The sequence below is a fragment of the Cyanistes caeruleus genome, chromosome 1 (assembly GCF_971803275.1).
Source record: "Cyanistes caeruleus chromosome 1, bCyaCae1.hap1.1, whole genome shotgun sequence".
In the NCBI taxonomy this organism is placed as follows: domain Eukaryota; kingdom Metazoa; phylum Chordata; class Aves; order Passeriformes; family Paridae; genus Cyanistes; species Cyanistes caeruleus.
This window is the reverse complement of record NC_141701.1, coordinates 46,718,842-47,290,621: the sequence shown is the minus strand read 5'-3', so window position 1 is coordinate 47,290,621 and position 571,780 is coordinate 46,718,842. Positions and strand designations below refer to the sequence as shown.

At 40.4% G+C, this 571,780-nt stretch overlaps 13 protein-coding genes and 1 long non-coding RNA gene across 43 annotated transcripts; 10 read left to right on the top strand and 4 right to left on the bottom strand.

Moving 5' to 3' along the window:
* The first annotated feature begins 27,371 nt into the window (after positions 1-27,371).
* Positions 27,372-98,133, top strand: CABLES1 (Cdk5 and Abl enzyme substrate 1). 2 transcript variants are annotated; one of them, XM_086890385.1, is made up of 10 exons: positions 27,372-27,910; positions 61,099-61,170; positions 63,430-63,522; positions 70,266-70,343; positions 80,174-80,273; positions 81,779-81,935; positions 82,733-82,836; positions 92,179-92,285; positions 93,213-93,420; positions 94,985-98,133. In XM_086890385.1, the coding sequence occupies exons 1-10, from the start codon at positions 27,387-27,389 to the stop codon at positions 95,123-95,125; spliced, it is 1,584 nt and encodes a 527-aa protein (XP_086746511.1). In that variant the 5' UTR covers positions 27,372-27,386; the 3' UTR covers positions 95,126-98,133. The 2 variants fall into 2 exon arrangements, with proteins under 2 accessions (XP_086746511.1, XP_086746512.1); XM_086890386.1 differs by lacking the exon at positions 70,266-70,343.
* Positions 98,134-111,712: 13,579 nt separating this feature from the next.
* Positions 111,713-167,732, bottom strand: SLC35D4 (solute carrier family 35 member D4). 4 transcript variants are annotated; one of them, XM_086890331.1, is made up of 15 exons: positions 167,526-167,732; positions 163,975-164,021; positions 162,170-162,247; positions 157,207-157,288; positions 153,926-154,003; positions 152,526-152,551; positions 150,746-150,797; positions 149,560-149,608; positions 147,514-147,559; positions 146,502-146,537; positions 140,256-140,290; positions 138,950-139,019; positions 136,200-136,293; positions 115,788-115,852; positions 111,713-112,415 (listed from the first exon to the last, which is right to left on the bottom strand). In XM_086890331.1, exons 1-15 carry the CDS (start codon positions 167,595-167,597, stop codon positions 112,355-112,357), a joined length of 891 nt encoding a protein of 296 aa, XP_086746457.1. In that variant the 5' UTR covers positions 167,598-167,732; the 3' UTR covers positions 111,713-112,354. The 4 variants fall into 4 exon arrangements, with proteins under 4 accessions (XP_086746457.1, XP_086746468.1, XP_086746479.1 ...); XM_086890342.1 differs by having other exon boundaries at positions 152,526-152,548; positions 167,526-167,699; XM_086890353.1 differs by lacking the exons at positions 111,713-112,415; positions 115,788-115,852 and adding an exon at positions 132,235-133,524 and having other exon boundaries at positions 167,526-167,717.
* Positions 137,961-146,469, top strand: LOC147655476 (uncharacterized). Its single transcript, XR_015287195.1, has 3 exons — positions 137,961-138,032; positions 140,993-141,176; positions 142,594-146,469. It is a non-coding gene; the product is annotated as an uncharacterized LOC147655476 (long non-coding RNA).
* Positions 167,733-170,712: 2,980 nt separating the features above from the next.
* RIOK3 (RIO kinase 3) lies at positions 170,713-183,097 on the top strand. Of its 3 annotated transcripts, none has more exons than XM_023921245.2 (13): positions 170,713-172,616; positions 173,370-173,491; positions 174,316-174,461; positions 174,590-174,694; positions 175,265-175,374; positions 176,098-176,241; positions 177,133-177,260; positions 178,143-178,328; positions 178,791-178,950; positions 179,983-180,063; positions 180,152-180,241; positions 180,545-180,652; positions 181,753-183,097. In XM_023921245.2, the coding sequence occupies exons 1-13, from the start codon at positions 172,551-172,553 to the stop codon at positions 181,852-181,854; spliced, it is 1,548 nt and encodes a 515-aa protein (XP_023777013.2). In that variant the 5' UTR covers positions 170,713-172,550; the 3' UTR covers positions 181,855-183,097. The 3 variants fall into 3 exon arrangements, with proteins under 3 accessions (XP_023777013.2, XP_023777014.2, XP_086746441.1); XM_023921246.2 differs by having other exon boundaries at positions 172,595-172,937; XM_086890315.1 differs by lacking the exon at positions 170,713-172,616 and adding an exon at positions 172,826-173,020.
* A 2,486-nt stretch (positions 183,098-185,583) lies between these two features.
* On the top strand, positions 185,584-202,290 carry RMC1 (regulator of MON1-CCZ1). Of its 2 annotated transcripts, XM_023921244.2 has the most exons (21): positions 185,827-186,032; positions 187,017-187,299; positions 188,375-188,451; positions 189,811-189,895; positions 190,249-190,305; positions 191,380-191,466; positions 192,510-192,650; positions 194,224-194,327; positions 194,797-194,886; positions 195,535-195,640; positions 196,949-197,060; positions 198,075-198,119; positions 198,518-198,571; positions 198,881-199,009; positions 199,351-199,457; positions 200,175-200,294; positions 200,482-200,559; positions 200,719-200,823; positions 200,909-200,977; positions 201,121-201,346; positions 202,113-202,290. In XM_023921244.2, exons 4-21 carry the CDS (start codon positions 189,812-189,814, stop codon positions 202,190-202,192), a joined length of 1,794 nt encoding a protein of 597 aa, XP_023777012.1. In that variant the 5' UTR covers positions 185,827-186,032; positions 187,017-187,299; positions 188,375-188,451; position 189,811; the 3' UTR covers positions 202,193-202,290. The 2 variants fall into 2 exon arrangements, with proteins under 2 accessions (XP_086746410.1, XP_023777012.1); XM_086890284.1 differs by lacking the exon at positions 187,017-187,299 and having other exon boundaries at positions 185,584-185,865.
* NPC1 (NPC intracellular cholesterol transporter 1) lies at positions 202,206-234,833 on the bottom strand. Of its 2 annotated transcripts, none has more exons than XM_086890271.1 (25): positions 228,204-234,833; positions 221,339-221,461; positions 219,982-220,088; positions 219,221-219,396; positions 218,162-218,329; positions 217,296-217,545; positions 215,978-216,054; positions 214,960-215,330; positions 214,366-214,592; positions 213,890-213,990; positions 212,819-212,921; positions 211,713-211,902; positions 211,132-211,314; positions 210,368-210,482; positions 209,432-209,559; positions 209,202-209,342; positions 208,538-208,627; positions 208,235-208,425; positions 207,311-207,426; positions 206,627-206,756; positions 205,764-205,964; positions 204,730-204,961; positions 204,398-204,511; positions 203,480-203,642; positions 202,206-202,825 (listed from the first exon to the last, which is right to left on the bottom strand). In XM_086890271.1, the coding sequence occupies exons 1-25, from the start codon at positions 228,867-228,869 to the stop codon at positions 202,743-202,745; spliced, it is 4,446 nt and encodes a 1,481-aa protein (XP_086746397.1). In that variant the 5' UTR covers positions 228,870-234,833; the 3' UTR covers positions 202,206-202,742. The 2 variants fall into 2 exon arrangements, with proteins under 2 accessions (XP_086746397.1, XP_023776890.2); XM_023921122.2 differs by lacking the exon at positions 228,204-234,833 and adding an exon at positions 227,182-227,721.
* Positions 234,834-236,185: 1,352 nt separating this feature from the next.
* On the bottom strand, positions 236,186-266,425 carry ANKRD29 (ankyrin repeat domain 29). 3 transcript variants are annotated; one of them, XM_023921241.2, is made up of 10 exons: positions 266,320-266,425; positions 261,064-261,174; positions 259,254-259,352; positions 257,485-257,583; positions 251,190-251,288; positions 248,256-248,354; positions 242,436-242,534; positions 241,870-241,965; positions 240,703-240,801; positions 236,186-239,500 (listed from the first exon to the last, which is right to left on the bottom strand). In XM_023921241.2, exons 1-10 carry the CDS (start codon positions 266,338-266,340, stop codon positions 239,417-239,419), a joined length of 906 nt encoding a protein of 301 aa, XP_023777009.1. In that variant the 5' UTR covers positions 266,341-266,425; the 3' UTR covers positions 236,186-239,416. The 3 variants fall into 3 exon arrangements, with proteins under 3 accessions (XP_023777009.1, XP_023777010.1, XP_023777011.1); XM_023921242.2 differs by lacking the exon at positions 259,254-259,352 and having other exon boundaries at positions 237,697-239,500; positions 266,320-266,418; XM_023921243.2 differs by lacking the exons at positions 261,064-261,174; positions 266,320-266,425 and adding an exon at positions 260,261-260,325 and having other exon boundaries at positions 237,697-239,500.
* A 14,424-nt stretch (positions 266,426-280,849) lies between these two features.
* Positions 280,850-388,645, top strand: LAMA3 (laminin subunit alpha 3). Of its 3 annotated transcripts, none has more exons than XM_086890261.1 (77): positions 280,850-281,256; positions 287,299-287,451; positions 298,241-298,358; positions 298,960-299,078; positions 300,698-300,868; positions 301,892-301,989; positions 303,442-303,557; positions 306,464-306,582; positions 310,316-310,406; positions 311,378-311,509; positions 312,938-313,000; positions 314,075-314,116; positions 314,248-314,385; positions 315,218-315,352; positions 317,871-318,005; positions 318,401-318,447; positions 319,404-319,503; positions 320,682-320,734; positions 321,226-321,331; positions 322,238-322,337; positions 322,796-322,952; positions 325,157-325,289; positions 326,752-326,894; positions 328,193-328,293; positions 328,430-328,583; positions 329,939-330,099; positions 332,055-332,163; positions 334,097-334,194; positions 336,418-336,583; positions 336,987-337,113; positions 338,115-338,254; positions 338,630-338,745; positions 339,266-339,477; positions 340,287-340,491; positions 341,109-341,253; positions 342,037-342,177; positions 343,534-343,698; positions 346,572-346,673; positions 347,655-347,738; positions 348,662-348,892; positions 352,605-352,718; positions 356,396-356,505; positions 358,297-358,377; positions 359,778-359,884; positions 362,562-362,612; positions 362,988-363,139; positions 363,677-363,787; positions 363,886-363,997; positions 364,554-364,721; positions 365,856-366,052; positions 366,820-366,936; positions 367,454-367,605; positions 368,919-369,060; positions 369,655-369,754; positions 370,138-370,254; positions 370,338-370,517; positions 372,307-372,449; positions 373,501-373,674; positions 374,801-374,952; positions 375,050-375,212; positions 375,681-375,814; positions 376,308-376,455; positions 377,325-377,444; positions 378,342-378,466; positions 378,821-378,941; positions 380,060-380,200; positions 380,919-381,049; positions 381,934-382,068; positions 384,229-384,373; positions 384,675-384,826; positions 385,223-385,412; positions 385,708-385,848; positions 386,633-386,792; positions 386,927-387,054; positions 387,172-387,265; positions 387,671-387,790; positions 387,945-388,645. In XM_086890261.1, exons 1-77 carry the CDS (start codon positions 280,996-280,998, stop codon positions 388,088-388,090), a joined length of 10,161 nt encoding a protein of 3,386 aa, XP_086746387.1. In that variant the 5' UTR covers positions 280,850-280,995; the 3' UTR covers positions 388,091-388,645. The 3 variants fall into 3 exon arrangements, 2 of the variants coding, with proteins under 2 accessions (XP_086746387.1, XP_086746380.1); XM_086890254.1 differs by lacking the exon at positions 325,157-325,289 and adding an exon at positions 324,827-324,965; XR_015287154.1 differs by lacking the exons at positions 325,157-325,289; positions 378,821-378,941 and adding an exon at positions 324,827-324,965.
* Positions 388,646-406,953: 18,308 nt separating this feature from the next.
* Positions 406,954-444,818, top strand: TTC39C (tetratricopeptide repeat domain 39C). Of its 2 annotated transcripts, XM_086890240.1 has the most exons (14): positions 406,954-407,322; positions 418,098-418,146; positions 419,660-419,788; positions 420,753-420,867; positions 424,328-424,682; positions 426,069-426,237; positions 433,310-433,403; positions 434,245-434,352; positions 434,857-434,966; positions 435,707-435,830; positions 438,750-438,847; positions 439,750-439,854; positions 441,574-441,612; positions 442,242-444,818. In XM_086890240.1, exons 1-14 carry the CDS (start codon positions 407,189-407,191, stop codon positions 442,329-442,331), a joined length of 1,719 nt encoding a protein of 572 aa, XP_086746366.1. In that variant the 5' UTR covers positions 406,954-407,188; the 3' UTR covers positions 442,332-444,818. The 2 variants fall into 2 exon arrangements, with proteins under 2 accessions (XP_086746366.1, XP_023777005.1); XM_023921237.2 differs by lacking the exons at positions 406,954-407,322; positions 418,098-418,146; positions 419,660-419,788 and adding an exon at positions 420,223-420,343.
* A 2,650-nt stretch (positions 444,819-447,468) lies between these two features.
* CABYR (calcium binding tyrosine phosphorylation regulated) lies at positions 447,469-451,309 on the top strand. The gene is given in 9 exon segments (XM_086865433.1): positions 447,469-447,480; positions 449,325-449,386; positions 449,388-449,521; positions 449,524-449,608; positions 450,126-450,165; positions 450,544-450,626; positions 450,708-450,910; positions 450,913-451,036; positions 451,038-451,309. Coding segments are annotated over 9 exon segments (915 nt in total). The 3' UTR covers positions 451,210-451,309.
* Positions 451,310-452,283: 974 nt separating this feature from the next.
* On the bottom strand, positions 452,284-530,365 carry OSBPL1A (oxysterol binding protein like 1A). Of its 15 annotated transcripts, XM_086890122.1 has the most exons (30): positions 529,050-529,369; positions 528,788-528,971; positions 523,324-523,446; positions 518,455-518,540; positions 516,516-516,590; positions 515,671-515,782; positions 514,448-514,533; positions 511,121-511,265; positions 510,337-510,404; positions 510,212-510,256; positions 508,750-508,823; positions 508,610-508,673; positions 507,595-507,696; positions 506,012-506,134; positions 504,144-504,225; positions 501,392-501,498; positions 492,090-492,171; positions 481,726-481,888; positions 474,791-474,947; positions 469,729-469,804; positions 468,029-468,163; positions 465,060-465,157; positions 464,146-464,328; positions 463,558-463,665; positions 463,377-463,466; positions 462,991-463,117; positions 459,762-459,878; positions 458,867-458,990; positions 457,083-457,173; positions 452,284-453,452 (listed from the first exon to the last, which is right to left on the bottom strand). In XM_086890122.1, the coding sequence occupies exons 15-30, from the start codon at positions 504,153-504,155 to the stop codon at positions 453,350-453,352; spliced, it is 1,773 nt and encodes a 590-aa protein (XP_086746248.1). In that variant the 5' UTR covers positions 504,156-504,225; positions 506,012-506,134; positions 507,595-507,696; positions 508,610-508,673; positions 508,750-508,823; positions 510,212-510,256; positions 510,337-510,404; positions 511,121-511,265; positions 514,448-514,533; positions 515,671-515,782; positions 516,516-516,590; positions 518,455-518,540; positions 523,324-523,446; positions 528,788-528,971; positions 529,050-529,369; the 3' UTR covers positions 452,284-453,349. The 15 variants fall into 15 exon arrangements, with proteins under 15 accessions (XP_086746248.1, XP_086746240.1, XP_086746230.1 ...); XM_086890114.1 differs by lacking the exons at positions 492,090-492,171; positions 529,050-529,369 and adding an exon at positions 529,965-530,365 and having other exon boundaries at positions 528,811-528,971; XM_086890104.1 differs by lacking the exon at positions 492,090-492,171 and having other exon boundaries at positions 529,050-529,406.
* A 5,533-nt stretch (positions 530,366-535,898) lies between these two features.
* IMPACT (impact RWD domain protein) lies at positions 535,899-549,217 on the top strand. 3 transcript variants are annotated; one of them, XM_023921225.2, is made up of 11 exons: positions 535,899-536,164; positions 536,989-537,117; positions 537,837-537,889; positions 538,171-538,233; positions 540,304-540,389; positions 541,997-542,125; positions 542,408-542,502; positions 544,780-544,853; positions 546,408-546,498; positions 548,629-548,763; positions 549,011-549,217. In XM_023921225.2, exons 1-11 carry the CDS (start codon positions 536,129-536,131, stop codon positions 549,080-549,082), a joined length of 963 nt encoding a protein of 320 aa, XP_023776993.1. In that variant the 5' UTR covers positions 535,899-536,128; the 3' UTR covers positions 549,083-549,217. The 3 variants fall into 3 exon arrangements, with proteins under 3 accessions (XP_023776993.1, XP_023776994.1, XP_023776995.1); XM_023921226.2 differs by lacking the exon at positions 536,989-537,117 and having other exon boundaries at positions 535,987-536,164; XM_023921227.2 differs by lacking the exon at positions 535,899-536,164 and having other exon boundaries at positions 537,015-537,128.
* A 2,946-nt stretch (positions 549,218-552,163) lies between these two features.
* Positions 552,164-559,851, top strand: LOC111924925 (histamine H3 receptor-like). The gene is made up of 3 exons (XM_023921223.2): positions 552,164-552,669; positions 553,524-553,690; positions 556,317-559,851. The coding sequence occupies exons 1-3, from the start codon at positions 552,423-552,425 to the stop codon at positions 557,109-557,111; spliced, it is 1,209 nt and encodes a 402-aa protein (XP_023776991.2). The 5' UTR covers positions 552,164-552,422; the 3' UTR covers positions 557,112-559,851.
* Positions 559,852-562,411: 2,560 nt separating this feature from the next.
* LOC111924840 (histamine H3 receptor-like) lies at positions 562,412-568,231 on the top strand. The gene is made up of 3 exons (XM_086890211.1): positions 562,412-562,717; positions 565,360-565,526; positions 567,237-568,231. Exons 1-3 carry the CDS (start codon positions 562,471-562,473, stop codon positions 568,020-568,022), a joined length of 1,200 nt encoding a protein of 399 aa, XP_086746337.1. The 5' UTR covers positions 562,412-562,470; the 3' UTR covers positions 568,023-568,231.
* The last annotated feature ends 3,549 nt before the right edge of the window (positions 568,232-571,780 follow it).

Here is a 571,780-nt window from a genome sequence, read left to right as displayed (position 1 = left end):
TATGTATCTTTTTCCCAGAAGGAAGGGAAGGAAAAAATGGAGCCAATCACAGCCAGCAAGGAAACTCTGCTAAAAAAGTCACTTTAAATATTGTTACATTTTTGCATATTGCCTATCTTTGTCCTCTATGGCATGGCAGCACATTGTGATTGCAGTCAGCTGTGCTGTCAAGAGGAGTGGACTGTGTTCTTTGAGATTTGGGGGGTTTTCCACATTTGTTGGCAGTGGGGAAAAAAATAGATAAAAACCATAAGCCTGAAGTAGGTTTCTGTCTTTAGAGCAGATTGGGATTAAAACAAATGCTTGTAAACCAAATATTCAGTGGCTTCTTACCTGAAGGCTTTATTTAGAAGCTGAAAGAGTGGGAGAAATTTCTTCAGGTACGTTGAAGTATGAGCATCCACATGGGAATCTGTGAGCAGCAGTGCCTATTGGGTCATGCATCATCTGGCAGAACAGCCAGGACAGCCACAACTGTCTTCTGTCCTAGTCTGGGTGTGTGTCTTAGGGCTCATGCTGCCTGTTCTCTTTTTATGAGACAAGGGAAAATTTAGTAATTGATGTTAGGATTTGTGCATCTTGCACAAATTATGTAAATAGATACTGATACAATATTAGTTGTGACTGGGAGAGCTTGAAGACTTAACATTCATGTCCTAAGTACACCCAAAGAAACAGTAATATTGAGGAACTAATCCGTTCAACATCAAAAACAACCCTCCCTGGAACAGATTGAAAACTGGAATGGGCTTCTCAAAGTCGGTTTTTCTGAACTCATGTCAAGGTAAACTTCTTGGGTTCCAACTGAGCTTATGGCCTGCTGGAGTACAGTACATGCCTGGTGATTCTTAGCACATATTCAGACGCTGGTGTGAACCCAACAATTGTACAACTTCAAGTTGGTGGCTTAGTGTCATTCCCAAAAACGTAAAGATAGAAAAATCATGGCCTTAGTACTTCCAAAGTGTTATCTGTCCACTCTGCAGACAATCTCAGTATGAGAAGGAAGCCTTTGATCAAAAAAATGGTTTTTTAGACTTGGAGCACAGAAGTTAGATTTTTGGTAAAATACCCACAGGCAAGCTATGTTTCCTGTGCTGCCTATGAGGCCAACTTGGCTGCTAGTTGCTTTTAATCAGTTGTGCTTTTGAACTTTGCCTTTCTCATGCAGAAAGGATGACTGCCTTGTCTCTAATGAAGCAGAGGGACAACTATGTCTGCTGATAATTAGAAACTCCTGTCAAAAGAAAAAGAAGAAAAATAACACAAAACCAGAAAAATCATAGGCCAGGGAAGAACAGAGGAGAGAGCAGAAGAGAGCGACAAGGTTCTTGTTGGTGGTACAATCATGGGTTATCAGTGGACTCTTGTTTTTAGAAATAATAAGCATCAGTCCTGATCCTCCAGGGGAGGGGTTCACTGTGTTCAAATAAATCAGTTGTGGAGCATTTGGAAGAAGAAGCTGACACTTCCTTTGTCCTGTGTGTCTCTTAGTGTAGAAAGATTGCTTGGTCTTAACATAGTCTGTCTTTGTTGTTTTCCTGCACAGAGAATAAATTTTCAGGGGTGTTCTCTGTATACAAGTATGAACACCCAACTATGAAGGAAAGAGAACAAGACACTGCAGAAATAAGACCAAGATTTACCTCATTGGAAGATGGACCTTAGGTTTTATTTCTTTCAGGAAAACCTGACATGTAGTGTTTTCCTCAGAATTCATCTTGCTTCTTGAAGTCTGTGCATTGCAATCTACATTCCTGTATATCACCATATCAAAAAAGTATGTACTGTAGATGATAAAAACAGTGTTGTCCTCTGTGAATATTTTACAAGTTACAAAGTGACAGCACAGGTTAGGTTGTTGCATCTTAGAACAAGGATGTGCTATAAAAATACACAATTAATTTTGATCATCAAGATCAAAATTATGATTCCTCTAAATATACATCAATCTCCCCTCAGTGATTAATATGAGCTTATTTCTGGGTTGTGATTGTCTTCTGTCTCACCCCACTCTTTTAAAAGCTACTTCTCTTTAGAATATTTTTTAGGATACATATGTGGCTAGACATTTGGCATCCTGGGCACAGTGCCTGAGGTGCAAGCATCGCAGCAGAGCCACATGGACTTTCTGGATCTGGGAGAAGTTATTACATCATGCTCATTGTGAAGAGAGCCTCCAGTCAAGGGCAGCGAGGTCTGTCTCCCACACTTAGCAAAGGTGGGAGATAACCCTGCCCGCAGGAACTTTGAGAAGGACATTTGAAGACCGCTTGTCCTTGGGTGGCTTTTGTCTGCATTCCAGCTGCAGCCATGTACAAGGCTTGTCAGTCTCACTTATAACCAAGGCTCCTGTGTAGCATCTCATTAGGAAAATTAGTTGGAGCTTAAGGTCAACATGGGAGAAAGGTTTTTTCATTACAGATGGGAAAGCTGATTCAAGCTAAAAGTGTGTATTTATTGGGAAGGCATCCTCAAACTAGATCATGTTACCAAATGAGGACGGTAACATTTGGTACATTCTACACCCGTCAGTGACTACTCTTGGAACTAACCCATGCATCAACAAAGTTTTCAGTACAAACTGGTGATACACATGACATACTCAGACAAGAGCAGTGAGGAAAATATCCCCAGAAATAATTTCAGAAGGGGTTCCATGTCTACCTCTATTCCACACCATTCCACCACTACAAAGATATTACACACATGTGGTGATGATGCACATTAATATATTTCAGGTTCTGTACCAGAATAAATATAATATTAACAGCAATTTGGAAATACAGAAGACCTCCTTTTCCCCCTTTCTTATTTCTGAGTGGTCTACTCCAGACTTTAAACTTCAAAGTAGATATCAGTTAGATTTTTAGTTTGAGGTTTTTTGGGTTTTGGGTGTTTTTTTTAAATTTTTGATAGTCACTAACTTTAATAACTGCTTTGAATTCATTTATTCTCAGTTACTTAATACCTTACTTGGCATGGTTCCTACTTAAAGTAACAATTGCATGTGGAGAATGCTTTAAGAAAAAAAAATGTAGTGATACAAAGGACAAAACCTTTATATGTCTGTATTCCAAAGCCAGTAGGAATAGACAGGAGACAGTGCTGTGGATCAGACACGTGTGAAACAAAAAGCAGAGAAGACAAAATTCAGATCTAGTTGTTAGCTCAAATTCATATGGTGATAAAAGCCACTCAATTCCCTCACAGTCAGAATTACCAAGTCTATGAGTCCTTTTAGAACAGTTTTAAATAAAGTGAGAATAAAATAAAGCTAGATAAGAAAAAAACAACAATTTAGGAGCCTTTAGGAATATGTTATGTGTGCTTTACTTGTGCCCTTGGGTAAATCAGTTGTGGGAAAAGATAAAGAGATTAAATACAGTCTTTGAAATTACATTCCTAATGACTCACCATTTCAAAAAGCTTGGGAATTTAAGCTGCAATTGAAAAGAAGCATAAAATGAAAAAAGCTAACATTGTCTTGGATAATGTGTATCAGATAATGAGTTTATACTCTTTTAATGTTGAACAGATGTCTTAGAAGAGGCAATTATTTTAATTCAAATTTTCTTTTACTTAAGCCAGTTTGCAAAAATACAGGTACTCTCTCACACAAATGTAAGGATGAATATAATAAGACGCTAATAGCTGCAAGTTGGAAAATCAAATTTTTTATTTCTATTCCATGGAAATATCCTGAATCTCAAATTGTAGTAGTCTTCCACTTTGGAGCAAAATGGAAAAATTTTCCATTAAATGAAATCTAAAATAATTGGGTATGAAATATTAGACTTCTTGAAGTCTTTCACTCTGCCCTAGGAATTGAACTTATATCATTACTGTCAAATTAATAGAAGCAGGCATGAAACTCAAACTCATCACGACAACCCTGTCTGAAATCACTGTGCTCTTTATATGTGTTTCTAAAGTGTTTTGCTTGCTGGATATGAAATGAATACTTTCCAGCTTGTTAGCCTGCCAAGCACACTCTATTAATTGCTAATAGATCATTAAATGCTTGGCAAACCATTCAGAGAAGCCAATAGGACTTTTGAAGTTTAATCCTAATAATTTGACACTTAAGGAAAAAAAGAAATATAGAAAGTTACAAAGAGTACTTTTTTAGCCATACTTCCCTCTGCTTCTTTTTTGGTCGGTAATAGAGAAGCACATGAAATCATTGGGAATATGATTCTCTTCTCAAACTTGTGTTGGGAGAGTTAACTGTTTAGGGTGGGTGTCAGAAAGCCTTTTTTACTCCTCAGCCTCTGAGTATTGACAGGGAATATTTTCTTAGCAATCCTGGAAAAATATTATGCATTCCCAAGAAAGGAATTGCATTTATGTCTCATCTGCTCCATGTTCTGCTGTGGTTAACAGAGAGCATTGAGCCAGGGAGGTCTGGGATTAGTGGCACTTTACAGGTAAAGCTCCTCCAGAACACCACTCACCAAGACTCCGTTAAGGCTCTTCATTCACCCTAAGGATAAGCAAAGGAAGCTTTCGTGAAAATTTTGTCAAGACGTTAAATGGCCATGTTGTCCTGTGATAGTATTGTGGAAATATGTATGAAAAGATATGACTTGTTTCACAAGTCATTAAACGTGACCAATATTTCTTTTAAAAGACAGGTATATGCTGTGGAGACTGGTGGGCTCCAGACTGTGCCAGCTCTTTGAAGTTACTGCATGTATGGGGTTCTCACAGAACTGGGTTCATTTATAAAAAGGCATTTATGCTAAAGCAAATGTGAACTGGCACTGAAACAATTGCTATTAAAATATATTTCCCTTTGCGATGTCAACAATTTCCAACACAGAATATATAAAAATAGCTCTCATGGGCTTTCTCAGAAGAAAATTTCTACAGAATCTGCTTATCCTAGGACTGACCTGGGAAGAACATGAGAAAAGGAAGAGTAAGATTTAAGGCATTTGTTACCCAGAGACACTACAAATTATCATTCCAAATGGGTCTGTAGACTTGACATAACCTATTCTAGGGGCTCTCACCCATGTCCCCAAAACCCACGGCAGCTCTTTTGCACCCACCAGACACCCATGAGCTGTAGCACACCCTGATTCATGCCAGAGGGAACTGCCTTCAATATGCAGTTATGAGACTCACAGGAGACTGCCAAACGTTTATTCTTTCTGCCACTCTTATTTCCTAACTAGAGGCAGCACCCTGCTTTATTTTGCTCAGCTCTTCCAACTTCTAGATGTACATCCATTTCCAGGAACAAAACTGATGCTTGCCTGCCAAGGGCTATCAATGGCCTGCATTCCTGGTGGTGTAATCTTTTCCCTCATAATTCCCCATCTCTCCCAAAATTCAGGCTTTCAGCTCAGACTAACTTGAAGTGTTTTGAAAAGAGGGTTTTCTTTCAAAGAGACTCAAGGTGCTCTAAAACATGTTTGAGTTCAGAAATCAGAAAGCAGGGTGTTATAATTCACATCCCATTGCAGAAAGTTCAGGTATAGGTTGGGGCACTGGCAGAGGGCAACTCACGTGGAGGGAGTTTTGTGTGAAAATATTCCATTTTCTCAAAGAGGCATGTTAACATTAGGATGCTCTAACTCAGATCCTGGCCTACTCTACTGCCACTTTCAAAACTCACCCATTTGTATCAACCTACTCTGGTAGCTTTCCTTGTGCCATCATGCAGCTGGTGGCTGTTGAATCAAATGCTTCAAATTGGCTTACTGTAAATCCTATTGCCTCTTTTGCTGTGTTTTTAGCACTCAGACAAAGGGAACTACATCTTTTGTATAGATTTATGTTATATAGTAGCCAAAAATAAATCACGCAAGTGGAAAAATATCAAGGACAGAGTGTAGAAAAATGAAATAATGTGATTAAGTGCAGTCTGAAGCTAAATATCTGCTGCTCCTCACATCTCTCATTTTTTTGAAAGCTAAAAAAAAAATCAAAAATATAAAAGACCTGCTATTCCTTGGCTGTGGCTGAAGCTGCCGGGAAGAATTTTTCAGGGAGGATTTCCAAGCTCCCACTCACTAGCCTATTCAATTTTTTAAGGCTTTGGGATAAGACAGACTCATTTATTGCTCAGAAGTGGCCTGCATGTAACTTTATATCAAGGAGGTTTGATGAATTTTCAACATGTAAAATTCCAGTGTTTTCCTGGCCTACTGCCAGCACTTCTGAGATCTTCCTCTTTTACTACTTATGTGTGTGCAATTAGCTATTTTGGTTGTGTTTTCAGACCATTCCCCTTCCTATTTTCATTGCTGTGCTGCTTTTGAGGGTCCTGATCTCACCACCAAGCCCACTTTGCAGGACTGTCCCAGCAACCCTTAGCCCTGTGGGCCAAGGGTGACATCCATCAGGGTGAGACAACAGGAGAGTCTCACCTGAGGGGTTTGGCACATTATGGGGTGCAGGAGAACAATGTCTTGGGATGCAGTAAACTTAGAGGATGTAACAGGGAAGAATCAGAAGTGGCAAAAGGGAGGGATCATGGTGGTTTGGAGAATAATGAGTAGACAAGAGTTAAGGGATATAAGAGATCAGTCAGTACCCTTATCTGGCCGTGCCCTGCACCTCATTGCTGCTAGCTGTCCTGTATGCTCATTAAACTGTGCCCAGCTCCATTCCTGGGTAGAGGCTCCCTATTGTTGCTGGCAGGCAAATGGAATAGGTGACTCAGGAGACAGATATCAAAGCAGAAATAGCCTGGGCCAGGTGTTTTTCCATCTCTACCTGTGAAACAGCTGGAAGAGTTGGCTCCTGATCCATGCCAAGCACAGGGGAGAGTGTGAGGTCTGGGGTTCACCTGTCTGCTTGAGTGTGTGTGTGTGTGTGTGTGTGTGTGCAGAGATTGATGAGAGCATCCAGGGCCAGCTGCCAGGTAGGCTGAGTGTCCATGACTGGCTACAGGAGGGGTCCATAGCCTCATGTGTGTGTATGTCTGTGTCTGTATGTTTGTCCCTGCAAGTGAGTACCTACTGTGGCCCCCAGGTGCCAGTAGGTACTGGATAAATTTGATATATGAGGACAATTCCTGCACATGGCGTGTCTGTATTTCCAACACACAGGCCTTCGTGTGGATCAGGCACAGAGGGACAGGACTAAAAGTTTTGTGCTGCCTGTGTAAGTGCTGTTTTCTAGGTGTTTTCTAGGTTTTGACTGGGATAGAGTTGTTTCTGCAGTGTAGCTGATGCAGGGCTGTGTTTTGGATTTGTGTTGAGAAGAGTGTTGAAAACACAGGGATGTTTTTGTTCTGACTGAGCAGCCACAGAGTCACTTGACACAGAGTCAAGGCCTTCTGTGCTCCTCATTGCACCCTGGAAGCCAGGAGGCTGGGAGTGCACAAGGAGCTGGGAGGGGTCAGCTGGCCTCAGCTGGCCAAGTGTGTATTCCAAACCATATGGCATCATGCTCAGCATGTAGAGCTGGGGCAAGGAGGAGGAAGGGAGGGATGTGCAGAGTGATGGGGTTTGTCCTCCCAAGTCACCATCAGGTCTGATGGGGTGCAGCTGAGCTGCCAGCTGGGCCTAAACCACAACACTGGGCTGTGGTGTGTGGCCACATGTACACATGGTTTGTGTGTGTGCCAATTTGGAATTCACAGTCAACCTGCCTACAGACTATTTTTACCTGCTGGGCTGCTGAATCCAGCGACCTCCAGTCCCACATGTCCAGGTCTCTGCTCTACTGAATGCAGTGGGAACAAAGAAGTGGCCTGAAGTCTGATATTTACTGAGTTTTAGACTACTGGGATTTCTAAATGAAGGATTTTTCCTTATACAAGGAAGGCTTACAGACCCATGGGGTTGACCCAGTCTCTGCTGGTGGCTGCTGAAGGACCTGTACAGGTGAAAGTAGTTTCTGACTACTGCACAGCCACCATGCAAAAATTAGAGAAACAAACTATGGAGGGAGAAACTTTTAGCTGCCATTAGTTTAGAGGTTGCAGCTTCTCCCAGCAAATTTAACCAATGCAAGGCCATGCCTCCAGGATTGTGGATTTCATTCTCTCATGCTGTGAGGGATTGCACAGCTTCCAGCACAAGATCATAAGATACATGACCTGGGGCTGCAGGTCCCTCCCACTATCCAGTTACCAGGAATTTTCCAGTGAGACCCCATAAGGAGGTGTCAGTGATAAAAGCCAACCTGAGAACCTGCTCCACGTCAGCGCTGAGCGCACTAATAAATCATTTAGCCCAGCACCTTCTAAATACCAACCCCAAAGCAGCAATATTTGCATAAGTTTCTCCAGCCCATGCACAGATGGTCTCTGACTGCTTTCGCTCCGAGAAAGCTCTCAGCATGAAGAAGAAGCGCCCTGGGTGGGGGAACAGCTCAGACTTTTCACAGGGACAGTTTGCATGGTTAGCTTTGAGTATTAAAAAATGCAAAATAAAGCATAGAGTATTTCCTATGAGTCTGGGAATTCAGACCTAATTCTAAACAAGCATCTGTTTGCTCCAAGCATCAAAGCCGTGAATAAGCCCAGTAAAACCCTTCTTCTGAAAGTAGTGATGGAAAGCTTTCAAACCCTTTGAAATCCCTGAGACCCTTCAAAATTCCCTTTCAGACTCCTGTGTTGTGGTATCAAGCAGAAATGTTTCCTCAGCACCTGCTAGGATGACAGACTGGGTTGGAACACCTGACTCACTGCCCAACTGAGTGGAGACAGGAAATTGTACAGGTGATGCCTCACGTCCTCCCACCAGGATAAAAAACAACACAGTGGAAGCAGGTCAGCCTTAGCTCCTTGTCTGCCTTCTGGTCCCAAGTGAGAGAGTTTCTCTCTGCAAGCACTGCTGAATGTGAGTAGCTGGTCCACACTCTCTCTTAAAAAAGGCACCTTTTCAAAGCCATGCATTGCTACAAGGCAGTCCTATCAAAGGAGATGCACGCACAGCTGGGGCTGTGACATGGTCCTGTGCTGAAGGCTTCAATTGCAGCCCTAGGTTAAAAAAAAAAAAAAAAAAAGCAGCATTAATTCCTGATTTCTAATGTTTTCCATGAAAGAGGTAATAGCAAAGAAACAAACAAACAAAAAAAAAACCCAAACAAACCCTCTCTCCCCTCAAAAAACCCACACAAAAGAACCCCAAAAATGACAACAAGAAGGAAGCAATAAACATGTCAGTTCCATAGGGCTGTTTTGGAGGTGTCCTGCAGGCAAGCTTGGCTTTACCTGGTGGCGTTTGCAAGTTGGGCATGCAACATCATTTGGCCTCCTCTTTTTTTATGTTGTCATCTCCTGTTTACTTCTGTTGCAGCTGTGCTTCTGTAGGTGGTTTGATAGGCAGAAAGCTCACTCAGAGTCCTGCCTGCAGGATGGGAACAGGCATCTGTCCCCATCTGCACCACACTGTGCTGACATCTACCTCCCACACACAGGTATGACGCTACAACAAAGCAGGAGCATCCTCTGCCTCCAGCAGCTGTACCAGCAGTGCAGTGGAGTACATCTCAACATGATAGTCCCCCAGCAGACACCACTTTTCAGCCCCCACTGACATTTTCAGCTCCTAGATGGGTGTGAGTTAGGATTTAATTCCACCCAACAGCCTCAACATAAGAAAAAGATTAAAGCTTGGAGGAGCATAGTAATTTAAAAGTTATAACACATAAACTGTGGATAATGCACCAGCTGCATGGAGTAACATGGAGCCCAGAACAACATTGCCAGGGCCCAATACCATCATGTGATTTTCCTTGCAAGTCTTTTTGTCCCACTCTGCAGCACTTTGAACACCTCAGACTGGTCCCCTTTTTTTTGCAAGACGCCCTGGCTTGTGCCTGTATCTCCAATCTCCTCTCTAACTCCAGACCATTTTTACCTTGCCTGAACTCTCTTCCCTGAGACTGGGAAGGAGAAAGACCTATGGTCCCTCATCTCTTCCCGTGCTTAAATAAGCAGCTCCCTCTTCTTAGTTTAGTTCCTTGAGACAGCAGAGCAGCCATGAACAGTCACAAGAGACAGGGCAGAGAGGGAGGGGAGGAGGATGCTGCACAGCAGTAGATGGGCACTTGTAGCTTCCAAAGAGACCAACATAGGAGGAAGCAGCAGCACAAACAATGTGATGAACTAACTGCAGACCCACATCTCCATCCTAGTGTGCCAGTTGGAGAAAGAGGGAGATAAATTGGGAGTGAAGTTAGGCCTAGGAAAAAGGGAGGGATGGGAGGAAGGTGTTTTAAGACTTGGATTTTATTTCTCATTACTCTACTCTGACTTGATTGGTAATAAATTAATTTCCTGGAGTTGAGTCTATTTTGTCTGTGATAGTAGTTGGTGCATGATCTCTCTGTCCTTATTTTGACCCATGAGCTTTTCTATATATTTTGTTACATTTTATCTCACCTATCCAGCTGAGGAAGGGGATAGAGCATCTATCTAGTTGAGGATAGGTGTTAGAGCATCTTTGATGAGCACCTGGCATCCAGCCAAGGTCAACACACCACAACTTCTGACTATGCATGCTGTAAGAGAAGGAACAAGGATCTCTTTAGCCTCCAACTAATATTCAATCTGCTCCCTCAGGAGGTAAATACTTCTGGAGCAGGGATTTCTAAAATACGTGTCAGGGAGATGGACAGTGAATCCCACAGGTCAAAGTAAGCAGTCAATACAGACCCAAATGCAAAATGGTCTGACACAATCTGTTCCACACCAGCACACTGAGCATCTACACATGCTGCAGGGACAGTTTTCCTCACTCAGACACAGACCCTGATAAACCTCCCCTTTCACATGGCCTGAAATTTTAAGAATGAAAGGCAGCTTCAAGATTTGGTCCAAATGTTTAAAGGTAGCAGCAGGAAGAGCAGCTCCATTAAACCTCTGCTGTGCCTTGAAGAAAGAGTCTAGAAGAAGAAGAACACAGGTAAAGTGTAACAAGCTGTTCTTCCTGCAGCACAGCACTCCAGCTTCTTGAAGCTCAGAGATTTCTTCTACCAGAGGTTATTTATTGGACCATCATCTGAATATAAAGCTTACTCTCACCCCCCATGAGGAGGGAGACTTGTTCACATGTGAAATAAGCAGGTACCTCAGAGGAAGTGAACAAAATGTCTCCAAGGGACTCTGCCATCTCATATGTCCCAACACCAAGGTTCATCAGCATCCTACCATCCCTCCAAATGCTTGTGCAGCTTGGAGTGAGCTAAAGCTGTGAGTCAATAGCAGGATCCCTGTGCTGCACATTAAAGGAAATATTTCCATATTTTCCTTTCAGACTGTGTTGAGATTGCCTCTGTGCTGTGTGCCTGACCTGGTAATGCTTGCTCACAGCAGAAAAAATCCAAGTGTCAGGTGCTGTGAAGTTCCTTCTAGGTCTCGCTTTAGGTCCCTCAAGCAGAGGGGATGAGCTGTAGTCCAGCAACAACTTGAAGCCAAGGAGAGGGAGCAGACCAGCCAGCAGAAGCTGACACTATCAAAATGACTTGTGACCCACCTGGAGGTCTCAGGGGGATCTCAGGAGGGGCAGTGTTCAGTCGTAGAGAGGTACTTTTCTCCCTGACTATCGTAATGCCACCTTGGGTCACTGCTGCCTTCCACCAGCTGTGCTCATGTTAAAAGTATAGACTCTTTCCTTGAAAAGTCCTCAGGGAAAACAATCTCCTGCCATTATGCTGAGGAGGAGGAGGATGCAGTCCCCAGAGAAGCCCTGCTGGCAGCTGAAATCTGTCCACCAGACTTTACCAGCTGGATTAGGATAGGCAGGGGAGGAAGAGGGTTTCCTACAGCCCTTTGTCTCCTCGTTTTGGCACGAGCATGGCTCCAGACACAGGCTTGGATCTGTGAAGGCTAAAATTTGGTTTAATCATGTCTCTAAGAGAATATAACAAAAAGCTGTTAGCATATTTGTTTGCAGTATGAATAACTAATGGAGAAAATATTAACCAAAACTGAAAGTGTTGTAATTAACCACTGTGTAACAGAGATTTTGGTTCATCATCACAGTACTTTTAAAGTAGGGGGCTATCTTCACAGAAAGTTTAAGTATTATTTAGAAAGGGAGTAATCTTAGAACAGCTTGATTTGCTCTAGGAACACATTCTGGAAATCAAATTTCTATTTATTTACAGACAACCAGAATGAAAATATTATGTCTATTTTCATGTGACAGGCTTAGAAAACAGAAACAGTCACAGGAAAAGCATTTGTGATGGAAAGTTACTGTCCTCTCACTGGGACTGCTCAGACTGTGAGAAGAAAAGGAAAGGGGAGGGAAAGAATATATATATATTTGTGTGTGTATAGATGTATATACTTATCAGTATATATTTAGTACATGTTTATTTATATATTTTTATGTAGAGAAGTAAGAATCACAATCTTAGGAAAAACCAATATGAGTATTTTTAGTTAGCATGAGAATAAATACTACTGTTCCTTAGGCTGGAAGGGAGCAATGTGTGCACACAAATGCACACATCCCTTGTGGGAACCAGAGGCCTTAACTATTGTAGTTTTGATGATGGCACAAATGGAAGACAGCTAAATCCAGGCTCCAGTTGCCACCATAACTCATGTCCTGAAGACAAGGAGGGTGGCTGGGTATGGAGAAGCATGAGTGGGGGCAGCAGATCTTCCCCAAGTTTCCCATGAGAAGCCTTCAGGGGAGATTTGTGTTCTATAAAGACCTTATACACTGCACTCTGTGAATGTGGAAAGTGACTATAAGGGCAGTTATCATATCTGTCTCCTTTCCCTGTAATAAGGAGCATCTCTAATAGAGAGACAGACAGAGAGAGGAGGGGGGCAGAGAGAGAGCAAGCAGGTATCTCACTCAAACTCCTTTGTTCTGCTGCACCCTGTGCCTCCCCATCTTTGGTTAAGCCAGTCCCAGCAAACACCAGCCCTGACCTCGCTTCTCTCTCCATCTGCCCATGGGGCTCAGCCCCTCTGTGAGGAAAGACAGGGAAAGAGACAGGCCCAAAAAGTCAGCATGTCAAAACATGAGCCAGTGCTTTTATAAATAAAAAGGAAGAGCCATTGGATAACCCCCTGAGAGGCCAGGGCGGTGCCGGGAGCCCACGCGGGTGTACGGACACGGTGCCACCTGCCCAGGTAGGTGTGCAGCGGGCAGAGGCAAACCACATGTGTGTGATGCTGCCTGACTTGTGGAGAACAAAACTCTCTGCCAACTCTTACAGAAAAGAAAACAAAAGCCTTGAACAAACCATCCCCGGGCCATTTCAGCCAGCAACAAAGCTAACAAGCAAATCAAACAGAGAAATATCCCAGCAGACCTCAACTGGCTGAACAAACAAATGGAGAAACTCAGGTTCCAAAGAGCAGGGGAGCTGGGTTATGAAACAAGATTTTTGATATAAAAGGAAGCTTACAGCTATCGCTGGTGATTAGACACGGAAGAGAAAGGTCACTCTGGGTGTTAGACCACACTTCACACACACACACAGAGGTTATTCAATCAATATTTGTCCTGGAATCACATGCGGCAGAAAAATATTCAAGTGAATGGTCAGCAGAATTTAATGCTTGCATTCATTCATGTTGTGCTCTTGGATGAACATGTGTTTTTATATCTAGCACAACCTAAGCTTTAGAATCCAGAAGGTTTTTAATCAAAATACAGGAAAGTCTTGGAATTAAACCCTACATTTGTATGTGCCTTTCAATTACATTTTCAGCAGGGCAGGACCACCTCACTCATGATTTTAGAAAGGGATCTGTGATAGGAGGGAGATGATTTGAATCTCCACAATCTGGAACTAACAGGAAAAATAATTCAGTTAAGGCTCCAGAAAGACAACACTGTCCACAGAAACCTCCCCAAAGCAGAAGGGAGGAACTTATCCTCCCTTCCTTATCCTGCCATCACTGTGTTCTCCAGCCACGTTGCTGTGCTGGCATTAGAGGTTTTATTTAGGGTCACAGCAGTAGCAGTGGGAAGATATAATCAATCCTCTGATGATCAAGCAGCTGTTACCCCCTGCCTTTGTGAAAATGATGATCTCAGGTTTAGGATATTGTTGCCTTGAATCATCATATTTTTTTATCCCCCTGTGAGTTTGTCACAACAGATTATTTGCTTATATTCAGATCATAAGGCCATGGCTCAATTTTCTACCTCAGCAAGAGTTAAAGGAAATTTGACTGTAGGTGCCCTAACCATGGACTTTAGAATTTGGGTGCAAATAATGAAGATTAAAACACAAACAAAGCAAAACAAAGACAAAACCCAACCATCTTGCCTAGTGACTTAATTACAAAATATTTGTGAGGCACAGCAGAACATCCAGGTTGGGTTTTGATATACCTGATGGGTGGCATTCAGAAGACTGTCACAGAGTCAGGATACCTCTAAGTCCTTCAAATAGTGTCACAGTGTGATGGAAATGAGATATTAGTGCCCTCTAAGACTGCATAGTGGTTCATTTCAGCTGTACAGGGGATAGCCTCGGAGATGAGAGCCCCAGTGAACATCACACAGACTTACAAAGGTAAATACAAGGTGGCTGCTTTAAGGCAGAAGCTTTCGGGGAGAAGTTTGTTTTAATTTCCCAGCTGGAAAATCGCTGGAAAAACACCTCCATCAGCCCTGGTCGAGAAGAATGAGAGGGCAGAGAAAATGTTCTTCAGTCCTGATGAAGCTCCCGTGCTCCAGCATAGGACAAAATGTTGCCACGTTTGGCATGCAGTGGCTGTGCTTTCTTCCTCAGGCAGCTAACACAAAAGAAAAAAAGCCGTAAATTGGTCACACTGTGTTAAGGATGGCTTTGATGGACTTTAAAATCCTGCTGAAACCTTCTGCTGTGCACGCAGTGCCACTCGGCTGCCAGAGGAGATGCTGCAGGGGCCTGAGCGGGGAGCAATGCCCAGGTCAGGAACCATGTCCCGCTTCTCTTGCAAACCATTTTTCTTCACCTGTGCGCCTCCTCCCCTCTGAAAACACACTCGGGGAAATGCTGATGACCCACGCTGGTGCTGTCTTGGAGAGGAAACTCCTTATTCAAAGCAGGGCACTCTGGCAGGGTTTATCCTGCAAATGGGCTGACAGGTTTCACGCGGGATTTGTTCTTTCTAGGTTTCACCCACAGGAGGCTATTGAATTTATATTTTGTAACACTTACAAGGGAATACTCAAAGCAGAGAGGGAAAAGAAAGATCGTCCGTGAATGTGATTTGTTACTCTAAGAGCTTTGGCTCTCACTCTGTTTGGCACTAGCATCTTGTCTCATCACGTCTCTGGCTCCACACTGGGGCAAAACTGCACAGATTCAGGCACAATAAAAATGATGTTTCATAGGAGTCACTCAGTGCTTTGTAATGTGTTTCCTTAAATAGCCACAGATTTGTCCTAAAATTACTTGGCTTGATGCCCTTTAGAAATGTCCACTTCAGAAACAATTGCAAGCCGAATTTGAGCATTTGAAGTTCTCAGACCGATTGCCTTACATACATTTGTCTTCCTCTTACCTTTGTGGGCCATCATCCTCCTGCTTCTCTCTGCAATCCAGGTATGCTTTGTACAGAGCAATAAAAACAACATATCCTCACCTATCTTGTTCTATTGGCAGGCAAACACTAAAGGCTCAAGACCAGCAGATGGCTGTTCAAAAAAATTCAGGTCTTATCGGGCCCAGAAAGGATTGGCACACCCATGTTTTCACTGTGTTGGCTCTCCTGTGAGCTGTAAGAGCTGTTCAGAAGATAGAAACTGCAAATTGTTTTTTCCAAGGGAAGAGTATGTTTCATGATATTGTATCAAGTACTGCATTTGGTCCACCAATATGCTGATTAGGTGTCGGTTTAAAATTCCTGTACATTCTTAAGAACAAAAACAAGGAGAGGTGACAACGTATGATTACTGTTTAGAACAGCATGAAATTCAAACCAGGAAATTTCTTGATGTTAGAAAGAGGAATTTCAACACTAATTGAAGTTCTGCCATTTTTAAACATTTCTCTATAGCCTGTCCCTCTTCACTTTTTTCTCACAAACATACTTACACCTCCCAAAGTGCACAATCACTCAGGTGAAACAGTACAGGGAGGTGGCACCTCAAGGCCCCTCGTGAGCTGCTGAGGTGGCTGAAAACACCAGTACCACAAAAATCAGTGAAGACAGCTCCTGAAAATGTGCTTCAAGTTTCTCAGCACCAAGTGTCAATCCCACCACATTATGACTAAAACCTCCTTGAAGCTTTTTGCTGGTGCCTTAAACATAAAGGTTGCTTAGGCACCTTTAGGATTTTCTTCTTAGGGCCTCCTCACCACCCTCCCCGCTAAGGGTGACAGGGGAAATGGCACTCAAAAGGGTCTCCACACCTGTAGCATGTTAATGTCTCACCCTGGCCCCTCAGAACCTCCAGCAGGGTTGAAGAGAAGCTGCATTGATGTAAGAGCAGCACCAAGGCAAAACAGGGCTGTGTCAGCAGAGACAAGATATAGATGAACCAGGACTAAGAACAGAGCTAGAGAAGACATTTGAGCAGTGATTAAAAGAGGTCTTATCTTGAAGTGATAAGACTCTGACTGGAAGACACAGTCCTGACATCCTTGTTTCATTTCTTTCCATTAGAAAACTGGTATTTCTGCACTCCTAGTACCAGATGGAACATAATGAGACCACACTGGGGTTTCATTTACAGATCTACTCTTGAAGTACAGGACTTCTGACATCATTTAACTGTGTATTTCCCCCAATTTACAATCTTGCCTTGAAATCTGAGTTCCAGTCTCCCTCTAACTTCCAGTCTGTTCATTCATTACCTGCTGGCAAAGAACTGCAGGTCAAGTTCTGTGTCCCTCATATCACTTGCAGACATAAAAACTACTTTGCTGGCAATTATAGCAGCTTGGAGTTAAAAGTAAAGCACAGATACCTTTGATCAGCTTCAGATCAGGGAATGAACACTCAGAATATATAGAATCAAATAAGTATTCAGCTAGATGCAGCAATTGCTCTGGTCTCTGACCAGCTTGTCAGATGAATGCTTTTCTTCCTCAGAATCCCTTCTTTTCAAGGCATATCATAGAATGCAGAATATCCCAAGTTGGAAGGGACCCACAAGAATCATGGAAGTACAACTCCAGGCCCTACACAGGATGCACCACGAGTCACTCCACGTTCCTGACAGCATTGTCCAAATGCTTCCTCAGCTCTGTCAGGTTGGGTGCTGTGACCACTTCCCTGGGGAGCCTGTTCCAACCTCTGGGTGAAGGACTTTTTTCTAATATCTAACCCAAACCTCCCCTGACACAGCTTCATGCCACTCCCTTGGGTCCTGGTCAGCAGGGAGAAGAGATCAGTATCCCCTCCATTTTCCCTTGTACAGGAATCTGTACACTGCTATGAGGTCTCTCCTCAGTATCCTCTTCTCAAGGCTGAACAAGCAAAGTGACCTCAGTCACTCCTCATACGGCTTCCCCTCTAGGTTCTTCCCTTTGGAGCCTCCTTTGGATGCTCTGGAATAGCTTTGTAACTTTCACACATTAGGGTGCCCACACAGGGCTCAAGGTGAGGCTGTCCCAGTGCAGAGCAGAGCAGAGCAGCCAGAATCCTTGCCCAGCTGGCCACGCTGAGCCTGATGCACCCCAGGACATGGTTGGCTCTCCCAGCTGCTTCATGTCCAACCTGTCATCAACCAAGGCCTTCATGGCCCTTTTCTGCAGTGCTACTCTGCAGAGTTTCATTCCTGTCTGTACACAAATCCAGGGTTTCCCTGTTCCAGCTGCAAAATCCATCACATGTCCTTGTGAAACTCCATACACCTGGTGATTGCCCAGTCTGACATCACCCCAGTCACTCTGCACCCAACCCCTGGGCAGTCGCTCTCCCATCCCATGACATGTTTATAATATTCAAGAGAGCTTTGAAATTCCAGGGCTTTCTTCTATAAGCATGGTTGCTGCTATAAGTCAACATTAAGACAAGACAAAACACTTAAAATAAGTGACAATAATAACAACACAAGACCTTGTTTTTCAGAAGAGATCTGCGTTTAAGGCAAACATTAACATAAAGCCAGACTCCAGTGTGCTCCCTCTCACAGAACAGTACATAAATCAAGCATAAATCCCATTAAAGCCTATGGGATTCCTCCCACAGTAATGTGCCTTTCAAAAGGGATAGCATCACTAGGCTGCAGCTCTAAGAAGTAACACTAGGGTTGCATGGAAGGTGCAAACCAGCTTTTACTACCTTGGATATCCTAATTAGTGCTAATGATGGTTTGACTGTGACTGATTGCATCTTGCCTCATTAGCGGAGTAGAAAAGAACTATCTCAATTAGTATTGAAAATGAGTGAATTTAATTAGAATATTGCAGAATGCTTCATATTTACAGAATATATAATTTTGTGCTAAACACGAAGATTTTAGCCAGGATTTATGTACTCTTGCTATAGAACCCTCTTGCTTTGAAGGAGCTTGTTCCCATAGGAACAAAGTCACACTGGCCACATGGAGACAGCTCAAACATTTCCAAAATCAGTCAGCAGAATAATTCTGCTATGTATTCCTTCTACTGCTCTGGTTTGAGCCTATGTATTATGTCCTGTTATATCTAGTTGGAATTATATGCCCATAGGCCAAAGTGAAATATATATATATATATATAAATACACACACATATATATATGCATAAATACACACACAAAGAGAACCAAAACCTTATTAATTCCTTTTGCTGTGTATCAGAACTATTTCCTTTCTCTTTTATTTTTCATGAGGGACTGGCCCAAAAAACAGCCATCTCCAAAAACATTGAGGTAAATTAGAAATAAATTATTTATTTTTATTTTGGAAGAAGGAATTACCAGTGTATCAAACATCCCAACAGAGACACCTGCAGATGTACCAAGTATGTACCAAATGCCATGCCATGAGAGCTGCACCCTACATTGACATTTCTTTCCATTTCCTTTCTGGCCCCTAATAAGTCTTATTTTGTCATAAGTTTTAGGATGGATCAGACAGATTCTTTCCAGGTCTTATTTCTTCACAACTTAAGGGATTTATCCTTTCCTTGGGGCTCAAGGAAGCTTGAATTTTAGTCTTTCAAGTTGAATGCCATCTCTCACTTTCCTTACTTTGTTCTACACTTGAATACTTAATTTATTTAACAGCCTCATTGATCTCAACATGAAAATTATTATGCTGAGGTGCTATTGAGGTGCAATTTGAGCAGAGAAAGCAGAAGACTTTAGATTTGTCTTGCCAGGGGATTGCCTTTCAATTTATGTAATTTCCATTTGTTGCTTACAAAACTTCCTTGCCAAAACATTCAGAGCACAAATGTATCCTGTTTAGACCAATTTTTAGCAGCTTTAATTGCTATCAGACTATGTAAAACATGTATGTGGCAAGCTGTGGTTACTGGGGGTAGGACTGAGCTGCTGTTTTCCCCCTGCAATGGCAGCAAGACATCCCCACCCCACAGGCAGCCCCCAGGCCCTGGCAGACCCCACTGTGCAGCTGGAGCACCCATGCCGTTCCTCTGGAGGTAAATCTGCTGCTCCTGCAGTGGGTGGATGGACTTCCTCTCCTTGCCACATGAAGGCAAGCGGGAAGATTTGGGAAGTGGAGGCAGCAGCCCCAGATGAGCACCACAGGTGTGGCCCAGGGCTGCAGGGAGCAGTGAAAGACCTCTGGAGGGCTGTGATGGGAGGCCTGAGACTTGACCTGGCTGTGATGAGAAGTGCAGCTGGGCACATGCCAGATCAGAGATGCACAGCCTTTGGCAGCTCACAGGTCTGGGGAAAGAGGAGCTGCCCATCATCCTCCTCCCACCCACCCTGCAGGTGAGGCTGGACCCATATTCCCCTGCCACCAAAGTCACTGCCATTGCACCTTCCTTCTCAGGAGCCCAGTCATTTGTGCCAGCTTTTCTGACCGTCCTGGAGCAGCGGCAGAGCTGCTGGCTGGGTTTTATCATGTTGGAAATTTGCCAGTGGCAAATATTCAGTTGGGAATATTGCTCAGGGGATCCAGGCAGATTCTATGCCCTATCCTGGGGGCAAGGTAAAGTGGCTGCAGAGCCTTGGCACTCCCATGCAGGTGGTCCAAAGTGACAGACCATAAGGATGCAGGCACAGGTTTTATTTCTCCCTTCTGACTGCAAGCTTTCCACACCAGCCTGCAATGAGCACTACCCACTGAGGATCTTCCAAAGTTTAAATGGCTCTGAAACATTCCCTGAAATTTTGGAATGAACCAAGTGTGGTGCTCATGGGATATCGTGTTGCCTGCAGACCGGAAAATGCCACGAAGCTGAACGCAAAAACCCAGCTTCTGCCACCAGAAGTTTTCCATTTGCTTCCTTCATTCCCCTTGGAGTCACACTCCTTGAATATTTTCAAGAGGAAAAAAATACTTTGAACTTTTTTTTTTCCTTTTTCTTGGATATTAAACATTTCCAGTCAAGCTCAACTTGTAGGAGAGTCTCTGAAACACTCCACAAGCATGTCCCTCAAGGAACTTTAGCTTCTATTTATTTAGTGTTTTCACTCACTGAAGACTGTCTGAGAAGGTGTCAATAGCGTTTTCCTTTTCATCCAGCTCCTTGGTCTGACTGTCCTGTGAACTGGAGGCTTTTCTTACCCTCAGCAACCAGCAAACTGAAAGACTTGCCGACATGAATGTTTCAGAAACCTGCAGCCTGTTTTAAAATTATCCTGAGGCAATTAAAAATTAACAGACACTGTGACAAAGACGGATGTTCTCCCAGGCTTCCCTCTGAAATCTTAGTGTCCATACTTGATTCCAAGTAGCCTCAGAATGGTAAAGCACAGGATAAATCATTGCTGTCACTTAATGAAAACCTCAAAACAGCTCTTCTTAGCAACGAGTCATTCTGTTCTACTGCAGTTAGAAGTCGATTTTTATTTACACCACTGCCTAAGGTGATTTTCAAGCAAACAGGACATTTGCCCCTACGTCGTTTCAATAAGGATGACTCCATTCTGAACATCATGCCCATGTTAACGTATTATGACACTGAAAAAAAAAACAAAACCCAAACTCTGATTTCAAAGAAGAAAACTGCTGGAAGACAAGGACAAATAGAAACAGGGGCTGTTTTCTGTACAAGTGCCCACAGTTTTTGTTTTTCAAGGGAGGGAGTAGCTATGTGGCCCTGTTCCCATTTAATCACTCCAGCAGGAGCCAGTAGGAGCCAGCAACAGCCACATTCCAGTTGCAGTTCCTACATGGCCACCTTTCTTGTTTTGTCTAGTTATCCTGCAAGCTCACTGAGACACGAGAGAGTAGTTTAGCAGCACTGAGTAAAATGGAGCTTCCAGTTTAGTGTGGGTCTTTAAGGAATCCAATAGTATATCAAGTGAAAAAACAACAGCAGAAACAACAACAAAAAACCTCAAAGGAGGTTAAGTTTGAATGAGGAACTTTAAAAATTCAAGGATGCAAGAAGGAAGTGAGGAGGAATTCATGCTGGATGTGCAAAACTGCAGCCTCCTTGCCATGTGCATGCATCCCACCTGAGGATGGTATTTTTTGCTCCTGCAGCTCCTTCCCTCTCCCCATATGAACAGGCTGATCCTTCTTCCACTCAATTTGTCCACTCTGCACCTGTGCTCCAGCAGCCACCCCCAGCATGCTCCAGAGCATCCCTCCCATTGATCCTGTAGTTCTGGGGACTGCGTGTGCTCAGCTCCTTCAGCAAAGGTGGAAGCCTGAAGTTCACTCCATGAAGATATATCCTCACAGGCACTGGCAGTTTTAGCTGCCAGGTAGAAATAAGTAATAAGCATACACGAGCTATGATTCAAAAGGCTTAAAACTGGACAAAGGTGGGTGGATTTTGACAGGAAGGGCACCCTTCATTCCTCAGCCCCACCTAAGAGACAGAAGCCCACCTCCTGAATTCTCATCTTACTGTGGGGATGCTCAGGTATCTCAAAGGAGAGGTCACAAGGATTTCTAATCCAGGCAAAGCAATATGTTTTTCATGGCCATGCCCTTGGAGCTCGCATAACCATTTTGACCAGTTTTCCAAGAAATGCTTGGCCTTAATTGGATCTAGCAATGAAAAATATTAAGTGTCCTTCATGAAGGTGCAATAAATTGGAGTAATGATACAGAGGCCAATTTTGACTTAACTAGACCACCCTAAATTCTTTAAGAGGCAAACAACAAATTGGCTCTACCACCCGTGTGTGCTCTACCAGCTTACTGATAATCTCAGGAACTCTTCAACACAAACACAAACACAAAAACAAACACAAACACAAACACAAACACAAACACAAACACAAACACAAACACAAACACAAACACCATGCATGCTGCACCTCTGACATCCAAAATAATTGGCAGGTTGGGTGCCCTGACCATCCACACCTCAGCTGATCTGAGGAGAAACTTTTTCATCTTTGTTGAGGGCACATGCTTCTGTGTGTGGGTCCTGCCCCACAGTCACACACACCACTCCAATCATGATGTTCGGTGCTCACAGATTTCTCTCACTTTCCCACTACTGTATTTGAATTTGGTTTTATGTCAACTTGGCAATGCTGGCACCTACCCTGGAATGATGCAAGCAAAATTAGGTTCTGCACAAAGAAGTAAGCATGGACCAATCCTACCCTGCTTTTCCAAGAAGGTGACACTCTTCTTAGTGTCAAAATTCTACATTTCAATCAGCAAAGGTGACCCTTAACACACAAAACTTTCAGGCTCCTGAAAAATCACCAGTGAAAAGCACAAACACTTAGCATTTCCAAGAATCAGGCTAATTTTACAACAGACTGAAGGTTTGGACCTGGCACTAAAACAGGTCTTGCTATCCAAATGCAGTATTAGTCTTTTGTAAAGAATTTGTACTGTCTTTATCCAATTTCCATTCTTAACTATCCTGAGTAAAGAGCTCTCAGTGAAATTTGTTCAAACTCCCCCAGCTTTTTTTCTGCCAGACACTCCTTCTAAACAGAAGGATTATTAAATTCACATTCCAAATCTTTCTCCAAAGTTACAACTGCTTTCCCTTTTTGAAGTGCAATTCTCTTCTGCAAAGTAAAGGAAAAAGAAAGTGTTTATGAAGATTGAATTTGGATTGTTCCTCCAAAGCCTTGCACAGCAAGATTAGAGTACTCACAAGCTACAGGAACCCTGCCTGGCTATGGGGATCTGATAGTGATATCCAAGACCACTGGTAATAATGATCTCTGTTCTCACCTACAGGAGCATTATCGCCAGACATCTTTGCTGAGCTTTGCATAGCATCATTGTCAAAACTACAAGGAGCAATTGCATTTACTCTTTCTTCCCCTAGCTGCCTTGGTGCTGCAACTCTAACAAGTACTTGTGATAATACAAAACTTGCTTTTGTCCCCAAAGCAGGCAAGCACTGTGCAGAGGCCGCTCAAGACCTAGCCTGGTGACTCACACTGGTGACTCAGGACCAGTTATTCCCACAGAGTTTACTCTCAGTATAACACAAATCTTGCCCCTAACTCAGATTCTGGGTTACATTTTCAACTCACCTGAAAAGATATTTCTAAGCTTGGCCTGACAAACTACTCAGGACCCCAACTTTAGCTCAAGGTCTGTGGCCTTTTTGGCTGGCTTTTCACATCCTGCTGGCCACATACTCGCCTTGCAACAGGACTGCACTCACACCAGTTAAACTAAACTAAAGACAGCATGAGGATTCTACACATGTGTTAACTTTCCTCTGAGAGCAGGTATGTGATGAACTGTTTCTCTAATCCCATTCCTCAGAATGCTAAGCTGCTGAGCTTTTGTTTTTATCCAAACTCCCTCCAATCTCTATAAAGAAAGCCTCTCCACCATCTGTATTAACAGCCCCCCCCAAATTCCATGCTGTCCCTGAACACCCACAAATGATGAGTCTCTCTTGCAGGTCTTGGTGCACTGGGTGAAAAAGCCGTCATGCTCCATCACTCCCATTACCACTTGTCATCTAACCGCTTACATAAGCCTGTGACCTCTGAAATAAAAACATTTACTTGCACTTGGGTAGAGCTGGTTGGTTGGAAGAGAACTTGGAGAAGGAAATAATTGGAAAAGCAGTCACAGAAGCAAGCTTGCAGAATGTGTCTTTTTGGTTTTCCTTTCAACTTTGCTATTTCCTCTAGTCAACCACTGCTTCCCCATCAAACAAAAAAATTCCAACCAAAATGAATTTGTTTAACATTTTCACATGTCCTCCAGCACACAGGACTCCTATAGCTCATGAGACCACCTAAAGTTTTGCAAAGCACAGATCAAGAGGACATAAGTAACTGGAAAAAAGAATTCACATTATGTTGTGCACATTAATTTAAATTTGCTACTAAATGTATAAATAGGTCTAGAGAACTGGGTATTTCTAACGTGCCAATTATCTTTGTACTGTCGTACCCCACTCGTTATCAAAAATAGCTTCACTTCAGACCAAAAAAGTAATTTTCTTCTTGTATGTGGCTTTCTCAAATGGGTTTATTTTCACTTGCAATAGAAGGGATGTTTTAACCAACCTTCAATGTGATTTTTGGAAAATACAGTACCCCCCCAAAGGCAGCTTGTGCATATTAAACCATGAGCATCTGTTTGGGTCCATGGGAGTATTTAGGCTGGTGACAAGCACTTTGCAAAGTGACAAAGTGATCTCAGCTGCATGAGCCAGGCCAGGAAAGACCTGCAATCTATCCTGACCACTCTAATTTTGATGCAAGAAGATTGATAGGCTCAACCATTCACAAAAGTGTTCCTGATTGCAGAGACTGTAAAAAGATGTTTTTGTAGAATTCAGGTGCCAAAATCATTGGGATGCACACGTGGACACGGGAAAGGGTAACATTTCCTTCTGGGTCAGCCATAGAGGAGCTCTGGAGCAGAGGTTGTGTCTTTATTTAAAAAAATCCTTCCAACAGACAGCAATTTATCCCATCACAAGAGTAATTTTGTGAAAGGAGTGCACACTTCTGCACTCATAAAAAATGTCCTAAGTTAAACCAGTCTCTGGAACCCCATCTGGCATTTTGGTGGTGGTTCTCTTTCCCAGACCTGCATACTGTGAGAAGCTGAATTTGGGAAATATACACCAGCACTCAGTTGCCATACACAGTTTTTTGAGCTCCAGAGGAAAATACACATGTTGCTGCTGCCCCTCAGAAATACAAGAGGAAAAAAAATATCCCAGTGTATATGTTACTTGGTTCTAAGGTGGGAGGCCTGACTTTCATGACCTATTTATCATTTGCTAGTAGTCCTTGGACCAGAGGGTCAGTGTTCAGTAACGTAACAACTACCAGGCTACAGAGCTGTGACATTTTTCTGTGACCCAGGAGTCCTCCTCCAAAAAGTCCTGAATTCTTTTAAATGTGGGAGTCTCAAAAGAAGCCTGGAACTCCTCCACAGGAGCCAAGTGCATAAGTGCCCTGACATATCACTGGTTGCCACTGCAGGGACAATGCCTTTGGTCAGGAAGAGGCATTGCCATCAAAGGAAGGTGGCAGGCCTGAAATTCTTCAGCCTTCCTCTCCAAAACAGAAGTTTGCAGAAACCACTTTGCAACCACAGGGGTACAGAACATTCTTCCAATAGACGGGATATGTCAGTTAGACTTTTCTCTGGAGAGGAGAGTTTAGCACTCTGACCTATCCATTTTCCACCCAAATGATCAGTCCTTGACATGCCACGGGGACAGGCACAGAAGCACCCTCTGACAAGAAAGACAAAATCAGTGTAAACCTCAAGAGAGCAGACTGAAGTGAGAATGTTCATCTCAAAATAGCACTTTCTGGAAAATATCTCTTGCATCCATCATTTCCCCTTCCCTTCCTCACTGCTCCCTGCTTAGGATGCAGCGTCCCTACCACAGAAGTAGCACACAGTAGAGACTTGGTGCCTAAATTTGGGGATTATGGTACTCAGTGTTAGTAGAGGCCAAAGGTTCAGAAATAAATCCAAATCACAGAGCTTGATTCTAATGTCTTTGAATGTTCAAAATACCACTTTTGAGAGGAACACATACCTGTGTCCTTCATAGCTTCCTCTAACAATGGGATTAGGTTCTCCTTTCTCATCCATCTTTGGTTTTTTTAATCAAGTTAGCAAAGTCGATAAAATTGTAGGGGACATCACAATATTTTGTGACAGTTTGGGATGGCTTGTGAATCATCCACCAGCTATAACTGGAATGTAACACAAGCCATTGTAATGCTTTATGAAGAAAGCGCGTGTTGCTATCTTGCGACAACCATATGTTCCTCTGTTTGTATCTATCTGTTATCCAACACTTACATAAGCCGTTGATGAAATTATCATCACAGGACAAGCACACTTGTAGCACGGTTGAGTTGATCACAATAAAGTAATGAAGGAATGAAGGAGCTTTATGCTGAGGTGGGACTGGCTGCCTGCCTTCGCAAGCCACAGCTGCAGATGAGGCAGCTGCTCGACAGCCATCATTTGGGGACGACACTAATGCAGATATTTGGGGCTCGGGCTATACGTCCTTTTGGGAAACGGCAAAGTAAATGTGCTTTCTCTGGTGCAGAGGAGTGTGAAGGGTTGGGGAGTTGAGGGAAAGGCTGGGAGGAGGTTGCTTTAATGGTTTACGGACCCCGTGAGATGTTACTTGCACACACAGAGGCACTCGCCCGCCTCAGACTGCAGCAGGGGCAGCAGGGGCCGGGACAGCCCAGGCTTGCCGCACCGTAGAACGCACCGTCGGCATTCAAGCGCATCCCCGGGGACCGCTCCCAGTCCCCGCTGTCCTCCGTGCCCATCGGGCACTACCAGTGCCTGTCCCGGGCACCAGCCCCCATCCGGGAAAACCAGCGGGCGGGTTGGCACGGCACGGCTGCATCCCGGTGCCGCTCCCAGTGCTGCTCCCGGTGCCGCAGACGGGCCGGGCCGAGCCGCAGCCCCGGGTCCGGGGCGGTCTGTGCCGGGCTCCGAGGGCCATGTGCCGAGTACTACGGGCACAGACTCCACCTTCCCCGGCTCCCGCCCGCCCCCACGCATCCAGGAAGGGAAAAAGAGGAGGAGGAGGAGGAGGGAAGGGGGTGAAAGGGAAGGGAAAAAAAAAAAAAAAAAAAAAAGAAAAAAAAAAAAGAGAGGTTGAAAGGAGGGAGCTCGCCGAGACCCACCCTTCTCCCTCCTCCTCCGGGCTGCTGGCCGGGCTTTTGTTTTCCTCCAGCGCCCCGTTTCCCACACGTGATTGCCGTGTTATTGCACAGGGCGCTCGGCGGCGCGGCTGCTGCACCTATAAATACGGAGCGGGCGGGCGGCGGGGGCCCGGGGCAGCGCGGCGCGGCCGGGCGGAGCGCACCCCCCGACACCCCCATGCACCCCGCCGGCACCGCGGCGCCCATGCCCCGCCGCCCGCCCGCCTGACGGGCCGGCAGCGAGAGGCAGCGCCCGGCCAGCGGCGAGGGGAGGGGGAGCCGGCCGACAATGGCGGCGGCCGCCACCGCCGCCAGCCCTGGCAGTCCCGCCGCCGGGCCCCTGCCGCCGCCGGCGGAGCCCTGCCCCAGGAAAGCGCCGCAGCCGCCGCCGGGGCCGCCGCAGCTGCCGCCGCCGGCGCGCAGCGACCCCCGCCGCAGGCAGGCCGCGCTCTCCTTCCTCACCAGCATCTCCCTCGACGGGCGGCCCCCGCCGCCGGGCAACGACGGCCCCGCCGCCCGGCCCCGCCAGGCGCAGCCGCCGCCGCGGCTGGGCAGCCCCCCGGCGGCGCCCGCCGAGCCCCCGGAGGAGGAGGAAGATGAGGAGGAGGAGGAGGACGCCTTCGCCGCGGTGCAGGTGCCGCCCGCCGCCTTCCTGGGCGCCGCGGTGGCGGGCAGCCGCGGCCGCCTCAACTCCTTCACGGCCGGGGTGCTGCCGGTGCCCTTCGGCCGCACCAGCCCCCAGGGCAGCGTCGGAGGCAGCGGAGAGCTGGGGCAGCCCGGCCCCGCCGCCGCCTTCGAGCTGCAGCGGTCCCGGTAAGCCGCGCCGCGGGGATGAGGGATGCTCGGGATGCGGGGATAAGGGATGCGCAGGATGGCGATGGGCTCGGGAAGGGCGGGCACGGCCGCCGGGCGGCCGGGGGAAGCCGTGGGCAGGGAGGGAGGCCCGACAGCCGCGGGGCGGGAGCCTCTCTCCTCGGGGCCGGCTCCGCTGCCGTCCGGCCGGGGGAGCAGCGGCAGCGGCGGGGATGTGCGAGCGTGCAGGGACAGGTCAGCGGAGGTGCCCGAGCCTCCCGGGCGGCAGCAGGCGGTGGGTCGGTCCCGCCTGGGTGTGAGTGGCTGAAAGTTTCTCTCCTGCTCGGCAGTGCGGGCGTGCGGCTGCACGGCCGCCGTGCCCCGCCGCAGCCCAGCCCAGCCCAGCTGCGCAGCGCTTGTCACCCTGCCCTCCCGACTGCCGGTGGATTCATCCCGCCGTGCTGCCTGTCCTTATGGACAGCGGGCTCTGAGTCAAGTGGGCTGTAGCCCGGTCAGGTAGCCCACAAGGGGCAAGGAAATCTTCGCATCGAAATCCACGGATTACGGTGCGAACGCGTGGTTTAAACAGCGTCTCGCTACCACCCTAAATGAGCTCTTTATCACCAAGCACGTTGTATTCCTCTGGGTCGTTTCTTGCCGCCGGGTACTCTTTTGCCTTTTAATTCCCCAAGGAACAAGCTCACCTGCTTCAGCTCTCAAGCTGAGACTTCTGGCTAAGAAGGTGCAATCATGTAAAAATGTGTAAATGCCTGTGGATACGAAATCACCTTCCTTCGCTTCCTTAACAACGTACTCAGATATCAAAGACGGAGGGGGGAAGAAGCAGGGAAGAAGCTGAAGGAAATGACTGTTCTCCCCAAGCCCACATTGGCAGCCACTCCCACATTCCCCATTTGCCACACTCCCTCCTTCTTTCTCCCTTGGACAAATAGGTAGACTTTGAGTCACATGTTATTGCAAGGGTTTATAAGGGTAATTGAGCATAGATCGCTGTAGAAAAGTCCCTTTCAAAACCAACTAGCTTGGAGGAATTGGAGGTATTCCAGAAGAAAGTTATTTTAGCTGCATGCCCCACTGTTGGTTGGTTTGTTTGGTCTTTTTTCCCCTTCCATCTAGGTTGTATTGATGGCTTTTTTGAGCCCCTTTTCAGGTGCTGTGCTAGAGGGAGCCCCACCTTCCCAAGCAGAATGCCTGCTGGTGGGTTACCACCCTTCTTCTCCCAGTCATGTGCTTCTCAAAACATTTTCTGCAGTGACAACCATTTAAATTCTCCGTGGATCACCTGCACAGCTATGTCACACTCACACACACCCCCACTCTTGTGCATTTCAGTCTGTGATGTGATTCTACCCACAGCCTTGTGCAGTAGAAGTGACCCAAAGACCATGATTTGGGAATTGCTTTTCTACTCTTGAACTTACTTAGCATTCAAGAGACTGAATTCTTCTCGACCTTCTACTTAATGAGTTTATTATTGATGCATGGTTCCAGTGTTACTTTTCTGGATTCCCAGGGATCATCCTTGATTTTCCTTTCTTGCATGCTTTGATCCTGTGCTTGGTTATGGGAAGGATACTTAGATCTCACTTAGCCCTTCCTCTTCCAGTTATTTTTTTCCCATGCACCTTTTTGCTCACTTTCTGAACATTTTCTTCCACAACCTATGTGGGTTGGTTTTTTTTGTTGTTGTTGTTTCTTTTTGTTGTTTGGTTTGGTTTTTGGGGTTTTTTTCTATTACATGAAGACAGAGTGGATTTTAAGAGGGAAAGGTAATTACTGTTCTTGTTTACAACCTAGAAATCCAGAGTCTTGCAAGTTCAGCTTTGCTGCTAGTATGCAAACAAACTGAATGCATAGCCCAAGTCCATGGCAAGGGAAATCACCTAAGGAAACCTTTCCAGGATGCTCCTCCCATCCTATAGCGGCTGTCATCTTTGCCATGTATTTTCTTGTGGTGCAGGCTGCAAGGAACGTAGTGGTTTTCTCATGCTGTCTTGTTTTCTAGAGAGCCAGATACAGCTGTGGTGGAGACTTTGCATTGCTCCACTGACAAGTGTGAGGCCCTCCATTGTAGCACTTGCTTAAGGCTGACTTTTGTGCGGGAGAGCTCTGGGAAATGTCCCCTGCCTTTGCTGCCCGTTGTGATGCTGCATGTGTGCAGTCCAGGGCAGACTTTGGCCTGCCTTCAACAGATCTGTTTCTCTTCTGGAACAGGTATATGTTTTTAAACACCGGGAATGGGCAACTGCAGACCGGGGAGGTTGCACAGAATGCCAGTGCCTCATCTTCTTAATGAAAAGGTGTGGTAGGAGCTCTGGTTGCTGGGTTCACCCTTGGCTGCACAGAAGTTAAATCACAGGCATGCACCAGGCTGGCACAAGCTCAAGAACAGAGGGTTCGAGCAGCCCTTCTGCTGCTCTCTTAATGGAGAGGAAGGAGCCAAGTCCCCAGCACACAGCCAGCCCTTCTCAGGGTGACAGGGTGAAAGGCACAGCACCTGCCCAGGGACAGGCATTAGCTCATCTGAAGGATGATGCAGAGAGGAAAATCAGATTTTTTGGTAGTTCACATGTGCACCGGCTGCCTTTCCTCCCACCCTTCTGCCCTCCGTGCTGTGAGTGAGCTTGAAATTGAGTTTGAGGAGTTGTTTGACAGACTAGTCCTGTGTGCTGAGACAGGTAAGTTACAAAGTGAAACCTTTTTCTGTTACAATATCAGGCAAGACAGGTAGCCTTATGTTATTTTTATTTAGTTTTCAGAAACCATTGTGAACATGTAATCAGAGTTCCCTGGCTTTTTTGTTTGTGTTAGCAGTTTGTATAATTGCATACTAGTTTATATTTAACAAGGTTATCATTAATGTGGTTTGGGTTTGTGCTCTATGTGTATTCACAAGAAACAAATGATACAAAAAAGGAACATGGAGCTTCTAGCTGCTTGGAGGCTAGTATGTAATTATATGTAAATGGCAAAAAATAGGCTTGTTCAGAAGTTGGCTGCTTGGTGCCAAAGGCTCCTGTTTTCCTGCAGAAGGAGTTTGTTTCAGTTTGTGGTAAATAAGTGGACAAGGACATGAGTTTATTAGAAACTAGGTTTCTTTCATGTGGTATTATAATTCATTTTAATAGCTGAATAATCTGAAATTAGAGGAGTTCTGTGAAACCAGGTTTCAGCAGCACTGGTTTAAAATAATTTCACATCCTGTGGATTATGTGATGGTCCAGGTACCTGTTTTTATGTGCGCCTATAATTCTTGTTGCCATAGTTTTCTTTGGGAAAAGTATTTCTATCTTCATATGTGAAGTTTCCTTTCCCAGTGGGCCAGGTGGTTAGAAACAAGCACATGCTTCTTTTTTTGTGTTGTTTATTTTTGGATTTTTTTCTGTTTTGATAAGGAAGCAAATTGGTGATTGGATTTGGAGTTTAAACAATGCTTAAGGTTGCATTTGTCTGTGCCACCATGTCAGGTTTGAAGGCAGATGGGCAGGAGAATTCCTTCTGGGAGCAGTAGGTGCTGGGAAGCAAGGAGAGAGTAACTGTTGAGTTATCACTGGGGAGAGGTCCATTCAGAAGGACACTGAGGTTATCATGGTCCAAACAGGCTTTTCTTCAGAATTTACTGACCTACAATAAATCTCATTTCCTAAGTAATTCTAAAATTAATTTACAGTTAGTGAAGCTTGTGAAAATTCAATTTATTTCTACCTATTAGAAAGGAAAGAGCTGCATTTGGCCTCAATATTTATCTTTTGGAGAGATGCAATGAAGGGAGATGCTAGAATGGTTGACTTCCTTGACTTTAGTGGGTTTGCAAAGTTCCATGGGTTGTTCGTGCTGCAGGAAGCCTCCAAGATTGTGTTTAGGGGCTAAATCCCTTCATTGGGTATTTTTGTGGTGGAGGGCTGAGGGGTCAGAACCCAGTTCTCCATGGCCTTGGGCAGGCAGGCAGTGCAGTTTCAGCCCACAGCAGAAGATGCCTCCAAACTGAACACATGAGAGACAAAAGAAGAGTGTCTCAGAAACAAGTGTCATACAGGCAGAGTCCTGAAAGGGGAGCAGAACAAAGAGCTGGGAGCACTTTCCACCCGGTGGGGTCATCCCAGCATCAGGAGGTAGCCTGTGAGTCACTGAAAGCACATCAGCCCTTTTGTGAGTGATGGACACTCTGCTATTCACTGAACCTAAAGCCCTTTGGGCAGCCTGGATTTCAGAATGATGTATACAAGCATAGCATGAAGACAGCGATTTAATGGTCTGAGAAGTCAATGGGAAGTGCACATGCTAAACTAAGGCTTTTCTTAGGTGTGCGACCTTGTATACCACTGATAGCTGCTGGCTCTAAAGAAGGGGATGCTTATTGACCTCAGCTGTCACTTCAGGAGGCTAAATTCCTGTGCCACCCTGAAGGGGGAGTGTTCAGCAGCAGGGTTAAGAATTGGGTAATAAGGGCTGTTTCAGTAGTAGCACACAGTGTGTGAGCTCCTCTGTGAGTCCTGTAAGGAGGGCTGGGTGCACCCATGTCCTTCAGCATGAGCACGCTGAGAGGCTGGGTCCTTTCGCTCACCAAGAGCTGTGCAGGGGCAGTCACTGATGCTGCTGGGCTCTCTGAGCTGTGCTTGTGCTGAGCACAGCCTGCCCCACCTCACACAGACCGGCTTTCACCACCACTGGTCTCTGCCAGACATTTCCCTTGTTCAGGGCACAGATGTTTGTGCCTGCCTCTGGTACTTCCTTTGAAACTGCTGGAAATGGGAAGATCTTCCAGTGTTAGTTGGAGTTGACCAGTGGTTGAGAAGTCATTGGAGTATGACACAGATAGATGGGCAGCAGCCTTGTTCCCTTAGTACACAAGCTTTTAAAAACAAATCCCACAGAAATTTGCTCTGGCATATTATAGGCTCTTATTACACTATTTAGTGAGCATCTCTGTCAGATAAAAAAGGTTAATATTCTTCAGACAAGGAAAAAAACCCTTTGCTGTCAATTCTGAAGAGCAGAACAGTGGGACAGAACATGGTGTTCATGTGTACTAGGGAATTAATGAGGGAGCTTTACGGAGGGACAGATGCTGAGAGGCAGCTGTGTCTGCCAGAGCCTCAGGACTCTGCAGGTTTCAGAGTGATGCAGCCTTAGAGCTGGACAAGTGAGAGGGATATACCTGGGTGGGTACACATTAACCCCTGTGAAGAAACCTGAGCTGGTAACCCATGAGAAGTCTTGTTTGTGTTGGCTGCCCTCACTGGCTGCAAATGCAAAGCTTTCCAGGTCCAACCCTGCCATGTGTGGTTATAGTGCTGCGGTTATAGGAGAGCAGAAGGAGCAAATTTCAGCAGGTTTGCTTATGTGCTGGGTGCATTTCCACTACTTGATCTGTCTTTTCACCCTTTTCTTTACCAGAAAAATCTCCTGTGCAGGCAGCCAAACTTGATCTTTTCCTTAGAAGCCTCCTATACAGCTTTTGTCTGTACCATAAGAGTGCTGAAAGCACCTTGAAATGATGAAAATGGGTAGCAGCTATGTGAGTCACTAGCCCTTCAGACCATCACAAAAACATAGTTCCATGGTAGATAAATAGGATAATGACAGATCATAGTTTGATGATAGCTTTTGCATATGAAGTATGCTTTAGTCTGCAATTATGACTTTGAGAACTCTTCTGGCAGAAGATACTGCTTAACTTGGAACAGTTCAAAACACCTAAAACACAAATATGAGATTGCCCAAGTGTGCTTTCTGAAAAGAGGAAAAAAGCCCAATCTTCTATAAATTCTGTGATTTCCTTGTTTCAAAAAAGTAAATGTCAGGTGGGCTGTCAGGAGACTCAGTAGTATGGCAAATGGATGGAAGGTGAGAAGATTAATTATTAATTATTAATTCTTTTCTCCCTCTGGTTTCAGCTGCACTACTCTTGTAGTGTAAGTTCTCCACCACATGAATGAAAAGGCTGTTTTTTATATTTAACCTAAAAATGCAGAAGTTTGGTTTTATATGTTGGGGCTTCAGTACACTGAAACTTCTGTATGCACCAGCTTGTCCCTTGAGAAGCGTGGGAAAGCAGATTCTATTTGCAAATGGGACAAGCTGATGTCTGCAGGAATCTATATGCAAATATCCACAGAATTCACCCCTGAACATTTGCCAGTACCTCTGAGGGTGTACTCAGCCCTTATGACAAACTCTTTTCTGGACCCAGAATTGCTATGGATGGCTGTGGGGCTGCCACCAGATACCAGACTTAGCAACGCAGCAGGTGCAGCAAGACACAGAGCTGGCTCTTTTCACAACCCAACTGAAAAAAACCCTTGCCAGTTTGCTGTGAGAAGTATTCTTTCTAGAAAATGGGAATGACATAATTTGGCATATGGAGAATATCTGCTTGCTGGCCTGTTGTTTGCAAATAACACGCTGAGAAGTTTAGGGAATGGTATTTGTTTTCGTAAAGAAGGGCTTTCAGAAGTTTTGGGATTTTTTGTTTGGGATTCTTTTTTTTTTTTTTGCTGCAAGGGTAGGATAGAGAGCCTGGTAGAGCATTTAGGAGAAGAAAATTCAACTGTAGTTGGAGAAAACGTGGTGTGCCAGTGGGAGCTTTCTAGGACTCTTGGGATTTGCTTTTCAGTGTGCAATATGCAGATTTAGGGGGATACATATTTAAGGAACTGTGAAGTTCCTTTACAAGGGCTGCCGTGTTATGTTCACAGCAACTGCTTTCCTGTCATCAATGCTAAATGTATTTTTTGTTCTCATGATGTATTTCAAAGCCAGCACTGCTTTTAGAAGCAGTGTTTCGGAGTGTTTGCCTAGGGAAGGTTTTCTGTTGTGGAAAATTGAGAAGTGAATGAGAAGTGAAGCAAAGGCTATCTTCTTTTCTAGCAGAAGTATTTAAAAAAGAAAACCACCAACTTTTCACCTCATCTATGAATATAAAGCACAATTGCATGTTCTTAGCAAGCAGTGGTGTTTCCCCCTGTGTTGTTATAGATCAAGCTAGCAGTTTTGTGAAATTGAGGTTTGGGGGAAAATTCACTCACCACAATTGAAATATATTTTCCACTCATTGTCTTGGATGACAGAGGAAGGTATGTCCTCTCTGACAAGGGATCCTGAAAACCCTGGACTGTATGTTTACTTATATATAAAATTGCTCAGTTAAATCAAGCACCAGTGTATGATGTTTTGCTAGGAAGTAAATCTTTGCAATATCAGGGATTTGACTCTATAGTATTGGTGGGATTAAAAGATGGAAAGCTAGAGAAGTTTATCATAATTTTTCAGTCAACAATGGATTATGTTTTGGTGCTCCTAGAGATAATCATATTACCAAGGTAAATATGATTAAGTTTTCAAATCTACATGCTGTCAAGGCAAATCAGACATAGGCACATCAGTTTATAGGTAAAGGCATTCAAAAGAAGCATAAATTTTCCTGCAAAGAAAAAAAAATCCCCTTATTGTGTAACAGGAAAAATCTGTAAGGTGACATTATGATGACTTCTTTCTGCACCATGTAGCAGGAACTGAGCTGTATGAAACAAGCAGGGATTAAGCTCTTGAGCTTGCTTTTCCCTTTCTCTGGGCTTAGGGTAGGATGTTGGGAATTCCTAGTGAATTCCTGGGAATTCATCAGTGCCACTGGGTTAGCAGCCTACTTGCACTGAGCTCTTTTTCTCTGCCATCCGTGTGCTGTCTTCTGTGGGTAGCTTCACCCATGACTGCTCTGGTCATACCTTCAGATTTTTTTGTGTACACAAGGGACAGAGAAGTGATACTGGGATGTGGTGGTGGTGCCAGTGCAGCCTCAGTAAGTACCAACCACAGGCATCATTGCTGTCCTTGTTGCTTGTATCTTCTGCGGTGTGGGAAGGCTGGTGACAGGTTTCTGTTTATCCTCTCCCCTCTTTGGGGCATCATTTCCTTTCCCTTTCCAGGATGAAGAAAGAGCCACTGCAGGTAGCTAACAGGGTTAGTAACTCCCAGTAAGGAAATTGAATGGACAAATGTGGAAGGCTCCATCATTTCCAGCATTGTTGTTTCTGGTAGGTCTGCCATGGGTGGAAGTGCAAGGAGATGTCTCAGCCCTCCAACGAGTTTGGATGATGCAGAGGTTCATATACCAGAAAGGGGAGAGGAGAAGGCAAGAGATCCTGAGCTGAGCTCTCTCCCCTTTTGACAGGAGGTGTACATGCTGGCACAGTGGCATGGATTTAGTTTCATCATGATTGAAGGGATATTATTACTATTGCTTTTTACAGAGATAACTCACAGCACTGGGGCAGTCTGTTGCCCCCCGCAGCTGCTAGCAGAGAAGTGGGTTCTACTCCCAGCCTTGTGGTGTGCCCATAGAAGGGTGCAAGGAGCACAGCTTCACCAGCCTGCTTCAGAAAGAGGTCTGCTGAATTAGGGTGCATGGTGCTGGAGGAGGGGAGAGCAGAGCCTCTCTGCCCCAAGGAGACAGGATGCCTTTGGCACTCAGGTATGGCCCCTGTGGCGGCTGGAGGGTCATCTGGTTTCATGCAGTACCCCCAGCAGATACAGGGATGGAGAATGGGGGATCCAGGAGGTGAATGTCACATAAAGCCCTTTGCCTTCAGGCCAGCTCATAGAGCTCTCATTGCTCCCTGTTCACAGGGACATGTTCTAGGAACCTGCACTCCCCACTCCACTGTACTCAGCCTGTGTGAAGGGTGTAGGGTAGAGCAGAAGCCAGATGTCAGCTGTGGTTTGAAATGCATCTGGAAAATATCTTTCTGGGGTTTTAACTCACCAACTTTATTCCTTATGTTTTGTCAAAATTTTATTTTCCTGTTGCTTTTGCGCCTCTGTTAATACCTACAGATCCAACATAAGAGTAGATTAATTTCCTCCTTTTCCAGTCAAGGCTGCAATCAGCTACACCCAGACAAATACAGGGTGACAGAAGTATTGCCCACGTGTCCTTGGGGTGTGGTGGACATGCACAACAGGGACTAAAGTCCTCATTAGGTGACAGCTACTTGAAAATGAAGACACCCATCTTGATACCTGGGACATGGGTGCAGTTGAGGAGGTTTGGTAGTTACAGGCACGCTTCGTAGTTCCCTGAATTTAGTTAAGTGAATGACACCGTTTCTGACTGCAAAACATGGAGACGTTTTTTGGATAATATGAAGAGAGGCAAAACAGCTTTCAGGTGTTACAGTGCAAAGTGCAGTTTAATTGCTTAGGTAGGTGAGTTGTGCAGGTGCTGCATCAGGTTATATAAAAAGGTGGGGAAAGATCTTCGTCTGCTGTTAATAGCCTTGGAACTGTGGCCTTTAAAGCACAAAGGGTTGCTTTTATATTTTTAAAAATGGAGTTTACATAAACCTTTTTCTTCAGCGTTGTGGAACCTCCTTAATTATATGAGGCTGTTTTCCTAAAGCAAAACTGGGTTTGATTTTTAATTGGTGGTGTTCACTGCTTTGTAGAATCCCATTTTTTAAGCATAAGCTAATCCAGAAGTGGCAGCTCAGAGGTGGTTGCTTAAAGAGGCAGATTTATTTACAGCAGAACACAAAGTGCCACTGTCAAATACCTCCATTGTGACCTTTGAGATTTATTTGGAAAATCTGTATTTTTCCATGTGCATGACTTGCCTCAAGATAAAATATTCTTCTATTTTAAAAGGCACTCCAGGTACTGCAGAACTCAAGAGCAGCTTCACAAGTAGCAAGTGTCTGCACACATTTGTTTTAAGGAACAGACTTCATTGTCTGAATTGCTTCTGTTTGTTTTAAAGAGATTATTAGAAATACTTGTTCCTTGTTTGTTCATTAGTTTCCTTATTGATGTAAGGCTATTCAAGTCAAAGACAGTGCTAGGGTGCAACAGGGAGCAACTTTGAACAGACACGTTTGAAAATAAACACTGCAAACTGTATGAATTTGCCAGCACCCTTAAACAGGCAATTTCACGGCAGTATTTTCTGATGCTGTCGTCATGCTCTGTGGGAAGGTTGAATAAATGATGTGAATGGAAATCTGTATTTTCTTGCAGTCTGTTTGTGAGCTCGCAGGCTTCCTTCTCCTGCAAGATGCAGAGTTGCAACAGGAGTGAGGATGTTTTTTCCAGTGCAAGTGCCGGTGCTGTGCTCAGTGCTGTACAAAATGCCATTACACCTCCATATTCCTTAGGGGATAAGCCCCAAGCCCATGCCCTGTTTAGTGCAATAGGGCATTGCAGAAGGGTGTGGGTTGTAATTGGAATTTGCTCCCTTGGGGAGGATGGGCTGAGAGCAAAGAGGCTGGCATGAAAAACCGCTTGTAAGCCACTGCCTGTCTGCAAAGATCAAGGCACCTGAAAACGAACAACCTCTGAATTAATTGCAGGGTTGCTCAGGTACAAATGAGAACAGGATTAGGCCTGTCTTTTCTATTTTAAGTGCAGAGGTACTATTTCCAACCCGTTGAGCGATTGCGTATCTTGAATATCTTATGGGATAAATGAATGCGATAGCAACAGTAAAGGGTGGCACGGCCTTTTGTGTAACTGGCACTTGCCTTGCAGTTGTTGCAGTTCTTTGTTTTGCATGATTCCCCAGGAATATTTCAACGTGCTCCTGTCTGGTTTTTTGTTTATTTGTTTGTTTGGGGGATTTTGTGTCATTTTCATATGTTAGAAGAGACTATCTTTTGGGAGGCTCTTGATCCTCACATCCACTTTCCCAAGATAAGGGGTTATGGTAGTGAAAACTTGACTTCAGGTCCCTAGGGAACTGAGGAGGGATCTGGTTTTTTATTGGTCAGTCGTGGACTCTCTAGATTTTCATTTTGTAATGTGGTAGATTCTGCAAAAATGGATATTACTTTTCTTTGTTCAGTTGTTCACATTAACAGATATATTTCCTGTCTGTTTAGTGGAAAAGGTGAAACAGGAAAACCAAAATTTCAAAATTGTCTGTCACATGTTGATGGCAGTTTGTGAGCCTGATCAATGCAGAGGTCTGATGCCATACCCAGCATCGTTTTATCCTTGTCCAGGGCTTTTTTTAGATGTGAACATGCAGTGACTGAGGAAGTAGTGGTTTCTGTTCCTGTGGTCTGGCAAGGGGGGCTCATTTTTTTAATCAAAAGAAAATAAAAAGCCCCACTTTCATACAAAATATAGCTGATTTCCCTTTCAGTGGAAGCAATAGGGCAAAATTTTGCCAATGACTTCTATGTAAGTAGCTCTCAAATGTAACTTCATGCTTTATCCCTCCAGAGATTTGGTAGGGGGAGCCACACCAAGATTTTGCACAGAGGGGGAGGGTTGTGGTCTTCTCTTGGTGCTGCTGTCTGCAGCTTCTCACCCTTGTGAGAAACACCTTTGTGTTTCTTCCTTATCCCAGCCAGATGCAGGTGGTGTTTGGTGAGCACATATCTGCATTTATCTGCTCTGACCCATCCAAGCACAAAGCCATTCCCCCCTTTCCTCCGTGTTAGACAAGCTCATTATTGTTCAGGTCTGAGGAGGCAAAGGGTGACTGAAGCAAAACAGTACAAGTTTTGCATAATTTGTTTTTTTTTCCTGCTGCTGTGGGGGCCATGGCCCTCATATAGTGGCACTTTGTTCAACCTCCTTCCTTTGCAGAGACTTGTGGGAAGGACAGAAAATGCTGCGGGTTCTCGGCCAGTCAAAGAGACAGCAGCAGAAGTGCAATTCTGGTTCCATATCTGGACAGATTACTAACGTCCTGCTGCCTCTAAATGAAAAATAAAGGCATGTGAATCTTCTGTTTTCCAAATAGCTGTTAGCAAATCCTGCCAGGAGAGGAAATCTTCACGATTCTCATTGTTGCTCTGTCACAGGTAGCTGAGTGCTGCTGTGTTAGCACTTGCATCCCTCATTTTGCTTGTTGAATTTGTGGAGATGTTTTCCTGCCGTCAGGATCGAGTATCCCAACTACCACTGCTGGTAGCGCTACTCACTGCGCCGCAACAACACCTCTGGGGGAACCTCAGCATTGGCTGCAATCTCTATGCTCCCCCCTCCTCTGCTGCACTCCTGACACCTTCTTGCCCTGGAAAGCTTCACCACAGGCACGTGGTGGTGACCATCACAGTACCTGACCATCCCTTTCCTTGCTGACATTGTCCTGGCAGTCTGCGAGGCTGCGCAGCGCCTGTTGGAGCGTGGCAGGGGGCTGGAGTTGTCACTGTGAAAGCTTTGGATGTGCTTTTCTTCAAACAATAGCCATGTGCCTACATTATATTTGTTCTTATTAGTACAATCAAGGATGTTTATTCTGTATTCATAGCTGTATTTATTCTTTATGAGGTGCATGAATAAGTTTTTCCAGTTGCTAAAACACCGTTTTTTCCTGTCTAGAGCTGGAGCTGTTCTACTCCCAAATTTGTCTTCTGGTTTGTTTTTTTTTTCTTAAAAACCTTCAAAGCATATATGCTTGTTGTGGTTGGGTGAAAATTTAGTTCATATATTAAAAAGAAGGGATGCTCGCTCCTAGGGTCTCTTTCTGTATACCCCTTCTGTCTAGTATGAATACAGGAAAGATTTTGTATGCAAGCAAGCACAAAAGGATGCTGAACAGTTTGTCTTCATGTGCTGTTATATTGTCATCAGGATTCTATTTTCTGTGTTTTACTTACCCAGATATTATATATTATATATAATTATATACATTGTATAATACACATATATATGTATACATATATACACACTATTAGTACATTGTATATAATTTGGAAGCTTTAAATTACTAGAATTACTCTACGAAAATGTATGTTTCATGGGCTCCTACTTAAAGCAAAGAGAGAGAGATTTACAGATGTACGTTTACAGATGATAAAACGTGATGTTTGGCGGAGGATTACTGTTTCTTTAATTGCCTGTCTGATATTCTCCTTGGAAGATTAAGTATTTTTGGTAGCAGCTTTGTGGTCTGTACCCTGCTGGCTTAATATCTGCCATAAAATGATGTAATTGTTACTGGCGCAGGTAAAATTGAGCTTGTGTTCAGCTCCCTGGGAGGGTGTTGTGAATGGGAGACTGTTGTATATACATAATCCCATTAGTCAATATTGTTGCTCAAAATCCTTTTTTCTTTTTTTCCTTTCTCCTCTCACAACAAAGCTCCTAGGTCTGTGGTGAAGTGTTTTGCGACACATTTTTGAATGGGCCTTTTGCCCTGCATTCACTTCTTTAATGCAAGAAGCTTTACCAGGAAACAAGAATCTCTTTCTTCTCTGTCTGTGTTTTTTCAGCTTGGGGCTGTGATGTTGAATATGCAGACAGACACACAAGTCAGATGATCTAAGATGTGTGTTATTATGAGGTTATCCATTTCACATGATTAGTATCTGTACTGGAGTTGTTCGGTCTGCATTTCATGTCTGTGCCATCTAAATATGTCTTAATCCTTTTTAGAAGATAGTTTTTGTGTGTTTTAACACACCCTCAAGGCTGTTATAAAATAAATCTTGTATTATATTTAGTACCATCTCTTGAAAGAGGCAATTTTTAAAATTAGCTTTTGTCATTGATAAAAGGCAGTATAAAAATAGAGCCTGATCCTGCAAACACTTGCAGATATGTTCAGTCTTACTTTTCCAGGTAATTTGTTGCCTTTGGCTCATAAAGACATTGCCTAAAATAGTCAGATTGGAGCAGTTTTGTAGTTTGATTAGAGCATGAGCCCCATCAGCTGAGGTTTCTGCAGAAATGCATCATTAGTCAAGCAGTTAGCACCTTTGTTACGAATACTGAAGTGCGGGAGTTTTGACAGGATCAGAACAATTTATTGCTGTAAGTGACCTCTTTGCACTACTGGTCTGGTATATTTCAAAATCTGAGAGGGAAAGTTTGAGATGTTCTTGTAAACGATTGTGTGCAATTAGATTTTTTTTTCATGGCACTTCATGCTTTATGTTCTTTTTAATGTACTTAATCTAGGAAGACATGATGAGCTGCTGTCAAACTTTCCCCAGCTGGTTTTATGATTAAGGGTTTTGTTGTCTGCCTAATGCTGCTTATAGAACAAAGATTTTTCTGCCTCTAGGTGATTTGGGGCAATTAAAGGGATTAGTGGCCCCAAAGCAGAGGCTCACTGAAGCAAATATGTTCAAAATTCCAGGATTTTATTTCACAACCCAAAGTATCACCTTAAACTCCAAGAGTTGCTGGGTTAAGCCAGCACAGAGGTCTGCCTCTGCTCTCATATTACCCCACATTTAATTTTTTCAGCTTTCAGAAGTACACAGCTTAATTGATTGAATGGAGTAAGGGAGCCAGATGAATATTATCCATTTTCAGGGACTCAAACTTTATTTTCTTTTCTTTCTGCATAAGATTTTAATGTTTTTTCATGATGGTTGGAAGCATTAGCAACATTTGAGTCACATGACCTGATAAAGGGTCCCATGTCTCCTTTCCATTTTTGTGGCAGAGGAAGTTATTCCAGTATTTCCAGCTCCAAAGTCTTCCAATCTATGGTAGAGGCTTTTCAAAGTTAATGGATTGTTGAGAAGAAGTGGAGATGCTCAGCCTAATCCCCTTGCATTCTGCTGTTTTGACAAAGTTTCTAGCTCTCAAGATAAAAGAAATAAAAAAATGAAGGATGTAGCCCTAAAGAGCTACGTAACAGAAGGCAGAAAATAAGATTCATTAAGGATTCACAGAAATTCATGAATGTTTAATATGTTTTAGCTTTGTTTTTGTTGTTTAAACCGAGTCAGAGGTCTCTCATGCTTTCCACTTTCAGAGAACCAGCAATGAATACTGAATGCAACATACGCACGTGCAGAGTCCTTGTGTATATGTTTCTCATGGAGATGAGGCTCTCTGGAAAATGCTGGATATCACCATGGAAGTGGTAACAACTGTGCCCATCTCAGTGCTGCGTTTAGTGTCTGCCTTGGTCCTTGCTGTCATGGGAAGATGCAGCTGCTGGGGACAGCTCAATAGTGTGCCCCAGGAGTATGGAGGGCTGTCTGGGGAGCTGCCTCTGCACTGGCCTCTCCCACAGCAGGAGCCATGCTAAGGTAGATGTGAAACTGGAAAACAAGCCACCACACCCTAATGATCAGCAGTGTGGTTCTTGAGTTTAGAGGAGGAGGTGAAGAGAAATGCAAGGGGAACCAGGCATCCTTCTGGCTGCTTGTTCTCACATCCTCCACCCATCCAGCGGTATTTGAGGTTAGGGCCTGGACGCACGGACAGCTTTTGTTCTCTTCTCAAAGAAACTTGTTGTGCTGAAGTCCATCAGGAGGCACTTCTGATTTTATTTCTTTTTATTATTACATTTCTTTTTCAGCAAGGCAATTGCCTCCTGTTTCAAAAATGCTTTTCTTCTGTGGATGTGACCCAGGGGCACCATTGCCCCTCACAACGAAACCAGAGAAGCTGCTCTGGGGCATGCCAAATCCCCAGCAGGTCATTAACCTGTGGTGAGATGGGGTGTCACCTCCTGCTGGATTGAGCTGTTCAAATCCAGCTTGGAGCTTGTTCACAATTACCTGTTTTGTGGTCATACCGACAGCAGTGCCTGTGAGTAGCTCACTGCCTGCTCTTGCTGAAACTTGTCCCAGCAGCAGCTGCTCGCTTTGTGGTGGCTGTGGGGCTGACAGCTGCCCACAGTCCTGGCTTTGGGGTATGAATCCAGCTGTGTGGTGTCTGATTAAAATGCCTGGGTGTGGTTGACTTGACAGTCTTTGACAATAACACGTTTACTGCCAACAGTAAAAGAACCTTGAAAACTGAGCAGTGGCACTGCAGGATTGTGCCAACACGTAATGTCGGGATGGGACAAACAGCTGCCTCTTGAACCTGTGAGCCTTATTTATAAGAATTTCTCTCCAATTGTTGCCGTAATCCATGAGTTGAAATAAAGTCTTACCTCCTCTCAAGTATTCAAGAAATCAGGCAATTCCACGGCCAGCTTCCCAGTGCATAGCCTGGGAGGTTGGTGTTACTGAATTTCTTTTGAGTTTCTGATTTTTTATGTATGTGTGGTCTGTCAAATCTTTTGCCCATGGAGTCAGAAGATAGAGTGAGCATCTTTGAGATCAAGATAAATATTTTTGAAATTGAAGACTTGGTTCTTTACAAAGTTTAATGGGCATTTTGTTATGCTCTGGAGTAGTTCACTGGGCTTCAAATGGGAATTAAAACTAAATGCTGGGAGTGACAGTTGTCTTTGCACAGGTTTCTGCAGCCCAGCAAAAGATGCTGCTTCAGCTTCCCAGCAAAACTGGCACTGACAGGGTAGATGATTTGCAAGAGTAAAGGAGAGTAAGGTTTTTTGTCCATATTTTTTCAGGACAGAGGAAAAGAAAGTAGCTCCTGTTACACTCTGTGTATGAGGTGGAGATCAGATCTTTCAGGAGAAATACCGGGTTGGGAAGGGGAAGCAGCTGTTTCCTTCTTCCTCCCACTTTCCTCCTCACTTCCCTGTCCTCCCCCATAGCTAGGAGGATCTCAGAATGCTGCAGAGATTTGGGCTCAAGATTTATTTTGTGGTGAGGTGTGGATTGTGAGAGAGGTTGGATACGGCTTCACGTGATTTTTCCTGCATTTGCATTAAGTGCAGAGCTGGGGGTAACATTCCTGCAGCCTGCCCTAGAGAGGGAGGCTGTGGTGGTATCATCCCTGTGTTGCCCTGGGAAACTGAAATTTCATTGGCATAAAAGAGTGTCTCTTGACTGTTCCTGTTTGAGAATAGGATAGATAATTTGGTGCTTCCTGGTGAAACCTTGCCACCTCCAAGCGTTTGACTACTTTGCAAAATACTTGGAAACTTCTTTTCTTTTTTCCATTTCTGTCCTCCAATGGCTTCTCTGACAGCAGTGGCAGAATACCTCCTGCTCCTACTCTAGTTACAGCCTGGAACTAGCGCCTGGAACAATTTCTAGAGAATAAAACTGAGGGGTAATAGAGGATAGAGAACAGCATGGTCACGCTCCATATGTTATCTGTGATGCCTAACAGAGCTTCTTTAATAGAAGACAGCTCTTCTCCACTGTCTTGGTGTTAGCAGGACACAATCCTACAAGAAAAAATACCGGATAAGTGAATATTAATGAAATCTGTCATTAATTATCACCAGAGCAGACTGTGGAGAATTGGGTTACATTTTCAGTGGATTTAAATATAACTTTGCTTATGCAATCCTGTTAAACATTGTTGAAGTATGTCACTGAGAAAGCTCATTATATTTGCTATATAAAGATTACAACTTTAGGGGGAGATTAAAGTTTTAGCAGCAGTTGCCATCTTTCTTGTGGTCACAACAGCGACCTGTTAAATGTGGAGCAGAGAGGGGGGGAAGCTGTGGGTAAGCCAGATTTTCTGTCTGTCTGGAAGCACAACGTTTAAAGCTGTTAAGCCAAACCAGAGGAAACTCTGTGAACTTTTTTTTCAATAATTCTTCATAAAGGAGGCATGTTCAAACAGTGGGAAACATTCTTTTGTTTTCCTGAGTATGTGTCTTTTGTATCATATGTGCAGATGAATATGTATGCTTCTGTGTATATAAAAAGAAAAAAAAATCTAGGTGAAACTTTGGCTTCAGGCAAATCAAAATGCTCCATTCCCCATGAAATAGGAGATTTTTTGATTTTGCTGTGAATAGCATCAAAAATAAAGGCAGAAAGTCAGAGTTGGGTGTACAAGGAGGCAGAGCTGCCTTGGCTCACAGCTTTGGTGTGCTGGGGTGTGTCTGGGGGGACTGATATGCATACACTGCCCAGCAGGGGATTTTATTCACCTCAGGCAGCGCTTGCTCCAACAAGTCATCTGCCAGTCTGAGTTAAAGCAATGTCTGCAGATCGATAGCTCTAATTAGACACAAGGCACCTGGTGTATCAGTGATTAAAAATAAGAAACATTATGCCCAGTTATTGTACTACTTGCTAGAAGCCACAGTATAATGATGGTACGTTTGCCATCAGATTAGGTCATGAAGCAGCTTTACTGCAGCTTGGAAAATTAGGATCAAAAATAGTCTTCTGATTAAAACTTGAGCTTTTGAAAGCTCTTCAGAGAAGAAAGATATGCAAATGCAGATGTATGGGAGAAATTAAGCAATCTGGATATGCATGATTCTTGAATTTAAAGAGAGTAATTGATGTAACCACTGTGCCACTTATTTCTCACAGTCACCCCATCTTAATACAATTAAATGAAGCATCAGAATGATCTGGAAATAAGTTGCCTAAAATACAATCCATAATGGCTCAATATATTAACATAGTGAACTTAGGAGTTTCTGTGGTCATGCAGATGTTCTGCATGTATCAATGTCAGCCTGCAACAGGAGTTTTCTTGGTTTAGATTTATGAATTTCTCCCACATTAAAAGAAAAACCAACATAACTTTATCACAAATTTATCAGCAGTCAAATAATTTCTCTTTGAAACAACATTTGCTTTCTGATATCATCAGGAATTGGTCTCCTCCTCCTTTGCCCTTTGCTGTGGCAGTCTGATTCCATCAACCTCAGGGCACCCGCAGGTCCCTTATGTCCTGTCAGGCAATTTTCAAACACTGGGATAAAAGAATGTTTCAACCTACAGAAAAAAAATAAGTCCCAAAGACTGGATGTGCTCAGTATTAGCCACAGAGATGTTTGCCATCTCTATCTGTTGAGCTTGAAGGAGACCAGCCTGTTTCCTGTGACTGAGGTTCTGCTTAGTGGCTGAGTTGAAGGAGGTACCCAGAGCCGCAGCGGAGGAAGGCATGAGGACAGCCAGCAGCTATGGGAGCAGCCTGCAGGAACAGTTAATCACTTCTTGTGGTTTGAGGATTGTTTTGTGCTGATCCCATTGAGGACAGCAGATCTTTTCCTCCCTCACAACACCAAAGAGAAGCTGATCACTAATTGTGTGCTTCCCTTACCTGGCTGGCTGCAGGAGACCTTCTGCTGGTGTGATGCAGGGGGTGGTAGATAGCTGAAGCAGCATGGCACCTTTTGGTCACAGCATCAGCTTATTAGTATAAGTGAGGCTGTTTTAAACCAATTTGAAGCTGTAGTTTGCAGGAGGTCTGTGCAGGGGCTGACCTTTACTTTGCTTAATCTTACTTTGATGTCAGGATGTTCTGCAGGTCTCTGAGGGTTAAGTTGTCCATGTAGTTTCTCTGCACAACAAGCCTGCAGCTGTGGGCTGTTCTGCATGTAAGGCATCAGAGTTTGATAAGTCTTGATAGTATTCACTATTTAAAACCTCATACCCATTTTAGCTGAAATTCAGCACCGTGTTCATTGACATCTGTTTAACTGATGTTTGTTTACACCTGGCCCCAGCCCAGTTTTGTATATTGAAAGTGATATAATATACATTCTGTGAAGCAGGTGTTGCCTGTTGTCTGTGATGTGGACTTGATTTATGCTGCTGACTAAGAGCCATGGTCATGGCGAATCCAGTTGCTGCCTTCTCCCTGTGCAGCAGCTCCAGAAGCCTGAACCACCTATGAGTGTGGTCTTGGAGAAGAGCAAGGAATTACAGGAGAACATAAAATCAACAGATCATACAAACAACCAGTGTCCAGCAGGATATACCCTGAGTTCAAACATGATGTACCCAAAAGTCAGAGGTCAGCACAAGTCTCGTGCTTATTCAGAAAATTGCCACAGGCTCAGCCGGAAAGAGCACTGGTCCCGGCAGTGAGCACACTCCCGCTGAGCTGGGGCAGTCAGATTCCCTTGCCTGTTTATCAGTGTTCCCAGGCTGAAAGGCTGATAGAAAGTGCTTCCTGATCAGCATGATAAATGGAATTTTGCATGATAATTATGTTTACAGCAGGACAGATGTACTAATAACACGTTCCCTAAAGACTTCAAATGAGCTATAAAAGAATCAAATCTCTGCTGAAAATGCTGGCAGCAGTATTATTAATTGTGTAAGTTACAGCTGATAATTGTCTTGTTTCATTTGAATGAGGCAGTCAGCTATTAATGGCTTGTGCTCTGTAGTACCAAAACAGCAGACTGCGCAAAATTTGTCAGTCTGGATGATATAGTTGTATATAAGCACTGCGTCCTAATGGACATATTCTGGTGGCTAGGGAAGAGAAGAAGTGTTACAGTTAATTTCTAATGCTGTTTCATCTTTTCCATCAAAATACTTGCTTGTGTGCCTTCAGGAAGAGAACTGGTTTTTCTTATCTACAAATTGTTTGATGTAAGACAATGCCTGCAGTAAAAAAACAAGCTCTCTTTGTGGTTATCGAGGATTGAAATGGAGAATGACTAATTAGCTGTCTTGTTCCACTTACCTCTTCCACAGTGGTGAAATGAATGAAAGTCTTACCCTTGTTTTTACGTGTGAGAGATCCCACTGTTGTGCAGATCTGTTACAGAGCATCCATAAGTGTGCAGTGGCATAGAGATATACACACAGGTGATAGAGACATGACCTGAAAATCTGTTAGTACTTACCAGACCTGATTTTTAAATTAGCAGTACAATTAATTTCAAATCGGAAATCACAGTAAGTATTGTACCAGGTTTACGGTTAAATAAAGATCTTGTAGGTAAGTAACCAAATTCAAAACCCCACTGCTACAAATTGAATTACTTTTCGTGACATCCTAATTCATTTGCATTCCCAAAGCAACGTTTCATTTCATCTTGGGTAAGTTGAGCTGCAGATAATATCCCAGAGGAGCACGGTTCTCGTAGTCCTAACCTACATCCATGCTCTGGCTGATTAATCTGTAAATCCTTCAAAATTTCTCTCCCCTGCTATTACATCAAAGCATGCCTGAGTAAAAAGCACGTGAGCAGAATCCTGAAATGTGTTCCCATAGCATGAGAAGGACTCTTTGTGTGTTTCATTAGGCAATACTTTGGGATTTTTTTTTTTATGGGGAAACAGACGGTTTGCTTTCTAAAGAGTGGGAGATGTGTTCCTGGGTTAGCAAAAGAGAGCTGATGGTCTGGAAAAACTGCCTGGAGATGCTTTGTAAAAATTGTCCTTGGTTCCTTGTGACCTTTCATCAACTTAATTCATTTCAAATGAGCTGCAAATTCATTGCAATTCATTGCAGAGCTTTAAAATTGCCACTGAATCAGATGACAAAGTGCGCTGTTTTATGTTATCAAGAAAAGTCCTCTGACTGAGGGAGGACTAGGCAATAATGCAACTCTGAAAAAAAGTCACAGACCCTTTGTCTCTAAAGGTTGCTGGTGGAATTGCAGAGATTTTAAGAAGAGAAAGGAAGGGGGAGACCAGAAAAACTAAAAGTCTTACATCCGCATAGGTTCTATCCGTATGCCTCTTCATCCCAGGGAAATGGTAATGTCATTGATTTGTCCCATGTAAATAGGCAGAGCCTTTAAAATCAAATATACCCATTTCTGTATTGGCTTCGTGGTTTTAATTCCCAAAGCCATTTAAAAAGTGCATGTATATAAAGAAATTAAACACCAACAAGAAAAAACACACACAAAAAAGGGATCTCCGCTACAGAAGAATTAAATACGTTTTTACATCTGCAGTCATGGCATTTGTCACCCAAAAGTCTGCCTACGGTTGTGGTTAGCATGGCTACAGTTACAGCCACAACACTACTCTTCCAGACCGTGGAAATCACTCAAACTAAATCATTTCAGACTAAGTCAGTGGACCACACCTCAGCCTTGAAAGAACCAACCACCACATCAGCTTAGGGTCCCATGCCAGGTGTTTTTCAGGTCTGGTGCTGGGATTTGTTCCTGGGCTTCCCAGATATTTGGAGACAGAGACGTCAGGCAGACAGCTTTGACTGCTGAGAAGATTTAATAAAGCTGAGTGGTGCTTTATGCCCTTCTGAATGATTTTTTAGTAAAGCTATTGACAGGGGGAAGTCCTTCATCGAATGTGGGATTATGGAGGCCATCCCTGCCTCTCCTGAGCCTCAGAAGAGAAGGAGGAGGGAGATGCACTATCAAACTGCCTGTCCTGGGACTTCACAGTTATTTTTAGACTTTTTGCCCCCACCTCCTGTGTGTATAGACGTCTGAAGTAATGTATGGGTTATATAAACTCACCATAGCTTAATGTTGTGTTGTTTGTTTGTGATGGGGAGAGCTCAGTGACTCAGGTCCTCCAGATTTCCTGTAAGGTCAGGGTGTGAGCCCATTCTCAATTAATCGTCTCTTCCAGGAGATGGGTTTGCAACTACAGTTAATTGTTGGTTATTTTGCTTTAATGATTGCTTTATCTATTTATTTGCTTATGTGCACTATAGACTAGATTAAATTGAGGGCTCAATACACATTTGAAGTGGATCACTGTGAATGCTGGGCTTGGTCAGCGAACTTCTACTTTTCCTCATTGGATAATGTGAATGCAACATATCTTTTGGATGTGCTGGCGAGAGCAAGTCAGGAATCATCTCTGAGGTTATTTGGTACAGCAATCAGTGCTGCTTTAAGGAGACTGCCTGCTCTTGCATCTGCCAGAGCTGCTGCCTCTGATCCTTCTGGCACAGAATGAGGAAACTGAGACAGGGGAATACGGAAAAGGTGAAATTTGTGTCTTGTGCTGCATTTTAATATCAGTCCCCTAAACTGTTTTTGGCCAGCTTTGTCACTATGAGATGCTATTTTATCATTCTGATAATACAAAGTATCAGTAGACTCAGTCTAACAGCATGCTCTGGCAATTTTCCTCACTTTGATGTGTTAATGAATCTGCTTTTAGAATAAAATATTGCAGCTGGAAAGGACCTGCAAGGATCATCCAGTCCAACTGCCTGACCACTTCAGAACTGACCAGAAGTTAAAGCAAGTTGGTACGAGCATTGTCCAAATTTCTTGAAATTTTTTGTGGGTTTTCTCCCCCCAGAAACTGATTGAAAACTGGTATCTCATTGCTGAATGTTTCCTAGCTGGCCAACTAGCTGGCATCCACAAAAATTCAGTTCTCCAATAATTACATAATTTACTAAGCAGGAGATTGCTCAGATCACATTTTATAACCCAACATTGTGACAGTATGTGGGGAATATGGGAAAATAAAAGGCCATAAATTTGGGAACCTTTCAAGTCTGCATATCCAGCTATTTGTAGGGTGGCAGAGCACCATGTGTTCCCTGAGTGAGTGGGGATGGTGCCCTGGAAAGAGGCTGTTTTCTGAAGAGAGTTAGGGAGGTGCTTTCTAGCCTCTGGCCTCTGCCAGTTGCTGTGTGTTCTCTTGGGGGCGTATTGATCCTGGGAAAGGCAGCTCCCCAGCCTGCAGATGTAGGCTGCATTTGCCAAGTCAATGAAATGTCCATTAGGGTGACTGCTGGGTACTCTCTGTTGTGAAAACAGGTGGGATGGGCTTCTTGGCCAGCTTCTCTAAATATTGGACACGACTGTACCTACCACACCTTAAAAGAGAGCAATGACACACCTTAAAAGAGAGCAATGACACAGCTACACAACCAAATGTTACCAGTGTTATGACAATTCCTGCAATACTTCCCCATTGGAAGTAGGGGGAAGCGAGGGTTCCTTGAGGAGATCCAGTCTCTTAAATGCCACCCTTTAAACCACAATTAGTCTTTGTGCACCTGTGATAGGCTGAACGATGGTGTTCAGTCTGTAGCTGGCTTTTCACCTTGCAGAACCAAATGTTCACAATGGAGTAAACTGGTTTTCTGAAAATATTTAAATTTTTATTAGAGTTCTGTATCAGGAAAGAGTAACTTCAGACAGGGAATGTAAGCCATGCTGAGCAAAGAACCTCAACAGAGAGAGAAGAAAATGATCTAACCCTCTGCTACCAGCAGAAACGCAGTGGCCAAGTAACAGGAAGAGGCTGTGCCCAGTCATGGTGGCAGGCATGGGGGAACAAGGAGGATATTTGCTTTTCCCAGGGTGAAAAATGCTGGGTGGCTCCAGGATTTGTCCCTAGTGAGACAAGCAGGGAAGAACTGAGCTCTCCCTCTGCAAGACTCATGTCCACAAGCTCATTGTTACATTGAAGCAGTTCTGCTGGACAGTAAGGATCTGCCTTTACCCTAATAATGAATCTTGTGGTACTGTGTTTGGAACGTGTTTCCTGTATTGCAAATATGTTCCTTAGTGTAAAGCATAAGCAAATGCAATATTTTAGGTAAATACATATTTTTGTACTCTAAGGCCTTTGGCATTGAAACTGACTGTGCATGAACTAACAAGCAACAAGGCATTAATTCCTATAGATTAAATAATATTTAAAACTGTGGCACTGGACTGTCTCATCACAGATATCAAAAAGTTAAGATGTCTAAGCCATCCAATATGGCAACTGGTCTCTGAACAATATGCATAGGTTTGGTCTTCAGCCATGAGTGGCCAGGGAAAGCAAGGGCCTTGACTCTTGGGTATGTAATGAGATGCTGGGAGAAGTGGCTGATCCCAAGGGAATGTGTGGCAAAGTACACACCAGTAAACGCTCAGATTGCCACCACCCATGCTGGCATTCGTATCTCATGCCCAAAGTGCCTCATGTTAATAAGCTTTCTCCTATTCGTTTGTTCTTTGTGCCCTGCTCACACAGGGGACTTTTCTTTCTCTGTCAAGAACTCTATCCAGACCATTCACAGTATCTAGGATATATTCTTTTAACAGTGCAATTAATTGTATGTTCATGTCTCTTCTAAGAATATTAAGATGTAGGATTGTGGAATATGTTCTCCCCAATAGCACATGTGTGTCTGGAAGAGAGACAGGGATATGAGGTTGGGATGTAGGTAACCTAGAAACTACCTCATATGAAAGAGGAAAAGCATGGTTATGCTGGCTGGAATTAAAGTCTTTTTTTCAGATGACTTAGCAGTGCATGTCTGTGTTCTCACATGTTCTAATATCTACTGCATATGGCCTTGACTTGCAAGAGAGTTTCTTACTTAATTACAGGACTTTGGGTGTTGTGGAATGCAACATTTTGTTATTTGATACTTGCACATACTCTGGCAATGTGTGATTTTCTCAAATACTTGGTTTAAATGATGCCTAATTGATGCTTCATTTCCCTGGGATGTGATATTTAAGGGGAGACACTACTTTTGAACAGAACTAAATATTAATTGTTTTGCAATGCATAGAGTTTTATCAGGGATAAATGATGCATGAAGAATCTGTTAGATTCATGTTAATCCAACGAAGGCTATTAGGGCGTGGGTTTTACTGCAACAAAAGGACATAAAGATGGACAGTTTGTATGTTCTTTACAGTGTTATTGTATCTGCTTTGGCAAGCATCCTTGTTTTCATAAGGTCAGGTGATTAATCTTGTTGTTTGCTTCTTTCCTAGTTTTGAATGACTCTAATTAAGCCGATGCCCATTGATGTCTTACCATGATAATGTGTGTTAGATTATGAGGTAATGGTTGTTCTGAAAAATATAGTTATTCCAGTGTTTGGGCATACTCAGGATAAATCACTGCATAGAAGCCTTCTGAAAGCTATCACACTGCTGCAGTCAGTAAAGTGAAGACAGTGAATCTGTAAATCATTGGTTAAAGGTAACAGAATGTAGATGTTTGGCATTTTGGCATCTTTGAGAGCTCTGCTGTCCTTAAATGAATCTTACTGAATTGTGGCTGTAGCTCCTCATTAGGGCTCGGGCAGAGCCAACACTCTGAGGACTGGGTGCAGAGGCAGCTGCCTGCAGAGGGAAGATAGCATCACTGAATCATGGAATCATTTAGATGGCCTTTAAGTTCTCTGTGTCCAACCATTAACAAGCACTGCCAAATCCACTACTAAACCATGATGGTAGGTTTCAAACAAGATACATCTTTGGAGAATTTGGAATCCTACCAGGGAAGGTGAAAATTAAATGTTTCCCAGAGTTAACAGCTTGTAGTGATTGCTCTTCTGTTCTCCCTAGACTAAACCCTGGGAGTTTCTTTCCTTGCTAGAAATTTCTTGAAATCGTGTCTTCTAGAAGGACTGATAGTGTGTCAAGTTGAATTGTGCATGATGCTAAAAAAGCCCAAAAGTCCAAAAAGTCCTGCTCTACCATACCTTCTGTTTTTCTGCACAGTTGCATGTACACATTCACACTATACAAATGTTTTATCAGTGAACAGCTTGCTACTCAACACTTGTAGTGGAAGTTCCTTATCTCTTTGGAGTGCTGGTAATCTTAATTTTATATTTGATTTAACCAGACCCAGATGATCCCTCTGGGGTATTGGGACAGGGCTGCGCTAGAATTTTGTGTGCTGTTTGAAGGATCATGTGTGTAAAGCTACATAATCATGTGAACAGAGCATTGTGTTGCATTGTGAAAGGTCAGTGGGATACTTCAGAATTGACATGTTTTTCTTCATTGTTTCTTAACTTCTTTCCTCATTCTTACTTAATTCTTACTTACATCCTACCTCTGGGATGGCAGTGTGTTTTTCGCATTGCGATGTTATGTGCAGATGTAATGCTGCAGGAGGTAGCAGTTCAAGTACTGTGTATTTCAGAGCTTCTGCCTCGGATATTGTAGGAGGATGAGGCTTGGAGAAGGAGCTGGATGACAGTATAGATAAAATACTGAGTGCAGGGGGTACCCCTGGTTTAGGAGGAGTGTGTAGAGCCATGTTCATACCATAGCTCTCCTGTCATCTCTTTGTTTCTGTCCATCTTCCTGCTTATGCCCAAAAGGTTGATGGAGACTGTGGAGACATTTGGCATGGCATGGCATCATTCTCCTACTTATCACTAGATTTGAAGGTCTGTCTCCTTGCAGTGCATTTCCCAAGAAAGGAGGTTGTTGAGTGTCCTGCTACCTGAGGATCTCTGCTTCAAAGACTTTCTTCACAGCCCGCTGCAGAAAGCTGTGGTCTTAGACTGTGCTGGCATCCTGCCTGAACATAGGTGACAGCTAAATGGAGGGCTCTCAGTATGTTCTCTGTGTATTTGGGTTGGGCTGCTGAATTAACAAAATAACCCATTTTCAGCATGTGCCAGATGATTTTAACTCCCATTGTGGGCAGCCTTGACAATACACTGCGCAGTGTGGAAGTCCTAAATGGAGTTTGATGTTCTTTGCAGATAATGCCTCTGCTGTGTAATTATGATAGCACACAATTAAAAACGGCTTTATATCACTTTGGATAGCTCCTGGAAATTCTATTTCCCTTAATAATTTTCAATAGGCTCAGGGTTTGTTTTTCCTGTGTTTGTCTTCCTGTAATATTGGCAAAAGATAGGAAGAAAACGAGCTGGGACATAAGAATCCCAGTAAAAACTTCAGAGGGAGGGTGAGAGGTGACTCATTAGCGGGTCTTTCATCTGGGTTCATGCTGGGACATGAAGTCAGGGGTCAGGAAGTGAATGGGGATTCGTTCACAGCTGATGTCTTGTATAATATTTCAGCAGAGTGTATTAATTGTCACAGCTTTGCCTGGGAGTTTGGGCAGAGGCATTCAGCCGGCAGGCTGAGGAGGAGTTGGACAGAAGTGGCATTTAAGTTTCCCTGGAGTGAGAAAGGGGCTGGAGCTGCTGGGGATGGGGCATAGCCTGCCTCTGGCAGCTCTGCTTAGACCTACTCCTGTGGCCCCAGAGTGGGGAGAGAGCCAGGAGCTGTGCTTCTGTTTGTACCCAAATCCATCTCCAAAGGAGTTAGGGAAGAGAATGGACTTACTCAGAATAGCCTGCAAGATATCTTTGTAGCCATAATATTATAATATAATACATACATACATACACACACATATATATATATATAATATTTATTTATTTATTTTATATTTATAATATATATATTTAAATAAATATATATTTATTTACTCTAGTGGGTTTTTATTCATTCTATTACATGGAAGATCTAATCTTAGATCTCACTGAATATTCTCCTTGTTTTCCTTTTACTGTTCAAGCCATTTTGGTGCTAGAAGGAACAATATGAAGTCCAAATGAAAAAACAGCCCTAGTGTTGCTGTTCCCATAGAAGATCAAGGTGATTCTCTGCCTGGATTGACCTATGGGAACTGCAAGTCCAAGAGTATGTTTTGGTAGTTCCTCAGGGAGTGCTTGCAAAGGACAGGTTGGCTTTTGAGCAAGACCTCTTTGAGTCTGGAGCTGGCACCTTGCAGAGGGTGGATGGATGCAGAGGGAGACCCTTCACTTAAACCTCTAGGCAGGCCCCAAGGTATCCTTACAGGTATCCTGATCTCATTCCCAATCACTCTAAGTTTTATGGTTACTTTCTTTCCACTCTCCTTCTGCACCTATCCAGGGTAGTGTTTCTGTGTGTAAGACACATCTTTCGTGATGAAGGCACAGTGGAAATAAAGAATCCAACATTTTCAAAGTGTCAAGCGGTCCTGTGCTTTTCTGATGCTTCCAAGCCACATTAGTATAAACACAGCTGTGAGCAGAAGGTAGTAGCCCAGAGGTTTCTGCCCCATGATTCTTGCCCATTTTGCGTGGCCACCTGAAGGGAAGAGGTAGCCCAGTGGACATGGGAACTGCCAGCAGTCCTCAGTTCTGGAAATGCCTTTGTCCTCCCAAGTTCTCCCATCACTGTTAATGCAGCCAGCAGGTGTTTGGTTGATTGGCACTTGTGTGTCCCATGTCACTGCATCTCTGAAGGGATGCAGTTGTTCCAGACAAAGGGAAGAAGCTTGTCCTGCAGGGGTGTTTTTTGTTCTGGGAGCCAGCAGCACCCACACTGCTGGCTTCAGTTGTTACAGGTTTGTAATCTTAACAGAAGCGGGGGAAAAATGACACCCCTAACTTTCACAGAAATTAGTTGTATTTAAAATGCAACTTTTTCTTCCTGGTTTTGTAGCTGTGCTAGAAAGTCATTACACATGGATTTATTTTTCCTTATCTCTTGGATTATCATTGGCTTTCTTCCTTCCTTCCTTCCTTCCTTCCTGGATGAATTTATCCAGTGTTCTGATTGCAGCTCCTTCTTTTTTTTTTTTTATCACCTGCTAGACAGCATGTGGCTTAAGATTTTGTATGTTTAACATAACTGAGCTGAGTATTTTGCAGCAGCTGAGAGCGAAGATAATATTCCACTGATAGATGGGGTGGTTATGGTAAATATATTTGCAGTCTACTTGCTTTGGCTATATGCAGTTTTGGTTACACACCTGCCTTATTTCATTTTTCCTTGTCTATAGTTTCTTTTTTTTGCCCTTGTATTTTATATCATTTTTGCAATGTATTAATCTGACTTTGGAGAGGGGAAACAAAGACAACATTTTATCTTTTAAGAAACTTCCACGGAGATTCAGACAGCTGGGCAAAGATAAATCCAGTATGCGAGCAGGGTCATGAGTACCTTAGAAAACAGCCATTTAAAATACCATGGCATCAAATGTCTCTTTAGTTTGTTTCTTTGCTCTGCACTTGGAATTTGATTGCAGGGTACTAGTTATTTCTGGGCACATGCACAGGGAACCAACAGCAAGGAAACAGACAAAAAATATTTTAGATAGGTGTTTAAGGGAAAGTGATACTACATGGTTTCTAAACAAAATAAATCTGTAACTTGCATGAGACCATGACCATTGTCCTACAGGGGCTGACCATTAGAACGAGGAGGTCACCATCTTTCCAGTGCTGACCTGCCTTTTTCTGTGTGTATGCATTGGCTGTGGGGAGTGAGGATGAGTTTAGTAATCCTAGAATGTGATCATTAAACTAGGAGGAATTTTTTAAGGCTTTCTGTGAACTAGCAGAAATTAACATTTTTATTGGAACATCTTTAAATTGTTTATTAAGGGCAATTGTATTTTTGTGTGTTAGTTGACTGGCATTTACTCTACAAAAGTTTTAAAGCATTTTATATTGAATTTGCATCTGCTTAGAGACTTACCCAAAGCCTGAATCCTGTGTGAGTCACGTAGTGCTGTTTTGTTTTGTTCTGCATATGTTCTTCCTTCACAATACGATTTTCCCATAATTATTATTGAAATAGGGCATTTTTAAATACAAAAGAGGTATCAACACAGCTTTATATCAGAATGATAGTGATGTGTGATATAAAACAGTTTGGGTTATTTCAGTGCAAGTGTCTACATACACCAGCTGCTATAGCATGAAAATCAATTTTTGAAAAATAACCCTTTTAGGAGTTGTATAGACAAACCATGGCTGCTTGCCTGAAGAGAGAAAGATGATTAATTTAAATACTAAACACAGTTGAGGTGATTAATTCTTAATGTAGTTAATGAAAAAGTGATTTTTCTTGTATTCCCTGGAAGATCCTTTCAAAAGCTTTGCTTTCCCAAAATCGTTTTTTGTCCTGTGTGTGTGGCACAGGATGTGACTTTGTTCACAGCAGGTAGATTCATTAGTTGGCATTTCTAGTATAATATCCAGCTGTGCAAAGCTTATAAAATACTGGTATTTAGGTCATCTTAATTAGGCCTTGAAATAAAGATTTAAGATAAAGTGGAATAATTGCACATCCTTCATTGCAGCTGAGCTTCTTCAGTGAAAAGAGGGTGTGATTCCTGGACAGTATGAACTGATTTCAACAGAGCTGTTCCAAATCCGCCTCTCCTGTGCTCCTTTGACAGTGCTGAGAGTTGAAGTGATTAAAACTAATAATTCTGGGGAGAGGTGAAAAATGTGGCAGTTTTCAGCTGGGTTGGGGGCTGGGCTGGATATCCTTGCTCTCACTGCTACCAGTACCTTTTATTTGTGTTTTCTTCCTTTCTTCCTGGATGGATTTATCCAGAGTTATGCTTTTACTATGTCCCATTGGGGAGGGAGGTCAGGTATCAGTGCTCCTCTCCCAGGTTTGGGTGAACAGAGAGCTTCCCCCACTCCTTTGTGCAGACTCACTTGTCACGTAAGGTACCCTACAAAACACTACAAAATCAGTACTGGTGAAAATCGGTGCGAGGCCTTTCACACCAAGAGGGGTGGCAGTGATTCCCATCCAGCCTATGTGAGGTTAGCAAGCAAAAGTCAGGAGGCAGCATCCCTGGTGCCAGGTTTAAAAGCTGAGACCAGCGAGGGAAGCCAGAGGATTCCAGCAGGCAGCTGGATGACCAGCTGGTGAAATGCAGTTGTGTGTGTTCCTGCCACCCAGCACATCTGCCTCAATGACAGATGCAAATGTACGATCTTCAAACCTGTGCCTGGCAAACTATCATCAATGAAGTTGAGGATGGTGCATAACTTTGGGCAAGGAGACTCTTGGAAAAAGGCTTCAGTTTCAGCTGGAATATGCACCTGGTGCTGTACCAAGCACCTGGCATCTACAGCATGACTAATTTGATAAATTTAATATGAAGAAGGTGGCGAGGTTGTACCGCTGTTTATCTCTCTTTGACTAACAACATGCCAAGTATGATTTTGGTGTTGTAACACCGCAAGATGGGAGCATGCCATTATTTGTGTTATTAAGCTAATGATGTATAAAGAGGTATTAAAGAGCCAACAGCTATCATCTGCCACCTCATCTACCAGTGGTGCTGGTAGTTGAAACTTCCAGCTTTTTCTTATGGATCAGTGAAACAAAAGAAGGAGGAGGAGCTCCTCCTGATCTGAATTTCTCCCAGTAAGAGCATCCCTGTGTCCTCTCTGACTATGGATGGAGCTGTGGGAGCACCCATGGGTGCAGGAGGCAGGTGTTTGGTCTCTTCTTGTCTATGCCAGCACATCCTGAAATGCAGACTTTTTTTTTTTTTTTTTTTTTTTTTTTTAGCATTTTGAAGGTGTATCCTATCTTGCACCAGATCTTCTAAAATCCTAGTTTAGACAAAGCCTGAGGAGATTTAGGTTTGCATATTTTTCCTAAGAGGATTATACTTCACACTTAATTGATCTAAAAATTGTTTGAGGGGTTTTCTATGATTTTCTAAGGACTAAAGAAAAAGCTGTGTGCACATTCAAATTGTCCTGACATGCGTTGTCTGTGGGAAAGTGATAGAAACTGGGTGTTTGAATTAACAACAAATGGAATGATTGGACCTCAGGGTTATTTTGAACTGAAAAACATTTTGGTAATCAGATTTGCAGCACGGCTGCAGGAACAGTTGTAGCAGCACAACTGGAGGGGCAAGGAAATTGCAGGAAGGATTAGAAATTGCTTACACTGGCATCAGAGAAAAACAATTTATTGTGAAAATACAGCCCAGAAATGAATTAATGAGCAACTTTCCAAGCATATAGGGGTGCTCATGACATTCTTGAAACTCTTTGCTTGCAGGTGAAGGGAGTAAGGCAGCTCAGTGGGAATTGGGCAAGAAACAGTGATAGTCTTTGAGGACTTCTATCGCTCCTACTGGTGAAGTCACTGGTGAGGTGCTCTGTGCCTCAGCCATGGCCCTGGGATCAATGGGTGCTGGCACAGCTCCTGCCAGCCAGGTGCTGGGGCACAGTGCCACGGCTCTGCTGGCTGCTGCAGCTGTTTTGACGCCCATCAACGACGGAGTAGTTTCAATGATTGCCAGCTTAATTTCTCTTTATGTGCCTGCGGGTGGGCCGTGTCTTACACAGTCATTCTTGGTATTTACGGTGTTTTTTTGGAGGGTTGGGTGCAGTCCTGGTTTTGTGCTGCTGTCTGGGTGTTTGGAGGTTGTGCAGCAGTAATTGCTGCTAAAAGAAAGTCTGTACTGGGGCATCCCTGCCTGCTAGAACAGACAGAAAACCTGTAATGCTAAGATTTCCATAATTATTTCTTTGAAGGTAGAGGAAGGATGTGACTCAGACACAGGAAAATGGTTTAAAACAGAGCTGAGCTCACCTGTGCAGCTCATGGGGATGGTCAGAGCTTCTGTTTAAACTGCTGCTTTATGAACAGTGTTGCTGGCACTGTCATCTTTCATGTCACTTCAGACATGACACTCCTGACAGGGGTGAGGAGATGGACATCATGGAGAAACAAGTGGCACTTGCTTGGTAGAAAGTACAAGGGGCAAAGAGAAGTGTCCCCAGTGGCAGTGTGAAGGACAGGCAGTCTCTGTGAATCTATGTCTGCATTATTTTGTCAAAGCTCTGTACTTGTAGCACTGCCAACTGTACTGCAGCACATGTGGGACTGTGTTAGATGAGTGTTAAACCCTTGAAGGAAGGGGAGCACAAACTGAGGAGGAGCTGTTGCGAAGCTGCAACTTCTGCTTGGCTGTAGCAGCTTGTATGGAGTAAGTTGGCTTCTGTGTGGAATCAAATAGATTAAGATAAGCAGAATGGAACAAAATTTATTAATAACAAAAGGTATGGCTTGGCTAGTGAGGGGCATGATCTTAACTGAATAACAACTCTGAGGACTTTCTTGTGCCCTCTAATCAGCAGTGATGTTTTGTGTTCTGCTTTCTCCGCAGACGTCGGCTGATCTCCCAGCGATCTTCTCTGGAGACTCTGGAGGACATTGAGGAAAACGCCCCACTGCGGAGGTCATTTTATTTACTCTCTCTCTCTGGCTTCTTGTCTGTAAAGCACGTGCATGGGCAGGCTTGCTCTCCCTCCTCATGTTGAAAAGTAGCTTCATATTGAGATATTCCTCATAGCGAGTGAAAGTGTTGAAACTCCACACGCCCTGCGAGGTGGTGGCTGATAGGAATTGCACATTCCCTGGCTTTAGGTCATTAAACAAAAAGGCAGTATTTAGATGAAATGTCAGGAATTAAAATGCCAGATTTGATTAATAGAAAAGTTTAGTTGGCACCAATAGGAATGACTAGCCCCCAGTCAGTAGTACCCTAACATCTGTGGTACATTTAAAAAGTACGTAGAGATGGTTTACAACAATAAGTTTTTGAAGGCTAGTATTTTTAGTGAAGTTTTACTATTTATTCTCTCAGCACAAGCAAGCTTATTTTGTTTACCAGCATTACTGTCTGCGTGTTGGCTGGTAGGTTTGTGACTGCTACCCCACTAATAAATCTGCTCCCATCCTTGTTAATAGTGGCAGCTTCAGTGCGGTTTGATTTGTGCATCTGGGAGACCACAGCTTCCTTGTCTGGGGACCACAGTAATTAGTCGCTAGGCAATCCTCTGGGGTGATGGAAAATGGAGCAACTGCTTAACAGTTCAGAAACTGGCTGGTCAGTAATCTGACCAGTGCATGGAATGCTTCCAGGTCAGCTGTTCAGCAAGACGGCAGCCTAAGTTTGACAGCCTCTTTATCTTAGGACCTGTAATTCAGCTGGTTTATATTGGTGTTTAGCCTTGTTTATCCACATGCAGATTGGCTGTCTCTCCCTACCTCAAAGCAAAGAGTAGCAGAGGCTGTACCAATTGGCTTATTACCAAAGCTTGATTATTTTTACAAAGCTTACTGTTGCATGCTTACCAGCATGTTATGAATAGTTCCCATAAGTGATTCAAACATGTATAATTGGTAAAAGATATAAACAAAGTATGTTTCGCCAGGCAGCATTTTTACTTGCTAATTTGCAGAATTAGTGGTAGAATGTCTCTCTTGGTGCCATTTTCCTGTGGAGAAGCTAACAAGGCTAACTGCAATCAGAGGGTGAGGGAATCTTAAGGCCTTTACTAGCAGGAGGAAAGCAGAGGTGTCAGAGTGATGAGGTGCCCCTCTTAGGGTGTGCCCGTGCACCACGATGGCATTTGGGTACAGTGGTAGGGACTGGCATGGTGGCCTGTGGTTTCAGTCCAGCATAATGACCTCTTAGGTCTGAGAAGCTGCTGAACTCTGCCTGTGCTGGGGAGAAGATGGAAAAGATAGGTTAGGGAAGCTTAACACCAAGGGACTGTGCTGGTCCCATGCACCAGCAGAGGATGCTGGTCCTATGGGTGCCAGGAGGATGCAACAGCTGCGCTCCAGCCCTGGCTGTGCTGTGAGCACAGGACTCATCTCCAGTGTCTGGGAGCTCTGCCTTGCCTTGCAACAAAACAGCCCTGAGATGAAACAGAGAGCGCTTTCACATGCGCCGTGGTTTCAGCTGATTAGAAAGAGCAAGGGTGGAAGACGAGGGGGGGAGGATATTGCTGTTTGTCTCATCTCTCCTCCCTCTGGCAATTTCTTTCTGTAACTGCAATTTATAAAGTGTATTCAGATGTAAAATAGATTTAAGGCTCAATGTTTTGAAGAACGATTTTTTTTCTGGGGTAGTTTATTTTATTTTCAGTTGTTTCATATACTGTCAGGAACATGAAAAGTAATATTTAGAGTTAAAATCAAATAGGAATTATCTTTGCAAATAGGAGATTTTAAATCTTTCTAAAATTAAAAGAAGAAAGAACTTCCCTCAATGGCTCCTTTATCAATAGCTGAGGAGCGTACAAAAGCGTGGGTGTTGGTGCGAGTGGGGAAAATTGCGTATTTTTCTAGGTTTTGGTTTAGTTTAATTTTTTTTTTTCTTCTGAAAGCTTGGGCTAAGCTGTCATGGCAGATTACAGGAAGTTTTACTTTGCTGAGTTTTTTTATGAGTTTGTTTTTTGGTGGGTTTTTTTTGCATGAAGGGAGGGGGATTATTATTATTTTAAATATTATTTTTTGTTTGAGCTGTCACGTTTCCAGACTTATTGTCTTTATTGTTCTTGCTGGTTCCTAGCACAGGGTGACTTGAATCATTTGTCTCGTCTTTCCTTCCTGCTTTTGTGTAGACTTCTTGGCGGTACAGCAGGGAATTGAGAACTTTTTTTTTTTCCTTCTCCCTCCCCTCCCTTGCAACTGATTTATTTTTCAGATGTCGGACACTCTCAGGATCACCCAGACCAAAGAACTTTAAGAAGGTTCATTTTATCAAGAACATGCGGCAACACGACACCAGAAACGGCAGGTACTGTGCATGCAAAGGCTGCTTCTGCAGAGGCAACCCATGGGATGTGAGGGAAGGGGCAGGATCAGCATCCCCCTGCAAGAGCACAGCCACTGCCACTCATCACATATCTCCTAATGGTCTTTCAAATGATCTCTGAGGGTGCAGGCTGCAGTGCATGCTTCATTCCCCAGGGAAGCACGTGTCAATGGAAGTGCTGGCCCTTGGATTTTAAGACCTTTGCCTCCTTAATACAAATAACCTGCATAAAAGGAAAATCTGTGATTCTGTTGGAGTAAACTAGGCATAATCTGGTTGTATTTCTTCAAGGGTGTTGCCACATTTTAAGTGTGAGAGTAGCACACATCTGAACCTGCCTGGACCAAGTTTAGCAATGGTTGAAGGATACTGCCAACATCTGTTAGTGGATACAGCGTGCTGGGAAATGCACAGCCAAGGATGGTCATGACAAGATGAGGCAGGGGATCCTAGTTTCCATGGCAGATGCAGGCAGAAAGGCTTCCAGGGAATGTGTGAGAGGTGCACCTGTGTCTGCAGCATGCCCTGAACTGGGATGTGGACTGCCCAGGCTACAGCCATTGGCACTGGTGGGACCTGTACAGCAGCCACTGAGACCTGGCTTACTGAAAAGTAGTAATACCAAAGTGTTGGTATTCCCATCAGCTGAAGGTGTATCCATCAGTAAAATGGGTTCTCTATTGCGCTACCATCCAGCACAGAAGTGAAACTGGCTCCTCCCTGCTTATTAAGGACATACCTGTCCTCTCTGATTTTTCCAAAAACCATTTCTCCATGTGCCTCATGATTTTTTTATTCTTGTTCTTCCAAATCAGAGTAGGTTTGAACTAGGCTGCCTGAATAAGTTGCCTGTAGACTAAACTCTCCCAATGAGAGTTGATCCTTGCACATGCCTGTTCTCATAAAACTGCCATGGCTGAGAACCATGTATGCTCTGATGGACCAATTTGTGCCCATAGCCTTTGATTTCCATCAGACGTGGAACCACATCAGTAGAAATTCTAACATTGCATTGAAACACAGGTTTTATGAATTGAATTCTGATAGGTGTTACTTGGCTCAAGAAAAAAATTCTTCACTGTTATTCTCACATACAATGCAGTGAAAGGTAGTAATTAACATAAATGTTGCACAAGGTGGCCCTGAGAGATTTTAGAAACAGCTTTTAGACCCAGCTTTTGTATCAAACAGTCACATGCAGAACTATTGACTTGACTATTGTCAGACTAGCCGCCAGTTATTGTCTTTGTAACAAATACATGTGGAATCAAACTCTGAAAAGCAGCCCTTTAATTTTAGTTCATTTTGTGTATAAGTAGATATATGCTCAGGGAATTTCTTACAGCCAAATAGACTTACAAGGTATTATGCAAATTCCACAGAGAACAATTTCTGAGATGTGTATATAAAATCTAGGCATAAACTTGATGGAAATAATACCTGAAAAAGAATGAATAAATATTTGATTTGTAAACTCCTTTCTCCGTGTTTTGCAAAGAAATATTTGTAGCATATATGCAACATTTTATCTTAATTCAAAGATCAGTCATTATGTCTGACAATATAACTGAATATTTTTCTTGCTAAGAAAGCAGTGTGAAAGCTTCTGTTATTCAGCTGGCTTATCTTTATCAGCAGACACAGTTTTCCAGAAAATTTCCACAATCATAATGAAGATCTCTTTATCTGGAATACAAATACAATAAGAATGAGAGACACAGTTTGGGCAATAGTTTTCATCCTATGGTCGTAGAGCCACAACGATACTAGCTAAAAATAAAATGCAGAGTTAACATTTTGTGTCACCCCTATGTCTAGCAGTAAGTAATTTGACTGCAGACTCTGTTTTTCCCAGGGGTCTGGATATAGTCACTGGAGTTAATAGGCATTTGGGATGAAAAGGACCTCTAGAAATACATGTGGATCTGCTTTGTTTATTCATCCTAAAATCAACAATAATTCTGAGTACGTTAAGATCTCTGAAGCTGTCCTCCCCAGTTGCCTGTGACACAGAGGAGCACAGCTGTTGTAATGGATAGAAAACCCTCCTAGGGCTCCTTTCTAAGTCTGAGACCTTGCCCCAGGAGGCTCATGCATGGTTATGCAGGTGTTGAGCTGGGCTGGAGTCAGGCTCTGAGCTTCCTCCAAAACCCCTGACCCTTTCTGTCACAGCATGCCAGTCTTCCGCTTAAGAGGAGGAACCCAGCTTTGAAAACATCTACACTGAGTATATTTTTGGGTGGTGAATTTGATGACCGGGCTTTAAAATAGCCAGCACTTTCAGAAATTGTTTCATTGGCTTGTGACTGTGTCACAGCAAAGAAAACTGCAGCGTGAGTGATAGCTCAGGGCTCCTCTCTCCAGTAGCTGCCCTTCTTTGCGTCTCTCAGCCTGTAAGGTGATGTGTCCTTGTCCTGTGGCACTGTGAGCTCTTCCCCCCTCAGCCTCAGGGATGACATGTGTTGTGCAGCGATGCTCTGTGTCCAGCCTTTGGCAGTCCTGCGGCAAGGCAGGACCTGCTGTGGTTAAAATAAGAGCTCAGCTATTTAGCATGGAGAAAAAGCTCATGCAGAAAAAATACACAGACTGGAGCTTAATCAGCAAGTCCTTGTATTGCTTCCTGTTGATAGTTCTGATCACTAGTTAAACCGGTTTCTTTGGATTTCTAGGTCGTAGCTTATTAAAGGAGTTAGAGAATTAGGGTTCCTAGACTGTGGTAGCAAAGCAGTCTTGTAAAACAGCACAAAATAAATTTTACCATTTAAAGACAAATCAAACCCTGTCATGGCATACAAACTAGCACAGGTAGCCACCAGCATATGGTTTTACCTGCTTTATTCAGCAGGTTTATTGGTGATATCCTCCATAAACACTGAAGCAGAGGATTAGTAAAAGTGAGCCACCAAATAAGCAACCTGAGGCAGCTGAACAAACAGCTACTGGTGAGAATGGGAGAAGAACAAGTCTAGAGTTATTGTATATAGCAGGTGTAAAAAGCAGTAAAACAACGTTCCTCTCCCACCCCCATGCCATTGCTTTCTCAGGTGCTTTTGTTAACAAACATATCTAAGGGAATGCCATCATGAAATGTCTCTTTTGCTGCTCTCTTAATTGCACAGACATGCAGACTAAGAGGTTTGGCAGCACTCTCAGGGTTCATAATAACTCTCAGCCACCTTCTAATCGCTCTTGAGCTTCTGAGACTCCAAAATGAAGGCTGCTACCCTGACGGCATCCGTGGTTCGTGTGTTCACCTTTGTGTGCAGGGCAACAGAGCCCTGGCAGTCAAAAGTCATCAATCATGAATGGGAAAAGAGGCTGTGGTATTCCACTTGTGGATGGTATATATAATGTATATCACATTGCCTGATGGCAGCCATTTGATCCAACACAATCAAACCTAGACAGATGCTAGGAAAAGCAGACATTATTTTTCAAGTCTAACAAATTACTGATTCTGTTTAGAGCTTCATGCTCATTAAGGTCTTTTGCAGTATACACTTCATAAAGAAATTGAAGGATTAGCTTTTATAGCCTTTGCACATTGTCAAAATTCTCTTGCAAAATAACAGTTGCTCTGAACTATAGTAATTAGTACAACTTTTTGGTGAAATGTGAGAATTAAAGAATGAAAACCTTTTTGTGAAGTGGTTTTAAACATGTCTAGGTGGCACAGTTGGAACCAAGGCATGTAAACGCTCTCACACAGCTTCTGAGATAGCTCCTTCAGAGGTGTGCAGATGCCCTTTGTTAAAGAGTTGAAGTCCAGGAAAATACTTCTCTTCTATAAGCAATAATTTGATTTTATTGAACAGCAATGGACTTCCACTACAACTTCTTCTCCAAAGCATATTTTGTGGCAAGTTTCTGAACTTCCTGCCCCAGCAAACCATTTCAGGCTTTCAGAATTTTTTTTGCTTCCATGCATGTCATCGTACCTGTACATAAAATGCCATTTTATCCCTCTGTGATGAGTATCTGACCACTGCTTTCCCTGCTTCCTTTCCAGTCCAGCTCCTAAAGCTGTTTTGCATCACTCTCCCTCGGCAGCTTTGCAGATGAGGTTTTGTGGCATCCTGGCAGTGGAGGCTGTGGGCTTCTCTCATGCTCTGTCTGGGAGATCTCTGTGTAAAGAAGGTCTGCTGGTTTATGGAAAGACACACAGTACTTGGGTCCCAAGGGAAAGAAATCTGAAAAAAATAGAGGCTGGGCTGGTGCTTTTTATTTCCTTTCTTGTCTGATTCCTCCTGATACACACAGTTCTGTGGTGACTTCCTACTGTTGTCTTTGCTTGTGGACATGGAAGCACCAGTTTGTTTTTCTTTTAAGTATTAAGAGTTGAGAGGTATTTTTAGGGAGGTGTAGGGCGTTGGTGGAAGAGCTGTATTTCCAGAAGCAGCCAGAGGGAGGGGGATAATATGCTTAGTGGGTACTGTGGTTTTCCGAATTCAAAGATGCTTTCTGATGTCAGCCTCAAAACCTGTGCCAAGTTTCATACATCAGCAAACAAGGCTTCCAGTGAACAAGCAAGCTGTTGTGAGTAGCAACCATTCAGCAGTAAGCAGTGGCAAGCACAAAATTAATCATATGCCAGAGTTTTTTTGCTTGTGGATTGCTGTTCTCAAATGGGAAGAATTATTCCCCCTGCTCTGTAGCTCACTGCTGCACCATGAGACAATCTTGTAGGGTCTGAGACATTTCCCTTAGGTAAGGAATGTTACAGCATTCAGACAACAATGAAATTGTACTTCATCTGCTGCAAGAGAACTTCCTAAAGCTGTATGTGTGTTTACTATTAGAAACCCTTCTTCATTAAAGGGTAAATCCCTCTTTGCTTTCAAACGGGCTTTTAAGGAAGGAAATAGGATTGCTATAACGGAGTAATCCAGGAGAAGGAAAATCGATCATTCTGCATTTTTCCAAGGATTATGTGCAGCAGCTCTCTTGGGGAGCTAAACCTTTTCCAAGAACGATGACTAAGCTGCTCCCTTAAGGGAACAGTGTTCTAATAACCGCATAACTGCGATGAGATTCATAGGTGTGTGTGCTGGTTTTCAAAGAACAAAAGAGTTTGCTAGGGTTTGTTGTCCAGCTTTGACCAGTGGGGGACAAAGGATGAAAAATTCAGGTTAAATCCTCACACACAGATCTGTGGGACACAATGTCAGAAAAATCAGTGTTGGAGAGCAGAGCAAGGAAGTACAGTAGACCTGACAGCCAATGTAGTGGTAGGTCCCAGCATTTTCACCACAAGTGGAGATTTTTAGAAAGGTAAAATGTCAGTAAATTCTAACACTAATCAGGTCAGAAAACATCAAAAATTGCTGTCATTGTGTCTTTGAGGAGTTCAGCATGGTGCAGCCTGTCAGCCAACTTTAGAGGAGAGAAGGGTCAGTTCTACAATGGTACAATTCTCAGTGTCGTGAAGGCAATAAAGAAAAAGGGTATATTTGTAAGCAGTTACTTATTGGCATTTTATATCTTACTTCTTGACCAAGCTTCTCTTGGCTTCTTGCAAGTCTGCATCTCCCAAATCTTTATTAATGTAGCCACTGGCATTCCACTCTGTTTTATGGGAAGCGGGTCTTGACTTCAAGGTGGTTTTGATGTTGCTTGATATGTCATAGTCTGATGGCTGAAGGCAACAGCATGGCTGTGTAACAGACAGAGGTGGCTCCAAGTTATTTGATTTAAAGGAAATGAGCTCTATCTGAGCTGAAACCAGGACAGTATCACACAGTGACTTTGCAGATGTTGCAGAGATTTGGAGACTGGTTAGAAATACAAGGCATTTGCTCTGAGAGCGTCCTGGATTCTGAGATAAGCTCTCTGCAGGCAGATGATGTATGGTTTCATGCAGCCAAATCTTGGCTAACTGCCTATGAGGAGCAAAGGCAAGCCATGCTTAGAGGAGGAGGGATTCAGCCCTGACAGTGACTGAGACAGATGTGGCAGGGAGTTATGGATCGGTTATGACTGAATGTCAATGGAATATCATAACCAAGAGGGCTAGTGTGATTATTGAGCCCAGAGGCTGGCAGAGTGTCATGGCTGGACACTGATCCTAAAGGTAAGACTGGAAGATGTGCAGCTTCTGAGGTCAGGGATAATGCCTGGAGACCAAGAAAGGTGATGGGGCAAAACTGGAGAAGACTCAAGGAAGAAGCTTGCAAACAGTGAAAGGATCTGAAAACTTAGGCAAACCTAGCCTGATGGGTGGATTAAGTCTGTTTCAGGAACAAGAAGCTGATAACCAAGGGAGTCCTTTGATTTAGCAGAGGAAGATCACAACCAGCAGCCAGAGTGTGTATCAGTGGTAATTGCTGGTGTGTATCACCAGGGTTGCTGCTGGGTTTGACTGTTGAGTTTCAGCCATTGTAGTGAGTTGACAGAATGGTCCCGTGCCTCTGTGGGTGGACTTCTTTCACTAGGAAAGCATCTGTCCTGGATTCCAAGTCGCATATTCAAGATAGTCTTCCTAGAAAGCCTGTAGAGGGGGCTCTGCTACTCATTCACTGCTCATTTCCTGCAGCACAGGCTTCAGCACTTCTGTAAAGGCTCCATAGCACAATATCTGTGAGATGTAAAAGAGGATGGAGAAATCGTCCATTATGCAAGTTTAATGATTGCAAATTCCTCAATGGTAACATCTATTGCTTTGCTTATTGTGGTGGGATTTTTTAACTTTTAGTCTTTGATTTCTTTTATTTTCTTTTATATTTTAGAATAGTCCTTATCAGCAGCAGAAGATCCTTCTGTAGCATATTTTCAGTGCTGCCATATCGAGACTGTACCCAAGTCGGGTATGTATATTTATACGTGTACTGCATAGTCTTTCTGGGCCTGCATGTAGACCTGCTAACAGACAACAGCATGATGGAGGATAATGCTTTTACATGTCTGCTCTGAGAAGAGATAAATGCTCTTAGGTGTATTTGCTTTGTGGACCATTACCAGGTTGAAACTACAGCTCTCAGTTCCCCACTTTATTTATATGTGTTGTGGTATCTATGATTATTAAGCTGGAGAAAACTACCCCCATGAAATCAATGTTCTTGAAAAAATACACTTTTTTATTGTTTCTCCTGGCTTCACTCATCTTTGACAAAACAATTACTCTAGACAGCACCACTTTGATTGTATAAGCCATCTTGTCTTTCTCTTTCTTCCATGCAATCATAATATATCATGATGTATCTAGATTTCTAGAATTATAAAGAAATACTTGGATTTTAGCAGAATACTTTTTTATTTAATACTTTCAGTCACTGGTCAGAACATTCAGTCAGTGAAAACATTATTTTGGCCATAATATTATACAGATTCACAGCTGTCCATGCAGCTGCCTCACATCCCTGACATGCTGAGACACTGTAACTCTGATAGAAAAGTTCCTTTGGAACAAAGTAGTTCTCCAAAGACTGAGAAAACATTTAGCTCTTCCACTGAAACCACAGAAGTGGAAGAAACTGGATTTGGCTGGAAGTTGTGGCCTGGCAGGCTCTGATGGGCCTTTAGAGGTGCAGTGCAAGGCTGGGATCAGCAGTGCTGGTGGGCAGCAGCTCTGTGACCCTGGGACAGGGGGGGAAGCCATGGCCACTTGTCAGAGACCTGAGAAGTCCTTGTGGTTGACTCAGGGACTGCAGAGCACAAAATGCATGGGAAATAGTGATTTAATACACTGAGGGGGGTTCGAAAGATCCCCAAATTGTCTACAGTCAAATCTATCCAATGTATAAAAGACAAAGTTGGCTCGTACTTCCCACCTATCAGTTTAGTTCTGGAGAATGATTTGTCACAATCTCCTTGTGCACCAGTAATTCAAAACAAAGGGAGATTATTTTTAATGTGCGAAGGAAAGGAAGCACCTTTGTCAGAGGGTTGACTCTGTCTGCTCTCTCTTACGGTAAATTTTTTCCTTTAATTAAGCAGTGATGACACATCAGGCAAATTCTTGACAGACTGGCACATTTTTTCTTTGTTCTTGAGTACACTGTCATTCTTTAATGGTCATCATCCTGTGGAAAATGGCTCTTTATTGAAAATTGAACATATTTTGAAATTCTGATGACTGGTTATACCTTCTAAATTACAGCAGTAATGAGCCCAGCTGCAAAACTAAATATTATTTCAGCATGTCATGTCTTGTACTGTGCTTGCACAGCAAGAAGGGCATGGGATGAGAAGGTAGCAAGTGCCAGTACAAAACAATCCAACCCTGTTCCTTTGGCTAAAAAGCCAAGATTTAAAAAAATGCCCTCTGTCTTTCTTCCAGAGCATCAGAGGAAGAGAGAAACAATTCAGTGGCACCTCCTTCCAGGAACAGCTGGTGCAAAGAGCAGATGAGGCAGTATAGCATAAACTATAGCCACTCTGTTCAGGCTGCTCAGTGCTTGCTTACTTGCACATTTTGAAGTGAAGTTGGAGGGGGGAGTGACACTGGATATTCTCTTATGAAGTACTGTAATGACAGCATCCTTTAGCTTTGCTTTCTCTGAATCCCTGGATGTCTGTCCCCAGGTAAGATGTCCCAGCTGGTTTGTGTTCTGCAAACATCACTGAACAGTAAATGGAAAGAAACAGGTCATTGCTGGGAGCCATGAACACATCTGAAATTTGAACTGGAGAAAGCCCTGACAGGAGTGGGAGAGTAGGATGGATGAGCAGGCAGGAGGAACTGTTTTGTGTGAGAGAAGCAAGCACATAGTGCAGCTGCTGCTGCTTCTCCACCTCTGCTCCAGCTCACAGGCACGGTGGCCAGTGAGGAAACCTCCAGGCACAGCTGTTTTGTGGAGGCTGCCAGCCAGTGTTGTACTCGAGGCAGTGCAGAAGAGCTGTACTCTACCAAGGATGGTAGATACAGTGTGCAGGAACAGATCCATTATAAAAACATGGCAAAAGGCACTTTCTGAAGTCACTCCATGTACTTGTACCTGTCCTGTGTGGATGGGGCAGCATCACACCCCTCACCATTGAGGTGTGAGAAGTGTACTCTAGACTGTGGCCCTCACTTGCCTGCCCTCCTTGCAGAGATCAAACTACAACAGCAAGAACCCTCCCCAAAAACCTCCAAACTGTGTTTTTAAGTGGTTGTGCCAATACAAATGGAGGTCTGGGGAGAGAGCTGTAGATCTACATGAGGGGACGAAGTTTGAGGAATAAGTTCCCTAAATGCTTACTTTTCTTCCTCTACCTAGACCAGCAGAGCAAGTGAGAGCAGATCTAGCCAGGTGAAAACAGTGTGAGGAAGTTTACTTCACTGCAAGTCAGGAGCTGAAGGAGGTGCTGAGCATCTTGCCTGCTGGCATTCCTTGCCCCACAGTATCTCTTGATGTTACAGCCCAAAGTCATCAGACCCTAGGCAGGGCTTAGTGGTAGCTAAGGGGAGGGATGCAGTGATGTGAAAACACTTGTAGCAGCCTTATTGCCTCTGTTCTTAATTTAACAGACACAGAGGAAGATTGTCCGAATGTTTGGCTTTATGACAAAGTCATTGTGTGATGCACAGGTTGGAGGCAAGTGCTAGTACTGCAGGTTTGGGTTATGCAGTTGCCTCTCATTTTCCAGTGCACTGGAAACGTTAATGGATAAAGGGTTCCTCTTTCTTCTCTAGTATCTACTTTGTGAACAGTGTTGAAATTGCCTCAGTATCCACTTCATACCTTCCTTGCCACAGATAAGCATTAATCCACATCTAGTACTGTAATGGGCAGAAAATTGCAAGTGTTGACCTCCCATTTTTATCAGAGGTGCACTTTATGCATCCCCTGAGCTGCTGTGGCACACACCTCCTCTGTCAGAGGCTGGTTGTCACTGTGGAAGCTCACAGCAAACAGAGTTGAGCCTCGATACTGTTCCACTTGCAGGGCAGGGGAAGATGCCTCAGGTCAGCAGCAGGTAGCTGTCCTACCTCACACACCCTCAGCACAGGCATGTACACCCACATGCTGACCTGCTCTGGGCCCTCAGAGGGGATTTGTGTCATGGCAAACCAAAGAGTGAAGCCATTTGCAGATGGATTAAATAAGACTTGAAGGAATTATTCATTTGGAGATGGGCTCCAGATGGTTTGAGGTGAATTGGATTTCAGCCCTTTGAGACCGGAGACGGGGATCAGACACAGCAGATATTATCCTTTTAGCCATTAGGGCAGGTCATGCTCCGGACACTGGAGTCCCTAAAGAGGAGCTGTTACAGCCTGACTCTCCAGGAACGTTCCTGAAGGTTTCTGACCACCCCACTCCCCAGTGTGGTGTGTGCAAGGGTGCTCTGTGGACCCACCATGTGGCCCAAGCCAGGATGGAGAAGAACCAGGTTCAACTCTGGCTATCCTGGAAAAAGTAGATATCCTGGCCAGGGGAGAAGGGAGCCTATTCTCCATTGCTTGCCTGTTCATGAAGCTTCTCCAGGCACTGCTTCTCCCTCAGCTTCCAAGGAGATGGAACAACTCTGGTGGTGCTCACAGATGTTGTTGAAGTTGCTCCATGTGGCCAGCTGGACTTGGTAGCCTGCAAAAATGGCTGCATATGCTTGCAGCCAAGTGAGAGCAATCCAGTCCTCATTAGTATAGCCTAAGCAATTTCAAAAAAGGACAATGAACGTGGTTGTCTGTCACTGTTAGAAATGTTATAAAGGAGGAAGAAGGTACTGTGTTGTTTTTCACCCCAAGAATAAAAGGTTTTGCAGTTAGTTGGGTTTACTGTTCTGATGTGTGGTTTGTTTTTTATCTTTGGCACACAGCATTATGCTTCATGATTTAAAAACATGTTTTGGAGAAGGTGCTTTTTAAGCTTGATTTTATCAATGGTAAAAGCATCCACAGATTGAAATCATACCTATTCTGCTATTTTTCGTGATGTTGTAAGAACTCTTTTAAGAGCTTCTTAGTTCTGTGAAGTCCTGTCCAGAAGATGAATCTGGCGGACCTGGGGGAGAAGGAGAGCTGGCAGAAAGACACAAATGCAGCACTGCAGCCTGGATAGTCTTACATGGAGCACTCAGACCTGGGCTTGCAGTGACTGACTGACAGCAGGGCTGGAGGTGATGAGCTACAGGACAGAAAACTCAGAGCATCAGATAATGCACATCCTTATACTGATGGCAAATTCACCTTATCTTTTATTCTTTGTGGCATTGAATTCATTAAGTGGTTACCTGCAGCAGGAATAGCTGCTGAATATTGCTGTCTTGACAAAAATACAGGTATTCATCTGATGGAACTTGCCTCCAGCTAAAGGAAATAATGCAGTATGAGTAATCAAATGGATTGAAGCCCAGGAAACAGACTGTTCTTCTGAAGTAAAGCAGCAAGTCACTAGATAAAAAGAATTTGTGTCCTTCTCAGAAATGCTGCTAACCCGCTTCATCCAGTTTCTAAAGATAAGTCACTGCTGAATTTAACTTCAAATTTAACTAAATGCTGCCCAGAGCAATAATATTGATGCCAAGTGATACCAAGAGCAAGAGGTTTTCAACGCCATCACCCCAAATAATTTCTGACCAAAATGATCAATTAGTCCACAGACTTGGCATTCCCAACAGCCTTCTTTACCTAAACTCTGCAATCTTTGTTCATATTTAGTGTTTAAACTGAGTAAGAAAGTCAAATGCAAAATGAGGCGAAAAGAAGGACTCCTGTGGTTGTCTTGCTGCCATCAGTTATTTGGCAGGTTAGTGAGTGTGGAAAAGAGGGCAATATTTACAGGAGAAATGAGAGCATCTAAATTGCCATATGGATAGTAGCAATAAGCAGACAGCAAAGCAGGATACTCTGTTACATCCTTCAGATTTGTTACCAAGTTCCATGCTGTTCTTCCCCAACAGATTTTGTATGCAAGGCAGTTTTGATTAAGTCATCAATCTTCAATGCTTTTCCTGAGCATTTATCATTCTGTAGGCCTGGGGAAGAACAACTATCTGTTTTTAGCCTGTGACAGGGAAGCTGAAATATCCCTGCATTTCTTTACCATTGCCCATTTTCCCTGCTTCTCAGAAATTGAACAAAAAATGAAACCAAGTGCATAATAGCTTTACAGAAAGACACATAAATCTGAAGCTTTTTTTCTCACAAAAGGACATTTCAAAACTGATCATCTCATATAAGAATTTTATAGAGCCAGCATTGCTCATTCTTTTGAGCTGATCTGTTCTCTTAGATTGAAATTGACCAATAAATCCCCAAAAGCTAGTAAGTTTAAATTTTGAACTTTTACTCTGTGTTGGGCAGAACATCAGGAAAAGAGTTAGCATGCTGACAGCTAAACATCTTTGGAGAGAGAAAAAGAAGGCTAGCCCATTAGAGACATCTTTCCAGGAGTTTTTTTGCTCCTTCTGCCTGTAAATTGCAGCTGAAGTTGTTCTGGCAACACTAATGGCATTAGGATCTGAAAGCTCTTGATCAATTACAGCACGCAGTCTCAGGCAGTGGGAGATCTGCTGCTGGTCTGACTGGCAGTGCATCTTTTCCAGAGCTGTCACTGTCCTTGTCTCAATAAACAGAGATGATAAGTAGAAATTATTTACACTGACAAATGAGAATGGCATCTTTTCTTGATGTCTCATGAACCTCCTTTGCTTTTAGAATAAATCTTAGCAGTGGGGGGGAATAGCTAAGCATAAAATTCAGGCACAGAAGGCTGACGTCTCTAAACAACAATTATCAGATTCCTTTCTGCAATAAGCAGAAGGCTTTTTCATGCATCTAGAAGTCTGTTTAATATTTCATGGACTCCTAAATTATTCACAGGTTAGAGTGCTCAACTGTTACTGTCATTTAAAGAGCAAGTGCCCAGCAGGAGTGTTGCATGGGACTTTGTAGATCACGTCAAAGCATAACATTTGGTTCATTGAAGAAGTGTTATACTTCCAAAGGTAACAGCATCCAGTTTATACTCTGTTAATCCTGGCCTGGCTAATAAAAGACATGATGAGATTGCTTGTTTTGATCCTTATCTATCTGCTCAGTAAAACTTTTCACCATCTGACAACAAATCTGGGATCCCATGTCACCTGGTATGGTTCCAAGAAAATCTGTGAACTCTGTTAGATGGAGAAACTTTCTCTTTTTTTCTTGCTAAGGAAACTACCCAGTCTGACTGCTCAAGAGACTGCTGGTCACATTCCAATGCCAGAGACTTTCACTGCTGGGTTTGAAGCCACTTCCCGGTGGGTGGCTCCAGTGACCCGATGGGTCCCCACCTGATTCCTCACACAGCCCATTCAGACCAGATTTCCTCACTGGCCCCAGGTTTCCTATGGCAAAGTCTCAGATCTCTGTTCCATAAAGCCATTTATTCACAGTGCAGTACCACAGAAACAGCCCGAGCTGGTGCCTTGAGGAGGATCCCCAGCCAAGGAACCCCATGGCTTTTATACCCTCACAGTCTCCAGAAATCTCCTCTTCCTCCCAAGTATTTTGGTCCCCCTCCCTATGTCCATCCACCTTGCTGGCTCACTGGTTTTCATCTCCTTTGTTATCAAAAAGGCCGCAAATCCTGGATCCCTCAGTGTTTCCCAGTGTTCATTCACCTGGCTGGTGTCACCCACCATCATGCCTTGTGTTATCCCAAAGGCTGGAAGCTCATGGCCTCTCTTCTCAGGCTCCTGCCCAGAGCTCTGCACTCCCATCTGCACCTCAGTCTGCAGCTTGTGAGCCTGGCTACTTGTACCCATGTATTCCTCGACGTTGTGCAGTCATGGATGACTGAGACAATATATTTAGTTCTGTGGGTAGTTTCTAACGCTGCTCAGTCTTCCAGAAATGATATCCACGAATAGAGTATCTAGAGCTTGACATTGATGTAAATCAGGGCAATTCCCCAAACTGTCAGAAACTGAGATCTAGTTTTTTGCCTCCTAAGGAAATGTTATCCCTGATCTTCTCATTTTCTCAAGCTTTCCCTGCTCAAATGAAGTGAAGGTGGTAAAATAAGTTCCTATGGTTTATTTTTGGTTTTGAGTGTCTGCTTGAATTCCTTGAAGTTTCTTAAAAAGCACTTTTGGAAATAAAGCAGGAAAATCAAAACTGAGGATGAGGAGGAAGGAAGCTTTCTTACATGCCTCTTTGGCCAGGACTGTTGTTCCTTCTCTGCATTTTCTGAGCACCATTTATTACTGGATAGTGGTTTGTGCAGTTCCTCAGTCCAATTGGTAATAACTTAAACACAGTGAAAGCTTGGTTTGTTTTTTCTATGAAGTACCTGTCCTCTGTATGCTCCTGCTTTGTGGGACCCCTTGACCCTGGTGCTATGTAAGGACGTGTCCTAAGGAGCCTGGTGCCAGTGGATGGCCACACTGGGGCAGTGGCTGTACCCAAACAGCCATCCTGACCCTTCCCCAGGCACAACTCACCCATTTGGAGGGGTCTAAGGGAAAGCATCCCCCAGACCTTTCCTAGTTGTTCTTGGGGTGTTGGGGCTGTGTGGAGGAAGCAGCTGTGCTGTGTGGGGCTCCCCCCAGCAGTGGGCTGGCAGCCTTTGGGCTTGCTCTCCCAGCAAGAGCTTTGCCAAGACCTTATTGAGCTCTTCATCTTTAATAGGAGTGAGAGAAAAAAAATAAAGGTTTGTAGTGCAAAAAATTTTATTTTTTGCTGTTTCAGCTTGCTCTTGATCACACTGATAGGGAGCTCAAAAAGGATACAGTAAAGTTTCTTAGGAATTCCTTATGAGGTGTTAACCAAGATCTTTCACAAGAGAGAGGAGGATGTGTATAAGCCAGGATGAGCCTTTCCATTTATATGCTCATAAGAAACTGCACATTGTTTAGTACTGATTTTCCTCAAGAGAGAGCATCTAATTCTCTGTTTTATGGGCAGATTTCTCTCCAAACAGTAACACTTTATTACTCCATTTTACAACACAAGCAGTCATATATTTTCTAGAAACAAAGAGCATATGTGGAGAAGGGGAACACTCCAAACAGATTTGCAAAACAAGCAGAATTACTGCAGTGTTATTCACAGGGTCTTGAAAGGAGAACCCTCTTCAGAAATATCAGAAAGATGTGGAAATGGAGACATTAGTGTCCATCGATCTTCAGCTGATGTCCAGGAATCATTCCTGTGTGTGCTCACACTTGCCAGCTGACCCTGCTCCCTGCTTCAAAGCACTGACTTCTTTCCAGTCGTAAGAGCTGCCTTTTATTTTTTAAAGCTGCTGTGCTGACTCTTCAAAGGGTGATGGATTTCCATTTGATGAGTGGCAGAGTTATCTATCCATGTCTGTTAATTACATGGAAAAATTTCTCCATGACGTGTTTTCAGAGTTGTAACAGCATTATTTCTTGCTCTGTGCCTGTAAGGTCTTGAACGGAAAGAAGTTACACTGTTCTGATTTCAGGTAGTTAGATATTTGTTTTCATTTTGGGGTTCAGGGGCTTCCTCAGGCTGTGTGTTTGTTTCATAGATAAGACCTGCTGGAATAGTTACAATTTGGCATTTATCTCTCTGAGAAGTAGTTCTCTTAAGTACTTTCTGTGCAGGAGCAGAGAGGCTAATGCCATGCTTCTGACTGAGAGTTATTTTTATAAAATTATTAGTCCAACCCCTCAGTAACATGATACCAGGAAACAAGAATGATAATATGACACTGTGCTAAGTGAACTCCAATCAAGAAACTAAGAGGACTTTGTTGGGATTAGAAACTCGATACAGTCTTTTCCTTTGTCACTGAAGTATGTTTTCCAGAAGATAGATGTGTTGGATTTTTCCAGCAGTGAGGTACATAACTTACTAGGGACTCAGGATAGCCTGAGAAATAAAATGTATGATAGGTTGGAGAGGAAAGAAAAGGAAAGAGGGTGTATTGTATGTCACAGCAGGCTGTGACTGGGTGCAGAGCCTGCAGGGCTTGTCCTGGCCTCCATCAGCATCTGTCCCACACAGAGTTTTGAGCGCACACTTGGATCCCAGCAGCAATCAGCCAGGAAAATATCGCAGGATAAATATTATGGAGTTTATACAGCTGTCATTTGTGAGGCACGGATTTGCTCCTACTCTTTTTTACCTCTGCTCACATTTTGATCATGAGGCTAAAGCATGAGATACTGCCTGCTTGTCTCAGGCATCTCATTTATCTCCAAATGGAAGATGCCGGGTGGGTCAGTCCTTCTAAAGTAGATCCCCAAGTTTCCATGCTAGGGTCATGGAAAACTGGCTTTCTCCTGTCAGCCTCCAGCTGAAGGGTCACTGGGCCACTCTCCTGTGAATCCTTCCTGGAATCTTGCACAGGAATTTATCTCTGTTTCACATAGAGGAACATGTGTATGTGGTCTGGGAACATCTGTCTGCCGGATGCATGGCAGTCAAGTGTTCAGGCTGGATTGTTGTATCTCACCTGAAGTGTATACAACTTCCAGTTCCTCCCCAGTGCCAGCTTCTGTCAGAGGTACCCAGAGATGGGGAACCTTGCTCTGCACTGTGGGCTGGGGTGTGAGCTGCAGCCGTGAGCAAACTGGGGTGTTTTCTCTATAAAGTGTTTTAGACAACACAAGTGCTTCCCATAGGAAAAGTTGTCTGGTCTGTGCTTTGCATTGGCATGTCTGGATTCATGTTGCACCTAATTTCAGCATTTGGTGGTGGGAGGTGAACAAGGCATGTGTATTAAGGGCTGTTTCTGCTCTTCTTTCTGCTTCCCAGGGATATGAAGCTGGATGGTGGACGCCAGTGCCATTCTACTGGAGTGTGCCTGAAAGAGATAATTGGTCTTGAAGGTGTGGAGCTCGGAGCAGATGGGAAGGTGGGGATGCTTCAGTTCCTACTCCCTCAGATTTTATGTTATAAGGGGGAAAACTGGCTTAACTAATAACAAGTGCATATATAACATGTAGTGTAACACAGTAGTTAAAGCACAGTATGTGCAACTGTAAATAAGCTTAGCAGAAATTCATGAGGACTGTCCAAGCTGTCAACACAGACAACTCTGTATCCTTGAAGAAATTTGCCTCTGGTAATATCTGAGTGTGCAAAGCATTACTGAATTACACAGCCTTCCCCTGGCTCTAGCAGGAGTTATCACTGCAGGGTATATTGTCAGGAGCTTGAGAATAATTTCTGGTGAGAGTTGTAGCTGTAATTCTGTTTGCTTTCCATTGTATTTAATAACATTTTGCTTAATATTTTTCCAGAGAGCAGAAAGACAGTGGCACAAATTTGATGAGTCTTTCAAAATCCAGGAGCTCACTCATTTGAATAGAATAAGCAAATATGAATCTTTAGGTCAGTGATCGATTTTAAAGAAAAATGTAGAGGAGAAATGGTTTTAATCATAGAAGAAAATATTTCTTCCTGAAAGCCTGATTTACTTTCCACAGTTCAATTTTACTCAGTCTGCTGTCATATATGGATTTAAAGGCCTTGGGTCAATGCTGCTACACATGTTGTGCTCACCTAACCAGGTGTCAGGCCAGACCACAGGCTGTAAATTCTTGAGGACAATCTGTCTGCTTATAAATAATGAAAGCTCACATGTTTTATTTGATACCTGTTCTGACCTCCTCGTAAACCAGTCTAGAGTCTCAAACTCATTTTTTTTTCTTCAATGCAATGTTATTGTTGGAAAATGAGCCAACGGGAAGCAAGGCATAACTTTTTCTTGGCCAGGGGTATAGGCAGAGAATCAGTGCACTCTAAAAATAATTTTGTCACAAGTTACTCATTCACACTTAGTCCATGTTGGGGGGGCTAGTAAATGATCTCCCACAACCATTGCTGTGAACTGGAGCTCACTTAGTACATCAATAAGACTCTGCCAGACAAAGTCCTGAGAAAGAAAAATAGAGGAGAAGGTGCTTCAGTTTAGCCACATTTAAGTGATTTGCCTCTGGCAGCTGTGTGCTGAGGGACCCATATGGATGATGTTAGTTCAGTAAAGAAGCTGCTGAAATGTGCTACAGAGAAGGCCCACCGGAAAAAACCTGACCAAACTGATATATTTTTAAATCTGACCCTTGAGCAGGATTTTGTAAATCCAGTGTATTAGAGCTTGTGTGTGTGTGTGTGTGTTTTGCTGAAGAATTAATGCCTTTGCAGAAGCATTTTTTGCATGGATAAACTGACTGCACTGAAGCAAATGTAGGTGACTGGTTTTTATTCATCTGTGCCTGACTACTGAATCCAGAAAATCCTCCACTAATTTGGCCTCTCTTGCTTCCAGCTGGAATGCACCAAAGGCATCCCACTGCTTCTAAGCTGGGCTGAAAGTAACTGTCTGTCCATTCTGACTTTATTTTTTTTTTTTTTTAGACGGTTTCTTATACACAGTTCCTATTTCCCACCAATGCTCTGGGAACTCGGAGGAACACGATAGACTCCACCTCATCTTTCTCCCAATTTCGCAATGCAAGCCATCGTAGCCTTTCTTTGGGAAGAGCTAACAGCACCCAGGGGAGCATTGATGCAGGTAACTTCTCAAGTAGCTCATTTTAACATCCTTGGGTACCCTGATGGTAGGCAGTTATTGCAAAGGACTGGCATGTGTTTTAGTCCCCCCATGAGCTTAAACTAAATAAGATACAGTCTTCTGTTGCGGGTGCAACACAGCTTATTCCATATTTGCTTAGAAAGCTTGTCTGTGGAGGATGGAAATTACATAAACAAGCACGCTGGTCGTATCGACAGCCCTGATGGCACCCAGCATGCCTCCTCCTGTCAGCAGCATTGTTTGTCCCTCCTGCACCAGGCTCGTCCTTACCTTCCTTTGCTATGGAAAATTTACAGTGGCAACACAGTAGTCATAATCTGAAGGTGTAAATTCCGCTTGTGACCTTTGTTAGGCTGGAAAGGGCTGTGTTTACAAAACCGGACACAAAACATAAGCCAAAGCACTATATGCTTAAAATACTTTGGCATGATAAATGAAACAAATCAAAACATCTGCTTGAACAGATGAAAACTTGCTGCCAGGAATAAAAGTCACTATGGAGCTTTATGTAATTCTGAAGTTCTCTAAGCCCTAAAATTCACATTTACCGGGTAATTTGTAAGCTCTAGGTCCTCTATATCTTGGCAAATCGTGTTAGTACAGAAATACTTAGAGTTGTCAAGACTTAGAGCAATTTTTCATCTCTTTAAAAAATCTTGAATGGAGATAAAATTGTGCATTATCTGTGAATTCATTTGCCACTTCTGTTAAGTCCAGAGATTTCTTGGTGTAATGAATTCCTCTCAGAATTCTATATCTAAATTGTTGTTTTATAGGTAGCGACCTGGGAGACTTTGTTGAATACGACCCAAATCTTTTAGATGATCCCCAGTGGCCATGTGGCAAACATAAGCGGGTTTTAATATTTCCTTCCTATATGGTAAGTGATTCTGTGTAGGACAGAGAAATTCCAGTAACAAAATCCTGAAGGTGGAGGCTTCCTTTGGCAGTATTTTAAGAAGACTGTTATTATTTTTAATCTACTAATAAGAGCTGTTCGGAATGCTTTGTTCTAAATGACAGTTACTTCTCAAGACATGTTAAAACAAACTTGTGGAGGTATTACAAAAGCAAACACTTTTATTACTGCTGTATTTCATAAATGCTTTAGATGAAAGGCTTGTTCAAACAATGCACTCATTCTCTGGCATTCAGAGGAAAATATATACTTCCTCAAACTGGCACCTATTACAAAATAGGAAGATGCCCATTGGGGTTTTTCTGAAGTCATGAAGTTACTCTGTGTTTTGATGCTAATCATTCACTTCTCTGAGCAGCTTGGTTTCCCAGGTATTTATTTAACCATGGGAGAGTCCTTCCTTTAATTGCAGCAATTATGTGCAGAGCCTGTATATTTCTCACTGTATCCAAACTCTTGACAATACAGACACATAACTGTTCCATGGTCTGTGCTCTGACTGAATGTTTTCTGTGGTGAGAGACTTCTGTAGCCTTTTGGTTTTTTTTGATTGCTCCAAGTCTGTAGATTAATATGGGAGGACTGTTGCAGGATGCAGTGCAGTCACACACATGTGAGCCTGTATCTGTCTGGGTTATATATCCAGAGTAATAATAGGCAGTAGGAAAAAGATTTATTTCTTTTTCCCCCAAAGTGGTGACCTACTACTCTTATCTATATACAGATATGATAGGATTTGAAACACTGAGGTCTAAAATGTTGTCCATGTTCTTGTTTAATTTGGAACAGAAGACACTATTTAAGAAACTGCTAATGTATGTAAAGGTACAGCCTTTGTATGTTCTCATCTGCCCCCCATCCCAGGGGAAATTTGGCTCTCCTTCTTTATTAGGTGCTCCTTCTTCAAAATAAGCTCTAAGTGTTTCATGGGGATTGAAGATTATCTCCTTGCTAGCAGGAATGTTCTGTCTGTTGCACACAGAGGCTTAATTGAGTTCTGAAGCTGTGTTTATTCTAGATTTTCAAATGGGAAGTCAAGAATGTCCTCTGCTTACTTGCTGCCGGTTTTCCTTTAAGGGTCGGCGAGCTATTTTTTTGGCATTTCTGTAGCTTTTATAGCAGCTGCATCTGTGTGGGAAAATACTTGTCAGGTTTTGATATGGTTACTGTCATGGTCAGGGAACTGTCTTCCCTCAAGGAGAAAGACATTGTTAGCCAACATCCAAAGGGAACATAGCTCTAGCAGTCATGGCTGTGTTTCTGACCTTCCTCAGGCTGTGAGTGTCTGCCTGGTCCCCTAAAATCACCTGAGATCTTTGATCCCTTTTTAACTTGATGTTCTCATGGACATAGTTAAGTGAGTCAAAATGGGGCAGCCAGGATGGCATCCTGCAAGGAAGTTCTCCATCCAGGAGAGGGTATTCAGTGCCACTTTTCTCTGTATGTTGGTTGACCAAAGCATTTCAAAGTCTTATATTTGTACTTCTGTTGTAAAAAGGAGCTGCCTGGGGATTTGAAAAGAGGTATGACTAGATGCCCTAAAGGTGAAAAATGGACTTCAAGGACAGTTATTTAAATCAATGTCATTGTTTGTCTACAATATATCTGCATTGACAGGGATCTCCCTGATTTTTAATTTTCTCTAGGGATTAATTGCTGCTGTGTCTGAAACAATGTCTTATTTGACAGCTGAGGGTTTTTTTCCTGAATTTGCCTTCCAGACATCACTTCTTCAGCACTGCCTGAGGGTCTGTGGGATTCCCATCTCCCTTTCTGAATGCAAACACTAACCTAACAAGGGTTTGAAGGACATTAAGTGCTCTGTTTCTTTTGTTGAGGGGGATCCCAGGCAGGTGCCAAGGGCTCTGTCTTTGCCTGCCCACAGCCGAAGCAGCATAGCTGTGATGCCATGCAGCAGCTGCACAGCTTTGCAAGAAACTGAAGGGTAGATGGTTGTTCTTCAGTGCTCAGCTGAAAGATTTTATAATGTGCTGGTGCTTCTTTCAGCCAAGAGAAGGGAGAAAAAGTAGTGCTGGAGTGTCCTGGGAGCTTGCAGGTTAAGTAGGATTTTTCAGTTTGGGCAAAGGCTTGTTCACAGAGCCGAATATAAGGCCATATTTGCCATGTAGGAGACTTTACTCACATCTGTTATAGGCTTTCCTGACTCTACTGGCATTCCCTCCCCCTCTCCCTGCAGTTCACATCAGTGTGAGCAAGAGCTTAATAGGTTCATAATTCCAAGTAATTTATCCCCCCCCAGATATAAAAATCGGTGCACACCGCAATTAAAGCAGATTGCGGTACAGGGCCAAAGAGAGACCTGTGGTCTTTTTCTGACCATGCAGAGCCACTGCAGCAGTGCCAGCCCTCTGCCAAGTGCCTGCAGAGGCCGGGAGCTGGGTGGAATCTGGCTGTAATTGCTGCCTCTCGCAAGTGCTGGAGCAGCTGAGAGCGGCTCTGATGTCAGCGCCCAGCATTTTGTTGTGCGTGGAGAGCTGCAGCTTGTAATCAAAGTTTCGTTACTTGGCCAGGATTTAGCATTAATGCTTGACAGCTGCAAGCTTGTAGATATTCCCCTCACCCCTCCTTATGGATGTCAGAGCAGTTAATGGGGGGAAGGTGTGGAAGAGGAGTGGATGCTGGGCTGCGTCACTGCCTGCGGGATAGAGCTGCATGCACTGATATTACTCCCATGAGCCTGGCTTGTGCTTTGCAGGCCAGGATTTCTCCTCTGGGAGAGCTCTGTTGAGATCTGTGTGAATGCTGCATCAGTAAACACTGCAGGCTTTATCCCGAGGCATAAGACAGACAAAATGTGTGGTTGGTCCAGCTTGGAGTTTACTCAGAAATACATGCAACTCTGTGTGCTCAATTTTTGTGGAGCCTGAATTTATCATCACTGACGTTGACTTTATAGTCTTTTAATTTTACTGAGCTGAATTAGCCCTGACTCTTGCAGAGAAGTGTTAGCTGCAGGTCCTCAGCTGTTTTCAAGGAGAAGCTGAGCTTCCTCCTTGCAGATGGCTCTGGGGAAGCAGAAGTGCTTTTGGTTTGGTCTGGGTTTTTTTGTTTTGTTTTGTTTTGTTTTGTTTGGGTTTTTTCTGAGTTTTTTTTTGTAATGAAGTCCTAGGCTTAACAGAGCATACACTTCCCTGTTGCATTTCTAAAAGTAATACCCATAAATTGCCTGTCAGGGGACAATTCTGAAAGTATTCTTCAATACTTTCCCAATACAAGTTCTATGACTTGTATTAATTGTATGAGTTGTATTCAAACTCTAGTCTGCCCTGGAGAAATTATTTCATTTTGTGTTGTCTTTGTAGGAGAGTCTGCAATCTCTGCCGCAATATAAACAGTAAGAGATAGAAAAAATTCATGCTGGGGGGTGGGGGGGAAGGGAAACATCATGTCATGGTTAACAGATGTCTTCCTGGCTGATACTGCTAAAACAGGAATTTGTGCAGATTCTTAAATCTCTCTAGAACAGGAACTTTATCTACCAGACTAAGCACTAATTTCTTTCCTCGAATCTCATGTTGGCTAGCATACGTACAGACTCATCAATGTCCCCCCGGTCTCTCTGCATTCTTTCCAGCAGAAACTCCTTCTGTGCTGATCTAGAAAACTCATTCTCAACAGGCTTGAGGCTGTGTTGGTGACACAGGAGCATGCTAGCTGGTCACTGTGTGCTGCCAAAACTTGCAGCAGAAGAAGGAAAGCCCAGATCAGCAGCATGTTAACTTTGAGTGACCCTTCTGTAGTCGCATCCCTGAAATATCCATCTATATCTGTGCTCAAGGGATACACGTGGAATTAGGTTTGGGTACTGAACTACAATGTCAGCGTGTTGGTTTAATTATATAAAAGCAAATTGACATCTCCACACCACTGATGAAAGAAGCATGTCACAAAAGTCTGCAGAGCTGTTGCAGTGCCTGTCTGGCAGCCTGCACTTGGCAGGTACTGTGTTAGTGGTGAGCACAGCCGGGCTGTGTTACCTAATATTAGTCCTCCAGTGTGATTTTAAAATTAGAACTGCTTGCTGCCCCAGCCCTTTGGTCTAACAAAAGCCCTGCATGATGATATAATGCATTTGGTCTCTCGTTCCCCCGTTCTGTCTTTCACAAGGAGCACCAAGGTCAGGCAGACTCCACTGCAGCCAGTGTCCTTCAGTGCTGTCACCCTGTTCTTCAAGCCACTTCCGTAGCTGTATAATAAGTATCTCCAGACTGCTTTTTTATCAGCTACTGACCTTGTACCCAAAAGTCTCAGGGAGCAGAGGATAGCAGTGATAGATAATCATATATAAATCTTGTGCTCTATGCATCTGACTCTAGTAAACAACTATATTGAGAATAATTCCATAGTGTTAACAATATAAAATAAACTGGTTTCCATCCATGTACTTAATTACAAAGAGGCAGTTTGGAGACTATTTGCCTTGTGAAATTCAAAATCTTTCAGTTTAAGGTCCTTGAATGTTAATAACTTTGTAACAACAGAAACGTCTTATTTTAGACTTACCTTTTCCCTTTTTAGAATTTTATTTATAATTTGGAATAACTCCCATTTCCCATCATAGTTTAAAATCTCCTCTCTATTAGGATTTCCCATAAATATGCATCATAAATCATAAGTATATGAATTAGGTTACTAGCAGTTGACAGGTACGTAGCAGGTCACCTAAGGGATGCATTAAGGTAGTCAGACAGTGCAGAGTTATTGACTGCTTTCCTCTTCTTGTGTGGCTGAGAACTTATCAGTGACCTACCAAAACGTCTGTTTCAGGTATCAGTCTTCTGTCTGCTCTCTGTGAAGTAGATTTACCAGGGGTACACAGTAACAACAGCTGAAGAGAGCCTATCATACATCTTTCATTTTATTCACCTATTTTATTCTGATTTTATCCTTCTTAAGCTAAGAGATAGAGGCATCCAAGCCTAGATCATCTTCTACTGGTTGCGTGCCAAAGTAGGATTTATTTTCAACAATATTTCATCCTGCCAGTCTTTCCAACCATTTCAGGCATTCTCTCTCCTCTCATATTTATGAAACTATGTATACAGCTTTCCTATGAGAAAGCAGCTGCTTGAAAACGCTTGTGAATAGCACGCGAGCTGAGCTCCCAAGTTCAAAACTGCCAGCCACGCAAAAAAGTGTGCAGAGTAGAGACTTGGGCCGAAGCATTTATCACGCTGTCCAGGCATCTGTCAGCTGCCATATATCAGGGCTTTCATTTGTCTTGTGCAGCTTCCATTGCCAAAGTAAAATATACATACACAGATTTGTATACAGGGAATGTAACAGAGCCTACGAAGGAGTTTTGCTGAATGCTGAACTGAAATGTGTTCCGTGCAAATAAGCTGTGAGAAACGAGACAGACGGTTCTGGATGACAGAAGTTAAAAACACTGGAGATTAGAGTATGAGACAGTTTAGTAGTTCCCAGTGCCTTGTTCGTGAGTCTGACAGCTCTGGGAGTACAGAGTGCCTGCCTGGTAGGGAATAATATTATGTATAAGAAAGCATGTTTGGATAGAGAAAAGCTGTGCTCCTTTTAGGGAAATATTTGAAAACCCTTCATGAAATTTGGAGCATCAGTATTACCAGAGCCCTGACCCAGGCAATACCAGAATTGTCCTGGATAGACAGTCTTGTGTTTTCCTTCACATGGCAGCTTCATGTGGACCATGCAGGCAGATCAAGTGCAGTGATGTGGCCTAAAACAGAAGAGAAGCGTAAACGCTGAGCAGGGAGCAGGCACAGAAGGATGATGTTGTGTCCAAGCCCTCTTTTGTCAGATCCCAGCTGGTTCTTGTGGGTTGCTAGACCACCCCAGAGCTTTCTTCCACTCCCTTACTGGTGGGCAGGGGCAGCAGAGGGGGTTGCTGCTCTGTGGCCAGCTGTTTGTAGGGTGCAGGAGATACCCTGGGCAGGTTCAGGACTGGGGACCAAGATTCCTATGTAGCCTCATGAGTGCTGTGCCCCAGCAACAGGGGGTACTCAGGTGTCTGCTCAGAAACCATTTGGAAGGGTAGCTGATTTGATCACTCAACAGATGCTACCATTACCCAGCATTGCTTTTAAACTACTTCTCAACAGATATTTTCTAGGAGTATTTTCTGCCTGCCTCTCTGCTGGGCATTTCTGTAGGTATCAGCTGGACAAGCAGCATCCTGTTGCTCAGTGTTCAGCTTCTGCAGCAGCTGTGAAGGAAAAAAAAATCAAGGGACAAAAAAGTAAACTTGCACAAGTCCTTTCCTTGAGAATAAGAGCAGTTAGCTGAGCTCTCCAGCATGGCACTGACAAGATGAGGCAGCTGCCTTAGAGCCAGTGTGTTCAAACATGCTGCCGTTATCCTGTTACATGAATCAAAACCAGCACACACCAGCTTTCATCTGGATTTCATTACTGTGATTTGTATTGTAGAGACTGTTGTCTCACAGGAAGCGGCAGTATTCAGAGTTGGAGAGGGGGAGATCCTTATCAACAGGACAGAATTGACAAATCTCCATGTTTAAAAATAACCATACCTCTTTACTCTTCTCAGTTTTAAGCTGTCTGCTTAGTCTCAAGCCTCTGAGCACTTTGCTTTAAATGAAATTTTTTAAAAGAGCTTTTCTCCTTCCAGAGAGAATGTAGCTGAATTCTGGCAAACCTCCCACAGGCTGGAGGAGTCCCAGGTAAAACAAGTTGGTGCCTGCAGAGCAGGGAAAGGTGCATCCCAGGGGGCTGCTGCTGCAGCTGAGTGGCAGAGCCCAGGGCCCGCTCCCCCTCTGCACAGTGGCCCCCAGAGCCACCCTGACACCCACTTGTTAGAGCTGAAAGCAGCTGAAGTTTGGTGTCTGGCACAACTCCTGTGCAGCCCTTCAGCCGGGTCTGGAGGATGGACAGGCCCTCCCTCCCTCTGCTGCTGTGCCCTTTCTGTGGGGAAGTGGTTTCTGTTGTGCACATAAGCAAAAGAAGAAGATAACCTGGAGAGAGCTAAAAGCAAGTTAATTAAGATAAAACTGTGAGCTCTGTGGTAATGAAGAACAAACAACGGGCCCTTAGGTAGTGAAGCATGAAATAAAGTGTCAGATAGCTTTGCACAGTAACACTGATCTCCCTATTTGTAGGATTGTCCAAGACAACTGAAAAATACTGGTAGTAACTAAAATCATCTTTACATTTAATAGGAAGTATCTGGTTAGCGTTGTTTGGCTCTGTAAGCAAGAGCAGCATGAACCCATGTTTCTATACCCTGAGTAGCAGATAGCAGTGGTCTAAATTAGATGTGGCTTGTTTTAGTGTCCTCTTGCAGCAACACCAAGAGGAAGCCTCTTAACACATAAAACTCCCAGTGTATCTGTACATCAGCAGCACCCAGCTTGCTGATGATCCTTTGGCAACAATACCAAGGAGCAGGCAGGCAGGCTGCAACATTCCAGGGAAAGAAGGGAAAAGGGGTAGTTGTTAAGATCTTAATTCTTCTGCTTTAGAGGTCTGAGGCCTGCCAGGTGAGATGAAGCATGTCAGAAGCTGTCTGCAGTGAGGAGCCACGGCTGCACAGTGTGTGCATTCATCCTTCCAGCCTCAGTGGGGGTAAAACCAGGCAGGCCCACACATTCCATTGAAGGCTTTCCCACTGATCTTGGGTAGGGCAAGGCTTCTCCTCCCGGTCTTTTCCTCTCTTCCTTTTATTCAGGTGTGGCAGCACATTGCCTGCTTCAGCATCAAGGCAGCTTATGAATTTTTAACCTCAGGGGCACTGCACTGTCTGCCTGAACCTGCAGTCAGACTCATCCATACACATGCAGGGATGCAGGTATGGCTGAAGAGTGTTGGTGTGGCAGAATGGCCCATGTTTTAAAACGTGTTCATGACCATAACAACATCCCGTGGCAAAAACTTGGGCTTTTCCTCTCTATTATGTTTGCCTCAAATACTGCTGGGTACTATTCAGGGGAAACACACACTCTGCTCTGTTTTGAAGTCCTACTATGTCAGTACCATATCTCCTAAATAAAGTGCAGGAAAAGTTAGGTGTGTTTTATACTCCTTCATGCTTATTTTGGAAACAGAGAACAACATGACTGGATAAAGGGAATTGTCTGGTTTCTCTCTAGAGCCATTGCACTTGTTATTCCCCAAGCCCTTCCATGTATTATTTTAATTATAAAAAAAAAGTCTGAAAGCATATTCAGACAGTCTTTTTGGCTGATTTCAATTCCCATGAGGATATATTACAACAGAGCTCCATCTTCTATAAGGGCATAACGTACAGCAAGGGTTTTGCATGCCTCTTTCCACCTCTTGTTGTTTGGTGTTAACAGCCCTTTGCCATAATACAGATTAATCAAAACCAGAAGGGAAATACTGTTTTATGAGCAGGAGAAATCACTGCATTATCCACTGCTGCTCTTTTACACGCTTGAGGCTGGCAGGGAGCTGCTGGATGCCTGGGGGACCAGGCTGTCCCCCAGGTGCCCAAGCTGGGGCTCCTCTCCACTTCTGTCCAACGGGCAGAACTGCCGTAGCTTGGAAGAGAATTTGCACATTCCCAAAAGAAAGGTTGGTTTGTTGTTGAGCTGATAGATTTTGGCCAGGTGAATGATGACAGAAGATTTGGGCAGAGTGCTATCTGAACAAAGACTAAGGGAACAAGAGAAGTGCTGGACACCCACAGATGCAGGTGCTGTGTTGGCCGGGAGAACTCTGCAAATTGAGGAGATTCCTTAGGCTGGAATAGGAAGCCCAGAGGAGACAGACAGCTGTACACTTTGAATGTTGTCCTTACTCTTTTGTCCATTTGCTGCCTAACTTACCGCAGCACTGCTGCCTTCCACTCTGCTGAGTGACCTGCCATACAAGCTGATTACTCACTTTATCATAAATGTATGCTACAGCAGTCAAAATTTGTTTAAAAATGGTTTCTTTAAAGAATCAATTTGAGAGAAACTCAGAATGGATCTCAGAACCACATAGAGGTATGCACCAGAATCTAGTCATCATATCAGTTATTGTGATGATTTTTTTTTATCTTACAAGACTTCTCAGGTGGGTTTCATCCACACACATTTATCTTAAACTCACCCTTAGCAATACATGGAGGAAGCTAATGAGGTATGTATTGTTCAAGGCTTGAACAGGTTACTTGTTTTGTCAGCCACAAATAAATAGTTGCCTTGGTTCAGACTTCATTTTCCTGTCTGCTGAAAGCATTGGGACTGACTGGCACTTGTTTGGGATTTCCTGTTTCTGGGAATCGAGTGATCTTCTTTGTTACAAACTAAAAGTAATTTTCTCTTGACGTGTGTTACAGACCACGGTCATAGACTACGTGAAGCCATCAGATCTCAAGAAGGACATGAATGAGACTTTTAAGGAGAAGTTCCCTCACATCAAGCTAACCCTCAGTAAAATAAGAAGGTATGTTGCAAAGCTCAGTAAGGCTGCAACGTGATGCAGCTGTCTCACATGTCAGTGCAATTCCTGCTGTACATGAGAGGAAGCACAGCTCTGATTGATCTCCCAGGAGCAGTGACCAGCAGAGGTGCAGAGTAAGTCAGATGATTGCTTTGATTACTGGGATGAGTAAACAGGATAGAGGAATGTGCAAACATGCACTGGTCAGGTGTCAAACACAGCATCTAACAGGATGAGGATGAGAGCTGGGCATGCACTATATTAAAATACTCAGAAAAATAACACAGGAGTCTCTAAGCTCATGGCACTTGGCTTAAAAAGAGACTGAGGAAAGAGAAGTGCTGACTTTTGTGCCTTGGCCAGAAGCAAAAAGAGTAGTTGGCTTCACAGCAGAGTTGTAATATTCCATCTCTGTTTCTGGTGTAGCAGGCTAGACATACTGCTCCACTGAAGTAATGATAATTTCATTTGACCCTAGTGGCCAGAAGGACACTGAGCCACACTGCTCAGTAACCAGGCAGTGCTGCAGTAGATGGACAGAACTGTCAGTTTGGATTTGACCGACCATATCCTGCAGCAAAAGCAGCATACAGAGCACCAGTAATGAAAATGGTATTATGATATAAATATATATACGCTAAACAAATGTATGCAGTGTAGGACCTCTGATAAAATATTGTTGCTAAAAATGTCAGAGCTTTTTTGGTTGCTTTTATAGTTCGACACAACTGTCTTTTGGGGGCAGTGGGGGTGATGTGAAAATTTGCCATGAAATGTGCCCCCAAAACAGAATAAGGGTATCTGCCCAGCAAATTATGTTTTCCCTGCCATTTGACTCAGGAGGAATCTCTGAAAGCATGGCTCTTAGGGTGAAAGGAGAAATGCTTTAAAATTCACCTCACGGCATATTTGTCTGGTCTCTTTACTCAGCTTGAAGAGAGAAATGCGCAAGCTTGCTCAAGAGGAATGTGGTTTTGAAGAGCCCACAGTGGCCATGGCCTTTGTCTACTTTGAGAAGCTCGCTCTCAAGGGGAAGCTGAACAAGCAGAATAGAAAGCTTTGTGCTGGAGCTTGTGTTCTTTTAGCAGCCAAAATTGGCAGTGACCTCAGAAAACATGAAGTCAAGCATCTTATAGATGTACGTATCTATAGGACTCCAGTGTTCCATCTGCATGAAGTGCCAGTGTGTGGTCTGTGCAAGTCTGTTTGTCAGTGGACATGCTCTCCTCTAGGCTTCCAGCTGTACAGCCAGCTGAATATCTTTTCTTGTTACGCATTTTTGTGGAAGCAGTAGTGATCAATGTCCCTGCAGAGGTGTGGGAAGCTTGTTGATGGGATAGAAGGTCCTGGTGTCAGATGCTGTGAGGTTTGAGGTGCATCTGACTGTCGTTCTGGCAATGCAAGGCACCAAGTGAACCTTCAGGCAATTAATTTTGCTTTTAATTGTGTTTTCAGGAGTGTCAGTAAGGATTCTCCTTTGGGAATTAAATGCAGATACTAATTTCAAATGGAGTCCAGTAGACATTTGTATTTCTTTTGTCAAGTTCAGCTTTTGGGTGAGAAAGCCTAAGGAGGTGTTCCCATTAGAACACCTCAGTCCTGATGTTTTTTGCAGGGGGTGGGTCTTCTACCCACTTCACAAGAAAGAGGTAACATGGGGGTGTTATGTCATAATCCTCTGCAAGCACCTAGGTACCAATCTGATTTAATGCTACAGAAAGTTAGGCTGGTGTCTTGGTATGTGGCTACAACCAGCTCACTCACTGGAAGAGACATGGGATCATGGATGGGAGGCAAGGCTGGACTCATGCCCTCCTCCTGCAGTCACAGAGCTGGGCTGACAGTCAGTTTGTTAGAAAGCCCTCTGAATAATTACAAATTTAAAAAAAAAAATCGGCCAAGTGGAACTAGAAGATCTGGCCTCTCTTGCTATCTTGAAACATTGGCCCATCCATAAGACATTGAACTTTGCAGTAGACCCAGTGGGCAGAGAAGTAGCAAGCCAGGGAGATCCTAAGAGGATGAGGGGTGGAAATATCCCTGAGCAATTGGTTACAAGCCTGCTTGTAGCATCCACATCCGGTGAAAACACCAGAACCAATGGGAGGTTTAGGACCTTACAGCGCAAAAACAACTATAAAACCCATCTCATCCCTCCTGAGGATAGCAGTTTCTATTATTCACTGTTCTTATGACACCTTCTGCCTCAGAAGTATTAAAATCAAATTGTGGCAGAATCATTTCCCCAACAGGGCGTTGTAGCACAGCCTAACGCTGAAAGGAAAACTAGTGATTTCAAGGAGTGCAGGAAATTTGTGGACAATTACAAGATGCGTGTCTTCCATTACACAAGTGATTTTGATGTTTGCATGAAGCCAGGAATTTCCTGTTGCTGCAGTGGTAATCGCTGTGATTGTTAGAAGATGTATCTGCTCACAGTGGAATGAGTGAAGTGACGAACGTGTCAGAAATAGCACGGCTGGCTGAGCTCTATGAGTTCACCTTCACAGTAAGGATTGGGTACATCCAGTTCACACAGCTCTGATTTCCTAAAGCTACAGCCATGCAAGTCGATCAGGACAGAAGTTTAATGACAGCAGCATGCGTGTTTTGAATAATGTCATTTGTGGGAAAGCTCTAGAAAGGCAAACCCTCGTTGAATTTTTGTTAATTTGTTTTTTTCCCCTCGGCTGTGGTTGCAGAAACTGGAAGAGAAGTTCCGGCTGAACAGGCGAGAGCTGATCGCCTTCGAGTTCCCGGTGCTGGTGGCCTTGGAGTTCGCTCTCCACCTTCCCGAGCACGAGGTGATGCCGCACTACAGACGCTTGGTGCAGAACTCCTAGCGCTGGCTGCCCGGTGGGGAAGGGGCTCCCGACTGTTCCCGCTTGGCTCTCCCGAGCCGCAGTTACTACTGGAAATGCAAAATCAGACTCCTAACACTTCGCTCTCTCTCCCCCCCTAAAACAGTTTTTCTGGCTACAGGAAATACCGCATCGACTCTTGGCTTTGACGAATTTATGTATCGTTACTTTCTCAAAGCAGGTGAAGACTGAGCTGTTGGTAAATAGTTCACGTGCTGAAACTGGGTGGCAACTGACCCTACCTGTAGGGACTACAGCTATAAAAGTAGGCAAAAATTAGAAGGGCAGCCTCCATGACCACCCCTCTCTTCATCACACAAACCCTGGAAGCCCACTGAGTGCATTCTCGTAGCGCTTTTTCTACAGACCTGCTGCAAATTCCAAGAGGACTTCTTAAAGTGCAAAAGCTTTTAAAGAAGATATCTTCACTGTGTCAAAAAGAATGTGCCAATCTATTTTTGTATCAGCAATTGAAAGTGCACTTTTTCCTGTGGGGTATTTGTGTGTGTATCCGTGTGTGTGTGTGCGTGTGCGACGCCGAACTGATCTCAGTCCAGGTGGTTGGCTTAGCTGTTTCCAAGTGTATCAGATGGTGAAGATCAAGGTGACCTTACACGTTTACTTCTTGAAAAATGTAACTACTGGAAAAGTGGTAAATGGGATCATTTTTGGACACTTGGGTTTTTTTATTCTCTGATCTTTCCAACATTGTACCATTGAAAGGATTACACTACTACTACTACTACTGCGAGAGAAGGATCAGCAACTGACCTTAAGTTTTCAGTCATGTTTGTGGTAAAGATGAAAGCATTAGTATAAGATTTCTGTGTCATGTTTTTTAAAAATATCTTGTGTTAAGCCACATGCATATTTTTAACCTTCGCACTTTTCCCACTGTGGAGATGGTTAGACTTGCACTCTGTAGTGTTGTATTTCTGTGCTCTATGTTAGAGTGCGTAATAAGCACATTTATTGTGCTCTATCTTAAAACAGTGTTTTATTAAAAAAAAAAAAAAAAAGAGTAGGGCTCAGCAGTATAACGGGTGTCTTAAGGCTCCAACAGCAGGGGCATCAGCCATTATAGTTTTGGGGTTTTAATTAGGATTGACTGTGCAAAACCTAAAATCTGTGCCCATTGAGATTCAGTTCCTTTAGACATTGCAGTACTGGAGTTTTATGGTAAAACTTCTTGCAGCTTCCCTGGTTCTGACTGGACACCCAGAGAGCTCACAGGCATTATCCAAGCTCTTGATGCTATATGCACACAAAGCTGATGCCTTGCTGATGACATGGTTCAATTGCTGTAATCATGTGGGATTCCACCCCTGCCCAATCTTCTCCTGTGCTGGTTCACTTACCAAGCCTTGCCCTCAATGTGCCCCACATGGATCCACTAAAGTCAAGTTATTACATTTGTGGTAATTATAAAATAAATAATAGTCTCAACTGTGAGATTTCAGCTGAAGCCTTACCTCTCTAAGTTTAGGAGTGCTTGCTCAGAGTATGGAAAGGGCTTGTGAGCAGAACGCAGAGAAGTGGGACATACCAGAGGATGCAAACACACTAATGCTTACTTTCTTTCACTCTTACTTTAATCAGTTTTACTATTTCCTTCAGTTAGGCCAGGAAACATCCAGTTTCTTTACCAGCTTTGATTCCTTTAAATTCTAGTATGAAAAAAGCCTGCATACAGTTGCTCTACAAGATCTGGAAAGGTTACACGTCAGGACAAACGGGGAGTTTGTTTGATGCTACTGCTCTTCCCCCATTCTAAAGGGGCGGGTGACTATACTAGCTTACAGTTATTATTAATACTTACCTGATTACTGATATAGATACATTCCAACAGGGTTGGGGAGGAGGGGATGAAGAGGAAAGTGTGCACTTAAACCTTCCCAGTGTAACACCCCGTGTCGCTGGCACGCGTCACTCAGCCAGCTGCAAAGTGAAGGGAGGGAGGCCCTTGACAGCACTCTTACTCCCTCCTCCTTCTTCTCCTGGCCCCCACACAGCCATGGAACAGTGAAGCCAAGAGCCTGGAGCACACCTGGAGCCTGCTGCTGCCTTGCTGGTTTATTCAGACCAAAAAGGCAGTGGGTGTAGTGTGGACCTATGATCCAAAACAGTCTGTGGGTCAGCTAGGAGGGCTTCCGCCCTTGGCCCTATCCCTTTCCACCCAAATTGTGTATATACATTCAAGATTTGTTTCTGATTGCAGAGATCTGTTTCTAATAGCCACCACACAAGACTAAGCAGAAGCTTTACCTTTCCACAAAGGCTTCTCCCTTTTGCTTTTGAGTCTGATTTTTTTTTCTTATATTGCTTTATAGCATTGCAGGGAAAAAGCAAATTGTGATTGCAAGATGCAGACTAAAGAATGACAGTCTTACAGTAGTCTTTAGAGATGCTATTGAATCAAGCTGTCACATTTTTTGCCTTCTGTGCTGCTACCCAACCCTCATCTACAGTTTACACAGATTTCTGGGATGAAATCTGATTGCTGGAGACTTTCTGCTTTTCATTGTCGTTGCTGTTGTTTTGGGGGCGGAAAAGGGTTTCAGAGTGATGTTCAGTTACAGTTTGAATGTGGAATAAACACTTAAGGTGGTGATGATGTTGCACTGTTCACTTAGGAACGTATATAAAGCCATATGTTGCTAGATCTCAGAGCACAAAGCTTGGTCAGTACAATTATGATTAGGACAATGGGCAGAAGTTCCCGCCTTTTCTGCCCAACCTTGGGAAAATTCAGACTGAAGAGGTAGAGAAAATCTGTACCAAACAAAAAACATGTTGATTGTTTTCCTTTGTCTTACATGGCAATGAGTGTTGATTTACAAATGATTTTAGGTTCAACTTTAAATAGTTTGGGAAAATAATCCATTCCATATAACTTGTTCTGTTTTGAAATTATATACCGTACACTCTACCATGCAGAGTTTATTCCTTTTCTAAAAAAAAATGAATAAAATTTTAAAAAAATTGAAAAACACAGACTCCTTTCCACCAGTGACAGTATGTAAAGTGATTCTGTCTCTCATCTGTTTGTGAAAAGCGGTTTGGTTTTGTCTCCCCCTGGGACACATGGCTGCTTATTAATAAGCCAGTGGTGGTATTGCCAAAGGACCCTGGCCATCTCTCCTGGTATTCAGCTCCCTGCAGGGCCCTCTCTTCATTTTCCCTCCATTCAAGATCATAACCTTCTTCCCAGACTGTTGTTTTGGGTTTGTTGGGATTTTAAGCCCTTCTTTTTCGGCAACACCTGGAGATGCCAGAAGCAGGGTCTCTGAGTCCCAGCTGTGGGTATGCCAGAGGATGAGGCAAAGGCAGCTCCTTAGCACTATTCATACCTCATGACCCCTTGTTCACAGGAGAATTGGGAATGCATTACTTTGGTTTATCCCAGGTGGTGGTAAAACAGCCCACATGCCAGTTGTGGTTCACAAGCAGCTGCTACCTCTTTGGAGGCTGAAAGTTGTGTTTTGGACATTTGTGTGTTGCACACCCACTTACCCACCATGTGTTTGCATTCAAGATATGTTTTTTACACCTATGACAGCCCCTAAAACCAGTGCTTATCTAGGTGGTCTCACCGAACACACCCATTAGGTTGTATTTTCATTCCATGTTAATAAAGTTATGGGAAAGGTTTGCCTCTCTACCTTTACCTATCACTCCAGAGACCCACAGCTTTAAATCATATTTGTGACAATGCAAACATTACCATGATTTACACAGACTTCAGAACATTCAAACATACAGAAAAATACTTGGCAATCATTTTCCTAAGATACTTATTAGCTTGCAATGGCTTATTTGGGATAGTTTGTAACATATCTAAATGACACAACTTCAACTAATTGCTCCAGCCTCCTAAAATACAGAGCATGAGACTTGTGTGGAAGCAGTGAGGAGTGGTTTGCTAAGACAAGATTGCACCTTCCCACGATGCTAAAGGATTTTGGCACCAGGCCCCACAATGAACATGTAAAAATACACAAACAAGGTAAAAGTAGTTGAGCGAGGTGAGAGACTGAGCAATCGGAGTAACAATGCCAACATCACTAGACTGAAATCTGTCCAGGTTGCACCTCTGGGAAGGCAGGAGAGTGTGGGAAGCAGATTTGAACTTAATTTGTTGATCTCCCATTGCAAACTGCACTGCAGAGGGAGAAAAAAAGAGAGAAAAAAACATCAGGTGCGTCCTGTTGTACGTTGTATGCAAAGCAAAAAGGCCTTTGCAAAATCCTAAACTGTGATCCTTCCCACCAACTTCATGTGAACCTGTAACAGCCAGAGACCCCCACCTCAGCCTGGAGCCTGATGGTCCAGATGAGCTCAGAGGAGAGCTCTTCAGTCCCTGAGAAAAACCAACAAATATACACCCTGCCCAGACCCCAGCAGGACCAACAGAGAGAGAAGAGAAGCGATGCTTATAGCGTGGTACTGGGAAAGAGCAGGAACTGTGATCCTGGAAAATGGCCTGCACACCTTCAAAGCAAGGCAGGGGTGGACCAAGAAGCTGCTGCTGACTTGAGCAGCAAACACTAAATATTGGCTGCTATCATAAATTTCCCTTCCTACACATTCATCTAGCCTGTCATACACTCCTTTCCATAATCTTGCTAAACATCATCTTAAACCAGCTAGGACCTTTGCCTCTGTTACACTATTTAGACAGATGCTCCAGGGCTTAATTTCTCAAACATGAAGAAGTCTTCCAGTTTGCAGTCAAATTTCATTGGTGACCAATTTATACCTTTTTGAATTTATGTTATGTTTTTTCTAACTTGAAACTGAAATCTTTTCACTAAGTGAGCTTTGGGATGTGGTGCTCCTTAGCAGCAATCCTTAAAGTCCTGGAATTTAGTCAAGCAAGACACTTAAAGGAGAAAGTAGAGGTAAGAAAACAAATCCTCTCCCAGGGGCTTCCACATGTTGTGAAGTGTTGCTTTGGTTAATATCAATGGGTACAACTACTGTGGAAGAAGCTGTGCAAGTCAGGTTTTCAGAAACACTGACACAAGACCTAAACTTCCCTCATTTTCAATGCAGCAGCATCCATGAGCAATATATCCTTCTATTCCTTCTTTCACCCAAAGGGGAAGTTTCCCTCCTCTCCATTGCTTCTCTTTACCAACAGCTGGAAGGTTTTTACTCTTGAGAATTAACTGGGAGAGCAAAAGGATGAAGAGGCAGAAGGGTTTATTTACAAACTGGTATTAAATCACCCGTGTTCAAAAACAAAGACTGGTTTACCAGGAATGGAGTCTATTCATTGGTTTAGGAGAGGAATGCTGGGATTTTCTCTTAGATCTTAAGACAGAGCTTTAGCTAAACTTTTCTTTAGGCTGAAGCCTTCCAGCAAGGAAGGGTTTGGAGACATCTAGACTAGCTTAAGCCACCTGTTCTTCCCCTGTTGCTGTACCATTTTTGTTGCCCACAGGGCTGAACTGTGTTGGGGTTTCACAAAAGACAAAGGCGGTGTTTTACAGCACAAAAATGACAGGCATGACATCAGCTTTTAATCTCCCACACCAGAAGACTAAAAGAACCCTGTTCTGGTCCCTAGATTTCTTCCCATCTATTTGTGTATCAGGAATCCCTGGGAGTGTGCAGGTCTCAGCTCTTTCTCCTTATCTCACACTTCTCCAATCCTCACATACATGCAAATTAAAATAAAAAGGAGGTAAGATGGCAAATCTCAACATATTTATAGAGTGCTAAGAAAAGAGCAAGCTCACCAAAGAGTAAGCACAAGACTTTCATGCTGGTTTGCTCCCTTCTTGCAAGGAATGCTCGTGGCAGCCACTGGCTGAGGAAGCAGCACACTCGTGACGGCCTCCCCCAGCCCTTCACAACTCAACATGCTCTTAACTTAAACAGCCACTCAGTGGGGAGGGAAGATAACACTAGGAATAGATTCAGAAGAATTGCAGAGCTGAACAGGCTGCAGGAGGGAAGGAGGAATGGTTTGCAAAATTATAAATATGCATAAAACAACAGGAGGCTGTGGTTTCTAGTGATATTTTTTGTTGGCAACCAAAGAAGCATGAATATTGGGGAGGGTTTTTTGTTTAAAAAGGTAAAAAGCTAATCAAGAAACAGTAGCTGTGAAGCTTTAAAAAGACACATAGGATGCTCTTATTTCTAAACTGCTCTCATCCCACTCAGTCAAAAATGACAGAATTGCCTCCATCTGAGTTGGACTAATGGTCTAGACCGTGTTATTTCCCCAATCCCTCTCCACTTGCCAGCACATCCGTAAACAGAAGCCTGAACCCTAGACATCTCCTTCACATTGCCCTGCATCTGTGAGTGAGAGCATAGCCAGTGAAGCAATTAACACCTGTCAATTAAACTGCCTCATGCAGTCCTTTTTAATTGGGAAAAATGCAGTTCTGTCCTCAGTGCAGGACAAGAGTGCATGGTGGACCTGGTTCCCACCTGGATGCTTTGGCTGCCTCTTAGTTGCATGCTGGGATAAGACCTGGCTGTGCACCTACCCATGCCCATTCAGCTTCCCTTGAAAAGGAATTCACAGCACTGACAAGAGGGGAAGAAAGATCATCACCACAATTGTCCATAGTAACATCCCTAGAGGAAAAGGGAGAAGAAAGGAGGACTAGAGCAATGACTACCCACTCACCATCATCATCATAATCATCATCAGCATTATTGTCAGCATCATCTTCACCTTCACCCTCATCTCTTCTTGAGAAGTGGGCCTCTCTTCTCCCAGCAGCTGTGAAAGGACTAAGAGGGTACTGAATGAACAGCATGACTGAAATGCAACCATTAGCAACTGTCCTTCTGCCTTCAAGGTCTAAAGTGAGCTATTTGGAGAGGGCTTAGTCTGACCTCCGGTCTGTCACGATGCAGCCCAGGCACTGACTGCACTGGGGCTCCTCATGGAAAACAAGCATTTCAGCAAAACATCAAATCACAGACTTACATATCTGAGATGCACAAAGCCCAACACATTTCCAAACATCAGTTGCTTGTGACAATGTCAGTTTCTTCTAGTTGTGAACATTTCTTCTAGTCAAAGCTACACTAACTCCAGCTTAATAAGCAACCCCAAGACATTTATATGCAGATTTTCCAAAAGCACAGCATATTTTTGAAGGCTCAATATTTAATGCCTTCTTCCAGAGCAACATCCTCCCACCTGTCCTGAAACATTGTCTCCCATGAGCAGCAGAGGCTATGATATCAACATCTGGGGTGTTTCCACAGGCCAAGATGACAGTGCACAAAAAACCAACACCAGAACAGCACTCATCTCCCACAACAGCCCAAGAGGTTCAGTAATGTTTTCTGAACACAAGACTCTGCAGTATACCATCTGCTTGCCAGGACAACCTGTGTATCTGTAGAGAATGGAAGTGAATTAAGACAGCAACCACACAGAAGAAACAAAAAGAAGAAAAAATCACTTATATTTTTGTCTAGTACCTAACCTTTCACTTCCTCAAACCTGGGAAATATGCCAGGTCAGATCTCCATCCGTCAGTGGAGTATAGGAGGCATTACATTCAGATGTACTTTCTATGGAACATTTTTCAGATCACAGTTTAAATTATGGATCATGCAGATGGATTAAGAATTACATCCCATTTCCTCTTTTATTCCTTGTTATGTGCTCTTCTCTTGACTGCTGCTGTTTAAGCATCTTATTTTCCTTCCCCTGCCCCTCCCCCCCCCCCCCCATTTTGTTCACCTTTTATTATTTCAATAAGCACAAAGATGAACAGAAAGAAGCTGATGCAGTGGTGCTGGGAGTTGGGTCTGGCTGACCCTTTCACATGGTGCATCTGGAGCTGCACACTCCACCCTTTGTCTGATTTATTTTAAAAGCCTGCTGTGTCCATTAATGGAAAATTGGACCCTGTTCAGGCTGTGATGGTGTCCATGGACAGGAAAATGGAAAGTTTCAGATTAAAGCTGCAGGAGACCAGGAAGAAAAATATCTGGAGAATTTAATTGATGGTGGCAGTGCAATAATTGCACAAAAATATTAAAGAAATGGCAGTCTGTGACCTAAAGCAGATCCTTGGGACACAAGGAGGGGAGCATGAACATCTGCAAGGCCACAGGGCTGCAGAATTAAAATATTCCTCACCGGCAGGAAGTTCAAACATTTTGCAAAACTGAGCACATAGGATAGAACCACTATCACTGTGATGCTACATTTGCTAACCATCCAAGTTATTCACCTCTTAAAGATGTGAGACATATCTGATGACATCCAACTGATTTGATAAAGTGATAGGAATCTCAGAGACACCATTCTGCAGTTTCAGTAGAATAAACAGCTTAGAGAAGCCAACTTTACTGAAAACCTGATCAGACATTGGGGAAGCCCATCAAGGCACATAGAAACAATCTACACCTGGGTTGCTGCTGTCCATGGAGCAGAAGACAGTGAATCAGTGAAGAGACTTTTCAAACCCCAACCAGGCTTAGAGCCTAGCAATGGGATTCCTAGGGGGGGGGAGAATAAATATGTTAAAAGCTGTAAAACCAAGCAGAATTGCAGCTTTTAAACCTACTGATTGATATAATAACAATACTGTTCTCGTATGATTCTTTTTTTGCAGTTAACAGTGTAGCAATAAAGTAAAAGTATCGCTGTAATTATGGCTATTTATGTAAGACTGTTACAGAATACAGAAGATTAAACCAGTATGATGAAATGGAAACTCAGTACATTCTACAACCACCCCCCACTCCTGCCCCCCAAATTCCAAAACCTTAAAGAATACTCTAGCTGAAATCTCATGCCATGGTCTTGCTTTATTGTTTGTTTTTAAAGTCTTACATGGAAAATGATGATAGAATTCTATAGCAGGAACATATTTTTGGAGTGGTCAAAAATATTTCAAGCTACTTGGTACCTTCCTATTAAGGCAAGACAGACAAATCTCCAGCCCATGAAAGAATTTGTCATGAAGTGAGTTTCATGAAGTCTCTCAGAAAGACCAACATGATTAAGAGCACATTGCATCCTCTCCTTTCTCTAAGAAACACAAAAACACAGAAACACTTGCAAAACCTTTCCAGTCTTTACTTTTGGATGAAATGATTGCATTTCAATGGACTGGAAGGTGGTGCAACAGAATATTCCATTCTTTTCTTCCTGCTAGCTGAAGTCACAGCCTAAGACATTCCCATAAGCACAGCCATCTGTTTACAGGAGCTGTATCTAGCCTGAAGCCCATACACTGTGAAGAGAGGGACATGATTGATACAGCAGATTTAATTTGCTTCAGTTTAAAAGATTGCCTTATTAGCTCATGGTGCAGAACATGGTACTGGACCCAAGTTACCTTTAGTCTAAAAAACTCTCCCTGTTTTCCCACGATCTCTTGGAGCCCCAGGTGCTTGCAGCAAGAGGTTACACAGCCATCTCAGCTGTTTTCCACTGCATATAAACCTTTAAAACTGACTTTCTGTGGTTTCAAAGAGGGGTTTGAACCAGAATGGTGCCTTTGTGTCACATTTTCAGAAACAAGAAGAGTAAAAAAATATGAGAGGGGTTTTGAAGGGAAAGGGGAAGTTATTCTATAGTTTTTAAACTTAGTTCTGTAGCAGAAGGTTAAGGGTTCCTCTCTCAAAATTTTCAGTGGCACTGCCTTTGCAATTCAGCATTTGCTCTGGTGAGCCACACTGCTTCTCTCCAAACATTTCTGAATCACAGAAGGTTTGTTTTATGGGTTTGTTTGTTTGTTTTAACCCAAAAGAAAACACTACAGCTGAGTTTTTTCCATCTAAGAGGCTGCTGTAAGCAACTTACCCATACAGACAGCTATTCACAACAGGAGCCATTCAATTCTTTGCTCAGCAATTTTAATATTCCCCTTTGAATACAGCTGAACCACATGAAATTCTGTTGTGTAAGGCTCTCCTTCAAAGTAGAGATTTATTTTCTTTGGTAACAGCTCATCAAGTCTTGAGGCTACAACCATCTGTGTTAATCTCTGCACAGTCTGTTCTTATTCATCATCAATAATAAGACCAAGGAGCACCCATGATGAAGACAGTATGAACAGACAACTATAATAAAGAAATAAAAGCTGCCTTGCTGAAATTTTTAGCTTCTGTGTCTATCCTACATCCTAATTCTTTGACCATAACTGGACACATCAAATGAAGGAAAACAATTAACTTCCACCAAAAGGAACATAATGTTTGAAAGAAAGTTCAACTATGTTTTCTGAGAGGCCATTATGGCAGTGATTTGCAGATCTCAGACTTTGGCAGTGGGACAGTCAGCAGCAGAATGGAGAAGAGAAGAACTTGGATGCTGTTTGCTTCTGCCTGATAAATTTGTTGTGTCTTTTACACTACAGCTATGGGGATGTTCTCTACCAACTGCTGAAACTTGCACAAATAGACCCGGTCATTCAAGGGCTGGCAGGCAGGATCCAGGGCAATGCCTGCAGAGTCACATAAAAGCAGTACCTCCAGCTTGATCTCCACTGACACTGAATTGGGGTTGTCACTTCTGTCACTCAGCTTAAACAGAGAAACTCACTGTAAGGGCTGATCATGCTGAGCATCCTTGGCAATATGCTAATAATCTTTTTCCTGGCATTGGACTGCCCACAGGGTTGCAGACTTATGGGCATGAAGGGTCTCAATTTAAGTTTCTTCTGTCTACCCAAATCTGAAGGAACTTAATTTGCTAACTTGTGAACTTGTGGTGGTAACTGGCACAGAGACCTCTCCCCTGAGAAGGCAAAGAACAGACCAATTTCTAGGTGATCAGTAAGGGAGAAATGACTCCTTAAGAGCTGTTGCCCATGTTTGAAGCCAGGCTCATCCCTTGGTGTCCCAGAAGGTATGTGACAAAGAAATAGCAAAAGGTCCCTTTTGGTTCTTGTCTCTAGCCAGGGCTAGAGGGGATGATAGCCAGACTAGCTTGGTCTCCACAGTGTTCAGAGGATGGTCTGAGAAATATTTGCCTCAAGGTATTTCCCACTCCAGTCAATGAATGCTTTCTGCTTTTGCATTGTGACTGCTAATTACAGCCACACAGTCATTAGAGTGGACATCTGCAAGTCTCAAAAACATTTCTTCTTAACAACAACTTCATGTCTGAAACACAGCCCTTTTAGCAGAAACTCCAAACCTCTTGTTAGTCCAACTGGTGGTACTTCTGTGCTTATGCACAGAAAACAACATTCCCAGCTCTCCACTTTTCCTTTCCCTCTTCATTGCCTAATGACCCAGTTTCAATCTGAATAACCACTTCCTCCAAACAACATCAACCATTCTCCTTATCAGTTTCAAAAGGGTTGTGCTGGTTGTTTTATTCATCCAGCTTGCTCCAGGCAGGTGCTGTTCTTACAGGGAATCACAAGACACTGGTTGCCTGAAACTCCAGCATAAACAAACTTGTTGGTGCACCACCTTTCCCCATTGGCAGCAGTAAGGAAATCCAAAGTTTAAGTGTAAACAAGGATCAAACTCCTACAGGAAAATGGGCCTAGCCTTTGATTCCCAAGCTGTACTGGCCCTCAAGTACTTGAACCAACATGAATCTTGGGGTAGAGCAACCACTTCTTCACCAGCCTCACCTATGAATGTGCATGTTTTCCTCCCTCTCAAAGTGATGTTTGTCAGAAGTCATGAAGGTTATGAGACTGCTGATGGCAAACAGGAAGCAGGAAAGCTCAAGCAGTCACAGGGTCTGCCACAGCCACATCTTGTGAGTGCAGTAATGGGATTTCAGCCATTGCCTGGCAGGGGCACTGAGAGAAACTCACACCCGTTTCACAGTATTCTTCTCTATACAGCCTTCTCTATATGGGCAGCAAGTTCACAGCTGAACAAGTCCTGGGCTATATGTTTTCAAATCTTAATGACAGAACAAAAGACAAAATTTGCTAATCATGGTCCCAGTGTGGCTTTCAATGGGGTTTTGTATACCATCAAATCAAGAACTTAACATGCTGGCTGGCTACTCCCACCTACATGGAAGCCAAGGCAATTATTAAAAGGTAAAGAGTAGTGTAACTCCTTCCCATCACAGATACTAAATAGGAGGTAGTCTCCCCATCTTGGTGATCAAGAAGAGCACAACTTTTTTACCAGCATTATTACAAAAAAACCAATTCATTTTCTAGAAGAAATCAAGGCTTACACAATGACTTTAGTTAATAACTTCAGTTAAAAAAAGGGTTAAGCTTCTTAAACCAGTCAAATAATATGGAAATAGTTACACAACCTTCATAGACTCCTCTAATTCCTTTTTGGGACTAAACAGATACGTATTTGTAATAAACCCTAATTAAAAAAAAGCAAAACAACAAGCCCACAAAGAAAAGCCCCAGCCCCCACTCCCCCCAAACCTATGAATAAAAAACACATTTTCAGAAGCAGATCTCATCCTATTTTATCTCCTTATACAAAAGTATTTCAGTCTCAATTTTTTTCAGTCCTGCCCGCAATCTCCTTCCCCTCACCCACGCCTTCTTTTCAAACCAAATGAGCCTGTCCCTGTGTCTATCCTCTGGAACAGGATTAAAGTTTCACACTGAGCCTGTTGCCTTGTTCACAGTAGCAGATGATCTGTTTGAAAGCTGTTCATTCAGCTCTGGGCAAGGCAAATTCGCCATGGAGTTTTCTTCAATCCACCATCTCCTTTAGCTTACAGGAGCTGGAGGAAACCTGCCCTCAGCACTCAGTACAGCTCCCAGCAACTAACTTTTCTACAATACTTAATAAAGCCTTTTCAAAGCATGTGTTACGTTGACATCACATTATATATATATAGTCATCCACCAACTCAGACATAGGTGATAGGTGTTACAAAGACTAATGGTAAATCAGAATTCTATCCCTTACCTAATATTTTAAAAGGTCCAGAGCTTCTTTTAAAAATAATTTTAAAGGTTTTCCTATTGCTTTTTGCTAAGATCACCTGCTCTGCAGATTTTCAGCTTCTGTTGAGAGACTGGAAAAGGTTCTCTGCCAACACAATGTTGATTCACTTCAGTGTTAAGTATCAGGTTCATCTAATTCATTTAATAACATTTTCTGCTGGAAGCTATGCTACAGCCACCAGATCCAGAAGATTGTTTCAAAACAGAATCCCTGTGGCCTGCATTTTTGCAATCCACTTGTAGTCCATATCCAGTGGCTTTACTCTTCAAGTCTTCTTTTGATGGCACTTGGCTTTAAGCAGATGCTCTTTATATTGAAGGCCAGCCACATGCATGAGTCATGCCACTGATAATACAGTGGATAATACAAGCCTTGTTCCAAATACTTTGTAAGGAAACGAAAGACACTTTGAAAGTAAGTGTAAGCAAGGTAGGATCAGAAAGATATGAAATTATTCAGGACCATCTCAGTCAGTTGTTTGATCAAAACAAGTAGATGTGAAAAGGGCATGATGGGACAGCCTCCAGCACCTGTTGCCTCTCCAGCACAATTTTACAGAACTAAAGGTCAGCTGTGGGGGGGCACCAAGAAGACCCTGGCTGGCCACCACTGCCCTTGAGAAGGTGTATGTTCCCACCTGTGGCACTCAAGGAAGCTGAGACTTTAGGCCTCTCCAATTTTTCTCTCTAGTCCCATGCGTTGACAACCCAAGGGCAGTAATTCCTTAAATGATGGATACTGATAAATCTGGAGTGTTTTGCATCAGCTGAGCTATAGACCCACCACTTTGCATTCAGGTATTAATCGGTGTCATTGCTTGTCCGCAACCTAAAGGAGCTCCTCCTTCCTCAGAACTGTGTGTTTGGCACTTTGTATTTTTGACTGACTGGAAAAAAGGTCAATTAGATATAAATGGTCCACCCATGCATATTCCTGCTCTAAATTACTTAGCATAACTATTCACTAGTCTTGCAAGAGCCATTTTAAGTTTGAACTTCTGAGGTTTCCTGCTTTAAAGGTAACTTTAACAACCCTACAGTGTGTTCTTTATTGCATAGTGCAGCATCCCTCCTTCTGTGGCAGAGCTGAATGAAAGACCAGGGCACTGCTTTCTCAGGAAATTACCAGGTTTGCTCTACCCCATCATCTCCAGTCCCCACTTCTGCAAGCAGCCAGTAGTGCCTGCTCTGCCCACATTTCTCCTCTGCTGCCATTGCCTGCTCTCTCAGGGCTGTGAGACTGGCAGGGAGCCCAACCAGCTCTGTGTCTCTGCTTCCTTGAGTGCCACAGGTAGGAACATACACCTTCTCAAAGGGCAGTGGTGGCCAGCCAGAGTCTTCTTGGTACTCTCCCTCAGCTGACCTTTAGGTCTGTATGACCTGCTCTGCACTGCCAGCTGAGATGACCTCTCAGGGCTTTGCAACTGCTACAGGTCACCAATTCCTGGCTGGCATCCCCACCCCAGTACACACGTGTTGAAGAAAGGCACCACTTGTTCCAACAGCCAGAAGTCCCCCAAGGGCTCTCTCCCCACCACCTCTTGCCCTACTGCAGGGCTGACCCTTTGACAGCTCACTGTGAGCAGCACTGAACAAGCCCGTGGCTCACAGGACTCCCTCGGAGGAAGATGCCACACTGGAGCCTGGCTCTGCTGCTCCCTCTGCCACAGCCTGGGCAAGAAGGAAGCCAATCCGTACTTTTAGCACCTTAAGACAACTCCAAATATGAAAATATGGATTTTGAAGGCCGGTGAGTTCTATTTCCACCCTACTCTGAGTTTTCAGTAAGACGGATGAGCCTCATGCTGCTCTGCAGAGGTTATCCTCACCTGAAGCAGGCAGGGTTGGTTCAGAGGGTACTGAATCTGTTGTGCTTGACAGAGCCCAACTCCACCGTTAACTGTGATTCTTTGATTTGCTTATGTAGCAACCAGTTTAAACCTGCATTTTTTACTTGTCTCAAGCAGAGTCTCAGAAATGCAAGCACATTGCACTAAGGCACAAAAAATGCAAGCAAAGGTGAAACAGTTCAGTGTTGTTTAACACATGTAAGTTCAATAAAAAGGCAGCTGCCTTACTGTGTAAGGGGACACTAATGCACTGTCTGCAGGGACTGAATTCCCCTAGAGCCCAGGCAGCCTAAATGCCTGTTGCAGCCAAACAAGCTTCCTGCAGTCACACCAGAGTCACACCTCTGATCAAAGTTCCAGCAACCCTGGCTGCTGGTTTGGCCTCTGCCTTTCCACTAAGACCACCAGCAAGAAAGCAAATGGGTGTTCTGCTTTGGTACATTGCTAGGAACAGCACCAGCAAGATAGAGGAAGAAAAAAAACCAGACTGCAGCCTATCCTTGAGAGTTATGCAAGAAGAGAGGTACACGATGAGCTTTTCCCACAGCAAAGGTTCCAGCTATGATTGCAAAATCTCAGCAATCACGCAGGGACTCTTCCATGAGGTCTCCTAGGGTCACTATTCACTTCAAAGTCAGCAGAAAGGTGGCACAGCAAGGATCCTGCCACAACTGGCTGCAGAGAAAGCTCTCTGGGGAAAGCCAGAATGCTGCAGCCATCACTGCCAGCACTGTCTGAATTTACAGACTGGGATGCCATGAGGATCCATGGCTGGCTGTGTCATTGGCTCACTGGGTGTGAGTATGGGCCCAGCTTCCCACGTGGCTCATGCTAGTTTCAGGACAGTTTGGACACCTATTTTTCCATGCTTGTCCCTTTCTTCCCCCTTTCTTCCCAAACCTGAGTTTTACCACCTGGCAAAAAAATGGCTCACTCCAAACTCAAGTCAGAGTGGGACTCAACATACACAGACAACAGGCCCATATAAAGACACCTTTTGTGATAAACTGACATAAGCTTAGGTGCAATATAGGCCAGACTAGTTCTCTTTCAAACAACAGTGCTTTTTTTTAAAAAAAAAAAAACCAAAAAAACAACAACCAACAATCTGATCTTTATCTAAAACTCCTCAGTCATAGAAATTGACTGCAAGCATTTGTAAAATTTACCTTCACTATATGGTGCTTTATTTGAAACAAAAATGTAGCCATGTTTTCAAGCCCGTTTGGTGGAATTTTTTACACTGAAGCAGATATTCCTCTGGTAACTGTAGCCTTGTGGAAACCGTGTATCTTGTTTAGACTAGTTGCCCAGTTTCTATCTACAGAGCGATATGCACTTCCTAACGTAGTAATCTATGCAAAAGGATATCTCTGTGAGAGCAACCCTCTTCCCATTGACTATGAAGGAATGCTGGTCAATTTAGATTAAGGGACTACACTTTACATATCTAACATCATGTGAGACAAGTCCCTCTCCTTATTGAAGCTTTGCTATCGAGTTCCTTTTACCATGTAGACCTTTCCCACAATATAAACTCATCATTTAATATTACTTTCACATAGACTGCAGGCTCTAATATATCAAGATTAATTTTTAACAGTTATTAAGCAACCAGAAGTGAAATTATTTTAAGAACTCTTGAGATTAATTTCCTTACACTCTTTATGACATTCATTCTTTGTTTCCTCTTGCAATAATTTAAGAGACAAACCACTGCTGGGAACAGTACGTGTCCCTCCACCCCCTCCAGCTGACAAAAATTGGCAGAGTTCAAGAGAAATCTCAGCAAATGGGAGAGAAAAAAATTCACAAAGAGCAATCACTACAGATATTGAGATTTATTGCTGATTTTCCCTTTCTGCAAAGCTGTCAAGCTGCCAGAGTTCCAGAAGGGGATTATCTCCACAAGCCCCTTGGCCTTAGTCCCTGTGCCCATTCAGACAACATGACTAGAGACCTGTGTGTGGCAGCTTGCTGCTTACAGCACAGTTGGAGGCAAAATCCGTCCTTCCAGATCCTGAGTTTATGGCAGGGTCTGGGCTCTGACATTGTTTGGTATGACCTGCTGTCTGCTTCAAACAAAAAAAACAACCACTGGAGGCATCCAGTGGGGAATGCTGCTTTTTCCTGAGTTTAGTTCCCTGTGCAAGAAGCTGCTACTGAGTGGTGCTCACACAGAGCCATCAGCATGAGACAGTGCAGTTTTCCTTTTACCACATCAATCTGACATAGTTTGTCTTGTGCTTTGAGGTAAAGGCTCCTTACCATCTTTGCCAACTATGCTGTTCCTTTACCAGCATTATTAATAGCATAGGTTATTTTCTTAATTAAAAAAAAAAAAAAAAAAATAGATCCCTTTCCTCATGTTTGGTTGCACTTCTTCATTCCTGCTGCCACTTTTTTTCATGCTAGTGTCTCTAGGCTGAAAGTCAGCTCTTTTCCAGCTGGTGAGATCTGGTTCCTCTTTATGTGCCTGTCCTTTCACTGTAAACAAGTAATGCTTCTCCAACTCCACCGATCACAAGGCTGTAAACAAAGCATATCACAAATTTAGCATCATGTGAGTCCTTCTACTTGATACAAAATTATATTATTTTATCTAAACACATTCCAACCTAGAGACAGTAACCCAGGTGATTTTTTTCATTTGTCTCGCAAAGAAAATTCTGTAACCCAAAATATCTTATTTAAATGATCTCATCAGAAACTACCTTTCCTATGTTTTAGGGTTGGTGGTATTCAGTAAAAATGCACAGACAGGAATCTAAATGGAGAAGGTTGCCCCTAGTTACAAGAATAGCTGCACACTCCTACACTAGCAAGAATAGGAAAGGAAAGCAAAAGAGTTTGAACCTTATTGATGATAATTGAAAATTTTATAAATTTATATAAATTTATATAAATATATAAAGAAATTATTCTTTCTTGCAGTTTCTGCTTGTGTTCTGCTGTGAAAACTTGCCACCTGACAGCATCAGGAGGAGATGTAAAGCCTAGGTTTTGTGGAAAAGGCAAAATCTGGGAAAACCTTTTTGCACTGGGGTGATCCCATTGGCATAGTAAGGCCAGCAGAAATTCTTGTGTTTGCCTCTCGGTGAGGTGAAAGAAGCTGCCCCAGCCAAAAAGGCACTAATGGGCCCAAGCACTTTTTTCCTGTCCTGCACACAGCACAGCTGTGGCATCAAGGCTGCTCCCCAAGAGTCAGCCTAGGAGCAGAGCTCCAAGTCAGGATGAATGGTTTTACAAAAACCTTCACTGAAATATGCTATCAACCCACTCAATGCATGCAATAGTTAACAGTCCCCAAGTCTCCTCTGTTATCTGTCACAGTTGACAGGAATATGGTAAGATGCTGACTCTTCTCCCCTTTTATAACAGTGCAAAGCTAAGTGTACTGACCTTTCATCTTAGCCCCATGGCTTAATTAGCTTATGAAACAGAAAAGCTCCTTACTGAACTTTATAAACAAAACAAACTTCTGTAAAGTTCATTTCTAAGAGTACTCTTTTTTTTCTTTTTTTATCCCTTACAAAAAAAAAACATGTAAAGCTGAAGGCTCTTGAGTCTAATAGCATTACATTCACTTAGATCTTAGCTTTGGTGAGCTGTTTTAAAAAACACATAACTGCCCTTGTTCCTGAGAGGAAAAAAATATTGCATAACAACAGCACAACATCTTACAATTACCAATTACACAGTAAACAGCCCTGGAAAGTAGGTGCTACAGTCTGTGGTGGTCCACAGAATAGCTTTGGTGTGGAATTACCAACAAGGAGCAAAAGTCTGCAAGGTTTTCAAAAAGGGTCTAAACCACTGAGTCTGGTCACCTACAATTGGTAACAACTTCTGAGTGCTTTTTTTCTGGAGGGGGGTAACCCCCATGTCTTATTTCAGCTCCAGTTATAAACACACCCTATGCATCAATTCCTTTGGAAGCTAAGATTTGGTAATATATCCTTTATCCTAAAAAAAACCCCAAGCCCCATAACACTGCATACAGAAGACCTAAAATCAACAAAGCCTTAGAAATTTTTTTTCCTGTTTCTATAGATGTGGTGTTTTCTAAATTTTTAACAGAGACTTTCAAAAAGAAATCATTCTAAAAGTCAGACTAGAAATTACAAAATACAGCAAACTTCCCAGCCTTGTTCTGTAAAAAGATGCCTGCACCTGAGCTGTTCTTTACTATCATATATCTTACATCAGACAAAGAACCCCTTTCTGAAGGATTTGAAATCTTGGGCATCCACATGCCTGTGCAGTCCAAATTACTAGGCAAATGGAATCCATTGTTATATCTTCAAGATGAAGCAGAGCAAAAATCACGGCTAAATGCCAACCCTTGATATTACCTTCAATTTACCATCTGGCAAATCTTCCAGCTTCTGTTTATAGTGGGGTGACAGCTAACTGCACTTGCCCATCATTCAAAAATTAACCTGTGATTTTGGCCATGACCACATTGGAGCAATACTAAAATCCTCAGTGATTAATGTTCTCATGAGTGCTTTGCAGCTGCTATCATTCAACAAACTATTTCCAGAGCTTTGCTGATAAGCCAAGGCACTACCAATGCGCAAGCACTGACATAATAAAAAAAAAATTATATTGTTTTCTTTTTGAATTATGACATTCAAAGTGCAACAGTGGCCCAAGACCTAAAGCAAATTATCTTTTAAACGTACATCATGTATAGAAGTTTCAGACCATATAGGGCAGGTGACATTGTTCAACTGTATGGGTCTGTGTGCTCACATTAACAAAGGTACACATTAATTTTTAGTGCATGTCAGTGAATACAAATGTATAATCAAAGCCTGCCTCTAGCACACATGACAGACCTGCACAAAACATGGTGAAGAGCAGCAAGTTAATGGCCTAGACTAGGAGTGTTTTGTATGTTCTTTGATATTGGTTACATCTCTGACATGCACAGGCTGCATGTATTTCCTAGAACTAAAAAAAAATACACAGCTTACTTTAGCATTTGAGACTACCTGTGTGTAAAATACAGATAGGAATGCATATTCACACACAAGTAAATGGGGCCAGTCTGAACTGGAGATTCTCCTTTCTATAAGGCTCTTTTCACACCTGAAGAAAGGATATGTTAATTCCATTCAGTGCAGAGCTGAATCTTTAGGATGGCAATCAAACTGAATGAATCATGAATCAAATGGAAAAAGGGAAGCTTAAAGCTTTTCAAAAGTAAGTAGATTTTTATTTCCATTAACAAATCTGTCCTCAGAAACACATGTCTAACCCCACATTGAGATGTTATTTGCATGGCAGAATCACTTAGATTCACCAGCCATGTTCTGTGATTCCCTTTCACTGTGTGCCATACAAAATAGATCAAAAACACTGCCTTTGACCAAAGGAGCTTGAACCCAAATCCTTTATACTGCTACCTAAAAAATTCGGGTTAGGTGATTTGTACTGTGTGGCCAGACATTACAAAATCCAGATACAGCTTTGGGGAAAGTTTATTATCATTATTTTTCTCCAGTGTCATTTTATGCATCCACAACCACCCTCTTGGTTAAACAGATGCTGTCACCAAACCTTGACTCCTGTGTTTTACTTCCAGTTCAGCCACTAAATTGCAGCATGACTTTGAATAGGTCATTTATTTGCCTATTGGATCCATTTGTCTCACTGTAAAATATGCTGAGTGAATTGTGGTGAAACTTAATGTCCAAAATGTCCATGTTCTCCCACAGAGGCAGAAGAAACTCTTCTATTACTTTCCTGCATCCATCATTGCACACCTGGTTCTCCTTACATGCAAGATAATACTGACAGCAATAGAACTTGACATTTAAAAATATTTCCACATGAAGAACTGTGTGAGAATTCATCTTTACTCTTAAGCAAAAAGCTCATGTAGACACTTACCAAGAAATTGTTAGTACATTGGCAGTCATGACAAAGAAGAACGGTGATAAGCCAGCAGTGATAACCTGTTAAATTGAAAAGAAGGAAAAAACACTTTGTGAACTTGTGATATCATAAATGAAAACTAAAATACTTCTGCTGAAATTTAATTTCCATGTGTGCAGTCATATCTTCTTCTTTTAGATGGAGAAGACAGTATGGTAGTCACACACCACAATTTGATGTTGACTCTGACAGAACCTGGGACACAGCAGAGGCGGGGCAGGGAACCAAAGCAAAGGACCCCTTGTCACATATCCTAGCTGTCCTGGCCTAGAAGTCTCCTGGCTTTTACTTGATGGAGAGCAGTTGGATCCTGGATTTGGAAAGCCTTGCGTTTCTGAGGAGAACAAGAGCTTGAAATGTGTCTATAGGTGTATAAAAACCAAAGAAAAATTAACAGGGTGTAGGGTTAAGAGAAACAACACAACTTCAGTAGGTTTATGTTGCAAATCTCACATTCCCCCCACGTATCCTGGGTAGAGAAACTAGAGACAAATGACTTTATACTTTCTGAGTACTGATCCTAGTAACAGCTAAATCCTGACATACAATGGTTTGTAACAGATCCCTGCCTCAGCAGCTATGGAGCTACCACATCTGCAGCCTGCGTGCAGTTTTGGATGTTTCGCTGCCAGATGGATAATGTAAAATGGAAAGAGTTCAAAGAACAGTGACAGAGTCATTAGATGGGGGGATTGATTTTCAGTCAACAGTTAGGATAAGCAATGCCTGTGGGAAAGGAAGGCTTGGTAGTGGTTTACAAAAACTTGGGAAACACAAGCACTGAAGAATGAAAGGAACTGTTTAGGTTAATACAAAATTGCCCAAGGAAAAAGATAAAATTAAGAAACAAAACATTTAAACAATTATCAGCTAAGATTTCCTAATCATTGTTTGCCTTAGTTGACTCCCAGGGGAGACAGCAGAAACTTCATTCTGTAATCTATTACTTGTTAAAGCATTACTACATGTGCAGCAGGGAAGCAAATGCCATTTCAGAGTAGATTCTGTGCACCAGAGCTTGGACTAAGACTGTGTTAGTCAATACTTGCTACATTTGTTATGGTCACATCTTAAAAGGTAGGCTCTGAATCTGCCTGAAGTGTAATCAGTGCAGGATCACATGCAAGAGTGGCAAACGAAGAAGAGAAGGTTGTGTGACCTCTCTCCAGTCCCATTCTATGAGTTAGGCAGAGAGGGGACAACAATCTAAATGTAGCAGTTGAGACCATGCAATGGCAGAGGAGAAAAGGTGTTCAGTGGGGACTACACAAGGAGTACCTTCTCTGGCCTCTTTGGGGATGTTTTCTACTTCAGAGAGATTCAGGCATGCAGTTGGCTTTTTTCTTCTTAGACATTACCATAACTCACACCATGACTGTTCTCCATGTGCCTATAGCCCAGGCCCCTCCCTGTCAGAGGAAATGAGGCATGAGATGGACTTGATCCAGGCAGGATAACACATGACTGCAGACCTGATCAATCCCTGCTCAACAACCAAATTGCTGGTACCAATACAGACACAGACACAGCTCCTGATACAAACTTTATCTGACTTCAGTGTTTTCACACTGCCAGCCACAGCAGTGTCCTACACAGGCAGTCCTGAATAGCTCTAAGCCAACAGAAAAAGTGAGCTCCTACTCCTAGCTAAAATACATGTAAGCAAACATACAACTTAACATTTATACCCAAAAGAGACTGACAGAGGACAAGGACAAGACACAAACAGAGAGTTATACTTCAAAATTCAAGATCGTATTGCAACTGTGCATGTTCAGTGGCCTGTCTTATAGTTATTTGCAGCCAGAGAGAGCTGACACTTACTCCAAAGAGTGGAAGTTAACTATTCAGGAGTGAAATCTTTTATGCACTTTACCTAAAAACCAGCTGCAAGGCTGAATATCCATTAGTTCAAAGGGTGCTCTAAAATATGTTTGCATCTTGTTCTAGTGGGCTGGGCTCTCCCCTTATAAAGAATGCAGCAGATGCACTGACCTACAAGGGACCATTTCTCATTTACTCTGGTGTGAATGCTTGTGGACTTAACTGTACTGAGTTTATTTTAGGTTAATGCTAACTTATTACATAAAAATATACAGTATGAATTACCGACCATGTAAACAGAAACTAACGAAAGATGGCATCTGTGGTATGTACAGAGCGTTCTTTTACTTAAGCTCATCTCCTCAAAGAAACTGAAGTGCTGTATTTGAGAAGTGGCACAAGTTAAAGTCGTGTCACCCACTCCCTTGTTGAGCCCTGTTTATTAGACACTTGAGAAGAGGCCAAGGGCAGAGAAACAGGCATTCAAGAAACCTCCAAAAACAGGCTCTATCAGAAACAATACACCATTCTACTGTGATCATCCCAAACCTCCACAAAAATGCAGGCTGTAGCCTTTTGGACTATTATAGCTGAACACTGTTGTATTTTTGAGAAATTATGTAAGAGTCTCTCAGTGCCAAAGACAAACAAAATGTGGGTTGGAAGAGCAAATGAAGTAAGTGTGTGTAAGGAAAGAAAAAACAAATCACAAACAAACCAAAAGAAAACACATTGCTATAATGTCTACCTTTGGTGGTTTATCTAAAAGAAGAATCCGTTTAAAAATGAAAAACAAGTTTTCAGAGAAGCTAACAATGTAATTTTTTTCCAGGGGAAGAATTTAAATCCTAGGGACACAGTAGAGAAGGTAATTTTCCTTTAAGTACATTTCAGTATTATCTGAAGTGGTTTAAGTGCGCATTTAGTTTGAAAAAAAACAAACCCACCTACATTGATGTTCTGAATGGCCTTTAAAAAAAAAAAAACAACAAAATAAATTCACAACAACCTGAGTGAAGTAATCTCTCTTCGCTTTAAAGGTCAGTTGTCCTCCTAGACATTCAGATGCTTTACTAAAAGGAATGAGCTTTCAAGACAAAAGAAAGCAAGTTAAAGGGCAGACTAAAGTTAATGATTTCCAAATATATTTTAATGCTGAATTTTTAAAACTAGGAGGTGGAAAGGGAAATTTTAATTAGCTATAATATGCCTATTTTGAACAAAGCTTCCCAAGATTTTGACATACAGTCAGTAATTCTATCAAATTATACAGACTGGATGATTGAACGCCAACTATTTTGGAAACAGGAATAGCTCCATGGACTCTGCCTACTTTTAAAGGAGCTGTGACCAGTCAGTATTACGAAAGCTACTTTAAAAACACTCATAACCTGAAATTTTCTTACAAAATTCTGACACAGCTTTCCATGATTAGGAAAAAATTCAAGCATAGCATAATTAAACAAAACATTTCCATGTGAGCTGAAACTTTTCCTGAGAAATCATTTCAAACCCTTCCTTGCATGAAAAATCAAATCAAATCAAAACAAAACAAAACAAAACAAAATAACCTCTCCTCAAGATTGTTACTTAAAATAAATCATTCTAAGTTTATTGTGTCATTCCATTGCGCTGTGAAAACAAGACACATTTTAAAGGAACACTTCATTAACACCTATTTGCCTTGATTCCTGTTATTTCTGTAGTTCCAATCTCTGAGTTATTCACAAGTAATTAAAAAAATTGTCAAAAATCTTGGTATTTCAAATTATGCTTCGTACCTCAAGCAAAACCAGTTCTAGTTCTGTACAATGTGTATCAGCATTGCAGGAAATAAGTGTATCCTTGTAATAGGATTAGGTCTGAGGAGAGTGGGCTGATCTCCTCCACACAAGAAACTGGTCCTGAATAGTCAGGTAACAAAACATATAAATACTCTGGTATTCTTCATACTCTAGTACAAGGGCTGAACAGGAACCAGGAGGAAAAATAGAGAGCAACTCAGCCATTTAGGGGTTTCAAACTTACTGGTTACAGGAGATTCCCAAATGCAGGTCTCCACATAAAAGGTGAAAACTTCAGCTGTCCCCATTATTCTGGGAACCAGAGAGAGGCTCAGGTGCCATAAAACATTTCACACACTGCTTACACTGCCATTCACATTTAACAAGCTTTTATCAAGGACAACACAGCACTCAGCTTCAGGATTCAAAAAGATTAATTCAATTCCAGAGCTCCAGTTTGCCCCTTACCAGGCTGAATTATTGGCAACTAGAAAAACAGTGGCATCGTTGAAATGCTGGGTAACAGACTAAGATCTATGAAGCAGAAATATCCCAATGTCTGGAAGAACTTGCTGCACAGTAGGGACAAACTCAGCACATAAAATCACCTTTGCACAGGAAAAAAGTAGGCATAGGAAAAAATGTGCTCTGATGCATCTGCTTTTTCTAAATCTGCTTTAGTGATTCCCGAGTGGAGGGAGGCACAGTTACCTCTAGCTGTAAAGGAACTTTGATAGACAGATGACTGCACAACTTGTGACATGAATAATCTCCTCCTTTCTCCCTACCACTTTATGGTCAGATAAGAAAAAATTTCCAAAGAGAGTACAATTTGTCTCACAAATGTTGGTTTAAGAAAATAGGAGGGGAAATAGAATTTTAGAATAAAAGATTAATTTAGTTTACAGATAACAAAATAAAAAATAAAGACTGGAGAATTTCTTGCTGTAGACCTTAAGAACAGGCAAGATAACTATTGAGCCAGTTTCCTGTTAGATGCTTTTCTTGAACATACAACATCAGAAAACTCTGATAAGTCTGACATGTGGCTTGAGGACAGGAGATGGCATCCTAAGGGTTCCTGGTCCTTGGCAATGCACAAATTTGGATCCTTGGAGATAGAGGAATGTGGAACTCTGCATTCTTTTCTGCCTTCTCTACTGACCAGATGTGGTTTTACCACAGCCTCTGGAGTGTCCAATATTGATTGGTTCAAACCAGACATCACTGGCCAGATAAAAGTGTAATTTTTGACCAAGCTATCATGGATTCCTTTCATCCCTGACTTTAGAATCACTTCAGAGAAAGATTTTCAGGCTGCAGAAATTGGCTGTAGATTTTGAACATCTAGCATTTCTGAGTTGTTCAGGAACATATATAGTCAAGAACACAGATGAGGACATTTTCAAAATTTAGATTCTGATTTAATCTTTCTATCTGGAATGGAAAGATGTGGTGGGGATTTAGCCCTGACATGACCATGATTTGTTAATATTACAACTCTACTTGTACATTCCATATAAAACTATGTTTTCTCTGAAACTTTTAAACTGCTAAGAAGTTAAATGTCATAGTTCTCACTGTGAACACAGAATACTTTACAAAAGTTTTCTTTAGTTTGTGTACACAGAGCCAATCCTTGTAACTTCACTTCCCCAAACTGCCAAAACCTCTGTCCTTACAAAAACTCGTATTTTTTCCAAAGAGAGTGTTTTGAAACAGCTCATCAAGTTCACTCACTGTTCAAAATAAATCATTCTATTTACCATGGGGTCAACTTCTCAAAACATCAGGAAAAAGATTCTGATGTACGTAACCTTTGTTTTCATTCTACTGTTGGAATTAAAGTAATATCAGGCTTTTTATAGACATAATATTTGTTTTGTCCCTCTTCTGCATGGTTTAACCAGCTGCTAACATCGTCATCAAAAATCGCCACGGAAATGGATCATTGTTAGTGCCACTGAAAACAGCTACATCAAGATAATCCAGTACTACCAAAAAGATAAAAATTACAGCAGGCAAGCATCAAGAACAACACACACTTTTTTTCTTGAGGGAGAGCCACTGATATTTCCCAGATTTCAGAGTTACATCTCTTTTGCATATATATTTTCTTCAGAGTAAACATATGTAACTTGTGCACACAGAATGTTATGCCAGCAATGGAAATATGACCAAAAAAACCCCAAAATCTTCAGAACAGAAAAAAAAGAACAAATAATATTTTAATGCCATTCTCTGTATTCATTAATTCACATGAATTTTCTAATCTTCTAATACCATTTCTCTTCGTTTACATGCATTTTCTGTCTCAGGTGGTCTACAGATCATTTCCATCTAGCTCTCCTCTGCTTTCCTGCATTCAAATTTAAGACAACGAAACACTGCCAGATGGGTAAATTCTCTGCACCTTAGCAAGAACACTTTCATTCCCAGATATCCAGCAGCTACAGAACCAGATGAACAGATGAAAGCATTGACTGGGACAGCCTAATACATGGGAGAAAAATGAGGGACTGGGATCTCCTCTGTCCAAACCCCAGCTGAAGTGGTCCAGCATCTACTGACAAGTCTTTTTGAAATAATCCAGACATGAGAGATTTTTATGGAACAGGTGCTGACTGTGGGATTTCAAACTGCAGAAAGTCAGCAATGATCAAGGAGAGGTACCTGTAATATCACTGATTGTGCAAGGCTGATACTGTTACTGGAAATCTGCCATTAGTTGGCAGCAAAAATCCCAGCTAAAGATGACAAACATGGTACATATCCTCCCTCCCAAGAAAGAGAGGATGGGACTAGAACTATTGTCAAGTCTAATTGGATTGCTGGCAATTAGGGCAGGGAAAAAAACAAATACAAAAAAAGTGTGTAGAAAAAAACCTCTATTTTTTTCCAATGGTCATCTAACAAAATAAGGCACTGTTAACAGCTGCATATATTGTGCACAGGATATTGTGAGCAGAATTAAGCATCTGAATGAATCCTGCATGCAGAAACAGACCAAAATCCAAGTAGAATTTGTCATTTAATTTTAGGTCAGCTTTGGGGATAATCTACCACAGAAATAAAAACTTCCCTGTAAGCTTTCAATTATATTGCCTATTGCAACGACAAAACTTTCATTGAAATCATTAGAAGCTCAAAGTCTCTTCACAAACCATTTTTACAATACCAAGATCAATCTCTTGTTAAAAAAGATACAGCAAATTCAGGCAAAATTCCTCTGACCAACTCTCCTTTAAAGTCTCCTCTCCCTAGATATTAATTTAGTTGTATTAAACAATACAATGAAACAAAGTCTGAGACTTTTCTGAGAGTCTGCTCTGAGGGTCTGTTACCAATTAAAGAGCAAGACAAAATTTGCTGCTTAATGTAAGGCCTTCAGGTGATAATGCAGCTCCTGAAGGAGCACTACTAATAAATCCACTGACAAGGAAGGGTTTCAATCAGCAGCACAACTTTTTCCAAGGTAATGAAAGGTTTAACCTTGAACCACTGAAACAGTGGCTCTTCCCAAAAGAAACAGCAATGCCGTGATCCAGCCTGAAAAGCTGAGGAGCCCAAACAAGGTAAAGAAACAATTCAAAGTGAAATAAATTGGAGGAAAGGAGAAAGCAAAACAGGATTTGCTCTCTAATTCTGCCCATTAGTTTAACACTAGCTCAAGCACATCTGCTGTGTTACCCTCAGCCTGACCAAGGTGCAGATATGCCCCGAGGGATTTCATCCCCTGACAGACTTAACTGGAGACTGTCAGTCTATGAAATCAGCAGACAACGCAAGGAGTTTGTTCATTACAGCACACTTAGGTGCACATTTCCCATAGAAGGACTCTGCTTTCCTCTTCTGAGGGAAGAAAACCCTTTAACCCTTCTGAAATAAAAGCTGCTCCTTAAAGGACAACCCGGTGATGCTGGCACCATGGCAACAGTGGCACCATGGCAACGGTGACAGTCAGTAACTTCATGATCCGCACAGCTTTGATCCAGCCACACAGAAGTTTTTTCAGCTGCTGTAAATTGCTTTGAGAATTTTTATTTCATATTTGCCTAAATGGCTGCACTCATCTCCATCTTCTCTAAAGCATCTTTTTTTCTCAGAGATTTTGGTCACCCTCTTCTGCCCTTTCTTTATATTTTATCTTTCTTTTTTTAATTTTTTTTAGCATTATGAAAGCAATGATGGTAAATTCCAGGGGTTAAGAACACAATTAATTCCATGTATTGTGACTCAAAAGCAGCCAGAGTTCCAACATGCTTTAGCAGTCAAATGCCTAATCGATAATGATAAAATTTAGTTTTAGTATAAATGAGTCTATCTGTTTTTCATGCCAATAGATTCTGACAAAGCTTAAAATTACCTACATGTAATGTTTAAAACATAGAACATACTAAAAACCAAGGGAGAGGGTAGATCAAATGACAGACAATAAGCAACTTGTCCTTGAATATATTTTTCCAACAAAAGCAGGACAATTGCTTGCCTCTAGAAAAATCATCAGATATTTTAGGGTGGTTTTTCTTTATTGTATTACAAATACCTAAACCAATAATCTCTGTACTGCAGATGAGTATTTATATATATTAGCTTTTTGATACTAAGAAAGCAGATTTCTTAATTAGCCTGGCATGTGTTTAGAGGGAAGATAATCATCTGCATTTCTGTGGCTAGGTACCTATATGCAGTTCCAGTATTTAAAGAGTATTTAATATATATTGTTTATATATATATAAATAAAGAATCCTCTACTTTCTATCACATTTATGAATATTTTTTTCAGTACTGTTTTCTGTAAGTTCTTTTTGTTTCCAGGATTTGATGACCAATACAACCATGATGCTTTTCCTGCAAGTGCAAGGTGGGCCCAACAGGTGGTTGCATCCTTAGAGCTTTCTTAAAGTCATTGAGCATCCTGTCTTACCAGATTAATACATGATTAATGTACAGTCCTTTCAGATTAATATGTACAGTAAGTAGTTTTTATCACTGAGCATCATGTGAATATCAAAAGAATTGCTGAACTGCTATCTAACTTAATTTTTTTAAAATTCCATATAAGACAAATTGGCAAAGCTATTGTGCCTGCACCGTATACAACTCATCAGCAATTTGGCTGCATGAGAAAATGAAACATTAAGGTTTAATTTCTTGCCTTTGAATCACTTCTAGAGGATCATCTGACTTCACCTCTTTGAGGTATGTGGCACCTGTTTAACAGCTTTCAGTCATGGATAGCCATTTTGATTCTTGGCCTTAATGTTCTTATCTCTCTACTGTCATTCTCTTTATTAAACTTTACACCTGCCACCACAAAGACATGATGATTATTTTATGTTGAAGAAACATCTTACAATGTTAAAGTACAGTAAGGAAAGAAGGATATGTGGATTATGGAGGATTAATAGAATCTATGTAAGAAAATTCTCTTATGAGAAACAGGATATCATGTTCATACTTACAGTGATCAAAGAGGAATAAGGCAAAGCAAGAATCTTCCTTTTCAGCAAGACTTACATTTATCAATGTATAAACATGTATCTATATATGTAATTATAAATATAAATGTACTATATATACACACCACAGAAATATATAAACATACATGATTGATGTATGATAGGGCTGAACTAATGCAAGCACATAATAACTTATTCTGCTTTCCTCAAAAAAAAAAAAAGTGAGACATTTAAAGAAAATCAAAACTCTTTGCTCCTTGGAAAATACCACATTGGGTTGAAAATTATGGCAGTGATTTCTTTCTGAATATCAAGTAGCCACTTCACACTACCTTCATTCAGACATAAAGATCAGACTTTCTGATCAAGGACAAAGCCAAAAGAAGAATCATTGACCTTTGCTATTGGAGATAATGGCCAAAGCACCCATTTCCTCTTCTAAGAGCTCAAGCAGTGACACCAGTCTTCAGCCTATAAAGTGGCTATAGTACAGAACCCAACTTAACAGTACCTCTGCTCATACTTTAAATATTTCTCTTAAATGTGCCCATCTGTAATCCAGATACTGTTATTACTTTCCACTTCTAAGGACACAAAGGGAACAGCCTGCACAATTCTTGCAGTCATGGTCCCTATGTGTGCTTTGCTGATATGGAAGCATGATCAATCATGATTCAAACAGGTGTATGCACATCCACCAGCCTAACAGCATCTGTTCAGGTCAGTTCTGCAAATGAGAGGCACAATCCATGCAGCCTAAGCTTTGTCAAGTGAGGACAACAAAAGTCATTTAACGGGGACACAAGAAAGCTCCTTTATACCAAATAAATTTCATTTTCTTTGAATTTGCCAAGAAGCATTTTGCCCATTCTTACTATTTCACCAAACTTAAGACCCAACACCCCCTGTTTCATGTAGATGCTTCATGCATTATAATGCTTAACTGTACTTTTCCTGTATCTTTTCAGCCTGTCAAGGAGTCTCTTTAGCTTATATGCTGCCTCATTACCGCAGGTAAAGGCCTTAAATGCCTCTGACATTTAGCCTCTCCCCTGAAACCTCTAAGTTCAGAAGCTGACAGGGCAGTGTGATTTGTCATCTTGTTCATATTTTATGAATTATTAAATATTTGTGTAATGGAATAGGCATTTCAACAGCAACAACAACTGTAAAGTGTTCTACCTACTAGGACCACAGACAAAAACTGGATTGGACTAAGATAAGGTTTAATCAAGTATTGGATGATGGCAGAGAATTCAGGAGAATTTATGATTCTCCCCTAATGCAGCAAGTCTGGCATCAATATGCACATCAGAGAAAAGGAGGTATTTGTATCTTAACCTTAGTTGATACAAACTTACATCTCATGGCATGCAGTTGATTAATCTTTCCCTTTCTGTCCTAGAAAAATTTCCATATAAAGTCTACTATTGTTGAAATTGTTCAGTCCCTGGAGCCTTTTAAGCAGATCCAAGCCTATAAAAAATATACACCTCTCTTTACTTTTACTCAGTCTCACAATTGTCTTCTCTTTGAGACATTGAATTTTACTGATATGGTACACTGTGTAAAACAATTACTTTTTCTATTTGTTTTGAGAAGTATTGATTTTCAGTTTTGGGCAGCAGTCAGCTGTACTAATCCTCTTCTGCCACAAAATACCACAATAAAATACACTTCATTTTATCTTAAGCTCAGCAAGAGCTAGCCTTCTGGAATTCCAGGTAATTCCTCATCTCATGAGATCACGAAGATAACTCAGATAAAACCACCATGATTTTCATTGTCACACTTAAGTGGTGAATTTAACAGCCAAACTAACAGTTTGCTATGTATATCTGGCAAGAAAGGAGCTGGCTCCTTGGGAAGGAAAGAGCTCAACATCTGCCTTTGCCTATCTTCTTCCCAAGTGCTGGATGCCCATGAGTAGGAACGGTTGCTATAACTGCCTTGCAGGATAGGATGCACTTCCAAACTCCTCACAGGTGTGCCAAGACCACCACAGCAGCAGCTCAGTGGTGGCTCAGATGGCCTTCAGGAGAAAAGAAAAAGCTGTTTCCAGCAGACAGCATGTACACTAGGTAATTTTAACTAGATAACATCCACAAAACAAACCAGAAGCCTGAGAGCAGTAAACGCCCTCAGCAGCCTGGAATTCAATAGAAAACTTTTCTTTGCCACATGGGCCTCAGGCGGGTGGTTGCCCACCCAGATGTACACTCTGAAGTCACTGCCATAACTGGCCCAAAGACCCAGACATGGACTAGCCCAAGACTGATCACATCTGGAGCCCTTCGTTGTGGAGGGCGGTGTTGAGTGGCATGCTGCACACATTCTCGGAGATTGCGCTTTCTACGCCTGATTGCCCAAAGATCTCATGCTGAACACTGCAGACTGAGACTGTTGTCAGTTCAAGATCCGTGCATTTCTTGACTGCATCTTCCACCCCTCCTTGCCCCCAGTGTCACTGCCTCTTACTGCTGTTAGAGAACAGACCTTGTGCATGCTGTTTTCCTTATGTATGGAAAGCCCAAATGCCACTGAAAGGGTTCAAGGAGGCTGTGAGAGACAATGAGGATGCACAGCTTAAGGGGAATATTTTATTGAAAATAAATGCAGTGCAGTTTTCCAGTGTTAAAATCTATGGACACACCTGAAGTGCCTATGTTCCTTGTCAACATTATCAGATGTAAAACATTTTTCTGTCATGACTAATTCAGAACTCTGTGGAGGATATCAGCAGTATCAAAATAGCATACGAAACTTTGGAATGCGTAATCAAGTTTTTTTTACAAAAATCTGTTAGTAAAAATAGCAAGTTTCCATCACCCTCTATCCAGATGACACTTACAGTTTTGGTATTTCTATGCATGTAAAGTCCATTTCCTATTGTATTTCCCATGTCACAGCTCCTTTGGGAAAACTTAATTCATAAACAAACAATTCCCAGAGAAGATAACTAAATCTCCCTACTGACTCCTTTCCATACTACCCAATAATAATAACAGAGCAAAGTCTCTGCATTGCCATTCTTTGGTGTGTTTATGCTGTTTTAGTAATGATGTAATGGAAAGAAAGTGACATGCTATTATTACTATTATTATGCTGAGGACTGCAAGGAAGAACTGGTTTTCTTTAAGGTTTTTTCATTTAAAAATGACAGCCTTTCCAGGGCTTTGTAACCATGAAATGTTACAAAAGGTCAAAATATTCCATCAGAAACTTTAAAAAATGTGACACTTGAAAAAATGTTTTTTTAAAAACGTTTAATACAGCTGATCAATTTTGAGCAATGCCTTTTATGAGCAGTGTCACAAGGTTGCACACTGTGGGCCTCAGCAGTTTCTGTGTGTCCCATTCATGGGAAGACAGTGACAGAAGTGACTGTAGCTGACTATACTCTTGGCCTCCCATTTTCCTCCAAAAAGAGTTGGGGAAGCCTCTGCAAGCAGACTCATTCCTTTCTGGTCCCTTAGAACAGCAATCCACTGCAACATGCATGAAGACAAAGCTGGACTCTGCCTTCTCCCTGTCCATGGTGGCTGTGTAGAGGTCAAGAACAGCCCATAGTCATCTCCTGAGATTGTCTGAAGCCTATGTGACTTCCCTGAGTACCACATATTTCAGGAACAGAACATAATCCATTTAGTCTGCCTTCCCTACAGCTCAATGGCTGTTGGCTGACTTTTGTTCAAAGTCAAAATCTAATCCTTAAACAGGTGTACAGAGTCAGACTGAGAAATCAATGCACTTGATGTTTGGCAAAGAGTTGGTATGAGTTGGGGAGGAAGAGAAAGGCACGGAGATCTGTTTCAGAGAGCAGCAGCTGAAGTTTCTAAAGGAAGCCACCTGAAGTGTGGCACCTAGTGCCTATCATGGAGGTCAAGCCTCAAGATCAGTGAGACAGCCTGGAGACATTTCACCCATGAAGGTATTTAAAAATCAACAGGACACATTCTGAAACGAACAGAGAACCAGCAAAGCAGAAAAATGTGGCTGTATCTTTCTCAATTTTGGAAGCCCAGCCTTAGCTAGCTTTGGAGCCTTCTACATTAGTTTATTACAGAGTGCACAGTTCTCCCATGTAGTTTTGGCATTTTCATCAGTGCATTAGCAACGGAAATGACTTCCAAAACAGTTCTCATTCTTTTCACTTCTCTTTGTCACAATAATGATTCATCTCCCTGCCTCAGCTCTCCATATGCTACTAACTCCAGGAGACTAAATAAAAACATGGGAGACAAGGAATCTATTATGCAGAGGAACAAATAAACCTGCATTCTCTGCAATTCAAAATTAGATTTAAAAAAATTTACTTTTGAACTGTTGTTTTGTACTGTCAAACATATAGAGATGATTTGTCAAGGCTAGAATGAAAAAGTATCTTCCAAAGACATACTCCAAGCTCACAGTTCTGCCTTTACATTAAAGGACATGCCAGTACCAAACATAAACTTCAAATGGATATCATTTATACCCATGGATATCATGGATAAAAGGAAACAAACTATTTCAGAGCATCTCTTAGGGCTCAAAGTTAATGTCTGCTGAGACTGGATTTATTATATTAAGCACAGCTGAAAACTGTGCTGTGATACCATCCAGAAATCACAATACATAACTCTGTGTGGCCATGTCATGCCCAAAAGCTGTGTAGCTGGCTTTTTCAGTGGATACACAACTGCAGCCATTTAAGCCACCCTCACAACATTAAAATTTTCCATTACCTGGTGATTCAAAATCTCCAACAAGTCTCAGCTGTTCTTGTAAGACAGCTTCCTTAAATTGCAACAGTGCCCCAGGGAGCCTGTGTCACTTAGCTTAGTGGCCATGTAGCACACAATGAAGTTGTTATGGAGACTCATGTCTCCCCAGCAATTATATGGTGTAATTAGTGTTGGCTGCTACAACACAACTATGAAGCTGTCTCCATGGAAACTACCTGAAAACCGGTATTTTTGAGGTTTCAGCAGCTAGTGTTTTTTACAGACCCTAACAATGCAGTGAAGTTCACACTGATTGCCTTCTCTGCTTGAAGCTCAGCTGAGAAACACATTTTCTTTTCCAAGGTATTTGCATAGTCCCCATGGTGACTCACAGGAATCAACTATTTGTAGCAAGAATAAATGTACATATTTCACACAGTGAGGACCAATCATACAGTGAGGACCAAACAAAACAATAAAGATTTTTACCATTTTTAATTGTCTTTATCCATATATGTATACATATACACGTATGACAGTGCACAAGATGTGTAGATGGAACAAGTTCAATTCTACTTTTATGAACCCCTTCTTGGAATCCATGAAAACTTCAGGATCACAGAACCTCCCTCTCTCAGATTAAAGATTCACTTCTAACCATATTGGTGCCACAAAGAGCTCATACCAGTAGAGTCCAGATGGCTCTAGGACACAATTCTCCCTCTCTCCCAGGGTTTTGGCTTGCAGATGCAACTGCAGTTGCCGTTTTTCCAGATTGGGTGAGCAGAAATCTTGAGACAGTCTTGCACAAAGTGCAGGATGTTTGCCACATGAAAACGCACTGTGTTTATGGAACTTCAATGGGAGTTTATGACATTTCTGCCTAAAGCTTTATGAGGTCCAAGCCAAGAAAGCGATGGGATTTTCAGCCAAGAATTTCACTGTCACTTTTGCCTGAGCCAGCAGCATGCAAAGAAGACACTACTTCAGTCTACACTATAACCAAGTAGACAAGTGCCAGAAAACCAAACACATTCTTGTTCTGGTTATGATATACATATAGAATTCTTAAACAGAGTTTTTAATTCCAGAATCCTGTCCCATTAAGGGAGAGAAGAACAAGGGAGAGACATTTACTTCAGAAGGTACCCGTGGCAGGGCTCTTTTATAAATTTCCTGCAAGTAAATAGCCCTCAGCAGAATATTTCCTAGCACTTGCATGCTAAGGAGCAGTGAGAGAGGAATTAAGAGGTGTACAAATTGAAGCACATGCTTTGGCAGAGGCTTTAAGATTGCAACAATATGGAAAATCATGAATTCATTTTTTTTTTTCTCTTGGTTGGTTCACCCCTGGAATTACAGCAGATAGAATTCTCATGTGAAATGCTATATGTGAAGAGAGGTACAGTGAGAAAACCAGGCTAGGAGCCCCAGAAGACCTGCAGTTTTGGCCTCTCCATTTTGTGAGAAGCAGAAAAAAGACAATTTCTGCTTTAATAAAAACATCAGTACTTTTCCAGCCATTAAGATGGACATCATCAATTATTTTTGCACTGACACGAAGAGGGATCTAGTCTATCCATTCTCTTCAAGACACCATGGGGAGCAAAAAAGCAAAAATACAGGCACAAAATATTAAATCCAAGACTACAGGAGTCATTCTGAATAGCAGGAGGGATTCTGATCAGCCCTTATATATTTGGGGGGAAGACTAAACCTGCTGGGGTATAAGTACATTTGGTACACAGAACCCACAGATAACTTCATGCTTTCAGACACTCCTGCAAAGCTACTTTCGCAATGTCTGGCAGCCAGCATTAAACACAGGATGACCTGGGGCATACACATCTAAAGTTAACAAACAAGGAACCAAAGCAGCTGTCAGAGGATGCTTTTATGTATTAGGAAGCCTCCAACACTGTTCAGATAAATTATAGGTTACATAATAGTGCCTGGGATGTTTATACAGAAAATAGTTGCATACTCCTGATCTGATTATTCTATATTTCCTTCCAACCCATGCATAGGAAAATCAGTATAAACCTCAATGAAACCTAATTTCAGTTATTCAATTTCCTTTCTTCAGGTGAGGGAGGAAGAAAAATAGAATTCAAAATCCACTGACCTTCCCATCTGTTCTTCCTGTTTATAACAAGCTGCTTCAATAGGTTCCCACTGGAAACAAGCTGAATTCCCTACTACAAGTTTATTAGGATAACACTAAACACAATATGGGAATATGAATTCATAAGTAACTAGTATCTTGCTGAATTTTTCCATTCTATTAATGATTTAAATTATTTCTGCTGCTTAACTTTTAGAGACCCTAACAGGCTTCATCACCAGATATAGATTGGCAACCTTAATCAAAACAAACTCACTGACAGTACTGTTAGAGCTCATTAGCATTCTCACCAGATGCTTCTGTCAGTATATAGGAACATCTCCAGCTTTTTCTTTCCAGTACATGACCCATGATACTAGCACAGCTTTCAAATTAAAACAAAAAATCTCAGTAAAGCTTCAAATCCTTGCTCTTCAGGGGATTAAATCTGTGCAAGGCCATGACAAAGCATTTAATATTTCTTGGATTTCTTAAAAACATTTTTTTAATAGAGATCACTGATTTTTATTTTTTTTTATTTCTCAGGAATTTATACAGATATGACTAACACATACACTATTTGCTTTCACAGAAAAAGTGCAGAGAGCATTTGTCACTGTAGTTATCACACAGGACTTTATACACAGAAGAAACCTGTGCTTCACCTGTCTCTGTACAAAGCAATGCTCTGACATGAAAGATGTCAGAAATCATTTCATGGAAGAACTTAAAAACCTCATGCATTGATTAAGTTGCTGCAGCCAAAGTAAAGATCATAACAACAAGTTATGACCCAGCTCCAGTTTTTAAGTGAATGAAAAATTAGAGGGCAGGGAGGCCAAATATGTGGGCTTCACAAAGAATGCGTCCTTGGATGTGCAAAGCAGAGCCGATCAGATCTCATTGTTAATTTATTGGAAATGAAGCTGTGACAACAATCTCAGCCCCAGCTCATCAGTCACACAGGTACAAAGCATCCAAATGGAAAACAGATTTTCTGATTCCCTGTACCTCCCTAGAGGCCTGTGCTGCTGTCTGAGGACTACAGCATTCTCCTTTCTTGGCTCATTTGCAAGATAAACATACTCTGGCCTTAAACGCTGCTCCTTTCCAACTGCTGGTGAAAACTCTAGTCAGTCTGAAAGATTAAGAGGATGATCTAGGGCACTACTCAATCCAAGAAAAATGCTCATGTGGGAACGCAAAGCTGTTGTTGTGACCAGAGGTGGTTTTATTTTTTCCACTGGATCCCGTTCTGCAAGCCCAGATACAAATACTTTCTATCTTTATTCTTTATCCACATGAACTTCCTTCCTTTTTTTTTTTTTTTAAGGGAGCCAGACACTTAGACTTAAACAGGTTTTTACCATGCTAGTTAAATGCTGCTTTTCTGCACTCACTATGATTTAAGATGTGACTGACATAGCCCTCATACCTGGGCAATGTTGAGCTGGATCAGTATGTAGTTTTAACATTTTCAAACACCTGCAGGAAGCTGTATTAATGATCAGACAGATGGAACTCAAATCTTAACTACACAGTACATAAATTTAAAGATCCTTCTATAAGGTTCATTGGGAGAGTTTTTTGGGAGCTGGTAGATCAGCCCCTACCCTTAAGACAAGCTGCACTTCAGCTCCTGCTTTCTGCCTCTCTGTCTCTGCTTTGATTCCTGTTCTAAAACTGATGTATGGTGCCTTCAAACTTTTCAAGTGTTCACTGACTTCTAACCCCAAATCAGCTGCATTTCCACACTTGGAGCAGCAGTTCCTCCATGCTCCTCATGCATCCTTAGGTGGGTATGATAGAACCCTAAAATAAATCACATAACAAGCTTTAAAACACTAGTGGTAGACATTAGAGAAACTGCTAGTGTTGATAAAATTTTAGTGCTACAGGCAGATCTCATGTCTTCATTATTATTGCCCTCTTCAAACTCAAGATAAGATATATAATTTGAGCACTGGGTTAGAAGCTACAGCAGGAAAAGGACTAATTGCTCTGTTACAAAAACCTTCCAAGCAAGATAATTAAACCATGTACATTAAAAAGCACGCACTTTTAAGACTAACAAACAGATTAAATTCTCCCAGTAACACAGGGACAAGTTTTTAGTTGCTCTGAAGACACGTAATTTCTGTGACAACAGTGTCTAGAACAAACTATGTATCACTTACATCTATAGATAGCCAAACCTCCACAGATCTAGAAACCCTTGAACTCTGGGAAAACTTTGATCCAGTCCAGACTTTGTGGCTCTGATCCACTTCAGCTGGGACAGACCCAAATCTGCTTAAAATATATTTCACAACACATCTTTGCCTGCATTTTTTCCCAGTAGGTCATAAATACCACATGTAAAACCATTTACCCTCATTCACAACACCTACTAGGAGAGCCAGCTATTCCAATCTACAACCTAGAATGTTACACAAAAAAAAAAAAGAAAAAAGAAAAAAGAAAAATAAAAAGCCAAAAAAAAAAGAAAAAAACCCCAAGTTTTAGATCAGTTGACTTTGCTACCAAGGATCAAGAAGAAAACTAAGGTACTAAAATCAGCACAGTCAGAATATTTGGAAGAAATTCAAAGTGAGGAATGCCATGTGACAGGTACAGTGGGGAGCAGCTTGCAAAGCACAAACCAAGTCATCATTTCACTCTTGCTATCCCCAGAAAAAACAGACTCATTTGAATACAGTTTCTAAAGAGGCACATTATGCAAATCTACAATTTGAGGTGGGGAAGGGGGTTGATAATGTAGCAGCTTCATTCACTGTAGTAGGAAAGGTGAGATCACAAACCACATCATAAGGTTGTGGTTTTCAGATGACCTAGCTGAAAGTGACAAAACTAACTAAAATCCAAGGGAAATGGAGTCTGACAAGCTCTTTTGACTGCATTCACCACCGATAATTGAAAAACTGAGTTGTTAATAGCTTAAATCAAGTACAGCCAGACCCCAGATCCACAGATCATAGGATAATTCCAGAAGGAATGGACCTCAGGAGGTCAGACTGGGGTGCTTAGGGCTTTATCCAGTCAGGTCTTGTAAACCTTCAAAGACGGAAACAGCACAGCCTTCCTGGGCAACCTCTGCCCTTGCCTGACTTGTCCTTGGGGTGAAAAAATTTTTCCTTGTCTAATTTCCTTCTAACCTAATCTGAACCTCTCTCTTTATTTTACACACCTCTACACAGCACTGTGAATAGCCTGGATTTGTCTTCTGGATGATTTCTCCATAGTTACTGGGTGGTTTCTGTTTCTTAGGTGCTCCCAAAGATGTCCCTCTTCCAGGCTGAACAAGCCTGGTCCAACAGCCATTCCCCACAATGCAAGTGATCCAGTCCCCTGACTTTCCTGGCAATCCTCTACCAAACTCATTCCAGTTTATCAATATCTTCCCTGTATTGAGGTGCCTAAAACAAGGCTCCCGATTCCAGGTGTCGATTAACAAGTGCCAAGGAGAGGGTCATGATCACTTCCACAAATTTGCTGTCTATCCTCTTATAAGTTCAGGATTTTGGGGTTTTCTAGCTGCTAAGGCACACTGTTGCATTATGTCCTGCTTGTTGTCTACCAAAATCACAGGTCCTTTTCCAGAGTTGCTTCACAACTGTGCAGTCCTCAGGCTCTATTATTGCCACCAACCCTTCCCATGTGCAGGGCTTCACATGTCCTTGATGAATTTTCTAAGACTTCTGTTGGCCCATTCCTCCAGCCTGTCCAGATCCCTCTGGAAGGCAATCCTATCCTCCAGCATTGACAGGTCCTCCCAATTCTGTGTCCCTTGGAAATGTGAGTGCACTCTCTTCTCACTCTTCAATAAAGCTCCTAAGTAGGAAAGGACCCAGGACAGATCCCTTTGCCATTCTGCTTGTCACAAGACTCCAGTTAGAATAGGAATCATTAACCTCTACCTTCTGAACCTGATCCTCCAACCATTTTTTTTACCCATATAGTTGTCTGCCCATCCAAACTGTAGTACTCTTAATTTCTATATAATAATGCTGTGGGACATACCATCAAAAGCCCTGGTAACGTAAAGGCAAATGACATCCTCAACTCTCTCCTGCAACAAAAACAGTGAGAGTTCTGCTATTGAACTTCAGAGAACTAGTTGTAACTCTTGGCTCAGGAAAGACACACTGCAAACCATGGCTGGTGCACACATTCACAGGTTATTCTCCAAAACACCTTTGGAAAGTATAGGTTTGTAGTACTGGGATTCAGTAGTCCAAATCCTTAGCTGCAATAATCATCCCAGTTCCATTACACTCAGCCTATACACAGTATTTCATCTCAGATAATCATTCTGGGATATTATACACCTTATACTTGTTGCCTGAGCTCTATGTGCAGGTTGCACAGACAGGACCAAGGAAGCATCAAGGAGGAATAGCAAGAAAAACTAGAAAGACGCAGAAATTCCTCAGTTATCCTGGGAGATGCACAGATCCATTGTGTTCCTGTGGGGGTCTTTCTCTTACCTTTGCAAGGAAACTCCAGGCTGCATATTGCCCTGAGGTTGTGCTGCTTTTTAGCTTCACTGTGTGCAACATCAGAAAGAATCCCAACAGTCCACTGCAAGGGATGGGGAAACTTGTTAATAAAATCTTTTAATTTCAACTAAACAACTTTTTACAGGCATCTTGGTTTTCCTGATGAAGAACTGAAGTGTTAATCCCATTTGGAGAAAGCAAGCTGGTGGACAAGTAGCTTACATTATGTCCAGTACATCTAGTGTTTGCTCAGTCAGTGGCTAGAATCTGAATAAAGTAAGTCTGACATTCTTATGGCTGGTCTCTAATGCACTTGCATAATCAGAAAAGTAGAGATTATTGAAAACATGAGGGGAAATATTAACTTCAGGCATTGAAATGGCTCTGAATAACAGCAATGCTAATTTCAGCAGGAACCACACATATTTGGCAACTAACTCACTTCAACCTCCACAGAGCCTTGAACTGAAAAAATAACCACTGGAAAGTTTCTGCCTGAAGCTTTCAAGCTGTTTAAACTTCATGAAGCCTAAATTCCAATTAGGAAGTCAAATACATCTCTACTGTTTAACAAATAGATGGCTCAGTCGTGCTGGGAACAGGATACTCCAAAGTTCTCTGCTGACAATTGAATTAAGAGAAGTTTAATTCTCAAGTCATAGGACAGCAGTCCCCAGCACTCCTGTGGCCAAAACTATCCTTAAGGAAATTCTGTTCCACATCTCACCAGACCTTATAGAGTTAATGAGGTTTGGCTCTGGATTTTGTTTCACTTGTGACATATGTACAACCCACTGATTGTGAGCCAGTGGAACAGTGAAAACCAGCAAGCAGGGAACAGAAAGGGACTTCAAAATATGTAAGGCACAAATTAGTGTGAAGCATAAGAGATTACAAAGTGCTGTGGGAAGCTGCAAGGGAAAGGAGATAGGATCAACACAGCAGACAACTGGTGAAGCAAAAAGTGCCTTGGTGTTCACAGAGGGTATTCTGTTCTGGATAGTGATGCCATGCAGTTTCCCCCCTCTCTACAGCAGCAGGAAGGGTGGAAAATGGGTCTGTGGTGAGCTCCAGTATATCTTCCAAGTGCTGTTCCCTGCGCAATACATGTGGCCAAGATCCATCTCAGTTGCGTGTCCATACAGGCACCAAAGAGTAGTGTAAGATAGCTTCCCAGGAGTAGAAGGCATTAGGAATTTTTGCATTGAGCCATAACACAAGATCCTTTGGGATGAGTGTGAAGTCTGAAGCCAAGGAAGTAGATGCTGCTTTGATGACAAAAGATAGGCCTAAATTCAGCAGCTTGCTGCAGAGGATGGAGTGCTGAGCAGTAGAGAATGCCACTCTGAGAAATGAGTGAGTTCACTCCATTTTAAGAATCCAGTAGCTTAAGTTTATTCCAGGTCTTCTGGCCTTCTGTGAAGGGCTTTCAGTCATGGAGATTTGAAGATATTTGGTGCAACTCCAGAGACAAAAAAGTGAAACAGCAAATTATGATACCTAAAATATTGATGCCACAATTAACATCAATTTATTTCATTAAATAAATTGAGTACATTGCACCTTACTGTTGATGCTTCAGACATTCTGCAGAGGCAGTAGATTTAGCTGCATGAATTGCCCTTACCTTTCATTGCATAGGTTTTCCACCAAATCCCACATATCTACAAAGACACTAGATTATAAAATGTAAGAGAGCAGCTGAGATGTTTGTTTCTCCATCTGACCATTCCTTTCCCCTTCCTGTAGTGTAGAGTGCTATCTACTATACATGTACTGAAGATGGGCCAATGGATTCAGAAGTGGGAAGCTACCACAGAGGTAAAGTTCTAATGGAGTGAACAAGAAGAGCATCTGGGCTAGACAGATACAAATTAGTGCCTGCAGTTAGATGTCACCTTCAAGAAAAAATAGATTTCACCTACCTAAAGAATACCCATTTGTGAGCTACTTGTAGTGTGGATAGATGACACTTGGAAAAACATAACAAAAACCTATGTACATTGGAAATTATTTAGCAGTCGTTCTAAATATCTCCTTTCAACAGAAAATCCAGATACAAGTCAGAAAATCCCTATCAGGAAATTTTTTTGCCATTAGTTAGCATGAAAATATATTTTTCCAACTCTTAAAAGATTACTTTAACTTGGTAGAAGACTTGGGGGGAAAGACAGGAGTTTTTCAAAAAAAGAAGATCTATGGGAAACATTATTATGTTGTCCTGTGAGAATTATACCAACATGCAGTGAACTTTTGCTACTGAAAATAATGCAATGCTTGTTAAAGCTTTTCCTTTTTACCCAAAGCAGCATTCTGCCAAATAACAAGATGTACAGGCAAATAGATCCATGTACACCCATATACTGCTGAAGACTAATAATTAGCAATTGCTGCCGACAGCAAGTTTGGTCTAATCTGACTTCTGAAGCATTTGAGAGATGCTATGTATCAAAGCTTTGCTACATTGGGTAAACATTGTTTTACTGGTGACTGGGAGCTCCAGCAATCAGAATGCACTCACCCAAGGAAACGCACAGCGCATTTGAATCTCAGGCCATCAAATGCATACCCCACAGACATGCAAAGATTTATTCTTTGCAATTCTCCTGGCTCATGGCAGCAGAAACTAGTATAAGGAAGGCTTTACATGCTGCAAAGTTTTTAATTGAAAGTATAGGCAGGAAGTCAACTGAATCTCTTATTTTGAAAACATTTACATGACCTGTTATAGAGGTTACCTGGCACAGCAGCTGCTATGAAACCTGTAGAAGTACAGGAATGGAAAATCCAAGGCACTGAAGAGATCACCTGAGGGACAAAGCAATATACTCAGTACATGGTGGGAAAAAATTACCCACTGTTACAAGCAATGCAACAGCAATTACATGTACATTACTAGTTTAACATCCTCTGAGCCTTTACAGCTGGCTGACTTTTCATTTATGATGCTTTCCACATTTCTGGTGTGTTTAATGATTTCTCTCTGACCTTGCTTCTAGCCAGTTCTTGCCTTTGGTTGAAAAAGGGAAAAGGGATACCTAAGAGTATTCTTTGCTAGTATTCAGAAGGTCCTGCTTAAGCAGCATTTGCCAGTGGACAGACATATATCATATCCACTTCTTTTATTACACAGCGTGTGATGGCTCCTACTGAAATAACAGGAAACACAGACATATGGTGGCTGCTTCCCCCTCTGGCATTTGAACTCATAATACAGAGCATGTTGAGAGGTCTAAGTGGAGCTCTCAAGTACTTGTACTTCCAGGAACCTGAGCCTTCATTGCTCTTGGTGGCAGTTCCAGGAGTTCTTTGGCCGTCAGGATCTACAGATTTGCATGAAGCTCCATCTCTCAGTTTTTGAAATGCAGGACTGTTTGGCTTAACATGTATGTTTATCCTGGTGGGGGTTTGCTATATATACAATCTGCACTGGGAAACACCAGGAAAAAGGGTGAATTTATGTTTCTTTAAATACTTCCTTCTTTGTTTTTCTGGCTGAACAAATGTCTAATGAAAGCAACAGATGATCATCTTTACCCTCATAATTACGAACACACAAGAAAGTAAGAATATTAGCCACCATAAAATATTAAATTTCTCCATTTTTACCACCTGATGTGCTGCTACTTCAAATCCTGCCATGGGTCCAAGCAGTGGGATCCATGTATTGAAAGCAACAAAACAAAAACTCTGCATAGCAATGGGGACAATGCAGAGAAGGAAGCCCAGTTCTATATGGACTCCTGAGACTTTGCTCTGAAGAGGACATGTTAACTTAGAGAATCATTGTTCTTTACCATGCACCACCTCAAAAGCTGTTCTTTGTTGTCTGTCCCATACTGCTTGTTTGCAAAGGACAGCTAAGAATGGTATTGGGAAATATCATGCAATTTACACCAAGTTATATACTCTTCCCTTCCTACGTGGTAACATATTACTGGTCATATTCAGGGCTAAAATCCTGAGGGTTTGGTCTCTAAAAATATTCATAGAAAGCAAAAGCAACATGGAAATCTAAAAATGGAGGAACTCAGTTCACTTTACCTGCTGGATGGGATGCAGAGGCCAACAGCACTACACTAAAAAAAAAAATAAATTAATTTGATACTACAAAATCTATGACATGAGCTGAAGACTATAAATTGACAGTTCTGTGTTTGTTTTTTCATGGTGATACTTATTCCAGTTACGTAGAATAACTGAAATATAAGTATCAATTAAAATAAAACAAAAGTTGATTGGAAAGGAGTGTATGGGGGTCACCTAATAAAATTTCTGACCTGAAGCAGGACTATCACAAATATTTGATCATGCCCTCTGGTTCTGTCTCAAAAAGGCATGTGTCAAAAATCTACCACCACAGAGATTACACACCTCTCTGGGTAACTTGTCCTAAGGCCACTCTACCCTTGTAGCAAACAAGTTTATCCTGCTGACCCATTTATTAAACCACCAAAGTTTCAATGTATGGTTGTTGTTCCATATTATGCTAAATATTGCATTTAGACAAGTTAAAAAGCACATGAAAATAAAAAAAATGAACCAGCCTGAATGATTCACATGTTTCAGATACAAGTGAACAAGAAAACCAGCTGTGACCAGTTCTTTATCAGAAGTGTTATCACTTAAGTTTTCTAAGGTCTTACAAAGATTCACTCTTTTAAATTTGCAGTATAGATTGCACAGAGCCTTTTCTAGTGTTACTGATTCTTCTTGTAGACTTCTCTTCTTTTTTCTTTTTTTTTTGCAAATTTTTTATTCCAAATTGCTTCTAACGTTAGAAGGCTACAGAGACATTCTGGGGCGCTGTGAGATTGGATAATCATGCATGTCTGTAGAGCTACAGCTTCTTCCAGTTACCAACAACATGCATCCATGACAAACACTAAGGACAAGTGGAAGAAGAAGACAGCAGTATCTCAAGAGTTTGTTTATTGATAAGAAGCAAGCACTGCCCTTGCAGAGGTAAAAAGACACTCATTAATGTAATGAATGCTCCAGCATTCCAGGCCAGCTTCCTTTTCCAGTGTTCATGTTGTTACCATTTCCAAACCAGCTCACTCACAGCTGATCCCAGCTCTCTACATGACCATGCTTCCATGCTTGGTGACCTGCCCTTGGCAAGCTTTGGTGAAATCCAACATCATTCACAGAGTCACCTGAAACAAAAGGAGCTGCAAAAAGCATGGAATTCTCATGGCCAAGGAAGCCCTGGGGGGAAGTTTGCCACTGAAATCAGCTGTGGAACACAATAGGCTGAAGGAGAAAAGTGTTTGACGGACAGGCAGGCAGCTGTTTCAGGCTTCACATTTTAAAAGTATTTGAAAGGCATCACATGATACAGTACATTCACATTCTCAATATTTATGCACGTTTTTAAAAGGTGCTACTGCCACAAAGGTATTAAACAAGGCAAAGTAGATCATTTACAATAGGTAATTTGCCCTACCCCTCCTCCCCACACATGGGTGCCCCCCCTGTAAACGGATGCCAAGAGTAATTCACAATAAACAGGCCCAAATCCTCAGTTTCCTGGTAAAGAGAGAAAAGGAAGCAAAGGCCTACTGCTTTTGACTGAATAAGAGAAAACAGGAGACTGATAGGGCAAGTGAAACTGTATCAACAGTGATGAGAAGTAGGGCTAAACCATGTTTCTCCACTTGCTTTTTGAATATTTTGAACAAAAACCCACTGAGATTGGGAAATAGTCAGAGAGCAGCTTCCTTCTGCAGCCAAGAGGAATTGATAACCCTAGTGGACACCCCAGGTTTTGGTCCAAACAAAACAACGGGAGAAAACAAAACCTTAATTGTGAAGTGCAGGGCAAGTTAAGGCAAATGGATTAGATGGCATTACAGCTGCTCTGTAGCTCTGCTCTGAATGAAGCATCAGTAAAAAAGACACGATGATGCTGTAAAACCAGATTAGGGATTCAGAGGTTTCTAGCAGGACAGCCTGGATATGAGGCTGCAGCAAAAACAAATTCCGTGTGCTGGATTTCCCTGCTCCTCTCTTTTTTCCCCTGTATTCAATACTGAGGGCTGGGTCACTCGTGGTTTCCTTTCTGGCTAAAAAGAGGTTTTGTCAGCAAGAACAGCAATTTATGCCTGCAAAGCTGCCCTCTTCTATTGCAGAAAATCTACTGCAGCATTTTTAATTCACAAAAGTGACAGATTAGCAGCTCTTCCAGAAGCCAGATGTAGTTTTGCTGTATACAGTAGAGCCTTTACCTCCTACCTTTGTCAGTGCTGTTTATCCACCATTTGAAATGCTCCTGTATCTGTTTTCTCCTCACCAAATGCTGCTATGCCATCTGGGCATGCCTTTGTGAGCAAATTTCAGACAGTGACAGATATTGTAATGTACTGGAAATTTCTTGCAGGTTCTTCACGAGAAGTAAAATATCTCTACCTGCCGCAGCATAGGAGAAAGCCCAAGAGGAGCTACAACCTGCTTGTAAGACAGGTCTATGTCTCCCTCAACATGCCAGGCAGGGATTACTACCCCTCCCCTCATGCTACCCTTCACCAGCTCAGGGGGAGAAATATGGCTCCTCCTTTGATAAAAAGTGAGGAAACAGAAAGCATAAAAGCAAATGCAAGATTATGAGAAAAAAACACTAGGAAGTAGAACACTAATGCAGAAGTTAGAGTACAGAGAAATACAATACTGCAGTTTAAAAAAGGGGGTGGGATCAAGAGGATTGGAGGATTAGAGGCAGGATCTTGAAAGAACATTGAACCTCTTCTCTTCCTCCCTGCCCCAGATGCACAAGGGAAAGGGATGAACTGGATGGGGCTGGGCACTGAGAAGCAGCATTACCCCTCCCTTCTCTGCATAGCACAGTTCTGCTTTCCCTCCTACACTTGTTCCTGGCCTGGCTCCCCTTTTAAAAGCCATTGAATAATCATGCTGGAAATGATGAAGTGAGAAGAATGCCAGACTTTCAACATCAGCAAATATTTCTTCAGATCTGCTTGATTCTGGAAAGTTCCCATTCATGTACATTTACTTAGGGTGTTCTTTTCTCCCAAACTATTCCAGATTTTAAAACAAGAAACAGTGCATGGTGTGTAAGGACAGCATATGTTAGCAGACTGCTCATTTCAGTTGCACTTCTGGAAGCATCCAACAGAGCTTTTTCTTTTATATAAATACATATATTTTTACTCTAACATATTGGTAGATTATAACATCCAGCAATTTATGGCAGATCTTTTAATCTGCTCCATGCAGACAGTCTCTACACTCAGTAGTATACAACTGTGCTTTCATACTGAACTGAGAAACACTTTGAACGGCTTCTATTACAATAATCCTATGTTCTTTTCCTATGTATTAGAAAAATTTCTTCACTAAAAGGCTTTGGAATCAGGCATTGTAATAGGTTTCACAGGGCAGTATTTGAGTCACCATCCTTAGAGGTATTTAAGAGACGTGTGGTACTTAGGGACCAAGGCTCAGTGGTGGGCTTGGTAGAGCTTGGTTAATGCACTCAATGACCTGAAGGGTCTTCTCCAAGCTAAAAGACTGGATGATTCTAAGCTCTGTCTGTGCCCACACAGCTGCATGTCAGCTGACTGATCTAGGTTAGAAATAAGGAGCTTTAAAGACCTATTGATAATAGTGTTAAGAGGAGAAAGTCGCACTGATACCACATTATCAAGTTCCTTCATAAATCATAGAATCATAAAATCATGCTTGGATAGAAAGACCTCTAGTACACATTAAACTGTCCTGTCCTCAAGGTGGAACTGGGATCCTATCATGGCCAGAAGAGTCCTTGAGAAGGCCTGAGAAGGGGAAGCATCATATACCTTAACACCTTCTAAATCACAAAATTTAGTGCTGGGCGCTGTCTGGCAGAGATAATCCATGTTTACAGTAATTTTAACCCAGAGCTGCCTGTGAGGAGTTAGTGCTCATTCAGAGACCATTCCTTTTGTTAGTGATATTTAAAAGTAGTTTTGATTGTTTCCTACAGAAATTAAGTTTCTGCAGTAAAGCTGTGTGTACACAGCTCCACACAGCTCTCAAACACGCTGAACAGATTCATCCGGATTTGGGAAGCAGCAGTGATCTCTCAGATAACCACATGTGCAGAGGTCTCCCACAGAGACAAACCTGCCAGTGTGTCCTGCAGCAGAAGGATTTTAGTCCCATTAGACACCACATCATGGTGCCACATGAATGAGATCTCCTGCCAAATTTTACACCCTTTCAAACATCATTAGTTATTTTGACAAAACAAAACTCTAAAAGAATTCAGATGTCACTTATCCCATTGTCCATGGTGCTGCCTGTTTTCCCTAGGTAAGATGAGATTCAAATGCTATAAATTGTGAGCTTTTCTAACACATAAAAGTATATATACCTACAGATACATAAGCATATAGATATGCACAGACCAAACCAAACAAATAAGTATCTCGTTTACTACCTCCCTTCAGCCAGCTGTTTTCCAACAAATTTCTTTACATCATCATCTTGTAAGCAATGCTGAACTTTAAGCCTCTTCCTGGGGAAAAACTGGAAGCTTTGATAACAAGTTTTTGCTTTTAAACAGATGTTGAAAATAGTGAATTTCCAATTTGCATAAATCCATTGTTGGATTGTTTGTTAGTGTGTTTTCTGTAAAAAGAACAGTTTAAAATATACACCATTGCACCTCACAGTTCCTTAGCAAGAAGTTTCTCCCTTTCAAAAGCTTCCAACAAAATTATCATACTTTCCATGTAATGTGGGACTCCTGCTCTCTGCTGGACACAAGTTCACAGACTTCAAAGGACCAAGATCGTGAACTAACAGAGAAGCAGCCCAGCCCTGACTTTTCAATCAAAGCTGAAATATTAAGGCCTTCAGCCAAAATCTGAATTTAAAGGTTCAGGCCTAGATGCAAATTTCAACTAAACTGACAACTGAGAGATAGTCAGGGAGCTGCCAAACAAAAAATCAATTGATTTTACTGCTTCATTCATGATTTCCCTTCAACACAGAGAAGTAGCTAGATCTCATTCCAGACTTCATAGGTTATTTTTGCATGTGGCAGCATATTTGCAAATTCCATTACTAATTCTTCCAAAGTTTCAATAAACACACCTATCTTCATTGTGCAAAATTGATTTGCTTCACATTTCATAGTAGATGGAAAACAACTGACTTAAACAAGAGCCTACTTCAAGCAAACTGATATCCAGATATTGTCCATTAATGGGACCCTGGTGAATCATAAAGGCAAAAGCAGAGGCCTGCATTACTTACTTATGGAAATAGGAGATTTGATTGAACTAAGATAGAAAGAGACACACAGTGTTATCATATTGATGATGCTCACAAGATAAATGGGAATTTAAAGGAAGCAACTGTCCTACACTGGTGTCCCTGATATACCTCTGTCAAGGATCTTTCATGTGGTCAGACAAGAGCATATATCCATCTAATCAAATAGACTACCCCAACTTCACTTTTGTTATGCTTATTCCTAGCTTATGGTCTCTCTTTCATTCCTTCTGACCACAGAAGGAATTTCTTTGAATTTATTATTCATACTTCATCATATTCCCAAATGACTTTAGGTATGAATTGAAGAAGAAGCAAACATATATTAGGTGTGATTTCAGATGGAGGAGAATTGAATCAAGTCTCTAGATGCCCTACTTGAAATAAAGCCTCACAAAAAGCCAGCAGAGGACATGTACACTGAATGTCCTGGTTTGTCATTCTTTGAAGACAGGACTGGATTTAAAAAAGCAGGGGAATCTGGTCAGTGACACAGACTCTTTCACCAGCTACAAAATAACAAGCCATTTTTATATCTCCAAATCAGAAAAACAACTGAAAGTCAGAATTACTCAATCCCACTAACAGCACTTTGAACAATCAGTTACTGCTCGTGTTCTCTGCACACAGTACTTTTGTAATCACTCCCTCCTCTTCTGGCAATTTTGTACAAGTTTTATTTTCTGAAGTGGGGTATTGTCAGGGAGCTACTCTGTAAATATTATTTCTGGAAGGGATAGATCACTTCTAGTGCACATGGTGACTTAAAAATTCATAATTAACACCTTGTTACCTTCTCAGGTGTATATTGGCATATCCATCTGCAACTGGAGCCAAAAAATTTAATCTGCTAAGCCATTCAACTTAGCACTGTTCTTTCAGTGAATGTCCTGCTAAATAAATACATTTAAGGAGTGGTAGCTGTCAGTTTCTTCAACAAAGCATGGTTGAAAATAAAAATATATAACACATATAACCAGCTATGGTGTATCAAAGACTTACTCATTTTACCTGAATACATAGTTGATGTACTGTTGGTCCAGATCACTGTGAGAGGAGGGAAAGAAACAGAAGGGGTTTTCTTAGCAATGCACTTCATTTGGTGTAACAGATCAGTATATTAACCAGTAATATACAGTAATGCTGTAATAGTACATTATATTAATTTATATAATACCTAATAAGGCTAGTATTGGGTAATACTTAATAATAACGTAATGTTATAATTATATACATTATAAACATAAAATAGTAATAATCTTATCAATGTTGATTATTTAATTATTAATTAATTATCAGTTAACCAATATATATTAATTCACACAGGATCCACACATTATTTTGTTGTTACTGTCAGCAGGAGTTTCATTTAACGTGAAGATAAAGTGAGACTGATTAAAATTGAGACCCTTTAACCAGGGATGGAAAATGGTTTTGAAATACATAAGCTTATCCATGAATGTATATTATACATCATATGCAGTGTCAACATATCCATCCCCTTCCATAAAGAAAACTGCAGATTACAGACACTGTGAACATGCAGTGCCACCTGATTCCAAGAATTCTATTGTGTGGTTGCAGTTCTAACATGAACATGGGATTAGTGCAAGGTTTCAAGGTGTTTAAGGTACCCAGCCATTCCCATCCTATGGTAAGTCACCAGCTGCTGAGCACTTTTGAGCGTGTCACAGAGGGAGATACTAACAGATTCAAACCATGCAGCTTTCCACTTGAACACAGAAATACACTTCCTCTTAACACCTGTGCCAGTAATTAGGGGTTCTTTTTCCAGGGCTGAGTTATCACCCTTGGGTAATACATTGTTTAAAACTAATTCAATGTTCCAGTTAGCAGTATAACTACCAATAACCACATGCTGTTGTTACCAACAATAAATAAGGCTCGTCTTGCAAGAGAAGTCATTAATGATTAACCAGGAGTGGCCCAGCTCCTGCTGATCATGCAGAGCTCCCTGCATCAGTCATCTCTCTTTATAAGAAGAATAAGAAAACACAATTACCTTAAAGATCCAGGTTTCCACAACTTGTGAAATACTTTGTAAGCCCCTGTAATTGAAATGACATGTGTAATTGCCATATCATGCAATCATTCTGACAAACGAGAGCTTGTTTGGCCATGGTACTAGCCGACATGGAACCCCTCTGAATTACAGTTTAGCAACACAGCACAAAGGATTCCTAAACCATGAGTAAAATGAACCTATTGCTTCAAATTAATGGTTTTCAAGGTGCTATCAGCTCTGAGCACAGTGCTTTGTGGTTCTGCTAGTCCTTCTGAGGACAAGACATCTTCTAGCTCACAGCAAAAACAAAGAAGAGATTGTGTGTGTGCGTGTGTGTATGGTTTTGTGTGTAAATGCACACAGAAAAGTGTCACAGGATGGGTTCTTCAGCCCACATCATTTTGGGGGTAAGTCCTATGATATATATCTTCATCTACATAGAGCTATTTGCTTTAAGCCATTTTTCTTATTCAGAGTTCTCTAGTTCTCTCCACTCTAGGGTCTTCAGGTCCTTTACATTCTTGACCCACCCATCTACCGCTTGTTAGCTTCCATTTCTGTCCTGGCTAAAAATTTAAGCACTCAAAAAATGACACATCTTCGGGCTCTGTTTTTTCAGACCCTTTCTTCAAGGCTTTGGGGTAATGTTTTTGATTCACAGAGAAAACCAGAAAATGAAAAGTAAATCCAGTAGAACACTATGAAACAGATGTTCTAAATTCTGCCTCCATTAGACAAGTTGAAGGGTAGAACACACATCCTTTCTGTAATGTTCTGTCTTGATTTACTATGCAGTAAGTTATTTCATCTGTTTGCCCTTTCTCGTAGCACCTTCATTTTAGTTGATAGGAAATCTAATTACACAAATATCTCCCAACAGCCATATCAACAACCCTCAAAACCAAGAGAAATGGAAGGCAGCTATATTTTGAGCATAAACATTATGTTGGCACTTCCCACACATTTCAGACACACAAAAGAAGCATTCTCTGAAGACTCTCTAAGCAATTTTCCACCTCTGTGACCAAGCACTGATTTACAAAGGAGACCCGTTGGCTTTGAGAAAGCAGGAACATCAGTCATTACAGCAAACAAGAATTTGAAGTGGAAAATCCATAGCTTTTACTTTTATCTCAATGAGCAAATGTTTACCATATAATATTTCTCAAAAAAAATCCCAAAACTATTTCTCATTTTTATGTTAACAACATTTCAGATGGGAATCTCTAGCCCTCCCTAGACAGGAATACATATAAACACATTACCTCTGCCCTAAAAATTTTACTGTATGAATAGAAGAAATAAAGAAAGACTCATCCCTAATCTGCAGGCAAGACCTAACATACGAATGAGTCACTCACTCAGTATATAGGACAGATAAAAATCAAATACAAGTCCCTTATTATCCACAAAAATGCTCCAAAAGACAAAAATCTCCTAGTAATTTGGGCCTGACTGTTTTTAGCTTTTCAGGGAATGGCTACAATTTATCCAAATCAATGTTTGTCTGGAAAAAAAAAAAAAAAGAAGAAAAGGAAACCTGATAGGTTATGCAACTCATTGTTAGAATTTTTTAAAAATGCATATGATTGCCTAAAAAACCCCAGCATTTCAACATCCTTCCTCTGGAACAAAAGTCCATGATATTTTAGTATGTTTTTGTCAGTTTTAAATAAAATCTTTGTGTGTAACAAAGCTCCAAGTACAAGTTATTGCTTGTTTTTTTCATGTTTCTTCTCCCCTCAGAAAGAAGTCTCTCTCAGTAGGCAACCATCAAAAAACAAGCAGAAAAGCTTAGTGCTGATTAAAATTGTATGTGCATTTTCTCATCCCCTGTTAACAGACTGCAATATGTAGTTTGTTCTGTTGTTGTTTTCAACATAAAAGCTATAAAAAGAATGCACTTTCTTATATTTACTGATCTTCATTCTTTCCAAGTGTTTCTTATGTATAGAGTCTCAAATACCAGTAACTTCAAAATAAAGCCGGTTTCTCCAACACATTTACTCTTCGTAATTCTTTTTCTAGAAGAAAATTACTTACCAACACAGATCAAGTGAATTAGAGCCCATGAATATCCATTTGGATCAAACTGCAATAAAGAACATCTACATAAATAAAAGCACGGTCATGTAAATATACATATTGCAATTTCCCTGCAGTTAGCTTTGCAAAGCAAGTCCAGCGAGTGGGAGCTGTGCTACAAAGAAAGGGAAGATGACTAAAGAAGACTAGGAAGACTGAAATTCTTCCTGTCACACTCAGAAACCTGGCATATGCCAATTATGCAGGCTCTCAGCTCGTCTCAGCAAGGATAATTCTATTTCAGAAATGTACAGCAATTTAAGCAGTCTGAGCATATGGACCCCAGCTTATTTAGTCTTGTATTGGCAATCAGGGACGGGTAAGGCAAGCAGAGGACCATCACAAAGGTTTTTGTCTTGTCTCCTGTCCCCTCTGAGCCTCTGCAGCCACTGAACAGTCTCTACCCAAGGCTTTAACTAAACAGAGTATCCAAGAGAGCTTCAAATGGACATTTGTCTTAGCAAAGCAGGCCCTCTTCACAGTCAGTAGGGAAAATCAAACATTTTTGAGAGGAATTCATCTGGCATATTTTAGGTGTCTGCTTTCAGGCGAGGTGAATTATGTACAAAGAGATCCTGCTCTGCACCATGGACTATGAAGAGAGCTAGTGCAGGTGCAACATTTCCAATAACCACATTTGATCAGATTTATCCAGACAACTTCCAGACTCATCTGACTTCAGAGGTGTTTAAAGCAAGGAAGCAGCTTTCCTAAGTTTCCAAAAGAGAATCTCCAATGAATAGATCTTTGCTAGATGGAGCAGTCTCTGGAGGTACCTCCTTTCTTTCTCAGGTGGCTACAGAAAGTGTGTACAGTGAATACAAAACTAATTCAGGATCTTCCTGAAAGTACACACAATTAATTCAACCCTAAGCAATTTGCTGTAAGCCCTATTAAGAAGTAAAATTGTGGTTTCCCCAGCCAACACCTTCACCAAAGAGCTGTATGTCCACACTGCTCAGAGGTTTTACCATGATGCAAACAGAGTAAACCTAGCAAGACTACAACACAGCAAGAAGAAAAAATTACAATTGCATTACAGGAATCCTACTGTAGTTTACCAGTTAAAGCTTCATCCCTCATATGCTAACACGATGTCAAGCATCAAGACCTGGCTAGAGCTGCTTTGCAAAACAGAGCTCACCTGTGTGTCACACAAAGGAAGGCACACTGCTGCTGCCAGGAGGAACAGCACACTGTGGAGAAGAGAAAGAAAAAAAACCTGCAAGACCAAAAGCTTTCAACCTGGATTAGTACACAGAGCAAAACAGAGGCAATTCTAGTCAATTTTACACTGACTCTTCACTTGTTTGATTTTCTTATTCCATATATAAAAAGTAATTTCTGCCATCAAAAGTTTTACATCATGCATTCTTCACAACTTGTACACAACAAAGTTTTATGAGAAGAAGCACAAAACACCTCAAAAGTGATAAAACCAAGGTTTTTTTGGTAGAGAATATTTTTCTTCATTAGCCATCTGGCTTCCCTACGTTTTTTCAGAAAGCCAAAATCAGCCAATTTCTGACTGAATGGCTACCAAAAACTTCTTTCATTAAGATGAAAATATTAAGATGCCTATTAGAAGAATTCCATCAGACATGACTCCATTACAAATGACATTGTTACTTCAGAGCGCAGAGCAAGGTGGAAGTGACTGGTTTTATACTGGAAATGTCTTAAGAGCACAAGTCCTCTCCTAGAATTAGGCTAAATAAATTCTTTACCTGTGGCTGAATCAGGATTTCTTCAAGCTACATAGAATACACTGATAAGGAATTTCTGTGGACTGTCATTATTAATATTAATATACACTTTTTTCAGCTTATTTTCCTACTCTTTAAGGGCATGGGAAAAGACAGAATATAGATTATTTAAAAAAATTGTATCCTTGACAATAATCCAGTGGTGAAGACAAGGCCACGGTAAGTCAGATAGTGGAAACAACAGGAAGAAATTAGGAAGATAATGCCTCTAAGTACACTAAATAATAACCCAACATTATCCATTGTTAAGTACAGCTAAAAGATTATTTAGGATAATAAGGATAAAAAGGATGTGGAGGGCAGTAAATATCCATTCTTCAAGGGATGTGGGACCATAGAATCAAACTTTAAACACACGACTGTTTGACTTTTGTTTGTCCTTTTCCATCTCCTTTTTGGAGCCTAAACAACCAGGGCAAACAAGGGTTGGTAGCTGTGCAGCTTAATATCACAGAATCACAGAATCATGAAGATTGGAAGAGACCTTCAAGAAAGTTTGTCCAACCTTCAACCCAGCACCACCATAATCACCCTAAATCATATCCACAAGTGCTACATATCCATATCCAGACAACTCTTGAACACTTCCAGAGATAGTGATTCCACCACCGCCCTGGGCAATTTATTCCAGTGCCAAACAACTCATGTAGTGAATTCTTTTTTTTTCTTCTAATATCTAATCTGAACCTCCCCAGTGCAATTAAAGGCCACTTCCTCTTGTCCCTTCACTTGAGATACAGGAGAAGAGACTGACCCCCACCTCACTATGAATGATTCTAGCAGAGATGGATCTCATTTACCTTTCATTTCTAGGGAAGGGAATTTTTAGCTACTTTCTAACACATCAATTATTTTTCTCTTACTGTTTATGATTATCCTCTGGAACTTCAAACCTTCCAAACCTTTCCAAATGCGTTGTTATGGGCACTGTTTTTTCATTAATCTAATTTTTGTAAGGAGAAAAAACATATCAAACTATTCAAGCGATTGTTAAAAAAAAAATAAAAATAATTACTCCTATGTTGCAATTTAGGCTCACCGCCCACAGGAATGTGCCTTACATTCTTCATTGTTTTGGTGTGACATTATCTGAAGCAAATACAGAAGCTGGAGCCAAAACAAGTCTGAATCTGGATCTGAGTAGTTTTAAAAGCTTACCTACAGACTTTCAGATGAGAGATCTGCTGTAAAAGAGAAAGGATGATTAAAACATTAGAATTTAATTATAAGAATGGTAAAACAGTGTTTTCACCTTCCAAAAAACTGGAAAGTGATGACAGCTGATCTTACCGCACCACACACATTTAAACGTCAACAAGCAACATTCAAAATTTGAGCACTGCTTAGCATATTAAATTTGATAAAGAAGAATTAGGATTATGGATCAGGCTACTTCACCTTGATTTATATTTTCAGATTACTTACCAGCAAATAAACCTAAAACTAGACATGAACTTCATACCTCCTCCTCAAACTTGATTTGAATTATACCAAAACTTTGTAACATATGTACTCAAATATTGAGTTTTCCTAACTGGGTACTACCTCATACAAATCAGTCTTGATCAAAACTCATCAAATTTTCCCAATTCTTTGATATGAAATTATTCCTGAGAAGCTTCCAGTTAGTCCTGTGTTTGTATTATCCTTGTCTGTACTGCTTTTGTTTTTAAATAGAGGAGTCATGAGCTTGTGACAAAGAAGGAAAATATTAAACACTTTGAAAGGGACACTAATCAGAGGACAATGACACAGAGACATGCCATGGTACACACAGCTATGTTCCTTAGGCATAGCCTTAGTGATCTCTTCTGTTTGTTAGACGAAGTAAACACTCATTTATCTGACTTCTATACAGAAAACAGCTATAATGAATGGAAGCTGACTTTCACAGCAAGCCAGAGGCCACTGTAGAAACAACTTTATGATGAATGATTTCCCAGTGTTAATTCACACAGAAACTCTGCAGTCAGTTAGAAAAAACGTTTCAAAAAAAGACTAAAAGGAAGTCTTCCCAATGCAGTTTGTGAGAAAAAAAACACACAGCTCTTATGAAAGAGTACAGGAGTTAGTCTCCTGACTTTCATAGGGGCAGAATCTCAAGTATTCAAAACAAATTTAAAAATGCACCATTCTTCCTGCATTTTATGTGGAGATGTGACCTATCTGTAACCATACAATACATGAGATTTGTTATACTGATTAGATCTAAGGACATAGTCCTCATTCCTCTCAGCTCAAACAATGAGATTTTTATGTGGGGCATGAGAGAGAGGGAATATTTATTTTCAAAAGCAAAAACCCAGCAGGACCAAGCCAGTCTCTTAAAGTACAGATCAGGCTGGTGATATGATATTTTCACCAACTAAAGAGGAAAAGGAAACATCAGTATAGATACTTGTCAACAGCAAGAAGCCCTCTCTGGGTCTCATTAGTGAGTAGCTATTACAGTGAGTCTAGAAAAGTGCATGGCACTAATGCCTGTATTAAGAGAAGTTAGGTATCTTGTTCTGGGGCAGTTCTATCACAGGATTTACCTTGACTGATAGATCAATTACCTCTTTCTGCACAAACTTCTGGAACCCGCAGGATATGACTTCCGCCGCGTTGTGCACGATGAGGAACACCGGGATTGGCTGCCATGGGGAGAGAACATAAGTGCCCAAATCAACCCAGAGCAGTCACACACATAGCAAGGGACCCTCCTCCTAGAGACAGCTGTCCCACATGTCTGTGGCTTGGGGCATTGCTTTTGAAGCTGTAAACCTATGCCACATCACCTAAAAGAGACTTAATACATCCCAATCACTAGCACATGGGCACAGGCATCTTTAAATGCAGACCCTGCTGCAGACCTGCTTGCTGTGTCTCCCACTGCTGAGTGCTCAGTCTGTTTGTACCCAGCTACCACAGTGAGATTTGCTCCATGTTTTGATTTGCCTCTAGTTTTCCCTCTCTGGTCTAGGATCTTCAGCCTCCACAGTAAACAGTTCTCATTTGTTGTCCCACCTCTGTCTGCTGGTACTAACAATACAGTGTGACTCTTAGCAACAGAATTGCAGGCAAGATGATTTTAGGTGATTGCTTTCAGTTACTGCTAGGAAGAGCTGCCCAAAATTAGGATAGAAATGCAATAATTCATACAGAAATGATGTTGAAATTATACCCACTGAGGTATCTGGACACCATCCCAACATGAAATCATTAAGAAACAAACCCCAGTGATAACAACAATGAATCAAGCACCCACTGCCCCGGGCAAACCCAACCAGAATTAGTGGCTGATAATACTTCCTCCAAATCAGATCCATAGTCTCTCAGACAGCTGAAACAGAAGCAATTCTTTGCTCTGATTAAGATAATCTAAAGACTAAACCATTTTAGGAAGCAGTATTTCCCCACTTGTGTAAGGTATTTAAATCACAGTAGCAGAGAATGAATTAATTTCTCAGTGATGTCCAAACTTTTAAGTATCAGGTGATAAAAGCAACAAATATCTCTCAAATGTGACTTTGCATATTTTCTGTAATTTTCTTTTCTTTGACATAAAGCCAGATGAGCATTGCTCATTAAACATTTTAAGTCACAATGACAACTGGGGCGGATCCACAGCCACAACAGTTGCACCAGAATAAGAACAAAAATCACACAAACACAAGTGGCATAAAGTTGTTGGACCCAGCTTCACTAGTACTGAAAACCAATTCTCAACCTTGTAGCTGGATAACTGGGAAAATAAACCCAGAAGTATTTAACATAAAAGTACTCTGAGCTCGACACAGTAATAGGAAATACAAGAAATACCCATAAACAAGGAAAGTTGACAGCAGAATTTACATTCTTCCCTTTGTGAAAGTAAATTTGTTGGGTTTTTCTTTCCTCCCTTCTGCTTTTGGCTCTTCCAAATGTGTTTTAGAGCCAACAATGGCTCCAGTTCGCCTAGCCCAGTTAACCTTCTCCATATGTCTATTGCCTTTGATGCAAGTATTTCTTAAATTTGTGAGTGGGCTTAATGATTATGAAAAGAAAGGTTTACTGTTAGGGAAAGCAGGGTGAATAGACTCTGCAAAAATCTCCCCTCATGGCTCTGCATACTTTTTTTAATCATCACAGTCCAGAGCTAAGCAGTCCTCCTCCAGTTCTAGCCCTGAATTCTTGGTCTGGGGTGATTGCCAGCTCCTCTAGGAAGAGGCACAAACAGAGATTAAAGTTGTAGCTTTGCCAGTATACGGGAGTGTTTGAAAGTGGGTCCCCTTGGATTTGATAATAAAAGTACACATAATTTCTGCTTTAGGAATAAACCCACTTAATTAAAATATGCTGTTGAGATGAACCAATTCAGCTATGAGTTTGGGAGAGTCCACTTTCATTCTCACTGTGCCATAAAATTGTTGTACACAGTCATTGTGAGTAAAGCTTCTATGTAGGGTTGAATTTAGCTCCACTACAAGGCAGCACATAATTATGGCCTAAGAGTGCTTGCACTTTTGTCTTGCCTTGTAAAATGGCCACAGAATTAAATCTCTAAATCCCCGTTCATGTACAACAAAAGCCATTAAGAAATGTGAGATGCACCTTAAGGAAGGCTTGGGATACAAATCAAAACCCTTCACAGCCCTTCTGCCACTCCAGTGCTGTTCAATCATGAATGACCAGAGAAGGAACAGGAGGTAAATACAGTAACTTACAGGATGACCAGGTAGTAAGTATAAATAACAGAGAGAATGTGATTCTTACCTCCTCCACCACCCAGGTGAGCAAGCAGAAAAGATACTGCTGCCAAAGCTTTATTGGTGCTTCCAGACAGTATTTTCCTTAGGGAACTTTGCTTACCTTATACCAAACAAGCCTCATGGAACTTCCTTTGACAAGGAACCAAGAGGAAGCAAATGCAATCACCCTGAGACAGAACTAATCTGAGAGCATGGGGCTTCTGAGAACATGCCTGTGCTTTCCCAAGATAATTTGGGTCCAAGATAGGGCCCCCAAACCTTGCTTACAAGGACAGAGATCTCCTGTTCTTTTCTGCTCTATCTCTCTACTTGGATTTTCAAGGGATTGCTACAATCAGAATCTGGTAAAAACAGTCCCTTTTGATCCTCCTTGGGGCTGAGGAGGTAACAGGAGCAAGCTGGCTCTGGAGTTTCATTAAGATGTATTGACAGAATGCAGAAGGGAAATAGTGCAAGATCTGAACTTACAGACCGAATAACAGCATCAAAACATTGTTATTTAAAATTCCACCAATTTATTTTATTTTTTTTAAGGACAACTGTAATTTAAGCATAAAGCATTCAAGTTTCATGAAAGCAGATTTGACATTCTGAAAACATTTGGTAAGTTACTGTGATGTAAATGAATCATAAAATGGAGTAATTTAGCCCTTCCCATAATCTCTTTCCAACTTTCTATTTATTTTTTCAAATTCTGCAAAGAATCAAAACCTTCTTGCTGAAATGGTCTTCATCAATTTCCTGGAAGGATTTCCCACAGATCCCACAACCCCATTCCGCCTATTGCAAAGTTACAGCTACTGATTTCTTCAGCTTCTTCCCTACTTGTACAGTTCAGACCACTGAGGATCTGTTAAGCAAAACACTGAGAGATCTATTTCTCCCTACTCTAGAGAGATGCAGAGTGCTTCAGACTGTCACAGAGATGCTTTTTGATACTTAGTAGGATTGGACCGCTGCATTAACAATGGATCTATTATTTAAACCTCTCCTCCCTCCTTCTCCCTCAACCCAGGAACAGCATTAAACACCATGTATGAAGGGAATGCTCTTTTTTTACAAAGTAGAGGTAATAAAGAACTGACTTCTACTTGTTAATTTCTTACCAATCTAGACAGTGCCCTGGAGCCGGCATAAATAGTGCCCACAAAAAGCACTGATGCAGGAAGCCATGACAGAATTTCAGACCTGTGAAAACAATTAAAATCCCATTGTTTCACCACATTCAGTTTACATACAGAAAGCTGCTTGAAAGGAATGTGATAATATATACATATGTAAATTAATTTCAGACATGTGCGTATTAAAGTCAGTATCTGATTGTTCAGTATTCCTCCATTTACTAAGGAATCCAAGTCAGAAATTATACATTTTGTCTAATACAAGCGAGAAACTAACTGCAGATATATTTTCTTTGCTTTATTCTTTCCCTAGCTCTTCTCCCTCCAAAATCATATTTTTTTTAATCTCCCTTAGGAATTACTCCCATTATTATTATAGGAGAGATATTTCAACTAGTTTCCTTGATGTTCTGTAAAAGGAATGAAACCTGACAAATGAAGGCATAAAATGGCTCACTTGCACAGACAGCACACATTTTCACTATGTACAAATACACTTGGCCACCCACACATTCATTTCTCAGCCAGACTTACAAAGAGATTCTTCCTAAAGATCAGATTGTCTCTGTGGAAGCCTATCTCTTGAGATTTCCTAATGATATTCCTTTGACTAAGCCAAACTCCTAGAGGCAGTTTGACAACTAATGGAGGAATGAAGTCATCAGATTGATCAGATTAAATGTTTTTTTAGCCCTGGTTGCTGCAGTAGGGTCAGGTTTCAGTTCTGAGAAGGGGATTCAGAACTTGCACTTTTTCTGGTTTTGATCTTGTTACCAAAAGGAAAAAAGGGATCAGGTAGGTGGTAAATTTCAGAGAGAATAATGTAAGATTTTGGGCAAGAAAAGAAAGGAATAGCCACGAGGTAAAGGCCTGAATCAAGGGCTTCCTGGGACTGAAGACATGACTGCCCCATTCACTTTTCCCAAGCTTTGAATTAAAGTGGAGAAACATTAGTGGGCAGTGCTGGTCCTCAAAACAAAACCATACTGCTTCTAGTTCCTTAGTTTGCATCATACTTCAAATAAACATGTAAGACATGGAATGTAATTATAGATACTGGTAGATCACCACACTTCATGGAACACAAGAAAGCAGACCACTAAACAACAAAATCAGAACACTATGAAGGAAGATAAAACATGTGCAAAGATTCATGTAATCACAGACAAGGGAAAAACCATAAATGTCACTTTTCCTCTATCATATGTATATAATTTTCCAAGATAATCAAAATCCCAGGGTCACAAAAATAATCTTTAGATTCTTTCACTGGCATAAATATTTGTTCTGGGTTTTCTTGACTAGCCACCATAAATTTTTATAAAAACACTGTTTCTTTTGAGGTTATTGACTTCAACTGGAATTTCATCAAGACCAAGATCTAATACTGTCATACCTCATTACCAATGAATTCACATCAGATACCAACAAAAATACTACTGCACTATTGGAACAACAACAAATTGAAGAAAGGGGGAGGGAAGAAAAGAAAGTGGGTCTCGGAAGATAAAAGGAACACATGATGAAAAACAAATTTTCATTTAGAACATAAGAAAATCACTCTTTCATGTTCCCCACAACTAAATTGTAGGAATCCCAAATATGTCTTCATTTCTAATGCAATTCTGTGAACTGCAATGGAAAAGGACTTCAGATGCTTTTTCCATGATGTAAGGGTAGAATTTTATGCTGCCAAGTGGGAATTTCAGGACTGAAAAAGAATGCACGGATGTTTGATGTAACGTGTCAGCATCAACAATCTGTCTTGTATGTAAACCAATTAGCAGCTTCTCATGTTGGCAATACAGTGATGTACATGCAAAATAGGAAAAGAACTGATGAGTTTGTGCTTGTTGTAGGGCTAAATCCAAATCCCATGATAGGCAATCAACACTTTAAAAAAGGCTCTGAGATGCTGCTTAGAGCTACAGCACATTAGCTGTGGGTGAAATGCAGCATTATAAGAAATGCCAATCATTGAAGACTTATGTGCCTATAAGGGTTAGGCAGAAGCTGGGCAGCAGACTGGAAGCATTATGCAGATGCTGTATGTTCCTCTGTGCTCCACAGAGCCCTTGTTTTAGATAAAAGCTTTGCAGACAGTCAACATTTGCTATTTAAAAGCAATGATAGAGAGTTTCTTACAGTATGTATTGGGGGGAAGCAGAGTCAAAGCAGGTTAGCCATAAAACCTGAGTGAGATTATTCAAAATATTACATTTTTATTTGGTCTTATAGTGAAGCTAGTATTCTGGACTTTAGACAAAGGACAATGATATCTATGTAATAATTCAATTCAGCTGAGACACTTTGGGATAACATGAACAGGCTCAGCAAGATCAGTCCAAATTACAGAATAATCGATACTTTCTGGACATAAATAAACAAATGGATGGCTGAAGACTGGCTATGATATTTCTAAGGATTCTACACATAGACAAAACGCCCCCCTCAAACCAACAGATAGATTCAGAGACAGATATTTTGTAAGAGGAGATGGAAATGTCCATATCCAATGGTAACATTAAAATCACCTTTGCACATTGTGTTTATTTGTTTGCTTGTTTGTTTGCTGGTGAGTGTTTTGGTTGGTAGTGCTTTGGAGGTTTAGAGGGTTTCCATGTTTGGGTTTTCAGGCTGTTTTTTTGTTTTGGATTTGATTTGTTTTTTTTTAATACAGGAGATAAATATTACAAATCCACCTCTGCAAAGCATTAAAGCATGTACCTAACCATTGTGAAGAAAGGCAGGTTTAAACTCATGCTTAAGTAGCTGGATGAATTATATCCAAAGCATGACAATTAATTCTGGTTGTTCCATTCAGTCTATTGTAGAAAGGTATTCTGTATTAACTAAGTTAATGAAGAGGTTTCTTAAGAGGGATTTCAACCCCTTTCCCTACAGTGTGCTGACATCTAGTGGCCTCAAGTCTCCAGGGTCAAAATATGAACTAATTTTTCATCCTAGCCTTTCTTAGATAAAAACAACCTCTTCAACATCAGCGAGTGGTTCTTGTCCTCTATTTTCTTTAATATCTTCCCAGGTTTTGAAAAGACAAAAGTCTTTTCCAAGCAGGGAAAAAAAGATTCAACTTATTCAGTTTCATTATTTGAAGCAGAAGTAATCATTAGTGATGAAAATCAGAACTATAAAAGGACATTACTGATGGCTATATTCTTCTAGACTGTTTTGTGAAGACAAAATCTGCATTAAAAATATAAATTTGATAATAATATATGTACGTATCAGTAACTGCTAGTAAAGCAAGGTTTGGACCCTAATCCTGTCTCTGCCAAAGTCATTGTCAGCTTTTAACATATCCTCAGTTTATTGCAGCTATAAAATAGGAAACTGAATTCTGTTTTCATTTACAATCTCACTTATATTTCCGTGGTGATGTAATTGCTTGTATGGAGATGAAAACAGAAGACAGCCTGTTTTTTCCTGACATATTCAGAGGATTTCATTACAAGTAAGGAGATCCAATTTTTCAAGCCAACTGTTTGAATCTCAAACAGAAATTTCATCAGTTGTCACTTGCTAATAGAGAGAGGCGTCCTGGCCTGGATCAGGAATGGTGTGGCCAGCAGGAGCAGGGAGGTCATTCTCCCCCTGTGCTCAGCACTGGTGAGGCCACACCTGGAGTTCTGTGTCCAGTTCTGGCCCCTCAGTTTGGGAAGGACATTGAGACACTTGGGCACGTCCAGAGGAGGCAATGAGGCTGGTGAGGGGCTTGGAACACAAACGCTGTGAGGAATGGCTGAGGGAGCTGGGGTTGTTTAGCCTGGAGAGAAGGAGACTCAGAGGTGACCTTATCACTCCCTACAACTCCCTGAAAGGTGGCTGTAGTCAGGTGGGGGTCGGTCTCTTTCTGCAGGCAGCAACTGACAGAACGAGAGGACACAGTCTCAAGCTGTGCCAAGGGAAATAGAGGTTGAATATTAGGAAAAGGTTTTTCACAGAAAGAGTGATAAAGTACTGGAATTATTTGCCTGGGGAGGTGGTGGAGTCACCATCCCTGGATGTGTTAAAAAAGACTGGGTATGACACTCAGTACCATGATCTAGTTGAGGTGCTAGGACATGGGTTGGACTCAATGATCTTGAAGGTCTCTTCCAGCCTAGTCATTCTGTGAATTCTGTGAATTCTGAGAATCACTGAGAAAAAGTTAGATTAAAAAGGATGTCTGGTAGTCATGTAGTCCAAACTCTCCCAGCTTCAGAGTCAAGTCACATTACTCAGGCTGTTTCCCAGGAAGGTTTTTAGTATCTCCTGAGAATAAGATCCAATGATTGCTGTGGGCATACATCTTCTAAATGATACTATTTTGCACAAAGATGCTGCATTCCATACTGCAGAATGAATCCACCTGAGCAGAGTACAGCATGACTACTCTTCTGAATTGTGATGTTACACTCAGTTTAAGCAGATGATCTTTGTCTACAAAGCACCATTTAATTTGGAGTTTTATTGTTAACAAGAGTTAGGAAAAGGCAAATGATCCCCATTTATGAGACACAGCTCTCAGAAAAAAGGCAGATCACTTTCGTAGACTTCACAGCCCTGAGGGTTTTGCAGAAAGTTGTGTTAATGCTTTTAAGTAACATTACCAAGTTTTCTCTTACAATACTAAGAAGCAATCCAGGGAAGATATATGGAAAGATATTTGGATAAGACATCCTTATTGTTTTCACTAAGGGCTTTTCGGTTGTCTTACAAGGTTAAATTTAATCCACTTTATATCAGTAGTTGGTTTAAGTGTGTGTCATTGAACATTCATTTAACTAAAATATGAGTTCTCTTCTACAGCTGTGAAGCAGAACACACACACCCCCACACACATCAAACTCTATTTTAGCCAGTTAGTAACATCCATGACCAACTTAACTATATTGTAATCCAACTACAGAAAATAAGTGTTTGGCAGATACAAAAAACCCTACAGTACCTTGAACACAGGTTTATCTCCACCCAGCCCAGCTTCCAGGAGATGTGAAGCAGAAGTCCACCCACCAGTGTTTGCCACCTGAAATAGAATGACACTAGGAAGTAATATGTGAGGCCTAGGGAATATGTGCAGATAACTTAGAATAAGTAACAAGTAATGCACACTGATTTCTTTTACACTTTAAAATGAGTTATCAGCTTTCTTCTTCCTTAAGCTAGTGGTTTTCAGAGAGGTGTTCCACGTTTCTTGGGTGAAAATCCTTGAACATCTAGCACAGCTCAGACAAAGATATTGTATTACAATGTTAAATGACATTAACATCCATAACAGGTCTAGCAGTGGGCTTATTTATCATTCCCATTCATTGCAATGTATTAAGCAATTATTTAAAATCTCTCTCACACATGCATAAATAAATATTCACTCTATGCAGTACTAGTGCAGTTGGACACTGTCAGAGAAGAGTGAGCTCATTTTCCACTGGGATGTGGTAAATATTCAATGCTACTATCACAGCTCACTTCACCTTTTTTTGGATAAAGAGCATATGAGAGGTTAAAAGGCAGGTTTCCCTGACATTTGCTGTAGGTTTGACTATGCTCTATGCAAGCCAGTAGTAAAATCCCATCAACTTTTTTGTGAAGATTTTCCTCTTGTCTCAGGTTTTAAGGACAGAAGTTTGTGAGAGTTTCAGATGCTTAAGACTATGCAGAATAGTCTTAGATTATACAGGGAACCAAACCAAGTTCCAATGAACAGTGACAGCATGAACTGAGAATTACATTGTTTTCCTCTTTGCTCATCTATCATATGAAAATGAAAGTGCATCTGAACCACTTAAAAAAATTCAAGGAAAGGTCAGTTTTAAAAGCCAGAACTTATGGAAAAATATTAAGATGCTGAAACGCATTTTCAAATAATAGAAAAAGGAAATAACTGTTGTAAAACAGATGCTGTAAGGCAGTTGCTTGCCATTGAAATACACTTTCCTGTTCATTTACCATGTCTAGTTTACACAAATCACTCAAAGCCCTCTCCCCATATGACAAAAGCCTTCTGCAAGAGACAGTTTCTGTGTGTGTGCTGAAACTGAAGAAAGTATCCACTGCATATCTAATTGAGCTGAATACATTGGAAGTGGAGATTCCCAAGGCAATTATTCCTAGAGTTGATTGCAGTCCTGAGACTGCAAGTCAGGCAAAAATGTAAGCCATGCTAAGCAGCAGAAAAGTAAGTAAAGACACTTAGTGTCTGCAGGTTTGAACATAATCTCAAAAATGGAGGAAATCTTGGCTCTAAGATGCCAGATTTTCACTAAATGTCTCATCAACAGCATTGATGATATATAGGACACTTATCAAAACATTAAATTTCTCATTACAGTCATTAAGATATAATAGTGACTTGTGATGCAGACTTATAAACAAGGCTAAGCATGAAAAAACATGGTATTTGTGAATGCCTAAAGATGGGTTTAAGGTTGATTTTCTCTAGCACAGCAAAAGAATGTACCATAACTACACATTTTCCACATTTTGTTGTACTGTAATTGCTATTTTTCTATGCTGAAGCTTAAGACTTTAAGGAAAATGAGAAATTATGGACTCTATATATCTCAATTACATCACCTGAATGATGTTTAAAAATTAACCAAGACACATTAATGAATGCTTTATTAAAGCTTCATGAAACATGTTCTCTAGACAGCAAAAGTCAGTAAGGACAAGAGGTAGCAAAGTTAGCTTCAGCACAGAACAACATGATGTTAAAGTCATTTTTTAAACAATTCTTAAAACCATACTTACCCTTGAAAAAGGGTAGGGTAGGTAAATTGCAGGACAGACAGGACATACTGGAAAACAAATAGCAAATTAATGGACATCAAACACCTACAGTTTATAATATTAACAAAAAAATCACAAGAAACAAAACATACACAAAAAGTTTTCATTTTGCTTTAGTTTGGTAGAAAAGCCAAAAAAAAGGTTTAATTATTTCACCAGTTTTGTGTATTTCCTCCCCCTTCCCTCATCAGGCTGCACTATGATCCCTGAAATCCTTTATAGGCCTCAATCTTGATGAACAGCATCTGGGCTAAGTTCCACTTGAGCTTATCAGAAACACTGTCTGCTCTAAGAAACTTAATGCTGTCCAGTGAGTTCCTGCTTTTTAACAGCCTTGGAGACTTATTTTTCTTGCCTGTGTAATAACCCAAGTGGAACAACATTTTTGTTATTGAACTTTCTTTGAAAGTTACCAACCCACACTGAGGCCAGGAAGGAAAATTACTTTGTCTAAACCCAGCTCTCTTGTGATCCTATAAACAGCAGTCCTGAGTGAGACCCTTTGAGTTCTCCTGGACCACAGCAGGATGCAACCAGCAACTTCCCTCTGCGTGGGACACATCTCAGAGCCAGCAAACTCCCAAGTTCACTACACTTGGAAGATCTCTGAAGGATGGTGATGGATCCTGGGTTGATACTATCCACTCAAGGCTCAACCCTTTTCCCATGAAGAAGGTGCAAGGACATTCAAAGTGAGAGTACTTCACTGAATGTGAGGGAAATTTTTCCTTGGTATACCTTTACAGATGTTCCTTTAGGCCTGAGCGTGTGTGAATGTGGATGTGCTGTAGCAAATTCATAATAAGTATTGCTCTCTTTGATTCTTAAGTACATTAGGTTTGTAAGTAAGATAGGCCTGTGAGTCACTGTCATGCCTACATTAAATTCTGTATTAATCTTTTGTTAAATTGTTTAAATTAAACTTTTGATTAAGAGCTGCTATGTTTAAGTGCTATTAAAACCTTTAGACTAAACCATTGATCAAATCTGGGGTTAAGTTTGGCAAGCGGGTCCACTATGAATGCTGTGACTCAGTGTGAGTGTCTTACTCCCTTTTATCCTTACCCTTTCCTGTTCTTACTTCCATGTAGATAATTTTAGGTTGATTGATTTTTAGATTGATGGATTTTAGTCTGATTTTTCTCTGTCTGCTTTAACCATCAAATAAAGATGTTGTAGATGTAATGATGTAGTGCTGTAGTAATGTAATAATGATCTAATGATGTAATAATGTAGTAATTGATGGCAGCAGAGTGAACCTTGCCAACAAACTTTATCATGATTTCACCTTAATATTAAATATTTTCACCTAAATATTAAAGCTTTTGCCCATCCCTTTGCTGGTGTTTCTCTGAGTAACCTAAACCAGTCATTCAGGACACTTCCCACACCAGAACTGCTAGATGCTGCTTCAGTTGCTGTGGAAGGTAACAGACACTAAAGTACATGATTGGAGTGGACACACTGAACAATGGAGAAGGCTGTCATCTGAATTGTGCTTTCACTTTCTGAACACAGTCCATACATCACACTGAATGGAAAAGGATTAAAAGGAACAAAAAGCCATAAGCACCAGTCAGTTAAAATCATATTGTACCAAAAAGGCAATCTTTGGCAGAACCAAGAGCAGTAATCTTAACATAATTGTCTCCCTATGATTAATGTATCTTACAGACTTAACATTCTGCTTGCACACTATTTTGTGTAAAATATTAAGCAGCCCATAAAGCCCATCAGATAGATGGGGGTAAAAAGCAAAATCTGCATCATTGCTTTAGCCTGCATTGTCTGGGCCTGCATCTATGGCTGCTAGTGTCTCTTCACACTAAATATGTATATATGCAAATGTGAGGCATAAATACATATCTTCCAGGTCTAACAATTTCCCATAATGAAATATATAAATACCACTTCTGCAAAGGAGAAGGATGATTGAAGGTTCCTCAGAGGAAATGGAAAGTAGTTGCTGCTCCTTCCAGGAGTCAGCAGAAGCTGTCAAGGGCAAAAGGAGAAGCTGAAACCTTTCAGCAGAGAGAGAACTGTGCTGAACACCTTGCAAGGTCCAGTTTTCAGATTTATGGGGTGTCGCTAAGAGGCTGGCATCAGTTTACAGTGACAAGGCATGTTGATTCACAACAGGTCCTTTTACACATACACCTGTCAGAACTGCCACTTGCATTTTAAATCAGGACAATCTACCTACATGCCTATGATCCTGCTTGCATTTGTACACCAGCTGCAGCAACTGAAAGGTCTACATTCTGGTTATTTTTAACTACATTACACTAAAACCTACATTCAGGTTTGAAAATGGAGGCCCTGTGTCAATGTCCCTTATGACTTCTCAAGCACAGCTAAGCCAGATGAATACGCTTCCCAATCCATGATGCAACATGGCAGCTCTTTTAGTCCCTTTGTTTAACTAATCACTGCTCCCAGCAGTCTGTCAAATCAAGTTCATTATCTCTCCCTACAGCTTTGCTTCATGTCTGGACTTTAGTCTATTTCTGGGCATCCTTAATGGCAAATGTATCTTGGGACAGAAACCGCTGGCCAAAGCCCAGAAAATATTTCATTTTCACCTCTGAAATGCTGGTTTTTTCTAATCCTCCTTCAGAATATTCATAGCCTGATTGCTTCACCAATATTTTTTTCTTTCAGAAATCTGCAACAGAAATACAGACATGCTGTCTGACAAATAGGATAGCACGGAGCTCTATCTCCTCCCAGAGTGAAAAAACTACTTTCAAACAATACTTTAATGATACAATTTTATTCACAATGTGGCCATCTTCAGCCTATTTCTTCTACTTAGAAACTTCAGCAACATTAATAAGACATTGTTACACAGTGGAAAACAAAATTCTTGGTTGGTAGGTTAATTAAGTTGACAAAGGAACAAAGTTTCCATGAAAGTTAATTGTTTCATACTAAAATAATACTTTGAATATTTCACATTTTCCCCTTGGATAGTTGATACTATTGTTCCCGTTAACAGATTTTCTTTCGGGAATGAGTGCAGTTGTCAGACATCAAATAATGAAATATATACAGCATCAGCGATACTTTGAGTGCAGCATAACTTCTGGGTCTATAACACTTCATTCATTGGAATGACATGATGTCAACCCCGTTGCTCTCCTAAACAAGACAATAATGGAACTTCTCTGTCGTGGAAAGGTAAAGTTGTCACACACTGAGCAAAACGAAACCTGCACTCTATCCGCAGTTTCGGGAGCACACGGGGATGGGCGGCGGGCTGGAAGTGCCACGGACTTTTTCACTCGTGGGGTAGTCCCGTCCAGGAAGGGCTGGTCCTCCGGCTCTCCCTGAGCAGGGCAAGCACGGAAAGCAGAGGGCACAGTCTCTCCTCTTTCTCCCCCTGCTCCTGGAACCCTGCACTTCCCTCGCCCCCCGCTCCCGCAGCTGCGGAGCGGCAGCCAGCGCCCCCGCACCTCCCTGCGCCCCGCCCGGCCCGTCCGAGCCCGGGGCGGCCCCGCGCCCGCGCTCACCTTGTTGGTGAAGCTGGAGGCCAGGTAGAAGAGGCAGAAGGCGAGGCCGCCCGCCGGCCTCTTCAAATACATCAGTCAGCGCGGGCGCGGAGCGCGGCGGGCGGCGGCCATCGGCCGTGGAGGGGACACGTCGCCTCAGCGGGCGCCGCCTCTGCGGGGCCGCTGCTGCCGCCCGGCGGCCGGGCCGGGCCCGGAGCGGCCGGGCCGGGCTCAGGGCGGCCGGGCCGGGCTCAGGGCGGCAGTGCGGGGCCTGGAGCGGCCGTGCCGGACTCGGGGAGGCCGGAACGGGCTCAGGGCGGCTGTACTGGGCTCGAAGCGACCGGCAGCGCCTCAGGCCGGGCACAGCCGGAGACCGGGCGGCAGCGGCCGAACCATGACTTGAAGGGGAGAGGGGACATTGTCCCCTCTCCTCCGCCCTTGTGAGATCCCCACCTGGAGTGCAAGAGGGGGAAAGACCTGTTGAAGCAAGTCCTGAGGAGGGACGCAAAGATCATCAGAGGGCTGGAGCACCTCTTCTGCGAAGACAAGCTCAGAGAGCTCGGAGAAGAGAACGCTGTGGAGGGACCTTACACCAGCCTTTAAGTGCCAAGGGGACCTGCAAGAGACCTGCAAAGGAACTTTTTACATGTGCATGTGGTGGTAGGGGGAATAGCTTTAAACTGAAAGAGGGCAGATTTAGACTAGATGTAAGAAAGATATATTTTACGGTGCACTGGTGAGATGCTGGAACAGTTCGTAGATACACCATCTCCAGAAGTGTTCAAGACCAGGCTGGACAGGGCTCAGAGCAATCTGATCTAGTTGAAGATGTCTAGCAGGATGCTCTGCCCTGGAATGTAGTCAAGCAACTTGGACAATGACCTATTTATAAGGCTATTAGTCCAGTGGTTGACTGAGAGGGCATCAAGCTGGTTTTGGTGTTGAGTTATGATAACACCAGTCAGACACATCAACCCCAAATTAACATCCTGACACTGAGGTAAAAGTCTGGCAGAGAAGTTGCTAAGCTGACCTGGAGATAATATGAATGGCAGTCAGTCACTTTACACTATAAAAGTCCAGTCCATTTTCATATGGTTAGGTTCTTCTAACATATCCCTTCTTTGAGTGTGTATGACGATTCCTCCATTGGGTGGGGACAACTCTTAAAGTTAGTCCTTAAGGCTGAGTGAAAGAGATTTTGCCCATGGTCATTGGTATGGGTGAGTAACATCAGTCAATCTCTGCTTTAAGAACTATTTCTTTTCGCTAGTTTTAATAGAGTTACTTTAATATAGTTGCTTTGATAAAGTGCACTGTACCATCCTATCCTAGCAGTTTTATCTTCTATAGTGTGTAGTAAATAATTCTGATTAAGATCTCTTTGTCTAATAATTTATCATAATGAATCATTCATTTTCATATAAATAGATCTGCTTTGCCATCATGTATCCTACAGCACAGAGTTGTACAAAGGTTCAATCACACCTCTGTAATTTCTTAAAACATTGACATTCTGAGGCTAAGATTGAATCCAGATGCACCTTGGCTTCTCTCTGAGAAGGAACTTAGAAAGCAAGGGGATCCTTTCTGTACCTCATGGCTCAATGACGGGCTTCTCCAATAGACTTTGTCTGAAGCTCCTGTTCCCACCCACGACAAGAGTCCCTGCTTATTGCAGGGGCCTGGACTAGATGGCTAACTTTAAGGGCCCCTTCCAACCAACTATTGTATGTTCCTATGATTCACTGATGACATGTGAACTCACCAGGCAGGTGAGAAGTAGTGAAAGACACGCCCTGTCAGGTCATGGTTATCAGGTGATCTTCTATTATGGCCTAGGTAAGCCTTGTTTTTCCCAGAGGTGGTATTAGCAAGGCCCTATCTTTGCAATTCTTACCTTGACTTTGCTCAGGTAACACAAAGTACAGGGCCCTCTCTGTACATGTACACCCTCTTTTTAGAGGACAGAGCAAAAGAGCATAAATAAGGAACATTATTTATGAACATGGCTTAAACTAGGGAGGGAGGGAGGCACTAAGTGGTCAAATCCAGGCCACAAAATTAGCCTGTTTAACCTGTTACGTTTAGCCTCAAAAGCCAAGGTCAACAGAGTGCAACAGCTGAACAGCTGACCTCCACCAAGATAAATTCAAGTATTTTGGTGCATCAGATGTCATCCTATCTGGTTTGTAAGTCGATGGCCCAACACAGACATCAATTTCCAGTGCTGAAATGTTTGGTCCATCCAGACCCACAGAGATCACTGATGAGCCACTGTAATGGATGTGTTACAGATGGCAGGGTGACACAGCATTTCCGCTTTGCAGAGCACCTGTTTATGTACAAATATCAAATGTGTATTTGGCAAACAAAGGCATACTTTGCATAGTGCCAAAAATTCAGCCTGTAAAGCTTTGAAAGAGAGTAAGTAAAGTTTACAGATATCTACAAGGCTAATATAAGCATGCAGTACGAGTACTTTTGACATTTTTATTACAGTTTTTACATTTTACATTTATTACGGTTTTATACATTTATTACTATTTTTCATGCAAAATATTACAATGATATCTCTGAGCTTTCAGTAGTATTTCTTAGTGCAAGTGGGAGACTTGGCCAAAGATTACATACTTCCTTACAGCCAAATACAGAGGTAGGTTTGGATTCTTATAGGCTACTTACAATGAGGGATTAAGAATGAAGATGCGAATTTCTGCTAATGTTGTTTATCAGAACTGACTTGAATTACATACAAAGTAATCACTATGCAGCTTTGGAATTCTTTTGAAAATATGAAGGAAAGTTTTTGCTCTATCTAGATTTTTAACTATTTTTATTGGGAGGTATGAATGTGTTACAAATGATTTTGTTTACACATCATTTCACAAAACATTTCTTTTTAACACAATTCAGTTCAAAGATTGATTCATTCATATAAGAGGTCATAGGAGCAATGCACAATCAGGAAATATTTAAGAGACTAAAATAGAACACTTATTTTTGAAAATTAAAAAGTTAATAATAAGACATAGGAATATTTAGTCACTATTCATGTCTTTCTGAATCAAAACCTACCAAAACCCATTTTCTTAATCAGTGCTTGTACAAGAATAACAATAACAAGCTGTGCAAGAATAACAATTTTTCCCAGGGCAGCAGGATGTTGCTTTGATATTCTGCTCATATATAAAACTGTTAATTTTAGACAAAGAAGATAGAGAGGAGTATGGCAGTAATCTTCATACCCCAAAAGGCAGCTGCAAAGGGAAAGAAATAATGTCTTTTCACCAGGGGTAAGTAGGGAGAGGGTAAGAAACGTGCTGGTACTGCATCACTAGACAAAGCCACTCTCACCAGCATTTGGCAGTGCTGTGGTAATCAGGTAATTGAACCTGATGATTTTAAAGGTCTTTTGCCATCTAAATGATTCTATGGTCCTATAATGCCTTTGTGGCAAAGCCTGTGTCGTGCCTGCAGGTTGTGTGTTACAGCCTGGGTCCCTGCCCTCTTCCAAATGGTTTGTCTTTTAGTTGGGAACTTTCTGGGATAATGAACTCTGGAACAGAGTGTCTTAGGGGATTGTAATGTGTTGCATCATTGCAGGTTGCTAAGGACAAATAAGAGGAACTTTGGCCGATGAAGCTGATTCTTGCATGGCTGAGATTGATATGAACGGCCTTTACTGGGCCTGCCTGGCAGCAGGGCTTTGCTAAATGTAAAACAGGGAACTTCAAGCAGGCTGGGGGATGCCAGAGAGGCTACAGAATCCCTTATTACTTCTGCCCTTGCAGCCACCCAGCTTTCTTAGGCTGGTTTTCAGATTATCAGCAGTCACTGTGACGGTGCATTTGTCTGGCTGCAGACAGATGCCTTCAACAGCTGGTGATAAGCCAGGCCAGAGGAGATTTCTACACATTGCTTTCTTCCTTTAAGGAAACTTGCCGAAGTAGACCTAATGTGCCATAGCAAAACACTATCCTGTTGCTGCTGTCCTGGAAATAGGGCATTTTAGTCAAAATACTATTTTCTAGATAAACACTACATATAAAATTGAGATGTAAAAGGCAGGTCACATACAAAGTATTTAAAATTCTATCTACAGTGACTTAGACGATTGGGATCAAATCAATTTGTTTGCTTATGGTTTGGTTAATTTGTTGTGGTTTTTTCCTGTTCTCTCAGTTATTTTCTGAAATAAATACAAATGCTAACTGTTTCATTTCACAGAATCAATTAGATTGGAAAACACCTCTGAGACCGAGTCCAGTCTATGAACAAACACTAAGTCGATTAGACCATGGCACCGAGTGCCACACCCAGTCTTTCCTTAAACACTTCCAGGAATGGTGACTCCACCACCTCCCTGGGCAGTCCATTCCAATCTAATCATGCTTTCTGTGAAGAAACTCTTCCCAAAGTCCAATCTAAAGCTCCCCCGGGACAGTTTAAGGCTATGTCCTTTGGTCCTGTCGCTTGTTGCCCGGGAGAAGAGGCCGACCCCCAACTGCCTACAGCCTCCTTTCAGGTGTTTGTAGAGAGCGATAAAGTCACCCCTGAGCCTCCTTTTCTCCAGGCTAAACACCCCCAGCCCCTCAGCCGCTCCTCGTGGGACATGTCCTCCAGACCCTTCACCAGTTCCTGCTCTATCCTGCCCTTCTCTGGACTCCATTTCACCCATTTGTTTTGCCGCTGGCTGTTTGGGTTTTTTTTCCTCCCATCGTTCCCTTCGTTACTTCCCGAGATAAAAACAAACACCAGCTATTTAATTTCCCCCTTCCGCGTTACCGCCGGCCCAGCGCAGCCCGGCGCTGTCCCTCAGCCCCCGGGTAGGGGCGGCCGGGCGAGGGCCCCGGCAGGCTCGGCACGCCGCCGCTGAGGCCGCGGCCGCCCCGGTGACGTCACCGGAAAGGCGGGACACCCCCGGCCAATGGGCCGCCTGACGGCCGCGGAGAACGGGGGAGGACCCGGAAGGTTTGGCAGTGGGAGCGTTGCTGCCCCGCGGAGAGACCCCGCTCCTGCCGCCCGCCCGTCCCTGCGTGCCCGATGGACTCGGTGGGAGTCGCCGCCGCCGCGCCCGACGCCAGGCCGGGCCCCGCCTGGCAGAGCAAGGTGAGCGCTGTGCCGGCACCGCGGGGCCGCGGCCGCCGCTCTCCGGGCTCCGGGGAGGTGGAGGAGCAGGAGGAGAAGGACCGAGGCCGTGGAGAGGGCGCTGCGAGGTGGTGCCGGCACCACCAGGGTCACGGTCGCTCGGTAGAGCGACCCGAGCGTGGTTTGCTGTTACCGGCAATTGTGTCTGTGGGGGTGAGAGCTGTTGTGACAACCCGGTAACTGAGTTGCCTCCCTCCAAGGGAGTTGGTTATCCCGGCGGTAGGCAGCGAGTCCCAGCTTGCTTGGATTCGTCATTCCCCAGCCTCCGCCTCCCTGAGCGAGGTGTGTGTGTGTCCCTCTGCGGTTTTCAGGGCATGTTTTACGATGGTTGACCTTTCAGGGCTTTAGAAGCGGGGGAGGAAGCTGTGCGTAAGCCATTGCTTTTGGATTATTCCAAGAGAAGTTTTATACAGATTGTGTGTCTGCTTGTATGCAAACCTCCTGGGGAGTCTTTACCCCCTGTCTTCAGAGGGTACCGACCCTGACAAACTGACTTTTTTTCCTTCATTAATAAGTGACTATCAACAATCTTTCAACCCCAGTTCTCCATGTTGTGTTTATGAAACTACTCTTTGAGTAGTTCTCAAAGTATCTGTAGAAGAGCCCTTACAAGATTACATGACCTTATTTTGGAGCAAGCAATAGCTAATTTTCCTGATTATTGTGTTGCCACTGCTCAAGTCTTGCTGACTTGAATAAAATGTTTATTTACAGTGTCCTTGGGGAGCTCCTAGCACAACATCAATATCATGTTCTCTTGCTGATGTAATGAGTGAACAGCTGGCAAAAGAATTGCAGCTGGAAGAAGAAAATGCTGCTTTTCCTGAAGTGGTTGCGTAAGTTTAAGTCCTGGATTAGTGATCTTCATAGTTGTGATGCCCTCTTCTCTCTCTTGTGTGTTTTCTTACAATGTGCTCAGTGCATAGCAATATAGTAAATGATTTGCCTGTTGTCCCTAACTCTGCTTCTTCAGGTCTTCTTCAGTGAAGATGGCTTCCTCAGCTAAAAGTCTTCCATAGATTCTTTTCTCTGTTGCTCTTCCTTCCTTATTGATGTTTTCTTTGCATTTTCTGGGGGTGTTAACACAGTCTGTAAACTATATTTAGAGAAATGTCAGAAATGGTTTTATTCTATCCTTTCAGGAATTCTTGTCAACAGTGTACAATGTTATTTTGAAAACTGTCAGGTATATCACCTGTATCCTCCCAATACCTGAAAGCTCTAAACAAAGGCCAAGAACTTGCTAGTTCTAAAATTGTACAATTTTTGACTGTCTTTCTTGTGAAGCAGAACAAAGCAATGCTATTTTGGACGTTTTAAACCTATAAATAAGTATACACCTGCATACACACCTGTATGCCTTCATTTTTTTTCCTTGAAGGACATCTTAAAAATAGAGCTTAATGCTTCTTGCAGAATGGTAAACAAGCAAAAGTTTAAGTAAAATTTGCATGGTAAATGAGTAGCAAAGAGAAATGAAGTCATGATCTATTAATATTTAGTGTTGGCTTGGAGAGGAGGCAGACAGCTGAGATCCATTCCTTTCTGTGCAGTTCTGCATGAAGTCTGTTGTATAGAGTAGGATAGTGGTATAAAGCAGTGTTTCTGCTTAGATTTCTGTGTTTAATTTTTTTAAAATTCCTGTTTTCATCTTATGTAGTGCTGCTGAAGGACCATTTATTACAGGAGAAAATATTGACACTTCTAGTGATCTAATGTTAGCTCAGATGCTGCAGATGGAATTTGACAGAGAATACGATGCACAGCTTCGGCGTGAAGAGAGGAAGATCAATGGAGATAGCAAAGGTACCTTCATCAGAAGGAATATTTTTGCTTTGGAGCTATTCTTGGCACTTAGCTTAAACTGGCAGGGCTGTGAGGATGTAGAAAATCCCTGATAATCACAGACATGTTTATTTGTTTTGTTTCTCAAGTCTCCATATCATTTGAAAATTATCGGAAAGTGCATCCCTATGACAGTGATAGCTCAGAGGATGAAGTTGATTGGCAGGATACCCGTCATGATCCATACAGAGCAGGTATGTGACAGCTTTAAACAATACAATTTATTCAGCCAATAGACCTGAGAATATGACAGAGTTAAATTACATCTTGTTTTAATGTAAGGAGAGACACCAGCTACATTTAAAATCAGGTCACCTCAATGGGAGGTGTCAGCAGGAGGTTTGGTGGGTAACTTCAGGCTTCTGTCTGCCAGTATATTGACTTCAGTGGCTGAATCTGAATTACCAAATTATTTCCAAAATAACCAGTGTACATGGGAAGTATTGTGGGATGTGCTTATCTATCATCTACCTTTGGATGATGTGGTTACATATTGTCTGCACATGATATTGAATACTCCTCTTGTAACATGCTGGAAATGTGTCTGACACCCCAGAGAAGACAGAGAAGTAAGTTGTAACATGGCCAAAGAAGCTGTCATGCTTAGGATAAGAGAAGGATGTATTAAGATTGTACAATTGCAGTAATTTATTCTGTTTTATAAATAAAATTATGTTACTTTTGTGGATATTGTGGGACTTCTATGGGCATTGGTTATGTTTGTTTAGATGTAAAGTTTGGTTTATTTTTCTCACTGCTGGCAGATAAACCTACTACTACACCGAGAAGGGGTTTCATAGGTAAAGGAAAAGACATTACTACAAAACATGATGAAGTGGTATGTGGAAGAAAAAACACTGCTCGCATGGAAAATGTAAGTGAAAACTTAGGGAAACTTATTTTGTGTGTAAAACTGGAATGCTGCAATTCAGCCAAAGAACTAATTCTGCTTGTCCACCGGTGCTGCTGGATAGGGTGCTGACTTTTATTTTTTTCCTGTTGGATGAAAGCAAAGCAGTCTTTGCTTTATTCGCATTCTATATTCACATTGGCGGTTTGAGTTTTGTGGGGTTTCTGTTTAATAATACTTTGTTATTGAGCAATTCAAGAATTTGCACAGAACTGTTTGGGCAAAACAAAACTATCAGCAAGTTTGGCACACAAGCAAATGAAACACGAAAGCTATTTTTGAAAAGCATAGATGTTGTGTAATCTTTCTTCTAATTAATTTTGTCTGATAAGCCAAGTAACTTATTTTCAGTCTTATTGTTGACTTAGAGCTTTTCAGTCTGTTTATCTGTAGTACATACCTTTCATTTTCCTTAAGGTAACTGGTGCAACTTCTGTAAATAAGGAAATGCTGCAAGTGCTGTTTTTGCAGGATGTTAGGTAATCTTGTATTAATTTGGGCAGAACTTTGAGTTCTGAGTTTAAAGCAGTGTGTTTTTTTAACATAGTGACAACATTGCACAAAGTGGATTTCATATAGGTCCAAATCTGTCCTGTTTTTCCAAATCAGAATGAGAAATTTCTGTTTGTGCCAACTTTTGGTGTCTGCAAGTAACAATGCTTAAATTCCTATTATTTCTGCTTGTAGTTTGCACCTGAATTCCAAGTTGGGGATGGAATTGGGATGGACTTAAAACTGTCAAATCAAGTCTTCAATGCCTTAAAGCAGCATGCATACTCTGAGGAACGTCGAAGTGCAAGGCTCCACGAGAAGAAGGAGCACTCCACTGCTGTATGTTTTTAATAAAGTCTCTCTCTCTCTCTACTCCTTATCTTGTGTAATAGCAACACACTGCTGGGTAACTTCTTGCAACATTCCGTTTTTAGTAAAACAGCTAAGCAACATTATGTTAACATTGCTGAAGGAAATGATATCAGCCAGCTCCTACTAGAAAAAGGCTCTTTGTTTGAGCTGCATTACTGTGACAGCCATGTTGAAGTAAGAGCAAGCAGCTACTTTTTTTTTCTCTTTGTCTTTCTAAACTTGTCTCTTAATCAGCTACGATGAGTAAACTACCTGGGAGTTATTTATAGAAACATCCAGGGGACTAATCCTCTGCAGTTGAACCATATGGCTCCAAATATCTGTCTTCATAACAAGTTTCAGGAAGATGAGGTGATCTAATAATTTAGGAATTTACTTAATAGACTGTATGCATGAGTTTGGAGTAGGGCCTCTGGTAATTTCTCATGTGGACTTCTTCAAATTTGTGTGTTTTTCTTTGCTTTATTTTTGCTTATATAAAAAAAATATAATACGTGGGATATTGTGATTCATGATTTGTAAAGGCTTCTTGAAAACACTGTAGAAAGTGCTGTTGAGCCACAGTCTATATGTGCAATTAGTAAAATACTCTATGTGCTGCACAGCTGATGGGAAACTAAGAGTATTAAATCATTAAATCAGTCCTCAAGCAGATTTGCTTTGCTTCAGATATTTATTTTGGTTTGGCTTTTTTTTCTTCCCTCTGTCAGTTGAGAGAACTTTCATTAATACATTATTCTTTCCACTTAGTTGAATTCTTGTGATACATAAATATTCTAAACTCATGGTAAAGCAAAGAATTGCTTTATTGAATTGAGTATTCATGTCTTGCCTATTCATTCTATTAATCTCTTGTAGGAGAAAGCAGTGGATCCTAAAACACGTTTACTTCTGTACAAGATGGTCAATTCTGGGATGCTGGAGACCATCACAGGCTGCATCAGCACAGGAAAAGAATCTGTTGTTTTTCATGCCTATGGAGGAAAGTGAGTATATTGTTTGTTACTGATGATAGCTTTAATTACAAGAAATTATTTAAAAAGCAGAAGACAAAATATTTAAACATCTGCACCTTTTTTATTTCTGAGACTTAAAGGCTGTATATGCAGATAATAATAAAATCTGAAAACCAAATGATACCAACCATAAAGGAAAAAAATCCTCACTTTCTTCCGTGGCAGCTGTTAATGAATGGGGAGAAATCCACCATGCCTTTCTGTTGGAAAAATGTTCTCCTTTTATAAGAAAGAAATCTTGAGATTTTTGAGAAATTTTCTACTGACCTGCCCTGGACCACAGAGGATCTCAGGCTTTCCATAGGTTGTCTTTCCATAGAGATTGCTCTACTGTCAGCTCTATATTTGCACCTCAGTGGAGGTGCTGTTTGTTACTTTCAGGTTGCGAATAGTGTTGAGATGCAGGTCACTTCTTGAATCCTTCCTGCCATACTGGAAGGATTAGAGTGCATTATGGTGACTGCATTGTGTTTAACTGACTTTAAACCAGTGATGTTTGAGAAAGAGCTAATAAAATTCAAATACAGTTAATGTATTTAGAGATGTCAAGAGAGAAAGCTGGAGTTGGGGAGAAAAGATGTACCTTACAAATCTGGAGAGGTAACCTATTTGATAAGCAACTTATAATCAAAATGCCAAAACCCAAACATGGGTAAGTTATAGAACATATGTAAGTTTAATCATAGAATTGTTATAAACTTAAGTTGGCTTTTAAATGTCATAGGATATTATATCCTCTCTTATATTAAAAATTGCTGTATGTTGCAAGGTATAAAAACCCAAACCCATGCATTTGCTTGTAAATATGTGAATAGTTAACTTTGTTATATATTTCTCTTTTTCCATGAGCAGTGCAACTGAAGATAAAGTTATTCCTCCAGAATGTGCCATCAAAGTGTTTAAAACAACTCTTAATGAATTCAAGAACCGTGACAAATACATTAAGGATGACTACAGATTTAAAGACCGCTTCAGTAAATTGAATCCACGAAAAATTATCCGTATGTGGGCTGAGAAAGAAATGCATAACTTAACAAGGTAAAGAAAGAAAAAGGAAGTTTAGTTGCCAAATGCCTGTCAGTTTCCTATTCTCTGTTTAAAGAAGATATTCTGTGTCTGGGTGTTTGACTTTTAGGCCAGAATAATATACAACCTGACACAGATTGAATAAGCCTCTGTCTTTTTACAGTTTAATAAGCTGTTGGCATCTTCAGTGATTTTGCAGCAGAATTTACAGGCCCATGAAGTAAACAGGATCTAGTTGTAAAAGTGATTAGTATTCAGTAAGCATTTTTAGATTCACTTATAACTTCAGAATCTGAATTTTCCTGTGTAAAATACTGTGAAATACATATAATTATTCAGTTTTCAACTCTCTCTAAGACTTTGTTTACTCTGGATCAAGTTTCTCACTCAGCTCTCAAGCGGGAACTAGAACTTTGGGGACTTTGAAGCTTTTGTACTGTTTTTCTTGATCAGTATCTATTTTCTGATCCACAGAATGCAAAATGCAGGAATTCCTTGTCCTCAAGTGGTTATCCTTAAGAAACACGTCTTGGTTATGTCTTTCATTGGCCAGGATCAAGTCCCAGCTCCTAAACTAAAGGATGTAACACTTAGTAGTGAAGATATGAAAAAGGCCTACTATCAGATTCTTAATGTAAGATGGTGCTGATTTCTCTTCCAGTTCTGGGTTGTATTTTCTTTTAAGGGAATAACTGTAAGGACAAATGAGCACTTATTTACTTTTCAGGATGCTTACATAATTTTCAAGATAGGAAGTCCAAAGTCGTATTTCGCTGCTGTTTAATGTGTGACTTAGAATCAATAAGAAATTATGCACTGGAAAAAATATAATTAAATTTAATCTTAATCTGAGTGGAAAACACTCTGGAATTTGATGACAAACAGATGCTTAACAGCAGAGGAATTGTGAGCAAGTAGTCCTCCTTTTATAGAAGCAGTATGTGGTTTAGAGAATTCTCTGAAGTCTTTCTGGGCTTACCAAACACTTAATTTATAATGCTTAAGCACTCTCCAGTGGATCGCCCGCCCACTTTTCAGCAGGCCTAGAAACTGGAGAATTAATTAGGATATTGCATGGTGGATGCTTTCATTACCTATTATCTGCTTGGTTCAAACACACACCTGCTAACTGTCCACTCACTATTATAGAAATTAAAAAAACCCAACCAAGCAACCAGCCCCACAGCTTGTTCACAGGAATGGTTTAGGTCTCAAATGAATGAGACCAGTGAGCAACACAGCTGTATTTTAAGTGAATTTGTGTACTGGTTAGGATTCAGTCTCTACAGCTGTGAGACTTCCTTCCTGTTTGATAGGAGTGAAAATGACATGTATTTAGAGAACATGCTTATCTGTCTTCTGCACTTGGACTGCTTGGCAGAGCTCACTTGAGTTTACCAGCTCACTTGAGCTACCAGAGTAGCTCTCCTCACTTTGCCAAAGCTAAGTGCAGTGATAAAAGCTTAGTTTGCTGGCAGTTTGCCAAAACTGCCATTCCCTGGATGAAAGTGTATCGAAGACTTGGTTAAAAATTATGTGAATTATGTGGGTGATTAGGGAAAGGTGGGGTTGTTTTGGCTTCTTTTTTTATTTTTTTTATATCATCATGCTAGCAATGTTTATTTGGAGTATAGCATACTTCCTTCATTAATTTGTTTCCTTGCAGATGATGCAGCAGTTGTATAAGGAGTGCAACCTCGTCCATGCAGATCTGAGTGAATACAACATGCTTTGGCATGATGGGAAGGTGAGTTTGTTCTTAATTTGGGGGGAAAAGGTTTCATCGACTGTGAAATACTAACACAAATTGGATTGCTATTTCTCTGTGACTACAGGTCTGGCTTATTGATGTCAGTCAGTCTGTGGAGCCAACCCATCCTCATGGACTTGAGTTTTTGTTCAGAGACTGTAGGAATGTTTCACAGGTAGGACCTCTTTGTCTGACAATCTTCTGTTATGCTGTATGTTTTCTAAAATAAAAGATATCTTAAATATATAGAAGATTACTCTTGCATATTTTTCATGCTGATAGTGTCCTCTGAAAGTGAAAAAATGTGGTAAAGTAAAATTGTACCACTAAAATGTAAAACTTAAAACTTCTTTCAGTTATCTGTGGGTCAGCAAAAACAAAAACGTAATTTTGGGTAAATGTAGCAACTGGGGAAAGTCAAAGGAATATTTTGTTCTGTGTAGTAAAGTGTTTCATGTGTGCTCTTTATATTGATTAGTTCTTCCAGAAAGGAGGCGTGGCAGAAGCACTTAATGAGCGTGAACTCTTCAACGCTGTCTCAGGTTTAAATATTACAGCTGACAATGAAGTAGACTTCCAAGCAGAGGTATAGCTTTCTCTGTCTAACAGTTTTAATTTGGTTATAATAGTAGCTATTATAATACCTTAACTTTCCACATTTAGTTTGTGTGATTTGTGTTAGGTGTGAGTAAAACTTCAGCAGTCATTCTGCATTTCTTTTTAAAGCTTTGAATATTTCAGCCTAGTACAAACATTTACAGAAACTCTGACAGACCTCTCCACTCCCTTTCCTGATCACCCTGCTCCCAAGCAGAAAAGACTTCATGTTGAATATATTTGCTTCCTTTCAGCATTAGGGCAAATCTAGTGATCTGTTTTAGTTTAAAAGTTGCCTTACATACATTTAAGATTGTACAGCAAAAGGAAAGTTGGGTTAAAAATAATAATTATTCTACCACGTATTTTTCATTGTTTAGATGTTATTTGAATTGTTATTTGAATGTTTGAATTTATTTGAATTTTAAGTTTAGGCTAGCATTTTCAATTTTGAAGCTTAAAATCATGCTAATGTAAATATGAATCATTGGTCACTGCTGTCTTTCAGTTTTCAGCCTTTGGCTGTAACTCCTCAAGGCCTGCATCCTGATATCAGATTTAAAAAAAGTTGTCAAACATTCTATATTTTCTGAATAAAGTAAGGCCAATGTAGCAATTTTACTCTCCCTAATTACTAATGACATTGCAAGTTTGTGCTAGTTCAGCATGGAGTAGGTGGGAGGTGAAAATTAGGTGACTTCTGGGGCAGGTGGTCAAAGAAAGAAAGAGATAAAGGGAACACTGTGTTGCAGTTCCATGATATCTGTGTCACTGGAGAAAGGCACACTTCTGTACTTCGAGGAATACAGCTAAGTCTTAAAAAATCCAGTCCTCCCTGCAACCGGTGCATTTTAGTTAGGTAGCTTCAAACTACAAAGAAGTGCTACTCATTTTAGTTACTTGTTGAGAAGAGATGTTTCAAGGTGTACCTAGCTGTATTCGAGCTGTTACATGTGACTGAATCTTTGAAATAGCAACATTTTACATACCTGCTCTGGCCTCAAAAGCTACTTTTTAATGCAGTTTAGAAGCGTTCTGCTGCTAGCATGGTTTTATGATTTCAGCACGGTTTTATTTTTGGTTCTCTAGATTGAAGCTTTGGAGAAGATGAATGAAGATCACGTGCAGAATCATGGAAAGAAACTGTCAACATTTTCCAGTGATGGAGACCCACCTATATATGATGAATAGCACTGAGTTTATAGCTGCTGACGAAACAAAACACAAATTTACTGCTTCTAACTATGTTGGTGCAGTGATAAATGTCAACTGCCAATGTCAAGAGAGTGGTTGGCTGAGAATACCAAAATGGAAAACACAGCAAGCATAATGGTGATGCCTCAGTGGTTTGCTTTTTTTTAACTTGTCCCACACATCAGGCTGGCACTGTGAGAATGGACTGTCACTACCACTTTGAACAGACTGACAAATTCACCAATTGCCCAGTTACATTAGACTAATGTAGCTCAGATGGTCATATTTTGCATGATTCAGAGCTTACATATCTTTTAGTCTAAAAAAAAATTAAAAAGCATCTATATTGTCCAAAGTATTTAGTGGGAAAGAAACCACACTAGAAGAGTCCCTCTTTTTTTTTCCTAATGCAACTTGAAAATCTAATTAAACATTTTGTATGGACACAATGTCTTTCATCCATCTCCACCAAGGGCAAAATGACAAGGCAAACTCTGCACTGCAGTCATATGAAAATGTTAACTTAGCAAAGTAATGTATTTATAGACGCAAAAGTCTGTACTTTTTCATTTGAAGTACAGGGGGGAATGTGGCTCTAATTATCTCTGTAAATAGTGTTGGTTATTACAGGGGAAACAGATTTTAATCCAACCAGAAGAGGGCTTCCGTGGTGACATGCCAGCAAATCCTGAGCCAACGATGTGTAATAAAGAGTCAGTTCAGGTAGCTTCACTCTTAATACACAGATGGTTTCAAGAACTTGGTGCAAGCCAAAAATAAAACTATAATAATATTGTCTCTACCTAGAATATCAGTTTGGAGCATCAAATTTTCTTGCCCTAAAGATAATCACAGACAAATCTGAGTATACTTTTTGCACCTGTAAGCAAAAAAAGCTCTGTTTAGAAATGGTGTCTGATACTGGTTTCCACAGTCTATTTATTCTTAATGTCAGTCTGTTTTTGTTTTTTTTTCCCAGAAACTTCTAAATTCTAAATAGTGATGTTTCTCTCCAAAAAGCACATTTAAAGATGAACTGATGTGGTGGGATAGTTTGGAATTAAGGAATTCTAATCAACTTCTTTTTAACTGGTTTCTAGTTTCTGATGCTGCTCTTTATCAAGCAGACTATAGTGATGCTACATGTGACCTTCTCACAGTGTGCTGTGAAAGTGACTTTTTTATCTCTTTTTGTTGGAAAACTGGTGGTGAAGTAAAATCTTAAGATCTTGTGGTGGTATTCTTGCATGGTTCTTTGCATCATGGAGGCCTTCATTGATCTTTGGTGCTTCACTAGAGCAGTCTCAGGGTAGGACTACACTAATTCCTTACAAGAATATAAAAATGACTGTTTGGGTGGGTACTACATGAACAGTAAACAACCTTGGTTTTGCCAGTTTCATCCCAACACTTGAATCCTCTTCCTTTTTCTAAAGCAGACAAGTATCTTGCATTTACCCCTTACTTTTGAAATAAAGGAACTTGTATCTTTTGGATACTTAAGTCTGTTTCGAATTTCCCAGTGAAACAGCTTCCCAAAATAATGGTATCAGGGAAAGAATAGACTGAGTACTGCAATGGAAGTGCTAACCTCTTCAGGAAGACTACAAGCTGCTGTTGTCAAAGATATCCAGATCTCCTTCAGAGGAGAGGGCTTTTTTTTAAAAAAAAAAAAAAAAAAGGATAGTCCTATTCTTGGATTATAACTTGTTTTAATATTCTTAACATTCCTTGGTGGGGGGGGAGAAATCTAAGAACAGTTGCTAATACCTTAAAATGTTCTTGTATAAGGAAGATTCTGTTGCTACAGCTATTTGCACCAAGTGAGAGGAAGAAGGCAGAAATAACAGGAAGCGAGGGGAGGGTGTTTTTTGAGCTACTGTTTGAAATACGCCCCTGCTTGTATCTCTGTGCATGGACCAAAGCCTCAGTTGTTACTGTAATTTTTAATTTCTTGATAAAATCTGTCTAGCACAACCTTAAAAAACCCAAACATGCCCCAAATAAATGAAACAATTTTCCTTGAGTCAAATTTAAAGCTACTGGGCCTAAATATGTATGATCTATTATATCCTATATATTTTATATGTGAATATATTTTCACTTCCAGCAGTAAAATGGGCTCAGGAATTTGTTTTGAGATTTTAAAGACATCTGGGCATGTTTTCAACTCACTGAAAACAAGAATTTGCTAAAAGAAGCATTTTCCTGGACTCCTTTGAAATAAAAGGTTCCAGGATTATTATTGGGCAAATAGAATCTTAGTTTTGAAATTGGCCATTAAGATTTATTTCTATCAGACAAGTATCAAGTTGTGTGTTTTATATATTCATCTGCTGCACTCTCCTCAAAGATACCTCAGTTTCTATTACAGTTTGGAAGTCCATGCTGTTTTTTAGAGACGTAGGAGAATGGTAAATGTCAGTAGAATTTCTTCAATTTTCACCCTGGATTAATTGAACTTCTGGCTAACTAGCATTTTGTTACTTTGTAAAAAATTATAAACTTTAAGGTACTTTAAGCACTTTGGACATACTTGTCATCTCCAGTTAACAGCATTTTTTGGTGCTGCAAACCCTCAGAGGAGGGTTCTGCAGAACAAACAGCTGCTTGTAGTTCTCAGTTGTGACTTTAGCACCTCTAGTCTGATGTGAAATTTGTGCAGGTGGACTAACTGAGTCACAAATCATCCGACAGTTGTTTGCATGGTACTGTGTTAGTGTCTGATACTAAAATTTTCTATTTCTCTCATACTAAACTGTGCTACTGTTTTAGTATTACTTCTTTTTACATTGTTATGACCTTAGTCTTCCCCCCCCCCCCCTTCTTTTTAATTTTTCCTTTCTAAACCAATAAGCAAATACATAAATTATATTCTTACACAATTTCTGGATCATGATGTAGGGCATACAGCTAGTGAGGTAAGGCTCTAGCCATCGCATTAACAAAAAAATTCCCATTGCTGTTTTGTTGTCCAAGCTAAAATATATGTTCAGCAAAAATAATGAGGACCAAGCCAGATTTTTACTTCAATAATGCTTTATTAATGTTTTTTTCCCTGAACTATTTTACAACAAGCCACTAAAAAGCAGTTTCCTGCTGAGGAGAAGGATCAATAGTGACAGTGATGATGCAGCAATTGTGGACAAATAAAGACAGATCTTGGAAGCAGTTGTTTCCTTTTTTTCTCCACGTGAAAGTTTTGGGTTTGTTTTTGGTTGGTTGGTTTTAAAATCACTATAAAAGATTGGGCCAAAAGCCCCATCCTGCTGCTGTGGCCTCCACACTTGGTTAAGAAATACAGCGTTTTTACTTGTCTAACCATTTTAGAGCCCACTAGCTTTGCTTTTAAAAGTAGAATAAATCCTCCCAGCTAGAGCGGTGCCCTGATAAGTAACCTTGGTTAGAGTCAGAGCTTATCCTGGCACCTTAATTCCCTTATTTTCATCCTTTCATATGTGCGCTCCTAAATATTTGCAACGTGGTCCCTCATTGTAACTCTGTACTCATCCCACGCGGTTCGCTTCCACCACCTTGCCAGCATTCACACCTTTCCTGCAGCAGATTTTGCAGCTTCCCGGGTTTCCGCTCTCATTTGCTAAGCCCATCGATAGCTCCGGTCTGTGCTCAGAACCTGCGGACATATTCCTGCTCCCGGTCTCTCCCAGCGGGCCCTTTCCAGCCGGGATCCGCTCTCCCGGGCCGCTGCGCCTTTAAGGCGGGAGCGTGCGCGTCGCGCGCGAGGGGAGTGTAAACAGGAAGCGGCCGCCCGGGAGCGGGGGCTCGGCAATGGCCGCCGCCGCGAGCCGCGAGCCGCCGGTGCCGGCTGAGGACGAGGCGCCGGCAGCGGCGGGAGCAGCGGCAGCAGCGGCAGCAGGAGAAAGCGAGGGGCGAGCGAAGGGCGGCGCGGAGGGCGGCGGCTGCTACCTGGCGCTGTGCGCGCGGCCCGTGCACTTCGAGAAGGCGAACGCCGTGAACTGCGTGTTCTTCGACGAGGCCAACAAGCAGGTGGGGGCGGCGGGGCCCTCCCGCGGGCCGCAGCTGCGGGTCCCGGCCTGTGGGCTCAGCCCGGCCCGCTGCTGCTCGCTGTCTTGGCTTTGGTTTCCTCCCGTCCCTCGGCTGCAGGGCATAAGCACGGTTGTTCTCCTTCAGGAGGTGTCATCGTGCTAGAGGCGGTAGATTTTGGGTTTTTTGGGTTTGTTTTCCTTCACACATTTATTAGGTTGGATTTCACCTGCCTTACTTTCACTGCCGTAAGGTCTTTCTGGAATTCATCGGAGTGAGCACTTTTCCCTTTCTTTTCTAAGTGTCCCCACATGACTGGCAAACTTTGTCACTTTGCTTTTAGCTTAAGTTCCCTGAATTTTTCACACCCCTTTCAATTCCTGAAATTCAGTAAATTAATTTAAAAAATGAATAATTACAGCTTTCCTTGTGGCACAGCCCCAAGTGGCCTTTTTTTTGGCTTTAGTGGTTTTAAGCAGGTTCTCCTTAATATCTGTATGGGCTCCTGAGAGTTCAGCTCAGTAGAGCTAAAAGACCCACAGGCTGTCATGAGGCTTATACAGACGTGGATACATTCCATTGTCTAATTCCTGTAACAGTTCTTTTACCTCAGCATTCATGGAGTCAGAACCTTCTAACTTTCTTCCCCATATAGCTGGTATACATTGCCCTGTGTGTGGAGCTGATCAGTGGCATGTTTGGGAGGGGAGCAGTATCTCTGGGGTGTGTTTCTTGCTATTGCACTCTGTTGAGAATGATTACAGACTCATTTAGGTTGGAAAAGGTCTCTGAGGTCATTGAGTCCAACCTTTCACTGAACACCAGCTTGTCAACTGGACCAGTGCACTGAGTGCCACATCCAGTCTTTCCTTAAACACCTCCAGGCATGGTAGCTCCACCACCTCCCTAGGCAGTCTATTACAGTGTCTAATCACCCTTTTGGGGAAGAAATTCTTCCTAATGTCCACCCTAAACCTCTCCCAGTGCAGCTTAAAGTGATAGCTTCTGGTTCTATTGCTGGTTGCCAGGAGGAGAGGCCAACACCCAGCTGGCTACAGCCTCCTTTCAGGTGGTTGTAGGGAGTGATAAAGTCACCCCTGAGCCTCCTTTTCTCCAGGCTAAACACCCCCAGCTCCCACACCTGCTCTTTACAGGACTTGTGCTCCAGACCCTTCCCCAGCTCCGTTGCCCTTCTCTGGACATGCCCCAGCCCCTCAATGTCCTTCCTGAACTGAGGGAACTGGAACTGAGCACAGCACTCGAGGTGTGGCCTCACCAGTGCCAAGTGATAATCACTGCTGTGCTCCTGCTGGCCATGCTACTGATGATACAGGCCAGGATTCCATTGGTTTCTTAGCCACCTGGGCACATGCTGACTCTTGTTCAACTGCTGTCATCCAGCACCTCCAGGTCCTTTTCCACTGGGCCACTTTCCAGGTATTTCTGCTTATAAACCATTACCTTTGAGGGCCCGTTGAAATACCCTGTCAGGAGACACTGTATCATAGTGTGGATGTGATATAACTATATAGAAGCTGGTTGTTGAGAGCTCACTTGAAAGATACATATTTTTCAGTGTAAATTTATTTCTCTGTGTTTTCTTCTTATCTAAAAGAGTTTGATTTCCAGTGTGTGTCTCTGAATCATTTGTAACCAGAATTTCAATGACATTTTCGCATGTGAGAGACCTGTTCATGCAATCTTCTTATCTTGCAGAGATTAAGAGGGTGATGCCTTCATTTTATATCTCCATAATACTAAAAATAGTTAAACTAAATAGTTATCATTCTAGTAAGGCTGTGGACTTGCTTGCAATATGTAGCATCTGTATTTCCTGCCTGAGCATAGCAGACTGGCAGCATGGCTGATATTACAGAACTACGTCCCTGTCACCCTGAGCCCTATCTCGGTGTGCCTAGTGCTGCTGCATGTACAAGTACCAATGAGGCATTTTCCTGACTTTCTTTTTCTAAGCTAGGTAAAGTTTATGTACACATATATGTGAAGTTGGGCTAAAGGAATTCTCAGTTGCTAGGGCATTTTGGCTGAAACTTAGATACATAAAAATCTAGAGGTTACTGTTAAATTATTCCTATTTAATAATATGTTCTGACAGGATCAAGCTTCTAGGTCATTGAGTTACATCTCTTCCCAGTCTCCAAGCTGAGTTCCTTTTTGTTTTAAACAATGCCCTGATGTTTTAGATACTTTTACTAGTACATGACTTAGGAAAATAAAAAAGAAACAGAACCAAGATAAAGGCTTATAAAGATTTTTACTGATTTAACTTGCTCAGTAGTTCAGAGTATGCCTACAAGACTCTTGCAGTACCATGCAATCTGGCAACTCTAAGAAAACTTCAAATTCCAGATTATTTCAGTGTGAACTGGCAGATCCACAGAACAAAAACTAGTGTCTAGTAAGAAGATTAAAAGATGTGGCTTTTAGAAGAGGAAGCAGGTGAAAGTTATGACTTCGAAAGAGTTAAATATATGTTCAAAACGTTTTCTAGGTTTTTGCTGTTCGATCTGGTGGAGCTACAGGAGTTGTTGTTAAAGGTTTGGAGGATAGAAATCCCATTTCCTTCAGGTAAGGCACCTTTATCTTGGGATAGAATGATGCAATCTTCATATTCTGTGGTGTTTAGTCATGATCCACTGTAATTCAGGCATAAAACTTGCAAGTAGTGTTGATATTTTGATTTGTTCTTAGATATAATCTTGCAATTAAGAGGGTATGCTTTTTCCTTCCTATGTTCTTCTGGGGGAAAAAGTAATTAGGCTGTGGCTTCTTTTTCTTAAACAACAGTCTTTTATTAAAACACACTATACATATGAGAGCGATTCCTACAGCATGTAGGAACTGTCTGTTCTGAATCCTGCTGTATTCAGGGATACAGTTTAGCAAGTGATGTCTGTGATTCAGGCACAATGTCCAAACCTAGATGTAGGTTTCTCACATTCTGTTCCTCATTTCATCTGAATTGGCTTCTTCTATGTCTTCCATTTCTTGAAGAAACATTTTTTCTGAATTTGACAACAGTAAATTATTTTTATATGTGTCACTCTTCAGAGTGATAGCTCTTTGTACTCTGCTGTGCATATGTAAGGAAGTATTAATTTATTCCATATCAATCCAAATATGGATGAAGCAATCTGTAATCAAGATGTGTTTATTGTGATCTCTTGGATATTGCATAGGGCCTGTTCTGAAAGTTTCTGGGTTTATTTTACTTTTTTTATTCGATTACACTTGTCAATCCTGAAAGAGCTGGAAATACTTAGTAAACTTCCTGATGTTCCACTATTTTCATACTTGACTGTCTCTTTGGCCTAACTTAATAACATATGCTGGAGGAACTATATACCTTATTCATGTCAATTGTGCTGATGCTTGGTAAGAATACTTTTTTTATTTATTTTAATGGTGTGAAGACAGCCTCACACTCCTTTTAATGTCAAAAGTTCTTCCAGAGGCTGTGTCCTGGTGGGAAAGCTTGTGGGAAAGGAGGCCTGTGTCACCTAGCAGTAGTTTTGGAAGTAATGGAGCAGATTCCAGGATGCTGGTGTCACAGAACTGAGGATGCAGGTTTGGATAGCCCCACAGGTCTTCCAGTTCCACATCACAGGCCAACAGAGATGAGCATTTGCAGTGATTTCAGGTGTTAATTCACGTGACCTTAGCCATGATTCTGTAATTGATGTGCTCAGGACTTCTGAAGAGTAAGCTGCCATTTTCTGTCAGTCTGGGTTTTGAATATATTAAAACACATTAATATATTTTATATTTTTATATTAATATATAAAATATATAAAATATATTATATTAGGCAAGAGTAATAATCTGTATTCAAAAGCATTTGCATTACACTTTTTTACTCTGTCATTGTCTTTTTTTAGGGTATATTCTTTAAGAAACTATATTTCCATAACTTCTGTTTCTCCATAGGATGGAGGACAAAGGAGAAGTGAAGTGCATTAAATTTTCCTTGGGGAACAAAATCCTGGCTGTGCAGAGAACTTTGAAGAGTGTGGTAAGAAACCTACACCCTGTACCTAGGGAAATGGAGTTGGAACTCTACTTCCAGAGTAAAATTCTTTGAGACAAATGTTCAAGAAGTGTGTTGGCTAGCAACAGCTGTAGTGAAAATTCCTCCATCATCCTGAGAGGCTGGTCAGACAGTGTTGTTGTCTTGCTAGCATCATTTAAAGAAAAAGTGTAAGGGGGAACCAACTCTGGCAAGGGTGAGGTGGAATGTAAGATTTTCTTAGGTCTATATATTTAATGCAAAACAATTTGATAAACTAATGTATATTCTTTGATATCTATGTATGTGTCTTGTCTGTGCTTCATAATTGCTAATACACTTAATGGGTGTTTTTGCAGGATTTTTTGAATTTTATTCCAGATAGCCCTCAGCTAGAATACACACAGGAATGTAAGGTGAGTTAAATGTCCCAAGCTTATATGCTTAAGTGAAACTTATGTTAGGCTGGTGACTACAAGAGAACTAATTGAGGTACCTTTCAAAACACTAAATGAGAAATGAGATATGTAGGCACTACTGTCTATTGAAATTGAGTGAACAAACAGGTGTTAACAATACCAGAAAAGACTTCCCTGTCTTGTGAATGTAATTGTTTCCTAGAGGCAGCAGAAATATTGTGGGGGTAACAAACGTTAAGGTTTGGTAAGGAGAAGAGATGAATGCTGATGATACAGAAATGGTGGACAGTGATTATATTAATGCCAGATATGTTAATGTGGATGTTCTTTCCTAATGTCACTAATCAGTAATAGGAAGCTATTACTAGTTTTCATATTATGTTTGCTATTTTTTAATAATCCTTCTAATTTTTGAAGATTATTTACCAGGAACAAGTACCATTGTCATTGTTTGGTATTTTCCAACTTTTAACTAAAACAAATTACATTTTCACGTAATAGAATGCTAAAGAAAATTTTTATATATTTGATTTGCACAGTTCCTTTTATCCCTGTAGTCTTTAAAGCTGAAACACTGTCTGCTTCCTTATTTAGGATTATGAGTTTAAGTAAACCATTCTAGCAAAACCTTTATGGTAATGAAACTTCTGCATGTAAGAGTAGTAGATTCTGAGTGAAGTCATGGCAAATTTTTCCACTTAGTTTTTAGTTTCTCTCAACATCTTTTCCTGCTTTTCATGTCAGGAACTGCTTGAATTGGCAGTAGAGTTTGAAGCAGAGGAACTTAGTTTTATCTAAGGTGAAAATAAAATTTGATTGTATAATAAACTTGTAAATCTTACATGCTGCCAAAAATCCAGGTCATACAGTAATTATGTTCATATGTAGCTTGGGAATGCTTTATAAAAGTGACTGATGCATGCTGGGTGTCTGGTTGGCCAAAAGTATTAACTCCAGAGATTGGGTACCTAAATTGCCTTTGGTCTCATGTTCTTCATTTAGTAATATAAGCTTACCTGAATAGTTAATTTTTCCAAGTAAAAGAGTGTTTATTTGCTTGTTTGTTAAAAGACAAAGAATGCCAATATTCTAGGATTCTGCTGGACAAGTTCTACAGAAATTGTCTTCATCACAGATCAAGGAATTGAATTCTACCAGGTAATAAAAATAGTTCCCGTAGGACATGCCTAGAGATTTGGAAAATGTAACTTTTTGAATGTTTGATGTAAAAGTTTGAATTCTTTTCTTGTTTCTGTAACTGAGAAAGTGTACTGCTAAAAAAAACAATTTCTGCCATTTGGTTTGCAGACTACCGTTTTTAAATTTTTTTTAGGAAGAATGCATATTTAGGGCAGGGTAAATTTATCATTTATAGGTTTTAAGAGCTGGTATAAAGGAGTACTCACTAAGCCATGGGAACTCTAGATTAAGAGATGGTCGTGGCTTGTATGGAAATGAGTATTTAAATCTAATGTGAAATACCACTTCATGCAAAACAAGTCAGCTTTGGGGAAGATGTGTAAATGCTTAAAAGATGGCAAAGAACTAATAATTGGCTAGCTAGTACCCTTCTGCAACTTGCAGCTTTCTCCTGTGTTGAGCTCATTGAGTTCCTCTGTGTAATGTGTAATTTCCTTTGCATATGTTTTTAAAGATGTCTGATGAATAAATAATCCTTTCTAATATTCATGATGAGGGATATTTAAACACTTCCTTAAAAAAAAAAAAAAGTTGTGCGCTTCCCAATAGTTTAGTCATGGAGCTAAGACACAATGTTTCTCATAATTACTGCTACTAATAATTAGTACTTAAAGAAAGTAAATGAAAAAGCAGCATTATTTCCTGCTGATTGAGGGGGAAAAAATATATATATCTGTAAGAAGAACTTTTAATAAAACTTCAGTAGTTGTATCAAGCTAGGTACTTTCTCCACTATGCACAGAACTTGTACCCTTATAGATCTGGATGAGTGGGAAAACACAACAACTTAAGAGTTCGTTAGGATTTGATGTGTATTATTTCCTCAGCTACAGTAAAGTGGGGCCTCAGCTGTAATTGTCAGGTTTCTGATTTTTAACTCTAGCATGGTAAACGTCTTTACATACAACTGCTTCTTGCTTAACATTCCTTGCTCCAGTGCATTATCATTTATGCTGTTGGAATCCTGGTGGTAATCTAATGCTAATATTCTGTGTTTCCAGGTATTGCCAGAGAAACGAAGTTTAAAACTTCTGAAGAATCAGAGTATTAATGTTAATTGGTACATGTATTGTCCAGAGAGCTCTGTTATTCTTCTTTCAACCACTGTCCTTGGCAATGTCCTGCAGCCATTTTATTTCAAGGTAAAGGGATGTGTTCCAAACTTGTTATTTTAATTTTTTCCTAAACTGATGAATTTGGATGAATATTCTTGAATTGCTTGAATTTCTTCCAAGAGGTTCTTGTGCTTACATCCTTGTACGAAAATAAGGAAATCTATAAGTAGCTCCTAGGTGATGGCTTAATATTAGGTAATTCACTCTTTCTTTCATGCTCTTTGGAAAGATGTGTGTCCAGACAAGGCTGGACAGTTGAACTTGAGAAAGGAAAGAAAAAATTGGTGGTGACTAAATATTTTACAACTTAAATGTCTTTAAAGATTTTTTTTTTTCACTTAAATAGGTATTTATGATTTACTTTTACTATGAACATTTGCTCTCTGTAGCATGATAAAGAAAAAATAAGGGCCTTTCTCTTGTGATTATAACCTTCCAAATATTGGATTAAAAAGAAATAAAGAAAAAAGGTAGCACTTAAGAAACAACTGTTGTCCCAAGCCAGAGAGGGCTTTGTCTACAGTAATTATATCTTTTGGTTTTTTCCCTATGGGCAATACTTATTGTTACTGGGAAAATATTTTTCTTTTTATCTTGGAAAAAGTGTGTAGTGAAAACCAGAATCTGTTTTCAGTTAATCATGCAGTCAGGTGATTTTACAAATGAGGAAAAGAACTACAGCATTTGTCTTGCTCCTGTCAATGGATTAGGAAAACTTGTCTGGCAGTTTAAGGGAAGAGATTAAAAAGCACCTTATTCACATGGGTTTCCTGGTTTGTGTTAATCTTGTGTAGGGTCTGTACTGCATCCTGAAATGATGATCCCTTAGGTGGCTGGGAGGAAACTACGAGCCTTTCACAGTTTTCTTTCTAACAACTTAGGTTACGGTTCCCCATCCTTCACATTTTGTGTCAAGTTGTAGCTAAATAATTTTTATCTTGTGTTCTGAAGTTAAAGACCTACTGAGAAAGGTCCTGTATATAAGTGATATTTGAAAATAGAGATCCAGCAAAGGAAATAGTTCTGTAGTATTCACGCTTCACACTGAAGAGCAAATCAGTAAGAATAGGAAGTGAATTTCAGTAGAAGCTTTAGAAACTGTGAAAACTTGCTTAAATATAAATTCCATAGAAAAGAGGAAGATGAGAGAGGGAAGGAGATATGCTGTAAGTGTAAGGCAGAAACTAGAGACTGTGACTGGTAGGTGGTAGTGATATTTTCTCCTTCCCAGGAAGCTGTTATTTAAGAGTTGGAGCATATGCTTTTATGGAAGAGGGAAAGTAAGTTAAGAGAGCTGCTGTTTGAGATCTCCAGACTACTTGTACATGGGATTTTCATACAAATTTGTCTTGAATGAATTAAAATAGAAATATTTTTGTAGCTGAAGTCATAAAATCAAGACAACAAAGCTGCTGAAGTTACAGAAGTGTGTATTAAGGCTCACTTGGGGGTTTTTTTAGGAAAGAAAGCACAAAACCGTTTCTTTTGGACTATGACCGCCCTTTGCCTCGTGGGGGCACTGGTGATATAGCGTTTGGGCAAAGGTGGCTCATCCTTTTCTATTTCAGGTCGTGACAGTTCTTGTTTTGCTGTTTAACAGAGTGGGACCATGTCAAAACTATCAAAATTTGAAATTGAGTTACCTGCAGCACCCAAGTCATCCAAGCTCAGCCTTTCTGAAAGAGATATTGCTATGGCTACAATGTATGTATTTAATGAATCAGGTCTTTCTTGGGAAGCTGTGATGGTTTGGGAATGCTGGGAAAAGACAAGGACATTACAATGGTTGCACTTGTTTCTTGTTTTAGCAGTGCTGTTGCTTTAAAGCACTTAAATGCCTTGGAAAGTGCTATTCTTTTAAAGCACTTTAGATGCCTTGAACAAAGCATCTAAACAACCCTCTTGGGGCAAGGTGGGGAGGGGAAGCAAATGGAGAAGTCTTATATGAAATTGTTCTGGATGACCACAGAAGTTTGGAGAATGTTTCGTATTTTAGTTGATATTTTGATAAAGGAATCATTTACAGGTCCCAAACTCACATGAGTATAGGCTATGCATTGTGATTTATCAAGTACTGTTTAATCTTTCACTTTTAATTAAATGATTACCTGACTTTAAGAGACTGGTAGAACTCTTAATTGAAAATAATGCTTTAATCCTGTTGTCTTGTTAGATATGGGCAGCTTTATGTTCTCTACCTGAGGCATCACTCAAGGACTTCCAACAGTACAGGAGCAGAAGTAGTGCTTTATCACTTACCCAGGTAAAAGCAGAATGAAGAACATTAGTTGCAGTTCATATCTGTGTCTGTGTTGTGGTTCAACCCCAATTGGCAACTAAATACCACCAGCTGCTTCCCCAAACCCCGGGTGGGAGGGGCAGGAGAAGCAGAGAAAGGTAAAACCCATAGGTTGAGATAAGAACAGTTTAATAAAATGAAATAAAGTAAAAACTAGTAGTAGTAGTAATGAAAGGTGCATGGAGGAGAGAATAAAACCCATGAAAAGAAAGTGACACAGTAACAATTGCTTGCTGCCCAGCCTGTCCCAAGCACTGATCTGAGCCTCCTGGCCAGCTTCCCTCACTTTATATACTGAGCATCATGTCACAGGGTATGAAATATCTCTTTGGCCAGTTCAGGTCTGCTGTCCTGGCCCAGCTACTTGCACACCTGCTCGCTGGCAGAGCACGGGAAACCAAAAAGTCCTTGACTTAAGAGTAAGCACTGTTTATCAACAACTAAAACATCAGTTTTTTATCAGTGTTATTCTCGTACTAAATAAAAAATACAGCACTGTACCAGTTTCTAGGAAGAAAATAAACTGAGTCCCAGCAAAACCAGGACAAAAAGACATCTTTTATGGTCTAAACAGGCTTGTTGACCAGTTTTCATTTCTCTTTGTTTCCATAGAGAGGGCTCCTGTAAGAAGACACATATTTTAAAGCTGAACAGAACTGGGAAGTTTGCACTGAATGTAGTGGATAACTTGGTGGTAGTACATCATCAGGATACTGAGGTCTGATTTATTTATATTGTGTTGTGCTGTAACTTTGAGAAGTTAGGGGCTGGTAATAATAATAATTTAATAACCTAATAATTTAATTTAGAAATTATTTTTCTTTGGGCTTAGCTTGTCCAAAAGCCAGAGTATTTGCAGGAGCAAAACCATAACATTGTAAGAGATTTAAATTTATCCTTTTTTCCTGACGGGCTAACACACAATCAGGGCTGCTGGTAATGCCTGCTTTTTTCTTACTCTGTTTTTGCTTCTTGTCAGTTTCTTATGATGCTTTGCTGCTACACTGTGTAGGCTTTTAAGGCATTATACAAAGAAGGAGAATTAAACTGGATACTAAATTATTAATCCTGAGGAATTTATCATATCACAAACATTTGAATAATAATGTTTCTGTGACACAAACTTATGCTTCTTTAGTCTGAAGGCCTGGCTCTCTAAAAACTTTTATGAACACAAACCTTGTACATCTGGTAACAAGTAAAACTTCTTGTCGGTAGCAGCAAGGCTTGGTCAGAGGTTTAGCTAAAGTGGTACTTTGCTCTTAACTTGTGAAAAGGCTTGGACTTCTTGTATTATCTTCTCTTTGACAACTTCAAGAATTGGGGCACATTACCTCCTTAGGAGGATTAGTTGATGTTTCAGTTATATTTCACGTTCATTCTACACATTAGCATTTAACCCAGAGCACGTCCTCCTCAGCATTTCAGTCAAGCTATAAACATGACTATAGAAACCCAGAAAACATTACTCACTTTGCCCTTGGGAGACACCAGTAATTGATGTTTCACTGGCACTAAAAGCAAAGCTGCTTTCCCTGGTGGTCTGTAATGGGTAAGAGTGTTAGTGACTTGATTTGAACAACACTGAATGGTGGGAGGATATCAGAGGAAGATAGACAATTTTCCTCTGAGTTTCTAGCATCCTTAACTATGTAGTCTCAAAGTCATGTGTTGTGCAAGAAAGACTGAGACTTTTTTCTAGGGCATGTAGTGACAGTTCTAGGGACAGTGGTTTTAGACCAAAAAGAGAGATAGATTTAGATGGGATGCAAGGGAGGCAGCTTTTTACAATGAGGGTAGTGAGACCCTGGAACAGGATGCTGCATCACTGAAAGGGTTTAATGCCAGGTTGGATGGGACCTTGAGCAGCCTGATCAGTGAAAAATATCATCAACCCCAGTACATCCCTTCCAACCCAAATCATCTAACACAGCATACAAAATGGAAATGTGAAAAGCAGACAAAATGCATGTAAATTGGTGGTGATTCATATTCATCAATACTGACTTCCTCTTTTTAATTGCAGACTTCAGTTATATTTGACATCAAGCTAAAAGGAGAATTTGATGGGTCTACAACCATCCATCAGTTTGTACTTCCACCTCGATCAATACAACCCTATCAAATACCTGCAGCAGGTAGGACCACTATATAATGAATAACTTGACACTTAGCAAGAGTGCTTAAATGTAACAGCTCACATACAGGAGTGCTTCAGGTTTTAGGAGGCTGGTTACTAACACTTCATATACATATTTGAGAGGGTGAGGAAGGAAGAAGGTAAGAAGCAATTGAGCAGAAATTGTTGTTCCAAATATGTGCCAACCACAGAAGAGTTGCTGTTTAAGGTGTATGCTTCCTATAGTACTTTGCTTTTACACTTGAAAAATGGTGGGTTGGGAGAGTTTTTTGGCCATGGCTCTCAAAGCTTGTGGGTACTCAAAAGCACTTCATGCTTTTCTGGCTTAAGTCAGGACTATGTGACTTAGGAAGTTAGAGGCTGAAAGACAATACAAGCTCAGAATCAAGTTTGAGACCAGTTTAGAAATAATGCTACAATCCATGTTAGGACTTAAATGCTTAGATTCTTCTTGGATTACCTTTCTGTTCCCAGTCCTAGAAGTGTGGCAGGTAGTTACCCTCCAGCTGGGAGTATAGAAATAGCCTGAGCATAGTTTTCCTAGCAGGTGATAAAGCAGTGAGGTTCTCTTTGTAGAAGAGAAAGATGCTTCTATACAAAAAGATTACACATTAAAAGCTCTAACATCTGATAGCAAGTATGGTAACTCTACAGATGAAGATTTGTATTAAACAAAGGTTAGGATCAGAATGTACAAACCACTCTTCCATTTAAAGAGTATATATTTAAATACAGCAAATGGAGTCCGTGTATTTAGAATTACAGTACTTGAGCTGGAATATTTCTGCATGCATTATTTAATTTGGCTGAAAAACAGAACAAGCATGTTTTGAAGGATTTGTTTGCCTTCTCAGTGTGAGATTTTCTTTGTAGATCTGGCTACACACATGGATCTTTTTGACTAGTTGCTATAGTGTTACAATACATACTTAACTTTTTGGTATAAAATACTTGGTACAGGAGAGCTGCCAGAGTACTACTGTTCTTCACCTGATGTTATTTTTTTCTGCAGGCCCAGCTTCTGTGACAAGTCAGGCTCCTGTTCCCTGTAAACTCTGTATCCTTTAAATCCTCTCAAAAAGTAAGAGCCTCATTCTATGTGTCAAGCAGGGAAGAAGATAGCATGTTACTCCTTTACAGAGCAGTTTTAGCTGATAATGCACATGTACTTCAAGACAAAATAATATGCTTCATAATAGCCTCATACTGTTTTCACAGAGTTCTAAATACTGAAGTCTAGTATACCACATTTCCTGATTATTTGAGATGTGTATGAAATTATGGGTATACCATAAAATTGAAGGTATCATTCCAAGAACTTGGTTCAAAACCTCAGAAGTAGAAGTGACAGTAAATGAAATATGTTAATGGGATCTGCTTTTCTACAGTAACATAAATTCAGGAGAAAGAGTTTAGCATCAATGTTAATATAGATGTTAAAACCTTAACATTTAGATTCTTCTTCCTGGATTGTCTTTCAACCTGATATTATCATCAGTGCAAGTGAAGGTAAGTGGTGAGCTCTTGGACTAAACAATATTCAATATCAGGATGGCTAGTTTACACTTTCAGAGCACAAAGCAGCTTAAAACTGAAGTGACTTATTAGGTACGTAATGCCAAGATGATTGCTCTTGGTAGTGATACATGAGGATTAACTATCTCTACTACAACTTTTCAAGGGTAATACTGCTCTAAAATATGGGCTTAGAAAGGCAAATAAATGATCTTGATGTGTTTTCATTTAAGGGTAGAAAAGTTGTATTGTCTAGGCTGTGCTGTACAAGGCAATTCACTTTGCTTACTCCTTCAAATCAAGGTTACCTCTGGAGTCTTCAGGTGAAACTTGAGCCTGTAGTTAACCTCTTGCTAGATAAAGGAAAACTAATGGATTTCCTTCTCCAAAGAAAAGAATGCAAAATGGTTATCCTGTCTGTATGCTCTCAAAGTAAGTTCAAGTGTGTTTTCTGTATCTTGAAAGTACAATAATGGTTATTGAATAAATACTCACCCAAGTTAGTTTAGCTGTTCTTAGATTTGCGATCACCTCTGAAACTGCCTTGGTCCTTAGGATCTCATTTGCCTCAACTACTCTCAGTCACTATTCTGAAAGAATTTAACAGCATGAAAAATTCAACATTCCCCCCGCTTCAATTCAAATACACCTGACATGACTGAAATTTCTTAAAAGTTAAAAATTAGGTAGAGAATAGAGATCACCTTTTGAAAAAGGCAACATTCAGGTGCCTGGTTATTTCTCCTCATAGTTATTTCTTTTTATCTTTTCAGTGCTCAGTGAGCCAGAAAGAGGATCACTGTCTGTGATTGCAACTGTTTTTGACAAACTGAATCAGGAATATAAGAAGTACTTGGAAGCTGAGCAAAGCTATACGATGGTAAGCCATGTTAACTTTAGCAGCTTGCATAGACAGGACAACGCTGTTTGCTTTTCAGGTGGCATCAAGGTGAAGGCATGCTCCTTTCTAGTTAGGGAATTTGGGCTTACCCCAAAGGGTCCTGATTGCCTCAGGCTCATAATTAAAAGCCTACTGTGAAAAAATGCATTAGGACCTCCACCTGACACTTGTGTGGGAGGTGCTGCATAGCTTATCTCCAGAGTGATGAGTTAACATACCCCAGAGCTTGAAAGCAGAGAGAAGGCAGAAGCTGAAAAAGCAACTCTGAATCAATAACTACTATCTTGATTTCCAAAGCACAGATTTCACTGTACACTGTATCATGGCATAAGAGGCAGTCCTGATACATCTCAGTTGCTCTGTTTAAGTACCAAATTCAAATGCTAATTCAGAGTATAGTCACATACTCAAAACTCTTCTAACATGAGGGCCTGTGTCAGTGTAGTTAGTTAGATTCATCTCCTGGCTTTGAGGTATATAAGAGCAGCTGTATTTATGTAAGTTTAAAAAGTGGTTTTAAATTTAATTTGAAAGCCCCACTGAACAAGATGCATCTAATATAATATGACCACAGATATGAATTTCCTCGTTAACATGTTCATAGTTGTGTTTGAAACAGAAAACACTGAGACTGACTCAGAACTGTACTAAACTACAGTTTTCCTTTTAAAAGACTTTTTTTTTTTTTCCTCCTAGGTGGTAGAAACAGGCCTGAGTAGAAGTAATCCACTCCTGAAACGTCCTGTCCGCACTCAAGCAGTTATTGACCAGTCTGATATGTACACACATGTTTTATCAGTTTTTACAGAGAAGAAGGTAAGTTAATTTTAAGGACTAATGAAATAAATTTAAGGGCTAAATTGGCAGCAGTCTCAGATCAGCGAACTTAAGCTGACAGCTTGAAATTGGCTGCAGGAAGCTTTGTCAGGATTAGGGTATTTTGATGCCTATTCTTATGGGGTTATTAACAGAAGTTCCATCTAACACTTTCTTCTTTGTCTAGGAAGCACCTCACAAATTCACCATAGCTGTTTTGATGGAATACATTCGCTCTCTCAATCAGTTCCAGATTGCAGTTCAGGTAAATCACTGATATGCTAAGTATGTTGCCCCACTCCATGAAATTACATGCAGTTTTAGTCCTGTTTTGGTCACATGTGTAAGTTCTATACAATATTGACTTTTAGATTGTAAAAGCACATATAGAGACATACCTTTGATTGTCTTCCTGCATTTACAGCACTACTTGTATGAGCTGGTCATTAAAACCCTTGTTCAACACAACTTGTTCTACATGCTCCATCAGTTTCTGCAGTACCATGTGCTCAGTGATTCAAAGCCCTTGGTATGTAAGACAAGTAGCTCCAATATGCTAGTGAGGGCGGTGGGAAGCCTTCAGAATTTTAAGGTAATTTCTACTTTTGCCTTAGGCTTGTCTCTTACTGTCCCTGGAAAGCATTTACCCTCCTGCACATCAGCTCTCACTGGACATGTTAAAAGTAAGCATTTCTGGCTCTTGTAAGTCCATGTCCCATGTGGGTTAGACTGGTTAAACAGCTTCCCTGACCTTGAAGTCATTAACTAGCATCAATCATTTGCATGCATTAGAAACACTGTCTTACAGCTGTGATTGACTTCACAGAGACTTTCCACAGCAAATGATGAAATAGTGGAAGTTCTGTTGTCCAAACATCAAGTTTTGGCTGCCTTGAGATTCATCAGGGGTATTGGAGGACATGACAGCATTTCAGCCCGCAAATTCCTTGATGCAGCGAAACAAGCAGAGGATGAGATGCTTTTCTACACCATATTCCGATTCTTTGAACAAAGAAACCAGCGGTTACGAGGAAACCCCAGCTTCACACCAGGTAAGCAATAAGCAGTTTGACCAAGATACTCACTTGTGCAAACACAGCTAAGACTTGTTTCACTTCCAGTCCAGTTGAGTCTGTATTAGATGATAAAACTCTTGGCACATATTAGCCTGTATTTTATACTCACCTTTAAGCACACTTCTAAATTAATTTGTCTTACTCCTTTGTCTGCTGCACTCAGGAGTAAAGAGGCTGGGCTAAACATAAACTTGCAGGTGAACCTGTTTGACTTGCACTTGCTCTCACTGCTTAGCTTAGCAGAGCCATTATCTCACATTAGTGCTTTCTCTTGAAGTCAGCAACCAGATTGGGAAACCTTAGAGTTCAGTTGTCTATTTCCAGTAGTTACAAAAATTCAAGCCTTGTTTTATGCTCCAGTTCTTCCTTTAAAAGCCAAACCAAACAGCTTGCACCAGCAATATCTTTGTAATCACCAGACTTTCTGTAGGCACAGAATCCTACCCCATGCTCTTGTATTTTGACAGTAAAGTCAAAATCCAATTCACATAGCTGTGAATCTTGCTGGTTGGATACATGAACTAGATCAAACATCTGCTTCACCTTGAGAATACCAGTCACAGGACTGGAAATACTTCAGTATTCCAATGCTTTCTATTTGTTCAACTCTGGTAGTCAAAGGCATTAAAGATAAAAATTAGTACAAATAAATGAAAGTAAGTGAAACTACACAATCTTGTGTTACACAATCTTGGTTTCTGAGTTGGAAAGTGAACATGAACTTTTATTTTGTCTCCCTTAGGTGAGCACTGTGAAGAACATGTCACCTTCTTCAAACAAGTTTTTGGAGAACAAGCTCTCATGAAACCCACAACATTCTGAAAGACTCTTCCACTGAAATGTATAAACTTAATTTATTGCATTTAAGTAGATTTTTGAACTACAAAATTGCTATTTTATAATAAAGTATATACAAGACATTTTGGCAAATAGTACTAAAAATATTACAACTTGTGATGGCTTCCCCCTAAAAATAGAGACAAAAATTGCATTGACCTGCATTTAAAATTAGTGTCAGTGGTTGAGCAGTCCATTCTCATACACATCACCTCAATTTGACAAAATGGTATTCAACTCTCACTACAGCTGGTTTAGGTTTCTGGAGGAAAAAGATGCAACCTCTTGAAAACAAGTGTTTTAGTCATCTTATTAACACATCTAGTTTTAGTAATACTGTTACTTGAGCCACACTTAGCATTTCCTGAGTTTAAAGCTATGTCCAAAGCTGCAGCTGGTATCTTCTAGTTGAATCTGTGCAGGAGTCAAGTCTGTGGTGGTTACAGTGTGATAGTCATAGAACATTGCTGCGCTTCACTTCTTAGGAGTTGGGCCTAAGCCGCAGTTCAAGCAGTCCACTGAACACTGTTAAAAACTAGAAGTAGAGGAGTCTCTCCCGTTCTGTACCTCTGGTCCTCTCTTGTGCAGCACGAGTTTTGGCTTTATTTACTGATGGGCCTGAGTGAGAGAACAGAGTTATCCAAAGGCTCCACAGTGATCCACAGCTGATCAGTCATCAGGAAGCATGCATGATTGTACTGTCTAGGGCCAGCTTAACATTCAGAAGTGTGCTTCTGCTCAGCTGTTAATAACTGTCAGCCCCAACAAAGGCACTGGTAGATGAATCCCCATCAGTCTTAAGTAAGGCTCAGTTTAAGTCTGCCTTTAAGGACTACACTATACACATGCATTTTCAAATTCAAGAGGACAATGCTTGGACCATCCTTGCTGCAAGGCAAGATGGTTTCTCCAGATGCAGGAACAGTGACCCGCAGGAGGTTTGCTGCTTCCACCCACAATCCTGTCCCCAGGTTGAACCATGCTAGTCATGCTGCTCTTGGGGATTACAGGGGCCCAGCAACCACCTTCACAAAGCCCAGCAAAGTGCAACCCCGTGGGCCAGGCTGCACTTGCTTCAGTTCAGCAAGCCCACAACAGTGAGCCTGCAGTGCCAGCAGTGCCACCTTTGCTTTCCAAAGGACAGGGCACTATGATGAGAGAGGCAGATTCAAGTGCTGCTTTTCATCTCTGCAAGACTTTCCACATCATGGAAAGCCCAGAGTCAGCTATTTTTGTTAGAACTGTGGTATAGAGCAGACTGTCACATCTTACCTATGTAACTAAGCAGAACTGGAAGAAATATCAGTCCATGTGTTGCTCCCAGCACAACCATAGCTAGATACATCCTGAAGTAGAATATCTTGAAGATTTGAGATTTGGAAAAAGCCAATACTACAATTCCTCCGAATTTGGTCAGTGTGATACCACTGAAAACCTGGCAATAAAGAAAGTGTTTAAGTGATAAGCAGGGGTTTAGGTAATCCATTTCCTTCAAGTATTTAGCATTTCTAAGTGTAATCTAAGGCTCCTATATCTCCTGCACTGCCGTCTAGAACCAAATCAAGATGAACTCAGGAAAAGAGATCATCTTTTTGGTCCCACAGGACAGGCTCAGTATGATTAAAAATCCACTCTGATCTGTGCAGCCATCTAATTAATTTTTGCTTCAGGCAGATGCAAGTGAAAACCATTACTTAAATTAACTCACATTCCAGTGAAGCTCTGTACCTGGTGTGGTACACACATCACAAGAACTGTCCATTCCAACCCCATACAGGTCACTTAGTCTAAGACAAGTGACTTGACAGCACTGCCTAGCACTGAGCTCTGCTTGTTCTCTACAAGCTCCAACTGCATCCCATACTCACAACCACCTTTCCTAGTCACATCTGACTATCTGGAAGAGAAACACTTGAATTGTAATGGAACAATTTGAGGTTTATCCAAACTACTAGCTCAGCTAAAGCATTTAGCTCTCCTCTACTATTAGGTAGTAACATCAGATTAAAAAGGAGTCTTCATCAGCCCTATTACTAGTAGAAGCCTATGTGTCCTTAACAGCTTAAAGCATTCCAAAAAGAAAAAGCAAGGCCATCTTTATGACTTAAGACTGTCACCTATAACTTTTCTTACAATAGTAAGGCTGTTAGTTGGCTTTCCTTTTCCCCTCCCCACACAGAAGATACTCACTGAGCTGCCCATGTGAGACAGAGCTTCTTCTGCACGCTCCACTCTACTGCCCTTGGTACTGACGGTGAACGCTCTTGTCACATGACTGCAGAATTCCACAGCAATACCACAGCTCTGGAGAGTGAAGGGAAACATGTGAAAACATCAGTTAGATGAGCACTTTAATAGCAAGGTCTCTACTCAGAATTCTGGATGGGCTAGAAAGATTCCTAGCAGCTGGTAGAGATGTCATCAGTGCTCAGGGCTGAAGTACCACAGGAAGTTACAAGTTTAGTGTTGCTTCCCAGAGGCCGTTGCAAAACTTGGAAATAGAAGAGGTCTTGTTGACTTACCATGACAAGATTTACTAATGAAACTGCATTCAAGCTGATGCCCCAGAGCCACATCACTCCAAACATGTTGACGATTATCATAGCAATAGTTATCGAAACCACAACAGCAGCCCATACTTCAAAACCAAGAAGCACAGTTGTCACCAGAAATATTGATCCCAAAGAGATGCAGAGGTTAAAGATAGCATCGTGCACAATTGTCAAGTATTGTTCATAGAAGACATAAAACACACTGTAGAAAAAAAAGAGAGGTTGTCATTAGCCATCTTCCCCTTGATATGCCAATATTAGCTTTGCTTCTGTGCTAAGGATAAAGTAGTTCCCCCAACAGAAGTCACCAACAGAACCAGGCTTCCTTGTGTCAGTGGAATGTCATGTAACAGCCAGCATTCTGTAGGAGTTCACTCCTCACTAACACTTCAAATAAAGATCATGGTCTGGAAGTCAGCGTGATTCCCATATTTCAATATAAGCATCTACTGCAGATACCAGAAGGTAGGTGCTCAGATCCATTATTGATACCTGCAGGAGCTACTGCAGATGGACAGGTAGGATTCTCTGATGCAGAAATCAGTATTTCAGAGGTACAGATACCAACTCCAACTCGATTTTAGTGTGGTACTTGTTGGGAAGGTAGAATTAGATAAGGGTATTCCTATACTTGACATTGCTGCTGCATTTGCTTTATATTTAAATAACTTACTTAAAGTCAAAACATTCACATCACAGCTTGCAACTACCCATGTCAACCTATCTGCTTATGTTTGAACTATTAAACCCTACTATGAAAGCTAGGAAATGCCCAAAAATGGAGTCAGATCTACCTTTGTAGTGAAGGATTTAAGTTAGTTATCAATGACATAAGAAGCCAATGCTATGGATACAAATTATATCTTCCTAGTTTTACTAGAAATCCCCAAGTTTCTGCATTACCCCCTGTTAGACAAATCTCAGATTCCTAAAGCGTTACTAGCCAGCACCTTTTATGTGTTGCTCAAGTGTTTGTCACCAAGCCAAGAAAGATCTAACCATACCTGTAAGGAAACACCCGGTAGTTCTTCTCTTTGATGCCCATGGTTTCAGTAATATTGTCTGCTATAATCCGAGCTTTACTCATAGCATCAATAAAATCAGATGATGTTTTCAGTACAGTATGGTAAGTCATAAAATAAGTGGCTCCAACCTCAGTTTTGTTGTTTATGAAGTTGACAGCAGAATTATATGCAGCATGTCCTCTACAAAAACAAGTACATATCAGGTGTCAGCACCATTCAAATTTATTATATAACATATATATTTATAACATATATATAACATATAAGCCTATGGAATCATAGAATGGTTTGAGTTGGAAGGGAGCATAAAGATCATCTAGTTCCACCTCTGCCATGAGCAGGAACACCTTCCACTAGACTATGGTTGCTCACATCCCATTCCACCTGGCCTTGAACACTTCCAGGGATGGGGCACAGCTTCTCTGGGCAATCTATTCCAGTGCCTCACTGTCCTCAGAGTAAAGAATTCCTACACCCCCTTGCAAAAAGTCTCTCTCCGGCTCTCTTGTTGGTGCCCTTTAGGGGGCTAAGAGCTGGCAGTTGTTTCCAGCAGTTTCCAAAACTATAAAAGCTTCAGAGCACAAGACATTTCAACATTGCACAGGATATTCTAGAACAGACTGACCATAGATGTTGTCTCTCTTTGTACACAGGAAAGCTGCTGTTCCATTTAGTTGATAATGAATCTGTTGGGGTTTTTTTCTCAGAAAATAGTACGGAACTGGTGAGATGTCAATGTTTGTAGAGCTTTTAGGAGGACATTAGGTATCTAACCTCCAGACAAAATCCAGAGCAAGCATCTTTGACACACTGGTCTATGCAGTGTGGAATAAGGCTCTTACCCTTTGCCACATTTCGGATTAGGGTTGTCTGATAGGAACATTGGCAAAAAGGTCATGAAGTCTTCACCCTGTGGTCTCTGCTTGCCTTCTTGAGTCAGTGGTCGACAACGAGTGCAGGATGGATCGCTGACTGAAGAAATACAGGAAGGAGGTCATCTACAGGATCAAGTATGCTTTTTCCTAACACTAGTAACTTCTGACTTGCATCACTGCAGGATGCAATTCCACTAAAAGCATATTTATTGATGAACTAACTGATCCATCCTGAAATTCCATATAAGAATTGCAGTCCTTAATTTGATTTATTGCTACTAAAACAAGGTCTGTCAGAGAACTCTTACTTGTGTATTTATCTGTTAAATCTGATGACAACTACACCCAGCTGAAGGAACTGAACAAAAGCAGAGCTCCAAGTTTGTGTGCTCTAAGAAAACCAACAGAAGGATCAGAATTTTTACAGCAAGTTACACTGGCTGTCTAGGTAGGCTGTTTACAGTCTGCAGCATTCCAGTAGAATATTTAAGGTCACTCAAACAGCAGTTCAAATAAATTAAGAGAACAATTCAAGAGGTTCCTACTTACAGTAAGAAAAGGTATTTGCTTGACTCATACCATGAGAAAATATTTTGGCTGTGAAACTTATAAACTAAGCTAATCCACTAGCAACAAGATGGATGCCAATACCTGAAGCATTGCAGAACTGTCCAGTGGTATTGTAGACTCTGCAGCAGGAAGACTGTGGCTTCACCCAGTCAAAGTAGTCATCAATCCAGGACGATGGGGCATAGCCTATCCTCGTGCTAATAAAAATACCACAATATATCCATCATCAGTAGTTTTATGTTTAATTCCAAAACATATCACTTGATCTCTCCAGTGCTAACTTATGCCATGTCAACTCATTCTTGTCAAATCTACTCAGCTCTTCATATAGTCCCATGCTCTAGTATCCCATCCAAGTAGCTCAGAACACTGCATCTAGAAAACAGTAGCTTTTTCACTGCATCCTGTTCTACTGCCAAGCTCAGCTTTCTATTCTCCTGCCCACTACTCTTTTCCCTATCTTACTCCACTCTGTTCTAGGTCAGCCTTCTCAAGGCTTTTATCTCAGTTTTCAAAGCAAAGCTCCTCCTTCAGTTAGGCTGCAATGAACTACAGTGGAAGGAACTGGGAAAAGACTTGCTTGAGTTTTTAGCTGCAGATGAAATTCCTGCTTAGCCTCCCCAGGCTAGACTAGTTTATTCACCAGGTTTAGAAACTGAGCATGCAGCCATTTTCCAGAACATCATAACACTACTACATACCTCATGTAGTGTTATGATGTTTTTCTTACTATCATTCCAAGATTCCTTGAAGGACCAAGCCCCTTTTACAAACCCAAGTACATCAATGTATCCCACCAGTCCAGATAGGTTTTATTCTCACTCTAGAAGATTGCCACAGCTGCTTCCAACCCCCCTCCCTCCCAAACCCCCAATATAAAGCAAATAAAATAGAATGCCAGTTTACATTTTTAGCTCATTAGCTGAGCCTGAGCTAAATCAGGAGGACACACCGCTCCACTATATCTCTTCCATGCAACTATGCAGACAAGCATAAAAGACTTACTAGCTACCAATTTCTGCCGCATTGAAGACTTGCTGGACAAGTGAATCATTATTACATCCCATTCCACCACACACCATGTTCTGCCCTTCCAAAGAGGTGTAGTTGTGTCCTTCTTCTAGGACAAAGTAGACAGGAGGACCTGCATGCAGGTACTTGTTGATATGGGTGAAGTAATCTATTACATAGGAGTCCTTCAAGGGAAAGTTTTGAGTTACTAATATAGAATGTTGAGGTAGCACAACAAAGTATCAAGTTTCAATTCAGCCACAAACTGCTGAACAGTGACACGATCATAAGACTTACATCTGGCATTGAGAGTGACTGATCCAGTCCAATCTCTACATTGTGCATAACTGCTGCACTGAATGACAGGATACCCACAAACACTGCTATCTGCAAAAAAAGCAAATCCGTGGAAGTGAGAACTGTACAGAAACAACAGGCAATAGGGCTCATTTGCTAAACTAATAGGGACCATGCAAAGAGGCTCTAGTTTAAATATGCTACCCAGGGTTAATAAAACAGCAGCAGTAAAACATAGTTACTCAAAACATCCCTCTGGAACTGTAAGGAAATTTATTCTTAGAAATCAGCAGTAAAAGTTACAAACACCTGTAAATAAGCACAATAACCTTAAACTGAATCATGGATTCAGCAAAAATGCTCTGGATTAATGCAGTGTAAAAGCCAACACATGCTGATTTTTTCACATAGGCTAAAGTAATTTGATTGTCTGCAATGCAACTCTTAAATCTGGGCTTTGGACAATCCATGATCAAGCCTCTATTTACTGAAATACTTTTGCAGTTACAAAAGCTTATTTCTATTCTTATGCTGAGAACAAAAGTACTAGAAGCTTCATTTGTTTTACTGGTTTCAAGATTTTTCTTCCCTATTTAGGTCTTCAGGCTCACTGCTCTTTCGCTCATGTTTAGATGACTGCTTACTTTAAATTGATTATACATACTACTATTGGTCTCATCCAATCTTTGAGCAGATATGGAGAAAACAGATTTTTGAAGAACAGAAATAACATGCTCTCAGAACGCTGGACTCCACTTGTTTCTTCACTGCTTTTGATGCAACACAGAATATCCAGTCTATTACTCTGAAAATGGATTAAACACCAGAGTTAGAGCAGTTCTGCAGATGTCATCATCCCCATTACACTGCAGTCACAGGTGCACTTATACTCACCTCTTGACGCTTAATATCCAAGCCCAGGAGACTCACGAAGCAAGTCACTTGAAGAATGAAGTCTATGAGCACAGCCATTCCAGCAAACAGGGAGAACGTGCGAACCGCTGGCATCGTAGACAGTGTCCCTGGAGGAAGTGACCCAGATTGTTAAGAGAGCTCCCTTCTCCTAGAAATGCATGAGCATTTTCTATGCAAACATCCAGTTTAAGTGGTAGCCTCATAGCAGGACAAAGAGCCTTTCTTTCCAGAGCAAAGGAAACAGCTCATACAAGCCTGGCTACAGCTGCTGTCTTTGACCTGTTTAACAGCACTGAGGTTCTGCAAAGAAGTGACTACTTCTAACCCATTTCTCAATTCCACATTTAGGTGCAGACTGTGTAACAGGGCAGTCAGGCAACATCTTGCTTTAATATTAAACCATTCCAATCAATGCAAGTGATCCAATGACAAATTACACTGTAGGTAAACAAAGCCATTATGAAAGAAGCCAAATTATACTTGTACAGTAACAAAAGATTTACCTCTAAATCATTGTAAAGTGAGCCTCAAACATAAATCTGTCATAGGGGCACTTTTCCAGCCAAGGGGCATTTTGGCAAGATGACTAAATACAATATAGTTCATACACCTTGATATTTTATCTACCTAAGATCAAATTTAGACTTTGTCAGTCACTGCAAATCAGTAGAAACCTCCTGTCTTTCAGGCTGAAAAGCTTGACAGATTCAATACTGGATCTTTTTAACTGTGCCAAACTCATAAAGTACACCAGTGCCTATCTCCCCAGCAGAAGTTTAACTTAATAGTAATGAACAACTAAGCTAAACTGCCCCTACAAATTCCTACTTTACTTTTATATTTTAGTATTGCATTTATCCTTACAACACACAGTTATGATAGGGCCCTAATCTTCAAATATTAAAGGAGTCTTACCAAGAAAGAATGCCACAGTCTCCGAAAAGGATGAGAGAAACATACTGGGTGCCACATCTCCCAAGACTCTGCCAATCTGTTTATCCAGAGTTTCACCCTGAAGGCGTTCATCTCTCTGTTTTAAGGCAATAATTTATTATTATTAGGAATAATGTAATTTATAAAGCTATTTCATATGGCTTTAAAACACCCAAAACTTTTAAATATCCTAAACTCTTTTGTTGTTTTCACTACATTAGCAAGAGATTGATTAAAAACAGCTGAGACTCTTAAACAAGAGCAGCCTGAACATTACTTGCCATCTTGCTTCAAATTTAAAATATAGTACTAAGTTCAGTACTTCATATAAAACTACACATTCAACAGAGGCAGTGCCAGTTTCAGTGGGTTATTGAACCTGTCAAATTAAAAGCTGATTACCCACTAAGACTTAGTGTCAGAAGTCCCTAGTCTAAAACATGTAGTTTAGTTCATGACTACTGCTTACAATATGCTAAAATTACAAGCGATCAAAACACCAGTTGAGTTCTACAACTATTTTGATATCAAGCAGCAGTAAGAAAACGCAGAGACATAAATTTGGGTTCTTTTTTGTGAAGATAGAATGCACACAGATTCTTGTCTTTCTTCCACTAGATATCTTGTGAGATTCCAGAGCTGCTCACATTGAGCTGAGCACTGGAACATAAAAGACTTCCTGCTCCAAGTTTAAAGACTTCAAAAATGACAGGCATTTTCAGAAGAGTTTGTATGAAAGTAAATACCTGAAGTGTCTGAACCATAATGAAGATGTTGTCCACTCCAATAGCCAGCACCAAGAAAGGAATTACTTCTATCACAATCAGTGTCAGTGGGATCCCAAAGTAGCTGAAAATGCCTATAGAGCATGCTACTGAGCTCAGTACAATCAGGATGCCTGCAATGCCCAGAGAGATCTTTGAATCCACCTAAAAAAAATCGTAGTGAACGTCAACCAAACGAGCATCATCCCACAGAACAGATTATTGCCAAGGCAAAAGCCATATTCTAACATTTATTCTAGGTAGTATAAAACTTTAGAGGGATTTTGAAGATACAAATATATTAAAAAAAATAATCAACCTTGAAACTACAAGTCTTAAAGCTGATGTTAACTGAACATCAAGTGAAAGAACTTAGCTGAGACTATGAAACACAAATGAATGGTCTAGTACAAGAACAGTGCTCCCCCTAACTCCTGCCCAAGGGGAACTCAACACTCTAATAAGAAATTGAACATCAGCATTCTGCAAAAATAGTCAAATCACTTAGAGCTATCAGCAAGCTCTAGCTTCATACTTTATAGCAATGAAAACTGTACACATACCAGCAGTCTTCTACAGCTCTGGATATGTCCCAAAGCTATCGAGATGTACACAAACATCACAATATAGCTTATCAACACAACGCTAATATCACTGTTGCTTTCGCGGTTGATCTCGTCTTCAATACTCCGTTCCGCAGAAAATGATATAGTTAAGTTTGAATTATTATAGTTCTTCAGAAAGTTAATAAATCTAAAAAAAATAAAACCAAGAGGTTGATCACACTTCCACTAGGAATACTTCAAAGTCAGTTGGTGGAAAAATTGCATCATCTGTGTGGTAGAAGAGTGCACTAGCCAGACAGTACTTTGATGGACCATTCTCAGTTTTTAAAGAGAGGTACTGGATACACATACCTAGAACACTGCTCTAAGCACTAGAAATACACTATGCTGAAATACTTTCCACGTTCCTTCCAGAGTATGAGGACAAATAGGTATCTTGCATGAACTGTTTCAAACTCTAAGCAAAATTTTCCTCAAAGCTATACCTAGGAATACACATATGAAAGATAACTGCAGCATGTTTACAGTATTGGAACAATTCATTAGCCCTTGTTTCAGTTGTGACACAGGCAGATGCTTGTCATACTTTTATTTTGTCACAAGCTTTCTAGTACAGCAGTTTTTATCTGAACTGACAGCCAGAGCAGCTAGCCTGTGTAAGCCATGTCTTCAAGGTGGTAAAGGGAATGAAAGCCTTAGATGTTCATCTGGATGACATTTTTAAAAATGAAAGGTTAAGAACTACAGCATCAGGATCAACCTTTCCACCCATGGTTAATGGCCCAGTAAATTAAAGAGTCTACCTGTGTAATTCTAGCCACAATAAAATAAATCCTTTCTGAAGTTTCTTATTGGCAAGTATTACTGGGCTAGATGGTCACTAAGAGGACGAGAACCTATGTCTCAAAGCAAATTAAGTGTACAAGACAAAGCAAAGGTCTTATGACCAGCACAGTCTGTTTTTAACCAGTTTTGCTGCCTCTCAATACATCCCTGTAGTTATACTGAAAAACTGTCAGTACAATGCAGGTGTTTCTTTTTTATCTACATTGAAAGCTGCATTAAGTCATGTATGCATTTCAGAACACAGGAAGACTACTTACTCTTTTTCCCATGCCAAGGCTTTCATCAGCTTTTTTGAGTCATTGTAGTAGTTGTTGACAGGAAAAGTAATTACAAGAGCTGTGGCATTATTATAGTTATCATCTATAGAAGAAAAAAAAAGAAGGCTGGCATTAAAAAATGTAACTCAATATTTTATTTATATATATTTATATGTAAATATAATTCCAGTATAGCAGACACAAATAAGTTTAAAATCAGCATTTCCCAAAGTAATCCCATCCCTACAACTCCACTGAACACCAGAGTTCTCAAACACCCTACTGAAATAAGAACAGAAGTTGATAAGCACTCCAGATTGCATTCCAGAGTAATTATTCATTGTTTAACATGCTTATGACACCCCAGCATTAAATTTTTGCATGGTTAGACAAAGAGCTACTATATAACCACTGCTTATGACTTGCAATCTAATGAGAAATGTGGCTTCAAAAATACTGAAATGAATTTGCATTAAGTAAAATCTAAGTATGTAAACCTCTTGCATACTTAGATTTTACTCAAAGCAAATACAAATCTCCTACAGTTTAATAAAGAAGTGCTCGCCTTTAAACACTATTTTAGATATATTAAGCACAAATATACTATCAAGTTATATTTAATTAGATAAATTGCTTGAACAAAATCCTGGCTTAAGAGTAATTATGAAAGAATTTTTTTTGTGAACACTTTAATCTATTCTTAAATGCTTTGTCAGATCAGTGACAAACTTTATTCTAACTCAAAGCAAAATACACATACATCCCAGTACAGCAACCTGAGCTACTCCATGTCTTTATCTTTTACCAGGCCTAAAGAAGAGCAAACGTTTCTCCTGTTGAGATGTTCCAATTACAGATTGCTTGCATTTCCAGAGTAGTCTGCCTGCAATTCCAGCACTGGTCTACTGAAAACTTATTTAAAACACCCTTACTTACTGAGTTTAACAAATCTGCAGTTTCTCTGGACTGCATTTAAATACCTGTGTTAAATGAGAATGCACCTTTAGCACCAGGAACAGCACACAAGTATGTACTCTCAGACTCATACTGCAATACTGTTTTGCCACTCACCATCATATCCTCCCAACACCAGCCATGGAAATACAGGTCCACCAAACGTTCCTAAGCAGGGATCGTGAAGCAAGCTTGTGTCATTCAGTGATGCTGGAGCCCTAAAGAGATCACCAGCAATAATTGTTAGCTTCTGCTTGGCAGCTGAGGCACAGCACAAAACAGTAAAAAGCTGTTGAGTTATAATTGAAAACCAAGACAAAGCAGACGAGACTGCTAGTGGTACACTGTCCTTGCACTACATTTGCTTTGAATTTAAATACAGTTTTAAAGGTGTCTGCCTTATAGCATTTAAGATAAGGAATACCTTCTAACCAACTCAACTATAAACTAATGAGAAAGCTTAGAAACTGGTCTTCTGTTCAGAACTCTTCAGAAGCATTGAAAACATGTTTAAGGTAAACTAGAACCAGCATCCACACCAAACCAAACTGAACTGACAACTTGATTAAAAAGCATGCAACTGTACTGCTCACCGAACACAGTATAAGAAGTGAGTGTGGTAATCAGCATAGACAAAGAACTCATCCCCAATAGTGTGATCCAGAACAGAATGGCTGTTCTGAAAGTAGTTGAGTACGCTCAGGATAGTGCAGTTGTTGTTGTAGGGAGCAAGAGGAGCCAGGCAAATGTCCTTCAGCATTACAGTCTCATTGTCATAAGAAGCAGTTATGTTGACAATAGCATCCTGCAAATCCAGTACCTTTAAAAAAAAAACAAAAACAGTTTAAGAGCAGCACAAGAAAGCATTTCCCTTGCAAGACAGGACTTAAGTGCATGCTACATTCTTGCCAGTTTCCAGAGACAGGGGCACATGTTGATAGAAACATATTACAAAAGCATTATTTCTGTGTTCATATTATGAACTGGGACTTAGCTATCAAGTGTCTCTCTTACAGAAAGCTTTTCCGCAAAAAGCTTTATAGTAAGGCTATGATTTTTAATATGAATATCTAGTGACTGTTTTGATGGATACATAACATTGCAGGTGGAAGCTGTATGGAACCAACACCATGTGGTTATACCTGTTAAGCATGCTCAGGTCTTTGTTCTTGGAAAGTCCCAATTACCTGATGGAGAATATCTTTGGTAAGGGGAGGCCCAAAAGGTACATCTTCTCCTGATGGGTAAGGTGAGTAGGTGTCTGGGTGGCTCTTTGGTGCTTGAATAATAACTTGTTCAGTACGGAAGAAAGGCCCGAAGTGTGTGTCAAAGTATTCCTTCTCCTTGCGGGCTTGGCTGCTTGGGGCTGACCAGAGATCTACAGGATTTGTAGTTGCTTTAATATATACAAAGCCTGAGCAGCACATTGCAATGAAGACCACAGAGAAGAGGATAACAGGACGTGGATTTCTGACACAGAAAGCTCCCCATGATGTAAATGTCATTCTCAGGCCATTCTCAAACCTTTCACCAAGCCTTTCACCACAGGTAATGTTTCCTGCAAGAGCAAGAAATAAAGAGTAGATGTTTGAAAAGTCAGTTAAGCAGTATTTTCTTGGAGTCCACTCAGAAAGATGAAATTTTTTTCCAACTCTGTTTGTAGGAAGCACCAGAGGCTGCGTCTGCACTGACAGTCAGACCCTGGGACCAATCCCTGACTGAGGCCAAGGGGCAGAAAACAGCTTGCCCCTTGTAATGTAAGGTTGTCTTTGACAGCTGCAGGTGTAGCAAATAAAGGAAGAAGTAGCTAAAGGCCACAAGCAGTAAAACAAGCTACCTCAGCTGGTACACAAGTTAAACTACAGCTCTTTCCTAGCATGCTTTAAAAGGATACATGGATGAGCCAAAACATGATCAAACTGATTTTAGCATCATGTTTCCCTCCCTATACCCCTATGACAAAGCCCTCCAGAACTTCCCTGGAGCTTAGCTCGATCCATGAAGGGTGTCCCCAAGGCTTTCAGCATCCACTAAAATAAGGGTAAGAACTACTCTGAAACAAGAGAGATGCTGGCCAAAACGCTGAAGGCCCTCTAGGAATGGACTTTTAGCCTAAAAAAGCTAAAACTCCAGAGCCCATCCATAGGAAAGGGATGCACTTAAGTTGAGTTTGTAATAAACCTATTGCTCTTATCCAAGACATACCATTGTCACGGTGGGAATTCACAGAAAAGGCTACATTGCTGTCAATAGGGGTGTACTCCGAGACGAAGTGCCGCCTCCTGCAAGGCAAGAACCTGTGTTATCCTGCTTGTCCAAAAAGGCATCTGTGCTGTTTGTACAACAATCTCCAGCTTTGTGATCTTTGGAACAACATACATCCATGTCAGTTGTCTTGATAAACTTTTCCAGCTTACATCAAGCACAGATTCTTAGTGCACACTTAGAAGATCGCTAGCATTAACAAGACAGAATCTCTTTAAATTGATACTAAGTTGATATTTGCAGGAAATTTTTACATTAGAAATATGAACCAGTCATCTCTTACCATTACCATTACACACTTACCATTTCATGTTGCCCACTAAGGTAAGGCCACCAAACATATCAAACTGTCATACCCACTATCCTTTTATCCTTTTCCACACAGACTTAATTCTTATTATAGAGCAATTTCAGTTTTCTGGTCGTAACTGAACAATCATAGTAGCAGAGCAGTTTGGGTTGGATGCAAATCTTAAAGATCATCCAATTCCAACTCCCCTGTCATGAGCAGGGACACCTTTCACTAGATCAGTTTACTTAAAGCCCTGCTGAGTCTGGCCTTGAACACCATCAGGAGCAGGGAGTCCGTAACTTCTCTGGGCAACATCTACCACTGTCCCACTACCCTTACAGTACAGAATTTGTTTTTAATATCTAATCCACATCTATTCTCCCTCAGCTTAAGACCATTGCCCCTTGTCCTGTCACTACCTGCACTTGTAAAAAGTCCCTCTCCAGCTCTCTTGTAGGCCCACTTTAGATACTGGAAGGTGCTGTAAGGAATCCCTAGAGCCTTTTCTCCAGGCTGAACAGCCCCATTTCTCTCAGCCTATCTTCATAAGAGAGGTGCTCCAGCTGCATGATCAAAGGTTACAGCTTTCATTTTTTTTTTTTTCAAAAAAGGAGACTAGGAAAAGGTATTCATGACTTAATTTGCAATAGAGAAGTGACTGTTGTGTTATGAATGTGTTTTCCCTGGCTTCTGCTTACTTAGATAAGAAAGTTGAAGAACAGCATATGTGATTCTGTAGCTAGGAATGCTATGATGGGTGTGCCAACAACTAAAGCAACTTCTGCATTCACTTTCTACCAGGTGGTTTTAGCTGTTAGAACACTTCCTGTAAGTATATATGGTATCTGTTACAGAACATGACTTCTGGCTGCCTGAAATAGCCAAGCCATAAGCATCTGACCAGTGCAAAGAAATTCTCAGGGATAAACAAGTGACTTGCAGAGCTCAGCATTTTGAATTCTTTACCTGTAACACCAGACTCCAAACACTAGTGCAAAAAATATGAGTAGAAAGCCCATGTATGAGATCCACATGATGACATACACAGCATCCAAACCAAACAATAGCCAAGGAGGAGGCAATGGAGGGGGTTGAGGTTTTGGACCACAAACAATTGAACAATCCTGACAGCTGCATGGTCCTGTTGAATCATCCATGGACTCATTACAGCCTTTGGTAGCGTTATTCATAGGGTTCATTCCATGGACAGGAACATCTATGACAAATCACAAGTTGCAGAGCCAATTTACTACCAGGAAAAATTCAGACCACCACAGTCAAGTGAGTTAACTCTTTTTATAAAAGCCCACAGCCCTTACATAGAGCAGCATTTTTTGGTCTTGCAGATGAAGAATCCACTGCTTTTTCCACAGCAGGTACCAACTATTTACTGTTGTCTAATAATTAAATGACTGGGCATGTCTGTAACACTTCAGTCAATAAAAGTAATAAGCACATACTTCTATCATCCCAGCAATGATTTGTCATCCCCCTTATCTATTCAGTCTGTGAAATGTGCAACAATAACTTCCTCTCAAAGAAATCCTCAAGGATGAGGGAACTGCCCATTCCCCAAGGAAATACAAGTAGCCAGTTGCCTAGGCTCAGTCCATCACTGAGTTCTAGAGATTTCTACAAAAAGAAGCTGTATAGAAAAAAAGCACTAAGTATGGTTTCCAAGCAGAAATAAAAAAAACCGTAATTTCACATTGCTTTGAAAGCCCCTGACCGCAGACTTTCATTGCAGGACAGCTGTTTAAAAACCAATGTCCTAGCCATAGCACCCCACCTTTGACAGGAGCTTCAAAGGTAAGGATGATTCAGGTTCTTACCTGAAAAGATTGGAATTATGCTGAAAGGAGTTTGTCCATTGTCTTTACTAAACATGTACTCAATCCAGTTGGTTGCATTGCAGTCCTTGACATCCTTCCCACACAGCAACCCCAGTGCTTTAACATTGCTCGATGGAGCCTCCACATCTTTGCAGGCATTGTACATTGCTGGGAAGAGTCATTAAACCAATGTTATCACTTGAGTAAGCATTCCAAGTATTTCCAATATTACTGAATCCCCAAGTTCCACAAACATACATACAGTTTTCAAGTAGAAACATCTGTCTTAGGAAAGTGAACTAATGCTTTCAGCTGTATTTCTAATATTCAAGGTTGCAATGCTTTGCTATAGCTACCTTGCTCTGAGAAAGCCACCCAACGCTGCATTATGCTAGAACCTACTTTTCTGCTTGACAGGAACCATTACCTAGTATTATTTTCAGGGAAAGCTATGAAAAGCATTTAAGGTACTTTCAACTTGTAGGCCATATATGACTTTCAAGTGTCTCAATTTTATTAAAGGTTACTGCAAAAAAAGCATAAAAAGACTGATTTAATGCTTTAAGCTTTTTGCAGAATCAAAATACAACCCAAATGAATTGCTCTCTAAAAACATCTGATTTTGACAAAGGACTAGACTGTCCATTTCAGAACTGAGTGCCTCTTAGAGAATCACCATAGTACACTGTGTACAAACTTTATTATCATGCTTGCCAGACTGTTTTAGTATCAGGTAGGCTTTGGACATTCTATACTTGGCAACAACTTTATTTTTCTGAAGTTAAAGTCCTCAGGGTTATCAGCTATTAAGTGTTTGTATAGATGTTCATCCTCAACTGAACCTTTAAAACAGTAATAACAGCGTCAGTGTAACGTGCCCTGCCCAGACAGAAGTTAAGTGTTCCATAAGTTTTAAGGGGGACCTACTGTTACCTATGTGATGAGTCAAACTTCAAAAGACAGTCAAAGAGATGTTTCCCTCTCCAAATTCTTTCTGAAAAAGCACTGGTCTTGTTACCTGGACAAAAGCCAAGGTAAATTAACACATTGTTTACTCACCATTTGCAAATCGATCTCCAATAAAGTACTGCAGCTCTGTAATGCTGCTTTTGTTCTCTTTTAAAACAGGATCATAATAAGGTATGGTGCTTGTAACATTCAAAAAGTCAGACTGATTTGGACTACAAGTCAGTTCACAGAAGAGGTTTATCAAGTTGTAAAAACACGATGGGCATCTGGGTAGGAAAGCCAATGAAAGCAATCAGATTAAGAGGTAAAGATGCTATGTAGGTCAAGTCAGATATACCTTGCAAATAGAAACATTCTGCTCAGAGTGACAGTAAAAAGTATTTAAATTCTGTAAGATTTCAATCAGCAATATAACAATTGTTGTTGACACTACAGATGAACAACTTTAAGCACTATAAATCACTAATAAAATTGCCTGCCTCAAATAGCAGACTCTAACCATTTTACTAGAATTTGAAGAAAACTGTTGCTATCAGGAAGACTTAGACTTCTTAAGGTCTTAGCTAGAACCAGACCAAATGCTACTTTATGTCACCCTCTTCTGAAGGTTTCATTAGATAAAGTAGCTTGAGACAAGCTAAGGGAACATTTACTCTACCAGCTAAGTCAACCCAGACTGCAAGTAATTCTTTCATGACATTACAGCCTGCTGCTACAGATGAGAAAATCACTCCAGCAGCTTGCTCCAATAATCCTTTAAATGAAATTACCACTTTTTCTACAGTCTACTTGAAGACAAGTGCTTTGCTATTCTGTTACAAAACTAGTTGCTTTGCCATTCATTAGCATACCTGGAGAGAAACTGCAGAGGCAGCTGCAAGTTATTTTTCAAAGTCTGAAGCTGATGAACATCACAGCAAGTGCTAACATTGCCAAAGAATAAACCTGGACAGAGTTCCTTAACAAAAAAAACAAACAACATTGAGATCAAGAGGAAAGGAAGAAAACACGTTTAAGACTTCAGAACTCATTATAATCATGGGCTCTGCATCAGCATATTTCAGAGCACAGTAGCTGTTGCTGTGGGAGATGCATAGGAGAAAAACAGTCCAGCAAACAAGATTTTTGTTTAGAGACTGGAGAAAAGAATCACTTTTTTCACTTCTTTTATTCAAGGCAGCACTTCCTTTTGAAAAGCTCCTTCAGATGATCTTTAGTCACCAGGGTCTATATATAGAATGATAATGGCATTTGAGAGCCTATTGCTAAGAGGACAACACATGTTTATCCAAGTTGAAAGTATTCCTGTAGCTTATCCTCTAGTACTCCTTCTGGATAGTATCACATTTTAATGTCCCAGAAGGCAAGCCACTAACCATAAAATCACTGATTACCTGGAAGACATATTTCATGTTCAGTTTATAGAAGAGACAAATGCATCTGACACAGGTATAACTGATAGTAACATACAAGAACTGTACATTAAGTCTTCAAACAATACACAACAATAGCTAGCTCAACTACGTATTTAATGAAGTCACTCCTGTCACCAGTCTAACAGTTGTTTAACTCTGTGGTTATTTCACTCTTTAAAGCTTTGAACTATCACATGCCAGAAGGCAAATCTGGCAATATCCCATGCTGTGTATGAAATACATAAACTCTGTTTTGACTGTGGTTTCATTCACTTTGGTGGCTGAAGCCCAGGTAAGGAAATACAGTCTCACTAGGCACAGCTAACTTTGTCCAAATTTGCCCCATTTGAACAAGTATTAGTTAACACCTTCCTTTATTGGGAATGACCATCTGAAGGAAAATAGTTTAGTCTTTTCCTTTAGAGATCAGAAGGGCAGAGCCATGGAACATATATCTTGGAAGAGTCTTCAAAAAAGCAATCTGAGTAAAGAGTGGTCAAACCAGTGAGGAAAACATTCAAGAAAGTTAACAAATCTTGTATTTAAGGTTTTTGTCTGTGACAGCCCCTAATCACATTTTGGACAGTTTTGGTATCTCTGAAAAGAAATTGAGGTAAATTACCTTAACCCAGCTGGACCTGAGTAATCAGAGATAATCTGTCTACTTTCTCATCAGGTTAGAATGAGAGGTAATAGCACAACAATAGCACAATTGGGTCCAACAGAACCCAATACAGAATTCTACTGTTGGAGAATTATTTTTTTTAGCAGCAAACCTCCAAGAGAAGCTCACCTGCATTAAGTCATAGCCATCTTCTGGTAATGCTATTGGTGGCCCATCATAAGCACAGTTGTACCTCTTGTCTCCAGAAGCAACTCCACATTCTCCATACCAGACACACATTTGTGGAAGGACCTAACCAACAAAATAAATGATTAACTGCAAGGAATAGTTGCCAAATATCTCAGCTATTGTAGAATTAAAGTGCTACTACTAAAAAAAGCCATTGACAGTCCAGATCAGATAACTTCCTGCTAACTGAAACATCAGCATGCACTACATAAAGCATCCATGAACAAAAGCAGGTGTTTCTGACATGGTGCACATCACCACTGACCTTCAGCTCAACTCCCCACCCTCCCTTGACCACTAAAGAAACAGGAAGTGCACTGCCTATAGTTAAGATCAAGTATAACAGTTACTTAAGAAAAACCTAAATCAATACCTGAAAAGCATCTTCAACTAGAAAATGATTTGTCCATGCAAGAAAACATAACAATTGGTGGGTTAAACTGTCACATTAGAGCACATGAATCAGTGTATATAGGAAAAAACTCATTGCTTATATGCAATTTCAGTTCCTCCTGCCACCTTTTGATCCTTCCTGAAAACTCATTACAGTGACAGACTGAACAAACAGCAGCACAGAGAGGATTCTGAAACAGAACTTCATAGCTCTGCACTTTCCATATGCTTACTGTCACAGTCTCAAAGGATGCCCTCCATCACCACTTTCAAGCCTAAGCATGGAACATTTAAATAGGATTACAGTGCTAAGAAAAAAGCCTAATTTTAAAGATGTTTTAATCTAACATTGCTGTGAAAATTCAGAAATTTTTTCTTTATTATGTGCATAAAAGAAATTGAAAAAGGGCAGTGGCACCTTTTATTTTTGTTCAGTGGTACTGACACTGAGACATCTAAGATAATATGTCAAAATATTTATTCTGAAAATTAAAACATTCAATGCAATAACAAGTTATTTACATCAAAAGCCTTAATACAGCTCCAAAGTTTTCCTACCACATGGGCTGCAAGCAGAAAGCAGACTGTACAAACATTTACTACACTTCTGCCAGCTCTGATCGGGAGTCTGCTTAGTACAGTTTGAGAGATAAGTGACCTATTTTGATCTCCTGAACAACCTTGACTTAGCATTTTAGAGACACCATATGTTGTTGCTGCAAGGACAGACTGCTGTGCTTTGTGCCTGACCATGAATAGTATTGTTTACTGACCAGAGAGGCCCCTGGAAGGCTGTCCTGACAATAGCCAAGAGCTACCCAGAAACAGATCACCTCCATAACATCCATTTTTGTGTTGAATAACACTGACAGTTCTTCAAAAAGTACATCAGTAGTTGGTTGTTTATCAGGGACAACAACCATCACCAGTTTACCCAACCCAAGACTTGTTTCCTCTTTAACCGAACCAGGGCAACATAGGCCAATTCAAAGTTACTCACTGCAAGCCAGGTCTAAAAGTCAGTTTAAGTGCCACTCATCTAGATCACCCTTTCATTTGTCTATTCTAGCACATCTTCTAGTTAAACCCACAACCAACTGTTAAGTATTACCATATTCTATGATACAGGCTGGAGAACACCCCTTAAGTTTGCACTTATAAACACTGAATGTTTAACACCAGCATAAGCCAAAAAGTCAAACTTCCAGAACTTGTAGACTATTTCTCAAAACTACATTATAAATTTGTTCATGCATCAAGTTAATACTATTTTGATGCAAATTTAGAAGTCATCATCTTCAACTCTGCTTCCTCACACCTATACTCCCCAGTTTTAATAGCAAACAATTTACTAGCAGTGAAAATGATTCTGTTAGTACCAGCACCAGAAGTGAATTATCTCTTCAAGAGGAAGCACAGATTCACTACTATTCTTTCACAAGGGCAAGGAATTTGGAGCTGCTTTGCAATGCCCGTGAGAAAAGGATGATTTATTTCTTCAGTATCAAGCTGGCTTCCGTGTTTAGTCTGGAATGGTTTGTAATCATCCTTTCTAAAAAACACTTTCTGTGCTTCATTACATCTTGTTATCTAACACTTTTTTAAAACACACAAATTCATCAACCTACTCTTTAGTGGAAGTTAGCTTCTGCCAGAGTGGAATGTGTGGGAAAACTGGTAATGCAGTTTAACAGTCACAAAAAACTTATCAGGGCACCTCTTGAACAGAAAAACTTGAGTAGACTTGAGCTACCATGTCAGTCTGACTGATAGCTCAATTGTTTTAAAAACATTATCTCTGTTTCAAGGCAGCAGTTCCTTGGTTATAGTTACATGGATAGAAAACAAAATACAATCTGTCTTATGTCTATAAATTTACCTACAAGAAAGAAGTCATCATTTTCAGGACAGAACATCAAACAACTTACTTCCACATGACACTTGGTAATGTACCAAAAGGTATCCAGCTAACTACAAAAGAAAAATAAAGCAAGACGAAGTTTGGCCTGGTAATAGCTTACATTTGAATTTGGATAAAGAATTTCAAATCACGTTCCTGAAGTTCCACAGCAATAAAACATACAATAGAAAAAACAATGTTTGCCACTCAAACTTTCAGCCTGTTTAAGGAAAAGCTGAACAGATCAGCTGCTTTAAACTATTAGAAGAGCACTTAGGTCTAGTGCAAGTCTCAACACTCTGTTTCAGTATTAACACCAAGAATGCAGTTTCAGAAACAGCTTAAGATTTTACATTTATGCCATGACCTAGCAGGATTTCACTAATGAAAGTGTGAGTTTGTTCCCTGAACCAGTAAACTTTGGGGATGCTTGATTTACAATGGTTGAACCAAGTTACTAAGCCTAAAAAGCACCAAATCATTAGACATCAACAGCCTAAATTGAACAACACAGCTCTTGAACATTAATAAGCTAATAGCCTGCTTACCATTGAGTCAGCCCCAAAATACGGGAGAGGGCTGGCCTCCTATGGCTGAGGCAGCATTCAGGGATACAAGTGACTAGGTAACTACTCCACTACCACAGATATGATAGAGCAGACAGTTCTTTCCCCCTGAAAACCCTCCAATAAAACCTAGATTAAGTTACAGAGTAAAACAAGCAGTTTACTCTTTCCATTCTTTCAGAAGAATGCTCCTGTGAGGGTAGGATAAGATAGGGATGAGTAAGTGTGGTTGTAAATAAGTCATAGTTAACAAAGCTGCTGCTTGCAGAGTCAGACTTTTAGGTCAGGTAACTGCTCACCTGAGTATTAAGTTTCTTAAGTGGGTGAAAGCCTAGCCCCAAAAGTAACAGAGAAATGCTAAGTTGAACACAACTGTCTTCTAAACAAGGAAAAATACATTAAATACTTAAAATACTCCATAAGTAACACAGAGCTCAGTTCATGGGGGTTTTTTCTGCTTGTTTTCCTTTTAAGATCACATGACTAAGTACTTCATATATTAAAATGTGACTTTCCTAAGTACTTCATAAAGCAACAGCAACATAACCTTAGATTAAGGCTGTTCCTTCCTGCCTTTAGCATATCTTAGAAACCACTTGTCAGAACACTAACCCTTAGTACATCCTCAGAGTTCAGAAAACTGTATTCCTATTTCTGGCAAGCTTAGTCTGTTTGAAGAGAAATTTCATCTCAGGCAAAGGCTTCAGAAGCCCTCAAAGAAATTGCACATGAGCAAGTATGAACATTCTACAAAAGTTCTGTTAAGAGTTTTCTGGTTCCTAGGCATTATCATTAATTTGTAATAGTGTGTTCCAACAGATCATAAACACATTTACTTCAGCCCAAGTTTCTTCAACTGCAGGTTGAAACAAACTGATAATTTTTGATGCTTCCAGCAGCATTTGCTGCCACCACCACCAATGAATACATAGCTGTTAAAAAGACAAAGAACAATGATGATGCTGTACACAGAAACAGCAACTGTTTGTGGGTCTTACAAATACCAGATGACAAGTGAACACTGTTTGATTCTTCAAACTAGGATTACTAATGTATAGAAAAGGCAAGAGCATCAGATACAGCTGTTTCCCTTTCCTTCATCTAGGATGATGCATCTGGGATCTTACAGGGCAAAAAGATCAATCCAGGAAAGAGCACACTCTTCCCCTGCACTCCCTTAATATTTGCTATTGCCAGCTAGGTTGAGAGTTCTAAGGAAACAATACACCACCCTTAATAAATGGGAAAACTCGTTTATGGAAACAAGTGACCTGGTCAAGTTCAAAGATCTGCCCCAGAAGTTGCATATTACCTCACAACCCCTCCTACGGGGGAGAGACCCATGGAATAAAGGAAACTTTACAGGTTTAGTTCTTATTCTTTGTCTCTTTCAGTAACTTGTTCAGAGGCAGCCAGTTCAGAGCCATGCCTTATCTGCCAAGCTCCTCCTGTTCCTTTGCTCACCAGCAGGAGACTGTTTCCTTTCAGATGGAAAAATCATTACTACTCCTGGTCAGGCAAAGCAAGCCACAGTTCTGGAGTTGTCCAAGCACATTATAGATGTCATAGTAAAGTCAAAGTCAAGTAGGAAGAGAAAGTTGCAGTAACAGTAATAATCCAGTATCTGTGTTACCTCCAAGCTGATGTTACCTCCAAGGAGGCATGCATGATCGGGAAATGCAGGGCCCCCAGCTAGCACCTGTCCATCTGCACCAAAACAGCTCTGATGTCCCGCAGGTTAACAGCACTAATAATACTGCACAACACCTGGGTTATTTTGGCTACTGCCCACATAGGTACTACTCAGTTCCACCAGTCACTCCCTTCAGTCATCTCTCCCCTTTCTAAGGCAGCTTCCTCACTTTCCATCCAGAAAGGCTGAACAAGTCACTCCTGATTTTCCAGGAAGTAATTTAGGTGAAGTGGTTACTGTCTTGTTCTGGAGCTACACTGCCATCCCCGACAAGGAAACGGCTCCAAACAAGACATTTCAGAACTTCATGTCCAAGGTCAGATAACACCACACTGCAGGCCACGTGGCATGAGCAGCACTTAACACTTTCCCATGAGATTTCAGAAAATCACATATAACCCATGGCTTGGGATCCCAGCTGCTGATAGGAAACCCATATCCAACCTTGACTACCCAGTGACTTAACAAACTTGTGTTTTAGTACAATTAGACAAAGATCAATTGCAATAGTGGCCATTAAGCACAGAAATACCATCTAGTGCATTAGGACATTCATAAGAAAATAAAACAGTAATGGATAGCTGGCAGAAATCTTGCAGCATGCACTGTTCAGAGTGAAAGATACAGGCTGAACGCTTCAAGTTTATTGCGAACGTGAATGTAATGCAAGAATTGTGAGCTGAAGCACCACTCCAGTCCACCGACTGCTTTGAAACAGAAAAAAAAATGACATATGGCACTTTGGACTACAAACATCATAACTGAAAGCACAAAACCATTACACCACCAGTACATTTGAGGGAGAGAACAGTTTACCTTTACAATGCTTCACTTTGGCAAGCATCTAACACTATATAGGCTCAGTCTGTATAGACTGAAAGACCAGCTTCTGTTTAAAAGATATCAAGGGCCGTCTTTGTGAAGTATCAGGCTGTAAATAAGAGTTAATGGCAAAAATCCCCAAAAAACCAGATTCTGCCTTCTTACAGTACACAACTGAGATCTGCATGGTTAGAGTGATTTTGCAATGTTTACTTCAAGGGACCACAAAGCCTCTACAAGGATTCCCCTATTTATTTGGGGAACTTGTTTCAAGTTTCCTGTAGGTCAGTATCCTCCTGATAAGGAAAGCATTCTGTCATTTCCTTACCATTTGGAAGATGAGATCTCCCTCCAAAAAGCATTACATAAAGGAGCATTGGTTAGGGGTGAAGCATCACTATTTACTCACCTGAAGATCATGAGTCACTACTAACAATCACCTTCTCCAGTGGTAATAAAAGAATTAATTCCTCCATTTATGTTCAAGCTCTTAAAAGTTGTTTTCTTTTTTTTTTTTTTAAGAGGATATAAGAACAGCACATACACAAGATGACAAACTCCTATGTTTAAAAAGGGCTAATCATAAAACTTGACCTAGAAAGTATGTTTTCAGCGTAGGTAGAGAGGGGAAGAAAGCCAACCAGTAAGGCTTACGAGACACTCCTTGTTTCTCCAGAGGAATGTGGAGTATCCCGCTCCTATCTTGCACTACAGCATAACAAAACATGACTGAGAGGAGTGAATGTTTTACCGTATCTTTTCCTAAAGCTCTTAAGAAGTCCAACACACTCTAGCTCTCGATTTTATGGAAATATGTAGTCTTACTACTGGCACATGAATAAACAGCACCTCTCACTCCGCACAGATCATTACTTCCAAGAAGCCTTCACCTAGCTAAGTTACACTCCAAGCAAAGCGAACCAGACACCGAGGACATCTGCAAGCCTCTGCCGAGCATGTGACTGCGTGGCCACTCACATGCACTGGGCATTGCATAACCAGGGCACGCCACGGGAACGCGGCATCCCGGGGGCTGCCGCTGCCGGGTGCGACCGCAGGGGACGGGGACTGGGCAGAGGCTGAAGTTCGCGGCTGCTCCCCGGCGGGCCTGCTGTGCCACCGGCTGTCAGCCCCGTCCCGACGGGGACCAGGCGCACGGGAGAAGGGGAGCGAGCCCCACCGGGGACGAGGAGGGGACACCCCGGTACCTCGTTTCAGTTTCGTGCCGCCCCGAGCCCGAGGGCCTAACCCGGGACACCGGCACCCTTATCCAGCCCCGCCGCCTGAGACACTCCCGGCCGCGGGATGCGCGGGGGACACCGTGGGTCCCCCCGTCCCAAGCAACACCCGCGGGATCCCGCTGCCCACCCGCCGCTCCCTCTCCTCCCCACGATGCCGGGAGGCCCGGCATTCCCCACTCCACGGACTCACCCGCACGGGCGACAGAAGCAGGAGTAGGACAAGGACGCCGAGGCCGCCGCGCCCGGGGCTGCCTTGAGGGGTCCCCATGGCGGCGCGGGCTGGAGCGCGGATAACCGGCAGGCGCTGTGGGCAGCAACACCGAGCGGCGGCGGATGGAAACAGGAGGAAGGCGGCGAGGCAGCCGCGCCAGCGCAGTCTGGACGGGCCGCTCTCGCCTGCCCGGGCGGAGCTACCAGCCCCTTGGAGGAGAGGCCGAGAGCCGCCCCAGCGCCGCCGCCAACCGCGGCCGCCGGCCCGCCCCCGGCACCGCCTCACGCCGCACGGCCGAACCGGTAACACCCTCCGTGGTACCGCCTGCCCAGAAACACCGCCCCCGGCACCGCCTTCCCCCCTCGGTACCGCCTGCCCAGAAACACCGCCCCCGGCACCGCCTTCCCCCCTCGGTACCGCCTGCCCGGCACGGCCCGTCCCGGCGGCGGGTGGGGCGGCTGTCACGCCACGGCCGCTCCGCGCCGCACAGGACACGGAGGGGGACGATGCTGTGTGGGGCCTCGGCGGGAAGCTCGTCCCGGTGTGGGAGGACAGCCGTGCCCCTCCGGGATGGACCATCTCGCCCAAGCTGTAGCGGCAACGTCCGGGCGCGGGAGTGTTAATCGCGTTTTTTGTAAATATCATAAGTCGCCTTTAAAACCTTTGGATTTGGCAAAAGCGCCTTAATTTGGCTTCAAAGTCACTGGCTGGTGATTTCTAAGGACTGGTCTCGCAGCCCCGCGCCAGCTGCAGGGATCGGGAGCCCCAGGCTGCCCGGCCAAGGGCCGCTGTCCCGGGGCTGTGGCCGCTGCCCGCTCCGCTCCCGGCGCGCTGGCACCGGCTGGCCTGACCGCTGTCGCAATCAGCAGTTCTGGGAGTGCTGGCTGTGCTCTGGCAAAGCTATCTGCGTGTTTGGGCTCTGTTACCTTGGGCTCTGCTTGTTTGGACTCCGGGATCAGTTCGGGACTTGGCTGGGAGGAGGCACAATAACAGCAGGGCGCGAGTCATTCCCGTCCATGCAGTCTCTGATTTCCCCACCTCTTTATTGCCTTCCGCGACACTTTATTGCCTTCTCAGACAGGTTACGCGCATTGCTGTGCTAGAATAAAACATGTAATTTAGCTGATATTGCCATCTGCTGACGGAAAAGCAGACTAGTCTGGGTGTCAGAGCATCACGGGCTGGCGTGTTGGTCGGCAGCCTCCTGGGGGTCGCGTAGTCCAACTTTCCGCTGAGAGCAGAACCCGGCTAGAGCAGGTGGCTCAGGGAATTGTCCGGCTATGAATAGCTTCAGAGATGGAGATTTCACAGCTTCTTTGGACAAACTCTTCCACTGAGTGACCACACTTGGAGTAAAATGTCTTTCCTGTATCTAAAGAGATTTTTACATCTGGAGGCTGTTGCCTCTTAGGCTGTCATGGTGCCTGACTGAGAAGAGCGTGACTCCTCCTTCTCCACATGCTCCCGTTTGGTAGCTGCAGTGATTAGCAAGATGTCCCTACAGCCAGCTTTCTGCTTCGGGCTGAGCAAACACAGCTCACGGCTCCAGCAGCCCCGGCAGTAAAATAGATTCTGGTACAGTATGTCGGTGTATTTTTATTTGTTTTTTTCCTTTTTTATGTTTATCTGTTTGGCTTTTGTTTGTGTTTTTTTGGGATTTTTTTGCTTCTTCTGGGGAGCCTAAACCGGGACACAGCACTGCAGCTGTGGTCTGCCATGTCCCGAAGAGTGGAAGAGCCCTAACCCTTGACCTATTGACCACCCTCTTGCTGATGATGCAGCTTTCTGACTCATGTTCAGCATTTCACCCAACCACCCTGTTCTTTTCTTCCAAACTGTTTTCCATCTAGTCACTGCCCATGTTGTATTTCTTTCTGTGGTATTACTCCACCCTAAATGCAGAACTTGGCATTTGGCAAGTGCCAAACAAAGCTAGAGTAAAAGTTACATTGCATTTTAATTTTCATGTCATAAATAACAAATTTATTCAGGACCATGGAGTGTGATCCTAGAAGCAGGAGAACTAGTTGCCATGTTTTCCAGGCACTCCACTTAAGCAGATAATTCAGTGGGCATAGTGGCAAGGTAAAAAAATGCAAGAATCTTGTTCCAGTGCTTGTGAAAAAAAAATCAAGGATAACAAAACTGACTGAACAGAAATGGTATTTTCTTTCTGTATAAATTACATAGTAAATAAGTTAATTAAGGATGAGAGCTGAGAGAGAATCAATGTGGAACAAGTAAGAGGGAAGCTACTGCAAAGACAACTTTAAATAATTAAGTCCATAACATCACACTTGTCTACCACCTACATCACAAACAGAGAGAAGAAGTGGTATTTTAATATTTAGCCAACTCTCTTACAAATATCTCTAAATGGCTGACTCAATTCACATTGTTACTCCAGTGCAATCTCTCAGAGTGCTGCCTTTTTGCACTTGCAAGCTGAAGTGGTGTAGGTATGAAGACCAATTAACAAACACTGAAATCTTGTGTAATGGCAGATGCTGAAACTCAAACAAGTATCTGTTTTTATGTGGCCTCTGTACCCTGGCAGCCAGGTGGACAGAGCAGGGTATGCCTTCAGTCCTGCTTCAGCCATTGGTCTTGGTCATGGCTCTGTGCCAGATTTGGGGGATGAGGATGCAGAGCTCTACCTGGCAGCTCATGGGCATTTAAGCAAAATTGCATGAGTGTTATCTGTGACAAAGCTGGCACCATTGACTGTGTCACCTAAAGGTTATCTTGTTCTTTGTGGGCAGGGAATAAGTAGCCCTGAATAGTTAATCCAGGTCAACATACTGACAACGGCTCCTTGTCTTGTCTGTGATACACATGGCTCAAAAGAGAACATTCCCATTCTTGCCTGCTCCTTCAGAAGACATTTATCAACTTCTGTTTTATAAGATCCCCTTTTAAACCCAGGATTTATGTATAGCTGTTACGGACTTGGAAGGTTTATGGGAAACACTTTTTCTGTTTCTCAGCATCATATACAAAGCAAAAATTTCCTGCATGGAAGAAGAACCTGCTACTAATTCACAGAACAAGTCCTTTAATTGTCCATTAGGGTGAAATCAGCCCTTTCCCTCCCTAGATACCCTGAATGGTGTAAAGCTGCCTGCCAGAAAGCTCATGTGAAATAACTTTGTTGTGTTCTGTGCCTTTGATGGAAAGCCAGGAGTGTTGCCTGCAGAGGTGTAGGCTTTACTGTGTATCCATCCTTTTATTCAATGCAGAAATGAAACCTGTGTTACCACTTCCAGTAGAAACTGAACGCCTAGTGGTAATGATCTTGCAATTTCTAGATGGCAATCTGTCTGTAGAGTTACTTGTGCCTACAAATGGAAACACAGTACGTGACTGTTTTGCAGCAAAATCAATTAAAATGTCTATTGCTGTTTATTCTCCATAATTTATAATGAGCTTTTATTATTTCTATTGCAATAACACCCAGAGGTACTTGCAAGGACTGGGAACTATGGTGAGCAACACCCTGCACCAGCACATGGGAAAGTGGGATGTTCTCCTTGGGGATGCCTTGCAATCTGTGTGCAGACAAGCTGCAACAGGTAAGTGAGAAGTTTCACCCAGTTTCTCACACCTCTGGGTTTTTTTGTAGACTCACTCAGACAAAACTGCTGTAGCTTGTTCCAAGACTGTTTTTCCAGCTAAACCAGAATAATGCCGGTACTAAACAAACCTGGTGCTTCCTATTTGGTGTTATAAAGTAATCATATTCTTTTGATCAGCTCCCGTTTGTCTGCCTCCCTCAGCTGTGGAGGCCTGCTTGACTTTTAATTATACTCCCAACTCAGTGTACCTGTTATTTTGGTCAGATGCTCTTGGCTTCAGATTAACCATGTGCATCAAATCAAAGTGAGGGGGCTGAGAGCAATGTGTCTGATGCTGCCAGCGTTCACTTAAATATGCAACTAGAGTGTCAGGTGATGCTTAATCAACTCTGTTTATCATCTTTTCATCTTTCTATCTACCCTACTGTATTTTGCTCCACCAACTTGTGGCAGTGTATCCTTATTTACCATTCAACAGTTCTACAGTCACTCCTTAAATCACATCTTTTCTGCATTTATCATTGAAGTAATTGAAATCTGTTCATTTTTATTACACTTAGGTAAAGTTATTTATTGCATTCTAGCAAAAGCTTGGGACTTGAATCAACTGAATGTTTGTTCCAGCTTTGCCACAAACTTGCTGGATGAAGTGGACAAGTTCCAACCTAGCCAGTGCAATTTCTTCTTCTATAAAGAGGTGCCAATTGCGTGGCAATATGTGGCCTAAGAGCTCCAAAACCAGTGGTGTCAACCACTGAGCTGTTGAAGGAAAACACTGTAGAAATGCAGCTTATTATTGAAGCAGAGTCTGCAGACACTCTGCACTTACTGCTGTCAGCAAATATGTGCAGTGTGTCCTCATGCCAGACACGGTGCATAAGCACTGATATGGTCACAAATTCGAAGTTTGAACTACTAACAGCTGTGTATGGCTTGTATTACCATAAGTTTACTGAGCCCTTATAGCACCATGCTGCCACGTGGTGACAATTTGCTGTTCAGCTGGAGAATATGGGCAGAACTTTCACAGAGGAGTGCCTGAGGGCACTACCAAAATCTGATTTTTCAGGAGGAACAGGAGATGGATTTTTGAACTACAATTCACCCGAGAAACAGACTGATTTTGATTTGAAGACATTTTGTCAGTTTTATATCAGTTTGTCCCAGGTCTGATGCAGTAGCATGGCCAATGCACCACCTGCAGAAACTGTTCTTGGAGTCTTCAGAAGGCAGAATAATTCTTCTGCCTCTTATGCAACATATTCCAGGCAAGCAGATCATGAGGTTGTGATTTCACTTTTTCAAGGGGATTATAAGAGCCTATATCCATATGCTGGATGTATGCATACATGTGCATGTATATACCACAAAAGAACATATGTGCAATCTGTATAAAATTGCACTGTGGGTTACTGACATGCTCCATCTGTGCATCCAAGACATTTGCCATATCAAAAAGTTGTGTCCCATGTTCCTTCCTCACTTAGCTATGTTCTGCAACAGCACATCGCAGATCACTCTGCTGATCCTTGTTCCCTGGCAAGGTACAGCGCTATCGCAGCTCTGGTGCCAGTTTTGAACCAACTGACTTGACATTAAAAGCAGGACATTAAAGCATTAATCCAGTTAAAATGCTTTCTCAAGATTGTGAGAGCAAAGTGGATTATCTAGAGACAACTTAGGTATGTGTCTCAGATTTCACTTTACCACAGTTGCTAGGCATGTGGTCCTGTTATTGATGCCATGAGAGTTAGCATCTCTCTAGGTAACAGAGGAGGTGAAGCAAAAAGTGTATTGATTCATGTTTCTTAAGATCAAAGGGACTATTATGATCATATAGTGTTAGTTCCTGTATATCATATAATTTCATCCAGTAAATACTGCATCAAACACAAAATGTTTCAGCTGATACACATCTTTCAAAATGAAAAGTAATTTTTAGGATTCTTTTTTAACTCAAATGATGAAGGAACCATCTCAACAATTTTTTTTCTGAAATAATTATCCTCAATGTTGCAAATCCGCAGCTTGAAGTTTGCATTTGTCTAGCTTCAGCCTCTTGATACTGTTTTGATATGCTTTCATGTGCAAAATTAAGGAGTTTTTCACTCCCAGAAATCATACTTTGTAGTGATTTAGGCCATGAACAAGTCACAGTACTTTCCTTTTATATTTTCTGAATAGAGTGAGATGCTTTATTGAGTTATGGCTATAGCAATTTTTGATGATGAGCTACTCAAAATGAAGCTCATCACAAAAGATAATTTTAGGAATAAAACAAAAAGCCTGGGATGTCAAACACAGTCAAAATAAGTCAAAATATGTGCTTCAGTGTACACTTTTTCCTTTTTATAATGCACATAATCCACAGCACACCATAAGCATATCAACAGGGTGTCGATTTTTTTCAGCTGAAATATGTCACATCAGTGTAAGGGCCAGTTTTACATCTAGGAATAACAGCAGAACCACCAAGATATGTTTGACTAACTAATTAAAAGTACTGTCTTATTCCTTTGCTTCCTATGTTATTTTTAATAATCTTCCCTTCAGAGAGATCAGACCTAATGGATATTCATGTAAAGGACAGTTCATCAGTGATGTCTGGATCTTTGAAATAAACCTTGTTATGTTATGCTAAATTAAGTTTTCCTGTTCCCAAGCCAGACCATTAGTTTTTGTTATTTTTGTCGGGTTGGTTTTGTTGGGGTTTTTTTTTCCCTTTTGTGAATGCTATTACATCTGTGTAGACCTGGAAAACTATAACAGTCTAATCAATCAAGTGTAATAGAACAAAGTGGGTTTTGTGTGAATACGAAACTAATTCTGGTATTGTAAAACAACTAGAATATAGAAGAAAGCAAAGAAATGTAGAAGTATGCAGAACAAGATTATCTGAGTAGTATATTTTTGTTGAAATTATATGGAAAAATGTATTTTAGTAAAGCAGCACTCCTGTTTCAGAATATTAGTCTCACACAGAGTTACATAAATTTATATATGCTTTATCAAATGCATAAAAGGTCAGGTCAAAAAAAAAGAGGTGGAATTCAGAACAGTGTGAAACTCTCATGACATTCCCAGGGGCCAAAAGCAGAGCTGCTGTGACAAGGCACAACTCCATTTCGTCCCAGTGTGCAGTACAGTATCTTGTTGCTGGGAAAAAGAGCCTGGTGTATTACCTTTGGTTAGGCTTGTAGCAAACATTAGCATTCTAACACCAATGACTCAAGGTTTCCAGACAAGGGCTGTATTTTATATCTGCTCAGTGTTCTTAACAAATGAAGTACAAATGGGCTGGGATTTGTGCTATTTCATTTTCTGTACTACAGTTCTGAAATTTCTGAGACACCAGATTTGGTTAACTTGTGAATTTTCCAAGAGTCACTAAGACTGGCTGAAAAAGGAAATGTGAATGATGCTTGCAATTCACTCTGAATGTGAGGCAGATAATCATCATAGTAAAGTGCATTAAATATGACCTGCAGCTATTTGATCTTATGTTCTAATCCTCTCAGCTCTTCTAAACTGAACAAAGGTGGGTGAATCAATAGTGTGAGGATTTCATTCCAGGAGAAGAGGAGCATGTGCAAGTCAAGTGGAACAATATTGCCTTTTGTATCATTACTGAATAGATGTCCCTGCACACTGCACTGCAGTGATAATCTAAAGCTCTGAGGCTCCACAATTACTATGTCTGTGCTGGGATGTTACTTCTCTTTAGACTCTGCAGGCTTTTCCTTGTGCTCACCCCTATCACACCATGGTTTGATACTAGTGAAATAAAAGAAAAATGCCCTATATTTTTCCTTGACTCATTGGTGTCACCTTTTGCTTGGTTGCACATCTGTTGTGCTCACTTGCAGCTGATGGGAAGTCACCAGGCTAATAGCACTTACATAAATGTAGAGAGGGACAGCTCTGAACCTCTGGCTCTGAATGTGCAGAGAAGCAAACCTGAAATCACTGTGCTAGTGGTGCTTATTCTTTTTGGGTGTAAGAAGGAGATATATGACACTTTAAACAGAAAAGAAACCCCAAAACCCAACTCAGAAAAAAATTTGTTACTTTATTCTGTCCCAGTTCTATTTCACCTTTATATTATATCTATCTTCATCCTGTCATCTATGAAATTAATTTAGTGCCCCATAATTTCTAAATCTAAATGTCTAAATTTACTCTTTTCTGTTGAAATGAACTGAAGAGCTGCTGTATTTCACTGGTCTGTGAATAGAATAACTTACTTCCCTGCTTACCTCAGCAATGCATTTTGGAGCTTTCAAAGATAATAGTGTCTGTAGAGCACTTGGAAAACCTTATACAAGAGGCACCAAAACTATGCAAAGAACAACTGTCAATATTAGTGAATCACTTCAGCCACCAAGGGAAAGTGGGCTTCTGTTTTAATACAACAAATCATAGCAGCATTTACTGAACACTTTAAAGATAACAGCAGCTACATAAATACTAATAATTATTAAGGTTTCTTTGTGCAAACATTAATTGCATGGTGATAAACAGTATTGCAATTTTAGAGCCCATATACAGGCAGATTAAGCACCTTTAGGTTACAGGGAGCCTCAAATAGAAACCACCCCTCTCTCCAAAGGCTCCAAGATGAAACAAATGCTCCCAAAAAGAAGGTTTCCATGCCAGAAGTCTCATTTTGGTTGAACAGTGTCTTTGCTGAAGTTAGATCCAACTTCAGCCTGAATCAGGCACAGAAAGACTTCAGTGCCAGTTTTCCATGATGGATCCCCCCAGAGAGCCCGTGTGTTGTATCAGCCAGCACTAACAAGGGCAAGAAGAGACCAACAAATCTTTACCTTTAAACTGTGCTAGCCCCATATTTCAAATGTTGTTCAGAAATAAGAAAAGCCCATAATAGCACAAGATTGCTCAAAAAAATAACCCAACCCCAAACCAAAAAACAACCTGGTAACAGCATCTTAGAAGGTCAGCAGATGCTCTGTATGGCACACAGGGGCCCAGGTGTTCTTCACATGTTTCAAGAGGTCCGTAGCTGCAGTGACCATTCATAGAGGCAGCTGGACACAGGAGCTGGAAAGTCCTACTCTGAGTGGTGAGGAGCACACATGCATCTTCCCATGGGTAGGCATAGTTGAAGAAGCTCTTTGCTGAGTAACTGCTCCTTCGGGACAACTCTCCCAAGGAAATACACCTGGCAGAAAGGAATAGCCACCTGTAGGTACCAGAAACCTGTGTTTATTGTCTCAGCTTCCTTACTTCAGCTGTTGCAGGACCACTGTTGGCTTGCCTTGTCCTCTCTCCTATGCTCTGCTATCAGGAAAAAATAGGAGACCCTCACCAACAATGGATGCTTCCACATGTTTTAGGAGGACTGTGTGATTACTACAGCCTGTCTGATATTATTTATTGCATAGTTACTGAAGACCTTCTAATGCTTATTCACCTCCTTTACAAATATGAAAGGGCTTTTCACCTTGAGAGTGTGGTTGTTGCCAGTTGTTGACCTGTAGAAAATTTAGGGTGAAAGTTCAATACTGAGGCCAGGCTGCCCAGAGTCACTTTATTGTTCTCCAAAATAGTATGTTCATCTTCAGCCCACTGGAGGCTCCAAATAAACCAGTCCTCTCCAGGACTGTTTGTTAAAGAACTTAGAGTACAGTCCCTTGCAATGCTGTGCAATTTAAGATCCCAATAAGGCTCTTGAAATTTCTGCATGCTCAGTACTTTTTAGTCTTTTGCAGAACTTAACCCTGGATACAGTCATCCTCTAAGCATCTTGCATAATTCTTTGGTTCTGTACCAGTTCATTGCAAGTTTCTGTTAGGCACAACATTATTTTAATTTAAAAATACAACAGCATAAATTACCTAAACAAATAAATGTTTCTTATTATGTTGTTGGAAAACTTAAAGCTTTCCTATTTAATGCAGAATAGAAATTGAATAGGAATTCCAGCATGCAAGAAAAGGTACACCTGGTACTGTTCTCTTCACCAGAGTGGTGATTTCTTACCTAACTTACTCACAAAAAGTATAACTTTATAATTTGATAATTCACATGGCTAATCTGCAATACATAAACTACATTCGTGTTGGCTCACCTACAGATTTCCTTTTAACTCACCAAAGCAAAAGTGCGGCAGTTCAGCTGAATCCTAGGCAGACATTTCTTAAACAAGAGTTATTTTGTGTCCTTACAATCTTCCTTGTCTTCAACTTCTAAAGCAATTCTTCAGTAGTTTGCCAGGGTTTGAAAGTGGGTGAAGTGCCTGGATTTATGTACTGAGCTAACTTTTTACCTCAATTCACTGTAAATTAATCTCCAATGTTTTTGTGGCTAACAGGACATGGTATATACTGTTTATACTGCAGAAATTACTGGGTTTTAACGGGGTGTCTTAGAGCAATATGGTTAAAACATTACTCCTCACAAGCCACTTGCAATTTGCACTGCCTTCCCCGCACAGGCATTAGTTGCATGTCTAGGTGGCTTAACCACAACAAAGGCCAAAATTGCTGTTCAGAGTTCATTTTCCATGTCTGCAATAATTAGTAGGTCTGTTCAAGTATGGCTACATGTAACACTCTCACCAACTGTTGAAACACCTGTACACTGTTCACTTCTCCCTTAGCTCCTGCCACAGACCTGGGGAATGAGTGCTTTGCATAGTAGCTGGGGGTACTAAAACCATAGTGTCACATATCTGGGTGCAGAACATACAAACACCACCTGTGTAGCATCTGTGTGGTTTGTTGTGCCTGACAGCTGATATTCTGATGTACTTGCACCTGTGGAAAAATGCCCTTTTGGGCATGGTTGGTTTGCTCAGCAACCAGTCCTCCTCTACCCACAAAAATGTGCACAAGGTTGGGGAAGGATCCCCATAAGCTGCGTAGGCATGGCAAAATCAACTGCTCCGCTGTGTTTCTGTTGCTGGACAGATTGGCAGATCAAGCTGCTGCAACTGAGAGGACATCCCCTTGCTTTTTGCTTGGTTGGTAGCTCTTGGCATCATTTGTAATACGCTTGATCATTTTTATGAAGCTTCATGTAATAGCCCTGGGCTGACAGGAGAACTTTTGCTGTTGTGATGGCTCAGGCAGCATCTCAACCTCTAGTCTCACCTGGCACTTGGAGGCAGAGAGGAATGGTCACTGCCAGGAAAGGGAGGGCAGGGACATCATGGGGCTGTTCCATGACCAACTAAATCCAAACAAGGTCCGGGTATCCTTTTGGCACACGGGCCGAGTGCTCCCTACCCACACTGTTACAGGTGTGGCTGTGACAGCGTGGGGATGTGTCTGAAGCAGCAGGGGTGCTTGCCTGTGCTGGGATGCATGGGGAGCAAACGTCGGTGCTGGGATCTGTGGGATCCTGGAGGACAGGCAGGGCTGCAGTGCAAGCACAGCTCCTGGACCACCCCCTGCTCTTGTCACGGTCCCGCATTCTGCGATGCCAGGCGGAGGCCCCAGCCTGTGGTCACCCTGTGGCAAGGGCCTGGTGCATTCAGGGAGCGTGTACTGGACAGGCTAATCAGTTCTGCAAACTGTTCCAACCTAGGATTATTGTCATGCTACTTGTGGTCAGGGCATATCTCTGTCAAACTGCATCTTCCATAGGGCTGCATTAGCTTTTCCTTTGCTTTTCCTTTGCACGGAGGAGTCGGAGGATGCGTTCATTTTTTGTTAGTTCTGCTGGCAATTCATTCGCCTGGAACAAAAAAACCCTTGAGGTTAGCAGAAATGAATATTTCCCAATCGTTGTTGAAAGCATTATACTCTACAGAAGATTGTACTGGTCATTATAATGACATGGGTTTTTTCTAGTGTTGTCTCCACCACTGCTGGAGATATCTTAGGAAACCATTTTTCAGTGTTCAAGTCTTACTTAAGTCTTCAGAACAATCCCAGAATGTAATCTGAGTGACAGCTTATTTTGTGCTGACTGTCCATGCTAAATGCCTTTGGGGTCCCTCTTCCTGCCACAGAAGGAGAGCATAAGTACTGATCTTTCAGGGGAGATGAGTCAGGTCCTTATATACTAATGTCCATAAAACTCCAAGGGACAACTTAAATTGATATGAAATAGTGTTACGCTGTAAGGTTGGTTATAGAAAATGAGTTTGGTTTTTTATTATTTATTGAATACAATTTTGGTAACACAAAGTATTTATGATGAAGCTGCTTCTTAGAATCAGTAATTCTGTCCTGCAAATATACTCTCTCATGCCAAATAGCATGTGTACAAAAATTAAAAAAAAAAGAAAAAAAAGAAAAAGAAATCAGTAGGAGAGGTTTCAGCCACACTCTTTCTTCTGCTGCACACCCTGCTGCTGCAGATCATTATCAGTAGCAGAAAAATCTTGTACATTTTCAGGTTATAGTATAAACCCCAAATGTCTATTAACAGAGACTCCTGTGTGAATGACATTAACTGTGCTGCCATCAAGTGGAATGATGCAGAAATTAACAGCCAGAGATTATATATTAAATGACCAATATATTTACAAGATATGTGCTGGATTACTTGTTTTACTTTCACTCACCCAGTCATAAACCAGAAGCAGTGCCAAACATTCATTCACAGCTTAACAAACCCATAACAAACCCTAGCAGCAAATAGTTCAGAAATATGTCAGAAGCAGACATATTCACAGAAATTGTAAAACATGTAATGTTAAAACACTTCATGGGATAAAACCATGGTAAGTTTTCTACAGAAAAATTGCTGTCATCAAAAGAATGCAAAACTAATTCAGAAAACTAACAGATATGGGAAAGATCTGTGTAATTGGGGAATTTTTTTTTTGTATCAGCAGTGCCCTGAATTTTACACAGAAACATGGGCTGCCCCCACCTCAGTGGCTCTACCACTGAGCTCCTTGCCTGGGAGGATGGTATGACAGCACCCACCTTGTTCCTCAGGCATGGATCCGCTCCTGCCTCAAGGAGCAGCGCCACGGTCCTCACGTTGCCACTCAGGACGGCTGCATGAAGAGCAGAGGTCCCATTCTAGGAAATGCCAGTGGAGGTGTTTGTACCATGCATGAGAAGAAAAGCAAAAGGCAGTGAAACACAAAGAACATACCTAGACAAACAATAGACCAGACAAAGAACAGAGGGAGAAAGAGGTAGCATGGAAGAGATTAGGTCATCAAAGGGTACAGGGTCTAATTTAGGGTGCTGGCAGCCTAGTGGGATGTGGAGGAGGTGATTTTCAGTGCTTTAATAAAAATAAGAGTCAAGTTTACTTTACTGCAGCAGTATTTCCTTTTAATAACCACCCTTGTCAATAGATCAGAGATGACATGAACACAGCACTTGTTTCTGCCTGGCAAAATCAGTCATTAGCAAGTGAAACAGAAGCACACGCAGTAATGGAAGCCATCTGTGCATTTTATCTCATCTCTCTGATGATTAATGGCCTCAGTGTCAGGCAGCTGATTGGTAGGGGTTTTTATAGCTGGCCTTTTGTTTGTGGTTGCAAACTGACAGTTCAAATATGTGTGGAAGCTATTTCATATTCAAAATTAATAACTAAGTTGATGCCACCTACATTTTCAAGTACATTAAGTTTGCCAATCATTTGCATGCACAGAGGCTATCAAAGTATGTGATTTATAGACACATAAAAATTAGGCCAGCCATTAAAAAGCAGCTTCCAAATTTTTCAAGTCACTTTATGAATTCAGAGGAAAACAAAATCAAGTAGAGAATCTGTTCACAACACATCTTTTAGGACAATATTTTGCTGACTAAATGCAATAGAAGGCTGGGTATAATGTTAAAACTATACAGTCAAGAGTAATCTGCATACAGTAGAAATAGAATCAAGTGACAAAAAGCAGAATTTCTTCTATGACACAATGTGCTTCCTCATTCCAATAATTAAATTCACAATTTTCTTTAAAAATATTTGAGTGGCATTAAGGCTAAGAAAGATCATGTTTGTTCCTATGAAGATGATTCCTATGATTCCTATCATCTTCCACTAGAGTAGTCATAAATGCCAGGTCTTTTATCAGACCCTTTGTGTTCTTGTGTTCTGCCTAAAAAAAAACTCTGTGTTTCACTACTAACCTTCAGCAGGCCAAGCGTGGGAGAGAATTTCAGCAACTCTTCTATCACATTGTTGTAGCCTTTAATGGCAGCCTTCAGTAAGGCAGTTGTACCATCCTTTAAAAAAAGAGAAATGTCATAAATGCCTTGCCTGCATTGCCTTTGCACAGGAAGCTGGAGGGGAAGAAAAAGCTGGAGGTAAACACCAGCTCTCTCCACACATCTGAAAGGACAGTCTCCTCTGCTCATCACCTTTGAGGGAGCACCTCCACAGCACGTGCTGCTGGTTTTAGGGTACCTGGAGGATTGTTCCTCTGGAGGGTGAAAACTTCAGGATAAAAGAAACCAGTGACACCATATACCATCTTTGTCTCTCAACTATGTGGACATTTCCATTCCCTTATTCCAGAAGGTCCCTCCAGGAAGCTGTCCCAGACACAAAGGGAAAAAGGAAACCCGTGATGGGACTTTGGAACCTGACAAACAGGACGGACTCTGGAGGCACCAAGCCTCCATCCAGGCAGACTTACAGCCCCCAAAAAGAGGCATTAAGTTGCAGACAGAGCACAGGAGGAAGTGCTACTCACATCCCGTGCTGCATCTCGCTCAGCTCCCCGGAGCAGCATCACTCGCACCACTTCACTGTGACCCATCTGCGAGGCAATCCACAAGGGAGCTGTCCCGTCCTGCAAACAAAATATGACTCCTGATGGCTTCACTTCAGTGTTCTGTGCCCTCTGATGTTTTACTGCCCAAGCCTACTGGAATTGATGTACTTCAATTACTCTTTCAAATCCTACAGGGAGACAAATGCAAACTGTGTCCAAACCCAAGTGGTAGGTTGATGTATCAAGTTAGAACTGCTTCAGTTTGTGGAGTAGAGCCCTCTTGTCTTGCACTGTTTGCCAGAAATGTGCATTGCTCTGTGAAATTAAAGCCCAGTAAAGCACCAGCCATGCCTAAAATACACAGGAAGTTTGAAACATAGGGGCTAAAGGTATCCTGTGTACTTTGAACTCTAGGTGATTAGATGGGACAGAGGATACAGCCAAACCTCAGCACACAGAGGCAGATTCTGCAGCTGGGTGCCTGCACACAGGGAGTGAAAGTTGTTTACAGAAGCTAGGGAGCAATGCAAGGTGTTCACCAGCTTTCAATATTAAATTACATTATCCATACTCAGGGAATCTGATAAAAATATCCTGCCTTAGAGTGAAGGTGAGAATTTCACAAATTTTATCTTCAAAACTCCACTAGAAAACAAGACAATAATCAAGGAATCCAGCATGAAACAATCTGCTTTGGAAAAGTTGTCCTACACAATCATTATCTGAGCACAAAATCTCAGAAAATAAAATGCACATTCAGAGAAAGCTAAACTTTGTGATGGATTTCCCTCCCAAAGGCAAAAGTGTGTTGAAGCACTAGAAGTATTTCTCACTGCAAGTAGAATTTAGGTTTGTGTCTTTTCCTCTTTTTTATTCTAAATGGCCTGATTCTCCAGACTGCAGGAGGATTCCAGCAGTTATGTGGTGCCAAATTTATTCCCATGAGCCTTGAAAAAAGGCTTTGCCTGTATTGGACTTTAACACGGAAGTGTGGCCCCACAAAGCCAGGCTGCTTCTGCCTCTAGGACTTGCCAGTTCCCCTCACCACCCTCTGCATCCTGAAGGCTTGGCTCAAAAGAGGAAGACAAATTAAACTGAGACTTCAAAAACAGCCTTAATGATAAGTTTCAGGAGAAATCAACTTTTTACATTAAATAAGATACTGTCACCTTAATCAAAAAAATAGTCTCACTTCCCAGTCCCAGCTCAAGATTCCTATGACTTGCTCATGCAACCCAGAAAACCATTGTTGAATCCGTTCTCTTCTTTCCATGGACTAGTGAATTAATTCTTTTAAAGAAACAGAAAAGTTATTTATTCTTTTGATATAATAATCTGGGCTTCCCTTTTTCTGATTCTGAGAAGGAACAAATGCACATCCTGAGATCTTCAGTATTCTCTAATGGTGGGGAACATGAACTTTGCCCACCCTTGTATCATTTCTCTATAAATTAACTCATTGAACTTAGTGACTGAACTCACTCTGGTATATATATATCCTGTTAATATGAGTGTTCTTTGTGATTCAAAAATAACAAAGGCTGTCTTGTATACAGAGTGTGTGATGCTAGTTTGATGGCAAAAACTGTCCCTCTTCAATTTATTTATTTTAGTGTTTTCCCTACAAGTAACTTGACACTTCATATTTTTCTAATCTCCCCCCACCAGAGGGCTCTAGAAAATAGCAATAGGCACATTGAAAAAGCCTGTAAAACTTGGAAAATATCTGAGAGCAGCCTACACAATTTAATCTGCCCGAAGAGCCAATGCTGTGCAAATCCACACTTGTATTTACACAAGCAATGAAAACACAAGCTCAGCATAGGAAACAGCTTTTGTTTACTCAGAGTGAAGTTTGTAGGAACAACCCCTATTTTCATGTATATATGAAAAGGAGCTAAAGGAAATGCAAATGGGTAATATCACTGCTGTCAGACATTATCCTCAGCACCTCAGCTATAGGATAGAGACAAAAGTACATTATGAGGAATAGTGGCTGTATTGAAGGACTTAGCCTGAAGAGAAGAAAGATAGTGAAGAAAATGATGGGCTCACATTGACTATGGTCAGCTTCTTTCTCTTAAGCAAACAGCATCTAGCACTGAGATTTATGCAAATATCTATAATATTTATATGGAGTAGATGAGCTTTTTGTCCATTTTCATGTTGGTGAATGACACAAAGCAGATACTACATTTTACTAAGAATTCATGTGTAAACAGATATTAGGGCTTGCAGATGAGCCAGGAAGAAAGTGAGAGCAGGAAAAGATGCAGTTCAAAATCTACTCTCCTTTCCTTGTCCCTCTGCCCACCCATCAGACTGCAGATCACTACATTACTAGAATAATTTTAAATACCCCATATGTTTGTAAAGTGCTCTTTTTTTCCACATTCGTTTACAAGCTAGTATATATGGACAACAATTTATGATGTCCAGCAGCCAGAAATTCCAAATAGACTCTGACTGAAATTATTAATGCTCTTTGTCTTACCCATTAACTAATGACTTCATCTTGCAGCTTTGAATCTCAACTTTTGCTTATAGCTTGAAGTTTTAGAAAAGGCCAGATTAGGGTGGGAGGTGAAAGACACCTCAAATTTCCAGTAGGTATTTCCAGGGGCAGACAACCCCTACTCTCAGGCTACTCAATGTCATCTCCTCCATTGCTCTGCCTATTAGTCCACTTGCACTACTACACCTAATTTGCCAACAACAAATTACTTGCTTGCTGAAGTGCACCCTATATAGATTTACTGGCTTACATATATGTGTAATTGCATGTCGTGTACTAAGAAAAAAGTCATTAATTTTCAGATTATTTTGAATCTGCTTAGCCAGCCAGAATAAAGCCTGTTGGGACACAGACTGCCAAAACAGCACTGGCAAAGAATCTTACAGCTTTGTTTTGTAAGTTGAAGAAGCATAGAAACATCTCTTGTAGCAGGCTTCAGACATTGCCCCCAGCTCTGTCTAGACAAAAAGATGACAAAAGAATTCCTACCCAGCTCCTCAATATTGACAAGAGCAGAAGGCAATTACAACCCAAGAGAAAGGACATCGCCAGGGAAGAAACTTTCCAGGAAGCTTCACTATTTGTTCTTGTGAGAGCTGAGCTGAAGAGCTTGCAGATGGATAGCCAGGACCATCCAAAATGCTCTGTGGTGTCAGAAGTACCTTCATGGGACAGGAGGTGGGACACCAGACTGAGGGGGAAGTGGTACCCACTACAGCAGCAGGACCAGACGCATGTGTGCAGGTTCATGGATAAAGCCACCAAATTCCCAAGGTAGAGAGGAAAACTTGGACACCACGAGGAAGGAGATGAACTCACACCTGGAACTCTGTAGCCCTGCATTTGATGTAATGTTGCCTGGAAAAGTCTTCTACCACAGTGAGAGCAATGTAGCTTGTAAATGAGAATTGTCTGGCATCAAAACTGCCCCTTCTAGAGCTACATTCCTCATGACCAGCACGCCACCTTCTAACTAAGTACAAATCCATTTGTTAGTAAGAAAGAGACTGAAGTCCATCCAACCATTACTTGACTAATTAAACAGTAAAAATGTTCCATTTGTTAAGGAAATGTTTCAGATTACAGTGGGCCCAAACACAAATGCCACGCACTTATCCAGGCATAATCTTAGCAGGGATCGGAGGTACCCTCAAGCAAAGAAGGTCTGTCCTGCTGGAGATGAAACAGAGGAGCCAGGAGGAACATTCACACAGAGACAAGTCTTTGCCTCAACTAAGATTTAAAAATCCCTCATGAAACATTGTGTTGTAGAAATTGGATTAGAGAGCTAAAAAAATAGTGTCAGAAAGAATTAGCTGCATTATAATTACAGATAGCAGAATGCAGTTTTAATGGCAACAGGGTGCAGCCAGATCTAAAGCTCCCCAACTATTTTGACTTACTCAAAAGGCATTAATGCATACCTTGGTCTCTCCTTCTACGTTGAAATTTTAGATTTAATTAACATCTTTTAACATTTCTTAAGCTTTTTTTTCTAGGCTGTGGAGGCAGCCTAGGAGCAGCTAACGCATCAATCCAGAAGGTACCTGCCAGCACAGCTCTGGTACTCAGATGAGGGGCTAGGGGGAGTAGGAAAACTGTTTCAGTTAAAGCACTTAAATACTAATCCTCTTTCCTTACACTACAGTTAGGAGTGTACACAGACCTACACATGCAGCAGAAGAATATAGATCAGTGTCTGTTGCCAGGCTATGATTTGTCAGGCTTTTGGTGCAGATGAAAGGAAATACTGAAAATACCTGGCGGAGCTTGTCTCATGCCACGTTGTCCACTGTTAATAGAGTTTTTACACTTATTTGCTCTTGCCTGCTGCTTTTTCACTTGCTGCAGTCAGTGATCACAGCCACCTGGCTGACATGCATGACTAATTGCAAGAACAAGACCTTATCCCATCAATTTCAAATGTGCAGTGAAGACCCAGGACAGCTACCTTGCCTCCAGGGTTTCAGCAGACCACAGGCGAGGGTCTCTCAAAGCAGGCAGAGAGCCCCGAGAAGCTCCATCTCTAAACAGACTTTTCTACATGCTGGGTGTAAAGATAGCTGTGCAGCTCCACCTCTGGCTGTTTAGGCACTGATTTTAGAGTCAAGAAACAGCTAAACAATTAAGAAACCCTTTTATTTGGAAAGCAAGAGAGCTTTCATACATGTCTCTGTATACCACATACACTTACCTATCCCACAGTTCATTTAAAACTAAAAAGCCTCTCGTACCCTTACCTAACTCCAGCATCCAGTGACGCAGTGTGGATCCAGCCCCTAACCCTAGCAGGGATCTCTGAACCATCAAATCTAGCTGGCACTTTCCATTTAATGATCAAACAGCAGCCCTACTGCTTGCAGAAGAGCTATTTTCATGCTTACAGCTGTTACTGGTTGTATGTGTTTGTAACATCAGGCCCACTAGAGTGACTAGCTGGAAATAGGGAGAAAAGCTTTCCATATGTATCAAGAACTTCCAGAGATTAAGGCAATGCTCATGCTTGAATTTCAGAGCGCATAGGAATGACACAAAGTAAAACAAACAAACAAGCAAAAATAAAACTAAAAATTAAAGCATTTGTCAAAGGTAAACTTTGATACCAAAGCCACATCTGAAGGTCTGGAGATTTCAAAAATTTAGTACTGCCTCCTAAAGCTCCCAAATTTTCAAAAGTTTTTCATACAACTTTCAAAAGAACTTGGGGATGTTGTAGGCTGTGTAGACCTTCAAAAGTAATGGGGAACAACACAAACAGATTGGTAGTTGCAAGAGGTAGTGCAAGGCCCTTACATCAACATTCTATACAGCTGGAGGGCTTTATTTTGATTTAGTTTGGTGCCTGACCCAAACATGCACGTGGTTCAAACCCATTTAAAGGAACAGTCAGTGATTTGACCTGCTCTAGAATCATAGAATAATTTAGGCTGTAAAAGACCTCTGAGTCCAACTGTTAACTCAGCACTACCAAGTCCACCACTAAACCATGAGCCAAGTGCCATGTCTACGCTGTCTTTTAAAAGCCTCCAGGGATGGTGGCTTGTAGGGTGTAATGTGTACATCTAGAGCAGAACTTTCAAGTTTCAATTCTTTCAGAAATGACTGAGATACTGATTTCAAAATCATGTTACCAATTTGAGCTAAAACACAGAATGTTGGCACAGCCACAAATTTCCTTTCAATGAAACACCTCCACAGGAACCCAATGCCTGGAGAAAATTCCAGTGTTAATTTTCATAACTATAACATTAGAACCCAGCTCTGCCCTGAAGTGTTGATCATACCTGTCGTGGCTGGTTAACCTTTGCTCCTGAAGAGAGCAATAATCGGATGACATCCAGATATCCTCCTTGTGCCGCCAGGAAAATTGCAGAAGCTCCATCCTAAGAACAAACACATATGTCTTACACTGCATTGAAGTGATGCCATTTTTCTACACAAAACCACATCAAACTGAATTAAGTTCTCAATCTTTAGTCATTATGCTTTGTAATAGCAGATCTACAGCCATGCTCAAGAAATAATTACCAAAATGTGAAGTCTAGTTCATAATAAACCGTGGCAACATTTTCATTCAGTATGCACAAATACTGGTTCCTATCATATATCAAATGCAGCATTAAATCCTGTGTCTGGAATACTAAGAGTCTAGTTCATTGAGCCATTCAGCTACATAACTAGAAATCAGTTCCTGTAAAGTAATGTAGGTTCATTTAGCATGTTCATGCAGAAGTGTTCTGCTACATGGATACATGGTGGAAACACGTCAGGTACTTTGCAAAACTGCAAACCCCAGCACTGAAGTCTGCCCTTGAGGCTGAAGGAGTAAGGCCTGTGCCATACTACTCTGCCACCCCAGAAACCACCATGCTTCTGCTCTGGAATATCTTGTATAAGAGACTTCACCTGTTATATAGTAATCTAAAAGTATTTTGTAGCCATAATAAAAATCAGAATTTTCCTGCACAAAGCTTGTGAAAGAAAAAACTGTGAAAAAAATACAGGTTTTTATTTTTCTTTGATATGTCTTTCATGTGCAGATGTTCTCGGAATTTTACTTCAGAGAAACCTCTTCCACAGGAAAAAAATTAAAAGTCATATTTCATTAAGTGTTTTTGATGGAACATTTTCAAACAGCATTATAACCAACTATAAGTAGAAATCTGTATTGAGGGTGGGACAGGTGTTTACCCATCCTACATGCACAGCACTGAGCACAGGATGTGCTAGGACAAGTTTTCCCAGGAGGCGAAAATCTTTTAGTTTAAATAGAGACAGGAATTAACCCCTTTACTACGTCTCAGATGTGCAAGTACACCTCTCATGCCAACTCAGGCAAGTGCTTATCACAAAATACAGGGCATTTTAGTGAAAGCCTGCTGTTGACCTTGTTATCATATCACCATGTTGGGACTAAATGCTGTTGTCTGCAGTCAAAGAGTGCTTAGCTACTCCTCTAACTTAAAAACTCAGCACAGGCTTGGTGAAGCATGACCTGAATGTAGTTCCCCAGGGACTGAATTTAGGATTTTTGACATTTATTTCAAGACAAATGTCCTGGTAAACAAAAGAGGTGTCTGCTGGCACTATTAATGTCTGTCCCTGGGACATCTGATGGGCTGTTTTCTCTGGTTGTTGAGTATATGAAGAAACCTGGTGGTACCAGAGCCTTTGCAGGCTTCCTCCAGAGACAGAGAACACTTCAATTTAGAAAGTAAACAAGATTGTGTGATATTAAAAAAGCTCTTTATTGTAGGATAAATAAAGATGGAGAGCCTTGCATTCACTTATACGTATTTGATTAGAATTGATGCTCTAATGAAAATGCTGTTCTGAGGCCATAGCGTATTTCTGCAAGAAATGCTATTTAGTTAGAGTATTCTTTGTCTCTTGCTTTCCTGACCCCTCACATGAGTCAATTTAAGATTAAAACATTGATTTTGATAGTTCTGGGAGAAGTATCTAAATGCTCAAAATCCCTCTCATCTGGCTGCCAGTGAAACTGCCCTCCAGGTACCACTTGACAAATGCAGCTTGGCCCACAAAAGAGCTAGACAACACTTTTTTTCAAGAGATCTTATTTTTATTTTATTGCACAACTGTTTCTGACTGCTTTTGCCCAATGTCTGAGAGCAATAAAAGTACATTTTAAAATCCAGTTGTAACTATTGCTCATTTCCAGGAGACACAACAAGGAAGTTATTTTACTGCCTTGACCTCTGGGTAAGAGTCTGCAGGTGTGGCAGCATAGCTATTTTTAAACTGAGTGGCAGCTCCTGGGATTACCCTGCAGAGGGATGAATCACTGCCCTCAGATCAGAAAGACAATTCCTATTTGCACAACAGCTAGGGTGGAGCAACCTTCTTTATAAATGAGGGGTGAGGCAGCTCTGAGGTGGGGATCCCACTATGACCACTCCTGCAGTCACCAGCACTCAGCTCCCCTGCAAGCCAGTAGGAACTGGGAGTGCAACAGCACCCTGCAGATCCAAAGCCAATGGAAACAGCTGAAAAAAACTCTTATATCTTGGAGAAACAACTTCCTCTTTGTCTGTCTTGAGTGCCTTGGGGTAGGAAAGAGTAGTGGGAAGCAGAGACAAAATCTGCTACTCGTTTCTGTTGAATGCTGCAAAGCTCAATTTATCTGTGTCTCTGTTGGAGTAAATTAAATCCAGAGCTTTATTGGTTCAATCCAACTTTCTGAAAAGTCAACTAAACAACATCAGTTCAGCTATTTTAACCTTACTTTGCCCAAAACACTGGCAAACTGGAGATTCATAAATACCAAATAACATATTTTAATTGATATTTAAAAAAAAAGCTTTGAAGTAATTTTAAGATTTTAATTTTTACTATTCCTTCTGGCAGAAGACTAATGTACTTCAGTGGCTCTAGAGCTATTCACTCTTCTACAAATTGCTCTTTCATCCAAGGCTAATGGGTAGCACAAGTCCTCCAGATTTGGTACATATCCTCCATACAGATCGTCAACCAGAAGGCAGCCAAAGAATCTTTTCTGATTTTGTGCTACTTCACTCAGCATCATGAAAAGCAGACAGTTAACAAAATCCACATCTTAGAGGAACAGAGTACTATAAAACGGCAGCATTTGGCAAATGCCTGTCTGTGCTGGAGCCAGGGTGTCTGCTGTTGTCCAAGCAACAGCACATTTGTTCCACCACCACCATTGTCAATATTGTGTGTGTCAAATAACTCACATAGAGTTGATCGTGAATGTTGGCGCCGTGCTTCAGCAGAGTTTCCACTACTTTTGCATGCCCGTACTGACAGGCAGCCAGGAGAGCTGTGCCTCCATCCTGTGAGAAAGCAAAGAATGGGTACAGTCAGGTGGGACTGGGCTGAACATCACCACAAAAATAAAGAGCCAAACTTTAAGACTTTTCAGAATTTGGCTCACAGCAGTTCTGTAATGAGTAGCTACTGAATCTTTCATAAATTTAATGCCAAGTGTTGACATTTAAATCTTTCAACTTGGCTCAGTCACTATATAAATTTTTCTCCTGAGTTTTTTTAGGGAGGGAAAGGAACTAAGAAAATTCTGTTTTTCATTCCTTATCTTCTGCCTTGCCATTGGAAGCTTTGTTTCTTTCACAACTCCAAGCTCCTCCACATCTCTTCCTCATGCCTGCTAAACTCTTTTACCGATGGAAGGACTGCACACCTTTCCACTGCTCCAGAGTCTATTGATCATCTGCACTTCTCTGCCCAGAACCTTGTGCCCTGTTTTTCTCCTGCCTCTCATCAGTGGATTGTTGGCCTGAAGCTGAATAGAGAGGAAGCATTTTAAAGTGTGCTATCTGACTGTGGAAGTGTGAGTCTGACCAAAGCCATGCCCACCAGTGAAAGCTTTGTTACTTCTGCTTGAGAAGCGATCCCTGCAGGTAGGATCAATCCCAGGCAGTTAGAGTTGCTGCACATCACCACTAAAGGGAGACCTAGGCACATGCATCAATCCCTGCTTGTAGAAACATTTCCTTGGGAGCCAGCAGAGAAGGGAAGCACCTCAGTATCACTGGTGGTTGACTCCAAACCAGCTGGAACAACTGAGACAGCAAAGTCTTGCCATCTTAAATGTGCTGTGCCCCGCTCAAAAATTACCAGTGTTTCAGACACAGCTATGGAGAGGGAGTCCTTATCTTCTGCCTGGGATGGCATCATGCCATTGTGCAAAGATGATGCACATCCCAAAATGTCCCCACCACAGGTCTTCTCTCTTCTCCTCTACCATCTCCCAGTCTCAAGCCTCTCCTCCGCAAGATAAGCTATCTAAAGTATTTCAGGTAAATGGTTTCTAGAGCTGTTATTAATGTGGACACAAGACTGTGCTTTGGCCTAGCCTTGTTCTCTGAAACAACTCCAAAGTTGTCTGAGATTTTCCATGTAGACAGATATCCAAAAAAAGAAGTTACAGCTTGAGTGACCAAATGGATCTTTTATAATGAGAAGTGACAGTGAAATTTATTAATCAATGGTGCAATTTCATGTAATAGCCTTGTGAAAACTCAAGCTATGACATGACTGAATTAACCCACAAGCACTGTTTATAGGTACCCCCAAAACCTCATATTCACCCTTCCTGACTACAACATTTAAAAGAAAAGAAGGCTTGGGTGTCAACAAAGCCAGATATGTGAGGCTGTTGTGTGACAGTCTAAGAATTGCCTATTAATTATAGATCAATTGAGTAAATTCAGTGTGTAACCAGGTCAGTGGATTTAAGTTTCTCTTATAAGTAATTAGACTTTCCTGCCAAATTAAACTACCGTAATTTAATGGGAACTGCTGAAACAAAGCACAAAAGCAATCACAATTGTGCCTGGATTAAAGAAACACCTTATACACACTTAAAAGACAATGGAAAAGCTAATAGCTTCATGAAACCTATTTCCTCTCCCCAGCCAGATGAAAGCCACTTTGCTCAAGTGGTGACAGCAGATCAAAGGGCTAGAAACAAAAAAAAAAACACCAGAGACATTTTTAAAGACTTTTTCCCTGAATGAAGTTAAGAGAGAAAAGTTAGTGAATTAAGAACAGAAACTGTGCTGTCCAGACTGAAGGTCCTCTGTGTAGAGGCAAGTTTTAGGAAGCTTGAAAATATTAAAGTTCCCTGTATGGAGGGTAAATAGACATGCTCAGTTGGTTGCATATGGGAGAAATTTGTTTATTGCTTTTTGGTCTGGCTTTTGTTTTCTAAAATTCTTGTGCTCTCCATAAACTCCTGCTATTTTTAGAAGATTGTTATTATCATGATCTCTGTAGGGAGCCAAGTGACAGGCTCAAATAAAAGGCAGGCCTGCAAAGCTAACCGCATTTGGCACAGCAGAGCCGAAGCCCAAAGCTTGGAATCCCAAAGTGTGATTCCACCTTGGGAGATGTGACAGCTTGCGGTTTAGGAATGGCAACACTCTCTCAAGACATGCCTAATTAATTCAAAAAGGGGTTCCTGACCAAGTGTTTGGTTCAACCCAGCGAACCGTTTTAGACAGATACACTTTTTTTGAAAGAGTAACACAATGCCAAAATATACCATTTGGATCCCTTCAGACTAAAGTGACCAAGTTTTCCTAGATCAATCTGATCAGAGTCCAGAGGTTAGAAAAGGAGCACTGGATGGTCCCCAATTCCATCTGTCCACTCTGAAGCAAATATTTATTGTGGCAGAGAGAACTGGGTAACAATTCCTGGGCTCAAAGATCTGCTCCCTGATCAGGAACACAGCTGAGCTCTAAGACCTGCTCTGCTGTCTGTCTGATATATGAAGCTGAATACATAAAACAGAACAATAGTTCTGTTGTGATAATACAACAGAAGGGATTGGGATTACTCTGCTCCGAGCTGGGGGTACCACTGTGAAAAATCAGATCTTACATCTTTGTGTAAGGCAGGGAAGCTGGGGGCAGGAAACTTTTCCACAGACCATGTGATAAGACAGTCCTTAGTTAAATCAAACAGTGTGAGGGCCCACTGTTAATTAGTAGGAGAAAACTCAGCCCCCCTCTTGCCTCTATGGAGCTTCCATCTAGTTTTCTCTTACGCTTCACTCCAGTAAGCTCTAGCTGAAGCTCCCAATGTTTTACAGACCATAGGGAAAGCAGATAAGTTGTGGGGGATAAATAAAAAAGTAAATGACAGAGTTTTAACACCCTTTTCAGCCACGTGATTACCTCTTTCCTTTTTGGCTTCAGCTGAGGTAAGTAAAAAGCTGAAGCAGCGTCTTTGGTACTGGCAAGCCCCTTGGAAACTCTGAGCAGGGCAGCAAGTGGGAGCCGGACATGTGAGCAAGCACTGTGGTGCTCCTGGGGCTATCACCCCTTCTGCAGCAGGCAGGAGGCCACTGTGCAACCTCTTAGAGATGGCACAGTGCCTTGGGTTCACTACTTGCTCATATCCTGTTTTCCTGACACAATGAAGCTTCTATTAATCCTGCACTGCAAATACTTCCAGCTCAGATAGGAGCTGGACTTTTCTCAGCTACCTCTGCAATTCTTTCCCTGAAACCATTTTTCTGCCCTCCCCAGAGTCTGTCCTCCTCACTGCCAGCACATAACAGCAGCTGCCAATCTGCAGTGAAAATACTTGGAACAGCAGCGCTGGGTAAGACCACACTAAGTGGTGTTCCCCTGTCTGTTCACTGACCCCTTTCCTCTGTCATCATCACCTGAAAGTAGCTTGGAATTATATGTTGTTTAACCATCTCTTAAATATGGTACAGAGGAGAAGAACTGATTTTCTGCAATCACTGCTTGCTGAAAAATAGCCTCTGACATACTGTTCAACCTGCAGTACTGCTTGGAAAATGTGCCACCATGTTTTTTAAGAACTCACATGCTTATCACACCTATCAGAATAAAAGAAAAAGTTTCAATCTATGTTAAATATTTCTATGGATGTCAGACTGGGACAATGCAGAATAATATTTATGACTAATATTATATGTAATAATTATATAATAGTTAACCTACAATAGTACTATTTATTCCCTTTAGAACATCAGCATTTATTGCTAATTACTTTATTACACAATTTTAGAATAGTTTTATTTGTCTGCCATAACAAATATCAATTCTAATGATGCAAGGCTTAACACAAATTGCATGCCTGTATTAAGATAGTTCTCCAGAATCCTCATACATGAATAACAAATGTAGTAATCACAGTTTACAGATAAGTGCATGAAAAAGATGTTGGGCTTTGCATTTCCTCAGTTAAAAGTCTCTAGGATTTTTGTTTTCTAGGATACATTCAAATTTGTGTGCTTATTCCAAATCCATGTCATAATTTATAATAGAAATATATATATTCTTTGCAAATGGATTAATTTTGCCCTTTAAAAACAGGATCAGCCATATGTTTTCCAGTGCTGCTCCCAGATGAGTGTCTTAGTAAGAAAATGCTTTGTCCGTAACCTGAAAAGGAGAATTTCATCAACTATATTGTTTCTGGGGCTTGGGAGGAATGGAGGAGCCTGTCACGTTGGTCACCTCTTAACAGAACGATGGAATTATTCCAAGCTATGGAAACCACATTCTTAAATCAGAAGGTTGAACTGATACAAAGCCACACTAGCTGGCCAGTGGAAGATGTGGACTGTCCATGCGCTACACCTGACTGGTGCCTCCTGCTCAGGCACATGCTGGGTGATGCAGCTGGAAAATCATCTCACATGCACATCACACACCAGTTTCCCATGATATGTCCATTGGGAGCTGGTGTTGTCTTTCAGCCAGCTTGTCTGGATGTAGCAGAAAGCTGTGGTCTGGAGAGGAAGAGCAACCAGCAGCTTAAAAAATACTTGGGACTGGCATATGGGCCAAGTCAGGTCTGGGTTCAGAAGCAGAGGCAGGCAGGAAAAGAGAGACTGGAATTAAAGTTGCAAGGTGAGCAACAGTAGACCCCAAATTTGCATTTGTCCAAAGATGGAAGCTATCTGGAACAGCTGAATATAGGAATATTCTTTTATATTTAGATCTTTGTTCCCCTTCATTTGTCCTAGTGTTTCACACCAATATATTTTGCATGCTTCATAGAAGATTGTGTATTGTCATGAAGGATCAGACAATTTCAAGCCTGTAGTTCCACTCCTGGATCAAATCCTGGCATCTTCACAAACTCCTAGTTCACAGGCTGTGGAAAGATTGAGTGAAGATCTAACTGTCCCTCTAGACAAAATAAGGTACTGAGCCTCCAATTTGCCAGCTGAATGCAAGGGGAGATGACCCCTCTGAATCTTGTTAACCACCACCCATACCCTGAAAAAAAAGTCAGAGAAGCATCATTTATTTCAATGTGCAACCTTATCCAATAAATTTGTCCCACATGAGATTATCCATCACTTTAAGATAGAGCTGTTGTGTTTAACAAAGCAACCTCCTGCATTGTTAACTTTCACTGTTGCTCTTGTGTTAAACAGCCACAGTTTCATTCATGCTTTTATTACTGATTGCTGCTGTGGTCAGAGAGTTGCTCACCACAAGCACAGCTCCCTGGAGTATCAGAATCCTACTCTATGGGCATGTGTGAACTCTGGCCACAAAACATCGGGATTTTTAGCTCCTGGAGTGTAAGGAACTGAGTTTCTGATATTCCATCAATTTGCTCAATATTTAGAGCCTGTACTTCCAGGGACTCCAGGAAGGTATGGATTGAGACAATCATTCAAATCACAGACTAAAGTATCTGGAGAAACTTATTATTGCAGAGTAAAGAATTATTGCTTCTTCAAAGATATCACTAGGGATCCCAGGGTAAGTGACTGGTAAATGTCCTCCCCACCAGATTACGGGAACGCTTCAAAATGTAGCCAGCAGATCAAGGACAAGTAAATTTAATGAAAATAGGTTGCTTTTTCCCCCTGTTTGCTGAAAGCAGAGGTGCTAGTACTGCCTTGGGCAAAGAAACTGGTTTGATGTATTGCTGTCAGTGATGAACTGCTGATCTTGCTGCTGTTGACACCATGAGGGGTGAGGAACCCAGGCCCTGCCACCTGTACTTCTGGCTGTTCTAAGAAGAGTTTGGAAAAGGACCTGCCTGAACAAAGAAATAAAAGCTCTGAGGTGCACTTCATCTTCTTGTCCCAGATGGGAAACTAGGAATTTAGAGAGGACTATGTATCCCATGGTGGCATGCAGAGACATCCCAACAGTGATGAAATGTAAGTTCTATGCAATGAGAGTACCTAACCACCTAAATCAGGATCCTACCTGGTAAGTACAAAAAGACCCTTTGATCTTTTATTAGAGGATGGCTTATAAGGAAAGACTGAAATCACTATCAAGGGACCCTGATGAACTTATGCCTCCTAGTCTAGGTTGGAAAATCTAGTCCAAAATTAACATTTCACAATGTGTTGCATTACTCATATTACTCAGAAAATGTTCATGTGAGGAGATTTCATCATCTTAACACTGCCTGGTCATGTTTGATGTGAATACAAAGAACCCAGCCTTGACCGTCAGAATGTATTAGCATGCAAAAATAGACCTATCATCTTACTTTATTCTTAAATTCAGTGGAGGCTCCAAATGAAAAGAGAAACTTCACTACATCGTTGTGGCCTTGCTGTGCAGCAAAGAACAGAGAAGTTGCACCTGACTGTAAAGGAAAAATGGATTAAAATAATAACAAACACATAACACACTTGACTGAAGTATAGACATTTCAAATTAAAAACTATTGAGCTCAATCAGTTGAATATCAGCTGAAAAGACATGATGAATTTGAAGACTCCAGAGGACACCAGGTATCTTAACTCAGTCTTCCTCACATTGCACTGAAAAATCTGTCCAGCGCCATACATTTGAGTAAAACCAAGTAAGGGAAGGAAGGGAAGGAAGATTCAGGCTTTTCTGACTTTGGGCTCTCTCACCCCATTTAGAAAACGGGAAGCTACACTGAAATTCACTCCAGTGAATAGTACTTTATAATAGCATGTGGTCCCATTTTGACCATTTCAGAGCCTGCTCTCCTGGGCACATTTATGGGACTCTCACTTCCCCAGGCTTCACAGCAACTTCAAAGCACAAGAGCACTGGTTGGAGTAACTGCACTTAGTTGCAGAGCAGTGTCATTGGTCTTTGGCACTTAAACTTCATCTTCCTTTCTGCAACAGAGTGGTTTTGGAAGCTTTCAGTGTTTTTCTTTTCATTGGCTTGTTGAATCAGTATTTCCTGAGGGATAATCAAGAGCAGCTCCATAAAACTGTTCTTAACTTTTTTTTTATTTTTTGCTTCTTTCCAAGCAATGTTTACCTAAGGGAAGGGACATATTTAAGTACATGTTTTGTTAGAACAGGACCCCACTGAAAGACACTGACAATCATGGTTAGAGCAAGTTTAGGCCAGTAAGTGTAAAGACACCTACATCATCAAACGTGGCATTCACTGACTCAGTAACTTGCAGATGTCAGCATGAGATTAATGCTCTGGTTCCAGGTAACCAAGGAAAGTAAGAAACATTGGCTTGTATGGCTGGAGCAAAGAGCACACTGCTATACTACATGACCTGCCACCATCCCATGTAACTGCATGACCTCCTTAAACTGCTCTTCTCTTAAAACCAGTGGTTTTCCCAGAGCAATTCTGCTCTTTGCACAGCCAACACGCAGACCAGAGCAACTGCAATCCTTACAATTGTCTGCATGGAGTATGAGTGAAAGGCAATTTCCACAAAAAAATCAGTTGCTGATGTCCCTTCCATGCTGATGTCATGGTGCAAGACATGCCTTGAATGCTAAGCAGAGATGTAGGGGAGGATACGGGTGATAAAGCTGTGTGACTGCTAGGGATGAGTTGGCTCAGACTAAAAGGCAGAAACTTCAAAACATACAGAGTCAAAAATAATCCCTGTACCAGCAATGGCATCCACTCCATTTTAATGACAAGGCTGCAAATCAAAAAATAAAGGTCCTCTTATTATTTATCCCATCCAGAGATCTGTAAATTGTTGTGCCAAAAAGTAAAACTGCAAATACATAAAATGGCATAACTCTGAGAGGTTACATCCCAGATGTAACTTACCCTCACCAACCAGATGTGCTGAAAATGTTTGATGAGTTATTATAAATGTACCTCTGGCATCTGATTTTCTCTTGTAAAATCCAGATATCTGATTCCCTGATGTCCTCAGAACAGAGCCATTTATATGTGTTATAAGTACACTATACAGCAAGTGACAAAGAAACAATTGGCAACAAGCAGCAGACAACACTCTTATTATTTATAACAAACCAACAGTCACTTAATCAAGCCCTGTTTGAATCCTACCTCTCTCTGCAGATTGATATCTGCTCCTTGCAACACCAATTCCCGTACACAATCTATGTGGCCATAGTAAGAGGCTACCATCAGAGCTGTTGTGCCAAGCTGGGAGTAAGGAAAAACAAGTCAGTACCTTCAACAGACACCTACTGCAATGAATCAGGCTGTCTGGATGAGACAGCATCTCTGCCAAAAATCTGGAGGGAGCTTCTGATACCTTATTGTCCCAAAATTAGTGCAACAAGTACAAAAATAATGGGTTTTGTTCCTAAACAGCTTTTTTATCCTCTCTTTTTAATCAGAAAATACCGAAGTTCTTTGCATCATTTCCAGAAGAATAACCTCAGACACAGGAGCTGAGTGACTCAGCTGAGTCACTTAGAATTCTGAGTCATAGTCAGGAGAAGGGGCTGGGTGATTTGAACAGTAATTCCCTATCCAAATAATGAGAGCAAACTCACTCAGTGACTCTTCACATTATAAGAGAGAACTTTCTGTACAAAAATCTGTGTTGAACTCCCTCAGTACACTATAAGGTCACTTCCAGTGAAGGAAGTAGGATTTATATGTATGCAGTGTATGGACAATATGCAGAAACCACATGCATAAGGATGAAACACATCCTTCAAAACCCTTCACACACAGCAGCTCAATTCAAAGAAGGAATAGGTGATATTACAAGAAAGAAACATGCAGTCTTAATTGTACAAAAATCATTTAGTCTAGAAAATGTATATGTCTAATACAATTATTAATGCAGTGCAGTGTGAAAGTTCTTGTCCAAAGTTAGCCTTCTTTTTATAAAAACTTGAAGTAGTGACTTTATTTTTTTCACATTGATCTCTGTCCTGTTTACTTCAAGCCTCCATTTGAATAACCTTCCCTCCCTTGTCAGAAGGAAAGTCATAACACCAGCTGCTTAAGTACTGTAGGACAAATACTTCCCTACAGGGCAAAAATGAAATGAAAATGAAAAGACAGGATAAAGTCAATGGGCTTAGAAAATCTCTTACACTTTGAAGGTATTCAAAGTGAGAGAAGCTGTGGCAAGTTCATGTTTCAGGTTGGAAGTAGCATCAATCCTTGCCAACACCACATGACTCTGTGTCAGTCAGTCCCAATGCCAAATAAAAGAAACCTGGAACTTCTCAACCTCCTTTTCCTCTTGCTCTTTGACACAGCTTAGCACAATCAAGTATCTCACCATCTGTTGTAGGCAGAATAGAAAGACCTATTCATTATCTGTGTTATCAACCCATTTCTAATCTCAAAACTAATTTCAACCCAGGTAAATTACAGTAAGGAAATTCCCATGAAATCTGTCATGTGTCTGGGCTCCTCTTGCTTGGCAATCTTGTGCCTTCCTGTTGATGCCCAGTCTAGAGACTGGGTGGAGGAGGAAGAATTTAGGAGGCCAACAGTTGCTCTAATTATGAGAAGGTCTGCTAGCTGACAGGATCATTGCTACCTGGGCTCAATTGAGCCAGCTCTTCACTGTGATCTATTACTACAATGACATTTCTTTGCAAAGAGAAGCCCGAGGTGCTAGGATCTGTGTTTTTAATGTCAGCACCACAAATAACTGTGTAAGACACATTTTTGAGTGCTGGCAAATTCTTAACCCCTTGCCACCGATGTAAATCATCATGCTATTTCATCGTATGTTTCAAATGACAGGAGAAGGTTTTAAATCATCCTGAAGTACCATAAGACATTCATATGTTTCATGTTAGATCCCAACTACACCCTCTGCATGGTGGGCTATGGAAAGTGATGCAAAATGAGTGCTGTGGCTGTAGGTGCATTGTGTGCATACGCTGTCTTTGCAGTCCACATCTACTCGCCCACTGTTCAGCAGCAGCTGGAGGAGAGCCAGGTTTCCTTTTCTTGCAGCCCAAAATGCAGCATTGGCAAGTGGTGTTTCTTTCTGGTGGAAAAAAGGAAAAGGGAAAAAAAAAAGAAAGCAGAAGTAAATCACTTTGGAAAATACATTGGCCAAGGATACACATTGCATACACATTGCATTCAAGCCAGGCAAGTTTCAGCTTAGTGTGCTGCTCTTTCAAACCCAGAGCATGGAAAGGAAGCTAATTTCATTTATTTTTGCAATTAAAGAGACCAGTCTTCCTGTGCTTCCTTATATTATTTCAAGTCTTCTTTGTGTCCACGGCAGCCTATGTCTCTTAGATTGCTCTGTAATGAGAAATGATGATGCTAGGCCAGATCCACAGGAAAACATCACAGAAAACAACATGCTGAGTGATGTCTGCATTGTCTGCTTCTGTGCTGGGGCTGGCCACAGTCAGACTGAAGCATCCTGCTTACATATCTTGCTGCAGGACATTCTCTTGGGTTTCAGATTATAAAAGTCAATCATTCAGCTTCAGAAATGACATGGGCACTTCTTGTTTAAATGTCAATGCACACATGTAATGTGGCAGGGAATCAGGATTCAATAGTTTTATGCTTTATAATTAAAATGCACATACACAGCACAGTTTAAATTGCTTCCTTCACTGACATGAAGACAATAAACTTTGCAGAAACCAGCAGACACAAGAATCATGAATCTGAATCTATCTCAGGTCTGTCACACTGAGCACTTTCCATGGGTTGCATTTTTAATATTAATAGGTTGGAAAATTGGCAGCTGTTTTACATGAGAGATGTTCCAACCATTAAATAAATTATAAGTTTCTTCCTATAAATTGATTGTGGTATTTCTTGTACCAGCACACACAGGGATAGGAGTCTGAAAATTTTAGCAAGCACAGTAAGCTAGATTCTGATCTTCTTTTCACAGCTATTGCATTTCCCTGGAGGATCTGTAGATAATGTTGATTAAAGTATAGACAGCAGTTTATACCCTCCTTGCTGGCAACACAGTCTTCCTAACACCTTGCTTAGTGGCCTTCCTATCCTTAGGACCACTAAGTTTTGTGTAAAAGCAAACCATTGACCAGAACACACAGAGGCTCATGTTGCCCTTTCTGCTCTGATTTATTAGATAGATACTTATTTATAGAGCTGGCAGTTAGAAATATTGTCTTTTTGGCTTTGTTATGATATTCACTGGAAAGCTATTGCAAAAGAATTATGTCTAGACTTATAGAATGGTAAGGTCTAATTTTGATTGTGGACAATCAAATTCTTTACCTTTCACTATCTCAAACTATCCCTTAAAGTTTTAGAGGTAAGGCAATACATCCATAAAGGGAAAGATTTATTTCATTCACCCCAGTTTTCACTACATGGGCACAGTAGCAGACTGAATTTTATTATGGCTCATTATACATCACCACTTTCACTGGTCAGGTAGGCAGGAACTGGAATCCATATTCAGGAAGTCCTTACCTGCTTTCACCAGTTCACCAGTGAGAAGAAAAAAGAACTAAAAGTCCAGTGTGACCCTGGAGTGAAAGTAGAAGTTCAAAGTCTTTGGCCTTATGAGTCATAAGTTCCTACCTTTTTTTTCTCCCCTGTAAGTCCTACAGTAGCACTCCAGCAGAGTTGTCCTTATACTTTGGATCAGACCCAAGGAATGGAAGAACTCTTCAGTGCACAAAGGACACAAAACCAAGTTTTTTCCCCATTTGACTCTTATTAAGCACTTTTACTTCCTCTTGTGCCCCTACATTGCTTGGGATTCCTTGTATAAAAGCAGAGTGTACAGCACACTCAGACCATCAAACATCCAGCAATTAGATTAAAAAATCAGATGCAAATCTGAGCTATTTTACCTGCTAAGGTGAATGAAAGTGCAAAATCATTCAGATGATCTGGGCACCTTACATGAACAGCCTCATTGTGTACCATGTGGCAGTTTATATATCTCTGGATCTATATGTCTGTGCTCTTAATTTCATCTGCAATACTGACATCACTGGTAGGCAAAATGTAAGACAGCACTTTGGGGTTAATAATCCAATTAATGGACTTATTTTTGAGCAATAAATGGGTTTATAGCTGCAGGATGTGACTGCTGTTTTTGGTTTTGAACTCTTGCCTCATCAGATACTTCCCAGGGAGAGGTAGTGTTCAATTTCAGGAGATTAATTGGACAAAATTTTTATGTAATTCTTGCCATAAAGCTAGTTTGCTCCCAAAGCATCCTCAAAGTAAACAACTGATCCTCAGCACTGACAGTCTGGGAACAGAATGTAATAAACATTTGAAAATTATTAGCTAATAGCTTTCATGAAAATTGCTTGTTTCATTATGTCACTTGTGCCAGCATGAGCAACCTTCAGGAGAGAAGTTCTTTCACTTCATCAAGTTCCCTAAAGTTTTTTTTTTAAATCTGGGTATGCTAATGATTTTGATTGTTTGTGTGCTTTTATGAGAGACCAAAGATGAAAAGCTGGCATTATATTTATGCTGTATTGACATTAGAAAAAACACTTTTTCAAAAATGGCATAGAGGAAAATATATATTATAAATCTGACAAAATCATTTCTCTGCAGGGATGCAGAAAATAATGAATTGTGCTAATTTATTTGTGTCATTTCAGGAATATTGAGGGGGAAAGTATAATTTAAATTCTGTGACCACCAGCTCCTGCTCCCTGTCTTATCTTTGACTTGTTGCTTGCAGGGAAAGGGCAGGTGACAGTGGGGTGACCGCTGAGGAGGAGGAAGAGTGGGAACAGAGATCTTGCAGATGAAAGAGGCAATGGACAAAGAGAAAGAAAAGAATGGAGAAAGAAAATGCAAGTCTGCCCACTAGCTTTTTCCTTGTTCTGGCAAAATACAAGAAAACTATCTTTTATTTCTTAGTTTCCAAACCAGTCCTAATGGGAAGGAGGAACTGAGTAAAAAGTTTTAAGAACTGGAAATCAGGATCAAACATGACGGAAAAGGCTAGTGCAACTTAGGAGCAGAGTTCTTCATTAGATAGCAATATATCCTACATGATAAAAATAAAATCCTTTTTATCCTTCCTGATAAAAAGGAAAGGTGGTTCAATACATAAATGTTGTTTAGTCAGGCAAAATGTGGTAGAATAGAGGATACTTGTGTGAGAAAGAAAGATAAATGCTATGCCATGGGTAAGTAGGATAATAAGATGGGAAATGTGAACAGCCAGTGGCAAACAGGTAGTGAAAATCCAAGTTACGTTCATGATCTTCCAAGAGGAAGAGAAAATGCCAAACAAATGTCACAGAAAAGGGAGAGAAAACAGAGAGAGGGAGGTATGGTCTGCAGCTCTTCAGAGGGAGGGGAAAGCAGTGAGCTACTTTGGACAGGAATACTTGAGGGAATACATTGTGAGAAATAGGGCACAGAAAAGGAGCTGCTAGGGACAGAACAGAAAGTAAGACCTGAAGAACAAGTTAAACAAACAAGGAGGCCGAAAAAGGGGTAAGAAAGCAAGAAGAAGCTGGCATCATCAGGAACATGGGGCTGTTAGGGTGGATGCTTGTGAGTAATGAAGGTGGGAAAAAACTCACAGAGACAGAATGAAGGGACAGAAAAACTAAGGAAAAAAAGAAACTAGGTGTGAGACCAACACAGGACCAAAAAGGGGATGACCACAGAGATTGCTGTCCAGAAAGCCAAGTGTATCCTGGGCTACATCAAAGGAATCCAGACCAGCAGGTTGAGGAAAGAGATCCTCTCCCTCAATTCTGCTCTGGTAAGACCACACCTGGAGTACTGTGTTCAGCTCTGGGGCCTCCAACATAAGGATGTGGACCTGCTGGAGCAAATCCAGAAGAGGGCCATGAAGATGATCAGAGGGCTAGAGAACCGCTCCTATGAAGACAGGCTGAGGGAATTGAGGTTGTTCAGTCTGGAGAAGGCTCCAAGGAGACCTGAGAGCAGCCTTCCAGTGGCTAAATGGGACCCACAAGAGAGATGGAGAGGGACTTTGTACAAGTGCATGTAGTGATAGGACAAGGACAAATGGCTTTGAACTGAAAGGGGGTAGGTTTAGAGTGAATATTAGGAAGACAATCTTTACAGTGAAGGTGGTGAGGCACTGAAACGGGTTGCCCAGAGAAGTTGTGGATGCCCCATCCCCAGAAGTGTCCATGGTCATGCTGGATGGGGCTTTGAGCAACCTGGTGTAGTAGAAGGTGTTCCAGCAGGGGGCTGGAACATGATGATCTTTAACCCAACCCAAGGCATTGTATGATTTCACCACCAAGAGTAAGATTGAGCAAAGGTTCTCTGCTGCCTGCCACAGGGGGGCTTTAACTGCAGGTGGGAACCACCTGCTGCGCCACCACTGAACTGAGACGGTGCCACTGAAGCACCAAGATTCCAGGAGGGAGACACCCTGACAAGTACAGGGAATAATCCATCAAATCAAAAAATGCAACACAAGCAATATGGCAGAGGACTGGCACTGAGCTGCTGATCAATAAGAGAAGGGCAAGCACAGCATCCAGAAAAGTGCACAACAGAGATGAACATCCATCATAAATATTATCTGCTAACATCATTAGTAAAATGCTGCTTGCTTCCATCTTTGCCAAAAAATCTTATTAATCCTGCCCTTAGATTAAAAACTTCTTTAAGGCAATCTTCTGAAATGATTGCTCTTGCGTGGTTTGGATGGAAGAAGTACAAAAAGTGACAGGAATCACAGCTGGCAAAGGGAACGAACCAGTCTGGCTTCAGTGACCACCACAGCCTGAGAGGAAGAGCACGGATAAAGACTGCCTCCTAACTATTACACAACCAGAACCAGCAGAGATGGTCGTAAAAGTGAGGAGGAGGCTCCTGACTGCACCAAAACCCACAGCACGGAGCCCGGCCACCCCAGAGCCAGCGTAGAGCTCCACGGAGGCTCGCAGTTTATGTAAGACAAGGCACGCACCCTTTGGGGGCTGTCAGCTGTGAAAAGCGCCCGCTCCATCAGCTGCCACCGCAGCACTCCCGGGGCACCCCAAAGCCCGGGAAGGACATTCCTGTTTCCTTTCCTCCCGCCCTACACTACCCTCGCTTTTCCTAAAAAAATAAATCAATTCACGGACACAACAGAGCGCTCCACGGGCTGCCGGCATGACAAGCGCAAAGCGGGAACCCCAAGGCGCATCCCCCCCGCTCCTCTCGGCGCCCGGCTCACCTTGAACGACATCCTGCACATCGCAGCGCTCCGCCTCCGGCCCGCTGCGCTCCGCGCCCGCCCGCGCAGCTCGCCCCGCACCGCTCCGCGCCCGGGGCTGCGCGGGGCCGGGGCGGGGCGCGGGGCCGGCACCTCCCTCCCTCCCGCCGCACCTTGTGCTCATGGGGCTCTGGCTGCTATTGCTCTTTAAAGGTTCTTTTTGGGGCGGGAAGGGAGTCTTTGGCATATTATTATTATTATTATTATTATTATTATTATTATTATTATTATTATTATTATTATTATTATTATTATTATTATTATTAATCATTATTATTATTATCATCATCATCATCATTATCATCGTTATCATCGTTATCATCGTTATCATTGTTATCATTACTATCTCTATTATTATCATCATTACTGTTGTTACTGCTATTGTTATTACTATTTAGCCGAATAGAATTAATTGTATTGGAACACATGCTAATTATATCAGGGTACAATTTTATGTAATTACAGAAAATTACATTTTGTTGTTGTTTTTAATTGTTATTGTTCTGTTGTTATTGTTAGGAGTAGTTGTACTAGTATTATTTGAAATGGGCCCCTGCTCCAGCAGCATGCTGAGAAGCCAGCCCCCATGGTGGGGGACCCACACAACTCAGCCTCTGGTTTGGACCTAGGGATCAGGACTCTACAGTAATAAATATTAGCACTGAAATGGTCCAAATCCAAAGAACCCTCACCCCAGCCCTAGCCTCATCACCATCACTACAGCACATGCCACCTGCATAGCACCACTTTTGTATTTCACAGCCTCTTCCCTTCATATCTAGGAACAACCTGTTAAGAAATACTGTTTGAGTACACAAACGGTGCTGCCACCCAAACCTGTGCTGGGGGTGACCATCCCTTCACCTTGTAAGCATCCAGCTATCACCAACACTATCTCCCATGGCTGCTGCTCTCTCATCAGGAAGCCAGTAAGTTCTTAAGGGCTTAATTTTAAGCCTTTAAAAATGAACAGCCATAAAGCAAATTCATGTCCTGTTTTGCCTGGCTGCCACAGATTTCATTCAAAGTCTTCGTGATATAAATTAGGCAAAGCAGGGCATGCTCTGGTAAGAGATTCCTGAATTTCTTTGCTATTGTTGGTTTAAACTGAGCCCTTAGGGATTTTCCTCTTTTGATGTGCACACATAAATCCCATTCACGAGAAAATTATGCGTGTGCATTGAGAGAAAATACTTGTGCTGAGATCCAAATAGTTTATTCTACAAATCTGCAAGTGAAGGGGTTTCTGCAGATCTTTTTCCTGAGGCAATGTTCATCAGTGCATCTGTGCATACAGTAAAACAAACAGGAGGCAAGCAGATGAAAGCTGCTAATAGCACCAGCTCATCTCAAAATGCATGGCCTGGTGTGAACCTTAATTACCGAGATCACACAATCCTAGATGATCACTCAGATTTTTTCTTAAACTTAAAAATTCCGAATAAACTCGGCAGATTGCATAGTTGAGAGTCATCCTTGTTCTGATCCAGTTGTACAGTGATGATTGTCCACTGAAAGAGGAAAAATATTACTGATCTGTACACAGCCCCTATCTCACCCTTGGAAAATCCCTGTGTTTATTCAATCCATTGTGATTAACATGCCAAACTTTTCACATTAATCAGCCCAAATATTAAATTTTATGACCAAAAAACCCCCAGATTCTCTGGATGAACAACAAAAAACAAGACAAAAGCAACATAGTTTTTTTTGGGTCTGTATTTATCTTGGGTGTCAGTGGAAAAAATTTAAAGTGTTTTTCTTAATATCCTCACAAAATCTGAAATTGCACCTATTTTCATTTGCACATGGTCTCCAGTGACTTCTCTGGTTTCATATTTAGGTACAATAATTTGTCAGATCAGCTGAATACAGAAATACGTATATAAAATATGTTCCTTTTTAGTTATCCTTTGAATGTTTATCCCAGAAAGCATGTAGAAACAATGTTTTTTGATGCAGACCTCTGCCTATTGTTACACTTGTTTATGGGCAAAGAGGACACACACCTCATATATATATATATATATATAAGACCCAGAATTTATAATTATTGTAACTGAATCTAAACCGTCTAATATAAAAATCATTACTAGAGCAGATGTAATTATAACAAAAAAAGAGAAAAGTCTATACAGAGAAAAAAAAAATCTGTATTAATAACATTACAGTTAAAACTTACATACACTTCCTAGTTATTATTCCTTTTCTGGATGTTATCCTCACCTTTCCCCTGCTAGGCTAGGCCCCGAATTGGTGGTTTCATTCCAGTGGTGCTGGTTTGGGACATTATGGTGAGCTGTAGCATTTGTGTAGCATCTGGAATTGGTCATTGCAGGGGCTATCATATTCATGGCTACTTCTTCTTCCTCTTCTTTTTGCTCTTCTTCTTCCTCTTCTTCCTATTCTTCTTCTTTTTCCTCTCCTTCTTCCTTTTCTCCTTTCTTCTTCAAGGATCTGAGTAATTCTGTTTTATACGTTTGCTAACATATTTTTACCTCTGACTCTTTTTTCACTGGTCTGCATCTCCATATTACAACCAAACTAATTCTCATTTCAATTAGAAAAGCTGCTATTAGAGATAAGAAATGTAAAGCAAAATTGAGGGAGGTCAAGAAAAGTTTAAAGACAGCAAACCTGGCAAGCCTCAGTCCAGAGGCCCTGCAAACTCAATGCCTGTTACTATCAAGGGAATCCTGTGTTTTAGGGCAGCACATCTCCCCTATTCTTTAGTCTTGGCAGAATATTTGAGATTGCAAGATACTCAGACTGGTTGGGATTTGTTAGCTGTTTGGCAGAATTCATCTGCAGGGCAGCAGCTGCATTCTTCTCACCTAGTATTTCGTCACAACCATTATTTCAAATGTCCTGAGTCATGTTGTTTTGTTCAAATGTGAAGGCTACCTAAGATGAATTGCACGAACAAGTAAAATTATTGCATTTAAAAGCTGATCCAACCATTCTGTGTAAGTCACAGAAAAACCTTACCTGAGCCAGAACACTTCAAGCGCATCTATATATGGATGATTAAAAGAAGTAGTACAAATTTTGGGTTAGACAAAACATTACTTCAGAGATTGTGATCTAAACCTCTACAATTTTTTATGCAAAGATGACATTAATTTCTATCTGCTTTAAAAAACAGCAATAAGCAAACAAATACCCACTTAGAAATGTGATCAGAGAGCAATATAAATTTGCTTGCTGTGTATGGAAATGCATAAAAAAATTTCAGCAGACAAGATGATCAATGTGTGTTTTGTAACTTGAGTGAACTCTGACATGGGATTCTGTCCCCATCTCAAAAAGCTGTTGTTAAATTTGCCTGCCATCTTCCAGACTCCAGAGCTCTTTACTGCAGGGTGTGCCACACAACTGCATCTGTGTATCTCAGAAGACATTGCATTGACAAATATGTTTCTGCAATAGCTTTTGCCATTTCCCATATGGCCATATGTCAATAATGTCAGTGCTTTTGCCTTCAATGTCACCTGTACAAAGATCATTGATGAAGGTCCGTAACATTTATTCCCTGATTGTAACTTACTTTTTTTCCTGAAGCTTTGCAAATGGTGGAGATCTTAGTATATTATTATTGATTTCAGCTGTATCTGCATTGTCTTCTTTCCTTGGACATTTGTTTCCATTAATATTTAGTTATTTAAATATTTTTTAAATGTAAATTGGTTTCTGTATTTTTCTAGAAATAAATTACTTTATCCAAAGTATGAAAAAAAAAGGCAATTTAAAATGTAAAGTGGAGCAACCTTCAGCAGTTTCAGTTACAAATTTTGAACCCTGATTTTACCCAGACAACAACAGTAATAAACCTGACTACCATGAACAGCAAATTCTATTTCTATTTTACTAAAGGTATAAATCCTCTTTACTCTTTAGTTCTCTTTAGTTCTCTCTGCATGATTTTAAAATCCTGGATCATTGCCTCTCAGATGACTGTGTATGTTTCTGCCTGTGACCACCTATGTGGGCCTGGGCAAGCCTTTTGTGCCAAAATCTTTAAAAATAACTTCTCAGTTTGGCTTCCTTACATTCTTTTGCCTTGTAACTCAAAATGATGACACCAAGATAAAGAATACTTTTGAAACCAGCAGCCTAAGATTTTTGCGTATCTGTTTTTGTCATCAAGCTTCAATACCAGCACACAGTAAGAGAGCAGATCTAAAATTTTTCTCTTTCCCAATCTTTGGACTGTTCACGTTGCTGAAATCATTCTTGATCTTGGCTAAATCCTGCACTGTGCCGTGGAGTGAATTGAGCTATCAAGCTCAGACATCACCATCAGTTCTGCTGTGCCAGCATGGATATCTGCATAGACCAGCAAATCCAACTGCTTGGCTGGCTAAATCAGCTGCTGCTGACCTCTCTAGGACAGCTACTTTAGTGCTCTAGTCTGGATGAGGAGCACACAGCTGAAGCAAATCTCCTGATTGTCCCCTCCGTTATGGTGCTCTTTTCTTACTGTGAAGGATCCTGTACCATGCAAACTGTATCCACTTTGAACTAACCTCAAAGAACAGGAGCAGACTCAGTGGACTGCTGCTGCCAACTGGGATTGAAAGTGAGCTAATCTGAATTAAAACTACCTCAACATGAAATGGGTACAGTGTATGTAGACTTTAGATCCTCAGCAGAGTTTGCTCTACAGATTGACTTCTGTCAGGCTGCAGTATTTGCAAATCTAGACAGCCTGTGTTGTGCTACTACTGACACAGCTAGCTTAGGCATCACTAAACTGCAATGCAGTCTTTGATACAGAAAAGTACTTTATAAGAAGATGTCTGGTACAGCCATTCCGGCCCCCCTCTCCTGCCTGAAAAGTAGCCTAAATCTTGTGTCATGGCTCCTTCCCTTTGCCCTGTGTGTGTTCTCTCACCCAGTGAGAATCTGGGAAGTCTCACTATTTGCCCAGGATTTACAGATGTTCTGCAGCCACAAACCATCAGGAAATCCTGGGCCTGTCATGGGGTTCATGTATGTGTGCTTCATCAACCCATTTCAAGGACATGGTGAACCTGACCTTTTTCAGGGTGTGCAATGCAAATTCATGATACATAACATACATAAAAATGTGATACTTTCCAAGCATGCTGCATCTACTAACAGCTTGTGTCATCAGCTTGTACATATCCAACAAGAGTGATACACCCTGGGATGCCTGGGCTTGCCCATATCCTGCCTGGGAGTATCAATCATTCCTAATCCAGCAGGCTATACCACCTAGGAATATCCTTCAGTCCAAAAGGAATCCTTGTCTGCTTCTTGGTTTGATGCCCTCTGGCTCCTTCACAGCACTTAGGGTTGAGTAACTGGGCTTACTTCTTGAGAGTGGCACTGCTCATCTCATGTTGAAACACTTGAACAGCCACAGAGAAAACCTCCTGCATGTCTCAGATTGATTACTGCTTATGTACTTAGCCAAAGTGTACATGCAAAATGCTAGGACATTATGAGGTGGATATTGAGTCCAATGTATTATCGCTATTCAAACTGTCTTTTGATTAAAAAGAGAAATAGTGACAGATCTGAGAGGCATTTCTAAATTAATTCAGCAAACTTCCAGTCTTCTCCTGCATGCACAAGGAGTTTTAATCAGGAAAGCACCAGAGCAGATCCATTAATGTGTCACTATGAAAGTGCACAGAAACACACACAGCCTTGTTGCTGAGGTGGTACTTTATCCCCTATTTTTTTTTTCTCTTTATGAACAAAAAAGATGCTGCTTATTTCAAGACAAAAATCTTATTCTTTCTGGCACTCCATAGACAAAGATTTCAATAACATAGCTTTGGGGAAATCTGCTACTTGAGATACTGAAATCAGTTAATCCTACCACACAGTGACAACTCCAAAGATTAATTCATAGGATTGCATCAGGTTAATTCATGCTGTCATGCCTTTCCAGTACATTTTCACCCTGTGTTATCAGCCTGATTTCAAGATTTGGAAAGCACTTTTGTGTGATTCTTTAAGGAATATGACCTGGTTTTCTTGATTTCTTTGTTGTAGGACCTAGAAGATGGAATATTGCAAAATTTAAGGAAAACTAAGCTAATAGATTCACTTCAATTTTGCAATTATCAGGAGTATTATAGTCTTCAAGTTGTATATTGCACTTTTCAATATTTTTTTGACTGTTAATTTTAATTCTTCATGTTTTAAAAAATGCATTTAAATCATCAGCAACAACTTTGATAAAAAGGTCTATGAACAAAAAATTTCCCATCTGGTCTTCCATTTCCATTAATCTTTCCTTTGCTAAACTGTAGAATAAATAGCTACGTGGCCTGTTCTTTATTTCCATAATATTAAAAAAAATACAGGTCTATTTTACAAAAACTAGTATATGAAGAAAGTACTTTGAGTTACTCTTTATTTTGGAAGGTATTCCTGGAAATGAATAGGGATAATATTAGAAACAGTAGAAGTTACTTTCAAAATAAACCTTGCAGATTTATCAGGAAAACTGTACAAAGTATTTATGTGTCTCATAAACCTTTTAAAAATAGAATGGGGAATTTACAAAACTGGACCTGAAAATGGAAAAGTTTATCTATTAATAGGAATAGTTTACCCAACACATTGGTAACTGTACTCATTCATCCTTCTAGGGAACTCTTACCTTGAATCTTTCTTTTTACTACACAGCCTTTGTGCAGAGGCCTCCTATGACATCGAACTTCCTACCAAAATTGCTGGTATAAGCTGGTGTAAGGACATGTGGCTGCTGGGGACCACAAGAGCATTATTAACTGCCTCCACGTGAACCTTTGAACTGATAAATGTGCTAATGACCAGGGAATCAGAGAGAAGTTAGCATTACACTTGAGAACAGCAACTTGAGCAGAGAACAAATTCCACAGATTGCCACTTGAGATTTTTGATGAGTTTGCTCTTTTCCTTCCTCCTTTCCACAGCATTGATGACTGTGGACAAATTGATGACTTCTGTCTTATGAATGACATATGAATGACATATGAGATATGAAGAGACAGGTCAAGGAAATCAATGAAAGGACAACAACTGCCATGTAAGACCAATTTCTAGTCCAGTATAAGCATCAGCATGCTATCTTCACTTAAGTGCAAATGGCTTCCAACCTTCAAACAGCTCAGTTTAAATATCTCTGTTAGCATCTGTACAGTTACATCACACTAAATTTTTTCTATTCTTCCTCTCCCAGTCTTGGAATATTTCTCTCTTCAATTTATATTGCTTTAAGACAGCGTGTCCAGGTTATGACTGTATGTCTTCTTCATCTGTCATTTCCTTTTGCTTTCCCTGCTTACCCTGTGTATATGCTGACTTTATGACTCACTCTGAAGTGAATTGTTTACCCATTTTCCATCTGTTCAGCCAGAGAAGCCCATGAGCCTGTGTTCAAGTTTGCCATCTTTCTAACCCTATACCTGGCACTTAAATGCTAATGGATAGTGATGCACTTAAATGAAACTGGCTTTCTGAGTCCATGAACAATCTAAACCTGATGGGCAATGAAGTTCTCTAAACAGTAAGGCATATTCAAATCAAATCATATCATATCATATCATATCATATCATATCATATCATATCATATCATATCATATCATATCCATTTTCCCCAGCCACTTTTTGTATGTTATTGCATATAACTTTACTGTGAGAAGTGCTGTGGGTCTGAAAACATGTGTCATATGAGTGTGAGAACAATGTATGATATATCCCATGTGCTACTACAGATAGGAAAAACAGCAGATTATCCAAAGCTTGCTATATTTTTTCCCACAGAACATAACTAACTTCTTGTAAGTGGAAGATTTGTGTACATTTACTAAGACAGAAAAACCTCAGTGTTAGAAATCAGGCCAAACTCTAGTTATCCTCCTAAGCCTAAGTAAACAGATTAAAGGGGGCACACCTTACTAGCACTGCACAGGAACCACAAAACTCCTCTGTGCTTAGCATGGAAGTATAAGTTAAATTGTTATCTCATTCACATGAGCCATTCTGACCAGTTGAACCATGTGTAGCTATTTCTTCTCTGTCCCAAAAGCTTTGTCTGAGGACTACAGAAGCTGTTGTGGAGCATAACTTTCAGAATCCAGACACTGGGATGCCTCCCTGGGACCTTAGAGCTTACACCACCCAGTAATACTGATCTGTCTGGCAGATTAATTTCATCCTCACCTGGAGAGAGTGGAGGTCCTCAAAGGAAGGGAGTGAGACCTTGGGCTGAGGGTATTGATCACATGGTACAACCAAGTTCAATAGGAGTCAACTCTATGCATATGAGAGAGAAACTACATACCTCGCCAGGTAAAAAAATCGAGTTACTGGCTACAGATCAGTCAGTTCAATTTCTCTGTCTTATGCTCTGCTGGTCAGAAAATCAGTCCACTAATTGGAAAGAAAGGATTTGGCTAAAGAACATACACATACAACTGTGTGATAGAATACCCAAATGACAAAATAATACCAAGGTAGGGCCACCAAGCCCAATCACATCTCCTAATAAAGCTCCTGGTAATTAAAATGACTGAAACAAATTATTACGAACAAAAACCAAAATCCTAAACAACAACAAAAAGAGAAAGAAAATACTGCAAGAGAAAGAAAAGCTGCAACTCCTATAAATTCTCTTCCATGGAGAATTTTTGTAGCTTATTTTGTCTTATGTGTTACAGAAATATGTAACTGTGCTCAAAAAAACATAACAAAAGTATTGTCCACTTAATTTTCGGTACTTTCACAAGGGATTTGTTTTAAATTTTCTGAGTTACAAAAATTAAAATAAACAAATCAATATTCTTAAACTACATCTGTTTGAATTTTCAGTGACATTTTTTGCCTGATCCTCAGCTGGAATAAACTGATATAGCACTGGAGTCTCCTCAGTTTATACTGCTGAAAGTCTGGCTTCCTATCACATTTAAACATAAGGTTCTATTTAAAAATTAAGAACGTGATGAGACTATGGTCAGGCTAGAGCTGAGATTGAAGTAAACCTGAGGTAGTTTGTAAAAGCAATGCTACCTAAAACCCTTCTGGAAACAGATCCCAGAAAAAACACTGTCTTATTATTAGAGATCAGATCAAAGACAATGCTTGCAGAAAAAAATATGAAATTCAAATGCCAATCTAATTTAACCAGTGGCTAAAAAAGCCTCTTAGGAAAAGCAGACTACAAAGAAGTGGTTTCCATGAGTAGCTGCTTGGCGTACTGTGGCAGTGAGTCTGTGGAGTGCTGTTTTCCCTTATTATGATGGCCAAAGTAGCAATAATAGCACCAATGTCAACAAATAGAAAAACAGGATGTGAAAAATACAAGAGCTGACATTTTAGTTTTCCCCAGATGTTTGACTGACAAGTCATCGGGTACTGACCAAAGGGAGCATGTGCTTCTTCACAAAAAATCAGCCATTTTATGACCAAGACTTGTTTTCTTCTTTTTGAACTTTTAAGCCCATGAGCAACTCTATAAAAAAGTACAGGAAGCTGAGAATAAAAAGGAAACACATTAAGAAACAAAACAATAAAGTGGATGGATTTTAATGTTGTCCGTTATAAAGTTCATTAAAAAAAAAAAAAAAAGATACATCAGCCTCTGTAGCTAACATAAGTTTTGGTCAAGTGTAATTTGCTTAGGGAGTCTTATCTGCACCTTTAGCTACATAGCCCAGTCCTCTGGACTTATTCTTTGGAACTGGATGGCAAAGAAGTTGTGTCTCACTTCCAGGGCTGCCCTAGCCCCAGGATACTGACTGAGTAAACATAAAAAGATCAAAATTAGGACTGTCATGAGTTCTACACACTGGCTAGGGATGAGAGGTCACGTAATTTGCCTTCCCATGAATTGGGAAAATATTGTAAAGTAGCAAACATCCACCTTCCCTCCTCTTTTGGCTTAGCACTTCTCTGCAGTGAAAGAGCATAAAATACTAATCTGAAACAAAGCCATTTTAAAGTTTCTTGGTCCACAGTCCCATCAAGCCATGAGTGCTAACTAGTAAGTTGTTTGTAGCCAGGACATTTCAAGAAAGACAAGAGATAGGAAAAAATATAAGAACAATGATGAGAATGTTCTTCAGATGTTACAATTTAACTTGAGGGCCCTTAGAAACTGAAAGTATTCACTGTGGTTTTCTGTTATGAGACTACGTCAAGTAAGCCTAGGAAGCAGACTGTACAGGGAAATGTTAGTACATGAGATTGCTGTCTGCAGAAGGAAAGTCAGAACTCATAGTAGGATGTAGAATGATGCTAAGTAAATGGTAGCAACTAAACTACCATGCAACAAGCACAGTTGCACAGTAAGCAACATCATGCAGCCATCTAATTATGAGAAATTTCAAAAAGCATCAGCTGAAATACCTGAATCATGTGAGATGAAAGGACAGACAATAAGAGAGGCTCCAATAGCATGGATGACAAGATCTAGCAGGCATAGTACAAGGACATTCTGAGAAAAGATGGTCTATGAAGGAGGATGGATAATCCTAGTGTGTGAATCCAGAAAGAAACATGTGAAAAAAACCCAACAAAAAATAAACTCAAACCAAAGGACAGAACAAAAGTGCAGTTCTGAATAAATGGGTTTGGGATCACACTAAGTAATGTAGCCATCTAAACTGTTTCTGCTGATAGGACTGCATTTTAGACCTCGGTCCTAGTCTGTATGCCTCTATTCCAGTTACAAAGAGGATAATTTATCTTTTTCAAAATGACATGGTACGATCCTCAAATACTAAAGGAATTCCTGAGAGATGAAAAAGCTACTTTTGTCAGAAAAGCATAGACTAAAATGATCTTAAATAGAATGTATCTTATTTAATGATATTCAGTGAGGACACTGGTATTGCCAGCACACTGTACTGTTTTACTATTAAACCAGAGTGCCTGCAAATTACCTTATTTTACTCTTGGTTTACTGCAAGAAGTTGTTATTAAAACTAATCAAAGTTTACATATAGACACAAACTAAATATTAGTCATGCATAAGCATTTATGACAGGATGTGATAAATGCCTTATTTCCGTGATAAAAGTAGGGATTGTTGTCTGAGCTTAAAAGCTTCTGGTTGGGTATTTACACTCTAGGCTATGGACATGCTTACCTGATAAAGATTTAGTCTGTGGAAGAGTCTTCCTGTAAAGTACTGAGCTTCTCCTCAAAATTATTAAGACTAGCTTAAACATAAAGACCAGATAGAAAACATTGATGGGGGAACAAGATGCACAATTTAATGATCACTGAGTAGAGACTCAGGACTGTCTAATCTGAGAGACTTTCTGGCTACCTGGTAGGATATTTATTCATTAATATCTCCAAAAGAAAGAGCGAATTCCCATAACACCATGTCTGGCAATGTGGGATTGTAAAGCAGGAGCTAAATATTACCACTAATTACACAGTGATCAATAAAAAATATTACTCACTGAGACTATCTATTGATTTCATTTTCACTGGAGGTTTATAACATAACATATATGAAACAGCAGTATGAGATGAGGTATGCTGTGCTGCACATATCAATAAGATAGAGAAACAGAAGTTACATCAGCAAGGCTAATTTTCAAAAAACATTCTTGACTTGAAATTTTAAATTAACATATTTTAAAATAAAAAGAATGATCTATATTCATATTAGCATAAATGCCCAATAATGTAATGTAATCTACTTATGTTATAACAATACAGACACAGTAACATTTTCAATTGCCAACATTTATTCAATAAAGTGCTCAACATCAGTCAACTGACAAAGTTAACTCCATGCAGACAGGAAGAAATAAGGAAAGCAAACCTTATAAAGGCTGAAGGAAAAAGGAGAAAAGGCTTTACTGGGAGGAAAAAAGGGCAGATAGATGGAGAAGAGTGTTTTCTGCAGTAGGGCACTGTGTCATAAATGCTGATTGCAGAGAACTTCCAGCTAATAAATTCTTACCTGTATTTCTGGAACCTGTAATTACGAAAAAAAATGACATGTGGGGAAGATGAAGTATTATTCCATGAATTATTGATAGTGACCTTTTTAGAGGCTGAAGTTCTACATTAGATAAGGTGAGCCAAAACTCAATGAAGTCACAGAAAAATTTCAGTTTTCCACCTGCTAGTGACAAGCCATGCTGTTATCACCTCCATATACACACCCACACTACTGCTCTGTTTGTTTCCTGACAAAATTATTATCTCTGGCTTTGCATAGCTCCAGGGTCTCTGCATAAAATTTTTGGTCTCTTTTTATAGGAATCAAGTTATTGAATACCTGTTCTGGGAACACCCCAATAAACATTTTTTCCAGCCACTTTGAGTCAAAGGCAAAAATTGTCATTGCATTTTTCAGAATCCCTGCCCACATATTTTGAGAGATCTATAGAGATTTTTCAAGAAAATCTAAAAGATGGTGATTTGATCTCTATTTCTAGAAAACACACTGAATTAAAAAAAAAGCCAAACAAAGAAAACCAAAACCTTGTTTGGCATAAGAAATTTACAAAAAGACAAAAAAAAAATCACCTAGAAGGCCAACAAAATGTTTTTAAATCTAGGTATATATTAAGGAAAATGCACATAATTTTATGAGGGAAAGAACAGGAAAATTTCTCCATCTCTTTTTCTGATATGCTAATTTTTTTAATGTTTACAAAGTTTCATCCCTGTTTTTAACTTTTAGGAAACTAGATCCAAGAACATGTCATTATTTTACTAAACTATTTGGTTCTTGCTCATCTAAGTTGTGTTTTCTCATGTGATGCTTGCCAATAAATCAATACTCTCTGTTTGAGAATGGACATGTCTTGTGAGCCACCCACCAAACAGCTCACAAGAATCTCTTCCAAGTGAGATTGCAAAGGGTCTCCTGAAGCTAGTTTCCCTACCTGAAACACCCAAAAAAGTGGGCAAGCCTTTCTAAGAGCTTGCTTGCTCTGGACTTCCATCAGATACTTCCAGATCTCCGTTTGTAAAAACTGATATACTCCAGGATGTACTTGAAATTTAACCATTTTTCAGTAAACAGTATGAAATGACTGCCCTATCTGATAGCATGGCATTTCGGTTAATGGAACATTTGTTTGTATTCAAACCTCTCATATTTCTCATGAAGTGCCATCTGTTTGATTAAGTGAAATGATGTACAAATGCGATAAGATGTCACAGTTGGAAAAGGGATATATTTTTAAGGTGCTCTAAAAGCCAAAAGCATTTATGAAATCTGATATATGTGAATTGACAGCATGCTACATTTATGAAAGTCAACTTTTATTATGGAGGACACAAAAACTGTTTCCTACAGGTATGTCTCTATGGCGTGCTAAAGCCATAGATAAACAAACAAATGTGGTGAGATTTTCTTGTAGGCAAAATCAACAGCTTGCGGCTGGTGCTTCCCGAAACAGTACACCAGGGATCTCTCTCGCCACTGCTGAGTGGCATGTAGCAAAGCTTTCATAAAGTTATGAAATGCCTTGCAATTCACATGAATCACTCTTAAACTATTGTAAGCATTTGTATCTACCCAAATATTTTGTCTGAATCCTTCAAATTTTGTTAAGAGGAATGAACACCGGGTCTGTGGGCACGTGTAGGACTGGAAATGTGAATAGGTATGAAACTTAGGATAGCGATGCCATTAATCAGCGAAAATCCTGATACAGATTACATGGTTCTTAGGCCTCCTTCTCCCTCCCCAACCTTCCCCCTCAGCCCCCCAGCTCCTGTGTTATCCAAAGTCTGTGCCAAATACCTTCAAAAACACAGGAGACTCATTGTCTGTCCTGGATGAGCAGGAACACCCATTTCACAAGGAGCTGCGAGCACTGGCTGTGCATTGCAGGAAGGTTGTCCAGGCTGCACCGTTTCCAGCAGCCTCAGAGCACTGAAAGTGGCAAGAGGAGCTGTGATTTCTGCAGCACAGTCACACAGGGTCGTCCTAAGGACCTGAAGAGAGCATCAGGGGTATAGCTGTGTGGGGATGTCCCTGCTCGTGGAGAAGGCTTGGACACCTTAACTCTACTCCCTGCATGTGACATGACAGGTCAGGGGTTATCTGGGAATCATAGAATGGTTAGGGTTGGAAGGAACCTTAATGATAATCTAGTTTTTAACCCCCCCTGCCCTGGGCAGGATCAGCTCCCAAAAGACCAGGTCGCTCAGAGCCCCATCCAGCCTGGCCTTGAACACTATCAGGAATGGAGCATCCACAACTCCATTGTGTTGTGGGCAGATTTTGAGGGTGGTATGCTCCGAGACTTCTTTATGGTCTGTCAAAAATACTGAGGCGCGCACTCAGCGGGGAAGAGTAGGCTCAGAGAGCTCCAGCGGAGCTGTGGGGCGGCACCGCTGGGCACGCCGGCGGAGCTGGGCGCCGGGGCACACACCTGGAACAACGCCGCCAGCCCCGAGACCCTTCCCCCGTCCCGTCCCGCCCCGTCCAGCGCACCCGCACGCCCCGGGGGACGGGGCTGCGCCTCGTCCCGCCCCAGCCCGCACCGCGCGGCGCAGGCAGGGCGTGAGGAGAGAGGTGCCGGCAGCCCCCAGCCTGCCGCTTCTCCTTCTCAGTCGCCCTTCCTCCTCCTCCTCCTCCTGCCCAGCGCCGCGGCAGTGCCGCCCCGGGGAGCGAGGGCAGAGCCCGGCGCAGGATGGCCGCGCCGCCGGGCTCGGCGGGGCTCTGGGCGCTGCTGCTGCCGCCGCTCCTCGCCCTCAGCGCGGCGCAGCCGGGCCCCGCCGCCTCCCGCGGGACGGGGCTCAGCCTCCACCCGCCCTACTTCAACCTGGCGGCGGCCGCCCGCATCTGGGCCACGGCCACCTGCGGGGAGGCGGCGGGCGGCGGCGGGCGGCCGCAGCTCTTCTGCAAGCTGGTGGGGGGCCCGGCCGCAGCCCCGCTGGGACGCGCCATCCAGGTAACCGCGGGGCCGGGGCCCTCAGCACCTCCCCATCCCGCGCCGCATCCCCGGGCTGGCTGGGTGGGTGGGTGTCTGTCTTTTTAGGGGGTCTGACGTGACCCTGCTGTGCTCGGTCTCGTTTCCTCCCCGCTGGGAGTGTGCCATGGGAATAGCAGGGGAGCGTGGAGCGGCGGGAGCCCAGGCGGGGAAGTGCCGGGCAGGATGGACGGAAGCGGCTCCTCTGCCCGCGCACCTGCCCTCGGCTGTCCCCACACCTGCCCTCGGCTGTCCCCGCACCTGCCCTCGGCTGTCCTCGCACCTGCCCTCCGGTGTCCCCGCACCTGCCCTCGGCTGTCCCCAGACCTGCCCTCGGCTGTCCCCGCACCTGCCCTCCGCTGTCCCCACACCTGCCCTCGGCTGTCCCCGCACCTGCCCTCGGCTGTCCCCGCACCTGCCCTCGGCTGTCCCCAGACCTGCCCTCGGCTGTCCCCACACCTGCCCTCGGCTGTCCCCGCACCTGCCCTCGGCTGTCCCCGCACCTCCTGGGGCCACACACCCACACACCGCCTCGCCGCGGCACGGGGCTGCGGCTGCTGCCGGGCGTGTGTCAGCTGCTCGGGCACCTGCAAGTGCCTCAGGGAGGTGTTTTGTGGCCTCAGAGCGTGTCCCGTAGTCTGCGGAGAGCAGCGAGACACTGCTGGGGGTAAGCCAGCGAGCCTGGGGGAATGGATGTGACGGGACTTCACTGGCGGTGCTGGCTGGACAGCGGGAACCTTTCTGCAGGCGGCGGGAAAAGAGTGCTGGCTTTAGTCAAGTATTTTGTGGCATTTTAGAAGCAGTAAATGTGAGGCTTATCGTTTGTGCCTTGCATTGCCTGTGGGAGGAAGCCGGAGACTCCTTGGGACTCTTACAGGGAGTGTAAGCACAGAAAGGATCATGCTGTTCTTTCCTAGCATAGCATGAGATTACTGCGCAGGTTTTGTGCCAGTCACAAGAAAGATAACAATAAACTGCAAAACTTCTGAAAAAGGATTAGTGGAAATATATCTTTCCTTTGGAAGAAACATGTATTTACACATTCGTTAGAGGATAAGGAAGGAGTAAAAAATGCACCAAACCGTTGTACTGTGATAGATGCTTGGTATCTGATCAGAGCTTTGTTAAAAGAAGGGGACTTTCCTGAAGCCTCGGGCCTTCCAAAATTATTTTAATTGTATTCTCTCTTGGTGGGAGGAGAACCAGGAAGAAATTGCAATTTGAAAGGGATTGTGAAAGCTTAAAGGTCCTCCATCTGACTTTAGGCAATACAGAAAACATACAAGTAAATTTTCAGCATCTTGGAAGAAGAACTAGTGTTTCAAAGTCTTACGAGATGTTTGCATGTTTATAGTGAGAATACCCCTTAAGATACGGTTTCAGAAGGGGTTGCAGTGGATTACAGAGTTGTTCTTCTAATTTTTTAAATGAGAATAGGCTCAAGAGAGGGGGAGAGGACTAAGAAGGTGAAGCATGTGTATTCCTTGCCATGTGCCAGAAGGGAGCGTGCACCGTCATGCAACCTGCTCTCACAGTTCATTGGGCAGCCACAGCCAGCTGTGTGCTTTGCTCTGGACTTCCCTCTGCCATAACTACCTGCCTCACAATGAATCTTATCTCTCTCTCTCTCTCTTTATATTACCTTTTATCTCTGTAGTGTTTTCGGTCATAAAAAAAGCTCAAAGTACTTTGGAGATGCTTACAGGCTGAGTAGTATACAGTTCTAGTAAAAGGGAAACTGGGAGACAGGTATTATGCCTAAACTGAGTTTACAAAAAAAGGTTGTGATGAGCGGGAAACTGCTTGGTTTGCTCTTTCTAACACACCTTGGAGGTTTAGGCACCCATCCTTCCATACCAAGTGCAATACCCATGTTTAAAGTTGCCTGAAACAGCTGTGTCGCCAGGTAAATTGTAAACCCAGCAATCTCTCAGCAGCTGGCTACAGCCCACTGCTGCAGTGAAATCTCAAACTGACATTCCTTGAAATATCAGAAATCACAGGGTAATAAAAATCAGCCAAAGCAAACATCAGATAAACTTGTCAAGCAAGCGGAACGAAGCCTGCATGTTGCCACTGATGGTTTTTGTAGTTGTTCCCTTTATATACTAACACTCAACTGGAAATGAGGGTTTGCCATGTAAAGCAAGACAGACACTAGAAAGGGGGGAATTCTTCTTAAATGTTTGACTTGCAGGTCCTAGGTTAGAGGGCTGCTATGGTTCCTGCCCGATTAAAGTTCCCAGAAGGACTACTGATAGCTCAGCCCTGGCACGAGGAAGCGTGTTGTGCCTCTCAGAGCGCTTGTGTAAGCACAGATACCACAGCGTCTCTTTCCAGTTTTAACAAAGCCCCATTGAGGTACATAACATGAATGCTTCTGTGGTTTACCAGTAGTTGTTGTGGTTCAAGAAAGGCTGGAAAGTCTTTCAAAAGGCCAGGGAAATCCAGACCAGGAAAATGCACAATGTGTATGTTCTCAGGCCACTTCACCTCTCAAGTTCAAATGTAAATAAGAGAATTTCTTCTTTCATGGAAAATTGGAAAGAATTGCATTAAACTTTTACAGAACATGGGCTTCCATAGAAGAATATAAAATCAGCAGAAGTATTCAAGTGTTGTTTCGTAAAAGTGTGAGGAAAGGTCATGTGGCTTTTACAAAGTGATAGGTGTAATGGCCGCTGTATTGTGCTGGTTCAAGTTCAAGTGATACCACACACTTGAGTCACACACACTTTTGGACTCTCTACAATGCTGGATTGTAGGAGTTGCAATAGGGAAATTGGAAAGGAGGTGCAGAATGTGATCCTCATTCTGGCAAAGGGAGCAGACAGCTCTGTTGCCAGTGCTATCTGAAAATAAGGCAAAGAGGACGAGCAGCCCCGACATCATTTCTATTGCTCTGCCATTGGTTGTTCTTGTTCAGCTTGTCATTTAGTGATACGTCTTTTAATGAAGCCTGTAATAGCCTGCAAATCCAGAAAGAGCATTTAGATGTTGTTTTAAGGCTGTCAGTGGGGTGGCCAGTCCCTTTGTGGGCAGCTCGGCCAAGGCTCTTAAGGCAGTGCTTGACATATGCTGTGGAAAGAGGTGGGTTTCCCTTATGTAGCACACTGGCATGTGGGACAATGACTTAATAAGAGCAGTGTTGAGTGAAGAAATGCACAACAGCATAAAATATTTCAGCAGCTGATAGATAAGTGGCATGCCTGGTTTTGCCTGCCAGTCTGTCCACAATGGTGTGCAGGCGTGAGTTAAAGTCTAACTGCATACCTGTCCTGCCCTACCAGTGGGCACAGAGCTGCTAGGTATGAAATAGTGAACAGATCCCTCATTGTTGTCACTTTCTATAACTTAGAGGCGAGACATTTTCATCCCTGTGTGTCCCTGGTCTGCACTAGCTTATTTCAGCAAACTCTTTCATGCGGTTCCAGGTCTCTCCTTTGCTCTGGAGAAGCAGGGGAAAGGAGGGTAACAAGGTCACCAGCAAATGCACACCTGCCTGTCTGATGAACTGCAGCCAAAATCAAACCAAGTTTCAAGGCTGAATCTACTGGAATGGAGACGTGTCCTGTAGCAGCCAGGCTGAGCACGATGTGCCTGAGGTGCTGCCAGTGGGAAGGAAGGAAGGCTGCTCTGTCCAATAATTTTTTTTCTTTCATTTTTGTTTTGCTGCCTAGTTGGCAGGGCTGCTGGAATGTAGTTTAAATAACTGAAACTCCAGCTGTTGCAATGAAATTCTTTGAATTATGTGCCCAAAAAGAGAAAGATGGTATCTTGAGTTCAGATCAAGTGCTCTGGTATAGTGAAATCACATAAGCGCATGTAAATTAAACTCTTGTGTTTAATACTCCCCATTGTTTTCTTCTCATTCAACCTTTCTTTGAGGTTGTTTCCAGATCAGAGCTGAAACTGCTGTAACAGCAACTGTTTCCTGTGTACTTCCAGCCTGATCATTGTGAATGTAATTTAGTTCTGAGGACTGTGTTTCAAGCCCATTATAAAGCTATTTAGGAAAGCTTGCCCTGTTGTAACATATATGTCAGAACTCAGGTATGCATTTGTCAGGGAAGATGCTCTGATGTGGTAGTAACTGCAGTTGCCAGTGCAGATTGATTTCTCAGGGTATGGATTTTTGCAGATAGTGACATGATGTTCTTTGTCCTCACTGCAGAAACTGGCAGCATTGCCTGTAGCTAGCATGGGCTGATGTGTATCTGCTGCAGCAAACCAACTGAATCAGAGTCCTGGCATATTGTAGTTTGTATTAAAGTCAGCCAAACCATCTTCTCTAACAGAGCTGGAGGAGAATCGTGTTATAACATGACCCCAGCTGTAGTTAACCAACTTGTGTATGTGAGTATTTAGTCTCTTTGAACTGTCAAGAGTTAACCCCCAGCCAGATTGGCATTGGCTGTGCTGAATCAGAACAGTTAATGATAGCCATGTCTTCTGGAAACCACATCATATTCTGGGCTTTCTGGAAGAGGAGGATTAGGGTGGAACTATTGCTAGATGCAGATGCTGAAACTATTGCTCTTGATGCAGAGATATTCAATTCAGTGAACACCTTGGTTTCATAGTTGAAAGGCACAGGATGGTATATTCGTATCACATGAGATTGATGAGGAGTTTTCCAATCCTGTTGGAAAAGTAACTCTCGTAGATGTTAAATAAATTCTGCTAAACATCTTAAACTCACCAAGTTTACAAGACTACACCCAGCAAGAGTATGAGAGCTCTTCTATTACTACTCTGTAAGAAGCAGACAGGTATGATTGCTCCAGTTACTTTACACTGGTTAGTCTGACAGCAGCAACAAACAAAACAATGGCACTTATACAGGAGTCTGTTAAATCTTAAAAGGTAGGAATGTGCTTCATGCACATTCATGCACAGCGTGGATTGTGGAAACCACAAAAGATTTGTCACATGCAGTTGATAAGGTAACATATGTGCCATTCCCTTTATTTTAAACAGGAGTCCAACACAGTGTCAGCAACTCACAGACTGATGGATTAAGGAACTGTCCTGCTGAAGTAGCCATGGCAGGTGTACTGCCATTCAATGAAAATGTTATTTTTCTATAAAGATCTGTAGCTGGCACAATTTAGCATTTTTACTTATCATCACCACCTAGAGATTGGAATATGAAGTGAATGAGACACTAAAAAGACCCCTTAATAACTAATTTCAGCAGTTCAGCACTAATCTTAGTAGACTGTAAAATGTGTTTTCTTGGAAATAAAAATAGCTTGTGGGGCAAGCCAAGATATGAAATCAAAAGACAATTTTCTTCAAGTTTATTCATCTTTATTGTACAAAGAGCTTAAGAGACTCTCAAAGGGCATCTCTGGATTGTGGCTTTAGTTGTGGAGTGGAAATTGGGCAGTAACTTCTTGAAATGAAGATACAATGGCATTCTTTAAAGGGAAGCTTAAAGGGAACAGTCTGTTGCCTTTTCCATGAGTACATGTTGTTTAGAAAACTCTGATTCAGGATGTATTATAATGGCATGAAAAAAAATGAAAACAGTGTTATAAAATTTGAATACCAAACCTATAGCCAAGTAACAGAGCTTTTTTGTAATGATTCTATTTATACCAGGCTATGTGCATGTTGTATGTGGATATTTCATGGTGTTTTAGAAGAATTGAGGATAATTTGTTTGTTGTTCCTAATCCAGTTCTAAGAATCTTTATTTCACTGATTTTTTGCAGATTTCCTACAGACACCACTGTAGAAGTAATATAGCTAATTTCACCCAAGTGTCAATAAGTTAATATTTACCGTCATTCCCTTATTGAGATTTCTGAAGTTTTAGTTTTTAATATAAAAGTTAATGTGTTTCAGTGTGTAATTTAATTAACAGGGGAATAATTTATGCATTAAAAATTGCGGTATATAAAGGAACAAAATTTACCCATATTTTTAGTCAACACTCTAATCTTCATTAACAACCACATGTGTCGTCAATGCATAAGATGTTGTCTGAGACCATGTTTTTGATTGATTGTGTTTCAGGGCCAGTTCTGTGATTACTGCAATGCTGCTGATCCCAGCAAAGCTCACCCAATAACCAATGCCATTGATGGCACTGAGCGCTGGTGGCAAAGTCCCCCTCTTTCTGTGAGCTTGAAGTACAATGAAGTCAATGTCACCCTAGATCTGGGGCAGGTAAGTGCCTGAGCTATGGGGTGAGGTGTGATCATTTCTTGCATTTGTGCATATCCTTTGCAGTTGGCAGAGACCTTTGAGCTGATGGTTTTTACTTCTTGGCATCACAGCTTTTTTGTATGATTTGTGTTCTGTATTTTTTTACCAAATTGACTGCATAGTATTTAAAGTGATTATTTTCCTTTAGGAATTTCAGTGATGGGGTTTATTGCCACTGGGATCACACAGATGTAGTGATAGTGTACTTTCTTGCACAAACACTGTAACTCATTAATTTGAAGTGACAGTGGGGGGACCGCTTAGTTGAAACTCAAGCTGTGCCTTCTGTTTGATATTCCTCTTTTCCATGAGCTCAGAGAGAGAGAGAGGCTTCATGATCTCTGTGCAGGCACACATTTTGAGAATAATGTTTGGAGTCTGCTTTTGCCTCAGGGATCCTTCTGGCTTCTCTGTCATCCAGCAAGGTCTTCAAGATAGAAAAATACTGATAAGGTGGTCTAAAAGGGAAGGGACAGAAAAACCAGTGTAATATGAATTAGTAATGATACAGTAGGAACACCCATATTTCCACTGCAAGTGATAGGCAAGTAGCTGAGAGTAAAGCCTCTCTATCTGTTTTTTAAGTCACAGGGATGGATTCTCAGCTGCCATAATTGGGTGCTGATCCAGTGAAGTTAGTTACACTGTGCAAGTTCACACCACATGAAAACACATGTTTGTAAATATAAGTTTGGGCCTGCAAAATATATGTATAGACTTGAATATATGTTTTGGACAGCAGTAACTGTTTATTGACTGATTATATAGGACAGGCTTTTTTGAGTAGACCTTCAATTTAGTTGACAGCAAGGTGGGGGATAACTAAGAAAGTGACTTAGCTGCCATTTTTGCTGGGGATTCAGTTGCAACTTATTTTACAATTTGTCTTACATGGTATTCTAGTACTCTTTTTCCTTCCATGGCTGGAATGGTTCTCATTCTGAGGATATCTTTATTCAGTATTTCTGTATCCAGTAGAGCTGCAGTGCAGAAAGGCTATACTAAACTTCTTTTCCTGCTGTGCACTTTTTACCTTCTTTGGAGGACCTACTGACAGACACCTTACTTTTTATGTGCTGAGTAAACTTCTGAGAAACCTCCTTCCTTGAGAGGAGGGATATGAACTCAGTGCCCTCTCTTCATGGGACTCTTTGGACACCAGCAGCTGTGTGCTAAGACTTCTGTAGTTGTTAAAGGATCCCTTAGAGCGAGGTTGCATGTTTCTCATTACTCTGGTACTACTTGAAATTCTGATTCTGATTCCCCTTTCTTGGAAATTAAGGCAATCCAAGACAAAGCTGAAAAATTTCCCCATGTTCTGTGATCAGGAATGAATCATTTTAGCTGGTGGATGGATGAAGGTTTGGTAAGATTCATATGATTTTTTTTCCCCCCACTTCACAGACATTGTCTCATATCTGTTTTCATCCAGTTAAACCTTAACCTCAGGATTTGTTTGAACCTGAGATTCACTTTTGACATTTTGCTTAGTATGTTCACTCCCAAATTCATGCAGTAGCATACAGTACTAATAAACATTAAGTACTGTGACAAAGTCTACTCAAGTGAACAGGTAAGCACTGAGACCCCAGTTCACCATACCTTATTACATGGCCCTAAATAATAAGAGCTTGGTGTGTCTTAATGATGCAGACTTTCTTAGTAATTGACAGAGACAATTTTTCAGAGTGCAGTTCTCCCTCAGCTGAGCTGAGATGAAGACTTTGGGTTTTAAGGAAAGATAAATCTTCTTTAAGTTAGATGTGTATCTAAATATGTATCTAAATACAGAACCACATACTGTAACATTGAAAAGATTGAACAGAGATGTAGTTTTCCTCACTATTGTTTCTCTTCTCTTCTCTTCTCTTCTCTTCTCTTCTCTTCTCTTCTCTTCTCTTCTCTTCTCTTCTCTTCTCTTCTCTTCTCTTCTCTTCTCTTCTCTTCTCTTCTCTTCTCTTCTCTTCTCTTCTCTTCTCTTCTCTTCTCTTCTCTTCTCTTCTCTTCTCTTCTCTTCTCTTCTCTTCTCTTCTCTTCTCTTCTCTTCTCTTCTCTTCTCTTCTCTTCTCTTCTCTTCGTTGTTTTGTTTCTTTTTAATACAAGGCACTTTCTTCTGCAAACAAAAAATGGAAACGTTGTTGGGTGTGCAGAATATGATGAAGAGTAAGGTACAAATGCGTGCAGGGAAGCAATGACTGAGTGTAAGCTGGTCATCAAGTATCCACAATTAGAGGAAGCAGGACATAGTGCAAAGTCAAAAGCTTTTAATTTTCGGCATTCCTGCCATTATATCTTTATGATTGAGAGCAGAGTCCCAGTGGAGCCTCTTTCCATGGTCTCACAACAACATTTAATTGAATAGTTGCACCACAATGGAAGTTTTAGTGCTCACTACGGTGGAGTTGGAACAGAACACCCACCTGGTACTGCTTCTGTTTCACAAGGGCTTGGGTGATTTTGAAGTCAAAATGCCTCCAGGCTGTTAAATCTGTCTGCAAGAAGAATGCTCATTTTGCTGTACTTTGTAATATGAGAAAATGCAAAAACCTTAAAGCAAAACCCCTGCTTTACTTCCCTTTCTGACTTTCTATACTATAGTTAAATTTCTAATCAATCACAGTCCTTCCGATTAACAATTATAGTGTTGATCCCTGAGGCAGTCTCTCCATTCTGTTAACATACCTGCTTACACTGTGGCTATTCCTGACTTGTTTGAAATGCTTGGATCAAATGAAATCTCAGTTATTCCTCTAATTGGTTATGTTTTTCCCAATGTAGTTTTCAACATATTTTAAACTTCTGAATGCAGAATGTTTGACTGAATTTCATTGCCCTTGCCCTGACTCTTTGGATTGACTAATTTCAGCAGGTGTGTCCTTGTCTTTGGCTAGCTTAGTGCTCAGCAGATATTACTGTAACACTCCCTCAGGTATGTTTCTGAACTCTCTCTTCAGAAGAAATGAAAGCTCTAGATAGCATGATAGTTTATGATGGAAAAAAAAATGTCCAACTACATAAAATAGTTCAAAGAAGTATAGCCCATATATTTTATTGTTGCTTTTAGTTATGAATAATATTTTTTATTTTTGCTGTGCTTTTTGGCAATAATATAGTGCTGAAAGATTCAGACAGTGAAGTCTTATGCACTAATATGTTTTTATGTAGCAATATTGATAGTCACTGTTGTAAATTAAAGGTACACAGTGGAATGCAATGTCAAAATTAGTACTTTTATTAGGGAGGGAGAGCAGCTCAACCATAAATTTAAGCTGTGTTGTGGCCTGTGACTTCATGCTTTTATGTTTTCTACCAGTTAAAACATATAAACATTTTGTAAATAGCCTCACAGTTTGGCAAGTCTTCTGAGTTGCTTTTATATGATAGAGGTCTAATTTTTATACTTGGTAGCAATCCTTTGATTTACAAATAATATTTGTTGTTCGGAATATCATTCAACTTTGGATAGCTGTTGAGAACTAAAACCAGTTGTTCTTAACTTAAAAAAGATTGACATGGTAACTTAAAATGTTTCTGAAGTTACAGTTAATTTAAGTGTCATTCTGTAAAATTTAAAGTGTCTTGTGCTCACTTCTTCTGTAGGGAGAAACTCTCAAGGTGGTGGGAGATCTATCACAAACTGCATTGAACTGTTCTCCCAAAAATAGTCATTGCACTCATTGTGCTTGGCTTTTGAAGACTTTGTGTTATTGCTGACCCCGAAATCAGATCCAGCTCTAGCACAAAGTTGTGTAATTTCTATAGTAACACTGGAAGTCCTGCAGGCTAGGGCATGAGAGCCACTGCACGAGGCTTCTGCAGTGCTCCAGAGCTGTTCCTGCAGTGAGACAAAGCCCTTCCTCTGGAACCCCTTCACAGCTGAATCCACAGCAGCACCAAGCCCTGCTCTGCTCTTTTGGTTCACACCAGGGGAGGAAAGTGGCTTTTAAGTCTGGGAAAGGTGCAATATTGTCCCTACAGTACACAAAAATGGGGATGCTAACAGCATGGAAGTGTTCTTTTGTATTAGAGAGCTCTGGTTCTGATTATTTCAGTTTGCTCAGGAAGCTGATTTGGGATCTTGCTGCAGAACAGTATGATTTGAAGGTAGCTGTGATTTTTGACTCATACCACAGGAAGCTGTATTTAGTTTCAAATTGTAGAGTAACACAACTTCATCTGATGAAGTAACAGCTGTCTGATAGAATCTTGTAAAAGTTGGATCATATAATACATATTTCATTTATTCCTAGGTCACAATGCAAGCAACTCATTCAGAGTTGAGCTACCAGCCTTAATAAGGGAAATACATTAAAATACATTCTTTCTTGCTCATGTCTTCCTTTAAGTTGTAGTCAATGTGCTGTGTTTTTCAAAGCTTTAATTAAAGCCCTTTTCAATGGCTCAGCATTTTTTTCTTGTGCTTGCATTAGTAGTTGCACATAATTGGTTTAAAAATGCATTTTTGATACTAATTTGATATTTTTCTGAAAATATACGGGAGAAAACCTCACAAGTCTTGTTCTTTGTTTTTCTGACTCCAACTTCCTCTGGCTCTTCCTCAGCATCCCTTTAGGATGGTCTTGGTTCCCACTTATTGATCTCACTTCCCTCCCTTCATGTCTGTACTTCTGCTTCACCCATCTTACTTTCCTCATTCCTACATGTTTAATTTTGTGATACTTTGTTCTAAATACCTCTGTTTCAACCCAGTGTAATAAAAGCAGAACCTCTGCTGGTTGCCTCTAATCCTTTGCACTTCCCTGGTTTTCCTCCCAGTGCTGACAGTCCTACTGTGCTCCTTCTGCTTTGGACTGCAGCCCTCATAAGGAGACATTTATCTTCTGGACAACTGAGGGCTGAATCCTTTCCCATATCAATAGCTTCAGTGTTCTGTGAAGAAATAGGCCATATGTAAGAAATAATTACAAGCATTGAGTTGGTCTTTGTCCAAATCCTAATGGAAAAGTGGCTGCATGAGAAATTTCAGGAAAATAACCGAGACTCATTGATGTAGCTGCCTGCAGCCTTGGCAAAAAGACCAAAGACTGTGTGAATGTGGAGAATGGACTATCCCTTCCTCTCTGGATGCAGTTCTTCTTTCTAGAGTACCGTCCATGCTATGTGGGGAGAGCTTCTCCCTTCTGCTTCTGCCATCAACAGGGACAGAAAAAAGATCTCCAGATGTGTCTAGGAGGCCTATTCACAGGCACTGACTTACCTAACTAAAGACATTTTTCAGCTTCAGTGGCTGCTTAAGGGAAAGCATGATGTGAGTACAGCATGGCCAGAGATAACTGAACAACACTGAAAATCCTGTGCTTATTCCAGGCTTCTGCACCGCAGACTGGGAAGCTGGAGCACAAGGAATGACTTCAGCATGCTGTGTAGGGGGAGCCTCTTCAGCCACTGTCACTGTTTATGCAGTCATTGCTGTGTACTCAATTAAGCTAGGTGGAACACACTCAGGAGGTCTGATGCCTCTCAGGTACTACCCACACATGATTTTCTCTGCATCTCTGCTACAGCTATTTTTCCACATACCCAGGAGAGTAGCTGGCAACTCCAGAAATGCTGGCTCAGCTTTCTCTAGTTGGCATTTTTTTTGTATTACAATGCATTGTAATATAATAATAAATATTATCTCTCTCTCTATATATATATAAATAAATTATACCTAGAATATTATATATATATTATATATAATATAAAACATGGTATATATTATATAATCTAATATATATTATGATATATATGTGTGTATATGTATATATATATATATATATATATACATATACATATACATATACACATACACACATATATACACATTGTTGGGGATTGACAAATATTGACTGTCAGGAGTTCTTTATACAGTACCTGGATCTGCCAGGGTGCCTCAAGTCCTGCTGAGATGTTTGAATAAAAGGACTGTTTCCTTCTTTGCAGCATCAAGAAATCAAAGCCTTTAATTTTAGCCAGAATATATGGGATTTTTATTTCACTTATTTTATTTCATCTGTTCATGCTTTTGTGGCTTGGTCTCTGAGAGGAAACAATGCTCAATACCTTAAGACATCATTACACCAAGAAACCAATGGACATGCACATGCCAACCCCATGCAGTGGCACTAAGGTGTGTTCAGGAGCAGCTTAGCACAGTTCACACTCCTTGAATCCCTCTCCTGCATCAGTCTCCCTTTGAGAAGTTTAATTTGTGTTCTGAATCATATCAGATTTCTGTCTCTTCTGAGAAATCTGCAACACCAACCACATTATTCAAGGTAATGAAAGAAACCTACAATAACAACCATACTATGTTGAGGGAAGTTTTGGTGCATCTTTTGAATGATCTACAGAATACCTCACATAGATGGTCTACCTGGATTTAGTTGTGTTCTTGCTACTACCACAGTCCAGGACTTTTTAATCTTCATGAGCCAAAAAGGAAGAACAGTCTTTTCCTGCAGAAGCAGCATACACAACATCATGATTGTTTGGAACATAGTGTGTTTTTTCTTTTGTGCTAGTTTATGTCCAGCACTCATCTAACAAGTCATTTCAGTGTTTTAGTATTCTGGTTTGAGTTTATGGTGTCAGGAATGGAGGAAAATGTGCTATACCTTTATATATGCATATCTAATTTCTATCCATTTTTTAATGCTTTCTATGATTCAAAAAAATCTTGGCAATTTCCATATGTAAAGAGTTGTTTAAACTTTTAAGAAGAAAATAAGGAAAACATTTTAAACTAATATTATTGGGTGTTTTAGCATTCTCATTAGAATGCAATGGGTAATGGGAAGTTTTCTTTGTATTGTTTTAGAGTAAGTAGTGTGCATGCTGTTAGAGATCATGAATATTATATCACTAACAATAATGGTACAGTGTAGTTCTCAATCAATTTAAATGACTTCTTTTAAGATCATCCTAAGTTCACCTGAAATAGCTTTTATAGAAATCTCTATATTTGTAATGTAATATTGTTAGTGCATAACACTGAATTTTGATTTTCATTTTCAGATGAGGAGGGCATTTTGTTCATTCTATTTATTGGGTGATTTTAAAAAAAAATTTCTGGGTTTTCATGAATCTTTAAGGCCATTGGCTGCTAGAACATTTAAATCTGAACAAACCTGAGTGAACAGGAAAAAGGTCACATCAATGTGGAATTGATTAAATTCCAGCTGTTGATAATCAGTCAGGTTTGACCTATGGTATTGGATTACAGCAGGATAAGATGTTTGACTCTTACAAGAATGCATTTCCAGAGTGCATTGTTTCCATTACTGGAAAATAAATGTTGTTTCCACCTTTAAATTCAGTTCTTTATTCATATAAGAAAATGGTCAGAATTTTGATTAAGTTATATTTCTGTGATTCTTTTGTAAAAAGTTGTTTTACTATTATATAATTATACCAAAATGCTTGCTTACAGTTTTAACATTCCTTTTGAGAGATGGTTAGTTTTTTATGAAACAAATCTGGCTTAAAAGCAACCAAATAAACATTTTTTTCAAAAATTAAGGCACTTTCTTTTTTTTTCTCATAACTAAATGACTGAAGGAAAACATGGCTTTGAGTTTAGTCTGCCTTTTTGCCAGGGTAGGTCTTGGGTCAGGATCAAGATTTAAAGTAGTGAAATTCCATCTTAGAATATGTGATTAAAATTGGCTTTAATGGTTGCTTTTCTAGGTCTTATGTCAGCAAGGTTACTCTTTTATCTTCAGGTGGGATTTATTTGCTAAGGCAAGGATTTTTTTTCTTCTGTTGTTGTCTCATCAGATCTGGAGAGAGGCCATTCATGAACTTGGTCAGTATTTAAGCTTAGTGGAAGTTCAGATGTTCAAGTGCCATTCTACATCCTTGATCCAGGCCAAAACCAAATCATAGGCACTCATGCAAAGTCAGAATTAAGACAGATGATAGACTTGGTGACTATGTTTCGGTGACATGTTGTCATTAACTAACGCTGATTTAATTTTTATCAGACCTGTCCCTTTTTCCATTCTGAATGTGCCTGTACAAACCTCAGCAGCATTTCAAACTGAGAGATGTAAGAGGGACATCATACAAATCAAAACCTTTCATGTACAACAGTACTGTGAAGTTTCCATACTTTTTTTTTTTTCCTTTCCATATTCTATTTCCATGGAAATGTGTGAGGAGCGGTGCTGGGTGGCAATCCTTTAAGCATTGGCAGACTTGCAGAGTTCCTGGTATAATACACTCTTTTAAGAGTAGGTGTGAGGTCATTGTTCACTCCACAATGTGACTACAAGCAGTGGAGCCCTGGAAAAGGCAAGACATTGTCTATATGCTTCCTTTATTTCCTCTTGAGCATTCTAAACCACTTGTCTTGATTAAATTTGTATCATTCAACACATGGAGTGTTATCAGCACTTGCTAGCATGCATGTCAAGATAGGACTTCCAAAGATTTTAAGACACAGGAGAAGAAAGACAATGTATTAATGTTGCCTGCCAGTGCAAACCTGGTTTGAACAGGTAGATGCCCCTTGAGAAATTCAGATGACCAAAAGTGAGAACATGAGAACTTTTTTTTCTTTTTAGGAGTTTCAGAGCCATTATGCTTTCCCAGGAGAATACTAACCTTTGCACTGGGTGGCCATACCAGATGACATGTAATGTCTGTATGGCAAATATCTCTACTATGAAACTTGACAGTGAAGTAGCAGGAGTTACTCAAAGAGCATCAGAGGCTCAGTAGGAGCAAATCTTGCCGCTGTCCCCAAAGTATTCACCTATTTCTGACAATGGCTAAAATCAGACTTTCCATCAGCAATTTGAGGGCATTACTCCACCTGTGCAGTCATAGAGCATAGATTTGGGTTTTGCCATGGCTCTGTCAACGAGCTGCCACTTCCTGTGCTCAGTTTGTTGTCTAATAAGTCATTTTTCCTATGGAGATAATGTCTGTTTGCTGAGGTACCTAATTTAGTATCTCTGGAGGTAAAGCTGGTGCTTGTCAGGCTGTGTTAAATAGCAGGGTAAATTTCAACACTAACAGAAAAGTTGGGTTATTTTCCTCCTGGTTCTTTCTTCACTGACCTAAGTCAGCAACATTTAGCAAAGTGAAAGTTTCTGAAAGAGGTTGCAAACTAATATACCTGTGGCAGTCATGCCTTGGTGTGTGTGTAGAACAGGGCTTACCCTGGAGAGAAGTTGTACATTCTACATTAAATGAATGCACAACAAAAAAGTTTAATTTTTTTTTCTTCTGAGATGTGATATCATGAGAACATGCTCCATGAAGTTCCTGAGTTCCTCCCATTTTTCCATGAGAAGGTTTTACTTTCTACTCTGAATACATTATACAGATACTCAGAAGCTGATGTCTGAAATAAATGTGTGAGGCTACATGTAGCCGTGGGATTGTCATATGCAGAGCTGGTTAAGGACAAGTATTGCGAGGTATCTGTGTCACTGCATTATTCACCATATGCATCTGCCTCTTGGTGTTCCCAGTTGGTGTGACAGCTATTGAACTGTTCCCAGCTGACAGCTGAATGGGCCAGGTGTGCCAAAAGATGCTGTTCTCAGTTCGTGGTTGAGAGCTTGTATGCACTTGTGGTTTGGAGTCTAATAAGCTTTGCAAAGTATTAGCTTCAGGGTTATGGCATTTGTGAGGTATGAGCAAAGATAAACTGCTTGGCTGTATTTGATGTGGGGGCTCTGGCAGCAGTTACTTGATAAACTGCTGACTGCACTCTCCCCCTTTAAAGTAAGACTCTCCTGCCAGCAGATGATTCTCAGTTGAGGTTGTTGAGGGGGAAATTCCAGTGTAGCTTTACTTGAATATTGAGTGTACCACAGTGTTGGTTCACTTTTATTGACAACTCCATCCGTGTCGTGGTTTAATTTTTAAATGGCCTTTAGAATCAATCTGTGTTCAGCTTTTTGTGTAAAGCTAATTTTTATTGTTATTTTGGGTTTTATGACTGTGGACTAGCCCAAGAGACTTGCAGTAAGACTTCTTGTCTTGTAAGAAGCATTTATTCTCTAGTGTTTGGGAGCCCTCTGTGTGATACACTATGAGCACCTGAAGAAGCCCAATGAACCTCTTGGCCTTGGGAACCTTGAACTGAAGGAGCTCTTTGGTCTGTTTCAGACACTGAATGAACTACCAGTTACAAAAATCTCTCCTGTGCTATTTGATACCCACAAACTCTGAGGTCTTGCTTCCATTACTTGGAAAGTCTGTCAAGTGTCAAATTCATCTCAAGATAATCTTAACATGAGGGTGTGGGTGGCTGGGATTATCAACCAAGGGAGTCCCAGTGTAAAGGGTATTTGCATTTTCTCATATATGATTTTGGTATTCCTTAGCGACAAGCATAATTACGTGATTGGAATGCATCAGAAATGTACCCGGGTGCTGCAAAAGCAGCTAAGTTGAGCAATATCACTTTTCCAGGCTGAGTACTGTACCCTTAACACACCCAAGCAATCAGTCAGCTGCACAGCAGAGCTGTTCTGAAGTGTAGGAGATGGTATTTAACATGGTCCTCTTGCAGATGTCTTAATGTTCTCAAACACATTGCCAGGTGAAGTAGCCAGCTGAGAATCTGGCCTTTATTTTAACGGGAATGAAACTGCAGAGAATAACTTTCTCCCTGTACACTAAAGAAACAGTATTTATTTGCAGTATTTATTTGCAAATTTTATTACTGCTGTGCTATATAGAGTTAAAAAAAATCTCCTGACAAAATCTATGTATATTCTGTTACCAGCTCTTCCATGTTGCCTATATCCTTATCAAGTTTGCAAATTCTCCTCGTCCAGATCTCTGGGTCTTGGAAAGATCGGTGGACTTTGGAAAAACTTACACTCCATGGCAATATTTTGCTTGTAAGTATCAATCCTTGTGCCACTGGTCTTTTGGGGACAGGTTTCTTTCATTGTTTCCTCAGTAGCAGCAAAACAAAACATGGGGCTTGCTGAAGATTTCACCTGCAAGAGAAGACAGTGAATGTTAAATGCATTTATCTTTTCTTATTTAGCCACAATAAATTAGTGGCAGGGGTGTATGAGTATGGTATTTTGAAAGTGTATTTTTCACTTTCTTAGAAATTACTGATTTGTTTTGTTTCTCTTGTTTTTTTGGTATGTCAGAATTTTGGTGTCCTTCATCCCTTAGGACCCTGGAGTGTCTTGCAAAAATCAAAGTGAAATATAAATGCAAAATCTTGGAGCATCTATATAGCTTTCTTTTCTGGTGATGATACGAGAAATACTGTGTCATGTCTTGTCAGGCACCACTGAATTGCTTATGAAGAGAGGTTATTGTTTTGAGGAATGTCTGTTACTCTGTGCTGAGTGACACGATCACTGTTATTACTCTGTTATGGGGAGAATTTACTTGAAAGCAGAGGGGATACTTCTCTGTTAAGTTAAATTAGAACAATAGGGCCTATTTTATATAAAATTAATTTTGTTCTTGCTTGACTAGACTCAAAAGCAGATTGCTTGGAGCGCTTTGGAAAGGAAGCAAATATTCCTGTGAGGAGGGACAGCGATGTCCTGTGCACTACTGAGTACTCTCGCATTCTGCCTCTAGAAAATGGAGAGGTAGGTGCTTTCAGGAAAGCCATGAGTGATGCTGGAAACAAGCATGATTGGTTTCAGGAGTTTGTTGGAAGTAATTTTTTTAGCTATGACTGCTTGAATCTCCATTAGTAAGTCCATAATCTAAACCTCAGTGAGATTTTGGGAGTGTGAGCTGACTCCTTGTAATTTTCACCATTCTCTATGGGGTAGGGGCTGCTCAGGGAAACCTGTGTTGATATTTATCATCATTTATGTACCACACTATGGCCATGTGCATTTGAAGGTGTTGACTACATTTTCTGAATACTTCCAATGTGCATGGCAAAACCCAGTGCACCAGAGTTGCTCGTGTGAGTAAAGGCTGTAGAAACTGATATTTACCATTCAAGAATAAGGAGCTGTTAAAAAAAACCACAACATATACATACATACACACATATATATGTGTAAACACACACACACATATATATACACATACATATATATATATATATAAGAAAGCTACATGTTTATAATATATTAAAGTATTTGGAAAACATTGGTTTGATTTTAGCCATTGTTCTTTGCTGGGCAGAACTGTGGCTTGTATTACTTGAAGGAATGTTAAACTCCTGGATGTGCTGATGGCTCCTCCTGGCATTCTGCTTTTATGCCTGATGTTGTTAGAATCCAGATCTGAACTCCTCAAGGGTTATCCAGAGTTTTGAGCAGATGGATGTAGGGTTTCATATTAAAATAGAACTTATTTGTTAAAGTATCTGTAAAATTTTCCTAATCAGATATTGTAAAGAATAATTCCCACAGAAGAACCCTGCTGGTGCCATTCCCTGTTACATGCTCTGTGACTTTTCCTGTGGGAATTGTGCTTCAGTTGAAGCAATCATGATACCCTTGTTACATGTTTCAGAGTATAGAAGCTACTTGAAAATAGAAATCTGTTATCTGGATGGTTATAAATAAATTAATGTTTTTTTACTGAGCTCTGTACATACAAACTAGGTTGTTTGTTCAGTAGAGATGTATGATTGCTGAGCTGCTGGCAGCTATTTCTTTAAAAAATAAAAAAAGTATTGGATCCCTTGTTTTGGAAGTCAGACAAACCTACTTTCATGTGAGGGGATTTTCTAAAGCAACACTGTGTACTTTCTTCCAGAAGACCATTAATATGCTTGCAGGCACTGGACCTGCTAACAATAATATTTTCCAGTAATGTTTATGCCTTGACCCAAAAATAAATGTGCTTTGGGAAAGAGCCAAAATCTGATGCTTTTAATCAGGCTAAACTTCCATTGACACTGTCAACTGTTCAAACAACTACTTGCAACTATTCCTATTGTTTTTTCCCTATTAAAATGTACTTTTTGCATGCTATGCCTACTGTTTTCAAAACAGATAGAGGCACTATTCTTTTGCTTTTTTTTTTTTGCTTTTTTCTGATATGTTGTATGGATAATGAGAATACAGGAGGCTCCAAGAGTAACAACACTGTTTTTCCCAATATCCTGACTTCAGTATGAAATGCCCAGTTGTTACTAGAAACAATAGTAAGTTTTTATATTCTTTTATTAGTTCTGCTCTATGCTGCTATTGGCACCTATAGTTGATATATTTTAACAAGAGTGTGCTTGCTTCCTTGTTAGATTGTAGTATCTTTGGTAAATGGCCGCCCAGGAGCAAAAAACTTCACTTATTCCCCTGGTCTTCAAGAATTCACAAAAGCAACAAACATCCGCCTGCGCTTTCTCAGAACTAATACTCTTCTTGGACACTTGATATCCAAAGCTCAGCGAGACCCCACTGTGACTCGTAGAGTAAGTACTGTTGTCACTGAGATGTAAATACTCAGCAATCGTACCCAGCATGTTAGGGACCAAACAATGGCCTGCATGTTTTAAGTTGCAGCATCCTGACAATGAAATTTGCCTTGACCAACCTTGAAATCCTCATATTTTTCTTCAGGTTTGTCTGAGACGAGAAGGTACCTGGGCCAGCATGGATTTATGGAGGGGCAGTGATGATTAATGATTTTCTAAAAGACCCTTTTCATTCCCTGCTTTTTAATATGGAAGGAAGCTGAGTGCATCATATGAATTATAAAGAGCCAAAGCAAAATTATTCTTAACTATCTTATGCAGAACTGAGGAACTAAATCTTTTCAGCCCTATTTGTCACTACTTTGTGATACTTATTCACAAAAGGTTTTCAGAAAATAGTACCTGAGTTTCTGAAGGAGCAGAAATCAAAGGCCGTACTAGGTGTTTTCAGTGCATTTTGGGCTATCCAAGAGTTTGAAGGCCAAAGTTCCACTCCCATTCAGTGGGTAAATAGAAGGAAACACAGAGAACACCACACAGAAATTCATATACTTACAGAGATTTCAGGCTTCATATTGTATTGCTATTTTTAACCTTTTCATTTAAAATGAAGATTCGGTAACAATTGGAGGAAGCCCTGGGGTGAGGCACCACACAAATGTGTGTGAGGGTTTCTGCACTGAAAAACATAAAGCTATTCCAAGTTATTTGACAGCACTCCTATCAAGTGCCCTTACAGCCTTAAGTAAATTGTAAGATGTTTACAGGCAGAGGTAAATGCAGTATGCAGTTTACTTGGCAAGCAGCACAGCTGTAGTGTAAGGAACTTCTGGTGTTATCCAGGCCAAGGGCTGTAGGATAGATGAATGAAATCTCGAGTGTTTTATTTAATTCCTAAAGGAGAGTGCACATTTTTAAGGTAGAGGCCTTCCAAGTCTAGCAAACCTGATGTTTAATAATATATCTGACACAGTGCAAGCAAGGAAAGACCTATGCATACTTCTTGTGCTTGTTCCACAGTATTACTACAGTATAAAGGACATCAGTATTGGTGGTCGATGTGTTTGCCATGGCCATGCTGAAGTATGTAATCCAAAGAGCGCTGAAAACCAATACCAGTAAGTAAAGGGAGCCTGACATTTATCTGAGAAAAAGAACATATGATTGCTTTCAAATGATCTTTTTTTTATTATAGGATTATGTAGTTGTACAGGGAATTTTTTCTTTATGTTGAAAAGAAATAGAACCTGCTAATGGTTGGCAAGAAAACATGTCAAGAGCGATTGTATGTGAAATATAATAATAGAAAGTCTTTACTTCAGTTTTTCATTTTAATTGAAATACAAGTTTGGCAGATTTAATAATTTCTTAGAAACACATAGTTCTTTTTGGAAAGAGCTGATGTCACCTTCATACATCAGGAATTAGAAGTCCAACTCAGGAACAAAATCATGAACTTCATGAAGATACTGAGCACTATAACTGAGCTCATGCAAGATCCAATGGCTTTAGATCGTTACTGTAAAAACATAAAGACAAACTGAATGGACTTTTTCCTTTCCCTGTCAAGTTTGTGACCTCCATGCTGATTTCACAGGGAGTTAAATGAGACTTCTTGGCTCACCTGTTACAGGGAAGTGGCTACAGGTGATCAGCCTGTCTCAAACATATTTTAAAAACCTGCTTTAAACCACCTGTTGCTCTTATCCATGATGACATTAAAACAAACTTTTATCAAGACAAAGAAATATTTTAAGTTGTGTTTTAACAAAGAATAAGTGGGGGAGATGGGTGCCTCCTTTCTTGATATCTGTGTTAGGGAAAAGGAAGTAAAGAAGGAGAGAAATCTATGAAAATAAGATGGTTGTACTCGAAAGTTTTATTGCTTCTGTGTTATTAGACTACACATGTAATAGAAGAATGTTGTGAAAGTAAGAATAAGAAATATATAATAGCCTACTGAATAGCCTATTTTCTTATAACAAGAATAAAGTAGGCTATTCAGCTAAATAAATCAAAAGCATGCCTACATTTTGTTGGTGAATAGTGTGCACTGTCTTAAAAATAACATGATCAAGTTATGATCTTGGTTTATTAAAAACACTGATAAAATTATTTTAAACAAAGCATAATGGAGGAGTTATGAAGGCATGCATTTAAAGGTGATAAATACTTTGATTACTGTGGGTCAACAAATTTCAGCCTTGGAACAAAGCTAAAACAAGATATATCCTAAACTACTGTATATCAACTTGATTTAATAATATAAAATGGTTTCAGGATCTAGTCTGTTGCATCAAATTATAAAGGTTTTCTCTAAGTAATGTGTTCTAAGAAACTCATAATCACATGATTAAAGTAATCTATCTTGAAGAATTTTAGGAAATTTCCAAAATGTTCTAGTATTACTGGTGAACTTCTTTACATGTTGGGTTTATGTCCTATCCTTTTCATACTGTGTGTGAGTCTTGAACTGTGGTAAAACAAAGAAAAATCCAATTATATTTTATTAAAAAACTTAAGGAAAAGATTTTAAGCCCAGCTTCTTTAAGAGGCTTTCATTTCTGTAGGTTTCAGTGTGAATGTCAGCATAACACTTGTGGGGAAACCTGTGACCACTGCTGCCCTGGATATAATCAGAAGCAGTGGCAACCTGCAACAGCTGGGAGCACAAACATATGTGAACGTGAGTAGCCAAAAAGATGGTGGGTTAAAAGAGGTACTGACAAGAGAGTGGGAATTAGCTGTAGCACACATGTTCTTGAATGCTGCATGCTTTAACACCTGTTTTTTCTGTATAGAGAAAATTCTTTCCATACAGCAATGAAGAATAAATAATACAGTGAACTTTATGTTTTTCTTTCTTAGTAAACAGTGAAAAGACTAATTTTTGTGAGAATATGACAAGGGAAAAGGGTAAGACTTTCTGTAGAACACTGAATCAACATTTCTCCCCAGTCATAGCTGTCTGCTGACAGACTGTGGATCTCCAAGCAGAGACCACAGGCTTCTTGTACAAGTTCAAAATGTTCCTTTCCATTGCTCGTCCTCTTGGTGTTCAGATCGCAGAGACGCTGCTTGAGGCTGACACTGCTCACAGGTGCTTGAGCTGCCCTCCCTTCTCAGGCTGAGAGATGCCCCTCACTGACTGCATGACAGTAGCACAGAGGTGTTCCTGGTGGGGAGTCCTGGTGATTCCACACTTGTACCTCTTCCCTTCCTCATATTTGGGTGTTTGGAGTTTGTTGGCCCTGCAGACTGAGTAATAATCAAGCTGGAGAAACCCATTCATTTGCCTTTCTCCCACTTTCCTTGTGTTTCATTCTTAAAGAATGCAACAGCATGGACCCATTTTGGTGATGGGTTTGTACTGTCACACACAGGTGTTTTGTATTTCCCTGGGTAGAAACCAGTGGGGTGGTACAGAGCATTGCAGTCTCTGTGCACAACCATTTCCTTTGTGTCTGGCCCAATCTATTTTTCTTGTCTGCATTTCCTGAGAGTAATATAGCCAGTGGGTACAAACTCTTAACAGGAGAACCTTATTTGAAAGCCAAAGAGATGTACCTATATAATTACTCTGAGGAATAAAGAGATGACTTGTTTAATTAAAACTGCAGTACTAAGACTTGGGAGGGGGGAAGGAAGTTGTATGTGATTAAAATGTTTGATAGGAGGTAGGCATGTTGGGACACAGTTTTTGAACAATATTTGAAACCTCATTGAAGTCCCCCTCTTTAAAAGGAAAACATTTTTTTGCCAGAAAAGAGACAGACAAAGAGCATAAATAATGTCATGTTTTTTGAAGAATGAGTGTATAGAAGATCATCTACAAGATTCTGAGCCAAAACCACTTCATTTCTACCTACCTCTGAAAAAATACCCTTTTTAGTATGGATTGCTCCTAGCAGTTTGATGTGATTTGTTGAGAGCATTTGCCAGGTGCAGGCCTCTTTAGCTGGCAGCCAGTATTGAAGGAATTAAAACAACCTTATTCAACTTTCCAGAAGCCTGAGGTTCCTTGAGAAAAACTAATTGAAAGAGGATGGTGGAAGCTTGTAGGGATCAGCCCAGCATTTTGCTGTGAGCTTCTCAGTATGTATGGATCAGCAAATGTCCCAAAGTGGTGAAAAGGTGCTTGATGAGGTAGAAGGGGTTTCTATTCCTCTATGAGTGAAAGTGTTCTTACTGTAATCAGAGCATATAATTTCCCATAGCTGTTAGAAGACATAGCTGAGCTGTAGCTCATGGATGGTTTGGCCCTAGAGGCAAGGGAGGTTTTATTTATATTGTAATTATGTGTGTAATATATATATATTATTTATATATTCTCTTTTTTTCCTTTTCTGACTTAATATCTTGAGCCAGCATCTCATTTGTAGAATGTTTTATTTTCTTGAAGAATTTTATGAGTAAGAAAACCCAAAGGTCTTCCTAGGCTATTACATCCTGGCCAGGGAATCCAATTCTTGTCATAAGGGAGCCTGATGGCAGGGCATCTCCTCAGCTGTGTGGTTGGTAATTTCTAGGAAAAGGCTTCCTTATTCACAGCTCTTCAGATAAAAAGATGTAGAGAAGATGCAGAGAATGATCCACTTTCTCTTTTCTTGTCTGTATGATTATGTAGTCAGACACAGAAAATAATTTGTCCCTGAGTTGTGCTCCCAGTTGTGCCAGGAACTTGGAATAGAGTTTGGAAGACTTACCTCCCATATGCTTCCCTCATCCTGAAGGAGGGGCAGAGCCCTTAGCTTCTGTAACCCATTCCCTTCCAGAGTATTGTGTCCACTGGTCCAGATGAAGGGAGAGTTTCCCTAAACATGAAGTAATAGCTTTATAAAGTTGTAACTTCAGGTATTCCCTGAAGGGAAGGTAATTTCCTATAGTTAAAAGGTCAGCTAGCATCCAGATGCTTGGGGAAGCCTGTTTTTGCTACCTGCATTATTTCAAAAAACTTCCCATTTTCCTCTCCAGCAAAGAAGGAAGATCAAATCATGAAAAAAAAAAGAGGATATTGAATTATTTTTATTCTATTTATTTGTTGTTATGGTTCCTTTCTATTCAGAATTTTAATCTAGCCAAGTTTGCTGGTATAGTGTTATCTACAGCTGAATATGAGAATTCTGTGGTGTAGGTCTTTTTTATTTAAATGTGTATATCTTATCTAGAATTGTTCACTTTAAATAAAGGTTTGGTGCACATAGCATCAGTCCAGATGTGTTTTTGAGACATGAAGAAATAAACATTTGAGCACATTTTTGATAATTTAAAAAAACCTTCTGTGGCCATTCTTCTGGATCTTCCTAGTTCTGCATTTATGCATAACTATATAGCTTTGAGATGGTACAATTGTTACCTTCTCTGGTAAGACTACCTGCACGTTTTCTTCATGTCTGCATTACTGTACTTTATTTGGTATGAAAATCTGGTTGTTTATAGGTAAATATGTGCATTTGAGTGTACTCCAGCATGCCTAAGTGTGTGTCACATAAAAAATCTGATCTTCTTTTATGCCTCTGCTGGAGGTGAATGCTGGAGATTGCTAAATTCCAGAATTATAAAGAAAGCTGACTTGTAATATTACTTTTTCAGCCTGCAATTGCCATGGACATGCCACTGATTGCTACTATGACGCTGACGTTGATCAGCGTCGAGAAAGCTTAAACATCCATGGGCATTATGAAGGTGGAGGAGTCTGCATTAACTGCCAGGTAAAAAGGTCATTTTGATCAGTTTAAAAAAATGTTCACACCAGTAGTTATGGGTCTGACCAGTCCAGATAGGCCCATTTCTCTGATGGTATTACTACTTGTACTTAAACTGTGGAAAAAGGTGTGGAAATAATTTACCTTGTTCAACATTGCTTGGTAATGTGTAAATGATACATAAAAATTGTATTTATGCTCAGTCCTGTGTGATCAAAATAAAACCACACAATCAAACCAAGCAATTTAGCTATAAAAATTCTCTTTCCTGTTGTTACAAAGTCTGCCATTTCCCTGCTTTACAGAAGGAGGTAAAATTAACCAAATAACATGCCAACTCAGGCCAGCTGGATCCTTACTGCGGCAAAACAGAGGGCTCTCTCATATCAGCAGAAATAAGGGAGGATCTAGACTATACCAAGATGGAAAGTTAGAGGTATTGGGAATGCACAGAATCATAGAAGAGGGCTCTGGAATCCTTTTGGACTAGTGCTCCACTCAAACCAAGGCTAGATGCAAAATTATATCCAGTTGCACTGAGAAACACCCAGTTGAATTCTGCAAATTTCTGAGGATGCACTTTACACACACTCTGGGTAATCTTTAACAGCACTAAATCACACTCCTGTTCAGTAGGAATTTCCCCAATTGCAGCTTGTGATAGCTTTTGGGCTTGTGCTGTTTATGTGGGAAGAGTTGTCTCTGTTTTCTGTGGAGATGCCTCAGGTAAACAGCCATTAAGCACGTTCACCCTCCACGCCAACCAAAGTTATTCCCTTAGTTTCCCATGAAAACTGAGAGGAGGAGCTCTATAACTATCTTAGAGGCTCCATTAGATTGAATCAAAAGTTGTAAATCTGGAATCAGAGACTTTACACTGTGTCATAAATGGATAGCACATTCTTGGAAAGAGCAAGAATTTCTTTCATTCTGGCTTTGTTCTACTCTAGCAATGACTGTGAGAAAAGATCCAATAAGAGTGATAGAGATCTAATCTTGGCATTATCTCTGCTTGTAACAGGACTGAACTACTTGACCTCCCAAGGTCCCTTACAACCTGAGTCATTCATTGGTTCAGTGATCTCATGGTTAAATAAATCCAGACTTACTTAGAAGTCCATGTTCCTTTTATTGTCAAGTCATCTGATGTATGACAAGCAGCTGACCAGAATTTTGCATTACAGGAGGATTATTGTCAATTTTATGTTCCTGTGAAATCTATGTGTCATGATTTATGTATTACCATGTTGTGCATTTTAAAATATAGCTGTATTTAAGCAACAAAAAGGGCAGATATCTAGTATAGAGTGCTTTCCATATTGTTACCACAATATAATCAGATATTGTCCAAAAGCCAGTCAGAAAAGAGTAGAGTTATTTTTACTAACATGAGTAGAAGAAATGTTCTTTGTTTTCCATTGACATTTCTGTGCAGAACTTTGTTCATGCTCTAGTAATGCTGTGTTCATGCTCTTTGTTCATGTTCTAGAAAGATTTACCATGTTGGTTCTTTCTGTCAGCTCTTTGTTCATGAAAGAACATTTCTTTTTAATACTGCTTCAAAGATAAAAAAAGAGTAAAATTAGTCTAAATCTACAAATCCTAATTATATGACTGATACTAATTGTTCATAATTAATTTTGTGGTAGTTAAGTTGGATTAAATGGGTTTAAATCAAATTAGAGTTTTTTGGTTTTGGTTTTTTTTTCCCATTGACTAAGTGCATGAATTTAAGTTTACTTTCTCTGTGTCAGGGGAAAGAAAAGTTTTAGGAATGGATGCCTGAATGAAGAAGTGATATAACTGAAGTGTTGCATACAAAGATAGAATCAGTTTCTTTAGGGTATGATGACAAAGGAGCTCTGGAAATCACACAGTCCTACCCAGAGTAGGTCTAATATGATTAGGTTGCTCAGGAACTCGTTCCTCCGAGCTTTGAACACCTCCAAAGACTGTAATGCTACAGCCACTCATGGCATCCTATTTCAGTGTTTGACTGCCTGCATGACTAATTTTGTCCCTAATATCTAATTGAAATTTTCCATGTTCCAATCTGTCCCTGTTGCCTCATCCTTTTGCTGTGCACCTCTGATCAGAGTCTGGGTCCATCCCCTCTGTATTCTCTGATCCGGTAGTTGTGGGTAGCAATAAATTTACCCTTCTCTTCTTAATGCTGAAGAAACCCAACCATCTCAGCCTCTTCTTGGATGTCATGTGCTTCAGTCCCTCACCATCTGCCTGGGTCTGCCCATGGCACCTGTCCATGATTGTATCACAGAGGTCCATGAGGTTGATTTGGGAATGTTTTGCCCTGGGTAAGCTATGTTGGATAGGTCCCATCACCTTCCTGTCTTTTGTGTGTTCTAAATTTGTTCACTGGATCTCCTTTGCCATTGAGCAATGGGCCCCTACCCCCATTAGCTTTTCTTTTGTTGCTCTTTTACTCCTGGAATCTTTCTTTTTGCACTTCACCTTCATTGCTAGTTCTAACTCTGCTTAAACTTTGGCTTTCCTAACTCCACTATTGCATATTTGGGCAATGTCTTTGTATTGCCATCAAGTAGCCTGTCCCTGCTTCCACCTTCCATGCACTTTCTTTTTGAGTTTGAGATCAATCAGGAACTCTGATTGTCTGTGCTGACCTAGTGCCATGCTTGCATGTTGGAAAAAATAGTTCTAGTTCAAAGGAGACAGTCCATGAGGGTCAACTGCCTTTCTTGGTCTCCTTTCCCACCCAGAAGACTTTCACACAGGATCTTGTCAAGCAGCTCTCTGAGCAAGGATAAATCTGCTTTACAGAAGCCCAGAACTGTAATTCTGCTGTTTGCCTTGTTTGCATGTCTTTCATACATTCAAAATAACTTCTGGATTACTTGCACCTTGCTGCATTGTCCTTCTGACATCTTCCTGAAGCTCTGTCTGGCTGGGGCCACTGATGTGCTGCTGGAGTGAGCTCCAGTAGCTGCTGAAGAACGTGCAGAGTCCTGAGTGCCCTGCTCATGAACTGCTCACCAGTCCATCTATGAAACACTGTGTCCCTGCTCAGCCCTGAATTGCAGCACTCCCTAAGGAGGAACTAGACAGGGAGCAGGGGCTGGGAGAAGTGTTTCAGTTGCTCCAGGGCAGAGCTTCCTGCTCTTGGCTCTTGTGTATGAGCTCATCAGGGTGCCTCATGACCATGATTTACTCAACTTGTACTTGCCATCACTGCTGTAGTTCAAATTGCTTAGGATTTTTTTTTCTGGTGTGCCTAAACCACATATTTATAGAGACATACACTTTTCTCGTGGAAAATCTATTTTGTGCTCGTGGGACTGTTCAATTTTTGGTTTCTTCTGGTATTGCTGATTTTAGACACAAGAAAATTAATATGTAGCATAAGAAAAAAATCATGATGCAGTTTCTCAAGAAATATATATATGGTGGTAAGAAAGTAGCCTAAAAAGAGATATTTTATGATATAAAGGGATATTTTTCCAAATATATTTTTTAAAGGGAGGAGGGGCTTATAATGCTCTAAAGAAAAAATTCAGCTGCTTTATGTGAGAATTCATGCTTCAGAACACTGTAGAGAACAGGTGGTTAAAGAACACATGATGATTGGTTATTTATTGCAGTCACATTCCATTTTTTCCCCTCCTTAGTTGTATATGGAAACAGTGTAAAGGATGTTATTGTTTCTTATTCTTCCTAGTTCCTCTCTTTATCTTGTATTATCCTTTTGTTTTATTTTGCACAGCATAACACGGCTGGGATTAACTGTGAGAAGTGTGCAAAAGGTTACTATCGTCCTTACGGTGTTCCAGTGAGGGCTCCTGATGGTTGCATACGTGAGTCCTTCTCTATGGAATGTCTTCTCCTAGTGGCTTGAGGGGTTTGGGCTATAATCAAGGCATAGGATGCGTCTTTTGGGGAGGAAGAAATGAAAGAGTGGACAAAAGATATTGGAGAGCAGCCACAAATTAATTCCTGTGTTGCTTTGAACCTTTTAAATTATATTCTTCTCAGCTTATGTGTCATATGAGCATATTCAGAGCAGCAGAAAGATAGGTAGTAGCCCAGAAAAGGGTACAGAGGAGATAGGACTATGGAAACCTGGGATGCTGTACCCACCCCACAATGAGGAGGATCTCAGGACCCCTAGGAAGCCATTCTCATCTCCTGTTCTTATGATCTTGTTCCTCTTACCTCTCTGATGTACAAGTGAGTTATCCTTTGACCCTTGGTGGCTTGAAAGTTTTATTCTGTAGCTCAACAGGTCACCAAGAATACTACTCTGATCTTATGCAGTGCTGAGCCCATCAACTAATAAGTGATGCAATAGGGTTATTACTAATAGAACATTTGAAAAAGAACTGAGTGTAGGTAAGAGGAAAGTGTTGGATTACAAGCAGGCTGAAGGAGCCATGTGACAGGTAGGAAACTACAGTTATGTTGTGTTTGGGGATTGAAAGGAGTGGGAAGTCAGCAGGGCTGTGGTCATAGTGTGTAAATGGAAGTGAATAGTGTGGTGCTTAGCCTAGACCATGGAGAGAAATGAGTGGTTGCCACAGAAAAATTGCTGCAGTGCTGTGGAGGAACAATGTGCCGCTTTTGGAATGAAAAACTCCAAAATGCTCTAAGAAAATAACATGGATTTTGCTTTTAAGGGATATATTGGTGATATGTAAGTACTTGGGAAATGTTAACTCTTTAAATAATGAGTTCTGCAGGTTTGTTGTTACAATGCCATTGTTCACTGCTGTAAAAGGCAAATTGATTATTTTCCGAAGAATGCCTAGTTGTTGGTACTTTTTTTTAGCCTGCAGTTGCAACTTGGAGCACTCAGATGGCTGTGAGGAAGGGTCTGGCCGCTGCTTCTGTAAGCATAATTTCCAGGGAGACCACTGTGAACGCTGTGCTGATGGGTTCTATGGTTATCCATTTTGTGTCTGTAAGTATACAAGTGAAATTGCCTCTTTTTCTGTATTTTAAATGGGCATTAAAGAATTAGTGGTTTTCATTTCTTTTGACTTGGTAAAAAAATCTGGTATTTCAGCTTCACATGTTTATGTGTTCTGATAAATCAGTTAAAATACTGATGAGAGCTGGGTTTATTTAACAAAATGATAGTGACATGGAAAACAGAGATTGTGCTGCATTCTCACAATTCTGAAATCATTTGAGACAACAAGTTTACAACCTATCCTCAGTGAGTTGTGAACTCCAGTCCTAAAGCCCTGAACAAATTGTTTAAAAGTGTGTCAGGATTTTTGGGGATAAAGACCACGTGCACAGAGAAGTAGAACATGACTGTAATGAGAGAGGGGTGAAAATGGGTATGTGTTCTCCTTGACACCTGCTAGGATTTGGAACTTACATCTCTGATAAACAATGCTTTTCCCATAAGAAATTACATATAAAATAACTGGGCAGAAAATGTAGCATCAGGATTGCTGCATAAAAACTTTGAACTCCATGAAAAGATTGCAGAAATGCATCAATAGGATGTTTTGTGTCTTCAGGAAAAAGATGTGTGTTTCTGACAGCTGATAAAAAACAAGTGTTGATCTGGGACAAGATCTGAGGTCTGACTAGAAGAGAGGTGCCACAATAGAAACACAAGAGGGAAAACACTACAAAACATAGAAAGAAAAAAAACCTGCGAAAATTGAATGCTGTTTGAATTCAGTGGCTGTGATAAAATACTGTCTGTACACTGCATTCTAGATTTTCACATCTCATACATCTTCTGACATTTTTAAATTAGTTCGGCTCAGGTTGATTGATTGATGGATTGATCAGCTCAGACACTGAATGAAGTCCCACTGATATTTGTAGCTCATTGACTTTGGATTCCCGTCCCAATGCAAGAATGTTTAAGAATGGGAAAGAGAATCCAGCAATCTGGAGGACTCTCAAATAAAAGCTCCTAAGATGTCATAAATTATGTTAGTTCATGTATCAGGTAGTAATGCCACATAGAAGGAGATGGGCCTTCACCTGGAAGCAGGAAATGTGGAATAAATATGAAGATCCTTAGATAATTCTCACAACGCTGTCTAGTGTAAGAAAGCGTTCCACACAAAAGGATAAGGAGCAGGAAAGCAACCTGGTGGCATTTCCAAATGGTGTCTGGCCTTTGGTACTGCTTTTTTGAGAAGGTAACTTTGTAACTTTTTGATTCTGAATTGGGAATCAAAAGTGCAGTGTGTCTTAGCTCTCTCCTAAGGAAAGAAAACTAAGCTGAAGTTGGTTGCTAGAGTCATATGAATATCATGCTCTCTGTATTGATGGTAGATGACTTCATTGTTTGTCATGATTTTTAATGAAATTAATGTGCTTGTTTCAAATGCTCCTCATTGTTTCTTTTGTTTTAAAGATACTCCTGTATATCCTTCTACTTCTTCAGTTCCCAGAGATGATGTGGCTGGTGACATAATAGGCAAGTTGATGGTGTTTTTTCCCCATTTCACTGCTTTTCCCCATGTTGCTATTTTTCACTGTTTCAGTGGTGTCTGCTCTTTTGTAGAATTGTAAAGCTGATTTTTAGGTAGTAGTTTTGCCTCTCTTGGTATTTATCTTTCAAAAGAACCTTTGTTCTTGGCAGAAGTTCATCATATTGTCATGTTTATACCAAACAGTTTAGTGGGCTAGATCCAGAAAGAGTTATGGATCAAAGTAACTTTGGCCAGCCTCCAGCAAACATCTACAGGAGGGGCTGACCATCTTGTTTGGTGCACTTAAGAACAGATCCATCAAGACTTTCTGACATGTACAACTTTCTGACATGACAAACAGTGTTTGGTGTAAATCTTTTCCTTGAGGCTAACTGGCCTTTGCTTCTTGACTGTCCTCTCTCACCTGGCAAATTGTATGTTGCCCTTGGCAGTGAAGGACTTGGATTTCTAAGAAAGCTTCATATTTCTTGTTTTGCTCACTGCAATGCTGTCTGAAATCCATACAATGATTTCCTTGGTGGGCTAATATTTTTTAGCCTGTATTACCATACTGCACAACAGAGACATCATCACAACTAGCATTAAATCACTTAAGTGAATACTTATAATGCACTTCACCTTCATACAGCATCCAAAATCATTGCCCTGGTAGGCCTCTGGGTATGCTCTGTTGCATATCACCTTCCCTCACAAATTTTTAAAAGAAAGAAGAAGAAAACTTCAAAGAAAGGTGAATAAATATAACAGGAGAAAACCAATCTTGAGCTCTTTACATTTTCAATGAGCAGTATCTGAATTTGAAGGCATAAGAAAGGCAGCTGTGTCTAAGTGGAAGTTTCAGTAAAAGTTGTAAATTTCTGCTGTCAGACTAAGCACAATTACAGATAGTGGTTCTTATGAATTAGATTTTGCATGTAAGGCTCATACAAATAGGGTATTTTTGTTCAAGAGTAATATTTACTAAGTACAGATCTATTTTTCTCTGTAAAATGACAAGGAATTCTGGGATTATATGCACTAACTTTGTTTTTTTTCTTTTCCTTACCTGTTTTAACTAGAAGGAGGCTGCAAACCAGGGTATTTTGGCCCTCAGTGTCTGTGTAAGTAACGTAGTTTCTTTGACACTTGGAGCCTGTGCTCCAGGATAAATGCCAACCTTCGGCTTCCAAAGGAAATAAGAACTTTAGGATCATAATACTGCAAATGTTTTCTTTACAAATGTGCTCTTCAGTGTGCCAGTGCCACGGTGCAGGAGTGCTGGGCAGTGACTGCGATGGAAGTACTGGGCAGTGCAGATGTCGAACTGGATTTGAGGGTTTTTCCTGTGATACCTGTGCACCTGGCTATTTTCAGTACCCCTTCTGTCATGGTAAGCCAAACATTCCCTTTTTGCTAGCATCTCCAAAACACCAAATCCCCTAGTTTCATACTGAAGTTATGAAGGATGAAGTTATTTTGCCATGGAGATGTATTCATAACAGACTCTCCCAAAACTCTTAGGTCAAAGAAGAATAATGTGAGGGGAGATTTTGATCTAAAAATGCCTGTTTCCTTGGTTGCTGTCTGCTGTTTGATGCAGCTGCCAGACTAGTTTGTGTTTCGATTTAATAACATTGATTAAATTTAGAATAACTTTGGAAATATTTCTGTTACTTATCCTTGGGGTGTTTTTAAAAAAAACATTGTGTTTAATACGAGTTTGCAACCTCACTTTGAAGCACCAATCTACCCTATCTAATCAATACTAGAAAACTGACTGATTTTGAACTTTAATAGCTGTCTCTGTACTGTCTTTTTAGGCAATTTATTGACCACTCCCACCCAAGATTGTAAATCTAAACCATAAATTGTTTCGCTTCAGCCCCAGAAGTGATGGAACTACTAAGTTGGCAAACCACTTGGGATTGATAAATCAGAATCTCAGTGGGGCCAGGCCAAGGGCTTTGACACTGATAATTTAACTTTGAGCCAGCTTCATTCCTCTTTCATTAATGTTTTTCTTGTTCCTGAATTGTTACAGATGTGAGCGATCAATAAAAGCTCTTATGAATATAAATCTGATGGGAAAATTGTCATCTTGTTGAGCATCAGGGAGCAGGGAATTGCTTTTACTGCTCTTTTTTACAAATATATTTTTATTTCAAGGAAGGTGAGAGAGCCTTTACAGAGGCTACCTCTGAAATATCTTTTCTCATTGGCAGTGTGTGAATGTAACATGTTGGGGACCCAGCCTGAAGTCTGTGATTTCTTCGGGAGGTGTCTTTGTCGCTCAGGGGTCAGTGGACTTCAGTGTGACAGCTGCCAGCCTGGCCACCACTCATTCCCTACCTGTCAAGGTAAGGCTGCTGATTGCAGGTACAGCATCAAACAGTGCCCTGAAAAGGCAGACAGCAGTGCTTTCCAGGACACTGCTGCCAATGCAGTGTTCACACCAGCAACTGGGCAACTCCCTCTTGTGAAAATCTACACAGTGAAACCTACAGTGAAATCCTCATATATTTTAATTCTCCAGTTTCAGGCCTTTTTTTTCCCTCATGGTTAGACTGTTTGATGTACTTTCAGTCACCACATCTGTCTTACTAATGACCAAAGCATTTGAGATCTGTTCTCCCCTGGAGGCCCACAGCAACAGGGCACACTTGACTGCTGAGGAACCAGCATAGCAGAACTGTGAAGTACTGGTCTGCTTGTGCAGAGTGTCTTTGCTACCTTGTTTGGTACCAAAGTTTGGTACCTTGTAAAAGGTGTGTTCTAGAAATCTGAATATCTGAAGCTGTCATTTTGCCCTTCATGGTGGTTTCTCACTTTAAGATCATTTGACAGGGACTAACCCAACCTGTGTCCACGTAGGCATGAAACATGAAAGATCTCTATGGAGTTTCCAAGACTAGGAAACTAGTCCTTTAGCCAAGGACTACCCTGTGTTTTTAAAAGACAGGGAAATTAATGGAGTATAACTTTTGAGTATCATAATGATCTTGTGTGCATACAAGGACTCCCATCAAGTCCTACTTTGCCCTAGGTTTTGTCTGCCTTTAATGTGTATGAGAGAGGGGCCCCTTAATCCTTAGTGATTTTTCCATTGAGAATCTAGAATATTGCAGAGTTCTGGTATGTGCTTTCCTGTACTGATTAACAAGATTTATGTATAACATTATGATTTGCTTTTTTCTCTCTTGTTTTTTTTTTGGCTGTTGGCTGTCTTCTTCCTTTGGGCTTATACAGTTGTTTATCTTCTACAAAGGGACAGCAGAATTCTTTATGCCCTCATGTCCTGTTTTCACCTGGGTGGTGTAGAGTTAATTTTATTCCTAGTACTGTATATAGTGCTGTGTTTTATCCTTTTTCCCAGTTCTTCTCCCTATTCCATGGGTGGGATGTGAGTGGCTGTGTGTACCTATTTGCCAGCTGGGATTAAACTGTGGCACCTTGCAAAGACAGACTGTGTTGTGTTACCAAACACAATGGGTGGAATAAAGAAACACACCACATGATTGTGGGTTTTATGGTCTGGAGTAGATGAACATTTTTAATGAGAAACATAAAATCAGGATTCTGCATTGGTACACACTGTTCAGTGGTTTTAAAATAACCTTTTTTTTTTTTTCCCTAGAGCAAAATCAAGTAGCAATCTTAAAGCAAATCAAACCTGTATTGAATATGTTTGATCTTTGAACACCAAAAGCTGAAAAGAGACATAAAAGCTTAAAAGAGCATGCAGAAACAAATTGTAAAAGACAGATAAAAATAGTTGAAATCACAGTCAGTGGGATTACTCAGAACTGCTGCGGTTCACAGTTTGTTCAGTTAAAATGAGCTGCCATGGGTTTAAACAGAAATTAACACAGCATGTTGCAAGCTGTGGGGGAAAATGAGCAGCCCAGCCTGCTGCTCCTCTAAGGAATTGTCATCATCAAACATGAGACAGATTTATATTTTTGGGCGGCTTTGACTTGAACTAATCTCTATGGTCTTGACTTGTTGAACTCAATAGAAGCTTTATTCAAATAAAGTGATATCCAAGTGAAGCCTTTAAACAAAACACTAATTCTAAAATTAGGAGAGAATGTAATAGTCAAATGATGGGGGACTCTAGTATAGGTGTTGCTCTTGGAAGCTTCAGTGTTTGTATTTCTCTTACACTAACTTCCTAGCAAGCCCTGTGTTTTTCCAAGCATCGTTAAAGTAAACACAGCAAATTCAGATGTCTTTGACTGCAGCAAAAAGAGGAACCAAAAGGGGGAACCAGAAACATGAACATGTAACAGGAAGACAGTGTTTGCTTCATATTTCTGCAGTCAGCCATTTCTGCCAGTCATGACATCCAAGTGGTTAACTACAGTGCTTCATCTTGTACCTGGGACAGCTGGGATGCCCAGATGGGGTCCCATTCCTGTACCTGGGAAGTGTGACCCTGTCGAACATTCCAGCATCATCTCAAGAAAAACAGGTCTTGTCTTCAGCTGCTAGCCCAAAGTAGTGGTAACTCCATGAGAAGTTTGCTATTATAGTTGAGAACATGCTTTGAGTATATTTTCTAAAAATTATTTTAAGTATTTCTCTCATGTGACATTCTTGCCAAATGTAAGATGGATTTATGTCCCTTACATGTGTTTTGCAAGGCATCAAACTGAATCTCTTAACTGTGCATTACAGAACTGCACGAACCAAGATTATCAGTGGTTGAGGAGGCAATTGCAGAATAACCATCTGTTCCTGGTTATTTATTTTTGGTGGTAAAATTATGGTTTGTCTGGTTTTCTGAACGCAAGTGATTGATTTACATTCAAAGGTAAGTTTTTTGGCAAATTCTAGATTTAGACATGTATCTGTTATTTTTTTTTCTCTGTGCAGAATGCAGCTGTGATGTTGTTGGCTCATTGGGGAATACATGTGGTCCTGGAGGGCAGTGTCTGTGCCGTAGTAACTATGCTGGGCTGAGATGTGACCAGTGTGCTCCAGGATATTACAGCTATCCCAACTGCTTGCGTGAGTAAAAACCTTCCCTACTTTTATGTGGGTTTTCCTTCCTATTTCTGCAACATGGGAGAAAATAAACCTCAAGTATATTTCCATTTAAAAGATTTCCATTTTGTTGGCACAGGAACTTTAAGAAAGTGTCTGTCAGTTCCGTAGTTACTGTTCTGTTTTTCCAAGTGGCTGCTTTGCATACAAACCCAAATACTATAAATCAGGCTCAGTACACATTTAAAAAATCATTATTAAAGGCTTCTGCTGTCTTGGAGTGTAAAGTAAATGAGTCTCTCCAAGGTAACCTTATTAAAAAGCCCTTTCAAGCTGACACCTGCTACATTGTGCTTCTGCACTACTACATTCCACAGCTCTGTTTTCAAAAGATCTTTCAATGTGTTTGTTTTATAAAGGTGTCAACAGCGAGTGTGACCCTGCAGGTAGCGTTGGTTCTTCCTCTGTAAGTATTCTGCCACTGCAGCTAACAGTGCATATTAATCATTCATGTGCCTTTGCTGAACACATCCAGCTCATTGCTCAAGCCCTGAAGCCTGCTCTCAGACTCCAAAAGAGTTTCGTGAGCTTGTTTCAAGTATAGGAGTGGAAATAAACTTTGTGTTTTGTTCTTTGATCATACCAGTGCAAAACCTTGTCAAGGGTGGGATTTTTTAATCTTGAATATATAGAATATACATACTGTTTATGTCTTTTTGGTATACTCCTAACACTAACATATAGATGTTGTGTATATATATGTGTGTGTGTATATATATATGTGTATGTATATACATATATATTCATATATGCATATGTACATATGCATAAGCCTATGCATATCTCAAAGACCTTCTGGGTCTGAGTTACAACAGGCCTTCCAGCATCAAATTATTCTTGAAAAATTATTACATCTTCATTGACGTTCCACTATTATTTTTATTAATATGATGATGGTTATTAGTAGTTGAATATTACCAGAAATTACAGGCATTGTTAAATGAGTAGCAAAGACCACCTAGAGGGTGAGTCTGATGGTACCTGCATAGACCTATGTGTGTCTTCCTCCAATAAAGAAAAGATGAAATATGAAAATTAATTAGTATTTTTAAGGAAAGATGAGTTTATTCTTTGTGCAAACCAGTTAATACTCTAGAGCACTTCTAATAAGACTATAGCAGAACTGGAAAGTACATCCTTTGGGACCCTTATAATAAATTAGATGCATAAAAAAATACGCAGGGTGGAACAATCCTGTGCTGACAGTATGAGACAGAGAAATCTACGATGTCTGAATCAGCCTGAGATCCATGTGTCTGTGGAAGTCATTAAGCTCTTAACAATACGAGGTTTTTCTAGCAGTAAATAGCAGTAAGTTTTTATTAGTAAGTAGGTGAACCCATATCAGCTTTCTGTTGTTAGGGATATTGTCAATGTCTCCAGCACGTTGAGGGTCCTACCTGCAGTAAGTGCAAACCCTTGTACTGGAACCTGGCCAAAGACAACCCCGAGGGATGTACAGGTATGGCTTTGTGGCCTATTTCTCTGCCTTATGAAATCATCATAGTCATCTTCATTCTCTGATGCTGTCTGTGGTGCTCTCTGTGGCTTTCACAACTCTTGTTAACAGCGTGTTTCTCACGCTGCTTAATTATAACACCAAATTACCCATGATAGCAGCAGTTACTTTCAGAAACCAGGCCATAATTTTATGGGTGTTTGCCTAGTGCTGAACCAGGGTGTGCTCTGGAGTTACAATGATATTCACTTCATATGGCCCTATGACAGATCTACTGGAGAGAGACAGGATTTTTTACCTGTAACCCTGAAATCAGAATTCAGTTCATTGCTGTGAGAAAAAAAGTGCTTTTTCACTTTCCATTATTTCCTACCATGGATTGTAAAGCCTTCTTGTGGCCTCAGGGTGTGACAAATCTGTTATGGTTTATATCTGTATAATAACCTGTGATTGTCAGTGTTTTCCAACGGGGAGTGTGTGTTTTTCAGGCAGATAATAATAATTAATGAAGAATAAAAGGGTAAATATAACAAAAATATCTTTTCTCTCCAACTGTTTCCTTTGGAACAGATTCCACCACAACAGCCACATAGGATCAGTAGCTTTAGACCTGATAATGGTATCATTACATTTTTTACTTTAGATCTCTAAATACTAAACAACTCCTCAAATATGAAGTACTGCACTTTCCGTGTAATTATCTACTTTCAGTCAGAGAGTCAATATTGGGTTTCTCCAAACTTCTGGGTCTATGTAGTTCCTCCCTGCAATATTTTCTTGGTTTCTATTTCATATGGAGAGTTGATTTGGTCCCAGAGTAGCACTGCAGAATAGAAGATGCCAGTCAGACTGGAAGATGCTGTTTTGTATCAATTGTCTGAATGTTTCAAAGAAAGAAAACAATTTAAAATTCAAACTCAATACTGTTTTTTGTCAAATACAAGTTAAATCACTTTAAAACACACCAGTAAATCACACATTCTTAGAAGTCCACATTCTTTCTCGTTGTCTTTTTCTTCTCACCTCATACCAGTATCTTGTCTGCTGATCTGAGCCTTCCAGAATAAAATCCACATTGTGGCACATTGACTCAAAATTGCAGATTCAGGCTGGTAGGGTTTTTCCCTGTAAAGTATAATGAGAAGATGAAATGCAGGTGTCTTCTTTTTCCATCTGTGCAGCATGCCAGTGTGATGTGAGTGGAACACTAAGTGGAGTTGGAGAATGTCAGCAGGTAAAATGAAATTTAAAAAAAGATATTAATTAAATTGATTATTGCAAAGATAAATTACAGTAACATTTTCTAAGGTAGAAATCTTAGTACTGTTCATTGCTTTTGAACATAAAATAGCTAGTTTTATACATCAAAGAATCAATTTTACACAACCTAGGGATGTATAGTGTTTTAATTTTTTTTTCTTCATGAGTTTATATATTTTCTAGTCTGTTTCTGAAGATGTTAAATGACAGAAATAATGTTCAGATAATGGGGTAGTTTTTTGGTTTGCTTTTGTTTGTCTGGTTTTTTTTTTGGGGGGGTGGGAGTTGTTTGTTTTTGTGGGCTTTGGCAGGGCAAGTGGGTTTTTTGGTTTGTTTTTTTTTTTGAGATTAGAAAGTTTTTCATATTCAGAATTAGAGGGAATTCAGAGTATTTCAGAGTACTGAGATATTAAAGTTCTGGAAAGGTACTGAAACATTTTTTGATGAAATTTATTTTCTTCACAGGAAAATGGGCACTGCTACTGCAAATCTAATGTCTGTGGTGATTCCTGTGACACTTGTGAAGCTGGCTATTATGCTCTTGAAAAAAAGAATTATTTTGGCTGCCAAGGTAAAATGAATAAAGGACATCTCTAGTGCAACATTTGCATGTAGCACAGAAGAATTTAGAATTGCCTAGGCTGTACTTTTAGAATGGGGATGTTTGAATTACTCATGTGCACAGCATTTTGCACTGATGCTGGTGCTGTAACCTTGCTTGTGACTCCTTTGCCTTTCAGCAGGAGAAGGAACAAGGCAGATGTTACCATTGTACTTCCCAGTCATTTTGTGCATGTCTTAGAAAACAGGGTGCTTTTAGACTAAGATACAAATCTTGTTTTGGAACACTCAGCCTTTCAATCCAGCTTGAAACTTTTAGCCTTGACATACTTTTTCCTTAGTACAGCATATTATATCTCATTACTACAGGTGTCCTTTAGTTTGTGCCACAAGTCATGTCTCCTGTAGAAAGTCATTTAATATTGTTTGATGTCAGTTGAAAATATGTATATTATGTGGACATGTACATTGCAATTTTGTCAGATCGATTAAATATTTGAAAAATTAGCATCTTGTAATTTTTGTAAGTTAGGTTGTAGATTTTGTTGTTTGTGGGTTTTTAAAAAAAATTATTCTTCGTGATTTTGCTGCAGAAATTCTGACTTGCTAGGAAAACATTTGAATACCAGTTCTGAAAAAATGCAGCCCTACATTTAGCAATGTGGCAGGTTGTGTTATTTGAGTTTTTTTTTAAAAAAGTGACTTTTGTCACATTCTAAGGAGAAATTAAAAAGGAAACAGGTACAAACACGGGAGCTCAAAATACTTTCAGCTTATGCACGTGTATTAAGTTGTGTTTGAAAGAGTCTGAAGGGCTCTGGGAGGAGGAAGCGAGTCATTAACGGTGTTTAATTAGGTGGAGCCGTGGTGTGTTTTCTGGTAACTTTTATCACTCTTTCTCTGATTGGCCTGCCAGGCTGCGGGTGTGACGTTGGAGGATCCCTCAGCCCAGCCTGTTCCCAGCCCTGGGGCAGCTGCCAGTGCAGGGCGCACGTCGTGGGCACGACCTGTCGGGAGTGAGTCCAGCTGGAGCTCCTGGCACAGCTTCAGCACACTTTAAACTGCCCATAAGTCCCATGTTATACTTTCATTCTGAATTTGTTGATAATTAACTTGGTAAATTGCACTGGTTATTGATATTAATTTTCCTGGGCAGTTTCCTACCTATATTGTAGTAAGATTTTCTGACTTGTTTCCTTAAATAACCAATTACCAATTTGCAATAATATTGCATGTGTATCTATATATCTATCAAGGGTTATATAGGAAAAAGTATGAAAACTGTAAAAGCTTCTGGAAAGAAAATTCTCATTGCATCCCTCTTACCAGCTGTCTTGAATCTATGAGCAGCAGTCAGAATTCCTCAGCCATCAGTAGATTACCTCTTTTCCACTGCTTTTTGCCCTTAGATGTAGATCATAAATGACTGGTAATTCTTTGCTGATTTGTTGTGGGTTTTTTCCCTCCTTGAAAGGCCTGAAAAAAACTATTTTTTCCCTGATCTGCACCACATGAAGTTTGAGATTGAAGATGGTACTACTGTCCAAGGAGGGAAAGTTCGGTTTGGCTATGATCCTCAGGAATTTCCTAGCTTCAGTTGGAGAGGATATGCACAGATGTCCTCTATACAAGTAAGCTGGTATTTCACTCAAGACTTTGGGGTGAAAATGAAAACAAAAGTGCATGGCTCTTATGTCTTTATAATACTGCTATGTGTGTGGAAGGTCATGGAAAAAAGACGGAAAAAAGGGCAGGATCTGACTAATCCAAACACTTTGGCCCTATGTTGCTGTTTGGATTAGTGAGTGTTGATATTTTTATCAGGTCATTTACACGTTGCTTCTGCAAATACTCCTTCTTCAGAAATGTTCTTTGAAGTTGGTTTATTTGTGAGATGTAAAGAGGGAATTTACAGCTTTAAAGTCTATAATAGTATTAAGTGCAGAAATTCTTGTCATGCCAAGAACAGTGGGAACAGCAGAAGATTAATGCTTGGCTAAATAATTTGAGTTGCACAGGTCCATGACAGTCTGTGTCCATAAGGTTTTCAGTTAAATTCACAGTGCTGTCACTGAAGTAATTTTATGCTTGAACTTATGTTTGGTAAAGAAGAGAGGTGCCAGCTTTTGTTATGAATGAAACCTTCACATTACAGCAAACAGGGAAATGTGTGGTTCGGTAAAAGAAGCTGTGAGCAGGGGCATATTGGCAACGTTTATTTTAGTTTCATGATGGACTATAAATAAACTAAACAACAGCTGAGGGAATAAGTAAACCATAGGTAGAAAGTCACCATAATTTCTCTGAGAAGGGCCCTTCTGACTTTGGATTGAACTACTGATCAAATGAAGCAGGATTTCAAAACAGTAGGTTTGAGTAATAAATGGGATTTGTTCACTCATCTTGAAAGTAGTGCTTTGGTGTAGTCGTGTCCAGCCTCCATTTGTCCAGGGACTAATGAATCACAATAGCATGGGAGAAAAGCACATAATCATTGCACAATGATTTCCTTTATTTTCCTTTATTGAAAAGTGATTCCTCAGTCTTTCTTCTTTTGTTGTTTTGGTCTTGGGGTTTTTTTTATCCCAGATAATTTTTGAATTTTCTGTATTATTCCACATTTATAAGTGAAGGCAAATCTTCAGTATTTGTGATTTCTTAAGGCCTGCTTTCTAGTTCAGCTGCTTTTTGCATTTCTCTTGCATTTTGTATATGCTTTTTGTTCTGTTCTCAGATGAGGGAAACAGAGAACACGTTTGCATTTGGGGAAGCAGAGTGGACCACAGTGGTGGGGAGGTCACTGTGCCACAAGTAGCTTGGAAAGGGACAGCAGGTGTATTGTGATGTGGGAACTGGATAGTGAGGGGAGCTTTAGGATTCAGGATGGAAAGAAAAAACCCTAAGATTGCTCCAGATTCCAGATTTTTTGAAAAAAAAGATTCCTGTTTTTTCCTAATCCACCACTGATCCTTAATGTGTCTCTTAGTCTTTCTGAAACCTTAATAATGAAGCTGTTTGAATGCAGAGGATTTTGTGGTTCTGGAGGTGTCAGTTTAGCCCCAGGACAAGGACAGCATTCCTGGTATGGTACAGCTCTAAGCAGCTGTAGGATGTGGTAGAGGATCAGAAGTTCCAGTGACAGACTGAACTGTCTGCATGCTGTGGGATCTCAGACTAGGATCAATGATTGTGGCCTGTTCTTTGGAAAGGCAGGAATATTGACAGCCCTTGATATCATATGCTTTCTTTATGGCACGAGTAGGGAGAATAACAGTAAAATAGTGTTGGTGTATCACATTAACACATGTTAGTTCAGCCATTCTGTGTCCTTCTGGATCAGCTCGTATTCATCAAGAGTTTTATTTCACAGGAGATTTTGTTCCATGCTCTTTTGTAAGGTGCCCAAGCCTTTTGTCTTTGCCAAATGTTTTTTCTTTCTTGGGTGCTAGTAATAAGTAATGTACTTTCCATTCCTCCTTTTTCCCTTTCTTTTTATTTTTCCCAGCCAGAGGTGGTTGTGCCTATCACTGTGGCTTCCCCTAAGCTCTTCCACCTAGTCCTCCACTATGTCAGCCTGGGCTCAAAAAGCTCTAAAGGGAAGATATCAGTTGCTGAGGGAAAACATATTGGCACTAATTATACTTGTAAGTGAATTAATTTTCTCACTAGGCTTCCCTGTCTTCCTCTGTCATACACCAGCATTGCCATTCCAGTATATACTTGTCTGCATGTGCCTTTTTCTTGTAGGACTTTAGTCTGGTGCTTGCATGGCTTCTAACTGTGCCTCAATTCAGCACTTTATGGCTGTTTTTGTTTATTAACTTCCATTTTTCAGAATGAAGTGAGGATAACTTTGAATGTGGAAAAATCAAATCTCTACTTATTTCGCATTGTCCTGAGATATATTAACCCTGGAGGTGAAACATTGTCTGGTCACATATCTGCTTGTCAGTCTCAGCCTGGAGCAGGTAGGTGTAACTCAGCAGCTCAACAGCTCAGATGAATGTTAGATCAGAGAAGGCTTTCCAAGGTGCACCCAAGACAAGTCTTTAATGTTGCTTAAAAGGCATCACTTTTAACAGTGTCAGTGCTTTTATGCTTCTCCTCATACATTTTTGCTGTGTAATTGATGTGGCTGAGTTTGCATGAAAACCCCTGCTTGCAGTAGTAATCAACATTTCTTTCTTCAAATGTTTGCCACACTTAGTACTTTTGATCCTGCATTTGGAAATTCTGAACTGTGGGTTTTATGAAGCTTTTAAAGAAGGGGTAACAACACTTTGGTTTACTTGCCTTTAATATTCAAGTTTTAAATGCGGCTTTTGCTTTCATTCCATGAGTAAGATTTGTTTAAAATGATGAACTCAGTCTACCAAGTTAGTTCTAACTACAGATCTCAAAAATATGTGATGCCTTTCAGGCCCTGATAAAAGATAGGTACTCCATATCCTTTGAATAGTAGGGGCATACCAAGCCCATATGCAGAATTATGTCTTAATATTCCTGCCTTACTGAGAGGAGTAAAGTTACAGATCTTCTTGAAAATTCAAGTAAGACAAAACTGAAGACTTCACAGACACCATTCAGCAGAGTGGCAGAAGTTTGTGGTCATCACTGGTTTGTAATGACTAGGAGATAGGGAACCAGATTTTGTCTGTGTCCAGGATCTTCAAAGAGGAAGCCTTTAATATTCATAATATTCATAATATTCATAATATCCATAATATTCATAATATTCATAATATTCATAATATTCAGTTGATCTTCATGACTTTTATTCGACAAAGCATACCACAGCTATATTTCTGTAGTATGTAGAGTCGTAAAATGGTTTGGGTTGTACGGGGCCTTAAAGGTCATCCAGGTCCAACCCTCCTGCCCTGGGCAGAGACACCTTCCACTAGACCAGATTGCTCATGGCCCCATCCAACCTGGCCTTGAACACTACCAGGGATGGGGAATCCACAGTTGGCCCATCATCTCTGCCTAGAAGTTATCTATCTGTAAGTAAACATTTTAGATGCTACTGAGAGCCTCCAATATCTGAAGTATTTGACTGAAAGTCACACAAGAATATGAAATGTGTCAGCTGAGCATATTGAGAGTCAGTGCAGAGAGAGGTTGAATGGACAATTACAGAAGGGAAAACTGAAAAAGTGACCATTTCAGAATATTGCAAAATTGGTCATTACAGGGGCAGAGCTCTGCTTTTCTGTACCAATTTGCTCAAGAGTAATAAGAATGAAAACAACAATCTCTGCATAGCTTTGTGTCTGGTCGAGTGCATTGCTAATGCATATTGACTGAAAAGCATTGGTTAATTCCTGTCAAACAAAGTTCAGTGGACCAAATTATCAGTCCAGCTCGCTAAGCAAGTAGAGACATTTTACGAAGTCACTTACATTTTTTACTTGATTTTTTTTCTGGCAGGGGCTGCTCAGGGCAAAGAGTTTGTCTTCCCACCCAGCAAGGAGCCAGCTTTTATCACAATCCCAGGAAAAAGCTCCACAGAGCCTTTCTCACTGGCTCCAGGCACGTGGACTGTCAGTATAATGGCAGAGGAAGTCCTCTTGGTAAGAAAACAATTGAGGAAAACAACTGCTTGAAGGTTGTCATGAAGTTATCACTCTGCAGTTGTTTGCTGGGAAGAATCCTGCAAGCAAATGAAATTCAGCACTAGTGGAAGGAACAGAATACAGTTATGAAAATTCACACTTCTGCCTCTCATTTCTTCTCTGACTTTCTCCTGCTCTAATTTTTCTTCTCCTTACAGACTTTAAGTCTATCTGGGATCTGTACCTTCAAATGATAAGGTATTATTAACATGCAGCACAAAGCATAAATACTCACAAAAATTAGTAATTTTTACATATCAGATGTTGTGTCTAGAGCTTAGCTCAGCCAAGGCCTTAGTTTCTTGACAAAAAATCTTTATGAGAGTATTGTACGATGGGCTGCATTATGAGCAGGTCAGTTTCTGACTGCTTTTATCCTACTATCTTTTCTCCCCTTTCATTCACTGAAAAACTGAAAAAAATTCTAGCAGCAGTTTTAAGAAATTGCTTGAGAAAGATAAATTGTTTGACATAATCATTTATGAAAAATCTTGAATATGTATGATCACAAAGACAGCATACTGAAATTCGTACATATTTTATTCAGGGATAAAAAGCAGTGTCTCTAGTCATTAAGCCTGAGGCTGTGTTAAAATTATGGAATACCACATGAAGTGTTTGGAAAGAGCTTGCAAACGTATTTCTTGCTGAAAGTGACAGTATTATTGTGCTGGGCTTTTTCACTAATACCTTTGAAAAGGTATATATTAATTATCTTTGCTCATCATGTTCTCACATTAACAGTTGTTACACTTCAGCTCTAATACATTCATTTAAGCAAGGCAGAACAAAAACATACCAGGTTTTGAAGCACATCTTAATAGGTTACATGGGATATTTTAATCAAGTCATCTGGGATACATGAATCTCGTGTGTGGAGTCTCCCAGAGTTGAGTTGTATGCTTGTGGATTGCATGGATGGAAACTGCAGGCATCTGGCTGTGTGTTACTGAGCTGCAGGGAAACTCCCTTCTCTGCAATGTCTTGTACAACACCTGATGGGAGAGTGGCTTCAGAGTTTCCTTGATCACAGGGCAGCCACCTTCATACCGTGCTTCTGAAACTACAGGGTTAAGGAAAAACATTCTGGTGTTATTGGCCCAAGTAGTAACAGAAAAAGTCCCACCCACATCTTGCAGATACCCTCTGTACAAATTGTGTATGTGATTGGTTTTGTTCATTGTTACATTGTGAAAGCCTGGAGATGTTCTTTTTGCCATTTTTTATTTAGCATCTGTTGTATTCTTTGTTCTTAGGATTATTTGGTGCTGTTACCTAGTGATTACTACGAGGCATCCCTGTTGCAGATCCGAGTTACAGAGCCTTGCACACATCCCAGGCCTGCTTCAGCAGAACAGTCAGTAGATATGCTACAGCATAAACCAGTGCCATGGTTTATCTTGTTGTCATCCTGCTGCACTTGAAAACAATAATAATCCTGTGTTTTGTTTGTTGTTTTTTGTTGTTGTTTTTGTTTGGTTTTTTTGTGTAAGCTGCTTGCTCTATCAGCATGTGCCTCTGGGCAGATTTTCCTGTGTCCTTGGTTCAGAAGCAGTGCATTTCAGACACGGGGGAGAATCCAGAAGAATACCTGTGCAACAGCCAAGTCCCAATCAGCCAGTGATGGCCCATATCAGTGGAAGAGAGGTCAGATTCCTTCCTGCTAATTGCAGTCCCATCTGTGCAGTTGACTATAAACCTACCAGACTAAAATGGCTGCAGATTTACAGCTCAGGATTTTCAGATCTTAACGCATCCCTAAAACTGGCTCTGCACCAATGTCTGCTTTTTACACAAAACTATGTAAAAGTATCAGTGTAGGCAGATTTATAACTGTGACAGGAGTGGACATTCCACTCTGGCAAAAAACATTTCATTAAATAAAAATCCTTTTCCTTTAGGCATACTGGCTTGTTCAGAAAAAAATCACATAATGATTTGTCAGCAGAAATGGTGTGCATACATCACTCTAAATTAATATTTTTTTTCCTTAAATAGCTACACTTAGCTAAAATATTTGCTTTAGTGGAAAGCAGGCAGAAGCAATTATGCCACTGCTATAGGTTCTTTGCTTCTTTGGAAGAAAAACATGTTTTATGAAATGAGAAGATCTAGTAGAAGTGTGTGTGGCAAAAAGTAAGGTATTTTATCAAGTATGTGATAGTGATTGTATCCTCTACTACTGTGCTTGGATATTTCTTTTAAAAATATCAGGAACAGCAAGAATACTCACATGCCACAGGCTCTGGTGCTTCATCACTGATGCATGTGCAAAATTTACTGGTATGAATAATTGCAGTGAAGCCAAGAGGGCTGTTGACAGAATTATTTACATGTTTAAGTGTTTGTAGCCTAAGGAAATACTGAGAAAAAACAGTTTAAATTGGAAAATAATTGTGTAGTCAACTGAAGCAAAACCTTTGTAACCACAGTACTTAACTTCTTAGAGGTATTTTGCATCAAATATTGTGTTAACCACGTTGTGCAAGTAACCTAAAAGAAAACCTTGATGTTTAAAAGTTATATTGTTTGCTGGAGAAGGTGCTTTCATTCTTTGTAGGGAATCAAAATACAGCATTGCTATAGTAGGAATTTTGTGTTCCTGGAAATATTTTTTTCAGTGGAGAAGTAAACTCATTTTTTGTCTATTGTTAAGGATAGTTTAGAGATGATGGTGACGATATTTTAGCATCATAACATTTCTTCCCTTTCTGCTGGGGAGAAGAAAAATTATAATATAGTAATTTCCTAGGGTTATTTTACAGCTTTCCTAGAACTGTTACAATGACAGCTGTTTCTTGAACTTGTTTGATACTTGTTAGAAGACAAAGTGATATTTATAAGCGTTGCTTGCATTCTGCTGGGTGTCTTCTGTTGAGACACTGCAGGGCTGGCCCTGGACTAATGCTGACCACTCAAAAGAGCAGGAAATGGGAGCTTCCTGCAAGAAAAGGGAGTGAAAGATTTGACTACTTTTTTATTTTTCAATTATTTTGACCCAGGTCAATTTAGAGATGACCATAAATGTTCCTCAAGTCGGTCGCTATGTTCTGGTTTTTGAATATGCCAACGAAGATGATCAGATGTACACTGCAGAGCTAACAGTACATAGCCCTGGACCTGTCACTGAAGGCAGAGTGAGAATATACAGTTGTAAATACAGGTAAGAATTTCTGAAGTAATCACTAAATGATTAAATAAGCATTTGAAATGTAATTCTACTTTGTTATATGTTTGAATCTATTTTACCATGTAGATTGTTCAAATTCTGAGGTGATTTAAAAGCAAGTGCAGGATTCTGTGTATTTTGTAGAGGTTTTTAATTCTCTTTGTGCAGTCAGGTCATTAAATATTGCTACGCTTCAATGAATTATTTTCCTATGCAAAGGGTTACTTTTTATATATCTATTCTTAAATCCTTATAAACTATTAATCTCCATGTCCAGTGGAAGAGCATCGCTGCTGGCTGCAGATGCCTGCACTGTTTTTCTTCAGTTAAAAGTGTATCCAAGGGCTTTGGCTATAAAAAATGTAGCAGTCAGTTTTACAAGAGTATTCTCACTGTTTCTAAAAGGATTTGCTGAAGTAGAAATATAAAGGTCTCTGAAATTCTGCCTGTAGTCATCCTCTGGCTGTTAGGCTGTAGGCAAGGTCTTCAGCCAAATGCTTCTTTATCCTTGTTGACTGATGAGGTTACTGCAGATGTTTCTGCACAAGAGAATTTTGCCTGTCCTGAGTGAGATTGTCTGTAACATCTAAGCACCTCAGAGAACCTGCCCAGTGCCAGGGGACTACAGACATGCAGCCTTTACTCCCATGAGCCAACTGTTTGGCAGAATGGAGGCTTAGGGATATTCAGGATGAAATTGCTCAGTAAGAAAAATAATTTTCATCTGCGTGTTTGTGATACAGAGCACAGTCATGTGGAGCAGTGACCTTGCCAGGTTATTGCTGGGGAATTCTCTTATTTTAGCCTGTTACATAACAGTTTGAACCCCAAACTTCTTCCTATAAATCTTCCATTTTATTAGTTTTTTGGTGGGTTTTTTTTTTCCAAAATACCCACATTTTTTTCCACATTTTTTAGGCTGATTTTTAACATATTTGTTTGTTTATATGACACATGAGAAAAGTGTTCATGGAAATGCAAAGAAAGCCCTTGCTACTTTAATGCAGCAATGCAGTAAATCCCTTCTGCAGGCATTCTGCATGAACTGAATGGTCACTTTGTGAATGAGGTGCTGTGTCATCTTTCCCAAATAGGAAGGTGCAAGTCTCTTCTGATAAAAAATAAATCAAGCAATGACATAGTGAAGTAAATGTAGATAACAGTAACTTGTAGAACTTGTAATATATTGTTCCAGACTTTCCTACAGCTTAGTGAGCTTGGATATTCCAAATAAAACATGGTAAGAGAATAAAACATCACGGGCTTTGAGCAAATAATGAATAAGGGACCTATATTTCTCTAGTTTTACACATCCCTAGCCCTGAGCTGACCCTTTTTCCTGATCTGTACTTGAAACAAGAGTGAAACTTCCACATTGTCTCCTTCCACATTTGTGGAGGAGGCAAACCTGTTTTTTCACTTGTATTGAGGACTATCTCAGTGTACAGAATAGCTTCCTAAGGTCAGGCCTTGCCCAGCTGCCACTGTGTGTGCAGGAGCTGCTGATTCACATCCTCAGTGTCACATGGCAGCAGTGGAAAGGAGCAACTGGTGTGTGCTGTCTCCTCAAGGAGCACAGCCCAGGCAGGAGAGTATTAGTTACACACCATGTTGCACAGTGTGAAAACATCTGCAGGTAGCATCCATGTGTAGCTGTCTGTCCACATCCTGCTTAAGCCAGTAGCCTGGGTCAAATGGGTGTGTCTGAGTGAGATCTGGAGGCTTCAGCTCTAACCCACCTGGGACAGGGAGTGTTTTGTACATGGCAGATCCTGTGTCCACTGGCGAGGACAGTGCATGTTCTGCAGTGGCCACAGGCAGGTTAGTTAGGATCCAGCAGGAGGGCTAGGTGCTGTGGCTAGCCAACAGCCAGGCAGTGAAGCTAGGTGACAGCCTAAACAACGTGGCAATGCCAGCAGGCTCATCTTTAATCCTGCTTTCTGTCTCAGTTTCCTTTGTCGCAGTGTCGTAGTTGATGACAGGAATCGCATTGCAGCCTATGACCTTCTAGCAGACACAAAGATACATCTTAAAGCATCATCAAGTCATTTTCTTCTGGTAAGTTGATGTTTTCCTTTCCCTTTGGTAATACTTGTTCCTTGATTGGGTCAACAAAGATATTTGTCTCCCTATATTCACATTCTGTAAGGTAACGTGTGAAATTATGTATGTTGGATTCTTGACTAGACATGCTTTATGTATACCCCAGAATGCTGAGGTAAACTTGTCAAAGACAAACAGAACTTTGCCTTTATTTGCAAAGTTTGTTCCAGCTTTCTTATGCTTTATTTCAGTTCCCCTTTTTCTTCTACAAGTAAACTTCAAAGGAAATATATTCTGGTAGCTTTTATACCTAATTTTTTTATTTTCTTTTTTTTTTTAATCTTTCATTTTTCCTGAGTCCTCAAAACCCATGTAGGAGTTTTCCATGTCTCTTACAAAATTCAGGTAATATATGCATTTATTTAAGGTGATAAATGTATTTGTTAGTCATACAGCTTTCAAGTGTTTTAAATAAAAAGCCTTCACTGACCTCTTTTGGCCACACCAGGAATATACTTTTCTGGAGGCTGAATTTTCTTACACTTTGTTTCTGGTTTCTATTTTGGAAACACAAGGTTTGTTAAAATCTGGAGCTGCAACCCAGCTAGTAACAGCTATTAGGACTAACAGCTGATACATGCTTTTTCATTTCATGAGTCAGTGTAAACTAACACCTTATACATTTTCTGTTAGCTTCCTGCAGCAACTGCTGTGCTAAAAAGATCCAACCTTCACAATCTTTAATTGTAAAGGCTGCACTTAGCAAAATGTGGGAAAGGGGAAAAGAAGTGCTTCTGGTATGTGGACAGCAGTTTTGGGGTTAAAGATGCTTGTGCATCTTCGTTCCCTTCATGCAGAGCAGAGAGGCAAATGGGAACCACCTCCAAGGCTGGAGACATCTGGTCTAAATAAAGGGGAAACGGGGTTCTTGAGGCCATCTGTCAAGGGGGGCTCTTACAGCTTGATAGTATGTCTCACACTGATGCAGACAAGCTGTTTAAACCCAGACCACACTTGGCACGAACCTCTTAGCCACTCATGAAGTGCTGTTCAAAGCTTCAGTGTGTACCCTTGCTCTGCTGCAATGGCCTGGGGCCCTGTGGGTTGTTACATGCAGGACAGGCAAAATATTGGTTGCCCAGGAAAAGGGATTTTTAGTGCTCTGCCTTGTTGCTTATAAAGGTTTTTTCCCCCCCTGCTTACTAGTTTTAAAACACAGGTTGAACTTCGTTAGGATGTGCTTCCAAACTAAATTATGTTGCATAATAATGAACTCTCCTTACGCAATTTTTGCTTTTATTACTACTTGGTGGGTACTTATTGCTTATTGGTCATCTTCAACTCCCTTTCAAGTAGTTTACCTTATGTCCTTACCACCATGGGTATAGCAGGACTACCACAGATTCATTTGTTCATGTCTACTTCCAGTTAAAATAGAAAATCCTGTAAAATGTTTTGCTTCTTTTGAAATGAGTTCTGAATCCTGGGAAAGAAATCCTGGTGTCACTGAAACTCAATCCCATGGACTTAGCATGAGCAAGTGTTTGTGCCTGTATTGGAGAAAGTCAGGGAGTTCCCCCAGGGAACAAAAGTCTCTAACACCAGAGATGAGAGCTTTTCCCTCCTACCTCTCTACATTCCTTGCCTTTCTTCTCAGCCTTGGAGCTGGTCTTCTGTATCTCCCTTTACCACACATATATACTTACCTTTTAGTTATTTCCCTTCAGAACAGACAATATTCCCTTGACAAGGACAGAAAAATGCTATTTAACCCTGAGGCATTGAGATGCAGGGAGGTAAAGGGATCCAAAATCTTGTGGGAGGTCCATGTCAGAACATGGCTTTGGGCTCATATCTCTCTGTGCTAAAATTAGGCTTCATCCTTCCTGTTCAGGCCTGGCCCTGTTATTTACGATATTGTTGATTGTGCCTTGTGCTTGTTTTTCAGCACAAGGTTTGCATTATATCAGCTGAAGAATTTTCTCCAGAATACGTGGATCCTAAAGTACAGTGCATAGCTGCTTACAGGAGTAACAGTGATGGAAGGTAACTTGCTTAGTTTTATCCTTCCTATTAGCTGAGGACACCCTTGAAAGGTAGACTAAGTGGTGTTTTAATTCTTTAGAGTGAAGCTTCGCTCGGTGACTCACAGGTGATTTGGGTCACTGGCTACTAACCTTTGGTTAGGCCACTTCTGTAGTCTTTGTAAAGAAGCTGAAATATTAGTGTTAATCTAGACAGTCTTTGCACAGAATTTTGTTGATAACAGCCTTTCCTGGCCCATCTGAACTACCCAGTGCTGATGTGTGAGAAAACACGTGTCTTTCATGTGCCATCCAGTATGACAGGTGTCCAAGCTGGAAAATCATTCCTACTTTAGTGGCCTGAAATGCTTACTGTTCCTTCTGCATGTTACTGCTTTAGCTGAACCAAAATGGCTTTAATTTGTCACTAGGTGTGGTATGTGACTGCCCTTTTGGGCACAAGTTCACCAGCTCAACTTGGCAGCATCAAATCATTCAGCATGCAAACCCCTGGTTCCCAAACAAGCCATTCCCTTTTCTCTGTCATCGTGGGACCCTTAGGGTAGGTGTGCCCTCATCATTCACCTCACACAGTAATGCCAGCTGATCCTTCTTCTCCGTCACATTTTATAGGACCAGTAATTAGGGGACTCATGTACTGCTTGGCTGATCCAGGCTGACAGCTCCTCTCTTGCTGTGAAGCTCTGAACCTTGCCTTCCCAAGTGGCCAGGTTTGGGTTCTGCAGAGCATCTCCTCTGTCCTGTTAAAGCTCTTCCCCTCCCCATCTTTTGTTCTTGGGGACAGAGAGCTGTCACTGCAGCTTCCAAATTAGGGACCTCCACATTTCAGTGCCTGTTGCACTCCCCAGGATGTGCCTCGTGATGCCTACTCCTAAGGCTTCCTTCCTACTGATTTAGCAGTGGGAAGGGTCTGAAAATAAAAGTAAATGTCATTTTCTGGACTGAAGAGGTATAAAGAGTTGGTGATTTGGTCTAATAGTTTTCCAAATGGTAGCTTCTAATATAATGGTTGAATTGAAACAGAAAGCAGAAAAATCTGGATAATAAATTGTATAAAAACATGTGACTGTGCTTGGCTTCCACGCATGCATAGCATTGAATCACAGCTTTAACTCTCCTGCTCAGTGTTACCACTAAGAGCAGCTTTCTAAGACTGAAGATACTTGTCCTTGCACCAAAGTTATATTGCAAATACAGGCATTTATATTTTGAGTAGAACAGGGAAAGAGGATGGGTAAAAAACATGATTCAAAATAAAATTAACATATTTTACTTGGGTTTTGTGTTGGGTATTTTTTGTTACATTTGTATTGTTTCCTGTAGGTTTTTATTGTTATTTGGCAGCATTTTTACTTTCCTGAAAGTGTTTTAAGTTCATCAAGTTGAAAGATGCAAAGACTTGGCTCAGTTTAACAGTATTGTAAGTGGATACTGCACATGATTTCCCACACAGGCCTGGCAAATACATCTCAGTTCTGGACCTGAAACATACTTGCCATTCCAGTTCTGGACCTGTCTTGAGCACAGATTAATCATTGTCTGTTGAGTACTTACTAGAAGTGAACAAATAAAAGCAGGAAACCCCCAAAAATATTCTGCAGTCTTGGAAAATTCTTTTCTCAATCTAGAATTAAATATGCCAAGGAAAAAATAGTTAAACATGGCAGTGAATGAATAAGGATGCTTTCAAGGAGTACTGTTGTTTATTTTGGCTCCGATTCTACAAATATTTGAGTATATACTTAACTTCTAAGTACTTAAGTAGTCCCATTGACTTCAGTGGGAAAACTTGCATGTGTAAAGGATACACCTATGCAAATATTTGTAGAACTGAGAATTCAATATTAGTACAGATTCTGGTGAATGTAACTAACTGGATTAACTAAAATGTATTTAATTTTTTGTGCTTGTAATTCCCAGAAGTTTTCTCTTCTGTAGCAAATTCTTTCCACTGAAACTTAAAGTTATGGAAATGTTGTGTGAATAAAATCAGTTCATATATTAAAAGTGCACACACTTTCCCCTTTATAAGTTGAATCCATACCTCTTGTTTCCATTTACTTTTTGATCATTCACAAACAATCCAAATAGGTACAGGGGTTATTATTGCATTAGCAATTGCAGTACGGTCTAATACACTGACTTTTGTAAGTCAGCAGCTTTTCCTGTTGTGATTAAAACTTTCTCCTGGCCCCAAGGATAACTACTGTGCTTCTGTGTTTAGTGCAGCATGCATTCCCTCAGTTTTTGAAACTCCACCAGGAGCTTTGGTTTTGGATGCATTCAAAGATGGGAAGATTTCTGAAGTACAGGAGAATATACTGCATGATCCATGGAGTGCTGCTTTACCTGCTGGTTCAGTTCATGGAGTCACCTTGACACCGTTACAGGTACCTCACATTTTGAGAACTTTGTGTTGCAAGTCACAAGCTATGTTCTCAGTGAAGTTAAATAGATGAAACTCTGTAAGAGAATCATGGATGATGTGATGAGTGTTGCAAACTGGGTAAGCCACAGAGACAGTATAAAGAAAGGGAAAAAAAAAACCCAAACAACAGCTTCTTTCTGAACTACACAAGTCTCACAGACTGCAGAAGAATGTTAAATGTGTTCAGCAGGCAAACAGAGCATGCAGTTGTAATGCCATGTTCCTTGAAGAAATTGAACTTGTTGAGAGATGCTAAGACCCCTCTCTTTCACTGCAGGCACTGAGCACAACTGATAAGCCCAAGAGTGTTTGACAAAACAAATCTATTCTGTGATTTAACACCAGAGTTGTTCTTGTTTCTCCAGAATCAGATCACCTTGAGTGGCAGAGTGCCCCACTTGGGCAGATACGTATTTGTGGTACATTTTTATCAGCCTGCACACCCAGTGTTCTCTGTGCAAGTCCATGTGAATGCAGGACATGTGTGGTCAGGTAGGCATCTAAATTTGACCTAACTCCTTTCCTTTCTCAGCATTTTGGGATATGGAGCTGTGTTTGGTAGACCCTGGATGGGGCACCAGGTGCCCACCAAAGCCACTCTCCTCCTCAGCTGGACAGGGGAGAGCAAATACAACAAAAGGCGTGTGGGAGGAGATATGGACATGGAGAGATCACTCACCAGATACCTACATGGGCAAACCAAACTTGACTTGGGAAAATTAGCTCAATTTGTTACCAATCCAATCAGAGCAGGGTATTGAGAACTAAAGCCAAAGCTTCAAACACTTTCCACCTTTCCCTTTTTCCTGGGCTCAGCTGTACTCTCAGATTTCTCCAACTCCTCCCACTGAGTGGCACATGGATACAGTGAATGTGGGCTGGACTCAGTTCATCACAGGTTACCTCTGTTCCTTCCTCCTCAGCGAGACACTGCTCACACTCTTCCCATGCTTTAGTGTGGGATCCCTCACATAGGAGACAGTCCTCCACCAACTTCTCCAACATGAATCATTCTCCTGGGCTGCAGTTCTTCACTAACTGCTCCAGTGTGGGTCCATGGGGTCACAAGGCCTACCAGGAGCTTGCTCCAGTGGGGGATTCCCAGATGTCCGCAGATTCCATTCGGGCATCCAGCTGCTCTTGTGTGGGTCTCCTCCACAGGCTGCAGGTAGATCTCTGCTCCAGCACCTGGAGCACTTTGTCCCTCTCCTTCACTGATCTTGGTGACTGCAAAGTTGTTTCTCTTGCACGTTCTCTCTCATCTCTCTGTCTGTACCTGCTGTTGAGCTGGGCTTTTCCCCCTTTCTTGTTATTCCAGGGGTGTTACCATGGTCAGACACAGCCTTGGACAGTGTTGGGTCTGTCTTGGAGCCAGCTGGCATTGGCTCTGTTGGACATAGGAGAAGCTTCTTACAGATATTCATAAAGCCCACCCCAGTAGCCCCCTACAACCAAAACCTTCTCACATAAACCCAATGTATTTTTTTCATCAGGTACTTTCAATGCTTCATTCTGCCCTCATACTTCTGGCTGTCGGGTTCAGGTGATTGCAGCAAACCAAATTGAGCTTGACGTTTCTGAACCCATGGTCTCTGTTACAGTGATGATACCGCATGGAAGAACACTGGTTCTGGTATGTGTATTGCATAAATGTACTTGAAAATGTTATTCTCAGTTTCACCATTCATTTAGAGATAGATGCAAAGAGGAAAATCAAAAAGAATAAATTTTTTAATGTTGTGTTTCAGATTTTTAAGGTCTTTTGCACTGCTTTTGGTTTTATTTTAAATTTTAAAGATACTCTGCTCTGTTTTTGTTGTACACTGCTTGTAGCATCACAACTTTGAAGGAAGTATGCAAAGTTGATTTTCTTACTTTCGGTTAAAATCTTAGAGGTTTTGAAAAAATCCAGAATGTATAATGAAGCAACATTTAAATATGTAAATGCCTTAGCTTGTATCTTTGTTTTTCTCTGAAATGTACAATTTAGCTTTCTTGTTGTTTTAAGGAAAATATCTTAGTTGTTCCAGCAGACACCTACAGTTACAAAATTCTTGACAAAAAGGCAGTGGACAAATCATTTGATTTTATCACCCAATGTGGAGGAAACAGTTTTTATATTGAGTAAGCATCACTTTCTAAAAAACTGAACATTGACAACAAACTGGGAATAATATTACTTCTACTCTGCATTAAAGAGCTGTCTTAAATCCCTATAATTGTGCTACATTTAAATGCTTTTCATGGCTTGTGCTAGCCCATTGAATTTCCATGAGTCATTTTTCCATGACTTTCTATTGCAAATGCAATGTAAAGGTAGAGCTTTATTGCTCACAGTACAAAAGAGGAAAATCTATGTCATCTTCCTGTCTTTGGTATTTCCATCTTTGGTATTTAGTATTTTGCTTGGCATGTCTGAACTGATACAACTAATATGCGCTTGCTATGAAAAAAACCTCTTACCTGCATATTCAAAGCCATTCACCCCTGATTTAATTAAAGTGTATCCTTGCATGTGTGCTGATGCCATCCTTATGTCAAGCTGTTTGAAAGACAGGACCCTAATTTACTGAACCACTGCAAAGCACTCTCATAACAATTCCAAGTGCCAGCACTTACATGATTTATATTTCAATTTAAATAGCCCAGAACGATCATCAGCCTTCTGTAAGGACTCTGTCAGGTCACTGGTGGCTTTCTACAACAACGGAGCCCTGCCATGTGCTTGCCACAGCGCAGGGGCCAGGAGCCCTACGTGCAGCCCCCTGGGAGGGCAGTGCATTTGCAGACCCAACGTCATCGGTCGCCAGTGCAGCCGATGCCAGACCGGCTACTATGGATTCCCATTTTGCAAGTGTAAGTATGTGCTTGCACTCCTTCAGCTCCTGACCCAGACAGCTACTTAATCCTCTGAATTTACTGCAGATGTACTGTAGCCTGTTTTCCTTGTAGACCCTGATCCTGTGAGAGGCTTGTCAAGCTGTTTTAGCTTCACCGTAGCATAGCTTACAGTTTAAGGCAGAAGAAATCCCATTCCCCTAAAGCACACCTAGCTCGTGGTGAAGTGTGCCTTTGCATGTGTTGTGTGATCAGGTATAGTAGGTTTACAGCTGAACTGGTTAAAATCCATATTGCCACTATTTCAGTGAAATGGATTTTTTCTGCACTGCTAAATCATTTCCAAGTTGTTAATGTTTAATCTCATTTTACACCTTCAAGCTTTTCCATGGATAATCAGAGACACAGCATTTCTAATTCCTCATATTCTGATGTTAATAATAAGAACAGGTCTATAGATAACACCAACAGTCCTCAGCTGCTTTCATAGATACTATACTTGAAGTTTATAGACACTGTGTTATGAAAGTTGTGCCCTTGACACCAAAACTATTCGTTTAATCCTTAGGCAAGTTTGGCAAGTGATAAAACAATGTCTGTGGTGAAGTTAAGCAATGAATCCATGGAAAAGAGCCAAGCATTAAACCTGCTCTTTGGAACTATTGTTGCAGTCACATAGTTGGTTTCTGTGACCCTGAACTTTAAACTAGTGAGAGAAAAGAGTAATGTTTTCTATATGTAAAGGTTGTATTTGTTGCATATTCAATAAGAGTTGATTGTTCTGAGATGAGATGTGATTGATTTGTAGAACAATTTCTTTGATCTAGTATGCAATTGTGGGCAGCGTCTTTGTGATGACATGACTGGTAAATGCATTTGCCCTCCACGAACTGTGAAGCCAAAATGTGAAGTGTGTGAGAAATATTACTTCAGTTATCATCCTCTTGCTGGCTGCAAAAGCTGCAACTGCTCAGAAAAAGGAATTGTTGATGTGGCAAGCCCAGAATGTGATAAAACCAGTGGACAATGCAAGTAAGTTTGGCTTATATGTGTTAGAAACAATGCATGAATGGTTTGCTTCAATGCTCTTTTCAGGTGTTTGGAGAGGGTATGGGAAATTTAAGTTATTCAGTGTGAGCAAAATGGATTTTATCCATCGTGAACAGTTGTAAACTAACCCAAGCTTTGTGGGTGATTGAGTTCTTTGTAAATATTCATATGCTTGCATTTCCCCATTTTTCTGTTACCAGGTGCCTACCTTGAGTAATGCCCAGGCACATCTTCCAGCTATAAATCTTCTTCCAGCTCTGCTTATCAGCTTCTACATCCATGTTTTACACCTTGGTGTACAGAGAGAGTAGTTCTGTACTGCAAGCACTGAATAGCTGCAGAAGTCTAATTCTATTGTGGGCCTTTTTATCCTTCAAAGTCAAATTCATTCCTAGTCAGTCCTGTGGCCGTTTAAAATGTTACACTATTCAAAATCTGAGAACAACACTAACCTGCTGCTTCTTCTCCGTGGAAGTCATAAAGTTGTGTCATAGCAGTGCAATCCCTTGGAATAGCCACCTGCCTATTGTTTTATTTTCCCTTACATGCCCCATTCCTACCTCCCTTATTGACTCTCTTGTCTGTGTTTGTTGATAAAGATGCAAACCAGGAGTAAAAGGACGTCAGTGTGATCAGTGTGCTCCTGGAACTTATGGTTTCCCTAACTGTGTGCCATGTAGCTGTAACAGAGATGGAACAGAACCAGATGTTTGTGATCCCCAGACAGGAATTTGTCTTTGCAAGGTCAGATAAATCAAATTAATTCTGCATTCACAAGCATGATTTGCACGCCAGTGACTATTTCACATATAATGGGGTGAATAAAGTGAATTTATTATTAAGTTTTCAGTAAAAATTAAATGCAGCTGTACAAAACCATCACACTTTGCAGGATGTGCATTATCATGGTAACATTAAACACCATTTTTTAATGGCTTCAATATCTGTCAGTTTTACAGGTGGTCTTATGTTTTGCAGGATGTTAGGGAGCTGCAGAGTAGATGCCCACTGAATCACTGAAGCAGTCTGTACCCTGCACAGATTCACTTTATCCATCTGCATCTTGCCTTTTGGATGTTAACCAAGTCCCATGCTTTTTTTAGCCGTATTATGTCAATTGACATTTTACCACATCATTATAGTTAGGAAATCTTCTTTTGTTCTGATCTGCATAATTAAATGTGATAAATGTGAGCTTACACAAGTGACCTTTTACACTGTGGGTTTACAAAAGCCAGCAGGAGGGTTTTGGCAAGGAAGTTACCAGCTGTCTCTGACTAATATTTGTTACTCAGTGGTTTACATTTCACATTATAAACTAGAAATAAACCTCATAAGATAGCCTCCAAGACAGTTTTATTTGCATTTGGAATATAGTCTATCCAGATAATCACATATTTTCATTCATTTGTTTCTATACATTTAAATATATATTCTTTCAGATTTGTTTCATGTGCAGGAAGTTTTGGGGACCTCAGCAAAGCAAAAAGAAAAGCACTGAAATTTCTTTGAACTATGCTTTAACAGGAAAATGTGGAAGGTGCAGCATGTGACACTTGCAGGCCAGGATTCTTTTATCTGAACCCCTCTAACCCCAGGGGATGCACACCTTGCTTTTGTTTTGGGGCAACCAGCAACTGTCGCAGCACGGATCGTCGTAGAACCAAGGTGTACCAAAGATTTTTTTTCTTTTATATCATGAACTTACACTTGTTCCATTAAGGAAATTCCAGATTTCTTCCGAAGTTGAAAATATATTTTGTTAGTTTCTAAGGATGAGAAATATTCTCTGAGCAATTCTCCAAGTGGAGATTTAGTGCAGCCTTTTTAAGATTGGGTGTATCCTGAGTATGCTGTTCAGCAGAAATGGCCCTTCTCACCTGTTTTTTAACAAGTCACTAGTGGACTGAAGTTGAGCTGGCCTTTATCTTGATTGCTTTATCTTCAAACTCTATGTCATCATTAAAGTCAATGATCTCCATCAAGATGCTTTGATAAGCACACATCATTCTCCTTGCCTATATTACAGATTCTTAAGAATTGTGTGACAGATTCTACAGAGATTGTAAAAATTGTCTTTGTTTCCTCCCTATAAAAGAGACATGACATCAAGTGTGAGAAACAAAGGTTTTTAGTAGAATAACTGAATAGTAAAATGGCTGAAGACTGAAAAAATAAAAGCAACAGCTCCTTGAAAAAAGGCAAGAGAAAGGAAAAAAGAGCTAGAATGGTGGATGAGGAGTTTAGTTAAGGTTTAAACATAGACTAGATGCAATCCAGATATCCAGATTGTGCTCTTTACTGTTTATAAGCAAAAGGTAAGAATGTGGCCTAAATGAAATCAGTAGAAAATTTCCTCTAGTCATTACTCGCCCTCACCAAATATGAAAACATGTCTGTTTTTTTGGTTTATTGCTCTGGCCAGTCAAGGGCAATCCAACAGAACCCAAAACTCTTCTGGTACATCATACATATTGTGCTCTCTTTCCTGTAGCAAGCATAAAGATGAAAAAAAGAGGCATGGTCTTTCATGAAACAACAGCCACAAACATAAAATGTGCATTAATGAGGCAGAATATTAGACTACATTGCCTGCCTCTCCAAAATGTCATGCCATGTGCCCTCCCTCACAGTTAACCTGTTCCAAACTCTGTCTTAGAAGTTAGTGCCCTGGGTTTGATTTTGGAATGGACTTAAAGCATCTCCAGATTGTATCCTCAGGTTTGTGTGCACAATTCCTAGTCACCCCCAGAAGGCTATGTCTTCCTGTGGTTGAAGTTAGAATTTAGTTCCCAGGTGGCAAACCAAATGCCTACATCCCAAGTAGCTTTGGCACATTTTTCATTCTCTTTTGAGGTCCTTAAGATATCCCTTGTTCAAAGACTTTAGGCTGGCTCTGAAGGGGTTGGATCTCATGGTAAGGGAATTACAGAGGCTAAACAATTTCTTCTCATTACTTGATGCTGGTAAAGTGTAAATAAAGGATGAGGCAAACTTTTGTTTCCTTTATGTGTTTTTCTTTAGTTTGTGGATATGAGGAACTGGCGCTTGGAGGCAGTAGATGAAAATATGGACATTCCAGTCACTTTCAATCCAGTCAGTAACAGTGTGGTGGCTGATGTTCAAGAATTGCCAGCTTCTGTGCATAATTTGTACTGGAAAGCACCACCATCCTACCTGGGAGAGAAGGTAAATGCCATCTGATAAAGAGTCATTGATAAAGAGTCTCACGGATTTTCTTATATAAGTTTCTCTCTTGTCACTTATCTCTCTTAACTGTCATGCCCAGAATCACAACATTTTACTTATTACAGTTTTGAAATTAACTGATAACACAGAATTAATCATATTGCTTGGTGCCAGATAGGTCTTGTGGCTCAAATAGGTCAAATGTCTCAAGCAGCTGATACCTTCAGCTGCTTTTCTGAAGCCCAGAACATGTAGAACTTGCCAATGTGGCTGCTCTGAAACCCAGGACACACAGGGCTTGTGAATTCTTTAGATTCTCTAGAGTATGTCCTGGGCAGATTTCAAAAAGGATAAAAGGTGGTTATGTGCTCAGTGGCACACAAAACCCCCAACCTTTTGCTTTTGATAATGTTGCTTGAGAAGAGCATCAACTGGTTTTCTCCCCTTTGTGTTCTTTGGACTGCTTGCTGCTCTGTCAACCCATGCATGGGAGCAGCTTTCTACTCCCAGTTAATGCCAGCAGCATCTCAGCCTGGGGATCACACCGACCAGGGGACTTAGCTGATGGTGACCTGCAGGCAACCGAGCCTCTCTGGAGCTCTGACAGTGCCAACATTACCAGCCAGGTGCAGGACACACAGGCTTTTCAGATGCAATCCTACTGGCACACAAGAGAAAACAAATGGTGTAGACACCAAGGCATGAAAGATGGTACCATTTTTGAAGTTTCTCCCAGTCCTCATTTTAAAGACTAGAGCAGTATTTTTCCTCCTGCTCTCCTATGCTCAGAGCTGTGTATATATCTTAGGTGAACAGCACATTTAGTTGGGGTGCTTTTTGTTGATATTATAAAGGTTATTGTTTCAGTGCCTACAAATTATTTTTGAAAGAAATTTCACGTTAAAGCATACGTTATCACCTACAATGTTAAACCAAAATTTAACATTTTGTTGGTTCCATACAAGATATAAAGCAGGCAATAACCCTTTTAAAACACAGCTATTAAGATGCTATGAGTTTTATGCTGCATAAAACAGTATCTACCTAGGCCTGCCATTACTTGCTGTTATTTACAATGACAGCACTGCAAATAAAATAGTTCTAATTTGGGTCCTGCTTTTGCTGTATGCTGTGTATAGGTGTATATTTTAGCACAGGCAATACTGCAGTAATGAAATTCCCACCAAAGTGCTATCTAGCTGTGAGTTTAAAAGTTCATAAACTTAACAATTATTCATGTTATTGTGTTTTGAAAATGTCAGGGTTTGGTCTGCTTTCAGTGATAGCATCTCTTTTTGAAAATATGAACAAGATCACTTCAGCTATTTTTCATTATGATGAAATGTATAAATAGTGTTTTCCATTATCTGAAACCTTTTAACTGGTTCCACTGGAACATTTATATTTAGTAGAGTATATTTTCTTTCTTTTCTCTGTCTTTTGTTTACAAAGTTAGAAGGGAATCAAATGTAGAATGTATAGCAGTATAGAAACAGAGTAATTGAGAAATTCAGATCATGTTGTCCCCGTTTTCTTTCATATTTTAACATTCTGTTTAATAGTCCACTCTTGGCTTTAGAAAATAAATACTGTACATACAAAATAAATACTGTACATACAAAATACAAAGGTTTGTAACACCAATATTGTCCTCTAAAAAAAAAAAATGTTGAAAAAGAAGTAATTAAACACCCTCTCAAATGATGCAGTTCTGAAACCTGTTAAACAGGAAGTCAGCTCTAATTTGAATCTGAATGGGTTTTTTTAAAAATAACTTATTTATATAGAGTGGTTTGATGGTGCTGGCAAACTACAGCTAATGTTACAAATTATGCTTTTGAAAATACAGTTGGTTAAGGAGAGTAGCATTAATTACAGACCTGCGATTCAAGGAACAAATTTAGTGTTGAGGTACAGTATTTTGTTCGTAACTCATCAGAGATATGCAAAGGGCTAGATCAAAGGCTGGCTTACCTGTAGAAGAGCAGAACCTGAATAAGAAGTTTTTCCATGGCAAAACCAAGGATAAGATGTGGGGGCAAATGAGAAAGATGCAAAAACCAAAATAGGATATCCATGGCAAAATGCCTGATTTCACCTGGTACCCCACAAACCTTCCTTTGAGGCTCTTCTTGGAACAAAAACTATCTAGGCTGTGCCTGGGGCTTCCTTTGCTCCCAGAGTGTTTTGTACTGAGTCCCTCAGACAGCACCCAGGGATGGTGCTGCATTTCTTGGGTGATTCAGCCATACTTTTCTCTCTGTTCTGGGGAGCAGCCCTGTGTTCACTTGGGTTTGAGGCCACCTGTGGTCACCTGTAGCTGGTCTCAGCTCAGCCTGCAGTCACAGTCTGCTTACAACAAAGCTCATACCAGTAGAAATCCTGTCCTGGAGGTAGAGCAAGGAATCCTGGTTGGATCCATGTTTGCAGTAAGTTCAGAAAATGCTGGCTTTAAACATGCTTAGTCTGCCTTCTTTTCATCCATGGCTATTCATGGGGTTCACCACCACTTTCACTGTCAGTCAGATGCCTGTTCTTGATGCAAATCTTCTCTGTAGTCAGGGGAAGAACAGTGTTCATGTAACCATGTGATTTCACCATGACACAGGTGGTGTGAACCCACGTATGAAAAAAACCCCATGATGCAGGTAATCTTTCAGAACACAGTATCTGCTCATGTGTCAGATACACACAGTAAACAAAATAGAAAGTAACTTCTTCCAAACAACAATATTTTAATATTTTTTCTAAAGAACAAAGAGTAAATGTATTATTTATAGTGCTGGAAGGTGAGATAAACTGGAATAGAAATTTACGTTAATATCAAGCATTAGAGCAGTAAAGTATCTCTGGTCTTGTGCATTTTGTTACAGCTTTCTTCATATGGTGGCTTCCTAAGTTACCAAGTGAAATCTTTTGGCTTACCTAGTGAGGGCATGGTTCTTCTGGATAAGAAGCCTGATATACGACTAACAGTAAGCTTTAAAATACAGTTTTTTCTTATAAGCAATACAATACCATATTTTTTATGTTACTTAACAACTATGGCAAATTTTGCTCTTATAGTACTTAACTATTAAAATATTAACTATTAAAACCATTACCTATTTCTGTAAAAGTGATTTTACTGCATTTTGCTCAAAGCCATCAACACATCTGTCTCTGTTGCCAAAATAACATATTATTAAGCATAACTGATTTGAGAGCAAATAAAAAGATAAAACAGGATTTTCTCTGTAGAATATGCCTGTGGAAAAAACCATTAATTAATGCATTGCACACTTGTCAACAAGTATGGCCTCATCTCTGCAAGAGATGCCCTGGGTTTCATGTGTAGTTAATCTCATTTTCTGTGAGATTTTTTTATTTCCAGCTTAAAACTAAAAATAATTATAAGGCTTCAAGGGACTGGAAGAAAAATGCACTTTAGGTTGACAGTTTTTTAATTTAACCACTTTAGAGCCAAAATACAAATTTTTAACTGTTTGTTGAAATTCTCAAGAGGGTGCTTTGTTTCCTCACACCGTCAGAAATACTAATTCAGTTTTCTAGGATTCTTACTGGGAAATGTACCTCATAAACCTCATAACCCCATAATAACCATAGTTGCTGATGCACCAGGATGCAAAGGAGAGTGTTTCAAAATGCAAAATAATTTTTATTCTAAAGTAATTAATAGTTCCTGTGGAAATTGACTAGCATCAATTTTATTCTCCTGGTGTTTTAATTGAAAACAAGGTTGTTAATAGGCAAAAGCAGTGAAAACCTTGCTGGCACCAGAGCACAGTGCTCATTGTACCACTTTCCTGAGAAAAAGATGTACAGTTTTTCTAGCATCACTTAGTTTTAATCCCCTAAACAACAGGATTAATGTGCTTCACCAAATTTTATTGCATCTGAACACTTTCCCATAACAAGCAGTGAAGAAGCAATGTTATATCCACATTCTCACATAGGGCCAACAAATGGAAGTTGTTTATATGGATCCAAACAACCCACTGCCTGATCGTCAGTATTATGGCCGAGTGCAGCTGGTTGAGGTAAGAACTGAAAATGTAATGGCCTTCTCTTTTCCTTCCAGATAAAAATACACATAAAAATACACACATGCAGAGTATGTGCAGAAATACCAAATACTTGGGAACAGTGATGAATATTAACTTAAACACTGTAGATCTTAAATGTAAAGAACATTTTTTATCTCTCTTTACTGCCAAACTGAACCTGGGTTCTGGTTCATGACACCTAATTTTAGCACCTCTGGGTTTGGCATCTTGTCCAATGTAGCCCTTAGCACTCCCCCCAGGGCTGGTAGAGTAACGTTGAATCAGTCCTCAATAGAAGGTGATTCATTGCAGCCACAGACTCTACATAATAGGGATGGAATGAATTATTTGTTTTCCTTGATGTCTAGGTACCTAGTTTAGAATGGGTTGTCCAACATTGAGGTAGGACAGAATTCAGCAGGGGTTATTCCTGCTTTAGGAACCTGTGCTCAGAAGGTCAAACTGTGTTATTTTTTTCATATGCAGGTGCAAAAAAAGATGTTTCTTCAAGCCAAGTTCAATTTTCAGCAATGCTGTATTTATCAGCAGCAATAAAGCCCTAAAAAAATTTGGTTTCTAGGACTTCACTTACTCTTATAAATAAAAGCATTTTCCTTCACATTTTTGTGGGTGATATCTCAAAGAAATTTGGATGACTGAAGAGGAACCTACAGACCTCTTTTTTCAATACCTCAAAGCCATATTTACCTTGCACAGTCAAAGCTTTCTTTATGCTCATTCTTTTTCCACCCATCCTGTGTCTACTCTCCTGAATTATATTACCCTACACCAGTTGGTGCTGGACAAGTCTATTCCATGGATGTTTTCTTCCTTTTTCTGTCCTCTGGTCTTCTTTGAAGCTACTTTTTTAAAGCAGCTGCAGCATTGTGCTCATTTTGTACCCCTTCAATGTGCAGGGCAACTTCAGACACGCCAGCAGCGGTAAGCTGGTATCCCGAGAAGAACTGATGATAATCCTGTCCAGGCTGGATGGCTTGCACATCCGGGCCCTTTACTTCACGGAGACTCAGCGCCTGACGCTTGGGGAGGTCGGGCTGGAGGAAGCCACCGGCGAGGGCAGCGGCAGCATCGCGCACAGCGTGGAGACGTGCGCCTGCCCGCCGCAGTACACCGGTGACTCATGCCAGGTAGGAAACATTCTGCTCTCCACACCGTGCCATTATCTTCTGTCTTTTGCCTACAGCTTTACATACTGGGTTAGTTAGAGGAGCAGGATGGTTGTTAAAGTAATTAAGAGTGCTTCCGGTACACCTGTGCACTTTCAGTGGTTCAAGTGCTTTCACCATCTAAGAAGCACTGTGGGGTTGTTCTGCTCGTGATTGCTTTCATGGAGCTGCACACGTAATTTTGCATATGTAAGGCACTATAATGAGGGATTCTTCTGCGGTGCCCTCTGAGAGGCTGAATAATCTCTTACTTCAATGGAGAGAAAGTCAGAATTGACTTAATCGAAGTCTATGAGACTGTACACAGTAGAGAAGATTCCTGGTGTTTCTTACTTTAGCAGGATCCAAGCGAAGTAGCATGAATCCAGATAAGTCAGGATACTATTGGTGTAGAAAAATATGTGAAATCTGAAATTAACATATTTGAAAAAAACATTTGGAGATGTTTATGAAAGATAGTGTAGGCTTTGCAAAGTAATACTATTAGCTGAAGACTGGCAATATAGCTGTATATCCCGTCCCTGATGCAGTTCCTGTAGCTGTAATTCTTTTGGTTGTCGCTTTGCTTAGCTCAGAGCTCGGCTGCTGTCATGTGTAAGCACCCAATGCAGCAGAATAAAGCACCAGGGAGATAAGCCATGTACAATGTGCACAAAATATGAGGAATTACTCTCAGAAAATGGCTGAGCATTACCATAAAGTAACAATTGCTGTACTAACCTTGCAAAAGCTTTTTGAATTGAGAGGGAATGAATAATATCTAGGCTGGAGCAGCTGCAGAGAGACTGAACAAAACCATGTATGGCTGCCTTATATTTCATGTGTTCATCCACTGCTCAGGACAGCTAATTCATCATCTGCAGAATAACCATTTTGGAAATATTTTTGATTTTTTCACACTTCTGTTGCTCTCTGCCGCACACAAATTGATGACCATTGACTGAAAATTCTACTGCCATCGCATTGCTTTCAACACACTGCCTTGGTTAAACTAAGCTGTTGTGGTTTTTTTAATGTAACCTGGTGAAAATACAAAGCCAAAGGAAGTGATCAAGACACTCAAGGGGAAGTTCATAAGCCCTGTGTGTTTATGCAGCATTACTCAGGCAGTGATTTACTGCCCTAATCACCAAGCTCTGTCTGGCTGCCTTAGGTGGGGAGGAGGTGATGCCTGCCACACCCTGACTTAGGTATATATTGAGCTGCAGGAACTGCGGAGTTACTTGTTAACCTCTGGAACGGTGCTGTGTGCTGAGCGACTTGACTCACGGATACAGTTTAAAGGTGGGGCCCATCACGGCACAGAACTTCATTAATCTGAGTCAGAAGCTGGAGAAGAAAGGGGCGTAATAAGAGAAGGAACAGTGAACACCGAAGGGAGGGCAGCAAATGTTTGCAGGGGAGCCAAAGTAAAATGATGGCCCAAGCACAGAGGCCAAGAAATGTAGGGTGGCTGGCTGTCACTTTAGTGTCCCTTGGGCACTGTCTAGCACAAGATATACAGCAGAGGCTCTCCAGTCCCCACCTTCAGGAGAGAAGTCAGTGGCAACAGGTTCAAATGGATTTTTATCTGAGAGAGGTAATTTGCTCATTTTTTCTTCCTCCCTTTCTTCTTTCACTTTGTTTTTAAATGAACTAATTTGGTAACAACTTACATATTACTTAATATAGAAGTAATGAGAAGATTAATCTTTTGTCTCCAAGTACTTTACTAACAAAAGTGTGTACAAGAGGTTTCTTTTAAATTGTTATTTACTTGAAAACAGTGATCCTAAAAAGCACTTGAATGTGCCTGGAGCTTTATCTTCATGTGGTATCAATTTATCATTTGTGTGGAATCACAAATGCTGCTTCAAAAACAAAGTGCCCACGTACTCCAAATGTGTCATTTTAAAGATAGCATAAATAGAAAAACAAAAGGCTGCACAGACTTTTTTTCCAAATGCAATTAGATGTATTTTAAAAATGTTTGATTTATTTTTCTCTCCAAAAAGAGACTTTAAGTAAATAAAATTTATATGCATTAGAGCATATAGTTAGTCATGCAGTTTAATGTATTTCGGGCCCTGGTTTCTTCTGAAGCTGTGTATACTGGTTCCCTGTTGTTCAAGGAAAATATTCACCCTTTAAAAAGTGTATCTGAAAAACTTCAGCTGTCTATTCTAAATATAGTCCTTGCTCACAATGAAGTCAGTATTCAAAGCTGTTGATGGTATTAGTATTCTGCATACTTCTTTTTTTTTTTTTCCCCCAATTATCCTACATGTAGAGAAGGCAAAGGTGTAGGTAGTGATTGCTGTTTCAACAGCAGTAGTTCAATATTCCTTTTGGGATCTGCTTTATGAGAGATGAGTATTTTTTTCCCAGTGATAGTTCTATCATTGAAAAATGATCTCGTTAATCCTGCCTCTGCATAAATTCTTATACCTCCAACACTGGAACGTGATCTGTGACAATCCCACAGACCCTTTGCTCTCCAGATCGGTTCCATCAGTCTTGATGGTGCAGTTACTAGGAGAAAAGATTTATGGCTTTAGAGTTCAACTGTCACTTGTTTTCTGCATGTTGCTGGGGCCAGCCCCTGCCCGTGAGGCAGAGGCTCAGCATAGGTACAGCTCACAAGAACATTGCTGGAGGCAGGAACCTGGGAGGTGCTGGCTTCGTGGGGAGCATGGCTTTCTCCCCGCTTCTGTAAGCCTTTGATCCTCCCTGCACCACACCAGCTTAGTTCCTAGGGGAATTGAGCTGCAGAATAGAAAGGACAGACTGATGTCCAGTCATTTTTAGTGTGGCTGGTGTGCCCAGAGTATTCCAGGAGAAGATGGGTGTGAATTTTTTTATCTGTATGCAGAAGGGCTTCCTGCCCAGGAAGAATTACTTGTGATTTTTCTGGTCATGCCAAGCAAGAGCCTGGTTTTAACATATTAATTACTACCTCCCTGCTGTAGGCGAACAAATCTGATGTCTCTTGCTTCATTCAGAATGTCCCTCTGGTTCAGCTCCCTGTTTAAATCCAACTGTGATCTGACAGGCTGTGCTTCTGCTCCTGTGCCCTCAATAGTTGGAACATTCTTCTCATGCTTCCCCAGTCTCCAGGGCAAGCCTGTACTTAGAAATTAGACCACTGTATGTTTTGTTACATCACCTAGCTATGTCTAGGTGTGGCTTTAGCTCTTGGTAGACTAAACTGTGGAAGTCGTGATGAATGTATGTAAAAGGTATCCAGAACTGTTTCCAAGGAATACACTGTAGTGAAATCATAATCAAGATATAACCACTAATTAGTATGTGAGATTTCCAGATGTTCTTCTTTAGATTGACACTGCAGTGTTCTCATACTCAAATATTTTTCTGTGGTTTAGAAATCGTATTCTACACCTTTGTACATAGCCACAGGAAACGAGTTTTTCTCCAAGATTAGAGTCAAAATGATTAAATCATCACTGCCAAAGTGTCTAAAGCACAGGGTTCAGATGATCCTTTCTTCATCTCCATTAATTGCTATTTACTGCATTAAAAAATTTAAACGACATTATGAGCTTAGGAGAGATTGAAAGGAAATTCATGCCTTCCCTACTCCTTGGAAATCGCAAATGTTTTCAAAATACACTTCCTGTAACATGTAAAACTTTCTACCAATGCTCACCATTTTTTTTTCCTTCTTGCTGTCTAGGAGTGTGGCATTGGATTTTATCGTGAGAATAAAGGACTATTTGCTGGACGCTGTGTGCCCTGCAACTGCAATGGAAATTCGAATAGATGTCAAGATGGTACTGGAAAATGTATTGTAAGTATTTAGTAACCTTCAGTAAATTAATGGGAAGAAAAAGGAGAAAAAAAAATTTCTTGCTGCAGTATGCAGTATTGTTAAATTCCAAGCAACTAAGAATAATCCTTGTATGTCTCATTCTCTAAATTTTATATTGTTAATGAGCATAAAATGTGTACACTTAAATGTACCTTTAATATAACTGTGGTTCATTGGAATGATTTGTGTTCTTTTCTTAATTTTTATCTTTCCTCTGCAATTTTTGTTAGGTCATGGTTACAAAAAAGTCACCAAACTTGTACATAAGGAAACGTTTGTAGTTATTTATAATAAACATGGGTCTTATCCTGGCATATGCAGTCCTGAGCTTTATACAAATGTGGCAGGATGTATTTGTATAATGATGACAAACAGAACTTTCATGCATAGCATAGGCTTTGCAGAATCTTGTTTAATCAGCTTCAGTGCATCTCCACTAATCATAGTCTACAACTAGATGGGTTAAAGAACATTGAATTAAATAAGATGAAATAAAAGTAATAGAAGTTAGATTAATTAGAATATTTCAGCTGTTACAGAAGATCTGGTGGGGTAGATTTTGCTCCCTGGCACACTGTTTTAAACCCAAAGCAGCCCCATGAGAGTGGATCAGCCCTCATCAATGGAAGTGTGACACTTGGCTGACTGTGCTTCTCTAGTTTGTATCCATGATGCTTCTTTGAATAGTTTGTCCTGAAAAATTCCCTCTTTAAGAGTTTTCACTAATTTTTCATTTACTGTGTAAACAAGAACCTTGCCAACATCTTTCATGGTCTGTCTTTTCTGTTACTTCTTCCTTGTTAGCAGTGCATCCATTCTGCCTGCGGTGCATTCCTGCACGTTATGTCATTCTCCCCGACTTTGTTTCAACCAACTGTGTTGCTTTAATGGAAACTATAAACCAATTCAGCACATTCTGGGAGATGACTTACAGGCTGCTGCTTTGGAGGGGCAGGGCAGGCCATGACAGGAAAGTGCTGCAGCACAGCAAGAAAGATCAGGAAGTTTCACTTCAGATTAGAATTATGAAGGCAAATTTTACTTTCACCTCATGAAGTATGTGATCTAGGTTTTTCTTTATCCTGTCCTTCTCACAGCTGGATTAACTTTCAGATAGGCAGAGCTAAATCAGCCCTTGGTCCCAGGCAAGCAAAGTCATCCAGAATAATGTGGTGAAAAATGAAAGCCCTGCGGGCCTTTATTTCCACCACGAACTTCTGCTTAACCAAGAGCAACTTTGTCTCTCTGTAGAGGAGCCATTGGACAAAAACCTGACATGGTGCAGAGAAGAAAAGGAGGCTTCCCACTGTGGAGCCATCAAGTTCCACATCCAAAGTGCAAAGCTTGTTCACTTGGCTTCCTGCTCCTCACCTGGAGCCTCAGACCCAAGTACCTACATTTGTCTGTCTCTCCAGTGGCAGCCTCCAGAGGTGGTTTTGTGAGGGAGGCTAATCCCAGGCTGGCTCCTTCCCCTGTGCAGCAGCACAGCCCTCCCTGGCTCAGGCAGTCACTCTCCTGCTGCTGCATGCTGGTGGAAGGAGAGTAGTGCACTGCTGTGCTGCTGGAAGCAAGAAGCAATGGAGGGCTGGAGGAGGTGGAGAAGACTGAAGACCTTGGTCCTCATGTGAAGGGAAAAAGCATTTTTTTGCCATTAATCAGGCTTTGTGTCCTCGTGGTCCCTGCCCTTCCTCCTGGAAGGCACATTCCCTCAGCAGCAGCATGGTGCTGAGACTTGCTCTCCCCATGGCGTGTTGCTTCATGTCACGGAGCCCCATGTGTTTGACGTAACCTCGGTGGTTCTGCTGTGCCCTGACACACTCTGCTCTGACTGCCTTGTACTGTTTGGGTGCACTTGGGGTCAGCTGGAAGTTTTCCTTTAGCTTTGGAGATGCTTTGGAGATGCTGTGACTCCAGGGGTATCTCTGACCCTGTAAAACTTGAAGGAAGACCCATGAGGGAGTTGCTGCTCTGGCTTCATTACACTGTGCCTAGGGAGCTCCAACCCTTATATGCCAAGTAGCTAGAGGAACAGCATGGCACATTTAGAGTGGCTTATATGTGAAATAGCTGAAATTTTCTTTGCAATTACAGAATTGCTTCAGTTTCTATAGACAGAGTGAGCAAAACAAAAAGCCAGGAGATAAACTTGTGGGGGTGGGAGGAAGTTGCTCTAAGATGAAACCAGCACATATATTTTAAATCCATCTCTTATACTCTTTCTGCAGTTGAATTTATTATTCAGGATTATAAAAATTGACAGAAATTTTTCAGAAAGAGTCTGAATTTTCCATTAGGCTTTTGCAAGAACGTATGCACCAGCTTTTATAGAGGCCGCATTTCAAAATTGTTTCTTTTGCAAACATAGTGCCTTTGTGATATTTGGTGTTTAACTTCATGTCAAATGGCTCATATGGGAGCTGGAACTTCTCCTGTTCTTCCCCAGAGCTTTTTATAAGTGAGCCACAGATTTAGTTCTTTAACCAAAATGAAAACAAATTAGGGGTGACCACCTGAGGAAAGAGCTCATGGTTGAGGGAATCTGGTGTGAAGAAATGTGAAGGAGAATGGAGTTTTAGAAGAGATGGGAGAGACAGAACTATTTCTCATTTGTAGGGAAACACGACCGTCTTCTGCCAGTCATGGTAGTAGGGTCTTCAAACATAGCCCTGAGCCATCAAGGTCCCTGAAATAGAAGCACAGTTTGCTTCCAGCCAATTTCCTGCTTTCTCTTTCCCATCTTTTACTCTGTTAGTAAACCTTCAGCTCAGTGGAACATTTGATCAGTCTGTTGCACAGAATACAAGCAGTTGTAGAACTTTGAAGTGTGAATGCCTCTTGACTGTTAGTCATTTGGAATTTTTCTTACAGCTGCTTATGTATTTTTATGCTGCTTATGTATTTGAACAACTTCTATTTTAAATTAGCAATGCTTTAGGTAATGCAAAGGCAACTTCCTCATCCTGTACCCATAAAATACAAATGTATGACAGTTAGACAGGAGTATAATTAAGAATGTTTCTAAACCAAAATACAATTCCCAAGAAAATTATAATGGAAAAAGGGGATTAGCTCCAATTGTATTCTTAGCTTTTGCTTTCTATTATTTATTTCAGTTACTACAGAAAAATAAAAGTAGCACATACGCTGGAGAAACTACATGAAACTCAATTTTGGTCCGAATCTATTACGAGAAACAATTTTTGTATTTATTTAATGAGATTTTTAAAGGAATGAACTTGGGCTCAGTTGATTGCATGCTTTTAGATTGTATCTCCCTTTTAAGTAGTGTTAAGATGCAAAATTTCAAGTTTTATGTAAATGTGATTTTTAATTGTAATATGAAGACATAGAGAGCATTAATGGAATGCTCCTTTACTAAACATGCATCTGGTTGAGTTTCTTTAAAAATATGTTGAATTCAACTTATTTATCTGTTGCTTTTCCACAAGAGGGAGGAAATTTTGCTTTGTACAGTTAGAAAATTGACTGAAACTGTTCTATCATAGTTGAGAAGGCAGTTTGGCAATAAATGCGTGATTATGTGGAAGGAAAAGAATATATTCTCCAAGTAAATAGGCTGTATTTTTTTAAAATAATAGTAAAACCATATTGAGTGATAAAGAACTGCTGAATGTCTTGCTAATTTCCTTTCCAAGGACTGTCAGTATAATACTGCTGGGGAGAAATGTGAGCACTGTAAAGATGGTTATTTTGGAGATGCCACTCAAGGTTCCTGCCGGGAATGCCCTTGCCCATATACAAACAGGTACAGTAAAAGCTTGTAAGGAGAGACAAAAAGGGGAGGGAAGAAGAAAAAGGGGGGGGAAAGAGAGAGAGAAAGAAACTCCCAAAGTTGAAACTCTGCTACCATAGGAATATAATGACCTTCTTCTCTGTTCTCATATTGAGAGCTTGATGGTCTGTCTCGCAGCATTGCCTTTTTTAATAAGCTGAATGTTCCAATGCTTATTCAGATCCTGAACTTCAGAGGCACACTGCTCATAGCCTTGGGGAGCCCCAGACTGTAGAAGTGGGCTTTTTTTCAAAACCACCAGTACTTTCTTCATAGTGAGAAGTACACAATTGAGGTATTTTTCCTTACTGGGCGTATCCAGAATCTTTCTTTTTTACTGGAATGCAAGATGTTTAACACCATTACTCTGGCTAGGAGATAAAACAGTGAAACAAGCCTTTTGTAGGAATTTGGAAAATTATTAATATGCAAAAATAATATAAAAACATTCAAGGTCTTAAGCACATATTTAGAACTCTAAAGAGTATGGTTACTTTTCCTGTGAAAATTCTGTTTGAAGTGCAAGCATACTGAGATAAAAAGTGAAAAAGTGAAACTTCCTTGGTTCCAGTAAGGTTGCCAGGCTTTTAAAATTGGGCAGTTAATTGCATTTCAAATACGTGGTATGTTTAGCCAGATTGTCATCATTGGTCAGTTCTGAAACATGGTAAATAAAATCAAATTTAAAAAAACCCTCAATCCCTAAGCTATAAATTGCTAAAGGCACCACATAGTATTTGCCAGGTGCATTAGCACACACCACATAACCTTAAGTAAGAGATTTACACCATCAGACAATAGACAGGTTTATCATTTATCAGAGAACTCTCTGATAGATCTGGTTTTGACAGCCTCTTCTGCAGGTGCTTGCCTGGGGCCGACTGAACATGTTTTTAGTCATCGTTTGCTTTCAGAGTTCTGAAATATCTAGGGAGACCATAAACCTTTGCAGTTTTGAAACTGCAGATTAGGGTGGCAAGTATCATTCCTGACATAGGAAATACACCCCACCTGGCATTACTGGAGCTAACCGTTTCCCATCTAGTCACATTCCAGTAATTCTTAGTGCAGACCTCTCTCTTTGATACACAGACTTACTTTATCCAATGGTTCATAGATTAAAAATGAAAATAGCAAACATGTCCCTGCTTCACCTCCTGCCTTCTCCTTCGCAAACATTGAACTTTGAATCGAGACAAATCTGCTTGAAAGAGCAGGGGAAAAAGTTCATTGTGTTCACCAGATCCTTGGGATCCCAAAAATTGTGCACAACTCTACTTTGCCTTCATTAAAAATACGCTAAACAACATTAGTTACATGAAAATATCCTTTAATGATTTCATCCATTAAAAAGAAATGGAAAGAAAAAAGAGAAGAGAAAGAGAACCATGTACAAACATGAGGAAATGTTGTCTAGAACAGGCTATTGATTCTTGCCTACTAAGATAAAATAGCTACCTAGACTTGTTTTATGACATCACTATTAGAGTTTATTTTAGGTATTCCTTTGGGTAGTGAACTATTATACTCAGTCGACAGGGCCAGGAAATTATAAATTTTGAATCTAAGAAAATGATTTGCACAAAAAAAATGTGGAACTTCAAAGAATTAGTCACAGTAAATTATCTAGAGGCAGTTAAATTAGCTGAGAAGTAATTTGCTGGTGTAAAAACTTTTTAATCTGAAAATCTTTAAACTGAACCTCTAGAGTGTAAAACCTATTTGATCATGTGCTCACAATAATGTTTTTCCTTATTCTCAAAGGTTTGCAACTGGCTGTGTGGCAAATGGTGAAGAAATCCAGTGTCTCTGCAAAAAAGGCTACACCGGAGCTCGCTGTGAACGGTGAGTAACTTTTTTCTCAAGACCAAGAGTTTTGAGAGACAAGATAAAAGGAGGGCTGTCTGTGTTGGGACTGACACATGTGGACAGATGGACATGCACCCATGCACAGTATGCACATCCATAAGGAGCAGCTGTTTATATGAACAGCTACTAAAGAGTGGTGCTGTGGTGTATTTCCAGTCACAAACCCAATGCTCCCTGGGGAAATGTAAGCAATTCTCCAGACTACTGACTGCACCATTTTTACCGAAAAGAGGTGTTGGTCTCTTTTACTAAGTACCCTATGCCTTGCCTCATCCTGCACTGTGGTAATAATGACTCCCACTTAATTCACCCCTTTTCAAGTTAAGAACATTTTCCCATTTCCTCCAGTGAACACAATGGTGCCTCAATAGTCTTATCCAAAAGCAACCATGTAACATTTATCCTTCATCCCAAATCATTCTGATGTGCTCCACAGTTGGAGCTTAAAAACACCACTGAAGCCATCTCTTTTGCTGGAACATTGCAGCAGTTTGGCAGAGCAAGAGAGGAACAGCATGGCAGTTTCAGGCAGGCAGAGGAGCCAATTTCATTGAGTTTCAAATCCAGAGAGAACTGAAGTGTAATGGAGTGGTGTTGTCTGGTTTAGAAATTTGAAGCTAATAAGTCATGATGTTGCATCTGAAGACAGGACCTGCAGTGGAATATGGTCTTGTCCTTCAAGACTGGTGCCTTTGACCCTGTCTAATCTGTGGGTTATAGGTATTTTCTCTTCCAGGTGTCACTGTACTTCAGCTGCTCATCATGGCCCTTTGATCCTGCATTATCACCTTTATAGGTGTTACCACAGAGTGACTTCTAGGAATGTTAGCTATCCAGTCTGAACAATATATTTTACCTTTAAAATATGTAGAGATCAGTCACACAGACTGCTTTGCTGGCAGGAGGGGGTATCACACAGCAGAAGGGTGATGATGTCATTCAGTGCTGTTGCTGTTTGAAAACTCAACTATGCATGCAAGCTACTGATCCCCCTTTAGTACATGTTTTCTGGTGGGATCACAGGCCAGAATGGTATGTTTTGCTTGGTCAAGACTTGTCAAATTCTCTATGTGTGTATGTATTGGTGTGCATTGTTTGTTTTTTTCAGATGAAGTGAATTATTCCTGCAAGAGCACTGTGGGAGTTCTTTTATTTTTAGAAAAAAAATTCTGCAGTGCTCACAAAGATATTTTTAGCATAGTGCAGAGGATATTGTTAACCAAAAATATATTATTTCTGTCTAAGTCAAGACATGAAATCAAAAGTTCTTGGAAGTTTCTTCAGGAGAATAACTGGGGTTTTATCTCAAGGAAAAGTATATTTCACAAAATTTGCTTCAACTGTTTAATAAAAAATACTTGTATCTGTTTATCTAGCTGTGCTCCTGGATATTTTGGAAATCCACAAAACTATGGAGGCTTCTGTCAGGAATGTAACTGTAATAATAATGGACAGCTGGCTAGCTGTGACCACCTGACTGGAGGTACGTGAGGGCCTGTGAATGGAGCATTGTTCTGAATGGAAGGGAGCATTGTTTTCTCTTTGGGAAGCAAAGAAGGAAGGTACTTGGATAAGCTGAACCGAAGGAAATATCTAGACTTACAAGAAATGTAGATAATTTTTTACAAAATGTAAGATTTCCTAAAACAAAACACAGTAGTAATAGAAGGGCTGTCCTGAGTCATCAGGTTAACCCTTCTAAACGCCTTTGTCCTGTATTTCCCTTCATAAATACTGCTGACTTTATTTTGTTTTTGTTTCATGGCAGTGTTTTTAAATATATCATGGTTCCTTTGCTGACAGGGTTAAATTATATCCTGGCAGTCTGTGTTATGGATTTAGGAAACCGAGCATCCTCAGTATGCCTTTTTAAAATGTGTTCGGCACAGTTTAGTGAAACATTCAGAGTCTGCATCAGGCACTGACATCTTAGGTATCCAAGCTGTCTGCATTTACAGTGAAAGTTAGAACCTGAGTCAGGAGGCTCTTTTATAAATCATGCTACACTGCTTTGCTAGCTAAAACATCCATGATTTCCCAGAATCAGTCACACATATACTTCACTACTAGAAAGCTCTTACAGAATTCCATGGACATATGTTTGCATTATCTATTAGAATTCTGAAGTAAAGGGCCTGATCTTACATTCCTTAGAGTGTCTTTACCTCAATTCACCTCTGTCCTTTGGGATACTCCTCTATATTCAGAAACACATAGGCCACTGCTCCTGAAATGTCCTTGATTCTCCCATATTTTCATTCACCAATAAAATTTCCCTTTTCCTTCCCTGTAGACAGATTTTATTCCTCATATGCTAGTGAAATTTCCAACTAATAACTCCAAATATTTCTATACTCTTAATTCCTCTGCACTGCAGTTCATCCTGCAGTCTAGAAACTGCAAGGAACCCATTGTCTTTCTTTGGCCACAGAAATTAGGAAAACAGCAAATGATGTGAACTGCTGTTGGCAGCTGGTGTCATTTTTTAATAGCTTGTTCTCATTTCATATTTCATCATTGAAGTAATACATCTCTATTATACCTTGTATGGAACAGATCCAAGCAGATCTAGTTAGATGTTTTATCATTTCTTTCTTTTTTGAAACAAGAGTTTGCTAGGACAAACTAATCCACAGGGCAATATTCAACAAGCCAGTTTGTTTTCCTCCAGCTACCCATCCTGATCAGCCTGATCTCTTTCTCTGCATTGGGAATAAACCCCTCTGTGATCATTGGTACAGCATGTTCTAGCAGGTTCCTTTTGCGTGATGTTCGGCACTTGGCCAGCACTTCACCACTTCTTGGCTGATGTTGTTGGTGCACAAACTGTAATAATAGTTTTATTTAACTGGTACTTCACAGTGACAGCTGAAATGTGCCAGCTATTAGCTGAACTACACAATGGCAGAACTGCATGGATATTTGAATCTCAGAGGAATTTCCTTCATTCTCTTAAAAATATATTATGATTTGTCTCCTTTTGGCAGCAGTGATCACTACCAATCCTGTTTAGCTTCCTGATGACTTAATGTGCAAGTGCCAAAGGAAATGGCACAGCTAGACAGTTTGTTCCAGGCTGTTTCATGCTGCTGGTTAAGTTCAGGTCCAATTTTATCACTGTATCCTCTCACAAGTTGCAAGCTGTTGTTGACTCTTGACAGTGGCAGCCTATACTGAGTGCATCCTCTTCCATTAGAGTAAAAGAATCATTAAGGTTGGAAAAGATTTCCAAGATCATCAGGTTCAATTTTTGACCAAGATGCATGGCCTTTTTAATTTTCAAGATGAGATGAGAGCGTAGCAATGGGACCAGGCCTTGGGCATCAAGATGGGGAGATTCCTGTCCTATATGATGGCATTTTTAGGAGCCAGTTCCTCTCCTGCATCCTAGAAGTTGGGTTCCTAGGATGTTACTCCACAAGCACCTGGAGAGTGTTCAGCTTCTTATAACAGGGTTTGTAGAAACCAAACAAAAGAGTGCATTGGACAGGAAGTCACCTGTGTTGGCTTGTTGGCAAGTCTGAGGACAATGTTTGTTACATACAACATGCATTCATGTTCCAAGCTGCATGCCTTGTCTTAGGTACAGTGCCTCCATCCAGGCACACACTGTAGTTTTCTCTCAAGTTTGATTAATACCTTAATCTTGCAAGCTGTGACAGGCATGAAGGGAGGCCATAAATATTTCTCAGTTCCTTGTGGGTAAGGAATTCTTTGGGGAATCAGAACCTGTGGTTTGAACCTGTATACTAAAGTAGATAAAGGGATTTGAACCTATGTCCTGGGTAAAGTGCTTTAACAATATGATCTTGTCTCCAATCCTGGTGGTGTTATTCTAGGCAAATTCTAGCAATACATTTGGCACACTTGGTATGAGAGGGTCTCCTGCTCCTATCCAAATAGCATCTATTGTGGGATTACAGTAGGTTTCCTTTGAGGGATGGAAAAGGTGTTGCTTTCAGCAAGGCATTAGTGTGAGTTGAATGTTTTGGCATGCTCAAGCCTTCTGAACATTTCAGCTCATTCACAGTGGTGGGTATGGATTTATGAAAAGGCAACATCATGTTTTAATGGCTGACAGACATGAAAAGTGCGGGAAAAAATGCAGTAGTATTTCCATAAGAAGACTTTGGTTACTAATGACAATCTTGTGATTTCAGAATGTTTCAATAATGAGCCAAAAGATGTGGATCCCAATGAAGATTGTGACTGTAAGTGATAAAATAGAACTGCACTTGGATTACTTTCAGCTGGCTCTGAATACATACTGGTGACTCTTTTAAGGGTGACATAGTTTAAAAAGGACTGATATATCCTGTAATGAATATTTTAAAAGCAAACATGCAACCAAATACTTGGAAAAATTATTAAAGAAGTGCTTGTCTAGTCAGGTGTAAATGGAACCTTCTCTTTACTTCTGGCTTAAGTCACTTTCCTTAATGCTGGAGGCTTTGTTGTTGCCTTTATTCTTCAGGCAGCACCAGGTGACAAGCTTCAGAGATTTTCCACTGTTACTAATGCATTCAGTGAAATGTTCTCTGTGCTAAATATCAACGATATGTATTGATTTCCACTGCTGTCTCCAGCCTGTGATAGCTGTGTGATTACACTGCTGAAGGATTTGAGCACAATAGGTGACGAGCTTCAGCTCATCAAGTCTCAGCTGCAAAATGTCCATGCAAGTACCCACACTCTGGAGCAGATGAGAGACCTGGAAACACGCATCAAGGACTTAAAGGTAGGCACACAGAAACAGAAGAGTGGATTTCAGATTAAGTGGATAGGCAATGAGCCCAGGAACATTTGCCATGGTTTTGTCAGTTGCAAGAATAAATACGTCAACCCTGGATCCAAATACCAGATGCTGGCAGCACTGAGCTTCACCTGTTAGAAGGTAGCTGTAGTTTCCATGTGATGCTCTGAAACAGAATCAGTATCTCTTCTTTTTCTGAGGACTGCTCACCTTGGAAGTTAGACCTCTGAGGTGTCCCTCTAGCTGTCATTTTCAAGCACTTCATGTCTCTGCTTTACTGAAAATCTGCAACATCTGCAAAAACCTGCCATTACTAAAATACATTCTAAAAAACTTTTTTGGTTGGAATAGCAGTTGCTATAATCACAGATAAAAACCTTGAAATTTTGGGAAGGAATTGTTCAGTTTTCATATCAGTAATTCTGCTTTTATTTACCTTGGGTTTAGTGGTTTGGTTTTTTTTTTGCTTTTTGTCTGCTGTGCAGTGGGTGATTTATTGGATTTTTTTTCCTTTCTTTTCAGGTCTTACTGAGCAACTACCGTTCTGTTGTTCATAATCAAGGTTCAAAGGCAGATGAGTTGGAGACAGAATTCATTAAACTAGATCGCGATTTAAATGCTCTCCAGGAAAAGGTGAATTATCAAATCAATTTAAAAGTATACATCTCCTGACTGTGTATTAGCATGCTTTATCCAGATACTTTTAATCTAATAATTTTTTCCCTTGCTAGGCTGAAATGAACTACAAAGAAGCTGAGAGATTATATAACAATTTTGGCCAAACTCATCAGAAAGGAAAGGATTTAGTTTCACAAATACAAATCGTGGTCAAAAATATACAAGGTAAAAAGTAATTTCTAACTCATGCTTTGTTTTATAACATCTTTTCAGGTTATTTACAATATTCTTAATTGCACATAAGAAAACAACTTCATAAATCAGAATTCAGCTGTAGAATTCACTCTTCCTATTAGAAATCTAATATATAATGTTAGTTTAGTGCTCTACCTTCCCTATGAAGTGAAAAGGGACAGAGTAGCTCCACTACAGAGACATTTCAAGCAAAAAATTTGACTATCCTGACTCAAGTCTAACTTTGCTCTGGGTTGTTATCATGGGTTCTTTAAAGTTAGAAGCTTAAAATTACTGCTGTGAACTTGGTCATTTGGGACAAATTTCAAGGCCAGTGCCATCTCACTGTCTCTGGTTGTGTGTCATGGGATACTTTTCATCTTACTAGAATTAATGCAGAATGGATGTGCTTCATTAAGGAAAAAACAAGGCATGAATTCATTAATGAAGCAGATCCATCTCAGAAAATATGTCATCCCCGTCATTTGAGCATTTTAAATAGGCTTAAGCACGTCCTGGTTTTGACTTTGGCGGTGGTTTTTTCCAGCACTCTTGGAACAGATAGCAGGTACAAATGCAGAGGGTAACAACCTGCCCCTGGGAGATGCCTCTGAAGAACTGGCTGAAGCTCAGCGCATGATGACAGAGATGCGGAACCGCAACTTTGGCCAACTTCAAGCTGAGGCAGAGAAGGAGCGAAGAGAAGCTCAGCAGTGTAAGTGCTTGTTCTCTCAGCTTCTGACTTTCTAGAAAGATCAGTCTTAAGTCTGAAGAATTATTGATTGGGTTGGAGTAGAGGTAGCAGCCTTTTGCAGTGTATCCCTGAGATTTGTAGCTGTTGTTAGTCAACAGGAAAGTGGTTGTTCCGTAGGGGATTTAAAGGCATTTTTAGTGTGGTATGGGAGAAAATGGGTTGAGTTGGGGAAGAAACCTAGTAGATCCTTCTTTTACAACTAGATCAATCTCAGTAAAATAAAGATGTAGCCAATCCTAATACACCTATGCAATGCTTCTGTGTATTGTAAGAGATAGGCAATGGTACACAGAGTTATTTTAGAGGAATTGCATGTTTAATTTAACAACATGTTTTCAGAAGCTTCTAGAGTAGTCCAAGGGCTAGGTCATACAAGGATGAGGAAGTTCAGGAGTTCTAGTTGCTCTAGCTGTATTCTCTGTCATGTTCTCTGCAAGTGTTTGACTGGGACATTCAGAAACTTGATTCCAGACCCTGGAGACATTGAGAAAAGTTGCAGCCTTATCTCCTAACCAAGGGTATAGTGGAAAAATGTGAAAGCCCATATGAGTGACATTTGAGTGAGCCCATATGGAGTTAATTTCCATCAACCTTGAACACTGATACCTACCTCTGAGTGACCCTTCTGTATCTTATTTTGTGGGCAGTGAAATGAGCATGCTTGAGAGCGTGATTGACATCTTTTGTGTTCCTATATTCTTTGAAATTAAATGTGCTCATATCTCTCCTTTGATAACTAGCACAGTTGTGGATTGTAGATGTAGACTAGCACATTGTAGATGAAATTGTTGATGAAATGATGTTATTTCCATATAAAAAAGAAAATTTGTGTTTTCAGATCAGCCTCATCCTTACTTAATTAAGAGAACATTTATGTGTGCACTGTGTCTGCAGCAACAAACTAGTGAGCAGATTTGATCCCTCAAGATGCTGAATAGTATCTTTGCTGTAGTAGCACTGAAATTAGCATTGCAGTAGATGCTCATTTCACACAAGTACAGCTTTATAAACCTAAATGTCAAGCCCTTTTTAATGAAGTTTGTTTGTTCCCTTCTTCTCTGAATAAAACATTTCTTTCTGGTCCTGATACTGCAGTACTGGCACGTGTTAAGAATGAACTACAAAAGTACCACCAAGAAAATCGTGGGCTTATTAAAGTTGTGAGGGATGCACTGAATGAATATGAATCCAAAATCACTGACCTCCGTGAAGCTCTGAATGATGCAATGGGACAAATCAAGCAGGCTGAAGGCTTAAACAGAAACAACACAGTTCTGTTAGAAGACATTAAGGTAATGTTTGGTTTCAGGAGAAAAAAATTAAACCTCAGAAGATAAGAAGTGCTTTTGGTTGCTGCTTTTGACCTCACAAAGCAGTGCTAATTCTTTAGACTTTCTTCAGGGTTTCTTTCCATATTCTAATGTGTGTATGGACAGGTATAAATGTAGTGTACTGCTGCTTTTGGCCTCTTTGTGTGACCAGAACAGTGCGACTAGGACATAGCCCTGATGAGAGCAGGGAAGGAGAGTTTCTTCCCAGCACTTCTTTCCAGCTGCTACTAGTGCTTTTGTTTCCTTTTCTAGACCAAATTCCTGATGCTGATGTACTTTTCTTAGTACTTTAGTAAGTTCTTCAAAGTATTTAGCTGTAACAGCCATGAAAGATGGGAGCGAAAATGTTTGCAATACTGTTAAATTATTTGGGATTAATGTTCTACAAAACAGCTTCTGAGGTCTCATCAGGACAAGGAACAGCTGTTATTACTGAATAGTGTTTAAATTTTAGTGCTGGTAAAACAGTACAAGGAATAAGTATGTACTGCAGGACACATTTTCTTAATTGTGATCTTGCTGGAATGTATCACTGGTTTAGCACACTCATGTCCATATTTAAGAAAAAAAAAAGTGACTGTACCTTTGGTAAATACTTCTGCCAGCTAGATTAGGTTTGGGTTTGTTGTTTTGTTCTGTTTCATTTTTTAAATTTTGGTTTCATATGGCTTTTCCTGACACTTTTCTTAACTCAATCACATGTTGTTCAACTTCTCATTTTTCCTCAGAAACGGATTGTAAACACAAACGTGCAACAGAATGGTGTCTTGAGTATTCTGAGCTCGGCCCGATCTTCCCTGACACAAGCTAAGAGTGCACTTGGATTGTTGCAAGAGAGCAAAGAGGTAAAGTTTACCACCTTAAGGGAGGGCTAAAACCCCCAATATCCTGTTGGAGATGAGGGTTATCTGTTATTGAGCCAGTCAAGAACGAGTCTCACAGCCCATCCTGGACGCAAAAGGAGTCTGCCTGCCTGCACAGGTTTCTGTAACCTTGTTGAGGGTTCTGATGTGTCTGAGGAAGACACCGAGCTGTAGATAATCAGGATTTGGGAGAACATCTGTGAGCAGTACCAATTGTGCTATTCTTGTATTTCTTTTTGGTTAATTGCTTTTAGCCACTGTTAGAGAGGCAAGATACTAGGCTAGAAGGGTCTTTGCTCTGACTCAGCTTTTATGTAATGGGTCTGGACGCATAATGTGATGACTGCTAGTTGTTTCCAGTAACCTGCAGAGTAAGTTGGAAGGGAATGTTTATCCCTTTGGTCTCCTCAGGTGCAAGATGTGTATAACACTGAAGCAGACATGGACAAAATGAAACATGTACAAATACAAATAAAATCAGATCTTTTTAAAACTATAGGAATATGAAAGCCTGGCTGCTCAGCTGGATGGAGCGAGGAAGGATATGAATGAAAAAGTGGCAAATCTCTCATCAGCAAGCAAAGAACCACTGGTGGTGAGGGCCGAGGAACACGCCAAATCTTTGCAAGATTTGGCAAAACAACTGGAAGAGTATGTTGCCATTCCTGTAAATGAGTAATTTTTGTATAGAACATCTGTGGTTGTAATGGTCTATAATTTCACTTGCTTTTATAACCTTTTGCAAAGCTAGAGAGAAATTAAGTTGGTCTCTTTCTGCTTCTTCATGATGTATGGAAATTTTCTTTTACTCCAAAAAACAGGTCTTCCTGTATTTTCCCTGATTTTTTTCCCCCCAGGAGTGTGAATTCACATAATACTATTTTATACTACTGTACTAACACTTCATTAACATCTTCATTAACATCTTACTAGCAAGGGAAAATCCTCATGTACGGAGTGGGAAGATGTTTAGCATATTTTTTGTAGAGTTATTTCAGGTACTCGTACTCAGGGATGCTTTTATGATATTAAAGAAGTGAGGCAAATAATTGGAATAAATGCCATCTTGGCAGTCTTCATACATGCCTGCTAAACACTATGGAGGAAAAGACCTCCTCTAGTTTTCTCATCTTTCAAAGAATCTTCTAGGAAGGCAAAAATATTATAAACTTGATAGGAATCAAGTGTTTCTCTCTCCATTATTTGTACTTTACATTGAAGTTATGAGAGGGGTTTTGGAGGTCTTCTGTGATACATCAGAACAGAATGAAAAAAAGAGTGAAATCCAGATTTATTTTTCCCTGTGCAAATTTTTCATATTTTGTCATTGCACCAACTAGAAAGTCTCAGAAAGTTAAATTCCAAATACCTAACGTGGCTAGAAAATTCTTGGGTAAAAAAAACACTTTTTTTTTTTCCCTAAGTTTTCAGTGTGATTTTTTTCACTTAAAAAGGCACTGTTCTCACAAATTCAAGGCAGCTAATACTACACAGTTGTATAGTTCACAGGGAGTGGGTAGAAGAGATTTTGTCTGTTGTTTCTGATTCCAGAGCTGCTGTGCTGGTTCTTGGGGAGAACACAAAAGGTCTTGTAGTTAGTTGCTCAATGATCTCACATCTACAGTTCTCTGAATTCCTCTTAACTGAATTGTATTTGGAGGGCTGTGATTGAGGTGCCTTATTATTGACCATATGCTTTGGTGAATTCTCGCTGTCTTAGTAATTTGAAGGCTGCTGTGGAGTCTCACAGCTGTGCTTTTCCACACACCTGAACTTATCCTGTCTTCTAAAGAGTCTTTCCATGTTGGTCTATCTCCAAATTTTATATTTTTGTAGAATGAATTTACAGATTTAATTGAAAAGCATTTTCTGTATTGGCGTTACTTAGAAAATAGAGTTCAGATCTGTTCGGAATCTGTCTCACAGCCTTGGCAGAAGGCTGCATTTTTCCCTGTTTCCCACAGAATAAAGAACAGTGCCAGGAAGGATGAGTTGGTGGGCTGTGCTGTGGAAGCTTCTACTGCCTATGACAATATTATTAGTGCCATCAAAGCAGCAGAGGAGGCAGCCAACCAAGCTGTGAAAGCAGCTGACTCAGCTTTATCCGTAAGTATCAGTTATTGGCTGAATGATGGTAAACTTGTTACAACTGGAGTTTTATTTTCTTTAACTATCTCCGAGGCCCCAAAATCAAGCACCTGTGAGTCTTGGCATGCTTCATTTTGCTGCAGCCTTTTATATGAGTTGCTGTTCTGTACATTGATTAATTAGTCTTGGCTCAGCACTAACCAGGCAAATTGCTGCCTTTCTGATTGGAGTGCCCAGTCAGACTGCTTTCAGTGCAAAATCAAGAGATTTTACAAGGCAAGCCTGATAATCACTGCAGGTGATTTCAGGTATTCTCTTTTACTCTGCACTACTAATAACCCAGAAGCTCTTCAGCGGAGACATAACATCCAACAGCTGTATGCTAGTAATTTCCTCCTAATGCCCTATAATCCATCTGAAGCTTGCTAAAGACCAAGGTTGTAGTGTGCTTAAATTAACCTTGGTAATTGTTGCTAAAGATGATGTTCTTCAGATGAGATGTCTGCCCTTGTAGAGTTGGGGGGTCTTTAAATGGATTAGGCTTTCTCTTTTTCTCTTTAAGTTTTAATGTAATTATCAAGTGATCTTACAGTACCATGCTTCTATTATCAGACTGTGAAGAGAGAAGACCTATCAGGAAAAGCTGCAAGGTTAAAAACTGAGAGCAGTACACTCATGGATCAAGCACAGGAGACTAAAAGGACATTGCAAGGTACTAAGAAAGAAGGTAGTACTAGAAATGTTGACACACCGTGAGAAGCTTTCTTTGAACCACAAATTTTCACATCTCAGTCAGGCTCTTCAGTACTTGTTCAACAAAAAAAAAGATAGTTCCATTACAGTGGGATTTTTTGTGATGGTTATTTCCCATGGCAAAAAGGCAAGAAAATAGATTTCCTCCTTCTGCTATGCTATACACCTTTGCAGTCCTCCTGTCCAGCAAATCCTTTGCCTTGTACCTGTTTTGCAGTGGGCTCAATGCTCAGTGGCAGCATGAGCTGTGTAAGAATGTAGACAAGTTCTGCAACACCATCTGTCCAACAGAAGAATTATATTTTTCCTTAAAATTCTCATGGGGCTTTCACTGTTTTGCAGCTCTTGGTCCAAACCTCGATGACCTAAAGCAAAGGCTTGATATCGCTGATGGAAAGACGAATGCACTGCAAATTGATCTTGTCACTGCTCAAAACAATCTCAATGGGATAAACAGAGGTTTGTTACTTAGCAAACACGTCTGGCCTGCCCCTTTCATCTGTTACTATAAGAATCTCTGTGTTCATTTCTGTTTGTTTCAGGTGACATTGACAGTATCATAACCAGTGCAAGGAACATGGCAGAAAATGCCAACTCTGTCACCAACAGTGTGTTGGGTGAACTGGCCCCAATTGAAGCAGAAGTGGAAAGAATCAAGAGTAACTATGGAAGCACACAGAGTGCCAGCTTCAATAAAGCATTGATGGAGGCAAACAATTCAGGTATTGCAGGTGTTGTGTGGGACCTGCCAAATCACTGTAGGGTGAACATGGCCAGTTTTGCAGCAGAAGCTTTAATCATTCAAAAGTTAGGCACCTACCCTAAGCTAGTATTCTGAACTTCTTTTATGGCCAGTAGAAAGGGACAGGCACTTCAGAAAGTGGCGCAGGCCATTCTGTGGTGTGTATTAAAAGCTAGTGCCATGATTGGTTGCTGAAGATTTAGAAACCAGTGACTAATGGGGGAATCTCAGGGGTCAATACTGGGTATGATCTTCTTCAACATCCTTATTAATGATCTGGATGATCAGGCAGAGGGTGCCTCAGCATGTCTGCTCCTGACACTAAACTGGAATACATCAGAGGGTTGTGCTGACATCCAGACAAACCTCAACAGGCTGTGGAAATAAACTGCCAGGAACCTCATGAAGTCCAACAAGGAGAAGTCCTACACCTGAAGAGAAATAAACCCACGTACCAGTATAGGCTGAGCAGATGGCCAAGCTGGAAAAAACTGTAGAAAAGGATCTGGGGATCTTGGTGGGTGCGAAGTTGAAGATGAGCCAGCAATGTGCCCTTGGGACAAAAGGTTGAAGCAGAGGAGATTACCTCTGAACATGACAAAACAGTTATTTTACTGTGAGGGTGACTGAGTACTGGCATGAGTTGTCCAGGGAGGTTTTGTAGTTTCCATCCTTGGGAATATTCAGAAGCCTGCCTAGACACAGTTCAGGGCAGTGGACATAGGTGGCCCTGCTTGAACACAGGGGTTGGACATTGTGACCTCCAGAGCTTCCTTCCAAACTCAGCTACTCTGTGATTATGTGACTTTTCTACTACATTGGCTAGAGAAGGGCCCTAGACAATTAGGCTACGTGTCTGTTAGCTGAAATTAAGTGAAAAGGATTGCATAGAGCCTGTGCTGAATACAAAATAAGGGACAATCACATTCCCAAACAACTTCATTTTACGTTTTCAGCAGCTTTGTCTGATAAAGTCAAATAAGAGGAAAACATTTAAAATAATACAAATGCAAGAGAGAGTCCTGTATGGTATTGCATGGTTTTAAGTCATCCCTGCAATTACAAAACTGGTTTATAAGTCATATTTAGGAAAACAAAAGGTGTGGATTTAATTTTATTTGCCTTCTGCATCATAGGGTTAAAGTCTGAAAATATTTTTAGAGTGGTTTTTTTGTTTTGGTTTTGGCTTTTTGCAGTCACAGAAGATGAGAAACTGTTTCCTGTTATAAGGAAAGTTGAAATTCTCGTAATATTTTCTTTCCTCTTAAATAAACCTAGCCAGATACTGTAAGACTCCCTACTAAATGGTGCTGATTAGCAACCTTGACACAAGAATATAACTCATGCCCTACTCAGTCAGGCCAGCAGTCTGTCTACTCCATTATTTACACTCTGATAGAGGCAGTAGGAGATGCTATAAGCCTGAGTCCTATCTGCTGTCCTTCATCCTCATTCTCCCCTAGCATCCACAGCTACTGGGTAATAATGTCAGAGAACCTGTTCTATTTAATACTTTTTTCTGGACCTTTACCTAAAACATTTTCGGTAGTGCTGATTCTGACTGCTTCTGCAAATACCTTTGGCCACAAATTTCAGGAGTACAATAACCTCTGTATAAACTGCTCCTTTTAGTGAGAGTTTCCTAATATTGTAGGACCAGTCAAAAATGTTGTCATTACTGTGTCCACTGCTTTTCCAGTAATTGTGTAGTGATACCATATTTTTCCTCCTCCTTTTTAATATCAATGATTTGCTTTCTTTCATTGCAGTAAAAAATTTGACAAACCAACTTCCAGATCTGTTCAGCAAGATCAAGAGTATCAACCAGCAGCTGATGCCAATAAGCAACATCTCCGAGAACATAGATCGCATAAGAGAGCTGATTCAGCAGGCAAGAGATGCTGCAAATAAGGTCTGTCCTGAGCATTACAATCATGCTTGACCTCAGTGGTTTGGATACACAACAGTACTTTTGCTCCTGTTTCTAAATCATTCTATTTAAATGTGTACGAAAGACCAGATATAAATTTAATTGAACAGCACTACCCAGCAACTGAAGTAACTGTAGTGATGGAAAGCATAATAATTCCTACATAAAAATGCCAGGAGGCAGTAGCATCCTGCTGCATCTTTCTCCCATTAGTTTTTATTTCCCCAGACATCTCTGTAATACTGATCTTTACAGCAGCCTCTTGCCTTCCAAGTACAATGGGGTGGCTTTGGTAGCTGGGACAGAGTTGGCTCTGCTGCTTAGAGTCAGGGCTCTCCACCCATGCGTGGTTAATTGAAAGCTGACACTGCCAAATACACGTACGCAGCTGCAAGTTGTGCAGCCCTGTGCTCTTGTTACTCCAGCTGCTCCAAGATCTTAGAAATTGGCTACTGGAACCTTATTAAACTGCCCTTTCTCATTTAAGCAACTGCTGTAGTTACTGAAGCTATAGTGGATCTCAGGCACTAAGAAGCTTCCCTGAGATCATCACAAATAGCCTAGAGTTACAGTGAATAAGAGGAATCAGTGATCATGGTGTATTTAGCTGTGTTAGGATGTGTCTTTATAATATCAGAGGTGCATTGTAATTCCCAACAGACAGTCAAGTCCAGCTGAGTGAAGCACCAGGATGTGTTTGTAGACATCTAAATAATTCATGGACTTGGTCTTCAGAGCTGCAGGGCACATCCTTCCCTGTCCGTTTATTGAAGGTAACAGTAAGGGTTGATTAATTGATGTCTGGCACAAAAAAGTGCTGTGTTAAGAGTTGATAATGCAGACTCTACTGCATTATCCAGTCTGTTTCCTAATTATTTTGTTTGGTAGGATCCATGAGTTCTAATCTGTGGTAATTAATGGCTGAAACATGACTAAGATGTGTAATGGGTTACTTTGTAATTAAACACACTAGTGAAACACGAGTTCTAGCAATAGTTAATTGTAACACGCTGGACTTCCGTTTTCTTAACAGGTTGCTATTCCTATGAGGTTCAATGGCAGCTCTGGTGTAGAGGTTCGACCTCCAAGCAACCTTGAAGATCTAAAGGGCTATACTTCACTTTCCTTATTTATCCAAAGACCTCGGCAAACATCAGACACTCGCCAGAGGGCAAATAGATTTGTCCTGTACCTGGGTAATAAAGATGTAGGTATATTTTGATATTTAATCTGATTTTTAGAGCAGACATCATGTTTTGAGAAAGGATGGGAAGTGATCTGTTCTGACTGAAGTTTGTAGCTACTGTTGGCCTATTTCTTTAAAATGGCCTTTAAGTGGTGGAAGAAGTGTTTTGTTCATTCCTTCCCTGGCGAAGTAACTAACAAGTGGCTGAGCCTTGTCCTTTGATGCTTTGCTCTTTTGCTCCTTTGGAGGTTACTTCTCCATCATGGATACCATCACACATTCTTATCAGACCTGTCAGTTTCTGCACCAGTCAGCACAAACATAGCCCAGCTCCTACCTCAGAGCTTTGACTCTTTTCACAATATGTCACTGAGTTTCTCTGTTGGTTTAAAATAAAAGTGATCATTTCAGTTTTAAAATTCATCCCCTCAGCTCTTAATTTTTTTGTCTTCTGAATATGCAGAATAATGCAGGCCTGCTTGTGCATTCAGGTTTGCTCAATTATCATCAAACATTTTAAAAATTCCTGCATGTGGTTTCTAGTCTTGTTATTTGACAGCAGCTGTATCTGTAGTGATCTTTGTGCCTGCACAGAAAGGTGTTTAGAGGTACTTGTTCTACACTGGATTTCATCTTTTTATCCTCTGAATAACTAGCCAGGACATCTATTGGAAGAATTTTAATGGTTGCTTCTGAATACAGTATCTCAAATAAATAAAATGTGGTTTTTGGGGGAAAATGACTGCTCCCAGTCAGCTCAGTAGGAACCATTGTCCTTCACTGATTGTTCTTCTGAACATCTTATTTATGTCACAGATGTTGAGTCTAATTCTTTAGGTGTCATGTTTTCATAGCTTTAGCTGGGAGATGTTGCAAATGAGAAAAATATTTTAGATACTGTTGTTACAGAAATAAAAAGCCATACATGACTTCTCAGTTAATTTATAACTATATGCATTGAATCAGTGCAACATATAGGATTACAATTTTTTCTTCCCAGAACTGATAAACTTAATTCTCATCATTAAGTGGGCGGATTTCTTATGACTCATGCACAGCATGATGATGTCTCTGAGGAGGTGCTGCTGTATTGTACCTTCATTACAATTAATCATTTATTAATTATTATTTGCTTTGCTATTTTTAGGCTTCCAAGGACTACATTGGTATGGCTGTGAAAGATGGTTACCTTACTTGTGTCTATAACCTGGGAGGTGGTGATGGGGAAGTGAGAGTGCAGTCATTGGTGACTCAAAGCAACACTGAGGAATCTGTTATGGATCAAATTACATTTGAAAGGTATAAGACCCACAGGGTACACCAATCTTCTTGAAAAACTGTTAAAAACATCTTTTATTACTGTGATGTCGTATTCTGCCTGTCCATTTTTTTTTAGGATTTACCAATATGCAAAGCTGAAGTACATCAAAGCAGCAACATCAATTTCTCCAGATTATGAAAGCCCTAGGAGTACAAGCAGCGGAGACAGTGACATGCTCCTCAATCTTGATCCCAGCAGTGTTGTCTTTTATGTTGGAGGATACCCACCAGATTTTAGGGTACAGAGTTTCTTAGTGTTTTAAAGAGATTTTGTGTTAATCATACCATTGTTCTTACAAGTAAAGATTGGAACTAGCAGTCTTTCAAAAGCATGTGTAAAAGTTTGTCTATGTCAGTAGGAACAGATTACATGCAAGGAGATTCTTCTTCCTACAAAATCTGCCTGACCTGTAGCATTCTAGATTCAAAGAGGGGAGCATGATGATAGTTCACTTGAAAGCATTAAACCTGTCTAGCTCTGCTAAATTCCAAATCCATGTGGCTCCACTTCAAATTGTGCTGCAGTACACCTAGAGTTGTATCAGACGGTTTGGATATTATATACAAGCACGTAGTATATTTTTTTACATATTTGGAATGTCATATTGTGTGTCTTAAGATTTGCAGTAAGTCTTAGCAGTTAGATAGCAATGTAAAAATTTGTTAGCTAATGTTGATAAAATGGTTTTAATGACACTGTTTTGCAGCCTCCACGAAATCTCAACTATCCTCGTTATGAAGGCTGCATTGAATTAAACAGCCTAAATGAGCATGTTATCAGCCTTTACAACTTCAAGAGGACTTTTAATCTCAACACCACTGAAGTGCAACCCTGCAGAAGGTCTGATATGAACACAGGAGTGTTTCACAATTCTGTGATTTTTTTTGTTATTATTATATGTAGAATTCTTGTCTGTTCAAATCCAGAAGTATAACCACTGTAGCTAAATTGGTGGTTTTTTCTAACTTGGTCGTTATTACATTTCTTAGAGAAAATCCTTGGTTGTGATGTGATTCATGTCTTTGGCCATCTCAGTCTGTTTAAATTTAAGTGTTGTAAAATTCAGACACAATTTGTAGACTAATGTGTTCATCTACTTTAGAAAGTAAATATTACATTAGGTTCAAAAAAGTCAGTCATTGATGATTTCCTCCCTAAAGACCATTTGGGAATCTGGTAGAAACCAGTGGAAGGTTTTCTCTGTCCTTGGGTTAAATCAGAATTTGGCCCCATACCAAATGCTTTAACTTAAGCTTTTTAAAAATTATAATGGAGTAAGTCCACATAGTAGAATATGTCCTATGTTCACACCTGTGACATTGAATTATTACAGGTATAAAGAGGAGACTGATCAAAGCTATTTTGAGGGCACTGGTTATGCCAGTGTCACAGCAAGAGAAAGAAGTGCCGAACGAGTACGGTACGAGCAGACAATTGAGACAACTGCAGATGAAGGCATTGTGTTTTTTGCAGCAAATGGGGTAATGTGTGGAATACTCCTCTTCTCTTTGTTTTGTAGTGGAAGAACATCTTAAAAATCTTGCTTATTAAGGAACATGTTAGATATAGTAATAACTGTAAGGAAATGTCTTAAAAGTGTTGTTTTCATCTATGTGGAAAACGAGTAGATTCTGCAGTATGTTTAATGCCATATGGTTTAGTCTTAGGTAGTTGTGCAAGAAACAGTGAGTTGGACTTATGGGTCCCTTCCAGCTTGAGATATTCAATGATTATACAATGGTTGTCAAATACTCACTTTGTCAAGGCTGAGTAAAAAAACATTCCAAGAAGCTCCTTCATTAGGCCATGAAGAGAATGCAGAACTGGGGGCAGGAAAGGAGGAATGTAATTGGAATCAGACCAACGTTGGAATATTAAAATCCTCTAAAACTGGAAGTCCACTCTTCCCAAATCTAGATACGTGTGGAAACAGAGTAAGAAAGAATATAAGAAGTGATATGATGACTTACACCTATATAAAGATGCTCAAAACCATAATGCTGCCACTTAGCTAGTAATCTTGTAGGCATATTTGCAGTCACTGGGACATATTTTAGATAATTTTTCAGTGCTGTAAAAAGTCAGTAGACATTTGAAATGACACAAAGTCCTTTAGAGATTTGGAGAATACCTGGAGCTGATACCAGATCTGTTTATAGCAGTTTAAAGTAATTATGATGGATTAGTATAATTTTTAGGCCTCGTGTTATCCTTTCCCTGAAAAGCTTTCTTAAAGCAACTAGATAGCTTCATTAAAATTATTCATATGACAGTGAAATATATATCTGAAATTGTGGCAGTTTAATTTTGTTGGTGTTTTGTTTTGTGTTTTTGTTTTTTTTTATTGCAGGATCAGTTCATCAGTGTGCTCATTAAAAATGGTCATACAGTTTTTAGATACAAACTTAACTCTGAACCTCCAAAAGAAATAGAAGCCAAAGAAACTGTAAATGATGGAACATACCAACAAGTATGTAATTTTAAAGAATCAAGGGATCATTATTCGTAAAAATACATATTAACTGAAGCTGTCCTGTTGTAAAGTTTAGTTGTGGAGTTTTGTGTGAGGAAATCAAGTCACTGGGGACTAGTTTGGTGATGTGAAAATTAATCTTTCTCTTGTCCTGCTTTAATGTGAATAGTTCAGTTTTAACAGTGAAACCACCAAAGGAAAGAATTTTGTCAGAGCAGTGCTTTATATAAAGATAGCTGTGTACATTGCAATTATTTGCCTTCATTTCACATGTTTCCACCACCTAAGGGTTTATTTCTTCAGGGTGGGCTGATCTTTATAGAGATTACTCTTATGCAGTCTTTGTTGTTTCTCGTCTCCTTAGCTTCAGTCCAGCTCTTTTGTAGCACTACCAGAGTGAAATCATAAAGGCATTGTTAAAAAACTTTGATTTCCTTGTTGGTTAGTTCTCCCTTTTTCCCTTAATACATTTCCAGCCAAATAGTGTAAGCTGCAGGGTCTGCTGTAAGGAATCTTTATGCTCTACTGCATCAAGTAACCTTCAGCCTGACTGACTTAGTTTTTGTATCAGGCAGCAGTTTCTGAATTTTCAGCTGCAAAGACAAGACAATATCTGAATCTTAGGTGAGGTCTGTTCTTAGGGCAGTCTTTCAGCTGAAAATAACACCTCACCTTGTATTTGGATAGTTGAACATTTTCCTTGCTTCGACTAAATGTCCAAAGTTTGCAAAGTACCTTTGAACCACTGCAGTTATCCTTGATTTAAGTCACAAGTAAACAAGAGGAGGGGGAAAAAAAACATCATCGTGTCCTGCTCTGTGAGGGTACTTTTAATCAGGTGAATTATTTTTGTTTCTGACAAGTGAAGTTGTTCTCATTATTTGTGTATTTCAGATTAATTTGGTGCTTGACCGAAGAAAGAAAGTTGTGTATGTCAGTCCTGATATTAGAGCCAACATACACGTCTTCAATTTCACCGAGTACTACCTAGGTGGAGTTCCATCTTTGCTACGGGAACGGTGAGTAACTATAAAATGACGGTAATATATAGACTTTGTAGGGAAACTCCATCAAAACTCTTTCTTTACACAATTTCTTTCATGCTCTGTATTGACTATTTAATGTAAAACATAAAAAAAACCAAGTGTATAATACATTATCATAATCCATGATTTTTGGCTAATGGTGAGATTTTTGTTGGAGCTCATGCTAAAGATTGGGTTTGATCAGCATGAGTATGTGTACACAAGAGAGATTGCTCTCATTCTCCTTTTCTATTTCTTATATTGTCAGCATTTATATGTTACTACAGCAGTGTGTGCTTTGAAATGCCAGGCTACTGAACTCTTTTTCCTTCCCCTCCCTGAAACCAGCTTTAATATATCCACACCTCCATTCCGGGGCTGCATGAAGAATGTGAAAAATCCAAGCACTGCATCTGTTGTTTTTGATAAGACTTTTGGTGTCAGCAAGAAATGTCTAGATGACTGGAAGGTAACTAGTAAATTTCCTCAAAAACTTCTGCTGGAGTTCACAGATTCTGGTTTGTCTATAAATCCTGGACCACTATGTTTTGCTGAAGTCAAAAATTATGTGATAGCAAAAACATGTGATAGCAGTAAAAGAGCCTGGATTGGGTTTGAAGGGGTGGAAATAAAAGAGACACCAGCCCTATTGTGATAGCTTGTTACAGCACATAGTCCATCCTCTAATTTAATACTGTTTACAATTAAGTATTCACATTTACCATGTAAGTTTGTTGGCTTCCAGTTGCTGTTATTGATTAGGCTGGAATACTTAATACTACTCTGTATCTTCTCTCTTGCCAAGGTGTTTATGCTTCCTAATTAAATGACCTCTCAGCCTTTTTTCTAAAATTATCTTAACAGACTACTTCCATCAAAGTAATCTAAGACTCCATTCATCTGATTTGTAATTTTTTTCTGTGCATCCTTGAGTTTTGCCATGTTCTTTTTAACATGGGACAGCATGACATTTCAGTGCTGACTTAACTAGTGCTGCATGGAGAGATGAAAATTTCTGCTTCTATTTACTGCTGCTTGCATGGTGCATGATCTCATTTGCCCTTTTTATTACAGCATTGCACTGAAAGTTTGCACTTAATTTCTTTTACTTGTGGCATCTAAACCTTTCACAGAGCAGTTTCTTCACAGGCTATCTTTGCAGAGGATCTAATCTTCATTCTCTGTATCTGTAAAACTTCTCATGTACTAAAAGGTGTCCCATGACTCACAGTTTCAGTTATGTAGCTCATCCGCACAGCTTCATATTTATGAACTATTCCTCCAGCTACTCAGTTTTGTGTCCCCAAATGTGAAAACTTTCAAAGCCACAGTAGCTAGAGATGAACAGCTCATTACTCTCAGCAAGCCTCCTCTTTCTTTTTAGAGTTTCTCAGACCATAATTAATGCTGGTGAAGCCAACTCTGACAGTCTGTTCTGTACTGAAATAATGGTTTTGAGGTTTGCCTCATGCTTAGTTTTGACTGGAGCTGATCACAATTATGTTGAGTGGGGCAGCTGTTGTCTCATATTGTCATTCCTTCTGATTAAAAGGAAAATTACTGAAATCATTATTTTCTCTCTTTCAGCTTGTGAGATCTGCAGCTTTCTCCAAGGACGGAACACTGAGTCTGAGTGCAGCAGACTTCCCATTTCCCAAGGATTTCCAAGTTGGCTTTGGCTTTCAGACCACAGCTTCAACCGGAACACTCTTAAATTACAATTTAAGGGTATGAAACACATTCAACTTAGCATATGTGATGGGTTTTATCTCTGAATCAGTAATTTAAGTTTGTGTCATAAGTCTCATGTAGGTTCCTGTATTTTAAGTTAAGAAATGCCTTCTTTGAGTGTGGCATCTTGCAAGTCATAGGCCAGAGGAATGCAGTCCGGCAGTTTCTTCACATGGCCAGCAAGAAGTCTGATGAGTAACTGAGCTTTGAACTTCTGCAGAGTAGCTCACACACCATCCCAGTAGGAAAACTGTTGCTTAATTGGCTGGAAATTTTCTCAAGGATAAATGGCACTCTTCCCACACAGAAATGTTACCATGTCCAAATAGGCAGAGGAAAGGGATTAGTTCTGGCTATGATCCCTCAGAAATCAGGGAAGTTTAAATAGAACCCCATTCTGGCTGGCTGGAGAAGCTAAGTGAGTGCACACCAGGCATTTGAGAAGTGGAGAACTGAGTCCTCTGCTTTTTGTAAAAATAAACAAGTGTTTTAAGTAAATGTTTGCTATTCAGAATGCAGAGGTATTTTGAAATGGAAGCTATGCTCATCATGCAGAACTTTTTACACATCTGGTACTAGATGACGGAGAAATGCAGATCTAGTGTAAGAAAATTTGTTGCCTACTGGTGCCCACTAAGAACTTACTAATGGCAGTAGCAAGAACTAAAGGCTCTTTCATTTATTTACCTGATCATTTTGTGGGGTTCTTCTGTAGCCTGATGTTCTTTCCATCTTTCTGAGTCCTGGCTCTGTAACTGCAAAGATACGAGATAAGGAAATTAAACTGGAAAAGAAATATGAAGATGGGTCAATGCATTATGTGACAGTAATAAAAGCAGACAACAGGTGAGTACAGTTCTTCATCTAGTTCTTATATATTGTGGTTGGAGAAAGGAAATCGAAATTTTGTGGTACTAATTATTTGGATAGATAGCTTAAAATATTCTCTTCTAGCAAAGAATACCTAAATAATGAAGGGGAAAAGATACTTTTCTCTTCATAGAGAAATGCATAGAATTCGTGTTCTATGAATATGCATACTGGTACCTATGATGTTTCAGCTGTACCCTACTATGCACGTCTTTTATAAGTTGTGTGAGTTTTGACTGCTTGTCTAGCTGGAGCTTTGGAGTCTTTGGAGCTCTTCCCCTTCCCATAACCTTCATGTGTGTCCCTATAACACAGGTGGTTAAAGGTCCAGGGAAGAAGCAAATGCTGTGTCTGTTTTTTCAAGAATGATCTGTTATGCAGATATTAGAAATTAGTAGAGACAATTTACTGAAAAGGTACTAAATCATATTGATTGCTGTGGAATGCATGAAATTACCAAAGTGTTAGTTGAAGTGGAAAGTTTTGAATGGTTGGCTGTAACTTTGGGTGATTATAACTTAATACTGTCTGCTTCAGTTTGACACAAAGAATTAAATCCTTCCCATAGCTGACAATGAGAGGTTTTTCATGGATTTCAATTGCACCAGGATTTCACTGTAAGACTGAAGTATGAACTTCAACTCTTGCTCATTATCTAATATGGAAAAGCAGAGCAATTTCTCAGCAGTCAATAAGCACATACTGAAAAAGTCCCAGAAGTAAGCTAATGAAGCTCTAACATAATCACAATGTAACAAGGAAGCACATCTGGCAAATGGTTCTTTTATATATATCTATATAATTTAGTTTCCTAACTATTTCTTTATATACGACGCTTATTTTCATTCACTTTTTTTCAGAGTACATCTGATGGTTGATGATGAGTCAAAAGCAGTTGACTCTCCCAGTTCATCAAACTCACAGGAATCAAGCAGACCTATAAAACTTGGTGGAGATAATTTTGAAGGTTGCATTTCAAACATCTTTATTAAAAGGTATTTGGCCTAGAAAGAATTATGTTTCATGCATTTTGGCCTGTTCTCCTTCTTCAATTATATTAAAATTACATTTTGCTAAAATGCTTTTCTTCTACATGTGTGAAGCCTTCATGAATGCTTTCATGAAGCTTGCCCTCATGAACTTCACTGCCCTCAAATATTCTTTCATTCGGGTATATTATACATGGGATCCAGTTATAATTAAATCTGCTGTTCAGATGTAAAGGAAATTTATTCTGAACATTCATACCTGTTTAGTAGTCTGTTAGCAAAAAAATCAACACTGCAGAGTGAATTTGGTAAGTTCCAACAAGGTATCCAAAAAGATTTGCTAGATTGCATTGTTATAGCTCCCCAGGGAACCAGGTAGTCAAAGGAGCAAAGCTACTGACAGAACCAAAACAATTAAACAACTGAGACCATGTATGTGGAAATTATCTGCCTGATTTGGGCTGTCTCTTTTTTTCACGTTTAACTGATGATTAGAGACACCTTACAGGCAAAATTTAGGAGAAGAAATATGCATAACTATGTTTCTAGAAGACAAGCATTCCATGAGTCATAAGCTACATCCCAGTGGGGCTTTGTGTTATCTAAGTTTTGATGAGTATTATACATGTGTAGACTTTTCAAAAAATTGTGTATTTTTATTTGATTGTTGTACAAACACAGAATGGGATGGGCTGGAAGGCAGCTTTAAAGATCCTCTAGTTTTAGCTCTCTGCAGTGGGCAGGGAGACCTTCCACTAGACCAGGCTGCTCAAATTATGTCTTCATTTAAAGCAGTACAAGGCAATGAAGTGATGCCAAGATGATTTTTTGCCTTTTCTTTTATATACCTTCTATGCATCCTCAGTACTCCTAGCATCCATACTTGTAATTCCTTGAGTCTGATAACTTGGCATAGCCCTAGTATTCTGTTAATCCAGGAGACCAAACATCCTAGAGGCTTCATAGTAGGGGGCTGTAAAGCCTTATGCTCTCTATATGCTTATCTATAGAAACCAAGGTCCTCTCCTAGAAGATACCCTGTAAACAAGGATTCTGCCCTTCCAGGGGAGAATTCCTCAGATGGGGGAATATCACACCATTCATCCAAGCTTCCCATTGGGGCATCCTTATTAGATATGCTAATTTGTAAGGTCTATAAACTGTATAGGCGATCTTGTGTGTGCACTGCAGCTCATCCCACCTTGGGAAAGTGGTGCACCATGAGGATTCTTATTAAATACTGAGGCAAAAACCCCTTATCCCTTAACTGTGTCTGGCTCTCAATTTTTTTAAGACCAGGGAAAGGCATAAGAAGTAACCTATGTATTAAACTTCCCATCAGAAAACAAATTCGGAAATTTTTTGCGCCAAAATAGATGAAGAATTAATACTGTGACTGGTTTGATTAAGTGAATGGATAATGACCAGTATTAAAGAAGTTCAGGTTCTACTCAAAATCTACCACTTCTCATAGAAAACCATACCACTTTCTCATAGAAAACAAAGAGCTTTGTAGCTTTCTTGTAAAGTTTTTTGTAATTTACTGATTAGAGATGCTTTGTACAACTTAAAAAATTATAGTATTACTTAACATTATTCTTTATACACAGGGTAAATTGGCTTTGGCAGTCTTTTTGATAATTTGGTTATAATGCTAGAGCTACGTATGGAGTTTTGATGGGCTTTGTCCCTTGACAAAACTCATTAGAGCATCTTATTTAAGGAGACAGTGAAGCAAAGCCTGATGTTACATTTTCTTGATTTGAAACTAGTTATGTATAATTACCAATCAAAGTTTTGTAGTCTGATTCAGAAATCTTAATCAAGGCTGCTGCAATTTTTTTCTCTTTTTTCAAGGGCCATATATGTTTGTGTTTTCTAAATAGCTTTTTAGCTAAATAAATAGCCAAAATTACTTTGCTTAGGAAAGATTACGACATAACATCGGAGTTTTAGTATAGCCAAAAAGAAATGAACAGAAGCAGGTAAAATATGATTTCCAGCATTGAATGTACATTTTTCACTGAAAAATAAAAAATTGGTACTTTACTATCATGTCACTGGGAAATATATTTTGTGCAGAACAGTTTTCCAATATGTTTGTTATTGATTACACTAAAGAAAAGGAATGCTGAGTCACAGCACTTACTGCTTTCATCACTACAGGGCAGGTCAGCTCCCCGAGGTTCAAAATCTTGTTGCTAATACTGGCAAGACTGGTGTGTCCCTCGGAGCTTGCCAGGAATACAAAAACCTTGAACCAATGATGCTGCAGGAATTTAAAAATCCTCTCAGGCTTAAGATGCTCAAGGTATGCTTATTGTTACTGTCATCTTTGCTCCATATTGATGCCCAGGCTTTGTCTGCACAGACATCATTTCTAGAACTGAGATTCAGATGTTCTTTCCTTCCATCTTACATCTGAAGCCAGTTCTCACTGTGTTGGAGTTTCATGCTAGACCCATACCTCTCTAGAATGACAACAGCTTTTCCGTCCTTTAGGGAAGGTTGTTGTTGACTGCCTTGGGTGAGAGCTCTTAAATGTGTTGATTACAATGTTTCTATTTATGTGCACATATAGTAAATGTTGCAATGCTTTCTTACACACCCAGAATGAAAAATACCTTGATTATCTGAAAGCTGCTAAGGTGGAAAACCACACTGTAGCAGCCCCGTTACGTGACAGCAGTGAAGCGTATCTCCTTGGAAGCATCCCCAACAGTTTCATATCGTACATGTTTTCTCCGTTGTTACCTACAGACAGGTAAGAAAAATGTTCTCTGTTCTCCTCCTAGTACTTGAATTGTCAAAGCTGCTTAACTCTTTGGGTGCTGAGTGTAAGGATTTTCTTCTTGTTTATGTCTTGGGCCATAACAAAAGGTGATTCTACAAGGTCAGGTTTCTTTTTTTTCCTGTGCAAATGTTTACCTAAATTGAGTAGATTGAATGGGATGTGGTAAACAATTACGTTGCATGTTAATGCCAGTTCCTAAGCCTGAATATGTCAAGCTCATTCACATTCAGAAATGCAGTGTATAATGCCATGATTCCACCCAAATGCTGTTCTGCTTTTCACAAACTGAGTTTCATTGGAGAACAGAAAAGATACAAGAACTTACAAAATAGACTTATACTAGAATATGCTTACTTTCCACTACAGGTTACATTTTTCTGTAGATGTACGGACTCGATCATCAAGAGGATTAATAGTTTTCATGGAGGAAAGTTCTGAGGACTCTTACATGGCTCTCCACATTTCAAAAGGACATTTTGTCTTTTCACTTGGCTCTGCAGAAAAACAAATCAAAGTCAAAACCAGTAATAAATACAATGATGGGCAATGGCACACTGTAAGTAGTATGGAAACACAATGATAGCATAACTAGCATTCAGCAAGCACAGCCTATTGCTTTTTTAAGAGAGTAGAAACTCAGTTTTGGTCATCTGAAATTAATTCCTATGCCTGAAAGTTCATGTGGTTGACAGGTCTCTGAGAGACCTTATTGAGGCTGATGGTTATTAGGATGTTATTTTTCAGTTTAAAGATTTCAACAGCATGGTGTTTAATTTAAACACTGAGAAAATCTGCAGTGGCTTTCATTGGCATTTGGGTTTTTTATTCTGTTATGTTTGCCTCCTGGAAAGGTGGTCTTCAGCACAGATGGGAAGAATGCCCGCCTTGTCGTTGATGGTCTAAGGGCCCAGCACAGAAAATTGGCTACAAATTCTGCTATCAGCTTTAAGCCACCAGTCTATGTGGGAGGGCTGCCACCACTGAAGAAACAGGTAAATAATTGACAAAGCCACCACACACACTCCCCATGCTGCACTAATTATATGGGAAAGTCTTTAATACATGAGATTTCCATGCTGAAAAGCTTGGGGGGAGATTTCCAAGGATCGCGTGAGCACCATCTGTGACTGGTGTTTGCAGTGGTTCATTGCAGATCTTTTTCCTCACCTGTTCACACAGCCTTCACCTGCACCCGTATTTTCAATATGTTGCTGAGGCACTGATGACAACCATGTACTCTTTTCATTTTTATTCCTTAAAAATAGAGAAGACCAAAGTCATTTTTAATTCCAGAAATACTATAATATTATCTTTCTTCAGAACATTGACCTCAGTGGACTAAGCAATAATCAGTAGAGAAGCAAAAGAATCATTCTCATTAAGAAATTATGGATGTAGAACTGGATTTTAATATGAAATACATGTGGTTTCTGTTTTAAAAAGGAGACAGTTAATGATCCAGGGTATTTAATAAAATCACATTTAAATAAACAGGAAGGGAAGGCCTGCTTGGGATTTCACAATTCCTCTTGCATTGTCTTTTTCACACATCATTGGGAAGTATACATTTTATGAGAAGAAGTCATGTTCAAAACTCTTCCTGCACTTTTTTAGAATTTTGGAATACCTTTTCATTGTATCAAAGATGGGTGTTAGGTGCCTTTAGTTCCAGTTGTCTTTCTATAGTCCAACAGTCTGAAAGAACCAATGTTTAGTATTATTACTAAGAAAAAAAACATAATGCTTCAGTATTCATGTTTTGGACTATGCTTTCAGAATATACCTATGAAGAGTTTCAAGGGTTGCCTGAGGAATTTTAGGGTGAATGGAAAAGTCATGAGTGCACCTCAACAAAAAAATGGCGTACTTCCGTGTCTGGATGTTCCCATGGACACAGGGATTTACTTCTTTAATGAAGGGGGATATATCACCATTGGTAAGATTTGTAGAGATTATGGTATCTGGAATTATGTCTGAAGCATGTAGGTGTATGGGTTACTTGTTTATATGTGGTTTTCCAATTATCTCTTCCTATGATCTTTCCTCTCCCCACTGTTTAATTCTCCACAGGTAATTTGCTGATGGGATTAGATTTCAGGATTGTATTTACCATTCGACCAAAGAGTTCAACAGGTGTACTCCTCCATGCTGGAAGCAAGCAAGACAACTATTTGACTATTTACATGAAGGGAGGAAAGGTGGGTACAGGCTATTTCCATTCCAGCTGTATTGCCTCATTCAGCAGGGGGAATTCTGACCTTCCCCTGTTGCTTCTGTTCTTTGTCACAGTAGTTTAACAGGTAACTTCTTTACAGGTCATTGCTGCTGGAAATAGTGGTGCTGGAGAATTCCAGGCATCAGTCACACCTAGGAAGCCTCTGACTGATGGACAGTGGCATACCATTGCAGGTACACTGTACATACCATTTCTTCTGAAGCTCTGAAGGGATGGTGGGCACAGAGCACTGCAGCTCCAAATTTTTATTAATCATTTCACTTCTGTTTAGTCTGAGAATACTCTTTAGAGTATTGTCTTAGAGAATTAGAATTAGAGAATACTCTTTAGAGATGTGTCTTGTGTTAATTCTTTAATTTTTACATAATTTTTATATTAAAAAATCTTTATATAAGATTGTTTTGGTAGGCTCTGTTAAGCCCCAGATGACCTGGGTTTGTCAGTCTGGCTCTGAATTAAAAATCTGTTTTTTTCTGTGCCTTAAATCTCACGAAAGATGCTATTTAAAAATAGTTTCATATCTAGCTGATTCTTCAATAGGGTTGAGAAAGAGTTCTCATTTACCTGTTTCTTTGCAGTGTCTCAGAAGGAGAACACAGTGCAGCTAGAGGTGGGCACACAGAGTAACTATACTACTGAACTTCAACCCTCTCCTCTTAGACGTGTGTATCAGCCACTCTACTTCGGCAAAATTCCAGGTAATATTGCTTCTTATTTTTTCATGTTTCCCTGTCTAAGTAAGGTCCAACCCATTCATGTAGTCCTATATCATTTCTCCTCTTTTGAAAGCCTTGCCATAATTAATGTTCTTTAATTCTTACTAAGTTAGTCTTTCCACCTTGTTTTTTGTAGCAAATTTGGACACCCCGTGGGCTCCAGTAGAAGGCCCATTTTTTGGCTGTCTTTGGAATATTACCATCAATGACAAACATATCTCCACCAGGAGAGTTTCAGAGGTTCATGGTGTAGTGAATTTGCACGGGTGCCCAGGGAAGTAACTCTGCTGTTACAGTCATTGTGCACACATCAGGCTGTGTCTGTGGAAGAACTGCGTGGATTCCCCTTTGCTGAACAGCATCAGGCTGCTTGTTCTGACCAGCCGGTGAGCAAATGCATCCTCTGGATGTGGACTGTGCCAAAGCAAACGAAAAGTATTTGCTTTGACAAATTCCCTTTTAAATGTTATTGATTTCCGAGGTAATCCGTTGTGCCTTCTGAGATGTGTGCAAAAAATATAATTGCATATGCCCTACTGGGCCAAATTCTGCTCTCACCCACAACAGCAGAGACTTGAGCAGCTCCAGTGTCTTAATTTTGGAAATTTTCCTTGGTGTTGGCCACTTTGAGAGCAAATTTGATCCATTAATATAAAGAACTTTATAAAAATATAAATCTCTTTGGATTGTTGCTTATACAGAAATGTACATTGATGTTAAAAGTAATAATAATAATAATATAAATGGAGTTTGAAGCACTTTAAGGAGTGAAACTCTGGGAGTTTGTTACAAAGTTAGGAATTGTGGGACCAAATAAATGCAGTATGTTCCTAAAAACTTTCATTTTCTTGTTTGGTTGTTTTAACCTGGTGGGTTTTTAATGTACTTTTTAGAAGCTGCTAAATCCTGCTTGCATTGTGCAAATATTTCTGCAGGTTTAAGATTCAGGAAAATTCCTGAATAAGCAGGTGTCATTCATCTCTGCATCTCTGCTCATCACAATTTGGTTATCTAAAAATCTCAAAAGGAGGGTTGTTTTTTTGCAGCCTTCAGAACCAAAGAGTCACTTCCATAGGGAATTTTTTTCCTAATGAAATGAGGAAAAGTTTTATCAAGAATAGCAGCTGCATCTGCTACAATTATGTAGCACAAATTACAGGACTAACCCAGCAAAACTGTTTCCTTCAACATTCAAATCTTTGTTTGGTACCTGATTGTGACCCATAGTAGAGGGCAAGGAACCCAGTTTCCTTTATTCTTCCGAGTAGAGGGGCTGGACTGTACAGACTTGACATGGCTTCTTTTTCCACTGGCATCCAGATTCAGCATTTTGATAATGTTTTTTTTTTCTATCCCCAGTGCCCTGATGCCAACCCTCTTTTCCAAAATGAAAAAGTGAAAAAAATGAAAAAATTTTCTAAGGCTGGTCCTTGATGCAGGGAGGCATGCTGACAAATTCTCCTTCACTCCCAGTGCTCCTGCTTTCCACTGCTGCCTTCTCAACGTTCAGCAGCATGTCCTTAGTGTGAGGTCCTCAGAAATGAGGTGCAAGCTGTACTAATAGAAGCAGGCGCCAGATCAGTAGCCCTTATAGCTTTGGTCATTAATCCCTTGTCAAATTTTTGCAGCTTTGCAGGTCCTTTGCAGCTTTGTGGGGTGAAAAAAGTGTCAGAAAGCTGTTCACACCAAATCTTGTGCTGCTTTCTCTTTAAAGGCAACTCTTGCACTGGCATATCTGTGTCCACGTGGAGGTTCCTGAAGCATAAAGCCAGTTTTGGTGGGGATGGGATGCATGCTGGTGTTGAGGGCTCAGAGGGAGCAAAGGATTGAGATGTAATGGCAGAGCCCTCTCTCTGGAGATGCCCGCAGAAACATATTCTGTACAGCAACCTGTACCGCCACATGGGACAGAACACCTGTCAGGCTGGAGGTCATGGGTTCAGAAATCATATCCTGTGATAGCAACAACTGAATCCTTTCTACTTATAAAAGCTCAAATACTGCTCAAATACTCAGTTGACCAAAACTGTGAAAATACTCCATTTACTGGCCTGATTGACACTAAAAGTTTCCAGAAGGAGAAAGGAGGAACAATTAAATTTTATCATGCAATTTTCTAGTACCATTCCCTGTCTCATGTTCATCAGTTGGCTCTGTGAGGCAGATTTTCCAAAACCACCAAAAAAAAGCCTTTTTATTCTTCTCTTACCCCTCCTCAGTAAAACAAAACAAAACAAAACAAGGCAAAGATTTTTTTCATCACAACCTGGAGCCAGTCCTGGATTTCAATTCCCTTCCATTTGAATTGATTTGATCAGAAGTAGTTTTAATGCTCACAAAATCAAATTAAAAATGTATAAAGACTTGAGTAAATGTAAGATATATCTATCAGTAAGTATTAATTCCTATACAATACTACTTTTGCATAACAAAAAAATAGGAAAATCTCTTTGGTTTTAAGGTTCTTTGTGTTTGCTTGTTTGGATTTTTTTCCCCACATTTTTTTTTCTCTTGTATTGCTTCTACAGAGTCAGGCTGTCATACATTGTTGGGACAATGAATAAAAGCTAACTAGAGTTTCAGGTTCTGTACTTTCACATAGGTAAATCTATTTTACTATATTAGTCTGAGGAACACTTAGTAAAAAGCTTTTTCACAGAATATTTTGAGTTGGAAGGAATCCTCAAGGATCATCAAGTCCAGTGGATGATCTTTATACAAGGAAAGAAGTTGTCCTGTTTCAATCAATGAAGAATTTTTATGATTGAAGAAATCCATGTGGACACTATTAAGGGGTTTTTTAATTGTTAGAAGTAGTAGTTCCAAGACTTCCATCATCAGTGTTGCCATTTGACAATAACTTGCATGAATTATTTACATCATTTGGCTGTAGCATTTCAGGTGTGCCCCCAAAACTAGCAATTCCCATATTAGAATGAAATACACAGGAGAAGCTTTCCCTGTAACATTTTATTCTATAGTTACTTTACTAATCAAATACCATGTTCAGTACACTGAATGGCTAAAAAATGCATACTCTTTAACAGCATGTTAGAGTTCTTCTGAACCCCTAATCAATTGCAGAACAGATTTCCACTCTAAACTAAACCAGATTGGTATTGCAGGAATCAAATCTCTCTCTTGTCCATATAAGTATGAAGGGCAAAGGGTTCTCATCCAGTTAATTTTCAGTAGATTTAATAGGATCATGTTATCTGAGGTGGATGACACCAAGATCTGTGAGTTTCCATTTATTATAACTACAAACCATAGCCAGATTATTAGCAGCTGAAAGACAGAAAGCCTAACACTAAGAACTTAGAGCAAATAAAATTAAATAGATCACAGGGCACTGTAGAAGGAAATACACATTCATTGTAGAAAAAAAAGTGTATATATATAAAAAAGGAAAACATACTGCCTTTTCACTGCTTATTAATGACTGTAACTTAAATTTATAATAACAAAAGTTTCCAATTAAAACTTAAATCATTCTTTCTGTACCTGAGCTAAGGGTTTGTGCTTTTATTACTGTTGAGCTTTCATTTAAAATACAAAGCCACTGACCTTTTTCATTGTCACCACCAACATGAATTGGGCGAGCTAACTTTCTGTGGTTTTGTAACCTCTTCTTTGAGTCACCTGTGAGCCAATTAATTTTAGCTTTCCATCCTCTTCGCCTCTTTTTAAGTCCTCCATGAGTATTTTCCATATATGCTATTTTTTATTATTTGGGATATTTTTTCCCTTCTTCCTTTCTGCCCTTCATAAAATAGCCTTGAAAATGCAGTCTTAGTGAAAACACTGTAATTGTGTTATGGTTTTGTAATGGACTCTTGCCATGCTTTTTGCCTCTAACCATTACTCTTTGTGGTTTCCTCATTTAAAAAAACCAAAAACCTCCTGCATCTTTCCTTAATGATGTAAGGAAATTTAGGATACAACCTTCTGTAAATCTGTCTGCATTTTCTAAAAATACATTAAATGGACCTTGCGAAAGGGATGTTAAAGGGGATGGTGCCATAATACAATATTATAGCTTCACTGGAGGCATTAAGGCTGCAAGGCAGAAACATAAACATCCTTTGTGCAGCTGGCCCAGACATCTTAAAATTGTCAGAGGCTGGTCATTGTCTGAGCTGCAATGAAGCACCCTTTGAGTTAAAGAATTGCAAGCAAAATAACCAATGAGTTTTTATGTTCTGTCAGTTTAGGGGATCTTCTCTAGCAATGAAACCAAACTGTGACCTGTTGCTCATATTGTACCATGTCTCCTGCTTTGCAGCTGAGAGCATGAGATGTTTTTAAAAACACACCTATCATTACTTAACACCTCAGCCAGTTACTGTGTTTCCTATGGGTTGTTCAAAATGTGAAGCACATGTGAAATGTTCCATGAGAAATAGTTTCTTTGTTAAGGTGTCACTCACTTGTTGAGAAAGATGGAACACTGCTGCATTATCACACAGAATAAAAAGAAAGATAGTTGGCATCATGGCCTTTTGTCTCTGTTCAGTTATATTTAAACTGGGAGCAACAACAGATTTCTCCATTGTGTGGGAGCCTGTGTCTGAAATTTCTGTCACAAGAGGACTATGCACTGGTAAGAATGAGTAATTACATTCATAGTTGTGTCAGTAATTTATAAAATAATATGTTTCATGGTTTAGGAATGGTGCTTCACAGTTCAGTGCAACCACTGAGACTCTCCCAAACCACACTGATGCTTGCCCACTCCTCCTTTCTCTTGACCCTTCCTGGTGTGGTGGGGAAATTGAGAATTGGGGTACAAAAGGTGATGATCAGGTTGAGAAAAGAACAACTTACTGGAAACAGCAATGAGATACAAAAATGAACAGTAACTGCAACAATATGAATAATGAAAGTATACAAAGAGAGGGTAATTCACATGCAAAGATGCTCACCAGGGACACCCAAGACAGTAAACCAGCAGACAGTGTTCCCATGGTTTTTTCAGCCAGAAGACCTGTCTTCTCCCACAGAAGCCAGAGAGTCCCTTACCCCTGCTCCTGGCAATGACATGAGGTGGTATGGAATAATCTCCTGCCATGCCCCTTCAGCCATGCTGCCTCAGTTACTGCAAAAAATTAACTCTGTCCTGGTCAAAACTTAAGACATTATGGAAGGGAACTGTTAGAATTTCAATCTAGAAAGAATTGCTCCAATTGTTTTCTGATGCCTGAAGACATTACAAAGAAAAGAATTTTAAAGGATAAATTGTGTCCAGCCAGCTCTTGCTGACACAGTTTTAATTAACAAGGTTAATAATTAGCATAATAAGCCAAAATCTATCAGCATGAGATATTACTTAATAGGGGATTTATATACTGGGGTAACAGCTCCTACCATAAATTTTAATTCTAGATCCTGATTACTTTCCAATCAGAATTATTGTCCTGACATTACAAACCTAGAGAACCAGTAATAGGCCCAGGTACTGACTCCTCTGGTGAGGTCAAGGGCTTCAGCTAATGAATTTATCTGAGAACAAGGTGTCAAATCAGTAATAATGTTCTAACTTTCCCTTTTCTGTACTCATTTAAATCAAAGGTATAGACATGTCCCTGGGGCCATTAACCTAAGCAGTAAAGAAGCTAAAAACACTCTGAGCAATTCTCCAGGGAAACACAAAGGCGTAATTCAAAGTTCAGTGGCTTAGTGGAAAGACCGAACCAGTTCACAGGACTTTGGTTCATACATCTTATTAAAACATCCAGTAAATCTTACCTACTGTTTATAAAAAATGTATTCTAAGATATTGCCAAAGTTTATAGAGAATTGTTACTGCAGATTAAATTTGTTTGTTATGTAATAAAGGGCAGGACACAGTCTCCATAAAACCTAAGATAATCCATCTAATGCAAATATACATAAATGGAAACTTTACACAAACACAAAGGGTATTTGCATCAGCAAGAAGAGTGGAAGCAAGGACACCAAGCAGATAAACCATGTTCCCTGAGGAGTGTCAGTGGAGAAGGCAGTGCTGGGAGGAGGTCTCAGAACGCCTGCTGCGAGCCATCCAGTGTGGATGCCAAAGACCTCACTGAGGCTCAGCTGTTTCCTATGCTGCTCAAAATCAAAAGTAACTGCAGTCATCCCATTATACCTTTACTAGGCCAAAAGAAAAGAAAACTCTCCTGGAAATTTTATTATCCCTGGATGCAAAAGAGTAGGACCGAATTTTGGACTGATCGTTGTGTTTAGTCAGATTCTTGTAACTTGATATTGGCATGTTAAAGGAAGGTAATGTTCCCAAAGCAGAGCCACTTAAGAGGACATGTGATCCCTGAATCTTTGTATATTGCATTTATCACAAAAGATAAAACGAATCAACGTGGCATACATGCTCAGCACAAATTTAATTCAAAACAGACACCACAAAACCACTACTGGTCATTACTGTTATTTAATTAAAATGGAATGAATAAGTTAAATCTATCAAAGCGACACTGGATGCCATCAAACAGAATAAAGGCCAGGTACCTGATTGGGATAAATCAACATTACTCTGTTGTTCCTGGATTTGGGCAGATAGGAAAAGAGGATCTAGTTGTGTCTGTGTAGCTTTATGTGTTTTTAATGTTGGGGACACAGTGCATAGACTTCATGAGAAGGACTTCGGTGCAAAGAGTTAAAACTAAGAATGTTACATTTCACTTTCTGTGAAAAAAATACAAGGGTTTTTATCAGTGAAAAAAAAAAATTCTTAAAAACAAGATGCAAGCCTAGAGGATGGATAGAAAGAAAAAGATCCTATAGTTGAAGAAGAAAAGGTATGCAGGAAAAAGCAAGCCTTGGTGCTGCTCAGCGAGTACTTACCCCTGCCAAGGGAAGTGTCTACAGCAGAGAAGCTGATAGAAACTGCTGTTAATTTGACTTGGACAATTTTAGGTTACAACAAGGAATGCAGCCCCTGATCCCTTGAACCTGAGACTCAGTACCATCCTCCTGGGTTGCTCCTGTGTGGCATCTGGGGTGTCCCAACCTCTTCTCATCCCAGGGGAGGGCTGTGGGGCTGAGTGCCTGCCTGCACCCCTTCCCCAGTGCTGATAGGAAAGGCTTTGCTCAGGCTTCCCCTTTCCTGACCAGATGCTCAGTCTGTGAGCTTACAATTCTCTGTCTGCAATGGGCAGTTCAGAAAAATGGTCAGGCGGGCCAAGTATACGTCAGGAAAGAAAACATCAAGAAGCTGCCACTCCTGGCCCTTTTCATTTAGGCTCTCTGACCCTTTTTCTTTTGTTTGTTGTACTCAGTATAATGGAAGGGAACATCTGGACTCCAGTGACAGCAACCAAATTTGCATGCATATAGCAGATAATTAAGCAAACGTCTATCTGCAGCTGCAAACAGCAATTAGTCATAGATATCTTTGCACACCCCTTCCTGTCTATTCTGTTCCCCTCAGAGGGCCCTCTCACGTGCGCATCTCTGAGAGGCACTGAGTGCTGGCCTCCTTTTTATTTGTGAAGACAGTTGTGCAGCTGAGCTTAAACCCTTCAATATAACTTTGAATAGGATGAACTTCCTCTGATCTATCAATTTCCAGTAGGAACGGCTTTCTGCATAAGACGTGATGCGGTGACCCAAATCAAAACATCCGTGCTTACATCCCAGCATAGCTGAGACTATAAGCAGATTTCATGCCTAGTTCCTCCTCTTAGATCAGAGGAAACTGAGCTCTAGGGAGTCACTTCTGACTGCTGAAGTTTTGTGTGGCTGACTCTTGCCTCTCTGCAGTTGCTCAAGGCAAATGCTGCCTTCCCTGCTTCCTGCAGCCAGAAAGAAGTTTGTATTTGCCCTACAGTCTCCACCCCAGGGCTGTGAAGGGCATTTTATAACATCTTATCCTACTAAGTAAACACATCCTAGGCTTGTCTTTTCAGTTGTAAAGTCCTCTGGCAATGAAACCTTAGATAGCTATGCATTTTCTTGTCTTGAACTCATTTCTCCTGTGATACAGTCAAATTTTCTAGACAGCTGAAATAGAAGCTGCTCAGCACTGCAACAAAGAGATGCAGTTTAAAGTAATTTACAAAGCAGAGCAAATTTCTAGTTTTTTGAAAACCAAAGGCTGCATTGCAAATTCCTAAATTTCAGGCTCTGGCATCATATCTTTTAATTTATCTGTATGCTAAAATGGAGTGTAGTAATAAGGTGAGCTTCAGTTGGGGCAGGCTCAGGTTGGAGAAAAAAGGGCTGGAGTGTGATCAAAGAGACCCCTGTGCCTCAAGCAGGGATTAGATTCAAAGGAATGGCTTCACAATCTGGACAACAGTGATTATTCCATGTGGCTCTTTGCATTTGCTCATTGTATGAATCAGCTGCCTGATGAGGGCTTTTGTTGAGGTAGGAGTCTACGTAACACACTCTGCTGTGGAATTCCTGTGCATGTTTGAAATAACATTCTTGAATATAATTTGTGATGTTCCCATTGGATTTGCCTCTGTGTGTTAATAAAATGTAGGCATTCCCAGCTATAACAAATTCACACAAATTGCAGAAAGTGTTTGCACCAAGTAGTCATTTGAAATCAAAACTGCTGTTCCAGAAGCTTATTAAAGCCTACAGATCTGTTGGAAAATAAAAATTTGCTTCTATATAGATAACACAAATCTCCTGTCTTTCAGTGGGCAACACCAGTGAGGTTTTTTGTGAATGTCCTGTACTAGCAATGAGCAAAACAACCCTGGTTGACACCAACAAGCATTATAACACTGTCACATGCATCTGCATTTCATGCATAGCTGTGCTTACAGGAGCACATTCCACCACCAAATCCAGACAAAAATGTTAAGGCTTTTACTATTAGGATAGGTGAACTCATTATTTTTCATTTGGGAACCCACAGAAAGTTACAAAATACATGGACCTGTTTAAATTTAAGGAAATGTAATGGCTAGACAGACTTGGGTGCATACAAAATCAGTCAGTAGCACTGGTAACACCCACTTGACTTGAGTAAGAGCCGTAACATTTGTGGAGCAGTGTGGGTACTCATCTCACAACTTCAGGTGGACAAAAATTGGTTGTCTACTCTAGGCTATCTTTCTGTAATCAATGGAGGAGGGTTAGTTATCCCCAAACAAAACCACACCCAGACACCATCTCAGATATATGCTGTAAGAGCACATGACAGCAGCCAGCCTAGCTCTGGGCTCCAAGCAAGAAACCCACTGGACTTATTCCCTGAAGATGGATGCAGCACTTGATTATACTTTAGTTCTCAGGCATACTCAGCCCACCTCACGACCCAACTATAGAAATATCATTGTGCAGTACTGTCAGCAGGCCACAGAGAAGAAAAGAACAAGCCACAGGAAATTATCTCCTGCTTCCAATTACAGGGAAGATTTGACATTATAAATGCTTTTGTCACTCATCCTTTTCAATACTGAGTCACCCAGACATGGTTAGCTTCTGGCATCTCCATATGATGAACTACTTTTTTCTGTGCTTTGTATGATTTGAAGCTTGAGAATCTCAGAAGAAAACGTAGGTTGAACCCAAATTAAAGGCATGTAAAGTAAAGAGATGTGAGATAGAAGGCGTATTTATATGTCCTTATATATGTACAACCCCTCTAAAAATAGGTGAGTGCAAGAGCTATAAAATGAAAGGAATGGAAAGGAAAACAGAGGAATGCTTTCTGGATGAATTGCAGTAGAAAATAGCTTTTGAGAAAAAATGCTAATGAACTGAAAAATGGGGAAGTGTACTGAAAAAATAGAATATTTTTTTCTCCTTGTGCTGTGCCTGGTAGATGAGCTTTGAAGAAATGGCCTGCAGTAAAAGCACAGCTTTTTGTGCTGTATTACCCTGGTTATTGCCATGCATAACTCATAATGGCTAAAATTATGCAACTCAGTTTATGGTACTTGCCTTGAACGTAGCTCTCAGCCTCACAAAACGTGTTTGTAGAACAATTAATTGTGAGTCAGTACTGGATAAGTCACCCAATGTATGGTTTTAAAAGGCACTGTGCTTTCAGAAAGGCAGGAGTGTTTTCAGAATCCAAATACACTTTTAGAAAGAGGAGGGTTATTAAATTTGTTATTAAGCTGTTAGTTTAATAAAAATCTTGTGGCAAGTTAAGATTTGTAAGTTACTCCTGTGGTTACCATTACCCGCACTCAGAATCTTGACTTTGATGTCTCCCTTTATCTGCAATGCAGTGTTTTGCTTGCAGAGCTGCCACTTCCTGTAGTGGGAACTGATTCTGGTAGTCACTGCCTTGAGGAATCTAATTGTCAAGTGTTTCCTAATTCACATACCTTGATTAACAAGAGCCCAAATAGAAACATATTATAAATTAATTTGTACAGAATATGTATGCCAAATAAATGGCCCAAGTTTCCAGAAGAAAGTGGAAGAATGGAAAACCTAACGGTATGCAAAAAGAGAAATAACTTCTTAATGTAGTGAATGGGAAGTCAGCTGCATGCTGCTTATTTCATTAAGTACCAGGAGGTAACACATACATTCCTGGGTTTGCTAATTTCATTACAGAACTGTCAGCTCAAAGTCTAGTTGGTCAAGCAACAGCTCACGGTCTCTTAAATTATCTTTAAATATTGGCTACAGAAAATAATATCACCAAATGACAAGAGTATACTTTTTATGTCTGTTTTACAGTTTTACACATCAAAATGTGAAGAATCTTCCATTCATATCAACTGGCATCTCATTCACTTAAATTAATGTTCATGACTACAGAACAAATTAAGGCAATGACTAGAATGAAGATTATTATAGCATGTAGCTTTATTTAGCTGTTGTCTCCAGATAATGGTGCAACCTGAGCATAAATATACATATTGCCTGAGTACAGCCTTAAAAGAAGATGAACACTTCAGGTTTATACAAATAGACAATAAGTTCTCTAAATTAAATGGTTCAACTAGTTATTTTCTTGGGTGAGCAGCAAAAGTTGTCAGACCAAAACATGTTTCACAGATGAAAAGCCAGTATCCAGAAATAAAAACTTTGATATCTGAGGTAGCATCTGTCTCTCAATATGGTTTCTAGGTTTTTTTCTGACTTGTGATATATGCTGCAGATCATATTGCTTCTTTTAAAAGCCAGTTGCCACCTCTATGTGTGCAAGCCTCAGAGAAGAGTTTTGTAAAGAACAGAGCACTGTGCTCCAGAAGACATGGTTAAACTCCCAAAACATTAGTGAAATAGTTGGACACAAAGGAATCAGTAGCTAAGTAGGTGTAAATGCAAGGGAAGGAGCTCACCCTATTTGTAGGTATGGTTTGTCTGTACACTGCTGACAGAGCTGCTCAAATGAACGTGTCCTGTGTGGTCTATTCCAGTGACAGAAACTCAAAATTCTTTAGTGTGAGGCAGTTATAGATCACCAAACATCTTGATGTAGCCACCAATGCTGATGCACAGAATTATTGGGTATTACAATCCCATCAATAGCTATGAGAATAAATGCATAGACAACTTAAGTGGCTTGCTGAAAGGCACTGGTGAAGTGAGTTCCTTCATATGTGACTGACCTACGACTGTCAGGGGACAGTAGTTTCTTAGAGAATGAAGGAGTACTCCCATCTGAAAGTATACAGAAATTGGGAAAACAGGCCAAAAGGGACATCTGCACAAGAATTCATTGTTTGCAGTTTTTACTAACACCAGGAGTGGAAAATTCACAACTCTGCCATGGCTGTTTCATAACCTTCCACTGAATTCTCATCTGCCTTCAGGGATTGTACCCAACCATCAGCCCACCATTTTTTTTTCTCATGCCTTCATTTCTGTTTACCTCAACTACTGGGCATTGCAGTTGTGATGATCTTTAAAGTGAGGAGTGTAAATCTGGTGACATAAACTTGTGTTTCATGTCAGATAAAACCCTGTCACCATTGGGGTCTGCTGACATTTTTGTCACCAGAATTTTAAACAAGATTCCCCATTCTAAATCTAGGAACAAAAAGAGGGGCAAGAAATGCAGATTTTAAAACTGAAAAACAAATGTGATGCCTAACAGCCAAAATAAAGCCTCTGTAGCTCAATTCTGTTGAATGGCCTTTCCATCGAAGGACTACAGAAAGAAAAAAGTGACAACTGTTGAAATGCTATCTTTATAATATATTATAATGCCAAAAGTCCCAAATGGAAGTAGAAAAGTATAAATGTTGCTGACAAGGGCTCTTTAAATAGTCTCACTTCAAATCACATTATGGATCAAGCTGTTTGACACCTGTGAGAAAATATTTACTGCTAAAATAGTGAAAGAAAAATAAGTGTTAGTAACATATTATCTTTGTTATGTTGCAAACAATTCAAAATGTGTTTTACAACAGGTTTTGATTACTGTAAGTGACAAAGACTGGGGAGAGCACTAACACAAAGGGTGTTTATTGAGGCTGATATATTTGTCACAGGTTATCTATGGCCTTGCTGATTTCTTGCTTCTCATCACAAGCTTGAAAGTACAAAGGCAGATCCTCCCTATCTGGGTAAATGATTTGTTGAGAAATGCTATACATATAGATACATGTGCACCTATATAGAAAAAATCCTTCAGAAATGCAACTGGTCTGTGAAGTAGCTTCATGCACAAATGAATAATGCAGGAAAACTGGAAGGCCCCTCCAAAGTAGATCAGCAAAAATGATTAGAGGTTTAAAATTTATGACCTGCTTGTGAAAGGTCAAAGATGCTATTTGTTGTAAAAATTGAAAGACTAACAGGGCCTCAATCAAGAGGCCATAATGTAGAAACAGGGGTATTGAGTGAGACAAATAATGTTTATATGCTCCAGTTTGGGCAAGACATCCTACCTCACCTTCCATACACAAAACCATTAAGCTCACCTGCTTTACTTTGCCACTAACCCCCTGCTTCTATAAGAAAGACGCATATAATTGTTTTCCTTGTTCACTGGAACAAGAACATGTGGGAAATTAATCTACAGGCTCTCCATACTCAAAGTATTTCAAGGACATTCAGAAAAAAGATTTTTCTCTTGTCATTTAGATGAATTTTTCTGACTTCCCAGAAAGGACTGGGCTAGAACTGGTGGATTTCTGGTAATCCCTTTGGGCTTTAAATTTCCTGCTGTGTGGCAGTATAAAGCAGGTATTTTTATAACCAAATATAGATCTGAAGTTTGTAGGAAGTCATTCATCTGAAAGTAAACCATTTTGAATTGGCTCTTAAAAATTCAAGTGGCATGATTATTTTGAGTGGAAGTCTTTCCAATTAATTTTTATAAAACAGGACAGCATGTGGCTGCTGCCTGAACAGAGCAGCTGTTAGTATTTAATATTTGTGTATTCCTTTGTTTTCTCCGGAACTGTGTGCATATGTTTGGCCATTAGCACATTCTGGGGAAAAAAAATTCCAACACTAAAAAGCTCTGTTATTTAGCATTCTTTATATAGCAAAAATTATACACCTTTATATGCTTCAGTAAAAATAACTCTGTGTGACTGCACATCAATTAATACCATTATATGACTGATTATACATTGGGTTCAGAGCAACAATGTGTGGATAAAAATAAACATTATCCAATACAAGCAAATATGAAAAAAATTGCCCTGTCTCATCTTTCACTCTCCTTTTTGAACTTCCAAAAACTTTACCTGCTCTGACCCAGCCATCTCTGTCATTTCTCTGTGCAGATGTGACACAGTACAGTCTGTGTTACAGACTAAATGAAAGCAGCCACAAATCAGTGCCAAAGAGTCCAGGACTAAAGGATCAGTCACCTTCTATCTGATAGCTTTTGATACACAAAAGGCTTCCTAAAAAAAAAAAACTAAAACCAAAACCAAAACCAAAACCAAAACCAAAAACAAAAACAAAAACAAAAACAAACCAAACCAAACCAAACTAAACCAACAGAAAACAGAAAGGAAATAGTGGTTATTCTTTTTATTGTTATTACTGTAACTCTCTTTAATTAAAAGAAAGGGTCAAAGGACTAATTTTCAGTACCCTTGGAATACTTTGGATGAAGAGACTCATTGAACCTCTTCTGTTTTACCAGGGTATGTATGCATATTCCTTGTCTATTGATAGAACAGACAAATCGTTTCATGTGTGCATCCTCAGGCAGGGTTTAGCCCTCAAAAGGACAACGCATATTAATCAGGAAATGTCAAGAGCCAGCTCTGAAGATTAGCTTGGCTTTGTAGTATTGCTTAGTTGCTGTGCTGTATGGAAAATGCATGATCATAACCCATGTAGAGCTCATCACTCATAAATATTTAAGTGACAAGACACAATAGACAGGCATTTTTATTGTTCAAGATCAGAGGTACAGTGTGAGGCACAAGGCACAAGAATAAGTGATTTTAGCGACTTTGAAAGTATGTTTCCTTAGAAATGTACTTGTGAACTTAATATTTTTTTTTTCCTTCCCATATTCAAAAAGGGAAGGTCCCCCCATTTATATATTCACTAGCCATTACTGGCAGTCACTGACACAGATAACCCCCTCTGATGGTTTGGAAAAGATGGCTATACTTTGGATTGCAACACCACTTCACAGTCAACAATGGGGATGCAGCTAATATTGAACTAGAATAGCAAATCCTCAAAAAGGAGTTCAAAATTACAGCAGCAGATTCTACAGGTTTGTGTCTGAGATTCAAAAAGTGTGGGAGATTTCTTTATGATTTTGCTAATTATTTCCAACATGTTACATTCATACACACTCACATTTTCTGCAACACAGAGGAAAAAAGTTGATTCCATCATGAAGGATTTTTCTTTTCTCTGCTGAAATGAGCAGTGATTGTAACTTAAGTGCTGATTGTCAAATATTCTAAATCAACTGCTGAAATTTCATCACCATCCTAAAAGCTGTAAATTGTACCAGGCTTATTGAGGTGTCTCAGGACAGAGGTGGAGTTTTGGAACAATATAGGTAAAGAGAAACCCAGAAAAATCAGATTTAGAGCACTCTGAGACAGAAACAAGGGGTTAGGTTGCTGCATCCAGACACAGTGGAGAAGAGCCCTGAGACAAGTGGGACCTAATTTACAGACTATGAAAACGATATTAAAGAAAATACAAATATAGGCCTGCCTTTGTTTTTAACTCTTTTCTCTCTGATGTTTTAGATAAATAAATATGCTTTTCTGAAATAATTTATTTCCTGCTACTTCAACTTCTGCTATTCTCTGTTGTTTATGAGTAAGCTAAATTCCAGTTAGACTGTGGAGGAAAAATATCAGTATTTTTTCCTCAGGGACCAATGTGTGATGACTAGCAGGATTTCTCCCTTCTCCAGAAGCAGAAAGATAGGGCAGAAACTTGGAAAACTTGTCAAAGGGAAGAGCAGCTGAATATTCAAAGGTGCAGGCTATCTTGAACTACAACAGCAGTGGCGTGCAAAGGGGCTGTAACACCACCACAATTCTGTATCCCATACGGGATGTGAATACTGTAGCTACTTTACCTTTCATTTGTCTAACAGCTTCTGGGAAGCTAGAGTAAAGGTCTTGGAAATTTCAGGCCAGTTAATTTATTAAATGTACAATTCTTGCTCACCAATAACTTCACTGTCTTTGAGTAATTACAAATCTGTAGCCTCAACCTTTTTTTCTGAGAGGTTACAGGCCACAGCAGCACAGATTATTCAACACTGCCCTGCAGGGAGCTGTGAGATGAGGAGAAAGCTAGCCACCAACTGACCCCTCTGCTGAAATGGTTGGATGATGACTGCCTATTTTGCTGATGATAGTATGCAACCAGGAATTAAAAACAAAACAAAACAAAAACACAAAAAACCTCAAGAAAGATGCTTAGAGTGCTGTTAGCAAAGTCAATATAAGCTTTGATTGGCACATACAAGTCATCCATGTAGTCCTGTTCACTGTGGTTTCCTCACTCCCTTGTCCATTTTTAGCAGGATGAATCAGCGGTACCACAGCCTCCATGTGAATCAAGCTAATTGTAACCCATCACAAGACCTCATCTGCTGTTGCAGGGCAGGGAGACCTACAGCTCTGCTGACTTCCAATCCAATTCTGCAGGAAAATGAGGTTGCAGTTCAGATCACAACAACATGGACACTATAAAACTGCTGCTGCTCAGCTGATGAAGTCAAACTGTACATGTCAACCTCCTTCATTAAGGAAGGTGTGTTCAACATGCTACTGGTCTACTTGAACAGCTGAAGTGCGGTTTCATTCTGCCATTTTTTTCCTCATACATTTATAACTGTGTTTCTGTAGAGTTGATTCAGTTATTCACATCTTGAGTTTGAAAATTAATAGCTAGCTTCTGGGTACTTATAAAAGCATTTGTTACAGAAGACAAATTATCAGTGCCAGCCCTCAGCGAGGTCTGGAGCAACTGGGTACTAGAAAGAAGATCTCAAAAGAATTCTAACTTCTTGGGCATGGGACCCAAACCTGCAGGAAGCACACAGTCCTGCTATGCTATAATATTATTATGCAAACACAGGGGCAAGGAAATAGGAGTGGAGCATTAGAGAAATAGAGTAGATGTTGCACAAAGGACTTGACTCTTTGCTGCTCCTTAGAAATAGTACTTGGAGGCAGGAGTTAGCCTGTGACAAGTTTTCAGAGAATCTATAAGAAGATCCACTGCCTCTTGATAGATTACATCTGACAAAGGGAAAGGATATAATAAACTGCTCCACCATGAACCCCTGCCCACAGAATCTTGCCTGGCAGATAATATTACAGAAGTAATTGTTATCATTTGGAATGCAGTGTCTTGAAAAAGACAGCCTGAAACAAAGAATAAGGGTAGTGCAACTGCAACCTGCAATTTTCTTTTAGTGAGGCTGCTTGCATTTCTGGAGTCCAAGTTTCACAAATACCCTGTAAACACACTGGAGAACACACTGTTCCCTAGTCATTCTGTGCTGACTTTCTATAAGCCCTTTAGGATTTCTAGGCTGTGTAGATCATGCTGTTTTGGAGATATGCATTGTAACAGAAGATGTGTCCTCTTTAAACACCCCCGGATTGTCCAGCCCTGCTTAGTGAAACAGAGGGGCTGGCAATCAGCCAAAGGATGAGATTCACACCTGACAGATTGCAGAAGCCTCCTGGCATTAGGCAATCCACACCTCTCAAGAACTGTTTTTTCAAGAAGTTATTGGTACAGAGTATTTCCCGAGGGGGTGGTAGCGATTCCCACAAGGCACGTACAGAAATATGGCAACTTGATTCACGGAAGATAGATGTTTTGCTTGATAGGGAAAACGGGTTGCTACTAAAAGGAGTGTTTGGTCCTAGTCTTTTGTATGTTACACATATGTTTTGTGTGTTAGAGGAGTTGGGAGAAGTCTGAGCCTTACATTTTTCTCAAGAGCAGCTGTAGCACTCTTCTAGCTGTCAGGAAGCAAGACCAGGCTGTTTGTATTAGCCTTTGTATTCACCTAAATTTAAGCACAGCAAAGAAAGCCTCCTCTTGCAAAGAAGAAATGAAATACACCCATGAAAATAACATGGGTGTATTTTCAGTGTCCAGGTACTTGGCCATTTTGGGTTGGAATGGACACATTTACACAAGTGTACTTTCTTGCCCATCCTGTGCTTGGAAAAACCTGCCAGACCAACTTGTATCTGAACCAAACTTGCAAATACTGACTTTTGCTGTCAGCATCACAGGTAATTTCACATTGCTACTCATGAAGGTAGCAAGAGATAGGGAGCAAATTCCTAGAAATCCTTGTTTCCCAGACTTGCACTGGGGAGGTCACAAAGTCACCATTGCATGAAAGAGGAATTTTTACTCTCTGTTCTAGTGACCGCAGTCACTGAATAAAACCACTAATAAAGAAAAAGAAAAAAGGAAAATCAATTCTCTGGAAACAGAAAGCTGCATTATCAGAGGAGGACCTAGGACTTCTATTCTTCACACTCTAGGGCTGGCTGCAACCCCAGCTGCTACAACCCACCCATTAAAAACTGCAGTGGATTTTGCAAGAAGCCACAGGATTGTGGAGAGCCCACCTGAGGGCAGGAGGGTGGGTGCCAGCCACCTGCACTTGTGCAGTGCCTCCCAGCACAGCAACACGAGGTGTGAGGATGGGAAGGGAAGGACAGCACGTGGAGGCAGAGCAGCTCCCCACACGGACACCCCTAATCCAGGCATCAGCGCCTGCCTCTCTCCTGCTGATGCTCACTGTGCTGTCCCCAGAGCTGGAGGTATGGCAGCCAGGCAGAGCCAGTGGTGCCCTGGCAGCCAGGAGGGCCAGCCGCATCCTGAGGTGCACCAGGCACAGCATGGCCAGCTGGGCAAAGGAGCAGATTGTCCTGCTCTGCTCTGGGGAGGTCTCACCTCGAGTGCTGGGGGCAGTTTTGGTCACCAAAATGTAAGAAAGACATTAAGCTTCTGGAGTGTGTCCAAAGGAGGGCAACAAAGATGGTGAAGGGTCTGAAGGAGAAGCCATATGAGGAGTGGCTAAAGCACTTTGCTTGTTCAGCCTGGAGGAGACTGAGGGTGGTCTCACTGCAGCCTTCAACATCCTCGTGAAGGGAAGCAGAGGTGCAGATACCGATTTCTTCTCTGTGGTGACCAGCGACAGGACTTGAAGGAATGAAGCTGTGTCAGGGGAAGTTTAGGTTGGATATAATAAAAAATTCTTCACTGAAAAAGTGATTGGGCACTGGAATCCTCTGCCCACCGAGGTGATGGTGGAGTCACCCTCCTTGGATGTATTTAAAAAGAAGATTGGATGTCGCAATCAGTGCCATCATTTAGTTGATGAGGAAGTCATAGGCTGGGACTCAAATGGTAATCTCAAAGGTCTTTTCTACCATAGTTCATTCTGTGATTTTGTGAAAGGGTTCTTCACCCAGAGGGTATTTGAGTACTGGACCAGGTTCTCCAGGGAAGTAGTCACAGCACAAAGCCTGACAGAATTCAAGAAGCGTTTGGAAAATGCTCCGAGGCGCACAGTGAGATTCTTTTTTGGGTTGTCTGTACAGGTACAAGAGCTGATCTCGAAGACCCTCGTGGATCCCTTCCAAACCAAGCCAGTCTGTGATTCCGCGAACTGCGGCTGAAGGCTCCGCGGCCAGGGCCGTCAGCGCAGCCCGGCCAAGCAGGGGCCGCCCGCAGCCGCTGCGCCCCCGGCCCCTCGCCCGGCCCCGGCCCCGCGCCTGCGCGGCCTCGTGGCGGCGCCTGCGCGCTGGGGAGCGGGGCAGGCGCCGCTGCTTTCGGAGCGTTTGCGGGCGCGGAGCTGCTGCGGCACCGCCGAGTTCGCGCCTCCGCGGACCCCGGGCGCTCCCGCCTCCTCCCGTAGGCGCGCCGAGGCAGCACCTAGCTGCCTGGGAAGGGGTAGGCAGTTGGGTGGGTAGGTAGGAAGGTAGGGGAGAGTCGGTTGGGTCCCGCTGCCTCCTCATCGTCATGGCCGGCTCGGAGCAGCGGGAGGACGGGGAAGCGCCGCTGCCCATCGAGGATTCGGAGCTGGCGCTGGCCGGCATCAACATGCTGCTGAACAACGGCTTCCGCGAGTCCGACCAGCTCTTCAAGAAATACAGGTCAGTCCCGGCCGCCCCTCCGCCGCCTGTTCCCCGGGCCCCTTGCCGCCGCCCCCGCGGGCGGGAGGGGAGCGGGCGGCGGGGCCGTGGGGCGCGCAGGGGGCCCTGGCGGCGGAAGGCTCGCCCTGCCCGGCCCCGCGGAGCGGGAAGGGTCGGTGCTGCCGGTCGCTGCCTCGGCCGGGGCTCTCATGAGGAAGGGACACATTCTGTGTTTTCACAGAATCACAGAATGGGTCTGGTTGGAAGGGGCCGCAGTGGGTTATCTGGTCCAACCACCCAGCTCAAAGCAGTATCGTCCTAGAGCACATGGCACAGGATTTTCCCAGACCGTTCTTGTATGTCTCCAGTGAGGGAGACTCCACAAGCTCTCTGAGCACTCTGCTCCCTTGCAGGGTCATCCACACGGCAAAGGAGCCTCATGTTCAGGTGGAACTTCCTGTGCATCAGTTTTTGCCTCTTGTCTTACTGCTTGGTACCACCGAGGCGGGCCTGATTCCATCCTCCTGACACCTTCCCTTTAGATCACATTGATGAGGTCCCCTCTCAGTCATCTCTTCTCCAGGCTGAACAGGCCCAACTCCCTCAGCCTTTCCTTGTAAGAGAGATGTTCCAGTCCCCCAGTCATCTTCGTTGCCCTCTGCTGGACCTGCTTCAGGAGCTCATTAGCTCCTTTGTACTCAGGAAGCTAGAACTGGACACGGCACTTCAGGTGTGACTTCACCAGGGCTGAGTAGAGGGGCAGGCTCATATCCCTCAACCTCAACCTCAGTCCCTCTGGGACTGCTCTCCCTAATGCATCCCAGGCTTCTGTTTGCCTTCTTGGCCACAAGGGCTTGGGGGTGGTGTGTGCTGTGCTGTGGTCGGGAGTGTCTGGTGCCCTGTTGGAGGGGTGGAGAGCGGCTGAGCAGGGGTCCCTCTGTAGCACTATCTGCATCTGGCTGGCATGTATGTGCAAACACACACGTGTGGCTGGAGATGTGTCCTGGGGGGTTTTTGCTCTGGTGCTCGTGTGTGGTCTGATGTGGTCTTCAGCATACCAAATGGATGGCAGTGAAAGGTCTGTGAGTGCTGCTGTGATTATCTTTGGGCTGTAAGAGTATGTTCGTAATCCCCACATACATCATCTCTAGGTTTCTGCGTTAAGGAGGCATTTGGTAGGAATGGCATTAATGCAGCTGTGTATGTCAGGTTTAAAGAAAAGGTTGCACCTACCTGTCCTTGCTTCTTTTCTTAGGATTAATGTCTTCCACTCGAGCTTGAGCTGCTGTAATTGCGCATACATTCTAAATAATTAATATGCACTATAATGCTGTTGTCTCTATGATTAAAAATGACTTTGGATGACTTAAAATAGGACTTCATAGTGATGGTGTACTTATGTATTTAAATCTCGTTTACAGAAAGGATGGTTGGAAGTAGGGTGCAGGGAGTAAGACACATTAAGAGCATTCCCCTTAATAATAACAACAATGGAATAACACTTTATTGTGTACCTGCAACAGGTTAATATTAAATGTGTCATTTTGTCTCTGGTATATACTGCTATGTTACACAAAGTGCTGTTGTGTAGAACTGACTGGAATATTGCAGGTGGCAAGCAAGGTCTTATTCTGTCCAACTCTTAACCCAGCAATGCCAAGACCACCGCTAAACCCTGTCTGTAATTGCCGTGTCTGTGCCATGTGAAGTTGCACCCTATGAGTTACTTCTTGAGTATTTCTTTCTTTTGAAGTCCTCAGTTGTTCTGTGTATCTAAGGAACCTGTTGGTTTTGGTTGCATGCTTTTGTGTTGTGTAATTTTTTTAAGGTGCCAGTTAAGGAACACTCAGTGTGGTTTCCTCTCCTCCACTTTCGCTTGTGCTGTGCTATTGCTTTCTCTCAGTAGTGTGGATCTGGAAGGAGTCTTAGAATTCTAGATATGTGATGCTTCTTGCATGTTAAAGTAGTACTGGGGAGTAAATGCAGTAAACTCAGAATGCAATTTAATCCTCCCTTGAAAGGGTGAATAATGATTTCTTCTGCAAGCTATTCTCATGGTTATCTAGAAGATTTTATTACTGAAGATGTGTTAAAAGCAGAAACCTGCCAGTCTTTCTTGCCAGGTGCAGGATTTTCTTTGTTTGACTTTATCAAGAAATGCCTCTGAGTTCAGTGTAGTACATCGATTGTGGCTTTTAAACACCCTCTGCAAGGACTAAGTAGGAATCTCTTTATAAGATTAATGGTTTATGGTTCATAAATTGATAATTGCTATCTTGGGCTGGAGATTTTCAGAAAAATTTTAAAACTTTTTCCTTCATCCCAAAATTTGAGTAGTAGCCTTCCTCTTGCTGTGAAATAATAAGCCCTTATTGAATTACAGTATAACTGTATGCTGAAAATTTGGATTTCATATAGGAGAGAAGATGCAGCAAAGTATGCTCAACTTCCTATAAACTTGAATTCTGGAGATATGTGCAGTGAGGGCCACTTGTTTTTCCCAACAGTTTTTGGTTCTGTGCTTCTCTTGAGTTTGTTCTTTTTGCAAGGACTTAAGCAGTGCTATTATATGCTTGTTTGCATGCAGTCTTAATGAGTGTGGTTTTTTTAGGTGTGTGCATGGAATTATGAAATAGAACCCATCCTAAATGGATCTAAACCCAAATGAGGAGAGTTTAGAAGCTCTCCATAATTTAATATTGATATTTGTAATTCATGGTACTAGAGGTCAAAGATGTCTGACGGCATGCAGCTTTTTTAATTTGATATGAGTGTGTGTTGTCTGTATTTCAAGTGACCTTTCTTGTAGAAAGTGTTAATTCTAATCTACTGCCTATGCAGGTAGTTTAGCTCTGTTTCAGAAGCTTAACAGTTATTAATGAATTGTAGAAGTGAAGAATGGAGATACTCAGCAAAACTTCTGTTTCAGTAGCCACATCACTTAAACTACTTAAAACTGTTTCTTAGAAGCTGCTGGTTTTGATTCTGCTTTTTGTTACTTCAGTTTTTAATTCATTTGCCACCTGAAAGATCTTGTGAAGAATTCAAATTAATGGTTGTCTTTGCAAGGCAGCAGGCAACTTTGTCTCTAAAACAGACAGTATGTATTTTTCTTTGCTCTTCTGCATTTTTACATTTTCCAGGAAGTATTGAACTGGGGTATTCTTTTTCCTCCTGTAGCTTTGTGGATTTTTAAGCATATAAGAAAGAAACTCACAGAAGAAGGCTGACTGCCGAGCCTAAAATCAGTTATATTTGAAAGCTGGTCGTAATGCAGTCCTTAAAGATACCTGGGTTGGAATTGCAGCTGTGTTTCATATGCATATCCACACCAGTAAAGTCTTGCCTATGAAGAGTGGTAGTACTTTGAAGTTACATGCCACAGAACTGTTATTTCTGTATTGGACATGGGAGAGTGGTATTTTGTCTTCCGGTGGTTACAGCTCATATACATATCTATAGAAAATCTGAAGAAGATGGATATTCAGTTGTGTGCCAGATACAACATGTACTTGGAACTGCGTTGGCTATCACACTAAAGCACTCGATGATTTGTCAAGTGTTTGTATTTTTGTTTTAAATTATACTTGAGGGAAAATAGTAGATTTTGAAAAATTACCTACATGTAGCATCCATATCTGTGCATGCTTTTTCATGAGTTTAAGTTTTTTAGAAGTCCAGATCCTCTACCTGCTAGTGGTGATAACATTCTGGACATGAATCAAATACCAGTGGATGTGGTATTTTCATAGATCTTTACTAGACAGCACCACTGTCCTTTAGTGCTTGTAGCACCTAATAAGATTCCCTCAGTGCTAACTCATGTTTGAAACTGTCAGATATCAGTCTTTGTATTCAGCTTGAACAATGCTGACTCTGTCCTAGTTCTCATCAATTTAAACTTTTGAGTATCTGTGGAAGCTGCAAGAGGGATGGAGGTTAACCAAGGACATAGACAGTGAAGACAGAGCACTCAGGCAGCAGGGTGGTACTGTTTTGGTGAACCACCCTGACACTAGCAGGAGAGCTGAACTGGAGTGTTCTTTTTCCCCTTGTAGCTTTGTAGATTTCTAGACACATAAGAAGGGAAAAAAATTATCAAAAGAACTTATATTTTTGCTGATTTTTCACTTCTTAAGAGCATTTGCAATTCAAAAATGATTTAAAAACTTCCTCCAGCTAAGAGAAGACTATGTTAAATAAAGCCAGAAGTTTTTTGCTGAGTGTTTACTTGCAATATAAATTGTCAAGTCACAGAGTATCCTGAGTTAAAAGGGACCCATCAGGATCAATGAGTTCAACTCCTGGCCCTGCACAGGACAGCTCCAAGAATCACCCCTTGTGCTTGTGATCATTGTCCAAAACACTTCTTGAACTCTGTCAGACCTGATGCTGTGACCACTTCCCTGGGGAGCCTCTTCCAGTGTTCAAGCACCCTCTGGGTGAAAAACCTTTTCCTATACCTAACCTACACCTCTCCTGACACAGCTTCATGCCATTCCCTTGAGTCCTGTTGCTTGTCATGAGTGAGAAGAGATCAGTGTCTGCCCCTCCTTGTCCCCTCAAGAGGATGTTGTAGGCTGTAGTGAGGTCTCCTCTCTGTCTCCTCCAGTCAGGAGAAGCCAAGTGACCTCAGCCACTCTTCATATGGCTTCCTCTCAACGACCTTCCACCACCTCTGAGGCCCTCCTTTGGACACTCTCTGATGGCCTTGTGTCTTTCTTATATTGTGGTGCCTAAAACTGCACAGAACACAAAGTGCAGAGCACTTTGAGTGCCTGATGCACCCCAGAATATGTGGTTGGCCCTCCTGGCTGCCAAGGCATAAATCATGAGATCAGGGCTGTTAACTCACAAGAAATCCACCAATCTTCTGTCTCCTACCAAAGAAACATTTGACTCTGAATGAATGACTCTAACATCTGAGAACGCTTGATGAAGTTTCCAACTTCCACCTTAATGGAAAGAGAAATGGTACAAGATGACAAGTAAAATGTATATAGTAAGAGCATATCCACAGAAGAAATTGAAGATTATCTAGAGAAATGTGATTATAAGACAAAATGTGTAAAGATTTAAAGAATGAGGCCAGTGTAGAAAGACATGATGTTCAGCTTGCTAGGGTAAAGAGGAACATGCAGAACTGGAAGCTGGTGCAATTGGGAAGAAAGCTTACTGTGGTTACTAAAAAACCCTGAAATTAATTTGAAGTTGACATGCTACATTATGTGTATTAACAGACACACAAACTTAATAATGGACCAGAAGTCCATTATGAATAGGCATTTGAACTTCATATTACCAACTTAAAATGCTGTCTGTAGCTAAAAACACCTTTGACCCAACTGCAAGTTGAGACAAGGTCACATTAAGCTGGCATTGATCAGTAGGTAGATTACGACCCATGTATGGGCTGTGTAACCACTGCTGAAATTCTTTATTATATACCTCAGCAAAGGAACCTTAAGACCAAAAATGAAGTGATTTAGTAAGTGCTGCAGTAGGTTCTCTAGAGATAAAGCCAGCAGAGCGGGAGCTGACGTCACTCGGTTAGTCGAAGGATGATAGCATCTGGATTGGTAGTGTGAGAATAAATTGTGAATGCCCCGCTAGCAACCCTGTGTGCTTTTGTTTGAACAGCTATAGGCAGAGGAGAGCTGCTAGATGGATGTATAGAAGAGGGAGTTATTTGTAAGGGAAGTGTTTTTTAGGAGCAAAATTCTAAATGTGTATCTCAATGAGGTGAGATTTCATTGCTCAGTGCTAGGCAGGGTAATAGTAATAATGATGCACATAAGACCAGCATCAGTTTTCCAGCTATCTGGATAGATTAGAAATATTTTAAGATTCTGCAGTTTAAATCTTCCAAGACCTCACAGAGATAATCACATTGAGTGTGACACTTAGTTTTGTGGCCTTCATCACAGAGACAGGTGGTGTTACCAGAAGAAGTGGTAGAAAGGGTAAAGGTAGGTTGAGAGATCTGTTTGTCATATGGAGCAGTGTCTGGTGGCTAGAAGTCCAAGTGAAGATGACAGAAAGCTAAAATCTGGGTTTATAACTTAAAGATTACAAGTCAGGTTTGGTGGAAATGGCAAAAGAGGTGTGATAGTAAGCAGATCTTCTTAAATTAATTCTGTGAAAGATGCACCCACTTCTTGATCGACTGTTTCTGGTAAAATATTTCAGGCTGTTGTGATAGGATAGATATGTTTTCATTTAAATCTACTTCAGGATTTCCGAGATGTTAAAGCAGTTACATTATGTCAGTTCAGCTGTTATAGTTGGTCATGGAAAGTGATTTTGGTCAGTTTGGAAGAAAAGGTTTTGCTTAAGTTCCCAATTCTTGCAGATTTAGAGAGTGCAAGTGGAGAGTTAGTATAAATCTGCTGGTATAACTAGCTTTGTCTCTCACCTTTGTAACTAGTTTCAAATTAAAGATGCAATTGAAAATTCTTCTAATCTCTGGTGTTTTGATGTTGTGTGTCTAAAGTTCACAGCCTGAAGTTAGAGCAAAGCAACCTCCCATTAATTTGCAGAAGAACCAAAAAAAAAATGAGATAAAAACTGGATAAAGCAGGGCCACAGAATTGTTTTTATATTCCTGAATTTCTCTTTTGGTTGTGTATTTCTAGTAAAAATAGAAATGTATGTTAAGGGTTCATTTAACAAAGCAAATTTGGGCTGATTATGAAATGTAAACTAAACCTAGATCTGATATTTGCAGTTCTCAATGTGATTTAATACTGTAATCCTTCCTTGACACTTTTATTACCATGGGTATTTTATATACCAGTTTAGGATGAGAGCTGTATATATGAGGATCTGTCACATTTGTAGTCTCACAAAATTTCTGGAACACATTTTAGAATAATCTGTGATGGAATAATGACCAAAGGATTTGTATGTTGTTGCAGTAAATTCCTACCTTTCTATTTACATATTTTTCTGCCTTATTTTAAAATATTTAATTACTGCATCTGTATTTATCTGTGAACTTAGATGAACTATGTCATCCATTTTGCTTTATTCTCCCACTTTGTGGATAAAAATTAATTTGTTTTGTTTCAACCTGAGCATCACTCAGCATGATGACTGGAATTCTTGATGGACTGTGGTTAAAGTAGCAAGGACTAGAAAAACTGTGAGGAAGTATTGGCAAGTCAATTACATTACTCTAAATTTAAATTTGAGCTGGGCTGTAGAAGCTTTAGAGGCTGATGTGGAGAAGGGAAATACTATCTTGGACAAAGCTGTAAAAAAAAAAAAAAAGGAAATACTGAGAAGTATTTTTTTGTTTGTTTTTATGTGCTTCAGTTCTGATGTATTTTCTTTTATTGTGAAACTGGGCTGTATTATCTCAGCATTATTAAACCAAAGCTTTAAACCCCTGAATTTATCACCGTGTGTGAAAATGGGGCATAGCAAATACCTTTCTTCTGAAACTGAGTTAATGCCTTAAATATATGCTATGAAATGAGGCAAAACAATCAGAGATTTTTGGGAGAAGCAATGTCTTGTGTAATGCTGGTTTATATGTCTGGAGGAAAGTTCTGCTTCAGTGCTCTTAAGTTTTTGACTTAAGTTTAGTTCCACATGCCAACTTTATTGATATGTAGGAATTTTTACTGTGGTGTCTTGCAGTAATGGTGTTAATAACATAGTTTCTTATAAAAAAGATACTTTCAGGAGTCGTAGTTTCCTAGGTGAAGTGCAAACTATGTTTTACAAAATATGTCTGGAGACTGATTTTTTTTTTTTCCCTTTCATCTTTGAGCTAATTGAATGTCTTTAGATTTTTCTTTACTTAATGGAGGTTATTGCTTTCAAAGTTGTGAGGATAACTTGGCTACCCAAGTTATATATATATATATATATATATATATATATATATAGATATATATATATATATATAGATAGATATATATATATATATATATATATATATATATATATATATATACACACACACCCACCAAGTGTCTCAGTGTTAATTTGTATTCGGTTCCATAGCTCCTGTCAGCATTGATGTGGCCCTTGTTTTTCTGTTAGTATCTTCTCAAGTACTGCCTCATTTTTTTGTTTCTTAACAACTTTAGAGTTGTCTGTCAAAAAGGATGGAACTTCATGTCTGAAGCTGAAGGTCACTTACAAGGACTTTGAGCTTTTTGTGGGATTGTGTTTTTCCCAGAAACTTACTGTCATCATTAGTCACACCTCAGTTTTTTACTGGGACAGTACTGTGCCATTGCAAACTTTTCCTAGCTCTCAAGGAAAAGAGGACCTTAAACTGCTGAAGAATTTATCAGTCTACATAATACTCATGAAGACTGAGCACATAACATGGTTGTTGTTTAAAATTGTATTTTAAACACTTAAATCACCTTAATAAATGATCTTCCATAAAGCTGCAATTATAGTCTCTACCCAGTGACTGTGTAGGAATGTGCTGTAAGTGTTCCTTATTTTCTTTAGTGATGGCACAAGTTCTGTGTGGGGGACTCCTACAGGAAAGTTTTGATGTTTTGATTGCCATGTTCCATGGTCTCAACAGAAGCATCTCCCAGACATAGGATAATATTATGCATCGCGTTTCCTTCCTTCAGGGTCCTTTTGTGCTACAGCCCATATGTGCTGTAATGGCAATGCTTTTTATAGATTGTGTGACTGAAAGTTAAAAAGAACTGATCTGTGACATTTACCTCATGTATTATAGTTGCTGATAATTTCAGAATGGAATAATGATGTGACTTGATTTTATTTGTTGTTTCATCTTTGATCATGGGGGATGAATTGGGAACAGAAGTAACAGTGAGTGTCAAGAGTGCAAGTATGGAAGCAGTTTTGAAAGGTCAGTTGAAAAAGATAAGTATGTACTTGGGGAAAAAACTCAGCTGTACTCAGACAAATATACACTTGGGTGAATTTTCATTGCTTCAGTTTATTTTGTAGTCTTTAAAGACCAGTTGGCTCTCAACTGTAGTTATCTCAGTTTTTAACATTATTTTAACATTTTTTAACCCTCCAGAACTGCTTGCATTCATGCGTACGTAGGTCTGAGGAAACACAAAAATGAAAATTTGCTTTATTTCTGGGCTTATTTGAAGCTCAGTACACAGCTTCCTACTTACAGACATAAAAACCATCTATGTGATCTGTGTGCTGATCTGTTCTGCAGTTTTAGATCAGTTGAGCGTTGATAATGCAGGTGTGACCTTGAAATGTGTGGAGAAGGTTGTGCTGGGAGTATGGTGGTAGGACTGGCTGCTGAATGGTCCCATGTGCCTCATGAGTTGAAGAAGGGATCATGAGCGAGCCATGTGCCCTCTGCAGTAGGAGTTCATGCTGGAGGTGCCAGCTGCAGCAAGTGCAATTTGTGTGGCTGATTGCTGCTGCCCTTTGTAGCACAGCTGCTGGGAAAGCACAGTCCAGGTACTGAAAAAGACATTTACTGGCAGCTGTTCTTTGTTGCCTCCTAACAAAGGGGGAAGTACTCAACCTATTGTTCCTTTGGAAAAAATAATGGAAAAAATGTGATGAGTTGTATTGATCTTACATTTAGGTGTATATACAGAATTGAGCAGTGTATATATATAGAAAGGAAAGGTTTCTCCTGTTACAACATGCTTTGTTTGTCTTCACTGTTTTTCTTTCTCATTATTCTTGTTAATGGTCTTGCTTTTAGAAATTTATGCTAAATCAAAAGTGAGAAAAGGTGTGTGTACGGGAAGCATTGCTGACTGCTGCTTTTTTTAAAAAAAAAACAACCTGCCAAACAACCAAACTCTACTCTTGTATTGTATTGTATGGTACAGGTTCACTACTGGAAATCTGTCTTTTAGCAATATGCTTCTTTCTTGGTGGTTTTTCAAGTACCTCTGCTATTTTAAAGCTCTGCTTTAATATAATGCTTGGAAAATAAAGTTGAAAACAAATTAGATACTGTACTGTAGCAATATATGTTTCTGTAGCCTAAATTATACTTCTTAAATGCTAGAAGTCTGTGTTTTTATATAACCTGGCAGCCCACCACTGAACAATGTGAATCAGTGGTACCACTGAGGTTCTGACATTTTTTGGTTTGTTTTTTTTTCAAAGTGCCTTCTATGTGGCATTACTGTAGCCTCATGAAACCTGTCTGATGTATTACCATGGTTTTAGTTGCCTCAATTTTTTGATCTAGCTGTGATTTCACCCTTTGTAAATGGCCCTGTGAACAGAATAGGTTGAAGCATCTTAAAGCTGATCCACACAGGGTAAGATAGGGATTCTGAGCTTGAAACAAAACAGCTACAAAACCATAAGCCTTGTAAGAACCTTGTATTACAACATCTTCATTATGTTGTATAGATGCATTTTTTTAGTGGGTAGGTTAACTTAAATTCTTAGAAACAGATGGAAATGGGACTCTCTTAATAGAACCAGTTAACATTTGTCTTCTAGGACAGAATTGTAGTGATGGATCACAAGAGGAGAGTGGAATTGGCAGATTTTTAATTTTTTGTAGCTTTTTCTTTTGACCTGAATTGAATGTATTTTGATGGCAGTGGTTTCTCTTAAAATATCTGTATCCCAATACCTGAAAATTATTTTTTAAAAATATATTCAGTATAGTAAAACATGAAGCTTTTGGTTTTCTATTTCTATTAGGTTTTGCAAATATCTTTGTAATTGATACAGAACACCCACTGAGATTTATTTACAAACATAACAAGCTATACCCAAGGGATTCAATATGGATCATTATTACTAAAAATATGTCCTAATGTAGTAACTATTTTTTGTTTTCTTTACAGAAACCATAGCCCATTAATGAGTTTTGGAGCCAGTTTTGTCAGTTTTTTGGTGAGTAGATGAGAACACAGAGTATATATCTCTTGGGGTTCATGGCTGTATGTGCATGCATGTGTTCATGATACTCTATTTTTTTTTTCTTTTTCTGAGACTATTTTTTTACAGATTTTTATATTAAGCACAGCTAGAGAACAAGGCATTATGCTGTGTAAAGCTTATTTACTCATGTGGTTTAAATAGAAAGTAAAGGTTTTGCAATCCAGCTTCTCAGATGTATTAAATATTTATGTGTTCCATTAACAGAGCCATAATAAAAAGTTCTCTTAAGTGAGCAGTTGAGTTATTTATTTATTTGATTAAAATAAAAGTCATGAATGCCTGTTTCTCTGGTAACTTTTGCTGTTGAAGATTTTTCCATCCATATGTCCGGGTGACAGGTGTTAATTCAATCCATTTGCATTGCTTCCAATTTTGATAGATGAGAATTGAGACTATTGATTGACTAAAAAGTCATAATGAGCAAGTTAGATTTGTTAAATGCTTTTTTTGAATATAGCATACTAGAAATTACAATGCCATGTATAAAAACTGAGCAAGTGTATTAGAAAATATTTGGATCTTTGTTTTTTAGACTCTCCTTATTCTGACTTCTCTGCTTCATCTTAGATCTCACCAGAAATTATCTATGGTAATACTCTTTTGAAGGACAGAATTTATTATAATATGTCAGAAATACATGATTTGTGAATGAAATAAATATGAATTCTCTGTAGTGTGCAGTATCAAAAAGTACACTGGTTAGGAAACCTCCCGGGGCATGTGCTTCCTTTTAAGTTGTGGAGGGGAGAAAGGAAAGAGAAAATCTCTCAGTCTTGCTTATCTGAATTGATGTGCTGAACCAGTGCAACATCACAGTGCAGCATCAGAGGATCTTGAAAGTATCTAGCTTAGCTGCTGTTCTAAATATAGCGGCAGCACTTAGTGTGCCTGTGTCATTCAGAGCTTTTGTTTAATAAGGTTCAAGAAAATAAGTTACTTGTCCTGAAATTTTTTTTTCAGTTGGTTTAGCAGTACTTGGAGTCAGATGTGGTTTTTTTTTCTTCTTACCTGTGGAGGGACTGTGGCTATTATTTTGAAGAATTTAATAGCTGCTTATTGTTACTGACCTTAAAGGCCTGTTATTTATATGAATGAATAAAACCAGATACCTACACAGATTGATATAATGCCTTGCATAACAAAAATTGCAAATGAGTGTATAGGAATTTTTCTTCTACCTAAAGTAATCTGACAGTGCATTTAGTTTGACTGTATTTGAAGTCTAGGGTAGTGGTTAGCATTTAGTGTGTTCTGAGTTGATTGTCTTGAAATTTTGTTAAAGAACTCAATTTTCTAGTTCTGTGTTTATGTGTTAGAAGTATTTGCACTGATGTGTGTATATTAATACTTCAGTTTAAAAAGTTCTACTGTCCAGTTTTTATGAAAATTTTTACTGTCCCACAGCTTTTGTAGAAATAAAAGTATTTGTGGTTTTTATCATTCAAATGTGCTTGGTTTTTGATAGAATGCCATGATGACATTTGAAGAGGAGAAAATGCAACTGGCATGTGATGACTTAAAGGCTACAGAGAAACTTTGTGAAAGTGAAGAAGCTGGAGTTATAGAAACAATCAAAAATAAAATTAAAAAGAACGTAAGAACATAATTTGTGTATTGAATAACTTTTTCTGGAAATTTCCTTTCTGTCCTCTTTGTATTATGAAAAGATGATTTTTGGTATGTGAAGAACAGTTGAGATTAATAATAAATTTGGAAATTCAGTCAAATATTTTGCTTGGATTTCCTAATTATTCTGAAATATTTAGTCTCAGGTGAGTAAAGTGTCTTCTAAAGTGTCACGTTGTGTTGATGTTAGCAACTGTTTTCTGAACATGCAAAATTTGTGACCTACTAAAATTATTTCAGGAAGCTTGTAGCCTGTCTTAACTTTAATTCATCCATGCTCTAGTTATGTTCAAAAGTTGCAGCGTTGAGGCTGCAGATTGCTTTGAGCCAGGCATATTCCTAGGGAATTTTTCTTCTTTTTTTAGATTTTTCATTGTAAATAATAAAGGAAGAATAAAGCATGGAGATTCAGAACAAGTTAAAGCAGTTGTATAGAAACATCCAGTGAGCAGCCTGCCAAGTGTGACACAGCAGAACCACAGCAGAAAAAGAAGCCATTTCCCTTCAGTGTTTAGTTTGCTTGGTAAAAAGTGTTGAGCCTGTTGTACTTAACTCTGCTCTTAAGGGGCACTGTATTTACCCTGCCACTTGTCATACACCCTTTTCTGTGCTCTTCGTGTTTAATATCTGTTAATTGCATGTCTTAAGCATTTAGTAATAATTAAATGAAATTTTAATCCGTTCTGACAATTAGTAGAACCTTGTGTAAAATAACTGGTAATATATGTGTAAAATTTCTCTGTTAAGTAGGATTTTGCTTGATGATCTGTCCAATAAATTTTAGCATAGTTTTCAACTTCAAAGTTAATTTAGTAGCAATGCTACCACTTGCAGTTAATTTTGGAATTTTTTTTAATTTTTCATATTTAGACAAGTGTTGTGTATTATCTTTCTTAATATTTTTCTGTGCTCTGTGTTTGTATTCCAAACAGGTTGATGGACGGAAATCCACTCTATCCATGATAGATCGTCTACAAAGACAAATAATTGTAGCAGACTGTCAAGTCTACTTGGCTGTGCTCTCATTTGTCAAACAAGAGTTATCAGGTGTGCTGTGGCTTGTGTATTTAGATATATTTTAGCATGATGTCTTCTTAATAAAGCTGAAACATAAAATTGCTGTATTATTATCAGGAAAAGTAATTGTTTTGGAAGGAGCACAGTTCCATTTGAAACATTCCTAAATTGATACACCTACAGAGGTATTCCACCTGTGTGTAGGTAGTGGTGAAAAATGAGATAGATTGCTACAAATTAGGGCTTTTTTTCTTTTTCCATACTAATAATCATGTTCAGTTGGTTCTCCTTAGGCAAGTTTGCATGCTATCATAGAGGTGTTAGAGGAGTTGGGATGAAGATGGGTAGCATCTGTGTACTTTGTGGCCTGGAAGATAAAAGAGGCTGTTAAATCCAGGCCACTGGGAAAATACTGATATTCCATATGTATTCTGTTCATGACAATTCAGGGAGGTGACAAAGTGCCAATGAAAGCAATTTTAAATGAGTGTGTGCTGAACATGGAACTGCTGAATCAGTTCTTACTCTCTGGTCACTGGAGTGTGTCCTTGCATGCCAAAGAGAGTAATCCTGTTGCGTTGAATACAAACCCTTCCTTTCAACTGCAGAGCTGTTTCTGATGTTTTCTTGCATTTCTGCATCTCTTGCACAATCTTAAAATATACTTTTATCTGTAAGTTTATAGAAACTCTGGTCAAGGTCATATAGAAAATATGAGCGTACCTCAGGGTCCTACCAAATCAATGAAGATCAAGATAAGGCAGACAGACCAAACTCTGCTGATTATCTGAAAAGAAATGTGGAAATATCATTCATTTTATTTAAAATAAGACTTAAAAATTTCAGTCAAGGATGTAATGTTTTCTGTGATATGTAGATTTGTTTTATTCCAAGCTATGGCATCAAGAATATGTTTGGTTCTTGTTAGCAGAAATTCAGGAGATATTTCTGTCTACTTTGTGTGTTGTGCTGCAGAAGGGTCTTACTATTTTTGATGCAGTTCTGGGTTTTTGTTTGTGGTGGTTATTTTTTCCCTCCCTCTTGAAGCTTTTTCCCCTTGTTTCAGTATGTATTCTGCAGCTGCATAACTGGGTTGGATGCTGTAACTGAAGGTGGTGTCTGTTCCTTTTCTCTCTTGTCTGCAGCTCAGAGAATTCAAGTGGGTAGCAGAGAATTGCAAAACATACAGTATATTTAGGTTATTCTACTGAGCAAAAAATATACCTGAAATCTTTAGTTAAAATTTCAAGTAGCTAAATGCTATTTCAGTGACTGCTAGTTACTGGCATTGCTGAGGTATTGGATTCAATTGGATTATTTTGTGTTTTGAAGTATATTATCTTTCTGTTTATGTACAAACGTTCTTTGTTTTTATCATATTTCTGCAAGATTATTGAAATAAGTGCAATTTCACAAAAAAAACCCCAGGAGACAAATACTTGTGATTGGTGGATGGGTGAAAAATTATTTGTGTTTTTCTTCCTGGAACAGTTTGACAAGAAGCATATGATGCTACGCAAGTTGGTTTCTCATATGCTTAACACATTTTATATTTTCTTTTCCACCCTCGTGGAAGTATTAGAAATACTTTCATCATAAAGTTCTTGGTAGACCAGATTGACATTAGCTTCCCCTGGCAATACTGAACTACCTTTTCTTGGTATTTATCACTACTGTCATGGGTCTAACTGCTTTCATGTCAGGAGGTCAGCTTTGTGATTTGGCTTGATTTAATTTTTATGTCTAAAAAGTCAGAAATTCCTTGTTTTAATTTGTTAGATTGTTCTGTATTGGTATAGGAATATCATATCAATTATGGTTATGATGTGTTAGTGAACAGTTTAGTGACAGCACACCAATGGAAGTAAAGTGTAAAACTGCTTTTTTTTCAAACCACATCTTTTACATTTCATGCTTGCAATGGAGCACAGTAGTTAGCTGTGGGCAGAATCACTATCTTTAGGAGAAGTAAAATGTGGGGTTTTCTTACTACCTGTGTGCTCCATTGCTGTGCAGGGTTGTGTGAGCATTCATCTTGTGGTGAGCCACATAACTTTTAAAGTACTCTGTGCAGCCAAAAAGTGACCTAATTGCTTAAAATTGGAGTAGTGTTAGTCTTGTAATGCAGCTGAATTGAGGTTGGGGGGTTTCATTTTTATTCTAATACTTTAATACTCATCTCAAGAGAGAGGATTATTTTTTTTAAAATATTTCCAAGTTCATGTTGACAGAACCCGTCTGTCATAACTGAGAATACAAATTTTACAGTCTTTCTCAGTACAGTTTTTTTAAGACTATCAGACTAGCTTCATGCCCTCTTAGTATAACAAGAATCCAAAAAGAGGTAGTCTAGTCTGTGATGTTACTTTCTCTAGAAATTTGGGGCTTTTTTTGTGATTTGTGAGGGTTTTTGTCAAAGACATCAAAGGCTTTTATAGAGTTGTTTGGTATTAATAGCATCTTGCTTTTCTTTGACACACCCCACCTGTTATGGTCTAATTCTGGCATTAGTTATAACACTGATCTTTGCAAATCTGGCTATATTTGTTTAGAACACTGCTGCTATAACCATGTTTTTATTTTATTTTTAGTTAGTCTTTGTCACTGCAGTTCCTACCTCTCAGGGCTCTGTCACAGCCAAAATGCTGGTGTCTGTTTTTACAGCTAATCTGTGCAAGATTGTTCCCCATTTGTTTCATGTTTAACGCTTATCATTATTAAAGGGTGTCCTTGTAACAAAGATGATTTTTGTGTAAATAGACAAATTGAACACCTTCATCTTTTGATGTCAGGCCTTTTTTTACCCTGCTGTAAAGATCACAGACTGAGAATACTGTCATTTTCCAACAAGAATGCTCAAGACCAGATTTCTAGGGAAATTGAGGTACCCACATTGCATTTTAAATTAAGGAAGTTAGGCAACTGAAAAATATTTAAAAACCATATAATTTTTGTGTGTTTTCTTTTTTCTTTTTTGTCCTTAATTGTAGGGCACTGTGTTCATGTGAAGGGCAGGGAAATGATAATGTTGAAAATTTTACTGTCTAACCCAAAGGAGAAGCTTTCCTTAGTATTTTCCCATCAACTATCTTGTAACACAATTTTAAGAGAGGAGGTGTAATCCCTTTTGAGTTTTGCTTCTCTCTACTAGACAGCCATTTTATTGCACTCTACAGTGGAGCAAAACCCAGCATTAAGTTCTTTGATTGCTCTCTTTCTCTCTGACAGATGTACTGCCACATTGCTGACTGCAGGTGCCTTTGTGTTGTGTGCTGCTGTAAAATCTGTGGTTGTACATACTGAAGTTCATAGTGCCCAGTGTGCAAGACCTCTCTGAGGGAACAGTAGATATTACAAAATCCTTTATACACTAAGTTGTTGCAAATAGAGCATCCTGGGTATGGAAAATAGCATTTACAGTATACTTAGGATGTTTGGCTTCTGAAGTATGTCCTTGAAGTATTTATTTTCTTCCTTGATTTTTTTATAGCGTACATAAAAGGTGGGTGGATACTCCGAAAAGCCTGGAAAATTTACAATAAGTGCTATACGGACATTAATGCACTTCAGGAAATTTATCAGAAGAAAACAACTCAGGAATCTTTGACTTCTGATGCTGCAAATGATAATCATATTGCTGCAGAAGGTGTAACGGAGGATTCGCTAAACAGACTGAAAGGTGCTGTTAGCTTTGGATATGGACTTTTTCATCTTTGCATATCCATGGTGCCCCCAAACCTGCTCAAAATCATCAACCTGCTGGGTTTTCCTGGAGACCGCCTACAGGGGCTTTCCTCACTGATGTATGCAAGTGAAAGTAAGGACATGAAGGCCCCTTTAGCTACGTGAGTAGCTATATTGAAATGCTTTGGTAGATAACTTAGTACTAAAAGTAAGTAACTGGGAAAAACTCAAAACCAGAAAGTCATGTTGCTTTAAAGGAAACAACAGCAGGTAAAATAAACTGATAGTTTGTTGTTTAACATACCATGGTTTAGTAAATTCATTGCTTACTAATGTATGAGATCTCTGCTGTTAATTATTTACATGTATTTGGGGTTTGGGTCAGTATTTTGCTGTATTCTTCAGTACCTGCTGTTCTAATGTTCTGTAGTTTAAATGCCAGCAGAGTAAATAAAAGCTCCCCTGAAGGCTGTGTGAATTTACCTGAGTTACACTCTGCTGTGGAGAGCATACTACTTAGTATGAGTCACTGGACTCATTTAGCCATTTTTTCTTACTACTAACACAAAACATTTTCAATGGTTTTCATTTTTTTTTAGCATCTCAGTGAAATGAGATGTTCCTTACAGTATTTTTAAGAGAGTATTTTGTATGTATTCCTTTTCCTAAGACTTCATACTGCGCTCAGGTATTTTCAAGAGCTAAAGGATTGGCCAGACCTAATTTAAACTGCCCTCATAAATGGCTTTATTATTCCATTATCTACAAATATCTACAAACTAATGCTTTTATTACTGGACCTACAGCAAGTACCATCAGGTGTCAATTTTGAAATACTGACAGCAGAGCTAAAGTTTCTTCTGCTTCAGAAGAAAAATTGTGATTCTATTAGTTTCAAAAATTTTAGGATTAAATATTCCTGTTGGTCTTTCTCAATTCCAAGGAAGAAAAATGATACATTTGGAGAATGATTCCTCCTTTAGATAGTGTTGGAAAACTTTGTGCTCTGCCTTTGTTTCCAGGAGCAATGTAGGTCATGTAAATATCTGCCCTTCTGAACACAGGATATGTTTTGTTTTCGTATTGATTTCAAGAGTGTCTGCTGGTGTGTGCTCAGGGTTTTTTGTTGATTTTTGTCAGGACTTTTTGGTTGTTTGGTTTTGGGATTTTTGTTTGCTTTATGTTATTATTTATTTGGCTTTTTTTTTTGTTTCACTCTCTAGTGAAGAGTTAGTTTTCAAAGTTTTATTGTGATTTTTTCTTTTCTAAAATGTACTGAGTTCTAAAGGCTCAATTGCTTTGATCCTATGAGCTCAATTGTTACTTTGCCTTTGGGTAATGTGCACTGGATTGTATGTTCAGGTGCAGTTTAGGAATATGTAGGATGCATGGCAGTAGTATTGTGTTTAAAGTATAAAGCCAGATTGTATAATACAAGATTCATATCTGTCTTTGTCTTCCAGAATAATTTAGAAGTTTGTGTAGAATGTTATCCTTAAATTTCTGTTTACAAGCTGTAATCCTTTTTACTCTTCTATTTCTTTTAGATTAGCTCTGTTGTGGTACCACACAGTTGTTCGTCCCTTTTTTGCCCTTGATGGCAGTGATAACAAGGCAGGATTGAAGGAGGCAAAAGAAATTCTTGCCAAGAAAGAATCTGCTTATCCAAATTCTTCTCTATTCATGTTCTTCAAGGGAAGGATACAGCGATTAGAGGTATTGCGTATTTTCATTCTTCAGCCTGATTTTTCCTCCTGATTGTTTCTTTTGTTTTTGTGATGTGAATGAACTGTGCAAGCTTCAGCAGATTGTGACTAAAGATACAGGTACATGGAAAGATAAGAAAGATTGGATCAAGTCCTTCCTAGTTTCAAGTTCACATGCAAAACTTGCTCTTCTACTAGGTCTGTCTGAATTAATAACATTTTGAAATTCTTTTTCAGCTACTTGATACTTCTGCAACTCTGCTAAAAGGAAGTGCATTTGGCCACTCAGATTTCTTGAGCTATTTCAGTTTTGCTTGTCAAGCTAAAATTGAGTATTATCTGCTGAGTACATAGTATTTATCTTCCTCTTGGTTTTGTGCATTGCTCATATACAGCTAATTCTTTGCAGTAGTTTCCCTCAAATAACTACTTCGGTTTTCAGAGGTCACACCAGGATGTTTTCTGTTGCTAAGAGTGAGCTCTGACCTAAACAGATATGTATTCACTGAAAATGTGTTTGTGAATGCTATTGCAAAGCATTATTCAAACACTGCAGCAGCCTTGTGGATTTTGGCTGAATTATTCTCTAAGAATCTGTTTGAAGTACTACTCAACTCCTAGCTGCTGCTTTTATCAGACCAGAATATTTTCTGAGCAATTACGTGAACCAGAAAACCTAACACAAAAGCAGAAGCCCAGAATGTTCAAACCCTTCATGTCAACATTATAATTACAAGAGCTAATTGAGATGTTGATGGCCATTCCTTGCTAGGTTTGCCGTTAAATCTTTCAGATGTAGCTCAGTATTTTCAGAGAGGTAGTAACAGAACAGAGGAACAGGCTTCAGAGAAGAATGCCCTTTCAGATTTGCAGGCATACCCCTGCATGGGATTTGAATGTTGTTTTTCTTTTTTTGATGTCTTTCTGAAAGCAGTGGTGCATTTTGGAAATTACATTGTCACAGGCAAGTTGTCGGTCTTGAGAAAGTATTGCTGTTGTCTGAGTAGGAAAGACCTTAGTGGGTTTTATTAATTTATATGCCTCTTCCATTCTCATGGTAAAAATCAAATTTGTTGGGAATAACTACACAATGAATGCAGGGTATAAATTGGTATTTTAATGTAAGAAGGAATAAAATTTAAATGATTCTTTTGACTTTCAGGGAAAGTTATGGCAAAAGTCTAAGCATAAATTGTTAATAAATGGAGTGTATGTGTAAAGAAAGAGGATATATTTGGGATAAGTATCAGTTTTGTGTAGTCAGTTCCTTTCTGGAGAACTGTAATATTTCAAAGGAGAGTTGTTTAAATGTAATCTTACTGCATTATTTAATGCACAAAGACTGTATGGAGATAGTGCAGTTTAGCTCCAAGTGAATGGCGACAGCATGGCCATGTTAACTAAGTCAGTAGCTCAGGCAGGCAGAGTGCTGTGCATTATGCTGTGTAGCCATGCCCTTAGTCAGCAGAAAGCTTTTTGGTTGCTGGCAGGAATTAAAATGTCCCTTTGCTATCTATTCATGTGTGTGTTTTCATGAGAGCTTTTCCATTCAGCAGCCTCTTTCCCCTCCCCCCCATTATTTCTTTTTTCCCAGTGGTGCTCTGTCACTGAGGTTTTGCTATGTCCAAATGTTCCTGTTAAGTGTCTTGGTCTCTTCTAGATTTTGTTAGGACTTTTCCAGCTTAATTTGCTTAAAGGCTGTTGCCATAATAGCGAAGGAAGGAATGTGACTGTTGGCAATGGCATGGGGAGCTGCACTGGGTTTCTGCACAACACACTTGTGGTTACCTGTGTCCTGAATCTGGGCATTGGTCTTACAGCATCCATTGCATGTTGGTGTGTCCAGCAGGACCAGGGCAGTGACTGTCCCCTTGTGAGGGGCCACTGGTGAGGCTACACCTCGAGTAGTGTCCAGTCCTGGGCCCCTCAATTAAAGACAGACATTGAGGTTGTTGGTGTGTCTGGAGAAGGGCAGCACAACTGGTGAAGGGTCTGGAGCATGAGTCCTTTGAGGAGCAGCTGAGGGAGCTGGGGTTGTTCAGTCTGGAGAAGAGAAGGCTTAGGGGTGGCCTCTCTACAACTGCCTGAAAGGAGGCTGTAGCCAGCTGGGGATCAGCCTCTTCTCCCAGGCAGTGAGTGATAGGATGAGGGACATGGCTTCAAGCTGAGCTAGGGGAGATTAAAGTTCCACATCAGCAGTAATTTAGTTGCACAAAAGGTTGTTAAGAATTGGAGCAAGCTGTGCAGGGAGGTGGTGGGATTGCCTGAAGGTATTCAAGAAATGATTGGATGTGGTTCTTGGTGCTGTGGTTTAGTTGCCAAGGTGATGATTGGTTAAGGATTGGACTGATCTTGGAGGTCTCTTTCAACCTAAACGATTCTGTGATTCTGAACCAGACGTGCACAGACACTCACATTACAGGCTAATAAGCTGAGTTGTAATTTCCTCCTCATTTCCAAGAGCTCCTGCAAAGCCTAGGAAGTGCTTATTTGGCCTTCCTTGAAACTGTTAGTGCATAGGTAGGTTTAAATTCTTTCCAGTGGGCATAGGATATTATTCCAGGTGGCTTACCAGAATTTTATTTTAATGTATATGCACTTAAAATTATACCTTGAGCTGAAGCTTATCTACTTTAGAGTCCTTCTTTTACATCTATCATCTCTTAACAGTTTTATGACATAATATAATAGTACAGATAGATAAAAGGCCCCTTAGATGTCACTCAGAAGACCTTGTGTGTTCCATTTATGGTTGTAGGGTTTGTGTTAGGGCCTGCTAGCACTCAGTCTACCAAATTTTTTCCTTTTGCTTTTTTGTAGCCTTCAGCTGATGGTATATTCAGCTTCCATTAGGAAACCTTCATACTGCATGTATGTGTCTTTTCTTTTCTATGGAGAAAAAACAAGGAAGGAGCATTGTTCAGACCATGGACACCTGGAGACAGGGAAACTGTTCAAAACACAGGAGCAGTAATTCAGGACTGGACAGTGAGACACAAATCTGACAAAGGGAGAAATTGCCAAGAAAGGCAGTCAAGGAGAAAGCACTATCTCTCTGAAACCTTCCTGTCTATAAAAGACAAATGAACAGCATGGGACTGAATAATGCTATGTGCCCCAAAAAGCATGAATGGATATTAGTCAGTAAAACCCTTAGCAGACTTCAGTTTTCAAAGAAGTAGCCTTACAGGTACAATAAATGTGGAGCAGATAATCTGCAGGGTTTTTTTTCTGGAGTCACATTTTTGAGGAAAAAGTCTGAAAGCGTTTGGAGACTTTGAATTGAGCAATTTAAGGGAAAGGAAAGAAGGATGATCTGGGGAGACTGGAATGAAAATGCACCAGGAAGTTAAAGGTTGCACTGCTAGGCTGATCAAATGTCTTTTTTCTTTCCAAAGAGTAGGTTAAGAGACTGTGTATTAAAAGTAACATTTTTACTGACTTTTGTGTAATTCACTAAGGCGGCTTTTATGGACATTTCTGTGCTTGATTTGTGATTATATGGTATGTATTCCATCCTCACAAGTATTTCTTTGTCAAGGTCTGACAATTTCTATCTTTGAAATAACTTACCTTTAAAGCTGGTAGTGATATTTCATGTATGCTTAAACTACTGCAAACAAGTGAGAATTATGTTTTATAGTTAGACCTAAAAGGTACATAAAAATAGAGTTGGTATTATAATGGCTGAAACCCACTGGTCTGAAATAGGTCCACAGACACAGCCAGAAACTCCATTTCTTATTACTGTGAAAGTAAAAATATTGCCACCCACATTCTAAATGTGTATTGTCTGATACTAGAACAATGTTAATACACACAAGTTTAGTTTTGAAACCAAGACTTCCACTATTCAGGTGTGGTTTTGTAGCCAGTAGTGGAAGATGGACATGGTGGTAGCATGGGAGAGGGCAGTGAGAGGTGGTGTTCTGGATCTTGCCCATTTCTGCTTTTCATCTTCCAGTTTTGCTTTCTCTTTTCTTTTTTTTTTTTTTTTCTTCCCTAGTCAGCAACACTGTTTAAAATCTTTTAAAATCATACCCCTCAACAATAGTTTAATAAATTGATAGCTTCATGGGGAGAGCAATAAGGGTATAAAGCATAAATAAAGTATTTGAAAAAGTCATGAACTGGACATGGTTGGCTTTGCTTTAATTAGGAACTCACTCCCTGTGTGTGTGCTGTGTGTGTGTATATATATATATATATATATGTATGTGTATATATAAAAAACAGGAAATCTCTGGCTGCAAAAAAATCCCTCAGGTTCTGAGGCTTGACCCATATTTTCCATTGGTGTAGGTGCATGTAAATAGTCTGAAGGAAAAAGTAGCAACTACTCCAGCTGACACCAGTGGTAGCTTTAGGTGTGCTAAGTTGTGGTTGATGAGCAGGCTGCTGAAAATGTGCTGTGGTAACAAGTGCTTAAATGTAGTGTCTACAAGCACTGTTGCTTTTTAGCTACCTTTTGTAGATGTTATAGTATCAGCACCTTCATTCTTATTTAGAGGTGAGAGGCTGTGGTATAGAAAAGCAGGCTGAGGACAAGAGTAATAGCAAGCATTGAGAAGTCTTAAGTGAGCTTTCTGGAAGACAATCACAGTGATGTCTAAAGTAAAAAAAAAATTGAAGATGTATAATGTCAAGATTTATTTTCAGGAAATGTGCTGACTTTTCTAGTTACTTTTTGCTATAAAGTACAGTATCTTAGTTTTATTCTAGTTTGATTTTGTGACTTGTCTAAGGGAAAAATGGGTTTTAGTGTGTTAAGGAATAGAAAGTGTAGGCTTTAAAACACCCATATAGTGTCCTCTGGTATAAATTGTTAGCTTTTAGAAGTTGATTTTTGGTTTTCCCTTGTTTCTGAGCATGGTTTCTTAAAATCTTTATGAGTTCAGAGTGGTAGTTCAGAATAGAGATCTTCTGGGGGGAGAAAGGTGTCCTGAGATTTCAGAACAACTCTGGGGAAATGTATGCTGTCACTGGAAGCCGTCTTGTCTTGGTAAGCTCTGTAGATGCTTAGTTGTTGGGTTGGGGCTTTCAGTTTTAATATGAAGTCCAGAAATGTAAGACTAGGCTTCTCACATTAGGTTGATAAATCCTCTTTATGGTTTTGTAGTTCTGTGTGTTACATATTTTATGGTTCATCTTTTTTTTGTCTTTATATTATGTCCAAGAGAAACATGAGCGATGTCTGTTGAAGGAATTAAGTGTGTGTGTATGTGTGTATGTATTTATAAAGCTGAAAAACATCAATTTCAGATGCAGCCAGGATGTTATGCTTAGACTCTTAGGACTTAATAATTCTTTTTATTTGCTCTTTAAACAGTAAACAGATAGTAATTAATTTAAGAATTAACACCAAGAGTAGTAATTCCTCTTCCAGGATGTTGCTGCAATCCCTGGAGATGATTGAAACTTCAATTATTAATGAATGTCTCTGAAACATACTTGAATGAGCTTGATGCTGGAGGAAAACTTAGGCAGATGTCAAAACACTTGAGAGATCTAGAGAGTTAGAGAGGTGGGTTATAGAAGATTTGAATATTCAACAGTCTGAACTTGTATATTGCCAGGTGGTTGGTATTTCCTGCGCTGCCCCAGGCAGGTGTACAGCATTATAGACAATGAGTTGATGGCCAGTAGTCATTGTACGGAATAAATGATTTCTATTTCAGAATGGTTAGGGGTTTAGAAGGCAGTATATCTTTGAAGAGGACTAAATATCCAGATTTTTTTTTTCCTTTTTTTCCTCAGAAGCATTGAAAACATAGATTTACAGAGATTTTTAATTCCTAGCACAGAAATAAAGTTCTAAACTGATTTTATTTTATTTTATTTTTTCTGTAAGACTGGCCCTTTCCAGGTAGTTGTGTTGGGGTGATACAGCATCAGTGAACAAGGTGTGCATGGCCCAGGCTTACTGACAATTCTGAGGGCAAATATAACTCACCTGTCTTTCTGTGTTGTATTCTGCCTTGCCAACAAGCATCTTATTTCAATCACTGTTGTACTTTCTAAGTATACAGTGTTTATACTGATACAGCTGTGGCTCCCTGTGCAGGCAGTTGTGCTGTCTTGATGCAGTGTGTATTATTTACAGTTAAATCATTCCTTAGCAACTAAACCAGTTTTCCCTGATGAGACAAAGGAGGAAAACTGATACAATCATTTCAGAGCTCTGTGTGTGCCTGGACTTAAGCTACTATGCTGCAGATCTTAGTAGGAATTTTTGAATTCAGTTATGCTGGCATAGATGGTGGGTTTGCATTTTCAAGGGTTTCTTTTGCTCACATGCTTAGTCAGCAGAGAGTGGCTTAAAAATTCTTCTGTTGTATAAATTATAATAAATGTGATAATAAATACAGGAATGCTTTTAAAGCTGGTATAGGCTGTATTGGAATATCCAGTATGTTTAAAACTAATTAAATACTGTTTTTCACTCCCCCCAATAATGATTGATAGGGGGAAGTCCCATCCCAGACTGGGAAAACCACGTAGTCAAAAGAACTATCATTCTAGTTCTTAGCAAAAAGAGCTGACATTTTTCTAAGTTGTTGCTAGCTAATGATTTTATCAAAATGCTTTTTCTCTCATATGCTTTTTTATCTTATTACATGTCATGCAGCATTTATGAATTCTCTATTAACTGTTGCTTAAAGGGGTTTCTGGGGGATATGGGAAGAGATTGGAAAGTTCAAAATAAATGAAATCATAATAAATGAAACACTAAAGGTGTCTCTTGTACAGGAAACTAAACTTAATTGGCAGATGCTAAAAATATGACTTTTAAAGGTGGAATGACTAGTACAAGTAGAAGTGAGATTACTTAAAAGCTTACTGCACAAGCCAAATGAATTTTGGACTTAATAGCACATAGCAGGAATACAGTCACTGATTTTTAAGGTTGAAGATTGAGACATGGCCTGACCCAGCTGCTACTACACTATTAGACTCCTCTAATTTTTATCAACTACCTATTAAAAGAAATATGAATTCTTTTCTTTATCACAGTTAGATTATCCATCAAATTTTAAATCTCAGGTGTCTGATTTTTTTTCTTTTTCTTTCACTTTTGTTAGTGTCAAATTAATAGTGCCTTGACCTCATTTCATACTGCTTTGGAACTTGCAACAGACCAAAGGGAGATTCAACACGTCTGCTTATATGAAATAGGTAACGTTGGATGTGTTTGCACCATAAATAGCTCACTTTCAAGTTTTGACTGGCAGCTTCAGTAAACAAACTGGAGACTTCTTACTAGGATTTTAAAAAAGGTTTTAGATTACTGGCCTTTGTCTTGGATAGATTATAGTAATAATCTTGTTTAGACAAGTAGAATTCAACACTTCTTCATAATAAAATTGTCTGCAAGTACAAGGTGATGGAAAACCAGAGTGTAGACTCTGGAATCAAGGGCAAACTGTTAATCTACTAAGTATTATTTAAAATTAGAAAAAAATACATCTGACTTGTCTGTAGAGTCACCATTTCTATGCTAGAAATTAATCAGTTTAGTGAAGCCTCACCATTTTCAGGGTCTGTATTTCATGTTCATTTCCTTCTATCAATAGTAGGATATGATATATGGTCTTAATTTGCATACAAGTCTTTATAGTGGAGAAGATAGGTTGCTTCAAGCTTTAAGTGGGATCTTGTCACAGTAGAAAATAATAAGGGAAGAAGTAGTAGCTTTGTAAGTTTCAGCATTCTACAAAATGTAGTATCTAAATTTTAAAAATGAGAGCTTTTGGGGTATAATTTTGTTCCTGCTCTGAATTGTGGTTTCATTATTTCCTATGGAATCTTCTAATTCAAAATGTCCCAGTAAATTCAAACCAGACTTTAAATGTACATAATTTGTTTTGTTTTTAATTTCCCAGTTACTTTTATAGTTGTTAAACATGCTCCAGCTCTCATAACAAAACATGCATGGCAGAACTGTGTGTTTCAATAATGTTGACACCAGGTTTGAGTTACTGTTATTTCCCTGAAATTAAATCAGTGTTGCTTTTAGGTTGGTGCAGCATGATAGAAATGAACTTCAAAGATGCGTTTGAATCCTTTGAAAGGCTTAAAAATGAATCCAGGTGGTCCCAGTGCTACTATGCTTATTTAACAGCAGGTGAGTATACCCAGGGTGTTGGGTAAATGGTAAGTGAGTGATGTGGTAAGGTTTTGGCATTGTTTTCTTTTGGGAAACTTGCTGGCACATGTAGTGCTTTCCACACTGCCTGCTGCACATGCAGCTTTGTGCCAGGCTTGACTTGGACAATCGTGTTTGTTTCCATAATGAGCACTTGCATGCCCATACATGTACCTGCCTGTCTGTACACCCCTCTCCACGTAGATAGAATTATTACCACTTTACAAGCTTGGTGGTATTGCTTCCTTTAATGGATATAAAAAGTAGTACTGAGTTTTTAATGAATGCAACAGTACCTGTGGGAGTTGAGATTACCATGTTGGTCAAATCCTGGATAATTTTTGATAAAATTTGATAATTTGATCATTTTCTGGAGGTGAGTGTGTGGAGATTTTTCTCTGTGACTATATGATGTCAAATCTTAGATTTTCCTGTTTCATATCACAGTACTGTTAATGTATTCTTGTTTCTGTGTTCTTGCAGTGTGTCAAGGAGCCACTGGTGATGTCAATGGTGCTCAGAATGTGTTCAAGGAAGTTCAGAAGCTTTTCAAAAGAAAAAACAATCAGATTGAACAATTTTCAGTGAAAAAGGTTAGTTTTTGCATGGGCTGACTTGTTTTGGAACTTGACAGTTCTTAGTTCGGTGTTTTCTTTAGCAGGTTGTATATCTCTTCTGCTGTGCTGCTTCTGTAGAATTTGTGGGAAGGAATGGGTTGGAAAAAGAATAGTGTCATTGGAAGGACCTAACAAAAGAAATGAATTAGCTATTCACTCTATAACTCTAATAATATAACTTTATATATATAATATGTTATATATTATATAATAATATAATAGAACTTTAATAATTACTCTATAAGTAATTATTAAAGATGAAAATACATGATACTGTAGTTGCTTTGGTTATTTTCCTTCTAGCTTTGCCTTTCTTACTCCTTTTTATCTTGTCTTGTTTGTGAAAGCCGTAGTTGTTTTTGAGAGCTAGGAGTTGTCTAGGAAATAGCTCTCAACTGATGATCTTGCAGATGGTATTGTCTTCACGTCCAGTCAGTGTATATTGGGACTGTGGAATACAGTAAAACCCAGTCAGGCTGCACACAAGGAGGTTATGATTTTGATCAATATGTAAGCCCTTTAATTAGTTGAAAGATTTTGATTTTTAGTCATAAAATCTTTAGGCTAAGTTACTGCTGACTTTATTTTCATAGAATTGTTGGGTGACTTTATAAATCAGTTAAAATTAGTGTTTGTGATACATTGTTTTTGAATATCAAGTTCCCTCTAAAAGAACGAATTACAGATCTCCCTTCCTTCTTTCTCCCACTTTGCAGGCAGATAGATTTAGGAAACAAGTGCCAACCAAAGAGCTCTGTGTCCTAGCTTCCATTGAAGTGTTATACTTATGGAAAGCCCTTCCAAACTGTTCCCTCTCGAACTTACAACACATGAGTCAAGGTATATATGGCTCCTTGATTTATTTATTTGCATTTTAATGAGATGTAGGATTTTATGCTGTAGTGTGGAACAGCTAATTGCAGTAGCATGAAAATTTTAACTTGTGTGCATGTGTCATAGCAAAATACAGGTGAGTAACAAAAGAATAATGACAACTCAGCCTAGTGCTACATTTTTACAATTTTTTGGGAGATGTTGTAACTGCCTGCTGCATATAACTTCGTTAATCATCGTTTAAAATGAAAGAATAGCATGATAGTTACTGTTCCAAGTCACTGAGCAAAATGTAATTCAATTAAACCTAGCAACAAAATTGAAAAAAAGTTAAAATTACCTATTCATTCCTGCATGTCAGTTTTCTTCTGAAAGGAAATAGGGAGTTTGTAAGTTTATCTGTGACATGGGAGGTGCTCTGTTTGTCCTGGGACCTTCTTAGTGGTGAATGATTGCCTCTTCCTTAGTCTCCAGCTGACTTTAGGTGTCTGTCACATGAAGCTTATGGTAGCAGTGTGTATCATGAAGTGTTCAGTGCTTCTCACTCCATCCAGCAATCACTCATGTTTGCATTCCGCAAACAGTTTCAAGATGGTTAAAGAGAAGCTCAACATGACCTGTAAATGTGCATTGGCAGCCCATTGACTGCATCGAAAGGAGTGTGGCCAGTAGGTCCAAGAAGGTACTCTGCTCTGCTCTGGTGAGATCCCACCTGGAGTGCAGTGTCCAGGTCTGGTGTGCTTAGCACCAGAAAGACATGGACTTGTTGGAGCAGGTCCAGAGGAGAGACACGGATTATCAGAGGGTTCGAGTACCTCTCCTATGAGGATAGACTGAGACAGTTTGGGATGTTCAGCCTGGAGAAGCCTTCAGGAAGTCCTTAGAGAACCTTTCAGTACTTAAAGGGGACCTGCGAGAGAGCTGGGAAGGGACTTTTTACAGGGGCAGGGAGTGACAGGAACAGGGTTAATGACTTTAAATGGAAAGAAGGTGGATTTAGATTAGATATTAAGAAATTATTGTGAGGGTGGTGAGGCACTGGAGCAGGTTTCCCAGAGAAGCTGTGGCTGTCCCGTCCCTGTAAATGTTCCAGGACAGGCTGGACGAGGCTCTGAGCAACCTGGTCTGGTGAAAAGTGTCCCTGCCTATGGCAGGGGGCTGGAACTAGAACTAGATGGTCTTTAAGGTCCCTTTCAACCCAAACCATTCTAAAATCCTCTGATTATTACTTGCACATTTAGAAAATAAAACAAAAAATGTCTGCCATGGGATGCTTTTTTTTTTTTTTTTTTGGGGGTAGTTGTGAAATTTTGGGGATTGTACAGAATTTTCATGTTAAGCTAGAAAACTCAAGTACTGAATGCAAGAGTCAGGACTAGTAGCGGCGTTAGTTCCAGCTTTAATTTGAGTTGACTTGTCCATTTAAATTACGTGATGGCAGTGGGTTATATTCAGATCCCTAGTTTTCTAGTGTCACAGAGGTAATGGTAGGCTTTAAAATCAGATTTACTTACATCAAAATAAATTAGAATTTTTTTGGGCTATCATTTGCCTTCCGAGCAGTCAGTTTTAGAGGGTGTAAGGAGTTTGTATTATCTCCTACACACTCAGAGGCAGAATAGGTCTCACTTGTGTAAGCTTCCAGTCAGTGGTTCACATTTTAATGTGAAATAGCAATATAGGTTCAAATTCAGAGATACACTGCTTGTAAGTTTGACACTGACAAATATGTCTGCATCAGCCATTCCTGATTTGAAAGTTTACTGTGCAGTGAGTGTTACCTCTGCACCTTATGTGTATTTCAAAAACATGAGTAACAGGGGTGGGTTATTTTCCCACATTTGTTTCCTCTTGTCATGAACAATTGGATTGTAATTTGTTGGGGTGGAGTTCCAGCCTTTTCCACAGGCCTAAAACTTGACTTAAAGGAATTAATTTGTATCCACTTGCATCTGTGTAAGTAAAATGCCAAGTAACTTGAGACTTGTAATCCACATGAGAGCTGACAATGCAAATACTTCATGAAGCCATCTTACAGTTATCCATAGGTGGCTTCTTTGTGCTGTGGATTATCTGTGTCGTGAATGCAGAGTTGGGTAAGCTCTGGCAGGGTTTATGCTGTGAGGCAAAATGTTTAAGGAGCTACACTTCTCCAGACACAGCAGTTATGGGATAAAAAGCCCTGTAGTCTCTCCTTTCTTGAGGTGCTGGTGCGGGCAAGTGCAAATGGCTCCTCATGGAACTGATTTAGCAGAGCTGGCACTAATAAGCTTGATCAAAATAGAGTCTGGTTGGTTTAGAAAGATTCAGTTTTTCCTGGAAACAGAGCTGAGGCACAGTCTGTCCCCAGATTGTGGACCAGCTAAGGTCTGGCAAATTAACCTTATCCTCCTATCATCACTGAGAATTGTGATGCCAAAACACCCTAGTCTGGGTGTTCTTAAGTCCAGTACAGATTTTTGTGCGTCTGTCGCTTGGCTTCAGTTCACAAAAAATCAGGTTTGTCTGAATTGCTTGCCTTGTGTTCCTTCTAACTTGGACTGTGAGTTTTTCTTTCAATATGTGGGACAAACAAGTGTCCTGTAACACCAGAAGGAAATTATAGTTCCTTAGTTTTATCTTTTAGTGGATATTTCAGAGAGCAGTAGAGATGAGTTCTTCTCTTGTGAGAGTAAGACACCAACTGCCTTTGACTTCATTCATTCCTGTTAGGAATTGCTCTCATGAGTGATGGATTTCTTGAGGAGGTTCGTACGGGATGGGTTGTATTTAAAAGAAAACAACTTACTTGGCTTTCTCTTAATGTTACTAGCGTCTCCTTTTTCTGGTACAATTTAAATAACAGACTAAAATACAATGTAAATCACAGTTCTTGTCTAAGAAAGTATTTCAATTCATTTGGTTTACTGGAATCTTTTTTTTAAGCTTGTCATGATGTGGATGATCCATCAGCTGCTGGTTTGAGGAATTTGCTTCTTGGTGCCATACACAAATGTTTAGGAAATTCTGAAGATGCTGTTCAGGTAAGTAGTTAACTGGTAATTTCCACCATTATTCCTACTTTATAAACTATTATTTTAGAAACAGTGAATACTTTTGAGTAAGAGTGTTAAGAAAGTTATTAGTTTTTCAGTGCCATTGATCATTCTGGTTTGTGAATTCTAACTGAGTTTCTTTTAAAATCTTCTGATTTAACATGTCCTCATTATATTCTTTGCTGTGAAAGTAATCGGCTTTGTTGATGAACATGGCAGTTAAAGTAATAACAAGAGTTAAGGGGAAGCTGGGAAGAATAAGAAAAAAGTTCTTGCTCTGCTAGATGTACTTTGTCCACCAAAGGAAGTTTTTGGGTGTTTTTTAATATCTTGGAGATTGACCTTTTGAAAGCACAGGTTTGCTACTTCTTCTCTGGACATATTAGAGAGAGGGGTTTGGTTATTAGCACATACCAAAGAATAATTTAGTCACTACTCCATGTTTTGATCTGTAGATACAACTTTCCTTTTTCCTCCCCAAAATAGAATGCTGTTCATATAAGCAACAAGATACTGACTTTAAACCCTTCCCCCTGCCCCGTTTCTCTCAAACATACCTTAAATAATTTGGGTACTTCATCTTTGATGTCACAGTTTCTTGTTAGAGCTAGTATTTTTTTTCAATAGGAAGTTGGAAAACTCTTGAATCAGTCACTATAATACTGGGTAAAAATCCAAACGAATAATTTTTCTTTGATACAGTAGTGTTGGTGAAAACATCTAGGAAGCTATACCATTGTAAATTTTTAATGCATTCTCATTTTAGATTTGGCTAATTTCTGCAGCTGAAAGTTGAATGGTGCTTCTGCATTGTTTGGAAGTAACAACCAGTCAATTTTAATGTACCTCTACAGTCTTTGGTTTCTTTGTTTCCCCTTTCATTTTCACAGTACTTTCAGCGAGCTGCTAAAGATGAACTCTGCCGTCAAAGCAACTTGTATGTCCAGCCATATGCTTGCTATGAACTTGGCTGTATCCTGTTAGACAATCCAGAGGTAATAGCATGACCTATTTTTAAACTTAGAAAAGTAGTGGAAGGAGTCAACATACCATTATGCAATGAATGAAACAAAGCTTGTAGGTGACTTTGCATATTAAGTTTTATAAACTTTTATACCTTAAAATATACCTTTTATATTTAAAAAGTTTTATACCTACCACAAAGAAGCTTACGACTTCGTGGGGGGAGTTCAATCCAAGAAATGGAATGTGTTTTAGGTCACCAAGTTTTTTAATATTGAGAGTGTTCCTGCTGATGGTGGCAACAAAGGCCTGACCAGAATGCCCTGGGTAGGCAGGGATTTCTTGTCCACAGGTAGTATTCAGTGTGGTAGATGCCTAGGGTCCTTTTCTTATCTATTTAATATCCTGTTGAATGCCATTCAAAGTTCACCTGTACTTATCCTCTCCAAAATAGAATTTGATGCCTTCCTAAAAGAGTGGGTTTCTCTCAGTCATCTAAATTCCATTAAAGCTGTTTGTGTGGGCATTTTGACTTCTACTCTGAGTAGTGAAGGTTCTGTTTTCCAGGATGAGGAAGGTGATCATTCACCTGGCTTTCAGATTGCCCAAATGGCTTGGCTGATGGTACAATTAATTGTTCAGGTCTTTGCACATACCCTACCTCAGAGAATCTTAAACCAGAGCAACTTGTGCAGCACTCTTGGTGCTGTTTCCCTCCTCAAATGTGTAACTCCAGTCCTTGGAGTTATGCCACCTTGTGTCATTAATCAGATGGCAGGTTATAGAGGAAGTGGTTACAGGGTAGTCACTTGAACCCCCCCACTTCACTGTATGTAGTGTATGAAGTAGTTGGGCTGATAGTATCTCATATTCTTAAGATTCTGTTTTCAGTTGGTTTTGGTGTTGTCAGGTTTAGCTAGCTGAGCTGAACCTTCCCCTTAAAGGCGGAAGGAGAGGAAAATCTTTCACTAAAAACAATTATCATGGCAAAGGTTAGAACTAGAAAATGCTTTTAAAACTAATTTTCTTTTTGAAAACCATCCTGTCCTTTGACTTAGAGCTGGGCTTTGAAGCCTGGAAAGAAGGTCTGAGTTCCATAATGTTTCTGCTGCCTTTCTTTCCACATTTATGTTTAAATTTGATCATGTCTAGTGCCACTAAAAAAAACCAAAAAACAAAATGTGGTGGGTAGTGAAGGTATGTTAAGATTTGAAGAATGTGAGAGCAGTCCTTCTGTCCTTCCTTTAGCTGAATGTGCCTCATGTAGGGTGTTTGAGGCTGATCAAGCCTCAGCTGAAGGAGCTGTGGTAGCATTTAGCATATGAAGGATGTGGAGGAAACTCCCTCTTGTGGCACTCAGAAAATGAGAAGGTAAATGATGCTTGACTTCAATAAAGTGGGATGGGGTAGGGGAAAGTGAGAGCTAGAACTAGAGGTGAGTGGATCCTGTTTATACAAAATTTTATTTAGTAGCTGGGGTGTTGTGCTAGAGCTCCATAATGGTTAAGAAAGAGAAGGGAATAGGATTTTATAATTTCTGTAATTTCTCCTTTTTTAAAATACTAGAAATACATTGCAGTGCTTCTTTGTGCCTCTTTAGTATTTCCAGTTTCCTAATTTGAGAGGGTTTTGTCTGCTCAGTACCTTTTTCAAAGGTAGAGATGCTACTCCGGTCTCACCATCTCATTTAGTTAAAGTATTTTCTGTAACATTTGTGATGTGTTTCCAATGCAATGTTTGTCTTTTTGTAGACTGTGCCAAGAGGCAAAACCTTACTCCTCCAAGCCAAGGTAAAAACTAAGGCATTTTCTAATTTAACTGTCAGAGATGAAAGGGCAGATTGTGTTTTCAGGGGTTTGGGGCAGAGGGAGTGGTTGTTAAGTGGTGGTGTCCCTCACCTGTAATCTACAACTCCTGTCACATAGATGTGCATTAATGTGCATGATACACATTTATGTGTGCTCCATAGATAAGTGCTGCTAGGTCAGCCATCACATGGAGCCCATATCACTGACAGCAGTTAGAACCTGCAGTGTTAGAACCTTGATAAGTTTTTCAACCAGTATTTGGCTACAGAAATTTTGGAAATGACAATTCTCCATTCCTTGTCTGTCCCAACTGGTTCCTGCCTTGGGCTTGTTGGGATTTTCTGGAGCTTGTGGATTAGTAGAACCTTTCAGAACTTTATGGACTCCAATCTGCTCTCTTTACCAACTAGGAATTTCTGTAATAATTCCTTTGCTGTGGGTAGTGTGAGGATATTACAACATGCAATTGCCAGTTCACCTCTTTTCTTTGGACTCTTTTGTAACATGATTTTTTAAGCATTAATAGCAAAAATATCTTCATATCCTGAAGTGAAGGAGGTTAATAGGTATATGTTTGAGGTTTTTTACCTTGGGTTTTTTTTTCCCTCCAGGAGGAATTTGCTGGCTATGACTTTGAGAACAGATTGCACGTCCGCATACACGCAGCCTTAGCCTCTCTAAGGGAAGTGGTTCCACAGTGACTGACAGGAAGGCTTGCCATCCTTTCCCACAGTTCCTGCACTTTAGGATGAAGCAGAAGAAAGAGCTGTTGGGAAGTCCAGCTTTTCTTCTGAAAACCACTTGTGCCAGAGACACTTTCCTAGTATGGTCAGAGTTGGTATAGCTGAGTAAAAGCATTACAATTTTAACTCAAGGTACATCAACCAGGAAGAAGGTTAAGTGACCTTGTGTTTTTAACTCTTCATTTTTTTATTTTGTTTAAACCAATCTGAACACAATTACTTGTAACTCTGTGGGTGAGCCTAAACAAGCACATGATTTACTTCAACAACATTGGCAAGGTTGGTTTTTACCTTTTAAAACAGCTACATCTAAAATTTGCCAGGAGAAGCACTTTTGGTTTGGTCAGAATAATGCAATATAAGTAATTGGTATAAATGTTGAAGCTGGAAATAGAATACTCCTTTTTCTCCAAGTGTCAGCCAGTACATAGGAGGAGGAGGAGAAGGAAAACTGTTCAGCCACAAAAAGCACATCTTACTAAATTTTAGAGGCTTATGCCAGTTACCTCATGATGGCTAATGGTGAATTTTAAACCTCTCACCCCCTTTTATCCTTTATTCCTTCCCTCCCAACCCAGCTCATATTTGTGATACGAGTGATGTCAATATTTAGGTTCTTTGCTTCTGGTACATTCCAGACAAATACTTTGACATGCAGCTACTGCTTGGGCAGTTCTTATTTTGGCTCTTATATTCTGAATATTATGTTAAGATTTTACATGTTTTTCATTCAAACTACTGGATCCTTACAGTAGTGACTTTTAGAGATATTTTAAAAACCCACAATCAAACAAAATGCCAAGCCACAAATCTGCTTTGGTAGTTACATCAATATTACAATATCTTCAGTCTCTGTATAAGTATTTCAAGCCTGTGAAGTTATTGAAATACCTCAGAGAGCCTAAAACTTTTGTGATGAACGTATAATTTTTAATACTTGGCCATCAATGTGCTTATCTGTAGCTTTTTTTTTTTTACTTCTGTCTGTAATTTGTAGTATTCCCTTATATTTTATATTCAGCTAATATTATATTCTAGGAAGGTAAATATTTTTTTAAAGAAGCTTATGAATGGAAATCTGACCATAATGTTAGTTGAATTACATTACTTTGCCAAGCTAAGAAAACTGGATATCCTTGGAAATAGTTATCCAAAAGCCTTATCTTTACTTTGGTCAGGTTGCCTTAAACAGTTCCTTAGCTTAAGCTTTTTTTTTTTTGTTTCTTCTTAGCTTTTTGTAGAGCATGTTGCCAAAGTTCTAGACTTTGCCCACACCTAACCTTCATTGATATGCTTTTGAGGTTACATCTAAAGCAAGACTGATATGGAGGAGAGAAGTACTGTCCTGTTTGGTAGGCCAAATGAAATGGTTGAGACACTTTCATTTCTCTCTAGAAAGATACAGTTCTGCTATGAAAGGCATTCCTAGAGCAGTTTAATACTTCTGTTGCAGTTCCTGAAGGAGAGGAGGAACTCTTTAAAAAGCATTTTATTTTTCTATAGTCTAGGAGTGTTACAGGTACTACACTGCATTTTTTTTATTTGACTTTGACAATAATAGAGTCATAAATGAGTGTTCAACCTTATTTGGTCAATCCAAATAAGTATTGACTAGAAAATGATATATTGTATATGTATATAGTGACTGCTTAGAGTTCAAATAATTATTTTAAAAATGGGCTTTAATGTACTTTAAATCTTACTTTGTCCTATCTGACTTTTAATGTTTTGTAATCAGACAGTCTGTTCTGGGTAAATAGCTGGGAATGGTGCAGCTACTGGCAAAATTCTCTTCAAATACACTCCTTAAATATGATGTGAGACTTGGCTGTTCAGGACACAAAGCACCTGCATGCGATTTGTGTTGGGATATTTATAGTCTGCATCCTTGGAGGTAGTTAGAAAACTGTAGTAAATTTACTAAAAGGCCTGTTCTCACCAGGTCAGGAGTGGGTATAGAAAGACACTATATGTTCATGTAACAGTTCAATAACTCTGTGCAGCTTTCCTGTGGGCTTAGCAAATCACCACAACTGTATGTTTCTGTATTAATTTCCCCCCGCCCTCGTAGGAGACCCTCCTACACTGTATATGGCAAAATTATTTTTTATATTAGATTGTGCCTGTGATGAGAAAAAAAAAATCAATGGTCTTTTGTGTAAACTAGTAAGTTTTTATACTTTGGAACTCGGAGGCATGGTCTAATAGCAATAATGGAATATGCATCTTGCTAATTAATATATTAAGGCCATCTTTACTGGGACAGGTATTTTTTGTTGATGTTGATGCAGTTTTTATCTCAGTACGACTTATTTCAAATAAATAACTAGAATTTTTAGATGTCACAAGGTGGCATATTTATTGTGATGTACTGTAAATGTTGTTAATTTACAGAACTTGCACTTTTATATTTCTGACTAAAATTAAAAGAAATGTGGACATGAATTTTGTTCCTTTGCTTCTGGAGTTTGACTTCTAAGTGGTGGCCTCCTGAACAAGATGATACTAACTTCTGGGAAAATTTGTGGGATGTTAAGTGACTCTGTAACAAAGTTTTCCAGTCAGCAATTGCCTCCAGCCTTTTTTCTTCCACTAATTACAGCTTCCTGGATTAGCAAGTGAGTTACATGTCACATTGTGCTCAACCATAAAGTCAATGGAGCTGTAAGGTACATTTTTAAAATATCAAATTCACTTGTTCTTCATTGAAGAAAAGGAACTACATACAATTTTATTTATTGCATTCTTGCACCTTTGAAAAGTGTTTCTAATTTACTCTAAAGCAAGCACTTCAATTTCTTCTCTGACTTTGAATGCTTGTTTCATATTCTAGTTATGCTTTATTCCTAAATAAAATTCCCCAAGTGCTGTATAGAATTGCTTTTCAGTTTGCAACAATGTGAATGTCTTTCCATTGATTGTACTTGTGTTTAAGAACTGCTCTGTACCTGCTGAAGTGTGAACAGGAGCAGGTGTTAGGTTGGCGTAGGGCTGATCAAACCTTGTGGTGGGGTGAAAGCAGAATAGCCTGTACAGCACTCAGCTTCCCTTTCCAGCAGTCATTACGAAACACCAAAAGTGGTAGGAAGCACTTTCATTAGAAGTTATGCAATCCCAAACAAATATTGTTAAAGGTAATCTTAAGTAAATTTATGCTTATCTTTTTATTTTAAGGCAATTGGGCAGCCAGTGGCATCTGTCAGAAGCTTTGCAGGCAGCCTAGAGCACAAAGGAAAGGTGAAATTTAGAAGAGACTTATTCAAGTGAAAAATGTGTGCCATTGTTAGGAGATGGTGAAAAGGATTCCTGCTCACTTGGCCTCTTTCCAGCCCCCCATTTCCTACTACACAGAATTCAACTTGAGGCACCCTTCCAGAATTAAATACTGAGTTATTTCTATTTTTGATCACTTTTTTGATGTGTTTGGACCCCACAGCTGGACCCACCACAGATTACCAGGGTAGGTGTGGTTAGTTGCATATTTCTTCCCTGCTTCTGCTCAGAACCTCTTTGCAAATTGCCCCAAGATATTCACAATCTATTGAACCTCCTGTGTGTTAGCCAGCAGTGAGAGTCAGCCATGGGGAGTTCATGTGCAGTAGTCTTACTGTTAGCCTTAATTTTTCCATTGCTGGTTTTTCCAAAATGCTGCTTGTATTTTGATGTGACCTATTCCATAATGGTGTTCCAGTCCAGTAATCTGTTAAGCTCAGTGGGACTGGCTGTTGTTCAGTGTTCTTCAGGCATTTCTGGCAATCTGTGCTTGCCTAGAGGAGATGCCCAGGTGGGCAGGGGGGAAGGGTTTAAAAGGAAAAAAATTACTGGTTTGAGTTGAGGATTTGAGAAAGAAGGGAGAAAGAGATTGTCAGAATTTGCCAAGCAAAATAATTTTTGTAATAAAGACCTCTCAGACTTTCACTAAAAGCAATGTTTACTGTATTGAAAAAAGATAGTTGTACTATGGGACATAGACTTCTTCTCAGCTAATGAATGGCCTGATCCCTTTTCTGGGAGGAAAATAAGGCATATCTGGGACCTTGCTTTGCTGAACTTCTGCCCAGGCTCTTAGATTTCAACATTGCCTGGAAGCTGTTACCTTTGCAAAGGGGCAAAAGGTGGCAGGACAAGGCAATGACCTGAGTGGGTGCCTGTGGGCTGATAGGCCCTTCCCTATGTGGCCAAAGGGTGATTGATGTGTGTTAAGTACAGTACCTGGTATATTGCTCTTGATGGCTTCCAAAACCAGTATTCTGTTCCAGCACAGTGAGGTAGTTTCCAGACATATTTTTTCCTATAGCTGCTCTTTAGTTTCAGACACACACAATTTTCTTAGGTCCTGCAGCCTTTTCAGATATTTTCAGAGGTTTATGCTTCTGTTCTGTCACCTCTGGTAATACATTTTTCTGTGGTTTATGACATCTGTACTTAAGCTTCTTTAAAGCATTTGATGTGCAGAGCTTTGCAGATGTGGAGTTCTTAAAGTTTTCCAGAGAAGCAAATGTGCAAGTTCTCCTCTGCTCTGTGTTCATTGAGGATGGTTTCAAAGTAATCATGGCTACCTTTGCACTCAGGTATGTGTAATGCCTTTATCAAGGCATTATATGCTTGATATTACTTCTGTATGCTCTCAGTACAGAAATCTAGACTTTGGATTGCTCTCCCTATTCCAAAATGATGTGTTTTCTACTTCTCATATATATATATATATATATGATAATATATATATTCTTGAAATACTCTTTCTATAGGAAGCTCTTCTTCATAATTTCACAAGTCATAACATACAAATATTTAATGTTTTAAATATTGTTGTATGTGTTGTCACTCTCCAGGACTGAAGAGATAATGTGAGAAGTTTTCTTGAGAAATTATTAAGCATTCAAGAAGCATTTTATGGTGAGTGTACCATTAGCATACTTTCCTGTAAATGAATTTGAAAGTCATTCATAATTAGCAGAGAGTTCTGCTGCAAGCATGTTACTTTTAAAAAGAAGCTATTGTAGATTTTTTTAAATGCTTTAGCACCCAAGTGTTTTAAATCTTCAGTACTGCTGGAGTTCCCCTCAGGTTTGTGTGGAGATGCAGACATCCAAGAATGCAAGAGCAGGTAGGTAGGTAGATGATGGTTTTCCAACTGTAATGAAGGCTGATCTGCAGCAATGTTGGTAGTTAAAGTTTTATCCCTCAGCAGACTCCTGATCATGCTTTGCCCCTGTGATCTTTCTGTCTTCATGATCCTCCAAAACACAGTGGTAACCTTGAAAATACAGCACTACACAGTGACCTTTTTTGTGCTTGTTGTATTGGAACAGATGATGATGTGTGTACCTACTAATAACGTGTGCTGGGAAGCAAATGTCACCTTCCCCGATCACCTGGGCAGGTGAGGTTTGTTTCAGGGTTTGCCCTTGCAATCATAAGATTCCACAGTACAAACAAAGCCATTATGAAGGAATGAACTCCTTCCTCTTGGGGTGTGGCTGAAGAGGTTACAGTCTCCAGCTGTGTCCTCTGAGTCCCTGCCAGAGGCCACCAAAGAACACTGCTTCTCAGGTGCTGTATTTTGCAGTTTGTTGGTTCAAATCCCTTGGATTTTATATGTCACCTGTCTTAAAAGGCCAGGCTGTAAAAGCAGGGGATGGTCTGTGCACCCATCCCTTCACTGCAGCTGGCAGAGGGGTAGGATGTGGCCACAGTCTTTCTGCTTTCCACAAGTTGCAGCATTAGATTGTGTGATGACATCATAGCTTGAGGCTGAGGGAAGAATTGCCCTCATCCTGTGCTGGGAAGAAACATCTGGCTTGGCTGCTAGTGAGGAAAATGGGTTTTGGCAAAGGCACTTGCTTAGAAGGGTTCTGCCTGTGCTGGGCATTAGGCAAGCCAGCACCAGAAAGCACAAGCAGGTTTCATGGTACTGTGGGGAGGGGGAAAAGGCAGTGGTTCATGGGAATGTGTGAATGCTGGGGGCAGATGCAAGAGCTTGCACTTGGCCTTGGCTGAAGGACCCATTGTTCAAGCCTGCCCAGGTCCCTTTGGATGGCATTTCTTCCCTCTGGTAAATCAACTGCACCGCACTCAGCTTGGTTTTTATGGGTAAACTTGATCCTGCTGTCATTGAAGAGACAGTAACCCATCTAGCTACTTCCTTGTCCATCAAACCCATATATCTCGCAATTTAGCTGCCAGAAATGTTGGGAGGGACTGTTAAAGGCCTTCCAGAAGTCCAGGTAGATGACATTTGTAGCTTATCCCTGTCCACTAATGTAGTCACTCCATCATCTAAGGCCACTAGATCAGTCTGGTATTATTTGCCCTAGGAGAAGCTGCAGCTCATGTTGGCTGTCTTTAACCACCTCTGTACCTTCCATATGTTGTGATCATCCTTCCAGGATGATCTGTACCATGATCTTACCAGGCACAGAGGTAAGGCTGAGTGGTTGGTAGCTCCTACAGTCCTCATCACCTTTTTTTAAAAACAGATGTGATAGACCATTTTTTCCAGTCACTGGGGACTTTGCCTGAGTGCCGTGACTTTTCAACTGTGATGAGAGAGTGGCTGCATAATTCAGAAGTTGTCATATGAATGCCTGTGCTAGGGAAACATCCCTGTCCAGCCATCCAGGAGGCACCTGGGCAGTGACACTCACAGCACCTGCACTAGGAACAAGGTTTCCTCTGGAGTCTCCCATCCACAGTGCCAGTATAGGATTTGGGACTCATGCACCAGTAGGGAGCTAACTGGATTCCGCAGCTACAATGCAGCTGTTCCTTTCTGTGGGATTGCCCAGTACTGACAGGTTATAAATGGGTCTGACTTGACTTGGGCTGGCAGGCAGAATAATGTTTTTTCAGAGAGGATTTAGCTCTGTAATGCTTCAAATAATTTTTCTCAGAATTTCTGATGTCATTCAGAAAGCAGCTCAGTGCTGAGCTCTCGTGATGCATTGAAAGACTTGGCTTCTTTTCTACTGCTGTACTGGTTTTACAGAGAATCATCGCCTTTCACCTCCACCATCCTAACAATCCATTACAAGTTGTACCTTTCTGCAGTGAAACCAAGGTTACCTCAACCAGTGAGGTTGTATCATTGTATTGGGGCAATGAGCTGATTATGGATGCAGAGGTTCTATCGTTTATGGAGCGGTCTCCAAAGTAATTCCTTTTGTAGACTGAACAAATTTTCTGTTAAAGGTGAAGCAGCCATTAAATGCAGGCCTCAAGTACTACAACCTTAGGCCCATCTGATGATTATTTAATTGCCATCCTGAGAGAACAAAATCTGCATCACAAGTGGAATCAAATTTGGCAAGTTTGTCTTGTCTGGTAAGAAAGTTTAGGCATTCATGTCATCTTTCCTTTTCCAGCTCTACAGCTTAGTGGTAAACAAATGGAAGTTCACCTCTTGTCAGTGCAATGCAGGGTTAGAGATGACTTCTAAGAAACCACTGAACCACACTGTCTGCCTGGCCCCAATGCATGTGTTAGATTTCACTGCCATTTGGTCCAAGAAGTATGCCTCTGGCCAGGACTGTACTCCTGAGGGCAGAGACTGCTAGACATAATTGGAATGTGCCCATTGATGCCAAATGATCTTGCTGAAAAACTGTGTTTTCTGAAGCAGGTGTTAGGGACCTAAGATGTAAGCCATGTTCCCTGTGACCAAGGTGAGCTGGACTAGTTGGAGCCCTAGTTTTGATTCTACTTGCCTGAAAGATCATTTATTCCAGCAGTGATCTATGTTTTTCCACTTAGAAAAAAAAATGGTGGTAGTTGCCTGTGGTGGCTGGAGTTGGTAAGTTTCTGCAGCTGGGCTAAAGTGGGCCAAGCACTGGTCATCCTTCCACAAAGAGCAAGAAAGCTGTTGCCCATCTTTCTAGGTGAGGCCTTCATCAGCATCTCTTCTCTGTGATGGCATGGGCCTGGCTCAGCCCTTGCTGCAGGAGAAATCTTCCAGTCTGGAGCTGTCCTGCCCCCAGTCTCCCTGGAACAGCAGAGCCTTTTGTAAAGGAGAGTTGAGCTTAGGTAGATTAATAGATTAACAGTGGCTTTTTGTAAAAAAACCCAAACTTTCAGGGAAGTTTGTCAAAGGTCAGTTTCAGAAATACCAGACAAAAGAGCCTCTGCTCTGACAATGAACATACTATTTTTTCATTTTTATTTTATTTTCTAGGTTGCCGGTGTTTGTCACTCATACCAAACTGTGTTTGCTGTCCCAGATTCCTTCTATATCATGCTTGCTTTCCCTAGGTCTAGGTGTGTTTCTTTAAGACAGAGATTTACAATATGACTGGAACTTACTGCTCCTGATTCCAACAATTGTTTCTGTCTTTTTAGCCTCAGGTGCCTGGGACATCCACTACACTCTAATGTGTGGACCTTCTGTTGTCTAACTGAGTTGAGACAAAAATTAGCACAAAGCCTTTTTCCTGCTGGAGGTGGGGATCTTTATTCCTGGGCAATGCTTAGCTTTTCCAGGGGAAAAGATCAATAACATGGTCAGCTGTCATAAATACTTGCTCCATATTATGTGATGCAAGAAAAATGAAGTGAAGAAATTATCTGCTTTTTTTTCTAGTGGGTTCTGATGTTCAGAACACACAGGACTGGAAACCTTTTTCTACCCATGCCATCTTTGGATAGTCAGATGCTGGTGCAAGGAGAAGATACCTTCCCTGATGAGAAATCAGCAATCCCTGGTTCTAATTCTGCAGCTGCAAGTGCAGCTAAGCCATGCACAGCCAATGTTTTCCCAGCTGCTACCCCTCTGGCTGATGTGATGTCTGCAAAGACCAGCTGGCAGAAGCACACAATAATAAGTGCTCCTGCAGAAAGTTAGAGTACTGCAAGGACAGGCTACCAGTACTTCAGACCCCATGCCCAGAGCAGGGGGTACTGAAGAAATTAGCTTTCTTCCCACATAGGAACATGATACTGTTTGGATTTTACTACTAGAAACTTAATTTAACCCTTTTCAAAATAAAATAATGTTTGAGACGATTACTTAAACTAGTTGTCCTATATAACATATCCAGACTGCTTTCCTCTGCTTGTTACTCTTTGCAAGTCCTGCTCTGATTTTAGTCTGAAAAAAACACATTTTTAATCTCACATTTATACACATATTCTTACCTGTAGCCTTTTAGCATTTGTGTAACATGTAATATTCAGAGTGGGGCAAAATACCCTCCCTTTGGAGTGCACTTAGGGAGCACCTAAGATAGTTCTTCCACACTTATCTACTGAGTTCATATTAATTTTTAAGCAGGTGGACAAGAGAGGCTGTTTGCACATCAGGAGGAGGTCAGGAGGGATGGAGTTTACATTACGATAAATAAATGTTAAGCAAATGCTAAAAAAAAAAAAAGCCAGCTACAAATTAGAACTGCATTCCCATGTTGAACATCCCCAGTGTTAGCTTTATGTGAACTGTGCCCACTGCCACATCTGCTGGAGCTGTTCCATTGAGGAGCTGGAAGCTGCACAACAGACAAGACAGATTTCAATAAGTCCTGGCCAGAGTAGAAGCTTCCTATAGATAGAACAGGCATTAAAAACTCCTGCATCTACAGGTCACTGTGAGAGCTGGCCCCTCACAGGAAAGGCTGCCAAGGAAAAGCTTTCCCTTAGCTATGCAAATACATCTCAGCATCGGGACCTGAGTAATGCGAGTAGTGCCTAGAATAAAAATAGAAAGCATCTCATTGCCTTATTAACAGTTCCAGTAGTCCACTCGAAGCTCTTGGTTCCTCAGCCCTTCCAAGCTCCTAGAAGGAGACTTTTCCTTGCTTAGGAAGAAGAGTGGTCCCTGGAGCACAGAGAAACATAGCACTTGTCCTCACTGCAGCAGGTTTTGGATGAGGCTTGCTCAGAAGGGGTCAGCACTGTTGAACACCACTCACTTTAGACTAGATGCAAGAAGTTTTGAAGCCTTTATTTAGTAGCAATTAAATTATTCAATTAACACTAACCTCCAGACAGCAGTTAAAATATTGTACAAAGAGCAGCTCGCCCTCTAGAAGCTCTGTACACAGTTCAGTATAAACAGGCTAAGATTGAATGCACCCCACTGAAAAGGGGTAAAGCAGTTGTGCACAGGAGGCCTCACTGAGGTGCTGTACTACCTTTGAAATGCACAAGACTTCCTCTCAGGGAGTTTGCACAGTACAGACACAGTCCTGTCCCCCTGCCATGTTTCACTAGGTCATTCTTGGACTGATTATTCAGTTCTCGCAGTGGTGCTGGGCACCAGAACTTCTAGTGCATGAAACAGATTCTTTTAAAACCTGTTACTAGTGTGCAGTTCAAATCAAATCTGTAGATATTTAAATGGCTCTTAATTCCTTAAACCATAAGGTTGGTAGCAAAACAGGAGAGCAAAATTCAAAACACACTGCACAAAACATTGAATAAATAACCTCTGAGTAATGTTACCAGCCTAAACAACTGCATTACTTCTCCAGAGATGGGAACACTTCTGGAATCTCCTGAGCAGAGAATTACTTAAAGGGAATTACTTTCATAAAAGAAAAGTCACTTTATGAAAAATTACATCTTTACAGAAGTGACATCCTTTTCTTCATTTAAGAATAGAATATTGCAATTACTTTGTGTGCTTTTTAAACATTCCCATGTCACAATAAATAAAATCATTTTTACTTGTGCCAATGTTATCTACAAAATAAAGTATTCATAGAACAGCTGAAGGTGTTCTATTCCTCATACACCACAACCTAATATAGGTGTACTCAGAGCAGCTTGAAACCACAGCGACTTTGTCCATGTGGGACCACCATCAGCCAGAAAAGTTATTCCCCTACCTTTAAAACTGCAGATCGTGTACCACCAGATTTACTGCAGAGACGCTTAATATTCTGTTTGATAACATGTCAGTATTTTCAGGAGATAAGTTAGAACAAGGGAAAACATTAAAATGGATTAAGACTTATTTGTATCAGTCAGAGGCTCCTTACTGCATTTTAATAAATATCAGGCAAGTTAAAGTAGTTTCTGTCCCAGTAGTTGCCAGAGTAAAGCCAGTCCTGTGTACCAGTGTGAGGATTGGGGCCTTGGTGGAACCATCTGTAAAGAAACACACAGCATGTTAGTAAAGCTATTAAGACTCAATTGTACAAGTTCAGAACTGCTTTGCTGCATCTTCAGCAGTTTACTGCACAAAACAATTATTGCAGGAGTCCTGTTGGTTTTAAATTCTTAAGTGAGTTTAAAGTCATCTTCAGTGACTGCATTTCCCCATTTGCTACACCGCTTAAACATCTCTGAGATGGAATTACTGACACCAGTGTTTTGCCATTTGAAGCTACCAAGATTATTGCATAAAAAAGGACAGATACAGCTTTATTTCAAAGCAGTTGTGAACAACCATTCTGGCATGCACAAGCAGTTTTTGCAAGACATGGAAACACCACAAGCACTGCAGTCCTGAAAACAAGTATTGTTTCCCTCGATCTAGATTACCCCTTGTTTTTTTAAAGCCTTTTTTTGCAATGCACTTCATCATAGAACTGTAGAGTGACCTGGGTTGGAAAGCACCTTAAAAACCATCACCTTCTTTCACCTTTCTTTTCTGGTTAACATATGTATAGGAGCTATTTGTGTTATTCTCTGCATGCTTTGCCAAGTTCCAGCTTCGCCTTGGCCTTCTTACGCCATCCCCATATAACTCATCTCTGTGTTCTTCACAGGTCTTTTTTCCACTGCCTGTGCATTGGCTTCCTCCCCTTTGGTTTCACCAGTGGGTTACTTGTAGCAAGTGTGCCATCTATCCTGGGTGTGGATGAAACATCACCCACAGACTGTGGGAAGAGTTCTGGATTATTACAAGTTAACTATGTTGTGTTATACTGTTGGCAGCAGGAGACTCAATCTGAATGCCCAGAAAGCTGTTTCCATCTGCATGGAGCTACTTGCAAGCTTCTACTAAGGTGGTTATTAATAGAAACACTGAAGTTGAGCACCTGCTTTCTTCCCTTTCTTTTCTCTTCCTGCCTAATCTGGAGGCACCATATAGCACACAGTGAATGCCACTTTCTGTTTGGCCCAGTTACTCAATCTTGTGCCTCAACAGTGCATAGTACCAGACCTCAAGCATTTTAACTTCCTTCTGTATTTTGCCAAGCCACATTTATGGCACGAGCCAGCTTGTTTCTGTGGTTAATGTGCTCTAGCTTCCTTTCACCTCCTCACTGACTGCAGAAGCCAGTTGTTTCTGTGACTCACTGTAGTGACCACACTCACTTAAGTAAATCATCTGCAAGACAGCCTGTTTAATTCTGCTCTTCCTTTCACCAGCACCATAACATTTCAGATGAGAAAAAGAACATTTGAACCAAATATGACTTCATCTCTTTAAAAGGCAAAAGCCTAAAGGACACCATTACTGCAGGGTTATTTTACAAAGGAGGGCAGCTAACAGGCAAGTCATGCTTGGCTCAAAGGACTTGAGAGAGCTGTGCTGGAAGAAATGCCTTGTGCTCCCTTCCCGGAGTAACTGAACAGGTGAACACTCCAGTGGTACTCCTGCTGCCCTGCTTAAGTTAACTGAAGCCAACAGAAGTCATTCACTCCTAGTACTGTACACACCTCACTCCTGCTTCTCCCACAGGAGGAGCTATTCCCAAATAAGAGGTGCATGGATTGCCTTAGGTGGCCATCGCACCGGTGACAAGCAGCTCATTCCAGAGCTAAAGCCAAATATTTGCTGTGAGACAGGGCTACAGTGACCTCACCGCTCAGATTAAGAAATTCTACCACCCCACAGCTCACTAGTGTGTCCTCAACACTTGTACAGGTCAGGACAGAGTGCCCCTCCCCCAGTGCCCACCTACTCCAATAGAAAAGGGAAAGCAATGGGAAGAACTATGTCTGAGAGACATGTATGAGACCTAAACCAGTCAGCGATGTGGGAAATACAGGACAGCCTTCATCAAAAAAATCAACACTGCTGTATTTCAGAACAGAATTAAATATTTTTACTCAAGCCTTAAGATTACTGGTCAGCATCTAAAATATTAAATGTTCAACATTAATCATCTCAAGAAACACCAAGACTCCACTTCTAAAGTGGATTCAGAATAATAAAATTATATATATTAAAAAAAAAATCACTGAGCACTTTGGAGAATTATCTTAGGAAGGAGGAAATCTACTAGACAAAGCAAGAAACCTGATTTTCTGTGTCAAGGAAATGACAGTAGTTTAGATCTGAGTTCATAAAGTACTGCAGAATAAGACCTACAGATGACCTGGGAACAGTTCAGTTCATCTTCACAACATGCACTTTTCCCCCCCATAGCACAACTCTCCCTAAACTTAACATTCATCCTGTATATGCAGCCACACCTGGCATTCTTACTAAAGAAATCAGACACCAGGAATTTTCTGCCAAAGCTTTGGAAACACCCTGGAAAGCAAAGAGTTCTTAAAGGATATCTCAGGCTCATGCTGAACAGGTCTACACAATCTGCACAACAGCAGTTGCAGAACCTTGTGAATGGAATCTGTGCTAATTATATAACCCAAAAACCACAGCTCCATGGGAATTCCTCAGTTTCCAGCCTCAGGTGGTTTGAGCTATATTTAAGCTACCTCAGGCACCTGGAAAATAGTATGTAACTATCCCAGACTTGAAAACAGAGAGCTAGAACCACTCTGAATTCAGGAAAGGAAGCAAGAGGTGCAAGGCTGTCCAGGACTTAGAAGCTTTACAAAGATGTTATTCTTCATCAGTCTCTATGCAAACAAACCCAAACAATTCAGGAGAGCAGGCACAGGAAAAAGACAAAGGCAGACATGTCCAAACCTGGGATTTTGGGATGATGGGTGACTTCATTTAAAAAAAACAAAAAAACAAAAAAATGTGATTTATAGTTACAAACATGTTGAAGATATTTAATCCAGACTGTCTGACTGTATTAATAATAGAGAAGAACCTTGCTTACTTAAAGTTTAGCCCTGCTGTTGTTCTTCCTGAGAAGATAATGCCAACTTACTACTATGCTTTTAAATAGACTTTGTCTGGTTAAACTAGATTCATCTGGTCAGGTTTTCTGTTTCTTCGTAGCTCGTGTGTAAGAGCTCACATCTGACTCCTCATTGTTTAAAGAAAACCCCCAAAAAAGTCCCCAGAACATACTGGCAGGTCTGTAGTATGTTAAACTTTTCACTTAGCTCCTCCTCTGTAGTTAGGGGCTTGCTCCAAAAGAAGGCAGGGTCTTGGATAACTGTGTGATAAACTTTGAGAACATGGCATTGTCAGCCACTGGGCTGAGAAGTCATGGGCAAGCTCACAAGGGGGGAGCATTTCCTCCTTTCTTTGGCCAAACATGCAAATTTTAGGCAAGTATAAATTAACCAGCAACAACAGTCCTTACAAGCAGCCATCAGAGGTAACATCTTTGTCATGTCAGAACCAAGAAGAGCCCAGAGAAGACAACAGTTTGTATTTGCATACGGATGTGCAAGCAGTGAGGGAAAGAACCAAGAGCAAGCCTAGCACTTCCCCCTGGCAGCACTGCATCCTTCTGGGACCAAGTCTGCGAACACAACAGCAGCACTGCCAGACCTGATGCTGTCTGTCTGCTCTTCATGCTGACACAACATTCACTGCATGTCACCAGTGGAGACTGTCACTTAACCTGAACGTTCAAAGTCCTTACATAACTACACACAGACAGAGGCAAGGGCACCAACCTCGTCTTCCAGTCTTCCTCTGACTTTGAACGATTTTTGCGGGCGGTCCTCTGTTTTTCTTCTAGCCTCTTCTTTTCTTCACTAGCCAGATCTTGAAGGAATAAAATTACACAAAAATACAGAAGATGTTAAAGCATAATATGTAAGACAGGGACATTACTTCATCTGACCCAGAAAATAAATAAGGGCAGTAGTAGAAAATGTCCATTTAAAAAGCCTGCTACAGAACACTGAAGGTTACTGGTTTAGTCTAAGAGCAAAGCCAGGCCAGCTGTGGCACAGGATCAGCCAGTGGCATCCTAGTCTTTAAGACTGCTAAATGTATATTTATCCGTGGCCTAAGGACCCTGGAAATGTGTCTACATGACAGCAAATGTGAGTCAAGGGAGGTGGCATACAGTAGGGAAACTGAAGATATGTTCAATTCATTTCAGAAGTCTGGCCACCTGCTTCTTGTTGAGTTTTGAGTTAAGTTGATACTGATGTTTAGTTCCTCATCACCAGAGTTTGGAATGCTTATTTCCAAATCACAGAGAATTGTCTCTCTGCAGCATGCCTTCATTTTTTTTGGTAATGCACTAATGCAGCATCCCAAACACACAGAACAGTTGCTTCTCTTTGGCAGGAAGGATGATCAGAAGGTCTGAGGAGTAAGTCAGACTCAGAAGAAGATGAGATGAAAGTCAGTCACTTTCCTGAATCCTCAAAAAGCATTTCATACACATCTTAAGTCTTCCAAGAATGATTCTCTTAACTATTTCTTTCAATTAGCCATTCCCTGTCAGCATCTAACTCACTGTTTTCTAACTCATTACTAGCTGCTATACAAACTTCATGCCACTAGTCTGTCATAAAGGAATATGGTCTGTTGCTAACAGCATAGCTATTTGCACTTCAAATTTAAACAGAAAAATTACAGGGGATGCTCTGAACCAAATACATCCATCATCCTGGCCACAAATCAGCTGTACAGGCAGGATAGAGGAATCAGTAGGAATTCACTAATCTACTTTTTTAAAAGCCTCAAAGAAATGGTTATTAGCTTCTGAGAAAAAAGAAACAAAACCACACAGGTGCACTGTGTTACACCATGACACTGGTTTTTATTGCTAGATCTCAGACTACTTATCACCAGTCTCACAGTTGTTGCCCTGAAACAGAATCAGGGTTTCATGACTTACCCCACCCAGTTAGCAAGCCACAGAAAACAAGAGCCCCATGCTCTCAGTCTACAAAGCTGGCCATCCAGTTTTCATATTCTAAAAGCACACTACTCCTTTTCACTGGAAGTCTCATCATGTATTTCTAATTCACTATTCTAGGACAGCACAAGTGTTCAACTCCCAGTGAAGTATAATTTTGCGTCAAGTGTATTTTTTGGCATGGCAGTTTCACTTACTTAGTTTTGACTGCATTTCTCAGCACTGGCACAACAAAACAACACTTCCTCTGCATCAGGCTGATGGAAACAGACAAACTGAAAAGTGCACGAGTATTTCCTTAAGGCTGTGCAGATACTGTTTATCAACACTGCTCTGGTCACCAGTTGGAACCACAGCAGCAGATATAGGTGACTGAAGATTAGCTCCATCCCAACCCTGGTACAGGTAGGTGACACCAGAAGTTCAACACAGCCTGCAGAAGGCTGTGTTAAAGAGTTACTGCCTGGCATCATGGAGGAGTGCATGGGGAGCTACTTCCTCTAGCTGTTCATCTAACAATTCTTTTTCCAGTCCCTCAGTTTTAAGAAAAAATAAAGTCGCCTTTGCCGTAACTGAAGTTACCTATTTCTCCATTTTCCATAGCTCTGATATCTGGTCGTAGCCGGCAGTCAGTTTTGGGAATGACACTCTCCATTTCTTTGTCCAACTCATTCAAAGCCATAGCAAAGCTTGTAAAATTATACATCTGAAATTCAGAGACAAAGATGAAAGGTGACTTTATGACACCTCTACCTACTGTCAGTCATAATACAAAAGAAAACTGCTGTCTAAAAACAAACATCCAAGTGCTTTTGTATTACTTAATCACTCAATACAGGATTGCTTAAGATACCAGCAAAACTGCACTCTCAGGCAGTGTAGGTGATCCTTGCTGTTTCTGTTTGAGGCCAGTATCCAATTACTCAGTGCACTATTTCTCACTTACTTTGTTTTTCAATCCTACTGGTATTTTTTCTGTCTCTACAGAGAGATTTCCCCCTTGATTAATGCAGTGGGGTCATCTTTTCTGTACCAATTCTTTGTCTTCTCAGTTGCACATAATACCCTTGTATTCTGCCTAGTGGTTCTCCAGCTTTGCAGCCTTCACACAGCAACTTGTGCCATGCAGGTCTGTCCTTGGAAATGCCTGGCCTCTAATAAAGCCCTTCAGTGTGATTTCTTACAAGGCTGGTGCCTCAGTGGGGGAAGCAGGGTGGAGAGAAGAGGTGGGGAAAGCCCCATGCCACTGTCTACATGAAGCATCCCATTTTCCGGAGCAATTCCACTAATCCTGGATTGATCCCTGTGGCAGTTATCCTTCCAACCCCACATTAGTAAGTTACAGTTGTGGTGGGGAGGCTTGTTGCAATAAACAGGCAAATCCAGACTTGCTAATGACAAAGACAGCAAATGGATGTGTAAACCCCACAGAGTAACAGGATAGCACACACTTTCAATAAGGAGAAGCATAGCTGACCTGTGCTGAATTTGGAGGTCTTGGAGTTATCTTCCATAGCAAAACACTTCCAGGAATAACATACACACTCTCAGAGTCTGGCAATGGCATCTCATCTGATTCCTCGGTATTGCCCACCTAAAGGCAGCACACAAAAAAAAAAGCAGTTCTTTGAAGTCACAAACCATTTACACCCCATCATTCCAATACTGGAACTCACAGAAAATTATTTATTTTTATTTATTTAACTATTTTTCTTATCAATGATTGAGGCATTAACATAGCACACATACTCCCAATTCCCTCCCAGTGGAACGCTACCAACAGATTCTTGCATCAACATCTTTGTAGATGTAAGCTGGATGTTCAAGCTCTAAGAAATGCCAATTTTTCCACTTCAAAGATGTCCTGTTTCCTCAAGTACAAGCATTTTCATGCCTGATACTTAACTTCACTACTGCTTCATTAAAGGTGAAGAATAGAAGTCGCATTCCTCATCCTTCCACAAGAAAGAAATGCCAGCACATAAAGCTGCCCAGTTTGTGCACAACAAAAAGCCCTTTGTGTGCCCAGAGGAACCTGCCTTTGCATTAACCACTGCACTAATGAAATGGCAAAGTGCAAATGTGAAATGAATATCCTAAATTAGCTACAGCTTATGGAAAGTGTATGAAGGGTGAGCTGAGGCAGCTATAGCCCCCCACAGGACTGTGAAATGCTTTTCCCAGAAAGTAAAATCTCCACAGAGGGTTACTGGGGCAGGAGAGTAACTGGTGATCACAGTGTAGGTATGACCTGAACTAGTTCTAAACCATTTCCCATTTTACACACAGCTTTAAAGCAGCTGGGCTCTGATGCTGCTGACATTAATTCCAACACAGAAGAGGAAGTTGGAAGATCAAACTAAAGCCATGCTGGACAATGAGTAAGGCTCTCGCAAGAAAACCTGGTGTCACAATCACAGCTAAAAACAGCAGCACATTTCAGAGATCACCGGAGATTAAAACCAAACTTAAAGGCAACTAATGCTTTAAATACTTTGGCTACAGGCCAGCAGCTTCAATCCTGCTGCTAATAAGCTTTGCTCTTCTCTCCCAAGGTTGCATCAGATAATACTGAAAACATCCAGTACCCAACGTGCACTCAGCTGTCCCCTGAGATGATTCACGTGTTACGCTTCCAAGAAAATCAGAAGTAGTAGTGAGGATTTTACTTCACTGAGGAGCCCTTCACTGTGCTTTTTATAATGAACCATCAGCAGAACAATGTGCAGACCAGGTTCAGCCCCTCAGCTCTTACGAAGACAAACAGGGCTTTTATTTTACTATATCTGAACTGTGCTGGCAACCTGTCATTTTATTCTTTAAATGATCCTGATCAATCCTTTAGAAACTGTGAATTTGAAGAACACATCAGAAAGTTATCCTTTTATCAAAATAAAGACAATGCAGTATCAGACTGTTGAACCCCAAGCCTTTTATAGAAAGGCTACAATACACAATGCAATTTCTGCCTTGTTGGATACAAAATCTTAAAACAGCATAACAATTACAGAGAAATAGGTAAAATGTGGATTCTCATATACTCTTGTCACAATGATCCATATATTATGCTCAGTGCTATTCAACTGTTCAGTATATTGCTGAGAGGATAGTTAACACACTTGCCAAAGCAAGACCTCTGTAAATGAGATGTCTATAAATGAGGCACATGCTTCATCTTGATTAAAAGAAGACTCCAGTTCATTCAGAGCAGAATCACCCTGGTCTAACTGTGGGTCTACTATAATTCTTCTGATGTTAGTAAAATATCACTTTTGCATGCATGAAGGCTTATTTAGTTCCCTGAAAAATTATATTTCCATAAAAATGAAAGGGATTTGGGAGAAAATCTGGAATAAGTTTCAAAAGGACTCTCATCTGAGCAGGTTCCCTCAGGGGAGGGAGAAATATTTATTGATTAGGAGCAATGCAGCACAATGTAATATCTGGAAAACAAGTACGTAAATCTGAAAATTCTAATTAGAAGTTTAAAAATCTGTGTATTTTCATGCCTGAATGAATCCTTCACTACCGCAAAGGGAGAAACCACATCCAGACATTATATGTGAGACTTGGCTCACCTAAATTCTCCAAAACCACAGAAAATAGCAGCAGTACATATTCAACACAGACTGCCTGGTTCATACCTCACATTACAAAGCCTTCAGTTTTCTATGTAAGAGAAAGTTCTGTTAATTAAGTAGGAAAAGCATTTTCCTAGACTCAGAGCAACACTGCAGCTTGAGCTTTATGCAACAGGGTGCTGCATTTCAAAGTGAAAAGCAATCATCATCTTGAGCATTGTTGGAGAATGCAGGGAGCTGAACAAAGACACAGGGTGTGTTTTTATTTGTTCCTTCTCCCTAGAGTTCTCCAGGTCAGACTCCCAGAGAAGCAGCAATCCCCAGTGCTTTACCACTCTCCTGATGACAAGCACTGGAGAGCAAGCTCAGATACAGCAACAATCTGAACCTGCACAGGCACAACTGCTTTCAGAGCTCTCCAAGCAACTCACTTTCTCATAAGTTTCTTCAAAAACTATCAACACCCAAACAAAAAAAAAATTACTGCCTGCAGTCACCAAAGGGAAACAACCCCTGTTTTAAACTACTATCCAAGTGACAGTTCTTCACCAAGCTGTATGCTGTTACCATAACCATTCATCCTAAACAAAAAGCTTACTGCTGCCAGAAGTTTGAAAGAATTATGAGTGAGGTTTTTTCCACAAGAGAAAAAAAAAATCACTTGTGACGAAAAATAAAAAAATGCCAGCACTTTTACAGTTGTGAAAAATTAATAGAAAGCAATAAAAAATTCCTTGTAAAACCTGGAAAATATTATTTTCTATCAAGTTAAGATACTAATCTGTCCTGCTTCTAAGAATCAAAATCCTCACTCTAGAATATGTTACATCATACATTATCAGAAATGGCCCAACTAATGCATGTATTATTTCCTCCATGTCACTTGGGAGGAAAAGGCAGGTAATGAACTAGACAGTATTTAGATCACACCAGGTTTTGGGAAGTTTGAATACAAACTCAAGAGAAGAAAAGCATTTTATCTCTTAATATTGGTACTCATCCAATCTGTTTTGTATCCTACTAGGAAAGAGAAAGCAAGTGAAGGAAACCATAAAGCTGTTAAATGCTAAAATATTTAGCTGTCTTATCATGCCTTTGAGATCCCATATCTATGTGATTTAATACCTGTTTACTGCTTTTCTTCTCTTCTGTATTTTTCTTGTCGTTTTTCTTGTAAGCTTCAAATGTAGCTGGGTCAACACTGTACAAACACTCAGTCCACTTCCCATACAATGCACAGAGTTTCTTTTTGCTGTCAAAAAGAAGCAGACTAAGTTTACAAGGGAACTTAAGAGATTTATTTCCCCATTTCCCCATTATTTCCCCAAAAATACATGAAAGAACAACTTTTGAGGGCAACTTTAAAAACTTCATTATTGGTATTGGAGAATTCATAACCCTGCTATTGCAGGTTCATGCTGTTGACAGACTCTGTTAAAGGCATTCAGTTCTACAGCTCCTCTCAGAGCCAAGGGCAGTCATTTGTTTCCAATTCAGAATTAAGCTGTTACCTTTTGTCCTGAATGTAGCCTTCAACTTTGTGCAGTTCCTTCCCAAAGAGACCGCAGGGCTTGAAGCTCAGTACACATTTCTCACCAGTTCTAAAGGCAGAACAAGAGAGCAATAATTACTTCCAAATGCTTTTCCTTTTCAAACCTGCAGGAAGTGAAGGTGTTCATATTCTTAACTTACTTATGGTTAGTTATTTCCACGTTTCCATACTGCTCGATCCAAAGTTTGCCCACAATAATGTTATGCACACAGCACGTAGGATTTGTCCATGTGTAGGCTTCATTGTGCCTAAGGGAAGGGAATAAAAATTAGAATACTGTATCTTTGTACAGGATGTCAGTCCTTCAATAAGACATAGTGCCAAGTCTTGAAATGAGCATGGCAATAAGTCAGTAAACCCAAGGCATTTATTAACCTATTGCTACTGATTTTATCAGTTCCTTAAAGCAGTCACTTTGGTGCAGTCACTGTTAGCATGGAAAGATACAAAGAAAGCCAACAGGACTCAGGCACGCTGGCTTTAGCAGAACTGATGTTCAGGCACTTGAAGAACATTCAGGCCGAGGTCCCCACTGCTATTAGCAGCATGTATGGGGAAACAACGGAAGTTCCTTTCATATTCCCGTCTCCTCCTCCCCACAAAGTGAACTGCCCTTAGACTTTGGGGTGTGGGTGTTGGATACCTCTGTTCCTAAGCTGTGAGACTAATGCACTCTAATCATCAAGGATGAAGCACTGTACCCCTTCAATTATTATTGCTCCACTTACTCAAGAAGCTCCAAAGTCATCGTGCCTTTTGGTTCTGCTTCCACACTCTTGCCCCAGAATTTGAGTTTAGGATAAATTGATCCATGAAACACAAAATCATTATTTAAACCTTCAGCATAGAAAGCACTGATTGGTGGATGATGGCTGACTTGCTCTGAGAGAAGTCTAAATCCAAGATCATCTCTGCAAAATAAAGAACCAAACCATGTACCTACATATCAAAGGTAGTGAAGTTGCAGTTCCTTTTCCTGAGGTGAAAGGGATATTTGTACCCATACATAGTTGCAAGAGTTAATTAAAAGCCTAGGCTAAGCTGAGAAGATGAACTAAAACATAGAACATCCTCATTTTAAATAACTAAGCACATAATATAAAAAAGAAACAAGAACTACCAGATCTGATCAGTCAATATACTGATTTACTGCTGATAAATAATCAATATACTGATATACAATTACTTTTGATACTGATCTCTTTCTTAAATCTTTACCTAAACACAGGCCAAACTATTAACTGATAGAAAAATCTGCCTTAGGTACAGGTACACATTGATAGACTCATGCTGCTTATTAGGTACTCTGAACTGAACACGGAAGTGTATTCCTGTACACTCTCCTTATGTACCATGCACATTTTTCATTCATAAGGTTTCAGGGAAAAAAACAATTTTTGTAGATAAAATGTGCTTTTAAGCCTGGCAGATTTAATTTGCCTGCTGTGAATTGAAAAGTTAAGTAGTTTCTATTCACTGACAGGTGAACTGGTGAACATCAACGTGCACTGCATGCACTTGCAGCAGCTAGGAGAATGGCTGGAAGCTTGTGAGCTGAAATGCAATCTGCCAGCCAGCTAACAAATCTAATGAAACATCTCTTCCACAGAATACCACTCTCCAGTGCAGCTCTGGTCATTACCTGATCAGTTCATAGGTCTCTCCAAGCAATGGGTTGAACGGCTTCCCAGTACGCTCCCACTGCGAGGCCACAGCAGACACAGCAAATGCAGCAACACACTACTCAGAAGAGTAAGATCACACAGTTAATCAACCAGTAGCCATGGTGTTACAGAATATCAAAATATTTTCCTCGACAGGTGTCCTGGTTTCTGCTGCATAGAGCTAATTTTCTCCCTGGTAGCTGGTACAGTGCTGTTTTGGATTTAGTATGAGAATAATGTTGATAACTCACTTATGTTTTAGTTGTTGCTAAGCAATGTATAGCAACAAAGTAGAGGACTTTTCAACTTCTTATACCACCCCACCAGGCTGGGAGAAACAAGAAGTTGTGAGGGGACACAGCCGGGAGAGCTGACACATTGACCAAGGGGATATTCCATGCCATTTGACATCATGCTCAGTATATAAATAACCTAGGGGGGAAAGAAACCTGGCTGGGAGCTGCTGCTGCGTGGAAACTGCCTGGGCATTGGTCAGCGAGCAGTGAGTGACTGCACTGCACATCACTTGCTTTGTATATTCAAATTATCATTTATTCTCCTCCCCCTGCCTCAGTTCTACCCCCCATCCCATGGAGGAGGTGAGGGGAATTAGGGTGAGCGAGTGGCTGTCTGGTATTGAAGCTGCCTGCTGGCTCAAACAGTTCTGGTTCTGTACAAACTTCCACCGCATGGGTCACACGCACCTGATTTCACGTGCATCTCTGGATAGCTGCTTGTCGTCCAGGTCATCATAAATCACCTCCAGCAGGGCTACTTCCCTCAGGTGCTGATACCTTTCTCCAAGGTGCTCCACTTGTCTGGGTGACATATAACATCTCCCTTGAAGGAATATCTTTCCTTCACACCTGACGTGCGTCACCTCCACAGTGACTTGTGTCATTTTTCCAATCAACCTGTCACTGCCCCAGTTCCTAGAAAGGGATCCTACCTGCTTGGCTCCCTTACCCTCTGATTCCAGACTACTGGCTCTGTTATTACCCCAGCATTGGAGTAGGCTGGTGACAATGTGTTCACCTGGACGACAGCCAAAACCTTTTTGTGTATCTCACAGCTCACAGGGACAGGGATTGGTGGATACTGCCTCATTTATTGGGTGGATACTGTCTCATTTATGAATTTTTCATCTTCCACCTCCCAAGTAAGCAGCTACATCTCCTCTTTTTCCTGTTCTCTCATGACAGCACTGCTTCAGAGTAGTCTGTCTTGTCTAGATCTTTCTCCTGGCTCCCTTTTGGAAGAAACTCCTTCATCCCTTACTAAATGAGCTGACTTTTGCTTCCAATAATTCCTCTGGTGCATAGGGGTGACTGACAACAGCACAGGTTGGTTCTTCAGTTCAGCAGTGGCACCAAGCACAGGAGTTGGAGTAGCTCCAGTGCCTCTTGTTCTGTTGTCAGATCCAGAGGCCTTCTGTTCCCCTTGAGGGTAATGAAGAGTATAGAACAGGGCTTATTAGGCCTGGGCCAGGCCCCTGCACCTTGCAGTGATTTCTGTCACTCTAGAATTGCCAGGGGAACAGCATACTTTTACCAAACATTTTATTAATTTTTCAGGACTCTGCACTTGCTTAGGAGTGAAATTTCAAAACATTGAAATTGTTTCAATGGGCATTGGAGATGCCCACTATCCGAGTGCTTACCCATGCTATCCTGCACACCCTGCCACTCAGCTTTCCAGTCTTGGGGCAGATCTCTGGGTGGTACCCATAAATAGTTGTTTTACCATAAACAAGACCTGAAACACATTCAGGAGATGCAGCAAAGGAACAAGTAGATTTGATATCCTGATGCTATTCAAAATTCTCAAGAGCTGATTAGCCTGAAAGAGAGGGGGATGATGGAAGAAGGTATTTCCCACATGGATTGGCTGTCTGACAAGAAAAGGCAAAAGGTGTAACTATGAATGGTTTCCTATAGATGGCTCCCAAAGTGTGGAAATGCTGGCAATGCTAAGTACAAATACCAGCTCAGATGCACCACCTGGCATTCTATCATATCATAAGACAGTGTTACAAAGTACAACAAAATGCCAACCTTAACCCAGCCCCCAGAGGTGATAAACAGCACAGCAGGGAACATAAACAGCGAGTTAGATGTTGCATAACCCAACTCCGAGAACACTAACGGCAGCTCTGAGAGCAAATAAATCAACACTGCAAATCAATATTATCAAACTAATATCATAAATGCTTATTATGAATTTGCAATGAGATCCATTGTTCTCTCAACCCTTTAAGCTCTGCTCCTTGTGGGGTGCCAGAAAGGACTGTTGTGGGTTCACCCAGCAGGATAAATTCACTTATCCCCTCCCCAACCCACATGGGATGTGGGATAGATTGGGGGGATAAAAAAGGTGAAATCCGGGTTGAGATAAAGGCAGCTTAATAGGGCAGAAAAGCAAGGGCAAATAATAATGATATAAGAATCTCAATCATCAAAACAAGTAATGTAGAGCACAGTGGCACACCACCCAACTGATGCCCCATCAGACCCTGAGCAGCAGCCCACAGACAGCTTTCCCTTAGTTTATGTGCTAACCTTGACACCATATGGTATGGAATATCTGTCCCAGGTCTGCCCCCATCCCAGCTTCTTGTGTCCCCCAGCCTCCTTGCTGCTGGAGTGGCACACAAGGAGCAGAAAGTCTTTAACTTATTGTAAACACAGCTTAGGCACAACTAAAACACCAGTGTGCTACCAACATTATTCTCATTCTAAATCAAAAATACAGCACCATACCACCATCTAGGAAGAAACTGAACTCTAGCCCTGTGAAAACCAGGACAATAAACAAAACCAGTTAATGAATAAGAGAAGCCAACATGCAGCAAGTTACAGGAGTTCCTCCCACAAGGAGACCATCTATAAGGAAGAAAGATCCCACAACATTCACCAAGAGCTCACGTGAACTAGCAAAGCCAACGTACCTGCATTCGCTCGGTTGTGCTGGAGAGTGAGCTGGCTTTGTGGATGAGGTATGTGTGCTCCATGTACTCTGTCAGTCGCTGCAGGAAGCTCAGAGGCTCGTTGAATATAACCGGCATTGTGATCTTTGACAACTCCTGATGCACAAATGAAACTCGAGTTAAAAGCTGAATGATTACACACACTGACCTGCAGTAACCCAAGTGTAATTGGCTTATTACAAAAATAAATGATGCTCTTAATGCTAATGCAGTGTGCTTGACCTGGCTCTGCTAATACTGAAAGGACAAAACCCTTATGAGCTTGATAAGCAGAGCTGCGCTAGCATTTTGGCTACTTTTAAAACAAAAAGAAAACCAAACATCAAACTTCCTATCAATGAATGCATTAAGAAGGTGAGATGAAACAGTGGAAAGAATTATTAAGGACCCTTCTAAAGAAGAAGTTATTTATTATTCCATAAATAGATACAGACCATTTAACTACTTAAAAATACTATTTTTTTTTTTGGAGGCAGGTGGGCAAGTGGGTGGGGGGAAGAGTGAGAAAGGGCAGGGAAACATGGTGGTACAAGAATAAAAAGAGGAATTCTGTATTCTGAAGAAAAAAGGGGGTTTGTAACAGGAATAAGAATTTAAAGGAAGGCCTACAGTCTAGATGCTGTTTGTTCTCTCTCTCCATTTTTAAAAAGCATGCCCTCTGAATGCATAACACAGCAACGGTTTAAACTGCCTGCAGCAGCAAATAAAAAGGGTGTAAGTATGACTGCTGGCCAAGGGTGCGGCAAACAGCGCTGTCCTGAGCCAAAACAGCAGCACCTGGCACCAGGAGCTTTGGCAGATGCTTCGGTACATGCCTCTACAAGTTCTGCTGCCCCCCACAACCACAACTTCTCTGCAGCAATGCTGCAAAGCAGAACTAAGACCCTTTTTTCCTGCACACACCCTATGCAAGGCAGGCTTCCAATATGTTCTTTTTATTTTGTAACACTTTTCCACTCAAGACACTGGGAGAAGCCTCACTTCACATCAGCCCCAGAGACTTGGAGCTGCTGATGCAGGCATTCCCCAGCATTTCCACACCTCATCGCTTGGTGCTGCTCCTAACTACACCAAGGGCAGGAGGAGAAAACAGCAGCAACCAAATCCACAAACCTTCCCTTCTGTAGACTACTGTTAGAGACTGACAAAGGTTTATCAGCAGTAAGTATTTTCAGCCTATTGTAGGATCTAAGGGAGTGAAGAGCTCTTCTCAATTCACACCTAGCTGGATGCAAATTAGGTGCCAACCAGCTGACTCTGATCTGGCCACCTACTGGTCAGTAACACCATGTGGAAGGGGGAATACTCAGTTGCTAAGGGGAAGGCACAAAAGCAAAATGAAGTCGTTGTTTTCCTGGGATTGATTTGTTTTTTCCACAGTCAAAATAAATGAAAAAAATAACCCAAGAAGTACTTAAAGGGTTCAAGTCAAGAGAAGATGCTTTTACTGAAAGAATATTGCGCTGACCAAGTCTTACCTTCTTAACTTGTGCAAGCAAATAAAGCATAAGCAGCAAATTAAAAATAAACTAAAGCAAACAAACCCCATAAACAAATGAAAAAGCACATACAAAAGACCTCTTCTCCCAAACAAGTTTTAATTTGGGCCTCAAATAAAACTAACACTCCCCATTTTTTATTATAGCTTTCTGATTACCTACCATGCCAATGCATTTTCTTAAGATACTCCAGATACTGAAGTCATTTCTGGAAAACATTGGAGATGGTAAGCTTGTTCTGTGGAAAGGAAGAAGGGGGGAAAAAAAGCAGAAGTAAGAAAAATATTCCAAAACTAACCATGACTAAGAAATGCATATGCTCATTTATGAAAGTAACAGTTTCCCCTTTTTAAATTAAAAAGGCAGGGGGAATGACAGTGCTACTTTGAAGCACTTAAACTGTTTTACCTGTGTAGAAACATCAATTTTTCCAAAACCAGAACCATTAATTTTGCATTATACCAGAGGAAGAGAATGTCTACAGCACTCATCAGAATAGTTTTCACAATGGCACCTTAAGATGTTTAGTTGTGTCTTTGTGAGAAAATGGAAGTTAACTGAATAGGTACATAAGTACATTCACTATGTCTGAACAGATCTGAGGGTTAAACAGTGGGGCTGTTCTGGGGTTTTTCTGCTAATCACCTTTATACTGACCATGAAGGGCCACAACATTTATGATCTATATTAAAACCAGCCCTGAGGAACAATAGAAAAAAGCAGCACCATTAAAGAAGAGCAAACAGAGCAGCCTGTTCTACAGGGGCTGACATATCCCAAAACAAGTCATAAGCATACTTTCAAGGACCAGCATTTAAGCTGAGAACAGAGCTTGCATTTCCCAGCCTTATGGGAAATCAAGCACAGAGTTTGTTCAGTTTTCTTACTGCTACTGACCAGCTCAGTTGTTAATCCAATTTACTTCTAGAAAGGCACAAATATTGGTCAAAGCCCTTTGTCCGCAACACAAATCCATTTTTGGATCATGAAGCTATTGCCAATGAGCAAAATTCACAAATTTTCTGCTCTTATTATTAGATAAAAAGTACCTAAAGCTCACTCAAACTCCATGAACTAATAAAGTTTCAAAGTTAAGTCAACTCTAAATTATTGTGCTGCCCTCCTAACCAAGGTTATCTTGTCTCTGCTCAAGGTAACTACTGCAGTCTTTTTCAGAGAGTGTGAATAGGCTGCACCTTCTTTCTCCACCCCACCTTTCTGATAAACAGAAACACTGCCTAGAGAAAAAATACTCAGGCTAAATTGTTTGTTTCAGTAGCCTTACTTGCTGTGCTACCTCCCCTACTTACTTGCCACTGGAATACCTTTACCAGGGCTGATGCTTCAGTTTTCAGAAAGAACAAAACCAAAAAATGTTCCTTAAAATCAAACCAGCCCCATCCCATCAAAAACCCAATTATATGTCTGATCTCATGGTAGCAAACTATTGTGTTAGCAAGTAGCTACAAGCCCAACACTGACTTGTTTTACTCAGCTCCCCTGCAGAGGATGAGTGGGTAGGAGGACTTATTTTAATTGACCAACATACCACAATTCACTCCCTATTTTGACTTTTCACTGAGACAAAAATGTTCTGTGAAACAGATCAGCCTGAATAATATTAAGTATAAAATATTTCTATGGATGTTTTGATGCAAATGTCCAGGAGAGGACAGTGTCCACCAACTATTCAGTGTTATCTTCACTTGTAATGTTAACTTGTTCCCCCCCTCAACCCATGTATCCTTTAATGCAGGCAGAGTGGATATTTGTGCTTAAGTAAGCCCTTCTGCATGCTAATCACATTAACCCTTAGTTTGCTGAAGTATACACAGGAATTGCTCTCCTTACATACTAAAACTTTTCATTAATCTGCCCTTTTGTTCAATTTGTTTAATCACTCGAAAGCTGGCGTTCAGTTTCAGCCACTCATCTGCATTTGTTGCCTGTATCAGTCAAACTGCTATGGGAGTCAGTTCTCTCCTCCCTCTGACATGCATGTACTGAAAAAACAAAGCGGTTTTAAGCCACCAAGGAAGATTCCAGGGACACATAAGGACATGTGGACATGACAGGCTGTCAAGACTTGAGGCCTAATAGCCTTGACATACTCATACTTTGTGATTAAACAAAAGGTTTCTGAATGCAAAATTTTCCTTCCAGATGTCAATTTAGAAAATAACTCAGGAAGTTAATTTTAGCTTTAAGTAACAAAAACATCTGCTGGAATTTCTGTGCAGTAGAACAGATGAGATGTGTTTAAGATCCTTCACTTAAACAAAAACACTTGTACAAAGCATTAGCTATTACACATCAACTGCTACAGGCATCTTGTGGGGAAGGAGACATATGGAGTGAAAAAGGCATGTTCAGCTTGCTCTTCATGCCAACCTGAACAGTCTCCTGGCTCCCATGAAGCTGAACACCAACATGTTTGCATTCTGAAAGGCCCCCAATGCAGGGACCAGAGAGAAAGCTGACAACAAACTCAGCAGTACAGAGGAAACAGCAGTGACAAGTGGATGTAAAATGCTGGCACTTAATACAGAACATTTTTATGCAATGGAGTTTTTGGGGGGTTGATTAGACTTTTTTGACGGGTGGGGCTTTTTTTTCCTTTTTTCCTTTTTTTTTAAGCTTGACTGATATGAAAAAAATTCCCTCTTAAAAAAAAAGTGATTTAATTCTTCCTGATCATTTACTGTTATTTACTTCCTGATTATTTACTATTTTACTCCATCTCTCAAAGCCTCTCCCAAGGAGTGTAACAAAAATCAAAACACTCTGTGAAGAATCTGCAGGATGCAAGCTACATAAAAAAAAAATAGAAAAAACCCCCAGAATAAACCATCAGATTATATGTGGTACTGGCTTCATCTATCTGTATATGTACTTCCCAACACTTTTGATTCCTTGGAACCAACAGCTTTATTCCTACATTTCCAAACCCCAAACAATTTATGCTCCCCCTGCCAAGCAAAAACCAACCTCCACTTCTGTGTGGAATACTTTCAACCACTCAAATAATATTTGAGGTGCAGATTAGAGCTCAGGTTGTCTACATGAGGACAGAAAATAATCTTATTCAAATGATGGCTAAACAGTGTTAGGTAATCTCATGTGCAACCTAAAGGCAAACTGCAGTTCCTCTACTCATCTGAAGGTACCAAGATTTTAGGTAAGAAAAATTAATCTGGTCTAAGTGACTTGTTTCCATGTGGTTAACACAAATGGAAGTTAAAAAAAACAAAACAACTATAAGCAAATTCAAGGGTGTAAGGATGGAATTAAGTGATGTCAAAACATTTTGAACCCCTAACTTCGTATAACACCAAGAAATTACAGTTTTTCTCTGAAAAGGACACAGGTGGTATCACAGGCAGTGCCTGTTTGACCACATGCACACAAGTTAGAACCAGCCCCCAGACAAAACAGGCACAAATTGGAGCTGGCAGCTCCAGGAAGGTAACACAGTTCTGAAGTCACATGAAACAGATGTTGCACCAAACGTGACTACTACCAACAGCCTCAGAAAAATGGCTAAAAATACCACACATCTCCCATCCCCTGAGAAGGTTCTCTTGGAGGTAAAGCTTAAATTGTCTGAGCTTCTGGGGAGAAACAGTTTGCATCAATATATTTGGGGACAACTCCCAGTGCGACACCAAAGTGCCAGGTAAAAAAGCTTAACATTACAGCTCAACCTATAATGTTGTTAGGGTAATTTAATCCCATAAAATACAACAATATATTCTACAGCTATTTAGTTATGTAAAATATGGCCATACATTCTTATCTAAATGCAAAACAGATTCAGAAAAGGTTCCACTTTTCTTTAGCAGTAAATTATTAGGAATTTATGCACCCATTTTACTCCAACATCCTATGCTCTCTTTACTCCTAGAAGAGGCAGCTCAGAGAAACAACTAAGGCAGATGTACATGTTTATTACTTTTCATTATTCTTTATAAAATTCAGGAGCTCTGAAATGCTTCTCCAGTCACTTACTCCCTGCAGGTCTGACAGCATCGTGCAACATTGCAACAAGTCCTTTTTTATAGCAAATGGAAGAGTAATTCCTGTTAAAACTCTTCGATACAATGCAAGTCAACATGCACCATCATTTTCATGTTGATTATGTACTGCATCCTCTCTCCTTACTGTTTCCAAGGCAGTGAAGGCAATTCAGATGTCCCACCTTCACCTACTGCTTCCTCCCCCCACTCCTGAACTTCCTGCTCTAATTAGGGAAGGCACTTAGCCAAGGCCATAAATACCATCTTGCTAGCAGCACAACAGCAAAGCAACACGCTTAGTCAGCTGCTTTATGTTATCTCCCCAAAACACCCAGTGCTCCACCCAAGCCCTCATTTGCTTCAGTCTTTGCGTAGTACGAGACTTGCACAGGCTGACCCTTGAAACATCAGGTCTGATGCTACCAACTCACTTCAACAGTTACTGCAATTTAACTATTTAAGATACCAAGTAGTTAAAGCCTGTCTAGCTTCCTGCTGTAAAATTAAATATCATTTCCCTGTTTTTACAGAAATGTGGTATCCTCATCACCCTGTATGTCCAAAACACTTCCAGAATAATCTCTTTGAAACATGCTGAAGTCTGGCTTTATCTGTAGCACAAATGTTATATTGCCCTTTCACTGAAACTGGAGAATAGTGGTGTCTGTTACATCTCATTAACTCCAGACCTATTGTCCTCCTTTATCAGCAAGGAAACAAACAAAAATGGATCATTTGACAACACAAAATAAGCACATAAAACATGGATGAGACTTTTAGAATAAGACTCCCTTTGTTCACATTTGAGTTTCTGATGCCAGGCTAGCAATATTTTTCATTCATTCCTGATACCAACAGAAGGATCAAATAACTCGAAATTAAAGAGGCAATAGGAGGTACAGGTCATTAAAGATAAATGAAGGAATTAAAATCCACATAGATTTCAATAAGATCTAATAAAAAAACAAGTGTGTCCATTTTTAAGCAGCACATTATATTTCGTTTTTACTTATTTAGATTGGATCATCAAGATGCAAAGGAGCACACCAGCCTTGGAAAAACAGTCTTTATAAAATCATAGCACAACCTATTACTTGCCAATCATCCCTAGCAAAGTTTTAAAAGTTTTCTGTTAGCTTTTCAGAGATTCCTGTGGTCTCTTACCATTAATGCACATTATAAAACTGTAAGAACGGACAACATCCTACCTGTGTTTTTTGATTCCGTTTGACAGCGACTCCCCACTGCCACACACTTTTTCTTCAGACATGCTTGAAGTTATTGTATCTTTTGAATCCATGCTGTCCTCTAATGAGTAGGCTGCTGTTGTTTCAAACCCACTTAATGATTTTTCAGATTCCGAATCTGCAAAAGAGCAGGTGCATGTTAATGAATCTACCGCCTGTGCTAGACTTCAGTCACTAACAGATCTCCCCGCCTTGTACAAAACTGAAACCTAAGTCGCCTACTGTGTCCTGATGACAGCATCCATTTGGTAAGTAACTAGTACTGCCAGAGACCGCTGCAGCCCAGCATCTAGACATAAAGAAATTGCACAATAAGCAAGACCACAATACATTAAAAGTCCCCTATCAAACTGAGCTAAAATCTGGCATATTTATTGAACTGAAGCTACTAGACCTTGCTTGGGACAAGTGCCAGTGCCATACAGATGCCAGTACCCTACCGAACAAACAGGTACCTTGAGCAATGACTCTTTCTTCAGTTAGCTCTAAGTTCTCAAGACTCTCAGTGCTGTTCACCAACCTTCACTTCCCAACTCGCTGAACAAGTATCAAAGAACAGGAGATGTATCATATAGAAAACGCAAACTACGTAGGTGCCAGTAAAGTCTAAGTGATAAGCTCACCAATCAACAAGATAAACTTTGTACTGTGGAAGGCAGGTTAAGAGTACAATCCATATCACATCTCAACTAAACCAAACACTAACACCACCACCACCACCTTCTTTCCAACCAGTGTTTTAGTCAGGTACTGCTTGTCTACCTCTGGAGAAGAGACAGCGTTCTTCCAGATCAGAAGGTACAAATTTCCTGGCAAAGGCTGTATTTTTGTGTTAGGTCTTCTTTCAAACCTGACACGATTGTCAAAGGATTATCCAATTGCAAGTTCCAGGAAGTGAAGGAACAACTCAAGACATCAACTTCTATCTCATTTGAAAAATTCTTTACCCGAAACCAGGTACCACACTGAATGGTAAACAGCTTAAGTCTCACTGCTTCTGAAAAATGTAGAACTGATCTACAGAAGACATAATTCCTGCCATGTACTACTGCTTCCAGCATATGCTGTTGCTCTTGGCTGCAAAATCCCAGAGAAATAATTGAAAAATCAGCCATTCTCTCACACACTCATTCTAATTCAAAACCAGTAATCAAAATCTGCTGAAGTAGCAGCCAGTCCAAAAGAATATCTCACTCACAGCTGTCTACTGCCAGGTGCTTTCTTGTTCTGTCTTAAAAAAGCTGCGCCAGTAGCTTCTACAGAACATGCAAATTGTATATTGCTTTGCTGAGGGATATATATATATATATATATACACACACACATATACATACAGTAATAGGAGGACTTTCTACCACATCCAGATTACATAAGGGTCAGGAACAGGACAGAATCCTGATAAATGGATGGGCTGTGTCACAATGTCTCCATCCTTTCTAGAGAGAGAGATCTAGAAGCATAAAGGAGATCTTTCCTACTATTTAAAACATCCATGCCTATCTTCATCAAGACAGTACTGAAATTAAGCCAGTTGCTAGGGAATGAAAGGAACTGCCAGCTGGTGCTGAGGATATGTTAAAGAAGTGGACTGGCACTCCAGAGAATCTTCTCACAATTTTCCCCAAATTTGTCAGTCTAGTTCTGTGCCAAGTTATGATATAACATATCAAAGCATTAGTTTGGTGGGTACTATATTTAACAAGTAGGGTAAGGAAACACATTTTTACTTGGGACAAGTTTGTTATATAAAATACAGATTTGTCCAGAGATCCTAAACCCAGGTAGCCAGGAAAATACAGTTTTCCTGCATATCCAAACACTGCAGAAGAAAAGACACTAGGAATGTAACACAACTTGGGCCTCAGCTTCCTGACCACACAACAAGCTATAAATCCCCTCAAGATATGTATTCCACCTCTTTTGAAAGAGCTGCTCAACTGTGCCAACAGTTGTCATGACAAAAAAGCATGAAGCCAACCCAATAACATAAAAGAAAGTCTGGATCCTGTAGGGTCCTTTCATCTCTTGTACCATCCAGGACCATCTTGCTTTCAGACAGGAGTCATAGCATGCAAATTCCTTCAATCTCAGCTTCTGGAGACCCAGGACTCCAGAGCAGAAAGGCAAGAGCAGATAAGCTGCACCAGAACTGCCTGTCACTCTTGGATATGCTTCTTGGTCTAACAAAGATTTTTAAATACCGCACACGTTCGGTTCTCCTCATGCTCTTCTTATAGATGATTCTGCTGGACTGAGCTCCACACCTTCAAACCTCCCCAGAGCTGTAGACACCTCCCAGATAACCTTCCCCAGGGCACATGCCTTACCTCATGCAAGAAGACCATGCTATACAAGAAGAAACAGTAGAAGAATGAAACACAACTGTTATAAGGAATTTCTCCCTAGAGAAACCTCACCCAGTTCCCTGAGAAACAGAGAAAGTACATCTACAGCAGCTCCTGCCATCAAAGATCCCAGTCTCCAATCCCTTAACCTCAGCTACCTCCTTTAACCCGGAACTTAGCAAGCCTTGAGAGTTTGTTAGGGTGTCAGAGTGAACAAGCCTAGTATTGTATTGTGAGCACAGATCAACAGGCAACTCAAAGCAAGCTTTTCCCTGTGCACTTGCAGCGAACTCTTTTCTGAATTAAGATTTGCATACTCCCCCGTCACTGCAAAAAAAGATTTATATTCACAAGTTTCTACAGAGCAGCTGTCAAACAGATGACTAGGAGAAAATGACTAGGTTTTTTTTAATTGAACTTAAGGAGTTGTGGGCTGAGGAGGGGGGAGAAGGAATAAGAGTCCCTGTTCAGAAGCCAAAATTTTAAAGTGATCCCTTAGACAAGACCAGGCTGACTAGGAAGCTCTCCAGCTCATGAAACCTGAAAGAGTAACAGTACAAACACCAGCTACATTTTGCAAGAGTGAGAGAGGACCGGGAAACAGCAGAAGCAATGACAGAAACTTAACTCAAGGGACCTCATTTCCTATTGCTGCAACTGGTAAGTCTTCAGATGCAGATAGAAAAGTTTGGCCAAGGTTTTTTTTTAATAAATAAACCTGAGAAACATCAGTGTTTAACCATTGTCACTGTTTGGTCTCAGTTCTGACTAGGTGTTTCCCATCCCTCTGAGATGCCTGAATTCATTCTTTAAACTCTATTCAAGGCAAGAAGTGACAGGCAGCAGTGTTCTCACAGAGGCTGTGAAGTATTTTTGGTACACGTTCAAGAAAAGCCACTTGACAAACTATTCTAAACATGGAAGGAAGGGCAAGAGGTTTTAATGCTTTCTGCACCATTTTTACTTTTAAATGATCTGATTACTGGAGACAAACTAGGAAACAAGCAAAAGCAATGGATGTAGTCTGCTACTTCTTGTACCATTTAGGAGAGTTATTTATAAACAGAACATGCAGTAGCGGTAGATACCAGCAGAAGCTGTACTATGACAGGTTAGCTTCAGTGTACTTAAATATTCCTGTAGCTAAATAACTGCTTTTATTGCAAGACTGCATCTACAGAAAGCCATCAATAACCCTCTCAACACATACAAAAATCCTGTTTGCAGAAAAACCCCCACCTCTCAGATAAAACCTGTTTAAAAGAGAAGAACAAAGGAAAATCTAAACTTTTCCCAAACTGGGTGCACAATTTGCATAAGAGAAAGGAATCATGTCTGAAAGGCAAAAATCAAGTACTTTTACCCTTTAATTCTTGACCTGCTTAGCCATTTTTCAGCACCGTGGATGTCCTCTGCAGTCCTATTCCATTTTCATATGCTCCTCAGGTCTGTATTAATCAAAGCTAATAACTTCTTCAGCTCTCTAGGAGATGGTCCGTTTGAATTTTGCTACTTGTTCAGTGCTTCTTCCCTTTCCCAGAGCCCTCCCGTTCCACCCCACCCTGCTTTAAACATAGAAGAGTTTGACACATGTTAAGCATTCAATCCTGAAAGTGAGAGCTGCAGCACTCTGTGTGGTGTCGAGTTTAATTACACATTTCCACCACTCCCATGATGAGCGGATCAGCGCACCGGGAAGCGCTGTTAACTGACCTACGGCTATCAGAGTTCAGATTAATAACACCCTTAACTTTGCTCTTCTTAACACTGGATACCATGCTTTGGTAAGAAAAATAACTTGCATTTTCAGTAGGTTCTTCCTTTAATTTCTCTCTCATTGCAGGGATTTAGGAATGATTGCAACAGTCAAAAAGTACTGACAACAGCATATCACTTAAAAAGAAAGGAGACTTTGGAAAATAAGCTCCAGCTTCAGTAAGTCTTACCACATTGCAAACAAACATTTTCCTCACTCCAGTTTTGGAAAAGGAAGAGGATATTTCTGTAACTCTGGCCACAATTTCTACAAACAGAACCACACGCCACAGATTTTAACAGTGAACAATTCAGCCTATGCCAACACTAGCAGGTAGCATGGCTCAGGCTGGAGCAGATTTGCAAGAGGAACAGATGGTGCTGAGGACTTGACAATCAAATCAGATATATTTCTAGTGCTGTTCTGTTCAGATCTACTCTTACTCTGCTGCCATGGACTGAGTGTCCAATAGGAACTGGACTGTATCTCCTGTTCAGCTTCATTCAGAAGCAATTGGATTGTTCAACAATGTGAACCAGAGCACGGCAAATGGGGACAAGCAGTTGCTGCAGTGAATACATCCTTTTTGATACACCTCTTCCTCAAAAACCTGCTTGAAAATTGCTCTGAATGGTCTCATAAGTGATACCTCTGTTGAGAGTAAACAAAAAATGTCTTTTATACAGACAAAATTCTTGTAAAAAAACAAACAAAAAGCAGTAGTGGCATCTTCTTTCAACCTGTCAAGTCAAAACTAACAATTCTTCAGCTCAAACTGCAAGCCTACTTATGCAACACTCTCACTTCTAAACTCACTCCTACAGCAAGGATTTAAAAATTCATAGAACTGCAAGCAGAAAAAGATGGCATTCTGATAGAAAAAATACTCTAAGTAGCGGCATTTTTGCACTGACAGACATTATAATTTCTTATATCACCCTGTTAAAATACATTTGTTTAGTCAATTTCCTATACAACCTAGAAAGATAATGAATATGGCTATTTGTACAAAATAAATATAATTTAATGCTATCAGTTTGCAAATCAGGTTAAGCAAAAGCTTTGCAGACAGTTGCAACAATTTAGATTTTCAGAAACAAAAAAACATCTCTCCTCAAACTGTACCAACAAAAAATAATTCCTTTTATGCTTAAAGTGAAGGTGGTAATGTGTATTCAGCAGTCAGGAAAATACATCACATTTCCATTTTTCTAGCCACCTCTCCATCCCCACCCCATTCAGAGACAGAAAGGACCTTAATCTCTGATAAACTCTAAATGTGAACAACCTAGAGAAGAGAATCTAACACCAGTCTGATTAAACTGATGGACAGCCAAGACAGTAAGTCTGTCCCAGAAAATTATTTAAAATGCAATTAAGATGAATTATGTCAAGTAACTTCTCCCAAAGAAGCAAGAAATCATGTTTGGGTTTTTTAAAGTATGTTTTTATATATATGCATTCAGCAAGTTTCACAATTTTACAAATCCACTTGATATGATTTGTTTGTAGCTTGAAAGGACAAAACTATCACCTCTGACAACAGGAGTTTCATTCAACAGTATTAAGAGATAGGGTCAGTTATGAGTTGTATTGACTAGCAGCTCTTTAAAGCTTAATATTCTCTCATACGCACAAAGCAAGCCCAGCTGGAGAGACTACATTCCAACAGCATCAGATAAAGAACTATTCTCTGCTTGGTTGACAATCAAAAGAGCCTGAGGCCTTTTAGCAGAATTGTTCCTTGGGTTCCAGAGGAAGAACCTGTTTTGGTGTTCCTCAGTCTCTTCTCCTACTTGATAAACAGCTAAATCTGCTTCACAAAGTTGATTCACTGTGCTCCTGTGTATACACTTCCTTTGCCTCTTTTTTCACAGCTTAAGTTTCTCACTGCAGAACACCTATCAAGGAGTCTGGGAACACAGCTTTTCTCATCTGTCAGAAGCATCAGACAGTTCAGTTCACAGAAAAAGTAACCCCATACTTGCTAGTGAAGTCTGCCATCGCAACCTAATTGTCTGCTACAGTTAGATTATGTTCACCCTCAAGCTTTTCAAATCCTTCAAAGCTGTAGACAGGTGTGTGCTGCTGGATCACCCAGTCAGAGCTACTCTTGAGCTGCACTAAGTACAGCCTCTCTATACAAATGCATGTTGAATTCATTTCAGGCAGTTCAGAATCTTCCAAAATCACTATTGGCATGTTCTGCATATGAAATTACGAAAGATACTAAACTGAGCAACAGATAGGGAAAGAAAAGACATTTAAGAAATGCAGGCAGGATTTTGATTCATCCTCTTCTTTCATGTTTAACACTTCAGGTATAAAATTGAAAACGGAACAAGCCTTTCTTAACATCATTATCCCTCAAAACTAGGGATTTTTATAGTCTGATCTTAACAACAGAACAAAGGAAAAAGCAGACACCACCACGGACAAAGCAAGTCGGAAGGCTACAAGATACAATTACCACTCCCAAAATAGGAGACTTATGTTTTGCTATTTAAAAAAAGGGTGTAGACTCCCAAGCAATCAGACCTTTCATTTCTAACCAAAGGTTTTCTAACCTTTGGTCACAGCTAAGATGAAGCAATACAATTCTGCAGGTGATCCCTGGCAAATTTTTAGAGCCCTGCTCATGAAACACATCAAGCATACCCCTACAATTAAGTCCATGTTAGGAAGGCAGAGATTCCACTTGAAGTGAGACTGCTCCCACCTTCTTCCCCCACCCCACCTGCCCCCAAGGCATTCACTGCTGTCTACACACACACATTCTGGACATCACCACTTACCTGAAACAGCATCATAGAACTGCTCTTCACTGAGGATGCTGAGAGGTGGAGATCCCTTAACCAGAGACTGCTCTAGTTCATGGTGCTCGGTAGCGAGTGTCTCTAGTGCTTCCGACAAGATCTTGTTTTTCTCCTGCTCATGCTCCAGTTTCAAATTCCTCACCTATAAGTAGATACATGTATGAATAAAATCTCATCTCTCTGAAGAATGTGTAGCTAGAAGCTATTCAGAAAATAGACTCTAATGAATAAATAACTAGCAAACAGCTGGAACTGAAACCACATGGATTAATGAGACTATTACAGTACTTGTGTGATGACAATAAGGTTGTTAGTCAGCATTTTTAGTAGCTGAAAAAACTGACACATAAGATCTGACAGTATCAATCACAATTCCATAAGTGAATTCAAGCCAGATAACTACACCTTAAAACTGAGGGGAAATATTTATAGCTCTACTTGGATGACCTTAACTACAGAGTCAGTGATCGGTTCCTAAACGCACCAAGCTCCTACTAGTCTGCTCCAATTTAGGCCAAGCAGCATCATCTAAATTGAATTACAGAGCAAATGTGAATGCCAGCTACAAATAACTGCAACTGAACTATGAGATGAAAACATTTAACCCTGAAGATTACAGGAGGAGGCTAAAAAAGAGATTCCTCTGGTAACTGACTTAACATTGATATTAACAGCCCCCACTCTGAACTCCCTGAACAGTTTACTGAGGAGCCAGAAGTTAACAAAGAGAGAAGCCCAGCCACCAGATGGTGGACATTTTGAAAACCCACACATGCAATGGGCTGCAGAGTAGATGATGTTATCCATGTTTTGAGTTCAGTACTACTGATGGATAAGCAATATGTCCTTCCTCTTTTTTTTCCTTTTTTTTTTTTTTTTTTTTTTGGCTGGTACTTCCCAGCCTCTCTGTCTGCCAGCAGAGGGGAGAGGGCTGTAACTGGCCACTTGTCCCAGCCCAGCAAGGCTTCAGTGTGCTGCCTCTCTTTCAGTCCCTAAACCTTTGAGTTTCTCCCTTTCTCCCTTCCAGTCCCTTTTTAAAAGCATCCCCAACCCCTGCCTTGTCCTCTAGTTTACCCTCAAAGGTCAGTTTACAACACTAATTCCCCCTCCCCTAAGAACATGCAAGGACATGACAATTAATCTCTTGGAACAGTTACAGGGACAACTTACACATATACCAACATTACCTTTTTGAATCTAATTTAAGAACTGTTCATATGTCCTCTCTGGTTACAGTTTACATTAAAGCTTTACTTTGGAGGCTTCAGCCCCCTCTGTTATAACCACTTCTCAAATAGTGGATTCAGAGCTAGGCACACAAGAGACTAGGAAGGAGATATTAAAAGAGATTTGCCACTTCCAGAAAAGAGCCTCTATGCTGGTGGAAACATATCCTCTAGAGAAAGATTTATAGAAGAAATTTTCACCCCTCAGTTGTGCCAAATACTAAATCAGCTGTTTTGGCTGCCAGGCTCAGAGTGTAAGGGGGGAATCCAATTAAATGATAATTAAAAGAGTATAAAATTGGGTTGCTAATTAAAAGCAGAAAAACCAGTAAGTCACTTACTGTCTAATAGTTTTACTCTGAACAAAATGAAAAAAGTCTGGACTAGTTACTGTCACTTTCATTTAAAGTTCACTCTGACAGTACCAATGAAGCCAATTATTGCAATGTTTCATACAAATCAGACATGCCACTGCAAAAGATCTGTTATTAGGCAGTTTCTGCTAAATACATTTGGTATGATGTCAAATAGTTATGGAACCACCCGCTTACAGAAACAGCACCAGTATTTTACTCTCCTGATAAAGGGAAGATAGAGGACTGAAAATAAAACTGTACTTTTCATTAAACAGCAAAGCAAAACCAGTTATGAATATATTATTTGCAATAATACTGTTTTTGCAGGATTGAATTAGATGCCATTATGAGCTAATGCTTTGGTCCGGTAAGTGATTGGAGCAATTTAAATCTTTATCTGAAACTTACAGCAAATTGAAGGAAAATAAAAACAATCTAAGAACCCAGATGGACCCTTTTAGCATCCTTTAGTCACAACTGTGTGACTAAAGAAGCAGCAACACATACAGGCCTAAGACCACGCCTGCTTCCTTGACTTTAAGGTTCCTCTGTCTTACAATGCAGAGCTATTCAGAACTGAAGAAGCTATACTACAAATAAATTCCCTTTTTGTAAAATCGATTTCCAGCTTTACAGTAAGGTTCACTTTTCTGTGTGCTCCCAGACCTCCCAGTTTTCAGACACTTACTAGTACAGCAGTTATACACCAGTAGGTAATAAAAACCCAAAGCTTTTCATCTGTTCCGTAAGCAACACAATGCTAGCCAGAAGCTAAGGAATAAAGAAAGCCCACTTAAGTTTGTTGCTTGCAACTGCAGGGATGTTCATTCATAACCAAATAAACTGGTTTTAAAGCAGTTAAATCAATATTATGGGCTTGAGGAAAAAAGTTATAATACAACATTTTTGTCAACAGTTATGGGTTGGACACATACACACTCAAGAGTCTGGAGATTGCCCTACCAATCTCTACAGCCTGTCACCTCTACACTAGTCATTCCTTGAGGGCTGTTGGCAGGAAATACTGCAACCTCACCACACCCTTAAGCACAAAAACAGTTTCACAGTATCAACATGAGAATGAAAAAATATTTTAAAAATTATTCTACTACCCTTATATAAAGCTGGCACAATCCTGACATACTCAACAATACAGGAGAAAAAAAAAAACCTTGCTTAAAATAAGCAGGTGGTTGTTTGTTTTTCTTAACACAAAGCAACTTTAAGAGATACCTCTATTTTGTCAGTAATAAAAGTCAAGGTGATGAGGTGCACCTCCCTAAAACCCACTTGAAATAAATTGAATGTAAAGGGAGGATGTTGTTTTGTTTTCTCAGAATCACACATTCTCTTCCCAGTTTAACACGAAACACTGCAGGCAGATTGGTGCTGCTTTCAGATAATAGGTTTATTGAACAATGTAATTGACCAACTGAGCGATAGGTTTTCCCAAAATGTAAGCAGCAGATTGCCATTATGCATCATTTTGCTATGCTTTATTTCTCATTCACAAGACATGGTCAATGAGCAGGACTCTGATATGAATTAGTACATCTACCTTGGTACTCCACCACCATTTTTAGAGATGGCGTTTCAGCTTTATCCCTTTTGCAAAAGTTGTTTCTTTCCCATTGTGTCTTTCTTCAGGTTCCCAACACAAAAACATCTGCAAGATTACAGAAGGAACTTCCAGCCTAGTTTTAAAATTTTTCATTAACGCAAAAAGTGTAGGATTCATGTAATAAGCAGGAGGAAAAGCATAAAAAAAACTAAACTTGAGAAGCATTTCAATGCTTCAAGCAAGTCTATTAAACCAGACTCAGAGAAACCAGTATTTTTCAGCAAAGTATCACCTTGATTTTCTGAAGTTGCATCAGCTGAATACTAAATCATTTTATGAACTGACACAAATATTTATGTAATGGAGTAAATATCACACCAAAATGATGCAGATACCTGTGTACAATGAAATCCAGTCAGAGCATGAGGAAATATTGGAAGATCATTTTTTTGACATCCTGAGTAAGGCACAGCTTGTAATACAGTGTTTTCTGTACCTTTCATGGTGGTGCCTGAGCTGAGAAAGAGACAGATGGCAAATCATACTGGGTTCAGCTCCTCATCTTCCAACTATGGAGTGGCTGTCACCTATTCGATCCCCGTCACTGGTGCCACCAGCAGCATTCTAAGCTTTCCTCTGGGCTTTATGCAAAAAGTGGCATTGAGTGCTCAGGTGAACCCAGTGTGAGGCCAGCTGAGTTCCCAAAGTCCAACTGGACAGGCCTCCTACCTTACCCTTGTCAGGAGCTATTTGCACAACAGCAAATAGCTATCAATAAAGCTGGGCTTGCACTCGCACCGTTGGACAATGACACTTTAGATCAGCCTTGCTTCCATCTCTAAAGAGAATGCTATTCCAGTCAAACTTCAGATTTACTAATTCTGATGGAAGCTATCTACCCTTGTCTCACAGAAGTGAACAATCACTCCATCATTACCCTTACAGCTATAGACACAGCTGTATCCTCAGACTGAAGTCTTGGTGGTTCTCTGTCAGTGTATCTAGGTCACTGCAACAATCCACTTTTAAAAACATATCTGCGGTCTGGTAACTAGTTTCACTTTTGGTTTAATTGAATGCTACTTCCAACAGCTTCCTATAACATTCCTGTAAATGCTACTGTAACATTTGGTGCTGTGAACACCACATTGTGAGTTTAAATAGTAGAAGCGAGTTATTTTAGCAATCAGACTTCTCTTTCTTTTGTTAAAGGAAAGTAACAAATTATTTGCAAATACTCCTATTGCCTTTCCATGTTATCTGAAATCCTGTTAAGCACAAGAGCATGGTTTAAAAGTTAACTTCTTCATTGTGTACTACTGGCAGAGACTTCACAAGTCTATTACAAAAAACCAAAAAGCTTATCTGGGTGTAACAAACACCAGTCCCACTCCATTCTGTACCCTCAGTTTTACTTAGGTAGATGAGATACCAGTAACAAGCACTAAACCACTCCTCTTTTTTTAATCCCCTTTTTTCTCTTTTAAAGGCTGAAGTCTTGAACTACACCAGCACAGCCTGTAACCAAGGCCTCTGTCCATCCTGAAGACATCTTAGTACAATACACAAAATACTTGCTTTGTTTGGTACTGGAAGCTTTTAATTTAAATTAATGCACAACAACAGTGGCACTTCTGTAGGGTAGGAAAGGATCACACCACTCTATGCCCAGCTAATAAATTATCTCAGCAACATGCTATTTCAGCTGCAAAGAAACACTAAACCCAACATACAGCAAGCAAAGCATAGAACAAATGCAGACACCTCAGTAATACGGATGCTTTCAATGTTAGAACAGTAAATTAAAAGACAGCATACCTTAGATCCGACTTTTCCTGGACTGAGAGAAAAAAGACAGACTTCACAACACCGCAGTGTGATTTAGCTGAATTTTATTTTCAAGCACTCAACTTCAGTGTTAGGAATGACTGCCCAAAACACACAGACTTCAGAGGTGTACCTGAAAGAGGTGTACCTCCTCTTTCACAGAGCAACTGTGAAGGGATCTGAAGGCAGACTCTGCTGGAATGTCAGAACACTGTGTACCAACCCTGCTCTGCAGCAAGCTGAGCACGGGAGAGCTGCCCGTGACACCGCCTCACCAACGTCTCTGACGACTCAGAAAGGAGGGTTTGGTTTTCAAAATGAATGGCTTTGTCCAACTGCCACAGAAATTCCATCCTCTCAAAAATGTCATTTCTTATGGGCCATTTGCCACAAAGCACAGAAATGAGATGCAAGTTTTGAGCAGGAAGGTAGGGGCTAGTCTATACCTGGCTGGAAATTAACACATAACGAAGGAATTAGAAAAACACTGCTATAGTAAAACATTTATAGCATTTTTACGTGAACATCTGATGATGTCTGTAATAAAATAAAGCAAAGCAAATCAAACCTGCCATTTGTTTCACACTACCTCTATTCACATGAGGCTGATAGTTTCCAGGATCAGCTACTCCAACAGGACATAGTATCCTGAAAGACAGAACTTACAAAGCACTGTATTGTAACACACTATACTCCAGAAAACCCGTCACAGAAAGCACTGGGAATCCAAAGTGAGAACTCTGTCCCTTCTTCTGTGATTTTCATACCAAACAAAAATCCCTACCAAAAAAATCTGAGGCAAAGAGTGGAAACCAAAACCTTGGTGCAGAGTTTGAAATGTACACAGTTTGTCTATTCTAACAAGCTCATACAGCTGCAATTTTGCTGTCACAATACAGTTCCTATTACTAGTGCCTTCTTGCATAAGCCAGTCCTTTGTGATGTCTAGTTTGAACTAGTGCTGATTAAATCTGTTAACACAGAATGAGAACTAAAAAGTTTTATAAAGAGCCAGGCCTGCCTCTGTGTCTTGAACAAAGGAAGAAATGTAAAGACTGAGTATTTTCCTCGAGGTGTATTTGCTTAGAAACAGAACAGTTCTATATATTTTGCTAGCTAACTTCAAAGCATGCTAGTGCAGCACTAGTTCTACAGGACAGACTTCCAAGAAAAGTGCTGGTAAGACTACCTGGAATAGCACCAAATAAGCTGCTACTGAAGTGGAAACTGAAACCAGTTGCTCTCAAAGAGGACTCACTCTGAAACTTAGTATAGTTTTAGCCATACTTGAACTTCAGTGCAGGATGCTTCCCAAAAAGAAAACAAATTTTAGAAAAGGATTGATTTTTACCTTTACTCATGGAACTCCCGCTAAGAACACATTAGTATGTCTTATGAATACGTATAATCCTGCTTTTCTCTTAACCTTCCACCCCCAAAAAGCAGGTACAGTTCTAGTTTCAGAATGTTTCTTTACAAGTATGGCTCAGGTATTTGAGGCACTAGATAAAGGAATGAAGGATTCATGAATACTCCTATGGCACATCAAAACACTGCAAGTGTGACAGCTCACATTAAAGCAACAACAAAGTGTTGCCAAACAGATGCAATCAATTTCATGAACACATCCCCAGATTCCTAAAGCATGTAAATATTTTACACAAAACTTTCAGAGTTCTGATCTGTTTACACACAGGCCCTTCCACAAAGAACCTTTTGCTGACTCACTACTCCCCAGCACAGGGACTTGTGACAAATGTCTGCTATGCAAACATATGGTAAAGTCTTGCATCCTAACTCTTCATTTGCTGGAGTAAACTAGCTCTTGCAAACTTCATCACAGTCTTGGCTCATCCCAGGGACCAGAGGACTGGTTCAAAATAGGTCATGCTTTACTTCAGCCATTGCTTCTTGCTCAGGTTTTCCCTCTCTCTGTGCCATAAGCCTGTCAGTTACCCGGCTCCAGAGATCTATCAGATCTAAACCCAGCATAATTGGAAAGCGAAAGTGACTTGAACTACTGCTACTGCAACTACTGAAAAGCAAAACAAGATGTGAACGCTTAATCAAGGCAGTAAGCTGAGCTCACTGGTGATAGGCAAAGGGTTATTTACTGTATCACAAGACAGCATCAGTCTTCATCTCCGACATCCAGCCAGCTGACTCTACAGCATCAGAGTACCGCATCTTACTGAGATCATCGCATTCAAAAGAGAAAACACGCTTGGAAGGCAAACATAACAGCTGGCTTGCTTTCAGACCCACATACAGAAACCATCACCCACACAGTTTCCTTCTGTAAAAAGGCTGAAAGACCCACATACACACAACCAAACCCCATACATACCAATTTAAGGTCCTGGTAATCTGTTCTCTTACATCCCAACCCAAAGTCTACAGAAGAAAGCAGACTTTGCAGAACAAGTCATACGACTGCCTCAGTCATTCCCCAGATGAACACAAGAGTTCATTGTTAGTCAGCTACGAACATTCACATCAAAGTTCAAGAGAACGAGTTTAGCAGGGCTGATTTGGAATGGCTACATTTCATTCTTCTGAGCACAAAGCTGTAGTATTCCCCTTTAATTGATTTATTAATATAATTAAATTCCGCTCATGAAGGAGAGGATCAGGTATGATCACAAAACCTAGAAAAATACAGCGGAAGCATTAGTAGAAGCAAGAGCCGAGTTATCATCCACAAAAGGAATTCTTACTTTGGCAGGATCATGTCAACTCAGGCAGACATCTAGGCTGTAAGAGAACTGTTATTCAAGAGAAAAGCTGGAGATGCTGGGAGCACGCAGCACCCTTCTCCCAGTGTATGTGCCTAATATAAAAATTCATCATTCAAGACTGCCAGGAATAACAGTTTCTGAACTAGCCACATGCTAGGGACAAGGACTGTTTGCCTCCCACCTTTCCCTGCTAAGACACTAACACTTCCTCCTCAACACGGACCTTGCTGCCTTCCTTCCCCTCTCCTGTTTCCACATTTGGCTATGTCAAAGTCTGTTTATTCAGAGGCTGCTGAAGCACTGCAATTTTAACCAGTGGAGAATGTCACAGCTCCCAGCCAGGAACCTGTCTAACAGCACGTGAGCAAACTGCAAAGATTAATTACTGACTGTAGATTCGAAGTCTGTTTTGGCCAAAAACCTTGGATTTAAGCTTTTCAATCAGAAACTTTGCTTTCTTCAAAGTGTTTCTGTGCAGTCAAGACTTAAAAAAGCTGTTTCTGGTTTGTTTCTAAAGTGAGGCTCAATGGCAATTCCAAGTCTTCTTCTCAAATGTATTTGTTTTTCACATTTTACTTAAACAATTTAACTGTAATCTGATAAATGTCACAAGGTCTACTTAGGTTTGAGAGCTGCAGAAGTTGCCAGTCTCCAGAGCCCATTCTGTCCCTACTTGTGCTCCAGTACTATAATACTGATTAGTCAAATACGAGGACTTCAAAGAAAAAGCCTTCTGATTTTGTCATTTTCTGTGAAGTATTGTTTCTATTTTGAGTAATGCTGAAATTAAATATGGTTGCTATTCATTCTTGCCAATACTAATGCCAAAACAAACTCAATGATATCTGCAGTGATGCACATGTTTGGGAAGCACGTTTTGAGCTGCAGAGCTACAAGATTACCAGAGAAAAACCACACCCCAAGGATATTTAGCTGCCCCAGTGAGATTAGGCATTTATTTTCTCAGAGGCATTTGCCACAAGCAACTTTCCTCAACCTAAAGGCCTCATTGAAGCTGATCTATTATGCTGATACTAGAACAGAATCAGAACAGCATACAGCTGCAAGCTTTCAGATCCAGTAGAGACAACTTTTTTCTTCTCCCTTTGAGGGACTGGACATCTTTGAAGTTTGCTGGTCGCACAGAGAGATCAGATTTAAGATGTAAGAGTTCTTAAGAATGCATACAGGAAACATTTTATTCTTAAGGACTGTTTTGAAAATAGATCTTAAGGCAGTTTTGATCTAACTAGTTCCCTTAAGTATTCTTCCGTACACACCACTGATTACTTTGATAAATCCCTTTGTAATCTCTCCCCCACACTTCTTCCCAACTGGATTATGGCAAATGCATGGAATGTTTTCTCTTTTGAAGCAAATGTCATGTTTTTGCCATGTTTTTGTTGGCTCTTACTGGCTTACTCGTGCTGCTGGACTCAGTTGTTGACTCAGAGTGGAAACAGCTTCCTATTAAAAAAAAAAATTAACACTTCTGAAACTGGCTGTCCGTTCTACAAGCTCTGCCTTGGGAATCTTGTTAATTATTCATTATTCTTTAAGTCTAACTGACAGGTTTTTTTAAAAAAGAAATTCCAAACTAAACATGCATGCTTGTATAGTTGTTCTGCATTTCTGAAAAACTCAGAGGTCTCACTTGCTAGTTTTTATTTCATTTTGGACACTAACCAAACTGAAGTGAAAAATGTTACATAGGCCAGAAATCAACAGTAAGTTTTACAAAGCAATGCTGGAGTTCTTAGCTCCAAATAAAATCCACCTTGTAAAGCATTCTTTGCTCTTTCTGCTATAGCCCAGAATACATTCTTCCCACATTTCCAAAATTAAAGAATCAGACTTCAAAGACCAATACAGATGCAAAAATCCCACTTTTACTTCAGATTTTAGAGGGACTTGGAGCATTATGAAGATTGCCCCTTCTTAGGGATGATTTTCCTCTGAGACACTGTTTTTGTCCTTACTCTTACTCCAGGCAACAGCCAGCAGACTTCAGCCAGGCCCTGGGTAAGTTGATAAGACATTTCCTGAAATTAGAGTATGCCACAGACATTTGTCCAGCAGTTGGAGCAGACAGATAAATATGGAGTACGGAAATTCAGTGCAGAACTCGATAATCCCAATGTTCTCATTTAGTGGAACAGATCTTTTCTCCTTATGAATGATCTCAAATACTTTTGCCCCTATGTGATAGGGACTTTCTGCTGTTATTGTGTTTGTTTGGGTTTTTAAATTTTTTTTTCAAGAACATTGCAGCAAAGCTATTTACTGTTAAGTCTTCCATTTACTACTCCCCTATATGCAATCCAGTAGCATCTACAGTTCAGAGGAAGAAGAGAACTTTTAGATTTGATAAAAGTTCTAAGTTCTCCCCACCCCAAGCTGAAACAGAATCTGACATAAAATGATACATATTTTTTTTTTAATTCAATGAACTGCATGTGTGAACAAAGACAGTAGTAGAAAAGCACTGACTGTATGTTACCAGCTGATCTTTGACATGGTTCCTTGAAGTTTTCTAACACTACTGGACTGGACTGGCCCTTAAGTATTTGTATGTCTAAGGACTGCTCAAACTTGAGAAGAGAGGGCTCAGGGCAAATCTCATCTATGTAAATACCTGAAGGGAGGATGCAAAGACAACTGGAGCCTGGCTCTTCTCAGTAGTACCCAGTGGCAGGACAGGAAGGCATGAGCACAAGCTGAAAGGCAGAAAATCCCCTCTGATGGTCAAGAAACATTTTTTCACTGTGGTGGTGATAGAGCACTGACACAGGCTGCCCACACAGGTTGTAGAACCTTTATCCTTGGTGATATTCAAAAGCCATCTGGACATGGTCCTGAGCTGTTTGCTCCAGGTGGCCTTGACTGAGCAGGGGGGTTGGACCAGAGGACCTCCAGGTCCCTTCCAACCTCAACCATTTCCATTTTGTTCTGTGAAATTAGGGTTTAGGCCTTAGCCCAAAATGTCGCTTCAGATGTAGAGGAGATACAGGTCAGACAAAACTAGATTTCTGCTAACCATAGGAACAGATGCCTGCTGTCTAAGGTTTCCAGCTGTCTGAAAGACACAGCCAGCTCATTTTAACCTCAATTTGATTTGTCTGACCTTGCAGCAAGGAGTTTCACTGAAAAAAAACACACAATCCAATTTGGATGCATAGCACAGGATACATACACAATTAATAATCTTGGCATTTCCAGAAACATAAAAACTATTGACATACATGGATTACCACATTACCTAGAAGAGGTACTCTATTATCTTGACAACTCAAGATTTTTCCTCACCACAAGGATAAAAGCCTTGTTTATGGGTGTCCTATTAGTTTATGTCCAGCAGGTCAAACCCACCAAGTTCCTGCAGATGCTTTTGTGATACTGTAGCCCTGCCTGGAAGCTGATACTCTGACCAATTACACTGAATATTTCCAGACAAGATGAAAGTAGTTTTGTTCTCTCTATCCTTTCTCCCACCATAGTTCTTGACTCAAACAAAAAGGGATGTGCAATAGCGACACTATTATATTTCAAGACTAACAAGAAGCTACATTCCTATTTAAAGGCCAAACATATTTGAACGAGACTATTGTGGAAGCAGTGCAGCTTTGGCAACACAAAACTCCCTGAAGCAGATGAAAAAGTTTGCAATGTACTCCTGTGTTATAAAGTACCCCTATATTATAAAGGTACACTGCAGATCCCCTTCAAAGGGACATGCTCTAAAGCCATTCTCAAAGTGTTGAGAATGCATCTACAGATGCAAGAGTTATTGCACTGATGTCTACATTTTAACATTAATAATGTAGCCCTGACAAGCATAAGTGGAGGGAAAACATTCCTATTCAAAAACACTGAGTCCACATTTACTGTACAAATGGCTTAAAATGAAGCTATGCAAGCAAAGTAAGCACATCACAGGCATCAGTCCCAAAGACAAGATATTTAGATGAGGGCTATGCTTAGAAAGCTAGACTTCCTACTCATACTGGACTCATCAGGATGTTCACAACAAATGGATCCACTCTGTTTGTAAGAGGGGCTCGACCTTATCATTTCTTTGCAGCAACATTCAGTTCACTATAAATGGAGCATAATTTGTTTTGTGTGTGCTAATCAACCCACCTGGATAGCATAGGCCTGTATTTCCCATTTGCACATAACACTGAAAGCATTTATTATTAAAGTGTATTATTGCTGCATTTCATGGAGAGTGACGTTAAGAAAAATACAAGCAATACAGAGAAAGAGCTTACTCACATTCCTTTATGGACAGGAATGTACCTTCAAGGAAAAGTACAACACCAGTGATTTACTCTCAGGGTGTAAATACTTTCTGAACACAGTCCATTTACCAATTCTAGTGATATCGTCGGTGACTCAGCAGCTAGCATTATACTCAGGCATTTCATCACTGGGCAGCAGAGCAAGCAGAGATAACACACTTCTGAATACTAATATTAAAACAAAGTCACTGGCTTTATAGGAGGAGTGGGGAGAGGGAGGTCAACAAGTACACATTCAGTCATAAGATTAAAAAAGCAGACAAGAGGTCAAATTCCACAACTGCTTACCTTGATTATAAAAACGGTATCAGCTCTAATAAGTCAGAATAAAAAAAAGTGCAAAAAGCAGTTCTGGTTGAAATACCATGACTGTGACCTGGTGAAGGTTAGGTTAAAACCAAAAAACACAGTGGACAACACACCTTCCCATAAGCCCTAATACTGTCTAAATGGAAATCATCCATTCTTTCCTTCATAGTTAGAAGACCCCTTTATTTCATGGAAGCAGAAGTGACTAAAATAAGCCAGCTAAAAAAACCAGGAAGAACGGAAGAAAAGCAAGTTTAGACTCAGTCCATCTCCTTTACTCAAGGAAAGGCTACACATTAACAGCTTACCAGCCCATAAGGCAAGAGATCTGGTATCGCTCATGTTTAAGGAAGCCAACAAAACTAAAATATACTAAAATCCCACCACATGACAAATTTAAGATGATTGAAAAACTGTTAAGTGACACAAAACCTTAAGTTACTTACGTTGCCCAGAAACACTGCCTTTAAAACAGCTTCACGCAAAATAAATGCAAAATAAAGAGTTAAACATTCTGTCTCCCCCAAAAGCATGTGTTAATATCCAGAAACGGATAAGCTACATGAAATTTATTTTTCATATGTGTAGAAATTAATTTTTAAAATTATTACTCTCATAAAATAGCTTTTATCACACTTATACAAGAAAATAAGGCCTCTTGTTCTATGTTTTATTTTTTCATAAATTAAGTTTCAAGAAAGAGAGGTCAAGAATAACGATACATCTTCAGAGAATTAGTAAACTGTGTAACCAGTTATCCAGTTTGGTGTTCTGATGTTTTATGCAGCTCAGACACAAAACCAGACCACTCAGCCAGACCGTGACTGCAGTCAATTATCTCACACACTTGCATGCAAAATCCCAGCAAACAAAGTTAATAGGAATGGTGCTATGCACAGAGGTTCAGCCTTATATCCTGGCTGTTTTCTGTTTTATTTTTTTCCTGAAATGTTACCAGTCCTTAGCTGACAAACTGGCTGGCAGGGAGCAAACAAGTTTTAGAACTGTATGTTCAGCCATTCTTCCAAAACACATTAAGTACAAATTAAGCCAGAACATGGAAAACAAGCTGATCAGTTTTACATGCCATGATGACATGACAATGACATCAGAAGAATGAAAGTGTGCACCCTTCTCACTCCAGATTGTTTTCCAAGCACGAGAGAAAAAAAACCCCAATATTTTCATAGCACTAAGTAGTGAAAACACTTAGAGAAAATAGCCATCTCATACATTTCTTTTTCTGCTTGTCTCCATCAACTTTAAGACAAGAGCATAATTTTGCAAATACATTCATAGAAAACAGAATTCCTAATTGATATTTGAGAAGCTTACTCTATCAAGGACCATTCCATTAAATTTGATTGCCGCTTGGTTTTTTCCCCCTGCAGCCTCAGCTAAGACTGTTTTCTCAGCATTAAAAATTAAGTACTCAAACAAGTTGCAGACAAGACCTTAGAAGTAAACCTCGGAGCAGGAGCTGCAGAAGCACATTAAGGAGGAGTCTCATTTCAAATCAGTATGTTTTTACACTGTGTTTCCCCAGAGGCCCATGAATGGATTCCATGCTAGTTTACACAAGGCTGCTTAACAACAACGGCCAACAAAAAACATCTACAGGCCAAGCTTTGAATAAGCATTAACCCACTGTGGAAAGTGCAAGAACAGGTTAGCAGATGGCTTCCAGTTGGGGTACACAGTGAGGAGCAAGGAATGCCTTCAGACAAGCTGTCTGACCTTGTTTTTTGAGCTACAGGTCAGTAGGACTTTCCCTGTCACTAGAAGTCAGTACGCCACTTTGTACACTTCAAAGGCAATCTCTTTCCTTGTAGCTGGTGATATACTGTATTGGCAATCTCAAAGAAAACAAACAAATAAGGAAACAAAACCCTCAAAACCACCAAAAAAAATTTCCAGAGTTGGGACCCTGCTGTACTTGAAAGACCAGATGCACTTGCCTTTTACCCTAGAGTAACATCTGAGTGTCCTTCTGTGAACCAGAACCCTCTTTCACCTAGAAGCCTTTCCAATAAAACACTTGACCAAGGATCTTATCAACTGCTTCAAAACCTATCAAGTGTTTCAAAGAAAAGCACTCTGTCAACACACATAATACTTTTTCATAAAAGAACAGCAGTAATATTTACTTATCTTTCTCCTGAATGGAGACTCAGTATTTCTTATTTTAAAAAGCTTCTGTCTGGGCTGCTGCTTAGCTTCACTTCCCACTCTGATGACCTATTGAATCTTGGCTGCCCTAGGGAAATCTCAGAAAAAATAAGTTATGTTCTTTAACTCCCCTACCTCTAGGATACTTTGGACTTGCTAAACTCCTGCCTCTACTGGTAAGGACATTGTCTTCACAGATCTGTAGCTAGCTTTATACCTGCAAGGCTGCAGTACACTGAAGCCACTGAAGGTAGAGAAAAAAATGCTTTCAGAGGAAGAACACTATGCCATCCACAAACATCTCACTATCAAGTTACCCCAGCTTTAATATCTTCACTACAGAGCTTTAGCCCAGATGAAAGACATGTGCATATACAGAACCCAAAAATTAGTACAGCAAGAATCATCAAGGAATAAGTAGAGCTGCTGACATTCTAGCAGGAATAAAAACAAATTACTTTTCTGTCAGGACCTTTGTTCTCTTATACACCCTACCTATACAACATTTCACAATTCTTTAGATCCTATGTTCCTCTGCATAAAGGAAAAATACCAGTCCTTGCAAGGGAGCCCATCTGAGCATAGAGAACCTTCCAATGAACTTGTTCCTTTCGAACAAGATTCAAGCTGCACTAGGTATTTCTAGTATATTTCCACTTATTTGGAGGAAGAAAGAGGATCAAGTCAGTTACTGACCAAGAGCCAAAAAAGGTTTTCTTGATGTATGTACACCTTGATTCTCACAACAACGAACAGCTCTTGCTGTGTTCAGCCCAATCATCAACCACCTAAAAACTCCTCCCTTCCACAAGCATACAACCTGAACACCATTCCAGTTGTTCAGGGTATTGCATACAGGCCTTGACACACTGAGGTTTTCCCTTGAGCTCCACTGCTTTCAGCGAGGGCTGAACAGAATGGACCACATTAATTCCTCTGTGTTCCAGTGATTGAAATGAATAAAAATAAAAATAAAAAAATAGGGCTGCCACTTGTTTTTAAACACAAAGAGGAAAGATCAGAAAAATGAAAGCACTGGTTTTATCACCTGAGGGACTGTGGACTCTGTTGTTCTAAGTCTAGCTCAGTAGCCAGCCAATACATGATCCCCTTACTAGACCTAACTCATAAATCTTATCATTAACCTCTTTCTTAAATTCTCTGATTTCTGAGTCCCTCACTCCTCTTCATCTCTTTCTCCCACACACCAGAGGCTCCCAAGACCTTATGGAGGTTAATGTAGCTAATGATATTGCCAGGTGGAAGAAAAAGAGTGCTGATGGATGTTAGGAGTTCTCTAGCAGATTTGCAGAGGGTGCCTTTATCAGCATTTCTCCCTTGACTGCAGATTCTCATCACTGCTCTCCTTGCCTGCACCCCCACAAAGAAACAGATAATAAAATTTCTCATTAAGGTGTTATCTGGACATAACCTAGAGGCACCTTCTTCATTCACAATACAGTAAGGTAGGAAGCAGGTTTAAGTGATAACAGCCATGTTCATATCTGTCTCCCTGAAGACAAATCAGAAATGTATTAAAGACAACTATTTGTATGCCAAAGAGCATGCAAGCATTCACTCATTCACAAGAACACACAGAGACACATCTAACCTTCAGACATTCAATTATGTTTCCAAGAAATATGAAATAAGCTAAGGCTGAACTTCCAGAGATTGGTATTTACCAGCTGATCAGTGTGCACATTTTTTATTTACAGGATGTACATACACACAAGAGATAGCATGTTACGCCATGGTAAAGATAACTAAGTTCAAGGACTATGACCACAGTATTTTGATACTAAAAAGCTTTTGTAGAAGTGACAAGCTCAATTTGTTGTGACAGATTCTTCATAGCTGATATGTACAACTCATTTAACGCAAAAAGCGAAGAAACCTTTCCTGAATTCCTTATCTCATCAGCTAAGGCTTTTTGCCAGCTTGTAAACAAGTCCCCTTTTTAAGACAAAAACAAACTAGAAAGAATGGCAACATCTGCAAGGGCTGAAGATCAAAGCCACAAATAGACTACAAATGAAACCAGCCAGGTTACAACTGCTATCCATTCTACACTCATGCAATACGAGCTCTTAATTTACTGTTACATATAACACTGGATGGTAAAAGTGAAAGTTAAAAATCAAGATACTCATCCACATGCTTTACCTAAGCACTGGTTAGTGAAGAAGAAAGGCAGAAAAAGGAAGAAGCTAAATTCTTCTAATAATATGTTTTTTTCTACCCATTGCACACAGTTTTGGTACAGGTAGTTCAAGTACCAGAGATGAATTTTAAACTCATTCAGGAAATCTAGCAGAGAGCATAGCGTGAAAAGAACCTTAAGTGCAACTCTTCCTACAACTACATAAAATGACTCAGGACAGAAAAACTAGTAGAATCAAACCGCTTTAGGAATGTAGGTTCTAATATTTGCTAGAAATAGCCAAGGGCAAACCCTGCTTTGAAACACTACTTACACTAACCTTGTGCCAAAGTCACTGCAGAAAACGCTTCAAGTTGTGCCGGCTGGCTCCGACACCAACGCCCCAATAAACGCTCAGATTAAAGCAACCAAGTTACATTCCCTTTTGCCCTCACACGGTTTAACTATTTGGCAAAAAGTACCTGCGCTCGCATCTGCGTGACACTGAAGGGTTCATCCCAATGTCAGGAACCAAGCGCAGGCACCAAGAGCAGCCCCCAGCCCATCACGAACGCTACGTACCGCGGGACGATTTCGGGCAGCAGCGTTCCGAGGGCAGGCAGCAGCACCTGCCGCCCCGGTCCCTTCACCTCGCAGCTCCGCGGGCTCCGCGGCCGCCCCGGCGCGGCGCAGGGCGGGGCGGGGCGGGGGAGTCGCGGCCGCCCCGCGCAGCCGGGGCGCGGCTCCGCTCAACGCCGCTCCCGCCGGAGCAGCAGAAGGAAACCGGCCCGAAACGGCGGCTCCCAGCCCGGCTAAAAATGGCCTGACAGAGCGAGCGCGCCCGCCCCCGCCGCCGAGGCAGGGGCGCTGCCCAGCGCTCACCGCCGCGGCTCCCGGGGCGGCCCCGCGGGGTCTGCGGGCTCCCGAGCCCTCCGGGGCCGCCCCGCACGGAGCCCCGCCGCATCGGGTTATTTTTGGAAGCTCCCCCCGCCCCCCGCTCCCGGCTGTGCGGCGTCACAGGCGCTCCCGCCGTGCGGAGCGGGCAGGTCACGCCTTTCCCGGCGCGGCCCAGACCCCCGCCCGCCGCGCCGGCTCCGCAGCGCGCTCCCAGCCCCGCACCGCGGGGAAGGAAAAGCAGCGGACAGATGGAGCGATCGGAGATCACGCTCATGCACCATTTCTAGAGCAAGTGGAAGACGGGTGAAGCGGTTTTAGTGCTGCGTTAGCAGTTTCATCCGCAGACTGCGCGATTATACTACAATTGCCAAGGCACAGTGATAAGTAACACTAAAAGTTTTCTCTAGAGAGCCGAAAGTGCGTTCACTGTGATAATCCTTAGTGAAGTGAGGAGCCTCTCCTCATTAGTCAAGCAGCAGCTTTTGGTATGCTGACAATTTAAATTAGAGGGAAAAAGAATTCTCCTTAAAGAGGCAAGATAAAAAAGCACCAGGCTGGAGAAAACGTTAGTTCTAGGGATAACCAGATTTCATGGGACATGCACAACACAATTGCAAGGTTATACATATCGCTTTTCAAATGCCAGCAGAACAACAGTCTAGAAATCAATACTGAACAGCAAAGAACAGGGCCCTTATAACGGACAGGAACAGGACTTATAAAGGACAACAAAGCCAAATGCTGTGGGTTTAAGAACAGTAATGATCAATGAATGTAGCTTCTTGGAAAGCTGCAAGTCGTAGGGAACAGATTATAGCATCTTTAAAAGCCTGCACTATATTCCTGAACTCAGTAGGCTGAAGTTTAAAAATACCAAGACAAAAAACTTGGATCACATCTTGTCCCTGTTATGACCGACTGATTTCACTAGCTCTGGTGGAAAATCAAGTTCACACCTCACCCTATCCCTCTGTGCCCAAATCTATGTTCTTCCAGATTAAAATAAGGCCTCTATTACACCTACTGAGACTATTCAAGTTCAAGTAAGGTGAAATTACAATTTCACCATATGTTTTGCCATACTCCACTCTGGAAAGCTATTTTAGTCTGGTTTGAAGCAAGATGCCAACACAGTTAAGGAATACTAAGTAACACTATACACCCACTGTTGTAACAATTTCCCCCTCATCCGCAAATGAAGCCGGCAACTTTAATATCAGACTTTCTTAAGGAAAGAACTCAATATAAAAAAAAAACCAATGCTTGTTCCACTCTGCTAGAACTTAAGTAAGTCTAAAAGACTCGTGACTGGAGAGAAAGGACTTGGAAGGGAATGAAAAAAAACCCAAACCTAGACAATGGAGCCAGTGTTTGTAGCTCACTGTTAAATAACTGGAAGACCAACAACACCAACACAAACCTCATTTTGAAACACAGCTTACTGATGACAGTAGAGGGAACTGATGACAGTAGAGTAAAAGCCTAACCCAGGGATTATAGCTACCACAGTATAGGAAGACAAGTTTATTCTGTGGTACTAGGGCATCTGCAAGAAGGAAGAAAAATACCAGCTCTCCTGCTCTAGAAACTAGTGAATTTGACATATATTCCCAAACTGAAGTGTTTGCTCTATGTATAACACTATACAAGATATTTGTCACTGAGAAAGCCAGAAGTTCAACAAATAGCATTTGCACACCCACTAAGCACATGGTCTGAAAAACAAATTCAGAAGCGATATTGTTCAACACTTCAGTTAGCTAGTAAAAATTAAAAAATTCTGAAAACTAATTTTCTCAATATTTTGACCTTCAAATCAGCAAAGCAACAGCTTTATTGAATTCAAACATTCAGTTTGAACATCGCAAGCAGTAGCTTGTAACCAAAATGTCTCTTTTCTGAACACCCAAATACTAAGACATCCTTTTGCCAAGGCATATACCTACTCTCTCTCTAGAAGAATGAATTTTTGTCCCATTCAGTATGCAAAAGGACAGCTTACCAGCAACATGAAGTTGTATGGGCTTGTGTATTTCTTTTTGTAACAGGTAAGCAGGGAACTAGCCAAACATGCTAAGCTCTTCGACCCCTTATAGACCCACACAGCACAATACATACCCCTTCTTGCTTTGTGAATAGGGTGAGGCACTCAGACAGAGCCTCACATGTTTCCTGGGATACTTCAGAGACCACATCAACTTTCTGCAGGAGGGGAGAAGATATTCCTGAAAGCATAAAAATATTAGTAATGTTAGAAGGACATTGTAAACTACAGGATTCTTTAAATTATTTTTTTCCTCTAAGTGATACAGACATAACATTCAAATGCTACAGGAAGGCTGATGCATTGCAAGATCTGTGGGAGGTTTTCTTTTTTTTTGCATCCTTTCCCTAGTACTGGTATAAGAGTCACATGAATAGATCGAGTCTCAGCACAGTTTAGAAAGCAGAGGCAGTAAGCCATGGCAGCAGGACACTTGGAAAAGGGACTAGCAACAACCTCCTTTTAACTACTTTCTAGATTTTTAAAGCTTTAGATGACAGAACTTAAATAAACAGGGTTTTGCACTGGTTTAACATAAATTAAAGTGTAAAATGTACATTTTTTTGATTTCTGCCATGTATTATATAGAAGACAAAGAGCTTACCATAACACTCAGTGCAGCTGTAAATTTAGGTTTGAAAAAAATAGATGGAGCTGTAACTACAAGCACCTTGAACAATTAAAGGGGAAGATCTTATTTTCATGGACTCATGTCTAAGTAGTACAGCTTGTCACCTCACATACTGACTTCCATTTACAGAAGGGACTGCATGCCTATAACCAGCAGGAAGTCATGATAACTCAATAAGCTGGTATAAATTATTTGAGTCAATCTGTGAAGTTTTGTGATGTGCAGCAATCCCTCGGAAATCAGGAAAGCAAATTTCTCAGGAAGCATAGTTGTTGTAATTAAAATAATTGCAACGTTTAGTGCCTGCAGACTCCAGGATCAGTTGACACCATTTAGTAACACAAGTGCTTCAAGCTGATGTCACACCACTTGAGATTAAGAAGTCCATCACTGATAGTACCTGAATTTATTTTTGAACTTATACTGCTTTATTCGGGACAAGATACAGCACATATCCACACACTAATTGTGGTCTCTGATACCAGAGCTCACCACTGACTCAAAACTGACTCTTAGAGCAGCTGCTAAAAACAGCTAGTGCCTCTAGAAGGGGCAGCACTGAGTGCAGGAGACATCTTTATTTTTAATATACAAGATGCATAAGTCTCAAAGATAACTGGGCTCAGAACAGCATGTTGAAACAGGGACAGAATTTTAAATATCAGGTGCCAACATAGCCATTTTCATATTACTCAAATGTGTTTAGGGAAAACCCCACATAGAAGGGTTTCTAACTCAGAAGTTTACATTCTTCTGGAGCCAGAGGATTCAAATACTTTAAAAATACCACAACAATGGGAGAACTAGAGCAGTTCATGTTGTGACCTATAGAAGTTACACATGAACCCAGAAACAGTTCACTGACCTAGCAAGTTACAAACATTCATTGGAAGGAAAACAGGAACTTATTACTGCTATTGGGCAAGACTAGCAATTTCTAGGAAGGAGATACTATCTATACTATCTGCTTTTGCTTTACTATGGGTATCAGTTGTTTATCCATCTTTTTCAAAAATGTTTTTCTTGTTTATAAAAGCACCTCACTGGTTCTTCAGGTCAGCATTATGGAGTCAGGGAAACTGCCTCTGTAGCTACCAAAGGGAATTTATCCACCTTATACTAATTTTCAAACTGAGGGTTTTTTTTGTGAAGAATTCAGTTTTACTGAAATAGTAATTACAAAACCTTCCAAATAAGACACTCATATACATTATGAAATGTCCCTTTGCCCTGTGAAATAAAAATCTGGTAGAATTCAGCTTATGAAAAAGACAGGGTAATATCAGGGAGTAACTTATCCCAGCAGCAAGTGGAAAAAAAGCTGTATTTTAGCCTCCTTTTGGAAAGACACAGGGATGAAAGAATGATTTTTTTCTTCTGGAAACTGATATTCTAGTACAGACTAGGGATCTGTATAGACAACTTGTTCTCTAATCTGAGCTTCCTAATTTTAGCCACAATATATAACTAGGATTCAGGCCCAAAGGACCAACAGTCAGATGTTCTTATAGAACTCCTTTTTGTGTTTAATACATGAATAACTTCTGTATATGTTTAAGGCATTTAATAAAACAAGTACAAACCTCTAGCATCTTGATGCCTGTGATATATTTTTGCAGTTATGCTGCAAAAATCCAGGTATATGTTAAGAATTATAACTTGAAATGAAACCTGGGAAGTTCAAATCTGGCATAAAAGTCGTGGCAGAATCTGTCCCATCATACCATGATGGGACAGATCATACCAGGAGTATGTCCCATCATACCATGCCTTCAGTTCTCTGTATAGTTTTATGATTTCACTGCTCTTTGTACCTGTGAGGAGACACTTATGCACTCCAATAAGATAGTAACTACAGATTTTTTTAAAAAAATCCTTGAAAGCAGACTCCTGTGCTATATTTTTATGATACTACTCACTAAGGACTACAGCTAGAGGCAGTTTCATTGCATTTACAGCTGCTAATAAAATTTCTTTCAATCAGCATACTTCTTAGTTGTTTCTCCAAATCTGAAATCTTAATTGTTAGCAATTACTATAATGCTACTTTATTTGAATTTTTTTTTCATGGGGAAAATTGTCCTCTATTTTCAAGCTCCTGAAAATTTGATTTTGGGGAAATAAAAGCATCCTGTTAAAAAAATAAAAAGTCAGTTGCTTGGCAACAAATGACATTTTAAATGAATAAGCTTTACCTTTTGTAGCATCCAAAGATTTAACCATTGCAAGGAAGTCTGAAACCTCTTTACTGAGTCTTTGTTGGCATGCTTGTGCTTTCTGAAAGACAACAAGGATAGCTTGTTCAGAAGTGCCTTGTTTTAAGGGAAGCGTATCTTTTCTTTCTTTACTATACTGAAATTACAAAATTTGGACAGCATTAAATTAACAAAGATTCCCAGCCCAGAGACTAATATATTAAAACTGAAACAAATTATCTAAAGTACTTTCAAAGACACACAAGCAAACAAAATATTTATGAACATTTTATCACTGGCCAGATTTTGTTTAACTTAATGTAGCAAATTAACCCCCAAAGCTTTGTTGTATGTGCTACTTTTGCACTTTCCCTCATTCTTAATTAAGCAGTTTAAAAATCCGGGAAGAGCAAGTCCTTGTTCTTTGAGAAACTTACGGACAAAATAAGCACATTCACGGGTTAACCAATAAATGGCAAGCACAGGGACATGCAGAAACAGACCCCAAGATCATATTTCAAGCCCACATTCAAACCTGGAGACAGTTATCATGAAACCATAAAATGGCTTGGGTTGGAAGAGACCTTAAAGATCATTTAGTACCAGACCCTGGCCAACCACACCTTCTACTAGCCCAGGTTGCTCAGAGCCCCATCCAACCTGACCTTGTTGCTGCTTCCAGGGATGGGGCATCCACAGCTTCCCTCAACAAGATGTTTCAGTGCCTCACCACCCTCTGAGTAAAGGATTTCTTCCCAATATCAAAACAAAATCTCTCCTCTTCCTATTTATCCTATCACAACTGCATCTAGTGTGTAATCACTGTTACACCGTTGGCCTGTGTAAAAAGTCACTGCCCCTGTTTTTTATAAGCTGCCTTTAAGAACTGGAAGGCTATAGTGAGGTCTTCCTGAAGCCTTTGCTTCTCCAGCTCTCTCAGCCTGTCTTCAATAGAGAGGTGCTCATTCATTCCCAGTGAACACCTTTGTGGCCCTCCTCTGGACCTGCTCTAAACATGTTCACATCTTTCTTGTGCTGAGGACCCAGAGCTGGGTGCAGCACTCCAGGTGGGGTTTTATGAGGCAGAAGATGGGGGCAGAATCGCCTCCCTTGCCCTGCTGGCTACTCTGCTTTTGATGTGGCCCAGGATGCAGTTGGTCTTCTGGGCTTCAAGTGCACTGTTATCTATTAAATAATACCATCTTCTGTAGGGTGCTGGGGACTGCCAGCGCCAGTTATCCTCCCACCTCTGCTATGCCATGAGCTACTTTAAGTTCTTGTACTAAAAGAAATGGTACAAGCTGCTTGGAGTTCAGCCACATGAAGTATTTTTCACTGCAGCATCAACTTTCCCTTAAAATAGAAGGGTTTAACAGTACATGTATAGCAAAACGCAAGAATCTGAACACTAGAATTACCAAAAACTACTCATTTCCATTGCAGGTATGAGCAGTCACTGTACAGTGCATCTGAGGTGATAAAAGATCACTTCTAAAACACTTCTTTGCCTGTTCTGTAGAGGCAGAGCTCGATGTGGGTTACCTTTGGTGACACTGAGACTGCAGAATAACAAGTACAGTACACAAAGCTCCCTCTCCTGGCTGAAACTCCCAAACAGAGCTTTCTATCTTACAGTAGTGGTGGCAAAAGTGAAACCACAGCCCTGTAGCTCAGATAAATACGTCATTTTAGGCACACAGTCTGTGCAGGAATACATGACAGCAAGCAATGCAAACACAAGCAGCATTTACTCATCCACAGGAGGAATCATCACTTTTAGTCAAAGGCATATCTAAGTATTTCAACACAGAACAATACTAATCTGTAACTGCCCAGATCCATGAGCCAAGGAAGTATTCAGTACGTACTTTCAGAGTGTCCTGTAGGTCTGTAACAGATATTGCATCATCTTCATCATCACTACTCAGCTGTTCCTGTGTGCAGTAATGAGTGCTATATGCAGAGTGGTCTTCTATTGCTTCCAGCCAGCTCTGGAAAAATAAAAACAGAATTAATAAACATTTCAAAGGTCATCCCCAAAACAAGCTATCATGGAAGCAGAAGAACAAAATTTTCTCATGATATAAGTAAGATAGTCATTAGTAAAATGAGACATCTCAATAGGCAAGAAATAGATTGCTAGAGAACCTAACATATTGCAAATTAAATACCCTGTGGGCAGAGTACCACAGACTTATTAGCCGTTAAGCGCAAATGTAACCCACTCCTCAGTCTATCCAGGGTCACATAAAAAAATCCTATTAATTAAAGGACTGTAGGGAATATATTTTGCATCTCTGGGCTTCTGTTTAGGCAGCAAAGTCCCTGAGACAAAGGGATGCCTTCTTATGCATGACAAAACCTCAAGCACTATCATAACTAAGAGGTAGATTCTTTTCCTGGTCATTGGATCACAGAGTGGCTGAGGCTGGCAGGGACTTCTGAAGATCATCTAGTCCAACCCCTCCGCTAAAGAAGGCCCAGACCCTAGAGCTGGCAGGCCAGGATATCCAGATGGCTTTTGAAAATCTTCAAGCATGGAGATTCCACAACTGCTCTGGACCCCCTGTGCCAGTGCATGGTCACCCTCACACTTCTTTCTCATGTCCAGAGAGAAACTCCTGTGCTTCAGTGTGTGCCCATTGCCTCTGGTCCTGTCACCAGGCACAACTGAAAAGAGCCTGGCTCTGTCCCTCTTTGCACCTCTCCTCAGGCATTTACAGACATCGACAAGCTTCCCTGAGCCTGCCCTTCTCCAGACTGAGCAGTCCCAGCTCTCTCAGCTTTTCCTAGGAGAAGTGATGCTCTGATCCCTTCAATCACCTTAATGGCCCTTTGTTAGGTTCTCTTTAGTATGTTTGTATCTCTCTTGTTGTGAGAAGCCCAAAACTAGACACAGCACTCCAGCAATCCTGTTGCCTCCAACCCAACTCCATCTCTAGTTAGTACACTTGTAGAAGTACAACAGTGAATATACTACAAATAGCCCTAAAAAAATAAAAAAAAATAAATAAAAGTCTTTTGTTTCAGAGCCACCTTTTCAGAAAATAAAATTTATTAGTTCATCTGGGAGTACAGTTAAGAGTAGAATGTACCATCAAAAGTTCTTTTGTTTGGGATAATGAACCATGAAAGTGCAACAGAAGGAGTCTGCAATAGAAATTTACCACATGGAGAAGGGAATGAAAAGCAGGAAGTTAGATAACAGAGGCACAGAGCTGGAAAAAAAGGTAGCACTTATTTTAAAGAAGAGATAATTACAATGGGTCAATTTTGTGCTGTTTAATCTATAAACATGCTAAAAGATTTAATATCTGCACTTAAGCTACCAAGTCCTGATGATCAAAGTATGAAACATGCTGATACTCATGCATCCATAGCAAGTAGTATGAAAATTATTCACTACAGAAGTTACTGTGTATTAATGCCTTCGATAAAGAGTCATTATTACCTCTCTAGTTTGAGAAGGAAGGCTATTTTTAGGAATCTTGAAACGATGAACAGTGTCATCAAAACATCTGACAGAAAAGAAGCAACTGTCTGTAGATTTTACCTAGAGCAAGGTGGAGAAAACTCAAAATTAGTTTAATGAATCAATCAGAAAAAAAATTAAGTGTAAACAAAGTAGAAAATTACTCTTAACTCAGAAGTACTTGCCTCAGTTTTGATCCAAGTAATTGTAATTTAGAAAAACTTTGGTCAGAACAGTTTCCATTACATTATGAATAGTAATGTAGAGGTTCCTATGTCTAAATATGGTATTTGTATTTATTTGCACCACTTGATTCAGACAAAACTACAGCAATAGTTCAAGGTCACCAATATCAAGGAATTTGAAGATACTGGAAAGCAAGTCATTTTTCCACATGAGTGTATATATAAGTGCAGTTTAACAGAACTTGTGGTGCCAAATTTGGATAGGGCATTTATAGAAATATGGAAGTTATCTTAAATGCATTTTCCTTAAACACTTCATCTTTCTGGGCATTATAAATGACACCTGGCCTTCGTTTTCTCTGTTCACCCCTTCCAAAATGGATTCCCACAAGCATAACGGAAATCAGGGAAGTTTTCCAAAAGTCACTTTTAAAATTGATTAGTCTTGCAACTGAGATCAGCTTAAGTTATGCAATCAGTCACAAGCAGCCAGGGACAGCTAAGGAGGAACTGGAGCTTTGGCTATTCTAGATCACATGCTTCAAACTGACCCAGTCTGCTTTCAGGATGCCTTGTGTGTCTAAATCTTCAAGACTTTAGAAAGCAATGAGGGAGCTTTATGGCCACCTTACATAAAAGAACACTTTGCTGGACAGGAACAAGCATTTCTTTCAACAGCACAAGCTTTCTCCCTATTTTATAACAAAGATCGGCTTACCAATCCAGCGGAAGTTTTCATTAACCAGGAATGGAATACAATGGAACATAAAAAAAACAACTCAGTAGTTACAACACATTTCACTTCCTACCGTGCAGACAGCTTGTGTTAGATGCTTGCATCCCTGACGATGATCATTGTTCACTGCATCAGCTCTTTGAAAGAAGAAGAGATTTAGTGAAGACAGGAATTACTTAAATTGCTTTTCAGAAACTTAAACACAGAACTTACTGTCTCCGATACCAGGAAAGCACTCCGTGTTCTAGAACTATCCAGTAGAGTTTCCAACCAAAAAACCGTGAGCTCTAAAAGGGGGAAAAAAGAAAAAGCCAGGTAAGCTTAACAGAACACTTAACAGGACACTTTTAGTACAGACAGCTCAGTGTGCAGCTTCAGAATTGAGCTCTGGGTGGTAAGAGCCTGAGGCAAGAGACCATGAAGTGGCAAAGACCCTTTGCTTAGCCAAGGGCACAGGGACTTGTGAGCCGAGGACTCAGCAGGAAGACTCCAGATTTTCACACACTTGTACAAGTACAACAAAGGGAGGTACCCTTTGTTTGGGTACCTCCTCAGAGGCACCAATTCAAGCTGCTATTTTGTTATTTCACAATGATTAAAGTAAGGATCCAGACATCTGAGACTCAGCCATGGGAAAGTCAGTAAGAAAACCTTGTCTGATTGAGGATGGCAAGTTTAGGGAACCAAGCTGGGCACCTGCGGACTCATTGGAGCCACCAACTGCAAAGGGGCTTTGGTCCCAGCAGTTAAAAGCCTCTGGTGGAAGAAGTGTGGTGGAGAGAGTGACTCCTGCATGGTCAGACAGAGATGCTTCCTTAACACTTAAAACTAGGAAATGTTACAAAAACCTTTTAATTTCTGCATATCCTGATGATCACAGCAACCTGACAGTATTTTACAAGTGCAGCACTACCCTTGTTTTTGGAACCACCTGAACATAAAAGTTGAGCCTGTGATTCAGTAAGAACTGAAATATTAAAATGTTGCATTTTTTAGTATTACAGGAATTGTTGGTCACCACACAGCTCTATTTTATAAAATCAAGTGAGAAACAAAACACGTTGAGATATCCAACTACAACATTTTATCTTTCTCAAGATATAGTACACAGTTCTCAATTAAGAACAGTTCCTTATATTACAATTGTGATATAGGAAAATTTACACTGAAGAAAACTTTAAAGATTTCATTGAGCAACATAATTAAGCATTCATGTAGACCTTCGATACACTTGAGCAACTCAGCAAAATGAGCTTTAAACTCATTGAATGCTACTTCCCACTAAGTTTTAAAATTTTCAGAAGGCGATACCAAAATATTAGTCACAGTCTCTTAAAGACAATGTATCAGTCACAGACTATCAAAGTAATCTATCATGGAAAAAAAAAACAAAAGGCATTTTGCCCACCACATAGACAAGGAAAAAAGCCTTATTGCAGTGAAGCTTTGCCACAAAAATTAGCAAGAAATAGAGATTTTAGAGACTGAGCCTAAGATCAGGGTACCATGAATCTAGTAGCTGCTCCACTCAGTCAGCCCATCTATACGTATTAGACTAAATTACTATTAAGTACTATTGCATTCATTCATCAGTTATCACTGAAATATAGAAAAAGGACATACTGACATACTTTGAAATCTTACAAGCTATTTTAGAAAAGGAAATAAGCCATACCTTCCATAGGAGACCTTCATATCGTCTCAGGGGCTTGTTGATAACCTGCACAGTAATGAAAGCTCATATAGGAATAGCTTCAACTAGACAGCCTTGGCATTTTAAATTGATACCAAAGTTCCTACCTTTCCAGTTTTACCTGCCAGTATCAGTTTCATTTCTGCACCTTGGGCTAGATCAAGGGGTGTCTGATCTGTTTAGTAACAAGACAAGGAATGAGAATTTGATGCAAATAAACTTAGATGTACTTTAAAATAATTTGACATTCTTTACCCATCAGTTTGGCCTCCAAGCATCTATGCTTACTTGGAACTGGTGAACCCCTCAAGGACAGAAGACTAAAAAAGGTATTGAACTTTAAGGCACTGCACTGCTTGTCAGAGTTCTACTAACTGCAGAGAGCCCATACTGATTTAAATTTGTTTCTAGCTGCCAGCTATAAAATACAGTTTAGGACACTCACAAATACCAAGACAGAGGCATCCTTAAACAGAGGACAAGAACACAGTTTGCATAACTTCTGCATCAAGTTTTCCCCTTTTTAGTTTCATTAGAAGCCTTCTTCTGAGGAGTCACTTTGACCCAGCCACAATTTCAATTTTGCTTTTTTTGTTACCTGTGTTCAACGTTTAGTATCAAGAAAAAAAAAAGGCAGGCATATTTCACTGTTAAGACAGTGAGTAAACTTTCCAGAGTCAGCTAAGCTTGGAAAATAAAAGCACATACAATAAGTATTTTGCCACAGTTCTTAGCCTCTTGCAATTTAGGCACTGTTGGCCTTCCTTTATTAGTGACACAAAGCTTGTGTCACTATAACATTTTCCCTGAACACTGCATAATAAGTAACAAAGCTTACAGAAGATGTTGAATTTGTGTCTCCACTTAACATACTTTTCATTTGATACTCACCATTTTTGTTTTTTATTCTAGGATCTGCTCCATTTTTTAGAAGTTTCAATGCACAGTGCTTATGAGCACGGTACGCTGCACAGTGCAAGGGAGTGTTCCCCATCTGATCTGTACAGTTGATATCAGGTGGCTTCCGCTTGTTTAACTGGAAAAAAATGAAGTTCGGCTTACTTATTGGTTTTCCTCCCTCTCCAGATGCCACATTCTCCCTTTCGATAATTAGTTGTTCCTAACTAGGATGCTTCAGTGTAGATCTGGCAACGAAGAGTGCATTTAGCAAGTGTTATGACAATGGCAGGGACTGCAACAATCAAACAAGACATTCAGCTAGAGTAAAGAACTTCAGTGCTTTTCTTGCTGCACCCCTTCCACCTCTGCTGCACAATATGGACACGTTTTTCTGCTCAACTGCACAGTGCCAGGGAAATTTGCCCAGTATTGCAGTTCAGTCATTTATATGCTAGAATTGTCCTGCTCAGTTCTACTGTCAGAAATCCACTGTTCTTCATAGAAGACTCCCAGGCACAATGCAGAGTTACCACAAGCCAATGCTAAATCCACAAAAAAATTGTGCAGCCACTGTTTCAGAGAGTAAGAACTTTGAACTGTAGGGTGGCAGACCTGCCAGTCCCAATGCCAGATATCCTAGGCCATTTAGAGCTCCTAGAATAGGCTATCTGTTACACAAAGAGTTTTGCTGCATTCTTAAGTCTATTATGATAAAAGTAGCCATGGAACCAAGGGAAAAAACACCCCAAAAAACCAAACTGAGTTTTACTTGCACACAATAGAAATGTTTTATGAAACTGACCACTTCAAAGAGAAGGGTAATTAAACATGACACTGCTAACTACCCTAAAACACCACTACACTTCCACTCAAATACATGGCTACTGGATGTGTACATGGGGATTGAACTGAATGATCTGCAGAGGTCCCTTCTGGCCCAAACCATTTCATGCACTATCAATCACTTAAGCTCCCAAACCAGATGGGAGTGCCTTAATAAAAAGGCTAAGTTACTGAGAAGCAACCTTAGGAGACCAGAGTCACAAGTGCATGACAACAATTTTTGAGAAACTCAGTTTAAGCATTCACATTAGCCATATGCTTTCTTTGAAAAATTATTCCATAATAACAGAATTCTCACAGCCACAATTTAAGTTAACATCAACAGCAATCACCTTATATGTATTTCAGAAATAGTCCTAAAAGGGATAAACTACTATAGCTGTTGTTTACAGATCAACTGGTAAGAGAACAGAAGTCAAAAAGAGGGAGTTTGTGGAAGCATACCCTCCTTAACACTGTAGTCTTGCATTCCTGAGGACTCCTAAGCTTTAGCTCTTTCCAACCAGCTGTTTTACATTTACTTTGTCTTCCAACTTCTTACCTCCATACCTTTTAAGCCATGTCTCTGCTTTCAGCACCTTATGCCATGTCACAAGGGAATATTTGGAAGAAAGCTTCATGCATCAACTCATTGAGATAAAAATCTCTCCAGTCACTTCAGGAAATGTACATTTTTGGGAATTCACAGGAAGAGCACACTCACTTTGCCTCAAGTAGATTAAAGAGCCTGGGTTAAGATTCAGCTGCTAAAGATCTAACTGCTAGTAAATAACATGTTCTGGTGTTAGGTGTCACAGTAAAGGTAGATGTAAGCAGCTAAAGTTTCATGAGCATAATAGTCTGCTAATAAAAAAAATCTAAGTAGGAACAGAAAGGTCTGAACAATTAGAAGGCAAAGTATGGGGAATTCTGGAGCTAAAGGGCTGTGCTACACAATAGCACATAGTAGCTATGTAAAGAGCTACATAAATTCTGCATAGAGGTAATTAACCTAAGGGTAGGAAAGTCAAAGGGGTTTACACCACAGAGTTGTAAGTGTATTCCAAGGAACACCTGTTAAGAATTGACTTAAAACTGACTCCAGGTCAAAAACGTGACAATAGTTTGGAAAGTTTTAGAAATCAATATATAGCTGTCTTCACATGTACAGAGCTCAAAAATAGCAAATATATATATAAAAAAAAAAAAAAAAAAAGGAAATCACTTAGAAATGAAAATGTTCATAGGGAGAACTACATGTTCATGCATAGTTAAATGCTGCATGAGAGAGCTATGCTGCATGAGAGAGCTGAGCTCTTTAATGACAAATTTCTATAAGAAGCCACTTTTTTTCTGTTTTGTTTTTTTTCATATTAGCTTAAGGATTAGTCAGCAGACATGTATCAAGTATTAAAACTATCAGAATCAAGAACAGATCACTTATGTCAGTATATTAATTACAATTAGTACAGTTGTGCAGTGTATTAATGCACCATTTTTCCACATCTTAGGTGCTGTGTACAGCTCTGGTTCTCTCCCCGTTTCAAAGAGGACAGCACAAAACTCCAAATAAGAATTACAAGGATGACCAAAAATTTAACAAGAGTTTCCAAGCAGTTAGAAAGATGAGTGCTCTTTGGGCTATAAGAAAAAAATTTAGAGGGGGAAGTAGATGTGAACAGGTGTTCACTTCTGGCTTCTAGGCAGAAAAATAAAGAACATCTAATATCTCAATATACAAATCTCACATTTGTGAATTTTGATGCCTGAAAAGGCATTACCAAAGGTGCTAAGTAGGTAGAAACCATTCCATACTGCGCATTTTACTTCCAAGGACACTCTTCAGGACTCTCAAAAGCCTGAGCTCAAGCACTGGGACTCCCCTTCAAAACCCAGCTGGATTTGGTCCTGAGCAACCTGCTCTAGTTCATTCTGCTCTGCAAACAGGAGCTGGACTCAATTACATCCACAGGCACCCTCCAGTCTTTCTGTGATTGTTTCTGCCACAGCCTTCCCATACCACCACACTGTTCATCTGGGAGTACTATGAGTGGGCTCACACACACATACAGTTTCCAATTTCTGCTCAGCATGAAACTGTGCTGTGCAGACGACTGTCCATTAAAAACTACAGTGGGTGCTAACGACAAAGACCTTACTTTCAAGATTAAAGACAGGCCACACTGTGGTGAAAATCTAGGCATCCATGACACTAAGGTATCCACAATAACATAATAAGCTTATCTAAGCAGACCACAAACCTTTGCTGCTGTTTACAGTTAACTAGCTAATTCTTTCTAAAGGATTTAAAAACACAAAAGAAGCTGAAAACCGTTGGTTTTGCAACCTCCAAGAAAGAGGAAAATCCTTGAGGGTTCAGCACTTTACCAATATAACATGGTGCACAGCATTAATATTCCAAAGTCACAGCCTTTGAAGTGCAAAGCACAAAGTCATATTTTGTTGCATTATGGATTGAATCACTCGAATTCTTACCAAGGCAGTCAATTTCCCTGTTTCCCCCTCTCTCGCTGCTCCTAAGAGGAGTTCTTCCAGTTTCCTTTCTTGTGTCCTTTCCACTGCTATTACGAAAAAAAAAATAGAAGTAAGGTCAGTCTCAGTAGAGTACATATGAGGTACAACATTCAAAAAAACTATAGCAAAACAAGCCTAGAGAAGAAAGAGTTTCCAGTATTATTTATTTGGGACAGGCATAAATAGAATATTTACTCAGAGAAGTTTGTGTCAGAGCAAAGATATAAACACAAAAAAGCACATAAAATTTGACAAGATGTGTAAGTTTGCATACACATACATTATTATTATTATCATTATTTTGACACTTAAAACCAAGGCCACTCCGTGCAGAAGGGAAAATGGGAACTAACACCCCCATTTCAGATCTTCTCTATGTTCTTTTCAGATTCTCTTCTACTCTTCTTATCACCCTACCAAAATTTTATTTTTCTCTAACAATTCAGCAGATGAGCAGTGGAAATGAGTTGTTTGCACACTTGCATGTAGAATCGTAAGAGATATCACTTCTTATATGCAGTCTGTGATAGTGGACACAAAACTCCATCAGTATTTACGAGTATTACATAGTAATACCAGGAAGCAACAGTTTTTGAAATCTCCAAAACGATAATCAGTGAACTAGATTAGTATTTGGACAACATCTGCCTCATCTCTGACACCTGTGAGACCATGGAGGAAACAATGTGAAGGATTTTGATTTTTTTATGCTTTTGACACAATGCCTAAGACTGCAGTAGCAAGTCCTAAATCTGATCATAACTGGGTCACCTCTTCAAAGCTCAGAATTTTTCTCTCTAATGATTTTGTTGACACAAAGCCACTTACCGTTCTTGAGGTTTTTTTCTTCCAAAGAACCAAGGCTTTGACTGCCCATGTACCATTCAAAGCTGTAGCAAGGACTACCTACTCCACCAGGACTGAAATAGTTACCTGAATAATGCTATTTGTATTCATAATACTTATCTCTTGAGCCACAAAAACTCCCACTTGTCAGTACTGCAGACAAGAAGCAAAAACTATGACTATTTTCTTTCTAATAGCCAAATTTAAAAAGAAAATTCAACTGAACTTCTGTAACTTGCAGAAAAAATTTAAAAAAAATAAAAAATAAAAAAGAAGCAGCTTTTAGAATGCACACATGTAAAAATACCCCAAAACAAACTTTGGCCTATTGAAGTTACCTTCCAACATATTCCTTATGTCCTTGTCATGAGTAACTTCTTTTGCAGTCTCTCCACTGCCGTTAACAATAGAAGGATCAGCATTATGCTGTAAGAGTAACATCACCACCTCCTGAAAAACAGTTTTAAAAACACTGCTTATCTGTCTGTGCAACTGTAAGGACACAATCAGGCTTTCCAGCTATTGACATCCTTGTAACCAACGGCCTCTCACCACTGCTGGTTTCTTATGAGAACAGGAAGGGATGTTTTAGAAAGATTGAAGAGTGAGACTGACTGTAACCTTTTCTCTCCCATCAGTCAGGCTGAAGGAGCCAACAGGAGGTACAGCTGAACAGACTGACCCTGAAGAACTGGTATACCTGGTGTAAATGCTGAATTTGATATAAAAATTGTATAACTGGCTCTTCTGACAAGACAGAAAGTAGTCACTCCTGAAGGGCCAAGATGTTACCCAGAGCTAGTACTAGTTTTGGAATGATGGTAGCATGGGGGAAGAAAAAAAGTCACATTACACAGGCCTATAAAAACCTCTTTAGTTCTAATTAACTATGAAGAAACAGCATTTCCAGATACCAAATGGGCCTGTGTGTCCTAATTTAAGAGATTTCTTTTCCCTCCAGAAGCTACTAAGATTAAAACAATGTGGTTTCTCTCTGTGGCTTTTTTTTTTGGACCGAGTTACACAAGCTAGGCAATGTGCCTAATCCCTCTGAACATGCTGTACCGAAACAGACAATAAGTAATTTTTAGACACTGTAAAAACATCTTTCTGAAGTGATCTTATTGCTAGCATTTACTTAATAATTCTACAAGTGAGGCTTAAAAAAGGCACCATACTTTACCTTACGCCCTGTGAAAGCTGCACGATGGAGTGGAGTGTCCCCCATGTCATTCAGCACATTCACATCTGCACCAGCCTAAACAGCAAGACCAAAAGACACCTGAATGTCCTTCCAACAAGAACTTCCTGGCTATTCCCTCTGACTGGGGGGAAGGGCAGACAGGACTCTAATGTAGACCTCGTGGCACATCATATCAGTAACACAGTTATCCTGGAATCAAGGATATAGTATGTACATATCTAAGATTCATAGCCAACATTCTCTCAACTGCTTCAAAAAGGAAAAGCTCTCTGCATTCTTCCAGGCACACTTTTAATAAGAGGGTATATGGGAAGTAAGTTTCATACAAGGGGTGGGGGGCTGTTGTTGTCTTGGTTTTTGTTTGGCTTGGGTAGTTTGGGATTTTGTAGATCTTCCTGTTGAATCTCCCTTCTTTTTGTCACACACTTTCTCCATCCCATACCTTTTATCTGAAAGGAGTAGAGCTTGCCACACTGCATAGGCACTCTTCCAAGAAACCAAGAAATCCTATCCCTCTTTCATTAAGTATTTCTTCCACACCACTCTACCTAACCTCTCAAAGGGTCAAATAAAGGGCAGGGCATACTTAACTTCATCACATATGTTTAGATCACATGATTTAGCCAGGTCATTGCTGCCTGCCTGAAGTTAACTGATGAACCTGACTAGTTCCAGAGCTCTGTTTCTGATAATGCCTCCTTCACTTGCTCTTGGCACAAGTACACAGACACACTTATACATGCCTAGCTTTCAGAAGTGCACAGCCTCACTTATTTCTCACCTTGTTCTTTAAATAATACCCTTTCAAGAGCCCTATAAAAGGAACTAAAAGTACAAAGTCGTATACACTCTTCTAACTCTTGAAGCTGGATGCTTGATGCATTAAGTGATAAAACTACCTTTTGCTTTAAGTAGCCCACTTGAATTGAAAATAGCATTATTTACTGAGCAAGTGTATAGGCTAGAGAAGAATTTCTCAAAGAAATCTCAAATTTGTTTCCTCCTTTAAAGTCTGGATTATGCTGGCAGCTTTTATTCTTAATGAAATTCAAGTTTAGATTATCTTTGCACTTGAGCCCATTTACCACGCTCCTGCCATCCTGCAAAATCTCTAAAATATTAGAGAGGGTCTAATATAGTTAAGGTTGGTTGAAGCTACCCTGAGAGAAAAAAAAAATAATTCAGTCAGAAGCCATATAGTCACTGCATTTGCAGTTGTTATGCAAATACAAACATATCAGTTTTGGTAACAGAAGTCCATCATTTCAAAATTCATCACACAGTTTGACTCATTATTTCTTTCTAATGTCTTTGAAATAATGAACTGTGTTATCCAGTGCCTGAAAGAAACACATACAAACTGCTTTGCACAAAATTCTGTGCATGCTTCTACTCACAATATAGAATTAGATAATGCAGCTTTTTTTACATTTGAGACACTTTAGCCTTTTCTACAGCTCAGTAACTGGAATTGCATAATCTTAAGTACTTTATGTACTACAGTAAACTAACCAACTGTTGAAGTAATTGCATTACTAGTATCACATGCTGGCTTATTATATACAGACACCCACTAGGCTTCAAAAAAATCTGAGCTTTCACCAGTGCACACCTATATATTGCACATCTTTAATTCCCAAACACAAACAGTTACACTCCAAGAGAAAACCAGCTAGGTACCAATAATTGTAAAAACTGCCCTGAGTAAGGACTCAATTCTACTGTATAGACTTCCACGTTCACTGGGTCTTTCTAAACCAGGCCTATCTTAATGACAAAGCAATCAGTTATGTCTATGTTACATGTAGATAAACTGTAGGAGTGCCTCTGCCTCTCTGCAAAGCCTCCTTTCTTCTGTCACAAAAACCTGAACACTAACTGCTTCTAGCCTTACACAGAGAGGAAAATAGATATATACCTTCAGCAAATCCTCTACCACAACAGCATGTCCAAAGTAGCAAGCAAGGTGAAGAGGTGTCCAACCCATATTAGACTTACTTCTGCCTAAAAGACAAAACAGGTAAATTTTGATCACACAGTACAAAAGAAATATTGCTGTGTGTTTGGAGGGTGTCATGGATGACCATTCGTCACAGTAGCAGAGGAACAAGAAGGCTGGAAGCATCAATACTACTCATTTAAATTACTAAATCAGGAGGCAGTTTGAGAAAGCTGGATTCAAATCTATTAAAAAAAAAAACAACAAAAAACAAACAAACAAAAAACCCCACAAAAAACCGAAACAAAAAACCAACCAAAACAAACAACCAAACTCAAAAAAATCAACCCCAAAAAACCCAAACAAAAAGACCCACAACCTTCTGAAAGGGAAAAGTCATGTTGCCAGACTGAGAATAAAACTTTTCTTTGCATGTAGCACCTTTCAATACCAGCAAGAAGCTTCAGGTACTTTCATTCTTCATTCACTATAAAAATGGCACATGCAAGCACATTTTTCTCTTGTTTATTAAAAAAAAAAAAAAGGTCTTTGATTTACACAATTTTATTTTCTTCACCCAAATGAGAGGTAAGACAACCCATCTTTCAAACAAAGGATTCAAAATAAAATAGGTGGAATGACCTAAGGTTGAGGCTTTTTTGTCATCAGTTTTTTTTGTTACCTTGTGCTTTACTCAGTTTTAATAAAGACAGCCCCACTAAGTAATGTGCTTTGAAATCTATAAGGACAGTAGAACTCATGTATCATCTACAGCTCTAAGTTGCAGAATGATAAAGGAAAGACAGGAGCCAGGCACAAAAATGACCATGCAAAGGAAAATATATTTTATTGATTTATACTTTAAAAAGCATTTAAAAAATGATGTGGAGGGCTGGCTGTATGAAATTCAACAACTCTCCTACAATCAATTCTTTAAGAGCAAGATATTAGAGCATTAGAGATTACTGAAGTTAACAACTCACTTTACTTTCCAACTGCAACACTCAACTCTATTAAGCAAAGGCAGCTTGTGTTATATTTTTACTAAGCAACAGACCCACAGCATTACAGAGTCACCTAAAAGCTATCATTTTATACTGGGAAGAAAAATGAAAATAAGGCAGTAGAAATTGTTTTGAAATCACTGCCACCATTAATTTTTCCCCTATCATATAACCTCAAGTACTGACACACGGAACACAAGTTTCCCCCGAGAAAACAAGCCACAAGCACAAGGAAAAGAAACTGTTCATCTTGAAAGTTCATGATCTTTTCTGCTCTCATATTAAAAATTAACATTAGCATGTGATTCAGAGCTGAAATATTTTCCTATTTCTTATAACTGTTTCCAGCTAACACTCCTGCCCTTTACTGACAATTTCTTTTGTAATTTGATTCTCTTTCTTCTCAACTTCTGTTGTTTCCAACCCCAGATTTAGATCTTTCCTTCATTACAGTCTGGCCCACAACAGAGCTCCTGCCTATGTCATTGATGGGCCCAAGTATCACAGAAGATAAACACTGTGTGGATTGCTAACTCTGGGGCTATTTATGTTGGATAACATACTAAAGAGACTTCACTCATCCCTCATTCCAGTAGAGAATAAGGTTCATTCAAAGAATACAAAAGAGGTCTGAGCTGCACTGAATTCATACAATTAGCCCGGAACTGTCATTAGTTAACAGCACTGACAAGATGGTTTTGCTGCCAAGGAATTAAGTCATGAAAAAAAAAAACCAAGAACCTGTCCAGATTTGTAGTTCTTACTATATAAAGTAAGAACACACCCTTGTTCTGCATCCACTCTGAATGTCTGAATTTCTGATGTTAGCTGTCCATTTATTTCTCAAGCTTTTGAGGTGTTCTCTTCAAAGTGACCACAAATTTTTGTACTTTTTTATTATTATTTTAAACCATTACACTAGGGAGAATGCAAGGGTAGGAAAGAAGAAATAATGAAGCTCCAACAAAAAACACAATTCCTCTCCCTCTTGCACGCAGCTCTTTGCTTTAATGCCAGTTAATTCTAAGTCTCAAGTGTTACCATTTGTTTAGAGAATGGAAACAAGGTAGGCAGTCATTTTCCATGGCAGCCATGACTGCTGGGCCACTGTGCAGTCTTTTAAATGTGTATTTTGCCATAACACACTACTAACCATTAACCTTACTTTACACATTTTTTTTACTTTGCAAATTCCTAGATATGCTATTTTCTTGTATTGAAGGAGAATCACCCAACAAAAGACGGCCTTGAAAAACACCATTATTTTGGATAAAACCTGGGTTTGGTACTGTTTAACATGGACACCTTCTTTCCAAACCAGTGAACTGAGGAACCCAAAAAGAGATGTTCAGATTGTTTGGCTGGATTTTCCTCCTGCTTATCTGCGAGCACTGACTGGGTAGAATACAGTCACCACTGAGCGAGTACAGGAAGCCTGAATTTATTTTCTCTTCCTTCACTTTGGCTGAAATTGTGATGTTTAGGATCACTGTTGTCAGACCTGACACTTATGAATATACAGCACACACAGCCTCAGATGTAGCTCCCCTCTGAAAAGACAAGGAAAGGATGTTGAAGATAGGCTTTGACACCCAGGCACATCAACTTGTCAGACTTACAGCTACCAAGGCACACCCTGCAGGAAGCTTACACCACCTCCAGTACAGCCTCCTATCTTCTCCAGAAGCACTTTATTTCAAGCCAAGTGGCACTGTTCTATCGAATGCAAATCCCGAAGGAACTGCTACAGCACTGAAGACATTCCTCATACCCTAACTTTCTAGGGACATCTATTATCCAAGATAATGACAGAAGTACAAGAGGTTGTCAGGAAGAGAAGGAAGATTAACTGTCTTTTTGCAACACTTACAGTCTACAGTGTGTACTTCAGTTAATCATCAGGTTGTTATGTAATTACTATCTGGTGGTACCCAACAGATAAAAACAATCAGAACAAGATATAGTGCTTTGGCTAGTGAGAAGGCAGAATGGCATGATTGGTTATACAACTGAGGCTGTTTGGCCTCAATCTGTCTTAGACTGTTTCCAATGGAACACTCTATGGGGGCAAAGTGAAACAAGTCAGGCTCTGAAAACTGACTGCAGAAGAATAGAAGAGACTTAACTCTGAAGTTTCACACAACTAGAGCAGTTCCTCCAGATAAAACTAATTATGCTTCTGTGTCCTCTAACATTTAGAAGAATTGAAACTTCAAAAGCAAAGATTTCATGGTGAACAAAATCCATATTTGGAACTAGTTTAGATTAAATATAATACCACAAGCACATTCCCTCTAGCTTCCTAGACCTCCCATTAGCAAGCATTAACTAGCTGGCACATACTGCTAAACTAGAAAAACAGCTAAGCACCAATCTTTCACTTCGTTACCTGAGTCTCTTCTATGCTGCAGACTTTCTAACCAGAGACCCATTTGTTTGATATAATACATGGCAGATTATGCCATTTCATTATGCTTTCTTGACTTCAGATTATGTATAACAACACATTAAAGACACTCTGAAATCTCTTCTAAGCACAGGGAACTTCAGGATTTTACTTATGGGCACTGTTCCATGAATCTTAAGGTACTTTTATTCCAACTGTATAAGCACTACACATGTCTTGAATAGTTACCAAGGATATACTTCTGAGAATGGAGGACTTTCAGCTTCATCAAGGCACATCTGGTTCCCCTTTAAATTATGAAGTAGCTCCCCAAAGATGAAGTAGCAAGAGCTTGGGTTTCAAAACTTATTTTTCTGAGGTGAGTACATTAACCATTGAGGAAACACAAACATGGCTGAGTAGTTAAACAAAACAATAAGTAAGCTGATGATTAAGAGTAAGACGTGGGAAAGGGATACAGCTTGCTCAGGTAACAGGAATCCCTGCCCTTTAGGGCAAGGTGTTCCCTTCTGTTATGGTTGAGAGGAAGCACAGTCCACTCTCCCTCTAGCCCTTTATTCTCAGTGCTGCTAAACAGTTAAATGCTGAACAGTGGAATACCAGCCTGGGTAGAAAGAGTGGGATTCACATCCACATCTTGGAAGCAACCAGAAACACACTCATGCAAATAAAGAGAAATATAAAGCTACTAAAATAACAAAGAAGTAAGGTAGTCTGCAATTCCTAGCAAGCTTGCAAATCTAGTCCTGATTTGAAGTTTTAATGCACAGCAAGCAAGTTGCTGAGCCACACCTCTGTTAGCTGCACATGAGCAAAACTTCAGTGATGGCCAAAGACTCAGACAAAGATGGAGAACAGTCTTAGTTTCTCTTCCCTAGTAACCTAGCATTCTGCTAGAAGTAAGAAGTATATATTTGTCCCAAACATTTTTGCAAGTGGCAAGAAATGTAATGCTTCTGCTGTGTGATAACAAAATACGGGCCTAAAAAAAACCTCCAAAGATAAAAAAACCCTTACACTGAGGAGAGCACAAATGACTGACCTGATCTAATCTTCTCTGCAGCCCTGATGAAAGCTATTTACCTCCCTGAACAATCCCTGGGCACCAACCCAATCTGTTCTGTTTAGTATTCTAAAGCTTCAAAGTTGGCATAAGCATGAACACAGGCAAAAAGAGATACTGATTCTTTGTCTTGTTGATACTTCTAGTGTCTGTGAATTATGCTGAGTTTTTCTGCACACTGCAACTACCCATACTCTTTTATTATCTCTCCCCTTTGCAAATATGCCCTTAAGTCATAGTGTAAAAGCTGTTTAAGCTGTGTTTTTATTACTCTGTTGAGCACTCCAAAGAACGCAAGATTATACTATCACTATCAGTTTCACTACATGTGACTTCAACAGCAGGATTACAAACATTTGAGGAAGGCTACTAACCTTTACAGTTGATATCAAAGCTTATTTCCCCTTTGTCCAAGGTATCCAACAGCCGTTTAACTTCTTCAGCATTTCCATTTCTAGCATCATGGAGAAGCTGCTGTTCTGCTTCCGTAGTCATCTCTAACAAAAGATTTGAAAGAAGAGATTTTGCAATCGGTTATACTGCTGTAAGTTATAGCTTAAAATTATGTCACTTTTTGCTGTTATTAAATTCTAACCCTGGTATGAGAAAGATAACTATTCTTTCTGTGGAACACACTTAAGGCACAAGCTGTTCCAACAGTCCAGCACTCAGGCTACTAAGAAGCATTAAAATTCCTCATACAAAGCAGTTAAATAACCCATGTTTTCTTGCTTCTCTGTTTTCTAGGTTCTAAGGGTGGCTTGGGAGTTGAAACTCCATGCCACAAACAAGGCAAGCTTTGCTGCAAGCATAACCAGCTACAAGCATGTGCTTTTTCCTTACAAGGCTTTCACCCTTATCCCTTAAGATTTCCAAAGGCAACAGGAATGAAAAAAAAAATAAAATTAAAAAAGTAACTATGTACATCCATTAACCCAAGTATTACCTGAGAATTAATTGAGAGTTATTTTGGCTGCTGACCCTGGAGAACAATGTCTTTGCATGGAGATGTCAGATACCCATCAGTGATTAGTACTATCATCTCTTGAGCCTGGGTATCTGAGGCCCTGCAACCTCAACTTGAAAGGGAATTGAGGATTCAGACAACTTCGTAGATTTGACCTTATCTTTAAGAAACACAATAGTACAATATAAGGAAGTTAACACACAACTGTAAAAGATCACTAGTTAGTAATTCTAAACCTACCATTGCTCTTGAACTGCAAAGGAAAAAAAAGTGGTACTCATGTCTTTCAAAGAAGGGAGAAAAAACCCCAAAACTTTTAACGTAACTATTTTACAGCTCTCTAATAGACAAGGAATCTTAGACCTTTGGGCAAGCAATACTGCTACTTACTAGGTCTGCTGAAGTTACTAAATGATGTCTTAACCAATCTTTTTCCACACTGAAATCACAATCTGAAGTTGGTTTGCTCTTTTTAAATGCTATTACAACAACTACCACTGCATGAAGTTTAACAAGCACAACTGCTGGACTCTGCATCTGGGACAGGGCAGCCCTGGATGTGTGTATAGACTGGGGAGTGAGATGCTGGAGAGCAGCAGTGCAGAAAGGGACCTGGGGGTAGGTTCTGGTCAATGGCAAGTTGAATCTGAGTCAGCAGTGCCCTGGCAGTGAGGAGGACCAAAACTTTCCTGGGGGGCATCAGGCACAGCATCACAGCCGGGAAAGGGAGAGGATTGTCCCACTCTGCTCTGCACTGAAGCGGCTTCACCTTGAGTCCTGAGTGCAGTTTTGGGTGCCACAAAGCATAAAAGGCATAAAAGGCATTAAGCTACTGGAGAATGTCCAAAGGAGAGCACTGAATATGAAGATCTTCAACGAAGATCTGGAGGGGAAGCTTTGTGAAGGGAGGCTGAGGTAATTTGGTTTGTTCAGCCTGAAGAATAGGAGACTGAAGGGAGACCTCACTGCAGTCTTCCACATTCTTATGGGGGAAAGCAGAGGGGCGGGTACCAATCTCTTCACTCTTGTGACCAGTGACAGGACTTGGGGAAAAAGCTGAGTCAGTGGAGATTTAGCTTTGGTATCATGAAAAAGTTTTTCACCCAGGAGGTGGCTGAGCACTGGAACAGGTTCTCCAGGAAAGTGGTCACAGCACCAAACCTGACAGAGTTCAAGAAGTGTTTGGACAATGCTCTCGAGTACATTGTGAGATTCTTGTGGCATCCTGCATAGTGCCAGGACCTGGACTCGATGATCCTGATGGGTCCCTTCCAACTCAGTTTATTCTATGATTCAACTAGACCTAGATACAACATTGCCCTATTTAAACACACTGCTTTTAAGTGATATCAAGAAACTATGTTAAAAAGTGCTTCAAAAGACTCTGCTGATATAGACAATTTATTGCTGTTGATACAATAGGAAAACAAGAGAGTCCCAAATTTAGTGTCTCCAGTTTAGTATGTTTACCTGACACACTAGGTTTACCAGGTCCTGCAGACAGTTAACGATTACTGGCCTCACACAGTTAGCTTTCCTATACTAGCAAAGGTTTTGATTGGTGCCACAAACTGTTTACACTGCTGTTCTGAACAGGCAGCTTGATTGCACCACACACACACTCACAGCTTAAATAGATGCAGGGAGGTCTTCGACTAGGGTAAGATAAGCCACTCAGCAAGAAAAGAGACAGTGAGAACACTGGGTAAGGAACAAAAAGCCTGTAACAGTGGCAGATCCTGCAATGTTCAAGACTGAGGCAGAAATTAGAACAGGACAGACTGCTGAAGTGCTAACAATATAGCAAAGAGAGGTTTTCCTACTGTTTCCTCAATCAGCAAAGGCAGAGAGAGAATCTGTTTTCAAATAATTTGACAAAGACTAAACAAGCCCTTCCTAGTGTATTTCAGAAGAACAGACTGGATCAGTCAACTGCAATCCACCACAGACCCAGGATACAAATGCTTTCTCCAGAAGCAGTTAGTCAGCACTCTTGTTCATGCATGCTTTTCAGCTCTACCAGAAAACAAAACAATCAGTACTAGTTCTTCTAGCAGTCCTTTGGGCCCTGAAGCTACTTTCTCCTTTAAATGGGAGTCTGTCCACTTATGGAGGTAACACAGTACAGTTTATTGCTACTGGGACAGGTAAAATTTTCCTCAGTGAATCAGTTCTAGCAGTGTCTTGAGAATGATCAAAATCATGTAAGTTAATGTATTATCAGCCTGTAATACTATCTCTGAAGCTGAGTGATACAGTTTCAGCGGGACACAGAATGCAGCACTGGGAATCACACAAACCAAAGATAACAGGACAGTTAGACTCATTTTGCTGGCTTAGCCATCATAGTGGGGGAGGAGGAAAGGCAGAAAGCAAAGCTCATCGTTCATTTTCACCCCCTCCCGCACAATATTGCTTTAGCCATGTCTCAGATGAGAAACAGACTCCTATCATTACTCTGTATGTCAACAACTCTATTTGTCAACATCCCACATACTTAGCAGGTACGAATTGCAATGCACTGTCACTGAATCAACAACCTGCTGTTTCCATTCCATATTGACAAGAAGGAAGAAAAGACTGTTTGGGAAAGAAACCAAAACGCTCATTCAAATAAACAACTCTTGTGTGCAGCAAAGCCCGTTACGTATGTGAGCAGAATCTTAAACAGCTCAAGGTACACAGAAAGTTCAATCACTATATAAAATTACTTGGATAGTTTTTCTACCACCAAATAGTTGTAAGGTTAAAATTACTAATTTGTTTGTACTCTTACAGCAAACATTAGCAATAGAGTAACATGCACAGTAATGGTCTGTCTGCTTCACTGGTTTAGTCCCCAAAGACCTTGCTGTTCAGGCCAAGCCTCCAATTTCAAATAAACTTTGTAAGCCTGAAGCATGCAATGATGCAGAAGAATTACTGTCTGGCCACTAATCATAGGAGGATCACTCACATCAAAGTGTTTCTACAACTGGGGTTGGGAAGTGAACCTGCATGCAGTTACCCATGAGACAAATTATAAAGAACATACAGTTTCAGCTAATGAGCTAAATGGCATGCCTAAATAAAGCTGGCAGCAAAGAGACTCTTTACAGAACCTTTTATACTCTTGTAAATACTGTTTTAAGCAACAGGACTCGCTCCATAATGGAGATGAGAAACCATCAACATGAGTCTGAGTGACAAATTTAGAGTATGGAAACAAATCTATACACAGGCATTCAAGTGGTGTGTATTTGCAGCTGTACTTCGTACACCTATACTTCTGTGCAGACAGGAGTTCAGTTGGTCCCATGATCTACCATGAAGAGCTCCAAAATCCTCACCCACTAGTTTTGGGGCACCGAGACAGGCCATCAGTACTGAGGGAGGAATTTAATATTTTGTTTGGAGTTACTAGCCTTAAGATAGTACTAGCACGTTCATCCATATGGATTGTGCTGCCTCTATGTACATCTACTAGCCACTTGAAAGAGAATGCATCTTCCAGTCAGCCATGCTGCCATCATTACCTTATTCCATTCATCAGCTGATAGAGGTAAATTGCCTTTCATGGCCCCTATTTATGCCTTGTGCCCTTGAAAGGCTTGCATGGCAGTATCCACATCACAGAACATTATTTAGCATGCCCTCTGCAGCTCAGATGTGACTGCAAGGCACTTTGGTTGAACTCATTACGACTGCCACAGCAGTACTTGACTGCTAATTGAATCTTATCCCTTAAGAAGGTATAAAAAATAGCATTGAGATGGTCCACTTTTATCTTCTTCTATGAAACCTATGCCAGAGTGATCCTGCCACACTACTACAGGGTCTGTCTTCACACATTTGTTTCCAGTACAGATAACACAGGTTACCAATCTGTTTAAGCCTGATTAAGGGAGTTTTGCAGAATGCTTCAACACAAAAGGCCACCTAACTACCTACATACAAACAGCTAACTTTACCCAGCTGCTAGGATAAAGCCCAAGCAAATAAAAACAAAACAAAAAAACAAAAACAAAAACATACCAAAACAAAAAAACCCCAGCTTTTCTCAAAGCAGTCTACAAAGATCCAAAGTGCCACTCCTGACTATGAGGCAGCACTATTTGTAAGACTCACTTGTTTTTGCTTTGATTTCTTCTCCTGCTGAATCCTCTAGCCATGTACACAGCCCAGAACAATGACAATATACACTAAGCAGAAAATGAGTGGGTTTCACTCATACACAGCTAGAAGAGCAGGAGAAGCAGTACTAGCACTGGCCAACTTAACATTAAGGCTCTGAGACAGTGGCCATGGGTTGCATAGAAAGTTTTCTCCTCATGACACACAGTAAGGCTAGCAAAAAGCACAACATTGTCTAGTATTTCAACAGATCTTCCTCCAGCAATGAAAGATTCTCGTAGGAAGGGCTGATACTCGTTCAGGAAGATTTCTTACACGTCCCAGCACGCACACATTACGACGTGATGCTTGCAAAAAAGGCTGACAAAATGCACTAAACCGCACAAACAGACAGAACCTGTCCACAAACCCACGTAACACACTGTACTGACAGGAGCTACTCCAAGAAGAAAGAGTACTAGATGCATGAGTGATGTTATCTAAAAGTAGTTGTTTCAGTCTTCGGGTTGAAGAAGTTAGAAGCTGGTCATGCCTCTATGACAGTCTTCCTGTGAAAGCAGCACCTCTCTAAAATCAAGATACTGTTTGTTTAACAGCAATTAATATCTGCAGCAACACATCTATTCAGCACCACTCCCAAGGCAACACTACTTAAACTAATCCTCGTTCTTGGGCATCTCCTGGCTGTTTTCCGCACACATTTTATTTCTGTTGCATCAAAGACTTTCTTTCAGCCCAGGCGCTCCGAATAAGCTTACCCACAGCTCATGCCAGATCTCACCGGGATCCGCAGGCAGGCACAGTCCCAAGCAGTCAGAACTTAAGCAGAACCTCCGGAGTTCCCTACGCCCGCCTGGAATCGAGAGGCTCGTTCCGGTCCCGGTAATTAAACACTTTTTAAGGCGAGGCAGGCTCACGCGTCGCAGCAGCTGCGCTCCTTGCCTGCGGGGAAAGGTGCGCTCAGACCTGCGGCCAGCGCCGCGCCTGTTCCAGGGAAGAGGAGGCGGAAAGGACACCCACGCAAAGCAGCAAGCGAGGACACCAGAGGGCCAGAGACCACCCCGGCCCCCGACTCCAAGGTCGCCTCTGCTTCGTGTCTCGAGCCGAGCCTGGCTCGGGGCCGTCCCCTCAGCCCGCACAACGGACTCCCGGGGGGCACCGCCGGCACCCCCACCCCCGAACACGCTCCCGCCGCCTGCGGGGGAGAGGCGGCCACGGCAGCAACAAAGCCAACGCCTCCGCGGGAGGGCGACGCATCCCCCGCCGGCCCCGCCGCGGAAGGAAACCCGCCCCGGGCGGGCGGGCGGGCCCACTGCCGGCCTCGCCTGGCCCCGCGAGCCGCCGCCCCGCGCCGTGCTACGCGCCCCGGGCGCGGTTACATGTGACCGGCAGCGGCGCCCCGGCAGCTCCCCCCGCCGCGCAGGGCGGGCGGCGCGGGCTCCCGGCGGGGCGGGACGCCACAGCGCTCCGCCCGCCCGCCCGCCCGGCCGCCGCACCGCCCCCGTGACCGAGACCGCCGCCCGCACCGGGGCTGGCTGGCACGGGCGTCCGTATCTCGCCGCAGTCCGCCCGAAAAGCCGGGAGGGGTGAAGCAGTGTCCCACCCAGGGCGCTGCGCCCGCTCCAGCCCCCGACCCCGACCTTCTGAGAGAAACGGGCCCGCACCGGGCGCAGCCGGAGGCGGCCACTCTTCCCTGGGAGGGACAGTGACCCCCTGCGACCCCGGGGATGCCCCGCAGGTTGTGCCCCTGCTGTGGTTTGGTGTCACACTCATTACAGCAGTGCCCAGCGACAGGAGGAGCAGTGGCCATAAATTGAAACACAAGGAGTTCCACCCTAGCATGAGGAAGAACTTTACGTTGAGGGTGTCAGAGCACTGGAACAGGTGCCCAGGCTGGTCATGGAGTCTCCCTCTCCGGACACATTCCAAACTCACCTGGACGCGTTCCTGTGTCACTTGCGCTGGGTGACCCGGACTTCGCAGGGGGTTGGACCAGATAATCTCCAGAGGTGCCTTCCAACCCGAACTTTCCTGCGAGTGCCACTACCCTGTGAGCGCCCGGGCTGCGGGTGCGCGGCCTTGGCTCCGCTCTGCCCGGGAGCGCCCCCGGCAGGGCCGGGACGCAGACACCGACAGGCGTTCAGAGACGTGGAGGGGCAAACCCGCCTCAAAGAGCTCTTGTAACACTAGGAGAATGGTGCATCCACCGAGGGCAAAACAGGGTCTTTTTGGAAATCGCTTTGGTAGTCTATACAACTGTGGTGCAGGTGAAAGAAAATTGTCAATACACACAATGCTTCTAAGAACAGCACAGCCAAAAGCAAGAAATTTTCTCTGCAAAAGAGAAATTGGGTGCTACCAGGGATAAAAAGTGAAGTACCCACATTTTTCAAGGCCCTTTGGTCCACTGCTCCTTCCCCTCTGTTTCTCCTACCTTTCTTTATTCTCCACTACACCTTTCACCTGAAGAGCTGGCACCTCTCTTTTGCACATGAGAGGGGGTTTGCATTTTGAAAACTCCCACAGTGCCTCTGAAATCCTGCAGGAGTTTATTAAGGGAGCAGAAAAGCTTTGCAGTTTTGTGGGATGACCAAGCCTGTGTCATATGGAGGTGGAGCGCTGAAAAGGCAGAGCAGGAGCCACAGGTGCCATGACGAACTATCACAAAAGATTAGGATGAAACTTTTGTTCCAAAAGTGGGCAAGTTTAAACCTGAGCAATTCTTGTGAAATTCTTCAGGCGTAAATAATGAGGCAAGCTGAATTCGTCTGTATTGTCTATAGCTACATGTATTTTTAATCTTTGAAGGATGACATAGCAAAAAGAAGAAAATTAACAACTCCACACCTTCGGATAACACAAATGTATCATGTTTGAGCTTCTGCTCCCTTTTGTTACTTTTAATTAGTTTATCTTACTAAAGAGATCTGCTTCCAGGGATGCTTTAGTAATAATTATATAACATCTGAGAGGCTTCAGGGAAGGATCACATTGTCTTTCTTTCCTTAGGAGCAGGGCTTCAAGTTGCTGCCCTTACTGTCAAAGCACTAGCTGTGTCATCCTCACATACCTTTTCCTTTATTTCTTCCTCTTGCTTCTGACTTTGAGCCATCTTTGACAATGCCATAAGTGCTTTAAGCAACCTCACAATAAAACCTTTTCCTATTTTGTATCTATTTTTCATACACAAATACAAAATCAAAATATGTATCTTATCACCTCATATTTCTTACTAGTTTTACAATGAAATAGAGGTATTGTCACCCACCTATTCTAAAACCCATTGCAATGCAACACAGAGTTCACAGTTCAATTTCACCTTTCAGCCAGTCAGTGCAGGGTTTTTCTCTGAATCTGAGTAAGAAAAGCCTGGAAACATATAACTTAATACATTTAATGTTTTAAAAAGACAGAGTAAAGACCAACAGAGATAGAAAGTAAATCAGAAGGCATTATGTCCACATTCCTGCAGCATTGGATTGACCCTGGGTGGACTTCTCCCTTGGCAGGCTGCACAGATTTCATCTCTGGAGAAAGGCTCCTCTTTGGTTGCAGTATTTTAGTTTTCTTACAAGAAAATAGTCATTCATAAAGGATGCTTACAAGAGAGGCTTACTCCTTGTGTGCTTCTAGATAAGGGCAAGGCCATGAAGGTGCTACAATCGCCTGCACTCTGTGCCAAGGAGCGCAGTGAAGTTGATCCTGCTTCCAAGGGTTTTGTGCACCACAACTCAGGCCCAGAGGCAGCACAGCACACAGCTGAGCCTGTTCCACTTGACTGTGCTGTGAATCACCGACCCCTGGATGTACAGAGCTCTCCTGGCCAGGATCACTGCACTTCCCCTGCTTCCATCATCTTCAAAGAGCATTGATTTTCCACCTGTGTTTTTTCTCTTTGCGCATCCCAGAATCATAATGACCCAGTGCATTTTGGGCTTCGAAATGTGGGAATGAAAAAGAGTGTTACTGATATCGAGGTTCTGTTCTCTTTTACCTGGTTCTTCTTGTTGTTTTTGTTTTGTTTGTTTGTTGGTGGTTCTTTTGTTTGTTTGGGTTCTTCTGTTTGTTTTTGGTTTTTTTCCCTGTCATTCCTTTTTCAGATAACCTGCTGAAATTAGTGACTCAGAAAGCTTGAAACATATCCCGTCTTAGGGCTGAACACACTGGCAAACAGCCTTGCACAGAACTCACTGAACTGTTTTGTCTCTGATTTTCACGGTATAGTATCTTTTATATACTCTCTGTGATGGGGCAACTTTTATTGCACTGACACTTTGTGTTCTTCTACTTCAGACTAGAGAATAGCAGTCAAATTTGAGATATATGACTGGGCAACAGACTGGAGTGCATACAGAGAAATGAGAAGTGGAAATAATAAATGATACATGATGGGTTGTATGTTTGTTTTCACATAGTAACATGTTAAATAACAGTTTAATTGTTATCCCACCAGCAGTCCTAAAAATTTGTTCCTTACTAGCTTTCTTGCAGCCCTGGTGCATTTCTTGAGAAAACTGCTCCTCAGCTCTGAAAAGCAGTGCAGCAAGAACAGGTCCTTGTCATATTTCCATACAGATTTTATTTATTAGGCTGGCAAAACACAGACACGGGGAAATTAATTATTGTGCTGACATTCTTAGATGTGATTCTTGTGGAACACTCTGGATTATCATGAGCAACTGGCAGTGAATGATCAAAGCAAATATTTGTGTTCTTCTGAACTGCCTGAAACAGAAATTCTTGCAGATGCTAGTCTGTTGCTGAAGTTCCTTTCACACTTTGCAGACAATAGCCATATAATATAGTGAATTTGTGGATGGTGTGAGTTGAGTGGTCTCCTGAGCTGAGAAATGCTTTTTGCTGCTTAAAACAGCACTGAAGCAAGCTTAGGTGGTTTCTTGAGGTATCCTGCAGCAGGGAAAAAAAATCCTATAACAGAGAAAAGTTCCTTTTAACAGGCCTGTTTTTATCTGAATGTAGGTATGGCAGGATAAAATGTTAAAATTCACTGCTGGTCCTCTTCTCTCAGGAGGCTCCTAAAACCTGCTAGTAGTTACTTCACAGAAAAGCTTTTGAATTTCTGTGGCTCTACAAAGAGGCAATTATACCCTGCTATAGCCAGCACCAAAACTGAGTTGTGGCTAAATGAGAAGAAACATTTCTAACCAAGCTATTAAGTCACTTGTACCTATGTTTCTCCTTTGTCTTACCAGACATGTAGTTTTAGACCAAGAACTAGGCTTGTTTAATGCACTTTCTTGTTCTTGTGACCAATTTGGTTTGATTTTAGTTCCAAAACAATAAATCAGCTGCATGTGAAGAGTTTATAGCCATGAACCTTATAGCTAATTTCTGTCAGTTTAGATCACCATCTAGCAAAATGCATCACTGTGGAACTGAAATCAGCTGAACTACTTTGTTCTCAAATGGAAAAATGCTCATTATTGGATGGCCCAATTAAGATTTCTATTACATAATGATATTTCTATTGAATGTAGAATGGAGAACATCCTATTGAATGTGGAATTGGTGCATCAGAGAAAATTTAGTGTTTTGTTGGTAAGTAACTATAGCAAAACGCTTTCCTTGAACTATTCTTAAGACACTACTGGAATAGTCTCAGTAGAAGAAAATCACGCCCGAAACCAGAGTCCAGAACTGAGAGGATTAATCATTAGTACATGACATTGTCCTTATTTCTTCTCAATCTTCCTTTTTTTTTTTTTTTTTAATGTAAAAGAGAAGTTGAAGATGCATCATGTTGTTTGAACTATTGCATTCAAAATAAAGAAGGTTTATGGATATTTTTCTCAAACTTTAATTCTTCTGTATTTCTTAGTTCTGTGTTTTTCATTTATTTGTGTTTCAGTCCTGATTGAATGAATATTATTTGTATTTAGTTTAAGTTTTTTGTGTTCTAGTATTAGATTCCAGTTGCAGAATGGAAAGAGTAATTACCCAGTGAATTATTTTGCACTGACAAGAGAACAAAGAATTTGAATTCAAGGTAGCAATTTGGGCTGCTCCTTGACCCCAGGGTTTTCTTTGGCTTAATTGATTTGATTTGAGCTTTAAATGTTTTTCTTTGCTATCTGTGGTTCACAAAGACTGAACTGATGGACCAAGGTAAGTAAGGCTTTTTAATAATTTTAAATATCAAAGTTAATGCATTGCTGTGAAGAGTATCATTTTGGGAGATGCCACACTATAAAGAACAGTGAGGTTCTGTTATATACTAAAGGAATCCCCAAATAATTTAGTCAATTCCACTGTGCTGTTATCCTTTGTTTGAAAGCTGTGGATATGTATTTCATATCTGCTTTAGTAGATTGTTTCAGACAGACAAAGACATTAATTACCTGGTAAATATTCCTGCACACCATACCAGTTCAGCTACTCTGTTATTAATTCATTTAGTATCTATAAACATGCTGGAGATTTATTAGCCACATTAACCTCCATTTCTATTTACTAAGACTTGTCACAAATATAAATGGTAATGAAAATATATTAGTGAGTCTCCTGAAATCTGTCAGAGACGTCTACAGTCTCCATACAGTCCATACAGTTTTTGGGTTTTATTCTCTGTACCTCCTTGTCTGATATAGTTTCTTCCTGGCCCAATAGGAGATTGCTGAAGTCTTTCATATCAATGCTTTTATATGATTTAGAGACAACAATCATAAAAAATGGAAATAGCATTTTTAATTTAATGATTTAATAGCATAATTTAATAGCAAAAATGCATAATGTAAAGTCACTTGCTAAGTCAAAACTAGCAACTTATAAAGCACAAGTGTTGTCAGAAAGTTTATGTCTTGTCACAGTTCTCTCCTTAGATTTATAAGGTAATTTAATATTAGGATGGACAGATGGAATACCATCTTTTCTAGGTCCTTATGGATTAAAGCTTTCAGTTAAGTTTTGGTCAGAAGGCAATTGTTTAAACAATAAGCTCATTGTCTGTCTTTGTTTCCTTCTCTCTTTTAAAATTAACTGGACTACGTGACTTCATCTGATAAAATATGCGTTTTTTATCATTTTCTGAGATTTTGTATATTCTTTTAATTATCTTTTCAAAAATAATTAAACCACCTCTGTTCGTGACACTGAAGACAAAGATGTTCTTTGATTCACTCTAATTCTGCAGAATTGCTGTGCAAACAGTAGTAGTTCTCCATCCAGAATATATGTGGTTGATAATACAGCGCTAGTTTTGTGCCTCCCTACTCAGTAGCATCCTGGGAGTTTTTTGCCTTTTTTGTTTGTTTGTTTGTTTGTTTTGTTTGTTTGTTTTTTGTTTGTTCGGGTTTTTTTGGTTTTGTTTCTTTAATTCTCTGGGTTGCCTGTTTTAGTTTTTGTTTTGTCTGTTTTGCCTGATTGTCACAATCATTCTGAACTCTAATCCTGTTCCCCGGAACTGGTGCAAATTCTCGAAGCTTTCGAGAAAGGCAAAGCGAAGTTTACATTGAATTCTTCCCGACTGTGTCAGAATAAAATCACACTCGAAGAAAATATAAAACTACAAAAACTGCAAGAACGGTGAAACTGATGCTTTGCAAACAAGGAGAGCTTTACTGATCAGTGCCGTCTCTAAAAGAGATGCCTTAAACTTCCCGAGGTTAAATAAAACAAATGGATTTCTAGAACTGTAATCAAAACTGCTTGGAACACCTGTTACTCTTTCACATAATTTTCAAAGGAAATTTTGTGGGTATGTCAATCGTTCATTACGTGTGCCATAAAGGCAAGGTGAAAACGGCCGCATCAGTAAAATCCTCAGTGAAAGAGAAGTGCTTTAGTTTAAAAAGAGGACGTAGGGAGTAAGGGGAAAGTGTACAAGAGGGCTTTAATGCAGATTATGTGGCAATGCCGGACAGGAGCACACGGCGAGCCCACTCTCCCCGTCCCTCCAGCGGAAGGAAGGGCCCTCAGCGTCACCGCTACGGCTGCGCACACGGCCCGGCGCCGGGCTGCTCCTGTGCTTCTCCCTCCTTCTCCTGCCCTTCCTCCTCCTCCTTTCCTTCCTCCTCCTTTCCTTCCTCCTCCTTTCCTTCCGCCTTATCCTTTCCTTCCTCCCGCTCCTTCCCTCGGGTCTGATGGCTGCGAGTGACGCGGAAAGGGCCCAGCAGCAGGTGAGCGGCGGAGGGGGTCGCGGGGAAAGCGGTGACCTCAGGGGGCACCTGGGGAGCCCTGAGCGGCTCCGTGCCCGCTGTGGCGAGCCTGCACCGCCGACACACTTCAGGTGTGTCCTTTCTAGGTGGAGGGTACTTCTCTGGTTTTTCTTTATGGGAATTTGCCCTGTATCCGCTCTTCCTCCCTCCGCTCAGAGGAAGAGTTTAGTGCCGAGCCCTCAGGGTCCTTTCCCAGCCGGGGTCCCACCTAGCCAGGAGCAGCACGGATTGAGAGCTGCAGGGAACGTGTTGGTATCTGCGCCCTGTCACTTTGCTCGCCTTGTCAGTGCTGAGAATGAAAGGATTGCCCTCAGAAATTGAAAAGCTGGTGTGTGAGAGGTGTGAGAACTGAGCAAAGGTTACTTACAAAATCACAGAGTCAGTTATACCTCTGAGATCATCGAGTCCAACCTGTGACCCAAGACCACTGTGCCAACTAGACCAGGGCACTGAGTGCCACATCCAGCCCTTTCTTAAACACCTCCGGGCACAGTGACTCCACCACCTCCCTGGGTAGCCCATTCCAATGTCTAATCACCCCTTCTGTGAAAAAAGAAATCTTCCTAATGTCCATCTGAAACCTCTTCTGCTCACCTGAAGTCCTGTCAATCAGGACTGGATCCCCAATACTTAGGGCCTTCCAGTGCAGTGAATCTTGTCACATCTGTCGGTGAGTTGTAGAAGAACAAGGCTTTAAAAAGATGAGATGATTGGCACACAAAGTTTTTGTGGGTTTTAGGGGGGGGGGGCGGTATTTACTTTTGCTTTTTTTCTTTTTCTTTTAGATTGATGAAATTGAAGCCCTTTCATCAATCTATGGTGATGATTGGTGTGTTGTTGATGAAAATGAAAAAATCTATTGCATTAAGATTAGTGACTGTCTGGATCAACCAAAATGGACCCTGTGTTTGCAGGTATAGTGGTGGTAAGAAGTTCAGCACAAATTTTGCAGTTGGACTGATGCAGGCGAAACCCTTTAAGTATGGTTTATTATCTACTCAGATGATTAAGAAGCTTTTGGATTAGAGTCTGTGATGAGGCTTTTCAGTGATTGTTCCTGTAACACATTGGTGTGCTTGTGATATATTCAGTAGTTACATATCCTAATTCCACACATGACCAAAGCATTTCAGTATGTTTCACCAAAGACTAATTTCTGAAATACTTACACATCGACTTTGTGCCTCAGTGAATCTACTGCAGTTGCATCTAGATTTGCTTCCTGGAAAGTGCTGAGACAGAATGAAACTTGGATCAACTTAATTGATCCAACTCCTTACTTTGTTTTCAGAACTGAAAGCAGTAAGTTTACTTAGTGTAAGAAACATGGAAGTGTGCACTTAGGGAAGTACCTCTTATTTAAGTCCAGTAACCGTGTGTGCAGCTTTCAGTTTTTTCTGTACTTTATTTTGCATCCTTACAAACTGCCCCATAAAACATAATTGTATGCATTACCATCATAGAAATTTTAAATGCAGATACTCAGTTGTTCCTGTAATTCTGTAACAACGTACCCAACTGTTTTCTTCATTTGTAACACTAATTGTAGTCCTGCTGCTTGACAGCAGAGTCCTTCAGTAAGCTCGTCTAGCTGAGGGTAGCCCAATGAATACATATCCTGAATTTCTTTCAGGTGATTTTGCCACCAGGATATCCAACTGCAGAGCCACCTATTTATCAACTAAAGTAGGTGAAGTTTTCTTTCAAACATTTGTGTTTTATGAGTTGCCACTGTTAACTGTTTACCTGTAAGTGGAAGTTGAGTTAAAATACTCCTTGAATTAAAACTGCCTCTGATGGGGGATGTTTCCAGCAAGGATAGTCCTTTATCCTGTTTTTTCCAAAGTGTTTACAGCTGGAATCTTGATGGTTGGCAAAGTTATATTTTCAAGGTGTTTATCACATTTATGTGAGAATGTTGGAAGCAGCATATAGCATAATTTTCATTGCATTTCTTTTCATTCTAGTGCCCCTTGGCTTCGAGGACAAGATTATACGGAGCTAGCAAATAGCTTGGAAGAAATATATGTGTAAGTTGAAGACTGTGGAATATAGTAAAAGGAGACAATGTATTTTCAGTTTCTATCTGTTCTTCACTTGAGTGTTAAAACACAGGATGTGAAAACTTTTAGTTGTGTCTTAGAGCATAAGTAGCATACCAGTTTTTCTTAAAAGCTGAGGGATAAGTTGGTTTTAAAATAAACACGTGGACTCTATTAACTGGAATCTAGAACACAGTGTAGCCAACAATAAGGCATAATGGATGCATGAGAATAAACAGCATTTAGAAATAATCACATTACATGATTTTGAATTCCTGTGAAAGTGGGGTAGAAAATGTAGTAATTTTATATGGTTTATTTATTTATTTTAGATCCCAAAGATTATACAAGAGAAATGAAATGAAAACATAAGGAAGCCCTGTCATGCCCCAGACAGTGAAATCTGAGCATCTTGCATAAGAAATATTTTTTTAGTGCTATAAGGAAGAGAGCACTTAGCTTCCATAAGGTTTTTTATGATTAACTGGGTTTCCTAGCTAATTAAGCAACAGGTCATTTAACCAAGTAAAATTTAATTTGAAATGTTAAAAATGTGCAAGGATTTTAAGTGAAAAGTTCTGCATAAACATATTCATCACAGTTGTTCAGGGGAGCAAAAGGACAGAGGTTGTCCTTAATGCTGTCCAGATTAAAAGGATTTGATGGAGTCTCTACTGCAGGTAGAGCTGCTGGTTCTTTTTTTCGTTCCCCCCTGTTCAGTCCTGTAGGCTGTCAAATTGTGCTGGTTCAGCTCCCTTCTGTCTCTGTCAGCTGCTGGTCAGAGCCCTTGATGTCTGCTCTCACTTCTATTTGTTCAGCAGGAAGTGAAGGTGTTTGTACTTCAGGCCATTATATGTGCTTTAGGTCATTTTAAACGGTTTAAAAACCTGGGGTAATCAGTGATGTGCACAGTATTTGTGAAAGCCTTTTATCTATTCAATGTCTAAATGATTGTCAGATGAGCAGAGATACTCTGCATTATTTGCATTGTATTTGACCAGTTTTCTAGTCCCTAGGGATCTAAGTTGTGTAGTTCTGCAGTCTAAACCAACATGAACTATACTGTCAATTGCTGTGGGTAAAATGGATAATTATAGATCAAAAGTCTGTTTTGGGAGACACAAAGTAATTTACAACTATTCAGAAACTAATTGGGTGATGCTGGACAAAATGGTATTTACTTTCGTAAAACAGGGAAATTTTGTTCCTTCTCTAATATTTTTCATTCCATCATTAAAAGAAAGTCTTCAGGTATTAAAGCAGTGCATCTGTAAAATAAGCAGTGTGAAATCAGGGTGTTGAATTGTTCTGCAGTTTGTCTGGATTTTGCACTCAGAGCTACAAGTTCATAAACCCCTTATTTTTGCTTAAATATTTTTCTTAAAATATGTATGTTTATTTGAATTTGATTGTTTCTAGCAGTAGTGCTGTATACATTAAGCAGAATTTAAATATGTAATTTTGTTACTTAACTGGTGCCCAGGTGGTGGCAGTAAGAATAGAATTAATGAGAACCTGTGAGATATCCATGGCCCTAAATCTTTAGTTTTGTTTCTTTGACAAACAGAAACATTTGAACAGAAAGAAACAAAACATTTTGACAAAAATGCATGGTTCATAACCAATTCTTTAACCATTTCATAATCACTTGAAATGTATTTTGAGTTGTTTGGGTCCTGCTGCACATAAAGGAAGCATTTCTTAACTCCTAACGTGTATATAAAATGTGTTCAACCAATCCTTCAGTACCTTGATACACACCTTGGTGCCCTGAGTGAAGCCTCCTAGGCCTAAATCTTTATCTCCCTGTCCCATGGCCTATTACCCAAACTGAACTGATTCATTCCAATGCTCCACTGACCTACTATCACAATCCACTGGTAAGTTTTTCACCCAGGGAGCTACTGAGACAGAACTTTACACAAGCCTGTCTAAGCTCTTTATCTCACTAGCTTGTGTTCAATTTCTGTGTGTCTGAAATCTGTATGTTATTTTATGTACTTTCCAAGTGAAATTTGCAAAAGTGATTCTTCATTTACCATGAACTTTTACTTCCAGACAGAACCTTGGTGAAAGTATACTGTATTTATGGGTGGAGAAGATACGAGAAGTTCTGGTAGAAAAGGCACAGTCTTCAGATCCAGGTACTTCAGAAAATACACGGGGTTTTTATTTTCCTTCTTCTTCCAATGCAAAATAAGATTTCAGTACAAATTAGTCTATGTTCATTTTTGAATTGGATCTAGATATCAGAGAACAGTCTCCTGTGTCAGGGCTTGTTGTTTTACAGTGGCAGTATCCCTTTTTTAAAAGCAGTAGGGAAAAGAAGGTGGGGGCGGCCTCTGAACTGGAACAAGGTCCACAGTTCTATCAGGAATGAAATTACTGGCATGAAGTGCTGCCCACAGGTGCATTATGTATTACCCTCCATTCTGTGAAGGAGTTATTCATACCAGTAATTAATTTCTGGGGTTGAGTGCACTGTTGGAGGATTGGGATTCAAGAGAAGATAGTCAGTGGACTATGCAGAGAAATGATCAAGTATTTCATCATTTTACTTTTCTGTCCTTCCATTGATTTTACTGTATTGGGATGAGAGGTACATCATCAGTAGAGCTGCAGTGATTCTTCTGCTATTATTCTTACAGAATTTGTATAAATTCACAGTTGTTCCTTCTAAAAATGGTGGGGGGTTTTTGTTTCATAGCTAAGCTGCTATGAAATGTGTGAGTGAGGTGTGCATGCACTGTGGCAAAAAGAAACAGAACTATTTTTCTCTGTCAGGGGTTTATCTTTGTCCTGTGAGAAATAAAAGTCTGAAGAAAAGGAAATTTCATTTTCAGTGTTCTTTCATGGTAAGGTCTAGTGTTAGTCTTTCAATAAACTGTGCATTTTGTTGCTACATCACAGACATTGGAGAAGTCATTTTTCACTGATGTGACTAAAAGAGTGGACACTGAGAAGTGAAAATTTTACTGAGAGTATTGGAAGTTTGAGCATTTTCACCACAGCCTTATGGCTTCCATTTTTGAACATGCTTTATCACACCTCTTTTTTTTTAATGGAAAATACATATATTATAAAACCTGCATCATAAGCACATCATAGGCCCTCTAAATAGGAATGAAACTGTGATATATTAATCTGGTTTTAAACCCAGATGTCAGAACACTGAATATTTCCTCTTTTATTATCGACTATTATTTTTTGGATGTTCTATACATGAAGGAAAACAGGATTTTTGGAATTCCAGAATACTTGAAGCATGTTGAGAAGCGATGTTTCAAATCTGGTAATTTTATACCCTCATGAAGTAGCATTGAGCAACAGCACTACATTTTCCCCTAAATGACCAGTAAATGACTGGAGTTTTTGTGAAACATCAGCTTAATTTGATCTCTAAATTCAGATTAAAGGTAGAATTTGAATGTTTAATTGAAACAGTAAACATTTATTGTTCTTTTTTTCTTAGAAATACTGTTTCTTAGTATTGAAACAGAAGATCTTATGGAAGGATTCCATAGTATGAGTATTTTATTTTTAATTCTCAGGAAGTTTTAAGTTAATACTGGCCTGAGTACTTTTGGGCTTTGTTGTAATTAATATTACTGTTCTGCATTTAATAATTTTTAATGTCAAACCGTTTTGAACTGAGAAGCCAGAGACTTCTTAAGAAAAAGAGAGTTTGAAATTTTGTTTTGCTTGTCCTGCAAAAAATGTGTAATAAATTCTACTACGTGTGTCTTAATAGAACCAGATATTAAGAAAACCACTGAAGAAGTTGATGAAGATGATGTAGATGATTTTCTCCTAGACTATCAACCCCTTCAGGAAGATCAAATTAAAATGTTAAATTACATGGCATCTGGAAGTCAGGAAGGTAAAAAATACACTCTTTTTAATTCTGTTGAAATGATTTAAAAGAAGCCTGAAGATTCTGCTTTTCTGCTCAGCTTCAGAAGTGACAGTAGAATTATAATAAAGTTTAATAACAGTCATTAAAAAATGCAATATATTTTTGGTGGGTTTGTATGTTATTTTCTGTACTTCACTTTAACAAGTCCCTTTTTTTAAAGTTGAGACATTCTTTACTTTTGTAGCCATAAGCATTGTTTCTGTACTCTTAAAAGAAACGAAACACTCCCTTGTTTGTGACCCATAGATGAAGAACTGCCCCCTATACATCATGGAAACCCAATCACAGATCGAAGGAGCACTTTCCAAGCACATTTGGCTCCAGTGGTGACAACCAGACAAGTTAGTAGAGATCAGTTCTTCCCTTTTTGCCTATATTTTGAGCTTGACAAAGTATTACTGGAATACTTGGGATTTGCCAGATATGTTGGGTTGTCTGTGCATCTTCCTGTGCTGATCCTGTCTGAGTAGGCATTGGTTTCTTGCTTTCACTATCAGCTGAACAGTCAAATAACAGCTCTTCTTCCTGCTATTCTTTACTGTTATGTGCATTAGATGTAAGAGAATAAGAACATTGTAATTTGACTTCTGGATGTTGGCAAGTTTGTCATAAGATGTTTGGAAGTTACCGAGTCTATCGTGTGTTTGCTGGAAGAGGAATTAAAATGGGTTTATAATTATTTTCCCTCCTTCAGAAAGGAATTCTGTTAAAAAACACACTTGGATTGTGCATAAGTAAATCTTTATCATGACCTAATTGAGAAGGGTTTGGAGCTTCTTTTGTACATCACTTTCCATCTGTTACCATCAGCCTCCTTTGATGAGCCCTTTTTAGTGGGGAAACCACTGTTCTTTTATTAACTCAGAGTTAAACCTTGAGAGGATTTTTCTCTTTCTTTTTATGCAATTTTAGGGATATTTAAAAAAAAAAAATTTGGTAAAGGATATTGTCAAGTGCTTCTTGAAAGTCCAGGTGACCTAGGTCTACTATGTACCCACTATGAGTGTGAGCTGTGAAAAAACACTGACAGGCTGACAGTGTTTTTAGGCTGATTTCTCTATACAAAAGTTGTAATGTTTGAAGCCATCTGTGGGTTTTTTTTGTTTTGTTTTTCTTCCCTCTCAATAATTTGCTTAGTATGGACATATGAATTGGTCTCTAAATCCCAGCATCCCTTCTGGAGCACTTCGACCTTTCAAGTTCACATACACTGTACATTCGTGTGGGGTTTTGTGTATGTAGGAACACACTTACTAACAAACCATGATAAAAGGGTGAGAGTATTTTAAAATTAAAAAGATACATTAAGCCAATGATTCCCATTTCTTCCCTTTCTGAAGTAACAGAGTTCATTTATTATACATATATATGTTAAAGAATCACTTAAAAAAGATAGAGCTGTAGCACAAAAATTATCTCTAAAGTATGTTTTCAGGAAGCTGGTAGCTGGGAAATAATAATGTCAAAGTTAATGATAGTTTCATAGGATTTGTGCTTTAAGTGCCTGTACTGAACTTACTGTTTTAACTTACTGTCCATGTTTATGAAAGTATATTAAGTAATACAAGTTGTCTTCCTTCAGTGTTCAAAGTAACAAGAAGATAGATGTCTGAAGCAATATTCTTCATTAATAATAGGATTTTTTTCATTGTGATATCTTTTATTTGAGGTGGTTGTTGTCAGTTGAATTTCTTCAAGAAGAATAGGAAAAAGCACAGTATAGCTAGGGCAGATATTAAATATATCTATTGATTGTATGTATTGTATTGATTGTATGTATATGTATTGATGTATCTCTGAGGCATGTTTTTGAACAGGAGGCAATTTACTTGCCAGGCATGTTTTCCCAAGCTTTCTCAGCTTCAGTCATGTTTTGTATTATGTACTAAAATGATGTCTTAATCAAAAGCTCTTCTTTTTTTCTGGACCATTGGAAAGAGTTGAACAATTGCTAGCTTGTTTACTTAGAAACATATTATGAACTGATATTGGTAAATATTTTGAATTTGGTACTTCTTAAGAGCAAAGAGATACATGATGGGAATATCTGTTTTCTGGGAAATACTGACACTTCCAGACCCCTAATAGGATGTTTTTTTGTTTTCACTGTTCTTCCTCTGAAGTGGAAACTGTGGAAAAAAAACCCAACATGTTTGAGGGAAAATGAGAAACTTGAAATTTAGTAGGGCTTTCTAAACATCATGTTTTTGTGAAATAAGTAAAAGCAGTATGTAGTTGTGTTCTATTCCAGCTTAAATTTATGCAAAAAAATAAGGAGGTGCAATTGATACTTAATACTAAATAAAAATATTTTCTGGCTCTTACTGTCTCTTGTTGAATAAAGCAATTTGACACTTCTACATCTTGAACAATAATATGAATGTACACAATGTAGAAGTTCAAGGGACAAGGTGTTTTCAGTATCCCAGGAAAATTGTTTAAAACAAGCATGAGAATACTGAAAGCTGCTTCCTGAGTTATTATACCAAACATTTTATGTCAAAGCATAAAATCTTTTCATTGTAGTACTAGGGAGATGTATGTTTAGCTGTGATATTGAGAGGGATGTATGAAACCCCAGTTATAAAAGGAAGGTTTTTTTCTGTTGTCTTTTATAGGTTAAAAGAGTTCTTGAAAAATTATATGAGAACAAGAAAATTGCAAGTGCTACCCACAACATATATGCATACAGGTGAGAAACAAATCGTGATTTTTATTCTTTTTTAGTGTTTTTTTAGTGTTCTTTGACAAATGAGTGCAGGACATGAGAAAGAAATTCCTTTCTATTAAATTCCTTGCTATTAAAAGGAATTCCTTGCTTTAGGGAGTAGGTTTCTTATTTGTATGGTTGGTGTTGCAGGTGTTATTTTGAATTTGAGGTCAAGCAAGTAGAACATACAGTAGGAAATAAGATTGTGAAGCAGCATTAGGAATAGAAAAAAAATGGATTTGAACATATGTTGGTATACTTTTGTAGTATGTCTGAGCATGGAAATGCTACATCATCCTGAACTAAATGTGCTTTTATTTGGGTAAAATAACTTCTTTTTCACACCCAACCTTATATTTAGAAATAGCTGAAAATATTCAGTTGAAATAAGAGTTGAATCAGAAAGCCTGATGCAGACATCTGACACATGAAGTTTCAGCTGAAATACAAGAAACTTCAGGGATTATGAGAAACAGGTAAAAATGAGTTTGGCAGTCATCTGCCACTGGCAACTTTGGTGGATATAGCTTATGTGAAATGAACTGGTCTCAGTCCAGATAGCAGTGTAGGTTTTCTGAGGAATGGAAGTGACAGTAAAAGGGAAGAGCTGTAGGAACCACTCATCTAAAAAAGTATGTACGTTTACCCATTCATGCCCATTCTGGTGTGATCTTAATGAAACATGAAATGAGAAGAAGTGAAAACTAATTTTACCAAAAAGTAAAAGCTTCTACCTAAGTAAAAAGTTTCTGTAAAGAGGGTATTTCTGTTCTCACAGATGATGGCTTCCTTCACCCATATTATCCAAATTTCAAATTTCATTTAAAAAAAAAAAAAAAAAGGGGAAAAAAGGAAAAGGCACATACTTACACTTACTGCTTTGTCTTTGTCATCTAGTACTAGAAGCCTCTTTCTCATTGTGTCACGTGTAGCTAACTTCAGAAATTAGGAAATAAGTTGGTAATAAGCCAGCTTATTGGTCAGTAGACCTCTGAGAATTACTTCTGGAAAATTAGACCTGGGCAGCTTTTTTATGAACCAGTACACCCAAAAGTTTACTGCAGTGCCCCCTGAGGAGGATGGCATGGAGAATCCAAGGGCAAATTTCAGTAACAGTTTCATGTTGCTGCTGAAATACAGACCTAATTAATTTTTCATAATGGTTTTGTCCAAGTTCTTCTAAGTTTATACTATATTTTGAATCTGTATCTGATAAGCATTGGTTTCAGCTAGATGCAATTATTAGGCTAAAAACCTGGGTATTTTTCTGTTTAGGGACTTTAAACTGGTAATGACTGGAGTTTACTTGACATAGCTGAAGTCTGTGTAAAAGCTTTTCAAAACTTGTTCTACTGTACAGATGAACACTTGTGGTTTACACTGTGCCTCTTTCTGTTGTCATGTAAATATGCATAGCAAAGAATTAGAATTGATACACACATGTATGAAAGATATCTGAGACTTTAATAATCAAGTAGAAATATTTGTTGATTGACATTTTCTAATCTATTTTATGTTATTTCTTTTCTTTTACAGAATATACTGTGAAGATAAGCAGACATTCCTACAGGATTGTGAAGATGACGGAGAGACAGCAGCAGGTGGACGTCTTCTCCATCTTATGCAGGTTGTAGAAATTAATCTTTGGCTTTTGGAAATCTTGAATTTATATTGAATTTAAAAATTGCTACAATGTAAATAAATTTGTAGAAGATTCTTTTAATTTTTGCTCTGCTAGCAGCCAGCCAGATGACTGCTTTCTCAAGGTAAAAGGAAATGTACAGACTGTAGCACTTTCAAGTCTTGGATCATAGAAACAAGTGATGTTTCATAGATGGCAGTAATAGTTTGAGTTAAAGGATAAGTTTTAAATCCTGTGCTTCCTGTGTGATGTAAGGTACACAGAAAATGAAGACTGGGAGAAGCTGACTGTCAGAATATAACAGCTGATCTGTGCACAGCCTTTCATATGGTTCCCTTGAGTAGGTGTAATAAAAAGACACCAATATATGAACTTGCAGAGTAGAACTTCAAATACAAAAGGAGTGAAGGAGCTAAGTTGGTTTGATCATTTAGTCTGTTTTGTTGTGCTGTTTCCTGTTCTGGGTCCTTAGCCCTCATACTCACATATATTTTAGTCTTCAAGTATTGAAATAATATTTGTCAAAGGTGCTACTAAATGTGAGTGAGTTGAGATTGATAAATTTTGGTTCATGATGCAAGCACTAGTAAAACCATAATTAAAATAGCCCAACTACAGGAGACAGCTGGGTGTATCTTAATGCTGTGCCTCAAGTCACTTAGCTGTGTGAGCAGACAAATCAAAATATTTTTAAATTTATATTTTAAATATAAAAATATTTGTTTTTATTTTAGATTGATGTTCCCTTCACAACAGGAGTTTTATTTTCCTGTCCTTTTGTTGCTTGAATATTCTTTTGCTTAATATGTTGCACTCTTATTCCTGGAAACTTTTTTCCCCCAAGTTTCCTTTTTTTTCCCTGAAAAAAATATAGTTAATGGAAACATTTTGACATTTTTAATTTTGAGCTTTTTCAGACTTCCTAAATAAATTAAACCAGACTTGGGAAGGTTTAATAAAGAAACTTAGGTTATGTAATATATGCAAGTATATGTGCTAAATATGAAGATATTATTGTTATGAAAATAATGTAAAGATACAATTTAGCAGTTACTAAGATAACTGATGTTCTGAGATTATCAGCTTCTTTTCAATGTGTTAGCACATACTTTTGAAAGTTGTCTAGGCACTTAATATTCCATAAAAATCCAGTTTAGAACATGACATGACTGTCACTTCCAGATGTGAATGTGTGTAAATTATATGGATCATCATTCTGTGTCTGCAATCCTAGTTACTGGGAATATTTCTGTTCTGGAAGAATACTAAGATAAGGGTCAGAAAAATTCAATTTACAGCCATAGGAAAAGATTAAAGTAGTTTGTGGGCTGATTTCAGGATGTTCATAGATCTTGCAGTTTTTTTGTTTTGAGCCCTTATGACATAGGTATGAAAATTAGGTGATTTAAAACATTTATTGTTGCTGAACTTACAGGGTTTTTTTAGTTGTTGGTGGTGGTTTAGGTTTTTGCTTTTTTAAATAGAAATTAATCTTGTTTCAGATAAGACCAGCATTTCAAAATAGCACTTTCTGTGTTACAAAAAAATGTACTTTAGATTGGTACTTGTATGAGGTTACAAGAAGCTCTAGTTTAGATTAGTACCATCCTGTTTACTGTCAGAAGTTGTTATACATAGACTTTATGGCCAGTACATAAATGAAGAGTAAAAAATGCCTGTCACAGAACATACCCCCAGTTCTTTTAATTTTAAAATTCTAAGAATATTTCTGTTTTCATAAACAATGATTGACTCTACTAACAGTATTGTTTGAACAAGTCAGGTACTTGTTTTTTTCTCTTTAACAGAGATGATTAATGGTTGGTAACGTACACATATTAACAGTACTAGCTTGTAGCATTTTATGTATCCATATGTATAATGCCTATGGCCTGGCTGTTACTAGCCTCATCCACCAACACTTCCAAAACTATGAATAGACAGTCAGCTTAGTGACAGGGCAGTACAATTGATCATACCAAAGAATGAAAAATGTAACTCAGTAACTTTTTAAAATACAAGATAGTAGACCTATTTTATGTTTCAAATTGGTGCCAGCAGTGATCCAGGTTCAATTAAAAGATAAAGACTTCTATTGCTTTCTTTTATTCACAGATTTTGAATGTCCACAATGTGTTAGTTGTGGTGTCCCGCTGGTATGGAGGTATTCTCCTGGGACCAGATCGTTTCAAACATATAAACAATTGTGCAAGAAATGTACTCGTGGAGTACGACTATGTACCTTCAACGGTATGTTTCGTCCTTCCAGAATGAAGGTGTTTGCATGTGAACTTGTGTGACTTTCCACTGTTAGATGAAGCCAGAAGAAAAGTAATACAACCTGTGTGAATGGATAAACAAGTCAAAATTTTCATAAATCTCTGTGACCTATTCGTACTGTTCATATTAAAAATAATTCTCATGGGTGACCTTGGGAGAATATTTGTGTTTTACAAGAATATTCTTAAAATTTTGCAATGCTTGTTTTTCATTTCAGGAAGAGTCATCTAGACAAGCCGGAAAGAGCAAAAAGATAAGGAAGGATAACAAGAAGAGAACAGAACACTAATTTATTTTATAAAAACTTTGAAAGTGTATTTTGCACATATTTATACAAAAACCCCCTGAAACTTACTGCCTTATATTATAGAATGGACATATTGTATTCAGAAGAGAATTCAGTAAAGCCATAGATATATTTTCATCTTGTTTTGTGATTTCTTCTGCTGTTCTGAAGTAAAGCTTAGACACAAGTTTTCTGTTTCTTACACATCGGAGCTCCTTGTTATGAGGACAGTGCAGCATCTGGAACCATTGCTCTGTCCAGTCCCTTCCCACCAAACAACAGCTGACTAATTGATAATGTGGATTTCTGATCTCCATTCCTGGATTCAAATATGTGTCTTGTGTTAGTAATTGAATTCTATAGTTTGTTGTACTGAGAGTGGGACTAGAGTCATTCATACACCACGTCACTTAAAAAGTTTCAGATACTCCTTTGTGAAAGGAAAGCATGGGGTTGAGTGTGGTGTTTGGAGTGCCTGGTCCTGCCTGTGCAGTTCCTGATCAGATGCTAGATAGTGGCTGCTTGGTGACATTTGGAAGACTGAACATAGGCAGTGAGCTAAGAAATGTGATGAAACTACTGCAGAATTTCTTTGAGGATTGTTCTGTGATAGTTGGCACTCAAGGAACCTGTTGAAAAGATGAGGATTTGTGTTGCATAATTAAAGGAACCAGCAAAATTGACCATACAATCAGTGAGCAGAATGAATCCCCGGTCCTTTAAAATGTCTGAAAATAGACCATCAGAGTGGAAATGCATTTTTACTTTCACATCATTTCTTTCAGAGAGAGCATGAAATGCTGTCTAACTGTCTTGTGGACACTTCTAGATAAAGAAGTTACAGTCCCTTCCTATTTTTGTTTGCAAGCATTTCCTAAATTTAAACTTCCTTCTTTTTTTAAGGAATAATGCAACAAGAGAAAGAGATTCCAAAAATGTCTGATGACAACTCTTTAAAATTCTGCTGGGACATTATTTTTAATGTTAAACTAAAGCAGCAGTTTTAACCATTTTTGTTATCAAATACTGTAAGGTTTTTAAGACATACTGCCCACTTGTGGAAGAGTTACAAATTACATTACCTTGGAAAAGAAAGAAAAGAAAGATGATATAATTAATTTATACCCAAAATACAATTGCCTGTCATTAAAATATGTTAACAAGGAATCAAACATTATCAGAAAAGGGCGGATAGTGGCTTTTGTCTTTTTGTCCACTCTGTTGTATCTTTTTATTTTCCTGCTTTTGCTTTGTTATTCTGAAAATTAATCAGGAGTAGAGCTGAACACAGATTAGCCATCACAGTGTTAGTTTCCTACAAGGTAGTATCTGCATTTTTTTTTCCTTTGTGTCTCAAACCTAAATGAGCAGACCAAGAGTTTGTATCTGCTCTCTGATTGGGATAACTCATTAGCCGAGTACTTTCTGAAGAACTGCTTGGTGGTTTTGCTCTCAAGCATTTCCTCTAAATGTTCTGCACGCATCTGGAAATCATTCTGAAATATGGAATGTCACATTTTGAAAATCTTAACTTTTAAAAGTGAAGATAATTCTCTTTCTTACAGCAGCATACCAATTCTGGGCTGTTAGTAATCTCGTCATATTGCAGGTAATTCAGAGTGGTGTTTCTACTGTTTAGCATGTGTTTAATGTGGAGCAAAGAAGGAAGGGAAGGTGAAGATGGGATGTTTATTTGTGGATGCTTTTGGTGTGTTCATCTTTGCATTTATTGCCTAGCATGTCTATTTCAGTAAGAAATAAAGCAGTTTATTAGCTACTTTAATATTTTTCTAGCTAGACTAGATGTTCTAGACTAATTTAATCACTCTCTTAGCCACACACACAGAAAATTTTGCTAAAAGCTCATGAAGTGTGTCCACTATTGAACTTCACTTCATATGTATAGATGCCTTACGACACATAGGCTTTCCAAGCATGGTGTGGAAGACTTGGGTGTTCAAGATTGCAAGAAATCAAGTTAGATCTAACATCCAATAAGAAATTTTGAGGGAGGGAGAGGGGATACAATTAGGCAGCTACATACTCCTGGGAAGCACTCCCAAGATTTCAGCCATGTAGCAAGGTCAGCTGGTTCTCATGAAAAACAATGAAACTGCTGAATTTTGTTCTGAGGCTTCAGTATGGCTGGCAGAAGAAAGGCTACTAAAGGTATTACTTAGTAATTGTGCCACAGGGTGTTTTCTGCACTACCTGGACACAAAATAAAGCTAAATCAGTGATGGACATACATGCTGGGAAGATATTTGCATGGATAATAAAGTTTTGCCTTTTTTTACTGCTGCCATTCAAACATTCAGTAAAAGCACTTGGCAAACACTAATGAATTTGTTCCCACAACAGAGGCAAAGGCATGACAGCCAACAGTTTTCAAATTTAAGTATTTAAAATTAGACACCAAAGTGTTTTTAGAACCCATAATAAAAGTGATTGAATTTTTACAACTGTAGAATACTCACAGCTCTCTGCAAGTGGCTTCATTATTCATACAAAATATAAGCATTGGTGGAAGACACACAATTTTTCCCACCAGTGTGGAAAGAAAAGCCTCATCCTGTTAACTGCCAAGCTCTCATTCAGGGAGTCTGTATTTCCTTGGTTCTGGGACAGCAGCAGCTGGTGCTTTGTCACTGAGGCTGCTGCTAAGAATTTTGAAACAGTGAGAGTTTTGAACTGAGCTCTGAGGGCTGGACCATTACAGATAAACTGGTCTGGCAAATAACTGGATGTATGCTTATTTACATTGTATCAGTTTTCAGCCCCAGAGTCCACAAAACGAGAGCAATAGCAACAACAAAGTTGACCGGTGCCTTTCATCAGCAAAAAGTATAAATATATAGAGGGGGACCAAAGGCTTGGTGAATTGCAACAATGTCAGAAAAACAAGGATAAAATTAAAAAGTAGTTTAAAGTCTCATTAAGATATGTACACAGGTTGAAAAAAAAAGATAGAAAAAGTTTTTGTATATAATGCTAGCAAGCAGAAGATATCAGGAAGGGAGGGAGGAAAGCAAGAGGGAACCTCAAATCAACCCTCCTGACCTCCACAGATAAGAATCATGTTGTTTAAAGAAGAACTTGCATTTGAAAAAACCTGCATATTTCCTAAGCAGAAGTCTGCTAGAGTTCTGCTTTAAAAGAATCTTGGGAAGACTAGATTTATCTAGCATCATTTTTTTTCCCCCCCCCCTCCTGGGACAAATATTTTTGGGTGCTTATTGGATTTTTGACCCATCCTATTTTCACACCTGAGGAATCTCAACCTTTTGGATAATTTTGCCAGATACAACTTCCTTCCCAGACTGACCTGACCTGGATACCCACCATGCACAACAGCACTGCTGGAACTCCGCACGCGGCTGCGACGTGTAACGAGACTTGGCCCACTCAGCCGCTGAGCTCTGAGTTCTCACTGGGTGTGTTGGTGCTGCTGGCTTTCCTCATGGTGCTGCTGTGTGTGGTGACCATCCTTGGAAACATCCTGGTGATCCTTGCTTTTGTTATGGACAGAAACCTGAGGCATCGGTGTAACTATTTCTTTCTGAATCTTGCTGTTTCTGACTTTGCAGTAGGTAAGTCACCAGCTGTGGAGCCATGTGCTGATTGTGTTGTAGGACTCTTTGGAGAAGCACTGGTGTTTATTTTCTGTGTGTTTTCTTCTGAGAGAACTATTTCCCAGCTGTGTCTGGGGGAAGGATGAGGAATGGTGGAAGTTGCATGAAGTATTTGAGAAGCCTATGATTTTATTTTAGAAGCTTATGATTTTTCAGAAAAACAAGGATGCTATGTTAAGCAGGTAATATTTAATGCTTCAGGATAAAATACTACTGTGGGAATTTTATGGAAAAACAAAGAATGGGAGTTGCTTGTGGAGAGTTTTGGCTGAAATCCAGATAGTCAGATCAAATAGAGCCTATATTGTCTGACAGATCTTGCATACATAGTCAATACATTGTGTGATTACATACATGCTCAGTATCTTCTTCTTTTCTGCTGTCACACAATATAGAACATCACCTGAATTTTGTGACTAAATAGTGATGAATGCTATTTTGAAACATTTTGCTGTACTTGCTCTGTCTAGAGTAATGCCTTAGGAATGTATGTTTTTATAGGCAGATAACACAGAATAGTGTTTACTTCAGCAGGTAGTCAACTGCTCCTTCCTTTAGCAGATAGTGTTAATTGGAGAGGTAACAATGATACATAATAAACATGACACACCTTCCAGAGAGGTATTAATTATAAGAACGTCACTAGTACCTAGGTTATAATAGAGGTCCTCTGGTTGCAGGATAATACAAAGGCTTCTATGTGGCAATTCCAGCCAGTATTGATCAAACTTTCATCAGATACTGCAGAAATGTTTCTCTGTTCTCATGCAGTTCAATGCTGGCTGATGTGAGCATTCGTTTTTTTTTCACAGGTGTGTTCTGTATGCCGTTGTACATCCCTTATGCCCTGACGGGGACATGGCACTTGGGAAGAAGCCTGTGCAAGCTCTGGCTGGTTGTGGACTATCTCGTGTGCACAGCTTCAGTGTTTAACATCGTCCTTATCAGCTACGACCGTTTCCTGTCAGTTACAAAAGCTGTAAGAATAACGTTTCTATTTATTGCTTTATATATGCTGGGATTTCTATAAAACTCAGAGTGTTTCACAATTAACACTTTAAGCTAAAGGGTGCTTTGTTATTGGTACCATTTTTTAATGGAGAAACGATGTTCCTTCCATGTTGCACTGGGACTTAGAGATAGGACATTGCCTTGCCTATTATTTCAACGTTACCCTCATGCCTGCACTAGAAATTATTTAATTACACTACATAGAAGATGGGAAGGTCAAGGTGGGAAAGGGACAGAAGGCATGTGGAGAACTTGGGACTTTGGCCATTAGAAGTGGTGGTGGTGATGAAAACTAGATTGAGTCAAGGATGTGATAAGGCTTAGATAAATTTTGTAAGAGGGTATGGAGAGACATGTGAGATGGACTGAGTGAAGATCAGATGAAGATCTGAATTACCACAGGGGGTGATTGACATGTGCTGACAATGAGCAGTTGATTGGAAACTGATCCCTTGAAGTAAAAAGAAATATACTAAAATATGTGGAGAGGTAAGAGATGTTTCTTGAGAGCTGTTGTTCTTCTGTTTCAGAAGGTATTCAAGGAATCAAGCAATAAATATTATTAATTTAAAGTATTAAGTAATTGAATTACTTACTATTACTATTAGAATTAAGTAATCAATATTAACATTCACCATTTCTAAGCTCTACTTTATATTTGGTCATAGAATCATAGAAAGGTTTGGGTTGGAAGAGACCATAAAGATTACCTGGTTCCAGCCCTCTGCCATGGGCAGGGACATCTTCCATTAGACCAGATTACTCAGAGCTCCATCCAACATGGGCTTGAACACTTCCAGGGATGGGGCATCCACAACATCTCTGGTCAACCTGTTCCAGTGCCTCACCACCATTACAGTAAAGAATTTCTTCCTAATATCTGATCTACACCTACTCTTTTTTGTTTAAAAGCCATTGTTCCTTGTCCTATCTTTATTTGCCCTTCAGAACCTGTCTGCATTCAGGTCACCTTTCTTCTCCAGGCTGATGAGTCTGCTTGCTTGAATGACATGTTTCATATTAGACTGGGAGGTTCTCATTTGGGAAATACTGATACGATGCCTAATCACTTTCTCTTCTACCCTAGTGGTGTGGTTTTACAGTTAGTTTTTGCTGGTTTGTTGGTTTTGATTGTTGTTTTTTTAAAGCTGGACACTAAAATATAAAAATCTCTGCATTTAAAATAATAATGAAGATGAAGATCTCAGAATAGGAAAAATGTAAATTAAAGGGTCTCTTTAACCTAGCTGAGATCCATGTTCTTATGCAATTGCTGATGGTCTTCATTTACATCATCACATTCTGGTTTTCTTCTTTAGGTTATTAGGATGGAGTGAGTCTAGGAATGTGTAACAGAGCTGTTATCCAAAGAAAAGACATCATGCTTCCTCATAGAGTTGGAATCCACCTCTGCCTCTGCTGCAAACCTAGCCTGTGGTCCAGACTTAACAATTTGTGGAGCTGTGCCCAGTTTCCTGTTTTCTGACTCTAAATTGAGCTGGTTGTGGTCTTGCACAGGGCAGCAAATTCATTACTGCAAACTTGGAGCTGTGCACACGAGATAGTCATGTAAAGCTAATATGATGCTTTAAGATATAGAGGACTCTGAATCTTCAGGCTACAGATATTTAAAACAGAAAATTCAAACCTATGTGTATAACCCACTACTGCTCTGATACTCAATGGTGAAATAGGGGCAATGCCCTTGGTATGGTGTGTGGCTGTGAAGGTGTCATTCATTATTTTTTGTGTAGCATGCAGGTGCTCTCCTAATGAACAGCATAGAAAGCTGATGAGGAGGGCAGCAGTTCTGAGGAAAGCCTGAGATGCCAAATGTTGAACAGTATAGAGGAAATAAACTTGTCTGGGTTTTCATTAGCTTATCTTCTTGTGCTATGAAAGATGGAGGGGACCAAGAGTATGGCTGGGGTATTACAAGGTGGGCTTAGCTCTTGTATTTTCTAACCTTGGATGATTTTATTTTAATTCTTAATATGCTGTCTGGGTAGACATAAAAGCATAAAGATTTTCAGTAGTGGAATGAACTGCTTACAAGGTAAGGCTAACATTAAAATAGGGTGATTCAATAAGGCAGGGGTGTTACAGTATATGTCTGGGATAGAATTTTCTGCTATGGCAAGAGGAAACAGTCTGAAAAATTATATGGTCTGGTGTTTGCAGTCTCATATGGCAATCTGTCTAATATAGAAGGCTTCTACTTTTCCTGAGCACGTAGGAACTCCCACAGCTGAGCCTGGGCTGATGAATCATAAAGCTATTCCTTACTAATTCCTTATTGCTACTTTACTGTGTGCTGGAAACAAGCTATGCCCTTTCAGATGTGGAAGCCAAATGATAGTTTAGCCATCATAATTTCTACTCCTCTCCTATGTCCAGTATTGAAATAAATCACAGAGCTGCAATGTAAGGAGAACAAGACTAGCAGTTTTTCAGAGCCTCACATAGTGAAGACATTCTAGGAGTCTGGGGACATACAGAAAAAATACTGTATTTGGCTTGATTACGTATGGGTTTTTGACATAATTTTCCCAAAATGTTGTCTGAATATGTGATGTGTCCTTTTTCCCTCGCAGGTATCTTACAGAGCTCGGCAGGGAATAATGTCCAGCCCTGCCATCCAGATGGTGGCCATCTGGGTCTTTGCCTTCCTCCTGTACTGCCCAGCCATCCTGTTTTGGGAGCACCTGGCCGGACACAGCGTGGTAGCAGCGGATCAGTGCTACGCCGAGTTCTTCGACAACTGGTACTTCCTCCTGTGTGCATCCACCCTGGAGTTCTTTGTGCCGCTGCTCTTGGTGAGCTACTTCAACATGCACATCTTCCACAACATCCAGAGGCGCCAGCGGCGTGGCAGCGTGCAGGGCTGTGAGCCTGCAAGGAGCAGCAGCCTGTCCTGGAGGTTTTGTGGCTTGCCAAGGCCAGGGGCATCATCTCCTTCATCAGAAGCAGAGGACAGTGTTTCTTCACTAACGAGGTCATGGAGACCAGCAGTGGTGGCTAATGTTCCATCTCAAACAGAAACCAGTTCTATGGCTCTCAAAAGGAACTTTTCCACTTCTTTTTGTTCAAGGACTGGATCAAAACTGCAGCGGGACAAAAAAATAGCAAAGTCTCTTGCCATAATTGTCTGTGTGTTTGCCATTTGCTGGGCCCCATACTCTTTATTAATGATTATTCGTGGGGCCTGCCAGGGAACTTGTGTCCATAACTTCCTGTATGAAGCAACCTTTTGGCTTTTGTGGATCAATTCTTCTTTGAACCCATTTCTTTACCCTCTTTGTCACATGAGGTTTCGAATGGCTTTTCTGAAGATATTATGTCCCAAAAAGTTTGCAACATTGAGATCTGTTAATACGCCTTCTTTTTAGAGAGGTAAAAGAAGTGTCTTGCAGATAAGGTTCCTCTGTTATTTAGTGATACCTTTTCATATGTATCATTGGCATAAATAGAGGAAGAAACCATTTGTTTACTAATGACATTGTGTAAGAGTGCAGCAGAGTTACGAAGTTTCCTTGATACTGATAATTTTCAGGATCTCATTTTTGGTTTTGCTGGTATGATGCCAGATTGATTACCGTCTAGTGCATTGTAAAGAACAACAAGCTTTGCTGGATGTCCTCTTGGTTTGTGAACGTGATGTGTATTTTTTTCCTTTTCTCTTTTTTTTCCTTTCTTTTGTTTAATACAAAGAGCTGGCACTGTGAAAGAACTCTGCTATCACTGTCTTCATAGAGAGTCACTGGAGGGAGATACCTGCTCATGTATGTGTTTAAGTAAAATTTGTGTCCTATTTATGAACCTAAAGCTATCAGTGAAGAAGCGATTCTGCTGCATTTTTAAAATATTGTAAAAATACTCATGGAAGCAGTATATTATTATTTTATAAGCTATTATGAAGACAAGAGTGTGCCTTCTCCTTGTTATAATCCCCATAGTGAGCAATATGAAAGTGAGTGGACTGCCTAACTTGCCATATCTGTCCTTTTCAAATTTTAAAGTAGTGCATACCTGGCATTGCAGGACAAAGTACATGTAAGTTGGTAATTCTGAATGATTTTCAGAGAATGAAATTTTACATACTAAGAGAATTTTGAGATTGGTTATCAAAATTGTCAGACATAAATGGTTGTTAGTCTTATCACCTCTTTTTTCACCTGACAGTGCTGCCTCTTTGGTCACACTTAAATGATATTTAGTAACAGATCTGTGCACTATGTGATTGCCTAAAAGATAGGCCAGGTTTGGGCACATGATCAAATTCCTGTTGAATTAGTAGAGCAAGCTAAGTTCATACTGGATTTATGATTTTGGCTGGCTGTGCGAGAATAGACAATAGACTCTCCAGTGAAAAGCTTTGCAAGTGCAAAGATATTCCATCAAAATGTCTGGAACAAATTTGATCTGACAGAGTGATTTTTATACTAGATCAGTTCTTTGTGTCCTGTTACTGTGACATTATATGGATATCTCTGCCACAGAACAAATATCAAACTGGATTTTTTCAATTAGGGAGCAAGGACCATATTCACTGCTTGAGAATGAGGTTTACAGGAAGCTGATACAGAGATGTCTTAAGCAGCTCTTAACAAAGGAGTTGAATGTCCAGTGCTGAAAGGAATGAGTAGATGTGTTGGAGAAAGCAATGGAGTTTGATTACACCCCATTCCATGTGCCAAACTTTCTTACCTTGTATTGAGTGTTGCAACTAACTCAGAAGGCTTTCATGGATGGGTAAGTGAGATTCACTGGTTACAGTTTTTCTCTCCTTTTATGTAATTTTATTCCTCTTTGTTTATAAATATAAAAATGTATGAAGATGGAAAGAGAAATCTGATGCACAGAAAAATGAAGACTAGTAGTCAATTTAAATAGTTTTAAAACTAATTTGAAATTGGCTTTAGAAATGTTGCCATAACAGAGTACTCCTTTGCAAACACAATTCAAATGCATGGAAGCAGCCTAATTATAACACAAAAGCTGATGGCTTTGAAGAGCTAGAATGTCTTTCTGTTCAGAGGTCTGGAACTGAAGACTTCTCTTGCCAGTTTTCACACTGTTGGAAGATTATCTTTCCCCATTCATTCTCGCTATGGTCCTTGCCTCACGTGGATAGTGTTACCGATTGTGAGCCTAATTGCTAAGAGAGATGCAGCTTCAGGAGGAGGTCATTGGTTCAGCACAGCTGTTTTTACTGTCATGAGCTGTGGTGCTGCCATAGATTTTGTGGGGTTTGTTTTTCTGTGATGCCTAAAATGTCTAAACACACACACAGAGTTCAAACATTTATAGAATAGCTGGTGTATTATACATCTGTTAAACAGAGAATCTGAAGATAGGCCCAAGATAGAAATGAATTTGAGTTGTCTGCTTTTCTACCCCTATGCTTTTAGTATAAAAATTCAGTTTGCATTTTGTGTTTAAAGAATATGTTATTCATTTTGGAAAAAAAACCTACAAGATTATTGTCTAGATAAACTAAGTCTACATTTTGCAGTGCTGGAAAACTAGTTAGGGAATTTTCCAGGCAGCACAATCTATAGCAAATTTGAAACATTTCATGGTGAAGCTACTAGAGATCAGTGTTTTTTTAGAGTCTGTTTTACACACACAGTGTTCAAACTTTTTTCTCACACCACTCCTGTGTAATAGACAAATTTGTTGTATTTTTCTAATTGTTGAAAATTTTGCTTAGTGCTCCCAGGGTAATTCAAGCACTGGGTTGCTGTGCCCACAGGTTTAAAATTGTCTTTGTCAGGGTGGCATCATAAATATTTTCCCTTGTAAATCATAAATCAGACATATCTCAGGGTTATAAGATACTTATTCAGCATTTGTTCTTATGCCCTGACTGAAATGGATGTTTCTTGCCAAAGAGTTTTCTAACCCAGGTGTCTCTAACCAGTCACTCATCCATTTCAATATTTCATGTCCTTGAATTTTCTTCTGTCTTTGCAGAGGTTCAGTAGGCCTTCTAAATACATGGTGACAGTAGCTATATGACTTTGTGGGCTTCAACTCAAATCACACCTTTTTTTTTCTAATCTGACCCTCTCAGATTTAAAAAAAACCCCAAAAACTCAACAAATAAAAAATACATGTTGGAAGAAATTGTGTTATCTTTTTTTGTTTATTTCTGGAACAAATACTAAATTCTAATGATTCTCCTAATGTCCATGTCCTTTATTTTCCAAAAGAAGGACCACAGAGATTTCCCTGAGTGCCACACAGGACTATGATTAAAACTTCAACATTTGATTTATTCTCTAATTTTAAAAGCAAATTAATACATTCCCCTTGCTCACTAATTCAGTAATTTTATCAAAGAAGACAACCAAGTTGCTCAGGCATGATTTACCCTTGGTAAGTCCATGCTGACTGCTTCCAGTCACTTTCTCCTCCTCCAGGTCCTCAGAAATACCTTCCAAGATGACCCACTCCATTATTTTCCCAAGGACTAAAGACAATCTGACCTTTTGTCCTTGTGGCAGCATTTAAAGATTGTTGCAATATTTGCCTTTCTTCAGTTGTTGGGACTTTCCCTTTATCTCCATGACCATTCTAAGAGGATAGAAAGTGGCCTTGCAAAGGTGGTAGCTGGATCTCTTGATAGCCCAATGGGTTCCATGAACTTTTATGGGTCAAGTCCCTTCAAGTAATCCTGCTTTATTCTCACCTGCTTGTGACAGTTCTCATCCGTGAACTCATTCACTAAGCATGGAGGAAAGGTAGACCTAGTTAGTGAGGAAGGAAGCTAAGGAAGCACTGAGTACCTCAGCCTTATCTACACCTGCTGTCACTGGATCACTGATCCCAGCCAGAAAAGTACCTATATTTTTATTATTCATCATTTTGCTGTTAATAGGGTGGTTAAAGTTCTTCATGTTGCTCTTCATGTTCTTTACAAACTTTAGCTCTAGGTGAGGTTTTGTTTTCCTAACATATTCTTATGTGGCCAGGTAACATTCTAAATATCTTCTTTGTATTCTGTCCCTCCTTCAAATTCCTTCATGCTGCCTTTTTGCATTGTAGTCTCCAGGGTTAGCCACTGTCATGATACTTCTGCTTGTTTTCTTGAGAGCTGGGATGGTCTATTCTTGTGCATGGAGGTTGCTGTTCTTAGAGGCCTGCAGCTTCCCTGAGCTCCTTGTCTTTTGGATCTGCCTCTCATGGGATTCCCACTACCACTTTCCTAAACAGAAATCTGCTAACCTCAAGCCCATGGTCTGCACTGGTACTCTCCTTCCTCATCCCATTGAGGATCTGGAGTTCCACTACCTCAGTCACTATATCTGAGTCTGGCACTGATAACACATCCCTACACAGCCCCTCTTTATCACTGGGCAGCTGATTCAGCTGTGCATCACCCTCATTAGCCCACGCAGGACTTGTATCTGAAAGTTCCCCCTGACAGCCTCCAGGAACCTTGTTCACTGCTAGGACCTGATGTGTTGCACTTCAAGCAGATGCCATGAACGCTAAATTCCTACATAAGAAGCAGGTCCTGTGGTCCAGAAGCTTCCTTGAATTGCTTAAAAAAGACTTAATCACCTCCCTCACCCTGAGCTCTGCAACATGCTCTCATCACAATGTCACCCATGTCAAGTGTGGCTTGGTGACTGCACAGGAAGCTCTAGTACCTCCTCTGTGCTTCCCAGGCTGCAGCTGTGCACACAGTCCCAAGGGAGCTGTGTCTCTGCCACATTTTGCCATTCCTGAGGTCTCTTTTGTTTCTGTCACCCTACACCTTTTGCTTTAATGACTCTTTACAACATAATTCCCTTTGTTCCTCAGTATGGTAGCAGAGCACTGCACCTTTCCTCCCCACATCTTGCCCACCCTCTCTTTTCTTGTTTCTTGCCCTACATCTTCCCAAACACCTGGCAATATAGCTGCAATTTGAAATGCAGATGACTCAGTGTGCCATGATGTTACAGAGTCACTGAGTGTCAACCACAGCCATAGCCTACCAAATTCTGTGCACTCCTATCAAAATAAATGGAAGGGATATCTTTACTCACACCTGAAAAGGGCTAAAGACTTGGTACCTCATGGATTAAAAGCTTATCTAAGATTACTTGGGAAATGCAGGATTAGCTTGGCCACACTATAAAGACCTCCAAAGTCCAAGTATTTGGTTTGTTATGCCCAGAGTTTCTGGTTAGGGTGAGCTGAAGAGGTATTTGTGGTGCTTCTGGTGCATGTAACTGTATTACAAATGCTCTGTAACCAGAAACACTAAGAAATATCTCTCTGTTATTAACTGTAAAATTAAAAAAGTGCTATAGCAGCAAATGCGAAAGTGTCTACATTTTACTGTAAGGGAAATAGAATTGTAATAATTTTAATCCTGTTAACCACTGTGGAGGTGAAAATGAGATATGGTTTTAGATTCAGCACCATCTGATGTGTAAAACCACTTACACATTGCTAATATGGAAACTGCTTGACTGTGAAAAGAATTTTCTTCAGACAAGATTTTTTAGATTAGTAGATAAGGATCTGTGTACAGGAAAGACACTGTTTATGGGGTGTCTTTTCTAAGGCCCATAGATGCATTCAGATAAAGAAATGTCAGAGAGTCTTGTGTTCCATATTTTTGATGTTGTGAATATTTTCTTTTTATATTTCAGTATTCACCCCAGCCTGCTAATAGACTTGTCTCAACCTTTTGGATAACTTTGCCAGATACAACTTCCTTCCCAGACTGACCTGACCTGGATACCCGCCATGCACAACAGCACTGCCGGAACTCCGCACGCGGCTGCGACGTGTAACGAGACTTGGCCCACTCAGCCGCTGAGCTCCGAGTTCTCACTGGGTGTGTTGGTGCTGCTGGCTTTCCTCATGGTGCTGCTGTGTGTGGTGACCATCCTTGGAAACATCCTGGTGATCCTTGCTTTTGTTATGGACAGAAACCTGAGGCATCGGTGTAACTATTTCTTTCTGAATCTTGCTGTTTCTGACTTTGCAGTGGGTGAGTCACCAGCTGTGGAGCCATGTGCTGGTTGTGTTGTAGGACTGTTTGGAGAAGCACTGGTGTTTATTTTCTGTGTGTTTTCTTCTGAGAGAACTATTTCCCAGCTGTGTCTGGGGGAAGGATGAGGAATGGTGGAAGTTGCATGAAGTATTTTAATTGCCCTATATGTCTCAAAATATGTTATAATATGAAATGCATCCTTTTTCATATAAATACTTGTAATACTTATAATACTTATAATGCTTCAAGACAAAGAAGTGACTGTTCTATGTGAATACTTGTTGAAGAGGTGTTTTGCTACAGTTTAGGGTTTACCCTTGCCTCTCCTGTAAGAGTGTTCATCACACACTTCAGAACATCCCTATGTGTCATACAGCCAGGTAAATAAATTACCTCTCTACATAGTACTAATGGTTCATGAAAGACACTTTATCACCAGGACTTTTTACTGGCTTCAGCTTAACACAGGCTATTGATCCAATGGGTTGTTTGGTACCAGTAACACCCTTCTGGCATTTCTCATCTATTTTCCTCATTGGCCCCCTATTCCCTTAGTGGCACTGCAGAGCTCCAGGAGAGTTTGTTGCTGGAGCTGCCATGGATCCAGTCCTGGCTGGTGGTGCTAAGTGAGGTGGTGGTGGAGTGATTGCCTTTTGCAGCACTCCTCCATGGCTGGAGCCAGGGAAACAGCCCATGCAGCAGAGAAAGCCTAGCAAAACCATAGTCCTGTGGCAAATGTGCCAGCAAATGTCTTGACTTGAGGCACAGAGGTATTTCTGCACACAAAGGCTTTCTCTTCAAGATGGCCACAGAAACAAATATTCACTGAGCCGTGAGAAAGGAAATCACGGCCACAGACCTACTGCACTTCTGACAATACCTTCCCCCAAATGCTGTTCCTTTGTCAAGTGCTGTATAGTGAAGTGTATTAGTTCAGCTTTTAAGGCTTTCCTTAATTTATGCCATTTATAACATGTTGCCATTTATAACATGTGTTGCCTTATTCTGTCCCTTACTCCATGGGGCAGAAACCAAACAATGCATGTGATGAAGCCTTTGCTTTCCTGCTAAGGTAGACAATTTGCTGGAGCTGCTATTTCATTGCTCAGGTCTTCTGCAAAAGTCTCTTTCTCCTCATATCTCATAGTCTAGTCAAGAGAGTTAAATATCTACCTTCTGCATCTGTTCTTTGTGGCTGGTGTCTAATGCATTCTTAAGTCAGCCAAGAGGAACTGATCACAATCAGTATTATATGGTCCTATATAGACTGTAAATCTAAGATTTTGCCTCTGATATTGCTCAGGAAATACTTTATTTTCTGAAATTGCTGTGGGGTTGGTTTTTCTTTCAAAATTTATTAAAAATCTGGAATCTTTCCAGGGATGTGACTTATGTCTTTTGCATCCACTAATTAGTAAAAGTAAGAATAGCTTCAACTATCAATGCTTATAACCTGGGGTTTGCCTCTATATTTATATGCATAGCTAAAAGCAGTCATTACTGTTTGACATGGTGCCAAACATGGATCCCATTGAAGTTCATGAGAATAGCAGCTGTTATCATCAGCAACCATGAAAAATGAGTATTTAGTATTTAAAGTGTTTAAAGTGATGCTGCTTGTATTTAAGGTATATGTTAAAATAAGCCGTCAGTATTGAAAGTGCTGTGAGCACTTCCCTGTTGATAACAGTCTGTCAACTCATTGTCCAGAGTTTTATTGCCAGTGGACCACATAGCCCTGGTTATGTTTAGTAACTTCTAATATCTTGATGGACATGTCAAGAAAGGAATACTCTAGAGAGTTTAAAATGCATCTTGCAGTGGCATATAATTTTCTATTTGCCTCTGGTAGATGAGCATTTTCAGGAATTTCAGGAAGCAACTATTACACCACACTTTTGAAAAAAATGTTAGTGCTAAAATGAAGAAGTTGCTGGCTTAAAAATCAAACAGAAACATGATTTTGTTAATGAAGTACTTCAGTGGAAGGTCTCTTGGACAAAATACAAATTTAACAAACCAAAATAGTTCTGGAGTTATTCTCAGGTAGAGAAGAAGCATAAGATTAAAAAAACTCCTTAAAAATGAGAGTTTCATACTTCTGGTGTGTCTTCTCTATCTCTGGTAGAACACCACACAGACTGCCCAATATATTGTTTTCAGCTTACAAATGCTAACCAACCTTACAGGAATAACTACCATTGGCAACATCTGCAGATGTGTTTAGAGGAGAATTCTAATACAGATGAAAGGACAGAGGAAATACAATGATGAGGTTACCTATCAGAATGCAACCACAGTGCATATATGCTGCAGCACTGATTTTATATCTTTAGAGAGTCTAGGTTGGTTAGACTTGGATTTCTTTCTTCAGCAAATCCTTCTTTGCTGAATTGCTTTCAGCTTATTGTCAACAATCAGCATACATAAATCACACTAAGATCTAAGACATAGAAAGTCACCATCGAATTTCATGAGAATTTAAGAATTTATGTACATAAATTATATAAATTGCATATTCACCTTAATAGATTTGTTGATTTTTTTTTTACCCAAGTACCAAAACAGTGTGTCTCTCTGCTTCAAGGAGTTTGCAATCCCTATGAACTGCATGGTGTCTTTCTGGTGGCTTTCCACAGGTGTGTTCTGCATGCCCCTCTACATCCCTTACAGCCTGACAGGGAAATGGCACTTGGGAAGAGGCATCTGCAAGCTCTGGCTGGTTATGGATTATCTCCTCTGCACAGCTTCAGTATTTAACATTGTTCTTATCAGCTATGACCGTTTCCTGTCAGTTACTAAAGCTGTAAGTACCCTGTATAGAGCTTCTCTGATTTTTTTCCTTGGATGGTTATATTCACCAGCCTTTGCCATGTTCATGAGTAAAGGCCCAAATTTAGTGAAGATAATATCCCTCAAAAATATACTGGCATGTGGTTGGTGATTATTAGATATTTTGCAGCCAGACAGAGCAAATATTCTACATTGAGCATGCTTCAGAGCAGAGCCAGTCAACCGGGACTTTTCTCACAATTTCTGCTGCAAGCTGCTTTTGTGTTACTGCCTGAGGAAAAGCAGTCTAGGGGGTAAAATGGATAAGGCAGAAGCCTGGTAAAAAAGGAGCAGGGAAAGAGAAAATTCAGAGTAAACTGGATTTGGGTTTGGACCTAACATCAGGCATGAAAGGAAAAGACAGTGGAGCTAGGACAGTGAAATAAAGGACATTGAGGAGGGTGTCTAGACCTGAGATATGGTCAGAAATGATTCTGGATAAGACTGGAAGCAAGAGCAAACAGGCAGAAAGTGGGACAAAGGGCAAACTGCAATAATTGCCTGTAGATACACAGCAATAAACTCCTCTTTGTGTCTGGAGCAAGACCCCAAACTTCAGACACATTCTGTCTCTGCCTTCTGCAGAGAATCCTACACACCTAGTGTGAGCTTTATGTCTTGGGCCATGCTAGGGGTGGAGGCCAGCATTTCTCACCAGCCACACTGTTAGCTCAAGTGGCAGGGAATGTCACAGAGAACCAAAGGTTCTTCTGAATTTAGGAGACTGTCAACATAACTTCACACAATAGAATTACAGTCTTATTTGTGGTAATTAATTTAACTTCCTACATCTGCCTTTTTATTAAATGATATTATGTTATTTTATTTAAAGCAAAAATCTTGGAAACCAAACACCAAAATTTTTGGTGTGTAAGAAACCTTAAGCTGGAAAGTCAAAGATTCATCATTTACAAAATGCAAAATTCAGAGCTCCTATAAAAATGTAATTAAGACCTATGGGCATTTGTATGATAGTTCTAGTGACATTAATTCAAACTTTTGTTATCAGTTGGTTGTCTAAGCTTGCAGAATTACACATTCATCCTGTGAAAGGGATGAAGCAGGCTGCGAAACACTTTATATGTATCTTTTCTGCAACATATAGTAGAAAATATGTACTGGTCCTGGAGTGGATGGAGAAGGAAGAAAATGGGTTATTTTTTTTAGTTTCATCAGCTAAGGCCTGTGGTGCAGATGTGGTATCTATTCCTTCATCCTCATGAATTGTCTAGTAAGTAATTTTCTTATAGCTTAAATCAATGTGCCAGCTTTTCTGTTGAGCACCATGATGCATGCCATTATTTGTTTGTAAAATTCTGTAAAAAGCAGTGCAGTTTCCAGTCGGTGAGAGTCATGCTCCCAACAACAACTATAAAGTGCTAATATCTCTGGCATTTAAAACCATCAGTGTCTCAAACAAGGCATATGAAATTTCTAGGTGCTAATAGATGATCGTGTTTCATCCCCTGGACTTGGACCCTGATACAGTGACATTAACTTGTAGAGAGACAACCCTGTGCTCTGTCAGCATCAATGAAATAAAAGTGCTTGGGTGAGCTTCAGCTGTGATCAGCACAGCCACATCTCTGAATTACCAAGCATCTCTTGACTTCACCTCCCATTGCTTCTCTTAGTTCCAAGGGTCTCTACAAGACTGAACTTTTTATGGTTTTTTCCCTCACAGGTATCTTACAGAGCCCAGCAGGGAATAAAATCCAGCCCTGCCATCCAGATGGTGGCCATCTGGGTCTTTGCATTCCTCCTGTACTGCCCAGCCATCCTGTTTTGGGAGCACCTGGCCGGACACAGCGTGGTAGCAGCGGATCAGTGCTACGCCGAGTTCTTCGACAACTGGTACTTCCTCCTGTGTGCATCCACCCTGGAGTTCTTTGTGCCGCTGCTCTTGGTGAGCTACTTCAACATGCACATCTTCCACAACATCCAGAGGCGCCAGCGGCGTGGCAGCGTGCAGGGCTGTGAGCCTGCAAGGAGCAGCAGCCTGTCCTGGAGGTTTTGTGGCTTGCCAAGGCCAGGGGCATCATCTCCTTCGTCAGAAGCAGAGGACAGTGTTTCTTCTTCCATGAGACCAAAGAAAGAGTCTTCGGGAACTGACTGCTCATCTCCATCCATACACAATTCTGTAACCCCAGAAAATGACTTCTCTGTTTCTTTCTGTACAACAACCAGATCAAAACTACAGCGGGACAAGAAAGCAGCAAAGTCTCTTGCCATAATTGTCTGTGTGTTTGCCATTTGCTGGGCCCCATACTCTTTATTAATGATTATTCGTGGGGCCTGCCAGGGAACTTGTGTCCATAACTTCCTGTATGAAGCAACCTTTTGGCTTTTGTGGATCAATTCTTCTTTGAACCCATTTCTTTACCCTCTCTGTCATGTTAAATTTAGAATGGCTTTTCTGAAGATATTATGTCCCAAAAAGTTTGCAACATTGAGATCAGGTTCTTTTTAGAAGAAAAAAGAAAAACAAGGTAATGAATGAGGAGCTGCATGAGGAATGTAAGTAGCCACTGTTTGAAAATAGATTTAGTATTTTCCAGGAGATTAAACTAGTTGGGAAATCTAAATGTGCCTTCTGTGAAATGTCCTCCTGTAGACTAATGTGCATGACCAAGGTTTGTGTACTTTTCCCAGCTATTTTAATAAACCAGTTAAAGTCTATTGCCTCTGTCTGACTTTACCTAGTAGTCTATCCACATTATTTCAATTCCAATTGCTAAAAATGTTGTCTTCAACATCAGTACTGCTTATATTTGTGTTCACAGGTGATATTAGTTAAAAATTGTTAAAATAAAGTTGTAGATTACCCATAGGGTCAGTAAAATTCTAAACTTGCTATCTGTTCTATTTCTTTTGAATAATTTGCATTCAGAACCTCATTTTTGCCTATATGAAACATCCAATGAAGTTATGATTTCTGTTGTCAGTCACATAGCAGGATTACTTCCTTTCACTAAAGGTTTTTGGCCATCAGAAGCAAATAGGAGCTATTTTCAAAAACTTGAATGTATTCTTGCATTGATACTATGGTTTGGATTGGAAGGGACCTTTAAGATCATCTATACCTGGGCAGGAACACCTTCCACTAGACCAGGTTGCTCAAATCACTATCCAACCTGGCCTTGAACACTTCCAGGGATGGGGCATCCACAGCTTCTCCAGACAACCCGTGTCAGTGGCGCACCACCCTTGAATTTCTTCCTAATATCTAATCTAAACTTGCCCTCTTTCAGTTTAAAGTCATTGCCTCTTGTCCTATCGCAACATGCCCTTATAAAAAGACCCTCTCTAGCTCTCTTGTAGCCCCCTTTAGGTACTGGAAGGCTGTTTCAAGGTCCCTCTGGAGCTAGCTTGTTCTCCAAGGTGAACAACCCCAATCAGCCAATTGACTCAGCCAATCCTCATAGGAAAGGCATTCCAGTCCTCTGATCATCTTTGTATCCTTCCTCTGGATCTGCTTCAACATATCCTTCTCGTACTAGGGACCCCAGAGCGGGATGCTGAACTCCAGGTGGGGTCTCACAAGATCTCTGTACGTTGTACCCCTTACCTTTCATCCAGGCTGTGGGAACACTTGGAATTGTCAAGGGAAAGGTTGAGATCAAGAGGAGTCTTGTGGACAGTGAGTGCTTGTGGAAGCTGCACAAATAAGCTGCTTTACTGACCTAAGTAACGCTTTCATGCCGATGGCATGAAATTGTTCCTATGCCTGCTCTGAACCCATGGCCAGTGCAGGTCCTGCAAGCCATGGCTTGGGATCCATGCTGATGAAAGGCATCAGTAAGGCTGATGGTTAGAGGAAAAATCTGATAGGGCTGTCAGATGCAGATTTTACTTCTCCCTGGAACTGATAGAACCATAAAACAAACCAAAATTCAGATGTGCACTCAAGACCAAAATCTAAAAGACAGTGCCATGCTTTTTAGGAGGATTTTGTCTGGACCTTGGAGAGGTGGTTTTTAGTTTCATTAGTCAACACTTTAGTCCTGCATGAAAAAAATCTTCTTTGGGCTCTAACAAAAACTCATGCAGGACCTGTTGCTGAGAAAGCTTAGTCAGGAACAATTAAGTCTTACTCTATTTGTATGAGGGCTTTATGGGCACACAGCAGGACTTAATTGCCATGGCTTGACCTCCCCTGGACCTTCACTCCTTACTCCAGCCTTGGGCCTAAGAGCATCATTAAACTGAGGTGGTTCTCTCCTGAGATACACGAGTGCTTGTAGGCTGCTCTGAGCACTGTCTTCTGCATTTTTTTGAGGCTTTAATTGGACTTCTGAGATTGGCCTTGGACCCAGCTTGTCACCTCATGTTTTGTCATGTTCTGCCCCAGCCATACCTGGGGAACTGAAGTCATCCACAGCAGCATGGTCTGTGATATCAGTCATCTCTCAGAAAGAAATCACACCTGTGGGTCAAATCCAAACTGCTCAAGGACTCCCCAGCAGGTTGTCAGTTCTGCCTGAAAAGGATATTTTGCTTTCTTCCCCACAAAGAATTCCAGGTCCCACTCTTGGTTTTTTTTGGGGTTTTTTTTTGTTGTTTTGTTTTTTTTTTTTAAATTTTTTTTACTGGTGCTTTTCAAATACTTTATCATTGTATCACTCTCCCCTTCACTTGTATCCTTCAATGCTGCATTCTTTCTCCTTGCAGACTCACCACATTTCTTGCATTCCTGTATTACCAGGTTTCCCATTTTACAATAGATAGTTCATGTTCCTCCACACTGTTGTAGTGTCTATAGATTTGCTGTGACACCTATTTCTCTGTGCCTTGCTCAACAGTTCCCCAGTCATATTGGTACAGCTTTTTCACAGAAATAATAAAAGACATTTTAAGCCAAGAAACACAAAATTGAATCCAGAGCAGAAAAATCCATTTATTTTTTTTTTTAATTTGGCTTTGTTTTCTACTTGCATGCATTTATTTTAAATACAATATTCTTGCAGCAGTGTTAATGAAGTGCATTAGAAACTAGCTTTCCTAGTGAAAATAGGGCATAGTGGCATAAAGTGGAGTGGCTGGATTTTTGTGTGGTGAAAGTGGAACAGCATCATGTAATGAGAGAAGAAGAAGGTGAAATTCAACTTTTTTACTGTGCAAATGGGGAAGTGGAAAAAACCAGACTGTTTTGTATATCACTGGTGATCATTAGGTATTTTTCCTCTCATGACTTTTCCCCTCTAGCTCTTTTTTTTCCTGATCTGGCTACTATACTTCAAGCTGGATCATACTTTCTTGCCTTTAAATGCTGGCTCTGATCTTCAGTTCTCTGATCTTCACTTCTGTGTATACTTGTTAATTTACTTTCTCTCCTTGCTAAACAACCCTGCCTAAAACTTTTATCTGAAATATGCTAGGGTAGGCTTAAATATGCCTGGAAGGTGGGCACTGTGGGTACATCTGCTGGCTTTCCTTACAATAGCTTCTGACAGAAGCCTCTTTTTGGCATCTTTTTCCTTTTGCTGTTCCAACCAGCATGTTCCTGCAGATGTCACTGGTGCTACACGGTATTTTTAAACCTTGCAAATCCGTGGGTTTTTCAAAAGGTGCTATTTATGTGTACAGTCCTACTTGATATGACACCAGCACCTTTCTGCTAAAACTGCCACCAGATCTGCTGTATTACATCTAATATTTACTGTGCTGCAGAAAAGATTAGAGGAATGGCTTATTACCTTGGCAAAGAAAGGAAGACTTTAGTCACACAGATAATCATAAGTTAGCACAGAACTTCTTTCTAAGTTGCTCTGCATAGAAATCATCCTGTGCTCAGAATTTAAAGCAGGGCCTTATGTCCCCCATGGAAAAGGATAGAGTCACAGTGAGCTGAGAGCAGGTCCTCAGTGTTGGCTTGTCAGAAAAAAGTCTCCTATCTTCTGACATAGAAGGGTTTTTTTCTCATTAAGCTTTTTAAGCTATTCTGCTTGTGGGCTGCTTCTCAACAAGTCCATCTCTCATACCCTTTTTGCTGCCCTTTGTCAGCACCTTACTTTTGGGTTATCTTCAACTGCCAATGAAGCTGCAGCTTTGGATATGAGTACTTGGTTATGTTTCTCAGACATTTCCTATGGATCAGAGCTTTAGCTTTGCTAAAGTCATTGGGGATTTATCAAGACAGCCAAGCTGTGCCAAACAAGAACAGAGTAGGCCTTTGCCTGATCTGTACAGCGGAGAACTTCAAGGGGATCAGCTCAGCAGAGGTTTTGA

Bases quoted from the DNA above. Each gene is read 5' to 3' on its own strand.
- CABLES1 (XM_086890385.1), top strand. From the start codon at position 27,387: ATGGCGGCGGCCGCCACCGCCGCCAGCCCTGGCAGTCCCGCCGCCGGG. The intron at 82,837-92,178 runs GTAAGTGATTCT...CGTGTGTTACAG, and splicing joins TAATATTTCCTTCCTATATG to ACCACGGTCATAGACTACGT. The intron at 93,421-94,984 runs GTACGTATCTAT...CTGTGGTTGCAG, and splicing joins AAGTCAAGCATCTTATAGAT to AAACTGGAAGAGAAGTTCCG.
- SLC35D4 (XM_086890331.1), bottom strand. From the start codon at position 167,597: ATGTATTTGAAGAGGCCGGCGGGCGGCCTCGCCTTCTGCCTCTTCTAC. The intron at 146,538-147,513 runs GTAATTGTGTTT...CTCCTCTCACAG, and splicing joins TGGAAACCTGGATCTTTAAG to TGATCTGGACCAACAGTACA. The intron at 139,020-140,255 runs GTAAAGTGAACT...TTTGTCCCTCAG, and splicing joins CTCTGCATCCCATCCAGCAG to GTGATCTCTTCAGTGCCTTG.
- RIOK3 (XM_023921245.2), top strand. From the start codon at position 172,551: ATGGACTCGGTGGGAGTCGCCGCCGCCGCGCCCGACGCCAGGCCGGGC. The intron at 175,375-176,097 runs GTAAGTGAAAAC...TTCTGCTTGTAG, and splicing joins ACACTGCTCGCATGGAAAAT to TTTGCACCTGAATTCCAAGT. The intron at 176,242-177,132 runs GTATGTTTTTAA...AATCTCTTGTAG, and splicing joins AGAAGGAGCACTCCACTGCT to GAGAAAGCAGTGGATCCTAA.
- RMC1 (XM_086890284.1), top strand. From the start codon at position 185,647: ATGGCCGCCGCCGCGAGCCGCGAGCCGCCGGTGCCGGCTGAGGACGAG. The intron at 198,120-198,517 runs GTATCCTTTAAA...CTTAACATTTAG, and splicing joins TCCTGTTCCCTGTAAACTCT to ATTCTTCTTCCTGGATTGTC. The intron at 200,295-200,481 runs GTAAGTTAATTT...TTCTTTGTCTAG, and splicing joins CAGTTTTTACAGAGAAGAAG to GAAGCACCTCACAAATTCAC.
- NPC1 (XM_086890271.1), bottom strand. From the start codon at position 228,869: ATGATATTTACAAAAAACGCGATTAACACTCCCGCGCCCGGACGTTGC. The intron at 218,330-219,220 runs GTGAGTAAACAA...GACTCTTCCCAG, and splicing joins TGGAGATCGATTTGCAAATG to CAATGTACAATGCCTGCAAA. The intron at 208,628-209,201 runs GTATGTATAATC...CTTTTTTTGCAG, and splicing joins ATTGGATGAGACCAATAGTA to ATAGCAGTGTTTGTGGGTAT.
- ANKRD29 (XM_023921241.2), bottom strand. From the start codon at position 266,340: ATGTGCAGGATGTCGTTCAAG. The intron at 257,584-259,253 runs GTAGGATTCAAA...TTTCCTTTACAG, and splicing joins ATATCAATCTGCAGAGAGAG to TCAGGTGCAACTTCTCTGTT. The intron at 242,535-248,255 runs GTATGATCAACA...TTTTGTTTGCAG, and splicing joins AGGTTAACCAGCCACGACAG to GACGGGACAGCTCCCTTGTG.
- LAMA3 (XM_086890254.1), top strand. From the start codon at position 280,996: ATGGCCGCGCCGCCGGGCTCGGCGGGGCTCTGGGCGCTGCTGCTGCCG. The intron at 320,735-321,225 runs GTAAAATGAAAT...TTTTCTTCACAG, and splicing joins GAGTTGGAGAATGTCAGCAG to GAAAATGGGCACTGCTACTG. The intron at 370,255-370,337 runs GTTTGTTACTTA...TGTTTGTTTCAG, and splicing joins TCTCAATGGGATAAACAGAG to GTGACATTGACAGTATCATA.
- TTC39C (XM_086890240.1), top strand. From the start codon at position 407,189: ATGGCCGGCTCGGAGCAGCGGGAGGACGGGGAAGCGCCGCTGCCCATC. The intron at 418,147-419,659 runs GTGAGTAGATGA...GGTTTTTGATAG, and splicing joins CCAGTTTTGTCAGTTTTTTG to AATGCCATGATGACATTTGA. The intron at 424,683-426,068 runs GTGAGTAGCTAT...TATTTCTTTTAG, and splicing joins ATGAAGGCCCCTTTAGCTAC to ATTAGCTCTGTTGTGGTACC.
- OSBPL1A (XM_086890114.1), bottom strand. From the start codon at position 523,444: ATGACTACGGAAGCAGAACAGCAGCTTCTCCATGATGCTAGAAATGGA. The intron at 515,783-516,515 runs GTAAAGTATGGT...ACTGTTTTTCAG, and splicing joins CAGCTTTCACAGGGCGTAAG to GAGGTGGTGATGTTACTCTT. The intron at 481,889-501,391 runs GTATGTATTGTG...ATCTACTTATAG, and splicing joins TATTCACAAAGCAAGAAGGG to GTGAGGAATTTGAAACTGGA.
- IMPACT (XM_023921225.2), top strand. From the start codon at position 536,129: ATGGCTGCGAGTGACGCGGAAAGGGCCCAGCAGCAG. The intron at 544,854-546,407 runs GTGAGAAACAAA...TTTCTTTTACAG, and splicing joins CACAACATATATGCATACAG to AATATACTGTGAAGATAAGC. The intron at 546,499-548,628 runs GTTGTAGAAATT...TTTTATTCACAG, and splicing joins GTCTTCTCCATCTTATGCAG to ATTTTGAATGTCCACAATGT.
- LOC111924925 (XM_023921223.2), top strand. From the start codon at position 552,423: ATGCACAACAGCACTGCTGGAACTCCGCACGCGGCTGCGACGTGTAAC. The intron at 552,670-553,523 runs GTAAGTCACCAG...TTTTTTTCACAG, and splicing joins TGTTTCTGACTTTGCAGTAG to GTGTGTTCTGTATGCCGTTG. The intron at 553,691-556,316 runs GTAAGAATAACG...TTTCCCTCGCAG, and splicing joins TCCTGTCAGTTACAAAAGCT to GTATCTTACAGAGCTCGGCA.
- LOC111924840 (XM_086890211.1), top strand. From the start codon at position 562,471: ATGCACAACAGCACTGCCGGAACTCCGCACGCGGCTGCGACGTGTAAC. The intron at 562,718-565,359 runs GTGAGTCACCAG...GGCTTTCCACAG, and splicing joins TGTTTCTGACTTTGCAGTGG to GTGTGTTCTGCATGCCCCTC. The intron at 565,527-567,236 runs GTAAGTACCCTG...TTTCCCTCACAG, and splicing joins TCCTGTCAGTTACTAAAGCT to GTATCTTACAGAGCCCAGCA.